The sequence below is a fragment of the Prionailurus bengalensis genome, chromosome B3 (genome assembly GCF_016509475.1).
Source record: "Prionailurus bengalensis isolate Pbe53 chromosome B3, Fcat_Pben_1.1_paternal_pri, whole genome shotgun sequence".
In the NCBI taxonomy this organism is placed as follows: domain Eukaryota; kingdom Metazoa; phylum Chordata; class Mammalia; order Carnivora; family Felidae; genus Prionailurus; species Prionailurus bengalensis.
The window spans coordinates 18453988-19019481 of NC_057355.1; the positions used below are offsets into that span (position 1 = coordinate 18453988).

General features: G+C 44.4%; 2 protein-coding genes across 5 annotated transcripts; both read right to left on the reverse strand.

Annotated features, from left to right (window-relative positions):
- Window positions 1-45916: 45916 nt before the first annotated feature.
- ADAMTS17 (ADAM metallopeptidase with thrombospondin type 1 motif 17) lies at window positions 45917-392597 on the reverse strand. Of its 4 annotated transcripts, none has more exons than XM_043554792.1 (24): window positions 392420-392597; window positions 391561-391931; window positions 379384-379549; window positions 328389-328561; window positions 317818-317901; window positions 316933-317090; window positions 309835-309878; window positions 256541-256646; window positions 217768-217908; window positions 215414-215564; window positions 187793-187894; window positions 186601-186746; window positions 171213-171379; window positions 162994-163121; window positions 150411-150531; window positions 145854-145922; window positions 132827-132907; window positions 122703-122860; window positions 119654-119813; window positions 116942-117077; window positions 68748-68952; window positions 64087-64239; window positions 49960-50137; window positions 45917-48829 (listed from the first exon to the last, which is right to left on the reverse strand). In XM_043554792.1, exons 1-24 carry the CDS (start codon window positions 392496-392498, stop codon window positions 48660-48662), a joined length of 3447 nt encoding a protein of 1148 aa, XP_043410727.1. In that variant the 5' UTR covers window positions 392499-392597; the 3' UTR covers window positions 45917-48659. The 4 variants fall into 4 exon arrangements, with proteins under 4 accessions (XP_043410727.1, XP_043410726.1, XP_043410729.1 ...); XM_043554791.1 differs by having other exon boundaries at window positions 187793-187897; XM_043554794.1 differs by lacking the exon at window positions 145854-145922.
- Window positions 392598-440892: 48295 nt separating this feature from the next.
- CERS3 (ceramide synthase 3) lies at window positions 440893-546915 on the reverse strand. Its single transcript, XM_043554795.1, has 12 exons — window positions 546665-546915; window positions 538967-539081; window positions 521161-521334; window positions 508783-508900; window positions 503353-503471; window positions 496593-496650; window positions 495650-495700; window positions 491379-491471; window positions 488164-488292; window positions 485833-485939; window positions 474344-474497; window positions 440893-443214 (listed from the first exon to the last, which is right to left on the reverse strand). Exons 3-12 carry the CDS (start codon window positions 521331-521333, stop codon window positions 443053-443055), a joined length of 1164 nt encoding a protein of 387 aa, XP_043410730.1. The 5' UTR covers window position 521334; window positions 538967-539081; window positions 546665-546915; the 3' UTR covers window positions 440893-443052.
- Window positions 546916-565494: the final 18579 nt, after the last annotated feature.

Sequence of the window (565494 nt, forward strand, 5' to 3'; positions counted from 1 at the left end):
CTCCCAACCTCCCCCCCCTCCCCCCGCAAATCCAGGTTCAAGAGAGATTTTATTTGAAAAGATTATTGCAAAGGGAGAAGAAGATTGTTGCAGGAGGGAGAACCCTCTGATTATAAGGTCTGTAAGCATCTCAGGAGTTAGGCAGAAAAGGGCTTTTCTTTTATAGAGAGAGATGAACAAGGCTAGAAGGAGCCAGGTGCAAGGAAGTGGAATAAAAGGGTGGCAGAATTGGGTATTAGACATGAAAACATTCTACCCGAGGCCAGCCTATTCTCGAGAGGGATTGTATGCTGGCTCAGGCTGAATGTGAGCTCAAGTCCATTCGGGCACCTGGATGAAGGAGAGAGGCTTAATGGAATTTCAGTTAACAAGCATTTTGTTCTGATTGATCAGAGGGGACAAGGGGCTCAGCTAATCATTTATGAGGCAAAGAAACAGAATTTAGAGGGTCTGTGTCTCACCTTGTCACAGGTAAACAAGGATGGCATCCATGAGTCTTAATTTAAGTCGTATGGGGAAAGAAGGGTTCTTTGCAATAAGCTGTTTTCCAGAACACAATGGATGGGTGGGGATGGGGAGATCTTAACCTTCGCTGTTTTCCAGGAGCACAGGGCGTGGTAAAGTCAAGCTTCTGTCTGTGGATCTATCTCCCCATCTCAAGCCCTGGAGCACAGTGGTGAGTAAGGCTCTGCAGCCTCTCATGGGGCTTACACTTCTAAAGATGAGCCACAACAAAGACATACATAGAAAGAGCATGACAGATTATGCTAGATCCTTGAAAAAAGAAAAACTAGGTCATATGCATTAACGAAAATTACCCAAACTTCATAAAGGCCAAAGGATGGTTGTGTGTTCTTCCAGTATCACGCTGGAGCTTGGGTAGTGAGCCTGCCCAAGAATAATCTGATTCTCTAAAGCAGCAGTTCTCAAAAATGTGGTCCATCTGATCCGGGGGACCCCCGAGACCTTCTCACTGGGTCTATGAGGTCAAAACTGTCTTCATAGCAATGCCAACATTATTTTCCTTTTCTACTTCATTCTCTCTTGATAGACAAGTAATTTAGCTAACATATATTGAGTCCATACTGGATACAAGGCCACACAACACTCCTGCGAGGTAAGTATTATTACAATCCCCAAATTACAGATGGACAAACTGAGTGCAACAGAAATCGCAAGATGCCTAGCCGATACCCATTCTAGCCTTTTGCTTCGGAAAAGAACCCCAATATTATCTGGGGCAGCAATGTGCCACGCTGACAGCTTCTTGCAGTGGGGTGTGACTGTGAAGAAGTTTCAGACAATGGATCGTAAGAGGAAAATGTTGGGTGGGACTTCTGACAAAGCTTTTCAAAGGCAGACATCGGGAAAAGCTCTGTATAGTATGGGTGTTCTTTTTACCCTCTTCCCGCTGCCTGGGATGAAGATGTGATGGCAAGGGCACCTGCACTCATATCGGACATTGAAGCAACTTTGGAGGTGGAACCCATGGGCTCAGGACAGCAAAGCAGAAAAGATGGAAAGTGTGTAGGAAAGAACTAAATGTCCCCATTGTTTAAGAGATGGACCCTATTTGGAAATAGGGTCTTTATAGGGATAACCCAATTAAAATGAGCTCATCAGGGTGGGCCCTAATCCAATATGACTGGTGTCCTTACAAAAAGGAGAAATATGGACACAGAGATAGATGTACACAGAAGGAAGACAATGTGAAGAGACACCAGGAGAAAATGACCATCTACAAGCCAAGGAGAGAGGCCTGGAACAGATCCTTCCCTCAGGGCCCTCAAAAGGAATCAACACTACTGACACCTTGACCTTGGACTTCCAGTCTCCAGAACAGTGAGACAATAAATTTCTTTTGTTTAAGCCCCTCCAGGCTGTGGTGCCCTAGGAAATGAATACATAGTATGAATAAAAATAATCCTCATCTTCTGAACTGGGAAGTTGCTGTAGATTGAATGATTGTGTTGCCCCAAAATTCATATGCTGAAACCTAATCCCCAGCATGATGGTATTTAGAGGTGGAGCATCTGGGAGGTGATTAGGCCATGAGGGGGAAGCCCTCATGAATGGGATTAGTGCTTTTATTAAAAAAAGAGAGAGAGAGAGAGACAGAAATGATCTATCAGGTGAGGACATAGAAGGAAGGTGTCTATCTGCAAATCAAGGATAGGGCTCTCGCCAGGAATTGAATTGGTGAGCACCTTAATCCTGGACATCCTAGCCCCAGAATTGTGAAAAATCAATGTCTGTATTTTTAAGCCTCCTAGTTTATGCTATTTTTGTTAGAGCAGCCTGAGCTGACTAACACCTCACCCTGGTTTCTCACCCATGACGTTGACATAGTACCATGGCAACATGCCAGAGATTATTAGTGCCTCACTTCCCACCAGTGATGAGGTCTTCACTGCTGGTCAACAGGTGATCCAGCTCCAAAATCTCAGGAAAAGAGACCCACCAGAATCTTGAAGCAGCTCGTCCCAGATGAAGTGAATTTATCAAATCAAGTGGACCCAAGTGGCTCAACGGGTGGACAGTGGTGGATGTTGTGGTAAAACACACCCTCCTAGCTGCCAAGATGGTCACTGATGGGTCAGAGCTGAGTCTGCCTGAGGTTAGGTCCCATCCTGGGGGGCATCACAAGACTGATTAATGTTGAAGTACAAAGGCCTGTCCCTTGAGCTCAATTCTGGACAACTCTGAAAAGCCTATCAGGCCCCAGTTCTCCAAGGGTTGGCCGAGGCCTCCTTATGAGATAATTCCCAAGAGCATTTTCCAATAACCCCCCTGTTCACCAATTTCAACCTTAGCGTTTTGTTTCTCAAAAAATCAGACCTGAAACACTGATGTTCAAGGTGTGAATAAAACATAATTCATCTAACCTGTCAATGGCATTCATTTTGTTTCCTAGTTTTCAAATATAAAAACTGCTACAGTTAGCGTCCATGTAAATATAGTCTTCCACAGGTATGGGTTCTTTTATTATAGAGTCCCAGGAATGGGAATGCTAGATTTAAGAGTATGTGTAGGTTTCATTATACAAGGTATTGCCAGGTTGTTTTCCAAAAAGGGGGGAAACAATTCACATTTCAGCAATGATCTTCAGAGAACCCCTTTTCCTGCATCTTTGCCCAAAATACATATTAACACTTACAGTGTTTGTTGTTGTTAGAGAGAGAGAAATGAGTAGGGGAGAGGAGCAGATTGAGAGGGAGAGAGAGAGAATCTTAAGCAGGCTCCATGTTCAGCACAGAGCCCAACTCGGGGCTCAATCATGGAATCATGACCTGAGCTGAAATCAAGAGAGTGACGCTCAACTGACTGAGCCAACCAGGCTCCCCAGCACTAATATTGTTTTTAATGAGTCTTATGGGTATTAAGTGACATGTTGTTCCTTTAATGTAAATTTTTCTAGCAACTCACAAGTTTGAACGCCTTTTTATATTAATCATTTAAATTTATTTTTCTGTGAATTGCTGTGTTAATTGGGTTAGGTTCAGCTACATATAGTAGAAAACCCCGAAATAATAGAGGCTTAAATTGAATAGAAGTTTGTGCATCTCCTGTAAAAGGATTCTGGAGGTAGGAACTGCAAGGTTGATATTGTGGCGTTAAAAACTTGTTCGGTGACTCAGAACTGGAATTTATTTTTGTATATGGTATAAAATAGGGTCCAGCTTGATAATGTTCCAGATGGATGACCAACTGTGCCACAACCATTTGTTAAGTCGCTCGTCCTTTTCCTGCTGAGTTGAAATTCTATCTTTGGTGAGCATTAAAGTAATACACACAATGGGATCTATTTGGGGACATTTTTGGTAAGATGAACTTTTAAACTTCATGACTTAACTTGAAACAAATGAGTTTCACACCCTCTTTCTCTGCCTCTTCAAAGGGTGACTTGTGTACGACTGGTAACAATCTGGAGAAGACCAGATGTGAAGCATGTGGCTGTCTTACTGAGGCATTCATGCTTTGCTTTTTGGATAACCTGATACAAGGCCTTGGCCTGTGTCGCAGATAGTTTTGTAGCCAGCCCAACATCAATTTGGGTGATGAATGGCCCATTGATGAGCAGGCCATTCACATGTTCAAGTGAGTCATGCTCTAGCTTCCTGGCCATATGCCCCAAAGGCCACCTTCAGGCTCCAGTGTTAGAGGGTAGATGCTGGATCCTGCCCACCCCACTCACACCCAGAGTGGTGTTCCCCTGGTAGCAGTGGTAGTGAGCACCAAATTCTTCTACCCTCGTAACTGCCCCCCAAGACTGCTGTTATGAGGTGCTCTTGTTGTCATCTCCACGTTACAAATGAGGAATGTGGAGAGTAGAAAGACAGAGTACCTCACCTGGCACACCCAGTAGCAGAGGTGGACAGCTAACAGCAGAGCCCGCCCCAGTTAACTCCAGGCTGTGTCCGCCCACTCACTTGAGTGTGAAGACAGATGGACAGCATGGGCATTCTTGTCGCATGTGCTCCAAAAAAACTCAGGCCCAATCTGAGCTTGGGTCAGGCTGCCATGTGGCAAAAGAAGGGGCAGAAGGGTTCCAGGGCTCTGAAGGAGCCTCTGTATTGGCTTCCTGTGTCTGCAGTGTGGATGAAAAGTGAGGGGCCAAAATAAAGAGGGTGACCAGCCTGCCCCACGGCCAAGCTCAGCTCAGGCCTGAGCTGCACTATGTGGGGTGGGAGAGAGTGGCCCCAAACATTCTGGTTCTGAAGTGGCCTCTTGCACCTGGAAGTAAATGTAAAATCTTGCTCACTGGTATAGAGCATCTCTCCCTCCATTCCCTCCCCCCCCCACCATCCTCCTGTCCTCTCTGCCCCTTTAAGGAAAAAGGTGAGTGTTCTGGAAAACTTCAGGAATGGGAGGGAGAAATTTTTGTGGCTCTGTTGAATAAAGGTGCCCAATTCACCATCATACCTGGTCCTGTGGGTGAAGGAGGTGCCATATTCAACTAATGGGGTTTGGAATCTTCCTCATTAAGGAAAATGCCCTGCCCTGGTGTGGCTGTCCCAAGTGCCTTAAATTTAACTGATGCTGAGTGTGCCATCCCTTGCCGGACTGCTCTGCCCATGATCTGATCGCTGTTCCTCCTCGCCCTTGTCCACTGTCAACAGCAGATGATCATCCAGCTCCTGCGCTTCTGTGTAGTGAAGGGTTAACTCATCAGGCCTGCCTTGTCCAAACGCCACACCCCCCAAAGGTCTTCAGAACTGGCCCTTGACCAGCTCCTGGGGTGTAACATCTGAGTCTCTGAATACCCTGCCTGAAGAGTGTCTTTGATTACCTGGGGCCTTGGGCCACAGCACATATTTGATGTTAACAATGTGATTTATGGTGGGGTGCTTGAGTCATGCTGTATTAGTTTGACCTTTGAGGCTGAAGACTGAGTAACTAAAGTCAGTCACATGGACATCCCATGCCTACATAACTGGACCCCAGCAAAACCCCTGGACACCATGGTTAAGGTAAGCTTCCCTTTGCACATGTTGTCACATGTCACTGCTAGAAGAATTTAGCACTATCCACATGACTCCACTGGGTGAGGACAACAGGAAGCTTGCACTTGGTTCCTCCTGGACTCTGCCTTATGTGTCTTTTCATTTGTGGATTCTAATTTATATCCTTTTGCTGTAAAAACCTGTCACCATGAGTATAACAGCTTTTCTGAGTTCTGTGGGTCATTCTAGCAAATTATTGCCACTGAGGGTGGTCATGGGGATACCCTGGCATAACCCCCCACACTAACCACCTGTTAATCCCTCTGGATGACTTCCTTACACACTCCATCATTCTGTGGCTTGGACAAATGTCATCTGGCTGGTGGTGTGGACAAACAGGATACATAAGACAGGTGGCCTGAGGCCAGTCATCCCTGCAGAAACAAGGGCTAGACTGAATTATTCAAACTGAACTGAACTGGAGAGCCATGTCCGAAGCTCTGTTAGCCTGTGCCCAGGCTGATGGAGGATTTGGGTTGAACTTTTGATAACAATTGTAAACAGATTTTCTTTTCAGGAACACCCTGCCTTGGAATCCTACTTCTTGGGTGGAGGCCAGGTAGGCATTAACTTCTCCGTCTTCCCCAAACACAGATACTTGGACCCTAGAGGTGTTCATAAGAGACCTCAAATATTTAAGGAAATACCACCAGTAGACCATGTAGCCCTCCAATGACTTCCGAGATCTTTCTAAAATGAGATGACCCTTGGTTACTCAAGGAAGTTTCCTGGAGGGATAACAGACTCATTATTTTAGGTACAGCATGCAGGCAGTTTTCCCTACAAGCGAGGTCATCTAGTAGAAAGGGTGGTACAAAATTTGTCTCTGGCTTCAGCTGAAGTGATCAGTGATATGACTTTTGGTCCTAGAAGTGTTTAGTCTCAACACATATGTGCCTGGCATGGCTCTAAGTGATGGGTAACTTCTCACAGAACTTGCACTAAGGTCCTTGAGAAGGGCCTCCAAGACCACCCCTGAAACCCTTGGGGCCAGATAGAATTTGGAATCCCAAAGTTGTGTTTATTTTAGACACGATTTTAGAAGTTTGTATTATATAAAACCCTGGAAGGATTTGGAAGAGCATCTTGTTATTTTTTTAATGTTTATTTATTTATTTTGAAAGCAAGAGTGAGTGGAGGGGGGGACAGAGAGAGGGAGAGAGAGAATCCCAAGCAGGCTTCTCACTGTCAGCACAGAGCCCAGTGTGGGTCTTGAGCCCACGAGTGGTGAGATCATGATCTGAGCTGAAATCAAGAGCTGCACGCTCAACTGACCAAACCACCCCAGTGCCCTGAGCATCTTGTTATTAAGCACATTTATATTTTTGTAGCAAAACATATGAACCGTCCTACAAGTGAAAGTAAATGAGGGATATGAATGACCTCAGGTCAATATAGAAGGTCTTGCACTCAATTTATTATACTTTTCTCCCTTTCTTTGGATCTTTCCAGATTGTGAGGTTGTGGACCTGTTTTATCACCCCCATTTTACAGATGAGGAAACGAAGACACAGAGAGGTGAAGTAACCTGCCTGAGGTCACAGCTAAGGTCTGAATCAGGATTCAAAGGTAGCAGTCTGGCCCCAAGTCCCAGATCTGTGCTCTTTAGTGACCCACTGTCACAGCAATGGCAAGATCGGTGGCATGCCTGTTCACTGGCTGGAGATGTCCTCTGGGCCCCCTCTGGCCTGGAGTGAGCCCTCTGTCCCATGTTGCACATCCCAGGCTCTGGGCTACAGCCCCCCTTAGCTGACTGGCTCCTGGGGAACCCTGTCCCCCTAGGAAGAACTAGCCAGGCCCAAGGCCTCGGGGCTTCCCAGTGTCTAAGCCAGCGCATTGGCAGCCTCTTCCCAGACTCTATGTTCTGCCGCTGGAGTACAGATCCATGGTGATCCCAGCACCAAGCCTGGGTCATTTGCTTTGAACGAGGCAAATATGATTTACTTAGATCAGGCTGCTTGGGCTTTTTTTTTTTTTTTTAAGTTTATTTATTTTGAGAGAGACAGAGATGGTGTGAGTGGAGTAGGGGTAGAAAGAGTGAGGGAGAGAGAAAACCCCAAGTAGGCTCCATGCTGTCAGCCCAGAGCCTGATGTGGGGCTTGAACTCACCCAGGCGCCCAGGCTGCCTGGGCTTTTAAAACCACTTCAGGGGCTCCTGGGTGGCTCAGTTGGTTAAGTGTCCGACTCTTGGTTTTGGCTCAGGTCATGATCTCATGGGTTTGTGGGTTTGAGCCCCATGTCAGTCTGACATGGAGCCTGCTTGGGATTCTCTGTCTCCCTCTCTATCTGCCTCTCCCCACTCATGCTGTCTCTGTCTCTCTCTCAAAAAAGAAACAAACAAACGAACCCCAAAAAACAAAAAAAAGCTTATAAAACACTTCACATTCCCATGCCCTCTTGGCCTTTTCCTCTGCAGCTTTTAGGCGGACGAAGGCAATGGAAAGGATGAGTAGACATTTGCTCTGTGGAGGTCAGGGCCACCCCTGTGCTCCCCCTCTCCTGTACCAAATGTCATTCCTCTTCTGTCCCCTCCTCACAATGGACACAGGAGTGCCCGGCTTTCCATCCACCCCCAGGGGAACCATGTCGGCTCTCACCTAGGCCATCCTATGAGCTCTCTCCATTTTATTCCCCTGACGCCTAAAATGATTTTTTTTTTCTGGAAATCTGGGTGCCAAAATTGGCCAGGGTGTTGCTAAAGTACAGCATGGCAATGATGGGGGTTGGGAGGAATTTTTTTATGCCTCCCCCCAAACTGTGCCCCAGGCTGGGGTCTACTGTTTTAAGGGTAGCTGTGGAAATCAAGAGAAAAAAAACCCTGGGAATATTGCTTTGGAAACCTAACCTGGTGCTGTCTTGTGGAAACTTAAGGGACAGTCTTTCATGGAGGAGTGCCAGGGGCACTGAGGCAGGCTGTGGCCTCTCTCTCTCTCCTGAGCCTCCTAAGCACCTGCTTGAAGTACCAACCCAGGGTCTCCCCTACTGGACCAGTGTTTTCCAGACTTTTATGACCATGTTTGCCACCTGGGGCTCATGTCCATACCTACAGCTGAGATCCATTTTAATTTTCTTTTTAATGTTTGTATTTATTTATTTATTTATTTATTTATTTATTTATGAGAGAGAGAGAGAGAGAGAGAGAGAGAGAACACAAGCAGGGGAGAAGCAGAGAGAGAGGGAGACCCAGAATCTGAAGCAGGCTCCAGTCTCTGAGCTGTCAGCACAGAGCCCCACGCAGGGCTCAAACTCATGAACCGCAAGATCATGACCTGAGCTGAAATTGGATGCTTCACTGAGCCGAGATCCATTTTAAATGGACGACCCCTGGGGGCGTCTGGGTGGCTCAGTGGGTTAAGTGTCTGACTTGGGCTCAGGTCATGATGTCATGGTTTTGTGGGTTTGAGCCCCGCATCACGCTCTGAGCAGGCAGCTTGGGGCTTGCTTGAGATTCTCTCACTCCGTCCCCTTTTTGCCCTTCCCCCACTCACACTATCTCTGCCTCTCTCAAATTAAAAAAAAAAAACTTAAGAAAAGAAAGAAAAGAAAAGCAAGCTTTAGCACATAATCTTACCCTGGATGCCAGTTACATTTTTTATGTAATCATTTCAGCTGCATTCAGCATATCTCTGCTCCCCAGATGGCTGGGGTCAAGAGGCCAGTGTGATGAGCCCGTACTTACCCCCTGGATCGGGCTCCTTCTCTAGCAAATTCTTCCCTGGCTGTTGGCCTGGCTTCTTCCTTGGGGAGGTCCTATACAGCCTTTCTTCCTTTTTGCCCCCAGGAGAAGTAAATCTTCATTGTTTTCCCCCCAGGGAGATCTGCACTTACTCCCTAATGGAAATTTAAGCATCCTAAAGTTCCTCCTGGCTTCTGCTTTATTACCTTAGGGTAAAATGCTCATCTGTTTTTAAGGAAGACCTTTCAATTTTGTTTAAGGGCTTGAACCCAGTCCCAGCCCAATCCAGAATGATTTGATCACATTAGGATTGCAGCCAGACAAGACATTAGCATCCCCCCTCTGCTTTTTGTTGATAAAGAAAACTCCTTTGTACCCTATGCCTGACATATAGGCTTGGATCTGAGTTTCTGGGACCTGGAACTCATAACTTTGGGGAGAGGGATCCTCCTGATGAAAAATAAATAAAGTGAGAAGGACGGGATTTGATGTGGGGCCTCCGGCAAGTGAGGGTCCCTGAAGCTTCAGTGTCACTGTAGGTCTATCTATGCTGACATGTGTGTTTTATATATTCCTTTGGACCCTTTCTTCACTCTGTATCATCATTTCATGACAAGAAGAGCAGTAAATATTCGCTGAAGGTCTGCCCCCTACAGCCAGCACTTTGCCTATGCTACGCTGTGTGATCTCCCCACCACCAGCCAGAAGGTAGCGATACTTCTGTTTTATAGTATCTGTCCATTAGATAGATCCTTCCCTTCCCTACGGGTTAAAAAAAAAAAAAAAAGGTTATCTTTCCCAGTAATTCCAGAAACAGGTCTGGAAGGGCTCTGAGTGGCTTGAGCTGGGCAATGCTGAGCTGCCTTAACCCCATGGCTTGATGGTGGGGGTGATGGGTGGGTGGTTCCCCCAGGGGACATTAGAATGTTGTCATCAGAAGGGAGTGGCCATAGGGTAGACAGAAACTGTGACTGTGGTCCCCAAGGGTTCCTGGCCATGATGCACTTCATGTGCTCTGGAAGGTAGATCATAAGAGGGTGCAAAAGTGCTCGGCTTGGGGGACCTGGCTCAAATGCAGAAGGGCAGGGTTGGGGTCCAAGACAATAAGTTCCAAATAACTCCACTGTAGGTGGGGTGGAAGGAGCACTGTGTTCACCCCAACCACCTGTGTGAACTTGAACAAAGTTCTTAATCTCTCTGGTCCTCAGTTTGCCCAATAGAGAAAAAGAGCCAATAATATCTGTTGGCCAGCAAGGGGGAGGTGAGGGCCCTCCGTTCCCCAGCTCCCACTGCAGGAAACTCCATTAAAGTCTTCCACCTGGGGGGGCACGGGTGGCTCAGTGGGTTAAGTGTCCGACTCTCTGTTTTGGCTCAGGTCGTGATCTCAAGGTTCATGAGTGCAAGCCCCACACTGGGCTCTGTGCTGACAGTGTGGAGCCTGCTTGAGATTCTCTCTCTCTGCCTCTCCCCTACTCACGCTCTCTCTCTCTCTCTCTCTCTCTCTCTCTCAAAATAAATAAATACACTTTAAAAAAAAAAAGTTAAAGTCTCACCCCTGGCTTCTCTTCACTGTTCCCCCCATCCTTCCCCACCTCGAGCCGGTGGCTCATCTCACTGCCAAGTGTGGGGGAAGAAGTTAGGCATGCTTGTGCTGCCTCTCTCCTCTGTTGGGGGGATGGCCCACTATGCCTCTCTGGCCTCTAAACCAGAAAGGGCTTGGGCCATCTGTCTCAGTCTGGGATGTGGTATTAGGACCACCTGTCTGCAGATGTAAGCCACATTTTACAATTATGGGATATCTTAACTTCCAGTTGGTTGACTCCTGTCTAGCTTCCAGTAGGCTCTAGGAGGAGGGTCTCCCTTCAGCCCCAGCTCCCTGTGGGCTGTGGAAAGGAGCAAGTCCAGCACGTAGTAGCTGCTCAGCAAATATTATCCTGCTGTGTGTGGTTCTCCCCACGCAGGTCCCACTTCTGGTGGAATCAGAAGCTCCCCTTTCTTCTCAAGGGTCCCAGATGACACTCAGGGGTCCCTGTGATTCTGTTGGAATGGCGTCTTCCGGCTGGGAAGAAGGCCAAGGAGAGGCCCCTGGCTGTCCCCTCACATTGGCCCAAGAAAGCACTTACAATGTGAAGGCCCTGGGTGTGGGGTCTAAAGGGTCAGCAGGGCAGGGGTCCTGGAGGGACCATGTGCCCCCCCTCTATAGCCAGGCGGGGTGGGCAGAGGGACCCTGAGTGATGACTGTTAAGGGGAAGGAAAGCAGACCAGGGTAGTTGCCATCACCTGGCCCTGTGTAGAGAGGCCCCATGCAGGCGAGTGCATCATGAGAATCACCCTTGGGGCACCTGTCAAGGCAGCAGAGGGGGGTACCATCCTCCTCAATGACATCACCAAGCACTTACATGTGCCAGGGTGGCGCTGGGGCCACTGTATGAGGTCCTTCATTTTGCATGTGAGGTCAGCATGATTCTCCCCAGTTTACAGATGAAGAAGCTGAGATTCAGTGGCTTGCTCCTGCCCAGCTCCTCCATGACTGTGTCTTTGGCCCACAGCCTAAGGCCTTGGAGAAAGAAATGAGTGTCTGTGGGTCAGGGCACTTGTGTAATACATGCAGACTGTCCCACAAAATGCTTTGTGAACATCCTAATTTGTTCCCATAACTGGGGACTTCCCAGAGAAAAGCCACGTGATGTTGAGGCCCAGGTTTTATAACACCTTCTCTACTTCTGCTCGGGACAAGTGTGGTGGAGCATGTGCCCAAAAAGACCATCTGGCCTGGATCCAAGTTCTCCTGGTAAAATGACTTCCCAGACCCTCCCATCACTGTGATGGGTTGAACTGTGCCCTTCAAGCAGGTATATGTGCTGAAATGCTGACCCCCAGCACCTCAAAATGTGGCCCCAGTTGGAAATAGGGTCATTGAAGATGTAGTCAGTTGAGTGGAGTCATAAGGTGGGCCCCTAATTCAGTATGAACTGGCATCCTTATGAAAAGGGGGGAATTTGGACACAGAGACAGACATACACAGAGGCAGAACAGTGTGAACATAAAAGCAGAGGTTGGGGTGATGTTCCTACAAGCTGAGGAACCCCAAAGTTGCCAGCAAACTACCAGAAGGTAAGCAAGAGGCCTGGGACGGAAGCTCCCTTCCCCAGAAGGGATCGGCACAGCCAGCACCTTGGCCCCAGCCTTCCAGCCTCCAGAGCAGTGAGACGAGACATTTCTCTTGGTTGAAGCCCCCAGTCTGTGGTACCTTGTTACAGCACTGCTCACAAATGGACAGTAATCTCACCACCACTCAGTGGCCTCAGTGGGCCCCCAGGCTCCGTTCAGAGGGGTTCTCTGCTGCGGACAACTAGAAATGCCCTGTTACTGCTCTGAGCAGATGCCGACAAGGCCTCACAGGCTGTCATTAGCCTCCTGTTTGCTCTGGCTGACATTCCCCCTTTCTCTTTTCCCAAAACAAACTTGGCCTCTCTGAGGCTCGTTAATTTCTGTTTACAGAGAAGCTCAGCGTATAAATGCTCTCCTAGCTGTTAAAGGGCTGCTTCTTTTACCTCAGGGTCTTTGTGTCACGTTAATTATCCTGAGGAAATTTCCAGGCCCTCCCTTTCCAAATGACTTTCTGGCAGCATCTGTGAACAGCCAGCCCTCCCTGAGGCCCCGACAAAGAGAGGGGTGGGAGGTGCCCTCCTCCTTGCTAACAAACAGAATCTTGGAGAACGTGGTATGTTTCAGGGGGCTGCTTGAACAAACTATTCAACTGTTGTAAAGAGTCCTGAATTGGCGGAACGGATTCCCCAGCTTTGAGACAGATCTAGGGGATCCTTCCCACAGGCATGGTAAGAAACAATGCACACAGGTCATTATTGATTAGTGTCCTTCCGCGGGGGGCTGGTTTAATGAACTGTACATCCATGTGTCGCAGCTGTATAAACTGTGTAAGTGCTTCAGGAGCAGATAAGGAAAGGTCAGCTGGTGTATTGTGACATGAACAAACAGAGTGAAAAACAGTGGCGAGAGTGTGCTACACTTGTGTGAGAAAGAAAGTTTAGGTATGAATTTGTATTTCCTTCTGTTATGGCCACACCAAAAAGCATAAAAGGGGCTGTGAAGGTTAATTTTACACCATGGTGATACTCATCATTTGTTCAAACGCCAGTCTAGATATCGCTGCGAAGTCATTTTTTTTTTTAGATGAGATTACCATTTATATCCGTAGACTTTGAGAAAACAAGATTACCATCCACAATATGGGTGGGCCTCATCCAATCAGTTGAAGGCACTGAGAACAAAGACTGAGGTTCCCTGGAGAAAAGAGAATTCTGCTTCTGGACTGTCTTTTGAGTCAAGCTGTGACACCACCTCTTTCCTGGGTCTCTACCCTGCTGGTCTACCTTGTACAATTTGGACTTGACAGCCCCCACGAGCACATGAGCCAAGTCCTTACTCTCTCTGTCTCCTCTCCACGTTGGTTCATGTTTCTCTGAAGAAACCAGACTAAGACAACGGTTACCCAGGGTAAACTATTAGGATCAGGACAAAAGTAGGAGTGAGATCAAGGAGGATAGGACTGGAGCAAGATTGTTCGATGTACTCCTTTTTATATCATGATTTAAAAATTTTTTTAAAAGGTTTATTTTTGAGAGAGAGAGAGAGAGCAAGTGAGCACAAGCAGGGGAGGGGCAGAGAGAGAGGGAGGGACAGAATCTGAAGCAGGCTCCAGGCTCTGAGCTGTCAGCCCAGAGCCCGACTCGGGGCTTGAGCTTACGAACCGGGAGATCATGACCTGAGCCAAAGTCCAACGTTCAGCTGACTGAGCCACCCAAGCACCCCTATAGATCATTACTTTTGAAGCATGTAAATGTATTACGTATTAAAAATGTATAAAAGCACTAAATAGATAAATGGATAAATACATACACACAAAGGAATATTATTCACCCATAAAAGGAAGAAAATCCTGCCATTTATGATGATATGGACGACACTTGAGGGCATTGCATTCAGTGAAATGTCAGAGAAAGACAATACTGCGTGATCTCACCAATATGTGGAATCTAAAAAAGCCAGACTCATAAACACAGCAAACAGACATGGTTGTCAGAGGTAGGTGGGATGGGTGAAGGTAGTGAAGGTACAAACTTTCAGTTATAAGATGAATAAGCCATGGGGATGTAATGTACAGCAAGGTGTGTATAGTTAATAATACTGTATTGCAGGGGCACCTGGGTGGCTTAGTCAGTTAAGCATCTGACTTCAGCTCAGGTCATGATCTCATGGCTCTTGGGTTCGAGCCCCGCATCGGGCTCTTGCTGACAGCTCGGAGCCTGGAGCCTGCTTTGGATTCTGTGTCTCCCTCTCTCTCTGCCCCTCCCCCTCTTGTGCTCTGTCTTTCTCTCTCTCAAAAATAAATAAACATTAAAAAAGCAATACTGTATTGCATATTTGAAAGCTGTTAAGATAACAGTTTTCATCACAAAAAATTGTAATTATGTATGGTGATGGATGTTAACTGAATGTATTGTGATCATTTTACAATGTACACACATATAAAATCATTGCATTGTATACCTAAAATGAATACAATATTATATGTCAATTACATCTCACTTAGGGAGCCAAAACATAAGAGACTCTTAAAAACTGAGAACAAACTGAGGGTTGATGGGGGTGGGAGGGAGGGGAGGGTTGGTGATGGGTATTGAGGAGGCACCTGTTGGGATGAGCACTGGGTGTCATATGGAAACCAATTTGACAATACATTTCACATTAAAAAAAATTACATCTTAATTAAAAAAAAAGCAAATAGAAGAACTTGAGGATGGGCACACGGCTGGTGTGGTTCTGGAACATGTCACGATTTTGCTCTAGAGCCAACGGTGACTTGTAGTGGACGACTTGTAATTCTGTTTAGCAACAGAGGCCCCGCCAGGGTGGACTCCGTGGAAGATCAAGAACCCCAGGTGTATAGCCCAGCTCATCTGGGGCATCACATGGGCTCTGTTACCATCCATTTAGAGGAGACAGGACGTACCACCAAACCTGTCTTGAGTGTCTGCAGAGGTGCCAGCCACACTTCAAGTTCAGTTTCCAAACAACGGGGCATGACATTGGCTGGCGGCCATCCAAGGTGTTGTGCTGCCCAGACCCACGAGTGATGGGTCGGACTCTCCTGAGAAACTGCCATGGGCTAAGCCCACAACATACACGCTAAGCCCAGGGACACAGTGGCAATGAGAGAGACCACTTATCCTCACAGAGCTCATGTGGTGAAGGAGACAGGAGGTAATGTAAATACGGTCTGGGAAGACAAAGGGCTGCTGTCTCACTCAGTGTGGAAGATGGAGCTCTTTTATAGAGGGGATGGGGGGTGGCTTACCCGAGTGGGTGGCATGAGAGAATGAGAAGGAGCCGGCTGGGTGAGGAGTCGGTGCAGGAGGGACCCCCTTGCTGGGTGCAGAGGAGATACAGAACAGCTCATCTGTTTTCATTCTGCCTTTCACGTGCCAAGGGTGCTGAGGAGGAAACCAAGTCCAGGAGGGAGAAGTGAGCTGTTCAAGGTTTGCACACCCAGCTGTGCATGCTTCTAATCTCAGTGGGGGAGCGGTTCTCTGATTGCTTCTGGTTGTAGCTTCTGGAAGCTGTCAGAAGCCGCAGCTGTGCACAGTTGAGTGGCGAGGCACGGGCTCTGGGGCCAGAGCTGCCCGGGGTTCAAACCCGGCTCTGCCACTTCCTAGCTGCGTACCCTTGAGTCAGCAAGTGGGACTTCTCTGGGTCTCCTCTCTTGAGGATTAGATATGATACTTTGGTGCTCTCTATGTGAGGGTTACTCTACACTTTGTTTGTGTCATTTACGTAGAAAAGAGAATGAAACAGGGCAGGGAGTACATGTAGCAGGAGGGCACAGGAGAGGTTTCACAGGCAGAATTTTGAAGCGATTTCAACTGGTCCTTTGGAACCTCTGGAATGAGGGTTCTACCCCATGGACAGTCCCTGGGCCGGCATCCTTGGCATCCCCCAGGAAGCTAGAAATGCAGGACCTAAGGCCACACCTGGGAACACTGAACCAGAATTTACATTTTGACACCTGGGTTGGTGTGTACCCCAATTTCAACCAAGAAGCACTGCTCTACTGCTGGGGCCACTACCCATGTCCTTTGGCCTCAGCCAGTCTGGCTCCTGTCCCTCCCTCCACCAAGCTAGCATCCCCAGCTTGCCTCTGGTTCCCTCTAAGGAGTCTTCTTGTGCTTTGCTTTGCTGTCACCTCATGCACGCCCTACTTCATCAGACACCTCCCTCTCTAAGCGATATGAGTTGGAGAACAGGCAAAGAAGGAAGGACTCCAGCCGTAGGAACCATGGTGGGTGCAAGGAGACCCCATTTCTTCCTCTTCTGGTGACAAGAGAGTGGGGGGAGATGTGTCCCCTGAATGGACCTAGAGACAAGGAGACTCAGGCCCTCCTTGGTCCAGAGTTTCCTGTAAGGAGGCCCTTAGGGGGCTCATAGCCTCAGAGCTGAAGAAATGAGGCATGGCATGACTGGGAAGGAAATGGGGGCCCCCCAACCCAGCCCTCTGAAGCCCTCAGAAAGCGCAGAAGAACTCATGGAGGAACTTTGGTGGACAGACAGAAGCCATAGGGCCACTTGAGCAATGGGCATGTGCCTGGAGAGTCACGTTGTGTCCCATACCTTGGCCAGGCTGAGGGGACTTGGGAGAGGTGGTCCTTAGCAAGATAAGGGCTGGAGTAACACTACACTCTGCCTCCAGAGGAGGCATCCCCCAAGGGAGATGTGAGCAGAGGCCACCAAAATTGCTTAGAGGCAGCTCCCTGTGGACCTTCTGTCTCCCCATGTCCTTACCCTGGACTCAGGATAAGCACCCAGGAGAGGGGAAAGAGTAGCTCAGACAAACCTCAGCCCCCTCCCCACCTTCAGGTGGCTGGGTCCTGTCTCTGGCTGGCACTAGGGGTGGGAGAGGAGTTTTTTTGTTTTGTTTTGTTTTGTTTTTAACTTTTTTAACGTTTATCTTTTTTTGAGACAGAGAGAGACAGAGCATGAACGGGGGAGGGTCAGAGAGAGAGGGAGACACAGAATCTGAAACAGGCTCCAGGCTCTGAGCTGTCAGCACAGAGCCCGACGCGGGGCTCGAACTCACGGACCGCGAGATCATGACCTGAGCCGAAGTCGGACGCTCAATCGACTGAGCCACCCAGGCACCCCTAGAGAGGAGTTTTTTATGGAATTTGAGAGTAAAGATTCGACACATGAACAAAACCAAAAGAGAAAAAAAAAACTTTTCTCTAACTGTGACTTCCTGCCAGACACTTTTCCTTTCTTCTTCTGGTCCCTATCAAGCTTCTGGAAAGGTTTTCTGCCCTTGCTCCTTCACTTCTTCATCTCTCACAGTTTCTCAGCCCAAAGAAGATTCAGATTACTTAAATCAGGGATGAAGGAGGTGATATGGTTACCAGCCTTACAAAAATAAAACAGAGCAGAAGGGAAGAGATAAACAATTGTATGCCAACAAATTATATATGTAACTAGAGGAAGTAGACAAATTCCTAGGAAGACACAAACTGTTGAAACTGACTGAAGAAGAAATAGAAAATTGAAAAGACCTATAACAAGTAAAGCAATAGTCAGTAATAAAGAAACTTCCAACAACAACCCAAGGCGAAGTGGCTTCCCTGGTGAATTCTATCAAATGTTTAAAGGATAAACAACACAAATCTTTTACAGATTCTACCTGAAAATAGAGGACAAAACTATTCTTAATTCATTCTGTGAAGTCAGTATTACCCTGATACCAAAACCAAAGCTGTAATAAGAAAACTATAAACCCCACACTATGGAGAGATCCCAAATGTCCATTCACTGATGAATGGATAATGAGGTATACAATGGAATATTATTACTCAGCCTTTAAAAAGAAGGAAATCTTGCCATTTGCAATGGCATGGATAGAGCTAAGATGTATTATGCTAAGCGAAATAAGTCAATCAGAGAAAGACAAATACCATATGATTTCACTTATGTAGATTTAAGAAATAAAACAGATGAGCATACGGGAAGGCAGGGAGAGAAGAGAAAGAAACAAACTGCAAGAGACTCTTAATGATAGAGAATACACTATGGGTTGATGGAGGGAGGTGGGTGAGAGATGGGCTAGATGGATGATGGATACTAAGGGGGGTGCTTGTTGTGATGAGCACCGGGTCGTATGTAAGTGATGGATCACTGAATTCTCCTGACCGATATTGCACTGTATGTTAACTAAAATTTAAATTAAAAAAAGGAAAAAAAGAGAAAACTACAAACCAATGGCACTTAAAAGTATAGATACAAAAATCCTCAACAGAATATTAGCAAACTGAATACAGCAGCTTATAAAAAGGATTAAAGAACATGACACAATGAGATTTGTCCCAGGAATCAACATATAAAAGGTTGGCTCAACACACGAAAATCAATCAACATAACACACCATATTAATTAACACACGATCATTTCAATAGACACAGCAAAAGCATTTAACAAAATCCAACATCCTTTCACAATAAACACATTCAACAAACTAGAAATTCAAGGGAAATTTATCAGCCTTATAAATAGCATCTGTGGAGACTCCATATCTAACATCATACTTAATGATGAAAGACTGACAGCTACCCCTTAAGATAAGAAACAAGACAAGAATATCTGCTCTTGGGGCACCATATTCCTATCTCCGTTACTTCACCTGCATGATTTTTGACAGAGCACTTATCACCATCTAAAATATCATATATTTTGGGGGAGGGGAAGGGGTAAAAAAAGTTACAGAGAGGGAGGGAGGCAAACCATAAGAGACTCTTAAATCCCAAGAACAAAATGAGGGTTGATGGGGGGTGAGGGAGAGGGGAAAGTGGGGGGTGGGCATTGAAGAGGTCACCTGTTGGGATGGGCACTGGGTGTTGTATGGAGACCAATTTGACAATAAATTATATTTAATATTTAAAAAATCATATATTTTACTCAAGTTTGGGGGCACCTGGGTGGCTCAGTTGGTTAAGCAATTGATTTCGGCTCAGGTCATGATCTCACGGTTCGTGGGTGTAAGCCCTGCATTGGGCTCTGTGTTGACAGTGCAGAGCCTTTTTGGGAGTCTCTCTCTCTCTCTCTCTCTCTCTGCTCCACCCTCTCTCTCTCTCTCATTCTCAAAATAAATAAATAAACTTTAAAAAAAAATCTTAAAAAAAGAATATCTTCTCTTGCCACTTCTATTCAACATTGTAGTGGAGGTTCTGGCTAGGGAAACTAGGCAAGAAGATGAAATAAAAGGCATTCAGATTGACAATAACGAAGTAAAACTATCTCTGTTTGCTGATGATAGGATTTTGTACATAGAAAATCTCTTCTCAAGATCCATGAAGAAACTATTAGAGTTTAAGCAATGTTGCATAATACAAGATCCGTATATAAAAATCAGTTGTATTGAAGATACACTAGCAATGAACATTCCAAAAATGAAATTAAGAAACAATCACACAATAGCATCAAAAAGAATAAAGCACTTATGAAGAAAATTAACAAAAGAAGCACAAGACTTATACACCAAAAAATACAGAATTAAAAAGGATCTAAATAAATGAAAAGGTATCTCATGTTCATTGATATGAATATTTAATATTTCTTAAGATAGCAATCTCCCCAAATTGGTCTATGGATTCAATGCAACCCTCTTAAAATTCCAACTCTCTTCTTATTGCAAATATAGACAACCTGATCTTAGAATTCATACAGAAATTCAAGGGACCCAGAAGATCCAAAACAATACTGAAAAATAAGAACAAGATTGGAGGACTCAAGAATTCCTGATTTCAAAACCTTCTACAAAGCTACAATAATCAAAGTTGGCATAAGAATAGACATGCAGATCAACGGAATAGAAGTGACAGTCCAGAAAAGTCCTCACATTAAAAGTCAATTCATTTTTGACAAGGATCTCAAGGCTGTTCAGTGGACAAAAGAACAGTCCTTTCTAAAAATAGTGTTGGGACAACTGCTTATCCACATTTTAAAAATATGAATTTGCATCTGTACTGCACACCATAGACAGAAACATTAACTCAAAATGGATCTGAAATCTAAATCTAAGAGCTAAAGCTATAAAATTCTTAGAAGAAAACATAGTTTTAAAAATTTGTGATCTTGGATTAGGCAAAGTTTTCTTGGATATGACACTAAAAGCATAAGCAATCAAAGAAATCAAAGAAAAAATGTACAAATTGGATTTCATCAAAACTGAAAACATTGTACCTAACCTAGCACCACCAAGAAAGTGAAAAGACAGCTCATACACTAGAAGAAAATATTTGCAATTCATATATCCATATATCCAGATATATATCCATATCCACATATATCCAGAATAATGTATAAGGAATTCATACAATAAAAAGACAAAAAAATCACTAAAAATAGAGAATTTGAATAGACATTTTCCCAAAGAATATAAGGAGCCAATAAGGATGTGGAGCAATTGGACCTCTCATAAATCCCTGATGTGAATATAAAATGGTGTAGCTGTTCTGAAAAAGTTTGGCAGTTCCTAAAAAAGTCAGACATCTAGTGTAATAATATGATCCAGCAATTCCACTTCTAGGTATATGTGCAAGAGAATTTATAACATATGTTTATGTGCATATGTACATATGTACAAAAATGTGTATATAAGTACTCATAGCAGCATTATTCATAATAGCCAAAAACAAAGAAACAATCCAAATGTCCATCAACTGATGAATGTGTAAACATAATGTGGTAAACCCACAGAATAGAATATTATTCAGCCATAAAAAGCATTAACACATGCTACAACCTGGATGAATCTTGGAAACAGTAATGAAATGTTAGTGAAAAAGAAGGGAAAGAAGCCAGACACAAAAAGCCATGCATTGTATGGTTCCATTTACATGAAATGTCAAGAATAGGCAAACCCATAGAGGCATAAAGTAGATTAGTGGTTGTCAGAGGCTCTGACAAGTGTGGAACAGGAATACTTCTAATGGATGCAGGTTTATTTTTGTGAAGGGGTGATAAAAACGTTCTGTGATTAGACAGTGGTGATCGTTGGATAACTTGGCAAATATACTAAAAGAAACATTGGGTTTTATCCTTTAAAATGGTGACTTTTATGCTATCTGGATTATGCATCAAAAAAAAAAAAAGTCTGGAATCCAATCTAGGGTCACACATTGCATTCACTTGTTATGTCTCTTTAATCTTAGTTTAAAACAACTCTCTCCTTACCCTTCTCTCATTTTTCCCTCCATAACATTGACATTTTTGAAGAGTCCAGGCCAGTTACCTTGTAGAACGTCCTACAGTCTAGATTTGGCTTGTTTCCTCATGAGTGGTTTCAGTTTATACTTTTTTGGGGGGGTAAGATTCTTGTCTTAATATTTGTTATTGGTAACACACAAATACAATAGATTTTTATAGTGATCTTGTAGCCAGTGGCCTTGGCAAATTCTTTATTAATTTTAATGTCCTGTCTGTTTTTATTACATTTGTATGCACACAATTATGTTATCTGTGAATAATGACAGTTTTATTTCTTCCTTTTCAGTCCTTATCCTTTAATTATTTTTCTTGCCTTGTTGCAACAGCTATCTCCCCAATCTCCTAACACTAACCACAGACAGTGTTTTCCATCTCTGTAATTTCATTATTTCAAGAATATTATATAAACTGAATCAAACAATATATAATCTTTGATATTTTTTTTCTTACTCAGCATACTTCCCTTGAGGTCCATCCAAGCCCTTGCATGCCAATATCCATATGATTTTTAGAATCATATTGCATAGATCTATTTGAGGAGAACTGACATCTTCCAACATCGAGTATACCAATGAACTTAGCATATCCTTTAACCTATTTATATCTTTAAGTTTTTCTTTCAATATTATCATATGATTTTCTTCTTTTTTTCTCTGCTAATATAGTAAATAACTCTGATTTTAAGTCCCTCTTTTCCTATGCTTTGGAAGAATTTGTTGAAGATTAGTGATATTTCTTTCTTAATTGGGATAATTCACTGGAAAAATTATTTGCATCTGGTTTTTGGGCAGTTTTTAAATTAGAATATAGGTATTTTTAAGTTTCTATTGGTAATGAGTTTCTCAGTGCTGTTTGTCTTTAAACCTCCCTATCTCTCCTTTCACTTTTTGAAGGATACTTCACTGGGTATAGAATTCCAGTTTGCCAGTTATTTTTAATAATGCCATTCCTTGTTTCCTGATTTCCTGGTGTCCATTGTTTCTGTTTCAAAGTCAGTTATCACTTTAATGTTGCTCATTTGAAGGTATTTTTTTTCCTGAATGGTTTTATGGTTTTTTTCTCTTTGTCTGTTTTTATCAGTTCATTTGCTTTTATTCTTCTTGGGAATTACAGTGCTGCCTTAACCTGTGACTTGATATTTTTTTTATCAGTTTTTGCAAATTCTCTGCTTTTATTTTTTTCAAATAGTATTTCTGTCCTACTCTCTCTTCTCCTTTACTTCTGGGGCTCGAAAATACAAATATGCTAGATATTTTCACCATATCCTAGATACCTCTTAAATTCTTTTCTCTATTTTCCAATCTTTTGTCTTCCTGTGCCTTTGTGTGGACATTTTCCTCTGATCCATCTTCCAATTCACTAATTCTTCAGTTAAATTCGAGCTCTTATTAAACCCATCTGTTGAGTTCATATTTTTTATTATTTTTTAATTTTAGAATTTCTATTTTGAATCCTTTTTATACTTTCTCATTTGCTGCTGAAATTGTATTTTAATTAATTGAACCAATTAATTATAGCTATATTGAAGTTTGTTTCTGATAACTTCAAATCCTGGATGTTCCATAAGTCTGTTTCTGCTGTTCATTGATTTTTAAAAAATATTTGTTTATTTATTTAGAGATGGAGAGAGAGTGTACTGGGGGAGAAGCAGAGAGAGAGGGAGAGAGAGAATCCCAAGCAGGCTCTGCACTGTTAGTGCCCAGAGCCCAGCATAGGGCTGGATCTCAGGAACCATGAAATCATGACCTGAGCTGAAATCAGACACTTAACTGACTGAGCCACACAGGCAATCTGTGTTCATTGATTATTTTGAATTTTGCTAATATCCTCAGTTACTCCTGGCTATTTTTGATTGAATGCTGGACATTATAAGTAAAAAAACTTAAGAGATAATTTGAGGCTCTGGATTATTGCATCTACATTTTAAGAGGATTACTTTTCTGCACTCAGTTAGACTACAGTCACTGGAAATTCCAGGGTGTATTAATCTAATCAGGGATTGATATGATTTTGAAGCTGGGCTTCAGTTCCTCTGAAGGGTGGTCTCTTTTTAATATTCTGTGGTCAAGATGGCCTCAAATTATGGGCTAACTTCTCTGGGATTTCCTTCCTACCCCACAATTTCTCACTGGTTTGTTAGCTCTCAATGTCAGGCTTTCCTATTGTTATAGGGAGGTAAGTGGTCTGATCCACAGAGGCATTACTGGGCACAGAACCTACCTCACAGCAGCTTGTTTCTTGGCATGTTCTGTGACTTTTGATTACAAAGTTAGGTCCTTGTAACTATCTTTGAGAATTTTTTAAGGCCTGGGGTTAAGTCTTTCCCAGATAATTTATGTTTGCTTTTGGTAGGTGCCAGAAAGAATTACCAACTTTATTTATTTATTTATTTATTTATTTATTTAAATATGAAATTTATTGTCAAATTGGTTTCCATACAACAGCCAGTGCTCATCCCAACAGGTGCCCTCCTCAATACCCATCACCCACCCATCCCTCCCTCCCACCCTCCATAAACCCTGTTTGTTCTCAGTTTTTAGGAGTCTCTTATGTTTTGGCTCCCTCCCTAACCATTTTTTTTTCCTTCCTGTCCCCCCCATGGTCTTCCGCTAAGTTTCTCAGGATCCACACAGGGGTGAAAACAAATGGAATCTGTCCTTCTCTGCATGACTTATTTCACTTAGTATAACACTCTCCAGTTCCATCCACGTTGCTACAAAAGGCCATATTTCATTCTTTCTCATTGCCATGTAGTAAGAATGACCAACTTTAAATCACTTTAAACTAAAATTTCCATTTGGGATTCCTTTTGATTCATACAGGGAGTATGAATCCTCATTTCCTACCCTATGGACTAGGTAAGTGGTTAACATTTTTTTCAGGGAGAATGCATTACTCCTTTTCTTTTTCTGTGGTCACCAACTGAAAGTGTTGATCTTCAAGAGTCCTTGCTTTATGCAGGAGACTCTGATGGGAACTTTTCCCCCAAACAACCAGCATCTTCTATTTTTGTCTCTTGTGCCCAGGATAGCCCAGTGTAACTGGGGCTCTAGGCTGTGGGGGGCAGTGGGCACTGGATTTAGAGTCAATAGACCTAGGTTTGCCTCTCAGCTCCACCATAAACAAATTGTTCCATGCAGACACTTGCAGTTTTATTTTTTTTAATTTTAATTTATTTTTTTTTAATTTACATGCAAGTTAGTTAGCATATAGTGCGACAATGATTTCAGGAGTAGATTCCTTAATGTCTCTTACCCACGTAGCCCATCCCCCCTCCCACAAGCCCTCCAGCAACCCTCTGTTTGTTCTCCATATTTAAGAGTCTCTTATGTATTTGTCCCCCTCCCTGTTTTTATATTATTTTTGCTTCTCTTCCCTTATGTTCATCTGTTTTGTATCTTAAAGTCTTCATATGCATGAACTCATATGATACTTGTCTTTCTCTGACTAATTTCGCTTAGCATAATACCCTCTGGTTCCTTCCACATAGTTGCAAATGGCAAGATTTCATTCTTTTTGATTACCGAATACTCCATTGTATATATATATATACCACGTTCATCCATCGATGGACATTTGGGCTCCTTCCACACTTTGGCTATTGTCAATAGGGCTGCTATAAACAGTGAGGTGCATGTGCCCCTTTGAAACAGCACACCTGTATCCCTTGGATAAATGCCTAGTAACACTTGCAGTTTTATAAAAAGGGATGTAAAAAGTCCTTGAGTCAATAAATATTAGCTAAGCACCTACTATGTGCAAGAAACTTTTCTAAGTGCTAGGAATACAACAAAAATCTCTACGTGTATATGCATGCCCATATATAGTAACCTAATAAAATAAGAAAAAATTGAGTGAAATACATTTTATTTTATTTTTTAAAGTTTATTTACTTATTTTGAGAGAGATAGAGACAGCATGAGCAAGAGAGGGACAGAGAGAGAGAGGAAGAGAGAGAGAGTCCCAAGCAGACTCTGCATAGTCAGCATGGAGCCCATAGTCAGCATGGGGTCTGAACTCACTAACCATGAGATCATGACCGGAGCTGAAACCAAGAGTTGGATGCTTAACTGACTGAGCCACCCAGGCGCCCCCAAAACTAAGTAAAATATATGATATTTTAGATGGTGATAAGTGCTCTGTCAAAAAATAATGCCGGGGAAGTAAAGGTGATAGGAATATCTCTGTGTGTGTGGTGGGGGAGGGCTCATTGGTTTTTTATCCCAAACACCAGCATATGACCTGGCACAGAGTAGTTCAATAAACTTTTGACATAGGAATTAGCAGCTTAGGGGACATCTATCACCATGTATGGCAAATAATAGTAGCTTTTGATTTTAGAATGGCTGTAGTTGTTACTGGATTCTCCACTTTATGCCCGGTTGATGGCAAGTTCACACAGCTGTGCTTAGGCTCAGGAATTATCCGGATGAAAATTGGGATAGAAGTTCAACTCCCTTCCTCCTTCTGTACACCATATCTGCAAATCTACTGAAAAGTCCACACATCTCTTCTCCCCCAGGGAGTAGCGTCCAGGTCTGTGGGGCTGACACCTTGCTGTCTGGGTTCTCCCTGCTCTCCAAGGAGAGGCAGGGAGCCACAAGTCCAGGGTGACTGCTGCTGAAACCATGCTGGGTACTCAGGTGTGGGCCTAGGTGCCTGCCCAGGTGAGTGCCTCGTGCAGAAGGGGAGTAGCAATTGGCAATACGGCCTGACCATGTGAATAGAGTGAGTGCACCAGGCCGGCAGGGGGCGCTGTGGCGTCACCTTGGGTCCAGTTTGTGAGAGTGCTCCTTCCCGCGGGCTTTTGTCCAAGATCACACAGCTGTTGAGTGGCAGAGCTTGGTTTTAAGTTTGCATCTCTTTGACGCCGATGGTTATGGTTTTCTCACTGTCCCGGGCTCAGTTTCCTTGAATGCAGGCTGCAGCTTCTCAGAGAGCCCAGAAAGCCTGGAGTTCTGGCACAGGTCTGCCTTGTGACAAATGGCATTAAAATTGACAGAAGAAGCTCCACTGGGTTTTCTAGAGCTTCTATGCTCTCCCCCTCCCCTGGGTTTCAGCATTAACCTGGGGACTTTAAAGAGATGTATGGTTGTAAGCAAGCCTCTGATCCAGGGCCTCTGATTTCTAGGATGTCTCCAAGGCCTGTGCTGGTCAGAAGCTCATGGTGCAGCACACAGCCAGGTGGCAGTGCTGGAAGGTTCCAGGAGGGATTTAGGCATTCAGCTCCAAATATCTGGTGCTCAGAGTCTGAAGTCCCCCACTGTGGCCCTCCCTACGCCAAGAGCCTGGACTTAAATACGAAATCTCCATTGTGGATCAGATGAATCAGCCCTGAGCCAGAGAGACTTGTGACACTACGATGCTCCCGTGATGACAAGCAGCGGACTGGGGGGTATAATAGAAGCTCTGCTAAGGGTCTCATCACTCTGCTTGCAGATCCACTTCTAAGTGCCCCGGGGGCAGCCATGGGAATGCCCTTGCTTATCTGCAATTGCTGACCAGGCTCTTTCTCTTTTTTTCTCTTCTCTCTCTTTGTCCCTCTCCCTTTCTGGGGAGCAAGCTGCCTCCTACCACCCTAAGCCACTGGGTTCTGAATGTTGAAGGGGCCAGAGGGGGTTCTGGTCTCTACTTAGCCACTCTCCCCAGGCAAATCACCTCACCTGGAATGGAGGGTCTTCACATCCTGGTTTTACAGGCTGCTGTTAGCACCAGATAAAGGCTTGGGGGAGGGGGAAGGATTTGAAGGTTTCCCTTGATGGTTCATCCAGGGCCAGAGCTTGTCTCTCTTCTGGCCCAAATGGCCTAAGTCACCATCCCTGTCCATCCACCCTCCCCCAGATGCCAAGTCTGTGGCTGGAGGCAGTGTAAGGGGATGGAGAAGTTTGAGGATGAGAATTCTGTCTACCAGAAGGACTCTGGGCTAGAAGAAGATGGGACAGGATGTCCATTTAGAAAGGGAAATGCCACCTTCCAGGAGATGAATGGTGAGAACAGATATCCTTGTTTTGTTCCTGATCTTAAGGAGAAAGCATTCAGTCTTTCACCATTAGTATGATGCTAGTTTTGTGCTTTTCTTAGGTGCCCTTTGTCAGGCTGAAGAAGTTCCCTTCTGTTCCCGGTTTGTTGAGTGTTTTATCACGAGAGGGTGTTGTATTTTGTCACATGCTTATTTTCAATCTATTGAGATGATGGTATTTTTTTCTTTTATTCTATTAATATTTAAATCTATCAAATTGATTAATATCAATAACATCCTATTACTATATCATTAATATGTAGTACGCTAAATAATGACACCTCAAAGATGTCCAAGTCCTAATCGCTAGAACTGATGAATATATTATTTTACATGGTAAAAGGGAATTTATAGATGTGATTAGGTTAAGGATCCTGAGATGGGGAGATTTTCCAGGATTTTCTGGTTGGAACCAATTTAATCTCAAGGGTTCTTATAGAAGGAGGATAAGAGGATTAGAGTCAGACAGGGTGGCATGATGATGGAAGAGAGACAGATATTTGAAGATACTAGCCAATTTGTGTTGCTTTTTAAGCCATTAAGTTTGTGGTGATTTGTAATAGCAGCAATATGAATTAATACAATTACATTGGCTGATTTTTGTCTGTTGAACCAACCTTCCACTCCTGACATAAATCCCACTTGGCTATGGTGTAAAATCATATACTGTATATACTGGTGTAAAATTAATATACTACTGGAATCTGTTTGTTGGTGTTTTGTTGAGGACTATATTCATAAGGGATATTGATCTATAATTTTTGTTTTCATGTCTGGTTTTGGTATCAAGGTTATACTGGCCTCCTGGAATGAGTTAGGAAATGTTTCCATCCTTTTCTGTTTTTTGGAAGACTTTGTGAAGGTTTAATGTTAATTTTTAAACATTGGGTAGAACTAACCAGGGGAGCCATCTGGTCCTGGCCTTTTCTTTGTTGGAAGTTTTTTGGTAGCTAGCTAGCTACCTAAAGGTAAGTCTCTTTACTTGTTGTAGATGTATTCAGATTTTCTACCTCTTCTTGAATTAGTTTTGGTAGTTTGTGTCATTCTCAAAATTTGTCCATTTCATCTAGTTTATCTAATGTTTTATCATTCAATTATTCATAATATTGCTTATAATACTTTTTATTTCTGTAAGATTGGTAATGCTGTCACCTCTTTCATTCCTGGTTTTAAGAATTTGAGTCCTCCGTTTTTCTTCTTGATCATGGGAGCTAAAAATTCCTCAATTTTGTCCATCTTCTCAAATAATTTTCAATTTTGTTCATTTTCTCATTTTTCTATTTTTATTTTTACTCTTGTTTTTATTATTCTCTACCTTATGCTTTCTTTTAAGCTTAGTTTGCTCATCATTTCTAGTTTCTTAAGGTTGAAGATTAGATTATTTGACATTTTTCTTCGTTTTTGATGTAGACACTTAAAGCTTTGAATTTCTCTCTGGGAACTAGCTTAACTGCACCCTGTAAGTTGTGGAATTTTGAGTTATTTTCATTCATTTCAAAGCATGCTCCAATCTCCCTTGTGATTTCTTCTTTAACTCATTGGTTATTTAGGAGTATGTTGTTTAATTTTCACTTATTTGTTGAGTCCCCAAATATCTCTCTGTTATTGATTTCTAACTTCATTTCATTGTGTTAAGAGAACATGCTTTGATTGGAATCCTTTTACATTTATTTAGACTTTTTTAGTGGCCATCCTGGATGATGTTCCATATGTACTTGAGCAGAATGTGTATTCTGTTGTTGGGTAGAAGCTTCTACAGATATTTGTTAGATCTAATTGGTTAATAGTGTTGTTCAACTCTTCTATTTTCTTGCTGATTTCCTGTCTAGTTGGTGTATTCATTCCTGAAAGTGGGATTTTTCAGTCTCCAACTATTAGTGTTAGTTTTTCTAGTTTTCTCTTATATTCTGTTCAGTTTTGCCTCATCTATGTTGAGACTCTGTTAGGTGTGAATATGTGTATAATTGTTAGATATTCTTGATGGATTGAACCTTTTATCATTATACAATTCCTTGTCTCTAGTAACAATTTTTGTTTTAAATGGTGTACAAAACTTTGCTTCTACATAACTCTGGTCCCTCTTACCTTCTGTAAGCTCCTACTTTCACAAATCACAGCTGTATACGTTGTGCACCCATTAACAGACTTATAATTATTGTTTTACACGGTTGCTTTTTAAATCATCTTCCTAAATGTCTCCTTCATCAATCCTCTGGGAGAAGAAAGGAGTTTCACACAAAAAGATAAAATCATACTGTTATCTTACTCAGTTGAGGCTGGTATAACAAAATACCATAAGCTGAATGTCTTACACACCATTTAATTCTCACAGTTCTGCAGGTTGGGAAGAACAAGATCAAGATGTCAAGATGGTTGAGTTTTGGGGGACCCTTTTCTGGTTGCAGACAGCCACCTTCTTGCTCTATCCTTTCATGGTGGGGAAAGAGATCTCATGTCTCTTCCTTTTAAAAGTAAGGGCATTAATACAACATGAGGGCTCCACCCTCAAGACCTAATTTGACCCCAATTACCACCTCCAAATGCCATCACATGGGGGATTAGGGCTTTGATATGTGACTTCTGGAAGGACACAAACACTCATTCCATGGTAACTGTCTTTTTAATTTACCTATGTAGTTACCTTTACCAGTGCTCTTTATTTTTTTTTAAATTTTTTATTCTTTATTTTTGAGAGAGAGACAGTGAAGCAGAGTGCAAGCAGGGGAGGAACAGAGAGAGAGGGAGACACAGAATCCGAAGCAGGATCCAGGCTCTGAGCTGTCAGCGCCGAGCCCGACACAGGGCTAGAACTCACGAACCGCGAGATCATGACCTGAGCTGAAGTCGGACGCCCAACCTACTGAACCACCCAGCCACCCCAGAGCTCTTTATTTCTAATGTGGGTTCACATTTCTTTGCCACCTGCTTCTTCTGCCTTCTTATTTATTCCTTTTTATTGTCTAATTTATCTCCTTTCCCCACAGTTTCAGGCATCCTTTTGTTTCATTCTGTGGGCCTGTAAGAATTTAACTTTCTATCTGCACAACCATTGACTTCTGCCAGTTTTCAAGGTCATGGTTCCCAAGTGTCTCCTCCCCCTGCCCTCATCCCAAGTACAATGTGAGGACACCTATCTTCCAAGCCATAGAAACATAATTTATTTGAGGAAAAACTGGTTGACTTTTAAAAAAATATCATATTTTCGGGGAGCCTGGGTGGCACAGTCGGTTAAGCGTCCGACTTCAGCCAGGTCACGATCTTGCGGTCCGTGAGTTCGAGCCCCGCGTCGGGCTCTGGGCTGATGGCTCAGAGTCTGGAGCCTGTTTCAGATTCTGTGTCTCCCTCTCTCTCTGCCCCTCCCTCGTTCATGCTCTCTCTCTGTCCCAAAAATAAATAAACGTTGAAAAAAAAATTTAAAAAAAAATCATATTTTCTATCTTGTCTCTAGAGGCTACGGTAGTAAGTTCTACATTTTCTATTCTACTCTTACCAATTGCTCATAATTAGCAGCCATTAAATAAAGCAGTTGTCCCCTTGAGTAGATATGGGGCTCCAGTAGGGATGTTGTAAAACGCAGGGTAGACTTAGTAATGGATATCTGGTAGGAGCAGACCACCAGGGTTGGCCATTAACACCACATTATTCAGGGCCATTGTTACAGGACTAATTAATTGTGAATTAGAGTTTGAGCCACGTATAACTTAATTGTGGCATGGTGTCACCATTAATCATGTTCTGGAATGCTGAGAAAAGACTGAAGTGAGCTAAAAGTCGAAGGTTTAAGGTTTCTTGAAACAAAGCTCATTTAATGGTATTCATGAGTGAATGACGTATTGTGGTAACCAGTCCTTGGTATTAGTCCAATTCCATTGGTGATCCCAGGGGCTAGATAGCTGCCCAGATGCTGAGCTTTCTGGAAAACAGCGATTAGTATTCAGCATGTGTCTGGGGAGAAACCATATACAGCACATCTTGTATTTTCAAAGATCCAAATGGAGACCAAATGAGAAGGAGAGGTTTAAGATTTCCACATAAAATTCAAAAGTTGTATTAGGCTGAAGAGAGGGGCCAGATTTTCTTGCAGTTGGGGACTTCCTCAGGGTCCCATAGGCCTGGAAAGTGACCTAAACATGAGAGTCAACTTTAGAGGGGCAGGAAACAAAGCAAGCTTGGGGTTGGGGAAATCGCTAAGGTGCTTTTTCATGCTATTGGTCCAGTTATTACCATGAACAGCAATAACACTGGCTTCCATCTCTTTGGATCTATTATGTATCAGGCTCTGTCCTAGGTGTTTTGTGGACACTAAAGTATATAGTTTCGTTTTCAGGACACTCTTTCATGGTAGGTTGTATTATCTTTATTTTAAGATGAGAAAACCACGTACCACATGTACCTGTGGCACTGAGCACACACAAATTCTGGAGTTAGGGTGGTCATGAATCATCTTACTGCTGCCTCTTCACTGTTCCTGTAAATCCATATTGTGGGACTGGTTCTTTCCCTGGCCCTGGATGAAAACTTTGGCCCATGAATTTTCTGGTCTCTCCTAGGTAATAAAAACAGTTCTCTGGTCACATTCTCAAGTCAAGCAAATCTACAAAATATTCTCTCAATTCAGCAGTAAAAATATCTAGTTTCATTTAATAATCTAAATTCTGAACTTAGTTAAAATTGAGATTACTCCTTCTCTCACTTGGCCTGGAAACCTCCTTGGAAGAGGGGTCCATGATAAGCCTCCTGAGTTGTTCTCACTTGGCATTCTTCTTCCATTTGCTTGGGGAGGGTGGAGAGAAAAGGGGAGTACGAAAATTCCCACTCGTCAGGTACTCATGTGGCTATTGAATATAAGCATTCTTTGGGCCTCGGGGGCACTAAAGGCTGACTTTCCTCCTAGATCACTTTAATAGGTTGCTTGGAGATACACACCCACTGTCCCATTATCTGCTGGGATCTCCCATCTGTAGGGCTATGTGGAAGACATCTTTCCTTCATCTGTGGCTGACTTGTGGCTCTTTCCTTAGCTCCTGGATATGGGCAGGTTAGAGTTGGGCCCTTGTGGTGCCCTCACCACATAATGTTCTTGGACAGGACCTGAACCTCCCCCATGACCACCCTCCCACCCCAAACTGGCTTTCTCTTACATAGAGCCCACACACTCTGCACATTCTGGAAACGTAGGCTGATCCTGGTGCATCAACCTCTCTTTCATTTTGCCGTCAAGGCAGCTAGGCAGCCTGCTATGAACTGAATTGTGTCCCTCTACCCCCATTTATATGTTGAAATCCTAAGCCCCAATGTGACTGTATTTGGAGATGGGGCCTGTAACAAGGTAATTAAGGTTAAATGAGGTCATAAGGGTGGGGCCCTGATCCAGTAGGATTAATATTATAAGACAAGATACCAGAGACTTGTTCTCTCTTCCACTCCCTTTCTCTCTCCTTCCCTCTCTCCCTGTCTCCCTCCCTGCTCAGCATCTAGAGGGAAGACCATGTAGGAACTATGGTGCTGTCTATAAGCCAGGAAGAGGGCTATAGCCAGAAACCAAACCCTGTTGGACCTTGACTTGGGGCTTCCAGCCTCCAGGACTGTGAGAAATACATCTCGATTATTTAAGCCACTTGGTCTGAGAGATTTTGCTATGGCAGCCTGCATGGACTGATACATCTCTCTCTCAAGGTTTTTACTTCTCTGGTGTGAGCTGGGCAGCAGTCTACTGTGCCACTCAAGCTTCTGGGTATGTGTTGAATCCTTGAGAGGTCCCCATTTGGCTTCTTTTCCTAGGCCTAAGGGGAGTAGAAAGTACCGTCTCCCTCTCCCCATTGACAGAGCCAGAGTGAGGCTCACAGCAGTGTTCCCCGAAGAAATCCTTGAATTATTTACTCATTCATTCATTCATTCATTTATATTTGAAAGAGAGAGAAAAAACATGAACAGGGGAGGGGGCAGAGGGAGAGAGAGAGAAAGACAGAGAGAGAAAATCCCAAACAGGCTTCATTCTCAGCATGGAGCTCAATGTGAGGCTCAATCCCATGACCCTGGGATTGTGACCTGAACTGAAATTGAGTCAGGTGCTCAACTGAGCCACCCAGCACCCCAGGCATCATCAGTATTTTTAGATCCATGAAGTAGGTATGTGGTTAAAAGACGTATAACGGGTTTGACAGTTTTGGCCAGGCACTATCTTAGGCATATGGCATCCAGTCTTGATATAAATCCAAACTTCCACATTAATGCCATTTAATACACAGATGGGAAGAAGATCATCTCTGTACTGAATCCAGGTATCTTTAAGATTTGTGGTCTTTCCACAAAAATACTGCACCTGCCTTCTGAAATGGAAGGGTTTCTGACTATAGGCTCATGAGGGCAGGGCTGTGTCTGTCACATTTACCACTGTGTCCCTTGACTTCTGGCATGCTTAGCACAGAGCCTACGCTATCGTGCAGGTGGTAATTGCCACATGGACATCAACCAGTACAGTTCCAGGCACATAACAAGGGTTCAATAAATAATGTTAACATTGTTGAGTGGAACTCTCTAGCACCAGAATGAGGGGTTGGGAATCAGGTAAAAATTCTGGGGTCCTCAGAAGGGTCCAAGGAAGCCTGTTCAGTGAAAGGAGCCTCCATGGGATGCAGCTGTGAAATATTACCGCCTGAACATTTTCCATGGGGCTAGAGCAGACCCATTACCGTTCGGGTCCAGCTTCTCCTTCTCCCCGCTTTCTCTCAGGCATACATGAGCCATCTCTGCTTCCTCAGGGGCTGTAGTTCCACCTGTCCCCCAAAGGAGACAATTGTCAGAGGACAGAACCACAACACTGTGAGCTGGCTGCAGCCGGTCTGAAGGAACTGGTATCTCAGCCACCCTGGAGGAGAAGAGGCCCTGCCTGGGCCCAGACCTCAGATAAGGCCTCAGTCCATGGTTTGGTGGGTCTTTTTGGCCCTTGGTCAAAGCAAGGACTGGGGGGCCCAGTTTATGACAGGGGCCGAGGGTCATTGCTGCTTCCAGTTTCACCGCTACAGTGCTGTGTGACCTTGGCGAACATCATTACTCTCTAAACAACCTGGGGTGGGGTGGGGGAGTCTGCTGGCTAATGCGTTGCATGTGTATGTTGCAAGGTATAATAAAACAGGCTCTACAAACCATATTTTGTCTTGGAGGGACAAACAGTACAAGCTATTTATTTTAGAAGCATGGCTTAACCAGCTCTTCCAGCTCAGCTCAGAAACTGGCAATCCTGGCATAGTCTCTCAGAAGCAGCAAAGTCTAATTAGGTGTCCTTTTCTGCTTGGAGCCCAGACAGTCTGATCCAAGCAGAAGGCAAAAATGCTGTTAGGCATCAAGGTCCTACCTCTTGTCCTCATTCATTCATCCAGAATCTTTATGGAGCCCTTCATCTGCACCAGGGCCAGGGGGCGTGAGACTGGAAACATACTGGTTTTTACCTCCAGCTTCAACTCCTGTCACTTCCACCACACTACATGCACCTGTGTCCCAGCAACTTTTCATCCATCTCTGTTCTATGGCGCACTCTGTCCCTTCTACCAGGAATGCCCTTTTCTCTCTCCTGGCTGCCAAATCCTAACTCTTCCTTCAAGTACCCTCTCTGTGAGGTTTTCCTGGGCTCTGTTAAGCAGAGCAAGTCACTCTGTGTTCTTGTCACTGCGAGAGGCAAAGACAAGAGCACTTCCCTGGCTTCAGCCTTCCTGGTGCTGAACACAGCCGTGCCCAGTCTGTGCTGACGGATGGCCCTGGTTACTCTGAATTACTCAAAGCCAAATAGGACCTCATCTTGAGGTGATTTCACCCATAGATCTGCCTCAGGACCTAGAACCTGTAGCCAGCATTCCTCCAGGCCTCTGTGGGAGCGGTTTTTAGTTCTGGGAAGGTAATGTGCATTGTAGGCTTACCGAAGGCTGGGGTCCAGGGTGGGTAGACCAAAGGTTCGAAAGACCCCAGGAAGCCTGCATGATAGTAAGATAAGAATATATATTTTGGAGTTTGATTTATTAGTGTTTTCTCTTTTCAAAGAGAGTCAGGCTGATTTCCCAACTTAAGAAGGAAGAACAGGCTATGGGTCAGCTGAGAGTGGGTGGGATGAACATGGCAGGGTGGTAAATGGCTGTTGACCATCTGCTTAAACACAACCTATTGACCCATCTGCTCCCCTCCCAGGGAACCCACCCAGCCAGGCAAACTGGCCCTAGAGTATCCACATGTGGGTCCTGCCTGAATCCTCCTGATATAACGTATTAACGGAATATTTAAAGTAGAGCAAGACCAGCAGACCAAGAGACAAAAAGAGAGGTTGTTACTCACAGTTCTCAAAAGGAGGGTTCAGGGCCACATGGGGAAGTGTTAGGGGGTGGATGTAGGCAAAAAGTCTTTACCGTGGTTTCTGCAGGAAGAAATGAGCAAGGCAGGGTAAGCAGAATTAAGATTGCCTAGTTTGAATGATACCAGTGGGCTCTGGAGCATTGGGGCTGTCCCTGGTTGTTCAATACCTGGTCCTTTGGTGATTAGGGCATGGGAGAGTGGCCTGGAGTATGAAAGTGAGAGCCTCACAAAGAAGGTGATTGGGTGTGTGGTGTACTAGTTGGGGATTTGTTGGTTTGCGTGCGGAAAGCACACTCTTGGATAGTCTATCCTGGGATATTCAGATGACCAAGCATCTAGGAATTGGCTAGCCCTGGGAGGAGATCTGTTCAACTACTCAGCTCTATCTTTGTAGTGATCGAGCTGCCATAGACAATACATAAACAGGTGGGTGTGCTTGTTCCAATAAAACTTTAACAATGGGCGGTGGGAAGGAATTGGCTGATGGGCCATAGTTTGCAGATTCCTGGCTTAGAGACTTTGCTGTCCATAGGCAAGCATGGGCAGGAGGAGAATGGAGGGAGATGGAGGGACAGGGCTGGAGGGGCAGCATGTTGCCTTGAGAGTGAGACAGGGATGAGCTTTGAGCAGCGAAGCAGTAAAGAGATTACCAATTAGACCTCAAAGGGTCATTTTGGTATTAGTATGGTGGCCAGAGGTGGCAAAGCTAGTGGGGAGGCAACTGGAATGGGCCTGAACCAGAACAGTGTCCACTGGGGGTGGGGGTGGGGAAGAAGGACAGACTGAAAGGAATTTAAGACAGAAAATGACAGGACTTGGGGATATTCTATGGGCCGGTTCTCAGGTTTCTGGCTTTTTCAAGAAGGGGTGGATGGTGGGGTCACTCATTGTGATGAGTAGGATTGGAGAGGGACCATGAATGTGAGAATTGACTCCTGCCCATTGTAGGAGACTCTGGAGAAGGACAAAGATGAGCTTCCCACTGTATGTTCCATGGGACACTTCTAAGCAGAAGTAGGTATCAGGGCTCTCAGCCCTTGAAGATATTCAATTTCCTTCTCACATCTGCCATCAGTTGGCTGTTATTCCACAGGGGTTACCTGGCTTTTCTCTTTGGCCGCTTCCAAGATTTGCTCTTCATCCATGATTTCTGCAGTTTCACTACTATGTGTGAGGTACAGATCGATTTCTATTTATTTTGTTCACTATTTGCAGTGCCTTTTGATATAAAAACTCATGTCTTTCTTCAATTCTTGGCCATCCTGAGTATCTCTTCAAAGATGGCTCCTCTGCCATTTCTTCCATTCTCATCTTGGGAGGGCCTATCAGACAAAAGTTGATACCTCTCAAACTGTTTTCACTCTTTCTTAATGACATGTTCATTAAAAAAACAAAACAAAACAAAAAACCCAGAAAAACTTCATTTCTCAATATAGTCTTTTATGTGAAATTCTTCAATCCTACCTTCCAACCATGAATATTCTGATTCCTTCTTCTCTAGAGTTTATCCAGTGTTTTTCACTTTTTCATTCTGCTTGTCAATTATGAATTTTCTTGTTGGCTCTTTTTCCTATCCTCTTGATTTTGTTTCATGACTTCCAGTTCCTTTAAAAATGTATGTTATTCCTTGATTTCTCTCTTTCGGCATCCTAAAATAGCCATGTAGGAGTCTAGCTCACATCTGCAACTGGCTGTGTACAGAGAGATATGTCCATCTGCCATGGCCAGGCAGTGTGGTCTAGACAGATAAAACCCCACAGGACTATCCAGTGTGGTTTGACCTGTCAACAGCTTGAAAAGCACAGGTAATATCATTATGAAGTGACATTTGTCATGAGTGCAATATTGGAGGTGCAGAATTTATTTGATGGGGCGTACAAGGGAGGCACTCAAACTTTGAGAACTTGGCTTCACTGAATTACAGCTATCCGAAAGACAGCAATCTGATTTCTTCTTGGGCAGAGGTTTGTTTATCCTAAATGCTGAGCCAACAGCCCTATTAGTTTTGAACTGACTTAAATATTTTTCCACATTTGGGCAGAGCCACTATTTGCCAACAGAAGGGTACAACAACATATTGTTATGATTCTCCAAGGACAGGGGACTGTGTATCCTTTCCTCCACCCTACAGCTATCACACTGCTCCATAAAAGTTTATTGACTTACACTGTAAAATGGTCATTTAGCATAGAAGTCATGATATAAATAAATTTTATATTTCATGATCTGTACATTGAGATGGGTGTTGTTTCTGCCTTGGAAGCCTCTGTCCTGAGTGATGTGGCCCCTGCTCTAGAGGACACAGGGATCCTGCTGAAATTGCTCTAGGGCCATTTCATAAGCCACAACAGATTGTCTCAAGTTAACCAACTGTGTGGTCACACTTCACATGTAAGCATTGTATTTATGCACGTATGTCTACTAGGTGCTTACAGAATACAAATGAAGTATAATATAATATATGTGGATATATCATATAATTATTTTTATAAAAAACAACATTGGAAAAAATCATGAACACATCAAACCAATATTGTTGAACATTTGCAATACTCTCTTCCCTGTACTGTATTCCAATTTAATAAAACAGCATTGGGCTTCCACTGAAGTTTCAAAATTTTTCCATATTTGATAGGTCAACAATTACAATAGTATGTTGACCTTGCAATATACTGTTTTAATAACGTGTTAATACATAGCAATCCTTGGATGGAACTTCCAGAATTGCTATTTTATAGCCATCCACTGGCATATTAAAACTAACCTCAGTGGCCAGAAAGCCAGTTGCTGATGTGTATCATTAGCTGAAGGATTGTTGCACGTGCGATTGGCACACATAGAATTAAGCTTGAAGTGAGCACCCAGAGACCTCTGAAACTTCTAAAGAACAACTAGTTTGCAAGGATCCTGGGTGAGTGGTTTGAGAGTGCATTTGTAAAGGGTACTTGGCAATCTAAAGACTCAGTGGAAACTCAGTCCCTGGAGGAGCTCGCTGTCCCTAGTGGGCCTTCAGTGAACATTTCTACATCAACAATGGGGTCAAAGTCAGAAGTGGACAATCATCTGAAACTTGGGAATGGGAAAAAAGTAGAAAGTGAAAAGGAAAAGAGGAATGATGGGTAGAGGAAGGGAGAGAGGGAATAAATAAATAAAACCGAAGGAGAACATAAGCTAAAGAGGTGGAAAGCATGGAGAAGAGAACATTCTGAATGGAGAGAGAGACTTTGGAAGGAGCAGGGAGGAGCCTGTTGGAGACTGCAGGGATACTCCTTTTTCCTGAGCTTCATTTAGGCCAACCTATGTGTCTGTGCACATAATTTCTATGTGTTGGATTTTATGGAAGTGTTAGTCACTGGGTGGGTACCCGGACAGCCCTGGTAGTGTCCTGATCACATCCTCATCACTCTGATGGAAAGGAGTTTTGTTTCAGCTTGACTAGGGTCTGTCTACCAAGGGACCCTTTGATTTACTGGGCCATTTGCATTTTTCCTACAGAAGGATTGAGTCCCCCAGACCTGAATACATAGTCTTTTCCAAGGGAAACCCTAGCATTCTCCTAAGAAATTCCAGGAGGAGGGCCACGTGGGTGGTTCAGTCGGTTATGTGTCAGACTTTGGCTCAGGTCATGATCTCACAGTTCGTGGGTTCGAGCCCTGCATTGGGCTCTGTGCTGTCAGCATGGAGCCTGCTTTGGATCCCCTGTCCTTCTTTCTCTGCTCTTCCCCTGCTCGTGTTCTCTCTCAAAAATAAATAAACATTAAAAAGAAAAAGAAATTCCAGGAGGAAAACCTAATTTCTTGGTCATTTTTGAGAGTTATCCCCTGGAATGCTGAAGCTGCTCGGGTTCAAAAAGGGGTTGTTTATCTGAGAAGGGCTTCAAAACCAAGGGGATGACAATGTCATAGTGCATGGGGGAGTAACAAGTGTCCCTGGTCAAGGAAACCCCACAGTGAGCACCCACGTTGCACTGGATCCTGCCAGGCATGGGGACCTGTCCTGACAACTCTATGAGCCTGATGGTTAAACTTTTATTCCAGAAACACCAGATGATGGCGCCACGTCAAGCTTTACAAAGATCCTCACCAAACCTCAGACTCTCTGCCTCCTGAATCTGTCACTCTCCTGTTCCAAAGATAAAATGAAAAGGAGAGGAAACAGCTTCGAGATCACCACGGCAACCATCTGGAAACACCTGTCTCTGTTGGCAAAGGGTGGCTGACAAGGGGGAGAATTTGAAAAACTGCAAACATCTTGTTTTCATTGACTTACAGCTAGTTGTCCAAATATTTGTATCATTTGAGGTATATGCAAGAAAAAAAAAAGTCATTGAATTCAGAGTGCACTTCTATTATCCAGTACAAACACCTTGTGGTACAATCTGAACTTTTCTGAAAATAATCTAAACAATATACATTGTGACTAGCAAAGGGGAAACATGTTCGCTTAGTGTCTGCATGTGTTGGGCATTAGGGATCTGATGATACATGAAGGGCATGGGTGTTTTGCCCTCGTGGCACTTACTTTCTAGGTGGGAAGACAGACTATATGGTAGTGCAACAGGTCAAGGGAGTCATGATAGGTTATGGCAAGGAATGAGGAAATATGATGAGGAATATGATGAGGAAATAAAGATGGCTGCCGTGACTAGGAAGTCACTTCAGATGGCATTCAAGGAAAGTCTGAGGAATAAATAACATTTCAGCAGAGGCATGAAGGATGTAGATAATCAGCCACGGGAAGGTCTGGGCTGGTTGGGGCAACACAAGCAATAGGACCTGCAAAGGCCCAAAGCGGGGAAGAGGGTGGGGGATGATAAGACAGAAAGGAGGCTGTGTGGCTGATGTATATGTGAGAATGACCACGTGGGAGGGAGGACAGCAGGGGCAGGATCACACAGGGCTGTGAGATGAGAAAACTCCAGAGGCGAGAAGCTATTGAAGGGTTTTAAGTGGGGAGGATGCCAGGGTTTATGTTTGGGAGATATTGCTCTGACTGGGGTGTGGAGAACATATTGGAAGGTGCTGAAAGGAGGGAGGGAGGTGGTCAGGAGGCAGTGTCCTGGTGGGGGTCTGTGACGTGGTGCACAGTGGTGGCAGAGTCAGAGGGAAAGGCAGACAGATTGGAGACATAATTTGGAGGCAGAACCAATGGTATTTATGGCTGCACTGGACTGGGGATAAAAAGGGAAACTGAGGAAACAAGGATGACTTTGAAGTTTTTTTTTCTTTTTTGCCTTTTCTTTTTCTTATCTATCATCTGTCTATCATCTATCTACCATCTACCTATCAATCTATCATCTATCATCTATGTATTTATGCATGTATGTATGTATGTATCTACTCAACCATCTATATAAATATGAGTTACTTAACATACAGTGTAGTCTGGGTTTTAGGAGTAGAATTTAGTGATTCATCACTTACCTATAACACCCAGTGCTCATCCCAACAAGTGCCCTCCTAATGTTCACTGCCCATTTAGCCCACCCCCAACCACCTCATTAGTGGATAGTGGTGCCATTGAGACGAAGAAACCTCTGGAAGGAGTTTATAAGAGGGAGGAAATTGAGAATTTAATTTCGTAAGATCTAAGCTTGAGGCATGCAGTGGGAGTTGTGCTGTGCTACACAAATCTCCCTCCAGAATCGAGGCCCTCATTCTCCCAGCTCCCTCAGTCTTGGCTGACTCACAGCAGAGTACGTCCCCAGGCCTTGCCCTTGGCAGAAGGGAGATAACTCTTTATGTTTTTTTAAATTTACTTTTTAGAGAGATAGAGCACAAGAGGGGGAGAGAGAGAGAGAGAGAGAGAGAGGATCTTAAGCAGGGTCCACACTCAGCATGAAGCCTGATGCGGAGCTCAATCTCAGGATCCTGAGATCATGACTTGAGCCGAAATCAAGAGTCAGATACTTAACTGATTGAGCAACCCAGGCATCCCAGAAGGGAGCTAACTCTTAAGACTACACCTTCCCCAGGGCAGCTGGCAGCAAAATACACAGGCCCGCCCCCTTGCATTAGTGTGGGACAACTTTGAAGGGCCATTCCAGCTTCAAAACTCCCTATGGCACCAGCTGAGCTCCTGTTGTGACTGTCAGGGTTCCCTATCTCTCTGTGCCCAACCAACCTTGATGCGCTCGCACTTTGTTGTGTTCCCGAGGGCACCTCCCCGTGAACCTCCCTCCACAGATCTCCACCTCAGAGACTGGTTCCCAAACATGCAAACTAAGGCAGTTCGTGCCAGGAGCGATCCTAAGGAAGCAGGCCCTAAAATAGGATTTTGGAGTTGCATCTCCTGCCAGCTAGATCAAGGGACCTCATGCCCCTGACATCAGTACAAGTGGCATAATGTCTCAGTCATTTGAAAGACACAGGGAAACAGAAATGATAAAGTGAAGAAATTGAATGGCTATTGCTGAGTGTCCCTGATGCATTGGCAAAAAGCAGTAAGAGTGCTGAGGATGATTAATTTAATCCTTAGTCAATTACATGCTGCACATGGGATCCAAGTTGACAATGCTGCTGGGGACCCAGAGTGTTATCATGGTCCCATTCTAGAGTGAAGGGGGATGAGGTTCAGATAATGAATGGAGTCCTGGTCCAGGTTTGATTCATAGTGGGCCCAGTGGTTCCTTAAGACCACCCAGTGATCATTTCCCCTGTCCCTGAATGGGCACTTGGGGTAGATGAACTTAGTCCTCGTCCTGTGGAATAAGGCACCATTATAGTGGGGAAGGCCAAGTGGAAGCCTGTGATCCTGCCTCCCTCTCTCCAGGCAAGAAAGTGAGTCAATAGCAATATTGCAAAATAGCAATATTGCAATGGTGTATTTCAGCATCATGCTTAAAGACCGAAAGAATGCAGGGGGAGGTTATTCCACCATGTCCCCATAAAAGTCATCAGTCTGGCCCCTGCGAAATTTAGATTTGGTCCTGTCACACGACAGTCTTAACCAAGAATTAGTCACCAATGAGTATGCTGTGCCAGATGTGGTATCCTTTCCAGAGCAGATTAACAAGCTTCAAGATACAAGGTATACAACTTTTAAGCTAGGAAATGCATCCTTTTCCAGTTCTATCAGAAAGGAAGGCCAGAGTAGGTCATGTTCGTGTGTGACAGACAACAGTAGCCATCATGTACTGTCTTCTCCAGGGCTACCTTAACACTCTGTTATAACATAGCCCCGGAGGGCCTGGACTATACAGGCCCTTCACAGAACCCACAGTGATCCACTGTATCCACGATGTCATGTTAATCAGAGCAGAGACATGTAAATTGGAGGCCTTCATAAAGACACTTGTGCTCTAGCAGGTGGGAGATTAGCACTGTGAATATTCAAGGACACACCGGATCAGTGAAGTTTTTAGGAGTCCAGAGGTCTGGAGCATGTTAGCATGTCCTCAGCAGAGGGAAGGGCCCTTGACTGCATTTGCTTCCCCTACCATTAGGAATGAATCGCAGCAAATGGCAAGCATCTTTGGCTTCTGGAGGCAATTCTGGGAGAATCACTCCCAGGCAGTAGGGCTGGGTCTAATGGAACAGGCCACTTGTGCCATACTGGACTTTAGAACTGCTACGGACAGTAGTTTCTATGGGCCTCTCCTTCCCCTCCTTTTTAAACAGAGAGTATCTACATCGGCTCTCCTGTGCCCATCCCACTCTTTTCTCTTGGGCGTTGGAGGTTGGGAGGAGCTAATGTCCCTTCTGAGTTTCATGGTCTTTACATTGAGAGAAATAGTGCTCAAGAAGCTGCCTACCTGTACCTGCACCTGACTTAGATGGTGAAATCCAGGGCCTTGAGCCTGAACATGACGTTGAAATGGGATGGAACACTGGGGGAAAGGTGAGAATATTCTGCATGTGGGAGTATATGGCTCTTCCCCCAAATGGCTGCACAAATTCTCATCTCAGTTGCTCTTCCAGGGTCTTGCCGTTGCCCCCAGCAAGACATAGAATCTTTGAACTTAGGTGAGCCTTTGTGACTTCCTCAACTATTAGAGGATGGTGGACGTGATGCTGTTAAATTTTGAGTAGTTACATGAGGTCAGGAGAGTCATGGTCTCTCTCAGAGTGTTTGCCACTGAAACCCTGCCATTGTGCCTCAGGGCTGCCAAGCAGCCCCTTGGAGAGGTCACTTGTAGGTGTTCTGGCTAACAGTCCTGGCTGAGGTTCTTAGAACCAGCATTGGTTGTCAGATATGCAAGCATGGGAGCCTTCTGATAACCCCAGCCTCTCCTCCTTTGAACCACCCCAGCTAAAGCCACATGGAGGGAGCCAGAGGTAAGCTATCCCCACCAAGTCTCAGATTTGGCACACCTCTGAAAGGCCATCCCAGTATCAGAGCTTCCTGTGGGCTTGCCTGTGCACATGGAGAGGTTGTGTATATATATATATGGAGGTCAAGGGAGAGGTCAGGGCCAAAGATGTTCATTTGGGAGATACCAGAATGTGCATGGTTGTCAAAGTCTCAGGTCTGGGTGACATAGCCTAGGGATAAAGTATATAGAGAGATGGGGGTTAGGGCTGAGCCCTGGGGCATTCCATCACATAGAGCTGGCAGGAAAGGAGATCTAGGAAGGAGTTGGAGGAGGAGAAAAGTCAGGACACAGTGGGTCCATAGACAGGGAGAAGAGGACGACCCAAAGGAGAGGGCTGCTGAAGACAGGTGCGAAAACGTCTGTGCAATGGGATACCTGAAGGTCAGGTGACCTGAGAATAGTGTTAATGCAGCACAGGGGGCAGTGCCAGTGGTCTGGAGAGTTCATGGAAATTCCAACCCCTAACCCTTCTAGCCCGTGTCCAGAGGTCAATCAACAAACCCACAAAGGAGGTCCTGACCTTTCCCTCCTTGGAGTTCCTGCAGCTCTAGCTCATTCTCTGTTGTTCTGAACTCCAGGCTTGTCGGCTCAATGGGCCTGTGGGCTTCTGAGCTGGTCTTTTGTTCTTTTGTGTTCTCATCAGTTCCAGGGAGTGCTTGGTTCCTACTAGAAACCCACTCAACACTTGCTGATTGAGCGCTTGTCAATTTCACCCAAGAAATTGAAATGGCTGAGGACCACCCCAGAGTCTAAGCGGCTTACGGAGAAATCACAAACCATCAGGGCTGTTAGAAGTTCTAGAGAGATCAGAACTCAGAGAAAGGAGGAGAAGATACTAACAGGTGCCTGAGGTAGATGGCTGATCATTAATGAGAATTAAGACAAGCAACAGCTTTTCTGGCAACTGGGGGGCCGTGGACAGTTTGTCATCTGTTAAACAAACAGTCTTTATTTCACGAGATTTCTGGGGGCTGCTCCAATGTTAAAAGGAAGGGCTGTCTGTCGAATGGAGTTCCAAGTTCTTGGCTGGGGAGCTCTTTCTCCTTGATGCCAGGAGGAGATGAGACCCTGTGTAAATTTTGAGTAGTTACATGAGGTCATGTAACTACTCCCATGAGAAGGAGAGGTGACATCCCTGCTCCCGGTCAGGCCAAGACAGGGTCCCAATAACTGCAGCAATCTCAGTTATGGTGGTGTAGTACCCTTGCTGTGTCCTCAGTCTGGGACGATGGTGGGGCCAGAACCCCTGCTCACACCTGCACGAAGAGGGGAGCTGTATGGACTATCAGCAGGGTTGGGGACGGGGGTGCTAAAGACAGACAAGCAGGGTTGCAGGGAGCAGGTGCCTATTCTGACACGACCAGGGCTGGAGCTCTGAGGGGTCCCCTGCAGCAGGGGTCACTGCACCCCCATGGTGCACGGGCGCCTCCGTGAGCGAGGTGGCTGCTGTTCTGCATCAGACACAGACTGACAGCACAGCTGCCAGACCCTCATGTCCCCACCCGCGGTTTTGCAACCACACAGGGGTGAGGCCTGGGACGGAATGATTTGTTAGTGCTCACGCAGGGAGACACAGCCACCCGCCAGAACTGCATTTACCAGCGACCTCTGACCCTGTCCACAGCTGTGGTTGGGACGCTGTTCCAGGCAAGCTATGTGACCACTCGCAGAAGGACAGGCCTCCCTCTGTCAGCCCCGGAGGACTGGTTTTTGTCTCGTACTCCACAGACAGCTTAAAATTGTTATGGAAAAACATTTTATTAACATGTTCAACTCACTTCCAATGAAATGATTAATTTTTCATTTACAGTGGTGTCCAATGTTTGTCTTCTGTTCTTTTTTTTTCTTTCAAAACCAGCACCAAAAAGTAAAACGAAAATACCATGGGTACAGTACGTAATGTAAGTTAACTAATGGAAAATATATACATTTGACTCTGAAATGGAGAAAAGAGAACAAAGCAATGAGATTATTGCTGCTGAGGATCTTTCCCTGTGTTCTGATAATGTCAAGCCATGGTCAAGTGAGAGGGCTTCATTTGCACCCACAAAAGTAGCACCATAAGGTCGTAAGGCTCTGTCATTAGTAACGCGTTTGTGCAATCAAAAAGGTACAGTACTTGAGTGACAGTACAGGGTATTGTAAATAAAGAAACGTCACTGTTGTGATCACAGGGTTTCAATGTCTTCTGTACAAAGTGGAACAAGAGTGCCATCATGGCTTCGCCGAAATCAATCATTGCTTGTGCCATGAACAGAAGGCGGGCTGGTGAATTTCAGAGCAACAAGTGCCAGCATGAGCTAACGGAGGTCAGAGAGACATGGACTCTGGGGGAACCAGTGGGTGTTCGATAATAACCAAATCAATTATTTGCATTTTGAGAGGGTGGGGCCCTTGCCAGATGCATCCAGTTGATATAGTCAAGGTAGCCAGTCGGGGGGAATATTCAGAGGCATCGGAGAAAGTGCTAGCCTAGGGGCACGTACATGCCCAGCTTGGGCGGTCCCCGTGGGTTCCTTAGCTGGCCACCCTGGCTCAGCTCCTCAGCCCCCGAGGCTGCTATCTTTCTGACACTACATGGTGAAGCACAGCCCATTTTGGAACCCTAGCTCCCCAAGAATTTGAGAGTTTTGCAGAAATGGGGTTTGGGGGAGTCTGTCAGTGGCCAAGCCCGAGCTGGGGAGGACAGCGTTTTGCATAGGCTGTGCTACAACACTGACGGGGTTTACACTGCAGGGTGGATCGCGCTATCCTGGCACTCTCTCAATCAGAGCACCCAAGCAAGCTTCTCAAATACTTCTCGTTGATTCAAGAGGAACCGCACAAATCTCTTGTCATCCCTACCACGTCTCTGTCTCTGGACTATTAGAAATCATAAATTGAAACAGCCTGTAAGATGGGGTTGAGAAGGCAGAAGATTTTCTTTTTGTTTTCTTTCTGATTTAAGCTAATGGACCCTAAAGTTGTGACATCATCAAAAACCAAAGCAGATACATAAACACAGCACCAATAAATCAGGAAGAACTTGGAGATGATCCCTGGGACATTGGCATAAGTGAGATTCCCCCGTCTTCAATAAGGGAGAAGGTGGGTTTGTCATGGTAAAGTCCTTGAACATAAGCACCCATCAAACACCCACCAAGCTGGTGAGCAAAACAGGTCTCCTGGCACCTAGGGTCTTTCTCTCCCAGCTCCCAAAGCGGGCAGGGTCCTACCATCTTCTGTGTTCTTGTCATTTCCTCAGACTTCTAGACAGGGCACAGGTCTGTTTTGATAGGTTGCAGGAGGGAAAGACCTTCTTCGTGCTTTTCTGAGGGTCATCCTTATCTTACTAAGAGGATGGGTCAATACCGACAGCATGACAATAATGGGTCCCCCAAGGTCTGGGCTGTGGGAAGGCTGGTGCTTGTGCAGTGATCCGGGCCCCCCAGGCCAAGGGGCTTCTGGAGGAAACCAGTCCCATGCCAGGGCGAAGGAGGCAGAGCTTCTAAAAAGAATCAACTTCAGATAGATGGCCAAGGTCAATGGGAAGCCACGTCTAAGGTGCAAAGCTTTATGAAGTACTGACAAGAGTGGAGGCCCCCAGAATGTGGAGGGGCCACACACCCCTGACAAAGCTGTCCTGAGCTCACCTTTATGCCAGGGAACAGTCCCATCACCCAAATGAACAGATGTCCCATTTCATAGCACCTCGAAGAAAGACTTTTCTGTTTCCCTATGTGGTAGACAGTAGAGTATACAAATTAGATGCCTGCCCAAACCCAAACACTTCCAGAATATTCTCCCCAACACAGGTTTTTACGCAAAACTATGCGGCCCTGGTGTCTTTGGCTGATACAGATTCAGACTGTCAGGGACAAGACTTCCAAGAGAAGGCCTAGGATCTAGAGAACACGTTTTCAGAGATGAGCTGAGAGGCTAAGTGCTGACCCTGGCCCTCTCGGGGGGAGCCATTGGCAGAGGCTCACTGACATCTGTCCTTCCTTCCGGGGTGTCGCCGGCTTTCAGAATAAAGCCTGTTTGAACGTGGAATGTCTCACTGGGGGGATAGTCCCCCTGCCCCCGGCACATCAAGCACCGGGAATTCAAACGTCAAAAGAAAGCTGGACAGAAGCGCTCAGTGACGTCTCTTTCTTTTGACAATTGTCTGTCAGAGGTGTTCCCTTTGAGGTACACAGAACCTTAGAAATTACAATAATTTTGTGACTCATGCCTATTTTTTTCCTTACCGGAGAAAGCCATCCAGTGGCCATTAACAATATATTAAGTACAAAAGCACTAACAGCAAACGTCAAATCCACGCTCAAGTTCTATGCGATTGGATTCTCGGGACAGCCTGGTGGGGGGAGCGGCGCTGTGGTCTGGGGGAGGGGGGTCCCGGCCGCAGGACTGGTGAGCTCTTGGGTGGGGAGGCTTTCAACTAGCCATGTCATCAGGATTCAGGCCTCGCGCTGGCGCGTCGAGGGACCCTTGGGCCACGTGTCATGAGCTTGGTGGTGGTGGCAGCGGCTGGCGCATCTTGTTCGCATAGAAGTCCCTGCACGTCTGGCAGCAGCGCTGGTACCACCGCATGTCCTGACAGAGGTTCTTTTCTCGGATGACCCGGCAGTACACTGTCCACTGGTCCCGCGTACATTTGTAGGTCAGAGCGGCTACAGGGACAGTGGAAACAGAAAGCCCAGGGGTTACGGATGGCCCAGGGACATCAGGATGCCTGCGCAGGGGCGGCCTGTGGTCTGACACACTTCAGAGCTGTCCTCACCGACAAGCACACTGGAGCCTTGCGCAAACGGAGGAAATACACCCCCTGCCGGGGCCACGGGATGCCGCTGTTTTCGACAGGGGACACGCTCCTGTGTCTAACCCAACCCCTTGGCAGAGCATGGGTCTGCCTGCGGCTTCCTCAGGGCCAGGGCACTGTGCACCCTGCTTCTCACCTAAGTGGCACTTGCTGTTATTTTTTTGGAGAAGGACACCATCGTTGCTGACATTCATAAAACAGAACGGCACGGGGCGGTGGACATCAAAGGGCCACCAAAGCATAAGCTCGTAGCCTAAGCAAGTGGCCCGAATCTCCTTCAGGGTCATCCTGCAGAGAGAATGTCCTGCCTGAGGGAGGTCTCTGGAGCATACCAAGGGGGGTGTGTGCATGCAAAAGCCCGGGGTGCCCCTCTGCAAGTTCAAAGACCCTCCAGTGAAGCAACTTAGAAACCCTCTTCATTCTGGCTGTGTTCCAGCATTAGGGAAAGGGGCTCTGGGTAGGAAAATATTCCTCAGGGATTTCTATTTGCAAAAGCGGACACCATCAAAAGGAATCACCAGATTAGTGTTAAATACTCCTCTTCTCCCTCCTGTGCCACTGAATTAAATACTCCACCCTATCAACACCTCTGTTTTCTTCTCAAGCGTTAGCTTGGGGAGCATCCCATGCGAACGTCACCGAGGCTTCGTGAATGTCGCCCCAGCACCTTCACTTCTGGAAGAACGCACCTCCCTTTGCCCTCCTCGTGCACAGGAGCCCAAAAACATTAACTGAAGACCACCCTCCCGTGTTCCTCATTGTTGGCAGAGGGACTAAGCAGGATGCTTGAGCCGTTGTTGTGTTTGAGGTTGCCGCTAGCAGACGTCTTTTTCATGACAAGGAACGAAATTCCACCTCTGAAACCTCTAACCTTCTACAGAGCTGACAAAAGACCTCTTCAGGGCTCAGCTAGGGCCCAAAGGGGGCTTTCTGGCTTACAGAACTCCCACCTCCCCACCCCAGAAACCGGGGGCCACTCACCGAGGCGAGGGGAGGTGATGGTGTTCACGTTGATCTTGTCATTGCAGACCTCCTGGTGGCACTGTCTGTAGGCTGCTGGCTTCGAGAGGGCGGGGCACTCGTTGCCATGGCGGCCGGTGACCTTGTGCATGCACTGTACTACGCGGGACTGGAGGCCCTTCCCACAGGTTGAGGAGCACTGCCAGACACAGGGACAGCCTGAGCTGGGGGCCTAACCTACGCCCAGGAGTCCTTGACAATGGCTTTGCAATGCAGCTGCCCCTCGGTGTCATTCCCAGGGGCTTGAAATAATGCGGGACAAGGGGCTTCACTGCATCCCAGGTGTCTGACAGAAACCTGCTTCAAGATGTTACGGACTGAATGTCTTTTGTCTCCCCAAATCCCTAACTCTCCCAATGGGATCGTATTTGAAGGTGGGGCTTTTGGGAGGTAGTTAGGTTTAGATGAGGGTATGAGGGCAGAGCCTCCACGATGAGAACTGTGTCTTTATAAAGAGGAAGAGAGACCAGAGTCTGTCTTCCACTGTGTGAGGACACGGCCAGGACATGGGCCCTCACCAAGAAACAAATCTGCTAGCACCTTGACCTTAGACTTCTCAGCCTCCAGAATCATAAGAACTAAATGTCTGTGGTTTAAGACCCCTAGTCTATGGAGTTTCACCCCAGCAGCCCGAGCTAAGATGCGAGACAGTTGCTAAAACATTAATGTATGAGGCCTGCATTTCACTTCCCACCCTCTCTACCCCCATTCCCAGCAGAGAGCTGGGCTTTTGAAATCCTTGAGACAGTGGACAGGGTGGCCTGATGGCACCCAGGAGGCACTGGGCCTGATGGCCAAGTGGGGTCTTCCCCAGTGCTTTGTGCTGTGGGAGGCTCTGGGGTCTTTGCCTGGTCTTGGTTGTGGAGGGGAGCTCAGGCTTGAGCAGGGTCAAATTTCCCGCAAGCCTGGAGGGTCGGGGCTCAGAATCAAGGTGGAGAAAACGAAGTGCAACCTTTTTTTAGCATCACAGAGTCACGGAATCTCATACTGTTTGTGGCTGACAGCTTTAACTCAGACACCAAATCCCGGGCTGCTGGTAGACCTGGGTTTGCTAAAACCCGCCTGGCGTAGCTCAGCAGACATCCCAGGTTCCCAGTGAGCAGACTTGGTAGGACTTTCCCAAGTCCTGTCTCTCTTTGCATCCCTTTAAAGTGCTCCACAGGGAGACTGTCAGCGACTCAGCTCCGCCACCCTGATCCTGCTCTCCGAACTCCTGGGCACTTGCACGCTCTCCCAGGAGCCCTTGGAACTGTCTCTCCAATAAGCTGGTCACTTCCAGCCAGAGAGCCAGGTTCCTATGCACTTTCTCCCCATCTGGTGTCCCCTAGCGCCCACACAACCTGTGATTTATGGGGTTCTGAGAGCACTCTGCAAAACTTTAATAAAGCAAAGGCTTCAGGTGCAATAGCCCAGCTGGAGTTAATACCGGCACCTTGGGGTGGAGAAAGGAGAGCGGGGCCTGCCCTCCAAATGCCACATGCGATGACGCCGCCAGGTGCCGTCCGGAGAGTGTGCCTCCCTGTCTCCTCCCCTTTGGGCCGGACCTTGGCCTGTGCTGGAGGGAGGACCTTCCCTCCAGGGGTCTTAGAGGAGTCACCAGGCACAGGCTTGATGGGAGACTGCTGGTACCACTTGTGACCACGTGGGCACTGTCTGCTCCGCAAAGAGCTTTTGTGTGCCATGTGAATTCCTCTGCAGAATCATGTGGGGTTTTTGTTTTTGTTTTCACTTTAGAAGGATAAAGAGGCTCAGAGGGAATGGTGCTCTGAAGGGGTCTTTGCAAATCACAAAGGAGGTGGGAAAACCACAAGTGACACCCCCTGTGGGCTCTGGCATGTTCAAACCAGAACAGGCACGCTCCCCAACAGGCAAGGCAGGCCCCAGGGCCCCCGCTTTGTGTCTTGCTTCACATCCTATCTTCTGGATACACTAGGCATGGGCTGCTTGCGGGCTTGAGAATTCACTGTGCATTAATGGATGCAGACTTCTGGGCCCCACCCTAGACCTTGGGGGTTGGCACTGGAGCACAAGGGAAGTTTGAGGGCTGCTGAGGTGGAGGAACAAGGTCACATGAGGAGATCCCACCAACAGGAGACCTTGAACTTAGGATGGCTGCCATAGCAACAGGACTTATACCTGGGGGGCCTCTGGGGGGGTCGGGGAGCTGACAGCAGGTTGGGATCTGTTCGTGGGATTACCTGGTGAGCTTCTAAAAACCTCGGTGTCCCAGGACAATCAATCAATATAGGTAGAAGGGGCACCCAGAGCTGAGAACCTCTGATTTATCCTGAACTTCTGCCCAGTGGCCTGTGTAGTGGAATGAGCTCTCTCTTCTTACACTGAAGTAGTTGAATATTCATATACAAATACCGTAAAACCTTAGATTGTAACTTGTTCTTCTAGTGCTCTGCAAGATGAGCAAACATTTCTAATAAGTTAAAAAAAATTTTTTTAATGTTTATTTATTTTTGAGACAGAGAAAGACAGGGTGTGAGCAGCGGAGGGGCAGACAGAGAGGGAGACATAGAATCCGAAGCAGGCTCCAGGCTCTGAGCTGTCAGCACAGAGCCTGATGTGGGGCTTGAACTCACAAACCACGAGATCATGACCTGAGCCGAAGTCAGACGGACACTCAACTGACTGAGCCACCCAGGCGCCCCTATTATATACCTTTAAATATGAATGTGTAACTACCTGAATAAATTATATAGTTTATGGAGACATTTGACTAGCCCACCTATACCATTAAAGATTTTTTATATGTAAGGTGGTTGTAAAATCAAAAAAATAAAATAAAATCTACTTCCTGGGAAAATGGGATTACCATGTACTTGGGACCAGATTCCTGTGACTATTTGGCACTCAACTGCCTTTGTGAGGAAAAGAGGTATCTGCAGGCTGATCTACAAGTGACATCAACATCCTTTTTCTCATCGGATCTTGACCTGCACCATGGGCCCTGGAGCCACCTGCTATAGGAGACACACCCGGAAGGAAGAATTAGGAATTAGGTGTCTTAATATTCCTTGGAGAGGGGGACCACCCAGGGTGGGACTGGTGGTGGTTGGGGCCCCAGGAAACAGCACAGCCTAATGGAGAAGGTGCCTAAAGCTATGCCTATCTTGCTCCTATGGCACCCCCTGACCGCGAGGTACCCAAAGCCCTGCTGGCTAGGCGGTCGGCCAGGGGTGAGTTACTTCCTGGCCAGGAACCTCAGGAAGTGTTTCGACGTCTTTTGCAGGTGTCATTATTATGTACGTAAAAATCAGGGCAAGAACTCAACCCACAGGTGTGGGTGTGCCTTTGTCACACCAAGGGCAAAACTGACAAAGGTCTCTGCCTGAAAATGATCAATGACCATTGTAAAACTCAGGTATTCAGGGTGACCTTGATGGATGATTTCCTCCTCTGAAAGTTCTGAGTCATGTTTCACATGCTCTGGGGCCAGGAGGTTGGGTGGGGGCAGGGAGAGCATTCATGATGTCCCCCTGCATATGCAGATGGTGTGTTTGCTTATCCTGTGGGTTCGCTTGTAAGGTTCCATAATAAGGTGGAACATTCCACAACAATTTAGAGGCTGCTGGCCACTGAGCTCAGTGGGGGTGTCTGGTCCAAGGTCACACAGTGAGTGAGTGGCAGAGGAGGGACAGGACCCCAGCTGCCCCATTCCATGGACCAAATTCCATCTTCCTGTACGAATTACAGCTTGCACTGGTGGGAGCCTCTCTGGGAGCCAGGAAATGAAAAGCTAGGTCACTGCCCAGGTCCACCTCTTATTCATTATCTTTCCTAGTATGGGTCACTGGCCTTTAATTTCCCAGTCTGGATAAAAGAACTGTTCCATGAGATCATGGAATTCTCTCCAAAGATCCCGCATAGAGACTCAAGTGTCTGTTCTCATGGCTCTCCAGCACCTCTGTGAAGCCGGGCAGGGCCAGGTGACAGGCTGGGGGCCGACCCTCCGCTGCTGTGGGGGCATGTAGGGACCCTGCAGGCCCTGCCCCTCATAGGGATTTGCCTCTCAGATTAGGCTTGGCTAAATTTTAGCTGGAGTCCTAGGAACTCTGCTGTTCCCACAGCGGTGGGCTGTGAAAGTCCTGTACTCATTAAAAAGAACTTTTGAGAACCTTAGAGCATTTGCTTATCCACCTGAATTGTGTGTGAGCCAGCCCCACAGAGGCTGCTTCAATGCCTCAGGTGAGAAGACAAGCATGTAACCAAGTGGCAGGTAAAGAAACTTCCATTTCAGTCCAGGTGGTGCTAAGCCTACCCACCCCTGCCGAACACCCATGGGTAACCACACTCTCCCCGACTGGGGTTTTACTGGGGACAGAGCCATAGGGGCAGCACAGGCCTATCGATGAGCACACTCCATCCCTGCTTACTCGCTGTGTGACCTCAGGCAAGTTACTTAACCTATCTGAGCCCCAGTTTCTTCATTTGTGGCTTGAGGATAATAAAACTCTCCTTGCAGAATGATTTCAGTGATTAGAATCACTTGGACGGGTGACCAGCAGGGAGTCTGGGAGAGAGCGAGCCCTCAACAAGTGCTGCTATTATTATTAACAGTTAGCGCTTGGACAAGAACAGAGAGAGCCGACCAGGGAGTCCCTCAAGCCCAGGAAAACACACTGAGTCACTTGGCCAACTAGCTTAGCTCTCCGTGGGGCGGCCATGCCCTGCCTGGCACCAGGCCGCCACAGACAGGTGTTTCGGGGCCACCCTTGCCCGGCTCCTGGCCTTGATCTGGCAGCTCAGCCAGATGACCTCTGAGAGCACAATTAGAAGCTGATTTGACCCTGAAGACAAATGTGATTGCCGACAGGTCTGAAGGGTTGCTCTGAACAGCATCCCCTTGTATGTAACTTGAGCTTGCTGCATTCAGGATAACACAGGCGCAGACAATGGACTCCATCTCTGTCTGCCTCCCCTCGGTCTCAATTTTAATTAAACAGTGAGGAGACCACAGTGTCTCCAGATTGCACCGGATTAGCCCCAAGCATTGCTGTGAAGCCATTTTCAGGCTCTTAAAATCCAAGCAAACAGATCTGTAAAAAAACAGATCTGGTCTTGTTAGAAGCACTCTTTCACTGTTGGGTATTTTTTTTTTTCAGGTCGCTCATTACGTTAACATTTAACGTAGCTCCCTGAGACTCGGGAAACAAAGATAGAAATGGAGCAGGGGTAAATCCAGCAGAAAAGCTCCCTGCCAGATGACCTGAAGCAGGGGCAGCCCCCTCCCCAGCAAGTGGCCGCAGCCGCACATCAGAGACTAGGCCTGGTGACTCGCCACCTATCTCAGGGCCCCCCCCTGGCTAGGATGGGGAGTCAAAGACACTTGCAGCGGGAGTTTCACTGGAAATGCAATAACAAAATCAAAAGTTCTGGTGCACAGAGAGCAAAAGGTTCATGGCAACAAAGAGAAGTCTTCGACTTGAATTTACTCATGGGCTTGTGGTGTTAGTTCTGGTGCAGCTATGAAAAAGAGGATTCCCTAAAAGAGTGGGAAGGCCTGTGGTCCCTCAGACCCAAGGACATGGTGGAAGGCTTCCTGCCTCTGCTTCCTTGATGACAATGATGGTGACAATAGCAGTAATAGCAGCCAGGTCCACCTTCTGCATGCCCACTGAGGGCTGGGCCCTGGACTTAACGTCATTCTCGTTAGTCCTTGTTAATCATTCTACTACCAGCGGCTGTGGCCAGGGCAGTGCTCAGAACATAGTAGGTGCACAATAAACACACACCAAATGCGTGAACAGCACCACAAGGGGCACAGGACTGCCTTTCAGAAAGGCCGAATGTGAGGCTTAGGGCGTCCATGTGACTGTTCCCCAGTGACAGCTCCAGGCCCCCCACCCGGCCTCCTCCAGGACCACACCACTCCCCGGAGGGGAGGATCCAGGTCTCTGTCACCCCACAGAGGCCCGACCCTGATGACATGCTCCACTTCGGTGAGGACTTCCTTCTCTTCACTTCTCGCAGCTATAAAATCACCACTATAAATAACACGGAATCCCAAAGGGGTGTTTTGAGAATTAGCTAAAGGAGGTTGTAAAAACCTCAGGAAGGGGAAAACGCTGCAGGAATGTTTGGTGCTTGCATGAGCCCGGGGTTCCGACAGAGTCGGGGGGCGGGTGGGCTGGCTTCCTCCCCGGGGCTCTGGGGTGAGCAGGAGGCCTGGCAAGGGGGAGCCCTCACCGCGCGGTGTAACCGCCGCCACGTTCTCCCGTTCTCCCGGAGCCTGGTCTCTGAGGGGCCAGCCCGCCCCCGGGGCGGGTGTGGATGGCAGAGAATGAGGCAGGGGGTGGGGGAAGAGAATACCCTCCAGGTAAAACTCCATTTTGTGTCTGAGAGGCACTTGGCTGGTGAAATGTCAAAAGCTCTTCAAAAGCATTTTTGACAGATTTTCCCCCGACTTGGCATTGAGCAATGCAAACATCAGAAGCTGTTGAAACCTGAAATAGCAGGTTTTAAACAGTAATGAAAATCCCCACTGTCTTTGCTCCAGCCTTGAAACTGGAAATGCTTTCTTAGACACACGCACACACACACACCCTTCAACTCATACTCCCTCGCAAACTGTTTTTCCCTTCTAGCCTCAGCCTTAGCTTCGGGTTTCCCCCAAGCCTCTGAATTTGCAACCTGGCGACCTACAGATTCTGGCTGGGCCACGCCAGCCCGGGAGCCAGAAGGCCAAGCTGACTCCCGAGGATCTGCAAGAGCTCTGGACTGTGCTCTGTGAGCCCAGAGCACAGGGGATTCTGCCTGGCCACTCTGTGTGTCCTTGGGCAGAGGCTGTTATCACTCCGGTAGCTTACCTCTCCCAGCCCGTCAGTGACTGTGCACAAGATGCTCCACCCTGCTGGAGGAGGCTGGCCCAGGAGCCCAGCAAATGCCGAAACAACCCCTCTCCTGCCTCCTAGCCACGCTGTTGCCATGCGCATACACCGGGTCAGGGCACACACTGTTTTATGGGACCTGAACCACATTCAAAGAGCTGCTTTAAGAAAACACATATTTGATAGGCCCATGGAAGAAATGGGATTCCATCAGAGATCTGTGGCTGCAGCAGAAGACAATGGCAAAAATAACGAGATGATGATGATAGAAACAAGCACCTCCTGGGTGATCTCCCTGTGCCAGGCCTTGGGCTAAGTGCTTTTACAGATGCCCTATAGGGGGGTACCCCTAGACCCAGCTGACAGAGGGTGATGCTGGCTCAAGTTTAGAGGAGGCCACAGCCCAGTGGGGGGTGTGGACCTGTGTCATCCTGACCGTCTGCCCTGCTTTAGGGTCACTGACGTAGCATGTGTCGAAACAAAAGTGTTCCTTAGGGGCAGCAGCTCCTCTGATTCAATGACTAGGTCCAGGTAGTGGTTAAAGCCCAGGCTGCAATGCAGGGGGAGCCACCCCCTCTCTCGGATCCCTTGCTCCACACCAAGGCAGCTGGTTTGACAAAGGACACCACTAGGTGAATGGAGGGGTCAGAGGCATCAGCTATTATTCAGCTCACTTCATGCGGGCATCTCTCCTGGCAATTTCCAGTGACTGCTGCTCTACAGCAAGCCCATTTCTCTCACATGAGCAGGTATGGGTCCTGGACTTTTCTCTGCAAGTCCACGACCCAGTGGCAGGCTCTGTTCACCCACGCAAAGTGCTCCACACCGAGGGGGTATTCTGCCCTCTCTCCCTTCTGCCCCTGCCTGAAACACGTTGAGATCTGATGACCTTCCTTTCATTGGCTGCTTATGCTCCTCAGAGTAATGTCAAATAGAGAGAGAATTGGCTTATCTCTCTCTTCGCCCACGGTGCTGGCTGCCTGCGTGGTATCGCTTCACACACCCCAGAGAAGGGCCCCGATATCCCCAATGTCTCACATACTTCCTCTTTGATGTGCAAGTTTCTTTTAATAAGGACTCAACTTTTTATTTCACAAATAAGGGTAGACAACATGTAGGACCACAGATAGAGGCAAGGGATGGCCATTATGTCAATGACTGATACAGAGCCCTTGGAGAACAGGTTTAGATGGGGGGTGGTGTGGAGAGAGAGCAGAGAGATACTTGACTTGTTTTTTTTGGGAGGGGGGTGGATCAGTCGGTTGAGTGTCCGACTTCAGCTCAGGTCACGATCTCGCGGTTCATGAGTTTGAGCCCTGCATCGGACTCTGTGCTGTCAGTGCGGAGCCCGCTTCAGATCCTCTGTCCCCCTCTCTCTGGCCCTCCCCCGCTTGCACTCTCTCAAAAATAAATATTAAAAACAAAACAAAACAAGGGCAGGTAGACACTTGACTTTATACCAAGCATATGCCTATGACGATTAGAGCTGCAGGCATAGGTCATCTCCTACCCGTTTCAGGTTAGGAATCTAAGCCTCTGAGGTTATTATGCACCTGGAAGAAAGGTGAATTAAGAGCCAGAAGGCAGGGACCAGACTCTTAGCCCTGCTATTTTCTAGCTGTGTGACTTTGGGGAAAAAAGCCACATCACCACTCTGAGTCAGTTTTCTCATCTGTAAAATGAGGACGGGGTCAAATGAGACAATATGAGTGAACGTGCTTTGTAAATTTTAAAGCACTGGTGTATGTCAGGGGCCACTGTCACCGGTCCCAACAGGAGCAGTGTCACCCCCTGCCAGCATCCCCATCCACAGTTTTCCCAGGGAGAGGCTGCCTGGGTCCCATAGCACTGTGCTCATACTGGCCCAGTGGGACTCAGGGTGGCCTTCTGCAGTTGGCTCCCTGTCGGTCTGTACCTTGGATGGGTCACTATCCACTCTCATACCCCCAGGGCCCAGAGCGGGTTTTCTGGCACAGAACGGGAGCTCAGGAAATGCTGGCTGAATCCCAGAGTCTTGGCTGCCGGCCCCCAGCTTGGCAGGCAGGCCAGCCTTGCAGAGTGGGGAGTGGGGTCAGACCCCACCAAAACAGGTGCAAGCTTTGGAAGGGGGGTGTGGGCTGAAAAACTTCCCGTAACAAGCCCCTCTCGTGATGCAAGGTCTGTTCGTTGCTAAGGCCGTGGAGCTGAAACCCCCATCTCCCTGCCTAAAGCACAGTAATGCCTTCACCACTGAGTGAGAGGCTCTCCCAGACTTCCTGGGGGTCTGCAGCTCACACCCTCTTCATGGTTATTTCTTCCTTTGACCTCCTATGGCCCCTGGGAGGTGCTGTGATTTCCACATCAGTCTGGGGCTCGGGTGTGAGGGGCACACCTGGGGCCTGACTGAGACCTTGGAGTTAGACCAGCCCCCTTCCATGGGACCTTCGCGGGCACCAGGAAGTCAACGGTCACTTTGATCTCTTCACTGAAAGGGAACAGCCATACTCTTAACACAGACAGCCAACGGTTTTCTTTAAAAACACCATCCATTATGATCCCTCCAGAATAATTTGTTTCTAATTAGAAACATCCCGTCATTTCAGCGGTGATTAATGCCTCTGGTCTTGAAACTGAAACATCTCAACTTTTGATCAAAAGTCATGCTATTCTAGAAAGAAATGCGATTTCCTCCTCTCCCATTTTAAGTGACGTCTCCCTCCCCCCGGGTTGAATACCCAGCAGTTAGCGGGTGAAAACAATGATTTGCACAGATCTGGAAATAGCTAATATCCCAGGAGGGTAGCCAGCTGCAGGCCATTTTTCAAACATGGCAGAGCAGTAATAATGCCCTCAGCAGGGATGGGAATGTGAAGCCTGTCCCTCATATGGGACCCCGGTTACGGTTCAGTCATTTGCTGAGGCTGGGGGAAGGGGAGGGGCCCTGCCTCCTCCAGGTTCTGGGTGTTGTTCTCAGGCACCCTTACCCAGCTACAGGAAGGGATGGGTGCCAGCCCCTTCTCAGGGGTGACTGGTCCTTATTTCAGTGAGTGCAGGATGGCACCTGTGGAATGTCCGTGGACTGGCTGGTCCCTCACCTCCCTGGAGACGGCTTATCTTTCTCAACGGCACCCGTGGGGCCAAGTAACAGGAGACTGCTTGGATGCAAAATGTCAAAGCTTCCAGACACACTGATGCCCTGACGGCCCTTGAAATTCTATTGACTTTCCTTTGGGGCAACTTGTGTGAAGCCTTCAGTCTGGAATGTGGGGAGGTTTGGAGGCTGGTTACAACGGAGAGGGTTTAAAAGTGCACTGACCCTTGGGGCAACTGGGTGGCTCAGTCAGTTAAGTGTCCAACTCTTGATTTCTGCTCAAGTCATGATCTTGCGGTTCGTGAGTTCAAGCCCTGCATTGGGCTCTGTGCTCACAATGTGGTGCCTGCTTGGGATTCATTCTCTCTCTCTCTCTCTCTCTCTCTCTCTCTCTCTCTCTCTCTGACCCTTCTGAGCTTGTTTTCTCTCTCTCTCTCTCTCTCTCAAGAAAATAAACTTAAAAAAAATGCACCCACCCCAGGCATGCAACAAGGGGACGGTGCACAAGCCGCAGAGCAGAGACAAGATGTTACTCACAAAGCACATTTAGTCTGAATAAGTGAAAATGTCAGGGTAAGAACCATCCAGTGGAATCCACCAACACTGACCTGATCACCCAGTGAGAGAGGACAAGTATCCCCACGGGATCCTTTCCACTTCTCCAGAGAAGAAATGGGGAAAAACCATGGCAGATTTCTATTAACTGTACAGATTTCTGTAACTGTGCATGCCAGCCCACCCAGGGATGGCGGAGGCAGGAGGGAGTGGTGGTGAGGCAAACAGGGTGGGGGTCCCATGGCTGAGTTCTGTGCAGCTCCTGCCCCACCACACTTGCTCCCAGTATGTTCATGCATGCACAGACTTCCAGTTCAGTGTCTGTGACGAGTTTTCAGCTTGGGAGAATGAGCCTGCGCCTGGGTCCTGGCTCTGGCCAGATGTGCTGGGGAGGGGGCTGGTGGCACCCACAAATGCTGAGTACTCTCCCCAAAGGCTCTGTGCACACCAATCAGATGCCAGCAGATACCAGCCCTGGATGGCAGCCGAGATCATTCTGTTCCATTATTCTTTCTTGTTTTTACTTTCCTTGATCAGGGATAACTGATCAAGCTGGCTGTGGTAAAAAGTGGGCACGGTGGCCTTCTAATGCCTTCCTTTCCAGAAAGCTGGGAGGGGTTATTCGCCATGGTCTGGCTACTAGAGAAGCGGGCCAGCTAAAGGCTCTACCTGGTGGGCTGTGTGTGGGAGTTGGCTGGACCACATACCAGCGTCCTCAGCCAAGGAAGCGCCCCTGAACACCGGAGGAGGGAAAGCCTGAGCTACTAGATCTGGGGCAGTGCCATGCTAAGCTTCTCAGGCACTAGTCACATTCATTTTCTGGTGTTCTGCAGCTCCTAGCGCCAGGAAGCTCATGGTACTTCAGGAAACAAAAGTGTCCCTCTGGTTCTCAAAACCAGATGGCTATAACGGCTGGAGAAAGCCAAGCCCTGGAGAGCCAACGAACATGTGTAGGGCATGCTGTGGCTCACAGGCACTGTCATGGGGACTCTGCAGCCCTTCTCGTTGTGTCCACTGGTTGGATTGAGCTCTGAACTGGGGTTTAGGAGCTTGGACTCTGCCAGAGGGGTGTGGGCATGCCACTCAGTCTTGGAGCATCTATTGCTTCTTCAGTGAACCAGGGCTAATGACCCTGGCTGCAGGGCACAGGTACAGAGGTAAACCTCAAAGGGGAAATGATGCCAGGTGCCCTGAGACCCTGATGGGTGCACACAACCCAGGCCCTAACTGACCACTCCTCCCCTCTGCTTCCTGCGCAGGGATATCTGTGACCATGGAAGCCACCCATCAGTAGCACAGGATGCACTTAGGGTGGTGACCACTAGGACCCTTCCAATTCCCCGAGTATAATGACCGCTTTATTCCAATCCACACCTGGACTTTTGGAGTCCAGATGATGTTATTTTACTATGTTGGGTAGTTGTCCCTCCACATCTTCTGACAGTTCTGACATAGGACACCACAAATGTTTTCTTATTGGTTAGAACCCAAGCTGTTGATAGCCTGTTTACGTCAAGCTGGGTCTGACATGCTTGGCTACGAGACGGTTTTGGGTATGGTTGTATAAAAGGCTGGGTACTCCTACTGATAAGACAAAGTTAGGTGAGATCAGAACGGGTTAGTCCTGGTGCCTGTGCCTCACAATGGTGTGAGCCCTGGGTGATAGGTTTGGGGCAGGAAAACGGGCTGAGATGTCCAAGTGCTGAGTCACATATACTAGCACCTTGAAGGCTCGGAGTGTCTCTGCGAAATGGCCAGGGCCAGTGTTAATGATTCTCCATTTCAGTGATAAAGAGACTGAGAGCCAGACAGATTAAGACACATTAAGTGGTGAGTCAGAGCTGTAACTCAGCCCCTTGACGTCTTTCTCACAGGATTCTAGGTTCTAATGGCACTTTTTTTTTTTTTTTTGCAAGAGCCTTCAAGTGAAGTTCAAGTGAGACTTCTTCCAATAAGACTCAGCCTGGCAACTCCATACTAAGCGCTATTACATTCATGGAGAAACCGGACCTACTGGCCTCGGTTCTATTGCTCTGGTCAGATTTTCTGATCAGGGCGTAAACAAACAGGAGGTGTTTTTGGTCGTCCCCAAATTCGCAGTTATCCAGATGCTGCATTTCAGCACAGACAGCAAACTGGAACCGGAGGAATTTGGCTTTTATGCACTCCAATAGTTTGCAGGAGTTTGTATTCAGACTTGTGGGAAGGTGGCCATTTGGGTACCAGATTTGGGGAAGTTTTGCTTTCCAATGGCCAAAGCATCTCTCCTTCCATAAAGCAGAGGCACAAACCAAAGAAAGGTACTGCCTGGGCCAGGCAGGTAAATCAAAATGCATAGTGGCTGGAGGAGTCTGGGGAGAGGCTGGAGGACCAGGGTCTGGGGGAAGGTACCAGGCCTGCTTGGCCCCAGTTCGTGGTGGCCACGTGAGGACGCAGGCCACATTGCCCTGTTGCCAGATTTCCAGACAGGGGCCCATATCCAGACTTTCAGGTGGAACTGTCCTGTTTTTAAATGTTAGTAACTAATTCTAAAATGTTTAAGACATTGTGCAGGCCATGCAAACACCAGAGGCTCTCGGGCCATCAGTGTGCAACCCAGGAGTGAAGAGGCATCGAGAGAAACAAACAGGGAGTTTTCAGTTGCTAAGACCAAAAAGAAACACAAACACACTCTAGGCTGTCATTAGAAATTTTCTTAGAAAATCCGACATTAGCAAATGTCACTAGAAATTCTATAGCTGTTGGGGCACCTGGGTGGCTCGGTCGGTTGAGCATCCGACTTCTGGTTTCAGCTCAGGTGGTCACCTTGCAGCTTTGTGAGATGGATCCCTGCATCCCATCCCAGCTTTGTGAGAATCCGCTTGGGATTCTCTCTCCCTCTCTCTCCACCCCTCCCCCACTCCCGCTGTCTCTCTCAAAATAAACAAACTTAAAAAAAAAAAAAAGAAATTCTACAGGTGTTGGGAAAATGTTCTCTAGAAGGTGTACTGGCTGGGGCTCACATGTGATGACTTAGCTCAGCCCCTGGTAAACAGGCTTCAGAGGTAACAGGTTGACAGATACCAGGTGAATGAGCAAAAGAAGGGCTAAGCAGGAAAGAAGTTTTTATATCGGATTTACATTCCTGTGCTATTTAAGCCTCTCTGTCCCCCAGGGGTGCAGGCCAGGCTCTGGAAGAAGGCTCTTCCTTTCTGCCACCCCCAAGGCTCATACCTATCCGCCCCTGCATCATCCAGGCCCTCACCCAAGGGTCCTGAAGTGAATGGAAGTGTTGTTTGCCCATGAGCCCCCTCCACATTTGCCTCAGCCAAGGCTCCTGTGTGTTCACAAGGCTTTTGCCATGGCCGGCGGCCAAGTCCCCCGCAGGATGCTGGGGCACAGCCAGCACGCAGCACAGGACAGCCAACTGGCACCCGGAGCACCCTGCTTCGTGCTTCGGGGGGGCGTTCGGTTTCCTTCCGACTGCACGCAGCCTGGGGTCACCGGCAGGTGCACAGCTTGGAGAGAAAGCGCAGTTGCCTGGGTAGACTGGGACCGCCTCGTTGAATCGAGGCGCGTGGTGAGATCTGAGCTCCTGTTTCTAGAGTTTCCTGCAGGGTGGAAACGCAGGCGCGCTGGACTCACCTTGGACCAGTCCCCGGTTTTCCATTCGTAGCAGCCTGAGTAGTCCTCGCACGCCTCCTCTGCTTTCGGCCTCATGGACGCGTCGCATTTTCCTTGTGAGTTGGTGCACGTCACAGTTCGCTTTTGGGTCCCTTTACCACAGGTGGCAGAGCACTGCAAGACACCGGTTGGATGTTTAATCTGGTCTGATTCAGCTCATCAATGCTTGTTAAGTCGCTCCTATGTGCCAGACCCAGTTCTGGGGACGCAGGGGTGAAAAGGATCCTGGTCTTCCGGAGTCTGATGCACCTGGTCCCTTAGGTGACTCCAGCCAAGTGGCTGGTGATGGGGGGAGTAGGGAGAGCTCAGGGGCACCCAGAAGACCAAACTAAGAATTTAGTGGCCTGCTGCCAGGTCCCAAAGACCAGTGCAGTGAGTGAGTTCAAGGGGCAAATGCTGCTGAGGACAGACACCAAAGCAAAGATGTGTGAGGCCCCTGGCTCCTCCCGGCTGGCCTGCAGCTATATGCACTCTGCCTGGACCAGCCTGGGGCAAAGGCACAGGTCCAGGGTGGAGAAGGGGGGAGACGCAAAGCCAGGCCACAGGTGACTTTCACGTCAGGCAGGTGGCAAGCTCTTGCAGAGAGCCACGATGACTGTTTTAAGCATGGATGCCAAGAGTGTGATGGAGCCATGTTCCCTGTGGCATTTTACTTTACTTCTTGGGAGACACTTCGAGAGACAGTGTGGGGACGGGGCCCAAGCAGGGCCTGAGGAATGACAAATCATGGGTGAGTCCTGAGAGAGGTCAAGATTCCCATTCCCCCAGGCAGCAAGATACACTGAGTTAGGGATGAGAGATGGAGTGACAAGATGTAAATAGTGCGGTCCTGCAGGGTGTATCTGGAGCCTTCTCCCCGTGAGCTCAGGGAGGGACCTCGCCCGGGCTCAAAGAGGGCTTACCCGCCTCCACACCAAGCAGAAGGAAGCCCAGGCAGAGCCGATTTGTGACCTTGGGAGGACAGGTCTGACAGCGTGCATGATCTGGCCAGCAAGAGGAGACATGGCCATAGACCCATGGAGCCCTCCCTCGTATCTGCCGGGTGCGGAAGCCCTGTCCCCACCACGCAAACAAACATGGAACTCATGGCGACAGGGAGCTGAAGGCGGTGTTCTGCCAAGATGTACAGACACAAGGAAACCCAGGCTGCCTGGGAAAGTTCCTCCCAACTGCTGGGTCCCAGAGCTATGGTGGGGACAGCTCGTGAGTGTAGTCGCCCCAACATGGAGCCCTAGCAACGTGAATGCCTGTTTTCATATTTGCTTGATTTATCAGAAATACACCACAGTGATATTCTTGAGCTACAATAAACTTGATTTTTAAAAAGTTCTATTGTGTCCCCTGAAAAAATGCACATAGAGATCAAATGTTATTCTTTATATTTCCATTATTAATGTTTATCCCAAAATGTTATTTACCTTTATTTATTTATTTATTTTTAATGAATTCCCTGTCCCATTTAGCTCTCTGACGGGCCCCTTGGGGTTCTTCCCTTCCCTTCCCTTCCCTCCCCTCCCCTCCCCCCTCTCCTCCCCTCCTTTCTTCCCTCTTTTCTTTTTAAAACTCAGATTGGCTTGTTTTAGAAGAAATATATAGGCAGGGTCATGATCCCACAATTCATAAGTTTGAGTCCCAAGTTGGGCTCTGCACTGACAGCAAGGAACCTGCTTGGGATTCTCTCTCCCTCCCTCTCTCTCTGTCCTTCCCCCACTTTCTCTCTCTCTCTCTCTCTCTCTCTCAAGGTAAACAAAGAAACTGTAGATGAAATACACAGGCTTCAGAACTGGTCACCTAGTGGGGAGCTGGACAGCATGAGTATTTGGTCCTGTGCATGGGTGAGGGACAGCTTAACAGGACCTCAGATACAAGGAGTCGGTCTATGGCAGGTGTTACCTTCCTGGGCAGGCTGGGTTGTGGCCAGGAGGGCTGCTGCAGGGAGCCTGGGTTCCTGAGTCAACCTTCAACTTCTGCTTCTCTGTACGGTGATGCTCCATGACCATTTCATCAGCCCCACCCTCACCATTTGACGTGCGGGCTCCTCCCTGGCACCGGCACCCACACCACTGGCTCTTTCTCCAACTAGAAGCCTACTTACCACTTATGCCTGAGTTTCTGCATTGTCTTACTCTATTCTGTGTTCCCTATCCCTTTCCCTTGAAGTTCAAATGCTAATGTCCAGTCTGTTTCTTTACCAAACCCTAGCTCAGCCCTTCTGACCACCAGCATTGGCTGGAAGCCTTAAGCCTTGAGAAAGGGGCAGCATTGCAGGTGGGGTTTCCTCTGGGGGACCTAGGAGGGCCATGTTCAGTTTCTCCCTTGGCCTCTGATCCAGGGATGGGGACCAGAAGCCCAGGACAGGAGAGAGTCACTATCTTTTGCCTCCTTCCTGGTTTCTGCTCCTCATTCTAGCAAAGCTGTGAAGAAGGTGGGGTGTAGACAGTAAGGGTGATCAACACTGCTGGCTGAATAAGGGCAACCTTGTTGATCAAATACATTTCTCTGCCATCAGAAACGTAAACCCATTTGTTTCCAGAAGAAATATTAAAGGGGTTGATTCAGCATGTGGTCAAGTAGTAGAAATACGAGTTTGGTGAGCATCTCATGAGTGGGGGCGAGATTTGATTCCAAGTTCAATGTGCAGAAAGATGCATTTGGCTCAAGGCTGGGCTGAGCCAGAATTAGACTGATTGGTACAGATGCTATTTCAGCATTAGGATCACATATGCGCAAAGATACAGATGTGAAATTAGAGATATTTCTTAAAAAAAATTTTTTTTTGCATTTATTTATCTTTGAGACACAGAGCACAAATGGGAGGCAGAGAGAGAGAGAGAGAGAGAGAGAGAGAGAGAGAGAGAGAGAGACAGAATCCAAAGCAGGCTCCAGGCTCTGAGCTGTCAGCACAGAGCCTGACACAGGACTTGAACTCACAAACCGTGAGTGAGATCACGACCTGAGCCAAAGTTGGACACTTAACCGACTGAGCCACCCAGGTGCCCCTAGAGATATTTCTTTAAATCTTGCTTCAGTTGTCTCACCTTTTTCAATCTGGTATTCTTTAACACTATGGTGATAGTTGATAATGTCAGGTTTGGTTATTTTGGTAAGGACTTTTTTTCTCTTTTTTCTATGAGAAAGAATCCAAATGGAAAATGTATGGCTTTGATCTGATTACAGTGTAAATCTTTTTTTTTTTTTTTAATTTTTTTTTCAACGTTTATTTATTTTTGGGACAGAGAGAGACAGAGCATGAACGGGGGAGGGGCAGAGAGAGAGGGAGACACAGAATCGGAAACAGGCTCCAGGCTCCGAGCCATCAGCCCAGAGCCCGACGCGGGGCTCGAACTCCCGGACCGCGAGATCGTGACCTGGCTGAAGTCGGACGCTTAACCGACTGCGCCACCCAGGCACCCCTGATTACAGTGTAAATCTTGTTTGGATCAGGAGTCTGGTGATCAAGGATCTTAGGCTCAAGGTGGGTTGGGGGAAGACTGCATTCCTGCCTCTACCCCTCCAGCAAGTAGCCCCCCTCCCTAAAAGAGGTCCCTTGAACGTTTAACTTACAAACCTTAGTACATGTAAAAAAAATCAAAATTTTAAACTCTCTCTTTTCTCTAAAATATAATAACGGGCAGGTTAAAGACTCAAGTCTTTAAATGGGTACATGTTAAGATCCGTCTGAAAAGTAATCCCCATTTCAGAGCAGCCAAGGGCAGACTTTTCGTTCATTAAGAATGGGCTGAATACTTTCTTATTCAAAATAATTCCAACTGTTTGGCAATAAAAAGGAACTTTAAAAATATTTTCCACACTGAAGAGTGTCTTGGATTTAGCCTTTCTGACTTTCCTAGAACACATTTGATGGGGGATCTGAGGGAAACTTGCCCTTTGTTCAGCTATTTTTTTGTTTTATGGCCAAACAGTCAAAATCATTAATGCAAAGTCAATGCAAAGACTTGAAAGATGATATTACCAAAGATAAAATATTTCCAGAATCACTCTTCAGCCTAAGTTAAAACTTAAGGCTTAATTGACCTCTTTCCAACATGTTTTATGGCATGAGGTGTGTGATTCCAACTTGCACACTAAAAACTGTCCCTTCCAGCATCTGCTTGTCTCTTACAATCTACAAAGACTGACACAGAGTTCAAAGAAAGCCTATGATACCACCTTACCAATCTGATCACACTAAAGTTCAAACGTGTTGAAAGAAAATTAAAAGATTGGTCAGTTGTTCTGTCTACCTACTTATGTACACACCTACCCATCTATCCATCCATCCATGCACTCATCCGTCCATCCGTCCATCCGTCCATCCATCCATCCAACTTTACATGAGAATTGTCATAGGAAATGGGATCAAACTGTGATATATATTATCAAAAACGTATACATGATCAAAGCCACATTATCCATGCTTTGTTTAGCCATATTGTTATCTCAGATGGAATTTAAGAATATGTGACTAGAATACATCTTTTGGTTATCTGGGGGTTGGCGAGGACTATGATGTGTGGTATTGAGTCACAAATACCATGGAGGGAAAGGCACCAATTGGGTGGTGGACAAGGCACAGAGGCCCTGTTGGTGGGTTCAGCACTGGCGACAGCCCAGGCACCCACCTGTGACCACTCAGACGCCTCCCAGATGGACAGGCAGTCCTGGCCTTCACAGCTCTGCACTGGTGCTGGCCGGGGGCCCGGGCAATAGAGGGGCCGCGTGGTGACATGTGTGCCGTTCTGCAGCTGGTACACGCAGGTCACCTCCCGATGCTGGATGCCCTTCTCACAGGTCGCTGAGCAGGGGCTCCATGGGCCTGCCACCCACCTGTCCAGGAGGAGGAAAGACAGTGAAAACATAACTGGGTGGAAAGGCCAGTTTCCCCGGAGGGCCTTCTGGACAGATCACGGCATCTTGGGTCTGTAGTGTGAGAGAGGGAGATAGACTCAAAGAGCTTTGCAATCAACTTTAGAAATAATTCTGAAGTATTAGGGCAGAGGAAGCCACATGAGTTGAGTAGTTCAATAGCTTATTCAAAACAGAAATCCTTCTGCACACAACACCTCTATGGCTGATTCAATTATTGCTCCCAAGTGGTCACTCTCCTTGTAGCGGGATTCCATATCCCACCCACTGTCTATGACGTGCTTTGTTCAATGGGGTGTGAGTGGACATGAAGCTGGCCATGTCCCAGCAGAAGCTTTGAGTGTGATTATGTGGTTTGGCTCTGGTTCTCCCTGTTTCCTGCCCTCTGCCATGAGAGCAGCAGGTCCCAATACAGGGGATGCTCCAACAGCTGAGCTCTGTAATAACATGACACCATTTGTTGCAAGCCACTGAGATAGATACCAGGCTCGTTTGTCACTGCAACAAAACCAGACTGGTATAGCCTATGACAAGGGACACTCCAGGGCCAGCTTGAACACACCAGGACCAGGTACCCCCTGCTTTTCAAAGAGTGGATAGCCCTTTTGGGTGGGGACTGTCACTCTTGAGGAGGCAACTTGTGGGCTGTGACAGAACTGAGCTGTTGCAAGTGCTTGACTAGAACTTGGCCTACCTGCCTTATCTTTCAATGACCCCAGTTCCACCATGGCTCCTGTTGGCCTTGTGGTGTTGGAAGGAAGCTGAGCAGTTGTAAATCATGATTTCTCAGGACACTGAGTGGGGCTTTGAATGGCCTTTTGGAGACACAAAAGGACTCTCTCCTGTTTGGTCCCTGCATGAGCCTCAAGTCCACCTAGCTCCCAGGAGCTCCCATATTGACAGAATGGCTCGATCTATGGCCATGTCTGATAAACACACTCCTCTTCATCATCATCGAGTCCTAAGTTGCTCAAACCAAATCTGATTATGCTATCCTATTGTTTAGAAATAACAGCAGTGTTGGGCACCTGGGTGGCCGAGTCGGTTAAGCATCCCACTCTTGATTTCAGCTCAGGTCATGATCTCAAGGTTCGTGAGATCGGGCCCCGTGTCGAGCTCTGTGCTGACAGTGCAGAGCCTGCTTGAGATTTTCTCTCTTCCTCTCTCTCTGCCTCTCCCTCATTCATGCTCTCTATCTAAATAAAACACTTAAAAAAAACCCTAAAAAAATATATCAGCAGTGCCTTTCCACAGGCAGGTCCTTGAGGGGACACTGGATGGTGCCACCCCCCCCCCCCAATTCTTCTCCAGTTCTAGCTTACTTGCTCATTCACCCATCCTAGCATGGCACATTCACTGAGGGTTTCCCATATGCTGGGCACTGTCCTAGGTTCTGATGATGAGGCAGTGAACAAGACAAGGCCCTGCCCTACAAATCTTACCATCCTAATGGGGACAGACAGTAAATCAACAAATGTATACAATAGAATATAACACAGTAAACTATATATAACATATATCATATATGAATAGAGGAGATGCCACATGGTAGTAAGTGCTTCAGAGAAAAGTAGGGCAGTGTAGGGAAGGTCAGGGGAGGAGGAAGGGGGTGAGCACACAAGTTGGCGGGGACAGCCTCACTGATAAGCTGACGTGTGAGCAGAGCCTGGAAGGAAGCGAGAGAGTAAGCAGAGAAGACTTCCAGGCGGAGGGCACAGTGGGTGCAAAGGCCCTGGGGAGGAGTGTGCTGGCAGGGTTGAGGAGCAGCAAGGAGCCCAGTGTGGCTGGAGAAGGGGGGAGGAGGGAGGAGCGGAGAAAGGGGCATGAGAAGGCACAGGGGGGAGATTCTACAGGCCCTGGCTGGCCACTGTGGCTCTTGTTTGAATAAGATGCAGTCCTAGGGGGTTCGGAGACAGGAGTGACATGCCCTGCAGGGCAGCAGCAAGGAGACCAGGGAGGAGGCCACTGCACCAGTCCAGGCAGGGGATGAGGGTAACTTGTACCAGCTGGGGTAGTGGTAGTGGTTGGGATAAATGCTGAGAAGAGGGAGCTCCCCGGGCCCCTCCCTCCACTGCTCCTCCTCATCCCTTAGGGCAAGCTCAGGCCACCTCCTCTGACTTTCAGTCCCCTTGGAAGAGCTCATCACTATCCTCTATGCCCCCAGGGAATAAATCCAGGGAAGCTTCTCTTCCCAGACCCCTTGCATAAACTGCAGGATGGAAAGGGATGCAAAGGAGTGTGTGTACCCTGGGGTGTGAGGACAAGTGACATGTTGCCTGCAAGTTGCTTACAGCAGCACCTGGCACACATCAGCCCTTATAACTTGTAGCAATTGTTATTCCTTATCTTCTCGGCAGGAGAAGATGAAGTCTCAGAGGGCAGTGAGCAAATCTTGCCCCCATTTCAGCACCTGACAACTATTTAAATGACACTGTAAGAACTAAACCCAATCCTTCCCATTTCTCCTTGTTCTGGTCTTTGGAGTGACATGATTACCTTCCTAAATATTTGAAGATGGCTCTGTTGTTCCCCTTGTAAGTTTTCTCTTATCCCGATCAAAATAATTTGCATGTGGCAGATCTGAATCCTTTCCCTTCTAATTCTCTAATCAGTCACTACTGTTCTCCAAATGGATTGCTTTGTCATGGACAAAATGGCCCAGATGGGGTCTGAAAGCAGCAGGAGAGAATGTGATGATTTTCTCTCTCTTTAAGTGGAGGCTCCATGTTTATTAATGCAGCTCAGCTCCTTGCCATTTCTATTTTCCAAACAAAATAGAACTTAGAGGACTCTCAGCCAGATCCCCTTTGTCCTGACCTTTTGCAACTGACTTTGTGAATACAGACGTCAGGCTTTAGGCTGATGACACCTGCTGTTGTGCTGACCCCAGCTGTGAACAGAGCTGTGTCCCCCTCCTGTCTTTTGTATTTGCTGTGCTTCCTGGAGGCCACCCCTGGGAACTGGGACCACTGCGTCATACTCAAGAGAATGTCACCTGCAGGCTCTTGGCCAGAGGGTGCCGGTGTCTCCATCCCTGGGCACACAACCAGAGCATGTGCTCTAGGAAATATGCAAATTGACTCTGATCCACACAAAGGTCCATCTGGGCAGCCAAGGCGATGGGGAAGAGCTGGGAGAGGTTCAGCAGTCCCGCCTCAGACGTCTCCTATGCCTCCCGTTCTATCACTAACTGGAAGAGTCAGACCCAAGGGGATCAGATTCTTATAGAGCTGTGAGGGATTGCCAATCTTCCCCGTTCCTCCTTCCTTTGCTTCTGGTGTCTCTTGTGCATTTTGGGTGCTTTGCAGCAGTATGACAGAATGGAAAACAGCCTATGCGTCCCTCCTCCCCTTTCCAGAAGAATCCTTTGACCCCCTGCAATTTCCCCTGTTGCTGTTGCCCAGAGTCTGGCAGAGGAATGGGTGACAGAGCTCCACACATGTAGACATGCATGAAACTGATCTATGGTCAGCCCTGCTCCTTAACTGGAGGGGGGGGGGGGTTTCTCTGTCCCCTGGGGCTGTGTAAAAGCGCTGTCCCTGCTCCTGTCCTTGGGGTGATAGTTACTGTCAGATGTACTGAGGATCTGCTGAGATTCAAAACAAGCTTTGTCTGAGGCCAAGGCACCCTTCCAAACCTCCTGTGGCTCTCACAGATGACCCCACACCTGCAAGTTACACGTGGGGCAGCTCATGGCACATTCCCATCTCCTTGCCCCTCCACCCTTCCTTCTCCCCTCCCACTTCCCAGCTCCACACAGGGATCTGGTTATCCAGACGCAACCATGGCACAACACCTCAGGAGAACGTACAACAAAATATCATTCAGCCTTAAAAAGGAAGGAGATTCGAAAACACACTACAATATGGAGGAGCCATGGGGACATCATGCTGAGTGAAATAAGCCAGTCAGAGAAGGACAAGTCCTGAAGGATTCCACTTACATGAGGTAACTGGAGTAGATTCATAGAGACAGAAAGTAAGATGGTGGCCATGAGGTGGGAAGGAATGGGGAGCTAGTGTTTAAGGGGTGCAGAGCTGTACGTGAGCAGGAGGTGGGGTTCTGGAGACAGACGGTAGTAATAGGCACTCAGTGTGAATGTGCCTAATGCCACTTAAACTGTACACTTAAACAGGGTTGAGGTGGTAAATGTTATGTGTATTTTCATCACAATTGAATTAAAAAATTTTTAATATATTTTATCATCAAGTCAGCTAACATACAGTGTATACAGTGTGCTCCTGGTTTTTGGGGTAGATTCCTGTGATTCATTGCTTACATACAACACCCAGTGTTCATCCCAACAAAGTGCCCAACTAGACAGAGAGTGAGAAGGGAAGGGGCAGAGAGAGAGAGGAAGAGAGAGAATCCCAAGAAGGCTCTGTGCTTGATCTTGCGAACCATGAGATCACGACCTGAGCCAAGAGCCGGGCGCTCCTTCAGAATTTAAGGAAGCGATGGTTAGGAACAGGAAGTAAGTGAGAGAAGGACAAGGAAGTGAAGTGTTCTCAAGTCCCAGGGAGGCCATGATGAGCCGGTGAGAAAGGCTGGTGCTCAGCTCTGTGCAGACATCAGGTAACCGCGGAGCATCCCTGAAGGGCGTCTTCACGGAGCGCCTGTTGCCCCGCCTGAGACTTGTGCCCAACCAGCTCCAGGAGAGCTGTTGCCCCACATAGGCCGCAAGTTGCAGGGGATCGGAGCTATTTTTCAGCTACACTTGGTTTTGCTCATCTTGACAAACAGCCACATTCCCTCCGTGAGGCCGGGGGAGCAAAAGATGACTTTCTGGAAACTTTGTTTCTGGTGGCTGAAAGAAACCATTTTACCAGCAGCCAGGAAGTCTGCAGGAGGGTCCTCTGTGGGAGAGGAACATCATGCAAGTAAACATCAGAGTGAAGTCCCACTAATCCCGAGTCCAGGAATGGGAGAAAGGAACTGTGATTCCGTAAAACAATTCATATTACAAGTGCAGCTCAAGCCTGATTGTTTTTTCACTCATGTCCTCTAAAAACCTTAACAGTGACATTTATTAGCTAAGTTTGAGTTTGTAGATCTTCTTAAAAGCAGTAAAATTCATGCTTCAGGAATCCCCCATTAACACTTCCTTAGTTCGGGCCACCCTTCCTCGGTTGCTCTCGAGTCTGGAAGGACTGAATTCCTTTCCTGTCCAGCAGGAAACAGACTCAGCTCCTCCGCACATACTTCAAGTTTGATGCTTCTCATCAGATCCTCCAGGCAGCTCAGTCACTGCCTGAGACCTTGTATTCTTTTTTTCTCTTTTTTTTTATTGCTGCTGCAGCAAATGACCATAAACTTAATGGCGCAAAACAACACAGATTTATTATTTTATGCTCCTGGAAGTTGGAAATCTGACATGGATCTCACTGGTCTAAAACAAAGGTGCTGCCGGGGCTGGTTCCCTCCAGATGCTCTGGGAAGACTTGCCTCTTCCAGCTTCTAGATGCTGCCCCAGTGCCTTGGCGTATGCTCTTGTCTCCATCTTCAACGACAGCAGCATCTGGCCAAGCCCTTCTCATATGCTATCACTCCAACATTCTCGTCTGCCTTCTTCCTCCACTTTTAAGAACCTTTGTGATTGCACTGGACCCAAGCAGATGATACAGGATAATCTAGTTTAGGGCCAACTGATTAGCAAGCTGTAGTAGTTTGCTTTTTTTTATTGCTGGAAAAAGTACCACAAACTAGGTGGCTTAAAACACCAGAAAGCTATTCTCTCACAGTTCTGCAGGTTCAAAGCCAGAAGGCAAAGTGTCGTAGGGTTGCTTCCTTCTGAGGGCTGTGAGGAAGATGTTCTATGCCTCTCTCCTAGGTTCTAATGACAGCTGGCAATTCTTGGTGTCCCTTTGCTTGTATGTATGTTACTCCATCTCTGCCTCTGTCTTCACATGATGTTCACCCTGTGTCTCCATGTCCTTACATAGCTGTCTTTGGAAGGACACTAATCATATTAGGTTAGGGGCCCACCCTACCTCAGTGTGACCTCACCTTAACTAATTACAGCTGTAATGACCCTATTTCCAAACAAGGTCACATTCTGAAATACTGACGGCTAGGACTTCAATGTCTTTTTTGGTGTATGTGTGGTGGTGGAGATGCAGTTCAACCTATCACACAACTTGATTTCCAATTGCAACCCTCTAATTTCCCTAATTTCCCTTTGACATGTAAAGGGAGTTCCAGGAATTAAGATCGATCGAGATCTCTCTGGTGGGGGGCACTATTCTGTCTACATTCCAGTTCTGAAAATTTCAGTTTCTATTCAAAATTCACTTTCTGTTCAGATCTTGATTTTGCTGAGATTTAAACTAGGTAAAAATCTTGTGAAACCCGCTGCAATGTGACTTAGTTGTTACAAAGAAACAATGACATATTTAGGATCAAGTTCTTTTGACACAGTTATTTTATGTTGACTATCTAGGGAATCTTAAATATAGAGAGCCAGAGAGAGAACACTGGTAGGTCATTCATTTTCAACAACTTCAAACTATAAACAAAACAAAACAAAACAAAACAAAAAACTGTGAGATGTATTTCAACACAAGATGTGTTGAAGCTAACAAGTGTTGTGTCTAAGGGATTCAGTCAACTTTATGCATCTACAAAATGCATCAGTAAGAAGGATCTGATATTGGCTGAGCATCGATCTATGCTTAGCTCCGTGCCAGGAATGTTCCCTACATTAGTTAAATTAACCAACGTAAGGAAAACAAGATGCCAGTATGTGATAATCTGAGCAACTGTTATGGAGACAAATGTCAGGCATAGCATCCTATAGGCCACGTGTAAAACATCACAGCATAAAAAGAATGATGGGAAACATCTCAGCCAAGTGTGTGGTCCTTGGGGGAAAGAGAAACATATAAACAGACAATTTCTTCACTATCTTACAAGTGCTGTGGAGGAAATGGACCTTGAGTTGGGTCCTGATGGTCAATGTGAAGTTGGCCAACCAAAAAAGCAGGACTGGTGCTCTCATAGAGAGAGCCTGCCCATGATCCCATGATATTTAAGCAGCAGGGGGAGGGAGGGAGGAGAGAGAGAGAGAGTTCGAGCAAGCAGCTGCCCAGTTTGGGATGGCTGGTTCTTGAAGAGTACTTAAGGGCGGGTGGAAGAGAGGTTGCCTTGGATGTCTCAGGTAACCATGAATCTTGGGACAAGATGATGACTTTCACTGAGGCAGTAGTGCAGAAAAACAGATATAAGACTATTCAAGAGTGGGGTTGAAAGGGCTTTGGGTATGTGGGGTCAAGGTGATAAAGGGGGCAAGAGTCAAGCTCAGGATGGGCTCAGAGGAGGCCAACAGTACCTCCACTGCAAGGGAGAACATGGGGAGAGGATTTAGCTTGGGGGCAGAAGGGTGGGCACCACTTTGAGAGGGTCAGGTTGAGGCAGCCGCTGGGCAGCTGAGTGGTACTGGGAAGGGTCTGAGGGTGCAGTTCTGGAGTTCAGGGGTGGGATCTGCGGTGGAGACACAGGGTTGGAAGTCATCAGCAACAAGGTCATGGTAGAAAGCAAGATAAGAACAACTCACCCAGGGAGCTTCTACAGGAAGAAAAGAGGATGGGGGACGGATGGCAGGGGTTGGGGATGCAAGCATCTATGATTGGAATAAGGAGCCAGAGAAGGAGCAGCCAGCAAGGCCAGGGAGGGTGGGAGGACTGTTCAAGAGAAGCCAGGACAGGGTTGGGTTGGAGGAGGCCTGAAAAGCATTCTCTGGATTTAGCCACAAGGAGGTGTTGCTGACACAGGAGAGGTCCCAGGGAGAAGAGGGTGCCAGCACTGTGAATGCAAGGTTGAATGAGGGTAGAGAAGACAGACTTCGAGAATGCTCCTTCAATAAATCTGGTTTGATGCCTACACAGTGGGGTCCACAGACTCTCAGTCCTGGAGTAATAATGCCCAGGCTTTGGAAACCAGGCCTGTCCTCACGGCAGAGGTAAGGAAGACGTCTCACTACTCTCACTGAGGCTCTGGGCAGGTGGGCTGCACATGGAGGAAGGCTGAGTTAGAAGGTTAGACCTGAGGACTCAGGGGTGGAAGCAACGGATCCAGAACAGACAGGGAGGTTTCTCTCATGGACACATCTGTCTAGAGGGGCCACCCCTGCCCACTGGCAGTGGCTTTGGGAAAAGTCATCCCAGCACAGATGGCAGAGTGGGAGACCTGTCAGAGACCTGCATAACGTCTAAGACATGGGTCAGGAACTGGGTGAGTAGAGAGAATGTATGACCGGGATCGCCACTGTCTCCCCCTTGGGATTTGGTGGCAGAGTTCAGGCCAACTGGCTCGTGTACCTTGAAAACGGGTCTGGCCTGAAGAACGATCGTGTCCATCTGTAAGCCATGGAGGACCCAGGCAGTCTGATTTGGAAAACCAGACAGATCGAAGCTCTCCCTTCTCACTTACTCTTTGTCAAGAGAAAGTTGGAAAGCACAGGCTCACCTTTGCCCTCTGGTGGGTCAGCACCATACTCTGTGTGGGCATGGTCACCCCTCTGTTTGGCCTGGTCCTTCCCTGCCGCCATCTTGCTTTCACCTCCCAGAGCTCCCAGGGGAAGGACTTTCTGCATTACAGGTGGAGAGACCACTGGGACACGTGACCAGGCTCACCTGAGACCCACCAGTTATTAAGTAGTGGGGGTTTTTGTGTGTGGTGGGAGGTCCTCGGTGTCCCAATCCAGGGGCTTTGTTTTTCACTTATACAATTATGCTTCTGGTTAGGGTATGCCTGACTAACTTCCCCATGATACCTGTAAATCAAAGGTGCCCACGTATTTCAGTCACACATTCTCAAATTCTCAGAAGCCCACATTCAGGACCTGGACTCGAGTCTTCACCAACTCACCAGCCACGTGACCTTGGGCACATCAGTACTCAAGCCTCAGTTTCCTCCTCTGCACAATGTCGGTAGTACTTTCCTCTCACAGGCTTTGGTGGAGGATTGGCCCACGTGATCTCTGTTTACATGGTCCAGGCCCAGATGATAAATGCATGGGAGGTAAGATCCCAGGGAAATGGCTGGCATGGAGGAGGCCCCCAGGGATGTGGGTCTCTTCTCCTCCTCCCCTGTGCAGGGCTGCTGTCCATTGGGCTGTGAGGGTGCAGCCAAGGAAACGCATACACCTTGCTCTGCCTTCCCGTGGATGACAAGGCCTTTCTCAGCACACCTGAAGCTTCGGTCACTGCGTGTGCTGCACGCTTGGGGGTCAGGAGACATGGCAGAGGCCAGCTGGCCAAGTGCCGGACCTCCTGGACTCTCTCCCCAAAACACCACAGAGGACCCTCAGGCAGCAGCAGACTCCCATCTGCCCGAGTCACTCTTGCGTCTCCAGCCAGATTAGAGCCAACAACTCCGTTAAGAAAACAATCAAAACAAGACTTCAACACGTGTCATTTATAGTCTCTGAAGATACGTGGCTGCTTTTATGGAACAGATGTCTGTGAAAGAAGGAGCAGGGTGAGGAGGGACAACAGGGGCTTCACAGGCCCAGCTGTGATGCTCTCCCAAGGGGACCAGGGTGATGCTTTACAGCCGCACGTTCGGCTCCAGCTCAGCATTTCTCCATCTATGTCTTGAGAATTATGAGTTCTCATATACATTCCCCCGAAAAGTAATATTATTCACATATTTGTTTTTTTAAAGGAGGAAATGAAAACCTGAAGGGCATAATGAGGAACGAATATGCTAGTCTGTGAATGTGAGCTTTTGTGGGCTTGAGGGTGTTAGTCCAGCCCTGAGAACCAAGATGAGTGACTGGCCGGAGCCTGAGAACCTTCCCCATTTTCCTGAAAGGGTCTTTGGATCACTGTGGTTGGTTCTCATTTGCTAGGGAAAAGAAGGCAAAGAGAGGGAGGGGGGATGGAAGGAAGGGAAGGAGAGAGGAAGGAAGGAATGATGGACAGAATTCCACACTTAGCTAAAATATAGTTTAAGGGAAAATGTGTTAAAAATAGTTTCTCGGGGAGCCTGGGTGACTCGGTTGGTTGAGGGTCTGACTTTGGCTCAGGTCATGATCACACAGTTCATGAGTTCAAGCCCTGCGTCTGGCTCTCTGCTGTCAGTGCAGAGCCTGCTTCAGATCCTCTGTCCCCCCCTCTCTCTGCCTCTCCTCTGTTTGTGCTCTCTCTCTCAAAAGTAAATAAACTTAAAAAAAAAAAAGGTCTCTCTAGAGGAGGTGGGGGAGATGGGCAAAATAGGTGATGGGGATTAAAGACTACACTTATGATGAGAGCTAAGTAATGTATAGAACTGTTGAATCACTGTATTGTATACCCGAAACTAATATAACACTGTATGCTAACTACATTGGACTTAAAATAAAAAACTTAATGAAAAAATGGTTTTTCTAGATATTATACCAGCTAATCCTTTTTGATGGCTTCCTTTGTACTGGGCAATGTTCTCAGCACCTGACATGATTCAACTTACTTGATCCTTACAATGGTCCTATATAAAGCCATCCTACAGATGGGGAAATTGAAGCACAGAGAGGTTAAGTGTCTTGCCCAAGGTCACACACTAGTAAGTGGAAGAATCATAACAGTTCCACTGAAGTGTAAGTCACATAGCATATAATTCATCCACATATGGAGGACAATTCAATATATTCACAGAGTTGTGAAACCACCACCAAAATCAATTTTAGAACACTTTAGTTACCCCCAAAGAAATCCCTATGCCTTAGCTGCCATCTTACGTACCCCCTATTTCCATCCCTCCCAGCCCTACACAATCACTAATCTACTTTCCATCTTTATAGATTTGCCTCTCCTCGACATTTCATATACATGGAGTCCCATCACATGTGGTTCTTTGTGACTGGTTTCTTTTTTTAGCATAATGTCTCCAAGGGTCATGTATGTTGTAGCATGGAGCAGTATTTAATTCCCTTTTATTGTTGAATAAATAATATTGTTGCATGGATCTACCACGTTTCATTTATCAGCTCATCAGTTCATGGGCATTTGGGCTGTTTCCATGTTTTGGCTATTATGAATCATATTATGATGAACATCTGTGTATAATTTTTGTATGGATGGCTGTTCTCATTTCTCTTGGGTATATTCCAAGGAGTGGAATTGCTGGATGATATGTTAACTCTAAGTTTAACAATTTAAGGAATTTAAGACTTTTCCAAAGCAGCTGCACCATTCTGCATTCCTGCAGTAGTTAATGAAGGTTCTAAGTGCTCTACATCCTTATACATTTTTGCTAGTGTCTGTCTTTCTGATTATAGTCATCCTGGTGGGTGTAACGTGGTATCTCATTATAGTTTGGTTTTATTGTGGCAAAAGACACATAACAAAGTTTAACATTTTAACCACTTTTAAGTGTACAGTTCAGCGGCATTCACTACATTCACACTGCTGTACAGCCATCACCACTATCTTCCAAACTTTTCTTCTTCCCGAACTGAAACTCTGGACTCATTAAACAATAACTACCTATGCCCATTTCCCTCCAGCTCCTGGAAGCCACCATGCTTTCTGTCTCTATGACAACTTATATGATACAACTTATATAAGTGGAATCATACAATATTTGTCCTTCCGTGAGTGGTTTATTTAGCATAATTTTCTTCAAGTCTCATCCCTATGGTAGCAGGTGTCAGAATTTCTTCCCTTCTTAAGGCTCATGGTATGTATGTAATACATTTCATTTATTCATTTGTCCATTGATGGACACTTTGGGTTGCTTCCACTATTTGGCTGTTGTGAGTAATGCTGCTATGAACATGGTTGTATTTTTTTTTTTTTTTGGTCTTTGCTTTCAATTCTTTTGCATATATACCCAGAAGTGGAATTGTTAAGTGATATGGTAATTCCGTATTTAAATTTTTTGAGGAACCATAATGCTGTTTCTCACAATGACCGCACCACTTGACATTCCAATCAACAATGTACAAGGGTTCTAATTTTGCCACATCTTCGCGAACACTTGTTTTTGATAGTAACTATCCTAACGGGTGTGAAGTGATTATCTCGTGATTTGAATGGCATTTCCCTAATGACTAGTGATGTTAAACATCTTTTCATATACTTCGTGACCATTTGTATCTTTTTTTTTTAATGTTTATTTATTTTTGAGAGAGAGAGGGAGACAGAGCATAAGTGGGGAAGGGGAAGAAAGAGGAAGACACAGAATCTGAAGCAGGCTCCAGGCTCTGAGCTGTCAGCACAGAGTTCAAGCAGGGCTTGAATTCATGAACAGTGAGATCATGACCTGAGCTGAAGTTGGATGCTCAACTGACTGAACCACCCAGGCGCCCCCTTTTGTAGAAATACATATTTGGAGAAATACATAACCAAGTCCTTAGCCTATTTTTAAATTGGGTTGTTTTTTGTTGTTGATTTATAGGAGTTTTTAAAAATATATTCTGGAAATTACTCCTTTAACAAATACATGATTTGCAAATATTTTCTCCCATTGTTGGACTGCCTTTCACTCTGTTGATACTGTCTTCGATGCATAAAAGGTTTTCATTTTGATCAAGTCCAGCTTATCTCATTTTACTTTGTTTTCTGTGCTTTTCTAGTTATATGTAAGAAATCATCACCAAATCCAATATCCTGACCCTTTTTTCCTACGTTTTCTTTTAAGAGTCTTACAGTTTTATCTCTTACATTTAGGTCTTTGATCCACTTTGAGTCAATTTTTGCATACGGTATAAAGTAAGGTCCAACTTCATTCTTTTATATGTATTTACCATTTGTTGGATTTCTTTGTGGTTTTGATTTGTATTTCCCTGATGGCTGATGATACTGAGTATCTCTACTCATGTGCTTATTGGCCATTTTGCAGACCTTTGGAGAAATGTCGATTCGGATGGTTTGTCCATTTTTAATTGGATTGTCTTTTTTGTTACTGAGTTGTGTTATTTATATATTCTAGATACGACTACTTTATCAGATATATGATTTCCAGAATTTTCCTTCAATTCTTTTAATTATATTTTCATTTTCTCAATGATTTTGAAGCACAAAAGTTTAAAATTTGGATAATGTCTAGTCATCTATTTTTTTTTCTTTTGTTGTGGTGATTTTGCTCTCATATATAACAAACCATTGCCTAATCTGGAATCAGGAAGATTTATGCCTATGTTTTCTTGTAAGTTTTAAAGCTTTAACTCTTATATTTAGGTCTTTGATTCACTTTGAGTTCACCTTTGTCTATGGTATAAGCTAGGGATCCAACTTCATTCTTTTGCATGTAAACATCCAGTGTCTCAGCACAATTTGCAGAAAAGGTTCTGCTTACCCATTGAATTGTCTTGGAATCCTTGTCAAAAATCAACTAACAGTAAATGTAAGGGTTTATTTCTAGATACTCAATTATATTCTATTGTTCTTTATGGTCTCTCTTTATGCCAGTACCATACTGTCTTGATTACTCTAAATTTGTAGTAGTTTTTGAAATCAAATAATTTTTCAGTCCTCCACCTTTGTTCTTATTTTTTAATGTTTATTTATTTATTTTGAAAGAGAGAGAGAGAGAGAGAGAGGGAGAGAGAGAGAGAGAGAGAGAGAAAGGGAGTGCAAGTGGGGGAAGGGCAGAGAGAGATGGAAAGAGAATATCCCAAGCAGGCTCCATACTCAGCACAGAGCTTGATGTAGGGCTCAATCTCATGACTATGAGATTATGACCTGAGCTGAAATCAAGACTTGGACACTTAATCAACTGAGCCACCCAGGGACCCCTATTCTTAAAGATTGTTTTGACTATTAGGGGTTCTTTGCAATTCCACATAAACTTTAAAATCTGTTTGTGCAATAAAGACAGCTGGAATTTTAATAGGGATTGCGTTATAGCAACCTATACCTATATTTTATAGATATAATAGTGAAATTTTAATAGAGATCATGTTATAGCAGTAGATCAATTTGTAGAGTATTTCCATCTTAACAATATGAAGTCTTCCAGTCCATGAACATGGGATGTATTTAGATATTCAATACTTCTTCAATAACATTTTGTTGGGGCGTGGCTCAGTTGGTTAAGCATCCAGCTCTTGATCCGACATGTAGCTCGGGTCATTATCTCACAATGTGAGTCTCGCACCAGGCTCTGCACTGACAATGCAAAGCCTGCTTGGGATTCTCTCTCTCCCTCTCTCTCTGCCCCTCCCCACTCATGCTCGCTCTCTCGCTCTCTCTCTCTCTAAAAATAAATAAATAAACCTTAAAAAAATGTTTTTTGTTTTCAGTGTAGAAATCTTGTACTTTTTTTGTAAAATTTTTTCTAAGTATTTTATTGATTTTGATGTTACAGTAAACGGAACTGCTTTCTTAATTTCCTTTTCAGATAATTCATTGCAAGGGTATGGCTATGTAATAGATTTTTGAATATTGATTTCATATGTAATAACTTTGCTTGCTCAATGCATATATTAGTTTCAGTAGCTTTTTAGTGGATTCTTTAGAAATTTCCTATATATATAAGACCGTGTCATCTGCAAATAGATACAGTTTCACTACTCCAAACCAGATGCCTTTTCAATGTCACTTCATTTTCTTGCCTAATTTCTCTGTCTAGAACCACTGGTACAAAGTTGAAGATAGGTGGTGAAAACAGACATTCTTGTCTTGTTCCTCTCTTAGGGGGAAAACATTCAGTCTCCCTCAAGTATGATGATAGCTGTGGGTTTTTTTTAGATGTTCTTTATGAGGTTGAGGAAACTCCCTTCTATTCCTAGTTGGTTGAATTCTTTGACTGTGATGAGTATTGCATTTTGTCAGCTGTTTTGTGTTTGTCAATTGCAATGATAATGCGATCTTGTCTTTTATACTGTTGATGTGGTATGCTACCTTAATTGATTTTCAGATGATAAATTGACATTGCATTCCTGGCATGAGTTCCACTTGGTTATGATGTATAATCCCTTTTATATTGCTGGATTCATTTTACCAATATTTTGTTGAGGATTTTTGTGTCTTTATTGATAAGAGACACTGGTCTGTAGTTTCCTTGTAATGTCTTTGTCTAGTTTTGTTATCAGGGTAACACTGGCCTTATAGAATGAGTTGTAAAGTGCTTCCTCCTCTTCTGCTTTTTAGATGAGTTTGTGAAGGACTGATACTAATTCTTTTTTGTATGTTCGGTAAAATTCACCAGTAAAGGCATCTGATCCTGGGCCTTTCTTTGTGGGAACTTTGATTACTAACTCAGTCTCTTGTTATAGGTCTGTTCAGGTTATCTATTTTTTTCTTCAGTCAGTTTCAATAGTTTGTGCATCTGGGAATTTGTCCATTTCATCTAAGTAATCTAACTTTCACATCAGTAGCACTTTTATTTTTTCAAAATAGTAGCACCAAATCTCCACATAATAATGGGGAGAATTGGGGGTACTTAAGGGGTCACATGTGCCAAAGTCACTGTGTTGTTTGAGAACAGGGTAGTGATTCTGAGTAACTCTGGACTTCACTAAAACTCTGACAATTAAGATATATGGGAAACATTTAAGGGTAACCATCAGAAGAACAGAAAAACTAATAGAAGGAAAAGGAAATAAGAAATGCTTGCTAGTTTTAAATGTTTTGTAATTTTCGTTACCATTTCTTCTTTTTCTTTTTTTTTTTTTTAGAGAGAGAGTGCATGCAAGTGGGGGAGAGGGACAGAGGGGGAGAGAAAGCGAATCTTACACAGCCTTCACACTCAGTGTGGAGCCCGATGTGGGGCTCAATCCTACAACCTTGGGATCGTTACCTGAGCCAAAATCAAGAATTGGATGCTCAACTGACTTGGCCACCTGGGAGCCCCAGTACCATTTCCTTTTTAACCCATGAGTTATATATATTTCTAGTTTCTGAAAATATAGGGTAAGATGGATCACTACTTTTTACCGCTTACTTCCAATGTAATTTTCTTGTGCTCAAGAAACACAATGTGTTTTGTTACCTTGGTCACCATAAATGCAGCCTTGTCAATCAATGGAAAAGGAGTAAACTACCCATTATGAAATGCAGAAGCAACAGATTATCATTTGGAAGAAATAAATGCATTGCCTCAACTCATACAGAGAAAGACATTCTGGATAGGTTAAAGCCTTATATATAAGAAAAGCCAAACCTTAAAAGTTCTAGAAGAACATGTAAGGAAATGTATTTATGACTGGCAAGGTAGGGAAGGAATTGTCAAACAAGACAAATGAAGCACAATCCTCAATTAAAAGTTAATCAATGCAACCTACTCAAAGGTAACAGCTTTTACTCAAACACACCATAGATGAAAAGACAGGAAGATATTTATAATCCAGGATGTATAAATCAATTTCTTGTCAATGCTCATAAACCAATTAGGAGCAGATAAATGGCCCAACAAATTAATGGTCAAAGAACAGGAGAATATATCACAGAGGAAGAAATATCAGTATCTTCTTAACATGTGAAAATACTCAATCTCACTACAGAGCAGTGGAGTTAAAAAATCAAATAGTGATGCACCATTTCCTGCCTACCAGACTGGCAACCCTAAAAGGTCTGATGAGACCAAAATTTGGCCACGACTGGAGTGATGACAGCTTCTCCAGTGTTGGTGACATGGTATCTATAAGTAAGCCCTTTGAGAAAGTTCAAGCTGCACACATCTTGTGACTCTAATTCAGTTTCTATGGGTACAGTTTCTTGCACACGTACACAAGAAAACTGGATAAGGATGTTCACTGCATAATTGTTTATATAAACCTCGACTGGCAGACTCTCCGAATGTCCACCAATGGCAGAATGACTAAAATACATAAGATGAAATAATACAAAGTCCAGAAAATAGATGCACCATAGCCACAGTGGCAACATGAACAGATCCCAAAGGCAAAATGAATGGACATATGCTATGACCTTCTTTAAACATGCCAGATTATACTTTTTCTTGTTTGTGGATATATATAAATATAGTAAACGTTTGAAAATTTGGGTGGGAAGCATACACACCAAAGGGAGGGAAGGAGAATAGGACTGGAGGGGTCAGGGAGGATTATAAATATGTCTGTAATATATTATTACTTAAAACATGGGAAGTGACGGGGCGCCTGGGTGACTCAGTCGGTTGGGCGTTCCACTTTGGCTCAGGTCATGATCTTGCGGTTCATGAGTTCGAGCCCCACGTCAGGCTCTGTGCTGACAGCTCAGAGCCTGGAGCCTGCTTTGTATTCTGTGTCTCCCTTTCTCTCTGTCCCTCCCCCTCTGGTGCTCTGTCTCTCTCTCAAAAAAATAAACATTAAAAAATAAATTTAAAAAACCATGGGAAATGAAAATGGCAGTTGTGAAGATGTTAAAATGGGGAGGTGCAGTCATAGGTGTTTATTAGTCTCAGTATTTTTCTGTATATGTGAATATGCATACAAGAAAAATACATATACACACCAGAGCCAGGTCAGTATGTACTAACTGACCTTGACTGCAGACAGTGGCCACAGCTGTGGTCAAACAAGAACATGGTGCCCAGGCCCAGGGGCAGACATCTGTTATCCTGCGGCCACAAAGGTCATGTGCTGCCATATCCTTCCTTTTTAAAAGCAAAGCCGAGGGGCGCCTGGGTGGTGCAGTCGGTTAAGCATCCGACTTCAGCCAGGTCACGATCTCGCGGTCCGGGAGTTCGAGCCCCGCGTCGGGCTCTGGGCTGATGGCTCAGAGCCTGGAGCCTGTTTCCGATTCTGTGTCTCCCTCTCTCTCTGCCCCTCCCCCGTTCATGCTCTGTCTCTCTCTGTCCCAAAAATAAATTAAAACGTTGAAAAAAAAATTAAAAAAAAAAAAAAAAAAAAGCAAAGCCGAAAATCCAGAGTCTTTTTGCAATCTCCTTATGTAAAAATGTTGGAAGTGGATTCTAAAACCTTAAGATGCCCGTGTGGGCCAAGCCATGTCTGCTGTGGAATTTGGCCCTGCAGTCTCCAGTCTAGGACTTCACACTTGAATATTCCGGGGAGGTGGCTGTGGTGGTTCAGACTTTAAACCCAAGTAGCGAGATGTGTATTTTCCTCCACCTCTTACCTGAGGAGACCACTCTGCACCATTTGCCTGCCACAAGGGTCCTCCATCATTGCTTTGGTCCCCACGTTCCTGTTCCACGCACATACTAGTTTATCTTTTGATCGGCTGAATAGGTTAGCCCCAAGAAGTCTGTCCTAAGAAGATTAGGAAAAAAGACTCCCCGGGATTAATGATGTGACATGGTTTTCCCAAGACGACAGTCTGAGTAGTACCAATCAGAAATAACACCAAAGTCCTGCACCAAGCGGGCAGCAGAAAACACCCAGTGGCCTGATTAACACCAGCAGGAGTCCCTGCCTGGCCATCGCAGCTACACAAAATTATTCAACGTGAAAACATGCAAGCAGACCTCCCCAACATTCCTCCGTCGCTGCTGCCCCACTTTGGCTATGAAAATGCTCAGAATTTCACAAGACTCTCTGAAAATGTTCCTAGGGGGAGTTCTCAAGAGCTGCAGTGAGCCAGCTCTGCGTCTTCTGGAAGGGGTACAGAGGGGAAAGGCCGTTGTGTTTGGAGGGACAGAGGCAGGGCTCCAGCACGACCAGCCTGAAGAGCTGGCTGACTCTGGCTCTGAGCTCGCCCTGGGAGGGTTCTGGCACACAGATTTATGAGCAAGAGAATTTATAGCTCTGCCCGCTTCCCCACCCACGACTACCTTTAATTGCAAGCCTCACATTTGCTCCCTGCACCCCTCCCACCAAAAGTGCTCCCTGACTGCCCCAGAGCAGACAGGAGCTAGCCAGACCCTTCAACAACAACCTCCAAGGTGACTCTCTGTTGGTCTATTTCAAATCCCTGGTGCCTCACACCATGCTGCTGTGTTAGAAGTGGTGGCTCTGCTGGTTATGGCTTGTGAAAGATTGTGCCCACCGTGAACCTGAGAAAAAATTCTTCAGGGGTGACAGACATCCAGGCCAGGCCTAGGGGGAGAAGGCTGGGTGATGCGGGACCCAAATACCGTTCAGTGACTGGTGTCCTGCAATGTCTACCCTCCTGCACTAAATGAAATGACTCAGGGTCTTTGGTGAGCATAACTTATCCTAAAAATCCTTAATGCAGCTGATGTCTTTGACACGTTTGACACTGGCCACCACTCTGCCTGATTATTGCTGGCTTTCTCCTTGACTCCTTAGATGCTGACAGCTCTTGCCACCCTGTCTCTGGTCTCTGTGGCCTCCTTCTCCCCAATTCTCTGGATTCTGGCCCTCCCCTTGGTTCAGTCTTTGGCTCTTTTGCTCCCATGGCTCCTTTTTCTTTTTCCAGACCTTACTTATGCCACAGTTTCCATAGGTACTTTGATACAGAGGACCCCTGATTCTCCACCTTGGGAATTCTGTCTCTCATTGACAGCTGAGAGAACAGCAGGGAATCCCACCACACCTCTGGCTCTGGGTGGGTGTGGTCATAAACCATTCCTATTTTCCCCACTGACAAGTCCTGTGGCCCCTTCTTTCCCAGAGAGCAGCCATGCAGGGTGAGGATCCAGTGGGCAGTTCAGAATGCTCCCTCAGCCATGTCCAAGCATTGCCAAGCTAACCTCCACAAGGAATCTCCAATCTGCCTCATTTTCCCATTTCCATGGCCACCCTTGCCTGGAGTATTGTTACACCCTCCTAACTGGTATCCTGTCTTCTTCCCTTCAAGTGATCTGTGCACTTCTTCCATGGCTTCCATCATGTGACTTTCTCACTCTGAAATTTTCAATGGCTCCCTAGGACCTATTGTTTTTTACATCCTGGGCCTGGCAATCAAGGCTCAGTCTGATAATTGAGTCATTCCTTCAGCCCTGCTCCTCCTTCATTCCACCAAAGATTGCAGATGTTTTCAGGAATATATGCAAGCCAACAAAAATAAGACTCTGGGTTAAGGAAAATAAGAATTAGGATAGATCTAAGGTAAGGGGAACCCAGTCTTATCCCCTGGGTTTTGGTTGGCCTCACATACTCCTTCCCTCCCCAGACTGTCTCATATTCCCTGACCCAGAGATGTGGATGGGCACTGTTCCTTCTGCTTGGCACACCCTCCTCCTTTCTCTCAGTTGGCCAATCTCAAGTGTCTACCCTTCACCATGAACTCTCCTATGGGTTCTAGATGTGCCCTCTTCTACTTCTGGCACTTCTATGGTTCCTAAATGGTCTGAATAATATGGTTTCCCCTGAGAATATCTTCACCTTGCCATAGCTGAGAACCTCCTAGGAGGCAGCAGGTTCTGCTGTTCAGGCTTTTTTTTTTAAGTTTATTTATTCATTTTGAGAGAGAGAGAGAGAGAGAGAGAGAGAGAGAGAGAGATAATGAGAATCCCAAGCACGTTTCATGTCATCAGTGCAGAGCCCAACGTGGGGCTTGAACTCATGAACTGTGAGACTGTGACCTGCGCTGAAATCAAGAACCACTTCTTGGCTAAGTCTTTGATGACTCTGGCTAATAAACTTCCTCCAGGTTCAGTTTTCCCTTCTGTGAAATGGGGTGAATAGCTCCTATGCATTAATTGCCAGCAATTAATCATATACGGTCAACCTGTTATTGTCCTACATCCCCTTCCGGGATGACTTAGGTCTTCAGTTGGCACATTAAAGAACAGCCCAGGATCTGTGCTCTCCTTCACCCCACACCAAGTATACTGACTTAGCCACACCACTCACAGACCTGCCCACTTCCTCCTCAGGCATGGATCTCACGAAGGCAGTGTGTTCTGAGTACACCCTAAACTTTGGCTCTAGCACGTTGGAGAGACACTGTGCATTAACGCTGCTGGCTAATAAAACAACCAGCAGTTTCCTATAAAAAGTTACAGTGGGATAAATCCACAATAAAATATTCATGCCCTTTATTTCACTTCACAGAAAGATTCAAACATCCCAACTAAATGGAGTCACAGCAGATGCTGGGCAGATTTTCTTCAGGCAAGCAAATGAGGGACAATAATTAGTCTCAATTAAGTTCTCAATAAATTATGTAACAGAGACCTTGAGCCACTCAGCCCGGAGTGCCTTGCTGGGCCAAAGTCGGTGAACCTGTTCCAAAATGATTTAGAAACTTTGGATTGCTTTGGATAATTCATGTTCTGAGTAAATTGCATAAAGTCTTGGCATGAGAGGACATAATGAATACCATAACCACTTTCAATTGAAAATAATAATTTGTTAATAATTTTAATAGCTAATGAGCTACAGAAAACATGTCCCTGAGACCTCCAAACAGAAAGGAAAGAAATTAATTTTATTCCTGGATTTATTAAGTCCATGGCATTAAATCACCTACATACTTTTGAGGTTTTTATTCAGCAAGTATTTCAGAATGATCTGTTTCACCAGAACACAGCTTCTTCTCCTTGATTTTAAAAAGTTTCCTAAGTATCTGTTCAGTGAAGGTGTCTCTAATTGGGCTTTAAGGATATATCATGAAGAGAGGCACATAGGACTGGCTGTCCCCATTACACCTTCCGGAACCTGAGAGGACAGACTTTTAGATAAGTCTTGTCAAACTGAGTTTTGTGACATCTTCTCCCTTGTGCTGTAAGTGTTGCATGTTGTCAATTTTTAGGTGAACAAGATAAAGTTTTATTTAGAAAGTTGTAGAGAATGTTCCTCCCCCTGGTGAAATACCTGGGGTCACCAGATTCCTCTCCCTTCATGCTCCAAGGCCTTGGTCACATTCTGCTGTGTGGATTATTCTTGTCCACTTTTGATGGGAAGTTTCTAGCATAGAGCTTTGTGCTCACTGAAGACCCAACAAATGTTTTTTGAGTGTAATTGAATTCATGGTTGTCAATGAAGAAAATTGAGAAGTGATCTGGAGTTTCTTGAAAGGATTTTTGTGCTGGTCTCTAGAGGAATCTCTGTCTACACTTTTACTCGTTTTAGGAATCTCTCCTATAGCCATGTTTTTTTGTTTACTTAGTAGAAATTATAAATATAACCCATGCACACTGTAGAAAATCTGGAAGGTACATGGCAATATAAAACAAGACGATCAAAGAACACATATGATCCTAGTCTCTACCTAAACATATTTTCTTCAATGTTGATGTCATACTCTAAACAAGTCATTTTGTATTTTGCTTATTTCACTCTTGAGAGCAGGTGCAATTCCTATATGATCAAAAATCTTTCTCAAGAGTGATTTTTTAATGCTTGCATAACACTCCGTCACACGGATAGAGCCAAATTACTCAACTAGCACATGCTTGTTGGACATTTGGGTAGCTGCCAATTTTGTCCATTTTTTGGATGATTTCCAAAGGGTAGAAATTGAAGTCCTGGATCCAAGGTGATGAGTGATGTATTCAGACAACCAGCAGGAACTGCTAGGATCTGTGTATGATGGCAGCACATTGCACTGTGACTGTTGACATCTGTCCCACTAGGCTGCTGAAGCACCAGCATAGGCATACTTGTTCTCTAGATGATGATGCTTAAAGTATGTGCCCAAGGACACTTGGGCAAGGTCTCTGAAATCCTTCTATATCTGTCTTTAGTGTTTTTTTTTTTAAACCAACATACACAACCCTTCAGTTGTTCTTAATGAGGCAGCAGTATCCAGGACACTTGACTCCCATCTCCTTCTTTGGACCAGCTGGTCAATGTTTCCTTAGCATGTGGCCTTAACAGATACATGCTCCAGTTATAACCTGACCAGCTTCCAGTCAATAACTACACTGATCGAACATTTCTGTATGCCAGATGTCATCATGTGCTGTAGTTCTCACTGGATCCCTAGTCAGATGAGGAAAGAGAGGTTCCTATGAAGTACCCTGCTCAGGGTCATGTAGCCAGTGAGCGAGGTGGGCTCTCCCATCATACTCCACCCAGCTCTGGTGTGATGCAGCCCAATCACTGCTTCCTGGGACCTCGACACACCTCTACACATATCCTGGCAGGGTGTTTGTCCTGTGTCCCCAGTCATGGGCTCTTCCTATAGGGGCTGGAGCTGCCTTGCTTCTCTTAGACTCTTCCACCCAGAGGAAGCTCTGAAGGGCAGAGGGGAGCCTCTTTATCTTAGGTAAGCCTCAAGTGGACACAACATCTGCACATAGAAGGTGCTCAGTTAAGTCTGTCAAATGAGTGAATGAAGGAACAGCTTTAAGCGCTTAGGGTGTTTAATGTCAGTGGACAGCCCCAGTCTTCCCACTTTTGAGTTACTTCCATATGTGGGTGTTGTATCTTGTATATTTTTATTTCTGGGTAGAGGGGGCTTTTGCATTAAAAAACTTTTTTGTTATTAACTTCCAACTTTATTGCTTTGTGATCAGAGGGTCTTAAGAGGGTCTTATTTGTACTAGCTCTAATTCATGGAGCTTTGATGCTTTCTTTGTGATCAAATATATGATCAGATTTCGTGAGTCTTCTCTGTGCCCTTGAGAAAAAGGTCATTTTCTACTATCTTGGTGTAGTGTTTGAGATATATTACTTACCTTATCAATTGTGTTGTTTAGATCTTCTATATCCTTCATTATTTTTTAATATTTCTTTTTTTTTTAGTTTATTTATTTGAGAGAGACAGTGTGAGTTGGGGAGGGGAAGAGAGAGAGGGAGAGAGAGAGACAGAATCCCAAGCAGGCTCTGACCTTCCAGTTTGGCGCCTGACGTGGGGCTCAAACCCATGAAACTGTAAGATCATGACCTGACCTGAAACCAAGAGTTGAATGCTTAACTGACTGAGCCACCCAGGTGCCCCTTTCTTTATTTTATATCTACTTGCCACTTGATCTGTCCCGCATTGCTAATGGTGTGTTAATTTCTCTTAAACCCAATAAATTTCTCTCCTAATCCCTTTGCATATCCCATGGTTTAGGCCTGAAGTTGTTATGTTATTTGGGGCATAACTATTCATAACTGTTGTATCTTCATTGTTAATATTCCTGTATACACATCTGCTTTAGTCTTAGTTTTACAAATATTAAAATGTTCACAGTCAGTCCTTTGACCAAAATGTCTCTAGGCATCTCCTAGTTAGAGGAAGAGCATCCTATCACGCAGGGGCTGGCCAACTATGGCCTGAGGGCCAAATCCCTTTGACTCTTGTTTTTGTAAAGTTTTATTGGAACACAGGCCTACATATTGGTTTATATACTGTCTATGGCTGCTTTTGTGCTACAAAGGTAGAGTGGAATAGTTATGACAGAGATCATATGGCTTGCAGAGCTAAAATATTTAGTATTTTCCCTTTTTAGAAAAAGTTTGCTGAGTTCTGGCCTAGTAGATTCCTCAAGAAGGGCTCATGGATACAGTATCCTAAGCTCTTGCATATTTAAGGCTGTTTTTCTAAAGCTTCATATTTGAAGCACACTTTTGCTGGATATAAAATCTTCAGTTCATGTTCTTCTTCCTGTTCACGTTCTCCTTCCTGGTCTGCTGTCCTGTCCTGACCCCATTCATATTCTTATGATCACTGAGAACTGACACACCTCTACACAAATCCTGGCAAGGTGTGTCAGTCACTGGAGCCACAAGGAGTGGGTGGGGGATGGAAGCAAGGGAGAGCAGAGTGAGTGCCCTGGTTCTGGCAAAAGCCCCACCACTTAACAGCCACAGGTTTCTGTGGTGCATCCTGGTCCTGTGGCAGTCCCCACCATGGACCCTTGCCAGAGCAGTCACATGCTCCCTGGACACAAAGGAGACCTGGATCTAGCTGTAGCTCCATGGCGATGAGCCATCACCTTGCCCCTGTTTTCCTACTTCATCCATAGTGTAACATCATGGAGACTTGCTAAGTGCTCTGCTGACCTGACCCACCACCCCAATAACACTGTCTTACAGGCACTGGTGTTCTCATTAAACCCTCCCTCATCTGGGGCATGCATGCAGCCTTCTGCCTAAAATGCACATAAACCATCTTCCTAAGTCATTAATTTGTCTGCTAGTTGTGCCAGGGGTTGACAGCAGGCTGAGGCTGAATTCCTTGGACCTGCCCATTTATCCATTTGGGAAACTGAAACCCGCCCTCAGAATTTGGCCCCTTTCTCATCAGCCATGACTTCATAGAACCAATCAGCAGAGATTTGGAGGTAACATTTGTAGAGTTCTGTAGCATCTTGGATTGGATTTCCTTCTGGAATGGGGTTTTGGACACTTCTGAAAAATCATGATGATAACAACAGTGATCATAAAAATGACTTATTTAGCACTTACTGTGTGCCAGGAACTGTCCTAAGCAATTTATTTCTACTAACTCATATAATTCTCCTGATAGCCCTATTGCAGTAGGTGCTGTGTCTCCCGTTTTACGGAGGCTAAGTGGTCTGGTCTAGATCCCCCAGTGGCAACTGTGGAGCTGTGATGGGACAGGAACCCAGCAGCTGAGCTCTCATCCTTGAACTTGGACACACTTTGCTTCCTGGGGCTCATGCTCTACGTTCCCCATATCGTCCTTGGCTGTCATGCACACACATGTTGGTGTGCTTTTTATTCTGCCTTGTTCCAGTTTTAACCTCATTCTCCTTGTTAAAAAGCAATATATTGACTTTATCCTTCCCAGTTTTTCTTACTTTGAAGGTTAATTTAACCAACAACAAAAAGCTGCTTTTGTTGAACCCTTCTAAACAGGGCTTAGCTGGCAGGCCTCTGCTTGACCGGCCTGTTTTCTGGCCACATGTCCCTTTCTCCTGGTGTTCTGCTCCTGGGTAGCTCCCTGGGTCTTCCCCTGTCTCCCCTTGTATGTCTTGTTATGTCTGTCCATGATTATGGAGTCAGAATCAAATCCTCCAGAATTCGCCCTACCTTTTAAGGTGTACTGACCTTCTTTAGCTAGCAGCTCAGAACTATCTCTAATTTGACCTTTATTTCTTCTATTTTCCAAAAGCAGAGAGGTCTGTACTTAACCTTGTTGAATTCCCTTTCCCGACTGTGACAAACTGAAAAAATGATATGGTTAGTCATTGCTTCCTAGGTTTCTGTCACTGTCATATAATAATGACTCTTTTCTTGTTTGTAAGGATTAAAATGAGGGTGGTGGACCCTTTCACAGCACCTTCATCTGAGAGAAGAGCAAGTGGGCAATGCTTTGTCTATAAGCTTGGGTGACCAGCTGTCTGCACCCCTTACGGCCATCATGTCACTAAAGCTTCTGCCATGCAAGGCCCAGAGCCTCCTTGATGGTCCTGCTTGCTTTCCTGACTTGGTTAGGGTCTCCAGCCCCAGTTGCTCTTTCCCCTCAATGATCTGGGGTCTGGGCCCCCTCGTCCTCCAGCCCTCAGAAGATGAGCTAACAGACTACCTTTTCTTCCTAGATCGTCCACACCCTCTTTCTAATGGAGGATTTTGGCATCTGCCGTTAAATTCAAGTCACGGGACCTAATCCATCAAACCTGGTTATTCCCACCATACTTCCTGAGTTAAAATTTCAAGTAATCTTTGTTACCATATGTTGGTGGCTTTTGGTGTGGTGCCTGGACCAGCATCATTGGAAAGCATCACTGGGATGCAGATTCTCAGGTCCATCTATAGATCTACTGAATCAGAAACTCTGGGAGTAGGCCTGGTTATCTGTCAGTTAATAAGCCCCCAGGAGATCCTAGTGCACTAGAACCACTACATATGCTATAAAAACAATCACCTGAGGAGCACTTGGGTGGTTTAGTCGGTTAAGCATCTGACTCTTGACTTCAGCTCAGATCATGATCTCACAGTTCATGGGATTGAGCCCCATGTCAGGCTCTGCACTGACAGCAAAGAGCTTGCTTGGGGTTCTTTCTCTCCCTTTCTCTCTGCCTCTCCTCTGCTCTCTTTCTCTCTCTCTAAAAAAAATTATAAATAAACTTAAAAAAATAATCACCTGATTTCTGACTTATTTCTGATTAGCTCTGTGAAAATAGCTGGTCCTCAGGTCACCTTTTGTTCTCCTTGACAACTCACTGGGCAGGTGCAGTTGAAATTTTTTCCCCTCCCTGCTCTCAAGATTTAGTGTAAAGCTCTCTCCAAGTGGCCAGTTTGCATTTGCTTCCCAGGAAGCGGATTAGGAGTTGTGGAAGGGAAAACACTCCTGAGCTGTGTGCTGGGTGTGGGCCAGAGCACATTCATTACCTCCATGGTGCTAATTTCTGCCCTTAATGCCGTCAGGAATTCCTCTTGGAAATTATGTACTTATATTTCACCAGGCTCCTTCCTTCAGTGGTGTGTAATTCCAAATACAGGTTAGCAGGCAGAGGTGCTGGCAGGTTCCAGCATTTTGTATCCATCCATGTCAAGTGTAACCTTATTACTTACTCCCCACAATGTCTCCAGCTTGGTTTGTAACGAGCCACCTGGGCATGAGACACCTGTGAAGCTTCTAGTCACGCACCATGCCAGTAACCCAATCGTGGGGTCTGGATGATGCGGAAACCCTTTCATATAATCCCTTTTCCTCCCCAAGTCCTACCTCCATCCTGCTGATAATATTATCTGGAGTTCACAAACACAGCGCTCAGAAACATTCATGATGTCAGAAATGAACCACTCGAGATTTTTCCGTTATTTCAATTTACCCTGAAATACATATAAATTATATAAACTTGTTCTGACAAGAAGGGGAACATTAGCATATACCAGGACCTTCCCCCAATCTTTTATTACCAGGAAAATACTAGCACGGGTTATTTAAATTTTGTAGTTATACACTATTAAAAACGTGGTGTGTGTCCGTGCATGTGTGTGTGTGTGGGGGGGTGCATGTGTGTCTTATGTCTTAAGAAATGATGGATAATCCATAAAATGCTGGGGTCCAACAGCTGGCTGATGTTTATCATGAATATAGTTTTGTAGCTGAGCAGTGATGATGGTTTTGGCCAGCATTCATCTAGTGCTTACTTGGGATGGAGGAATTTATAGGCATTACTTCATCTAATCTTCTCAAGACTTCTATGAGAGAGGTTCTAACTTCCCAATTTATAGATGGCAAGATCATGTAACTTACCCACGTGTTTGCCTGTAGCTAGTGGTGGGTGCTGGAACCTGACCCATGCTGCAACTGACCAACCAGTCTGTGATCTCAATAACCCCCATGAGAGGCTGCCCCTGGGTAATATGGAGAGAGCAGTTCACTCTTGTCCTCAGTTACCAAGCCTAACAACTTGTGTGTCTTGGTACCTCTACACAATAAGGAAGTAATCATCTTTTCTTCCCAACCTTAAAACTATTCTATTTAAATAAAGGCCAGAGTAAAGCATGCCTGGGAGAAGGACGGATCTAAGGAACTTCTGCAGGAACTGATACTAACAGAATGGATAAGAAGGACTCCTGGGAGGGGTCAAGGTGGGCCTGGATAAAGTCCACCATGGGCTGCACTGAGGATGGGTGAATGATTTAACCAGGGGCTAGTCGAGCACACACCAGCGGTCCAAACCAGCCTCTGACCTCCACCCCCTTGTCAATGGAACACCTATCCAGCTCAGAAATGTGCTCCACAGTGGGTAAATGCATATGGTGCTGAACGAAACCTCATCTTCAACACAGTGCTGCTTTACTAGGAGATGAGGAATCCTGTCTCTCTGCATATTAAATAATCCATTCATCCATTCAAGCAACTTACTAGCCCTCTTAAGCTCTGGGCACTGCTGGGTATTGGACAGAGACCAGCATACCCAAGTGTTCCCTGCCCACATGGCACATTGTAGGTGCTCTACAAATATTTGCTGAATGAATGGCATATTGACAAGGTCCTTGTCCTTGTGGAGAAGAGAATAAGATAAAGAAGGGGAACGATAAACAAAGGAATAAACAGAGCCATGCAGACTACTTGGCAGGAGTGACAGATGTGCCTTGCCCATACCTCGTACTTGGCCATAGGAAAACTCACTGTTTGGCCACAGTGGACATACTGGAGGTGTTAGAGGCTACAAATTTGATCCCTAAATGGGCTGGCTTAGCTTTTAACACAGAAAAATCTTAGACCTGGGCCACAGACCACATCTTACTGGTCTAGTCGCTATAAATTTTGTCTTTGCTCATTCGGGTCTCAGTAGGTGAGTGTGAGGTTCTCCCGCAGCCTCTCCAGGCCCGTGATTGGCTAGCTGGGGGTCAAGAGTGAATTGTCTTGGTTTCACAGGAAAGCACCCCTGCAAGGATATCTTCCTGCCCCCCAAAACTTGGCACATACACAGGCCTCTGGGAAGACACCTTCATATTTGAATCTCCTGTTTTAGCTGCCAAAGTCCTGAATTTTAATTTCATTTCCAGCATGAGTCCAGACAACACAAAGAACAAACCAGAAAACTGAACAACTACAGGTCTTCCTCAATTTATGATGGAGTTATGTCCTGACAGACCATCATTAGTTGAAAATATCCTAAGCTGAAAATGCATTGAATAAACCTAACCTACTGAATATCATGGCCCAGCCCAACTTAAAAGTGCTCAGAACACTTGCACTAGCCCACACTTGGGCAAAATCTAACACAAAGCCTATTTTATAATAAAGTGTTGAACGTCTCATGTGATTTATTGGTTACTGTATTAAAACTGAAGAACAGAATGGTTGTATGGGTGCAGAATGGTCATACATGTGTTGGTCCTTTACCCTCAAGATCGTGTGGCTGATGGAGAGCTGGGGATTGTTGCTGCTGCCCGGCATCATGAGAGAGGATCATATCATGTGTCACTAGCCTAGGAAAAGATCAAAGTCAAAATTTGTGGGGTGCCTGGGTGGCTCAGTTGGTTAAGCATCCTACTCTTGATTTCTGCTCAGGTCACAATCTCATGGTTCAAGGAGTCAAGCCCCATTTTGGGCTCTGTGCTGACAGTGTGGAGCCTGCTTGGGATTCTCTCTCTCTCTCTCTCTCTCTGCTCCCTCCCCTTTTCGCACTCTCTCAAAATAAATAAACATTTTTTTTAAAAGTCAAAATTTTAAGTATGGTTTCTATGGAACGTGTGTTGCTTTCACAGTACTGTAAAGGTAAAAAATCTCATGTCAAACCATGGTAAGTTGGGGACCATCTGTACGGCATTTAGCAAAACTGCTCTAGTGTCTAATTGCAAAACTTCAAACCTCTGGCTGCATGTTTCACGTCCAGAGAAGGGAGCCACCACAGCTTCCTTTTAACCCCCTCACTCTGAGCTGAAGTCTGCTCCAAGGCTATTCACTGCCTTCTCTTGTCCCACTTGTGAATATCTATTTAAAGGTGGCCTGGTCACAAAGGGTTCCTTTTCATGCTATGGTAGAAGCAGGTTGTACTATTTTTAAATAGGAATGTATAGCAGGAGTATGTCAGATTTAAAGTCAGAAAACTTGGTTTGAGTTCTGCTATCTACCTGTATGACCTTGGGTAAGTTTCTTCTCAAAGTCTTCATCTGTAAAGTGAGATGACCAGCCCTTCCCTCCCTTCTCACCTCACCACTGACAGGCAGGAATGGACTGGACCCCTCCTACCCTGCTCTGGATTTCTGCCATCTCCATAATTTACATCATATCAAGAAGAACACGACTTCTCAGGTTTTTTAAAATGTTTATTTATTTATTTTGGGAGAGAGAGAGAGAGAGAGAGATTGGAAGAGAGAGAGAGAGAGAGGCAGAAAGAGGGAGAGAGAGAGAATCCCAAGCAGGCTCCACATGAATAGTACAGAGCCTGATGCGGCGCTTGATCCCACAGACCGTGAGATCATGACCTGAGCCCAAATCAAGAGTCAGATGTTTAACTGACTGAACCACCCAGGCGCCCCACAACTTCTCAGTTTTAAGATTCTCTGCTTTCACGTGTACGACATAGTGATTCAACAATTCTGTATGTTACTCTCAGTGCTCACCACAGTGAGTGTAGTCACCACACATTATTGCAATACTATTAACTATATTTTTATGCCATACTTTTCATCTCCACGACTTGATTTCTTTTAAAACTTGAAGTTTGTACCTCTTAATCTCCTTACCGATTCTACCCATCCCCATCACCCTCCACCTCTCTGGCAAAGACCATTTTGTTCTCTGTATTTATGAGTCTGTTTTTTTTTCCCCATCTGTTTGCTAATGAGTATGGAGTTTCTTTTTTTTTTTTTCTTTGCAGTGATGAAAATGTTCTTCAATTAGAGTGATGGTTGCACAGCTCCGTGAGTTCAAGTACAATTTTAAACAGATGAATTGTAATGGTATGTGAATTATATCTCAATAAAGGTGTTAAGAAAAGATTCTCTGCTTTTACAATAAATTCATTTTCAAACATTCTTTTGGGAAGGAAAGAAGTTTCTCTTAGATTTATAGGAACAGACTGAATTGTCAGTAGGGAAGCAGAAGGACAAGTGAATAGAGTTTAACCAGCAGCTGATGAGATCACTGGACCCAGAGACATTTCTTTTCAGCCGTCACACCTGATCCGGTTACACTCCAGGAACTGGCACTTGTGTTGGTACTTGTTTGGGGGTTAAAATAACCAGGAGAAGCCTGGGTTTGGTAACACATCATACCACACCCATCACTAAAAGTCTGGAAAAAAAACTCTCATGCTTTGAGAATCGTACAATTGCTGATGCTGAAAGTTCACATCCAAGAGTAACATTCTCATCAGGCTGCCTTTCTTACCGGGACACAGGAATTTTCCAGTACAGTAGCCCTCCTGTTAATAGACTTGCCGGCTCTCACACTAGCTGGATAGCGTCTACTGGATGGTTTTCCTTAGTCTCGCTTTGGTCATGACATCAGCATGCCCCTACGTGTTCGGGGTGGAGGACAGTCTGCTGTTTCCGCCTGCTTGCTGCTGTGTTCCTTTTTTGGTTTTCCTTCTGGTGTCTACGCCATGCTTGGGCGGATCATGTGAGCTGAATCAGGCCAATCAGACCTTATCAGGGAACCTGGAGGGGAGGCAGTGAGTTCACAGTGCTGTGTGGAGCCTGTTGCCTGCAGCTGGCTCCGAGATCCCTTCTCCAAGATATGCTGTTCGGCATCTCTTCAATGTGGGGAGCTACTCCACGTCCTTTCTATGTACTCTTATCTTTTTGTTACATTTGTAGATTCAGTTGCCATTGCCTGGGACCAAAGATCCTTGATGCACATGTTTCCTGAGTCCAGCTTCACTAAAGACAGAACCCAGTGTGTTAGAGAAGCTGGTGGTCTGAGGTCACCTCTGTTGCATTTCTATGCTGTTGCCAGGGCTTTGGAGCAGGTGGGAGTCTCGTGGGGTCAGAAGTACCATTTGTAGACATGTCATTAGCTAACTGGGTGGTTTGCTGCCTCTCGCCATACTTGATCATCTCTTCAGTGGAAGAAAGAGGTCTGAGTACTGAGTGTACTTTTCTGGGAGAGGCATAGGGTCACCTTGCAGGGTGGTGGCCCCTTAAACCTTCTGCCAGGAGCACCTGCCTCTAGAAACTCTAGGAAGAGGGACTTCCAAGATCGAAATTCTCCTGGGGAAATAGCCCGGGCACGGAGTTCTCACAGCAATTCACAGGGTGCAGTGGCACATCAAAAGTGTACTAGTTAGGGACGTTGCAATGATGATCCCCATGTGGCTCTGTGTGATATCCCATTTCCCTTTCTGATGTGACCATGAAGTTCTTCCTCCTAAACTTGCCACGGGCCCTGCTTTGGGAAGTGCTGCTGTGACCAGCACCAGTGTGTACACATAGTGGAGGCCTGGCCAGCCAGCTGGTAGGAGGGTCACAGGACTTGCCATCTATAATTCCAAGAAGTAAGGACACTCAGAGGCAAGACACGCACTCTTACCTTAAGAGAATCATGAATCCCTGTGGAAGCGAACACCACAGCTGGTCTTGGAACAAAAGACACTGTCATGTACTGTTGCTAGTAACTGAACTGGCATTTGTAGCAACCTTATATATTTTAAATTGTGAACCCTTTCCTGTGACATTTGAGGCTGTTCTCTACGACTCTCTCAGGAAAGGTTCTAAGCCAAACAGGGGAAAGGGCCAGGGATGGCTTCACCCTGTACTGACTTCCTCCACCCATTCTCCATCCTGCCTCCTTGTGTGCCCAACTCCTACTATTAGCCTTACTCCACCAGGATTAAAACCTCTCTCAGGCAGGTGCCTGTGTGGCTCAGTCAGTTGAGCATCTGACTTTGGCTCAGGTCATGATCTCGCAGTTCTTGAGTTTGAGCCCCACGTCGGTCTCTGTGCTGACAGCTCAGAGCCTGGAGTCTGCTTCATATTCTGTGTCTCCCTCTCTCTACCCCTCCCCCACTCACGCTCTGTCTCTCAAAAATAAAGATATTAAAAAATAAATAAAAATAAAACCTCTTTCGGAAATAGACCCTATAAATTCACTTGGACACAGGAAGAAGGTTAAGAAAAAGGTAAAATTTCTTCCCTCCCAGGGCAATGTCTTTGGCCTACCAAAGAAATCCTTCATTCCATTCCTTCCTTGACACAATGGCTCCTTAGCCTAACTGTGCAGGCACACAGAACTGGAAGGCTAGCTTCCTTGGAGTACGAGAAGCTGGTATATCTTCCAGCTAACCCCCCCTGTTCTCAGAAAGCACAAGAATAATGCTGTGTACCATAGGGAAACCCCAAGCACTTGAGATATTTGTAAAAAAGATCCTCAAGATACTGAGGGAGCTTAGTTTTTATAAGTGTGATAAGGCTGAGCAAAGGCCAGGCACGCAGGTACACAGGTTTGCTTTAGATGCTCAGAAATAACCTAAGTCCCATGATGCCACCTCTCACAGGTACCCCTTGGAAGACTTATGGATCCAGCCTATTTGGGGTCCTTCTAGAAAGGCTCAAGTGGTTTCTTAGGAAGCAATGGATGCATAATGCCACTGTAAGGCATTAGTTATTTAAACAATTTAATACAAATGCTGGGGTATTTCCAGAGCATATGCATTACTCTAATCCAGCAAGAATGATCCTGTCTTTGTATGAAGGAGTCCTGACCAAAGCCTCTGACAAGTTCTTTCTTTTTTTATTTTTACATCTATGTGTACAACGTAATGATTCGAAATTTGCTTATATTGCAAAATGTTCATGGCAGTAAGTCTAGCTAACATCTGTTACCATATGTGACCACAGAATTGTTTTTCTTGTGATGAGAACTTTTAAGATTTACTCTCTTAGCAACTTTCAAACATGTGATACAGTATTTTTAACTATAATAATAGTTATAATAACTATAATAGCTACAATAATGAGCCATGCTGTACATTACATCCCCAGGACTTATTTTATAACTGGAAGTAGGTACCTTTTGACTTCCTTCACCCATTTCACCCACCCCTCCACCCTCTGCCTCTAGCAACCACCAATCTGTTCTCTGTGTTTAAAAATTTTTGTTTTTGTTTTAGGTTCTACATATAAGTGAGGTCATACAGTATTCATCTTTCTCTGACTTATTTCATTTCACATAATGCCCTCAAAGTCCATCCATGTTGTTGCAAATGCCAAGATTTCATTCTTTTTTTATGGTTGAATAATATTCTACTATCTATTAACTTTATTCATCTGTCAATGGAAATTTAGGTTGTTTCCATATCTTAGCTATTGTAAATAATGCTGCAGTGAACAACGAAGTGCATACACCTTTTTGAGTTAGTGTTTTCATTTTCTTTGGAAAAATACCTAGAAGTGAAATTGCTGGATCATATGGGACTTCTATTTTTAATTTCTTAGGAACGTCCATACTATTTTCCATAGCGGCTGCACCAATATTCATTCCCACCAACACAAGGGTCCCCTTTTCTCCACATCCTCATCAACACCTGTTATTTCTTGTCTTTCTGCTAATAGCCATTCTAACAGGTGTGAGGTAATATCTCGTTGTGGTTTTAATTTGCATTTCCCTGATGATTAGTGTCATTGGACATCTTTTAACGTACCTGTTGGTCATCTGTTTGCTTTTGGAAAAATGTCTACTCATATCCTCTGACCAATTTTTTGGTTGGATTTTTTTTCTTGGTATTGAGTTGTAGGAATTCTCTATATATTTTGGATATTAACCCCTTATCAGAGATACGATTTGCAAATATCTTCTCTCATTCAGTAGGTGGTCTTTCCATTTTTTTATGGTTTCCTTGGCAGAGCTTTTTAGTTTGATGTGGTTCCACTTATTAAATTTTCATTTTGTTGTCTTTGCTTTTGGTATCAAATCAAAACAATCACCATCAAGACTGATTGCAAGGAGTTTATTGCCTATGTTTTTTTTCTAGGAGTTTTATGGTTTCAGGTGTTACAGTCAAGTCTTTACACCATTTTGAGTTCTTTTTTGTGTATGGTGTAAGATTGTAGTCCAATTTCATTCTTTTGTGTGTTGCTGTCCAGTTTCCCCATCTATTGAAGAGACTTTCCTTTCCCCATTGTATATTCTTGGATCCTTTGTCGTAAATTAATTGACCATATATGTGTGGGTTTATTTTTGGATTGTCTATTCTGTTCCATTGATCTGTGTGTCTGTTTTTATACCACTACCACACAGTTTTGATTACTATAGCTTTGTAATATAGTTTGAAAACAGGGCGTGTGATGTTTCATTCTTCCTTCGCAAGACTGCTTTGGCTATTTGGGGTCTTTTGTGGTTCCAGACAAATGTTAGGATTGTTTGTTCTAGTTTTGTGGAAAATACCATTGGAATTTTGATAGGGATTGCATTGAAACTGTAGATCTCTTTGGGTAGTATGAACATTTTAACAATATTAATTCTTCCAATCCATTAGCATGGCATATCTTTCCATTTATTTGTTTTTTCTTCCATGTCTTATAATTCTCAATTTATTCCTACGTATTTTATCATTTTGATGCAATTATAAATGGGATTATTTTCTGAATTTCTCTGATAATTATTAGTGTATAGAAATGCAACAGACTTCTGTACATTAATTTTGCAACCTTACTGAATTCATTTGTTCAAACAGGTTTTTTTTTTTTTTTTTTTTTTTTTTTTTTGTGGAATCTTTGGGGTTTTCTATATGTAGTACCAGGTCATCTGCAATGACAGTTTTACTTCTCACTTTATAATTTGGATACCTTTTATTTCTTTTTCTTGACTAATTGCTCTGGCTAGGATTTCTAGAATTATGTTGAATAAAAGTGGTGGGAGTTGACATCATTTTCTTGTTCCTGATCTTAGAGGAAAAGCTCTCAATTTTTCACCACAGAGTATGTCAAGTTCTTATTTTAATTGTCTCAACCATGTACATGGTTTGTTCATTCTTATTGTGATCTTTCTGCTTTGAGGTTTGGAGAAGAGGTGCCATGGGTGAGAAGAAAGGGAGAGACAGGGCTTTCCTCAGGGTGGTATTTGACTGATCTGGGTAGGCTAGGGGCCACCAAGAGAATGGGCAAGTCTGTGTGCTCTAGAAGGACCCTTGAAGTAGGGACTCCTAGTTTCAGAGACTGGCTTCCCTTTTCTGTTTATTGAGTCCTTTCTCACCTTGTCCAGTACTAAACTCTGTGATGAAGGTAGGATAGGGGGTTATTAAGCCAGTATCAAATCATTTGGCTACTTAGACTACTTGGAACATGGTAGTACATTGTATAGATACTAAAAAGAAATGACCAAGTAAATAAAGTGATGGAGTACCAACTGGTAGTTATTCCCTTCATGTTATGGATGCACAAGCCACTGCTCAGAGACACAGGTGGTCACCCCCAAATTCCCCATCCCCCATTGAGAGGAATGCAAAGCACTAGTTTGTGAGTGGGATTCACTGCCTCTGGATTGAAAACGCTGCCTGCTTACTTGTGTGGCTTCACTAATTTGATAATAGGGGGTGGTTTTTTGGTAAGGCCACAAGAATGATGGCTGGCATGGGGAAAAGGACTTTCAGCCTCATTTGCCAGTGTGTTTGGGGAATGGCAGCAAAGTTAGGCACATATCTTACTAGAAAGCTCTCTGGAGAAAAGGCATAGAGGACACAGGGAGGCTTGGGAGATAGCTGAGGGGAAAGGTCAATTCAAACAGGATCAATGGGAGGGCGACTGAATGCACCCATCAAATGATCTGACCCAAGAATCTCCAACCAGAGGCTCAGGGAGAGATCTGGCATTTTGTAGTGGGAGAGAATGGAAGAGATCAGCAGCCCATGCATGATAATGGTGGCCATTAAATTAAGATCTGGTGATGCTTGTTTAAGAGGTGACACCTAAGGTATTTCAGCCAATGCTCCTGTCTTGAGCTCCACATATTCTGAGATACTTGGGTTCTGGTTTGGGGCTGGCCCTTCAGCCTCTGTATTCATGGGAACCAGCTAGAGGCCTCTGCTTAGAGCTGAAAGAGCCTGCACTTTTTAAAATGTGCACTTGTGTGTTTATTTTTTAACAGCCTTACGGAGATATAACTATGCCACAGAATTCAGCAATTCAGTGGCCTTTACCACAATCTAGAATATTCTTAATATGCCAAAAAGAAACTCTATGCCTTTTTGCCACCAACCCCCAATTTCTTCTCTCCCCCCTCTCCTCAGGAGAAATATCTATTCAGATCCTTTATAATTGGGTTATGTGTCATTTTATTATTGAGTTGTAATAGTTCTTTATATATTCTAGATAGAAGGCTCTTATCAGATAGATGATTTGAAAATATATTTTCCCATTTGCGGGTTGTCTTTTCATTTGCTTAATTTTTTTTCATTTTTCTTGATATTTCAGGGTATCTCAGGACACAGTGGGAGCCTATGAGCACATAAGTTTATAATTTTGATTAAACCTAATTTATCTATTTTTCTTTTTTTGCTTGTACTTTTGCTGTCATATCTAATAAATCATACATAATAAAGATTTTTTTCCTGCTTTCTTTCAAGAATTTTATACATTTAGCTCTTTAGGTATTTGATCATTGGGTTAATTTAAATATATGTGTGAGCCAGGTGCCCATCTTTATTCTTCTATGTGTGGACATAAAGTTGTCACAATACCATTTGTTGAAAAGACTGTTCTTTCCTCATTGAATCCTCTTGGCCACCTTGTCAACAGTCAATGGACAGTAAATGTGAGGGTCTATTTCTGGACTTTCAAATATATACCATGTTCTATATGTCTGTATTGTAACACACTATCTTGATTACTGTAGTTTTGTAGTAAGTTTTAAAGTTGGAAGTATGAGTCTTCCAACTTCGTTCCTCTTTTTAAAGATTTTTTTTGACTATTCAGGGCCCTTTACAATTCCATTTGAATTTCAGGATCAGCTTATCCATTTGTGCAATAAAGATAGCTGGGATTTTGATAGAAATGGCATTTAATCTGTAGATCAATTTGTGGAATATTTCCACCTTCACAATATTAGGTTTTCCAAGCCATGAACATGGTACGTCTTTCCTTTATTGAGATATTCTTTAATTTCTTTTAAAAATGTTTTGTAGTTTTCAGAGTATGAGCTTTGCACCTCTTTTGTTAAATTTATTCTCAAATACTTTATTCTTTTTGATGTTATTGTAAATGGCATTTTTTAAACTTCATTTTTGGTTTGTTCATCATTACTGTATAGCAATACAATTGATTTTAGCTTATTGATCTTATATCTTGCAACCTTACTGAATTTATTGGTTCTAATACTTTTTTTAGTGGATTCCTTAGAATATTCTACATTCAAGATCATGACAGCTGTAAAGAGAGGTAGTTTTACTTCCTCACTTCCAATCTGGATGCCTTTTATTTCATTTTCTTGTCTAAATGTCCTGGCTAGAATCTCCAGTAAAATGTAGAACAGAAGTGGCCAGAATATTGTGTCTTATTCTTGTTCCTAGGGGAAAAACATCCAGTCTTTCACCATTAAGTATGATGTTAGTTGTGGATTTCTTATAGATGCCCTTTATCAGGTTGAGGAAATTCTCTTTCAATTCTAGTTTGTTGAGTTTTGTTTTGTTTTGTTTGTTTTTTTAAATCACAAAAAGGTCTTGGGTTTTGTCAACAGCTTTTTCTGCATCTATTGAGATAATCATGTTTAAAAAATTATTTCATTGATATAATGTGTTACATTAATTCATTTTCAAATGATCGATCAACCCTGCATTCTTGGGATAAGACCCACTTGGTCATGGCGTATAATCCTTTTTATGTGTTGCTGGATATGGTTTGCTTGCATTTTGTTGAAGATTTTTCATCAATATTTGTTTAATGTTTAATTATTTATTTTGAAAGAGCATGCATGCAAATGGGGGAGAGGCAGAGAGAGGGAGAGAGAGAATCCCAAGCAGGCTCCATGCTGTCAGCACACAGGTGGATGCGGGGCTTGACCTCACAAAAGATCATGACCTGAGCTGATACTGAGTAAGCCACTGACTTTAACCAACTGAGCCACCCAGGTGCCCCTCATCAATGCTCATAAGAGATACTGGTTTGTAGTATTTTTTTCTAGTGATGTCTTTGTCCGGTTTTATTATCTGGGTAATACTGGCTTCATAGAATAAACTGGGAAGTATTCCCTCCTATTTTTTTGGAAGAGTTTGTGCAGGATTGGTGTTAATTCTGCTTTAAATATTTGGTAGAATTTGCAAGTGAAGGCTACTGGTCTTGGGTTTTTCTTTTTGGGAAGCTTTTTGATTAGTAATTTAATCTACTTACTTGTTATGGGTCTATTCAGATTTTCTATTTCTTCTTTATTCAATTTTGGTAGCTTGTATCTTTCTAGGAATTTGTCCATTTTATGTTAGTTATCAAATTTATTGGCATACAACTGTTTGTAGTATTCCCTTATAACCTCTTTCATTTCTAATTTAATAATTTGAGTCTTCTCTCATTTTTTTTCTTGGTTGATCTAGCTAAATGTCATTGTTTTATTTTTGTTCTCTTCATATAATCAACTTTTGGTCTGACTTTTTATTGTTTTTCTACTCTCTATTTCAAATATCACCACCCACCCACCCCCAGCGATAAAATTTGCCCTAAGGACTACTTTAGCTGCATTGTCTAACTTTGATATGTTGTATCTTCATTTTCATTCATCTGAAAGTATTTTGTAAATTCCCTCATGATTTCTCTTTGATGCAATTGTTATTTAGGAAGTTTTGTGCTTTTTTTTTTAATTTCCATGCATTTGCAAATTTCCAAAAATTCTTTCTGTTGTTGATTTCTAACTTTATCCCATTAAGGTAAGAGAATATACTTTGCATTATTTCAGTCCCTTTACATTTGTTGAGGTTTATTAAATGGCCTAGATGATGGTCTATCCTGCGGAATGTTTCACACGCACATAAGAAGAATGTATATTCTGCTCTCGTTGGGTAGTGCTCTATAGATACCTCTTAGGTCTAGTAGGTTTATAGTGTTGTTCAAGTCTTATACTTCCTTATTGATATTTTCTAGTTTTAAAAATCCATTACTGAAAGTCTGGCATTAAAGTCTCTAATATGGTTGAACTATTTTTCTCTTTATATTGTATATTGTAGGGCTCTGTTATTAGGTACAGACACATTTATAATTGTTATATCTTTGATGGACTGCCCTATACCATTATAAAATACTTTTTATTTCCAGCAATTTGTTTTGTTTTAAAGTCTATTTTGTCTGGTATTTGTATAGGTACTCCTGATTTAAAAAAAATTTTTTTTTAAATGTTTATTTATTTTTGAGACAGAGAGAGACAGAGCATGAACAGGGGAGGGGCAGAGAGAGAGGGAGACACAGAATCTGAAACGGGCTCCAGGCTCTGAGCTGTCAGCACAGAGCCCAACGCGGGGCTCGAACTCACGCACCATGAGATCATGACCTGAGCTGAAGTCAGACGCTTAACTGACTGAGCCACCCAGGCACCCCAAGGTACTCCTGATTTTTTATGGTTTCTTTTTGTGACACATCTTTTTCCATCCTTTTACTTCAAAAAGTCTTTGTATACAAATAAGGAGGAAAGAATAATACTTTTCTAGAAAAAATCAGTTATATCTATGGACTATTTATTCCTGTAAGAGAGCCAGCCAGCACAGAACTGTCATTAGTGGCTTTCATGAGAAGGGGCTAATAATCTGGGAAGCTGCCACCAAGCATACCCCAACCTCAGTTCTGAAATATCTCCAGAGATTCTACAAGTCAGAAATACTTCATTGTCTACTCCCACTGTAGAGCCATTCCTTCTTGGTCTGATGTATTCTTTTTCCCCTAGAACGTGGAGAGTACATATTTCCCTCTCATTTCTTCACTGTGATCTTGGTTGTATTTGTTTTTATTCCTCAGACTGAGTTTCAACTTTGCAATTTACTTGTCCTTTTTTGTAATTGCAGCATAAAAAAAATCAATGCAAACATTGAGTGCTCAGTGCTCTTTATATTTTAATACTCAGAAAGTCAGAAAGAGAGAAGGACTTTTAATGGACCCCAGGGTCTACATGTAAAATATTTCTTGACAGGAGAATTCTGTTACCTGTGGAACTCATATCTCGGAATTCTCTTGTCCTCTGTAATAATCAAAGGACAGGGATGTTCAAATAATCAAATGGTTAAGTATGGTGGAAAAGAAGAAAATTGCATCTTCAAATTCAAAATAGTACTCTGAAATGCTTTCTCTTTCTCCATCTGGAATGTTTCCTAATTTAAACAAATAACTAAAGGCTTCAAAGCTTTACTATTTAATTTAAATATGAGTGAAATTCTGGAATTTGATTAGTGTTGGAAAACAGATCTGGAATCCATCTAAATTTCTCCTCACCATTCCCATACTGATAAGGCATGTAAGAGATCAGTAATGCTATTTGCTATATTTCCTTTTCAGGCACTGTTATTTCATATGGTTTGTGGGGTGCCCCTCATCGTAGACCTGTGGACATATGCTAAGGTGTCTGAAAAGTGGGCCAAGCCTGAAAGAGGGGAGTCCCACTCTGAAGATCCCCAGGCTATCACTGTTGACTTGTAGTAACATACAACCATAGGCCTTGCCCTCCTGCCCATGAGCAGTCCTGCATCATGGGCTCCTGTTCTGCCACAGGGAGTAGTCAGTGCCAAAGGTGGCCTCCTCTGACCTCCCACATCCAGGGCATGGTAGATAGAGATGTGGCAATTAGATTTACCTGTTTTATTTTCCAAGAAAGCAGGAAACTTAAAAGCTTAATGTTTTAGACTGGCTAGAAATGGATTAAACAATGTTTCTGTTCAGATTTTGGCTGTGTCTAAAGATCCACATGTTCTAGGTTTCATTCTTAAATCATGATCTCACACGCACACACACACACACACACACACGAATACGCTTTCATAAAAACAGGAGGGGTTCCATTCCATTTTAACTAAAACAAGGCACACCTGGTTAAGATAATGAGCAAAGAGGACAAATTTAAAATCCAAATACACTTCCTTACAGATGACTATTCAATTCAACTGGCAGTACAATATTAGATATTCTTTTCTGAATCACTGTAATTCAATGTACAGTACAGTATGTACTGTCTGGGATGAAGTTCAAATCATAAATACTATGGGAAACATCTAATAGCTTGGAATGGCCTTTGCAAGTGGCCAATAAGCTCTAAGAGACTGCAAACATATTAAATCTGGTGAAGCATGAGCTATGTGTTCCAGAATGAGCCCATCTCCCTGTCATACCCCACCTCCTTACTCCAGTACTATCTGGGACTGGGTCTTAAGGAGCTGGCACACGGTGTTACTCTTTGGATGCCAAATGATGGTGGGGCCTCTTCCCTGCAGACTGTGGTCAGCAAGGTGAAGGCTGCTGGCCACAGTCATAACAGCTGAGCTGATCTGTGATTTCTGCCTCTCCTGCCAATGTCGGGGCCAGATTTGCCGATGTGTTTGTGTTGGTGTGCAAGATGCTGGAGAGAGGCCATCTGCCCTGCGTGTCAGATTCCAGATTCCGTATGGTTATGGCAGGGTTTGGGAGAAGTATCCACAGAGCTAGGGGCAGGATTAGAATAAAGAGGTGCTAATGGTGTGCAGTTGGGAAGGTAAAGGAAACTGTCGGGAACTTGATGGAAAAAGAGGGTTGAAGAAAATTAAAGAAAGATCAGGGGAAATAAAGAAAAATATAAGGGAGAAGACAAACATTGCTGTTGTTTTAAAGGTCAAGGAGTAACAATAATATAGAAAGGCTCTTTCACCTTGCCAGATTCAACAGTGAGTTGCATTTTGGCTCCTTCAATAAAATTTACACCATTGGGATCTTGGGCTCTCCTTCCAGGTTACAGGCTCTGTCTTCCAGTCATGCCCATCCCACCTGAAACAGTCATTTATTCTCCAGATGCTATACATCTCCACACTCACCCCCTTCACTAAGGTCCAGTTTTTACTTACAGATTAAATCTCTTTCTGATTATTTAGCACTAGTTTTCTGAGGCCAATCTCTTCACTTTTCTTCACCTTCGTCCATATTGCTATATGTTCTGAAGACAGGTCAACTAGATCACGCTATGCAAGAATTCAAGTTTTATTGTTCAAATATATGTGTGTGTACATACATATGTGCATATGTATATATCTCTACATAACATTTGCATATATAGTGTATGTATGTGTGTATATACATACATGTGTGTGCATCTGTGTGCTTAAATATAAATAAATATAACTAAGATTTATAGGAATTTTAAAATCTATCAGATCACATTTCTTCAAACAATATTCTTTGATAAGCCATGACACTTCATTTTCATGAGTCCACACTTTAAGAATCAGTACAAAGTCAGATGGTTTAAAATATAAACAAACAAACAACAAATAAAACCAGACTAAAAGAGGCATCCAGGCTTTCTTTTCTAGGCTCTGAGACAAATTTCAGGTGCTGTCTTCTATCAATTTCATTTTATCCTCTGCTCTTGGAAACTCCACTCATTCTTTAAGTCTGATTCATATGATTTTACAGAGTCAGGAAGGGGGTCAGAGAGGAAAAAAAGATGACCCAGAAAGGTAGGTCAGAGAGGGGGAGGGAGAAACTAAGTCACATGAGAACAAGGAACCTGTGTGTCTTTCTTACTTCTAAATACCTTGGTACTTAGAACAGGGCCTGGTGAATGGGATGGTACTCAACAAATACATGCCAGATGAGGGAAATTACTGATGTTGTACTGTGCACTTAGGGTCAGGTTGGGTGCTTTTACATTTGTTTATTTTTGAGAGACAGAGAGAGAGCACAAGTTGGGGAGGGGCAGAGAGAGAATGAGACACAGCATCTGAAGTAGGCTCCAGGCTCTGAGCTGTCAGTACAGCGCTTGACATGGAACTGGAACTCACAAACTGTGAGACCATGACCTGAGCCGAAAATGGAAGCTTAACTGCTTAGCGATTGAGCCACCCAGGCGCGCCAGGCTGGGTGCTTTTAAAAAGAGTACTGAACAACTGGGCAATAAAAAGTAACTAGGTATAACAACATGTTCTTCTTTGTGTAATAAGAACACGTATTTCCTGAGGCAGTACCTTTAGAACTTGGGCTCATGCTGAGGCTGTGGTCCCAGAGTCCCAGAGGGCAGAGCAAGGGTAAGCAGTAATCTAAGGTGGGGCCAAGTCTGGCCTGCAGACTGTTTTCCTACAACCCAGGAGTTGAAAATAGGTTTTTACATTTCTAAAAGGGTTATAAACAAAACAAAGAAAAACAGACATCAGAAACCTTATGTGGCCTGTAAAACCAAAACTACTTATTATCTAGCCCTTAACAGAAAAAGTTTGCTAACCCTCGTGCTAAGGAGATACTAAAAATGTGCCTCTGAGCTTACTTTTAGTCTAAAGTGTGTTTGGCTTGAACTTGTGTTCAACCACGGTGAGACTGCAGGCCTGTGGTCTGTCAGAATGCTCTGTGAGCGTGCGCACGCGCGCGCGCACACACACACACACACACACACACACACACACACACTCTCGATGTTCTCCATCCAAACTTAGAGCAGCTCCGTAGCACTGAATTATAGAGTTTATACCTTTGTTAATTCATGCTTGGTGATGTGACTTTTGTAGGTGTTTTCCGACATGATTTTCTTGTTAGAGTTTCACAGTGCAACAAAGTTCCTTCCTAGAATATCTGTGTGTGGCAAAATCATAAAGGTGTTGCATGTAATATGGTGTAATGATCACAGAGCTTTGTTATGGAGCTTTGGATTCATCTGTAATCTAGCTGAAATGCTCAAGGCATAACCTAATTACCTCCCTTCTGTCTTTCACTAAAGCTGGGAAATTTTTGGTCATTGTTTATGATTATTTTCTGCCCTAATCTTCCCCTCTTCCTCTTCTCTGACTCTAATTACATTTATGTTAGGATGCCTGATATTATGGCACAGATCACGGAGTCTCTGTCACTGTCAACAATCTTTTATTTCCATTTTCCAGATGGATAATTTCTATTCTTCTATCTTTAAGTTCGTTGATTTTTTTTTTTTTTTCATCATCTGCTGTTAGGCCCATCGAGTGATTTTTTAAAAAAAATTTCAGACACTATATTTCTCAGTGCTAAAATTTTGTTTGCTTTTAGAGTGTCTCTTTTTTGTGCTTAGGTTTCCTATATGTTCATTGATTGTGGCTATATTTTTTCTTATGTCTTTGAGCATAATTATAATAGCTGCTTTGAAATTCTTATCTATTAATCTCAATATATGTGTCCTCTTGGAGTCAGTTTCCTTTAATGTATGGGTCACATGTTTCTGGGGGTTTTTTTTGTATGTCTAGTAATTTTGGACTGTATCTTGAACATTGTGACTGCTATGTTAATCTATAGCAGTGCAGTTCAATAGAATTAACACATGAGCCATATATGTAATTTTAATTTTCTATTATCCATATTAGAAAATTAAAAAGAAATTGGTGAATTTTACTAATATATTGCATTTAACCCAATGTATTCAAAATATAACTATTTCAACATGTAATCAGTATTAAAAATTACTAAGATATTTCACAATCTCTTTCCATACTAAACCTTTGAAAACAGGTGTATACTTTTACAGCACATTTCAAATTGGACAACACTGCTACCAAAGATGGTTATGTGCTCAGCACAGTTAGGAGTATCATTAGTGAAGAATATTGAGAGGTGGTCCAATAAAAGTAACCCCATCATTTAAATTCTATTCGTTGGCATTCTGCAGAGATACTGTGGGCCTACTATGATATGAAGAAGGAAAGAGTACACTGAGCTTCTCTTCCCCATCACATATGTGTCTCAATTCAATCAGAGAAACTCTGATTCCATGTTTTATATTATTTGGCTTATGTGCATAATTTTAGAAATATTTGGACACTAAAATAGTTTGAAAACATAAATGATTTTAAAACAGGATTCTTAGAGCACCTGGGTGGCTCACTCAGTTAAGCATCTGACTTGATATCGGCTCAGGTCATGATCTAATGGTTGTGAGATCAAGTCCTGCATTGGGCTCTGCACTGAGCGTGGAGCCTGCTTGGGATTCTCTCTCTCCCTTTGCCCCTCCCCTGCTTGCACACACACAAAATAAAACAAAATAAAATAAAATAAAGGGTGTCTGGGTAGCTCACTTGGTTAACTGTCTGACTTTGGCTCAGGTCATGATCTCACGGTTTGTGGGTTTGAGCCCCACGTTGGGCTCTGTGCTGACAGCTTGGAGCCTGGAGCCTGCTTCTGATTCTGTGTCTCCCTCTCTTTCTGCCTGTCCCCTGCTCACACTCTGTCTCTCAAAAATAAATAAATGTAAAAAAATAAAATAAAATAAAATAAAATAAAATAAAATAAAATAATTCTTGAATGGATTCCTAAGATCATTCTTGCTCTGTCATGCCCTTGAGCCCATGCTGACCTCTCCTCTTCTAGATTCACTTATCCTACTTTCCAATATGTCACAGAGCTGGGCTGTCTCTGTGACCTGTCTGATCTTTGAGTCTTCACGGTGGCAAGGCCTTCCTTCTTTGGTTCTGGGTGTGTGTGGTTGATTCATTTACCAATTGATGCATTTGTGGGATGGCTGCTCATACCAAAGATGCTCAGGGAGACTTCTGAGAGTGAGCCATTCCTCATGGCCTTCAGTGTTAGGGTGGAATTTTATTCTTTCGTTTAAATTGAAGTATAATTAACATACAGCACTATATTAGTTTCACATGTACAACATAATTCAATAATTCTATATATTGCTCACGACAATAAGTATAGTCACCATCTGTCACCAAACAACACCGCTACCATCTTATTGACTATATTCCCTATGCTGCCACTTTTATCTCCATGTCTTATTTATTTTGTAACTGGAAGTTTGTACCTCTTAATCCCCCTCACCTAGTTCCCCTTGCCACCCACCTTCATCCTTAAGTTGCCATGGACCACACACAACCCACAGAGTAAGTCTCACCTCTTGCTTTCCCTCTTATCTTCCCTCTCTCACTCATACACACTTTACCAGTTTGACAAAGCAAAGGAGGTTGGCACGAAAACCAAAATGCTTTGCGAAACTTTTGTACCAGGTGAGAGGCACAAGTTGGTCTTAAAAAGCTGCCATGTCAAAAGTCCAGCTTCTTTATAAAAGAAAAACATGCAGAGAACCACAAAACAAAAACCATGTACCGCAACCCAGAGCAGAATGGGAGGCCAGGGGTGATATTACACACTCTAACAACCACAGCCCTATGCAAAGTCTCACTGAAATGGCTGGAAATAAGGAGGCTTAACTGACAAACACGTTTCACACATTCATCTCGGTTGACAGCCCAAGAAAATTCACTCCAGAGCACATGAGAAACATGGCCACGAAAGCTGGGGTTGGCAACAGACCCCCTGATGGGTTCTAAACAATGTACAGCAAGATCCACACTCACTGGTGTTAGTTTCAGCCACTGAAACAGATCAACCACAGACACTAACCTGTGTTACTTACTCATGGGTTCTCACACTCTGACTTCGATTTCCTTTTTCTCCAAGACAAAATAACTTGGCAGGAGCTGACATGTATCAGTTGAAAGCATGTGATGATTTTTTCTGCATGAGATGTTCTTAGTGGCCTGCTAAAAAATACCTTCTAGCTAGGATTGTACATTTTTATCAGACCTCTCGCCAGAAAGTCAGTATTTCGAGCAAGCAGAAATCACTTGCCAACAACAAGAGAACGTGGCAGAGAGAGGTACTGTGGTGTTAATTGTATCTCACCCCCCAACTCATAGGTGCTTCTACCCCGACCCTGGAGGGTCCAAGTTTGAGAACACGGTGACTTACCGTGATTGGCACGGGTGTGAGTTGCACCTTCGGACCTGGGGCTCTGGACGGCTTGCTTGAGGACAGTCACTGTCATTCACCAGAGTTGTGGTCTTGTTAACAATCCGTGTGCAGGACACAATGGTTCTGCGTTCCCCTGGAAACCAAACACAGGGAACTGAGAGGCTATGGCTACACACACCTGGAAAGGCCGTTCATTGATGTGGATGGAGGAACATTCAGGTGCATCTTTTGATCAGTTTGCCATTTTAAAGTGGCTGTTGTAATGCTTTATTGGTTGTCAGAGAGAAAGAACCATAAGGTTAGGGATGAGGGTGTGTAAGACATGACAAGGGGCACCATGGGGCAGGAGGAAGATTCTAGAACAGAATCAGAAAGAGGCAACACCTCAGATTAGCTATGTGCTTAGACAGCTTGGGATTCATTGAGGCCAGAGTTCTGATTTGGCTCTTTAATTTCCAACAAAGATTGCCAATCTCTGTATCCGTTCCTTTGATATTTAAAGTCTATGCAGGTCTGGTCTTGATTAATTACCTGTACATCAGCCCTCACCAGAAGATCATGGCTCCCTATTACAGAATTCCTACGTGTTGGAGAGAAGTGAGAAGCAGAGGGGCTGGTCTGAAGGACACGCAGACCTGCATCGTCCAGGCAGGCAATCTCGAGCCAATCTGAGAATCTATTTCGCTAACTACTACTTGTCCAGGGTATCACTTGCATTTGGGAACTTCACTAACTGGTTGTCCCAGATGGATGTAGCCATTCTCTGGGTGTCCCCAAAGCACCCTACACACTGCTTGGTCATGACTTTGCCACGGAGGCAGATGATAGGGAGCAGGGAGGGTAGTTTCTGGAGTCAGGCAGCCTGGCTTCAAACTTCGCTCCATCACTAGCATAATGATCACCGTATCAGCAGCCAGCCACCATGCTTCTGTGCCTCGATCTTCTCAACCAGGCTGGTTTATTTAACCCCCGTGCCTTAGGGTGTTCCAGGGATGGTTAAAATTAAGCGATACATATAAATAATTTAGAACAGAGCCTAGCAAGGGTTAACACTCCATGTTAGCTGTATTTTATTTTCATTGTTATTTGGGAAGTATGGCAATAAAAGATTAAGAGGATGTCAAGGACAACTATTTGGACCCCAGATTTCTCGCTTGGTCTCCTGGAGAATTTGTCCTTTAGGGATGCCTCAAAAGTGTGGAGTCCTGAATTATACCATCAACTGTTACTGCCTGCAACTGCAGCCTTGGGTGAGTGCAGAAAGCATGGGGCCGTCTCAAGCCACATTTTCGTTTTGGCTGCAGGTTTGACAATGGTGAGTCATCGGTTGTCATCTGACAACCTGAGAGTCACTGGTGTCATAAAAGAATGCCACTGGGCCAACAGTGACAGAACAGTACCCCGCCCCCGCCCCCAGCTGAGGGGAGCCTGCTAACTGCTCCATTTGGGCCATGCTTCGTTTGCCCAAGAAAAAAGTCTGGCAATTAGGGATATGGGAGTTGCTGGATTTGGAGGTTGCAGGGACATTGGCACAGGGGGACAGCTGAGGGATGGGGGGCTCCTAGGGAGAAGTGCAAAGTGGGACAACGACAGGGCTGATGAGGGTTCCTGAAGCTATGCCAACTGCCAGGGCTGCCTGAGGAACAGGCTAAGAACAAACAGCAAGGACAGTTAGCCAAGATGTGCAGGGGAAGAAAGGAATTCACAGCTGGCCCTGGCAGTGTCTGATGGCCCAATGATGTTGTGGATAGAATTCCTACCTATTAGAAATGGGACAAGTCACTAAATGGTAAGCAATCCTCTACATATCAGATACCTGACAAACACCATCTTGGCGGTCAATAGCCATGTGGAATTGGGTATTGGTGGGGCCATCCCACTCTCTGGGCTGGCATTCCAGAGTCTAGGTGAACTCTCCATCCTAACTCTGTGCCCATAAAAACCCATACATCCTGTGTCCCACCTCTCATCACCGGGCTGTGTGTCTTATCAGGGTGACAAATTACCCTGTCCCAAGGGGCTGTTGGCTAAGAGTTCAGAATGGCTTCCTACTGCTCCCCCTAAACCTCCCCATAATGAATATGGTGCCTTTTGCCGATACTAATTTTTGCAGTATGGCAGTTCCTTCCCTGCAGTAGGCATAGGGGCCGATCACTCTATTTGAGAGGTGAGAACATTTTAGTATAGATAGGATAAGTCATTTGCTAATATATGGCAGCAAATTGTGACTCAGCCAGGACTCATGCTCGGAATGTTTCATCAGACTCGTGGGGCTTTTTCCTTCTGCTGTATCCTGTAGTGGGACACCTGTGGCAAAAAGGAAAGAGTATTTTGGGGCAACACATCTGGTTCCCTTCCACCAAACAGTAACAAGTGAAGGTCTATCCTGTTCATCCCCAGGGTCACTTACCTGTCATACCTGTGATGTATCTGCATAGCGGCCAAACTTCCACTCAGGTCAGAGTCCAAGGGCCCTGGGCCATAGGCAAAACAGCCTTGGGGGCACAGCTCCAACACGGAGGAGTTTGGAAGGCTACACAAGTGTTTTGCAGAGAGAGTTCAGTGGGGTGTGCTTAAGTTTCCCGGGAAATACAGGTGACGTGGCCAGCCCTTCTCGTGCCCTCTGCACTGGCTGCCGAGTGCCTCGAGTTCACAACCTTCCTTGAGCAAAACCCCATACCCCATGGGCACGTGACCCCGGATGCTCACCTCCTCCGCACTGCACGCTGCACCCTTCCCAGCCGCTGTGGGTCCAGATGAACAAAGAGTCCTGGGGTTTTTCCGGCTCGCTTTGATTTTCGGCAGTGTAGTTTACAGGAACGGTGTACTCGTAATGGATTCCATAATTTTGGTCATGAAATAACAACACCTGGATCAGCAGCAAAATAAAAGGCCATTCTGGAATCAAGCGGAAGCATCCAGGCTTGCTGAATTTGCAAACCAGGCCGCCCTTGGGGCTGTCTCTCTACCAGGGTAACCAGTTCGTTTCTGGGTTTCAAAACACGTTCAGTCTAGGGGCACCCCCTTATTTGGGTCTTGGGTTCCTCAGATACTCAACTCAGGGGCTGGAGTGTATGTGGACCATCAGCAGGGAGCTCTGCCCCTTCCCATTGGAGACAGGACCAGTTTGGACGAGGAATTTGGAGACAGGCAAATTTGCGGGCTCTCACTGAACTCTATGTGGAGAGCCCCTCGGTGCAGAGAAAAGAGCCTGTTTCCGCATACTCACCCACGAAGCTGCCCTTGCAGCAAGAAAGACACAAACATACTGTTTTTCCCTAAAAAGGCATGTGAACAAGTAGGGTTATTCTACTTCTTTGAGAATGAACATCACTCTTCAGTCCCCTAGCGCCGGTCATTGGCACATGGAAGGCAGGCTCAAGGGCAAACACAGCCCACCGCAGAGGAGCCTTGGGGACTTCTGTTTAGGAGTCCAAAGACGCACAAGCCTTCTTGTTGCCACAGGAGCTAGGATGTCGATGCCCACGGGGTGACAGAGGCCTGGCTCGAGGCTGAAAGCTCAAAGTGAGGGGCGGGGAGCCATCCTGCAGCTTGGGGAACCTTGGGTCTGAAATCCTGGTGAGTGAGCAGATGGATGGGCCTGCTGTTCATATGACAAGGCATCACAAGCCCTGTAAAGACAGAAGTGCTCTCTCAGCTTTGTTTCTCGACACACACGCTTTGGTGCAGAACAAGCCTTCTTGCGGGAGCCTGGCTGGAGGTGACGTGTCTTTGGGCTAGACTCAGAACCAGTGGGTACTTCTGGGTCAAGGCAGCTCTCAAGTTCACTTCCAGGCCTGGAGAAGCAGCAGACAGCTACAGGCGGAGTGTGCTCCACCTGCCTGGACCCGGGGAGGGGACCGCACAGCTCCTGAGCATCTCCCACCCCTCCCAGAGCTTGACTGGTGGGGTGGGGGTGAGGTGCTAAGAGCAGCCTGAACCGCACACACATCCACTTCTCCAAGAAACAGACGTGCAGTAATGCATTTGGAAAAATGCCTCCAGTTAAAAAAAAAAAAAAAGATAAAAAAAACCTCTTTAAAAGATCTTTATTATCTCAGTATGGGAATAAGACTGGTGAATCAAGAATCCATATGAAACCAATTTCATGCAATTTTGCAGCCACGTATAATTTGTGTGTGTGAGTGTATAATTGGTTTCAAATGCAGGTCCCCATGCCTCTTATGGACACTCCTGACCCTGCAGGCAATGTATGCACCCCAGTTTGGGGACAGCAGACTTCTATTTAGAGGCAGAGGGGCATGTCTCCTTTCTGGATTTAAAAACTTGAAGTAATCATTTTTCAAGAGAGAAAAGTGATTAATAAATATTAAAAAGGGTTGGAACTTCAGCTGAGTCTTATCAGGCACGGTCTGCATGAGTCCAGGCTGTGCGTTTGCTTTGATGGGCTGATGGTTCACTCACAGTTGATGAAAGCATTGGGCAAAGAAGGAAAATATACCCGTCTTAGGGTCTGATAATAAAGCAGATTCATGTGCTAACAGGTGACAGTGCTGCATGGCTTTTATCTCGTCTTATGCTTCCTCTTACATCAGGACAGGAGGATTTGTTCTAATCCAGTAATCTATTGCAGGGCAGTGGCTTCAGTATAGGTTCTTGGGGCCCAGAAATCAAACTTGCAGGGCTGCGTCTACAGTGGACTTCGTGGGCTGAGTGCTGGTCGCACGGGCAGGCTGCAGGACGGTTGAAGTCATGCATGGAAACCAGTTCACTCTGATCTCGTCAGAAGGTGTAGCAGGGGTAGGGCCATCATGGGTGATGTTGTACTGGGTGCCCGTGCTCGCAGGCAGAGCTGGTCTCCTCAGGGGATTCCCTGAGAAGTGGCCAGGGAATCTTCTGGCTGTCACCTAACCTTGAACGGCTGCAGATTGCCAGAGACCGCAAATTAATGGAGGAAAAAAAAAATTTCCAAGCGGAGACTTTGGCAAGCACAGAGGACAAAATGTGCTTTGATTACAGACGCACAAGCTGCCACAAAATCCGTTCTTTGGAATGAGACATGGAATCAATAATTATGAGCTATCAGAAGTTAGCCATGAGAACTTCTGGACCCTGAGAAAGAAATGGTGGTATCCCCTTCTCTGGAGATCTTTAATGCTTTTACAAGGATGTATGACCGATGATAAAGTGGTTTACACGGGGTCCCCGCCCGAGACAAGAGGTAAGACAAGGTTGCCCCAACCTGGGCTGACTACCCAGGGAGTAAATCTTCCTGTAGAACCTGGTTCTCCTTCCCGATTGCCGAACTCCTGTTGCAAGCCGAGTCTGGAAAATCTGAGCGACGCTGGTTTGGAAAGAGAGTCAACAGTTCATTTCCAAAAGGTAGTTTCCAATGTGGATATACAAACTGTGGGGCGGATCTGTGCCATCTGATATAAAAACACAGACTCCGAGCGAGGCTGTCTGCTCGATGAGGCCAATTCTCCCTGGCTGCCACATGGTGAAGTATTTCCTTCCTGGAGGCGGTTCCTTTTGAAAAAGATGGTAACTCTCTCTGCCAGTGAAGAGCCAGGGCAAAGTTTTGGGAGGGGGAAATTCTCAGGCATGTGGCAAAAGGGATGAGATAAGAGAAGATGGAGAGAGAGGGGGGGCAGGGGAGGCTTGAGCAGCAGGTGGCCAGGTAACCCACCAGGAGCCAGGTCCCCAGGAACCTCTCCCCAGGGCCCAGGGAAAAAGAGAGCCAGCAGACCCCTTGGAGAACCAGGCTCAAGACAAACACAAAAGCACAGCAAGTTACCATCAGATGCAGTGGTATTTTGGTTGGTCCCTTGGCAGAAATTTTCTCCCACAGGCCCCTTCTAACGTAGCGCACAGTGGTGCCGGCGATCTGGTACTCCCCGGGGAGCTCGATCTTCCAGTCGCTGTTGATGGATCTCTTACTGGTGTCTTTCAGGGCTGGGAAGAAAAAGGGGACACCATGGGAACCAGGGGAGTCAGTCTGGGTGTCCTGAGTGGTGGGGCAGAGGTCTCAGCCTCCGCCTCTACAGGGGAAGGGAGGAGGGTGGCGTGCAGTGATCCGGCCTGCACCTCATCCTGCGCGCATCGTAAGGCGGCGGAAGCCTGTCCGGTCCTCCGCTGGTAAGCCCTCCGCTCGTTCCTGGAGGCCCCAGCCCGTTGCTGTCACACACACCAGCTCACCCTGCCGACCTGCCCGCCTCTCTATGGCCTCTGCACTTGTCCGCTCTCCGTGCTGTGAGTGGTTGGTGCCTCGATGCCTCCTCACTCCTTACTCAGCTCCCGGTGCCTCGGTTTTCCCCTGTCCCCCAGCCCCACCGTCCCTGAGTGCCCTTCTTCCCTCTCTGGGTTAGCTCCTCCCCCTTAGAAGGTGAGTTTTCTGTGTACCGGCAACAGAAGCCTGGCTCACAGGGGGCAAACAGCCCAAGGGCCGCAGGACCTGGAGAAACCTGAGAAAGAGCGGTTGCAATAGTGGCAGCTTCAAGTGTGGGCTGCCTCAGAATCCACCCACCCGGTGGGGGTGCGGGGAGGAGCGCCAGAGGGTGGAGACAAACACAGCACAACCACACGTTCCTAAACTCCCAGGGGAGAGGGTCTCCTGCCTGGTGGGTGAATTCTATCTTAACGTGCCCAAGCCTACCAAGAGGGGTTTGCTGCTTTAGCAAAACGCATCAACTCATTTTACTGTTACCTACCTGGGGCTTCTTATAGTCATAGCCCAGGGGCGCCTGGGTGGCTCGGTTGGGTAAGCGTCTAGCATCGGCTCAGATCAAGAACTCACGGCTCATGGGTTTGAGCCCCGTTTGGGGTTCTGTGCTGACAACTGGGAGCTGGGAGCCTGCTTCGGATTCTGTCTCTGTCTCTCTCTCTGCCCCTCCCCTGCTTGTGCACTCTCTCTCTCTCTCTCAAATATAAATTAAGAAAAAAATAAAAGAAGAGTCGTAAAGTTACAGCTTAATCCGGTTTCTCTTAAGGATTTGATAGCCCTGCACTAGTAAAGTGGATGCCTCCTCAAGAAACCACCGTGACTCTTTTAACTCTTTCCCAGTCGAGTCCGGGAACCCGGGCTGCCCACAGACAGGACGGCAGAGCTCCACCAGGGCTGTGAGACTAGGGCTCCGTGGGCTTCGGGTTCACTATGCTGGCTCACACCTCCACCGGGTACAAAATGTGTTGGAAGAGACAAAGCCAACAGTGTGCTGATCGGCCGGAGCAAAACTGTGGTTTTTCCACACAAGCCACAGAGTGATGGTCTGAGGGCTGACGGTGACTCGTTAGTGTCTCCTCGCTTAGGTTTGGAGTCCTGTCCTTCTCATGAGGAGAGCACTCTGTGGTGAAAGCCCGTTTTTGTTTTGTTTTGTTTTGTTTTGTTTTGTTTTGTTTTGTTTTGTTTTGTTGTTTAGGAAAGCAAAGAACTACTCTGGCAGTTAGGAGAAGGTGGTAAATGACAGTAGGTGACACCAAGTCTTATGCCGCCCCAAAAATGAAACTTCAGGGCACCCAGAGTGCAATGCCTCAGTCTCTATAAATACAGCTGGAGCCCCCGATGCCCCCAGTGGCTTGGGGACACTGCTCCGTCCACAATCAGTGAAATCATGTTCTACCCTGCTCCCTCTTCTCTGCTTACCGAGGCCAGAAATAAAACACTTGCATTTAATACCGATTTTGCATAATAAGAGTTGAAGCCAATAAGGGGCTTCCTGTGAACCCGGAATCCGTGAGCTCCGGGCTGGGTTAGGATCTGGTTGGACCCGGTCCTGGCCAGGCCACAGCACCTGGGAGACGCTGGGCCTCTGCTTCCTCATCTCCAAGACATGATGGTCCCAGCCCTCACTCCCGCCCAGCAAGGCTCTCCTGGCACACGCAGAGGACATGCATGCTCAGGACTCCTTGCTTATAGGAACTGCCAAGAGAAACTGAGAAAGAAACAGGGAGGGCCGCTTTCCAGCAGAGCAACTTCCAGTTGGGGTTTCATATCCAGGGTGGTTGTGCAGAGCGAGCGGTTGAGGATTACAGGACTCCAGGGAAGGCTTAGAAGAGAGAAGGCTCTACTTCTTGGAATCAAATGTTTCCCCTCAAGAAATTCTACCTGCTACTGACATTTCCTGGCTCCTAAAAGGAAGTGAGAGTATCAGGATACTCACAATTTCTGCTTCCTCAGCCACCACCTAAAGCCACCATTTAAGGGCCATGTGCTCTGATTTAGCCCCTCATGTACTTTTACCCATGTAACCTTCCCAACAACTCTCCAAGGTAAAGGATCATTTTGCTCTTTCCTCAGATGAGGCAATGGGGGCCCAGAGAGGTTAAGTTACCTGCCTAAAGTCACACAGCTATTACGAGTAGACACCTGAACCTAAACAGACCAAGCTCAGCACCCTTACTATTCTGGCTATATAAATCCCCATATTCCTTAGGTTATAACCTCAGTCTAGAGTTTTAGGAAAAATGCCGAGATGGGCAAATGTCACCCTTGTTTTTAAAAAAAATTTTTTTTTCAACGTTTTTATTTATTTTTTTTTTGGGACAGAGAGAGACAGAGCATGAACGGGGGAGGGGCAGAGAGAGAGGGAGACACAGAATCGGAAACGGGCTCCAGGCTCTGAGCCATCAGCCCAGAGCCTGATGCGGGGCTCGAACTCACGGACCGCGAGATCGTGACCTGGCTGAAGTCAGACGCTCAACCGACTGCGCCACCCAGGCGCCCCTTACCCTTGTTTTTAAAGAGGACAAATTCCAGGCTCGAATGGGTACAGGGTCTCACATTCCATATACCCTCCTAAAAATCACTAACTTTGCAGATTTCCAAAGCTTCCAGTGAACGAACAGCTTCAAATGTGTCCGGTTATGTTAATTATTGGGGAATCTAGGTGGAGCCTGCATGGGTGTTCATTGTTCTAATTTCTCCATAGGTTTGGAAAATTGGTTCTTGCACATGCATATGAAAATTTGGTTTCAGAAATCAGTGCAGGCTGGTGGGATGTGGCAGACAGGCCAAAGGAGGGGCCAGAGTCTCAGAAAGAACTGTCTCCGAAAGAACAAGACTGGGAAGCATAGGGAGTGACCCACACATGCCCCCCCAACCCCCTCCCCCCTGTCAGCCCCTCACGCTTTTCTGAGGGCCTCCTAGCAGGTGCTAAGCACACAGCTCCTGCCCTCAGCCAGCTCCCTGTATGGAAGGTGAGAGAATGGATGAACACAACACAGTTTCATAGACTCTGTGTCAGAGGTGAGTTCGGGGCCCCCCTATGTGTGTGCGGGGGACAGGGACAGGGGCAGATGGGGAAGACTGTCTGAAAGCAATGCAGAGGCAGGGAGAAGAAGTGGCCTGGGAGTGCCTGGTAGGCAAGGACTGGATGGCATGGATCCTGACCTGGGTGGCCATGACTGATGTTCCTGTGGTGGGCTGGTGGAGAGAGGAAGGCTCTGTGTGGAGAAGAGGGAGGCAAAGGAATTTTCTTTTTCCCTAGAAGTTTGGCTGGGCAAAGGAGGTGAGGTAAAGAGTGGCTCTAGAGGGTGGAGAAGGGGAGAGAAGTTTCAGTGTTCCTGTTATTGGGGTGGGGGATTTGAGCATGTCAAGAACCCCCCTCCCTGCCCCCCCCCCCCCCCCGCCCCGTAACTTGGGGTTAGAGGGATGAACAGAAGAGTTTCTTTAGAGCCACATGCTGACCACCAGCATGCTTGGGCCCATCTTAGAGAACCTACTGCCCACACAGACACCAGAGGCACTCTGGGGTGACTGTGCTCCTTGTCGCGGCCTACTCACATGCACCTGCTGACTCCCCCACTCAGTGCCCAGGGTTGGGGCCTTGGGTTTAAGACTTGGGGCCCTGACCTTCTTCTCAGGTTATGGGTGCTATGAATCGTGTGTTGTCTGGCATTTATTTCTTCAAGTAACAACCTGGGGTTGCCTTTGGGGATATGTTCTTCCTCTAGCCATGCTGGGCAGACCCCAAACTCACCCCAGTTCCAGGCATGGACCCATCACCCAACCCCGGACAGTGAGAGTCAGTCCCAAGACTTTGTTCACCTTGGGAAGCAGCAGCCTTCTTACCACAGAATTGCCCAGAGACTTGATGTAAGTCTGGGTTACCAGTACATGGGAAGAGGCCCCCAGAATAAGGTCAACTGAGAGAGGACAGCAGTGCCCAGGGGAGAGAATATTTTCCCATGATATCATTTAAAGCTCCTGGATCCAGCTGTGCCTGAAGCTGATGCTCAGCAACTGAGAACTGTGTTTTGCTTTCACATTTGCTTTTTGGAGGTCAGTTAAAAAAAAAAATACTAACCATGATAGGGGCAGAGCAGTTTGGGAAAGATTACTAGTGTGGACTCCTAGAAACCACACTAGGATCCTTATTAGCGTTAAGCTTAGTAGCCAGAGATTTAGAAGGTCTGACATTATCTATAACTTAAACTGTCTCCCAGGCCTCTGCTCCTTTCTGACACTAATGTTCAGGATGAGGTGACTCTTTCTCACTCAGCCTTGTTTGTGCATTTCCCCACCCTTTGTGGGAAGCACTTTAAAGTGACTTAGTGAATTATAAACTGAAAACTTGAAAGCTACCCGGCCTCCATGCCAAAAGTCAAACATCTGGGGGGTCAGGAGTGGGAAGGACTGGGAAAAGTGAGGGAGGGCACACCTGGAGATGATTATGAAACCATCTACAGAAACAGTGCGCAGAGGTGTGGGGGCCAGCCTGGGGAGCCCTGCTTCTGCTGGCAGAGGCACCCACTGTGGGTGAGATGCAGGGGACAGATGTCCAGCCAGCTGGGGCTTGGGGCTCATCAGCCTCCGATCACCAGAGGTGATCCCCTACCAGAGGAGTAGGTGGAGGAGACCTTGCAGGAGGTCCTCTGCTTTGGAGGAGTGGGTGTGGTCAAAGAATTGGGGGAAAGGAAGTGAGGGGGCAGGCTGTGGCTAGCAGGCTATGCCAGAACAAGGCCAGCAGCCGACTGGGGAAGAACACGTCAGTCAGTGGAACATTGGTAACCAGCCCCCTTAGGAAAGAAGCCTAGATCTAGAGTGCTTGTTGCTCCCATGGGGTCAATGCCCCCACCATGGAGGATTTCAAGTAATCTGTGTGCCCTCAGTGAACGCAGACCTCCTCCAAGCCACATGCCACTGCTAGGGCACCCCCATGAGCTCTGGAAGTGCCTGTCTTTGTTCTGGAGGGCCTGGTGTGGAGCTGCTGACTTGGTGAAGTCTCCCAGTATCACAGCTTTGGGGGTGGGTGGGTGGGGCTCTCACGTCCCCAGAATGAATAAACTTTGCGTGTCCAAGCTCTGCTTGTGGTCACCTCCACGGGCGGCTGCAAGATTCCAGGCACTGCAAACGTGGGTTCGCAACTGCCACTTGGCACCCCCATCCTCAGGACAGTTTGATCGTGATGACCATACTTTGTGAATTTTGCAGTGGGAGGAAAAACACAGAGTTAAAAGTAGGAGCTCAGCAATCCCAAGAAGCATGGAGATCGCCTCAAACCTACTGACTTCGGGTGAGTAATTTAGTCAGCAAGATTCAAAATTTGCAAGGTTTTTGCTGGGGTCCAGCGGTGACCCTGGAACTTCCTGCTGAAATCGGAATTTAGCACCTGAGATTCCTTCAAAAGGGAGGGACAGTGGCCTCAGAGAATCTCCGAACATCAAGATCATTATCAGCAGTGAGTAAATAGGTTCCTTGTGCGTCCAATGAGAAAACCATGTCCTGGGGCCGTGTCAGCTCCAGACAGCGGTAACGCAGACCACCCCTGGCCCATCGCAGCAGCCTCTACCCTGAGCGCGCTCCTTCACTCTGCAGGGTTTGCCAGAGCCCACCAGGAGGAAGCACCACGGCCTCCCACCCCCCAAGTTGCAGGAATACTTTCCAAGGCCTTGTACATAATGTGGCGTTCCTTTTCTTAAAGAAGGCCCCTGAGTTAAACAAGTTTTGGGCCCCACAAGTTCCCGTCCCTCTCAATCCTGAGGCATCGATGGGTATGGGCAAGGACACCCCTTGTCGTAGGCAGTTTGAGATTTTTAGGCCTAGAAACTCAACAGGGGCTACTGAAATGATAAGACAGATGCTTTGATTTGACAGCCAAACGATGGAGTTCAGAACACAGGGAAATCCTGAGCAACCTGATGGGATCTGTGCTGTCTGAAGTTCGGATTCGCTGGGGAGCAAAGTTTCGCTTGCTGGTTCTGCCTGGGTCAGAGGCTGGATGTTTGAAGCCACCGTCTGAGATAGAACCAGCGCCTGCTTTTGTGTATTTGGCTCAGGAGCCATTAGAAGCCTTTTGGCAGCTTTTGGAGAGACTTTTGCAGGGATGAGGATGAGCACGTGCTCTTTCTTGCTACCTGTGAAGAACGAAACCTCCTTAACGGCCTGGAACGTGAGGTCACGTGGCAAATGTCCATTTCCATCCCCGGGCCCTTCTTTTGCCCTGTGAACATCTACACATCGTCCCTGGACTTCACTGGGGAGCAAGTGGTGGTGGTGGGGGGGATGGGGACGTTCCTGATGGAAGGGCACAGCTCCTCCTTATAGCTGGCTGGAGGCAGGCACGAGGGGTCCAACCCCATCCCCATGCCCTCCTCTTGCATGGCGCTGTGCAGAAGCTGCTTCTTTTTTGTACTTCTCCCTCTTGGATTCCACTGGAAGACTTGACCCACAGTCAACCTACTTCTAATCCTGGCATCCAGTCAGTTCCCTTTATTTCCACTCACAGTTCTGCCAGCTCTGTTCTTAGCTGTGGATGCAAACTGCAGAGGCATTTCCTGTTCCAGGTGGTTTTGAGCAGAAAGCCAGGCAGCGTGGGCTGAAGGTAGGTGGGGTGAAATTCTTCAGGAACTGCTCCCAGCAAATGTGAGAGTAATTCAAAGTTACACTGGGTTGACTTCCAAAGCACCCAGCCCCGAGTGGAAACAAGGCTTGTTTGAACTAACTTTAGAAACATAATGAGCATGGACCACCTTCGGATTTGCCCTTGCTCACACACCAGGCCCTGGAATCCTGGGATTAAAATTTATGAATAAGATAAGAAGACAAAAGCTGGCTCCCCCATTTGCAGGAGGCCTGGTGCTTCTGGGGAAGTTGTCCTGAGACACTGAACCAATTTCCTTGGGCTGGAGGTTCGCTTCTTTGAAGTCCACGTAAATAAGTCACAGCAATGGGCAGGTTTAATGCATGTTAGCCAGGGAAAAGTCGTTTCCCTCTATTGATCTCTGGTTGTAATGGAACACATCAGAGCAATTCCAGGAGGCTCTGTGGATTGCCACAGGCCCAGATGAAATGAGGACCTTTGGACAAGCTGCTGAACCCCTGGAGCCTCAGTTTCTTCCTCAGGGAAATAGGAAAAGCAATACTTTGCAGTACTTAATGGGGGGCGGTTGGGGGTCAGGTCTACAGAGCCAAGCGGGGCTCAGTGACTGGGAACCACAAACATCGATGCTCCTGTTACCTGCATGTGTGGCCCACAGGCTCTGGGAGCTGAGAGGAGCCAATAGGAGAGCTCGCCCCCCCACTCCTGCCATGGGCAGCATCACTATTTACTTGGCCCTAAAGTGGGTTCCAGCAAAACATCTGTGTTTACTACAGAAGTTGAACAATCTAAAGGATTCTGACATCCTTCTGTCATTCTTAGGTTGCCACGGAGAAGCACAGATAATGTTCCTATTTTGGACAGAAACCTGGGGCTGGGATGTCTCGGAAGCCAGGACCGGAAGCCAAGGGGCACCTGCAGGGGCACCTGCTGGCCAGCCAATAAGTTGACCTTGGAACTGTGCCAGCTCTGGGGATATTGAGATTATGATTTTTGAATAAGATAAGGGTCAAAGGCAATGTCTGCCTCCCAAAGACACCCGGTGACCCCAGGGGGTAGACATGTCCTTTCCAGGTAGGCAAGGGCTGATGAACCAGTCGGAAAGGGTAACATCTGGGAGTGACCCAAGGTGACAGATGTCAGTGAGGCTGACCCAATTTCCTCATTTGGTAAAAAGGCCATAGCTCCAAGGAAGCTGCCAGAAGCAGCACAAGGCTGTTTTCGAAAGCATGTATAAGCACTGTTCCATCTGCGGCGACAGCTCAGACAGCTGCAATGAGGGGGCCAGGCTAGACAGGGACAGCGTCCACGCCAGGCAGGTGGAAAAACCGCAGGGCTGATGGAGACGGTTTGAGTATGAACCTGTAAGGTTCCACCCCGGCTTAAGGAGCAGCGGTGGCCTCACGGAGGCAGAGTGGATGGCAGAAGAGACATCTGAAGAGGAGGTGGTGACAGGGTTGCCTGGGACACAGTAGGGGCCCCAGGCGGCTGCTTGCTGGTGAGCCCTGGTGTGGGCACTCAGGAATGAGAGCTCCTGCCCCTACTCCCGCCGTTCCCCAAAGCACATGTGTGAGGATTATCTGAGTGCCTGCAAAGTGTTTTCTTAAGTGACAGGACAGTGGTCTTCGTTGGAAACTTGCCTAAGAGAGGTTTGTTTTATGTCTGTCTAACGAGACTTGGAGTTTCTCAAGTAGAGGCCATTTCAAAGAAAGACCTAGATCCTTCTGAAGCTGCAAAGGCAGGAATGTGGATAATTATATAATTAATAAAAAAATTAGTGATAAAAGCTGAACTAAAAGCATTTCACCAGGAGCTTCATTTGAGCCAAAACAACTTAATTCTTAAGTTTGAAGCCAGAGAGAGAGAGATTGTGTCTTATAAATTCTTTTCAATCTCAAACGGCACCTTGCAACACAGACGGAGTTGATTATAATACGAGAAAGCCCAGGAGAAGGACCTGGGTAGGAGATCAGCCACCTCCAGTTTGAAATCCAACCTGAGACAGAACATAGGAAGGAGAAGGGCTGGCGGGAGGGCACGGGTCACAGCATGTCCCATCCCAGGGGACTAGCAGTAGAGGCAGGCTCTGAGCACCCTGCTGGTCCCCACAGCAGCATAAAGAGCACATCACTCTACTCTGGTGCTCAAGTACTGGGCAGACCTTTGAGAGGGCCAATGGAGAGGCTGGCAGCTAAGCTTAGGATACACTCAGAGGGACTTCTGTGCCCAAGGAGGTGTTCAGTTGAACAATTCTTCGTAGGCTTTAAAAAAAAATTTTTTTTTTAAAAACTATTTATTTTTGAGAGAGAGAGAGAGAGAGAGAGAGACAGAGAGAGACAGAGAGAGGGAGGGACGGAGGGAGGAAGGGGCAGAGAGGGAGGGTGACACAGAATCCAGGCTCTGAGCTGTCAGCACAGAGCCCAATTTGGGGCTCGAGCTGTGAGATCATGACCTGAGCCAAAGTCGGTCACCCAAACTGATTGAGCCACCCAGGAGCCCCTCTTCTTAGGCTTTAAGTATGGTTCTGTTGAAGGCAATGAGGAAAAATCTGGAATGGAAGCCAATCCTTCTGCAGACAGATGCAGGCATTTGTGCCTGAAGTCAATAGAGGTGGCTGTTAGGGATTTGGGGTACACAACACTTAGTGAAAACCAGGGTTCTTTTGTGCTTCCATTGGATTTAGGGCTATTACTCTTTTTTCCAGCTAAGAAATCATCCCCAGAGCCATCAACAGCCTCCAGGGGCTCCCTCCAAGCCAGGCAACGGGTCTATGCTGTGTAGGCTAAGGCTGCTCTGAGTTCTCTGGGGGTTACTTTGGGGGGCTTTCGCCACCCCAATTCCATCCTTCCTTCCTCTGTCATCTTCCATGACATATCCAAAGCTGGTGGTTCCTCCTGCTCTCCCCCACCCCATCTACTTTGGGGGTGGCTGCACTTTAGCCAAAGACGACAACATTGTGTGGAGTGCTCTGATTACTTCTGTCTTTATGTCTCAAATACTGGTGTAAAACCCGTGGCCTGGGAGAATGATGCTGGACCAAATAATCAGCCTGATCATTCAAACCTTAGAACATGAACCACGGATCAGATCGTTTTCATTTTACCCAGAAAACTGTGGGCAGGTTTATCCTCCACCACGCGGATCCTCCGAGCTCCAGCTGGAATGACAGCAGCTTCAATATAACCTGTAGTGACAGACAAGATACAGGTAAAGCACACCTCCACCCTCCATCAGAGGTCCACGTAGAACCCCCCAGAAAGATCCACCCCTATGGTAACTTCAGAGCCTGTGGAATGGGATGGTCCAGCTCTGAGAAATCAAGTCAACCAACCAAGAGTTGTTCTTTGATGGCCAGCACCGCCCAGCTGCCCAAATTCCAGACAGCACCATTTGTATGTGTTAAGAGTTGAGCTGTCTCTCCCCCGCTCCCATTCTTATGTTCAAGTCCTAACCCCCACTATCTCAGAATGTGACTTAATTTGGAAATTAGGCCCTTGCAGATGTAATTCGTTAAGATGAGATCGCACTGGAGTAGGGTGGGCACCTAATCTTATAAAAAGGGGAAACCCGGATGCAGACACGCACACAGAACTCCATGTAAACAGAGGTCAGAATGATGCATCTACAAGCCAAGGGACACCACAGATTGCCAGCAAACCACCAGAAGCTAGGAGAGAGGCACGAAGCAGATTCTTCCTTACAGCAATCCAAAGGAAGCAACCCTGCCCACAATTTGATCTTGGACTTCTAGCTTCTAGAGCCATGAGACAGTCAGTGAGGGTCTGTGATTTATGCCACTCAGTTTGTGGTACTTGGTTACAGCAGCCCTAGCAGACTAAGAGAGCCCCTCCTGGGAGCATGGATGCACAGAGCCCCCGGTCACTTCATCTGCTGGAGGTTCCTTTGGTCTTTGCCGGACTTTGAGCTTTTCCTGAATCTGTGGAATGAGAGCGGAAGTGACTCCCTCAGTGACAAAACCACTCCTTACCACACTGTGCCCCCTTTCCTACTTCCATTGACCTTCAGGAATTTCTGCAACTCTCTCAGTGCATGCTTTTGTCTATTTCCTTGAGTATTTCCAGCTATAATGGGAGCCCTTCAGAGGCCAGAGGGCTTCCTCTGCCCATACTCTGACCCGACTTGTACCCAGACAGTGGGTGGATAATAATGAATCAGGGAGGAAATGGCTGAGGCTGCCAGGGAGGAGGTCAGCAACCAGCGGATGCCTGGTTTAACTGTGTCAATAAAGGAACCCAACACTATCGGTGAGATTCTGAAATGCAGGCTGGTAATCATTTTGTTATGATTTTCATTTGGGTTTTGGACAAGGGTTATGCGTGTTTGCTTCAGCAATTTAGGTGATCATTCCAAATTAGATTATGAATCCTTCCACTGTGGTTCCTAAATGTGATCATCAGAATCAGCAAGGGAGCTTTAAAAATGAGAGATTTCTGAGCCCAACTATGTAGAGATTATGGAAATATCTATTTTTGAGGGGTCTATTTACTCCCTCATTTTCTCCCAGCAAAAGTAGCTTCATTTTCGTTATAAAAATAGTACATGATAATTTAAACCACAAAAGGGGGGAAAAACCCAAAATCAACCTGTACCACATTGCACTACAGAAATGACCCCTAAAAAGGTAATATTTTGGTGGCTAGCCTTTTCAGCATCTGTTAATGCACATAAAAATACGTACATCATTTTACACGAATAGGATATTGTACGTAGTTTTAAAAGGTCAAGGACAACTTTAAGATAGAGTTTTGCTAGGCAATATGTGTCCAAGGTGCAAAATTCAAATTACAAAAGGATATGGTAGAAAGTATGTTTCTTTAATAAGATATATCCTGCACTTAGCTACCATTTCATTATTTACATATTATATTTATAATAATTTGTCTATTTTGGCTTGGTTTCCATAAAGCTAATTGAAACATCTGCTCATATGGCAGTTTTATTTCTTCCTTTCTAATCGTTACGGTTTTAATTTCTTCTCCTTTCACCACCGTGACTGGAACTTACAAAATCACGTTGGATGCAACATGGGACTGTGTCATCCTTGCCTTATTCGTGATGTTCACAGGAATGCCTCCAAAGTTGTCCCACTGAAAATGAGGTCTGCGTGATAATGTGATAGGTAACAATTATCAGGTTAAGGAAGTTCCCCTTCATCCTAGTTTGTTAAAAGCTTTTGTCACAAAGAGGTACTGGAGTGAATCAAGTTCTTTTTTGCCTGTACTGAGGTCATCATATTGTTGTTTTCCCCAAACAATCTGAAGACCTCAGGACAGTTGAACTGTAATCACACTGGTCACGGCTCACATGGCATGTGGGTATCTCAGCTTTGTCTTTCCTTCACCAACACATTTTAGTTAATTGTGATTTCTGTTCTGATGTTTTTCTGTAAATCTTTAGTTATAGTTACATTTCTATTATGTGATTTGTCAGCTGTAAGTGAAATATTTTAATCCCTGGATATTAAAAGACGAGGAGGGGCTCCTGGGTGGCTCAGTCAGTTAAGCGTCTGGCTTTGATTTTCTGCCCAGGTCATGATCTCATGGCTGTGAGACTGAGCCTGTGTCGGGCTCTGTGTTGACAGTAGATAGCCTGCTTGAGATTCTCTCTCTCCCCCCCTCACTCTCTGTCTGACTCTCCCCTGCTTGCGTGCATACATGTATTGTCTCTCTCTCTCTCAAAAAAAAGAGGAAGTCAGCATAGCTACACTGTGCTCCACTTTCTTACATCTTTTCAATTTTTACTGTATGAATCCTACACTGTATTAATTTATAACATTTATTTTTTGCTAAGATAATTCCTGCAGTTGTTTTAGTCTTAATCCTAAAAATTAATTTAATGTTCATTATGTGTCCCCTTTGCCACAATTTCTTCAGCAAATTCTTATGTCCCTCATGTTTGCACTCTGTGATGGGCTTGTGAGAATTATATTTTCTGAAATGTAATATAGTTAAAAATTATTGTTTGTTGTTTTTATACATGAATGTCAGTTTCATAGCTATAAAATTATTGGCTCACACTTTAAAAAAATTTTTTTTTAATGTTTATTTATTTTTGAGACAGAGAGAGAACATGAACGGGGAGGGTCAGAGAGAGAGGGAGACACAGAATCCGAAACAGGCTCCAGGCTCTGACCTGTCAGCACACAGCCCGATGCGGGGCTTGAACTCACGGACTGAGAGATCATGACCTGAGCCGAAGTCGGACGCCTAACCAACTAAGCCACCCAGGCGTCCCTCTTGGCTCACACTTTCTCTGAGCTCACTGTAGGCGTTGTTCTATTGAATGTCAATGAGGAGAAGATTGAGGCCACTCTGATATTTTCTTGTCATTAGGTTACCTAAAATTGGGATTGAATGCCCACTAGAGTCTTATATTAAAAATCTGATATCTACTGGACTAGTCACCGTTTAGTATAGTTTTTTCCCAGGACATGAAGGTATACTATTATTATACTTGTTTGGTTTTCTTTTTCAGGGACACCAAATTAGGCTTGATTTTCTTTTTCTTCCATTGTGTTCATTTAATCTCTTACTCTTTTGATGCTTTTTTTTCATTTGCATTTTGCTCGGCTCATTTTTCTCAATCTTGTCCTCCGTGCTTCTTCTTGTGTTCTCAGCAATATCAATTTCCTTGCTTCCACAGGGACTTGGTTTTTGTGATGGATTCATTTTCTTCCTTGACATGTTTCCTCAGCTCTGACAAGTCATGTTTTGTCTCCCTCTGCCACTTCACCATATCTTCATTGGGGTCTTATGTCCTAGTTATCAGTTCTTATTTTATTGAGGCTATTGTTTAATCAGTTTTTGGCATTTATAACAGTAACATTTGGTTGCAATTTTCATTTTCTCCTTGGTAACACTTTGCTGGTGGTTATTTTTTTTTTAACCATTCATTTGTTCTCCTGCCCTTTATTCCTTTCTTATTGCAGTTATGGATACTGCTCTGATTCTCTTTCTAGATTACTAGTTTTTAAGTGACACAAGTTCTAATTGTATAAGCTGCTTGCGGTAGGCTTATACTGTAGGCAAGGATGGGACAGTGTTGTAGGCAACAGCACTTTTTCTTGATTTACAGTAAAAATTACTAGGATGTAAGTTTATGTGTATCAGTGAGTTAATTTTTTAAATATATTTTAAATTTATACAAATACACATGTATATTTTCTCATAAGAATTTTATAATACAAGTAAATCTCAAGGCTTCTTAATCTCACTCCCCTTCCTGTGGGAACTGCCACCATCAGTTTGGTGTATATTCATTCAGATATTTTACTATTTATACATATATTCATGCAAACTAAAAATATACTGTGTGGCATTTTCATATTTATATTTGTCTATATTTTACATAAGTGTTAGGAGTAACATTATAACTAAATATTGTATTATACTTTTTTTAACATGCTATTTCTTGGAGATCCATGTGAGTGTGTATAGTTATACTTCATTTTTCATTTAAATTGCTATGTAGTTATGTGACTACTCCCTTAATGATGGACATTTGTTTCAAATTCGTCATTGTTAGAAACAATGCTATATTATATAAAAATATGCACACAAACCCCTAACAAAACACTAGCAATCTAATCCAGCAACATATAAAAAGGATTGTATACCATGATCAAATAAAATTTGTTCCAGGAATTCAAGGTTAGTTTAATATATGGAAATGAATCAATGAAATCTATATAAAACACAAAAAAACACAAGATCCTTTTAATAGATTCAGAGAAAGCATTTGACAAAATTTAATACCCTTTCATGATAAAAGCACTGAACAAACTAGGAATAAAAGGGAACTTCCTCAACCTGATAAACAGCTCTTAGAAAAACCCACAGCTAACATCAGACTCAATGGTGAAATACTTAAAGCCTTCCCCCTAAAATCAGGAAGGAGACAAGGATGTCCATTCTAGGTACTTCTATGTAGCATTGCATAGGAAGTTCTCTTCATGTCAATTAGGCAAGAAAGCTTTTTAAAAGGCATCCAAATTAGAAAAGAAGTAAAAACATCTCTATTTGCAGATGTCAAGATTTTATATATAAGGAAAATCCTAAAGAATACACTAAAACATATTAAAACAGGTTTAGCAAGGTTATGGGATATGAGATCAGTATTCAAGAATCAACTGGATTGCCAGGCATTAGGGCTGAACAGTTAAAAATTAAATTAACAATCTGAATTAAATAGTGTCAAAAAAAATAAAATACTTAGGAATAAACTTCACAAAAGATGTACAAGATCTCTACACCAAAAACTAGAAAACACTGTTGAAAAGATACTGAAGAAGATCTAAATAAGTGGAAAGACATTCCATGTTCATGGATCAGAAGACTTAATAACGTTAAAATGGAATACTTCACAAATTGATTTACTGATCAACAGTGTGTATAAAAATTCCAGCTCTTTGATTTTGCATTTTTGCCAAGAATGACAAGCTACTCCTAAAATTCATATGGAAATACAAGGGACCTAGAATACAGAAATCAATACCTAAAAAGAGCAAAGTTGGAGAACTGACACTAACTGATTTTAAGGCTTTCTAGCCAGTTACAGTAATGAGGATAATGTGATACTGGCATAAAGACAGACATTTTTATTAATGGGGTATAATTGAGAATCTAGAAATAAATCATTTATTGACTTTTTAAAAGCAAAGGTGCCAAGAATATTAAATGGGGAAATAATAGTCTTTTCAACAGTGTTGGGATAACTGGATATGCACATACAAAGGAATGCAGCTATGTCAGAGGATATGAAAACCCTAACCAAAAAATGGATCAAAGACCAAAATCTAAGAGCTAAGACTATAAAAGTCTTAGAAGGAAACACAGAAGTACAATTTTTTGACCTTGGGTTAGGCAATGGATTCTTAGATATGACTGCAAATGCACAAGCAACTAAAGGAAAAAACCAAAGTAGATTACATCAGAATTTAAAACTTTGTGCTTCCAAAGACACCATCAACAAAGTGAAAAGCAAATTCATACACTGGAAGAAACAATTTGTAAATCATTTTGATAAAGAAACTATACCAAGAATATATAAAGAAAGCTTATAACTCAATAATAAAGGGACAAATAATTCAATTTAAAAATAGGCATAGGATTTTAACAGACGTTTTTCTCCAAAGAAGATATATGGTATGAATGGCCACCAGGCACATGAAAAGATTCTCAAAATCATTAGTCATTAGGGAAATGCAAATCAAAACCACTGTGAGATACTTCTTCATACCCATGAAGATGCCTATAACCAAAACAATAGACAAGAAGAGCTGTAGAGAATGTGGAGCAAATGGAGGCCTCATTCATTACCAGCAGGAATGTAAAATGGTAGACACTTTGAAGAAGAGTTTGGCAGTTTCCAAAACAATTAAACAGAATTACCATATGGCCTACCAATTTTGTTCCTAGGTATATAGCCAAGAAAAATGAAAGCACATGTCCATGCAAATACAGATGTTCACATCAGTATTATTCATAATAGCTAAAAAAAGTAGAAACAACTCAAATACCCATCAACTGATGAATGATTTAAAAAATGTGGTATAACCATACAATGGAATGTTATTCAGCAGTAAAAAGATGGAAGCCACTGATATATGGCTGTGATGGTTCATATGGGCGAACCCTGAAAATCTTATGCTAAGTTAAAGAAGCCAGTCGCAAAGGCCCACATACCGTATGTGCCATTTATATGAAATGTTCAGAAGAGACAAATATACACAGAAAGTAGTTGCTGAGGGCTGGGGTAGGAGGGAGATGGGGAATGAGTGCTAATGAGTGTAGGACTTCTTTTTAGGATGATTGTGGTGATGGCTGTGCAACTTTGTGCATGTATTAAACACCCACTGAATTGCACATGTTAAATGGGTGAATTTTATGGTGTATGGATTATATGTCAACAAAGATGCTTACAAAGAAAACCCAATACTGCAGTGAACAGCTTTGCACATGTCTTATTGTGCATATATATGACATCCTACCAGTCAGCTGTGAGAATTGCTGGGTCAAATAAACATCAATTTATGTGTTTATGTATAGCTAAATTACCCTCCATAACAGCTTAACTAATAGATAAGTCAACCAACACTATATGAAGTTTTCTGTTTATTCATAGACTTCTAAATACTTGAAATTATCAATCTTCTTTTTTTATTATTTATTTTTAAAATTTACATCCAAATTAGCGTATAGTGCAACAATGATTTCAGGAGTAGATTCCTTAAGCCCCTTACCCATTTAGCCCATACCCCCTCCCACAACCCCTCCAGTAACCCTCTGTTTGTTCTCCATATTTAAGAATATCTTATGTTTTGTTCCCCTCCCTGTTTTTATATTATTTTTGCTTCCTTTCCCTTAGGTTCATCTGTTTTATATCTTAAAGTCCTCATATGAGTGAAGTCATATGATATTTGTTTTTCTGTGGCTAATTTTGCTTACCATAATACCCTCTAGTTCCATCCACGTAGTTGCAAATGGCAAGATTTCATTCTCTTTGATTGCCGAGTAATACTCCATTGTATATGTATACACCACATCTTCTTTATCCATTCATCCATCAGTGGACATTTGGGCTCTTTTCATACTTTGGCTGTTGTTGATAGTGCTGCTATAAACATTGAGGTGCATGTGTTCCTTCAAAACAGCATACCTGTATCCCTTCGATAAATACCTAGTATTGCAATTTCTGGGTTGTAAGGTAGTTCTATTTTTAATTTTTTGAGAAACCTCCATACTGTTTTCCAGAATGGCTGCACTAGTTTGCATTCCCACAAGCAGTGCAAAAGAGATCCTCTTTCTCTGCATCCTCGCCAACACCTGTTGTTGCCTGAGTTGTTAGCCATTCTGACAGGTGTGAGGTGGTATCTCATTGTGGTTTTGATTTGTATTTCCCTGATGATGAGTGATGTTGAGCATTTTTTCATGTGTCGGTTGGCCATCTGGATGTCTTCCTTGGAGAAGTGTCTATTCATGTCTTTTGCCCATTTCTTCACTGGGTTATTTGTTTTTTGGGTGTTGAGTTTGATAAGTTCTTTATAGATTTTGGATACTAACCCTTTATCTGATACACCATTTGCAAATATCTTCTCCCATTCTGTTGGTTGCCTTTTAGTTTTGCTGATTGTTTCCTTCACTGTGCAGAAGCTTTTTATCTTGATGAGGTCCCAATAGCTTATTTTTGCTTTTGTTTCCCTTGCCTCCAGAGACATGTCAAGTAAAAAGTTGCTGTGGCCGTCAAAGAGCTTTTTGCCTGCTTTCTCCTCAAGGATTAAAAAAAAATTTTTTTTAATGTCTATTTTTGAGAGAGACAGAGAGACAGAGAGGGAGAGGGAGAGAGAGAGAGAGAGAGAGTGAGCATGAGTGGGGGAGGGGCAGAGAGTGAGGGAGACAGAATCTGAAGCAGGCTCCAGGCTCTGAGCTGTCAGGACAGAGACCAATGTGGAGCTCGAACCCACGAACCAAGAGATCATGACCTGAGCCGAAGTCGTACGCTTAACCGACTGAGCCACCCAGGTGCCCCATCGCCTCAAGGATTTTGATGGCTTCCTGTCTTACATTTAGGTCTTTCATCCATTTTGAGTTTATTTTTTGGGTATGGTGTAAGAAAGTGGTCAAGGTGCATTTTTCTGCAGTCACTGTCCAGTTTTCCCAGCACCACCTTCAGAAGAGTCTTTATTCCACTGGATATTCTTTCCTGCTTTGTCAACAATTGGTTGGCCATATGTTTGTGGGTCCATTTCTGGGTTCTTCATTCTGTTCATTGATCTGAGTGTCTGTTTTTATGCCAGTACCATACTGTCTTGATGATTACAGCTTTGTAATACAGCTTGAAGTCCATAAATCTTAATATTTGCTAATCTAATAGGTGCAAAAAAATTATGCTGGAGATTTCATCTGCATTTCCCTCACTATTGATGTGGCTTGGCATCTTATTATATATTGGTTGGCTATTTGCATATCCTTTTCAGTTAACTGCCTTGTTGATAAGCATCGCCCATGTTTTCTACTGGCTGTTTTTTGTTTTTTGTTTTTTTTTTTTGATGAGCAGGAATTTTATTTTTTTATTTTTATTTTTTTAATTTTTTTTTTAACATTTATTTGTTTTTTTTTTTTTGAGACAGAGACAGAGCATGAATGGGGGGAGGGCCAGAGAGAGAGGGAGACACAGAATCTGAAGCAGGCTCCAGGCTCTGAGCTGTCAGCACAGAGCCTGATGCAGGGCTCGAACTCACGGACCGTGAGATCATGACCTGAGCAAAGTCGGACGCTCAACCGACTGAGCCACCCAGGCGCCCAGATGAGCAGGAATTTTAAAAGTATATCTTAGGGGCACCTGGATGGCTCAGTTGGTTGATGTCCAACTCTTGATTCTAGCTCAGGTCATGATCACAGGGTTGGGGGATTGAGCCCTCCATTGGGAGCCTCACAATGAGCATGGACCCTGCTTAAGATTCTCTCTCTCTCTCTCTCTCTCTCTCTCTCTGTCTCTCCCTCTGCCCCTCTCCCCCACTCGTGGGAGCTCTCTCTCTAAAATTAAAAAAAAATATATATATATATATATACACACCTTAGTACCTATCAATATATATTTAATGTTTTGAACCCAAACTTTTTACTTACTAGACTTATTGTAAACATTTTTTCTGTCATTTGTTGTTTTTTTATGAAGCTCTTTATCACATATTTTTGAGAGTCATGTTTTTGAGATCTTTTTGTTTTCTGATGGTTTCTTCTTAGAACATTCCATACTAGTTTTATGAATACAGTCGCATCTTGGATCTTTTTAAGAACAGTTGGTAGAGATTTTGTATTTCTATTATTTGAGTGATCTTTTCCCATGCTTTCATCTTACCTTGCTCTCCCCTTTGTGTTGAGACTCCTTCAAGAAGGAGGCCAAAGATGGGTTGTCTTTGTATATACAGATGGGGTTTGGTGACCACGAGGGCTGGCTTTCAGCTGAGGGGCAGGGAGCCATTGTTGAGGGCTGACAACCAGAATAGCAGAACGTCAGCTATAGGAGCTGTGTGCCGTGGTGCTGGTCACCAAATATTTCCAGGTCTCTCTCCAGAAATGTTAAGGATGCATCTCCCTACATTCTTAAAATTGTGGGACCATGTGACATACTTTGACCTTAAAAATGTGAGTAAAACTGAGGTGCACATAGGAGCTTTAAGAGCATCAGGACCTGATTTGTTGTGTTCCCTTTTTCCTGCCAAGGTGGCTGTGGTGGCATCTGAACAATAAAATCTGTCAGCCCAGGTCCATGAGTGGCCCAAATACACACACCCTCCTACCTCCCCATGCTGGACATGTAACATGAGCAAGAAATAAACTTTTGTGTTAAGCTACTAAGATGTGGGGGGCTTTCACATTGAGTCTTGTTTATTGTGGCAAATCCAAATCTATTAATTCAGATTCATATGTGTATGATGTCCACCTGAGATGTCCTTGTTCTCCTCAGACCTTTTAATAGGCTCCTTTTCATTCGTTTTAAGTTGAGCTCAGGAAGGCAGGAAGTACTTGTTGTTCAACTAGCCATCTTTGATGGAAAGTTTGGTAGCGTCTGCCACACAGACAGCAAATGTCTGGGCATTGTTACTACAGATCCAGCCCCAGAACTTTCCGAAATACATGTTCTACTTGACTCCCCAGATGTAAACACAGTTCAGCCTGAGGGCAGTGGTTGTCTTACTTCTAGTGCCCTGATCCATCCTGATTCCCAGGCAGGATGACTGGAACCAGCCGGGGTGTGGTCCTCCAATGTGATTCCTTCCAGACACTTCCCCCAGCCACGGGGAAGGGCAGTGCTGGCTCGTCCAAACAGCCTGCTGCACGCGGCCCCTGCACTGTCCAGTCCTCACAGCGTGAGGCAGGGGTTTTTGATTAAAAACAGTTTTTACTCTAGTAATGCTTCTCTACTTGAAAAAGTCTGGCCACCAAAAACACAACAAAACACACAGAACCAAACCAAACAACAACAAAACACATCTTTTAGGATTACAACATTGGCTTTTGTGCCACAGATTTCTCTCAGCGAAATCCATTCCTTCTGGGGGAGTTTGAAGACTTATTGGATTCTAGGGATACAAGACAATAAAACGTCAAAAGCAGAGACAAAAACTGTTTTGGGGTCAATGTGATTCAAACCCTTCTGGAGAGGAATCTCCATTTAAACCACAGAACTGACCCGGGAATAGGGATCTGCTTGGAGAGCTGAAGTATTCTCGGAGAGAAGTTGCTGTTAATGGAATCTTTCTATTTTGTGACTAACAAACCTCAGTGTGAACATTACTAGGCTGCTAGAATCTGAGGCAATGGATACATCCACCAAGATCCAGATTAGTTCATTTTCCACATTCCCTAGCAAGGTAGTATGTTTGCAACCAATGTCTGGTCACCATGCCTGTGTTTAAACTTAACTTTGGCACAAATAATAATACCGAAAAGGCACCCGTTTTCTCTCTTCTGTCAAGAACCCTGGGGGGTAGAGCAGACGAGCAGTGAAAAGCTCAGGGTAGATGAGGCTTATCCTCAGGTGACCCCTGAGTAACACAGCAGAGGAATCATTGCCATTCATGGGTTCTGCTAACCTTTCTTTCTAAGATGAGCTCCTCTGCTCATGGCATGCAGGGAACCAATGAAAGAGACAATCCCTGAAATGGAAGGCAAATGTTTTGTCCACAGACCAAGGAAACCACCTCTACCTCACTGTCCTCTGTCTGATGGCCCCTACTTTGACTCACAGCTCAAAGCCCATGCTGAAGTTGGTGTAAAAAGTGACCAGAAATGGTAAGAGTCCCATCACCAAGTCCCAGAGCACCCTGCTGTCATCCCTCAAACCAGATGTCCCCCTATGCAGAAGCCAGCTACCACATGTTGACTAGGCATGAAATATAATTAAAGGGGGGGGGGTGATTTACTCTAAGAATTCACAAGATAAAGTCACATTTGAGGTAGCATAGCAGGACTTTATCTTTGGAATAATTTTTCATTCTAGTCTCTGCAATCAAGTAGGAGAAATCCAGTTAGAGGGATGTGATTTGGGTTCATGAGGAAGCCGTGGATAAAATTCAATGCCTTTGCCATCCTCCTGGGAGGACAGGTAATTTTTGCTGTAAGAACGAGTAGTTAGAAGGAACATCAGTGTGATGTTGACTTGAAACCGATCTTAAATCTTCTGACGAGTTAATATCACCAGGCTATGAACACGTTCCCCTGCAAAATAATTTTTGTCTGAATTCCCCAAGTAGCCTTGCTTTTAGATGATCACTTTTTGTGTTTTTTAGTAACATTAACTGTCTTTGAAAGAAAACCATTGAACTGGCAAGGTACCATGATGGAATGCAGGTAAAACTCTGGCTATGTGGCCTGGAGCTCTTTCACAAGATTGTATCAAACATGTAAAAGAAACCAAAGTTCAATTTTTTTTTTTGTAGTTTTCTTATAAAATACTTAGGTTTTTGTGTAAGTTTATAGTTTTCCCTTTTTACAAAAGTTGTTTATGAGAATACCTCTATCTTGATGTTTATCCCTAAGGGCTGTTCTGGGTCTAATTGGAAAGACCTCATTGTTTGGGAAGCCGGGGGCCAGACTAATACCCTTGTTCAGTTCCCAGAACGCGAGGTCAGTGTAGGTGGGCCAAAGCAAGGCCATGACCTTATCTCTACTATGAAGATCAGGAGGATGTTATCCCCTGCCCTTTGGGAAACCAACCCTGTGGTATGGAGACTTCGCTATGGAAGAAAGTGCCACCTTTGGCAAATTCTCTGGCACGTCTTCGCATTTTCTGCCGAAGTGTCAGGTGTGGCTGAGAATGAAGACGTATCCATGGCACACTAATGCATGTTTCTGGTCTCCAATCTCATAACCCTTTACCTTTTATAGCTTTAAAATTGGTTTCACTCTACAGTTTTTCTTTTTCGCAATCAGTCCTACACATCGATTATACGTAAGTGATTAATGGCCTTTGTGTTTATCCATGGCTTCATGCATGACTCATTCCCGTCGACTGTGCTCAGAAAATATTCAGGCATGTAAGCGAGGAAAGAATCCCACACCACACGTGTAACCACTGGTACTGCACATAATATATAAACATCTTACATGAGAAACACTTGGGAACAGCCTTTGCCATCACACACGTGGACACCTTCGTACAAGGATTATTCTTGACTGAGGAAAAGAAGTATATTGTACTTGGTTTACATGCGCAGTTCCAGAACTGAGACTGGTGTTCTTAATCACGGTGGAGAGAAGGCTCATTATTTGTTATCATAGAGGGTAAATTTCTCCACAGAACCTGCATACCCCACACGGAGAGACTTGGCACGTGACAGAGATTCTACAGGTAATTACTGAATAAATAAATATGTGACTTGAGGATCCATCCGCACTCAAAAGGGATAGATGACATCACCTTCTCTTTTAAAAATTCATCGTTTAAGGAGGTTCTCTTTGAGAGCAAGTGTAATGCGATTCGGAACCCATAGAGTGGTTCTTGGTGGGGACTTCCGTGGGTACTAGTCATTTTTGTAGCACTGAGGAGGAGCACAGGAGAAAGATACAAATGTCACAATGACAATTTAGTGAAGGAGGTGAAGGCAGCACACCAAGAACTTCCAAATTTCTAAATTAAAAAACTCCACTGTTTGAACTCAACCAAAGTCTTGAGAATGTGCAAGCCCTCCATCCATCCAGGAAGTAATATGACAGCCAATTCGAGCAGATCCCTCCTATAGCCGAGTTGCTGAAGGCCTCGGTGCTTCAAAGTCAGGAGTCAATAGGCCAGGGGGTATACTAAACAGCCAACACTGACCTCTCAAGGACCCAAGAGGGGGATACCCTGGGGGATGTGGACACAGTCCCTGTGTGGGTCTGCTCTGGATTCTCAGCTCAAGCACTTAGGTGAAAAAACCCAGAAGGGTTCAGGCAAGGGTCAGGACTTCAGATAATTGGGCAAAAATCCTGAATTTGATTATTTGTTATCTTTCTGGTATGGTATTTCTTTTTGATATTTACCCTTAAGGGTGATAAGACATTCCTCCTTTTCCCAATCTTTAGGAGCTGGGCTAAGATGAAAGTTACCTTCCTATCTAAACTGACAGGATTACTGAATCCATCCAGCCACACTTGGAGTCACCCAGATGACCTGGGGCTTTATACCAGTCCTAAATTGGGTTTTTCCTTCAGCCTGAAATGCCCTTCCTCCATCCCCCACTGTCAGTTAATTTCTACTGGCCTTTTAGGGCTTGGGGACCACCCTCATCTTTCAGCAGGCCTGGGCCAGGTGGCCCAGGAGAATTTGAGGCCCCGCAGCACCCCCCACTGAGATGCTTTGGCCTCACACTCAAGCTGCTTGCCTGGGGGTTCCCTCCCTCGACTGTGACCGACTTGGGGAACCTCTAGCTTTTATTTCTGTACAACTCATGCTCAAAGTATAGTAGCACTGGGGCACCTGGGTGGCTCAGTCGGCTAAGCATCCAAACTTCGGCTCAGGTCATGATCTCACGGTTCGTGGTTTCAAACCCCGTGTCAGGCTCTATGCGGACAGCTCGGAGCCTGGAGCCTGCTTTGAAATCTGGGTCTCCCATTCTCTCTGCCCCTCCCCTGCTCATGTTCTCTCTCTCTCTCTCTCAAAAATCAACATTAAAAAAATTAAAATGTAGTAGTGTTGAATAAATGTTTGCTGGGTAAATGGACTATTGGTGACCCTTTGTCAGTATCTCTGTATATGTGCATTCCAGAATGTCAGACCACAATTACAGGGTTGATGAAGCTATGTGAAATAGCAATTCATGTATGTGTGAGTGAGCATTTCATGCACATCTTCTGTAAGCAGAATCCACAATGATATAAGCTTCTGCTCACAGACGGTGAACACTTGGGAAAAACAACTTTAGACTTTAAAACAAAGATGTGACATCTGGCAACTGCTCAGGACAGAACTTTTCCAGGTGGGTGAAGCTATGGGTGCTTATCTTTCTCTGAAGGTTTGCTAAGGCTTTTGTGCACCAGAAGCTGGAAGGAAGCACATTAACCACAGGTCTGGGTGGGGGCAGCTACCCCCAGGAGGCTTCCAATGGTTCTCTGTCCCTGCACAGGGGACTGGCTGCCAGAGCCCCACAATCCTGACCTCCCTGGGAGGAAGCCTACACATTCCTGCCCACATTCCTCCTGTGAACAGGTAAGATGAAGAAAGGGGAGGCAAGAAAAAAAAAAAAGTTACTGTGATTGGAAGAATGCATCTACTCATGATGAGATCAAAGGTCAACAAGCAGATTAGACTCAGGAAAAAACAGAGAACATTTTTTATCCCCATTGGGGTTCTCTTGGAAATGAGCTGCGATGTTGCCTCCAGTGGAGATTTTCAAAGGTGTGTGAAAGAACCACCCTTAGTGTTCTACTGAATTGCCCCGGGGGCAGGAGCGGGCACAGATGTGTTCAACTTGCCTTCCACATAAGGGAGCAACTACAGTTAGTTCAGTTTACTGAACAACATTTGATTTAAATAAAAGGTTCTTTTTTTTTTTTTAATGTTTATTTATTTTTGAGAGAGCGAGACAGAGAGACAGAGAGACAGAGTACCCACAGAGGGTGCAGAGAGAGAGGGAGACACAGAATCCGAAGCAGGTTCCAGACTCTGAGCTGTCAGCATAGAGCCCAACATGGGGCTCAAACTCACAAACCATGAGATTATGATCTGAGCCAAAGTAGAACATTTAACCAACTGAGCCACCCAGGTGCCCCAATTTAAATAAAAGGTTCTAATCTCTCCCCCACTTTTTAAAAAATCAGTACTAAAACTTGCAGAGGTTTTGTTGCTAAGTAGGCAAGGTCAGAGTCTCATGGCAGATTGGAGCTGGGGATCCAAACAGAGAAAGTGCCATTAGACATGTCAAAACAAATAGAAATCACCAACATTCCAGAGCAGTGTTGTTCGAGAACTTTCTGCGATGATGGAAATGTTCTCTCTCTGTGCTGTCTGGCACAGGAGCCACTAGCCACGTGTGGCAATGGAACACTTGAAATGTAGCTAGTAGGACCGAGGGCTGAACTTTTAAGTTTGTTTAATTTTAATTATAATTAAAAAAAATTTAAACATTGACTTAAGAGAGAGTGCACACGTGTGTGTGCTCGAGTGGGGCAGGGACAGAGAGGGAGACAGAGAACCCCAAGCAGGCTCCTCACTGTCAGTGCAAAGTCCCATGTGGGGCTCAAACTCATGAACCATGAGATCATGACCTGAGATGAAATCCAGAGTCAGATGCTTAACTGACTAAGCCACCCAGACGTCCCTATAACTAAAATTTGAATACCCTAAAGTGGCCTGTGACTACTGTCCCAGAAGGTGTAGCTTCGGAGGGCACTTTCCCCCCAAACTGACTTGCTCTAGCACTACTTTCCTCAGTTGACCTCAGGAGCCACACAGCAGGCACAGATTCTCACACAAGTGTCCTATTTTGTAGACTGGGCACCTGTCTTTAAAATCCAGAAACCAGGCCTGAAATGCACTTCCTAAGCATAATTTTAAAATTAAATTTTGTGCTTACATTTGCCTCTGGTTTTGCTTTCACCAGATCCTGCAAAATCCTTGTGCAATAGGTTGCCCTTTCTGCAAGGTATCAAGAAGGAATGTTTCCGCTAGACCAGGTCTTCTATCCAGATAGAGGAGAGGGGGAGCATGCACAGACTTCTCCTCTCTGCCTCATTCCCAGAGGCCTGTTCTGTGGGACAGAGAGGATTACCTGTGATTGTGTTCCCCTGTGGGGTAAAATTGAAGGGAAAAGCTTCTATGGAAAGTAATCGTTCAAATTTGAATAGAGACTTTTCAGCTCAGCTCCGCCCACCAAGCTACCTTGGTGATGTCGCACTTGGGGGAGCGGACACTCACTAAGGCTTTGAGAAGAGCTCTCTCCCCAGAGGACTTGCCTGCTTCATGCTCCCCTCGTTATGTGTCAACCCAGACACATCCCTGAACATCATAAGCTAGTGTCCCCCAGGACAGGCGATCAGAAACCATTTCCCACCTCTGGGCTAAGCAGCCCATAGCTGCGAAGATAGTTCTAGCAGAAAGCCTCCAAAGACCCATCAGCTGAACTTGGATGGACCTCTGTAAGCACAGTGTTGGGGGAGGTCTACATCTGGGAAACAGGAGACTCCTCTCTTCTGCATTCACAGTTGCCAGAGAGGCAGCTCAGACTTCCCGGAACATTCGGCTTCATGCGTGTTTTAGGGATATGTGTAAATGCAGTCCTACTTTAGCTGACAGAACACTCAGAGAATCTTCCGTCTATAGGTAAAAACGACCTGGCCAATGTCACATCGGAAGACAGGCTGATGCAAAGCGCAGGGGAGCCCACTGGGTAGGTCAGGGCAGCACCACTGGCCACCATAGGGAAACGGCTCGCTTCTAGGAACCTAAAGATAATCTGGCTAAAATGTTTTCTCTTTGCCTTTCAGAAATCATAAAACTGAAGGGCCAGGTCACCTATTATCAACTAGAAGGTGTGTGATCATTGGCTTTGGGTAAAGGAATTAAAATCTATAAACACTTACAGGCTGTCCTGCAGCGGCAGTAACCCTCGGGGCTCCCCCTCACCCACACCCTCCCCACCCCCCATGCATGGCCAGGGTCCCCTGTCCCTCGGACTTCGCACTCACCTGTGCCCCGAGAGTGGCTGAAGTCGCCCTTCACTACGCGGCAGGTCTTGCCGTCACCACTGCAGACCCCACACCGGTCTTCCTTGGCCGCGGACCCGATGATGCCATCACAGCCGATTTTCTGAACAACCAAAGGGCCGGGTTATTCTGTGTCTAAGACTCAGAGGGATCTTCCAGGAGAATCTCTACAGGGCTGACTTCTCCAACAGGCCTGGCAGGCATGGTGCCTGGGGCCTGCCGGACTCTCAGAGCCCACAAAAATATTTTATTTCAAGATCAGAAGAGAAGGGGCGCCTGGGTGGCTCAGTCGGTTAAGCATCTGACTTCAGCTCAGGTCATGATCTCACAGTTTGTGGGTTCGAGCCCCGCATCGGGCTCTGTGCTGACAGGTTAGAGCCTAGAGCCTGCTCTGGATTCTGTGTCTCCCTCTCTCAAAAATAAATAAATGCAAAACAAAAATCAAAATCAGAAGAGAAAAAAATGAATAGAATCCAGCTTGTATTATATCTGTTTTTATACCCACATAGTTGCCAGACATATTTTTTATTATTTGTTACAGAGGAGGGGACCCAGGAAGGCACATATTTAGGCCTCAGAAGTCAGACTGAGGCCTGAAGCCTGGCCTTTCTAGCACCTCCTGAGGCAGAGGCCATGCCTCTGACTCCCACACATCCACTGGTGTGGCCACAACTTCACAGAATTCATGTTTCCCTGGGGCTGTGTGGGGCACCTGTATCTGGGTTCTAACAGCCAACAGAACAGTATACACAAACGACACCAACTTTTCTGTCGAGGCCAGGAAGCCCAGAGCTCCTTGAGACATGGCTGAAGACATGAGACCCCCCATTTCCCTATAGAGACTGAGCCCAAGAAGACCCATGTCTCCCAAAACTTTAAAAAAGGCATGTATGAGGGCAGAGAAGAGTAACCTGACCCAGAGTGGTTCTGGGTGGCACAGCCCAAGTCAGTGTGGGAAAACTGGGAAAAGATTGTGAACTCTTGTTTTTCCTTAAAAAGAAAAAAAAAATGCGTGAGAATTTTATATTCCGCAAAAAAACACATCTAACTTTATATTCTGGCGAACACGGAGTATGTGTTGGCTAAATTGCTGAAACTCCGCTTTCCCCCCTGAAGTGAGTACTTCCAGAACAAGAACGGAGTTTCTCCACTGCCCCGTGCCCTGCATTAGGGATTGACGGTTCAGGCCATAAGGAAGTCAACAGCCAGATAACTCAGGCCAAGGTGATTTCACTCCTTCCCATGACGCTTGGGTGAGTCTGGCCAGGGGCTTCCCTCCTTGCACCCCACTCCAGCAGGGCGTGGAGTAGAGCTGGCTGAACAGTTCATGACCTCCTGGCTCCCCAACTTAATCAGGACCCCCTGCTTCGTGATAGGAGTGGGTCTTCAACGGGAATGTGCATCCGCCTCTCTAGGAGGGCTGTCAAGGCACAGACTGTGGGATCCTGTGCCCGGCAGGTCTGGGTGGGCCTGGGGATCATGGAGACCCAGACGCCATCTGCAACACCTGGCTGTACCCAAGAACAGCCTGGAGGAAGACGGGCTGCCACAGTGGACCTGGAGCCTGGAGAACATTGCAGGAGCTGCCTAGATTCATGATTGGGACTGCGGGCTGATTATTGTAAAGTTGCTCGATACAAAATTATATGGGCTAAGAATCCAAGGCAGCCACGATCCAAAATTTTGCTCAACCAGCATGGTCAGCGAGGGCCCTGGCTGCACGTGTGCTGTCAATCTGTGCTGCTCCTTTGGGTTCTAAAGCTCCAGCTTGCTTCCGGCCCCCAAACGCTGGCTTCTTTCATGTCATCCTGACCTGTCGCCACACGTGGCTTCCCTCTCTCTCAGGTGCTCTGAGCTCTAGACTCTAACTATGCGGACTTCCTGTTATCTTTTAACCACACTCCTGCTGGCTTGCCATCCCTATCTGGTACCTCTGTTAGGGTTTCCTGATTAAATAGCTTCTAGATGTTCTAAGTTAGCATCCCACTTTGTCCAGACCACCTTTCCCCCAGCCACAATGATGGCACCTGACGAATCGAAGGCCACACAGCAAGTTGTTTGGTGGGGCCAGGAGCAGTACCTCACCTCTTGCCTCCTAGCCCTGGCTGCCTGGGAATCTCCCCTGATTGTCTTCAGTCAAGGACCAGGGTCACTGGGAGGCATTCTGGAGAGGGTAGGGCCCCTTCCCAAAGCCTGCTGGGTTTGCAAGAATGTAGAATAAAGAAGCTAAAAGAACGCGAGAAAAAGGAAAGTGAGGAGAGCATCTGCGCCAGAATTTCAAAAGGCCACGTGCCCTCTGGCTAGGCGATCAGGACAAGGAGGCAAAGTGTGCAGTTTGCAATCTTCCAGAGCAGGAGTTCACTGGGAAGCTGGAAGGACAGGCATGGGAGGTGCTTCAGGGAGGAACAGGGCAAAGACCCCACTGGGAGGAAGGGCGCTTAGGAGAACACATGCCTTCCTAGATGAGCAAACCACTTCTCCCAGAGTCCCCTGAAAGAAGGACCTCGGTGGAAAGAGACAAATGAGAAGGAGAAAAGGCTGTGGATTAAGTGAGCACTTGCAAAGCGCCTGCACAGCCAGACCAGCACTAGGTGCCCTCATGGCCAATCCTGGCAGGAGATGCTGTTGGCCCCAAACAAGCAGAGGCAAGTTAGGGAGCAATTTTCTACTCCTCCTGATATTCTCGCCACGGCTCCCAAAACGTGGCAAAAAGAACATGTATACAATGCAGCAGCAAAGCTCTGACCAGTACTGATTTAGACCTCAGGGGATCCAGAGTTTAAGTAGATACAATGTTTGGCATTGATTTCCCTTTTTTCTGGGAAGAAGTCCAAGTTAGTTGGGAGCCCAGCAAGGCCTGATGTCTGTGGGGCCACTAGGGCATGCTTGGCCTGCACGGAACTAGCACCTGCCTCTTTTCTGAGAGTCTAGGATGTTTCCAGGCAAGCCGGTGCGGCCCATCCTCATCAGTGTCTGTTCCTCTCAGGGGGCCAAATAAAGCATCTAAAGCGCATGGGCTTAGATCTGGATCTGAGACAATGGAGGATCCTTTCTGAAACATGATCACCTGCTTATTTTTTTGATTGGGACAATTGTTCTTGAGAGCTAAAATTAGTCTATGAAGATGGTATGCCCTTTCAGACAAAGTCTTGCTCTGCATGTTCTGGAGAACCTAAAGGAAACAACTCCTCTCAGTCTGACCAGCAGTGGTCAGTTTCTAGGGTGGACCAAAGATCTCCCAGGCCCAGAGCCACAAGATCACGTGGGGTAGCTGTTCTCCAACTCCAGCATGCCAGAATCACCTGGAGGGCTGGGCGGGTCACCCATTGTTAGGGCAGGGCCCATGAATCTGCCATCCCCAGGGTGTTCTCAGGCAATGCTGTGGGCCCAGGTCAGATTGGGAGACCACTGGGCTAGGTTTGGAGCTCAGAGATAGAGCCCCTCATGGAGATGGCCACTGCCACGGATGCTAAGCTTTCTGTGTCCCGAGGAGGCAGTGTCTACTTAACTGATACCCCCTCCCCCCCCGCCCCGTGCCACTGAAAGACCCGAGGCATGAATTCCCACTGGGAAAGTAACTACTGCTGCCTCCATCCTCTGTCACCCCTGAGCTGAAGCAGTTCTGGGCTGAGGTATCCTGGAGGCATGTGGGGGAGGCTAACAGAGCAACAAGGACAACAGAGGCGGGTTCCCCTATACTCTCAGGAAGCAGATCCCCCCCTACAATGGTGCCCAGGGCAGGTAAATGATCCATGGGAGGCTCCACCATGACACACTCTCTAGTTACAAAACCCCAAATGCCCTCAACTGAGGGCCTCACGGATCACCTGGATGCTGTTCGGTCCTTCTGCTCACAGGGCAGTTACACTGCTACCCCTCTCCACCAGGGAAACAGAAACTCAGATCTGGAGCCTTTGATAGCCTTGCTTGTAGGATTCATATCACCTTATGTGTAAAACTGTCAATGGCTGGATACAGGGGGAAAGTGCTCTGCTCTTTTCTCCCCTTTCCCCACCCAACATCTTGTCTCAATTTTAAAAACCAGCCTCCTTTGCTAAAACTTCACCTCTAAGAGCAAACGTAACTCAGACATGACTTCAAATTGTAGGCTAACTGCCTTCTGGATTAGGGCTAAATTACCCAGGCAGGTAGGCCATAAGCTTCTCTTCCACAAATGTCATGCTCAAGACTGTGGTCACTATGCATATCCTGAGGATAATTACAGATTTGGATAGGAGCCTCAGTTTACCCATTCTATAAACTGGAATATTAACCTCAACCTCAACCTCAGAGGTTAAAAAAAATGACCTCTCCTCTGGCTCACTTCTTGGGACCCTCGTGACAGGTGGGTGCTGTCAGGACAGATGGAGACAGCACACAGACCATCCTCCCCCTAAGGGGATGGGGGACAGCTAGTACCTTATCTGAGCACAGTAGGGCTCAAAAGGTAATTGTCCTTCCACAGAACCCCTGCCCTCTCCAAAAAAGGAAGACAGGGAAGGACAAAGTAGGCAGGACCACATCCTTCCCCTGGTCCCTCTTCGTGAAACATGCAGAGAGAGCCAGTGTCCAGAGGGTCATCCACAGGTGGGTTCTCCCATAATATCAAGCAGCGCCCCCACGCAGTGGGTCACTGCCCCAGTGGGCTTCTCAGATCATGTGCAAACAAGGACACATGGTCACCCTTTGTATTAATTCTTCAAGACACCCAAGGGGTCAGGGCAGGTTTGTATGTTCTGCCCACTGTTTGGTATTATTTTAGGCACCTCGTGTGTTTGAAGGCAGGGCACACAAGGGATGTCAATGTCTAAGAAGCAGCAAATCACAGAGGCAAAGAAGAGAAGTCAAACTAACCTGCCAATAGTGGCATTTTCTCCCTTTGCCCCACAGTTAGTGCAAGTGACATAGAATATTTTTGCAAGGGACTGGGATTTTTTTTTTTTTTTTTCAAAATGGAAGTTACCAAAGCATACAACTCATTAATTCTGAATGTTAGAGGAGTTTTAGCAATTGTATTTATGAGGACTGGTGTTCTAAGAGGGCAAGATGACCAAACCAAAGCAAACAATGAATTCTAGGATCTTCCTATGCTTTCCTAGCGATCCCTAGCAGTTACTTTTCCACATACACTAGGCATTCCTGCTACCGATTTCTGAGATTTCAGAGCAGGTCTTAAAGTTCCTGGTCAGCATCTGCAGGTCTGAGCCCTGTTCTGCTAACAAACTGGGGTATGTAGGACACCAGGGGAGGACACTGCCGGGGGCATAATTAATCAAAGGCTCAAGATGGTAGGGAACTGGTGGGGAAAGCACAAGCTCTTTTTTGGTAGAGGCAGTCCCTGTGAAACACACAAAAAGCCTAGAAAGGCTTTAGGGCTCAGCACGCTGTGCTGGAGGAGGGGACAGGATGAGCCATGCACACTGCAGCCATTTCTCCCAGACGTGAGAAATATCCATCTTTGGTGATCTGAAACCTGGATTCTGCCTGCAGAATCCTGCCCCTGCTCGGTAGAAGATCACCAGCAACAGACAACCTCCTGGTCACCACATATAGTGGCCATTTCTCCGTCTTCTTTGACTTGGTGGCTTTGTCCCCTAATAGACTGTAGTGTCTACTTTTTCTCCACGCTCACGGTCATAGCCCAGTTTAGACCCTCACTATTCGGGACATGACCTATTGTACCTGTTTCCTCCCCTCTGTTGCCAGATTGATCTTCACCTAAGAGATGAGAAGACCCATGGTGGAGTACGTCCACACTTAGGGATTCAAGATGCTCCACGATGCCATGACACCTGCTCATCACCTCAGCTTTCCTCCCTTGTCCTCTGAATGCACACTGAACCCAATCTCCTCCCAGTCCCATTGCCTCTCAGCTACATGACTCACCCTAACAACCTCCTACCTGGTTTCCTGGGTTCCATTCAGGCCCCACACAGCTGATTCTCCATAACCAAGGTGGGTTCACACCTCTGCTTCAATCCCTCCACTCCCGACAGAATGAAATCTAGATTCCTGTCATGGCCTGAGGCCCTGTAGGGTGTGGGCCCTGACACCTCTGCCCTCACATCCACTCCTCCAGCACCTGCCACCCAGATCTCCTCTGCTTCTGGAACCTACCAGCCTTGGAGCCACCTTCTGCCTGGATCATTCTGTTCTGTCTTCATGAGGCTGGATCTTCCATAAATGCCATCTCCCTGGAGAGACCCACCATGTCATTCAGTCTTCCTCAGCTCCAATCCCCCTCTCAATCTATGAAACCATTTTCTTCTTCACATGGACCAGTCCTTGGAGAGACCATGTTTGTGAGTTTATGTGTTTCTCATCTGCACATTGCATGGGGACAGGGACCCTCTCAGTCCTGCTCACCGTTGAATGTCTAGCACACATTAGTGCTTAGCACGTGAAATGTGCTCAATAAATATTTGATGAATGAATGAACCCAGTTCTACCCTATATACTTTCTGCTATGTCTAAACCAAATCTCACTGGCTCTCAATTATGACTTCACCTTTGGTTGTTAGGGTTTTGCTTAAGTCTCATCTTCGGGACAGACCGTAAGCACATGGAGGGTGGTGTCTTACAATTCTTTGTGTATGGTGGTCCATTAGGCAAATAGAATTACTTGTGGAATTTAGGAGAGTTCTAAGACTTCTTGTGACTTCTTGTATTCTTGTCCCCCACACCTGATCCCAGCAGCCAGCATGGTGTTAAGCACATCACAGGTGTTCAATAAATGCACAAGAATGATGGCTTCTTACCGAGCTGGGCCCTGGGCAAACTGGGATCAGGAGACTTTGATTTTCAGAATGGGACCTCTGTCTCTCTCTTCTGCACCCTGAACCTGCCAGCAACCCTTCCCCAGTGGTGAAGTTTATTGTCTCTTATTTGAACTGGGACTTTCTCATATAGGTTTGCATGGTCTTTGTTTTTTTGTTTTCTTTTGACCAGGAATAGAAGCACTTGCACTCTTTAACTTCATAGCTATCTTCCAACTATGCTTCATTCAGTCTCTTCTGTTGGAGGGATGCCACTGACTTCTTGTTTTAATTTTAACTGAATGCTTTCAGGCCAGCGGCACAGCCCCCAACCCAGTGTTTCCTGGGCTTCTGTGTTAGTTGCACCAATTCTTACTGTGCTTATCTTTTTTTTTTTTTCACTTTACCTTTGTCTTATTAAGCTACACATAATTTCTTCAGAATGGATGCATGGAAAATAAAATTTCTAAGTTCTTCTGTGTCTCGTAATTATTTTGTCCACATGCTTGATTGATAATTTAGCTGTGGAGAATTCTATGATTATCCCAATTTTCTGCCAGGGTCAGTTTCTCTGTTTGTTTTTCTTGGTCTTTCTTGTTCCTGCTGCTGGTTTTCTTCAAATAGCTGTTGATCTCCAGTTGACCACTCGTATTTGAGAATGAGGTACAGAAAGGTAGACTGAAAGGGCTCTATATTTGGGGGTGGGAGGGGTCATGTGGCAGGCTTCTATTTGGGACTGGTGGGAGGAAAGCTGGAGTTCACCCCTAAACTCAGGAGGGTGAGTGTGTGCTCAAGTGCCGAGGTCGCACATCTGCCTCAGTTGTCCTTATACAGTTTATCACACGACTTTGGAAAGGAGCCCCCTGATACTTTGCATTGAGCTTATCACCTAACAGCCCATCAAGCTCCAAGTGCAGGGCCAGTCATGATCAGCCATGTTGTATGACCCTTTGCCTTCTTACAATTTTCAGCCCACACCTCACTCCCACACTCTGTTCTCAAGTCCTAGACTCCCTTGAGCATTCTGCTTTCTTTTCCATTGCGACTCTCCTCGTTTCATTTCTGTCCTCGGCTGCTTTGTTCCTTCAACGAAACTTCCATTCACTTCCACCCTCCACAAAGAGGTGGTATCTTTCTTTTGTCAAAGGGCCTCTGCTTCTTTTCACCATCATGGTTTGTGCTATTCTGCATTTACCATCGGTTTAGCGGAGTCCCACGTGAGGCTCCATCTGCCAGCTTAATCCAGAAGTTGCAATGGGAAGTTAATTAGACAAAGGGGGGTGCAGGGAATGACTCCAGACTTTTTAGGCACTGCTGTCAGTAAAGGTTCGGCACCAAAAGTCACACACTTCAGAGATGTCAACTGCAGTGTTGTGACATGGGGAGAAGCAGCAACAAGGAAGGTGTTGTTGAAATACAGGCGTAAGCACAAACACCTGTTAGGTTTTCCTATATGTTTGTTACCTCCTTCTTCACACAGGGGGACTCTGAGGCCAGAGTCTTAGAATTCTCCTAAATTCCACAAGTAATTCTATTTGCCTAATGGACCACTATACACAAAATGGGAGGGCAAGAAACACTGGACAGTGAAAATGGTTCATTGAAATGGGCTCCAGATTCCAGAATCACTAGAGTCCTAAGAGCAGGGGAGACATCTACCCATGCATCCACTCACTGCTGTTCTCTTTTCAGTATGTAATCAAAGGCTCTCCTCCAAGCCAGCGGCTGGTGGAGCACAGATAATTGGACACAGTCCCTCCACCGAGGAAGTTTATGGGACCTGAAAGTCTTTTGGGTGTTTATCAAGCCCAGGATATGCATACAAGTAAGGATCTCAAAGAAGTGGGACCCTAATTGGAGGCCTATGAGTGTACGTGAGCTGGTGAAGCCTTAAAGAATAGCCAAGTGTACCTGCTCTCAGGTTATCTTCAGATCTACCCTTCACTTTGACTCATCGACTGAAGGTCAGTAGCTCTGAGGGAAGTTGTACATTTGAAACGTATGAACTTGATTTCTTTGTCTCTGCAGGTCAACAGTAGACACTGCGGATGATGGGAGTCCTGATTTATACAGACTTGCCGAAAAATAGACAATGTTTGTGTTTCTTTCCCCAGCTCGCTCCCACTTTTATGAGTGCTGTTAAGTTTCATTTCAGCATGTGAAATAATTTGTGACTCACTGAAATGAAACTCCACTCAGTCCTCATAAAAGCAGAATAAAATGGTATTTCCATGTTTCGTGTTCTGGTTTGAATCAGCCTGCTCTGTGGAGCTTAGTGGAATCTGCTCAAAATGCCATGTGGGAGCCTCTTGTCCCCTCCATTCCCTACCAGCTCGTCACCATGCTTCTCAAAATTTCCCAGAACTCCTTCTGCCACCCTAAAATAGCAAAATTTATAGCTGAAGGGAACAGAGGAAAAAGCTAGTAAGTGAACCATGGCAGTATTTCTGTAAGTGCTGTCTTACATAAAATGTGGATGATTTCTACCTTTTATCCAATATAATTAGATAATAGTATTGGTGAATAGGTACAGATCCTTTGCTCACTAAACTCAAGATTTTTTTTTATTACTATTCTTCTCTTTAACGGATTTTCTTTGCCTTACTCATTCACAAGTACCACCAGAATCCAAATCATTCTACTTTGGCAATTACTGTAACTAGGTATCGATACTGTACTTGTATTTAATTTCTTATACTCTTATTTAAGTATGCTCAACATTCTTATAAAACTTTATTAACTCTGACTTTACTCATTTGGATTCTTATGAGAACGGACTCCCCAAGGGGCTAAATTTAACCTTTATAGTTTCTCTCAGAGGAATAAGTGCTGTTAGAAAAATCACAGGTGCTATTTTTAACTTCCGTCAAAAAGTGAGTTGTTTTGCAGGGATTTAACTTCATGAGGTCCTTATGGGTGGATGCTCCCACCACCTACCAGGATGGTGGTCTTCCTGCTAGGACTGGTGGGCTGCCTGGAGGCAGCTGGTACTTGGGAACATCCATGCAGAGGAGATGGCAGTTCTGAGAACTGACAGGTGGGGCAAGGCTCCAATGAGCATGAGCCTGCCCACCTGCCACAGAGCATGGCCAGAGGGGCCACTGTCTGTACCTGTGTGCCCTAGTGCTCCTGTGCTGAGCAGTGGTGCTTGGTTAGTGCTAGTCTCACTTCAGCTGTCAGTAAATGCAATGATTGTTTCAGGCATTTGAGAGAGACTGGGGTGGGGGTTAGGGAAGGGGTGGCATCCGGGAATGGTAAGGCAGGTGTACCCATGTTACTGCCATCACGCCCAAGTGTAGGGCAGGTTCTGGCTTGAAGGCTGGCAGAGACCTGGTAGAGACCTTGGGTGGCATCTCACCCATATTGTTCTGACTGAAAAACTGGATATTTTGCTATCATGGCGCAGGGAAGTTCCCTAATTGAAGAGTATGCAGTAAGAACCAAGGTCACATGAGGCACCTGGGTGGCTCAATAGGCTGAATGTCCGACTTTGGCTCAGGTCATGATCTCCCAATTCGGAAGTTTGAGCCGTGCGTGGGGCTCTGTGCTGACAGCTTGGAGCCTGGAGTCTGTTTCAGATTCTGTGTCTCCCTCTCTTTCTGTCCCTCCCCCCTCCCCCCCCCCCACGACTCGTGCTCTGTCTCTCTCTCAAAAATAAATAAACATTAAAAAAAAAAAGAACCAAGGTCACAGAAGGGACCCACTGGCACTGATCACTTAGAGCTGAAATCATGTCTGGCCACTTAACATTGACCCCACTGGCCAGAAAATTTCAGGACTCTTAGAAATGTCTGCACATTGGCAAGAACATTGCAAAAGATGCTGGCAACAGCCCAGAGGTAGCTCAGATGGTGCCTTCTAAAGGGCACAAGTGCTTTTTACTTGGAAAATTGTCCCTAAAGAAATGTTCATCGCCACGCTGTAGGATGGGCCCTGTAAGTGTGTAAGTTACGAAAGAAAAAAATCCTCCACTTGATTTGCTAGCAGATTTATAGAGAAATGCCGGCAATTCCTCATTCTGGTGACAATGATAAGACCTGTGTTCACACCCCCCAAGGCCCTGCACATTCTCCACGACAACGCTGCAGCCCTGAGGGTCCAACTCCACCACCATCACGGCCTCCTTCCCCAGAAGGACACCTTGCCAAGACTCTTGGGCACCTAGTGCCTGTCACCCATGCATATCTGGATTTGATAACAAAGCTAGGCAGGGCCAGAGGGGTCTGGATATTGTCAAGCTTTTTTTCTGGAAAATCCCGTTTGGGGACTAGTTTGGACTTTGCAGGGAAAAAAAATCCACTAGGGTTGAAATGGCCCCAGGAATCACCCTAGAGGTTCCATTTGTGTGTCTTGCTGCCTGCCTCCCCTTTTACTCTGTCTCCAAAACGCTGCCCTCAGCCATGCTTGGGAAGCAGAGAGAACAAACAAGACACACTACCTTATGGGGTCAGTCGGTCCCAGGCCTGGAGGCAGGTTTCTGGTGTAAATATAGTTAGGGGGAATAATAGTTTCTCTCTCCTGTGACCCCTAGACTTTAAAATTTTTCACATGCTTTTAATAGTTCCATGAATCTGGACATCAGAGATGGGTGTTGACTTTGGGAGGTGTGGGCACCCCGAAGCATCAGTAGCCACATGGCTCCTGGGATGCAGTTTCTCTTTTCCAAGCAAAGTGAGAAGACCCCTCAGAAGCCCTTGGTCAGTGGACTCCTTGCTTATTAGTCTCATGCTGCAGCTGCTGGTCAATGAAGGCCAAACAAGGAAGAGTGAAAATCAGGGGCAAGCCCTGGTTTTCCTTTCTGTGCCAAATTCACAGCAACCCTGCTATCCATCTGCCTGCTGAGGGCTCTGGGAGCCACCGCCTCCTCCGGCTCTCAGTGGGCTCACCTGCTGAGGACACAGCTGAGGCAGCCTGGCCTCAACCATGAGGAGGGCACATGTCTGTGGCTGAAGGCAAGGACTCTCTCATGACAGGTGCAGACCCAACTGAGTCAGCAGGAAATATGGCACATACAGCACAATGGAGGGTGGCATCATCTGAGTCATGGCCCTCTGGGCACACACCCTCTTGACTCCTACCCCAATTCCAGCTGCTGTACACATCAGGAGGATGGCCATTCTGATGGACAAATAGGACCGTTACGCTGGGCCAGGGAGCCTTGCGTCAGGAGGGCCCAGCTTCAGGTGAGCCCCCAGCTCAGGCAGATTTAACGCAGGTGGAAGGTGCACTTCTACCCATCCCCTCTCCCTCCCTCTCTTTTTCCTTTTGTCTTCTTGAATGTTACTTATCATCATTCTAATGAGTTGCAGACATCCAACACCAGGATGGCTTTGGGGACTAAATTGCAGCTGTCCCCAAAGCCAGCATATTGAATTGAATTCCCAGCACATTCAATTCAGCATACTGAACCACCTGTGAAGGAATCTGCTTAGCTCGATGAGATCTTTTATAGCTGAACAGAACATAGCTTGTCCAAAAGCACATGCACATACATCTTCCAGTCTTACCTTAGCATTCTACCTGTTCTTCCCTTCGTCGGAATGGCTAAAGTTATTTTAAGATTTTTGAGATTATGATGTCGCCACTACTCTTCCAGCCACCTCAACTCCCAGCTGGCCTATAGATAAGCTTCATGCTCAGTCACTGCTGAGGGAGGGAGGGGTGCCAAGCTGCCGGAGACAGCACCATGGGTGCCTTATGGAGAAAATCCGTTCCCTCCCCAGGGCTCTGCCCCTCCCTGAAACCTTCTGGGGTGAGGGAGGCTCCCCTCCAAAGAAAGCCCCACCAAAGATACAAGGAAAACACGTCACCTGGCACTTGCCGTGCACACAGAGGTCGGTCTCATAGGGCCCGCAAGGTGTGCCATCCAGGACTCTGTCGGCCACCAGCAGCGGGGACTCCTTCCCAAGGGGTGAGCAGTAGAGTTCACATGGTTTATCTGAGGAGGGAAAGGGGAAGGTGGACATTGATGTGGGAAGTGGTTTGTGGGCCATGCAAGGTGCAGGTGCATATGGATGGTGGCCCAAATGATGAGAGGTCAGCATGGAATAAAGGTCACAGGAACCTGGCACATGCTCAGAGACATGGACCTGCCCCTTGGGACACTCAACACAACAAATGGAGAAAGACCCTCAGGCACAGGTGAACAACACGTGGGTGAGGGCTCTGTGGGCTTTTATTCATCTTATTCTTCCTTTTCTTTAAGACATTAAAAATACCAGGTTGAAAAAGCATTTTGTTGTGTGCTAACATCTAAGTGAGTTGAATATATATGAAGGGTGAGACTAGGAGCGTCTCTTGTTGTGGGGGCTGGAAAGGGGGAGAAGGTGAATCAGAATGCCTTTGGGTAGGAGGGGGTGTGAGCCCCATGGATGTCTCTACAGCAGTGGCTTTTACTAAAAGCTTTAGTGCTCCACTGGCTGTTGGATAAAAACTGCAGGGCTGAGATATGTAGCAAGAAGGTCCTGGAAGAAACTGAGCAGGAGTAAAATACAGGAACATAGCAGCCTCTAGGACAACTTGGAAGGGTCATGTCAGAACCAAGAGAGCTCCTAGAACATGACAAGCTCTCATGCCTTTGCCAAAACTCTTCTTTCTGCTTGGAAACCTCTGTCTGCACATAGCTTTCTGGGAGATTCCTATCACCCTAGAAGCTTCTACTCCAGAGCTCTCTCCTCTCATGCCATCTCTGACATGGAATCTCCCTCTGCACTTTGCTTATGCCTCCATTAAAGCCCTTAACTATTATCCTATTGTTTTATAATTGTTTGAGTAACTTACATATACAAGAGGGTTTCTTATAAGGTGAGTTCCATTGCTAAAAGAGTTTGAAAGGGATGGATTTTAATTATTATCTTTGGATTTGAAGAATTGAGAGTACTTGGAGCCCCTGGAGGACAAGGGACTGAGATTTTCTCTCTTGTCCTCAGGCCAGGTCCAGGACCTGGATTGCAGAAGGACTTGGTAAATATTTTAATCTTTCCATATAAACTTTAGAATTAGTTTTTCAATATCTACAAAATAACTTCCTGGGATTTTGATCGGGATTGCACTGAATCTATAGGTCAAGTTGACAAGATCAACTGACATGACAATATTGATTCTTGTCATGAATCATTGAAACATGGAATTTCTCCCCATTTAATTTTTTAAATTCATTCCTTAGAGTTTTTCTCATATAGATCTTATACATATTTTGTTAGATTTATACCTAAATATTTCATTTCTTGGGTGCTCGTGTAAATGGTATCGTGCTTTTAATTTCAAACTCCATTTGCTCATTGCTGGTATACACAAAAGTGATTTTTGTACATTTACTTTATATCTTGTAACCTTGCTATAATCATTTACTAATTCCAGGAGTTTTTTTCTTTTCTTCTATTTTTTTTGTTTTTTTTTGTTGCTGATTCTTTTGGATTTTCTACATAAATCATCATGTCATCTGCAAACAAAGGTAGTTTTATTTTTCCTTTCCCAATTTGTGTATTTTTCATTTCCTTTTCTTGTCTTATTGCATTAGCTAGGACTACCACTATGATGTTGAAAAGGAGTGGTGAAAAAAAAAAATCCTTGCCTCGTTCTTGATCTTAACAGAAAAATCAAGATTCTTTTTTTAATAAATGAATGGATTTTGTTCTTCCGTATGTAACTGAGAAAGAGGAATGCACCCTTCTCTCTCTGTCACCTAATTCCAATGATGTTTATGTGATTATTTTGCAAGGAAACCTCCAGAGAGAGAAACAGCAGCACGTCTGTGCTGCCTCTGTCAGGCCCTTTGTTTCCATCATGATCTTTCTCCACTGGGTCCTTCGACTGGTTTCAGGTGAGGAAGAGCAGGGATATAAAAAGGCTTCTGGAGTTGACTTGGCCTCAGAAGACCTTGACATTCCAGCTGGATAGTTCTTGTCAGAGCAGATGGGCTGTCTCACCCAGGCTCTGCAGCTTTCATGACTGAATGACATTCACTAAACCACCAACATTTTCAGCAAAGCTCCTCTCTCATGTCTCACCTCCATTTTCCAAAACTCCTCTCTCATGGAGCTCTGCTGACCAACATGCCCAGTGGGATGTCTTGTCTTATAATACTAGAGAGAAGCTACAGAGGTTCAGTAGAAATGTTCAGCTTGTTTGTTCCAGTTAGTTGTGGGCGGAAATTGCTGTGAAGAGTAGTTTCCCAGGTAAGTAAAGTAATGATGTTTCAATGTTTATTCATTCGAAAAACAGGAATTGAGCCCCTCCACCACACAAGGCACTCTTGTGGCACTGTGGGGAAAGAAAGATGAGTAGTATATGCTTTTCAAGGCCCTGGTGGTCTAAGGGACAAGTACACAGCAAATCCCAGAAGAGGCAGACTGTGAAAAGCCACGTGAAATAGACCTGAGCTGTCAGAGGACAGGGCATTAAGTGGAAAGAATGACCCATTTCCCAGCTAGCAGGCTAGAGGCAGTTGTCCCTCCATTTAAGTGGAATGACCCAGGAAGGCAGCCAGTGGAAGAGGTATGGGAAACTAAAATGTAAACTGAGATCAGGTTCTGGGAGGCTCATCTGACAAAAATTTTGAGGTGCTCTTTGGGACCTTGAGGTTTCCTGTGAGCACCTTGGGGAATGACTGGGAGAATGCAGCACCACAGCCCCCAGTCTGAGTTAACGGGTATATCTTCTTCACATCCTAGGTAGGCTTCCTCTAATGTTACATTGTAAGGAAGGAAGGGTCCCCTGGGTCCAAGAAATCTTAAAACTACGTATTTTACCTTTAAACTGCCTCAATACTTGGCATAACTGAGCTTTGAAGTGATTTGTACAATAGCAGTAATAATGGTGATGATTTTGATAAAATCATAAATAACATTAATTATATTCAGTGTACAAGGCAGCATGCTAAGTGGTACCTGTGCACTTCAGGTGGGTGCTGTCATTGCTCCATCTTATAGACGAGCATGTGAAGCTCAGGAAAGGTACGGCTACCCAGAGTCCCTTGATTGGCAGGGCCAGACCCTAGCCTCTTTGTGCCAGCCTAGTTTTCTTTCGGACACTGGGGGCCAAAAAAACCAAGAGACAAAATGGTGTTACTGAAAACAAACCACTAGTTTCATGAATGTTTCTGGCTTCTGAATATACTCTTACTTGAGCAGAAATGGAAATGGGATTTGGGTGAAAAAGTAGAGGGTCTTTTGAGACAAGTTAGAAAGACCAGACTTCGAGGGGTGAAGATTTTTGGGGGCCCTTTGGTGTAAACAGGAAAGTAGAGATTCTCCAAAGCAGGGGGGTTGACCTCAAATGGAGGATTTTCAGCAATGACCCCAGGCAAGAAAGTATACTCAACTCCATCCACACTGGACTCTTGCACCTGCAGACACTGTCCTCCTTGGCTTGGGAAGTCTGGGGGCACTCAGACTCCAGAACAGCGTTCAGACATAACACTTCCTTCCTTTGCTCAGACTGAAACTCCATTTGTCCATCTCCTTTTCTGAGATCTGTGCTCAGAATTTAGGGTAACCCACACCTCTAGGAAGGTGTAGTACTCTCTCCCAAAGGGACTCTGGACAACCTTTATAAAACTTGAGGAGAAGCCCCTCAAAATTCCCTGAATATTCCCATTGGATGGGCAATTAACCTCCAGATAAATAAGGTGCTCTGATTTTCTCTGAGCACAGTATCTTACATTCTTGTAGTACAGAAGGAGGTCAAATCTTAAAAGCTATACAACCACACACTCCAAAGAAAGAAGCTTAGAGTGTCCCTCTTGGCTGATATGTGCCAAGATGAAATTCTGATTGAGGCTGGACTGTCTGCTGTAAATCCTGGTCTCTCGCTGGCTCACTTGTCTCCAGGACTCATATTTTGATGAAGAAACCACACAGGGCAGGGGAGATGAGCTCAGGGGCTTGAGGGCCACCTGATCATATCTGCTCATTGGATGCCTGGAGGACTCCTCCTGGTGCTTCATGATGAAAAGGACACTTGTGGCTACTGGCACTCTTGCTGTTCTCTCTGCCAAGTGGTTACAAGGTCTTACTAAGGTGGAGACACCACTGAATTTTGAGGCCATCATAAGTGCTCACTCTAGCTCTGGCTGGCTATCTTGTGTGTGGGGGGGGGTACATGCTGAGGAGGCTGCTTTGTCCCCTATCCCCAAAGCTGCCCACCATGACTCCAAAGCCAAGCCTTAGTTGATTGGACCAGAAGCAGCCACTTGACTGTAGTTGTGCCACTCAGTTCTTTTTCTCCACCACAACCTCATAGCCACGCCTCAATTGATTAGACGAAGTGTAGCCACAGGTAGACCAATCAGAGTCTCCCTTTTGAAAAAATCATCACTAAATTCTGATATGGAACAGCTGTGTCTGTTCATGATTGATGGATCTGAAATAAGTCTATACCCCCTTATCCATAATCCAGAATTCCAAAAAGCTCTGGAAACTGCAAGCATGTTCTTATATTTGTGGCAAACACATTTGGCAGCCAAACCGGGCTTGACTGACATGAGGCTGTTGGTAGTGTGCAGTATCCTCATTAGAGATTGTTCATGGATTACTTGGTAGAGACATCACATGCGTCCCTGGACTGTGGGGTGCTTTCCAGGGCTCCACTGGGAGTATTAAGTAATATACGGTCGATATACTGTTGTTACCTAACACCAAAAATGTTTGGCCATATCTGGCCCCAAAGCGCTCAGATAAAGGATAAAGGTCCTTTATCAGGAAAGGTGCTATGGGTGACCCATCAGCCTGCATGTGGACAAATCATGAGAAAGCCAATCTGAAGGTGGGGGGCAGGAAGATACAACTCACAAACACATTAGTTGTGGTGGGCATGGAGAGGGGGTTCAGATATTTTCAGAGGCCCTGGCCTCAGACCCTCATCCGGGCCCTCGGGATCTGAGACACCCTTCATCTTTGCAACAACTTTCTCTGTTTCATTAAGCAAGTGGAGTCAGCTTGGCCGGACTGCAGTCAGAGAGTCCTTAACCATCATACCCTCCAGCCCCTGGAAGGCTAAGACCCAGAGTGGCTTCTGCCATGCCGGGGAGGCGCTGGGAATGCACCTCCACGTCCAGACATGGCCTTCGCCAAGCTCTCCGACACTTCAGTGGGCATGTGGCCTGCTGGCTTGGGCGGGAAGGACTGAACTCCTGAAGGTTTCTACTTAAATGAGATTCCATGGGGAAAGCAGAAATGGGGTGGGTCTGGCAACAGGGCATCTCAATGGGTTTCTGTCTAAAGGCTTTCCCACCCAGAACTATTTTCTAAGGAGAGCCTTTGTCTTCTTTTGGAGATGGTATGGATTTGTGGTCCTGAACCCTCTCTTGGAAAATCTACCTCTGCAAGAATTCTTTTTTTTTTTCAGCAGGAGAAAAAAGAAAAAATATAGCTTCCCCTTTCTTGAACTGTGCGTCACTCGCCAAAGAATTCCGCAGTGATAGCAATGCTATGAATAGGGCAGTCATAATGGGCTTCGAGAGAGCCCAGAGCCCGACCACAGGAATCGTTCCCATCACGGCTGAGCTAGAATTGGGCCTTTTATAAGCCGATTTTTGAGAAGAACGCACTTATAATCTGTATTCTCCCCCTTGCCCTCTGAATTGGCCATTTATTATTTTGTTTTCATCCTTGTTAAATGCTCCTTTCACAAATACTGGCTTCTGTTTATATTTGACAGGGAAATGAAACCAAATATGCAAGAAGTCATGACAATTCCACCCCGGAGGAGGAGGTGTCAAGCTACCCTTGCAAAGCCCTGAACTTGGGGTCCCTCCTTCAAAGACAAAATGCATACTGCCTGCTAGCTGTCCTTATCAAATAGGGTAGCACTTTCCAGATCAAAGGCAGTAGCACTCTGGCTATAATTATTGATGGTTTTGGTAGAGAGACATGAAAAGTGAGTGGGCAAGAACATATTCTGAATCCGGCAAGCTTCCCCAAATCGCTGCCCTGAGAAGCTTCTTTGGAGGGGGTTCCAGGGCAGACATCAGTTTCAGCCACTGTGATGATAAGAGAACTAGAGCTCAGTGATCCAAAAGTGGTTACAAGTAAAATAGAAGCTTAATCTGGACTTGGAGAAATCTGTGGAAAACCAGCCATTTAAGTGGGATTTCTGCATCGAATAAAAGAGAACTGAAAGCTGAAGCAGACCAAGGAAAGAATAACAACTCTGTGTGCATAGCTGGGTGGAAATGGGTGAGTATTTCTTAGATCTGACCTCTTTTTGCTCCTGACAAGCAGCAGAGGACACGACAGAGGGCCTAAGGAGTCTTTACCCAGCAGGCTGGGATGGCTGATGGTTTGGAAACAAGTCGGCTCCGCAGTGACTGACTGCGCAGTGACTGCAGTGCTGGAAACAGCTTCTGCTTGGGGTTTGCTCCCTCCAGATTAGGGGCTTGAATGTGCTCGTGACATGTGGAAGCCTCCTGTGTCTTCCTGCATCTGAGGAATGGCCGGGCAGAGAGAAGTGAGGATCCTGGGCAAGCCCCTGCGTCCAGCTGCATGTGTTCCTTTGGGGAGGGGGAGTCTGCTCAGCCTCCTCTCTCCTTGGTCTGCAGAAACAGCTGAGGGTACGGAGGCCACTCTTCTCTTGAAGTCTTGGTTAGGTGATGGTATACCTACAATCACACAGCTCCAAACGGTGGTGTTCTTTTTTAAAAAGGAAAAGGTCTGGGGAGCTCCCAGATGCTTTTAAATGAGCCCATAGCTGAGCGGGTCAGTATTATCTGCGATGATTTAGAGCATCTCATGTTATTTTACAACTCAGTTCAAAGCACGTGGGTCAGGTTGCTGGGTTAAAAGCGACAGGTCTGAGGCCATTACTCCCTGTGATGCCTGGGTCTACCCCTACAGCTAGGTACACTTGACCCTGTAAGAACAGACTGCAGCATGTAGATTTTAGAAGTTCTTTAAACCACAAAGAAGAAACCTAAGACCTGGCACAGGAACTTCATTCTCCTATAGAAGCCTTAGAGACTCTGTTACTGCAGTTCTTATTAAAGCCTCTTCACTTGACACTTCTGAAGTCATGCTCTCTTACTCGAGTATGGGAAGCCAGATGATAGCTGGTTATTTTCTGAGTCACCTCCTCCAGAACTGGGGTCCCTCCCTGCTTCTTATCAGCTGCAGGGACTCAGATAGGTCCCATGACCCGTAACCTCTCCTCTCTGCATGGCTCATTATGCATATTAATTGAGATGATGTATGCAGAGCTAACCTGTGCCTGGCATATGATGTGCACAACAAATAGGACCATATTGTCATCATTACAATACAGTCTTATCTCCAGGAGACAAAAGTCTAAAAAACCCTGAACTAGGCCATGGCCACAGGAGGCTGTGTGGGTGGGTGGGTGGGTGGGGGGGGGGGAGTTTGGGGGGGAAGGCAGTCTTTATCAATGATAAATAGACATCACAAATCCTACAGACAAGATATACCACCTAGAAGTTTATCAGCCACTGGAAATGCCTGCAGCGGCCCATGGGGAAGCCTCCCTTGAGTTGGGAGAAATCTCTTGGAAGGAAAATGTGACCTGTGCCTATCATCGTCTTCAGCGAGTTGTGAACTGGTCTCCAAACTTTTTTTTTTTTTCAAACACTCTAGGCAAAGAGTAAAAGCCAACCCCAAAACGAACCGAGAAAGAAATGCAAGAAAGCATCAACCTTGGAAATAGAGACAGCAGACACAGAGACCCACCATCCTGTCCCTGCAGAGCCTTGCTCTCCTCAAAGCTGGCCCTGGGCCCCTCAGCACATGGCACTGTGCGGCAGGCCGCCAGCACACCTGCCTCGCTGCAAATGGGGGTGCAGGACAATTCTGGTCTGCTGCCCGCCTCACAGCTGCTTTTAAGAAATCTCCCAGGGCTGGGTCATCCAAGTTCAACCCCACTGCTCGAGAAGCGGGCCCACTGCTGCCTGGGGTAGCAGGACTGGAGCGTCCTGTTGGATGGATTGCTGGGAAGGGGGGGCCCTGTGGGTTTTCCCAGGAGGTGTTTACATTCTTGGAGAAGGGGGGGGGGCACTGTGAAAGGACGTGCCATATGCCTTTACCATCAACCACTACTGCTGTCAGCAGGCCCTTCTTCTTGCTGCTGAGCCGGTCATGCGTCTGGCACTGCTGGTCCCGGAAGCTGGGCAGGCCCTTGGGGCAGGGAAGGTTCTCGCAGACGGCGTGCTCCACACTGGCGCCCAGGCAGTGCGTGCCTCCAGGCCCAGGGCTAGAAGGAAGAGAAAGGTCCGTGTTAACCAGACAGTGCTGTGGAAACAGCAGGGGCGTTTGGATTTTGCCTCTCTTGCCAAAAGGGGGAGGGGCCAGGCAAAGTTTCCAAAGCACCCTCCCTCTGCTCTTACACACCATATCTCGGCAATCCCAGCCCCGTGCTGACGGCATGTTTAAGTGAGCCATCAGAAAAATGCATCCAAGAACTGTAAATCAGGGTCATCTGGAAATAGAATACAGTGAGTATAAGTTCGGCAAGATCCACAAATTGTGTCTTTCATCTGAACCTAAAACTTGGCCATCTGTAACACTGAAAACCCAAAGGGGAATTTTTAGTGTGTGGGGTTTTTTTGTTTGTCTGTTTGTTTGTTTTATTTTTCTATAAAACAAAGGCCTTTAAATGGCTCCTGCATACATTCTGGAGGTCGCTAAGTATGAGTAAATAGCTCGTTTACTTTATAATAAAAAGAATCAGAATGATTAATTAACTTGTTCATGGGCTTTGGGTGGAGACTGGTCAGATCCGGGCTCTGCAACCTTTGCTGGGGCAAGCGTGAGACCAAATGTGATCAATGACACGGCATGGGTCCCAGCTCTGTGCTTAGACTGGGGTTCTAAGCAGTTCCGGAGACTCAGCTGTGTTCTCTGGCCTAGCCCGTGTGTGTGAGGGGCACTGAGGAGGAACAACAGGACGCTGGTCCAGCTGTGGCTGAAACGTGGCTCTGCCCACCGCTTCCATGAGGCCCTGGGGTGTCCCCATCAGGCTCTGAACCGAGCAACCTCAGTGGCTCCTTTCATTTCCACGAGACCCAAATCACCATGATGGAGTACCGCTATTTTCTCCCTGTACTTTTTACTGAAATTGAGCATTCAAGAGAAAAGAACGCAAATCACAATTGTTTTGCTCAATGGATTCTCACAAATTGCATTTACCTGTTGGCAAGATATTTTTGACACATTAACCATTTCATACTAAGTATTTCTTTTCCTCCCTTTGCCATTCCTTGTGTTTAGACAACTGGAGGCCACCCTCTGATCACATGAGGGGAGATATATCACAGCAGAAGTCCTCAGGCTTTTGTGTCACAAAAGTCTACACCAGGGGCTCTACAAACATTTTTGGCAAAGGGCCAGATGGTGAATATTTCTGTAGGAACTACTCAACTCTGCCACTGTAGCAAAAAAGGAGCCAGAGATGATGCATAAACAAAAGGGCATAACTGTGCGCCAATAACACCTTATTTAGAAAACCAGGTGATGAACCAGATTTGGTCCATGGGCCATTGTTTTCCAGCTCTTTGTCTGCATAAATGTGTTGGAGAAAACGTCTGGAATGGGAAGAAAGGCTTCTTTCATATCCCTATTACCATTTCATATACACCAGACAACATCTCTCTCACCTGGGCATGGTGACAGCCTTGTGAGAGGGTACATACTGGTGGATCTAGAGAGGGACCCTGAGTTCTGATCTCCAAGTTAGGAAATAGCAGAACCTCTCTGAGGTGTACAGGATCTGAGAACAGAGGGACCTTTTGTTCTTTTTCCTTCCCAGAGCACAAGGCAGGCAGCTGGATCTCAGAGAAATGATTGCATGGCATAGAGAGAGTCTCAGACAGCCTCCCCAAGAACCTAGGGCCTGCATACCAAGTGTGAACAGATGAATGGGTTCCTGTGCCACAAAGCACACTGTGGAAGAAACAGAGAGGGGAAAAGCCATGCGGACCAGCAGGAGGACATCTTCTTTGTAATAGACAAGTTCCCATGGCTGGGATCAGAGAAGGGATGGGTAAGGCTACAGATGCTGTATGGTGAGAAGTTCTGGGTTGAATTGTGTCCATCCTAAAATCATATGAAGTCCTAACCCCAATGCCTCAGAATGTGGCCTTATTTAAAAATAGGACCACTGCAGATGTAGTTAATTAAGATGAGATCATACCAGAGCAGGGTGAGTTCCTAATCCAATATGACTAGTCTTGTTATAAAAAGGGGAAATACAGAGATGGAAACACAGAGGGAGAGCACCATGCAGAGATGAAGACAGAAATCAGGGTGATGTTTCTATACTCTAAGGAACGACAAAGATCACCAGCAAGCCACTAAGCAGTTAGGAGAGGTGCAAGGAACAGATTCTCCTTCACAGCCTTCTGAAGGAACCAATCCTTCCAAGACCTTGATCTGGCAATTCTGGCCTCCAGAACTAGAAGTGAAAAAACTTGTGTTGTTTATGCCACCCAGTTAGTAGCAGTTGGTCATGGCAGCCCTAGAGGACAAACACCAGACGACACAAGGATCACTGAACTTAGCTGCAGACTCAGGGAAAATGGGGCAAAAACTCCAGAAGTGATTAAGAATCCAACATGGACTAGAATGGAGTTCAAAAACACAAATTAAAAAAAATCAAAAACAAATGCAAATGAAAAATTGGTTTCTAGAAAAATAAAGAAAGCTATGTTTTCCTACACACTTCAGGGTGTGAACTGAGATCTGTGCACATCATGTAATTACACTCCTGAGATGTCACTGAGCTTTTTTTTTTTATTTAAAAAAAATTTTTTTTTCAACGTTTATTTATTTTTTTTGGGACAGAGAGAGACAGAGCATGAACAGGGCAGGGGCAGAGAGAGAGGGAGACACAGAATCAGAAACAGGCTCCAGGCTCTGAGCCATCAGCCCAGAGCCTGACGCGAGGCTCGAACTCATGGACCGCGAGATTGTGACCTGGCTGAAGTCGGACGCTCAACCGACTGTGCCACCCAGGCGCCCCGTCACTGAGCTTTATTTTAGCTTCCATTGTACCCACCTGTGTCAATTGTTTTTTCCAGGTTTGCATCTGACTGACCCTCATAAACCAACTAACTTTATGGTTAATAGCAGGTTGGTGGAGAGATTAGACAGGATGAGAAAACTCCTGGATCCAGGAGAAAGTGGGTCTGGAAGGATTCCTCATGTGCCTCAGGGTGCTTTCTTCCTAAACTCTGTTTATCTTGTTTCTTCTCCCTGTCCCTTCTCCCACGGGCAAGTCCCCTTTCAGCCACCCATCTAGCTCACTGTCCCATCTTCTCCACCCCCCACCCCGATTCTCTGTCCATCCTTGAGGCCACCTCCACCATGCAGCCTCTTTTTATTTTCTACCTGGAGCCTGCCTGTCCTGACCCGGCTTGGTTCTCTGCTATACTGCTTATCATCAACCTTGTGAAATGGTGAGCTAGATTACTGTCTTCCTCCTACTTTTCTGTAGCTTTTAGCAGAGGAACTTGCACAGGCAAGTTAACAAACCGTTAACAAACCATTAACAAACGGTAGTTAGACTGAGTTGAACTATATTATCAAAATTTATCTTAAAATGACCAAAAGATAGGGGCGCCTGGGTGGCTCAGTTGGTTGAGCATCCAACTTGGGCCCAGGTCATGATCTTGTGGTTAGTGAGTTTGAGCCCCATGTCGGGCTCTGTGCTGACAGCTCAGAGCCTGGAGCCTGCTTCTGATTCTGTGTCTCCCTCTCTCTGCCCCTGTCCTGCTCATGCTTTGTCTCTCTCTCTCTCTCTTAAACATTAAAGAAAAGAAAATTTTTAAAAAATGACCAAAAGACAGAGCAAGGTCAGGAAGATAGTGGAGGAGGAAGCACCAGGGATCCATTTCTCCACTTAGATGATAATTGTATTGGCAAAAACTGTTTGAAGTGACCATTTTGAAATTCTGGAGTCTGTTTGAAAGCGTGCAACCTACTGGAAAAAGTTTGGCTGGTAAGCTGTGGTGAATTTAGATAAATGTCAGCCTTTATTGTGGTAGTGGCTATCTGTCCTCCACACTCCAGCCCCACAGCAGGCAGCTGTGCCTGTATTCCTGATGTGGCTGGCTGGAGCCAGGGTGGACAATGAGAACCTTATTCTCCAAATACTGGGGTTCTGTTCTGATTATTCAGTGCTACTTTTGATTTCTGAGATGTGGGGACAGAGGGTGGCCACCATTGTTGCAACTCCTCTGAGCTGAAGTGACTTCCAGGGAATTTCAATGAGCAATACATTTTTCCCTTCTTTTCTCCCTTTTGGGAATCAGATATTTAAGGATTAAGTCATTAAGAAGCAACTGCACATATGGGAAAATTTAGAAAGCCACCAAGTATGCTCAGGGAAAGATGAAGTCTCATTAAAGGCTTGAGAAGACCTTATACTTTCACTTAAGGTTGATCCCCAGCATAGAGAAACTTTTTAACAACAAAGAAACAGCAAATCATGGGACGGCGGAAGCTGATTATCAAGGCTACATTATAAGATTCGAATGTCCAGTTTTCAACAACAACAACAACAAAATCACAAGGGATACAAAGGGAAAGGAAAGTATGGTCCAATCAAAGGAACAAAATACATAAGCAGAAACTGGGTCTGGGGAAACTCAGTTGTTGGGCTTATTAGACAAAGACTTAAGACAACTGTCTTAAAAATGCTCAAAATACTGAAGGAAGATATAAATAAAAATGATGTATGAGAAAATGAGAGTATCAGTAGAGATAGAAATGATACAAAATTAAATTCCAGAGTTGAAAAATATAATAACAGAAATGAAAAATTCACCAGGTGGTTCAAAAGCAGATTTAAGCAGGCAAAAGACAGAATCATCAAATTTAAATGTAGGGCAACTGAATTATTGTGTCTTGGGAGTGAAAAGAAAAAGAATGAAGAAAAATAAGCAGAGGGGATCTGTGGTAAATGACTAAGAGAGCCAATATACTCATTATGGGAGTCTCAGAAGGCGAAGAGAGAGGAACAGAGATTATTTGAAGAAATAATGGCTGAAAGCCTCCCATATTTGAAGAAAGGCATGAATCTACAAATCCAAGAAGCTCAACAAAATCCCAGTAGGATAAATTCACTAATACATTTTTCAATCAAACTGTCAAAAAAAAAAAAAAAAGAGAAAGAGAGAGAGAGAATCTTGAAAGTAGCAAGAGAGAGTCAGCAAACACCACATACAAGACAATCTCAATAAATTATGAGCCTATTTCTCATTAGAAACTTTGGAGACGAGAAGGCAGTGGCTTTATACATTCAAAGTTCTCAAAGAAAAAAAATCTATCAACTAAGAATTCTATATTCAGCAAAACTGTCATTCAAAAAAATGATGGAGAAATTCAGACATTTCCAGATAAGTAAAAATTGAGGACGTTTTCATTTGTTTTTATTTTTTTAATGTTTATCTTATTTTTGACAGAGAGAGACAGAGCATGAGCAGGGGAGGAGCAGAGAGAGAGGGAGACACAGAATCCTAAGCAGGCTCCAGGCTCCAAGCTGTCAGCACAGAGCCCGACCTGGGGCTCGAACTCACAGACCGCGAGATCATGACCTGAGCCAAAGTCGGACGCTCAACCAACTGAGCCACCCAGGTGCCCCCGTTTGTTTGTTTTTACTACCAGACCTGCTCTACAGAAAATACTAGAGAGTCCTTCACAGTTCAAATGAGAAAATGCTAGATGGTGACTTAAGGCCATATAAGGAATTAAAGATCTCCAGTCAAGCAGGCATGATGCAAGCTTTGTAAGCACTAGAGTGATGCTAGAGAAAGAACAGACTTTTCTCTCTGGTTATGTAATTAATTCCTTTCAGCAGACTCCTGCAGTGGCCTGTGATGCAGGCTACTTCCCTAGGGCAGCATTCATCCCATAGGGCACCTTCCAAGAACACCAATGCTTTGGGGAAATTCCCAGCCTGGTTTCAGGTGTAGTTTCTCCCCTTGGATAGCTTTCCCTAACACCCCTTAGTGTGACTTTCCAGAGGGTTCCACCAGTGCACCATCTCTGCAAACTTCTCCCTCATCCAATAAGCCTTAGTTTCATCCACTCCAACAAAGTCCAAGGAATCTCACCCGTGTGTGTGTGTGTGTATGAGAGAGACAGAGACAGAGACAGAGACAGAGAGAGAGAGAGAAAGAAAGAGAGAGAGGGAGGGAGGGAGGGAGAAGGAAAGGGAGAGGCAGAGGGGAGAGAGGGAGGGAGAGGGAGGGAGAGGGAGAGGGAGGGAGAGGGAGGGAGAGAGAGATGGGCACCTTCATCTGTATTTGTTCCTTCTTTGGGTACTTTGCCTCAGATCCAATGACAGTGGCCACTTTTATATTTGCTCTTTCAGTACTCTTCCGGTGTTCTCTTTATCTCTTAGCAGTTAATTCCCATTTGTCCAATCACCTGTTATAGCTAATTTTTTTTTTTACATTAAAATTTCCTGCTCAAAAAGAAAATGACTCAAAGCATTGATTTTTCTTGTTTTCCTTTGGGTCATTATTTGAACAACATAGGAAAAAGAGAGAAGCAATCCATGAGTAGCATGATTTCTTACCCAAATCATCCCAGTATGTCAATCCATGGCCAGCCCCTTCCTTCTTCATGACTGTGTCTATAATCTGGGTTATCTGAGAGCTACCATGACACCAGTGATGGCTTCCTAGGTAAACACTGGTGTGAGACAACAGAAAGACACCCTCCATATAGGAAGAGAGAGGAGAATCAATGTGTGGGAAGGGTGTGTGTGACAGGGTGGTCCACAAACTGAAGTTCTGTGGTGGAAGGACTTGGAAGGAGGGGGCCAACTTCACCAAGGAACCCACGTCATGTGAGTGTGCCAGGCTTCACTTGTATGGACACAAGGGCTTTAGGGCATGCTGTATTGGGGTTGGCAGACACAGGCAGGAGAGATCACCCTCCCCGTGTCTGAGGAGCAGAGGGCTGAGGTTCTCATTCACTCTGGTAAGATTCTCTTGGCTACACAGCATGGATAAAATAAAAAGACACCTAGGAAAACCAAAACAACAGAAACCAAGCTTGACATGGCTAAAATGAGGGACAGGTGAAATAACAGAATTCTGGTAGAAAAGAACTGTTCCTTTTTGAGGGCTAAAAGTAGGCCTATGTCCTTCCCTCAGCCTTTCCTAAGAGGGCTGCAAGGCACAGACAAGCCTGCCAGGCTCCATAGCCCCACAAGGACTCACGGAAATAGATGGGGATATGACACAGTAATTTGAAATCTCATCTTGAGGTGAGGTGTGGTCAGCTGAGGACACAGGTGAAGAGCTTATATATAAAGAGGCACTTTCACATACACTGCAATTATAGACTAATATGACCAGAGGGCTTACCTGTTACCTGTTCTTTAGAACCATTACCTTGATAAATCTATGCAAGACATCTGAAGGGGTTTCTGCCTGCATCCTTCAGATGAGGAAATCAAAGATCTAATATGTTAGAACAAAGCTCAGTGGGTAAGAGGTGGAGATAAGAGGTGTGATTCCCAAGAGGTTCTGGATGCAGCCGGAGCAGGCTGGCAAGGGGGCTGCCCATCAGCTGTTGTGAGGCTGAAGCCAGCCTGACATACGAGTATAGTTAGCTGGGATATGATGGACTTTTCAAGAGGCTTCTCCCACATCAATCCTCAATTTCTACTTGTACTCTGTTGGTTTAAGTTTATTTGTTTATTTTGGGAGAGACAGAGATGGTGTGAGTGGGGGGAGGGGCAGAGAGAGAGAGAGAGAGAGAGAGAGAGAGAGAGAGAGAGAATCCCAACTAAGCTCCACCCTGTCAGTGCAGGGCACGATGCGGGGATCAAACTCATGAAACTGTGAGATTGTGACCTGAGCTGAAACCAAGAGTTGGACATTTAACCAACTGAGCCACCCAGGCGCCCCTCTGTTGGGACTTTATAAACATGAATAAAGTAGAAGATCAGATATAAAATGAAATGACTTGAATGGGCACATCATAAGAAAAGATATCCAAATGGCAAACACAGACACAAACAATGCTCAGCCTCATTACTTGGAAAGGAAATGCCAACGAAAACCTCAGGGAGATACCACTCTACACCTACCAGAAAGGCTAACGTGGAAAAGACTGACAATATGGGGCACTGGCAACGCTGAGAGCAAGTGGAGGCCCACTGTGGCTCACGGCAGTGGATATGGTAGGGTTGCTCTGCAAAACCACACCCTCCTTCGGTCACATACACGCACATTAGGAGGCAATGACTCCTACCTGCTGTGAACATACACCTGCCCAACACACACACTTGACTAGATGGGCAGTACTGCAGCAGGAAGCATGCTCTAGAACAGGTGCCCATTTCTCTATGTTATACCTTGATAAAGATTTTTTTTTTTAATGTTTATTTACTTTTGAGAGAAAGAGAGAGAGAGACAGAGGCATGAGCAGGGGAGGGGCAGAGATGGAGACACAGAATCTGAAGCAGGCTCTAGGCTCTGAGCTGTCAGCACAGAGCCTGACGTGGGGCTCGAACACACAACTGTGAGATCACGACCTGAGCCGAAGTCAGACGCTCAACCGACTGAGCCACCCAGGTGCCCCCTTGATAAGGATGTTTAAAAATAAGGACAGGGGCGCCTGGGTGGCGCAGTCGGTTAAGCGTCCGACTTCAGCCAGGTCACGATCTCGCGGTCGGTGAGTTCGAGCCCCGCGTCGGGCTCTGGGCTGATGGCTCAGAGCCTGGAGCCTGTTTCCGATTCTGTGTGTCTCTCTCTCTCTGCCCCTCCCCCGTTCATGCTCTGTCTCTCTCTGTCCCAAAAATAAATAAACGTTGAAAAAAAAATAAAAAAAAAAATAAAAATAAGGACAAACAATAAGGTAGAGAGGCTTTGGTGAGAGACTGAAAGTGTGGAGAGACAGGTGAGCTCCTGCAGGGCAGGACTGTGGCTTGTTAGGACAGGCTCTGAAGTGCCTTGGGCAGACCCCAGGGCAGAGCAGGGATAAGACAAGGGGTCACTGAGATGAACAGGAACCCAAGGCACTTTCCCTCATGGGTGGATAAACACGTAGAATCAGGATAAGAGGAAGAGAGACACTCCAACTGAGTGACACATGTTTTTTGCTCTGTTCTACTCAATGAAGATAGATTATAAGATAAAGTCACAAAAGTGGTTCAGACCTGCTCACCATCTGGAGGCACAGACTGCTTAACGGACAGCAGCTCCAGGTGCCAGGGGTAGGGTGGGGCTGCTAACGCCCTTTCAGGGCAGCAGACATCCCAGGTTTAAGGCCTCCCCTTCGAGGTATCCAAGTAACACATGTTAACTTAGGTTCAAGCGTAGAAGACTGAGATTTTAAAAAATCCATCCGTGGGAACACCAGGTCACTGGCATTTTGAAAGTAGACACATGGGGGCTTTGCTTTGGAAGCAAAAAGCAAGTATAGGCATATAGCTTCACATCCCACCCCAAGGCTTCCTGCTTGGTCTTAGGAGGCTGACTGCTCTCCTTCTGGATGCTCATGGGGTGATGCTGTGTGCTAACCCCAGCGCATTCCATATCTATGCTCCACTCACCTTCTGGTCCTTCTCTGACAGAGCGGGCTTCTCACACAAGACCATCTGAACCCTTTCTCCTGACCCTACTTCTCCAGCCCTCTCCCTGAAACACAAGCCTCCTGATGGGGTACCAGAATTCAAATTGGAGATGAACTTTCTGCCTTGCAGTCTTTTGGCAGAAACTACCACCCACAGTGACACAAAATTATGGCAGGAAGGGGCGAGCCCAGGAAGCTGGATTAAAAACACGGATGGTCCCCAAGGCCTTGATGTCAGCTGGCAAGAAATATGAATTCCAAGAGCTGTAAAGACCAAGGCTAGAGAGAGAAAAAGGTGGGGTGGGGGAGCGGACTCTCTTGCCAGTATTTTTGGACAGTGAATAAACCAGCTGCAGAAGACGGGGAAGGAGCCAGGAATACAAAGTGAGGTGGGGGGGGGAGGAGTTGGGTAGGGAGAGGTTGGTGGGAGCGTTCCAAGTCCGAGATGTTCATAGCAGTGTGATTCGGACATCCTTGGGAAATCTCAAGGCAGCGAGCCTGGTGATTTAAGGAGTGAGTCAGGCAGAGGACATTGTTTTGGTCAGAGATTGGCTCCAGGTCCTCGATCAGCTGTGCTTTGTAACAATCACCACGTCAGGCTTCTCTGCCAAAGCAGGTTAACAACTGTTGCCTGGACTTCGTAAAACGCTGTCTGCATCTCCCCCGGAAACACCTGGGGCTGCCGCTAAACCACCCACCCAAGGACTGGGCCCTTCTCTTCCCATTCACCTGGGGTGGTTCCCTGAAAGGGAAGGAACCTTATAGAAACTACCTGGGGGAAAGAGCCTGTTGTTGCTTTCCAGAACGGAAAACAGATCTATGCTGTTATTATGAAAGGTTGGACAGGCTACCGAGGCATAAATATTACAAATGCAAAGACATAGTGTTTCTGTCACATGGAGTAAACAAGGCTGGGCTACATTTTGGACTTTGTTCTTGAGAGGGCCCTGAGCCTCCCTAGTTGTGGCCTACAACTTCGCCAGGGTTGGGCAGGTGTGTGAGAAGGTGACCCTCATGTGTAGGGGAACCTGAACCCCACTCATGGCTGTTCACGGCATCTAGGCCTCAGTGAGGTGAGACAGTACAAGAAAGGGGGGGCTAGCTGGTGATCTACCTTCTTGGCATAATAATTTACAATAACCTTTGTGTTTGGGGGGGGGGAGAACAGTATGAAGTATGTCTTCTGGGGCAGTAGAAAAGCAGAGACTGCTTTTTCTCAGCCAGCATGCATCCAAGTGATGAGGTAGGAAGCACATATCATTGAGGACCATTCTGCTATAAGCACAGAAAGGAGAATGGTGCCCAGACAGGTGTGGCCTTCATGGAGCCCAGAGGCCAGCAGGGGGAGGACAGAGTGAAAACAAGCGAGCAAGTACAAAAGAGTAATTACAAATTGTTATCATACCTGTAAAGTAGAAAGAGGGTGCTGAGAGAGAGGGTAAAGCAGGCACCCAGTCTGGTGCAAGGTGCTCAGGAAGGAGGCCTGAGAGGACATTTAGTTAGAGACCCAAGGAGAGACACAGGCAAGCTGGGGAGAGGGAAAGGAATACTGACAAGTGTTTGGAGCCTGAAGTGCTGTATCTTAGGACAGAAAGGAAGCTGCAGTGAGTTGAATGGTGGCCCCTTCCCCTCCAAGATAATCCTACTCAGAACCTTCGAATGTGACCTTAATTGGAAAAAGGGTCTTGGTTGATGTAATTAAGGATCTCTTGGGGTGCCTGCGTGGCTCAGTCAGTTGGGCATCCGACTTTGGCTCAGGTCATGATCTGGTTCATGAGTTCAAGCCCCACATCGGGCTCTGTGCTGACAGCTTGGAGCCTGGAGCCTGCTTAGGATTCTGTGTCTCCCTCTCAAAATAAATAAACATTAAAAACAAAACAAAACAAAAGGATCTCTTAATCATGAGATGAGGTCATCCTGAATTAGGGTAGGCCCTAAATCCAACTACAGGGGTCCTTAGGCGAGGAGAAGACACACCAAGAAGACCATGTGAAGACAGAGGCAGAGACCAGAGGCAAGTCTACAGGGGCAAAGAATGCCAAAGGGCACCGGAAGCCACCAGAAGGTCAGGGAGAGGCATGGGTGGGATGAATTCTTCAATTTCAAGAAGGAATCAATCCTACCAATACCTTGATTTCAGACTTCTGGTTTCTAGAATGGGGAGAGGAGGATAAATTTCTGTTTAAGACACCAAGTTGTGGTCAGTTATTACCTCAGCCCCAGGAAATGAATACAGAGGCCATGGTCAAGAGTATGGATTTTATTCTAAGTGCAGAGGGAAATGATTGACAGGGCTGAAGCAGGAAGAAATATAACTGGATTTATGCTTAAGTAGATCTCTCTGGCTCTGTGTGGGAAATGAATCTGGGGGACAAGGAGCATGTGGGAAGCAGGGAGGCCAGTGCAAAAGGTCTGAAAGAACAATGGAGCCTCGTTGCTAGGTTCTAAACCAGCTGTGTGACCACGGGCAAGTTACCTAACCTCTCTACCACTCAATTTCTAATCAGTGGGGCCAAAAAGAATACCTATCTTCATAGGGCAGCATTTTTACATGATTCACTTTCTGTAAATGCACAGGCGGGAACGTGGCACACGGTGTGGGCTCACTGTATTTGCCATTCTTCCCGAGAGGACACGGAGGAGGAAGAGAGGGGACAAGAGGACCACTCACAGACTCAGGGGCTTTGGACTGTGGCAATGTCACAGAGGGTGGTGCTATGAACTGAGTGGGGAAGTGGGCTGGGAGGACAGATCAGTTTGGGAAGGGTCAGGTCCAGGAGAAGACCAAGGGAAGTCGGCGAGGACTTTTTAATCTGTTTTTGCTTGTCACTATAAGCCTATAACTAGCTGAGTCCTTAGTCCAGAGTCAGAGCCTTGTCAAGGTGTGTGAAGGCACCATGTTGGAAAGGTGTCATTGCGAAGGGGCACAGGAGCCAGGAGACCTGAGAACACCAATATTCTCTTTCTGGTCCTTCTACCATTGCGTGCCCCACAGGATGTTGTTGGATGACAGAGATCAGACATAAAGACTTCCCTCTCAGGGATGTGTCAGTGCCCATAGCCATCTGATGTGCTAAGACCTGCATACCCCTCAGTGGCCTGTTTGTGGTAGCCTGACAAATCCCCCCCATTCCTCAATGATAAAACACAGGAAGAGGGGAGGAGAGATAAAGTCCATGACCACCACTGGGTGGGGAGGAAGGGCACCTGATAAAGAAGAGGAATGGAAGATTTTTACAACTTTGGGATTTCTGGAACAGCCTCTCTCTTGAGGCCACTGGGTGTGGAGGGATAGCGTGAGGACCCAGCCCATGAAATCCCACAGCAGGCCAGGCCAGGGAAGCACGTTAACTTGGCTTTCTGAACTAGGGGTTCTTTAGGAGTGGGTGGGCAGAAAGCAGCTGGGATGAGAACAGTGGGTAGAGCCAAGGCATGAGGGATGCCTTAGCCAACATCATGCCAAGAAAACAAAGTCAGGGCCCTTAAAAGTTGTGCCCAATGCATCTGCTCAGCATCGATGACATCTTATTCTTGTAAGGGTTGTCCTTACCTGAATACAATCCAATTGTCAACCGTCTCTGGGCACAGGGTCCTTCTGGGCATTTAAAGGTTCTGATAGGCCCCTACTGTGACATTTCCTGGGTGACATCTGGTGTGGAATGCTGTGCCAAAGGAGACCAATCCTCGGCTAGAGTACAGGAGCTCCAGATGCAAACATGAAGCATCCATGGCAGCTATAAGTCTTACAACAAAGCCTTTCCGTGCAAATCACCCTCCTCTGAGCCTCAAACAGTGCTGTGAGTTAGGGGGCAGGGCACACAGTCTCATCCCATCCCCAATCTTCCATTAGTGCTAATATAGAGAAGGACCATATACTAAAGACAGACCATGTATGTTATATGTATGCCCATGAATTATTCCAACTTCAGACAGAGACACAGGTAATAGCCATCACCTGCTATAGGGAGTGGCCCTGGGACTTGAAGCCTTCTCTGTTTCACTTTGAAGTCCAGCTCTTCCCACCATACCGTGCCAGCTCCCTCTAATGGCAAAACTGATATCCAGAGGGAAGAAGGGGCTTCCTTGAGGACACACGACCAACAATTAAGCCAGGCCTAAATCTCCGCATCCTGATTCCAAATCCAGAGCTCTCTTCTCAGGGCCAGAGATGGAACTATTTTAACTTCCTTACAGAGCCATGAATAAATGGAAACCTCTATTAACTTCTCACCATTTAGCAAAACAGGTTTTCTAACCTTCTACACATCTGTGATGGTTACTTTTATGTGTTGATGTGACTGGCCACAGGGTGTGCAGATGAAAGGTTATTTCTGGGTGTGTCTGTGAGGGTTTCTGGATGAGGCTGGCATGCGGGCCTGTGGACGAAGTAACGTAGATGGCCCTCCCTAATGGGCATCGTCCAATCCCTAAAGGTCTGAATAGAACAAAAGGCAGAAGAAGAAGGAATTCACACACGCACCCTGCGCCCCCTACCCCCACTAGGACCTCTCTTCTCATCTTCTCTTGCCCTCCCCTGGGATTTCACCATCAGCTCCTTTGGGTCTCAGGCCTTCAGACCTGACTGGATGACATCACCAGCTTTCCTGGGTCTCCAGCTTGCAGATGGCAGATCGTGGGACCCCCTCAGCCTCCATAATTATATGAGCCAAGTTCTCATCGAGATTCATACATATATTCGTTGATTCTGTTTCTCTGGAGGATCCCAGTATAGCCTCTATGCTTTTAATTAAGAAGTCATTCCTAAAAGATTAAAGACACACCTATTATTTTTCAGCCACTCTGCTAAATACTGGAAGGAAAAGTTTTAACAAGACACAGTATGTGATGCCAATTCTTATAGCACTACTGGGGGAAAAACAGTATTCTTGACGTTGACTAAACTGTGTGCATGTTTTCCTTTAATCGGGAAATTCTTGACCTTGGCTGGCCATTGGGTTCACCTGGAGAGATTTAAAACATCCAGTTCCTGGGTCCCATCTCCAGAATTTGTGAATTAATTGGTCTGGGATACAGCCTGGGCTTCATGATTTTTAAACACAGGAGGGATTTGCTAATTATTCATCACCATGACTTAATTATGGATATAAAGCATTTCTTTTTCACTGATAATTTATAACTTGCTCTTTTTGAAGTGAATGTGATGAAGCTGATGGCACACAGGACATGAAACAGACTCTTTTAAGAAATACTAAAAATGGGAAATTTCAGAGGAGACGAGAAACACCTGTGGGCAAGGAATTTTTATAATTAAGCACAACATCTACCCCTGAGCTTTCTGGAGCAAATGTGCCAAGAACAAGAGGGGTCATGGTGTCTTCTAGGTCAATAAAAGGAAGCTTATAAGATAAAAAACAAGAACAAAACAAAACAACCCAAAAAACAATTTTCTCTCAAATCGTTCTAAAAGGACCCATGAAAAGTATCTGCATGTACAGGACAGCTGAACCCCCAGGTGCTTTGTGACTCATCAACAGCCAGGCAGCTCCCAGATCAGCTAAGAGCCAATCGAAAGGTGAGCCTCTCTTTCGAAGATCCACAGGCCTCCCCGGAAGGTCCCCTAAGGAAGCTGCAGGCCAGGGGAGTGTGTCACGCAGCTGTCTCAGGAAAGCTTTCTAGCAAGGCGCACGTGAGGAGTAAGGAGCCATGGGACTCAGGGTATCTGTGCTCACAGAAAGAGCTCTGTCGAAGTTGAGGTGGCCTATGACACACTCAACACCCTGCGTCCGTGGCCCTTGGAGGGACTTGGTCTTCCGCTCAAATTCTCGCAGGAGACAGATCCTCCTTTGCCTAAGGCAGGAAGAGCTGCTGCTGGGAAACCCCGATCAAGGCACCCTGGAGAATGCCTGCTCAAGGGGAACTTACGGGGGGTTGTCACATTTCCTCTGCCGGAAGCGGGCTCCCGTCCCACACGTCCGGCTGCACATGCTCCACGCTCCCCAGGGGCTCCAGTCTCCGTCCACGTGCTCCGGGATGGGTGTCTTGCTCACGCACTCCCCTGCGCGGCACCACTGAAACACAGCAGGGGGGCCCCAGGGGCCCTCAGTGCCCAAGGATCAAATCTGCTCACTCACCCGGTAACTTGCGATTCCCACCACGTGAAAAAGCACCTTGCCGTCCCAAATTGCCTTCTGTAATTCACGTACGAGCAGACCGTTTTGGGGCATGCATGCTTCTTAGCTCTAGCGACCTTCCTTGCTCACTCAACCTGACACCTGTACACCTGTGGCATTTGCAGCGTGCCCTAAAATCCCGCGTGACGTGTGCTCCGTTGGAGTTTTCTAAGTTCTCAGAAAAAGGATTAGTTCACATGGCTTACAGAGAGACCTGAGTTTCTGCCAACTTTCCTGACTGGGAGTGCATTTCTCTGGAAGGCTGAGTCTCCTGGCTTTGTGGTTTTGAACTTCAAAGTTGGGTTTGGTGCTTCGGAGATGACACCGTAAGTTCCACACGGGTGAACCTTGGCTCCGAGGATAAGGGAAAGCCAATCCTCTAAAATGGAAATTTCCCAATGTGTGTGGCACATCCAGGGCAGGACAGGTGATTTAGTGGTTCCCAACCATGGCATCTCATTCATTCCTTGCAGGAAGACTAAGAGAACTCTGCGGCTGCTGGCCCTGAACACCTCTCCTCTCCAACACCAATCTCTCCGGTTAATGAAGATCAGGCCTACAGGCTTGCTCTCTTAAACTTGAGCTAGAAGTGAGCAACACAGTTCTCATAGAATTTATTTTATGATAGCCCTTTGTGTATGGCAAGTGATCCTGTTTTTCTACGTATGGTTTATTGACGTGCAAGTTTTAAGTAAATTCACTTGTATGACAAAAAGAGTCGATTGAACAAAAATAGCAAGTGGTTCTTGTATCTTATCAGCAGAAAAAGGAGAGGTGATGTGGGTGCCCCTCTTTTCCCAGAGTGGGCTCCATGGGCATTTCTGGGGCAGCCCAGAGGGTGCTTCAGGTACTCCTGAGTAAAGCACAGACCACTGCCCTTCAGGAGAGACGCCCAATGCTCAGGAGACGGGGGCTGGGGGAGGGCAGTGGGAGGCGGGGGTTACCTTGTCTGCCCCACACTCAGTGCCGTCCAGGGGAGGGTCCAGCTTGGTCTTGCAGGACGTATCTCCTTCCACCAGGCACCACAGTCCAGCGCACATCAGATGCTGCTGACAAGGGAAGGAAGGTAACTGCCTAGAGCACCACACACAGGTCACTACTGGGGGCGGAAGGTGGGGCTTGATGACTGGTTTGGATTGAGAATTTGAAACATGAAGGGAAGGAGGGTCATGAGTCTGGATGTGAAGAAAAAAAAATATGTGCATCATTCAACTGGTTCATTTTAACTCAACAAAATTCTGTGCCTTTATTTCCCATGCTTGTCTCATGGGGATTCAGTTCGGCAATTCCTGCATTAGCTATTGAGGGCCTAGGAGTTGTCCCATGCAGGGCGCAGGCTGGGAGCCAGTAACAAACACATACTTTCCATTTAATGTAGGAAGGTATGAGGCAGACACCCATGGGTCAGACCGAGTGCATAGGAAAGGAATCTCTCCATCCTAACCTCACCAAGGAGGGCTTGCCGGAAAAGGCAGCTTCAGAGCTGAGGCTGGAGGGGCCACTGTGCAGGCCCAGAATTGAGACCCCAAGGGGTTAAAGAAGGCTTTCCATTCTCCCTGTGGTCACCTGCTTTCTAGCTCAGCTGCATCATGCCTAATTTCTTATAGCGTTTCACCTAAAGAATTTCTTAACTGCACAAATAACTGAAATAATTCTACTTAAGAATAGGCATTTAAAAACAGACTCCCATTTGTATTAATAGGAAACCTGCATGTAGACAGAGTGCTCAAGATGGGACTATTTATGAAAATAGCTGGATACATGGCCAGTGTCCTCCCTGGCTGCTTCAGTCTCCCTTGCAGGACTCGGAGAAGACAGCACATTCACCGGCTGCTGCTTCCCCAGTCTCTCCGCTGGAGGCCATCCCCTGACCACGGAGCAACCCTCGGTCATGGGGATGGGAGCTGGACACCCCATCTCCTTGGGTGCGATGGCTCTGAGGCCAGCGCCACACTTCTCTCTGAGGGTCCCGGTGGGATGGTCCCATTGTCCATGCAGTCGCCTGCCCATCAGTGTACTTTGGACTTGCCACCCCCCTCTCCCTTCCCTGCCCCCTCACGGTGCTTCCTGGGATCACTTCCCAGATAAACTACTTGCACCCAAATCCTCGCCTCGTGGTCTGAAAATTGAGAACAGATGTACAGAAGGCTCTTTTAAAGACACAGCACTTCTGGGATGCCAAGCCCAAGCACACGGGGAAAAGGCCTGAGCCGCAGTAGGGAGATATCACCCTCCCGGGCGTGGCCGGGGCACCTGCGGGTACATTTTGGGCAGGGTGAGGGTCAAGGGTCCTTGCTCAGGATAGTCACAGTGGGGCTCACAAAGGGTGTGCTGTGCTTCGTGTAGAGTTCTGCTGTTCCAAGTAATCTCAAACATCTGCATAGAATAGTGTGCACTGTGCTGTCTCAAGTCAAAAAATATTTAGAAGCTGAAGAGACAAAAGGAGAAACAGGGAAGGAAAACAGGGCTGGAGGGGCTTTGACAAAGAGCTCACAGAGCACAAGCTCTTGCTCATTTTTTCAAGTGTGTCAAAGCCACTCCGTACCCTTAAAGAAATTGATGATTCAAGGGGAATAGTGTGCCTGTGGGTTCAGGAAAACCCCTGTGTTCCCATTATTGTTCAATTCTCAGCAGAACGGTAAAAAGATGAGAACTCTGAGCACAACCCCAGCTGGTCCCATAAAGACAGACTACACCTCATTAAATGTTTGATTCCATGCACCTTGACCTCGGAGCTCTTCGAGAGTGTGGTGTCAGCGCGTGGACATGTGTTCATGAGAACAAGGCTGACCCGGCAGGTAATTTATGGGTAGGAGTGCTTGGGATTAGGAGACACACCTGTCCCATCAAGAGGGAGAGGAGGAAGGCGATGTGAATGGTTTGTTATGCGCTTTATAGACCATGCATTCCCATAAAACTTTTCTAGCCATCAAAGAAAAGGAGATGAGTCTGGCAAAGACTTTCAAGAACACAAAAAGTAGTAACCATAAAGGCCAAAAGAAATGAATTATATTATGTTAAAATGAAGAACTTCTGTGTATCAAGAGACAACCATAAGAAAGAGAGGATATTTGCAATAAAAGGGAGATACTTATAATGCATGGAGCCAACAAAGGATTTGTATCAAGAATATCTGTAAAAACATGAAAGCTCCCACAGACAATTAAGAAAATAGCCCAGTAGAAAAATGGGCAAAAAACTTGAACAGACACTTTACAAACAAGGGCATTTAAACTTAAGGATGGGGTGACTAGCTGGCTCAATTGGTGGAGCGTGTGACTCTTGATGTTGGGGTTGTGAATCTGAGCCCTACGTTGGGTGTAGAGATCACTTAAAAAACAAAACAAAACATAAGGATGGCCAATAAACATATGAGCAGGTGCTTAATTTCATCAGCCACTACCACTTGGTACCTCTACACATGTACCAGAATGGCTAGAATGACAGAGACAGAGGATACAAAGTGTTGGCAAGGATGTGGTATGATATGAATGCTCTAAAACTGATGCTGAGCTTCTAACTTGGTTCAACAACTCTGGAAAACTCTTTGGCAGTACTTACTAACACTGAAGACATGCACATTCTAACACTCAACAATTCCACTCTGATGTATGCATCGGACAGAAATGTGTGTATCCCATTTTTATGAGGTTTAAAAACAAATAAGATAAAATTATCGTTTTCTGTGAGTCAGGATAGTGGATACCTTTCTGTGTTTAGTTTAAAAACAAAGACAAGGGAGTTGAGCGGAAAAGGCAACTTTAGAGCTGCAGCCTCTGATCCCAGCTCAGCCACCAGCACTGCCGTGTGTGCCCAAGCTAAGCAATCACCCTTCTGTGATTCCTTGTGAGTACAGGACAAATGGTATCGACTTCATTAATGCTTGTCACTGTGGTGCCTGTGAGATAGCTGGCATGCATGTCATGCTTTCCAAATGACCTAGTGCTCTGCCATCTGTAGGACAAAGTCCTCTAACATCTGTCATCCTGAGGACACCTGTGGAAGGCAGGTAGGGCAGGGCTTTCTCTACTTTTTTCCTTCTTCCCAAAGAACAGGCACATGTTTGTGGAGGTCAAGGGCCTGAGTTGGTCAGAAGCACCAGACTGGGGAGTTCATTTATCAAGGTTCGTATCCTGGTTCTTGACCTATGTAGTGGATCCACACGTGTGTTCACTTTCTAAAAAAGAATCAAGCTCTAAATGTATGACCTGTGCATTTTTTATGCATGCTTAGTATACTATTTATGGTAAAACCACTTACTGAAAGAGAGAAGACAAGAGAGAAATGCATGCTCTGATAACGGAAGATTCTCTGGACCAACCTATCACAAGGTAGAAGCGGGAAAATCAGGGCTTCACAAGGAAAGTACAAGGATAGACCACGTGTGGGGGGAGCCATTCCTCAGAGCAGGAGAAAGACTGCATGGTGGATAGTCTTGCAACTGCTGGTCTCTTTAGGTCAGGACACACACACTGGTCTCATGAGGAGAATGCCTGCTAGCCTGGAAATAGCCCTGACACTCTCCAAAATGAACATCCTATCTATAGCTGGTCCAGGAATAACTCAGAGGTGAACAATACATAGAAAGAATCGGGGCACCTGGGTGGCGCAGTCGGTTAAGCGTCCGACTTCAGCCAGGTCACGATCTCGCGGTCGGTGAGTTCGAGCCCCGCGTCGGGCTCTGGGCTGATGGCTCAGAGCCTGGAGCCTGTTTCCGATTCTGTGTCTCCCTCTCTCTCTGCCCCTCCCCCGTTCATGCTCTGTCTCTCTCTGTCCCAAAAATAAATAAACGTTGAAAAAAAAAATTAAAAAAAATGAAAAAAAAAGAAAGAATCATCACAGGATCTGTACTAATTAGTACAAAAAGGGAGAAGTTATGGGAAGGAGAAAGCATGTGAAGAATATTCACTCACTGGATAAAATGATCATAAAATGGCTAACAATGTGCAAGCACATGTGCATTATTATTTTTTAAGAACAAAGTAATTGCATTTTTTTTGGTTTTGTTTCTTGTTTTTTATTTATTTATTTTGAAAGAGAGAGAGCAAGTAGGGGAGGGGCAGAGGGAGAGGGAGAGAGAATTCCAAGTAGGCTCCACACTGTCAGCACAGAGCCTGACACAGGGTTCAAACCCATGAACTGTGAAATCATGACCTGAGCTGAAATCCAGAGTTTGACGCTCAACTGACCGAGCCATGCAGGCACCCCTGGTTTTTCACTTTTTGCACTTGCAAAAGGAAAATACATAAGAACTCAGGGAAATGATGGTCAGGTCAAATAAGATAAAATATTAACCATCACAGCTGGCTGGTCTCTCCTAAAGGAGAGAACCAAAGTAATGTAACAGAAAAGGTATTTGAATATAAATTCAAGGGGTGCCTGGGTGGCTCAGTTGGTTAAGAATCTGACTTCGGCTTAGGTCATGATCTCACGGTTTGTGAGTTCAAGCCCCGTGTAGGGCTCTGTGCTAACAGGGTGGAGCCTGCTTGGGCTTCTTTGTCTCCATCTCTCTCTGCCCCTCCCTTGCTCATGCTGTCTCTCTCTCTCTCAAAAAATAAATAAACATTAAAAAAATGTATATAAATTCAAGACCCTATCCTGAAATGAAAGAATACCTCAGTCTCAGATTGAAAAGCAAAGCCTTGTTCCAGGGAAAATGGCGAAGAATCATGAACACGGAGGCATGTCCTGATGAAAGTTACTGGATTTCAGAGATAAAGCAAAAAATATTTTAGGCAGCCAGGCAAAAAGACCAAGTCACTGATAATGGGAAAAGGTATCAGGCTACATGCAGATTTCTCCACGGCAGCCCTCAATGCTGGAAGGCAATGGAACAATGCTCAGAAAGACACAAGAAAAGAAAATGTAACCCAAGCAACTTCTAGCAACTGAAGTGTTGCCCAAATATTTAGGTAACGGAAAATTATTTTCAAACCTATAAAGAGCTGGATCTTTTTTGGGAGACAATACTAGAGGATGAAATTCAGTGAGCAGAGAAATGAGGGGAAAACCCAAGGATTAGAAGTGAACATGGATCAAAGACATTGACTGAAACGTGGGGACTGAAGTTAGACAACAGAACACAGAGGCTATAAGCTAAGATGAGGCTTATAAGATCAGGCTAGAAAAGAAGGTTTTATGAGATTGTCCATATACATCAATTTCTTTATCGTTTTTGGCTGGGGGAGTAACAAAACATAACAGATAAATATAGTAACTGAGATATAAGGGCTTTTAAAGGTAAAATGTTAACCACTAAGAAAATAATTAAATTGGGGGGTAGAGGGAATGGAAAGAAGGGGTTTGAAGGTAGAAATTCATCTATTTTATCATGCTCAAGGAATTAGGATACAGTAAAATAGATAGAAGTTGGCCTAAGGCACCTTTTGCTTCCAGCAAATGTCAGACCAAATAGTCTGTGGGAGGCAGGGCTGCTCATCCATTACAAAAGCAGTGAGGTATTGTAATAAAATATCATCCTTATTGCTGCGCTCACCAGAAGTAAAGGAACTATTCAAGAAAGCAAACACAAAATACACACATAGCTATATCTGTACATACATACAACATAGTCCAATCTGGGGGTAAGCACATAGAAGAGGTGCATTCCCTTGAGGGCCAGCAATGATCTTGATACTACAGCTGGGAGAGTAAGTCTGGAATCTGGAAGGATTGGTGACATCCCCGGCTTTGGTTGAGACAAATATAAATTCTCTCTGAAGGAAAGCAAATCACCATTCAGCCTCTCACAATTCCACGGTGGTAGTCAATAAAAGTAAACTTACAATGAAACATGGAAACATGAATGACAGCTGGTGGAAGACACAAACACAAGACTTAAACTTTCAAAGTGTTTAGATAACAGAATTATCAGATACAGAATATAGAATATCTATAAAATGTTTAAAGAACCAGAAGATGAGATCACATACAGGAAGATACTATTGAGTATGACCAGGCTAATCTGAAAAAGAAACTAGAAAGAACCTTTTAAAAACTGAATGTATAATTGTTGAAGAAAAGCAGCAGCTTCTGACATCATTGAAAGACAGAATGAGTGACTAGAAAATAGATGTGAATAAATTATACACAGTACAGTATGGAGAGAAAAGGAATTGGGAAATACTAAAAAAAAAAATGGGTTAAGAGATAAGAAAGAAAAATACTGATGTATGTATCTAATCATAGTCCCAGAAGGAGAGAATAGAAAGAATGGGAGAGAGGAAGTATTTGAGAAGAAAATAGCTGACATAGAACATGTATCATATAGAATAATGAGTTCCCATACTTAGTGGGGGGCAGTCTTCTATTACAGCCCAACAACCCTTCCTCCTGCTACTCATACTGTAAGTGTAACGCCCTCCTCTTGTACATTTGATGAAACTACCAGCTTGCTTTGCATCCATATAATGCAGCAAAAATCACAGGATGTCATTTGAAACAATTCTTGGGCTAATGGGAAAGTCATAATGAAAGTTGCAAATGATAAAGAAAATAATGAAGGTGAAGTGCTAGATATCATGACAAATGAAGGAAGAGTCTCAAATACTCATAGACAAGAAGGAAAATAAATTAAGTATCCATTTGAAAAAGTTTGAAAGGGGAAAAATATAAATCTATAAGAAAGCAGAATAAATTAATGATGAGGAAAGGAGAAATTTATTATTTAGGAAGAAGAAAAACAATAGGCAAATAGGAGTTGGCTCTTTGGAGGAAAAATAAATGGGATAAACCGCTAGTTAATCTATTTAAGAAAAAGGGGAGAAAGCAGGAATAACAGAAAAAGAAAGAAAGAAAGAAAGAAAGAAAGAAAGAAAGAAAGAAAGAAAAGAAAGAGAGAGAAAAGAAAGGAAAGGAGGAAAGAAAGAAGGAAAGAAAATAATCAAAATGTAAAGGAAATTAAAAAAATAATCAGTGATCACTGAGCTCAATTCTATTACATAAGCTTAAGATGAGATGATTTCCTAACAGCATATAAATTAATAGATCTATTGTTGAGAATAGACTAAAAATGTATACAGTCTAGTTAATACAGAAGACCTAGGGAAGCTTGCCAATGAGCTACCCTTTCTGAAAACCTCTGGCCCAGATGGTTTCTTAGCAGTATTTTCCATAGGGGGATTCTATTTAATCTTTAAGAAACAGATAATACCAATGCATTCAAACTGTTTAATGGCATACAAAAGGAGGGAAAGCTTTCCTTATTCTTTGTATTAATCAATATGACTTTGAAACCAAACTGAACAGGGCAGGAAAGGAGAAAAGCTTCATACCAAACTCATTTATGAACGCTACTGTAAAAACCCTAAATAAAAGTGAAGCATGCACCATGACCAAGAAAGCTTTACTCTGAGAACCTGAAGATGGTTTAATATTAGAAAATCTGCTAATATAATTTGCCACATTAATAATTCAAAGACAGAACTCATCCATTCCTCATTATGGATGCAGAGAAGACATTTACTAAAATTTAATCATAACCTCTTATTAAAGTTCTTAACAATATAAATAAATGGATACTTTCTTCACTTGATAAATACCTATCTCATGGAGAAACATCAGAAGAATTTCTCATTAATGCTTCTGATGTATAGAATGTATATTATTACACTGTTTTTATTTTAGATGAGAAAAGAATGGATATTATCACACTTTTTATTTTAGATGAGAGAGAGAATTAGGGGCTAATATAGAATTATATAACTAAAAACCCAAATGACTCAATTAAAGAACTATTATAATCTCTAGAAGAATTCAGTCAGATGGCTGGACATAAAATGAAAATACAGTAATCAAAGTTATAAATATCAAATACAACCAGTTTTAAAGATATAATGGAATATGGGATTGCAAGCTGGTGCAGCCACTCTGGAAAACAGTATGGAGGTTCCTCAAAAAACTAAAAATAGAACTACCCTACAACCCAGCAATTGCACTACTAGGTATTTATCCACAGGATACAGGTGTGCTGTTTCGAAGGGACACATGCACCTCCGTGTTTATAGCAGCACTATCGACAATAGCCAAAGTATAGAAAGATCCCAAATGTCCATCAGTGGATGAATGGATAAAGAAGATGTGGTGTGTGTGTGTGTGTGTGTGTGTGTGTGTGTGTGTGTGTATATACACACACACAACAGAGTATTACTCAGCAATCAAAAAGAATGAAATCTTGCCATTTGCAACTACATGGATGGAACTGGAGGGTATTATGCTAAGTGAAATTAGTCAGAGGAAGACAAAAATCATATGACTTCACTCATATGAGGACTTTAAGAGACAAAACAGATGAACCTAAGGGAAGGGAAACAAAAATAATATAAAAACAGGGAAGGGGACAAAACAGAAGAGGCTCATAAATATGGAGAACAAACTGAGGGTTATGGGAGGGGTTGTGGGAGGGGGGATGGGCTAAATGGGTAAGGGGCACTAAGGAATCTACTCCTGAAATCATTGTTGCGCTATATGATAACTAATTTGGATGTAAATTTTAAAAAATAAAAAATAAAATAAAAGATATAATGGAATAAAAGACGCCATTAAAATAGAAAAATATACTATAGAAATAAATATATTAAGAAACTTATAAAATATACATAAAGAAAAATTTTAAATTTCCTTGAGGGACGGAGGATGTCTTGAATGGATGTAAAGAAATACTACGTAGGAAAACTCAACAGTATAAAGGTATTATTTTTCCCTGAGTTAGTCTCTAAAGTAATATAACTGAATTTAAAATACCAACATAATTTGGAACTAAACAAGCAGATTCTAAAGATCATATGAAGAAACAAACAAATAATAGCCTGGAAAACTGTGAAAAAGCATATGGTTAGTGCATTAAAATATAAAATAATGGCCATGTAAATATTAAGAGGTACATGATTATATCAGTGGAACAGGCTGGGAAATCCAGAAATATATTTTTTAAATGAGAAATAAAGAAGTATAATGTATTATAAAGATGGCATTTAGAATTTATGGGGAGATATGAATTAATCAGTAAACGGTATGGAGCCACCTGAGGGGCCATCTGGAAACCAACTGAGGTTGCATCCCTACCTCACACCTTACACTAAAATAAATGATTGCTGTATTAAGGATTTAAACATAAAAATGAAATCATAAAAGTACTAGAAGATACGATACAAATTAAGTTTATTTACAATTTAGGAATGGGAAAGACCTTTCAAACCATGACATAAAAGCCAGAAGACTAAAGATATTGATATATTTGACTTTACATACACACACACACACACACAGACACACACACACACACACACACAGCACACACACACACATATACTTCTGCTTGACATAAAATGATTTTAAAAAAGTAAAAAACAAACATCAAAAAAATCTGTAACTCATATTTCATCTAAAGGGCCAATTTCCTTAATTGATAAAATTTCCAACAAATCACTAAAAAAAGTCAATAATCCAAAAGATTTAAAAAGACAGTCCACAGAAAAGACAACCCAACTGGTTTTTTAATATATGAAAAAAATGCTCAAATGCATCAATAAAGAAAGTGTCATTTAACCTGCAAGACTCATTTCCTAAATGCTCAGATTGGCAAAGACCTGAGAGGCTAAGCAGATATGGGAAAACAGGCACTTCCATAAGTTGTTTATGAGAGTGTAAATAGAGAAGCCTCTTTGGAGAGCAATCTGACAATATTTATCAAGGACTGGGCATGTACATAATTTCATCTAGAGTTCAAAGACAGGCAAAATTAATCTGTGGGGTCACAAAGAAAAACAGTGAGGGTACCTGGGTGGCTCAGTCAGTTAAGTGTCTGATTTCAGCCCAAGTCATGATCTCACAGTGTGTGGGTTTGAGCCCCGCATCCGGCTCTGTGTTGACAGCTCAGAGCCTGAAGTCTCCTTCAGATTCTGTGTCTCCCTCTCTCTCTGCCCCTCCCCCGCTAGCACTCTCTCTGTCTCTCACAAATGAATAAAAACATTAAAAAATTAAAAAAAAAAAAAGGAAAGAGTGATTATTGCTGAGGGTTACAGAGTAGAAGGGAACTTTAGGGAAGCTTCTGGAATTGAAGAAATGCTGTATTTATTTTTTTAATGTTTATTTCTTTTGAGAGAGAGAGAGCATATATGTGAGCATGAGTTAGGGAGGCGCAGAGAGAGAGGCAAAGAGAGAATCCCAAGCAGGCTCCGCAACATCAGCGCAGAGCCCAATGGGGGCTCAATCCCACAAACTATGAGATCATGACCTGAGCCAAAATCAACAGATGCTTAACCAACTGAGTCACCCAGGTGCCCCAGAAATGCTGTATTTCTTGATGTGTAGGTTATACTGGTGCGTTCAGTTTATAAACACACACACACACACACACACACACACACACACACACACACAAGAATGTAACTGTACACTTAGGATTTGAACTTTTCTGTGTTTCATGTTATGTTATACATAGGTGAATAAAACTCCAAAAATTACATACATGCAAAAATAGCCTTTTATCCACTTGTAGGCATTTATATTGTAGATTAATGGTTCTCAATTAGGGGTGATTTTGCCCCCCTGCAAGATATTTGACAATGTGTGAAGACATTTTTTGGTTGTCACAACTAGGGGAGGCCCCTGACTTATAGTGGAAGAGGCTAATGACGTTGCTAAATATCCTATAGTGCATAAGCCCCACCGCAAAGAATGGTCTGGCCCAGATGTCAAGAGTGCTGAGGTCAGGAAACTACAGATAAACTCACTGGTAATGACAAAAAAAAAAAAAAAAAGTAAGTTACAGTGGAGAATCCTCCAAAACACCTTAGCCAGGTCACCAAGGTTAACATCACCAGTATGGCAGTCCCCCTTTATCCATAGGGGATGTGTTCCATGACCCCCAGTGGATGCCTGAAACTATGGACAATACTAACCCTATGGACCCTTATACATACTGTTATTTCCCATATGTACATCCCTATGACAAAGCTTAATTTATAAATTAGGCACAGTAAGAGAGAGAGAACATTAGCAAAACAGAACAATTATAAAAATATACTGTAATAAAAGTTATGTGAATGTAGCCTCTCTCTCTCAAAATATCTTATTGTACTCACCCTTCTTCTTCATGTGATGGATGTGAGATGATAAAATGCCCACGTGATGAGATAAAGGAACATCATCACTTCATGATGTGGGCATTGTGACATAATGAGAGGCTACGGGTGCCCTTCTGACCACATGTCAGAAGGGTCATCCGCTTCAGACCGCGGTTGACTGTGGGTAACTGAAACCATGGAAAGCAAAACTGCAGATAAGGGGGCACCACTGACATAAGATGTATGGTGGGCCCCTTCCCAATAATGCATCGCCTCAATATCATCATGAGGAAACATCAGATAAACCCAAATTGCAAACGTAATTGACTAGTACTGTTCAAGTGATGAGGTCATGAGAGACAGAGACCAAGGAACTACCACAGACCGGAGGAGACCGAGAGACAGGACAACTAAATGCAAAACAGGATGCCGGTACAGAAAGAAGGACATTGGTGGGAAAAGCAGTGAAATCTGCGTGCACTTTAGTGAATAACATTGTACTGGGATTAACAACCTGGTTTTGATAATGATTCTATGATTCTGTAAGATACTGACACAGAAGGAAGCTGGGGGAAAGGCATATGCTTTCTGGACTAGTTTTGTAACTCTTCTTAAGTCTAAAGCTACCTCCCAACAAAAAGTTAAAAAAATAACACAATCTGTAGTAAAGGTGGGGGGGGGGAAGGATGAGGCAACTCTATTTACACTGGTACTGAACAACTCTAAAGCGTAGTTAAGAGGAAAAAAAGATACGCAACAGTACGGTAGGATGCTAATATTTGTAGGAAAAAGGGGAAAGCAAATATGCAAACATACAAATTTTGAATTTCACACCTTGTGCATAGATTTCTTATTCAGAAAACAAATTCATTCCCAAGTCACACTGATAACCAAGCATCTGTGGTAGAGATGGTCTTTGCTATAATTATCTAGTACCCACATGCCTATTTACAAAGCACTGATGAGACAAATTCAAAGATTGGCAATGTGGCTTTTCCAGAGTGAATTCTTTCTTTTCATCTTCAATGCCACTGCCTCATTCAAGTCCTCGTCCTCTCTCATCTGGACAAATGCAGTCATTTCCTGCAGGTCTTGTGAATGCAGTCTTCCTCGGGCTCAATATGGCTGCAAAATCTTTTTGAAGACACAGATCTCAACTGAACCCATCCTGCCACTCCCTTTGGGACTCACTGAAAACCCGTACGACATAGCCCCACTCTTCACTTCGTTCCTGCCCCTCTCCTCTGCCTGCTGCCTCCGCGCACCCCTGCGCTAACTGCACCTGACTACCCACATCCCACAGCTCCTCTGTGCCCCTGCCCAGGCTGCTGCTTCTGCTGGGAGAGCCCTCCCGGCCCCTCGTCCAGGCCCACCTCCCTGCAGACTGCACCATGCCACACTGGAGAAGTGAACAGTAAGCATCACCTGCTGCCTGCCCTCACACAGCTCAGTCCGGGGAAGGAACCATAAGTGAAGTAAATAAGAGAGAGCCATGAAATCATCCTTTGTATTCTTCAAGGCCAAATCCAGGAGCCCCATCTTTGTGAAGTTTTCCCTCCTCTCCTCTATTCCAACCAGCAAGCACCCATCTGGGTTCAATACGCATTCCACACTCAACTGCTGAGTGACCACCCTACGTGTCTCACCTCCTACCCACTTGGTTCCCCTCCATCACGATCTCCCGGGGGGCACCAGCGTTTTAGTGCCTCCTCATTGCATTAGCTGGCGCATGTCTGGAAGCACATTGAACATACCCCAAAAAAGCTTTGCTGAATGAGCAAATGAACGCATGAATGAATGAACGAACAAATACATTCACTAGTGAGGGAATGCACAGCTTTGATAGTGTGAGGGAAGAGCTGTCGTATTCTAAGCACTTACGGAGATCAGGCATTAAGCTCAGTACTTCATTACTACTCACACCAACCTTGACAGACAGAAACTGTCATAAGTCACACTTTGCAGACTGGGACTGCAGAGCTGGGACATCTCCTGGCCCTACAACACATACTCGTTATGCACTGGTTATGATACTGTCTCTTGATGGCTCCCAATTTCCTCTTCTGCTTCCTCCCCCTGCAACCTCGCATCCTCTGCACCAACCAGGCAGGAATGCCCATCATCGTCTTGTGTTTGCAGGAGAATGGAATGCTCTGGGACCTCCGCCCACAATGTTGCATTTGCAAGCATTGCCAGGCAACATAGTCTTGGTTCAAAGGAAACGTACAGCCACTGAAGCCACATCAGGGGCGGGGGCACACGGTTTTCCCTGCTCCTGCACCCGAAAGCAGGACACTCTGCTCAAGACCAACTCTTTGATAAGAGGGATAAGGGAGAATTGTGTTTGTAATACACAGGATTTTATCCTGTCCTGGATTTTAAACTTTTTGGTAAATTGGGAAAGAATAAATTTTTATAGGGGAAAAAAAAAAAGAGGGAAATAAAGTCAGATGGGAAAGCAAAACAGAATGAACAAAAAAACCCTCAAAACCAAACCAAAGCAGATCAAACAGCAGTGGAAAGCCACTGTCCGGGGCAAAGAACAAGGAAAATGAAACAGCTGTCTGGTTCTAGCATCTGTTACCTCCCTGGCTACACTTAAGCATCAACTACATTTTGCAGCAGAATTACTCAAGCGTCTGCAGGACAAACGAGCCAATGCCCAGCTTCCTTCCCCTGGAAGGAAAACACAGGCAAGGTCTGAGTCCCTCGGAAGACAGCACTGCTCCTGCACTCAAGGCTTTGCCATTTTTCTTCAACTGGCGGTGGTCCGTATTAAGTGCTGGGAAGGCTGTTTTGATCCTCTCCCTCCACTGGGCACCCACTGAGTGTTTGGAGACCAGCTCTGTCTCAAAGCAATACTGAAGGCAATGGTTATGTAAAAAGCCTCAGAAATGTGTTGCTGATAACACAAGCCAAAAGGGAGATACAATAAGAGCTGGACGAAAAAAAGTTACTAAATCCAAATTTTCCACAAGTACTACTGCAGTTTGAAGTCCTCCCTCAGGCTGGCATGCCAGCCCCACTTCTGGAAGGCTCCCTGAGTCCTGAGGTTGGTCACTCCTTCCATGTCCTGTGGGCTGCAGAGATGGTCACCTGGCTGGGGTCACTTTGTGTGTAGGGCGGGTGGGGAGGGGGGACGCTGCCGGGCGAAGGCAGGGTCAGGGCACCCGGTCACGCTCCTGGCAAGGGGTGTAGATGGGGGGGGTGGGCAAGAAATGGCAGATAACACACAACTTGCAAAGTCTGGAGAGCTCTCTGAGGAGGCAGTCTACTGTAAACTTCCAAACACTTCTGGAAAATTGGGGCCATCTGCTGCCAAAGCCCAACAGTTTTGAGAGAGGCTGCAGATGCTGGGCAGTAGGCTGAGACTGAGGCAGGCAGGACAGCTTTCAACCTGGCACCCAACCCAACGTCCTACCGCGCGGCTCTGTCTGTCTGAGAGCAGCAGGGCGAGGCTCTAGTTCCGGCCAGCTGCCCACTCCGGCCAGGTATGCAGCATTAAAGGGGCAGGTTTCATTTAAATCAGCAGTTCCCAAGTCCAGCTGAGTGTGAGATCCACCGGGGAAGTAGTCTTCCAGAGATTCAAAGGCCCAAGATCTGGAGTCGGACGTTACAACTTCTGACATTCTTGGGAGGAGCTTCTAATGACCCACCAGGATTAGAAGTGACCAACATCAGAGAAAAGAGCACTGTAGTTCCAGATGGAATGTGACACCCTGAGCTTCCTGGACCCCACAGGGGTCTCTAGCCATCAAGATGCCTGTGAGAATCTCTATGGGATCTGGGAAAGTCTGCAAAGAGCTCTTCCGTCCTGGGGCCTGGAGGTGTGCCAAGAGAGAAATACTGATGCTGGAGAGCAGTTCCTGGGGCTTCCAGGGTAGCAGGAGGAACGGAAAGGACAACACAAGGAAAGATGCAGAAAAGAAAAGCCGGCCAAGAAGACTGCCAGCTACATAATCTGCTCCACTACCACTGGCTCCAGGATGGAAAAAATGGTACTAGCTAACCTTTCCTGAGTGTATACTACGTCCTAAGCACTCTAACTCATTTGTTACTTAGCCCTCGTAATAACCCTATGATGTTTAAGCAGAGCTATTTTCCCCATTTTGCAGACTAGAAAACTGAGGCAGAAGAGACCGTGTAACTTGCTGAAGAGGCAGAGGCTAGACATGACCCTGGGTGCCTGACTTGGGAGGCTCCCTTCTGAACCATTGTGCGTTATGAACAGAACCTCCACCCTGTACTTACAGGCCAAGAGAACTAAATGGGAAGAACGAAGGAGCAAACAATAGGTAGAAAAGAACACATAATACCCTCGAATATCTATCACCATTCTAGACACTCTCGCCTTCCTGAAACAATTGGCCTATGGCTTCTGTGCTCAGTACTTAAAAAAATAGCATGACATGCACATCTTAGGCCAGTGCAAATGCCATGACATGTAGGCACACCTTTGCTCAAGTCAGTTATAAGGCTGGTGTTCATCATTTCCCAGAACTACCTTCCTTTCCAGGTAGGGCAGTCAGGCATGGGCTTCAATGATGGCAGAACGTGCTGCCGAGAAGCTTGTCCGGTAAAGGGATGAGTGGTCATTACATAGCATCTTTCAACTCTGAATCTCCAGGAACCGGGGCGATGAGGGGGCATAGACAAATATCTTTCATGCTGGAAAGAAGTGAGGGCTTTATGAGGCTGTGATCATTGTCGGAACGTTGCCCGAGCTCCCTATTTCTTGCTCTGTCTCCGGGAGCAATGTCATAGTCTTTCTTTCAGTTGGTGATGCCTACGTTTGCCTTTCCTATCCTCTGCTGCACCTTCCAGGATATCTGAGACTCAACAGCTTTAAAGGCTTGTTACATAGTGACTTTGATTTCCAGTGACTTTCCTGACCAAGACAGGAGGAACTTGTAATCATAAAAAAGATGGATTGGGCTAATTGCATAAAGTTCATTTCCCCTTTGTCATAAATATTTACCATCCAATGTTTATAACTTTTGTGTTTGGACTTTCTTGAAATGCTTTATTGAATTAAAAACATCACATTACCATTGGCTAAAAGAGGAGACAGCTATATTTGCCAATAATTACTGCAACAAATGCCAGCTATTGATGCCAATTTTTTTTTTTTGGTAGTTCATATTTCCATAGACAGCTTTGAGGCTTACAATACCAGCATTTTGCAGATGTAATGGTGATGGTGTGGGGATCTCCAGGGCCCTAGACATGCAAATGGACTATATTTTAATTTTTCTTGGTTCTCTGGTATGCAAATATTTAAGAAGGCAAGAAACCTGGTTAATATTTGAAGCGAGGCTGTTCCCAAAGCAATCATTTTTATGAAGTTATTTACCCTATGCCCTTGAGAGAGGAAATGGCTTTTAAGTTTGACCTTAAAATGGCCATGAATTGTGTTGAAGAACATATACAAAGACCCAGTCAGGAGGTTGTGTATTTGAAATTCCAGCTAAAGAGTAAAATAGCTCAGGGCAAGCTAGCATTTCCTGTTGGGGAGAGACGGGGGCCTGACATGCCTAGTGCTGGGCACCTGGCCTTGTGCTACGAGGCACCTGGGGAGCCTATAAACACCTTTTCAGAACAATATTTGTCAGTGCATTATTATAAAATTCACAAGATTGCCAAGGAAACAAATTTAACTATAATTCGAAATACAAGAATAAATACCAGTTCGTAATATTGTAACATGTATGTATTTCTTTGTCAGCATGTTACCTAAGAAGATCTAGCCGTGGGTCTAATAACCACCATAATTTCAAATATTTTTCTTCCTTTTTTTTTCATTTGAGAGGGAGTAGGGAGAGGGGAGAGAAAGCACACAAGCGAGCAGGGGAGAGGGGCAGAGGGAGGGGGAGGGGAGAGGGAGGGAGGGAGAGAGAGAGAGAGAGAATTTTATTTTATTTATTTATTTATTTTTAATTTTTTTTTTTCAACGTTTATTTATTTTTCGGACAGAGAGAGACAGCATGAACGGGGGAGGGGCAGAGAGAGAGGGAGACACAGAATCGGAAACAGGCTCCAGGCTCTGAGCCATCAGCCCAGAGCCTGATGCGGGGCTTGAACTCCCGGACCGCGAGATCGTGACCTGGCTGAAGTCGGACGCTTAACCGACTGCGCCACCCAGGCGCCCCATGAGAGAGAGAGAATTTTAAACAGGCTCCATGCTCAGCGTATAGCACAACATGGGGCTCTATCTCACGACCCTGGGATCAAGACCTGAGCCAAAATCAAAATCAAGAATTGGACACTCAACCGACTGAGCCACCTAGTGCCCCTGTAATTTTAATTTTTTTAGTATTTACTTTTGAGAGAGAGAGAGAGAGAGAGAGAGAGAGAGAGAGGACAGAGTGTGAGTGGGGGAGTGGCAGAGAGAGAGGGAGACACAGAATCCGAAGCAGGCTCCAGGATCTGAGCTGGCAGCACAGAGCCTGACATGGGGCTCGAACCCATGAACTGTGGATTCATGACCTGAGCCGAACTTGGATGCTTACCCGAGTGAGCCACCCAGGCGTCCCTGTAATTTTAAAGTAGAGGTGACAAAACCACAATGAGATACCACCTCACACCTGTCAGAATGGCTAACATTGACAACTCAGGAAACAACAGATGTTGGCAAGGATGTGGAGAAAGGGGAACGCTTTTGCACTTCTGGTGGGAACGCAAACTAGTGCAGCTGCTCCGGAAAACAGTATGGAGGTTCCTCAGGAAGTTAAAAATAGAACTACCCTATGACCCAGCAATTGCACTAGTAGGTCAAGGATACAAAAATGCTGATTCAGAGAGGCACATGCACCCCAATGTTTATAGCCGCACAATCAACAATAGCCAAAGTATGGAAAGAGCCCAATGTCCATCGACTAATGAATGGATAAAGAAGATGTGGTGTATATATACAATGGAATATTACTTCCATGGAATGGAATGAAATCTTACCATTTGCAACAACATGGATGGAACTAGAGGGTATTATGCTAAGCGAATTAAATCCATCAGAGAAAGACAAATACATGATTTCACTCATATGTAGAATTTAAGAAACAAAACTGATGAACATAGGGGAAGGGAAGTGACAATAAGATAAAAACAGACAGGGAGACAAACCACGAGAGACTCTTAAATAACAGAGAACAAACTGAGGGTTGCTGGTGGGGTGTTTGGGGTGGGATGGGCTAAACGGCTGACTGGCATTAAGGAGGGCACTTGTTGGGATGAGCACTGGGTATTATGTGTAACTGATGAATCACTGAATCCTATTCCCGAAATCATTATTACACAGTATGTTAATAACTTGGATTTAAATTTAAAAAATAAATTAATAAAGAAATAAATTGGTGTAATAAAAAATAAAGTAGTGGTGAGTGTAAATGATAATTTGAGATAGCAGCTACAACTGTCACACAATATGAAAAGATCTGTGAGTCCTAATCACGAGACAGTCACGGGTACTGCTAACCCTGCTGTGGCTTCCTGCCAACATCTACGGTTGAAGGAAATACAGCCGATCACTGAACAGCACAGGCATAAGGATGCCAATCTCAACACCAACAAAAATCCACATATAACTTTCGAACTACTAACAGCTAACTGTTGGAGTCCTTACCAATCACACAAATAGTTGATTACCACCTATTTTATATGTTACATGTATTACATACTGTAGTCTTACAGGAAATTTACTGGAAGTAAAAGAACACGTTAAGAAAATCGTAGGAGAAAGTACATTCGTAGTGCTGTACTGGATTTATAAAAAAAAAAATCCATACATAAGTGGATTCACAGAGTTCACATCTGTGTTGTTCATGGTTTAACCGTAGTCGTTTCAGTTACAGATTGAAGATAACAAAATATGTAAAGTTTCATGATCCTTGTTCACAAACCCTCTGAAATCTATCCGCAGACCCTGGTTCAGAACCCCTGCTTCCACACGATAATAAAGATGTGTTCATGAGAAACACAGTCCTCTTGGGACGACAGGCCTCTACCTTCTGCCAGGGATAAGCTTTTGTTCCTCATAAAAGGCAGAAGCAAAATGAAAACTCTTCCCACCAGGAGTCATGGGTTAGTATTTTCCTCAAAATATAATCTCTCCAGTTCCTTCTCTTCTTATTTTTATGGGTCCATATTCCAGGAAGCAAAAAAGAAAATGTTCAACTCCTCAGCACTGATGTGTTTCATGGTTTCATTCCCTTGGCAGTTTCCAACCTCTGTTACACTTCATTATTATTTTCTTTTGTGTGATAGGCTTAAAGTTCTAGGAATTTCTAAGATAAAAGATACACACACCCTATTTGTCTCATTGATGTGTAGGTCCTTTTCCAACCTAACTCCCTACTGCTCTGCACAGGAATGCCAGCTGAGGGGCTTGCCAATGAACTTCTTGCCATCTAAAGTCTTTGAGGGAGCCAGGACCTGAGAACATGGACAACGTTCCCACTGCCATGCATGAATGCAGTTTGTAAAGGGAGAGATTCCTTTAGATTTCTGGAGGGTTTTTTGTTTTTTTGAATGTTTATTTATTTTTGAGAGACAGAGTATGAGCAGGGGAGCAGCAGAGAGAGGGAGACACAGAATCCGAAGCAGGTTCCAGGCTCTAGCTATCAGCACAGAGCCCGACGTGTGGCTTCTACTCACAAACCGTGAGATCATGACCTAAGCTAAAGTCAGATGCTTAACCGACTGAGCCAGTCAGGCACCCCCAGAGTTCTGGAGTTTTAATGGCTTTATGATATTCATTCTTCTAAACTTCCTGGCTTGGAGTGTTTTTCTTTCTTTTTCATGGTATCTAGTAAGTAGTAATTTTTTTTCCTATTAAAGGGGGCCTTGTAATATACAGAATTTTGTTGAGAATTGCCTCTGAAATAACCAGAGATACCTTGACGTGTCATGACGTCATGGGTGTGATTATTGTGAAGAAGTCGACAGCTGGAGACATGGGATGAGCACGGGGCTACGAGGAGACCCACATCTAAATAGAACAGGTCATGGGCCCTAATGTAAATTGCAACAGCTTCTTAGCATAATGGAATATAAATGTCTATGGACTTATAATTCACCTTTACATAATCAGTTCTAATATACTTAAGGGGTCACAGGGATAAGTGATATATGCTCACATTTTGGTTTTTTTTCTTGGCTTATTAGCTATACTTTTGCTGTGTTATTTATTGGTTGATTTACAGTTGGTATTATATATCTTTAACTTATCACAGTCTGTCTTTATGTGCAATTATTCCACCTCCTACATAGCATAAAGACCTTACAATAGTATATGACCATTTTCTCCCATTCTGGTCTTTTGTGTGTATATCACACATTTTACATTTACATATGTTATAAACTCTGCATTACTGTATTGGTTTCCTATGGCAAAGCTATTAGTGTTTCCAACTTCTTCTCTAAAAAACATTGCCATAAACACAGTGGCTTAAAATAACACCAATGTCTCATTGTACGGTTCTAGAGGTTGGAAGTCCAAAATCAGTCTCACTGGGCTTAAGTAAAGGTTTTAACAGGGCTGGTTCCGTCTGGAGGCTCCAAGGGGAGAATTTGTTTCTCTGAACTTCCAGCTTCTAGAGACTCCCTTGCTCTCCTTAGTTTATGGCCTCTCCTTGCATGACCCCCACCTCTCATTTTGGCTATCATGTCTCCTCCTACCTATTCTGATTCCTGCTTCCCCCTTAGTAAGGACCCTTCTCATTACATCAGGCCACCCAGATAATCCAGGAAATGTCCCCATCTCAAGATCTTTAACCTTTTTGTCATATACGATAAAGCTCACAGGTTCTGGGGATTAGGACGCTGGATATGTACCATGACTATATTCTTATTTTTTTTTTTTGTAAGACAGTTGTTTAAATGATCAGTGATCCTTTTTAAAGACATTTGAACATATTTAAATATATCATATATTCACCCATACAGTCACTACTTCCAGGGTTCTTCATTCCTTTGTTCTGCCTGAAAGACTTCCTTTATTTTTTTTTTTAATTTCTTTCTTTACATTTATTTTTGAGAGAGACAGACACAGAGCACAAGCAGGGGAGGGGCAGAGAGAGAGGGAGGGAGACACAGAATCTGAAGCAGGCTCCAGGCTCTGAGCTGTCAGCACAGAGCCCGATGCAGGGTTCAAACCCACAAACTGGGAGGTCATGACCTGAGCCAAAGTTGGATGCTTAACTGACTAAGCCACTCAGCTGTCTGTCCCTCCTTTAACATTTCTTCTAACATGGGTTGGCCAGCGACATTTCAGCTTTTCCACTTTTGCATCATAAAAAGACTCCATTTCACCTTAATTTCTGAAAGAGATTTTTGTTGGGTGTAAACTTCTAATGTGACAGGTTTTTCTTTCCCCTCAGTACTTTATTTATTATTTTATTTTTTTAAGTTTATTTATTTTGAGACAGAGAGAGCGTGAGTGGGGGAGGGGCAGAGAGGGAGAGGGAGAGAATCCCAAGCAGTCTCCACACTGCCAGCACAGAGCCCGATATGAGGCTTGAACCCACGAAACAGTGAGATCACGACCTGGGCCAAAACCAAGAGTTGGTTGCTTAACCGACAGAGCCACCAAGGTGTCCCTTCTCTCAGCACTTTAAAGATGCGGCTCCGCGTCTTTTCTGCTTACATTGTTTTGAATGAGAAATACACTCTCTTCTTTACCTCTGTTTATGTGTTCATAACGTTTTTTCCTCTGGCACTTTTAAGACGTTCTCTTTATCATTACTTTCAAGCAGTTGGATTATGATAAGTGCTGGTCTGGATTTCTTTGTGTTTCTTGTGCTTGGGGTTCACTGAGCTTCTTGGATATGTGGGATTATCATTTTCATCAAGTTTGGAATTTTTTTTAGCCATTGTTTCTTCAAACATTATTTTTGTCCTTATTCTCTCTCATCTCCTTTTGGGGTGTCAACTGCATATGTATTAGGCCACTTAAAGACCCACAGATCACGGATGCCATCTCCTTTTTCTTGTCCATATTTTTTTCTCCTTGTGTTTCATTTTGGATAGTTTCAATCACTTTGTCCTCAAGTTCACCAATCATTTCTTCTACAATCTCTCATTTCCCAGCAACCTCATGCAGAATCTCTTTCATCTCCAACAGTGTAGTTTTCATTTCTAGAAGTTTCCTTGGGATCTGTTTTATATCTTCCATATCTCTACTTAATGTGTTAAATCTTTCTGCTACCTTCTTGAACCTGGGACCTGATGATAATTACTATTTTAATGCCCTGTGGTCTATTAATGCTATCATCTGTGTCTTTCTTGGTCAGTTCTGATTTATTTTTCTCCTCATTATGGATATATTTTTTTGCTCCTTTGAAGGCCTAATTTTTTATTTGATGCTAGACATTGTGAATTTTATTTTATTGAGTGCTGGATGGTTTTGTATTTCCACAAATATTTTTGAGCTTTGTTCTAGGACTTGGTTACGTCACCTGGAAACCATTTAATTTTTTCAGATTTTGCTTATAAACTTACGTAGGTGGCACTGATCAGCATTCAGTATAGAGCTAATTTTGCCATGCTACTGATGCAACACCCTTATGCACATTTAAGTGAGCTCCAGAGGCTGTACCTCTAACATTTTCAGATGGTTATTTTCCTGGCCTTGGGTAGTTTTCTCACACATACATTGCTGAGTACTAAGCTGAAAGTTGATAGAGGTCTTGTGCAGATTTCTGAGGTTCTCTTTTTATAAAACTCTCTCTTCTACGGTACTCTGCTCTGTGAACAACTTGTACCCCCAGCTCTGTTTCTTCAACTCAAGAAGACTTGCTTCTTCTCAGTTCTCCCTCCCTGTGTCACAGCCTGGAGACCATCCAGGCAGTAAGCCAGGACAACTAGGGGGCTCAGCCTATGTGCTTCACATCTCTCAAGGATCATAATTCTTCCTTGCTTGATGTGCAATGTCATGAAAAATCACTGTTACATACAGTTCATTGGATTTCTCAGTTGCTTCAGGTGGGAGGGTAAATCTGGCCCCTTTTACTTTGTCTTGGCCAAAGGCAGAAGTCAAGATAAGAAATTTAAAGGCAACATTGCAACCATGATCATTTTATAATGTGAGATCCACTTTAATCCTCAAGGGCATTAAAGAATAATAATGGTTATAAAGACCTGTGTGGCACTGGATTAAAAGACCTTTCTGATTGGTTCTGGATGTCTCTGGCTACCGAAGGAGTACAGTTTTTACATAATGCTTAATTTTCCATGGCCCTCAGAAGTTCAATACAGAGAAATGCTGATCTCAGAGATGTACACAGACAGATTAGTTCTGTGCTCCAACGAATGGGAATCAGTGTTATCCAGAAAGGTAATAATAACGTACATATCAGCTCAAAACTTTGGGTGCTGGCATTGTGACAGACCCAGTTCTCAGCGCCTTATGTGTATTAATTAACTCACCAGGAGCCTTGGATTTTTACCAAAGAGGGCACTAGTACACAAAGAAAGAGACACACAGAGGTGGTCACTAGGAACCAGCCTGTAGTCAGTCACTATCAGATCTGCCGTGCTGCTTTGGACAGTTTCTTGCCCTGGGAGGAAGCCACAGGACAGATCTGTATTGACCCCTGCAAGATATTTGACAGAGTCTTCCATGTACGCTGGTGAACCAGGTGGTGAACTGAGGCTTAGAGAATCGATATATTATAATTATACAGGGAGGTCTCTAACAGCTTTTCCTCAACTCAGCTTGCCCACAGGGTCATCAGTGGTTGGATAAAGTCACATAAGAACTTAAATTTTCTGTTTAGGGTTATGGATGGATCCCAGATCAAAACATAGTTACTGAGCACCTACTATGTGCCAGGCACTGACCAAGGTAGGTGGAAAACACTGGGGAGCAAAAGTAAAATTCCTGCCCTTGAAAGGTTTATAATCCAGAAGAGGGAGATTATCAGTAGTCATGACGAATGAATTATACAGCATATTGAAAAATGCTATGTTTACGGGGGTGCCTGGGTGGTTCAGTAAGTTAAGTGCCCGACTTCGGCTCAGGTCATGATCTTGCAGTTTGTGAGCTCAAGCCTCATATGGGACTCTCTGCTGTCAGCACAGAGCCTGCTTCTGTTCCTCTGTCCACCCCCCACCCCCACCCCGCTCTCTGCATGTCCCCTGATCTTTCTCTCTCTCTCAAAAATAAATAAACCTAAAAAGGGTTAAGTTTATGAATACAGGGCTTTCCCTTAGGGAATCAGGAGTCCAGGGTGCTCTAAGAGTGGATGGGGGAGGGTTACCCAGTTGAAATTTTAAATAGCAGGTCAGGGCAGGCCTCCTTGAGAAGGTTACCTTGGAAAAAAACAAAATCAAAAAAAAAAAAAAAAGAAAGAAAGAAAGAAAAAAGATGAGGGACTTAGTCACGGGGACAAGTGGGAGAAGAGCGTCCAGGCAGAGGAAACAGCCGGTATGAAGCAAAGTGGCCTTGCTAGGAGCATGCCTTCCAGGTTCAAGAAAGAGTGGAAAGGCAGTTCAACTGGAACGGAGTAGGGGAAGGGGAGTGCAGAAGGAAATGAGGACCAGGAAGAAGAAGGACTCATACCAGCATCAAAGAGTCAGTGTTACACAGGAACAAGAAAGGAATAATACGACGTATATACACTCTCCTGTTAGACTGAACACCGACTGAAACATGGACCCGTAAAGGTACAACACGAGGAAATTGATGATAAGACAAGCCTTAGAATCCCACAGTGGGGTGCTGCCTTGGTTTGGCTTTGGGTCATATGGTGTGTCCCAGGCCTAGGGCCAGCACTTCCAAAGTTCTTGGTTCCCAGCTGGCCTTCTGTCTCTCTGTTCTCCGACACTGCCTCCTGTGCATTTGTATGAAGTTACCGCCATCTGTGAGATTCACAATGAAGGCAGCACCCTAGCCTCGCAAGCAGGACAATTTCTGCCAGCTTCCCTGAGGCTACTGGCCATCTAAGTCAGCCGTGCTAACAGGTGCTCTTTCACTCCCCTAAAGAATTGCTCCTGCTAGGTACCAGGGGGAGGAAAATGCCCATTTTATTTTTAGTACTGGTGAAACTCTCAGGAAAAGGCAAGGACGAGAACATATTTTGTGGTTCCTGGTGAGGTGTAGGAATAAAATGTTCAGCTTCCCTGTAACTTACAAAATAAGAAGATTTCACTTTATGTAATTGTATCTTGAGCTTCTAGGGAGAATAAAAAGTGACACAGCTGAGCTGATCATTACTTGTTGACATTTTCACTGTCTTCTAGCAAAATGATGCTAGCAGAGGAAAATAAAATACCAGGTCACCTTCCTCCCTTTCGGGGTCTGTGTTTGAATGACTATATGTAGCTTTCCTTTTCTCCTTCAGTAATAGACACACCTGGGCTCACTCTGCAGCCCATTCCTTCCTGGCTGGGTGATCTCAGCCCACTGCCTAACCTCTCCTAGCCTCTGTCTTCTCATCTGTTAAATGGGGTTCAAAGCCTCTGCCTCAAGGGTTGCAGTCAGGGTTTCATGTGACAGTGCATGGGAAGCTGACCCTTCCTATTCACTCTCCATGTACTCTCTCTGCCTGGGAAATCATGAGCCCCTAGCATAGGCACCTCCCCCCTCCTGTCCCTCCTGGCTCAACTGGTGTGCAATTGGCTCCTAAAAGGCAAACGTGGCTGCAGCTCTCAGGGAGGAGGCAGTCTCTGCCCCACTCTCCGTAACTCCCCATCCATCCTGCCCCTGGTAGGGCCAGTACAGCCTGGCCCGCAACAACCCACCAGCCCCGAGAAGACTCCATGGTGGGCAGAGTGGCTGCTCTGTGTCCCATGACTCAGCTGGGCACTTCCCTCTTCTCCACCCCAGGAGCCCAGGACGTTTCTACTCTTCCTGAATGCTCAGGGTCCTCCCCTGGGGTTTTAATCACATGGATTTCGTGCTGTCACCACACCATCCGAGGACCCTTTGAAACCGCCCTTTCTGATGGTTCTGCATCAGCAGGTACTTTAAAGGACCGAAGGCTGGGAAGGGTAAACAGGGTGCCTCCTGGCTGGCATATGTGAAGGAGAATCTTAATGGCCGAGGCTGATGGTGAGCACATCAGGCACCAGGGGCAGACAGCCGGGGATGATCGAGTCCTGGGGCCCACTGCATCTCCTCAGAGAGGCGTCCTTCAACCCTGCTGCTGCTGGGCAGAAGATACAAGGCACAGGGGTGTAAAGTGGGACTCAGCTCTCCATTACTCAGCCTGGACGGGACCCTTGCTGGCACCTCCGCAGGGCAATGGGGGAGGACAACGCTGGGCACAAATGCCCTTTGGGGAAACAGCTAGCAGGAGGTGCTAGCCTGGTTTGGGGGTTTCTGCACCCCAAACGATGGACTGGGGACTCCACCCTGATTTCCCAGACCAACTCCCACATAGCCAGGAAGCTCTCAAGAGGCCGCCTCCTGCCTCCCCGCGGTCCAGGCTGACTCGTTCTGCTGGCTGCGACCCCAGGGTCACATTCTAGAGGCACAGTCCCTGGTGTGTCTATCTTGGAGATGGTCTTGCCCTGGGCTGGGGTCTCGCTCGGGGAACGTGGCCAGCCCTCCAGCCTCCCTCCCTGGGACCAGTTGCCATCTTGAGCTCCAGCACTTGGAGAGCCCTCCCTCAGGCCAACTGCCACTGGGTGGCTCCTGAGTCCCACATATCCCCAGCTAGTTCTGCTTCTGTCCTTCTGCTCCAGAATGGCACAGGCTCTGCTCCTCGACCTGAGCCAACTGCCAACTGCCAACGCAGGTTGCTGTGGCCTCCACCTGGTCCACGGCATGGAGACTGTGCTGCCCCAGGTCCTGGCGCCTCTACCCCAGCACCCGCACCCACAAAAGTGGCCAAGCCACGGCCTGCTGTCAACAGCATGGTGGGGAAAGTGTGTGCTCTGGGGGTGAACAGACCCGAGTCAAATCCCTGCTCTACTACCTGCTAACCAAGCCATTTCGAATGACCGCTGAATCTCTGAGGCTTCGCGTTACCATCTGTACACTGCGGACAGCAACCCAGGGAACCTGTGGTGACGGCTCATCGGGCTCACACATGTTTAGAAGCCTTAGGACAGGGGTGCCTGGGTGGCTGCGTCGGTCAAGCTTCCGACTTTGGCCTAGGTCATGATCTCACGGTTTGTGAGTTCGAGCCCTGTGTGAGCTCTGCACTGATAATGCGGAGCCCGCTTGGGATTCTCTCTCTCCCTCTCTCTTTGCCACTCCCCTGCTCGCTCTTTCCCTCTCTCAGAATCAATCAACTTTAAAAAAATTAAAAAAAAAAAGCTTCCTGTGTGTGGAAGTGTGTCTATGCACGCATGTAACTGCATGTGTGCATGTGCGCACGTGTGGCTCTCTACAGGTGCACGTATGCAAATGCCCGCGAGGGCGTACGTAAACGCACGTCAGGGTAAGCGAACGGGTGCATGCATATACGTGTGCACGTGTGTGTGTGGAGTATGGATACCTGTGTCCTCCAACAGAAGCCAGACGCTCCATCCCGAGCCGGTCCTCCCGCGGCTGCTTACCTCCATGTTTCTGCAGAAGGTGGCATTGGTGCCAAACAGGATCTGGCATTGCTCGTTGGCACTGTAGTGCATGCCTGGCAGCTTGTGAGGGAGACGCACCACATGCTGGCTCCTGGGGTCTGTGACCAGCAAACAGGTGCTGACTTTCGACCTGAAAGAGCCAAGGGGCAAGTTGACTTATAAGGCTACTTCCCAGGTTTTTGTTTTGATTTGTCACTCAAGAGAAGGGGAGAAGGACGCATCTCCGAATTATGTATGGGAAGATGACCCAGGCACTGGACTCTTTTTCTACCTGGCCAAATGCAGATCTTTACTACGAAGACAATGAGGGCTTAGCAACTAGGAAAGGGCCTGGGAATAACACCCCGTGAGGCTAACGTACTTTTCTCAAGTTTGAGCTTTCTTGGGTGAAAATCTATTTCTGAAATCGATTCCCACAGTATTTTCTTCGAATACATCTTTAAGGGGTGCCTGGGTGGCTCAGTTGGTTAAGTTATCCGACTCATGGTTTTGGCCTCTTGGTTTTGGCTCAGGTCATGATCTCACAGTTCGTGGGTTTGAGCTCCGCGTACGGCTCTGTGATGACAGCTGTGGTGTCTGCTTGGGATTCTCTCTCTCCCCCCCTCTCTCTACCCCTCTCCTGCTTCCTATCTTTCCATTAAATAAATAAACATTAAAACAAAAGAATACATTTTTGAGCAAAATTATCATGAATAAAGAAAAAATAGAAGCTAGGGTCATTTTTCCTTTATTTTGAATAAAAAACAAAGTGCTTATTTCCAACTCTGCGGACTCTCTCGGAGAGCCTGTGTCAGGCCATGGCAGCTGACTGGTCTAGGTGTCCTACCTGAGCACACATTCTGCCCTCAGTAAAAACTGGCTGGAGGCACGATCTGCAAAGGAGGTCAGGATTTCCACCACGATGGAAACATTCACAGATGTTGAGAACAACTCTGAAAAACTGAATTGGGGGCTAAGAGCCTGTGGCTCCCTTAGGAGGTTAAATATTTGAATGTTTTTCAATTCCCAAAAGCAAGGCAGATGGTAGTAGAAAGGAAACCCAGCCTCACCCCAAGATTCTTGAAGAAGAGAGTTGCACGCAAGTATACACAGGCCGACGCTGGCCACCTCCCCCGGGCTCAGACACACACGACATTTTAAGAAAGGCGGTGGGACCAGCAATGTGTATATGAGCAAACGAAAATATCCTGCCTTGTTTCACTGACCCTTCTGGGGAAAATGAAACAATGTCAAGAGGCTTACAACAACATTTCATGGAGATTCTGTGATAACAAGTACTCAGGAAGAAATAGACGCTATTAAAACTAATGAATCCGTTTTTAAGCCTTGTGTAGCACATAATTTTTCCACCCACAGGAAATATCATGAAAGAAGACCCAGGATAGGGACAGAAGGCAGAGTGATGCCCGGCTTCTGCATCCCAAATTCACGGGGGTACTTTAATGTGTTACTGAACCGCAAAGCTCCATATGCAGGTAAGACTCAGTTCCTTCCATCTCCATGTGGTGGACGGATGAATACAACTAAGTACGGAAGTGATCGGGGTCTACCCGTCAATCTGTAAGTTTATCCCTGAGGTCTTGACACTAAAGGATCCTTATGGTACCTGAGCAAAGACTTTGTTTGACGAAGGTCTGAAATCAGACGGCCAGCTCTTCTGTAGCAATCTGCAAGTGGAATGATGCAGATATATTCTGGAAAGAAGGTGGCGGCGAGATAAACACAGCCCATCCTTACATGTGAGGGGGGAGGTGAGCAAGCCCCGCTCCCCAGCAATTGTGCCCCCTATCAAGGGAAGCAGGCTGAGCATTAAGGAAGTGACTTTTTCTGTAGCAGCCAAGGACACTGCTCTGGTGGTGTCCACTCAGAGTCAAAGTACTGCAGAGAAACGAAATGGGGTTCTTTTCAAGTCCTGGTCACTGTGCTGATATTCTGTCAATCAATAATGCATTTACGAGTAGCAGCTGGGTGCCCAGCATCCTAGCAGATGCACACGTGGGAGGAAGTTTTGGCCAGATATAGGAGACTCACACTGACCACCTCTTTAGGCCAGATCAGAGTTCTAAGTGATTCGTTTCTCTTTCCCACACTTGCTAAGACCTCAATTATTATTATGTCTTCTGGAAGCACTTGTTTAGAAACATTTTTTTATATTTTTTATTACTTTTTTTTTTTTTTGAGAGTGGGGGCGGAGCCTGATGCGGGGCTCTCAACCGTGAGACCATTTTCACAACCGTGAAATCAAGAGTCGGACGCTTAACCGACTGAGCCACCCACGCGTCCCAGAAATATTTTCTATTATAGTGCTTGTACGGAATGATTCAAGGACTTACTTGAGGAAGTTTTCCAGGTCATCTCGGCTGCAGGATGACCAAGAGAGGTCACTGGGGTTCCGGCCTTTTACCCACTCTCCTGACATGATGTGGGATCTGCCAGCGCAGGATGAGTGGTCATCATCATGGTTCATTCCCAAGCTGCCCGAGGGAAAGGAAAAGGAGAGACGGACGCTTATGCTATAGGCTTTCATCTGCAGTTCCAGGTTCCAGCATACTATGCTAACTTAAATCAGGTCTGAAACACAAAGAGTGACACAGGCTGATACCCAGTACGCTATTCTCAACAAAGCAGACCAGCAACCACGAGCTTATAGAGACATTGAGCGATGACTTCTTTACTTAATGAATGAAGACAGAGCAGACACAAGGAGCATTTGCTAAGTAAATGAATAAATGAAAAATTACATTAATGCTGTGATATTATCGTTCTTACACTGTAAACTTCTGATGGTTACACTTATTTGTGACACTAAAATAGACCAATGTTAATGATCTAAGTGTATTGTTGCCCTATGGAGAAGTCATTATGGGAAGGTCTAATGGGAACCACCCATGACTTTGACTTATATAATAATATCATAGGTATAAACCTTCAAATCAGTGGAAAATGTGGCTTTTCTGTCTTTCACATCATTAAACCTGGGTCCACCAACATCATACCTGTGGCCTCCATGCCCAGTTGTACCTAATAGACACCAGGATGCCTGTCTAGATGTATGTGGCTGACCGCACACTAGAAGCTGAACAAGGATCTTAGTTTGCTCACATGCTGTCACTGGGGTAACCTGAGGCACAGAACATACAAGGTCAGATGGCCCAGACTTTGCTGACCTGTGATATCCAGGGCAGAGATTCACTGTGCAGAAGGACGCCCATCCTTTGCCAACAAGCCCAATGGAGAAAACATGTACTTCCTTTCATTCAAAAATATTTATCAGAGGTTTCCCAAGTGCCAGCTAATGGACTACAAAGACACAACGGTGCACAAAATGCCATCCCTGACTCCAGATCACTGCCTGCCTGGGCAAGGAGACAACACAAACAGAGATAATTATAAAAAGAGGTTCTAAACGCTTCTCTGGAGCCTCATTTTCCAGTTTCCATCATACATCTCTGACCATCTTCCACCAATGCCCCCTGCTTGCTGCTTAATCCTGGGGTCTGTCGACAGAGGCCTGCCTGTATTCTTACTCTGCACACCCTCCAAGCCACTCTCATACTCTTGCCAATGGAGACACTCCCTTCACCAATACCATGGGGAGCTGGATTAGCCAAAGCTATCCTAGTCCTTGGAAAACACACCACCTGGCACTCGTGCTCCTGAATCTTCAGACTGGCAGGGGAGTCTCTGATCACCCACATATCTGCTCCTGTGAATTAAGGGAACGCTTATCAAGACTTAACTGAATTTATTCTTAAGCCTATTTATGTCAGTAATACTTGCTATTTCAATTAATACATGAAACACAAGAACAAGAGTAGTTGTTTTCATGAAAACTAACTTAGCTCGCTAAAAATAGCCCACTGCCAAATTGGATGTGGGCAAGACAAGTGTAAGAGATGAGAGGAAAAAATATCATAAAAATCTGGTCCAGACTGCTTCACAAGGATCTTTTGTGTTCTACCCAATCTAAAAAAGAAAAAGAAACTGGAATTTTAACTCATTTCATTATAACTCGTGGTTTGTGTGAAGAAGGTGACGTGCGAGGGCAATCAGCAGACACATACCCTCTAAGAAAAAGCGTTCACCACCACTGCAATATTGGTGAAAAAATTAACATTTTCATGGCTTAAGCTTAAACCAAATGTTTAAGGCACCTAAGTACAATTTCTTTACGTTTCTCCACTTGAACCTTTTTTTTTGGTGGGGGGGTGTCAATTGGTCAATTGACCAACTACTACCCTGTCAGAAGAAAGCTTATCTGTGGTGCCATGGACCCATGTGTTGGTGGCCATGTTTTCCCGTGGTCCAGACCACTCTCCTAGACATCACCCTCTCCCTCTGCATTTCCCAAAAGGCACTTCCAACTCCCCAGGGCAGTTTTCTATCCCTGGTGGAGTCTCTACCAGTGACTGGCACAGAGTGGGCACTCTGTGAATATTTATTGAATAAACTAGCTATTTAATAATGGAGAAAGCACCACAAAAATCAGAGAATCCATGCCCATTACGAGGGCACTAAGTCTAGTACCATGGCGTCTTGCTCAACAGAATGATGAAAGCCTTCTCTGGCTAGATTCAGTCTTGCCCTCTTGCCAAGAAACCAGGTATCCGTCCAATTCAAGTTAAATGAAGAGCCAAGAAATTGTCAGATAAATCTGACCAATAGGAGTAATTTAGATACATTTCTATTGGTTACTTCACTGAATAAAATGAGTCCTATTTTTTAGCACCATTGTTCAGCTTTTTAGTTTTTTCCCCTGCTTGTTATCTATCTACGCCAATAGGTATCTACAGCTATCCATCTGTCTATCTGCCTATCATCTCTTTGTTTTGTGTTAACTTTTTTTCTTAACGTTTATTTATTTTTGAGACAGAGAGAGACAGAGCATGAACAGGGGAGGAGCAGAGAGAGAGGGAGACACAGAATCTGAAACAGGCTCCAAGCTCTGAGCGGTCAGCACAGAGCCTGATGCAGGGCTTGAACTCATGGACCGTGAGATCATGACCTGAGCCGAAGTCGGACGCTTAACCGACCAAGCCACCCAGGCGTCCCTGTTTTGTGTTAACTTTTGAAGGAAGTGGCTGGTTTTTCAAGTGCCTTTAGCAAAGGATGCTAAAAGGCATCTTAAATATGTCTTAGGGTTTTATCTGATATCTTTAAATGAAACTAGAGATAGGGTTTTCGAAATAAACAGATCTTCTGAAAATTTTGATGGATTTCGGTGAACTCTGCTAAATGTGTACAGGTTCCAGAAAGAAAATGTCTCAGGAAAACAGTGGCTCTGTTCTATCTTCAATGACAAGGTGTAAGCACGGCGCACAGACCAGGTGCAACTGGTCTGCTGTCACCCTTGGGGAATATAGTCCTACAGAGAACCAACCTGTGAGTCAGTTTTTCTTTTAGCTTTGCACTTTTATAAGCCGGTTCCCTTCATCCTGGGCTGGGATCCCCTGAGTGGCCACCAGATGGGTTTTTTCAAACAACAAGGATGTTGTTTGGGAAACCACAACGGGAGGAGATCCAAGTCCTGGCAGAATGGCCTCACCACCTATGGAGGAATGTTTCATCTGTGACCACTTCTAAGTTTTCTCTCGTGGTCAAGTTGGTCGTAAAATGAAAGAGGTTCCTTTGCTCACACTGCCAGACTCTGCTGGCCAGAGGGCCTCGTCTCTCAGGAGACAAAACTATGTTTAAAACAGTGCTCAGAAAAGCTGACTATGCCGTCGATAACCATATGCCTACACAGTGTGCTATGTTGGTGTTTCACTACGCCGGTCCCAGAGAAGGACTTCCCCAAGGAATGTTCCAGTCAGCAAGATCAGCCAAGAGTGGGATTCTCGGATTTCTGGAGCCTGTTTCTAACACAGATCATGCTTGATCTAGTTTAAAATGTTCAAATGCTAACTAAGTGCCTCATAAATTTACAGTTTGATGAACTAGCATTGGGCTGGGAGTCCTGATATTTGAGGTTTACATAAACTACTGTTTAGGCTATTTTTAGATTAAATTCAGGATTACTTGCCTGAGAAATGTATGCTATTTTAGGTTTATGTCCCAGGGCATCTATTACTTCTGGCAACATTATATTTAACAAGAAGGAGTAGCATTAAGCGAACACAGTAATTCTGACTCTAAGTAACAGTGGGGTTAAGGACACGGACATGCCTCATGTCACATGTGACTGAGATTTATCAGACACAATCACAACTTAATGGCCTTGAGTTGATTTTATCTTAAAACAAGTAACACATTGCTTCTGTATTAGCTTTAGGAAATCCAATATGTACCATGCAGGGAGTTCTAAGAGAATCCCTACAATGTTTCACCCCTCCTAGCTTCACCCCAAATCCTGAAAACCATGGAGATGGCTATGTGTTTTAGGTTTGGTATATCTGCCATCTTGAAAGTGTTGGTTTTACCTGGCTCTGAGTCTGTTTCTCAGAAGCTTTGGGATTTTGACAACAGGTATACAATGAGGTCCCACCTCCCCTCCAAACAGGGAACCTGGGGAAATGGCTCCTGTGACGTAGCCTCCACACTGAAGGGGCTGCTGGCCAACCCAGGCCAACCCTATTAGCCCTGTGGGCATACTGACAGTTCATTTTCAGTAAGTGCTCACGGATGCTGCAGTAATAGGGATGGCTCATGGCAGTTTCTAGGAAATAGTAGTTAGATTTGTATTAATTCATATTACTTAACAGTAACAACTAACACATCAGCTTTATACTGGAAGGAAAATTCTCGACTGTCAATACTTCTTTGACAAGAACCACACTGTGCCCTCAATCTTCAGCTACTCAGAAACGTCACTTGCAAGTATTAAAAGTCACTAGGGGTAACAGGTCGCACTCATTTATGCAGCTTAAATTGTCATGATCATCAATAACCCGATTCAGAGGGAACAAAACAAGTAGGCAACAATAACATCAAAATCCTCTCCCTGTCGGAGGAGTTTTTGTTTGTTTCTGTTTTTGTCCAAGGAAATGAGCCTATCAGCCTTCAGGGATTCAGTAGCAATGCAACCAGCAGAGTAGATCTGGGGTCCCTACAGACTCAGCTTTGCCTCCTACACATACAGGATCATCACAGTAAGAATGATCCTAAGTCACCATGAAGTTTGGATCACCAGTGGGTAAATAATGATCAGCACAGCGTTGGTGTTAAGTGTGCTTTGCTGTAGTGGATTATATCGCAGCAGCTGACAATGGTTAAGACACATGCAGTATACACCGTCTCTTTTCACTCGCCAGAGCACAAAAGTAATGAAAACACTCAAGTTCCTGAATTTACATATAAGGGATTTTGATGTCAGGTATATGAGTCAGGTCTGTCTCCTCCTTCTGCCTGGGCTTGTGTATTGTGTGTTTATCCGTACAGAAGATTCCCATCAAATGGGCTCTAACTTTTCATTGAACAAAAATGCAATTGACTGTGTTGAGAGAGAGGTCAAGAGAGAAAAAGAAAAGAGAGAAGGCGTGCATAACCTGAGTGATTCTGGCCCTCACTCTGTCCCTGAGCGTGTACATGTGCGTGTGCAAGAGTGTGCATCCCCTAACACAGTGGCACAGCTCTGTGTATCTGCCCTCCTCTCAGGAGGTCTCTGGGCCGCTCTCTGTGAGTGCAGCACGACGCTGAGGGTGATTCTGGTGTTTCACAACACACATTTGCATGCAACACGGGCACAAGGTATGAAGGCTTGACAGGTGAAGTTTAAATTTTATCTGATGCTTGAAGAAATGGCTGCTGGTTCCAACAGGGTCAGGAAGATCAGGTGTGACGGCCTTGGTGTCGGGTGCCTGAGGCACACCTCCGAAAAGCAATTTTTAAAGGTAATGTTGATAACTATTTTCACCTTTTATTCCTGTTTAAGAATCCACTCTGCACAAACAGTTGCAGTATCACTGGGCCATCATTTGGCCTGAGTATCTTCACTTCTATTTCCATTTGTATCTTTATACCCTCCAGATGAAGCAAACACTTCTTTCATTCTTTTTTGTTTGTTTATTATTTTGTTTTAATGTTTATTTATTTCTGAGACAGAGACAGAGCATGAGTGGGGGAGGGGCAGAGAGAGAGGGGGACACAGAATCTGAATCAGGCTCCAGGCTCTGAGCTATCAGCACAGAGCCTGACGCGGGGCTCGAACTCACAGACTGCTAGATCATGACCTGAGCTAAAGCCGGACGCTCAACCAACTGAGCCACCCAGGCGCCCCACTTCCTTCATTCTTGATGAGCCCCTTTGGGGCTGTAAAACTAGGGTGATGTGCTTCAGGTCACACACCAGGCCAGACTCTTTTTTTCTGAGACTATCTTTCCAGGCCAGGTAGACCACAGCAGGCACGGTGGCTCTCGATGATGAGGCTTCTCCCCTTCTGGCACCTTCCCCCATAGACTCCCTTCTGCTTGGACACATTGCACACAGAGCAGCTGGCTTCCAATTTTCTGATAGTTTAATGAACATATGCAAAGAGATGATACTAATTCAAAGGGATACATGCACTTCTATGTTCATAGCAGCATTATTGACAATAATCAAATTACGGAAGCAGTACGAGTGCCCATCAACAGATGAATGGATAAAGAAGATGTGGTGTGTATATATAGAATAGAATATTACTCAGCCATAAAAAGAATGAGAACTTGCCATTTGCGGCAACATGGATGGAGCTAGGGAGTATAATGTTACATGAAATTAGTCAGAGAAAGACAAATACCAAATGATTTCACTCATATGTGGAATTTAAGAAAGAAAACAAATGAACAAAGGGAAAGAGAGAGAGAATGAGAGAGAGAGAGAAACTAAGAAACAGACTCAACCCTAGAGGACAAACGGTTACTAGAGAGGTGGGGTGGGGGGAAATGTGTGAAACAGGTGAAGGGGATTAAGAGCACATTGATCATGATGAATGCTGAGTAACGGACAGTATTGCTGAATCACTACATTGTACACCTGAGTCTAACATAACAGTGTATGTTAACTAATTTAAAGTAATTAAACTAATTTAATTAAAATTTAAAACTTAATAAAAAAAAGAGCTATGCAGAAAAAAATTTCTCTTGCAAGTACATAGTTTATGAGTAGACTTCAGTTCAACCCTAGTAGATGATGTAAGCGTAGACACGCCAAAAAACATACACATCCAGTAAAGGGTATCAAGATTTGGATTTCTCTCGATAACTGTCAAAATGAAAGTCTGATTGTGAGCGTGTGTGTTTCAGGATAGTGGTCATCTCATAATTCCTGTTAAAGGCTTTTGAAATAAAATGAATTCTGAAAGAATCTGCTAACAAAGTGAAGTTTTCAATGATAACATACCTTAAAGAAAAAAGAAAAAGGAAAAAAGAAAGAGATGATATGAAACCCCATTCTCATCATGCAGAAGCAAGTGCTATATTTGAGGGTCCTGGCTTTGGAGTCGCACAGACCTGGATGAGGATTCCAGCAACTGTGCACCTCCAATTCCTCATCTATGACTAAACAGGGACAAAATCTTAATGCCACTCATTTATTTGTTCCTTCATTCAACAAATATTTGTCAGGTATCTTCTACAAATAGAAGTCTGGCAGAGGCTAGACCCCTGCCTTCGTGGAGTCTGTATTCTAAAGGACTGGAAGTGAGGCATACGTGGGAACACACACACACACACACACACACACACACACACACACACACACACACGCTTGAGGGAAGAAGGCTACAGTCCCCAAACTGCAAACCCGGTGCCCTTAGAGAGCCACAGAGTTAACGAGGAAGGTGGGGAGATGCCACACCAAAGGGAAGGTGGGCTCATGGTGAATGGAAAAGGTGCTACTCTGTCAAATGCCTTTAAATTCCATTTTTTGTGGCGCCTGGATGGTTCAGTTGGTTGAGCGTCTGACTCCTGGTTTCCACTCAGGTCATGATCTCACAGCTTCGTGGGTTCGAGCTCCGCATCGAGATCTGCGCTGGCAGTGTGGAGTCTGCTTGGGATTCTCTCTCTGCCTCCCCCTCTCTCTGCCCCTACCCTACTTGTGCTGTCTCCGTCTCTTTCAAAATAAAATAAATAAACTTAAAAAAAATTCCATTTTTCTTTTGCAGTGAGCTAACTGAATAGAACAGGTCTGTCCTGGCAGATGTAGTGCAGGGACTGGAGTAAGGCCCCTGAAGAGCAGCTTTGTGGGAGCCCCAGAAGCCCAACTGCTCTTGGGAGGAAGTCATCCCATCCAAGACTGCAGACACCCCCCAGGACACCTGTGAAGGATAATCACTGATGACCACTGGTCTATACCACTCATTGCCCTTTGTAGGAAGAGCACGAAGATGGGGGCCCATGGCACAGTCTCCTGTTTCTTTACATCTCCCAGAGGCAGATCTAGGTTTGAAAGCACACACCAGTCACACTCTTGCTTGTTTCTCTGTGCATCCAGCAGCCTGGGGCTGGTGAAGCCTTGAGGCACACAGGCCTGGAGGGCTGAAGGTATTGCCGTCTTAGTGAAAACCGTTTCCTGGCTCTGATAACTCCTACTGGCTCTCCAGCCCCCATGCTTCTGGTCCTGCCCTCACCTCCCCAACCCATGACAAAGATAGTCCTTGAACTGTGACATGGGCCACCCTTCCCTGCTCCACCAGGTCTCAGGGCAGGGCTGGGCACATGGCAGGGCTCGATAAATGGCTATAGAACAAAAGCAGCACGTGAACATCTAGGTCCATATGACAGCTCACCAAGCACCCAGAATACAGGCTACCTGTGGTGTCCTTCCTCTGCCTCATAAACACAAGGATGACTCCAGGATGGGATGGTCCCCAACATGAACACATGAACAAATGAGAGGCACCTTCTTGGGACGCCCATAGCCTTCTGTGCATAGGGCCCTTACTGCTTAAAGCATTCTGTGAGTGCGTCCAGAGCGAATGTTTCCATATGCTTCAATCAAATGATGTTCAAAAATTTTACAAAAAAATATCTACAAAGGTATGTTGGGTTTCTGACCCGGGAAGATATTCTATAAAAGGGGAGAAGGGCCTTTGAAGCGGATTCCTGGTAGACATTCCAAAGATGCTACGAAAGGTAGCTACATTGATAGAATAAGGATGTACCCTCCCAAGGTGACTACTTAGAAGTGACAGCACTGATTCGGATGGAAAGGCCGTAAGTGTTAAGAAAAACTTCCATCTGTGTGGCGCCTGGGTGGCTCAGCCAGTTAAGCCCCTGACTCTTGATTTTGGCTCAGGTCATGATCTCGAGGTTGGTGAGATGAAACCCCACATTGGGCTCTGCATTGACAGTGTAGAGCCTGCTCAGGATTCTCTCTCTCCCTCTCTCTCTTTCTGCCCCTACGCTGCTTGAGCTCTCTCTTTCCCAAAATAAATAAATAAACATTTAGAAGAAAAGAGAAACTCTACCTATGACAAGGTAAACAGACTAATAAGCCAATTCTCCTTCTTTCCTCTTTGTGTGTGTGTGTTTCCAGAATTATCTCAGATATTTTAAGAACTTTACTCCTATTATGCGTTTGGCTTGTTAAGTTCCACAAAAAGGCCTTTCAGTTCGGGACTGCACTCAATGAACTAATTAATTTGGGGAGAACTAGAATCACTAAAGTTTCGAGTCTTGCCATCCTGGGACACAGGCACCTCTTTATCTTTTCAGGCTTTCTTAAGTGACCTCTGGCAAAGTTTTATTTTGTAAAGAAAGGTATTACATTTCTTATTAGCATCATTCCTGGGTATTCCATATCTCTGGCAGATGTGTGGAATGAGGTTTGCTTATCATTCTTCTGTAACTGATCTGCCTATGTATAGGAAAGCCATAGATTATTCTATATTGGTCTTGTGATTTGCACCATGATGAACACTTATTGTTTGCAATAGTCTGTCAGATGATTCTTTAAAAAAATTTTTTTTTTTAATGCTTTTTATTTTTGAGAGAGAGACAGAGACAGAGTGCAAGTGGGGTAGGGACAGAGAGAGAGGGAGACACAGAATCTGAAGCAGGCTCCAGGCTCCGAGCTGTTAGCACCGAGCCTGATGCGGGGCTTGAACCCACGCACTGTGAGATCATGACCTGAGCTGAAGTCGAACATTCAACCGACTGAGCCACCCAGGTGCTCCTGTCAGATGAGTCTTTTATAACATGCAGATAACAACCACTCTGACTCTTCCATTTCAATGTGTATACCTCATTTCTTGCCTTATGAAATTTGGTAGACTTCCAAAACAATGTAAAATATTGTTAGTTACCACATGGGCACCTTTACACTGGTCCCAAGTCAAATGGAAATGCTATTAATACATGTACACTGAATACACCTGCTCTAGAGGGCTTCTAGGTAAACTGGCTCAACTTAAGGACATTTTCTTCTAAATGATCATTTGAGGACTTCTTCACTGCCATTTCAAAGTAAACACTAAGAGAGTTTAACATGGTGGACAGAGTGATGGTCCAAGGAGAAAGAGGTCATTGCTAGTGTTAAAGATTTGCCCTAATTAGTTTGGGGACCTAAGACAAGGTTCCAATCATATCAGGACTGTCTTCCCAGCTGGGAAGTGAGGGGCTTGAACCAGATGACTATTAAAAGGTTTTCCAGTTCAATTGGAACGTATTATGTATGCCAAGTGAAATAAGTCAGTCAGAGAAGGACAGATATCATATGTTTTCACTCATATGTGGATCTTGAGAATCTTAACAGAAGACCATGGGGGAAGGGATGGAGGAAAAATAGTTACAAACAGAGAGGGAGGGAGGCAAACCATAAGAGACCCTTGAATACAGAGAACAAACTGAGGGTGGATGGGGAGGTGGGGGAGAGGGGAAAGTGGGTGATAGGCATTGAGGAGGGCGCTTGTTGGGAAGAGCACTGGGTGTTACATGTAAGCCAATTTGACAATAAATTATATTATAAATAAATAAGTAAACATTTAAAATGATAATTTTTTTAAAAAAACAAGGTTTTCTAGTTCAAGATGTAATCATTTCATGATTCTTAATCTGTAGAACTGAATACAATTTAAGGTAGAGTTGCTATTCAGTCTTTTAATAAGAGCTGACTGAACATAATCTTGCACCAGGCATTTTCGGGGCACCAGTTTCACAGCAAGGAGTGGCACACACAGGCCTGCCCGCAGAAATCCCACAGTCTGGCAGGGATCACAGATAAATCAATACGTTCTGACCCATGCTGTCCAGTGAAACTTTCTGTAATGGAGGAAAAATCTCCCTGTGTGCTGTCCAACATGGCCATAGACCACAGGTGGCTACTGTTTAAAATGTGCTATGTGACCAAAGAATGGAAGTTCTGATGATACGAAATTTTATTTAAGATAAATTTCAAGATCCACCTGTGGCTAAGTGCCACCTCGTTGGACCATATAGCTGTAGCCAATAATGCCATTGAACTAATTTGAATACCACCATTGTGCTAGGAGCTGTGGATATCATACACTGGTGTAAGAGTATATCCATTTCCACAAATTACTTACAGACTTACAGATTCTGGGAGAAAGAAGACAAGCTGATGACACACCTGGAGAAGAACTAGTGGCCAGGCGTAGCTATCAGGAGCTAAGAGCCATCTTAGAGAAGGGAAACTTCCACACATCGTCTCATAGTGACTTCTTGTACGACCTAACTTACGCCTACTTTTTCTGCCTGCTGATGGTTATGCTGCTGGTACCACCTGTGAAAAGTCCTCCAAATCCCTGGGCTGGAGGGTGAGGTATTGGAAGAGCCTGAATATCCTCTGAGAGCTTTTCACAGCATCCAAGAAAATGAAAGAACATCAGCCTAAGTCGATTTTGACAAGAAGGTGCCTGGAGAGCAAATAAAATCTCCAACAGAAAGAGGGATGCCTCTTCTGTGCAACTAAGCCTGGGACATTCTCAGTATCAAATCCATTTAGTCAAGGAGTGACATAAAAGAATGTGCCTTTGCAGATTGAAAAAGTGAATGGTAAGATGTTAAGTTCTGTGAGGTTCTCCTTAGCTTTTTAAAAGGAGAACATTTACTGGGAAAAAAAAACCCCATTATTTTTATTTCAAAGGAAGACTACAAAAGCACTGAGCTCTTCCAAAAATAATCATAGACACAATGAATGCCATCCTGGCCTCAGAGCTGTTGTCCCTTCTGTGGCCTGCTCTGGGCCTACAATGCAGAGATGCTCCCAGCCAAGGGTTGGTGTGACCTGTTGAAGTCCAGAATGCTGTGAAGCCCATGTAGACACCATCAGCTCCAGAGGCCAGCAGCATCAATAAGGCTGACATCCCTGTGATGTGCTCCCCCCATCCTCCCAAATTGCATGATGGTTCACTGGGCCTCCTGTTCTCCATCAAGTCTATGGTGGGTCCTCCTTTGGCTTAGCTGTATTTGATGGAGGCATGCATGGGGCATGGGAATGAGGTAGGGAAACTGAAAGACTCCCTAAAAAATCTGCCTGTTGCCCCTTTTCCTGCTTCTACTCTTGCTAGGACCTGAACCCTCACTCCACTTTACCCATGCCTCATAGTACAGATAGTGTATGTCCTCCTTATTGGGGACAGGGAGTTAATGATTTCTCTAGAACAGGCAACATCTAAGGAGGAACCAGTGAGAATGACCAAAGCTACCATGTGTGTATTCCAGACCACTGGTGCTAAACAGCTGGAGGACACCAAGAGCCCTGGGTCCAAGGAATAACACCTAGACCCTTGTCTTTGTTCTAACTGGTTCCTTGATGCCTGAGGGACTTTATACCAGACTATTACCCTCAGTAAAAAAAAAAAAAACCCAGGCCCCAAAGAAAAGACTTGTGCTCCATTCCTTTCTGAGTCTCCCAGATGCTCTGTATCTCCTCTCTCTAAATCTTCAACAAACTCTGTGCTGACTCCTATTTGATTTCCATCCTGCATAAAACCAAGGACCCTCTTGGCTGGTCCTGCGGGATCCCCTCTGCGTCCGAGGACCTGGCCTGCCAGCATTAGGAAGCGTTCTGAGAACCCAGGCTAATTCAGCGTAAGTGGGTCTCAGCTCCACTCACTTTTCCTGGTCTGCCAAAGGTGCATTGCAATGATGGGGGAACCAACCCCAAACTTTCGTTCCCGGGTGGATCTACAAGGAGACCATGTGCCCAGCTTGGCGAGCAAGACCATAACAGAGAAGTTGAACAGCACAAAGTGTTTCTCTTTCGATAAACGTGCTCCCAAGGTCCTGCCAAGGAAAGACTGCGCTGTCCCTATCACGGCACTTACTTTGTGAAAGGAAACTGGGAGGTTGGGTGAGAATGACAAACACATGCTTTCTGCTTCTTGGTCTAAAGAGTAATTAGCATAAGGGGGCTGCAGACACCGGACTGGAATAGGGCAGGAAATGGAAGGACAGCTAAAACCTTCCAAAGACGTAAATTCGGGCTAATCCATCCTACCCTCCAGACGTCAAGAAGGAACTTGCAGTTAACAATGGATGGCACAACTGATGTGCAAATGGAGAGCACTATCCCAGTTTTAGGGAAATATATGGCCACTTCCAATCCTACAGAGCTGGGCTCTGCACAATTCCACAGAGGCAAGCACTTCAGGGAGCCAAGGTCAAATCTCCTGGTCCCTCTGCAGTGGGTCAAATCTCCATTGCCCAGCTCCACAGTGAGGTAGAGAAGGGAGAAGAATGTGGTTCCTTCTCTTCCCACTTCCAGTATCCAACACCCAGGGTTACCTGTCTGCTCCTGTCCTCCTTGAGTCCCTGATTCAGAGGAACCTTCCCTTTCCTTCCCTGCTCCCCAAAGCAGTTTGCATTTTAACACAGTCAGCCTCAGCACATCCATCCAGAGGAGCGACTGTAATGGCAGGTGTGTTGGGCACTGTGGTAGTGGATGAGGCAAAGAGGGTAAAAAATGGTGGAATCCAAGGGCAGGCTTTGCTCACCACACTCACCAGAGGTGGAGATTCATACCCTCCTGTGTCAGCTGAAGGCTGCCGTTCACTACGGTCTGAGCCAGGCAAGCCCAGAGGATATGGAGGCCCTAAGCTGACACTCTAATCGTGTGCTCATTCATCTACCAACACCAACTCCATGCCTGTCACATACCAGGCACGGCTCAAAGCACCCATGTGCCCATGGGACATGCATCAAAGGTGCAGACAAAGGTGGCTCTCTCCCTGAACATGGATGCTCAATGGGACGCTAACAGTGGGAACTGGGAAAGGAGATGCGATACAATGGTGGCCTCCTGCCTAAGAAGGAGAGAGCACCCAGAAAAGCAGAGAAACAGTGTTTTCATTGTTCCAGTACCCGTTATATATATTGCCTCACTCACAGGATACCTTACTGTCCCCACTTCACAGAGGAGGGAAATGAGGCCAAAGGAGAGGGAACTAAGAAGATGAGAAGCTTGCCCAGGGTCAAATAGCTGATAAATGGTCAAGCACAATTTGAGCCTGTGCAATCTATACTCTGAACTTGCATGCATGGCCCAGCCCTTTGAGGATGAAATTTGCCTCCACACCCAAAGGAGAGCAAACGATGGGACCTGCTAACCCATGCAGGAGTGGCTTGTCTTGAAGGTCGAGGGGCTGGCAGGGAGCCCTCAGAATACTATGGACTGGATATGAAAACCCCTTTTAGGATTAGCAGTGGAAAGCCAAGAGGCACTGGAGGGCTCAAGGTCTACTGTCAGGGCAATGCCAGTAAGACAGTATGGAGAGGAGGGGCCTACAGAGTGTGGACATGGCCTTGCGGAGAACAGGTGCTGGGCAGCAGCCAAGAGCCTTCCTGGGCCCAGCTTGGAGGAATCACACCTCTGGTTCTCTGGGGACTGAGACACTCAGGAGGGGCTTCAGACTTGGTCTCCCTCTAGACACCTCCTAGTTCTCTTACATGAAGCATGCATCTGAGACATTGCTAGCACCCGCCCTACCCTCCAGCCTTCCCATAAATACCTGAGGCTCAGAGGACATGGGCAGGAGAGGGACACAGACATATCCAGGGTTATGAAAAGCTGGGGGGGGCACGTTAAGGTTGGAGAATGACTCAAGGAGCGTGAGATCAGGGTGGGGAACCTTGAAGTTTTTGTGATCTCTACCCATCCTCTCCTTTTTGATATTTGAAAATTTTGCACATTAAAAAGATATTACTTAGAGACTGCCACTCAGGATACTGACTCCTTTTCTGGTTGAGACCTAGGCTCTAAAGAGCCACAAGATTTTTTTTTTTTTAATTTTTTTTTCAACTTTTTTTTTTTTTTTTTTTTTTTTTGGGACAGAGAGAGACAGAGCATGAACAGGGGAGGGGCAGAGAGAGAGGGAGACACAGAATCAGAAACAGGCTCCAGGCTCTGAACCATCAGCCCAGAGCCCGACGTGGGGCTCGAACTCACGGGCCGCGAGATCGTGACCTGGCTGAAGCCAGACGCTTAACCGACTGTGCCACCCAGGCGCCCCGAAAGAGCCACAAGATTTGAGGCATTAAGGCTTCCTGAAGCTCCTCTGTCTGAGCCAGGGTGGAAACCAAAGCCCAAAGAGAGATGCCCACCCAGTACCTTTCTGCCAGCAGCAGCAAACACTTCCAGGAACCAAGGGTTTCCTGCCAGCTGGTCTGAAATCAGATTTCTGGTCTACCTCCCAGGTTCTGCCTTAATCCAACCCAGCCACCTTGTGAACAGCGATGGGAAACAGTGTCTAAAGTTTGAGAGGACATCACATTAGAAACCCTTCAAAGGTCCTCTATGGACTTGAAGATGAAATTTGGTGTAGTGTTGGAAAACCTCATAATCAGGCCTCAAATGACCATCTTTTAGATTTACCTAGAAGAAATGGCGTACGTTCATTGGTTTTGTATTGGCCTCCCCCACCCCCACCAAGGAACAGAAGGACGGTATTTTTCTCCTTTTTAACCACTGGCATCCCTTACCTAAACAAGAGTATTTTCAAGTCCACCTAGACTTAGCAACTTTGATTTGCTTGGAAGCTTGGATTTAATAAGCTTTCCATTAGCAAACGGTGGCAACTGCCTGACTTCTCAAGGGAGGGTTTTCCTCAGCCGATAGGAGAAGGCCTGGCTTGGATAAGTGTATGGTAGAAATTGAAAAGAGACAAGGGGGTAGGAGATGAAAATGGAGTCTCCCCACCCACCCCCCCACCCCAGTGGCAATCTCAGTCACTAATTCTTCTAGGGGCTGCTGTGTTAATGGGTACTGGAAACCAGCCACCAGCACTTCCTAACCCCTTCAAAGGCAGTGCAGAGGAGGGGATTAGCTGACCTGCAGGAGGGACCTGCTGCCCAGAGAAAACCTGCAGCTTCTCCAAGTTCAAAGACCCCTGAGGGACATCAAAGGGCACAGGATGCTCCAGGCAGCAGAAACCCTAAGGATAGGCTGCTTCCTGCTCCTAATGACCATCAACCCCTTCCTTTCCTTAAAAACCACACATCAGGAGGGGCTTTATGGCCTAATTATTTGGACTCTGCCTTTTCCACCTTTCCTGGGGGGGGGGGGCGGTTGGATTGAAAATGTGGGGGAGGCATGTGTATCCCCCTCCCTTCCTCACAGAACTGTGAAATGTATGCTGTGGGTCAGCAGGCCTGAGAGGGGTGCAGCCCCAAACAACTGCAGCCCCACAGCAAACACTGTATGACTCCCATAAGACCCCAGGGGCAACTCCCACAAAGACCCCAGGGCCTTTGCACAAGCCCTTCACCTCTCTGTGGATGCCCCTTCCCACACTTCCTACCAGCTGAAGTCCTCTTCTTTCTGTAAGGCCCAGAGGGCAGATAACTGCCTCTCTGTAGCTGCCCTTGACCCTGCCCAAGGATCCCTCTAGCCTGAACTGCCAAGGACCATGGTCCTTCTCTCAAGACTTCCCTAAAGGCAAAACATGTCATTCTTCTTTACTCCTCAAAAACAGCCCAGAGCCTCCCCACAGTCTGGCCTGGTGCTCACCACACAGAAGGTGCGGACAAGTGTTAGTTAAGTGATAGAATAATAAATAAGTGATAGAATAAAATAAGTGATAGAATAAATTGAACAAAACCAAGTTGAGTGTATCTAAGAGTTTCCCCTAAAAGCTTTCACCCTCGTGGGTCTAGGGTCTCTTTGCTATATTTAGGTGGCAGGGTCAGTCTGAAAACATCACAGAATTCTTGTGGGTCCTTCCTCCTGCAAGTGTAATAAATCAGAAGCAAGCCGCCACACCTTCCATCTGCAACAACGGGTTCCCTGTCCTTCTTCTCCAGCTGTAAAGCAGGTTATGTCCCACCTAATGAAATTGAGCACTAGAGACAGAGAATTTCAGAGACCAATTCTATAGTCTTGCGACCAAGAGGGACCTGGCTCAATTTCTGCAGAGCACTGGCTCTCAAACACAGTCATGCAGTGGAATCTCCAGGCGATCCCTAGAAAACACTACCCCACCAGCAGAGGTTCTGATTTCACTGGTATGAGGCATGACCTGAGCGTCAGATTTTTAAATGCTCCCCAGTGATGGTCAAGTCCATTAGGACCGCTGCCGCAGTGTTGACCAAGTGGCTCTTGATGAAGGAGCATAAGGCAAGCTGACAGGCTGCAACCTGCCCCCCCCCCACCAGGTGCAATATGTGTGATATTCCTTCTCAGGCACTCCAGGCTGCCCAAGAACAAAGGAAAGGGGGAAAACAAAGGGCTAGCTAATAGAGATCATAGTCCTGCAGGACCTATGTCTCCATCACCCCTCCATAGTAATGTGGGAAACAAAGGAGAAGAAAATGGCAGATAGAACTAAACTTCCTTATAACCCACTAACAAATACTTGAGGCTGGCAGAGTAAAACATTTCCCCAGGAACTCCCTCCTGTCTTAATGCTTTGCTAGAGGGAAAAACAACCTTAGGCCTCCAGTATCCTCTGAGTCTTCTTCAGCATATGGAAATCTCACTGGAAACTTCCCCTGGACTTCCCCTAAGAACCCCACAGTATATAACCAGTCTCTCCTCATGTCCCAGGGCAGCTCTTCCTGCCCATGGGTCCTGTCCCCGTGCTTCAATAAATCACCTTTCTGTAGCAAAGACGTCTTGAAGAATTCTTTCTTGGTCGTCGGCTCCGGACCCCATGAACCCACTATCACCCCAAAAACCTCATCAACTCTCAGACTTCAGTGCACACTAGAATCCCCTATCAGGGCCTGTAAAAACTCAGAGGGCTGGGCCCCACCCCAGAGTTTCTGATTCAATAGGTCTAAGGGGACTGGGGATGGGGTGACAGGGAGGGGGATAATGATTTGTATTTCTATTAAATTCCCCAGGGATGCACAGCTGAGAGCCACTATTGATGGTTTTACCAAGTGTCCCACATTGGCCTTGGGTGACAATCACCTGAGAAACTTTGAACACACCAATACCTGGGGCCCACCTCAGACCAAGTGAATCAGGATTCCTGAGCCTGTGGCCAGCACCTGTATTTTTGAGAGGCTCCCAAGTGAGACCGGTGTACCTCCAGAACTAAGAACGTTGCCTCCAGAAACAGGCTGTCCATTAAGATGGTGGCAGGGGACCACACAACAGCTTCTTCCTATGCTGAGCGGAGATGGGCCTCCACGCAGCTTCCATGCACAGACCCCACGCCTGCCTTCTTAGTGAGCACGGACCGGAACCCTCACTCTTCATGCTGTGACGGAGTGCAAATATTTGAGATCACACTCTTGCCCTCCTTTGCTCTTCCCTCCTCTTGCCCACACATTCCAGGGAGAAGCCCACATTGGTAACAAAGAGCAGGACTTCTCATCAAACTTTTGGCCAAGCAACAAAAGGTTTAGGGACAAACACTTCTTGGTTAGTCAAAGTCAAAATCCTAACTGTACTTTATTTCTGCCTGGATTCCCAGATTGGAGGCAAGACCGAGGGAGCACATTACTGTTGATAGATTCTGGACACACACACACTACAAGGCCCAAACGTATCATCTGTAAATTCGACCCTGATGGTGAAGATTCTAAGGAACAGACCAATTTCGGGAATGGGACTCCCCCAATTGCTAAATTATTAAATGCTAGTCTGTGTGACTTTCCGTGAAGTATTCTGGGTCCTGTATATCTAGACTCATTGTTTCTCTAACACCAAGGGTTTGTCTGAGAAATTTCAACACAATTGAGACCTTGGGGGCTTTGTTACTGCCATTTCTTTTTCCCTTTCTTTCTTTCTTTCTTTTTTTTTTTTTTGAGGCTCTTAAGCAATACTTTTTATCTTAAAAGAGAAATCTTCTCTTCTCCTAGTATAAATTATAGCTTCTTACAGTAATCACTACTGCTTAACTGGCATTCAATTTACAGGATAAAAATATATTCTTTTGGCCGCCTTAACGACTGTGTACACAGCTTGTCCTCAAACCCTCTCTGAGTTTTGGCTCAGAGCAGCTATCATGTTAAGAGGATGGAATGCGGTTTCAAGCAATGCCAGGAGTATTGCATAAGCGATAATTGATATTTTTACTAGCGGCAACTTTGTAGTTGATAATGGGTTATTAAAACAGGAAAAGAGGCCCTCCCCACAGAATCCCATCTGAGATGTAAAAGGAAAGGTGTTCCAGACAAAAAGCCCCTAGGTGTCAATAAAGGGTGGTTCTGGCAGGTCCCATATCTTCCAGAATGTGCAGCCCCAGGCAGAAAGCAGCAGAGAAGAGTAACCTCCTTGTTGCAGGGTCTCCATGGCTGAAGCCAGGGCAGAGGCTGCCTGTTCACCCAGCCACATGCGACCCGGCTCTAGCTGGGACTCTGTCACGCTTTTGGAGTGAGGCAGGGACACAGAAAGAGCAAGGGTACCAAGTGTCCTGCCATCCCTGCTCCTTTTCAAAAAACGATTTTGATACTGGCTTTTATTGAAATGTCTGCTTTCAACCCTTCTGTAAACCTAACAGATCAGCATCAAATCTGGCAACCCCGATGGGGCGGAGGTTGACTGGTCTGAAATAGGAGCTGTCAAGGGCCAGCCATCCGTCCTCATCTTTGGCCACTTCCACCGCCCAAGCCGTATCCTCCAGGTAGGATGTCAGGGAGGCTTCACCTACTTGAAGGCATCAGAGGGCTCATCCACTGCAAATACCATAGGTTCCCCTGCCCCGCCCCCTGCATTTTGAGGTTTTCACGAGAATCCCAATTCTTTAGGCAAAGGAACCAATGCACTGATCCTTCGTGCAGCAAAGGAGGCTGAGGCAGAGCAGCAGCTGATGTGCAGGGGGTGGTGAGAGAAGGTGTGCCAGGGCAGGATGGAAACACCAGACCTTAGGGGTCACCTCTCCTCGCGGGTCACCTTTTGTCACTTCATTCTCACTCTCATGAAGTCACCAGCTCATGCTCAGTCTTCCTCATATCGCATCAGCACCGAGTCCAGCTGCAGGGGCCACACCGCTGCTGATGTGAGTGGCCCCCCAGGAGTCAATGCGGTGGCCCTGCTTTCTGCTTTGCAAGATTTCATATGCTTTCTGTCCCTTCACCCTCCAGCTTCAACACAGACTCAGGCTTGTCAGTGTCACAGGCACAGAAATACTTTTTTAAGTTTCTTTATTTATTTTGAGAGAGAGAGAGGATGAACATGAGCAGGGGAGGGGCAGAAAGAGAAGGAGAGCGAAGATTTCAAGCAGCCTCTGCACCATCAGTGCAGAGCCCGACATGGGGCTCAAACCTACAAACTGAGAGATTATGACCTAAAAGCTGAAATTGAGAGTCAGATGCTTAACCAACTGAGCCACCCAGGTGCCCCTGCAAATACTTTTTTGTGGCTACGGCTTTTCTTTTTGGGGCACTGGAAGGAAGACAGCTGGAGGTGCAGGGCAGAGACGGAGAGAGAAACAGAGACAGAGAGTGCCCAAAGTGGTGGAAACAGTGATAGACTGACCTGCTGTTTGTTGTAAGAATTCCCTGGAACAAGGCTGTAATATCTTCCAAAAACAAGGTAAAGGCCCTGTGCCTGGGCCATGAGGCCAAAGTCAGAATGACCCACACGGGTATGGATTTCCTCTGCCTCCACATCTTTCTTTCTGAGTCACCCTAAGTGTCCAGAAGAACTGTCTACAAGCTGTATCTGCAGCTGGTCAAGTCCTGGGGGCCTAGGGCCTACCTTCTTGCTCCCCACCTTCCCTGCTCCATTATGGTTCCAGAAGGCACCACAACAGCAACACAGATGTGTCTAAACCATAAAGGACCATCTCTGGGTAGAAGGAAGAGATGTGAGAAACCCCAAAGACCATAATGAGTGAAGTCTTTCCAAAGCCAACTCCTCCCGACCTTCTCTGGAAACAGGGAGAGCTCTTCAGAAGCAGGGAACACACTCAGCAACAATGTCCAAGTGCCTTTTCTCCGTCATCACAAGGAAAAGTCAAAGGGACAGCACCACACCAGAACCCGTGACAGCAGAGGCTCTTTTTCAAAAGCAACGTCACTGTGTAAGAATGAGGGAGCTCCACATCTTCTATGCTTCCGAGCTCATGAGACAGTCACCTGTCCACATGGGGAAGGCCATAGAATGATGGCAGGGAATGCATTCGGGACCCAAGGTATTTTACAAAAATCCCCTACCCCTGGACAAGCAGAGCAAGACTAATGCCATTTTGTGCTACACCCACCATCTCATGTATAACCCCCACATGACCTACTTATTGCTTAAGACACTCCCCCACCCTAGTCAAGCTGCTGAGCACACCCTTACTGGAAACCGGCTCATATAGGAATGTGGAACCCCTAACCGCCAAAGAATGTAAACCCCGCCTTTTGCCCGCCAAACTTGCGCGCCAATTCCGACCAGAGTGATAGGCTAGTTCAAACAGTTACTATAGGGTAAATTGTAATTCAGTTGGCCACCTGCGTGTGGACTGACATGAATGTGCAACTTTCTGTGTGTGTTACAATCTCATTGGCCACTGGCCCCCATAAAACTGCTACACCTTTTAACCTAGGGGTACAAGTCCCTGCTCCGCCGTGTCGGGTATACTTGGGCCCAAGCTCGAGCTTGTAAATAAACCCTTGTGTGTTTGCTTCGGTATCGGCTCCTTGGTGGTCTCTCAGATTCGAAATCGGGGGCATTACATGCAGAAGAGTGGTTATTACCGACAGCGAACCGATGTGACCAATGGATGCGGGGAGCTTCGAACAGTGTGCGGCGCAGCACAAGTGCTCTATTCCTGCAGCCACCACGATGACTGAGAGGAAGAAGACAATAATGGCAAGTGCTCAACATTAATGAGAACAGCCCTCAAACTTGGCTGTTTGTTGGAACCACCTAAGGAAGTTCAGAAAAATCCTCCCTGTGGGAATCCTGATTTAATTGGCATGAGGTGTGGCCTGGATACCTGCGTTTTAAAAATATCTTTAAGACATTCTCTCTCATTCTGAAATTTAAAATTCGGAATTAAAGGTGCACAGACAGCAAAAAGTGAAATATAGGGAGGTTCTGCGCCTCCCACTATGGCAACATCTTGTGTAATAACTGCAGTGCAACGTCAAAACCATGAAGTTGACGTTGGGACAATCCATAGTGCTTCTCCAGATCTCACCAGTTATATACACACTTTCTGTGCATGGGGGTGGTTCTGTGTAATTCTGTCACACAGCTTCCTGTAACTACCGCCTCAACCGAGAAATCAGAGCACTACCACAAGACTACCCTTTTTCAGCCATACTCACCCTTTCCCCCATCCCTTTAAACCCAAACAACCACCTGTCTGTTCCCCATGTCTGTAATTATGTTATTTCACAAATGTTATGTAAATAGGATCATGTAGTATTCATCCCTTCAAGACTGGATTTTCTTTACTCGGTATAATTTCTTAGCTGTTCATCCAAATGGTTGTGTGTATCCATAATCCATTCATTTTTTACTGCCGAGTAGTATTCTGCAACACGGAGGCTCTACCAGTCGTGTCGTCATGCACCCATGGAAAGACATCTGGGTAGTTTCAAATTTGGGGCTACTACGATGAAAAGCTAATATAGACATTCATGTGTAAGTTTCTAGGTAAAAGTAAGTTTTTTATTTTTATTTATTGATTTATTTTATTTTAGAAAGAGAGCATGAGTGGGGGAGAGGGGCAGATGGGAAGAGAAGGAGAGAATCTCAAGCAGGCTTCACACTCAGCACGGAGCTTGATGCAGGGGGCTTGATCCCACAACCCTGGGATCATGATGTGACCCGAAATCAAGAGTCAGACCCTCAACCGACTGAACCACACAGGTGCCCCAAAGATAAGTTTTTATTTCTCTGGGATAGATGCCCCAGAGTGCAATCACCGGGTTGTATAGTAAATTCTAGGGTTTTTAATGTTTATTCATCTATTTTTGACAGAGAGAGAGAGAGAGAGAGAGCGAGAGAGAGCGCGCGCAAGCAGGGCAGAGGCAAAAAGAGAGGGAGACAGGTAATCCCAAGCAGTCTCCGTGCTGACAGTGCAGAGCCTGATATGGGGCTCAAACCCATGAACCACGAGAACATGATCCAAGGCAAAATCAAGAGTCAGACACTCAACCACCTGAGCCACCCAGGTGCCCCAGTAAATTTTAGTTTTAAAAAGAACTGCCAAACTCTGTTCCAGAGTGGCCCTAGCATTTTACATCCCACCTGGTTTCTCCATCCTGGCCAGTATTTGGTGCTGTTGCCATCTATCTTGGTGGATGTTCCATGGGCATCCATGGAAAAGGATGTGTATTTGGCTGTTGTTGGATAGATGTTCTATAAGCATCAGATCCTATTGCTTGATGGTGTGTTCAGTCCTTTTATTTTAACTTATAATTAATTGTTGGAACATTTTTATTCTTTAAAATTGTTCTGAGAGGGCCACCTGGGTGGCTCAGTCAGTTAAGCATCCTACTTCAGCTCAGGTCATGATCTCACGGTTCGTGAGTTTGAGCCCCACGTCGGGCTCTGTGCTGTTAGTGTGGAGCTTCAGATCCCGTCCCCCTTTCTCTCTGCCCCTCCCTCTCTCTCTCTCAAAATAAACAAACATTAAACAAAATAAAATTGTTGTCAGATAATTCCAACATGTATCACTGGTGTCTGCTGATGGACCTCTCGTTCAAGTTGTGGACTTCCCGGTCCTGGTAGGATGGCTGATTTTCATCAACTGGGTCCTGGATATTTTGGCTCTGATGTTAGGTAAGTCTTATCCTATTTAAGTCTTCTATTTTAGCAGGCAGTCACCCTGGCCTCCTTTTGTGAGCTTCGGTTCCAAAGACACTACAGTGTTCAGGACCCTTCTTCTGGTCTGCCCTGATTTCCTGGTGCTGCTGGGGCTCCCGTTCAGTCCCTGGTGGTGATAACCACAGAGGCGGAGGGAACTTGTCAAATGTCGCCTGGGGTCACCAGGCACCTTCTGGGGGCGAGGGGTGTGGGAAGGAGGAGCTGATGGGCCTGGGTCTCCCTATGCCACTGGTGGGGGCGGGGGGCAGGGTGACAAAGGCCTTCGCTGTTGCTGCAGCCGCCGGCAGATCCGGCTGCCCACCCATGTCCTGGCTGGGAGGCAGGAGCTGGGGTGATGTTAGAGGTTGTTGCTGCAGCTACAAGTAGAGTGGGCACACTGCAGTCTGTTTATGGAGCGTGTGTGAGGGCTCCCCATGAGCTCTCTCTTGGGCTTTGCCTTTCCCAGACCGCTGGCTAGAGAGAGCAGGCTATCCTTGGGTTTTGTGTGGCTCTAGGTATTCAGTCCAGGGTTTGTGTGTGGGAAGCAAAAAGAAAACCCCAGAACTCACTCTGTGCACATTCCTCAAGCGCTAAGATTCGGCTTTCATAGCCTTTTAAGTGCTTGTCCAAGGACTCATTTCCAAGGTATTTGGTTGTATTTAAAGGACAGGAGTATCGGGGCGCCTGGGTGGCTCAGCTGGTTGAGCATCCAACTTCGGCTCAGGTCATGATCTCATGGTTCTTGAGTTCGGGCCACGCATGGGGCTCTATGCTGACAGCTCAGAGCCTGGAGCCTGCTTCAGATTCTGTCTCCCTCTCTCTCTGCCCCTCCCCTGCTCATGCTCTGTCTTTCTCTCTCTCAAAAAATAATAAATAAACTTTAAAAAATAATAAATAAAGGACAGGAGTATGGAAAAGTGACTCTGGACCATCTCATTCCAGTATCAGAAGTCCCTACTGTCTCTTTTAATCCTCCTGACCATGCTGTGAGGAAGGAAAAAAAAAATCAGTATGCCCATTATACAGATGGGAGACTGGGTGGGGAGGGTGCACACGGAGGTTGGTAACTTGCTTCACGTGGGACAAAGCTGCCTCCAGGATTTACGCCCTGAAAGCCTAAATTAAAGCTGCAGGCTTGGATTGCACATCTGGGCAGAAGCTCTGAGGAGACTTTTATCATCACCTGCTGACCTCTCTGCACTTGATATTTTGCACTTCACAAAAAATTGCCTATTACCAACTATCTTACTTCCAAAAGCACCCTAATATTATGAAAATGTTCTCACGTGAAACCAGTGCCTGTGATAGTGCTGAGGGTGCGAAGGCCCCATGACAGAGGCCGGGTACCCAGGGCTAGCAGCGTGGGCTCCAAGTTCTGGCCTCCCTGTTCAAATTTGGATTCCACCACCTAGAAGCTGGACCACAGAGCTGTGGTGAGTTGCTTAACCTCTCTGTGCTTCAGTTTCCTTACCTATAAAATGGGGAGAATGACAGTACTGAACCCGTGGGATGATAGGGAGGATCCGACTAATGAACAGATGTAAAAACAATGAAAACAAGCTTGTTTACTAAACCCATGAGATTTGCTCCTATTTCACAGAGGTGTATATGTGCTATAAGCTTGGCCCTGGGGTCCGTGCACCACCCCGATCCTGGTTCCTTTCGTCTCCTATGCCGTCCGAGGGTCACAGAATCAACCATGAGAGAGTCTGATGTGAGATCAGAGATCAGTTCAGCCATCCTCATATTCCAAGAACCGCTCCTTCAACCCTCAGGCTGGAGGGCCAGCTCTGCAAATACCAGCAGGAGGAAACCAGCACTGCCTCACGAGTTTCTAGACAGCTCGAATTTTAAGAACTTTCTTCCTTCCACTGTGCTGAAACCGCTTTCCCTGTGTTTTGAGCACACTGGCTGGGCTCTGCCCCGGAGGCCATGCAGAGCTCTCTTGTGTCCTGGCAGCCTCTCATGTGGCCCCCTCAGTGCTTCTGTCCCTCTGCATACCTCTTGTTCACATATATGCTCCTTTCTTCCAGCTGTTTCCTTCATCATCCCCCTCCCTTGCATATGGGCATGGTCCTGGCTCCTGATGTCCTTCTTAAAACAGATCCCCTAATACTGAATGCAAGTCTCCTACTTAACTTCTGAAGGGTGGAGCGGAGTTCCAACTGCTTCCTTCATTCCTGGAGATGAGGTTCATGTTAATACGGTCTAAGAATACCCTGGTTTTGTAAGCATGTAGCTAACCATGCCCCCTTACATACAGGAGATCTGCTTCATCTCTTGTGTCAAGCTTAATCTATGGGCAGTGGCTGCCTACAGAATTAGGAAGTATTATGAGCTGGGACTCAGTGGAAAAGGGTCCTGGGATCAATTAGTAATGTCTGTCAGTGGAAGCAAAGACAGACGTGTTTGTTGGCAGTGACTAGAAGCTTTTCAAACATGCTGCCATTAGGCCATGTTTCTACCATCCTGTGCATTATGTCTGGTTCATCTGGGGCTTAAATAAAATTAAATACCATCTGGAAAGCTGTAAGGCATATGGTTAGTGCGCAGACTTGAACACCGACAAAGGGCTTGAAGCTGGATTCTGCCACTTACCATTGGAAGGTCCCTAGGCCTCATTTTCCTCTCTATAAAATATAAATAACCACAGTAGTAGAGAAATGGGTGCAAATGAAACACCATCATGCATTGCTGCATTGGCCACTTTTCCAAGGTGGTCATGGACTTTGTGTACTCTGAATTTTTATACACTGTTCTCCCTCCCATCTTTGTGCCATCTCAATGACTGATGAGCATGCTATCCCTCTCTCCAAGCAGGTCATGACCGAAATGTTAAATCAGGGAGCGCCACGGCAGAAGGAAGCTTCTCTCCAGACACACACCTCTCAACAACCATGCCTTGAGTAAGGCTGTCCGGCAGTTACAAGTTCATTTGTAGGAGTATCCAACCTACAGTTCCCCCTACTTCTCATTTGGAATGTTAAGAGTTTTGCAGAAACCTTGGTGAAATTTACATTCCCTGCCTCTGCAGAATCTGTTTTGGGTGTGGCTGGTTATCCACAGATTCTTGCCTGACTTCTAGGATTGCCTCTTCTAATTCTGAATGCTCACAAATTATGTCTGACGAGCCATTTGGGAATCTTTCCTACAAATTACCTAAGTCTAAAATGTATACCACTTGTCTCATTTCCCTCTTACAAGATGCGATTTGCCTATTTAAGTCTTTGGCACACCTTGCTTCTCCTTCATTGCTTTTGCACAATTATCAAAGTGGGCTGGCACTCTCATCTGCAAACAAGTTCTATCGGTCTGGGCCAAGAGAGCCCAAATCATGTGAAGCAGCTGGTTGATCTCTTATCACCTCCTCCATCATCTGGGTCTTTAGCTCCTCACAGAACAAGGTGTATGTACAATCTCAGGATGTATGAAAACCAGGTGGGAGGCACTAGGCAGTCAGGTCTTGAGTATGTCCAGCAATAGAGGCAATTAAGTTACAAAAGGCAGTATCCTGCAGGGTGTGGCTCTTCAAAACACAAAGTGCCCCTGGTTTTCAAAAGGGGGGGGGGGCTTTATAACCCACTGCAAATTCACAAGTTTGAAATTAGGATTGCTTTTGTGTGTGTCAGGGATATGAGGGGGGGCTCTTTAATTTGCTTTCCACTTGGGTAACCAACCATCATAATGAGCCATCTTTCATGAAGAAGTGAATTTTGTGATCACTTTGTAGGAGTTACTGTATGCACAAGGACCAGAGAACAGTAAGTACTGAAGACTGATGCCAGGTGATCTCCAGACTCAAGCCCCAGGGGCAGACCAGCTTCTCATGACTCAACACATGTTGCAGCAAGAAGAGACCTGGGCTTTAGGGCTCACTCTAAACCTTTGGATTGCAGCATTCCACATAGTACTGGTCTTCTAGAGGTCTTCTAGGACTGAGTAGTCAATGGAAAACGTGAAGAGAGACAATGATGTCTTTAATACCTGCCACCTGTATAATTCCACAAACAGGGCAGCTGGAGGGATGGAGTCTTCACACATGTGTCACTGGTGGCAAGGATGGGAAGAAGCCGTCCTTAGGACAAGCAGTCACTCAGGCATCTGCTTCTGCCACCAAAACCCAAAGAAAATCTGACTGGGAGGGGGCAAGACAGGAATGCCAGCATTTCCAAGTCTAGGACCCTCGTCTGCCCTTTGAGCATGTCAAAGACCACTCCCTGCTTTGGGGCTTTTAGGGATAATTTGACATTCCTGTTCAGTGTTTCAGCCCTGCCTCTTCCTTCCATCTTCACATGGCACAACCTCCATTTTGTGGGCAGACCAAACTCTGGTTGACCAGCACATTCCCCAAGACGTCTGTCGCTACCCAAGAGTTGGACATTCTGGAGGATAGCCAAAAATGTACCAGATTTTATGATGCACCAAGTTAAATATTTAGACTGGAGTGGGGTCTCTTTCAACACATAGGATGGGTATTGGCCATTCCAACCATGTCTTCAAAGTAAGCTGGTGTCCAAGCTCCAGAGCAAGTTGCGTGGGAACCTGGAACCTAGCTCTGGACGCCGGCGGGAGAGCCCTCGGCGCCTGCTGGCATGGCACGGGTGTTAAACAAAGCATGGGTGGAAAGGAAGGGTCATAGAAGAAATTCCAAAACCAGGGCAAGAAGGCTATTCAAAAAACTGCCCCATGGGAAAAACTTACAAATGAAACAAACATCCATGTTCCCTTCACGGCCAGCTGGCAGGTACAGCATCCAGCCAGAAGCAGCATCCGCTGAGATGGGGTCGGCAGACAGGGCTACCACTCGGATGTGCTGGAACTGCCCTGCTCAGCTGTCTTGCATCAAGAATACCGGGTGCGCCCGATCCCCACATTTCTAGCCAGCTCCCAGGTGGTGTGATGCTGCTGGTGCTCAGACCACACTCTGAAGAGCAAGGCACTGGCTAGCTGCAGTTGCACGTGTTTCTCCAGTCCATTCCTGGTGCACTGTCATCACAGTGGGGCTGCCTCATGCTTCTCTGCCAGATTCTGGACTGGGCATGGGATAGGGGGGTTTTAGGCGACAACTGTCAAGTCAGGAAGGACAATTCGGTTTGGGGTTGGGTGGGGGAAGAAAGGAGTAGGGTTTCTGGGAGCTTGCTCTGCTGACAAAACCAAGCTCTGCATGGATCAGACAGCCAACAGCAAGCTGGCCTTTTTTTTCCGTCCTGCTGATGGGGCAGTTCCTGCCTCCCCTTGGCTGTCATAGAACATGTGCAACAAAGATGAATAAGTAGTGCATGTGCTCTCCTCACCGCAGAGCTGCTCACACAGTCAACCGTCGGTTCATTAGGTGTCACTTACCCAATGAGCCCATGTGCTCCTGTCAGGAAGGCTCCTCTAACCAGAAACCACCCTGCACGTGCCTCTCAGAAATGCACAGGGTGCCAGTTGTCTAGTCCTCAGTGTGTTTAAAGCTGCCTCATGGTGGGTGTCCTACTGGACCTGCTATGTCCTCATTGTGGGGACACTGTTATCAAGTTTGACTTGCAAAGACCATGACTGTTTCTTACCCTCCCTCCTTCTCTTTAACAGTCTACCCAGTTGGAAGCTGGGTGGGAATTGGGGGAGGGGGGAGTCGTGGCCATGGTGCAGGCTTGCCCCCCAAGTGACACATCCCAGGGTCCCAGGGTCCAGCATCTCCCAGTGGCTATGCGCCCACCCCACCCTGCAGCATCAGCAGCTCAGGGGCCCTGCCAGCCCCAAGACTGTTCCTGGTTCGGGTCAAAACTGACCAAGCCACCTCCTTTCTATTCTCTCTCCGGATGATAATCATAAGTGAGCGTCAGGTAATCACCGGGCTTACTTCACACCTGCCCCCTCTCAACACCACAGAAGTGTGGCTATGATTAACAAGACAATGTCTTTGTAATGCTTCCAGTGACTTGCTAAGAAAATTATAACCACCCTCCTTCTAGATCCATCTATTTATGGTTTTTTTTTCCAAGACAGGCCATTCCCAGATCCTCACATGGGCCCTTGGCAACTTCTGTGCTCTGCTCTGACGTCAGGAACAAGATGTGTGATCTCATGGCTCCCCTTGACCCTTTCTGCTGGTCCTTTCTGACACCACCATCTGGCAAAACCACTACTTCCACACCCTGTGTGCCTGCAAATGGACAAGAATGAGAAGGGCTCTTTCCTAGAACATGCTGTTGGCAATGCTGGTGGCAAAGTTCCCAAGGTCTTAGAGAATGTGCAGCTGCCCTCAGGTCTTTAGTCTGGAATTTTCCATCAGCAGTGGGCAGTAGATAAACAAGGATTTCAGGCATGAAGCCAAACACCTTGGGAGAATGGAGGGCATCTCTTAGCTAGCTTGGGCTGCTATAACAAAATACCATAAGCTGGGCAGCTTATCAATAATGGATATTTCTCACAGTTGTAGAGGCTGGAAGTCCGAGATTAGTGAGGGCCCTTTTTTAGGCTGCAAACAGCCATGTTCTCTTTGCATCCTCACATGGCAGAAAAAGAAGTAGCTAGCTCTCGGGTCCTTTTTTATAAGGACACTTATCTCATTTATGGGGGCTCCACCCTCATGACCTAAGCACCTGCTAATACCATCAGAATGGAGGTTAGATGTCATCCTATGAATTCTGGGGGGTCACAAATAATCAGCCCCTAACAGAAAACTCCACCTGTAGAGAAATTTCCATCATATACCCCTGCCACCTCCCATGGTCCTTACAAAACCCTAGCCATGTGAGCAGAGGGCATCTTTCCAGGTAAAGGTGGGTAAATCCAGTCACCAGGGGACCCATGTGGGAAGGGCTAGGCCTCAGCACACATTTATTCGCTTGTGCAAAGGGCTTTGCTCGATGTCTCTGGCCACTTAGAGCCATGGGAAGCAAGGTAACTCTCCACTGGCGAAATGAGGCTAAGAGGACTGTGGACGTCCCTTGCTCTGAGAACCGGGAGAAAAGCCACTTTGGTGAAGCTGCCAGAAGCTCTGGCGATCTAACGAGAAAACTGGATCTCATCTAATTCCTGGAATAGTCTGTAACGTAAGGAAGTTCTGAGGGGATTTCGGAATTTGGTTCTTCAGCCAAAGTCAGACTTCCTCCCATTCTCCTCCAACACCATCCCGGACCACAGCCTTTTAGGTAAGGAAATCTACCTACAATTAAATGCAAAGAATTCCTGGGGCAGAGACAGACACTCGCAACAGCTTCTGTAGCCTTCCCTGTTACAGTAATGGTTCTCTGGGGGCAGCAGGCGCCCCACATCCAGCTGGATTTTCCATCAGAGCGATAACGTCCGGCCAATAGCTGCACGGACTGGCTGCTCTGGATGCAGGTGGGACCACATCTGTCTGCTTGCAGAAGAGCTTTTAATGCTTTTCCCTTTGTTTGTGTTCCCCTCCCAGGCCTGGCCTGGGCAGATCTGGGAAGGCTGTGGTCAAGGTCCTCTTAAGGACAGCAGCTCGGGGCTCGCCAAGTAACTGGAATAAATGTTCTGTCCCCACATTCGACTCAGCGTGAAGGGTAAGACTGCAGAGGACATCCTAGTAAGTTCTGTGCAATTCCTGTTAAGACTGTGCAGTGAGAAATCCTAGCTCAGGGCAGAAAAGCCACATAAATACAGCCATCGGTTACAACATGCCTTTGCTACTCTGGACACTGCACCTCCCATTCAAAATCACACGTCTGGAAGGGGCCAGAAGGAAACTGCTTTTATGAAAGAGATGCTCAGGGCCACACTGAGTGGGCTCATAGAAGCTGTGCAGGGCACAGGCCTGCCTTGCAAATCCTCCGGCACTGTATCCTCTGAAGTCAGAGGTCACTAGCTCAGTGAAGACATGAGGAGGAAGGTAGCTTGTAAATTAACGTCAAAGACCCTGCAGCTTCAGGCGGCAAATTTAAGAAATAATGATAAAATGAAAGGCAATGAGGCCTGAACGCTTTGTACAACTCTGGAATTTGGATAAGACTGGCGCGCCCTGCGGATGCTCACACACTGACTTTGATCCAGGGGCCAAATGCCGAGGAAATCGTACTCAGGAATCCCTCTAAGCTCCTCTGCGTGAAACCTGAGAGCCCTGAACACTGCTAGCACCACGGATTACCCTTCAGCCTGGAGGGGGATGCCGCGGGAGGCTGTGGGAGCTGAGTGGGAACGGAGGGTAAGACCCAGAGAACCTGGGAGGAACCCTTCTGAAAACCCAGGGTCTGCTCTAGAACCTGTGCCTGTTCTAGAACCAGAACCACCCAGCAGACCTCCTGGGGGTACATACTGCCCCCCCCCTTTCTGTTCTGTGAGAAAGACTGATCCTCTATGTGAATACGACCACCCTAACTCTAACTAGAACAAAAGCACACTCCCCCTCCTCCCGGGGTTTCTAAGCAGTTATGACATTTCCAGAAATCCTCTTTCAGCTGTGCCTTCTTTATAAGGCTGGCCCATCTGATGTCTATGCTGCACCTACCAGACTGAGACCCCCAGCAAAGGGTTCGGGCAATAGCAGTGGGTGCCGGTGCCATCGCGGGCAGGTGACCTGCCTGATCACATCTGGCCTCCATTCACTCTGCGTCTCCCCCACGCTGCGCTGGGCAGCTCATTGCTAATACAGATCACAGACAAACATTTCCCCTCTTCACACATCTGGATAATGGCTTTCCTTACTTCCTGTTCTGGACTCGAGACCACTCTTTTCAGATTGAACTGCGTCGGCTCCAGTTAGAAGAACATTCCTCCCCCAGAACAGCTGTCTCCTCCCCTTTCCCTCTGCTCCCCAGCCCTCCCTGGACACTCACCCACTCTCTGCCCATAAGCCACGATTCTCAGGGATGGGATTCAGTTGACATTCTGTGCTGCACACCAGGCGAGCACGTCCCCAGGCATGTGTAAATGAGACATCCTTCCAACATCCACTGCCCTGAGCTCATTTGCACACTGTCAACATTCTGGCTGGAAACATCCAGAGTGCCTGGATCTAGCTTTTTAGGGAATGTCTTTATTGGAGGATACCAAGCTTCACATGGGACCTGCCTGGGGCTGAAGATCCCACTTGTTACTTCAGGACATGTGGTGGCATCCCACCTGCCCTGTCCTCATAGGACTGAGCTGGGGAACAAAGTCCCTGCTCTGTTCACGTTTCAATACTCCTTCCAAGGTCGGCCAGTCAGGCCGTGTTTCCAAAACAGGGGATGGGCATGGTTCTAAGGGCCATGGGCATATGAGCAAGTCTGAGAACCCAGCCGTGCCCCACACATTGCTGCAACCGAGCCCATTTATAACTGTTCACATGCCTACAGGTGCACACATGGCTGCTAGATCACCAAACATCGCTCCTTATCAGGACACTTGTATCTCTACGTCTCAGTCCTGCGTTTCTCTCCATTTCTGAGTACTCATGTACTCAGCACCTCAGTCCTCGATGGGGCACAAGCCTCCTGTGGGCCTCCTTCTACCTCTGCTCCTCCATTTCCAGGCTTCTGCCCATCACATTCACATTTTTCCCATCACCAAGTTCTTGACGCTTTGTTCCGGGCCCTCAGTGAGGTCTCCCAGCAGGTGTCGGACGACAGGTAACAGAACTAACCCTGCCTACATACTGCCACTGTCAGGATGGCTGGGCTTTTCTTCACCTGCCTCGCCAACTGTGAGTGCATGTGGTTGGTTTGGTGTTAGGGAAGCAGCGGAGGGCGTGGGCTTCAGGGTGACCGAGAGGCCAGCCAGGACCGGGACAGCAGGACCATATCTAACACTATGTGGCTCACCTGAGGATGGCCCAGAGGGACTGGAGAAAGGGGTTGAGACAGAAGCAAGAAGGTAGAGGAGGCCAAAAAGCAACAATGAAGCCTGAGTACTATTATGAGCCATGAATGTCCCGGGAATCTCCTGGAGGGCCTTCCTGAGCTGCTTCTCCCCCAGAGGGTGTGTTCTAATTGATGTCAGGTGAAACTCAGGCTCCTGCCACTTACAAATGCTTCAGGAGCCCCCCTTGGGCAGCAACGCCCAGCTGTCACCTGTACCAGGGCCCCAAGCTTTCCTGAAGAGAACATTTTGCAGAGGCCACAACCCAAGCCGACCAACCGGAGACAAGATAAATTCCAGAATGGGAAGAGCTGAGAAAGGGCATATGGAAGTCAGAAAAAAATCCCTGGAAGAGCAGGTGGGGAGAGTGCCCACCTGGAGAACAGGCAGCAAGAGCCCAAACATGGGGCGTGGCTTGTGGGTCTGTCAGGAAGTCTTTCTGTAGATGTACTTGGGTTAGAGAGGTCACATAGTTTGACTCAAGGCAAGAACTGATCTGGCTCAGGCTTATCTAACAGAGCCTCCTAAATCCAACAGAAGCTGAGATTTATTTTCTCCAAGAGAAAGCTCTTTGTTTCTACACATAAAGATATGTCCTGTCTTTTTTTTCCCCCTGTGTGTGGGTGGCCAAGTGTGCACTATGTGGTTCCCCTTCCCCCTCTCAACTCCCCACCCAGAAGGGCCTGTGTTTAGACATTTCCCGAGAACTCTCAGTCTTACCTGATTGAGAAGCTGCATGCATGGCATTCTGGGTCTCCCCAGGCCCCAAATGTTCAGTTGAGACTCAGCTCTGTGCCCTCTTGCCCTCCAACAGTGCTAGGGAGGGCTCTTGCCGTCAAGTACCTCCCCTGGGCCTAATCATGCCATTTTCCCCCAAACAAAAGGCATTCTAACCAGCTGTCTTAGAACCACTTACTTTCTCCCTTCTACACTAAAACTTCCAAATCACAACAAACAATATATTCTAAAATTCCGGTAGATATATATTATATATTATATGTTATATGTTATATGTTATATGTTATGTTATATAATATGTTATATGTTATATATTATATAATATGTTATATGTTATACGTTATATATTATATATACTATACCCAGGTGTTTACCACCCTGAGTGTGCCCAATATCATCTGATGTATTATACCCAATTATCTTAATATTATACTAAAGCCACTAGCAACTTCCTCCTTGATCTGTGAGGGTGTCCCTTGATTTTGTTTTTGCTTTTCTCGTGGGCCATCAGCATGGACCTGAGCTTCTAATCCTCGGCAGGGGAGAGTCCTTCCCATGGCCGATCAGGGTTGAGCCTCAAAAGCATGAGTTTGCCCAAGAGAAACAAATGCTTGCTTCTAGCTGTCCTTCTTTAACTTGAAAGCCAAATACTGATAAACATCTTGGACACCGAGGTCTACCATAACGTACCCTGTTCTGGTTTCTCATGGGAAAACACCTGGGCAGTGCTGGCCCAGCTGGGTTGTGTCTCTCAAGGCACACCCTGGCCCCCACTTCATCAATTTCAGTTGTAACCAATACCAGGTGTCAGCTATAGCTCTCTGGAGTAAGAGAGGTCCATCATGGCCATCTTCTAGCATTCAGGAGCTACTCCCCTCTCCTGGCCACTGCAGGATGAAGTAGTCCCTCATTTTCAGCTGGGTTCTCAAGCAATCATGGCAAGACAGAGAGACAGATGCCTTCCCAAATGCACGCTACCACATTTCTGTTCACTAGGTAAACATACAGCTGCCTACCAGGCAGTCTTTCATGAGCAAGAAGGCAACTAAGGTCATGAAGGCTAGAAAATCTCAAAGTCAAAGTCACGGTCCATCACAGCTTCTGTGTGGCACCAACTCGTCCTCCTAGCGGAAGTGCAGAACAGCCCCTCCCAGGTTCTCATCCTCCAACCCCCACCAGGAATTGCAAATCCTTCAGTCCTCATCTAAACCCAGGCCTGGAGTCTTTCCACCCCACTTCTTTACCAGGTAATCACCAGAAAGCTGTCGATTGCAGCTACAGTACTTGAGTTTCGTAGGGAAGCCCCTCTTGCTGACACATTGGCTTTCTTCTGCCACTGACTGTCCCTTCTGCCTTGGTTGGTAGCAATCTGAAGGTGCCTTGGTTTTGTGGAGATGTAAAAGTTGTCTTCTTATTACCCTTCTCTTACAACGTGGATCTTTACTTTAATAGCCCTAACATATGGGTATATTATCATAAAGGGGATCCCAAATCATATCAAGTAGAGACTAGAAATTTTTAAAAAGTAATACTAGTTCCCTAATCTATAAAAGTTAAATAATACCTACCCCACAGAACTGATCAATAGCATAATGAATGCACAGTATCTAACACAGTAGATGTTCAATAAATGAGATTGGATTTGACATAACCATCACTAGTACATTATTAATTCCTGTCCTAAGCAGAATTATTGATATTATCATGGTAAGAATTTTTCATTTAATTCATAATTTAGAACCTATCTGATTGCAGATTGGATCAGAGCCAGTTTACAGTACCAAAAAATTATTTTTGAACTGTAATATGTAAAATACAACCATTCATACAAAGAGACCCAGAAAAGGGGAGAAAACCACAATTTTGGGACTTACGAAAATGAGTCTGAAAACGAGCCTGACATTTGCTTTGCGTTTTCTGACAGCCAAAGCAGAAAGAAAATCAGGTTCACTTATGCGACCCTCATTGTCTGATAAATGCAATGAGTAGCTCATGTGGAAAGTACACCTTTCTCCTAACATTCAGAGCTGGGGTAACTGCTCTCACAGATCCTCATATGAGGTATCTGGGGTAAACAACAGAAGGGCCATGCTTATGTGTGCCCACATGCAAGGGCACACACCCCTCCTTCAGAAGACAAGTTTCACTTTATCAGTATTAAAAGGTTAGGGACACCAGTTGGTGAGTCCCCTGGGGACTTTCTAGGGGTATGCAGAAGAGTACTCTCATTTTCTAAAGCTTTCACTGAGAAATCTTCCTGAAGAACATGGACCAGTTGGCTTAGGTCCAGTGAGAATACCATCCTATCCTTAGTTCACCTGTACTTAAGGAACACAGAGTTAAATTACTCGGAAAACACGGAAATTTAAGTTGCTATATTTCAAAATATACAACAGCTTCCAGGTTTCATATCTGTGAAGCAGTCTGGCCAGTGGTTTCACGAAGAGTGCAGGCTGAGCCTTCTTGTTAGGCCTCCACACAGTCTGCTCTGCAGCTCGGAGCCCGGCTGACCAGAAGGGTCTGCAGATGGAGAGAATGTGGCTTCATTCCCGGGGGGACCCGCTTCCCAGTGCTCATGAATAATCAGAGACAACAGACTTTCTCTGAGAAAACCATAATCACCAGACTAGGGACAGGGCCAAATGCTAACAGAATTTATTGGCTTTGATTAACAATAAGGTGTTTGTTTTTGTAGGTAATTAGAGTTCAATAGCAAGCTATAAAGAGCCCTCCAAGAAATTTAAGTAGACTGTACCTAAAGGCTACTGGAATATGACTAAATCTAACCATTCATTTCTGCAGACCTGTGCTGAGGTGCCAGTGACCCAGCATGATCGCACAGGTCATCAGGGAGAAAATGGCCCTCTGTGTTCTTACTGTCCAAGGAGAAAGGCCTCTGTGCAGCACGTGTGTGTTCACACGTGGGTGCAAAAAGCACTCTGGCATGTGCCCTGGCTCCAAATGCTGCAGGGAATATTGCAGTTCATAGAAATCTATTCAAAAGTCCATGACAACCCACATGCTGGGAAACATTTTGACAACTGCATTCTCAAAACCATTAGGTAGTTGGTTCCGAGGAACTGTGACAGGCTGGGTGGGTCACTGAATAGCAGGAAGGTGTTTGCAAAAGTCATACTGATTTACACTTTTCTCTCAGCAACCACTCTTGTTTTTTTTTTCCATAAACCAGAAATATGAAAATATATTTGATTACCATTAGTTTTAAAAATTATTTCCCGGTAGGTAAAAAGCTATAGGCAATGTGCTGTCACCAGTGTTTTATCACTCATTGTGCTCACATCATGATACTCAATAGATATAGAAAAGTCAACTACCAAACCCATCTACAGGAGTGAAAAACAGGAGAATGAGGCCAGATAAAACGAAGGAGAAGGAGAAGGAGAAGGAGAAGGAGAAGGAGAAGGAGAAGGAGAAGGAGAAGGAGAAGGAGAAGGAGAAGGAGAAGGAGAAGGAGAAGGAGAAGGAGAAGGAGAAGGAGAAGGAGGAGGAGAAGGAGGAGGAGGAGGAGGAGGAGGAGAAGAAATATACATCTATATCTAGCCATAGATAGGGCTAATCCTAGAGGAAATTGCTTTTGTCCTCCTCCTTATAGATGGGCTTTACTCAAGAAGCAGCTTGAGTTCACATTTAGGGTCCCAGGCATCTAGTAGTCCATAGATCACTAGGAAACATTTACAGTACATTTATTCCCCCAAGAACTAGATTTCCATTTAACTTTGTTCGAGTCAACCCAATATAAATGTTCCTATTGTTCTTCATGCCCTGACCTCCTCAATTTGCTTATTTATTTTTTAAGTTCTCATGCAGTCATACCACAATTTTTCCTTCAGAGAAAAACAAAACAGACACCTATTGCAGGAGAAACAGTCAACACTCAGGCCACAGTTTTAGAGTTGGCTGGCTGGCTGCCACCTGAGACTTCCTGCAGGTGATCTTACTCATAGACCAGCCACTCAACCCTTCTGACCTTCTGTTTCCTCCTCTGAAAAGACCCTTTCTAGAACATCTTTGGGCTCTGGGGTCCAATGGCGATCCCATCCTCAAGGGAAGAATTTCCGTGTCCAAAGGCAGTAGCTGATAATTCTTTAAACCTAAGACACTGACATTCTACCTTCAGACAGCTGGACTTTATCTATGAAGACAAATCCCATTATTTGAACGATATACTTAGAGTGAATCAAAGATCGTGCTGGTCCAGGAAAGGAAATGCAACCAAAGAGGACACTCTGGGAAAAACTTCTTCCCTCTACAAAATAGACATGAACACGGAATTAACATTTCAACTCTCAGAGACCATCTGTTCAGTAATCTCTGGGGCTCCCTGAAGGGCTGGGACCCAGGCTTGCTGACCTAGGTCTGTGTTACGAAAGAAGCAAAGGTTTAGAGCAGAACTGTTTTAGAACTTACAGAATTCAAGTGAAAAAATATATATATTCAGAAAGGAATCGGAAGAGGCAGAACAACACAGAGTCTGATACTTACTTGTGGCCCAGCTCATGAGCGATGGTAAAGGCCAAATTGAGACCATTGTCTTCGGCAAGGACACATTTCCTCTTAGCACTGCACACACCTCCTAAGTAAGCAATTCCTGCAGCAGAGACACAAAACACATCCTCTTCAGAACGTGGGAGGCCCTGACCTTGCGGGGCAAGTCCATACAGTCAATATCACACATGATTGAGAGAGGAGGGGCAAACTGGGAGGATGATGTGGCCACGGGGCTAGAGCTGTCATTCCAGAGCTCACGTGGGGGATGGGCTTGAGCATACCGCTTTTGGATTCACCTAAAAATAATGAACAATGATAGCCACCATGCAGCTCTCCTAAGCATCTAAGCGGTGTCAGGCAATGTGCTGAGTGTATACACATTATCTAATTTAATCCTAATTACCCACGATGGCAGTAACAGAAGGAAACCAAGGCTCAGAGGTGAAAGGTAAGGTGGATTGGCACCTGGCCCAGAGAGGGAGGGAGGGAGCATCTCCCTAAGTCCTGCACTCTGGGCACCTTCTTCCCCTCATCCCAGCCCTAGCCCTTTGAGGGCCAATGCTCTCAGGTGTGAGCAGGAAGCAGAGGAGCAGCGGGGCTCCCAGAAAGCAGGCCAGGGAGAGCTGGGCAGAATATTCAGAAAGATGTTTCAGGAATCCTTGGGAGAAAATGAAACAGGGAGCCCAAGGGAGGGAGAGGACCGTGGAAGAGTGAGGGCCTGGAAATCATCACTGAGGATGCGCCCTGTGGACCAACTCCTCTGCACACATACCTGACTGGGGTCCTTAGGCCCCTCCCTGAGACAAGAACCCAACCCAGCCAACTGGGAGCAAGACTGATGTGGGGGACTGGGGTGAATGAGGGACAGGAGGCTGCCACAGCCTCTGGTGGGCAGATGGGAGTCTTCTAGGGAAGAAAGGTTATTCTGGCAGAAAGGTGTGTATACAACAGGAGGGCCCTGGCCAGGCTGGGCACATCTGAGGCACGTACTGGCCACCTGTCTGCAGGCTGCCCCTGCCCCACGGCAGCTCTCTGCACTTCCTGTTAGCTTCTGCTATCTCTGCGCCCAGGACAGGCATCTCTTACAGATCCAGGTGGCCCTAGGGCTTATCTCAACAAAAGAGTCCGTGGACCCCACCCCCTCCCAGGGCTTGGGACAGAACTCGAGTGAGGGCTGGAAGCATTGCGGCATCTGCCTCCTCCATACACCATGAAATGGATGAGTGGGTGGTGGCACAGAGTGGCTGGCCGGTCACACGCCCAAGAAGATTCAGTGTTGCTCCTGCTGTGAGTTCACAAAGGATGTGGGGGGTGGGGGCAGGCATCTGCCCAACAGCCCTGTGCCCTGGGAGGGACTGCGGCCACCAGAGCAAGAGGCACCTCTTTTCCACCCACAACGCCATCAACCGCCAAGCTACACGCTGCCCCATTCAGAGGGCCCCTTTCACAACGTGCACAGGGTATCCCTGGAGCTGACACCTGCCTTGCGGGCACAAGAGTTGGGGAGGGAACGAGTTGGCAGAAGGTGAAAGAGAATGGATGGGGCGGTTGGGGGCGGGGGGGAATTAATTAAAAATGAGCCTCTTTCTCTGCTCCCCCAAAGCTAATCCAATCCTCTTTGTTGACATCAAGTTCTAACTGAGGTAGACCTCAGCCACACACCGGACACCCCCTCCTTCCTCCTGACTGTCCCCCATGAACCCCTTAGAAGTATGGTGCCCACATCCCTGCTCTGCAGGGAGATGCTTCTCCCAGACTCCACTCACATTCGGCACACCAAGCCGGCACCACGGGGCATGTCTATTTTTATTTGGAAACATGCAATGTGCTTGGCCAAGTTTGCAGAATTAAAAAAAAAAAAAAGAAATGTTATTTGGCTTCAAGATGCTTTTTTTGCACGTGGACATCATAATCCAGCAATGCAGACTATTGGAAGGAGAAAAATGACAAGCAGAGAAAGGACATGCTCTGGCTTCTCGGTGCCTTCAAGGTCATTATTCTGGTTTTGTTTAAAAATGCTTTGTGGGTTGCTACACCAAGTCCAGCAGTGAGTAGGTGGAACGCTTCTACATAGTGCTGATGGTATGTGCGTGCAACAACACACGCACACACTCTGATGCACACCCAGAAGTGCTCTCCCAGCCCGGACTGTGGCCTCCTGGGTCAATGAATCAATTGGAACAATCAGATGGGGTCGTCCCCGGGAGAAGTCATCTGGTGAATGGGGGAAGGAGGCATCTAAAGCCAGCTGTGCTGAGCTTGCTGTCCCACGAGCGTGTGCTGAACCAGCAGCTTCAATGCCACAGAAACACGTCCCCTGGCCTCTGCCGCACTCAGCACCCAGAGCTGGAAGTCCTGAGTTTCCACTGGGATTAGGTAACACGCGACATGAGGGAAACGGCTAAGCAAGGAGCCTTCCAATAATTGCATTTTAATTTTTCCAAGGCCCAGATGATTTTTTTTAAACTAGAAAACAAAGGGTCGGTTTATTTACAAGAAATGTTCTCACACAAAGGTGGATTAAGGTCTAGTGCTTTCAGTGACATAGTCCAATCGTGAACAGCCTGGTCATAAGAGAGAGCAAGGCAAAGCGTGTAAAAGAGGACGGCCCCTGATCCGGAGTACAGGGGACTTGAGCATTTATGTGCCACAGTGCGGAAATGCATAGAAGTCACAAAACAAGGTCTGGAGAAAATCCCAAGTTGTTGTCAAAGTAAGAGCTTCGGGGAATAAATGGTCATTAAGCCATGAGCTCCCACAGGAAACAAAGCCACTGCTATTCCATGCTCCCTGGAAAGAACAGCAGTGTGGGGCAGAGGGTGTGCAGAAGCCCTGGAGAGAGACCTGTCACCTCAGGACGCAAAGGCACCAACCTGGAAAACCTGCCCCAATCCCACACTGGCACTTGTCAAGAAATGAGGAAATACCACTTTTCTCTACGTTGATTTCCTGTTAAAAAAATGAGGTCTGTAAGCCCAAGTTCTGGTAACATGGATGCTGAAGGTGTGGGACCAGGGGCCTTCCCTGGTCACTGGAATTCCCTACGCAGACAGCAAGACCCTAGAGTGGTGCTTTTCCATGACTTAAAATTCTCCACACACATAAAAAAATCACAGAACTTACTTTTGAAATTTTAAAAACATCAAACAACACACGTTTACAGAGCTCCCTGGAATAAAAGGGAAACAGACAACGGGGTCTTAGGGTCCTCTCTGTGGACAAGCACTGCTCTGCACGCGGGACCCTCCCTTATTTGGCGGGTATGGTTACTGGCCCAATTTACAGACAGGGAAATGGAGGCCCAGTCACTGGTTATAGGGCTGACCAAGCCCAGGCCCGGATCCAAGGGCAGGACTCTCGTTTCTCCAACACCAGGGCTTCTCCAGGCAAACCCTCGGCCTCCCTCACCAAAGCTTTGGTGACCAACAACAATGAATAATCTTTGGGGGTTTTGACAATTTTCATAAATCTTAATGTGTGTTTCTGCAGAGATGGGGGCATAAAATAAAGGTTTCAGGTGTTCAAGTCCAAACGTTTTTAAAACGAAAGATAAAGACTCACGGCATATATGCAACAATAATAACAGTTACCTCTAGGACATGGTGAAGTCATTATAAATCTTAAATTTTCTTCCTTTTTCTCGTTTTTTAAAAATTTTTTTAGCGTTTATTCATTTTTGAGAGACAGAGAGAGACAGAGCATGAGTGGGGAAGAGACAGAGGGAGGGAGACACAGAATCTGAAGCAGGCTCCAGGCTCTGAGCTGTCAGCACAGAGCCCGACGCGAGGCTCAAACTCAAGAACTGTGAAATCATGACCTGAGCTGGAGTCAGACGCTCAACCGCCTGAGCCACCCAGGTGCCCCTCTTTTTCTCTTGGTTTAAACCTAATATAATGAGTATGTGCTTGCCATGAAAATCAAAGTTCTTGCTTATATTCCATTTATCCAAGGTGACTTATAGCAGAGGCAGAGGTGGGAGCGACCTCCCTGACCACTCCCTGCCTCAAAAAAATACCCTCCAAATTTTGATCCTGAGTATGTGGCCCTTCAGACAGCAGAGATGAAGGGAGGTCACAGTCAAGGCATCACTGAGTGTATGATTGTATCCAAATAGCGGCTCACCCCATCTTTGCTACACTTCTGGCAGATTAGGGAAGCAAAACACGCTTTTATTTTTTTAAAATTTTTTTTTCAACGTTTATTTATTTTTGGGACAGAGAGAGACAGAGCATGAACGGAAGAGGGGCAGAGAGAGTGGGAGACACAGAATCGGAAACAGGCTCCAGGCTCTGAGCCATCAGCCCAGAGCCTGACGCGGGGCTTGAACTCACGGACCACGAGATCATGACCTGGCTGAAGTCGGCCGCTCAACCGACTGCGCCACCCAGGCGCCCCAAAACACGCTTTTAAAAATCTGAAATGCTGGGGCCCCCGGGGTGGCTCAGTCAGTTAAGCATCTGACTCTTGATCTCAGTTCAGGTCATGATCTCACAGTTCATGGGATTGAGCCCCACGTCGGGCTCTGTGCTGACAGCACAGAGCCTGCTTGGGATTCTCTCCCTCTCTTCCACCCTCCTGCTCATGCTCTCTCTCTCAAAATAAACAAATAAACTCAAAAAAATAAATAAAAATCTGAAATGTTGATGGGCTGTAAAGAGTTTTTCTGATGCCTGGAGAAGTCTACCTGACTCATTCAGAAAAGCCTGTCTCCTAACCTACCCTCCCAGCCATGCCAACACATTGTGGACATTCTCCCTTCTCCTCCTTTCCTTGATAGGATTGCAATTTTGGAGAGGAAATTGGCTGAGGAGATTTAATTATTTTCTTTCTCAGTAGAAAACTGCACGGTGTAAGCACAGAATTCTTAAACTCTGGGTTGACCATATTCTTTCTAGGTTTAAGAAGTAAACAACACATAGCTGTATAAACTCTGATTTATCCAGCAAATTGTCACGTGTAAACAGTTTACAGCTGTTGGCCTTGTTGCCCATTACTCAGACCTTCTTGGACTCTGCCTCTGAAAGAAACGGTTGAATTTCTTCTACCAACTGCTCCAAGTACTAACACCACTATGGTTATCACTGGGACGCAATGCTGACAATTGTGAGAAAGCAACTTATATTTACTCACTTAGCAATCACAGTGGTTGGGACAGAGTTGCACATTCAGGCTCGTGGACATGTCCTCGTGCTCTTGTAAATATTGCTAAGTGGTTGGAAGTATGAGCTAAATGTGTAAACAGCATTTAAGAGCAAAGTCTTGGGGCACCGGTTAAGCATTTGACTCTTGGGGTTTCAGCACAGGTCATGAACTCATGGTTCGTGAGTTCAAGCCCCATGTCGGGCTCCATGCTGACAGTGCAGAGCCTGCTTGGGATTCTCTCTCCCTCTCTCCCGTCCCTTCCCCACTCACTCAGTCTCTCTCAAAATAAACAAACTTAAAAAAATTTTAAAAGAGCTAAAGTCTTACAGTCTAGTATGTGACAAAAGAAAAGGAATTATAGTTGATTCTTATTATCAGTGGTAGGTAAATTCTAAAAAGTCAGTGTAAACACCGGATTCTCAAATACACAGTCATTGCTCCCAGAGGACATTATAGGGTTAGGCTCCTATGAGCTTCTAGTCACAACATCTTTGTCAACTGATTAATACATAACCTTGTGTTATGTGTTTGTGTTCAAAGACACCTCATTTAATATATGGTTGATTCCTTCACATTGAATTCATGGCCAACGGTCCTATAACTCCTGCCCGAATGAAGTTTATGTATTTTCTCTATTAAGCACATGACAGCCTTTCTCTGCTTTAGACCACTAGACAGCACTTAAGCACTATTCTTGGAAGCCATTGTAAACAGGAAAATCACCAAAAAAAAAAAAAAAAAAAAAAAGCACAAAAATGTAACAAAAAAAAAAAAAAAAAAAAAAGTGGCACCAGACAGGCCACGAGAAAGGCATTTGTGTACAGTATGACAGCTGGAATGAGAAGGCAAAAGGTCACCCTGTTCATCTGGGAACGTGCCTCTTTGGTGTCTCAAATTTTTGCTTCTCTGCACACGTCTGCAAAATGACCACATAAGCACTACAAAGACTGATTTTGGAGTCACAAATAAATTTTAGCAAGTAGGCAATTCACCAATGCAGAATCCTCGAGTGATGACAATGAACTGTATTCTAAAAAATCATGTCCTATTATCAGACACAGTGGAGTCCTCATCAGCTGCAATCAGGAAATTCAGCCTACATTTAACTGTCACGTTCATTTCCGAACTCTGTACTATCCAAATCGTTTGGTTAACTCAGGTCTGTCCTCCTCCGCACTTTTGCTTCTGCTTCCTCTCCAAGGTGAGTGACCCGCAGGGCCATTGCCTCCACTGTAAGTCACTGACCTCCTAAATGGTTCTGCACAGAGTGGACAAAGCCTCAGATGTGCTGAAAGACAGGCACAGCTTCAAAAAATTGGGACAGAACATTAACGGGAAGGCTCTGGAGGGCTGGTAGAAGTGGCCTGAGCGGCACAGCCCCGCTTCTTGGGACTGAAGAGCACCGCCTTCCAGAGCTGGCCCTGTCGATGGCTCTCTGCCCCAGCTCAGTGCCCCTATCTCCCAGGAGCACAGCTGGATAAGCTTTCCCAGACCTAGCCTTGTCTTAGCAATTCCACTACCAGTATGTATACCAGTTTCCCTGTTTCTTGTTTTCTGGGTCCCTTGGGGTCAGCTACTACAAAAGGAAGATGAGTTAGCCAAGGTCTTTATTCCTACACCATGAACAGAGGGTGAGGGCCATGGCTCACAGAGGGGCATTAGTTCCTTCCTTAAACGTGAGCATTGCAGAGGCTGCCACTGTAATTCAAAAGTGCCGATACCTACACACCTATTTACCAAGCAGGATGTCAATAAGCCGAAAAATTCAGCAACTTACTCAAGGCTAAAGGAAGCAGTAAATGCACAAAGTAAAGGGAATAGCTTGCGAGCCTGATCACTGAAGGGTTCAACATTCCCAATTTTGAAACTAGTACAAAATTAGAGTAACCAAAACAATGTAGTAGTTGAATAAACAGACATTTAGGTCAATGGACCATAACTGGGAGTCCAGAATTAAACGTTCACATTTCTAGTCAATCATTTTCAACAAGGGTGCCAAGACCATCCAGCGCAGAGAAAAAAGAGCCTTTTCAACAAATGGTGCTGGGATACCTGGACAGCCACATGCCAAAGATTGACATCACACCTCCTTCTTCATGTGGTACACAGAAACTAACTCCAAGTGGACCGCAGAGCTAGATGTAAGATCTGAAACTATAAAACTCTTAGAAGAAAACATAGAAGTTAAGTCTTTCTGACCTTGGGGTAGGCAAAGCCTTCTTAAGTAGAACATTAAAGGTGCAATGGAGGAAAAGAAAAACTCATGCCAGAGTGTTCATCGAGTCAGACACCTTCCCTGGAACAAGAGAATAGCTGTGTGGGGCTGGGAGTGAGGTGGGGAGAAGAGTCACCAAGACAGGCAATGGACATACAGACGCATCCCAAGGAAGCTTCCCAGTCTTCCCTGTGCAATACGGCTTTCTGCTAATTGGGAGCCATGGCCCAGCAGCCTTTGGGTCACAGGCTAACTTGCTTAGCCAGTCCAAATGTCACACGAACTGCAGTTTTGGGAAAGGGGGGTTCTTGATGATGGTCAGAGTCAAGGAGAACTATACACTCTTACTCAAGGTTTCCCAAGTGCCTCCAGGATCCAGGACTTTGGGAAAAGATGCCACCCTGGTGAGGCAATCACAGAGCCAAGTCCCCAGAGTGGACTGGAGGGTCCCAGGGCTGGAGCCATGGCTCCAACAACATTTTGATGAGTTAAGTAAGTGTAGGGGTCAACTCTCCCTGGGGATTTACAAGTTCGAAGCAAAAAAGTTTATCCTAACTCTTTACTGCTTTCTTAGAAAACCCAACCGTGCTGGGACAAGGGAGGGAAGAGAAGTAACCGATGATATTCAACAGACCATGACCAACATGAGCCAAGTGCATGGAGACATCCTGCAGATTTCCCACCCTCCAGGGAAGATGGCACTTGTATCCTGGGGGGGGGGGGGGAGGTGGCATCACGTGGGAGGGGATCTCTAGAGTGCAGACTTAACATTCCTCAAATAAGCAAGGTGCCTCTCCTCAGAGGACTCCACAGAGGCTCAGGGGCTTCTGGAAGAGGCCTGGACACCCACTAGAAAGGGCCCCCAGCAGGCCCACCTCAGGACATTGGAGGTGGGGGGTCTGTCCAGACATCCCTGAAGATCTCTTATTTTAACAAATACTTCATCAAGTGTTTCCTGGGCTACCTATACATGACAGTATCATGCCAGGTGTCATGCACGCTTGCATGTACTCCCTGAGCATGACAGGGACGCCGACCCATCTTCTGGCATTTGCCATTCCGGAAGCACGACCACCTAATACTGAGCCTGCTCAAGGTCTGCACCTCTGTAGCACAGCAACCGTGCCTGTGTGTGTGCATGCACGTGTGTGGGTTTGTGTGTGTGCACACGTGAGTGTGCATGTGTGGACATGGTCGCAGGCAGATGACACAGAACACTCTTCCTGTAAGCTGATACCACGAGGTTGATGCCTACACTCCCATAGCAACAGATGCAAACGAATTTTGGATGCTTTCATGCGTTATCAACTGGATTGCTTGGCATTTATTTTTGCCAATAATGTAAGAAGGAACTTTGACGGTCCTGCTTCAACAGCTTTAAGACTCCTCTGTCTTCTTCTCTCCCCGTTAATGTTTTCTCTTTACCGGTAGGTTAAAATGCTCTCCCTCTCCCTCTGGAAAGGTGGGGTTTAGGTGTGGATGAGGCTGAAGGGACATGTGAGGGGTTTTGTCTAAAAATATCTCTTCCATGAGGGGAAAGAGACAGCTAAGGCTTCCACAGGGCCAGATGTCTCCAAAGGAGGGTCTGTGAGTAAATTGAAGTGCTCCCTGTGGGAACCAAGTGCTCCCTGGAAAGAGAACATATTCCCAACTCAGCCTTCTCATGGCCAAAGGATGTGCCCTGAGTCATAGTCCCTTCTCCACCATTCTGTTTGAGCTTGTTAGAGGGCCCAAAGACAGTGCCACATGGGAAGACGGCTAAATCGTGGTGGCAGCCAGAGCCAGAGCCATGAAGAAGGCAAAATGACTGGTGGCTGATAAGAGGGATCTCATGTACGTTCATCATGCCCAGCATGGAGGACTGCACTGTGTCCCCCCAAATTCACATGCTGAAGCCCTAACCCCCACTGTGACTGTACCCAGAGATAGGCCCCTTAAAGATGTAATTAAGTTTGGGTCGCCTGGGTGGCTCAGTGGACTGGGCACCCAACACTTGATTTCGGCTCAGGTCATGATCCCAGGGTTGTGAGATAAAGCCTGCTCTTTCTCTCCCTCTGCCACTCTCTCCCACTCACAGGCTCTTTCTCTCAGAGTGTGTCTCTAAAATTGAAAAAAAAAAGATGTAATTAAGTTTAAGTGAGGTCATAAGGATGGGATGGAATCCAATATGACTGGTGTCCTCATACGAAGAGGAAAAGACACCAGAGACGTCTCTCCCCATGCACGCACAGAGAGCACATGTGAGGACACAGTGAGAAGATGGCCGTGTACAAGTCAGGAAGAGTGGCTTTACCAGAAATCGACCCTGATAGCACCTGGATCTTGGACTTCCAGCCTGAAAACCTGAGAAAATAAATCTGCTATTTAAGCTATCCAGGATGGGATATTTCGTTACGGCAGCCTGAGCAGACGAATACACCCAGCATGTGACCTGGGTACAGATGCAAGTGCCCCGTGTCTCCCTTATTCACGTGAGTAACTGACACAGGAACTCGCCATCCTCATGTGCCAGATGACACCAGAGCCGCCCAACATGCTGGGGGACCGGGCTCCCTGTTTAGGACACAGTTTGGTAATAGGAAACCGATCTGGAATGTTGTACGGGCCATCAGTCAAAACAGCAAAAACGCGTGGTAGTCCCAGAGTGGCATTCTGGGAGTCAAGGATGTATCTATGGCTCTCTGTGTTTAAGGTCATAAAACCCCTCAACCAGTGGCACTTGGAGGCACAGAGCTGACATCTCAGTCATGTGGCAGTGGGGTTGGGGCTGGGGTCCCCCTGCCTGGGGAGAAGGGAGAAGATGAGGTTTTGCCAAAGGCACACCCCCGCCATCCACAGCATCGGCATCTTGAGATTGCCCGTCCCTCTGAAATGCTCTCAAAAAGTTCACCAGCACAGCCTCTGAGGGAAGAGCCAGTTTCCAATGATGCTTGTAAAAGTGACACGGTGTGCCAGGTCTGAAGGGCGGGAGGCTCAAAGCTTCTCTTCAAATCCCCAGGGAACTGCAAAGAACGCCAGGGAGAGGGGACAGGGAGAGGACTCAGGGGGCAGGGAGCTAGGGAACCGACCTTCTGGGTCTGCGTGGGAACCTGGGAGCCGCACCAGGCACATAGCAGGCCCCCAAATTTCTGCCAAGCAAGGGAAAGGGAGCCTTGCTGCTGTTTCTGCTCAGTGACTCTCAATGAAAGCGGAACCGGCAGCAGCGGGGGCACTCCATGTGCACAGGGCCAAGCTCAGCAAGCCGGGAAACACAAACGCGGTTGTTCTTTTCACCTTGACTCATTCAAAAACGACGAGCGCACGAGCCAGGAGACACACGGGAGCTTTCGGTGCAGACGGCCAGACAGTGGTTACGTGTGGGAGGAGAGGAGCCATGACTGAGATGGGGCCCGGGGAGGGGCGTCTGCCTGGCGGACGAACTCCAGTGGCTGACCGGGCGGGGGTGGGGGTGGGGGGGACTGTCACACAGACGCTCCCATTATCATAATTCACCGAAGCAATTTAAAAAGTCAGGTCTGGTTACCCCGGAGGGAACAGACACGGAAGGGGCCTGAGCGAGTCTTCCCAGGGCCTGGTAGTGTCAGGTTTCCTAGTCTGTGGTCTGGTGATACAGGGTGCTCAGTTTGCAAATATTTGCTGAGCAGTACACTTAGATGGACCTGTCTCTATGTAAATTAGACTCCAATTGAATTTTAAAAACTATAAAGAGGGGCGCCTGGGTGGCTCAGTCGGTTAAGTGTCCGACTTCGGCTCAGGTCATGATCTCGCGGTTCGTGAGTTCAAGCCCCGCGTCAGGCTCTGTGCTGATGGCTCAGAGCCTGGAGCCTGTTTCAGATTCTGTGTCTCCCTCTCTCTGACCCTCCCCCGTTCATGCTCTGTCTCTCTCTGTCTCAAAAATAAATAAACGTTAAAAATAATTAAAAAAAAATAAAAACTATAAAGAGATGCACATACAAGTGAAATAGGAAAGTACGGACCTGATTTAACAGTGTGGGAATGACCACGATTATTGGCCAATTTAGATGATGGAAACTGGTCTTCTCTCAGGAGCTAATGTATGACATGGCAACTACCATTGATGCTACCGTATTGTTTAATTGAAATTTGCTAATGAGAGCGGCACTTAAGTGTTCTCACTACCCTCCCCCACCCCCCCCCAAAAAAAACGAAAGTAAATATGTGAGGTGATGGATATGTTAATTAACTTGAGGGGAATTCCTTTACAATGTATACATATATCAAACATCACATGGTACACTTTAAAAAGTGTATCTTACAATTTTGTTTGTCAATGATACCTTAATAAAGCTGGGCGGGGGTGGGAAACAGAGTTTGTATTGAGAGCATTCAAGGGTCATAGGTTGATGAAGTCACAGTGCTAATAATTAGTTAATTAATTAATCACAGAGGTATTAACTAGTCAAGGTCGGGTTTATCAGTATCACCAGACCTCACCTGTATTACCTGTATTTCTCAGACCATATGTGCTGCTTCTAGAATTCACCTTTATCGTCTTGCAAGGACTCTAGCAACGGTATGTTCTCGAAACTTGCCTGAGACAGCCCTGATAAACAGCTTCACTCCCTCTCATACTAATAGCTGTATTTCCACAGTTAGAATAAAATACGAGGTCACACATAGAAATATTTGCCAAGTTAGCAAAAAAAAAAAAAAAAAAAAAAAACCACAAGAAAAAAAGAAAAGCTTTCTCAGAATAATTAAGAAACCACATTTCCTGCTAAATGCTTAGCCCAGCAAAGTCACCCTCTTGGGGATACACTGTGAAATCTAAGTGAGACCCCAGGACAAGGGTCAACAGCAGCACCAAAGGCGCTTCCATACTGTGCTTTGTTCTACGCCCCTGTAGGGTGGGCCTGGCTCACTGGCTGTGCATGGGGCTGGGCGGGGGGAGGGAACAGGGAAAAGTCAGGCCAAGCCCCAGGGCATCTCTGTGCACCAGCTCCTGAGCCCAAATCCGTAAATCCCCCAATGGCAGGACACTACAGCTCCCTCAACTGAGAAAGTAACCCAAAGTGGAAGTTGGCTGTCATTTTTGACTCAACATTCATGAGCTAGTCCACCGACCATGACAAGCCCTCCCTTCTGATGGCCTAGGGAGGTTTGGGTGGGGCTCTGCATCTGCTGACGTCATTCCATTTGACGTAAAAACAAAATAAAATCTAGCCTCTCAAAAAGCAATGTTGACAAAGAGTAATGCCATGAAGTCAGGAGAGTGCCAAGCACGTGGAGAGGAAACAAGCGGATCTGTGGTGGACGTGGCAGATGAGGAAGATGCCCAGCCTCTGGCGTGGCTGAAAGTGGATGGTATAAATTCCCAGGCCCTGCCTTTGGGCTGAAGTCACTTTGCTGCTCTGAGCTTGTGGACACAACTCATAACCACCCGGCTACTGTCTTGGTCCGTTCAGGATGCTACAACAAAATACCACAGACTGGGTGCTCATACACAACAGAAATTTATTTTTCACAGTTCCGGATCCTGGAAGTGTGTCACTGTGGTCAGGTGAGGGCCCTCTTCCAGGTCACAGACCACAGTCTTCCTGTTTTATCCTCATATGGCAGAAGGGGTGAGGGAGCTCTGTGGGGCTTGTTCTAAGGCACTAATCTCAAACATGAGGGCTCCACCCTTGTGACCTCATCACCTCCTGACACCATCACCTTGAGGATGAGGATTTCAACATATGGATTTGGGAGGCATGGGGAGGGACACAAATATTCAGACCACAGCAGGTACATTGAGTTTCAGGATTATCTCGGACTGCAAAAATAGCATGAATGTCGGTGTCTCTACCTAAAATGTCAAAGGCAGAGAATAGGTAAGTGTTCTTCATCTTTTAAGCAATTCCACGTATTTCCATCTCATTTTTGTGCTGACAGTCCCTATGCTCTATCTCCAGGACGAGACTTGGGGATTCAAGCCTTGCTGTGGCATTCTACCGAGCCTGGCCAGCCTGGCCATCCCACACTTTACCCCAGATGCAGCCCATACCAAACAGGACTTGCTACTCCAAACTAAGCATTCTCGAGCTCCCCCATCCCCCACTTCCAAGTTCAAAAGCTCACAGACCCAGGGAACCTCTCTTTCTCTCCTCCTCCACCCCATCTAAGTAATCATCAAGTGCTGTCATTTCCTGCTGCTCACAGACTTGGAGACTTACTCCTTTATCTCTGGGTCCAAGCCCAGACCTTTGCCATCACTTTAAGCGTGGACTTAAGTCATATCTCCTCAGGGGTCACCTCCCTGTGTCTCCCCACTCTAGTCCTTAAAACACCAGACTGGAGTGTGCCCTCCTCCATTGATTCTTCTCCAATCCTGCCAGGGCATGCTTCTCTCCTCCTCTAGATGCCCAGAGCCCATCATGGTACCTTTACTACAGCAGAAGCCCTGTGTTCATGGCAGCCCAGGCATCTGAACAAACCTTACGTCTGTAAAGACACTAAGCAGCTTCTCTGGCCAATTTGACCTGCATGCCACAGTGTAGGTTAACACATCCTCAAAAAGTTCACAAGTTGGGGAGCCTGGGTGGCTTGGTCGGCTAAGCATCTGACTCTTGGTTTTAGCTCAGATCATGATCTCACAATTTTGAGGGTTCGAGCCCCACATCGGGCTCTGTGCTGATGGTGCAGAGCCTTCTTGGAATTCTCTCCCTCCCCGCCTCTCTGCCCCTCCCCTGCTCACGCTGTTTCTGTCTCTCCCAAAATAAATAAATAAACTTAAAAAAAATTTTTTTTAAAGTTCACAAATGAATGAACACATGCCAGCCCTGCCAGCTTACTCTTCATATAACACCAGCCTCTGCTGCTTCAGAGAGGTCAACTGGAACAGGGAGGAATAAATAAGGAGGAGGAAGATGTTGGTGAATGCTAACATTTCTTAAACACTTACCATGTGTGCACCAGGCCCTGTGCTGATGATTTCCATACATTATCTCACTGTATGCTTATAATCACCTGATGAGCTACATACTATTATAATCCCCATGGTACTGATGAAGAAACCAAGACCCTAAGAAGTCGATAGTTTGCCCAAGTTCAAGCATCGAGTAAAGGTGCTGAGACTCAATCTCAGGGCTTTTGTACCACAGGCCTTGTCTGAAACTTGCACCAGAGGCTGGCAAACGGTGCCCACAAGCAGGATCTGGACCACAGAAATGACGGACCATTTAATAAACCGCTATGGCAACAGGTGATCTGCAGGGCAACAAATGAATTAAGTTCTCCGCCTTGCCATACCATACACAAAAACCAACTCTAAGCAGATTAAATACACAAATGTGGAAACCAAACTTGTGCATTCTATCAGAAGGAAGTGCAGGGCAATGCCATTATGATCTTAGATAGTAAAAAAAATAAAATAAAAATAAAATTAAAGCAATACCTAAAGAGCAGCAATCATAAGGGAAAAGACTGAGAAGCCTAGTTAAATCCACACGGGACATGTCTATGTGACAAAAGGCATCACAAAGTTCAAGACAGAGGGCAGCCAGGATGAAGTGACTTGCGGCTCGCATGGCCAAGCAAAAATGTAAAAGATGTTCCTTCCACCTCACTAGCAGTCAGAAGTGCAAAATAGCCACTTGCACCCAGCATGTTGATAAAACCTAGCAAGGTCATCAGGATTAAAGACTCTCAGGTGCTGGGGGTGCCTGGGTGGCTCAGTTTGTTAACAGCCTGACTCTTGATTTTGTCTGAGGTCATGATCTCATGGTCTGTGAGATTGAGCCCGTGTGTCTGTCATCAAGGAGCCTGCTTAGGATTCTCTCTCCTCTCTCTCTCTCTCTCTCTCTCTGCCCCTCTCCCTGCTTGTTTGTTCTCGTTCTCTCTCTCTCTCTCTCTCTCTCAAAATAAATCAATAAAAATTTTTAAAAAGACTCTTGGATGCTGTTAATGAGAGTAAAAACCGGTAGAAAGGCCATTTCCAAGAGCGATCTGGCCCGTCCATAAAAGCTGAAAGATGTGCAGGCATTGAAAAGTGGCTATACCCCAGGAAGTACCAGAATGCATTTCTGCACTGGCATGACCTACCCACTGGCCCTGGTGACAGCAATCTCTGCAATCCTCCCCCCTCCGAACACCTGGGCACGTCCACACATGTCCACATGCATGCACAAATATGCACACATGCACGTGTGCACACATACAACCACAACTCTACAAAAAGATGCTATTACCATCCTCACTGGCCTGTGAGAAAACTAAGGCACCCACAGGATGAGCCACTGTCCCAGGCTCATGCTACAAGAAGAAGAACCCACTGAACCAGGTAGGCTGGCTATAGGTCCCCCTGTCAGTCCCCAGAGGACACCTCTCCTTCAGGGAGCTGGAGGCAGGCAGGGGAGACAGACACACAGCCAGGTCTGCGCAGAACGCATTCCAGGGGCTACAGGAGAAGCCTGCCAACTACTGGCAAAGCCCAGGGAGTTTTCTATTAAAACATAAACTCAAAAGACTCTAATACAGATGTCTTTAACCCTTAAAACTGTGCAAAATTTGGTACATGTGTGTATTTCTTGCAGGCAGGTTTATAGCGTTCCTCAAATTTCCAAAGGGGTCCATAACCTCAAAAAAGTTAAAAACACTAAACACAGGAATCCCAGAATATAATCAAGGACATTCCCTAGGAAAAAATCCTCTCTGGACAGCCAAGTCAGACCAAAAGATCCTGAGAAAATTACCCTTCAGCCCTCAGGGACTACCCAAGCATTCCTCAGAAGGTGATAACCACCAACGTTTTGCAGAATGTGCTTTTCTTTGCCAGATCTTAACTGACTGACTCATGGAGTAGACTAAGGGTCGAACTCCCATTATTCACCAACAATGTTACTTTTAAAAGAGCAGCCAAAGCAGTACAAACATTGGAAGGTGGATTTTGTCAATTAGGTGCATGCACTTTATTGAGAAAACACTTTAAATTAAGTATTCAAGTTATAACGGACACTGTGGTTGTAAAGAATTTAACAATGAAAGAAAAAAAAAAACAGCTGGGGGATATGCATGCACATGTGTATGATTTACAAATACATAACCCAGAGTGTTGAAATATATATATGAACTTTTCAAAGAAACCACTGTTCTGTTTTGACAAGGCCCCTATCTGTTCCCTGGGGCTGCATTTAACTATAGGACTTTTACTGTATCTTAGAGTGTTTTATTGGATCAGGGAATTGCACGTATGTGGAAGTGGACCTCATACAACAGAGTACAAGTGACATTTGTTACAAATTGTCTTTGTTTTCTGCAAATAACTATTTCTTAAAAATGAATTTGTTTTGGGTTAATAAGAGTAGAAACACAACATAAAAGCCATTTGTTGATTTCGCTCTCCACTTGAAGGATACTGACAAATTAGCATTCTCATTCATAAAACTTATGTCAGCATCTGCTGTATCAGCTTCAAGGTTAAGGTCAAAGGAGAATTTATCCTGCTTCATCCTGTCCACAGCACACCTGACATCCTGACAACACCAGCACATGAATAGAACAGAGCTTTGGTTTTCTTTAAGTCCTCCTCAAAATTGGTCTAATATAAACAACCAACCAAAACTTGGAGACAAGGCAGGGAGAATCCCTCTTATAAAAGGATATGTCCTTCAAGACCATCTTCTGAGAAAGTATGAAATTGCACACAAATTTTTAAGGCATTTCTTAACCACACTGTTGGCCTGGCCACCATCCACTCCTCCTGGTACTGGAAACCACAGAATGTTCTGGGTTCATCTGCCCGGCCCGCCACCCACATAGGATGCTGAAACCATTTCTTAATGCCTCTTATATTACCTCCCTTAACTGGTCACTCCAATTCCAAATATGCTACAGACTTCTTCTGAGATGGGCTTAGGTTATCACTATGGGAACAACGACTCCATGGAAACGTGGAGGTTTGCTGTGAAACTGTCCCATCAACAATTTATCACACACCTGCAACGGTGTCTTAGTGGGATAGAACTGCCCCATTCCATTCTATTGTCCCACTGATCTTTTGAACCTCAGTCTGGTATCATGAAATAAATATTAATCCCAACCCTCTTGGTTTAGAAGATCTTCCATTCAAAAACATAAGAACCCAAGAATGCAAACTGAAAATTCCTGACGCTGTACCGTGCAGGGCAGGCTCTGGCTACAGGCAAAGCCAGCCCCGATGACTGGTTTGAAATGCAGAGGCAATAATAAATCAGACGGACTGGTGGACGCAGGAATCAAACCAGAAGGTGGCAGAGCAAATTTCCCAAAACAAAACAAGAGGTTGACAGAGGATCAGCTGTTCATGAGATTAAGTGACAATCTTCCTGAACTCCTTTTTAGAGTTTGTGTCTGGATTTTGTCTGGAACGTCTACCAAACTGATCGAGACCCCAAACATCTGGCATTCCTTTTATAACTCCAGCCCTGTGACTGTCCCTTGGCCACGGTAGTGGGACATTTCTAGCCTTGATTTCAGGTTATGACGGACTCTCCTCTTTTATCACCTGAGCTTTTCTAGCACAGATAATGCCACGTGGAGTCTTTATACAACCATCAGAGACTTGGAAGACCTCTGGGACACCCACACTGGTCATCACTGCCCTTGGTGGGCCATTTGTCCCTCCAGCTGATAGTCAGCAAAGTCTCTGACTGTCCTGGTGTGAGTGACCAAGGCAGCAGAGGTCCCTCTCTGGGTATAAGTGATGGTCCACAAGGCCCCTGGGCTTCTCTCTAGGTAAGGGCAAATGGACCTCCCTGAAAAAAGCTTCTAGTGCATTTCCATTCTCCTGCTCAAAGACATGGCAGAATGGCCAATGAACCCCACAAGAGACCCAATTCTTCCAAAGACGGTTCTCAAACTCAGAGTTATGAATTTATGATTAAGGATACTGACTCTCCATAAGAGAATTGGGATTGTGCTTATTCAAGCAGGGCTGACTTGGAAGCCACTGTATCCAACATAGCCTTGGCCATTCTTGGGGATATAAACCATGGGTAGACTTCTCTCTAGGCCAGCTGACTCTGAGGGGCTGGGGAAGACAGTTCTGGACTCAGGTCTGTGTCTGAATCCCACTCTGCCATTTACCACCTGGGTGATTATGGCAATTACTTAATCTCTCCAAGCATTTTTCCCCATTCGTAAGATGAGTCTAATACCTAACTAATGGTTTGAGGATTAAATGAATAATGCAAGTAAAGCATTTTTCACATAGTAAACACAGAACAAGTATTATCTATTACTGCAATTATTTTTTACCAAATCCAAATTTAAAAAAAGAAGTTTTAACAAAAAGTATTTATCAAGCTAAAATTCTGTGCCAAATAGCATACAACAATTTCTCAATTATAAGCTTTAGTTGCCAGTGTAAAGATGTGCTAAGCCTCTAAATGCTTTTATCAACATGACAGGGGGTTTGGAAAGCACCATCCTCAGTGGTCTTCGGGGCCACTCCTCTACATGCTCTGGGGGCAAGGATGCAGCCTGGTGGCAAGAGCTATCAATGTGCCCTTCCATTGTTTGGAACCATGCTGTATTTCCTCACTCTTGATCTGGGCTTCCTCAGCTGACCCAATTTCAACTTGGATTTTGTACTGATTCCTTCTGTTTTTGTTTTTCTTTTTTTAAAGTTTATTTTTGAGAGAGAGGGTGAGAGAGATAGAGCACAAGTGAGGTGTCATAGACTCTGGGTCTGATGTTCTCTCTTGTCCAGCAAGACAGCAAGATGCAGGATTGAAAATGCAAGAGAGGTTAATGTCTGGGAGGAGACAAGAGCCCCGAATAAGGGTCCTTGCTCCATTTTTATTAAGACCAGAAGACTTACAAGTGTGATGGATGTGATGGACATGTACAAAGAGACAAGGAAATTGTGAACATTAACTCATGGGTGTGGGAGAAAGGGGGTTTTAAAGATATGCGGTGTTAGGGGTTTCGGTCAATACAAAACAAGATTCTGGTGCTGGGTGGAAGGTTGCTTACAGCAAACATGAGGCACCACCTCTGTTTACTTGAACTGATCTAGGGGACAAGAAAGAGCATGCTACCTCAGGGTCAAGAAGGCACCTTTCTTTTGCTAATTATCTCTGCTCTGGGCAACTTTGCCTGCGGTCTAGAGTCCTGTCTACCTGTTTACCTATTTTGGTCCTTCCTTCCTGTGAAAGCAGCTTTCTGCTATTATACTAAGTTGGGGGGCATTTCCACCCTGAATGCCTAATCTTGTTTACCTCATCTTGGATGTTTTCATCCTGAGATTTCCCATTCCTATACCTTTGTCCTATACTGCGGGCCTTTGCTCCATTTACCTAAGCTTATTTACCTAATCTTGTTTACCCAAACTTGGGTGTATGCATCCTATGGCTTTCTAATTCTTTATGCCTTGTTAACAAGCTCAGGGAATTCCTAAGCCTATTCCCCGCAGTGAGGGAGAAGCAGAGAGGGAGGAGACAGAAAATCCCAAGCAAGCTCCATGCTGTCAGTGCAGAGCCCGATGTGGGGCTTGAACTCATGAACCATGAGATCATGACCTGAGCCAAAGTCAAGAGTAGGATGCTTAACCAACTGAGCCACCCAAGCACCCCTGGGTTGAGTCCTTTCAAGCACAGGGCTCAAAGAACTCCCTTTGGGGATACTTCTACCTGCCCGGACCCTGCCTGTGTCCACTAAGCTACCAGGATGCTTAATCCAGATGTTTCTACAAGCCAGTTATCTACATCCTGGTGCACCAGGCATGCCTGATAACGTCCCTGGGCTCCAAAGGGAAAGAAAACCCTTTAAAAACCTTCTCAGGTTTGGAAATAGGAGGATTTCTAAAACTTGAATAAAGATATTTACTAAGATTAAATCTATAATGCATACTGAATGCACTCCTTGCAAACATCATGTTCTGTTGTCTCCCTGAAGTCACCTTACCTCCTTGCTATAAGCCTCCTATGTATCTGATCAAACACAATTCTAAAAATTGATAAAATTAGTTTTCTGAGTCAGAAAATGCTACTTTCAAGAGGAAGAGTTGACATTAAACTTATAACTAGACAATAGTGACTTATCCTGGGAGTGTGTATTATAGCTCAGAAGTATGTTTCTGAAAGGAAAAAAGAAGTAGGATATCTCATATTCCACTGGAGAAAATATCTGTCTGGGTTTCCCCACCAACTTATCATCCAGGCCAAGACAATTCAGTGGAGGAAAGAATAGTCTTTTCAATAAATGGTCGTGTACCAACTGGAGATGCAAGAAAATGGATGTAGACCTGCTCCTTGTATCACATACAAGTATTAACTCCAAATGGATTGTAGACCTAAACATAAGAGACAAAATGATAAAACTCTCAGAAGAAAACTTAGAAGTAAATCTGGGTGACGTGTGATTAGGCAAGGACTTCTTAAGTTTGACACCAGAAAGTACAAGTGTTAAGAGAAGACTCAAGCTGACTTTCATCTAAGTTGAAAAGCTTCCATGTAATACTCTTACTAAGTGAAAAGGGCAGTGCCTGCCTTGGGAGAAGATATTTGCAAATTACCCACCTGATAAGGGAGCTGTACCTAGAATATATAAAGAGTTCTTACAACTCAATAACGGAGAAGAAAAAACAATTTAAAAATGGCAAAGATGCAGAACAGACACTTTTCTCAAAGAAGATCTGCAAATGGACAATGAGCATGTGAAGCGTTGCTCATCATTAGCTGTCAGGGAATTGCAACTGAAAACCACAAGGAGATGCTACCTCACCTTCACCGGAAGGACGGTAATTCAAAAGACAGGTGTTGGCAAGGAGGCAGAGATTAGAACCCTCACACATTGCTGGTAGGAATGTAAAATGGGCAGACACCTGGGAAAACAGTTTGACATACAGTTAGCTCACCACTTAGCAATGCTGCTTCTAATTATATGCCCAGGAGACCTAAAAAGCCATCTGCATAAAAACTCTTACATAAATGTTCACAGAAGTATTATTCATAACAGCCAAAAAGGAGAAATAACCCAAATACCCATCTCCTGAGGGTGGATAAGCAAAATGTAGTATAGCCAAGCGATGGAATATTATTTGGCAATAAAAAGAATGAAGAAGTGATACATGCTAAAACATGAATAGACCCTGAAAACATTATGCTATGTGAAAGAAGCCAGAAACAAAAGGCCACAAAGTGTATGATTCCATTTAGATGAAACATCCAGAATAGGTAAATCCATAGAGACAGAAGGTAAATTCGTGGTTGGCTAGGGCTTTGTGGGGGTGGGGGGTAAGGAGGGAGTATGGCCTTCGTCCAATGGGTCCAGAGTTTTTGTCTAGGGTGATGGAAACATTCTAAAATTAAGTTATGGTCATGGTTGCACAACGCTATAAATACACTAAGAAACACTGAAGTCTAAACATTGTAAACAGGTGAACTTTATAGTATGCAAATCATATTTTAATGAATAAAAATAATTTACTCTATTAATAATAAAATAAAATCATATTTTAATAAAGCTGTTTCTAAAATGTTATCCTGCAAAGGTTTTTTGCCCTTTTTCCTAATTAAAAAAAGTTTATCAGAGCAGACATTCTCGAAAACACTGAAGAACTTGGAACAGGAAAATAAAAACTACTCACAACCTTGCCCCTACATAAGGAGGTAATATTACTCTCCTTAGGGCTTTTCTCATTTCAAACCCAGGATCATGATGGCAGACAAAAGTAAACTGGCACCCAGCATCCCCAGAAGTCCTGCGACTATGTCTTTTAGGTGGTCTCAGTCATCGTCCTAATGTGGGTTGGGGGAGGCAGGTAAGGAGAGAAGCCAGGGAGAAGTCAAGGTAGCTTTATGCTCAGGAGATGGCCAAGGGAAGAATAATTCTGACTTCCCTTGGAAGTCACCCTTCCAGGTGGAACTGAATCCATCACCTGATCTTGGGGTGCTAGAGATCCAGAAGTATTCTGAAGCAAGATGGAAATCATTCAGCTAATTCCCCTAGCTCTCCATCTCCCTCCAACTCTTTTTACCTTCCACTGAACTCGATACATAACAACTTCTTAAATAATGTGTGCCAGGAATTGTGATAAGCACTTTCTACATGCTACCTCACAATTTTATGTAGCAGGTGCAATTATTATTTCCATTTTGCAGAGGAGGAAACCGAGACCTACACGCATGTCCTTATGTCCTAGGTGCATAACCTATTCCTGACGCACTTGCCATGATCATTTCTGATGTGTACAGTTTTACCCCCAATACACTCATTCATGTATTTAACCAGGGGTGCTAACCCGATGAAGTGAAAGTATGGCCTTGAACACTCTTCAAGTGTTCATAAATTGAACACTTTGGCTCAATTTGGCTGGACAACAGATGTGTGTCAAGTCAGGCCTCTCTACCAGGAGACTCCTCAACCAGGGTCAGACTAACCCCAAAATAGCATTCAGTAGCTTGAGGGTCGAATAGTTTCTTCTGTGTCTTTTTTTTTTCAACTCAAATCCATCTCAAATGTGGGTACCTCAGTAGCCTAGAGCAGAAACATATAGTTTTCTTGTCTTTGCTTTTTCCCCCCCATGAACCGTTCATTGTGAAAATCTTCACACCGAAAAGTTGAAAGAAAAGTAATATGATCAGCCTTGTTCCTTCCACTAGAATCAATAACGGGTGACATTTTCTTCTATTTGCTTTATCTACCCTTTTGAGATACAATTCACATACCATAAAATTCGACTTTTAAAATGTGTAATTCTGTGGGTGTTGGTATATTCAGAAAGTTGTACAACCATCGCCAGGATCTAATTTTAGAATATTTTCATCACCCCAAAAAGAAACTGTACTCATTAGAAGTCACTCCCTTCTCCCCGTTCCCCCAGTCTGAGGAAACCACTAATCCACTTATGGTCTCTGATTTCCCTATTCTAGACATTTCCTCTAAATGGAATCATACAGCATGTGACCTTTTATGCCCGGCTTCTTTCACTCTGCTTGACATTTTCAAGATTCATCTCTGATGTGGCCTGAATTCATAATCCTTCTCACTGAATAATATGATCCATTGTGTGGGTATACCTCAACTCATGTAATATTTGGGTAGTGTCCACTCTTGGGAATTTATGAATTTATGAATTCATGCCATACTTCCATATTTAATTCTTTGAAGAATGGAGGATACTTTTTTTAAAAAAAAATTATTTAATGTTTATTCAGTTTTGAGAGACAGAGAGCAAGCAGGGGTGGGGCAGAGAGAGGGAGACACAGAATCCAAAGCAGGCTCCAGGCTCCGAGCTGTCAGCACAGAGCCCAACGCGGGGCTCGAACTCACGAGCTGTGGGATCATGACCTGAACCGAAGTCGGACGCCCAACCAACTGAGCCACCAGGCGCCCCAGGATATGCTTCTTGATTTCCAATTTAATACTGCCAAGTGAATGGGCAAATGCTTGTGCTGTTCTTCAAACAGTAGCCTACGAGACGTATACAAATATTCTCAATTAAAATAATACAAATAACACACTGCAAAAATTTTATTCTGCTTTTGTTGTCCTTTTGAGGAAACAGAAGCATTTCCCTGGGGTAACAGATATCCCAAGGTATCCTTATAGGTTTCCCTTTAAATATATTCTCGCTTGTTCTAAAACCTGTCAGGTACTGGGTCAATCACGACTATTTGCCGAAGACCCCATATATGTTCCAACTTCCACATCGTTCTCAGGAGATCACAAATCTTTCCAGAATGTTGTTTCTCAAAGAGGTAGGGAAAGGGTGTCACGGTATAGGGGTTTGTGGGTGGTCTGAGGGCTGGTGTACAACTTTCCGGAATCGTATCTACTTCTAAGGACTCTAGGTTCTATTAGCAGGGCCTGAAATAAGGCCCCACTGTTTGTGCTCAGGGTTGGCAGGACCTAGAGACTTGTTCCGCCTCTGCCGACAGTGGCTTGGGGTCTCCAAGAGGCACCATGCAGGCACCATCTGAGGGCCTTGGAAATGCTCTCAGCTCCACCACACGGGGCCCAGATGACACCCATATAGTCTGGGACCTGGTCGGCCATGTGGGCTAGCACATGCCCCAAACTGTTCTAGTAAACCAAACAGCACCTTAGCCTTAAGACTGCTTTGGTGGTAGTCTGACCTACCACTGCAATCAACCCATCAACTTCCACTGCGACCATTTCCTTATAGCCCCTAGAGACGAATCCACACAGAACAACGTACTGTGGCCGGGGTGTACACACTAACATAGATCCCGGGAAGAAGCAAAGAGTCAGGTAACCACAGAGGAGGTGCTATTTTGTGCAGACGGTTCTCTGCCTTAAGTCTGGGCATCCGTCCGTCTTTGGATCGCTCTTAATACCACACTGGCAGACAAGCCGGACGCTCCTGCCAGCGCACTTGGATCAAAGGGATCATGGCACGTTTGAACAGAAAGGTGTGATAAGAACAATGTGGCTTTGTTCTGCTGGATGGCCCTGCTGCAGGAGGAGGCAGCTCAGATGGGCCTCGGCACTGAGCCGGGGGAGCACAGCGCTGGGGTGACTCACGCACCTGCGCCGCCTGCGAGCACTCCCCACACCAGACTCATGGGCTTGGGTCCCTCCACTCTTGTCGACAGCTATCCCAGGGCACAACCTGCCGTGTTTGGCCCCTTCCAGGGGGCAAGCCCTGGAGGTCAGTGCTCCTCCACCTGGGGAATATTTAGAAATACTGCGTTATGATGACTGTGGGGTCACTCGTGGGCAGAGGCCAGGGATGGCAAATGCTCTTGAGCAAAGCAGACAGACCTGCACACTGAGCATACTACTCCGCTCATGATGTCAATGTGGCTACAGTTGAGAGGTGACCCTTTTAAGGGCAAGAGTCCTAAACCCAGGGGGCACCTGGGTGGCTCAGTCAGGGAAGCGTCCAACTCTTGATTTTGGCTCAGGTCATGATCTGGTGGTTGAGGGGACTGAGCCCTGCATTGGGCTCTGTGATGACAGTGCAGAGCCTGCTTGGGATTCTCTCTCTCCCTCTCACACACATGTGTGTACTCTCTCTCTCACTCGCTCTCTCTCAAAATAAATAAATAAACTTTAAAAAACAGTCACAACTCAAATGCCAGTGAAGACCAGCTGAGTATCCCATGGGTGACACAGGTTCCCTTATAATGTCTTGTGAATTGTGTTCTTTTGACACAAACACACTGTGCTGGCCTTTTCACTACAAACGGGTATTTTCTGTGATTTAACTCTACCAAAAAATACAACCTTTCACATTTTTTTCCTTGAAACGCTCAGCCTTACTGACCCTTCTCTTCATTTTCCCACCTTTTATAAAGATGTAGGTAAAGCAACATTTTAGTTTCCTCTTAACTGTACCACAAGGAAAGCAACTGCACAAATTTGCAAATGAATGGCATTTGCCCTTCACCAATTAGCGCCAGAGAGACAAGAGGTCAAGGCAGACACTGTGGCAAACTGGAAACTGTCTAAAGGGGCAGCCACTGCTCAACTCGAACAGATTGCTGTCATCCAGGATGTGGACCAGGAGTTGCCAAACCTATCCAGGAAAGCCGGAGAGTCAGGGACGAGAAAAGCACAGTGTGGTTTTCTTTTTTGGTAAATACTGGAAAACTAATAAGAAAAGCTAAACCAGAAAGAAAGGAAGGAAGGAAGGAAGGAAGGAAGGAAGGAAGGAAGGAAGGGAGGGAGGGAGGGAGGGAGGGAGAAAGAAAAGGTAAACAAAACACATTTGAGGCCAGAGGCAGCCTCTCGGTACCTAGTTTGCGATTTCTGCAGGGTGTGTGAAAGCATTTCACATGCTATCCACCTGCGCTGGTCCCGAGCTGCTCTCACGAGGCCAACAGCTGGACCCTGCCTTCCTGGGACGTTAGGAGCAGGGCAGAGCACCCAGCTCCCAAACAAGGAGACTCACAAGAATCACAATGACTTCTGTTCCAGGGACCTACATGTGCAAGGGTGTCTACACTGGCTGCAGCCCTCTGGTCTTGCTCAGCAATTACACAGCAGAGACATGTCCAGTGCAAGTGTCCGAGTGTGGGGAGTGCAGTGGGGGAAGCATATGCACCTGAGGGGGGCTTCCACGGACGAAGAAGTTTTCGTGAGTAGCGATTTCTTCCTCTGCAGCCAGATGTCGACACCCCAGGGTGGAAGAACTGGCTGAGATTCAGACACGGTTACGCTGTCGTAACGTTACTCAGTCCCCACAAATTCCAAGGAGGGAACTCAAAAGGATTTGACTGGAGACAGAAAAATCCTTGTGATTGTAAAGAGGCAAAAAGTTATCCTTTCTTAGATGTCCCAGTTCTTTACCCCAAGTGCAAAGGTCAGGAAAGGCCATTGTTTTCCCAGCATCCCCTCCGATCTGCCTTGACGTTCCCCAAGGCTTACGTTTAGGAAGCAGCCACAGAGGGACACAGAAAGCTCTTTGTCCCGCAATGGCTGCCTCAGGCACTGAGTGACATTCCAGGGAGGGGACCTCCCTTCAGTTCCAGAGAAAGCCCCACGGGCGTAACCCCAGGCTCTGGATAGTTCTACTCTTTGTCTCTTATGGGGCCACCCACAGGTTTTGGGGGGAAGGAACAGCAAAGGAAGCTACAGAATTGGGCAGGCAACTCAAGAATCCCACAGATGTCACCACCAAAGTTCTGCTTGGACCCAGGAGCACCCAGAATTACCCGGTCCCCAGGTGCAGTGCGGGTCTAAGTGGTGGCCCTGCTGGAACCCTGTCATCCCTCTTATGTCCCTGCAGGGAAAATCCACCACCAACTTCACAGCCTTGGGGAATGCGTCCTTTGCGGCCTGAGTTCCACAACCAATTTTCTTCCATTTGCAGCAAAGCACACAGCCACTAATTGCTCCATTGTTGAAAAGTGTCCAACCATCTTGGCAAAAGTCTTCAAGGGACAAAAATTTCACACAGGGATCTAAAAAAATAATCTTTTTTTTTTTTTTTTAAGGTTGGGGAGGCATATAAAGAATTATTTCTCTCTCGTGGCAGAAAGTGCATGTGATTTCCTTAAAACAATCAAGTGCCAGGGCACGGACCAAACTAGGACCTAAGAGGGTACAAAGGGGACCCAGAAGAGTTCCCCCAACCTGATGGCTGCTGCACCTGAGGGGCCGAGAGTGGAGCTGTGTCAGCCCATGGGGGATGATCAAAGACAGAGGAAGACGGGTGTCCTATGTCTCCAAAGACAAGCAGGGAATCAGCCAAGGGTGGAAGGGTGCAGGGCCTTTCTGGTCTGAACCCCAGAATCATGAAACATGGAAACAGGCGGAGTCTGAGGGACCATGTCACCACCGGAAGCAAAAACTGGTATCGTCCACAGCTAGACCGTCAAGTGAAGAGAAGACTTCCGGTGCAGCTGAATCTGCGGTATGAAGAAATGCACAAGAAAGACAAGATACTCAAAGGAAATATGACCCTGAAGAAATCCTATAATCCCATCACCACGTTTGAAAATCTGGGGCATGATCTGGAGAGCGAAGTGCAGGGGGTTTCTATCAAAAGAGGAGTCTCTGGAGAGGCAGGTGAGGGGTGAACAATAAAAGGCCTTGGAAGATTCATCTCAGTTGGGATTTCACCCTGTGGGCGTGGAGGAAACCAGGGGCTAGTTTTATGCAGGAGAATGACAGGAATGCATTTAAATAGAAAGTAAGGAGGAAACCAGGGGCTAGTTTTATGCAGGAGAATGACAGGAATACATTTAAATAGAAAGTAAGCCATGGTAAACTGGTCGGTTTGACCTAGAAGACAGTATCTGGTACAGACTTGGTACCAAAGAAACATTAGGCTGAACCATCTGAAATTGCGGATAGTCAATGGCGTCAACATATAAAAATGACAATGTCACTTGATTCAACCTAATATATGTGATTTGATGCAATTAAGTGACAGGCAACATTTATCATTTAATGACTAAAGATATAGGGAGGGCTGATCAGCACTATCAACAATAGCCAAATTATGGAAAGAGGCCAAATGTCCATCAACTGGTGAACAAAGAGGATGTTGTGTGTGTGTGTGTGTGTGTGTGTGTGTGTGTGTGTATATATATATATATACACAATTGAATACTAGGTGATGAAAAAGAATGAAATCTTGCCATTTGCAACAACGTAGATGGAACTAGAGGGTATTCACTTAGGTGAAATAAGTCAGAGAAAGATATCACATGATTTTACGCATATGTGGAATATGAGAAACACAACAGATGAACATAGGGGAAGGGAAGGAAAAATAAGAAAACTAAGAGGGAAACAAACCATAAATAAGAGACTCTTAAATACAGAGAACTGAAGGTTGCTGGAGGGGAGGTTAAATGGGTGATGGGCATTAAGGAGGGTACTTTTTGAGATAAGCACTAGGTGTCATAAGTAAGAGATGAATCACTGGGTTCTACTCCTAAAATCAAGACTACACTACATGTTAACTAACTTGAATTTAAATTAAAAAAAAAATGGAGGGCTGATCAGAAGAAGGGGAGAGGTGTCTGCATCTGGCCATTTCCTTACTACCCCCCCCCCCCCGGCTCCTCCAGGTGACCTCACCCCTTTCCATGGCTCCAGTCCTGTCTGAGTGCTAATAAAGCCCCAACCGCCATCTCAGGCAGGTCCATGTAGCATGCCTCTTGGACACTTCCACCTGGATTTCTCCTGGCCTAAAGCCAAACCCCAGCCTCAGGTCCAGCTCCAAATCAAAAGTGTTTCAACTTGACCCAAGTAACAACTGTCTACCATACTGGATGCTGAGCCAGGTGCTGGTTGGTGAACAAGACCGACATCCTTCATCCTTCATCTCCCACCTGCCATCTACCTTCTGTCATGACAGAAATCCTCACTAGCCCCTCTCCCTCCCTCCCCATTCACCTCCAATTCATTATGAAATCATTTCTATTTGGCTATTTCGGATACCCCCTTTCCTTCATCTCCTCTGACATATAAGTTAGGATGCATTTGGTTGTGAGTGACAAACAAGCTAGCTGACTGTGTCTCGTTCATAGAGACAACATCGCTGCACAAAACAGGGGTCTGGAGGTGGGTAGTTCCGGGTTGATTAGATAGTGGGTGGTGGCATAGCTCTGGGTGGGCAAGTCTGTGACTGCTGGCCTTTCCCTCATGGCCCCAAGATGGCTGCTGTAGTTCCAGGCACGATTCCTGCACAGCAGCTTCCCAGGGAAGAAAATCTTCCTCTAAAGCTCCCAGCAGGCTCTCCTGTAGGTTTCCCTAAATGTGGTCACAGGACCACTGCTGCAAGGGAGGCTGTACAAGGGATTATCTGGCCAAAGGGAATCACCTGCGATGACTGGATCAGCCCCTGAGGGTGGGCACTCGGGCAGGTGAGGTATGAGGGCGTGGCTGTTAGGCATGGAGCTAGCAGCTAGCAGTGTCTTCACAGGGCCATCGTCTTACAATAACTGCTTCCTCCTGATCACCACTCCACCTCCAACCCCTTAAAAGTAAATCAGGTCACAGCATTCTGCCTGAGGCTGTTTAACAATAAATCACTGCAGGGGATACAATCTATGGCCTCCAACAGCACCTACAAGGCCTCATTTGGTATGGCCTCTCACCTCCCTCCTAGCTTATCTGTCACCATTTGGCTCCTTTTTGTCCCTCAAATGCAACAAGTATTTTCTTGCCTCAGAGCCTTCAGAAGGGGCTGTCTCCATATCTAGAATATTCTTCCCCCAACTCTTTACATGGTGGACTCCTCACTTTTCAGGTCTCGACCCTCATGCGACTCTCTCAGACAGTTTCTGTAAGTACACTCTCTTAACACCATGAACTTTGCCTGCATAAACCCTAGCACGGTTTATAGTGTATACCTGCCTGTATGACCATTTCTTTTATGTCGGCCTCCTCAACTAGAATGTAAATGTTCTGACATCAGGAATTTCCCCTGGTCTACACACCACCGTAACCACAGGAGGGCACTCAGAGCCTGACAGGTAGCACATGCAAATGAACACTATCGAATTCACAGTTGGTTAATTAGAGAATGAACAAAACAGCCCTTGAAAGTCAGACTGGCCCAAGGGGAAGAGGAAGGCTCAAGGGTGATGGTGCATATGATACTTTGTGCAGGAAGGCAAGGTCCAGGACCCTGGGTCGGCCGAAGTGGAGGTCTTGGTGTGAGATACAAAAAAACCACTGAACACATAAGGTGGGCAGAGGCTTGGACTTTTGACTGTCATGCTCAGTGTGTTCTTTTTTTAGGGCTCCATCTTTTAGGGTTCTTTTAGGATGCTCCATCCGCCATGTTTCCATGTGGACAGACCTCAGCTGTGGTGAGGTTCTACCCAGTAAAAGTGGGTGGCTTGCCTGCCTGAGGGTCTGGGGGAAGGAGTTCACATGCTCACTAGCCTTGCTGGCTCACCTTTCTACCTAAGGAAAATGAGGCCCTGGGGTGGGCTCATCATTTACAGCATGGCCTCTCCTCTGCCACGATGGCTGCAGGGGATGAAGCTTGGCCATTCTTGGGTGAAACACTCAGTGACATTCAGGGCTTTTTCCTCAGTCACCTTCTTCAGTAGGAGCTGTGGCTGCCACTGGCTCCAAACTTGGGAGGGGAAGATGGCTACTGTGTGTTAGCCCTAAAGACCCCAACTCAGCAGTTCACCATTTTTTTTTTTTTTAACTTTTTGAGAGAATGAGGGAACGTGAGTGTGCATGCATGAAGGAGGGGCAGAGAGAGAGAATCCCAAGCAAGGTCCACGCCCAGCACAGAGCCCGACATGGGGCTCAAGCTCACAACCGTGAGATCATGACCTGAGCCAAAATCCAGAGCTGGACACTTAAGTGACTGAGCCACCCAGGCGGCCCAGCAGTTCACCATTTATTCCACAGACAATGGCTATCAAAACACCTTCCTTCCTCCTAAGTGCCTATCCCCATCCATTCCCAGGGCTGAGTGACCTGGTGAGTGTGGCCCAGGTTCCCAGTCCCATGGTCTCATATTCTGCCCTACTCCTCTGACCTGGACCGTGAGTCCTGACTAATCTTTGCTCATGTCCTGGTCTGTAGCACAGTTCACTCTCAGCTTGGTGGCTTTTGCTCTCTGAAGCACACAGTCCCACCTGTTCGCCAGGGCACTGACTTCACGTGTGCAAGGACACTCCATGGATTGAGAGCCACAACAAGGCTGGCCCCACTAAATTGAAGAGGCCCCACTGTCCCGGACTACAGTCCAGAGTCCACTCCACGCTGACTGCACAGAACCACACGATGTCCCAGAAGCAGCCACTCAAAGGCCACGCATGCGGTTGAAGCTGCTAACCCCCAACCACACCCACAGAGTCTGGAGAACTCGGCACAAAGCTCCGGCCACCTGAGCAAAGGCAAAGGCTTTCTGCTGAATGTGAGGAAAATTGTCCCAAGGTGGTGGTGTGCTGAGATGCAGAGGGCAGGTGCACACAGGGCGAAGACAGAAGGCTCACATGGGCTGCCCAGCCAGCACGAGACTGCTGCACAGAGTCATGGAAAGCAACCGCCACAAGGAAACCATGACTGCATCAGCCTCCCTCACTGAAGGAAGGCAGACAGGCTGGCAGACCATCAGCCGACTTCAAGGGTTTCAAATCACTCTGCTCTGACCTCTAACCACCCAGCCCATAATGAAGTTTTAGAAGCTTCCTGGTCAAGCCTGCACGGGCATAACGAAAATGAGGCATGTAAGGAGAACCATCGAATTTTCACAGCAAAACCCCTCAGAAACATTAGCAAGGGCACTCATGGTGGGCCGAGGCTGCCTGGCCTTGCTGGCCACTGCCTTCTGACATTCTCAGGGTGACTGCCACATTCTACAGAGCCCATTGAATGAGTAAGTACCCGGGGCTAATGGTAGACGAAATGGTAGCAGATCCTGGTGTGTAAGATAACACTTTCCAGATATGGACAGAGTTGGAGGAGAAGCAGTCTATGCCAGGGATGCATGTGAGTGATTCCCAAACCCATGGGTGGTTGGGTGTGAGGTGTGGGGGAGGGGTGCTTATTCCTGAGGCCAGCACTGGCTCAAGAGCAGACAGAGGTATAGAGGAAACTGGTTTGGATTAGAATGGTCTGAAGATAGTGACAGTATGCTCAATAAAAAGCTCCTGAAAGACACAGGGTCTGAGGGTCCAGAGTCATCTTCATAACGTCCATCTCAGTCCTGGCCACGGGTTAGCCCAGGAGAGACTGATACTGAACACTTCCACCAGATGTAGCAATCCAACAAAAGGTTAGGAAATACTGGCTTTACTGTTTACATGAAAAGTACCTTGGGGGGCGCCTGGGTGGCTCAGTCAGTTGAGCCTCTGACTTCGCCTCAGGTCATGATCTCACAGCTCGTGAGTTCGAGCCCCACGTCGGGCTCTGTGCTTCTGCTTCTGTGTCTCCCTCTCTCTCTGCCCCTAATCCACTCTCATTCTGTCTCTGTCTCTCTCAAAAATAAACATTAAAAAAAAAATTTGAAAAGTACCTTGTGGATAACAGTTACACTAGGAAAAAGATAATTAGAAGAGTAGATTTAAAAATATACACACACACGGAAACATATCTTAGCGGGAGAGTCGAAGCCCATTGTTTACACTGAACACCACCGCACAGGTGTTTTGACTCTGTCTGATGACCCAATTAGGAGGCCATCACTCTGTCTCCCAGCAGCTAGGGGACAAGAACCATCTGCAGGGAGGAGGAAGGAGTTGGGATGGGGGGCGGGGAATTATCTCAGCAAGGTAAGTCCTGGAAGGCAGCCACTCTTCCCCCCACTCCCAGCACCGGGAACTCTGTTGGCACCAAAAGGAATTTTGAAGTTGTAAACCCTTCCCCATCAGAGTGCAGATGGAGAGCCCGCACATCCTAGTGGGGGAAATAATCCAAAGCAGTCTTTAAGATAAATACTTCCATGAGGGTAATTTAAGTGCTTTGTATCTAGCGATGGCGTGCCTCATTATTTCCAGCGCTGTGTTATGTTATGGCTCGTGTCGCGTTCAATTCTGAACTCATGCCATTTATCAAAGACAAGAAAATCCCAAAGGCACAACTACTTATCATCAGATAATCCAATGGAAAGTTTAATTGAGGCTTCAGTGCAATGCCTCTTGGCCATGACCCCTACACATCTAACTCTCCAGCTAATTCTCGTTTCATTAAAGTACATTTCCCAGTGTGCCAAAGTTTCTTACTTCCTAAACTGGCCATTGGAACTGCACAGATGATGATCGCCTTCTTAGAGGAATGAGTGGCACCTCTCCACTGCTGGCCTGGCCGGGATGGGAGGCGATCAGATCAGGGGTCCAGTTACTGACAGGAGACCTTGCTCCCTTCTCGAAGGACTACGTGTGATCAAACCATATTTTTCTAAGTATTTCACCACCTGGTCTCTTAGTTGGGATTAGAAGGCCTTCTCCAGAGCTGACGTCACAGGATGAGTAATTTCCCAGCATGCCCCGAGGCTTTCTCAGGGCAGGAAGTATTTGGAATCACTTGCTTGGCCGGTCAGGTGCAGGCTTCCCCTGAACTCACTAAATCTTGTCCAAAAGGGTTGACTCTCTGCTGCTTTCTTGTGAGCTTTGAGTATACATTTTTTGGCCTTTGATTCAGCTAACGATTATATTATGTAATCTTGTGGTAATCCCCCAGAGACTTCAGTGATGTATAGGAATTCCTTGTCAGTTTTCTTCTTTTGAGCCCAAATTTGGACTGAGCACAGAGACAAAATCCTTGGCACCAATCTTCTTCATTAGTCTCCGCGTCTAATTCCTGAACCTTCATTCTACTTATAAATTACAGTTACTCTAGAACTCAGCAAGTCAGCAAAAGTGAATCAAGGAGACCTTAGCCTCACTTGAATTGCTTTCAGGGTCAAGACTTGTTTTCCCTCTGCTGAAGTAATGAAGGGATTTATGCTCAGAATAAAATAAGCAGAAAAGCTGGGTTGGGCTGGGGATACCTGGCCAGAAGGCAGTTCCAGATTTCACTGCAAATTTCAGAAGGCAAAACATTCTCCAATAGGGCCAAAATAGCCCCAAAGTAGCACAGAAAGCCAATCCCTCCAGGTGGGACCCCTCCTGCCTGTGGTGTGGAGTCAGCATGGGGGGGCCTCAGCTTCTCCCCTACAGCCACCTCCCCACCCCAATCTGCATCATCTCCCCAAAGGCAGAGGTGACATTCAAGTCCTGGGTGTGGATGCATCCCTGGGCTTTGGAAGCCTGAGGGAGAGGAAAACAGTGCCAGATACAGAATGAACTCTCTGGTATTCCTAGACTAACTTCAAGTCACACGGAGAGGTTATATGCACTCCCGGTAAGCCTATTCTCTTCTTGATCAAAAACATGCTGGTGGGACATAGATGCTACTTTGGCTGTGCCCCTCCCTGCTTGTGCTGGGAAAGCTTGTCTGGCCATGGAAGGCTATGTGGGCAAGTGTCAGGCCCAGAGTTACCAGAACTGCATCCTTCCTCTTGCCGCATGCTCTCCCAGCCCACTTCCTGACCACCTGCTGCCATGGAGTGGTAAGGGTGATGTGGGCTACCGCAGATTGAGCGGGCCTTACCCGCAGACCACACAGCCCAGCTTCATCTCATTTCATGCTCACAACACGTCTGTGCACAGACACCATTTCCCTTGCACTTAAGATCTGAGGCAGCACATGTTCAGTCAACTGCCCACAGTTTCACAGGTAGAAGGGCCACCTCAGGGGCGCCTGGGTGGCGCAGTCGGTTAAGCGTCCGACTTCAGCCAGGTCACGATCTCGCGGTCCGTGAGTTCGAGCCCCGCATCGGGCTCTGGGCTGATGGCTCGGAGCCTGGAGCCTGTTTCCGATTCTGTGTCTCCTTCTCTCTCTGCCCCTCCCCCGTTCATTTTCTGTCTCTCTCTGTCCCAAAAATAAATAAACGTTGAAGAAGGGCCACCTCAGGTACACCCCACTGGAGGTACACCCTGCTTAACCTCCAAGGCCCACTGCATAGTTTTAGTCCTCAAATGTGGAAGCTACCTAGATATTTAACAAATAGCAGTTGCATCTGAAGCTCCTTTATGGAAGATTAACGCACTGGAAGGTTGCATTGGGTATCCTTTTTTAAGATGGTAAGTTGGAGTCATAAATGGGGCTGAAAACTCCCTCGTGGTGGGTCATGAACCTCTAATCTCTCTGAACACCACTACCAATTTATCTGGTCAACAAATTCACTTTAATTCATCTATTCGGTTATGTAATACACATTCATGGGGCCATCACAAGCTGGGGCTGGGAATACAATGGGGACACGAAGACAAAGAAGGGTCTTCTTGGGGTTTGCGCTCCTGCTGCAGAGGCTGACAGCACACAGATACCCATGCAACCTGGGGTACTGATTAAGCAGGAAATGGAGAGGCTGTTTCTGCTTCTCTTAGATGCTAAGAGGATCTGAGGGATCTGAAGAAAGGGACAGAGTGAACCATCAAGACGTAAGGGGGAGAGAATGTGGGGCCCAGTGACACAAGCGAGAAGCTCTGAGACAGTGGAAAGCTTAGCAAAGGAGGAACGAATGGAAGGCACAGGTGAGCAAGGCCATGAGCACTGGGAGGTGAGGTCAGTAAGGGAGCCAAGGGCTATGTGTTCTGGGGCCTTTGGATTTTATCCAAAGCCATTGGAGGAGTTTAAGCAAGGAATGTCCATGATCTATGTTTTAAAAGGAACCCTCTGGTTACCCCATAAGAATGAGCTGTCCAGGAGGTCACCACAGAGGCCTGGAGACCCGGCAGGTGGGGGTAAGAAGCCTGGACCACAAGGAGGAACAGCAGATATGGTTAAAGGAGGTCTGATTCAGAATGTATTTTGAAGGCACAGCAGGTGGGAATTGCTGGTGGTTTAGAAGTATCAGGCACCTCCTGAAACAGACCATCGGACGGCCAGCTGACTTCCAGAAAAGGCTAAGAAAGGTCACAGCCACCATTTTCCACGAGGCAGGCAGGCCTAACGCCAAATGCTTCACATTTGTTCGCATCCTCCGCCCTGACAACACCGCCAGGCCGGCAGGCACCCCGCCACGATTCCACTGCTGTGGAGGGTGAAGGGAATAGCCCGAGGTCGCACTGGTGAGGAGCTGAGCCGGCGGGCCGCACTAGAGCCCCTTCTTCTTCTGCTCTGCGACCTGCCTCCTTGGCCTTACACATAATCCCAAATTCACAGCTCTCTCTTTTACACGCAGGCTGTGCAAATCTGGGCGTGGAGGGAAAAGGCTGCTTGGCTCAACACCGAGACTGTCTTATTGATTTCCTTTTCCAAGATAAAAACCTCTTGGGGTTTCCACTTTATCTCAAAACTTATGTTTACCTTGGCAACCGGAGCTCTGTGGCAAAGGAAATGCTGTAAGCAGCCGGTAGAGGCCAGCCCCTGGGGCTCCCGCTGCTCCCCTTGCCCTGCCTCTCTGGGAACCCCTCCATTTAATCAGCAGCCCAGCCAAGGTGGAGAGCAGCGGGCTCCTGAGGCAGCCCCTCCACGACCAGGCACAGCTATTTGGTCCTGTTTGATTCTGTAACCATGGGGTACAGGGGACAGTAAGAAATATCTGGAATAATAGACCAACCAAGAGGAAAGCAGTGAGAACCCAACAGAGGAAGTGTGAAGTTGAATTGGCTTTTCCAAAAAAACAAAAGCAAAAACCACTAATCATTTTCATAGAATTGAAGAAAAAAAAAAAAACAAAACAACGACCCTGGAATGCCGTGGGAAAACGAAACAAGGAGCTGCATGCTATATAAGCAGCACCTTTTGGCAATTTGAGAAGCAGGCCCAAATGGCCCCACAGTGAGGCAGGGAGCCAGAAGATTCTCAGTGGGGGGCAGGAGGAAGCGGGGGTGGAGAAGGAAAAATGGTATAATCATGTTTAGGGAAAGTGTCTTCTTCAGCAGTGATAGGAAGAGAATTCTATTTGCCAGAATACTTGGAGCGTGCTCCGGGAAGGAAGCCAGCGGTGCTGACGTTGGGGAGGGGGTCCACAGTGCTGCTTCCCTGGTAACTTAATGCAGCTGCATTAAGGGTATCTATCTAGCTTCCCTGAGCTCAGATCTCCTTGTTCCTTCCATCCAACACACACACACACACACACACACACACACACACACACAGCCAACAGAATTAAGTCCTCCTGTTTCTCTAGTACTGCCAAGGCTTAATCAGTGGTTCTCAAACTTGAGTGCACATCAGAATCCCCTGAGAGCTGGTGAAAACACAGACTGCACAGAAATTCTAATGCAGGAGAGCGTGGATAGGGCCAAGACTGCATTTCTACCACCTTCCTGCTTCCCAGGTGTTCCGAATGCTGGGATCACCCTTTAAGAACCATTAACTCTGAGCATCTCTTTTCCTGAACGGCAGCACCAAGGACTTCCAGTTCCTCTTCTGACACTTGTTGGGCAGGGGGCACTGAAACAAGACCCACAGAGTTAGTGCAGACGGCACATTTATTATGAGTGCTGGGCCTTTTATCTACGCTGACTCATCCACGATCACCACGTGAGGAGGAATTACGATTATGCCCATTTTACAGACTAGGAAAGTGAAACGTGAGGACAAGAGACATGCCCAGGTCTCTACTGTTAGCAGAGTTGGGATTTGAAATAGGTATGGGGAAACCAGAGGCTGTGCTGGAAACTTCCACTCCCTCCTGCCCTGGACTCAAATCCAAACTTGCACGTCGGGGTCCCTGGGTCCCCGAGGTCCTGCCCCAGAGTCAGCTACCCACTTTGGCAGAAGCACAAGTTGGGTGTCAGGCTGGCCTACATTCTCCCGCTGTGCAACTTAGAGTAACTCAGCCTTGGTTTCTCCATCTGTCTGTTGGAACGTTAGCTTGGACACAAGCACCTGGCAGGTGGGAGAACCTCAATAAACATCAGCCCTTGCTCCCCTCTGTCTCCACAGTCCTTGCTCACATGGTGACTCGTGCCTGAGGAGCCGTCACCCTGACCTGCTCTGAAACCCTGACCCAGCACCCTTCCCGGAAGACCCACACAGCAGGAAGAGGAAGGCCTATAGCCAATGGCAGGGAAGCAGGCATTCAGAGCAGCACCATTATTAGGGTTCCCCGCAGGCACTTTCTCATGTGATGCTTAGAGCAGGCCTGCAGGAGGATGTTGAGGTCTCCTACAAACAGGGAAACTGAGGAATCCTGACTTCATTAAGTGACATGCCCAATGTCAAGTAAACACCAGCATGAGGATCCACACTCAGGTCTGACTGTGGCCAAGAAGCAGAGCCAGGAGTCCTACATAAGGAAAGCAAAGGTGGAATGGGCCAGCAGACACCCTGCTTGTCCTCACTGGGGGATGGCTGGTCACCCTGGGGACCCTTCCTTTGCTCTTAGGGATTAATACTGGTGGCATAATTAACATCAACACCTCTAGAAGCCCTGGCCTGCCAAACAGATTTCAGGTGATGAGTCTGATTTCTGAATGTCACCCTCTCTCCAAAGTCTTCATCCACTCACTCCTGCTGAAATCTGAAGGCCCTCTTCCTCAAAGCTCCATTTTCCTTCTCTATTTTTCCTCTTTGTTGATTACCTCTACTCCTGCTAAGATGACTTCTAGATCACACATATCCATCTCCTCTACTAAAATGTTCACACCACAAAGACAGGGACCTTTGTTTTGCACATCCAGGATCCCCAGAGCTGGAGCAGAGCCAGGCACACAACAGGTACTCAATGAATATATACAAATGCAAAGCCTGCAGAAGCCAAGTGTCTGCGAGGACACAGGTCTATTCCGAAAACAGTGCATGATAAAGACAGGGGGCAAAAAGGCCATACTGGGTAAAAATAATGATGGACAATCGATAATTGCAGAAAAAGAAAACAAATGGGCACAGATCTGGCAAGAGAGATAGGAGTTAAACCCTCAGGGTTTCCAGTGAGTTCCTTCAATGCCAGCTGTCACTCATTAATGGTATAATTTCAGACAAGAAATGTATCTTTTTGGGGGCTCAGTGTCCCCATCTGCTCACAGGAATAATGATACTTCACTTCAAAGGTTATTGAAAGGCAAAATATAGTTAAAAGACTGGAGCTGAACTGTCTGGGGTCAAGGGTTGGCTCCACCCCTTACACGCAGTATGTGGCTCTGGGCAAGTTAGTTACCTTCTTGTACCTCAGTTTCCCCATATGTAAATTTAGCAGCACTTCCTCAGAGAATCAGGAGGACTAAATGAATTAAAAGCATGAAGGATCTGGGAGCTCCTGGGTGGCTCAGTTGGTTAAACGTCTGACTTTGTCTCAAGTCATGATCTCAGTTTGTGGGTTCGAGCCCCATGTCAGGCTCTGAGCTGATAGCCCAGAGCCTGGAGACTCCTTCCGATTCTGTGTCTCCCTCTCTCTCTCTCTCTCTGCCTCTCCCCTGCTTGTGTACATGCTCTTTCTCTGTCAAAAGTAAATAAATAAACATCTTAAGAAAATAAAAAATAAAAGCATGAAGTCTCTGATGTCCAAGTTCCCAACAAACGGTAGCTGCTCCTAGTTGCAGCTCTGTCACCACCAGACGACAGGATGAGCAGCAGCATGGACGCCATCTGGCCACGCGGGTCCGGTGTGAGGATACAGCAGAAGGCTCTGTTGAAAGCAAAGCTCCTCCACATTCCAAGGGAAGTTCAAAGAAGGCTTGGATCTTGGCACCACTCCCAGGCTCGTGAGGTGCTAAACTGTTGCCTGCTGCTGCCTGCTATGCACTGCGTGCTTGCAGCACCCCCCTTCCCATTTACTGAAGCCCTAACTCCCAGTGAGATGGCTTTAGGAGGTGGGGGCCTTTGGGAGGTGATCAGATTTAGATGAGTCACGGGGGTGGAGCCCGCATGAGGGGATGAGTGTCTTTGTAAGAAGAGGAAGAGAGACCAGGCTCACTGGCTCACTCTCCACTAGTGAGGACACAGAGGTCATCTGCAAGCTGGGAAGCTGGACCTCACCAGACACAGAATTGGCCAACACCTTGATCTGGGACTTTCCAGCCTCCAGAACTGTGAAAAACAAAGGTCTGTATTTAAGCCTCCCAGTCTATGGTATTTTGCTACAGCAGCCCAAGCTGGTGAAGACAATGCCCTTGACCAACAGGAGATGGAAGAGGGCATAAAGAGCTAGAAGAGGCTACCATTTGTGGACATGAGCAAAGAAGAGGGACCCTCTCCAGCGCTGGAGAAGGGAGCCCCAAAGAAGTGCTCTAGGACCACAGAGGCTGCCATCTTGTCCACATGTGGATGTCTACTGAGATGCTAGATTCCTTGACCTGCCTGGTGCTACTGGACTGAGAACCAGGGCACTGCAGAGAGAACGCCAATGTGGCCAGGAAAAGGATGGACAAGGACACAACACCACTATTTACTCAACTTGACAGAGAAATCTAATGTGAATCTCATCCATCAGGGCCTTACTACCTTCAGGGCAGGAGACTGTACACCCTCTGGGGAAATATGCCCTATCCTCAGGATTGGCTCCCAGGCCCCTGGCTAGTGAAGGAGGAGATGGTCTCCAGGTTAAAACCATCACTGGACATCTCTCTTCACCCTCAGTCACAGCATGCCCTAACCCTAAAGCCCTAGGTCATGCTGGTTCATCAGTGAATCTGCTCCCCTCACACGGGGTGGTCCAGTTGTTACAGGACTCCTCTCAATGCCCACCTGCTGCCTTCCAGACACATGAGGGACTCTGGGCTCCACTTCCAGCCCAAGACTGGTTCTGGACTCTTGATCAAAGCTGGGAAACTGCTGATCCACACTTAGACCACCTCAAGAGATAGGAGTTGTTCAGCACCGATGGGCTCCCTGGCCCTCAGTACTGATCTCAAGGAACAGCAATCTTTGCACTTCTCTTCCCTTCTCTGCCCTCAATACCTTCTACAAGGGAAGGAATTTCCCCAAAGATCATGGTGAAGTCTGAGGAGTCGTAGAATACACCACCCCAAAATGTGCCATTTGGGCATAAGGATTATTTTGAATGAAGGCAATTATGAAGCAGTTACAAGAAAATCTCTGTCCTTCCCCCATTTGCCTAAAAGCAGAACATGCATTTGTAAAGGTGCCTCCTTCTCCTTTCCATAGAAGTTAATCACCAGAGATAACCCTAGAACTTTATCAGCCCAGAGATGGCACCAGAGGAATCTATATATCAACACAGGCTTAAACCAGCCCTTATCGACCATAGGTCTTCCTAAGACTTGTCACTACAGAAACCCAAAGTCCTTTGCCTCTGTCTGGTCACTTCTCTAAAACTGTATTTGTTTTTTTGTTTTTTTTTTTTTGTTTTTTTTAAAGATGCTAGATAAGCCTGAGTTCTAACTACCCTTGGAGTTACCCATTACTGCACAATGCTCCCATGTGCATTGCATGTGTTAATAAACTTGTCTGCTCTTCTTAGTTTATCCTCTGTCAGTCAAATTGACAGGCACCCAGCCAAGACACCTAAGACTGGTAGAAGAAAAATAGGTTTTCCTCCCCTCCAACTCCAAGACTGCTTTTTAATTCTTCGTGGGAAGAATGCTCAAGGTTCTGGGCTCTGTCTTTTGTTCTCCCCACACCCCATGGGACACCTGCCAGATTTGTTCCTTCCAGCCTGAACGTGGAGACGGTGCTGCTGTCCTGTCAGTGCCCCAGAGCAGAAGTCCTCACTGTATCGGGACTGCCAAGTACCTCAAGGACAGAGTCTTATATGTACTCAGACTCTGGCATTTTTGGTCATTAGAGGTAAGCGCAGTAGCAGACAAGATGTCAAATTTCAGAGTCTACACACATTTTACTTCTCACTCACATAGAATCCAATGTGTTAGGGTCCATGGCTGCAGCTCCCTGGGGAACCTTTGCCAGTCATCCAATGGAGAAAGAACCTCCAATACTATTCAGAGAGATTTGTAAGGGCCATGCCTAGAAATCATTTCTACTCTCCTTCCCACTGGACAAGGCAGTCATTTAGCCACACCTATTGTTAGGAAGGCAGGGAAATTTAATCACTCAGAGAGAAAAAATATGTGTGGATATCAGCTAGCAGTCTTTCCATAACACCCTGGACTGTGTCAGCAACATGTCTTAACCAAAATTCAGCGGCTTCCTAACCAAGACTTAGCTCTCCCTAACCATGATTCAGCTCTTCCTAACCAGGACTCAAGTCCCCTCCTAACCAGGATTCAGTCCCTCCTAACCAGGACTCAGTCCCTTCCTAACCATGTTTCAGTCCCTCCTAACTAGGACTCAGCCCCTTCCTAACCAGGACTCAGCTCCTTCCTAACGATGACTCAGCCCTTCCTAATAAGGACTCAGTCCCTTCCCAACCAGGACTCAACCCCTTCCCAACTAGGACTCAGCCCCTTCCTAACCATGACTCAGTCCCTCCTGACTGGGACTCAGCCCTTCCTAATAAGGACTCAGCCCTCCCTAACCATGGCTCAGCCCCTTCCCAACCATGGCTCAGTCCCTTCCTAATCAAGACTTAGCCCCTTCCTAGCCAGGACCTAGCCTTTCCAATGTATCAGTGGAAACCCCCCCCTCCCCCATACAACAGCGCTCGTCAGGAATTTCTGATCCAAGTTGTCCATGCCAGTAATTACAAAGGTTGTTTGAATCCAAACCCTAGATAACATCCAGGCCCAGATCTGGTATCTGTGCAACAGAACAGACCAACAGGCTGGCCTGACATAATCTCTTCTTCCTGTTCTGAAGCACTCCTAAGTGTTAAGCTTCATATTTATAGAAAGTGAGCTAGAAACCTCAGAGCCAACTTTCAACTTCATACAGGAGAATTGGGGGTCCTTCCATTTAAGAGCCCAAAGGCCACAGGATTCTGGTAAACTACCTGAAATATACAAGCAACACACAAACATTCTTCCCCAAATTGTAGTTCTGCCTCTGGAAGGTCACACACATCCTACCTTGTGGTTAATTCTGAGCACTGACCACATGGCTTGAATGTGACCAACCCCAGCTCTGTATACCATGAGTCCAACAGTTGAGCAGTCACTGAAAAGTGAATTCTTGACTCAACTGTAAAGTGAGGACTTTAATGCCAGATACAGACAATGATGGCCCCATGGGCCAAAAATATCAGCAGTAACTTCACAAAGTCTCAGAGCCTGCATGGTCCAATCTGACCCTAGAATCTAAGCCAAAGAAGCATACCTAGCAACCAAGAAACTTGCAAAAGGCCTCCTAACCCCTACTTGCATCTAAGAATATTAATGAAGGCACTACAATTCAACCCCCTAGCAATGCTGCTCAGAATTCTCTCTCGTCTCTTCACTCTTCCCCCCACCTAGAGTCTCATCCTCTTCTATCTCATCACCTCCCACTCGGCCTCCCAGGGAGGAAAGCACAAGAACCTCCTTCTCTGGGAATTGTACTTCTCTCATCCTGATTAATTTTTCTCAGAAGAAATCTTTGAGAAGAAGGGGGAGTGAATAAAATTCATAACTTAGCTCTTTTGGCCATCTCACTTAAAAAAATTGTGATAAAGTATATATAACACGAAATTTACCATTTTAACCATTTTTAAGTGTACAGTTCAATAGCTTTAAAGACACTCACATTGCTGTGTAACAAACACTGTCTTGCAACTGTCACTACCATCCATCTTCAGAGCTTTTCCATCTTCCCAAACTGAAACTCTACACTCATCAAACACTAACTCTTCACCCTTCCTCCTCTTGAATGTCTGGCAACTACCATCCTACATGGTCTCTGGGATTTTGATGACTCTAGGAACCTCACATAAGTGGAACATACATTATTTGTCTTTTTGTGACAGGCTTATTTCATTTAGCCTAATGTCTTCAAGTTTTATCCACATTATAGCATATTTCAGAAAACCCTTTGCTTTTAAGGCTGAGTAATTCCCGTGTGTGTGTGTGTGTGTGTGTGTGTGTGTGTATTTGTTCATTATTTATCTGTTTATCTGTTCATTGTTCAAAGGATACCCTGAATTGCTTCTTTGTGAATAATGCTGCTATGAATATGGACATACAAATAACTATTCAAGTCCCATTTCTTTTGGGTATATACCTAGAAAAGGAATTCCTAGATGATATTTTTATTTTTTGAGGAACTGCCATACTGTTTTCCATAGCAGATAAACCATACGTTCCCTCTAGGACTATACAAGGGCTCCTGTTCCTCCACATCTTCACCATAACTTGCTATTTTCTGGGTTCTTTTGGGCAACAGCCATCCTAATGAGTGGGATCAATCATCTTGTTTAACCTTGAGAATAACCCTGGGCATTATTATTCCCATTTTACAGATGAGAAAACAGAGCTGGAGATTTTAGATGACTCATGCAAGGATACTGGTGGAGGCAGGACTCGAACCCAGGTCTAGCTACAGGGCCAATGCTTAGACCACCACACTAAGCCAACCATGGTCCCTAAGGATGGTTCAGTGCTCACTGTGAAGATGGTGGGACTTTTTGGGTGATATAAGAGACCACCACAAGGGTCACACTGTAAAGAAAGCAGCAGTGGGAGCACTTCTCCCATTCTTTGTTCTCACTGGACCTACTGCAGATGTAAAGCTGATCTCCTCACCTCCTGCTCACTCCTGAGGCTTTCAACGAGCAGGAGGCATGCAGGCTCCAAGAATGTTCAAGGATTCACAATCACACAAAAGGCATCTCACAAAGACCTCATTTCCTGTTTATGATTCTACTCCCTGTCCTTCTTCCCTGCCCCAGGCCCCATTCAGAGAGGGTTTTTGTTGTTATTGTTTCTCACAAAGTTAATAAAGGGTTGGGACTGAGAATTGCATGACTGGAGGAAGAGCAGTACCATAATGAGATGAAGCATCCCACTTCATGCCAAGCTAATCATAAAGCACTCCTCTGGCCATGAGAAATGGAGACGTAGAGGGAGCAATGGAGACAGCCAGCCTCTGCCCATATCATGCCAAGGCCCGTGATAAATAGGGTGGCAGACTGTGGCCTGACACCAATGTTACCGACATTATGTGCAGGTGAAAGGTCACTGGAAGGGCATCTGTTTCAGAATCCCCTTCAAGCCACCTGAGCACAGAAGCTGGGAAGGGGCTAATCAGCAGTCTTGGGGAAGGACACAAGGTACACACTTTCTGAGCTGAACATAGAAGAGGATTCCAAAGCCTACATTTGAAGGGCCACAGCTGGAAACCCTGCAGGGGCCAGGTTTTTTTCCTGTTCAGCCCTATTGATTTCCAGCCCCAAAGGCAATCAACCATGGCTACGTGTTTTGTTGGTCTCTGTGTAGTTCCAAAATAAATAGAGTTGCGATCTCCAAAGGGCTGGCAGAAGCCTACCCCATGCAAAACAGACCCATGTATTTTCACCATTTTAAAATTTCAGCCATTATGTAACCTTGAACATGACCCTGGCACAAGGAAGAAGAAAAGTTGAATTCAGTCCCCTGGGGCAACTGGTTTCCGTGTGGACTTCCCGCCAAGTCCCAAACAGAAAGCTCCCGCCCTGGGTTCTTGTGTTATCGCCAGGGCAGGCAGGCCTTCTTGGGGCGACTCCCTTCTAGGGAACTCACAGAATTTTGTGGGCACAAAGGAAGCCCCTCCAGACTTCAATATACAGGAAGTATGCACACACACTATGCACTTCTGCCATACATGTGTGTAGTTAGGCATGTGTTTCAAGGCATGTATGTGCACACGTGTGTGTGTGCGCGCACACACACACACACACACACACACACACACATTCATTCACCTTTTTATTCTCCCAGATACCATTTTCAAGTCACACCACAGGATAGCTGTGCAGAGGTAAACAGGCAGGAAACTCCCCAGAGCCACCCCGTTCTTGTCCACTTCTGTTCTCTTTAGGCATGGTGGCTCTTAGGAAAGTCTTTTAGAAGACCCTCTCCAACATCCAGACACAACTTAGTTGTCATTTTTGAGAAAACAATCTATGCCTACATTTAAAGCTGAATGAGTGAGAGAAGAAGCCAGCTTACTGAAGTATATACTAGCTTTCCCAGAAACTCTATTAGCTGAGAAATCCAAGCTGAATTTGTGGGGAGCAAAGCTCTAACATTAACAAAATGCAACTTTCCTAACCCTCTTACAGGGATGGACTATTTTTTTTTTTTATTGTATGATGAGGAAGGCAGCACTTGTCCAAACAGTCTGAATCCTTGATTGCTAGATGCATGCATATTTGATTTCCAAAATTGAAACCTTTCCTAAAACCTCTAAAAAATCACATATCATGGTCAAGAGCCTGACTATAAATACCAATATAACTTCTAAAAAACAGATGAATTTGCCGAAGACCTAAGGTCATCTGATTTGGGACAACTAACATGTCATTGAATGGTATGCCTTCTCCTCTGTAAGCCTCTCAGAGTAGACACAAAGGACACAGTGTGGGTAAGCCTGACACTGAAGCAACATGTGCCCAGCATGGGGTGGGGTTATAAGGAAAACACATAAGAACTTATTCATTCAACGGGGTAATCAGAGGCAATCATCTGAGACTACTTCTGACAAACAATTTTGTGGCAAAATGGAACCCTAACTTCTGTAAGGTCATAAGGAATAACAAAATAAAGCAAACAAACCCGTAGGAAAGCTCTCAGAAACAAAGAAACCCAAAGCTCAAGTCTAATGAGTAAAACTTTTGTATTTTTATCCCAAACAAATTTTCCAGCCTCATTCAGCAAACAGAACCTTGACATCTCTACAATTCAAATACACCCTCACAGAATGAAGACTTAACACTACCATGAAAACACATAAAAATGAATGTGCACTCTGAAGGAAATTCCACAAAAGAGGGCAGGGGGGATCTACATACTTTTTTCAGCCACAGCACCAGTTGCCTAAGCCCTACTTAGACATGACATAGTTCAGAGCTTGATGAACTCCTTGATGCACTTAATAAAAACCCAACAGGTGCAGTGTTAGGACACTAGCCCCACCCTCCCTCGTCTCTCACTGGTTCCCCAGCACATCTTCCTTCCGTGGCCCTGTGTAGGTTGGATTGAAACAGACCTCCAAAGCAGAAATATCAGTCCCCCAAACCTTCATCCTGGTGGGTGATGCTCCTTTCTGCCTTTCCTCCCTCATTGACAGACCTGTTATGTGGAGGTCAGTGGCCATATCCATGAAGTCCCCACTAGGTTGCCCACACCTATCAGGGAGTTCAGCACCAGTGCTGTGGGCCACATAGGGAAGGGCTCCTTCCTCCCAAATTCAGGGATAGCCATGGGACCCTCAGTGCAGAGCAGCAGGGCCCCAGAGCATGGACCCATCTTGGAGCCCCTCAGCAGCATCTCCCTGGCCTTGTGTGTGAAACACTTCACGAGGCCACCGAACATTTATTTCCATTGTCCTTTGTGCAGGATTATCACATCCCTTGACTTGGCAGTGGCACGGGTAAAGGAGGCTTTTCCATTAATTAAAAAAATGAAGGCAAACAAGGAAAAATATAAATCCCAGTAATTAAATTAGTGAAGCTTGAATAAGGTGGCTATCAAAAAAAAAAAAAAATTCACCACAGCTCAGTTTACAGCTAAATGTGGGAGCAGGACAAATGCCATGGAACCGAAATCTGTCTGGTCATCCAGGCTGCAGAGATGTGTGTTGGGAAGAGGAATGTGGGAATGTGAACGGCCAACAAAGGCTTCCAGAGGTCTTGCCTTTTCACACTCCTGAGCACTCCTCACCCCTTCTCACCTAGGGCAGCATTTTCCTCAGGATGCTGGCAGCAAAGCCAATGGCTCAGGGTGAACCAATTCAACAAAGGAAAAGCCCACCCCCAACCCCCACAAAGGCAAGGTCTGTAATGTGCAAAGTAAGCACCCCCCCCCCCCCCAGTGAGGGGGACAGTTACTTCTCTTAGGGATGAAGCTGTTTTTCCAGATCCTCCTGCCTTGAGTTGTCTCTTCTTGTGTGTGTCCTCCTCCAAGGTAGAGATCAGCAGAACCTCTATGGTGCCATCCCTTTTCCTTCCAGAGCTGGGAGGGAGGGTCCATAAGGTATGATGGTTTTAAAATCATGTTCACTCAGGCTGTGTAGGCAAATCCCTATCCAGTGTGGTAGATCTTGGCGAGCCCCCTCAGGGGTCGGGACCACCTTGGTTAGGGCCAGGGAAGCTCCCCTTGCCTCTGTTAGTAGGACCCTTGTGATGTGCACAGACAGTAAGCTGCAGATATGCTGGTCTCTCATATTTCAATCTTTACTGAAAGGAGTAGTGAACATTGGTGGTTCTGGAATGTCCAGCATCCATCCCTCCTCCTGGCTAAAGCATGCAGACCACCCCCCCTCCCCATGGAGAACTCCTTCCCATGCATTGTTGTGGGAAGCAGTATAGCCCCCCCTGCACAAGCCCAAAGAGCCAGAGCCCCCCTCACATCCTGCGCAGGTGACCTAGGGCAGGACTGGGAGCTGGTGAAAAACAGCTGGCTGTGCAGAGAGATGGAGGCCATTCCCTACAGGCCCCAACACTGACCTCTGCATGGTGTCTATGGCCTCACCTGCCAGGGCTGCCTAGGGTGCTGTGTTCCCACCAGATTTGCCACCGTCATGGCAGCCCCTTTCTGATAAACGCCCTTTTTGCTTGCTCCTTGCAATCAGGGTCCTGGTCTGCTGAAATGGGCTAATGCAGATGGAACAATGTAGAGGGGAAGTATTTTTAAATTTTCTTTTTATGTTTATTTTTGAAGAGAGAGAGACAGAGTGTGAGCAGGGGAGGGGCAAAGAGAGGGGGAAACAGAATCCGAAGCAGGCTCCAGGCTCTGAGCTGTCAGCACAGAGCCTGACACGGGGCTCGAACCCATGAGCTGTGAGATCATGACCTGAGCTGAAGTCAGATGCTTAACCAATTGAGCCACACAGGCGCCCCCCCCCTTTTTTTTTTGAGGGGAAGTATTTTTAACAGAACCCCAAATTCTACTAACTACCTCAGAGATTCTCCAAATGGATCGTTCAAATTTACTTTTAAATCTATTTTAAGCTACTTTACAGGACAGTAATAAAACATTTACAACGGTAAGTTACTTTCGGAGGGATAGTGGCTGGGAGGGGATAGGAGGGAACCTTTGAAGGGGTCAGATGACATTCCATACCTTAATCTGAGTAGTGGTTTTGAGACTACATACATATGATCACATAACAGTGTAGACGTACTTAATGTCACTGAAACACACACTTAAAAATGGTTAAGATTTTATGTATAAGTTTTATGTTATATACATTTTACCACCATTTAAAAATAGGTTAAAATAGAATTCAAAATGCAGCTTTAAAACTATTTCAATAAATACCAAAAAAGCGCATAGGCATAACTTAAAATTTCACCAAGATTTGCACCCTTTCCCATATGTAAGTTATACCCTAATCAAAACAAGAAAGCACACACACAAAAAAACACTGTAATATGCCAAGTTATAAAACACTGGCGATTCCCAAGCTTTCCTAAGTTTCTCAAGGTACCATATTATCTCATTTTCTGCAGAACCCAGGGCACAGCCCTCCTGGTAGAGCTGGATCCTGAGATTTGAGGGCAGCTGTTCAAAATCTCTTAGCACTGGCAACCACATATCTATGTGATTCAGATTATTTTTTCCATTCCGTGGAATCAAAACAAAATACAAAAATAAATTGGATGCTGGAATGACAAAACTACAGAGATGGAATACAGATACATGGTAGCCAGGGGTTAGAGAAAGGGAGGGAGGCAGGGAGGGAGGAAGGGAGATTCTACAGGAGCAGCCCAAGGGAGTTGCTTGGAGGTGATGGACTGGTTCTGCTCCTGACTCTCCCGGGGGTTGGATGAATATCTACATATGGGATAAAATGTCACAGAACCATATGTAAAAACATACCCCAAAATGGGTTCATGCAAAAACCCTGTGAAATCTGAGTAGAATTTGTAGTCTAGCTCATTGCATTGTGCCAATCAATTTCCTGGTTTTGGAAATAACACTACGGTTACATAAGATGTAACCATGGGAGGAAGTGGGGTGATAGGTACAAGAGACTTCTCTGAATTACTCTGGCAACCTTCCGCTATTCTATAATTATTTCAAAATAAAAAGTTAAAAAAGCACAGAAACAGATCAAATGAGACTGCTAGAAGCCTGTCATAACCCCAGCTTTCAAATTTTTCTCTTCCTGGACTCACCATTGTCCTTACGAACTGACTTAATAGTACAAATAAATTATGACACATTAAAACAAAAGCACCATGTAACTATTTTTTGTTTTCAAGGAAGGGATTCATTTCCTTTGTAAAAGCTGAAAATCACTGAGGTATTGGAAAGAGCATGCAATAAGGAAGTAAGAGACGGGGCTAGTTCAGCCCTGAGCTAACCGGCTGTCACATAAAGAATTATTACAGCTGGTCCATGCAATTAAAAGACTTTGGGGAGGAAATGAGACACACACATCTGGGAGGTCACATAAGGACGTAAGATTTCCCCAGCAGTATGCAAAGTGTCAAATGAATAGTTCTATGGATTGTATTGTGCCCCCCTCCCCCAAATTCCTATGTTGGAGTGCTAACTCCCAATGTAAATGTATTGGGAGACAGGGCTTTTAAAAGGTAACAAAGGTTAAATGAGGTCATAAGAGTGGGGCACTAATGGAATATGACTGGTATCCGTGAAAGAAGAGGTGATCAGGGGACGCCTGGGTGGCTCAGTTGGTTAAGTGTCCGACTCTTGGTTTCAGCTCAGGTCATGGTCTCATGGTTCATGAGTTAGAGCCCCATACTGGGCTCTGTGCTAACAGGGCGGAGCCTGCTTGAGATTCTCTCTTTCTCTCTCTCAAAATAAATAATTAAATTAAAAAAAAAAAAAAAAAAGAGGCAGACCGGACACAGACACACATAAGAAAGACCAGCTAAGGACATGGGGGAGAAGGCAGCCATCTGCACACCAAGGGGAGAGGCTTCAAGGAGAAACCAACAGGGCCGACATGTTGATTTTGGACTTCCAGCCTCTAAAAGCATGAGACAACAAATTTCCGTTGTTTAAGCATCCCAATCTATGGTACTTCAATAGAATAGCCTTAGCAGATGGGACTTAAGTAGCAAGGTGAACTAGTTCAGAAGAAAGAAGGAAGACAGAACTAGCTGTTCACTCTTTAACAGGGGGTCTGAAATAGAGTACATAATCACAATTGATGGTTGATGTGAAAATTATAGACTCAAAAGAAAGCCAGCTATAAATCATATGAAAGAAAACCTGCAATTCCTTCATCTGCGTGTATGCATGCATTCAATCAATCAATCAATCAATCAATCAATTAACAGTGGTGACCAAGACTTGAAAGCCCTGTACCAGGTCACACAGGTGAAGGGCAGAGCTTGGCTCTGCCTGGTACAGAGTCTTCTGGGAAAGACATTCAGGCAAGGGCAATGCAACGGGTATCTCCTCAGAGGCTAGCACAGGGAGTGGGAGGGGTCTGGAGCAGCCTCAACCCCCACCCCCTGCTGGGCAGAAGTGCAGAAGCTGATTTGTGAACAAAAGCTGGGAAGGAACAGCCACTCCTTGAGATAGTACATGCTTTTTTGGCTCTGCCAAGAGATACTGGTCTTCCTCAAGCCCCAACTGGACTGCGACGGGTGTCAGCTATCCCTCTGTTGGAGCCGATTTTATGATGCACTTGCATAGCGATTCCTTTATGGAGACAGCCCCTGACAATGAAGCATGGATTGGTGGGGCAGTTTTTGACACTTGTCTCCCAGATTTGTTTAGGGGACTGGTGGAATAGAAGATAAAAAAAATCATTTCAAAAACTCTAAAATGTGACATGAATGCTAGCTATCATCATACTAGATTTTTTGGTAACATTTATTTATTTATTTTTGAGTGATAGAGAAATAGTACATGCACACAAGTGGGGGAGGGGCAGAGAGTGAAGGAGACCCAGAATCTGAAGCAGGCTCCAGGTTCTGAGCTGTCAGGGAGAGCCCGATGAGGGGCCTGAACTCACAAACAGTGAGATCATGACCTGAGCTGAAGTCAGACACTTAACAGACTGAACCACCCAGGCACCCCCCATCATACTAGATTTTGTAGGGCCTTTTAAGCCACCTACTTTAAAATGATCAAGGTCACCCAGCTCATATGTGGCCCAAAGGCTCAGGATTACCCACTGCCAGGACTCCCTAGGAAACACAGGTTTTTAAACATTTGAATTCCACAATAATATATATTTTTCAATCCCATACCATTTTACTACAATTCAAAGCACATCACGTTCAGAATCTTGCTCTTGGCAGTACAATATTTCAACCTCCTGGTGGATAAAGGTTAGTGCTACAGCAGTCAAAATTGGAAACCGTCTTGGGGTTTCCTCTGTTAACCAAGGGCCCTATTCCTATGCTCAAAGATTGGTTCCAGTTTGAAACCTACAACATGTCAACAACAAGCCAGATACAACTGAGGATAGAAGAGAAAAAAAAATGGCAAATGAAGAAAAAGCTGAGTGAGGAAGCAAAAGTAGAAGGAGGGAGGAAGGGAGGGAAGGGGAAGAAGAAAAATGTGCCTTGTCAGCGCCACATGTTGGTCTCAGTACCATTTGACCAGAAGGAAACGAGCCTGGTGCCCAGACTGGCAGAGGAGACGTGTCTCACCCCCATACAGTCACCTGTAGGACACTTGGTAAAGATCACCCACATGCACGAGAGTAAACGGTAAGCTTTTGTCTCATGACAACTGTGTTAACTTGGTGGGGGGGGGGGGGGGGGTTCCCCTCCTGCATGAGTGACCAAGAGGCTCAGTGCCAACTGTGTCCCCAGCCACAGTCACCTTTAGGCAGCCCCTGGAGACACCTTCTATGGTTTAACTTTTCATACCTTCCTTATTAAGCATCTGTTTGGACACCTTCTGCCATGAGCAACCTCAACATTTATCAGGAAAAAAAAATGAAGTAAAATAAAGTCAAAGAACCAATTTATAAGAAAAGAGGCAACAGAAAAGGCAGAGTGTGTCTGAGGACAGTTCCTCCAAACTAGAAGTCTTACCAAGTCTCCAGATTATCACAGGGGGGGCGGCAGCCCCTTAAATTATTATTATTCTGCCTCTAGACTTACCAACGGTGTCACACGGTTCATCTTTGTGTACGCAGAAATCTGTCCTGAGAAAAAACAAAGACAGACCTGGTCAGGTGTATGCAGTGGCCCCCAAGAATGGGAGAAGAAAACACTGTCAATGAAGCCCGATTGGTTATCCTACTCTGTTACTGGTTCGGGTGGCCCAGCTTATAGTGAAGAACACCAATTAGCCACTTGTCAAGAGTAACCCATCCACAGTGCCCACCTCGTAGGCCCAGTTACCCCACATAAAGCCCCCTTTTATAGCTTAACGACTCCACCTAACACTCAGTTGCTGGGAGGACTCCCTCCCAACAGCTGAGAAAGTTCTTGAAACAGACATTTGCAAATCATGCATCAGAGACGATTAATATTCACTATCGTCAAACTGTAGTGACCTCCACAAGCTCCTCGACGTGGGTAGCAACTGGCCTTAGATGCTGAAGTGACCAAATGGCACTTACAGGAGAAGACAACAAAAGTATTGTCTGAAAGTTATGCCCTTTAAAGCTTCCCAGGATCCCCCAGGTGTGTGGCTGTGTGGGAAGAGCACTGGTCCAGCCCCAGTTCCACAGGTACAAGGAGTTCGCTGTGGCCTCTAGCCACTCATGTGTGAAACAACAGGTCTGGGCCCTTCTTTTCCCAAACCAGAGAGTTCCCATGATACTTTCCCAAAGTTCCCACAGTTAGGGGCTGACCAGACCAGCGGTTGGGGCAATGTCCTGCCTGGGACCGGCCATGAAGAGCAGTGGCCTGGTCCTCCAGGGCCCCATGCTCATCTTCTCATGGAGGCCCATGGAGGGCTGAGAGAAAGCACCCACTCCCTTAAATTCCTTCAGGTTTACAAGGTGTGTTCTGAAGCCACGTCTCATTTCACTTTCCAAGTTCTTCCAGACAAGCCAGCCGGATAAGGTTGACACTAAACCAAGTTATGGAAGAACACGGCAGGTCTGGGTTGGGCCATCTTTCCCCTTTCTGACACTCTGTCCCCTGGCATCAGTGTCCTCAATTCTTCTCCTACCCTCTGTCACAACCTATTCTCAGGGAAGGATCTGACCCATTTGTTCACAAAAGGCACAATGACAGAGAAGGCCATGTGGTACTCTCCCAACCTAACTTTGTATGGTCATCTCTCCTTCTCCCTCCATGTCAAGCCCAATCCAATGTGCAGTGTGTTCTGTTGCATCTGTCTCCAAAGTGTAACCCGTGCCTGATGCCTCTCAGTGCTGTGTGGGATCCCCTGGAAACAGAGAAAAGTCTGTGCGTTCCTGACTCTGGCTTTGCTTCAGGCTCACCTGAAGCTTGTCAAAGACTCCACTTGCCTACTTAGACCCACAGATTCCACTTGGAGTCCTGATGTACAAAACCAGATGTGCCAGACAGCCAGCAAGCCTGGGGGAGAGGCTGGGGCAGCTTGGAAGGTGTGGCCACGAAACTGGCCAGGGAGACATCAAGGAGGAGCGGGGACCAATCCTGTCAGCAGCGCCCTTGGGTTCTGCTTACTACAAGTTTCTAATTTTTTCCTAGCAAGCCCTTCTACTTTTATCATCAATTTTAAAACAATCTTAATAAAGGGAAAAAGGAAATTTTCAAAAACCCCACATTTTTCATAACCTTACCCCAAAACCAAGGGAACTTTCATGGAAATGGAGAGAGGATAACCACAAGAGCCATAAAAGGAAGCCTTGAGGTTTCTTGTTTGTCTGTTTTTGTTTGTTTTTGTCAAAGATGACCTTTGAGTGTTTTTGTATTCTTTGGGTAAATGCCCAGTAGTGAGAATACAAAAACACTAATTCAAAGAGATACATGCACCCCTATGTTTACAGCAGCATTATGTACAATAACCAAGCTATGGAAGCAGCCCAAGTGTCCATCTGTTGATGAATAGATACAGAAGATGTGGTATATACATAAAATGGATTATTATTTGGCCACAAAAAGAATGAAATCTTGCCATTTGCAATGACATGGATGGAGCTAGACAGTATAATGCTAAGTGAAACAAGCCAGTCAGAGAAAGACACATTCCATATATTCCACTCACATGTGGATTTTAAGAAACAAAACAAACAAGCATAGGAAAAAAGAGAGAGACAAACCAAGAAACAAACTCTCAGCTATAGAGAACAAACTGATGGTTACCAGAGTTGGGGGGTGGGGGGAAATAGATGATGGGGATTGAAGAGTACACTTGCTGTGATGAGCACAGGGTGATGCATGGAAGTGTTGAATCACTATACTGTGCATCTAAAACTAATATAACAATGCATATTAACTAACTGGAATTAAAATAAAAACTTTTAAAAAAAGATGACCTTTTAAAAGACTAAGTAATAGGCAGTAGAAGGTGCAAGAAGTAGCAGCAGAGAGAAAAACAAACAAGTAAAATTAGGGACATATAGATGCTCGCCGCTCTGGTATGGATCTGACCCCAACTCAACATTCTTGATCTGACACCCCTTCCATTTAAATAACCAAGCTGGCCCAATGCCTTGTTCCAGGGTTTCCCAGAGTGAGCAACTGAAGCCTGGGCAAAAGGAGAAATCACACATGACCACAAGTCTCACAGTCAAGAACTAAACAGAACCAAGAAGATGGTGCCCACTTCACGGGCGCCATCTTGGGGATAGCCAGCCCTGTTGGCTGACAGGAGCATTGTGTATTCTCTCATCCCATGACTTCCCTGAAGGGAAACAGGTGATCTCAAATGATGGACCCTGCAACATCATCCATTGCATCACCTGAGGAAGTGGGAGGAAATGCAGTCGCTCACAGAGGACAGAGGCAAGCTCAATTAGAACCCTGGCTTAAAAGGGGCACGGGGGTGGCTCAGTCGGTTAAGTGTCTGACTTCGGCTCAGCTCAGGTCATGATCTCACAGTGTGTGAGTTTGAGCCCCACGTCGGGCTCTGTGCTGACAGCTCGGAGCCTGGAGCCTGCTTCCAATTCTCTGTCTCCCTCTCTGCCCCTCACCTGCTCACACACACACACACACACACACACACACACACACACACTCTCTCTCTCTCTCTCTCTCTCTCTCTCTCTCTCTCATCCTCAAAGTAATAACAACAAAAAAAAAAATTCTGGCTTAAAAGAGTCAGCCAAAATTTGACTCTTCTTTCTCCTTCCTGCCAAGGTTGTTTCTCAGAAGAGAAAACACAAGCCATGTTGCTGCAGGGGCAGCTTCATATTCAGGTGCTCCCACCGCAAATTCATGCCAAACCCACTTTCAGGGGCTGTAGGATTCAAGTGAGGTCTCAATGCAACTCTATAGTCTCTAGTCCATTCCCTTTCCGCCGCTTGTTCCTCAAGAGAAGGAAGGCTGTGTGGACCTCTGTGACCTGGTGTGCTTCGTGCCTGTGTGCTCACAAGCTTCCCGTCCTGCAACATGGTTTTTACTGTTCTGCTATCACCATCTTGAAAGTCTTTGTCATGTGGGGTCCCGCATTTTCCTTCTGCACTGGGCCCCACAATTTATGTAGCTAATCCTGTGCATAACCGATTGCCTTGGCATACAGTTGGGGCTTAATAAATAGTGGCTCCTTTATTATTGGCAGACATACATTTCCAGACCACTTTCAACGTGCCCAGCAAGCTTCCTGGTTTGGAAACCCCAGGAAAATGTAACGTGATGCTCCACAGATACTCACTGAGCCCTCACCATGAGCAAAGCCAGCCAGAGACCCTCTTGGTCAAAGTCTGAAGAGAAGACGATTCCCGGGGAGTGGGATGGAGTTACAGGGAGGGGAAGGTTCAGGGATGGCAGGAGGTGTACCTGTGGTTGAGCTCCAAGCTGGCCCTGCATGTTTGCTCCAGGTGCTTCCCAGGAGCACAGAGCTGGGTTTGGGGGGAAATCCTATTTTCATGGCTTCCTGAGGAAGATGCATGGCCAAAGGTAAAGCTGTGCCAGGTGCTGAAGCCTCCTGGACCCCAGTCCTCTGTGTGGGTCCCACATGGTCCCAGACTCAGTTCACTCAGAGGTGTTTTCTAGCCCCAGACATGACCACAGCTGCCAGAAAGCCAGCTTCTGTGGCTTCTGGCTCAGCAGCTTTTGCTGGACATGATGTCATGCTCACATCTCTGCGGCTGGCCATCTGTAGGGCTGGTGGATGTCCAGGAGAATGCACTCTAGGGCTCAGCCACAGCGCATAAGGGGGGGGGGGTGCAGAGAAGAAACCCTTGCATTAGCCAGTCTCAGTCCCAGGACTGGGGGACACTGGCCCCCAAACACCTCCTGGCCTGTGCAAGCTGTGATTAGACCCTCAGCTCAGATTACTCCAGGAGGAAGGGGCTGTTTCTCAAGAGCAGCTGCTGTCTCGCACCCAATTTCCACGTGAAAACATCAGCCCGTTATTATCCCAACCTAGGAACTGCAGCTCTCGGCCTCTAATTATTAAACAATGCCTCGCAGCCAACTCGGCTCCCAGCCCCGACTCTGGCTCTGCCTCCCCTGTCCTTCTGGGAGGCCTTGCATTTAACAGCTGCAAGGACCCAGAGAGCGGGTTGGGCACTGGCCGATTCGGTCCAGCAGCTCCACAGAAGCAGGTGAGAGGAACACCTCGACTGCTCAGGTAGTTCATCAGATGTCAGCATGAAACCGGGAAAGAGAATCCCAGCCCCAAGCTGGCCTCAGGGAACCGAGACGTAGGATGCCTTTGCATTGGTGCTGCCTGCAGCGGAAGGAACCTTGCTTTTCGGGGCCACCAGACATCCCCCCCTCCCCAGCACCCATACTCAGAACCACCCCATGCATTCAGGACCACCACCCCCGCCCCCCCCCCAGGTGCTTAACCAGAAAAAAAAATTGTAAACTGTTTTATTGTGATTACACAGAACATAAAATTTACTCTCTTAAAACGTTTTTCAAGTGTACAGTTCAGTGATGTTGAATGCATTTATAATGCTGTGCAACTAATCTCCAGAACTCTTTTCGTCTTGCAAAACTGAAACTATATCCATTAAACACTAGCTTCCTATTCCTTCTTCTCTCCAGCTCTACACTCTGTGTCTAGGAATTTAACTGTTCTAGGTGTCTCATGTAAATAGAATCATACGACATTGGTCTTTTTATGACTGGTGTATTTCACTTAGCCTAATGTCCTCCAGGTTCATCCATGCTGTCGCATGTGACAAGACATACTTCCTTCATAAGGCTGAACAATGTTCCGTTGCATGGATGGACCACATTTTGTTTACTCATCCATCAAAAGAAACCTGGGCAGCTTCCACTTTTTAGCTATTATGAGTCATGCTGCTAGGAACATAGGTACACAAATAGCTCTTTGAAACCCTCCTTTCAATGCTTTTGGGTATATACTCAGAAGCAGGATTGCTGGATCATACGGTAATTCTGTATTTAGTATTTTGAGGAGCCTCCATACTGTTTTCCACAGCAGCCACACCATTTTACAGCCCCACCAGGAGTGCTCAAGGAAGGGTTCCCATGTCTCCACATCCTTGTCAACACTTGTTATTCTGTTTGTTTTTGGTAGCAGCCATCCTGATGGGTGTGAGATGTAGAAAACCAACATGTTTATACCAAATATTTCCAATATAGTAAATAGGCTTGTTGGAAGCAGGAAAAAGAAAAGAAAGCCAGAAAGCCTAACTGGCAGCCTTCTCAGGCTGAGGGTGCATTCACGTCTGCAGATGGCATTTTGTGCAAGAGCTCATCCAGAAGCTTTGTCAACACCGATTTCAGTGACATTTATTATTGCCTCTAGACAAAAAAGGGGAGGGGAGCAGTGGCTACTCTTCCCAAACCAAGACCACTTGCCTGTGCTTTCTTGACCCAGCCAAGCAACGAAACTTCAGGGAAGACACTACATGGGGAAAGTTCTCATGAACATCAGAACCTGTACATTTTATATAGTTTTGATACAAACCACTTTCAAAGTAGTGACCTTGGAAGTTTAGCATTCCAAGGGTGGGGTTTGGAATGATGCATCTACAAGGCAAAAATGCCAGACTGCAGGCAACCATTGGAAGTTAGGAAGAAGGAAAGATCCTTGCCTAGAGCTTCCGAGAGAGCACAGCCCTGCCCACACCTTGATCCTGGACTTCTGGCCCCCAAAACGGTGAAAGACTAAATTTCTGTTGTTTTGACACACCCAGTTGGTGGTAATTTGTTACTGCAGCCCTGGCAGACTAAGATAACATTGCCGCCGCCTATGTGGAAACAAGGCTGTCCCTGGTTTCTGTTGTCCACTGCTGGCCCCTGGTTCCCCTCTCAGTCTGGAAAAGTCCACCTCTGTAGTCTGGAAAGAAGCTCAGCTCCCTACTTCAAGCAGAACCGCCATGTGAATTCCCCAGGCATCTCTGCCCACTGCTGTTGTCCTGAGAGGGTCCCGTGGATGGGGTTGAGCACAGCACATGTGTGCCGACGTGGACCTCCTCCTACAGGAACTCGGGGTATCCGCGGCCCCCATAATAGTGTGTTTAAGCCAGTTTGGAGGCAGCCTCAAACACGAGTTAGCTTTTTCCCAGTGAACATTATATTTGGTGCAGGGGAGAGGTAATAGATGAATTGCTTGGGACTCCTGGGTAATCAGGATTTCAGTACTTTTATACTAATAATAGCAATAGCAGAAATTATGGCTAACATTTATCATGCCCTTACTCTGGGCCAGGCACTGTGAAAAACCCTTCCCAGGGATGCCTGGGTGGCTCAGTTGGTTCAGTGTCCAACTTCAGCTGAGGTCATGATCTTGTGGTTCGTGAATTCAAGCCCCACATCAGGCTTTGCACTGATATTGCAGAGTCTGCTTTGAATTTTCTGTCTCCCTCCCTCTCTCTCTCTCTCTCTCTCTGCTCTCCCCCACTAGCGTTTTCTCTCTTTCTCTTTCTGTCTCAATTAAATAAACATTAAAAAAAAGAAAAGAAAAGCATTTTCCCACATTCACTGAATCCTCATAACTCAGAGGTAGGTACTATCATTTATCCCCATTTTACTGATGAGGAAACTGAGGCTCAGAGAGGTGGTCCCAGGTCTGATTTCCAAGCCTGAATTCCTAGCAAATAGCCCTCTATTCCCCTCCAAAGAGGGAAATGTCTTTTCCCCATCACATTTCCAGCTACAGACCAAATCCAGCTGTACCTGGTCACAAACACAGCAGCATCCACAGGGGGCGTATCGTCCTTCCCTCCTGGAACCTGATTGTTGCCGAGGTATCGGGCTCCTCCATATTCCTCATTCTGCCAGTGACAGAAGCTCTCCAGGGACCGCTCACCATGGTGCCCGATGGACAATTTGGCCTAAAGTAAATCAGGGGTGGGGGAGGGCAGTTAAAGAAGCAAACACCCAGGGAAGCCTGAGTTCATGTTCAGAATATAGTGTGGAGACAGCTGCTTGTTGGGATGTCATTCGATGATGTGCTTCCCCCAGATACAAACCTATTGCCGGTAGGAAGATGGAAGATGCAGAGACCCAGAGAGAGGCCACCAGGGCCTTATTTGTAAGTTCAAATGAAGACCATGTTATTATTCTCTCTCTTTTTTTTTTTTTTTTTTTTTTTGGCAAACTGAACAGTGTACCCAACCAAGCATTAGTCTCCCATTATCAAATTCATTGCCTGCCTCTGCAAGGTGACGTTATCACGTGGGAATGCACTCAACTGAAAGACCAGAAAACAACTCTACAGTGAATCCAAATTTGGAAGCTCCAGAGGGCTTCCAAAGACTTCCCCATCCAGATTGCACACGTGAGATGTGCTAGGGGTGGAGGGAGGATGTGCACAGGTCCACTGCTCAGGGCTCCCTCGAGATTCCAAGCAGATTATGTGCACACCAAGCTTCGAGTCACAGTGCCTGCCCTCCCTGCTCTGGACATCCCCAGGCCCTGGCCCAGGGCATGCTGTTGCCATCTGCAAAGCCAGGGACCACAGAGGAGACTGAAAACCTCCTGAGCTCTCAACAGCAAGCAGGAAACTTCAAGACCAGTTGCACCATCTGCACACTCTAAAGGGCACCCCTGGGGACTTACAGGCCGTTGCCGTAGCAGGACAAGCTTGGTAACTTGGATGTTCACTTTACTTCCAAGGCTCTGGTGCTGAAACATATTGTACACCTGTCAAGAGAGAAAAAAGAAATGTGGTGTAAATATAAAAATTAACAAAAATACAGCAGTATCCTGGATGGGATCCTGGGACAGAGAAAAGATGTTAGATAAAAACTAATGACGTCTGAATAAACTATGGACTTCAGTTAATCATAATCAGTCAGAATGCCAAAAAAACACAAATAATCCAAGGGGCACATGATGTGAACAGACATTTTTTCAAAGAAGACATATGGATGGCCAACAGACACACGAAAAGATGCTCAATCAGGGGAAATCAAAACCACAATGACATATGACTTTACACCTGTCAGAATGATGAGTATCAAAAAGACAAGAAATAACAAGTGTTGATGAGGATGTGGAGGGAAAGGCACACTGTTGATTGGAAATCAGTTGTTAAAAAGATATAGGACAGCAGATTCTGAAAGGAGGAATGGATATTAGACGATTCTGATAGAAAACTCAAAACTCCCATTCTTGGCTTTTATGCAGGAGGTTGAAAGGGACCTTCATGTAGGGGAGGGGGGAGGTCAATGCCTGTAGCCATCTGCCATGTGCCAGCCTGTGTCATCTCTAACCCTCATCACAACCCATCAAGTTTTTTCTCTTTGACATTATCTCCACCACCCTCAGCTCACCAAGATAACACCACCTGCTCAATACCCCCAGTCAGTTAACAATGACCCCAATTCATATCCAGGCTTGTCCGGCCAATAAGACCATATTCCTTCTTTATTCCCTAAAGTCCTCATTCCAACCATGGCACGTCATGGAGATAGAGGCACAGCAATAAAAGAGGATTTGTCCCTCAGTTTTGCACCTCTTGTTGGTAGAACCTAATTATAAAGACCTCAATATCAAAAAAAATCAAAGGAAAGCGTTTCAAGGGGAAGAGAGATAAGAAATCTCAAACAAGGCAGAGGAATCAAAGTTGACCTGGATGGGAAAAACCCACTGAATGTGAGGATCCATGGGTCCCTTTCCTGTAACATGGACAAAGCAGGAGGTAGGGGGTGCCCCAGGGGTAGATCATGTAGGTGTTTAAGATATAGAGAGAACAGGGAGGAGAGCCTTTTGAAAAAGTGCACTTTGCCCACTGCCCACCCCCTTCTCTGGCAACCAGCCATCACTTCCTCTGTATCTAGGAGTTCAGTCTTCTTAGATCCCACATATAAGTGAGATCATACAGTTTTTCTTTTTCTCTTATTTCACATGGTTTTGAATATTCTACTTTGTTTTCTTTCTGACAGACACAATCTAGGAGGCAGAATTTTGCAGCAGGGACATTAGAACTTTCTCCAGCTGGTACTGTGTTCCTTGGTACATTGGTGGCAACATAAAGCAAGCACCAGAGCAGACAGGGCAGTCACCGTTAATTCAGGCCACATGAAGCTGGACACAGCGTCTGGCATACAAACGTCAGAAGCCAGGCACGCATGATGTTTGAGCATCTGTGTGACAAAGGAGTTAGCTGTCTCATTGCTTAGATCTTACTCTTTGAAAACTATTATTAAAGCAAAATAAAATCTTTGTGTAATTTAATATTCTTTCCCACAAGGAAAAACAGAACACGTTTAGTTGTTCTGTTCTTAATCCCCACCCCCCATTTTTTCTCCTCAAGAACAAAATAGCAGTTTTGTTTTTTTTTCTTTTTCTTTTTTTTTCACACTGGACCATCTGTAGGCCAATTCTGAAGTCATGTCTTAATTACCTATCCCCAAACCTGGGTGAAGAAGGGGAAAACACATAACTTTTTCCTTGTTTTGATATTTTGAGAACCACCCAATGGCTGCAATTCAAATTTTTCCAGAAATATTCAGCAGTAGGATTGGGCCCAAACTGGAAAACCTCAATTCAAAACATGAAAAAAAAAAAAGTAAGAATGAAACCCTGAAGTTCTGAGGGAGAAAATGCAAGTTACACAGGGGTTCAAGGTGCAATCTACTCATCACCTAAAATGTCAACCCCAGCCAAAGATGTTAAAAGATATTGTTTAAAGAAGGTTTAAAGGAATGACACAGTAAAGCACTTCTCAACAGTACTGAGACACAGCACATAAAGGAGGCATAAAGAATCTGCATGAAATAGTGCAAATTTCAGGACAGCAAAACTATAGGAACAATCTGCCTCTCCAGAACGTTCCATCTCCTCCTTGCTGGGCTGATGACAGTTCTGTGCATCCTGTACAACCATGAGCCCCAAAGTCTCAGTCGCTTCCCATGGGGTAAAAAGGATGTGAGACAGAGGGGAAGAAAAACCTTCATATTTCAGGGTCTGGGAGGAAGGGGTGAGAGATGGGAACTGCTTCATGTACAGAGTTTCAATTTTGCAAGATGACAAAGTTCTAGAGATTTGGTTGCACAGTGTGAATACACTTAACAACACTGAACTGTATACTTAAAAATGGCTAAGATGGGGGGCACCTGGGTGGCTCAGTCAGCTGAGCATCCCATTTCAGGCTCAGGTCATGGTCTCCTGGTTCATGGGCTGGAGCCTCACATCCCGCTCTGTGCTGACAGCTCAGAGCCTGAAGCCTGCTTCCGATTCTGTGTCTCCCGCTCTCTGTACCTCCCCCAGTCTCTCTCTCTCTCTCTTTCAACTAAACTTAAAAACAATTTTTTTTAAGTGGCTAAGATGGTAAATTTAGTATGTATTTTACCACAATTGGAATTTAATTAATTTTTTTGGAAGAAGCTTCATGCCCTAGCAACATTCTCTAGCAACACCGAAGGCAGGCATTTCCCCTTGATGTGTGCCTAGGGTACTCACATCCAGGAAAGCAGATCTGGGAGCCTGACCACAGCTAGAGCACCTCGTCACCTGGTGGGCACCGTACCATGTTCCCACAGAGCTCAGCGGAGCACAGGATCTCCGTGGAGACCCAGAGGCAAGCCAGGAGAGCCAGACGAAAATCTGATGGCAGCCACAAACACAAAGCAGCAGGCCCCAAAGACATGTAACGAAGTCTCCTCATCTTTTTTTCCCCATGGAAATTCAAGCTCAGGAGAAGTCCTGGAGGCGGCAGCCATACGATGTTTAGGGAGACACCTGGTTGGGCAAAGGAACAGCACCGCCAATCGTCTGGAAATTCTGTCTCCGGCGTCCAGCTCTGGCTGCGTCCTGGCAAGTGTTCAGAGCGAGCCCTGACTGCATTTGTCACATTTCCTTGGCAGCCTGGGGGCCAAGCCGGGTAGACCCACTGCCAGCACCACGATGCAGCTCTCCTGCCTGGGCGACTTGGGGACACAGGCAGGGAGGGACAGACAGGGCCAGAGAAGAAGCAGGTGATGGGGACACACGGAGAGGAGCTGTTCAAGGGCCAGTGCAGGGGTTTCATAAGAGCACCACCTACCTGTGCTACCTGGAGCCTCCCCAAGGACAGAGAGGGACCGCGGATGACACCCTCCAATCACATTGGGTGCCCATTCAGACCCCCATGTAGTAAAGAACTCTTTCTCTAGCACAGTGCCTCTGAGTGGGGTCCCTGAAGCAGTAGCACCTGGGCATTTGTTGGAAATGCATTCTGAAGCCCACCCCAGAGCCACTGAGCCAGAGACCCTGGGGTGGGCCCGGCCACCTGCAGTTTACAATCCCCCCAGTGGCTTCCCAGGGATGACTGCTGGCGTGTGAGGACCGGGGAGTGCTCTAACACTGTGACAGTTTCTCTGGGCACCAGAGAGAGGCTTCCTGTCTGTTTCACATGGTAATGGGGTGAAATTGATGTCATTTTTCCTCCAAACAGAGCTTGCCTGGAACACCACAGGTTTTCATCTCACTCCATGGTTGTTAAGGAAGCTAAAAACAACCAAAGCTCCGTCGAGGGGCCCCATTTTCCAATCTGGCTGCCCAAACCCAGGGTTTCTGCTGTCAGCGCCACCTGCTTCCGCCGGCAATTTGTTCTTGAAAATATTCCTGCTCCTGTGTCGTTACCACCCCCAACCGCGGGAAACCCGAGATACATACATAAGAAGGCACTTCAGCACATTTGAAAAACTGACAAAAGCCAGGTCCAGAGGACCACTCTGCAGCCTGCTGCTGGCGGAAAGACCCAGCCTGGCAGAGGTCTCTCCCTCCGTGTGCACCCGTGCACATGAGCAGTTTGCTGGGGACACAGAGCCTGGGGCAGGACTCCAGTTCCTGGGATAAGAGTCAGGCTGAGGTTTTTTGTTTTTTTTGTTTTTTTTTTTTTAATGTTTATTTATTTTGAGAGAGCAGGAATGAGCTGGGGGGGGGGGTGGGTAGAGAGAGGGTGAGAGAGAATCCCAGGCAGGCTCTGCACTGTCAGCACACAGAGCCCAATGCAGGGCTCGATCTCACAAACCACGAGACCATGACCTGAGCAGAAATCAAGAGTCAGAGCGACTCTCAGTCTTAAGCGACTGAGCCACCCAGGCGCCCCCAGAGGGGTTTTTAAAAAACACAAATCAGCACATGCCACTCTTCTGCTTAAACCCCTACAAGTAGCTTCCGGTCGTGCCTGCAGCGAAGTCCACTCTCCATGCCCTGGTGTACCAGACTGTGAGGTCGGCCAGCTGCCACGGTCTCTCACTGTGTCCCCTCCCCCATCACCCACCAGAAACCTCCTCTTTCTGTGCCTCCCAAATGCCAGACTGACTTCCACTGGCTGGCTCCTCAGTGCCTCTTCCCTTCTAGGGGGAACATCACTCATTTCTCACAGAGATGTCCTGACCGCCTCACTCGCTTGCTATCGCCTGGATCTTCATATCGCAGTTTATAAAATTCACACACAAATATTACCGATTGTCATGTTGAGCGCTGTCTGTTGGTCCCAGTGCATGAGCTCCATAGGAGTGGGACCTGTCATGTCCCTATTCTAGCCCAGACCCTAGAAGAGTGACTAGCACACATGAAGTACACAGTAAAAAGAGCTGAATTAGTGAGTGAACTTTCTAAATTGCAGTCAATACATATGACATAAAAGTTACCATCTTAACCACTATTGAATAGTGTTCAGTAGTGTTAAATGCATTCACTTTATTGTGCTATGATCACCACCATGCATCCAAGAACTCATTCATCTTGCAAAACTAAACCCTTGTCCCCATTAAACACGAACTCTCCATGCCCCCTCCCCCAGCCCCTGGCAGCCCCCAGCAGCCCCCATTCGACTTTCTATCTCTATGAATTTGACCTACTCTGAGGACCTCATATAAGTGGAAGCATATAGTATTTGGGTATTTGTGACTGGCTTATTTCACTTAATAGAATATCTTCAAGATTCATCCACGTCATAGCCTGTGTCTGAGTTTCTTTCCTTTTTAAGGCTAATATTCCATAGCACATATAAACCACACTTTATCCATTTATCCATCCATGGACACTTGGGCTACTTCCTCCTTTTGGCTGCTCTGAACAATTCTGCTGTGAACATGGACATACAAATATCTGCCTATGGCCCTAATTTCCCTTCTTTTGGGTATATACTCAGAAGCAGAACTGCTAGATGACATGATAATTCTATTTTTACCTTTTATTTTTCTGGAAGAACCACTGGTCTTTTTCCCATAAGCACTGCCTCAATCTACCGTGACACCAACACACACGAAGGTTCTATTTCTCCACATCCACTCGGCTTGCTATTACGTAGATTTTGAACGTAATCTCGATCAAAACGATAGAAAGGCAGAGATACAGGCTTCCAGTTATGGGAATGAACAAGTCAAGGGAATGAAAGGTACACCATAGGGAATATAGCCATTGGTATTGCAATAGTGTTGCGTGGTCACAGATGGTAGCTATACCAGTGGTGAGCACAGCATAACTCACCCAGTTGTCAAATCACCATGTTGTACACCTGGAACTAATGTCACATTGTGTGTCGACTCTACTCGAAATAAACAGATAAATAAATAAAAATATCCTAAAGGTAATGAAGTGGTATCTCATTGTGGTTTTGATGTGCATTTCCCTAATGATCAGCGACACTGAACATCTTTTCTGGCTCTTATCGGCCACTTCCAGATCTTCTGTGGAGAGATGTCCATTCAAGTCCTTTGGCTGATCTTTCAATCAGGTTGTTTATTTTGTTGTTGACTTTTAGAAGTTCTCTATATTCTGGATATTGTCAAATATGTATTTGCAAGTATTTTCTCTCATTCTAGGAGTTGCCTTTTTACTCTGTGGATAGTGTCCTTTGATGCACAAAAGTTTTTAAATTTGGTGAAGTCGGCTCTACCTATTTCTTCGTTTGTTGCCTGTGTTTTTGGTGTCATGGCCAAGAAGTCATTGCCAAATCCAAGGTCATGATGTTTTTCCCTATGCTTTCTTCTAAGGGTTTTATAGTTTAGTTCTTATATGTTCAAGTCTTTAATCCATTGCAAGTTAATTTTTTGTATATTATATTAGGTAAAGATCCACACGTGCCTGTCACCTTGAACAGGTGCCCCTATACTTGATAGCCTTTTTTGTCCCTCATCTCCTGCATTATTGACTTTTTTGTGTTTAGTTGATTTTTTTAACAGTGAAATTGTTTTAATTCCTGTCTCATTTTCTCTTCTTATATTCTGTAGCTATTTTCTTTGTGTTTACTGTAGGGATTATACTTAACATCCTAAAGTTATAATACTCTAAATTGATTTTATACCAGCTTAAATTCAGTAGCATAACAAATCTCCACAGCAAAATGGTTTTTAAAAAGCAAATAAATATGAAATTATAACTCAAGATAAGGACCAAGTACAAAAGCAGCCTGCTATGATAAAGAAAGCAAGTTGGCCTTGGACACTTAAACTGTCCAACCAACTCTTGATTTTAGCTCAAGTCATGATCTTGAGGTTCGTGGGATCGAGCCCTGCATCAGGCTCTGCCCTGAGAGCATGGAGCCTGCCTGGATTCTCTCTCTCTCCCTGTCTCTGACCCACTCACACACTCTGTCAAAGAAAAGAGAAGAGAAGAGAAGAGAAGAGAAGAGAAGAGAAGAGAAGAGAAGAGAAGAGAAGAGAAGAGAAGAGAAGACAAAGAAAAGGAAAGGAAAGGAAAGAAAAGAAAAGAAAAGAAAAGAAAAAGAAAAGAGAAGAGAAAAGAAAAGAAAAGAAAAGAAAAGAAGAAAAAAAAAGAAAAGAAAAAAGAAAAGGAAGGAAGGGAAAGGAAGGAAGGAAGAAAGAAAAGGAAAGAAATAAATAAAGCTTAAAAAAAAAAAGAAAGAAAACAGGTTGGCCTTTTCAGAGGGGTCTATAAGGAGAGCCCCTCTGAGGGGATATTTACCCAGAGGCTTTAAAGGTAGAGAAGCTAGCTTGATAAGGAGTGGGGAGAAGAGCATTCCTGACAAAGAGAGGCCAAGGAGAGTGAGGGAAGAGCCTGGGGCAGCTGAGAAACAGTGGCCCATATGACAGTTTGGTGTTGAGGTGGAGAAGTGAATAAAGTCCAGGAGAATCAGGCAGGTCTCCACTGCACAGCCTGGGAGGGCCATGCAAAACAGGGACATTCTGCATCAACTGCACAGGAAGCCACAGAAGGGCTTAGGGCTGCTTAGTGACAAAGTCCTAACTCTGTTGGATGAACCTCTTGCTGGCCATTCTGGGACAAGGATTCAAGAGGGAAGAAAATGAAAGTGAGGAGCCCAGCAAGGCGGCTCCTGCAGTCGTCAAGGCTAAAGGTAACGATGGGCAGACCAGGGTGGAAAGGGAGAGAAACAACAGGTCCCAGACACGCTTGTCACCTTGAACAGGTGAGACAGGGGTCCCTCCACCCTGGTGTTGCATGCTTGCCCCGCTATGTACTCACTCACTTGCCATGCACCCTGACTGTGTCACTCCCCCCGCAAGGCTCCACTTCCTTCTCTGTAAGATGGGCAAACAATGAAATCCACCAGGTCAGATGATGAGGAGAAAAAACCCAGCCACTCATCATGGACATCCACTCCTTTCCCTCCTCTCAAACACATGCCATCAGGCCACTGACGGACACCGATCTAATTCACACGTCACAACCATGAGACACTATGAAAACTGGGAGTCGACACGTGACACCAAATTCCCCCAGCTTTGAACGTGTTTTCATATACCAAGTCCCCACAAGTGCCCAGAAGCCTGCCTAGATTTAGCCTCAAGGGTCAGAGTGGCAAGCGTGGACTGGCAGGTCTCTACCCAGAGACCCAAGTGAGACCCAATGATGCTACTTCCCTCAGCCTGGAGAGAAACGTGTTGCAAGGAAGGTGGCAGCCACTCCAGCAGACTCTCCCAAATCCACGGAAGCTAGACACACAGAGCCATTTCCATCCTGCAGCCCCACAGTAAACACTCTGGCGGGAGAGAGATGGGCTGGTTGGCCTCACCTTCCCGCTCACGGCACCTGAAGGCTTGGCTAATGACAGGGTTCGTCATCCCGACCACAATCCTTTCCCATCCTCCTGGCTTAAAGATCATCTTACTTCCTAACAGAAATCCCTTGGCTATAACAGCCACAGGAAGAACAGAATTCTTTGGAATTCTTTCAAAACTAGGGTTTTGAGGGACTGAAGGGTGGTAGTGGTGGAGGGGGGTCTTGTTCCGAACAAGGGGCAGCGTCTAAATGCAACCCGTCGTTAAACTTGCTGAAGAGCTAACCACCACTAGAGCGACGGAAACCAGTGTTCGGTGCTGAGAGTCTGTGTGACTGGGTCAGGAGACTCCGTCTTCATTTGCTCTCTGGTCTCGCCACCCCAGCCAAGAGCCCGCACGGGAGGTGACTGGAGGGCTCAGTATCAGCATACACATGCCATATGCCTCTCACCACAGCGGCACTGCTCTTATTAGGCAGGCCTCATCAGAAAACATCTAAATCCCAATTTAATGTGGCTGGCCCCAGATTTGCCCTCAGCGATGGGATCTGGAGCCTCCAACGTCTTAGTACAAGCAGTGGAAGAGAAGCCAAGGCCGTGGAATTAAAGCCAAGCAAGAGGACCACTCAGTCTCTGTCCTTCAGCCTTACAGCTTTGGGGGGCGGTGGGGGGGGGGGGTAACACTGCCACGTAGCTCCCCCTCCCTGCCTGTGATAAAAAAAGAGCTGCCGCTGTGCTGACGATAAAATTATGAAAGCAAATATCAAAGTAGAAGCTTTGCCTCATTACTACTTTAGTTGCCATAATGAGTGTTTACTCTTGGCACTCGTACTCTGGACAATTAAAAACAATAAACGAGATGAAATTAACTACAGATGAAAGGGTCTGGTGTGGAGCCAGCCCCACCAGCCGTCCTCCCGGGTTTCCTCGGGGCAGGACAAAGCACAGCAGCCCATCATTAAGCAGCCACCAGGAGGACTTGGGTTTGTGCAAATGAAGAACTCAGGCATATTTCTCAGAAACCCAGGCCAGCACCTCCCTCCTCCCTGCCTGACCCCTGCCTCCACCCTCACTCCTGCCCCCTAGCTCCCTCTCCCCAACACGTTCTCCAACTCCAATGCCCCCCTCCCCCAGGCGGGGCACAGCTGCTGGGGCCGTTCCTCCCTTCCCCCTTCAGCGGCCCCACTGCTCAGGATGTCTACCAACATCCTCTCCCCAACTCCCCTAAGTTGCTCTCCCCAACTGTTCCCCTAAGGCTTCCCTATTCCCTGTTGCAGCCACATCATACCACACACCACCACCACCACCCCCCCCGCCCACAAATGCAGCCCCTGTCGCACCTGCTGCGAGACCTGTCACCCCTACCCTGATCTTGCAAACCCTTACTCTCGCTCAGCTCAAAGGTCAGCTCTTTCCCAAAGTACACATCATGCAGGATGATCGCTCAGCAGCCCTCCACCTGGGCCCCAGTGGCCCCTTGCAGATAAATCTACTGTAAGATGGTGTTTTATCTGTCTGCCGATACCACCACCTCCCAAGGGAAGGACCAGGTCTGTTGTGCACCTGTATCTCCAACACCTAACGTAGTGCCAGTGGTCTTCAGAGATGCTTGTTAGGAGAGCGGATGGATAGGTAGAATTGGGATGCATGCAAAAGTCTTTCTGTGTCTCCACTGTGAGGAGTGCAGCCCCTTCCCTGCCCAGCCATCATGTGAAGATTTCCCTCTATCCTCATTCATTGAGTCAGATGTAGACACAGGCTTCCGAGCTCCTTCCCTGGTACACTCAAACAGATAACCTCCCCTGGCGCCTTCCCCCAGCCCTCACGGCACACAGCAAGAACCGATTCACATTAAAATTTGATCCTGATTCTTTCTACTAGACCACTGACTCCTTAAAACGGGCGCTGACTCACTCAACTTCAAATCCAGGGGGTCTAGCACTCAACAAAGGTTTTGGCAAACCTCTGATAAGAGTGGCAGGCAGGGTACAACCACGGGGCAGACCCAGGCGCCAAAACAACGCATGAGGGCAGGGGCGATGGGTGGGCCCTCTCCCTTGGGAAGCCCTTCAGCTCCCTGCTCAGGGGTCACAGGGCTGTGTGTGTCTCCAGCCCTCAGCCCAGCTTCTTCCTTAGCTGGGGAAAAGATAATGACAGAGCATTCATCCAGGAGGAAACAGAGCCCCCCGGGTCAGAACACCGACTGGAGACTCACCATGTTCATGACCGTGAGGATGAACCTCTGGGCGGCCTCTGCCCCGTGGTACTGCACCATGTCGGCATCGGCCACCACCAGGGTCTCCACCGTGTGCTCGCTGGTGAGCTGGATGGCGTTCCTCCGCTCCCTCCAGTCCTGGGACGGCCTGCCCCTCCTTGGCTTCTTCTTTTCTAGAAGACAACGGAGACATTCATGCAGTCCTTGGCACTTTGATTTCCAAAGCCATAAGGTAAGCCGGACTTCTGTTGAGCCTCCCACAGAGAAGGGTCAGTCTCCAGTGGCCAGGAGATGGAACTCCACCATCATGGGGTGGGGGGTGGGGGACCTGAGCTCACTTGCTACAGGTGGAGCCAATGGGCAGAAGACGGCTCACACCTGTCCACATCACAGCTGAGGAGGCAAAAGGGACTGAATATCAGGGAAGAGAAAATCTGTCCCATCAGAGGAAGGTAGACAGCAGGACGCAGTTGGCGGAGGAAAAGGAAGCCTAGGCCCAGTGGGGAGAGATCAGAAAGCACCTCAGGTTAACGGCATAGAAAGGGTTCTACCCGCTGCTGACGGCTGGGACCCAGGGAGGTGGCATTCTGGCCGCCGTTCTGAGAGTCATGAGTAAAGAGCCATAAACATTAGCAATCACAAAGCATTATTTCAAAGGAAAACAAAATATAATCAGAAAAAAATATTGCATGCCACACACATCCCGGCCAAAATGCAAGTAAGTGTGTCCTTTCCTCAACACAGGGAAAGGTTATTAATCCTCTGTTGACTCTTGGATTTTTTTTTTAGATTATTTATTTTTGAGAGAGAGAGAGAGAGAGAGAGAGAGAGAGAATGTGTGTGTGTGTGTGTGTGTGTGTGTGTGTGTGTGTGTGTGTCTATGTGTGCACAGAAGAGGGCAGAGAGAGAGGGAGAGAGAATCCCCAGCAGGCTCTGTGCTGTCTTGACACGGGGCTAGATCTCATGAACCGTGAGATCATGACCTGAGATGAAATCAAGAGTTGGACGCTTCACTGACTGAGCCACCCAGGCGACCCCTCTTCTGACTCTTTAGATAAACTGATGCCCTGTAAGATCTCACTTTGATAAGCAGGTGTTGTTATTAATTAGAGCCCATATCACAGTGTCTAGGCATTCAAGCTGCCATGCGAGGGCAACCTAGACTTTGTTGGTGAAAACCCCTCTGACCGACACCAAAGTGTGATATGAATAGTGTGTACTTTCAGGATCCAAATGTAAACAGAAAGGCAGTGCTTAAATTTGTTAGCTATCATTCCCATTTTTAGCACTAAACCATACAGAAGTCAGCCCTGCTACAACTTTCATGCAGCAAACCCAGCCCCATATGCACAAACTGGCTTCATAAAGTGACCTAATCATTCCAGGGCCCCAAATGCACACTACGAAATAGCCCAAGATATGGGTCATAATGAACAAACAAGAATACTCTGTATGATATAATTTACAATCGTGAAAACTGGAAAGCAATCTAAACATCCAACCACAGAGAGAGCCAGCAATGGGAACATAATATGTAGCTGTGAAAGGCATGTTTGTGAAGGTGATTTAGTGATGTAGAGAAAAGCAGGAATAAATCTGCATATACAGTTCGGTCCCAATTCTGCAAAGATTCAGCATACAAGTATCTTCAGGTGAAGGAGGAGGAGGAAATAAATTTAAAAATAAAAAATAGACAGATAAACAGATGGACAGATAGACAACCAACCAACCTGGGTAGAACATAACTAAAACATGAATGATAGGGAACATATGATCTTCGTTTTTCTTTTCCATTTGTAGTTTTCAAATGTATATAATAAACTAGAATTACTCTATTCACTTAAAATAATAATGTTGAGTTTGAGAAAAATACAGAGGTCACTTTTAAACTCTCAACAATACAGAAGGCATGGGGGAACAAAGTTAGCCACAGAAATACAAGATGAAAAACATGAATGCCTTGGCCCCACAGGATGGGTCTCTCCTCGCCCAGAGCCAGGCGCACCTCCACCGAGACTTCTGGGCCTCAGCAGTGGAACGAGGGAAAGAAGAGTCCATTTCAAGTCAACAGGCAAGGTCCCAGATGGCACTGCCTTGCATGCAGTCAGAATGAAAGAGGCCGCTTGTTAAAAATCTCTTTGTAAAATCTATACCCACATATCTATAAAATCAATACCCATATACCTATCTTCACCAACCAGATCATCTCTGAACGCAAGGAAGACGGACCACACATGATCTCCAAATTCTGGGCTCAGGGTGCTTGCTTGCTGGGTGCTCACGGCCTGGATCAGACCGATCTGTCCAACTTATAAATTTGCAACAAACCCCCTTGCTCCCATTTCAACACCGTGGAAGTGATGGGCTACCAAGCAAGAGCTCTGCTGTCACAAGCACACCCACGTGCTCCCAGGCAACCGGCCAGGAGCCACATGGTGCTCTGTCTCATGGTGCTAACTCCCCTCTTGGTAACTCCCCTCTTGGAGTCACCAACTCCTGTTCTCACCTGCAGATTCCTCCCAGAGTGGGCTGCTCAGTACTTCTCTTTGCAAAGTGTCCTATATTTTCAGGTTCTCACATGAGAAGAGCTACAGTTTCAGCGTGGCCCTGAGGACACATTGGCAATATCTCTCTGGAAGATGGCGAGCTCAAACACGTAAGAGCTGAACAGTCTCGAAGAAGAGTAGCCCATCACTCCCAGACCAGAACGGCAGGGTTGTTCCCAAACATTCAACAGATCAAAATGCTGCACTGGAGCATCAGTCTTTCAAGCACAAAGTAGGACTCCTAAGACCTGCCCCTCCCTCCCTGATGGGCCACAGAGAGCTAATAAATAGGCTGTCACAATGGGCACGATGCTGGGGGTTGGCATATGCCCAGAATACTAAGTAACAGGTACAACACAATGGTCAGGTGCTCTGTGGTTGTTAAAGGATTTTCACTAAGACGGTCTCATTTCTTCCATTCATTGCCCACCCCACCCCCCAGCCCCTGGCATAGGACTTGGTGTGAAATAAATATTCATTGAATGAATGCACACGTGAGTAAATGAATGAATGAATGTATGGATGAATGAATGAGTGAGTGGAATCCCTGTTTCCCACATAACAAAGCTGAAGCCAAGTACTGGGCAGTGGTGAATTCGGCCCTAGAACCCAAAGCTTCCCCCCTCGGCTCTGACTCTCTCCAGCTGCCCTGCCTATGTGTGCCAACATGGTCCTCATTGCCATCTGAATTTAAAACATAACAGTAGGAGGGTTGAAGAAAGCTTAGCGGGAAAGGATTCTGTGTTGAGCATGATGAAACTGACTTTGCTGCTGCATGCTGCACACACAGCGTGCACAGCGACTCTGAGCAGCCTTCAGTGATAGTGCTCCTTCCCCTTGGATGGTCTCTAGCTTGTTCCAGGCCCTGCAGCAGCTATAGCATAATTATCCCTCCGGGCTGCCTGCACTCCCCTCACTGAGCGTTGCTAATTTGGTCTGTCAGGCCAGAACCATGCCAGGCTGGCTGGGGACTCAGAGACACACCCCAGTGCTCTGTCCTGTCCCCGCATTCAAGGGCAGAGGCCTGACGCCTTGATCCAAACCCCTGCAGCTAGATATGTTGCAGGAATTCAGAATTTTTCAGATTTTGCAAGGCCATGCGGTGCGTGTGCCACATACTGAATAGTTTCCCTGAGGTCTAGGGCAGCGAGCGGTCATCAAAGGCACTATTAATTCTGCAGAGAAACGAGAAAAAGGGGGTCAGGAGAGATGCTCCATAGCCTCCTATCAGGGCAGGGCAGGTCTTCCACAAAATGAGTGTCGAAAATCCTGGATTTGGGAGTTGCAGATAAGAGACCAAGGACCTGTATTCCCTCTCCATGCCCGTGTCCTTCCTGGGGGGTAGTGGCGGAGGGGAACAGCAGGGTGAACGGAAGCTTGCCTCCTCCCTTCTCCTCCGCCACTCTACCAGTAGCTCCACGATGGTTATTCCTTCCCTACAGCGAGAACAGAACCGTAATACATTTTTACCTTTAATGCCACGAACTGCATACATATACCCTAACAGACACGCTTCATCAACACCAATATTCACGAGTTGTAAGTATCATGAAAAGGAAGAAGAACAATACCAATTTCAGAATAACAAGGGTGCTGGATCCAGATCTCATGGGAGAGGTCAAAGTTCAAGCTGGGCAGGTGTGCAGCCATCTGCGGGGCCTTCCATGCTGGGCTCAGTAATACGCCATCTCCAGCCACTGTGGGAACGGCCCTCACCCCTCTGATGAGGACAGACCACAGCCTGTGGGGCCCCCGGCCCTCTCGGGCTGCTACAGATACCAGCGATCATTCTAAGTTCACCCTGTGGTCTTGTTTGCCAGCACACTGCTGGAGCTGGTGCTGACTGGGTAGATTTTCAATCTCTGGCTTCATATTATTTTTCTTACATTTATTTTCCCTTTGCCCCAATTATCCATTAAAAAAGAAAATTCTATGTGCTTATGGAAGATACTCCAAGTCTTTTTTGTTTTAATTTTTTTAATGTTTATTTATTTTTGAGAGAGAGAGAGAGAGCCTGAGTCGGGGAGGGGCAGAGAGAGAGAGGGAGACAGAATCCGAAGGAGGCTCCAGGCTCTGAGCTGTCAGCACAGAGTCCGGATGTGGGGCTTGAACCCACAAACCATGAGCCGAAGTCAGATGCTTAACCGACTGAGCCACCCAGGCACCACCCTCACCCCCAGACCAAGTCTTTTCCAGAACAAGAGGAGGAAGAGAAAAAGACAAAACAAAGGGCATTCTATGCGTGGGACTTTTAGAATATTCACATCACTATTTATCATAAGAATTTGGGGTTACTGAAAATGTTGAGCAAATACATAAATTGTCATTTTAGTTATGAGTTTTCCTCTTGGCAAGCTAAAAAAAAATCTTAGTTGTAAATTAGCAAACTCCGCATGAATTAAATATTTCTTTAGTTTAAAAATAGAGTATTTAGGTATTTCCCAAGGAAAAACAACACACGGATCACAAAATATTCTGTGTGAGAGTTTAACAGCCAGAAGCCATCCCTGAATTGCTCCGTGATTCTACCAATTTCATTTCCAGGGAAGACCTCAGGTCACCTTTGTGCCAAGGGAGAGGCAAACCAGCTTGTGCCAGCAGGAGAAGTTAGAGAGAAAACAGACATGGCAGAGGAAATGGGGGCAGCTGCCCAAGGCCACTGGGCCCTTCGAGACCAAGGACAGACAGCGCTTCAGGCCGAGAAGTCCGAGACTGGTGTCAGTGCTAGGAATTGGTCCAACATGCTTACAGAGTTACAGGAAAGATTCAGACTTAACCTTGTTGTCATGCAAGCCAGAAACGTCAACTTTTCCCACACATAGCACTCAATGTCCAGATACAAGAATGTCTGCACCTGGGCACACGGGCACAGCGGAAGACTCCAGAACCAGACATTCACCTAGCCGCGCTGACCACGGGTTTTCTCCAGCTCTCTTGAGCACAGGGTAAAGGCAATCCCATCAGAAGCCCTGGGTGCCATTGTGACATGTTGCAAAGTATTTACCCGTGGTCAGAGGAAGGCTACCCACCCCTCATTCTCATCTTGAGATACAGATGATGGGTGATTTGCACCCAAACCGCTGAGACCTTTCTAAGCCCTGGGGCAAGGAATCCCTTCCAGTGCTGGCAGGGGGATCCACACTGGCAGGACGGGGGCGGTGTAGGCCCCACTGTCCAGAGTGAGCACAGAGGGCAGGGAGGTCTGCTCCCTGAGGGCCAGAGTTGATGATAAGAATTCAAAGGAGGACTGTGGTCTGGAGCAGACCAGAGGGCATGCTCAGCTTAACCAGGAGCCAGTGGGTGGGATGCTGGGCAAGTTGCAGACTCTCTCCAAGCCTGATGTGACCATCTTTCCAATCAGAATAACCACACCCACAGCCCCGGTGTGCAGTGATTAAGTGAAATGTGTATCAAACACTTACTACATTCCCTGGAATTTTATGAGTCCTCAATAAATGGCACCTGTATTATGATGAAGTGCATGTTGACGGTGGCAGTGGGCAGTTGCCTTGTGGTTAAAGATGTGGTTTTAAAGACAAAACACATGAATTCCAATCCTGGCTCCCCGATTGTTTTGTCTGACCTAGGATAAATCTCTCACCCTCTTTTAGTCTCCGATGACTCATCAATGAAGCAGGGAGAATCATAGCTCCTTACCCAAGGGGCTGCTGTGGGGCTGAAAGGAGATCCCAGATGTAAGCCCTTAGCAGAGCGCCTGGCTCATAGTAAGTGCTCAGTAAAGCTTAGCTTGACTGCTGTTGTTCAAGGAGACAGAGGAGCCTGCGGAGGCTGCAGCTAGGGTATCCCCCCAGGCGGGTCGCCTGAGTCTTCCTCTCAAAGCTGGTGAGGAGGAAATGAGGGAGCCACGGGAAGTTCAACAGAGGGAGCACACAGTCCATGCTGCAGTTAGGAGGAGGAGGAGGGGGCAGGCCCGGGCTCACCATCACAGGAACACAACTGTCCACAGAGAAACCTTCTGAGACAGTAAGACAGTCCTCCCAAGCCACAATTTGGGTGTGAGGATTTTGATTTTTAAGATAAGGTTCCCCCCAGGGAATCACTTTGGTGAGAACCTTCTTGTTTTCACACCTGGTTCCTATGCGAACAAACAGCCCTAGGCTATTCGAGGGCACCCTTCAGAGAATCGCTCCTAGAGAGCAATTATTCCATCTGAAGGTTTTCTGGAGGAAACGCACCAGCCAAGTGTGAGCACTGGGGACAGATAAGATCACACCTGCCTTGCCAGCACGTAAGGAACACAGTCTCTGTGTTGGGTCTCAGTGTGCTCCCCTAGCCTGCAGATAAGGTCCTGACCACAGCCTCCAGGAGCCAGGCTATCACTCCCCATGAGGAACTGATATGTGTGGGACGGTGGGATGGTGCATCCACTGCAAGTGGCATTTGGGGTCTTCTGGCGGAGCCAGCACCCCATGAGGTGACATCCCCTGGAGCGGGACAGTGACAGACCTGGATATCCCAGCTCGGTGCAAAACACAACCTTGCACAGTCTTTGAGGGCTGACAGGTGAGTTTCCTCCCTCTGAGTGGCATGAAAAATAGGCCAAGGGTGGAATTTATAAAAACGGCCACTCCCTCAACTTCCACTGAAATAGGATCCAGCTCTGGCTGATGGAACACCGTGTGGGAGAAATGAGGACAGAGAGCGAGAGAGAGACTATGCACCCTCACGATTTACCGCTGAGCATAAAAGATTTAAGGTGACGTACCCCTATAATAGATTGAAATTAAATTAGAGACATTAATAACCAAAAAAAAATCCAAATATGCTAACAAGGTCACTATGGCAGCTCTGGTGATAAAAATCACTGTGGCGGAGGTGGGGGTGGGGGCGCCTGGGTGGCTCAGTGGGTTGAGCGGCCAACTCCTGGTTTTGGCTCAGGTCACAATCTCAGTTTGTGAGTTCGAGCCCCACATCAGGCTCTGAGCTGACAGCACGGAGCCTGCTTGGGATTCTCTCTCTTTCTCTCTCTCTCTCTGCCCTCCTGCAAACTTGCTCTAAACTACCAACAAAACAAAACAAAGCAAAACAAAAAAACCATCACTGTGGGATGTTAGCCCAAGGCACACAGAGCACCAGGCACTGCTACCCACACTGCTGGTTTCCTCTCCTCACAGCCAGAGTCACAGATGAACAAGCCCAGGCACAAAGACGTTTGTTAAATACCTAGCTCTGGGCCTCGAACCCACTTCATGGGGATTCTAGGGTCAATGGTCCAGCCCGTCCATTCTGCCTCAGAATTTGGTTCTGAGTGTTCTGAAATGAGGGAAAACTTTTTTTTTTTTTGTAAAGGTAAACATGCGTGCTTGTGAGTTTTCTCGCTCTCCTCTGACAGGTGGAAAAATACCATTCCTCAGGGAAAAGCAGTATTGACCTAACACCAACCTCTAAAATAATGATAAAGATACCAATAAGACTTCACATGGGGTCCTCTTGGTGATGTACAAGGCAGTGTTGTTGTTGCTGTTTTTTAACATTCATTTTTGAGAGAAAGAGCCCAAGCAGGGGTGGGGCAGAGAGAGAGGGAGACACAGAATCTAAAGCAGGCTCCAGGCTCTGAGCTGTCAGCACAGAGCCCACGACCTGAGTCGCAGTCAGACGCTGAACCGACTGAGTCACCCAGGCACCCCACAAGGCAGTGTTTCCAGTAATGTCTTATGGCAAATGTGATCATGAATTCTGTTCACTTCTATTGGCTAGGAACCTTCTGCAACACCAAAGAGCCTAAAATTAAACACGCATCAAAAAGAATTCCAGAAAAATCCTACCCTGTGTCCCAAGGCAGCAGCCTTAGATGGTCTTTCTGTCCAAGGAGGGCCAGGGAGCCAGCATAACATGGGGAGGGCAAGAGTGGGGCAGAATCAGAAAAGGAGGACAGCAAGTGGCCTGGGTTAGAAAGGATGTGTGAGGTCAAAGATGGTGACAGTAGCTTCTGGAATAAGAGAGGTGCTGTTTGGTAGGTAAGACCCGCTCATTCGCCTGATGGCACAAGCCCCAAGAGAGGTCTCCCTGGCAACCCATCCAAGGCACCAAAGGTGTGTGGCTCCCCGCCGTGTAGGCTGCCTGGGCTACCATGCAGGACATGTGAACAGGTTGTTTTTAATTTTTTATTTTCTGGACTGCCATATCAAAAGCTCATTCAAATCTATAGAACACACCTAACTGTGGGAATAACAGAGCCTCCCAGACCAGATCAAGCAGGAGAGTGAGGCTCTGGGGTCCACGAAGAGTGCCTGAGAGCACCCCACCCCACCGTGGCCTGTTGCTGGTGGGAGATCCGGTCAGCCAATCTCAAGGGTCGATGCTTGCCTATTGGGGTCGACTGTGAATTCACGAGCCCAAGCTTCACCCTCTGGACCCGCCACAGTGCCTACGTGGCCCTGTCTGGTGCACAGTAGGAATTCCAGAATTATACTTAGCTGAATGAATTTCGTTAAACTCTTTGAACTTCCTAATTAATATCAAGATTAATTTTTAGGGAACTTAACATAAATGTTCCGGAATTATATTCTCAAAAGTGGCTTCCTCCACCTAAGAAGGAGGTGGCCAACCTGTTCCTGAGAGGCCCACAGCTCTGACATCTGATAGAGCTGGTTGGAATCTGCCCATGGACTTGCAGGGTGACCATGGGCAAGTTCCCTCATCAATAAACCAAGGTGATAATTACTCCTCTCTCTTAGGGTGGATGTGGGTAGTAACTAAGATGTGTGCTCAGCCTCCAACATGGGATCAGATATAGAATACCACATCCAAGTCATGCCGCTAGTCTTATTTCTGTCTTTAGCATTGCATTACTATTATTGTGGTAGTTAACCGCATATTAGGGTCTAAACACTAATTTCTAAGCTTTGCCTGATCCTGGAAACAAACAGGAAACTTGGATGCTCATATGTGCTCTATGGGCTCTAGCTGCTCATATTCTCCATCTACCAGCACCTCTAGTCTAGACACTCATCAATCAGCTTGTTGCCTTTGATATTTCTTCCTGGGTGCAGGGGGCATGAACAAATTTCTTCAAGGCTATCCTCAACCATGCAACAATACATTAAAATAATACAGAAACAACAGCTTCAAGAAGAGTGAGGGAGTGGCCTGTAACTCCTGCTCAACATCCCAATGTAACCTTCCAACATTCCAGAGGGGGGAATATTTTAATCATCCCAAACGTTATAGAACATAAAACATGACTCTACGTGAAGTTGTCTACTTAAACCATGAAACATTCATAACATTTCACATTGGATAGAAGAATGAAAACCAAATGCTTTTCATTAGAGCTTGGAAAACAGTACAAATCCGTCTCCTTGCGGGGAGACACCTAGTGCTGCCGCGAGCGGGCTTTCTGCACACAGACCCTCACCAATTCCACCACTGCTACAGCATGAGAAACAGTAAGATGTGTTGTTTCAACTGTATATCCAATAGCCCCACTTTCCAAAAATGAGCAACCATGAGGTGTAATGAAAAGAGTTTCAAACAGAGAGGGAGGCAAACCATAAGAGACTCTTAAATACAGAGAACAAACTGAGTGTTGATGGGGGGCAGACAGGGGAGAGGGGAAAATGGGTGACGGGCATTTGTTAGGATGAGCACTGGGTGTTGTATGTAAGCAATGAATCACGGGAATCTACCCCCAAAACCAAGAGCACACTGTATACACTGTATGTTAGCTAACCTGACAATAAATTATATTTAAAAAAAGGAAAGAAAAGACAAGAAAACACCCTCAGGTTGGGAATTGAGAGCTCCATATATTCACCTGGGCCTGACCCTGATGCCCTCAAAGGTGCCACTTAATAGAAAGGTCTCTGTTTTCCATGCATGCGTAATTTGCCTTTTGTCTCTCAGCTCCCCTTCTGCACTGTGCTCTGGGGCTGAAAGCCTGCAAACTACATTTCCCAGACCCCTTTGCCAGTTGACTTTCTGTTCGGCTCACCAACAGGGGGCACTAGAAGGAGACCAGAGGGGGACCAGATGGAGAGAAGAGGCTCCTTGTGTTCTCAGCTCAGGGTGGCACTGTTCAAGCAGTACTACTGGACCATATGGATCCAGCCTCCAGCTCCTGGGACACTCCCAGCCCAGCTCCCCTACCCCCTCAGAGGTACATCCGTAGTGACACCAGCTTGGCTACACCCCTTGGTGGTCTGATACCCCTTCAGACACTTACCCCAAGCTCTTTGGTCCTAGAAAAGCACCTCTTCCTTTTCTTACCCCAGCCCTCGGGCAACAGCTGTTTCCTGGGTACCCCAGCTCCCCCTTCTGCTCATTCCGACTTGGGCACGGCTATAACCAATTCCATGTGAAATCCCTCTAGTTAGGAACACCTAGCATTGTCTCCATTTTCTTGACTAGACACAAATGCATAGAGCCTACAATGAGAGGGTCAGTCCTTAAACTACCTACTAGATTTCATTCGCACTTCCCCGTTTTGGAACTAAGGATTCATTTTTTCACCATTGGAGTATGAAGGGATTGGATGTGTACTTCCACACCATAGAACACTGCCATGAACAGGAATGCTACCCTACATTCTGAGTCACCATTTCATAAAAACCAATCACTAGGGGGCTCCAGGAAGGGAATACAAACATGGATGCATGGCACAGATTTGTCAACCTGTCACTGTCACAACCAAGGACCTGGGGACAGTGCCGCACAGACTCAGAGTCAACGTGGGGAAAAGCAATGGAGGAGGAAATATGAACAACCAGTGAGCCAGCAGTGGGTTTTAAGGCGTAGCTTCAGAAGTCTGCACACACAGACTTACACACACTATGCTCTGCAATAAAATCAACAGGTTCCCATCACTTTTTTTTTTTTTCAAGCAAAGCAAAGGGTCTGTTTGTAGAAAAGCCATCTTTTCCAACTGGAAACGATGGTTCCACGTGTGCAGAAGAGCTCTCAGCCAGGTGAACTTTTCGGCAGCTGCAGAAATCCAACATCCTTGAAAAATAATGACCTTCTCTCTCTTGCTCTTTTTTTTCAAATAGGGGGAAAAAAAAAAAAAACTTTTTCTCTCCAAGTATGAATTCTTTAAATAACTTACCCCAAGGCCAAGTCATTTTCATAAAAGGCTTTTTTTTCACGTAAATTCCTTACAAAGAAAGGTGGAAAATAAGAGTTGTGTTTGTGTGTGTGTGTGTGTGTGTGTGTGTGTGTGTGTCAAAGATCTCAAATGAAGAACTGATCAATCTTGGAATCCAAAATCAGTCCCTATATTACTCAGGAAGTATGAGCTATACTTGTGCTCTGAGACACAGGAGGGCCAAGGGCAAGAAATGTGTGTTGGCCCCAACTGGACCTTTGACCCATGGTCAGAGTCCTATACCAAGTAGCCAAACACCACTGCCTACGGGTGAGGTTGAAAGGTATTCAGCCAATAAGTGTTGATTGGGAATCTACTGTGTGCCAGGTACTGCCACCATGTAGGTGACCATCCAGAAGGAACAGATGTTAACCAAATGTACAAATGTATGAAAGTTTATAAATGCAACACATGCTTGCAAGAAAGAATAGATAACGCCATGAGAGAATATAAAGGAGGGTGTTCCAATTTAGCCTCAGCTCCATGGGGAAGTGCCACATGAGCCAAGATCAGAAGGGCCAGAGTTAACATGGGGGTGGAGAGAGAGAAGTTGGGAGCAGTCCTGGCAGTGGGCACAGCATGTGCATAGGCCCTCGGGTCAGAACATGGCATGTTCTAGAACCTGCAGAGGGCCAAGTGAAAGAGAAAGTGTGGCTGGCAAAGAGGCTCGAGCCACAGGCAGGGGCAAGTGTGGCATGTGTTCAGGGTTTTCTTCACCCCAGGAGCAGTGGGAAGCCCTTGAATGTGTTATCCTGGCTGCTGTGGGTAGGACAGATTCTAGGGGCCACCATGGAAAGCAGGGACACTGGCTGAATGACTACTTCAGGAGCTCAGGGAGATGGGCCCCACACTTAGACAAGGGGGGCAACTGAAGGTGAAAACTTAGAAGGTGACCCCAACAGTACTGGGAATATTTGCATGAGTAAGGAAGGAGGGCCAGTAAGGAAGGAAGGAGAATGCACCATTTGTGCGTTTGGTTAACATCTGTTCCTTCTAGATGGTCACCTACATGGTGGCAGTGCCTGGCACACAGTAGATTCCCAATCAGCAAGGATGATTCCCAACCAAGGATTATTCCCACTTTGAATGTTGTGTTAATCACAGAATCAGGAACCACTGGTTCAGGGTCAGGTGGTTAAAAATCAAAAACAAAAACAAAGACAGTGTGGTTTTAGGCTAGATACATTTCAGATGTTCTTGAAGTACCCAAGTGGAGAGGCTGCTGGATGTGCAGACTTGGAGCTTAACAGCAAGGTGAGATCAGAGACCAACTGGCACTTAGGAACCAGTGGTCCTAGAACAATCTCTTAGGGACTTCAAAACTACATGGCTGGGGGCGCCTGGGTGGCGCAGTCGGTTGAGCGTCCGACTTCAGCCAGGTCATGATCTCGCAGTCTGTGAGTTCGAGCCCTGCGTCGGGCTCTGGGCTGATGGCTCGGAGCCTGGAGCCTGTTTCCGATTCTGTGTCTCCCTCTCTCTGACCCTCCCTCGTTCATGCTCTGTCTCTCTATGTCTCAAAAATAAATAAACGTTAAAAAAAAAAAAACTACATGGCTGGATGGAAGAGCTTGAACCAACACGCAGGGGGCAAAGGCTGGGGTGGGGGGAACACATGAGGTGCAAGGGGTACAGAGCATGGAGTCACAGGAGCCAAGAAAATAAAGTCTCAGGAGGGAGGGTTGCTCAGCATCCTCAACACAGGACACAGCCAGGTCAAGAGAGATTGGATGGAACAAAAGGGGCTCATGAAGGTCTCAGTGAGCAATCTACCTACCAGAGGAAGATAGGAGAAGAGTTAAGATACCCTGAAACCAGACCAGGGAGGGGATGAAGGCAAGGTGAGGAAATGGTGCAGACTTTGGTGAGGTCGGGGAGCAGAGAAACAGGGATGCACTTGAAATATACTAGAATAGAGGGGCCGTTTCCCTGAGATGGCAAGAACTTGCACATCCAATGGGGAAACCCAGGCCCATGGAGGGCTGCCATCTTCACTCAATTTCTACTAGTCTTTCCCTCTCATCATGTTCACAAATGGAAATCCACAGACTCCCAACCAGGAAGAATAAGGCTTCTAATATGCCCACCTTACACCAACTGAGAAAACACGACCTCCCATTCAGCAGGCATTAGCCAAGCCCCAGATCTGTAGCTGGCCCAGGGTTGTCATTACAGAGTGACACACACTTGGGTGGCTCAAACAACAGACATATTTCTTCACAGTTCCAGAGGCTGGGGGTTTAAGACAGAGGTGTCGACAGGGCGGGTTTCTCTTGACATCTCCCTCCTTAGCTTGCAGATGGCCATCCTGTCCCTGTCATTTCACAGGTCTTTCCCCTGTAAGCATCTATGGCCAACGTCCTGTTGGGGTTTTTTTGTTTTTGTTTTTGTTTTGACGTTTATTCATTTTTTGAGAAAGAGAGAGAGAGAGAAAGAGAACATAAGTGGAGGAGGGGCAGAGAGAGGGGGACAAAGAATCCAAAGCAGGCTCCAGGCTCTGAGCTGTCAGCACAGAGCCCAACATGGGACTCAAACCTGCGAACCATGAGATCAAGACCTGAGCCGAAGTCAGACACTTAACTGACTGAGCCACCCAGGCACCCCAAATGTCCTCTTGTTATAAGGACACCAGTCATACTGGATTAGGACACACACTAATGACCTCATTATAACTTAATCATTTCTTTAAAGACCCTCCTTCCAAATACAGTCCTATTCTGAGGTACCGGAGATGAGGACTTCACCACATGCATGGCAGTGAGAGAATTCAGCCCGTAACAGATATTCATTGTCTTTCCCGCCTTAAGAAGTGTGGACTGGGAAGGTCACCTTTGCAGGAGTTGGTGCATGTATAACCGTATGGTCAGGACAGTGTGGCAATTCCTAGCAAGGACAATCCTTGCGGGGGTCCGTGGAGATTCATTTGGCAAATCTGAAACAAACAATGACAAGTTCTCGGAATGCTCACGTGCTTTAAGTCTTGCTGAAAGTGTATACACAAGCCTACTGGCGTTTGACAGTTTTATCTTCTAAAGTGATGGAAAAGAAAAAAAAAAAAAAAGAAGATGATGATGAAGAAGAACATTCCCCAAACGCACAGCTTGGGGGAAGAAATTCATGAACATGCTCATGTTTCAACCAGAGCAAGACAGGGCAAACAAAAGCCTGAAAAGAAATCACTTGTCTTCTGCACCTGGACTCCCCCATCGGAATCCTGGGCATTGTTCCTTTAGACAGATGGTCTTTCATCTTTGACAAGGAAACACAAGAAACTTTAGATCGCTCAGAAATTCCTCCACCTCTGCAAGAAGCGCAGGCCACACTATGGATTAGGAACTCAAATATAAAACTAAAATAAAGCAAAAGGCTCTTCTACCCCTCCCCCCGACACCCCTGTGGCATTCAGCACACCCTAGCATGGTAGGTAGGACATCTCCCCCAAGCTTCAGGGCTCTGAGGGTGGAGACTGCCCCTTTCATTTCTGTGTCTCCACCCTGAGGAGGGCACCTGATACACCGTCAGGCTTCAGTCGCCGTTCTGGAATATATACGCGAATGAGAGAATGAAGTGAATGAATGATGAACAAAGGATCAAAGGATCCTTTTGCCCTCTTTTTTAGAGCCTTAGACAGAAAAAAACAATCTCCTTGGCCTTTGTAGAGCTTTTGGGTGTCAGGGGTTCTTCCAAATGTATTAAATTCCCACATATTTCCAGAGCAGTCTGCAGTGAGACAGCATTCACTCCTCTAAAGGCCTCTTGGGTTTCACAGAAGCTCCAGATGTCCCCTAACACATGGAAAAAGAGCTCAAAATACCTGATGTACAGGTGGGAAAACAAGTCCAAGTGCTCCTCTTCTGGCCCAGAACCAGTCACCAGACTACGTTTGTTTCCCAAGTAAAGAGCCTCCTTTCCAAATGCCCGGGATGCTCCAGGGCAAACCCGAACATGGGCGCAGTTCTCCTGGCACCAGGGTGACTCTTACTAGTTGGACTCCTGCTCCCACCCTTCCAATGCCCCTACCACGTCACCCAGAGGGGACTTGTTCTCTTATGGCCAGCTCAACCATTTCTTGGATGTCCACATGCAAAGCAGCCTTGGGCTCCACCAGGGTGAGCCAACCAGCGAAGCCATGGAGGCGATGGAAGCCTCTGTCGGGCCAACTCAAAAATTCACTACTACAGCCCCCCTCTGTTGTCCTGTGGCTTCCTCTAAAATCCAAGGAGGCCTCCGCATTATTGCCTTCATGAATTCAAGCACCTCATCTCTTTCCCACATCCTGGCCTCTGAACAAGTCATAACTCCGGCTAACCAACAGTCACATGACTAACCGGTACTTACAACTCGAACGCCACTTCCTCAAAGAAACTTTCCTTGGCTTCCTTCATCTCAGTCACATAGCACATTTTCCTTTTTCCTGGGACCACTTCTCAAAGCCGGTAATCATTTAATTGTTCTACGTATAGTATTAGTCTCTTCCCCTGGACAGGAAGCTCAATGAGAACAGCACCTAGGTCAGTTTATTCATCATGGATACCTAGAGCTTAGCATGTAACAGCTGTTCAACAAATAGCTTTTTCTTATATATGAAATTTATTGTCAAATTGGTTTCCATACAACACCCAGTGCTCATCCCAACAGGTGCCCTCCTCAATGCCCATCACCCACTTCCCCTTCCCCCAACCCCCCCATCAACCCTCAGTTTATTCTGTTTTTAAGTCTTTTCTGGTTTGGCTCCCTCCCTAACTTTTTTTTACAAATAGCTTTAAAATAAGCAAATGAAAGAGCAAATGAAAGAATTTTCCACATGTGTACCATGACAAGTGAATATATTCTCAATGTTATCACCTTTTAATTGTGTTTGATATTTAAATCTTTACCCATGCACTTAAAGTGATTTCTTGGGTATCATTTCTGAGTCTTTGTCATTGAAAAGAGGATTTTAATGCCATTATATTTATTATTAAAATTAGTAATGTTTTCTTTTTAGCTCCTTTCTCCCAGTGTTTTCCTACGTGAACTGTATTTCATAAAGTTTTCATCTCTAGTACTGAGGAGGCAATTCTATTAGTGAGTTATCTTTTATAATCTTGAGAAACATTCTTTATACAGCTTTCTCATTATTGATATCAGCATAGAATTTTGGCTTTCCCCTTTGTACAGAAAAGAATTTAGCTTCTCTTTTTTTCTCCCATATTCCTTCTACTTCTCAGATTTATGAATATTTCTTAAACTTGAGGTACAGACTATTATGAAACTATTATTGTACTTCATATTTTATATTGTTTCTTAATTTTCACAACAGCTTTGTTGAGATATAATCCACATACCATAAAATTCACCCATCTTAAGTATACAGTTCAATGGTTTCTTAGTATATTCAGAGTTATACGATCCTCACCACAATAGAACATTTTCATCACCCAAAATGAAACTGCATATTCTTTAGCAATCTCTCCCTATTTCTGTCTTCCCTAATTGCAGCCCTAGGAAATTACTGATATATTTTCTTTCCTCCTAGATTTGTCTATTCTAAACATTCCATATAGACAGAATCATATGCTACCTGGTCCTTTGTCTGATTTCTTTCACTTATGGTAAAGTTTACAAGGCTCATCCGTATTGTAGCATGTATCGGTACTTCATTCCTTTTTATTGCCAAATAAGTTTCCACTGTATGAATGTACCACATTTTATTCATCCATTCACTAGTTGACTGACATTTGGGTTGTTTTCCACTTTTTGGCTGTTGTGAATAAGGCTGCTATGAACATTCATGCACAGGTTTTTATGTGGACAAATGTTTTCGTTTCCTTTCGGTCTATACCTGAGAGTGGAATTGCTAGACCATATGGTAACTGCATGCTTACACTTTTGAGGAACTGCCAGGCTGTTTTCCAATGTGGCTGCACCACTGTACATCCCCAGCAGTAGTGTATGAAGGTTCCAATTTCTCTATGTTCCCACCAACGCTCACTATTATCCATCTCTTTAATTATAGCTATCCACATGAGTGTGAAATAGTATCTCACTGTGGCTTTAATTTCCATTCCCCTGATGTCCAACGATGCTGAGCATCTTTTCATGTGCTTATTGAACATTTGTATAGCTTCTTTGGAGAGCTGTATATTCTAGTCCTTTGCCCATTTTTAAACGCAGGTTTCTTTTTTCATAATTGAGCTACAGAATATATTCCAAATACAAGTCCCTTATCAGATCTATGATTTGGAGAAATCTTCTTCTATCATGTGAGCTGTCTTTGCACTTTCTTGATGATGTCCTTTGAAGCACAAAAATTTTTAGTTGTGAAGAAGTCCAATTTATCCATATTGTCTTTGGTTACTTGTGGGTTTTTTTGGTGCTGTATCTCAGAAATCACTGCCTGATCCAAGGTCGCAAAAATTTATACCTATATTTTACTCCAAGAGTTTGATAGTTTTAGCTCTCACATTTAGGTCTTCGATCTTCCCTTGATTTTTCAATTATTGCATTTCATGTGCAACTATATTTGCATCCATTAGTTAGGCTTAACTCTAGCCAGTTTCAATCATGAACACCAACTCTTTACATCATGACTTCCCGATTTCCAGTCTCTCGATTTTGCTTCAGTTCAGAATCACCTGCAATTACATCTCAAGGAAATTCTTCCTAGAAGAAAGACATGTGGGGTGTAGAGTTTCGAAACTCTTACCATCGGTTGCCCTCACACCTGATCAACAACTTGGCTGAGCAACATAACCATCTATCACCCCAGCACTGCCACCTTGGTTCCATTGTCTTCTAGGACTTAGTATCTTGGACAGCTCTGAGGCCTGCCAGATTTTCGTCTCTTTTGAATCACCCATTTTGTCTGCTTGAGGATGGCATAACTTTTATTGAGACTCTTGTAATTCACAAATTTTGCCAGGAGAAATAACTGTGGGCCTATGTATATTAATTTTGACCAGAACACAGAAAGTCTTTTATCCTGTAAACTAAGTTGGTTTTTTTTTTTTTTTTACTTTTTTAATTTTTTTTTAATGTTTATTTATTTTTGAGAGAGACAGAGACAGAATGCAAGTGGGTTGGGGCAGAGGCAGAGGGAGGCACAGAATCTGAAGCAGGCTCCAGGGCTCCGAGCTGTTAGCACAGAGCCTGACGCGGGGCTCGAATTCACGAGCTGTGAGATCATGACCTGAGCCGAAGTCGGACGCTCAACCAACTGAGCCACCCAGGCGCCCTGTTTTTTGTTTTTTTTTTTTTAAACATTCCAAAAGTCTTCATTCATTACAAATCTTTTTTAACTGCTCCTAATCTAACCTGGGGGGATTATCTGGACTCCTTCTCCAGATATACTTAAATTGGGTTTCCATTTTCTATAATGCATTTTTTTTTCTCTACAGTGTATTTTTTTTCTTACTGCTTTCTTTGCTTTGTGTCCCAAGGAAGCATCTCACATTTTTTCTCTGCATCACTATTTCAAAGGGCAGTGTCATTCCTGTCCACTACTGCCTTCTCCTTGGGGTTTTAATTTTGTTATAGCAAACTTGAGCTTTATAAGCTTTCATTACCTCACCAAGCCCCTTTTATTCTAAGGCTATTGTTTTTACATCTCATTCTATAGTCCTTAGGACCTTTGCTTCTTAAAAGCCCTTTTTGCTTCCCATTTGGCATACTACTTTTCTAAGATTTACTCTGGTCCCTGAAATAAATTCTTTCTGCACAGTCGGCTCTGCCAGGCTGGGATAGTAACTTAATCTCCCCAAACACTGGTACTATATATTCTGAACTGATAGGGCACTTAAATATGGATCTACAGGCCTCCTTCTGTCCACAGGGCAACTCTAGATGCGAAGTACCAGCGTCACACCTCCTGCTACAGGGCTGTCCTGGAATTGGCTACAGAATGGCTACAAAACAACGGCTAACGCCAAACCAAGAAGGACAGCTGACCAGTTTCCTAAGTATCCCAAATCCCCTGAATGTCAAAGCCAAGGAAAAATGAGTGGAGGTGGAAAAATATTTTCTCTTGCCCTCGTTTGGACAGGCAAGGTTTGGCCACTCTGAAAAGGCCACTGACTGTCCTTGGCGATCTGGGCCCACCATCCTTTATAGTCAATGGAAGGTCCTCACTGATTTTAACAGTGAAATTTAACAATTTCTTAAAGAATTAAGAAAAATCCCTTCATTTTTCTAAATATGCTTTTGTTCTTTTCGATCTTCATATGGGTTTTAGTGGGAAGGACTGCTTGCTAGATCCGGTATTAAACTCAAGGTCATGCTGCAAGCATGCTTTGTAATACCCTAGTCATCCAGAGATTAATAAGAGAGCATTTCTATGGCTTCCTAATCTGAATGTGTCATCATATCCAGGGGGATTTATTTCAATCTGCTGCCACTGCAGATTATAACAAGCGCCAGTGGACTGTCCTAAGCAATGTGGCACAGCCTTTATAAGAGGCTCAGTAAGTCCTAAGCCCAATAGCCTTAGCATTCAATTCCTGAGAGATAATACTGCATAACACTGTTGTATGACAATTCCAAATGCTGGCAATGTGTTGGACGCTGAGATGTCCCAGTACCTCCTCAGGACATGCCCTATGCTCCCCCCTTTTTTTTAATGGTACTGTCCTGCCCTATCTCTCAGAGGCAGGGTAGCCCATTCATGGCCTCCCTTCCTTGCCTCCATGTCCTTTCACCCATATTTACTGCACATCCCTTTTGAGTCAGGCTTTTATCACTTCTGCTCTGATCCTGGCACACCTGAGCCAATCATTCACTGCACAAGCCTGGCTTGTACCAAGTGGCCCCAGGACTGTTCTGTTGCAGGAGGATGCCTCCCTCTATGAATTACATGGTGAGTTTCTGTTTAATGTGACTCCAGCTACTTGCATCCCTGGAAACCACACTGATTTCCTGATCTAGAAGCCTATAGGAGCAGACCAACATAAAGTCACCAGTCCAGTGAGCAATCTTCCAGGATGAAATTCTGCCACCATGTAACCTGACCACTTCCAGCAGGATTCTCACCTGTAGTGAACACCCTGTGTCACCAATTAGCACAGCGGTCTGGGATTAGCTCTGGATATGCCTCAATCTGCAATCATGCCTGCCTACATGTCTCCAGCAGGAGCCTCGGATGGGGCACAGAAGCCACATGAGCTCACCACTTGTGGCCCTAGTCCCACTGCAGATCAACCCACTCCCTGCCTGGACACTGCCCGAGAGAAGATGAAAGTCCAGCCAGGGAAATCCACAGGTCACCTGCTATTGCCATGACCAACCTGCTTCCCAGCTCTGGGAATGGCATCAATGAGTTTTTTTCTAGAATGCCCTCTTCTCAGGGCCAGCTGTCCTGGTCAACAGGAGAAAAAGCCCACACTCCCTGTCACATCCAACAGGGGGCCTCTCTTGCTCTGAGAAATCTTTAAGGAATATTAGATCACAGACTGTACTTCAGAAGATCCACTTCAATGCTGTCTAAATTAAGTCATCACCTTCACTAGCACACTGCCACGGGCAACCTAACCTCAAATTTATGACACTTAGACTTCCTGCCTAGAAGAGCCAATTTTATGACAACATTGGTTCCCAACCTGGCCATTTTTCTCTTTCAGTCCATGAGCTGCTAGAAATAGTTACTTGTGTCCCACTTCTGGGAATAAAGTATGAGGAGCTCACTGGGGAAAACTATTAAAAAGGTTCGAAGATCTCTGGAAGTTTTCCTAAGGATATTCAGGAAATGAAGGAAATTTATTCAAGAGCATCTACTCCACCACAGTAGGAACAAAAGTCCGTGACATTTGAGCCACCACTCACTCCCTCCCATCTTAGTTCTGCTTAATGGAAGCTTCATTCCAGATGAGTGAGTCCAAGAAGACTGGCTCTTCTTCCCCTCAGTTGCCAATCAAGGGGCATGGTACTTTTCCAGGAGTGGCAGGCCACCAGCATTTCTCATCCCCTCCAAGTCCAAACTGAAGAGTCTAATTCTTAATGAGTACGTCCAAAAGGTCAAGGCTTCCTTCCTTCACCAAGCCCCCACCACTCAGAAGAATGTGGCTCTATCCCCAGAAAATACTAGAGGCACCAATCACCCTCACATCAGCTCTCTCATAAGGCATATATTCCATGCTAGAAGAGATAAGCTGAGAAGATCACAGATTACCAACCTGCCTACTGCCTAGAGTAATGGCTCTGAGATTTTCCCCAGGGATAAAGGCAGCATGCTTTCCCCAGAAGAACTGGTGTTATTTAAAACACAGTGTGGAAACATTCAAATCTAAGGGCACTCTCCAGAAACAACGCAGATTTTAGTAGCAAGCAAATATGAGGCTGGAAGCTCCTTTTATCTAACAGAAGCTAAATGATACACCACCTAGTTCATCAGAGAGAATCAAGGGCGGGGGCAGGGGAGGGAGACAGGTAAGGACAGCCCTCCTGGAGTTAGAACAAATCTTAAAGGGTTGTCACAAAAATGACCCCTACCTGCACTCAGTTGGATCAAACTTGAAGCCAGTATGTCCCAGGGCACTGTTGAAAATAATAGAGTGATAAGCCAGCAATCAGTGAAACCTACATGCTGGGTGTGATATCAAATGGGGGAGACAGCTTAACAGAAAGATCATGGAAAGAGAAAGTCAAAGACGGCCCTGATTAAACCACTGTCATCTCAGAGAGACTGTACACATGCCAAAGCCTGCTCCTTCTGAGGAGCAAAACAACAGGATTCACTCTGTACAGGGAAAAAAAAACAATCACCAAAATAGTCTGAGTCATCAACAAATAAATAAGCAAGCAACATCAAAAGCAAGACCTAAAAAAAGAATAGGAGAATCAGTATCCAGGTTCCTATATTACCTAATATGTACAGTTTTCAACAAAAACATATGAGACATACGAAGAAAAGGAAAGTGTCACCGATACATAAAAAAAAAGGCAAGTAACAGAAACTGTCTGGGAGAGAGCCCAGATGAGAGAAATAAAAGAAAAAGACTTCAAAGCAGACACAATAAAAATGTACAAAAAACTAAAAGAAACCATGCTTAAAGAAGTAAAGAAAACTATGATGACAATGTTTCATCAAATGGAGAATATCAAGAAAGAGATACAAATTACCTCTGTTAAACAGAACCAAACTGAAATTCTGGATTTGAAAAGTACCATAACAAAGATGAAAATTTCATGATAGGGGCTAAAAAACAGATTTAAACTGGAAGAATAAAAAGTGAATTTAAGGACCTATTGATAGAGATCGTATAATCTAAAGACTAGGGGAAAAGTGAACAGAGCCTTCAGAGAACATAGGACAACAGTAAGCATACCAATATAAATGTAATGGGAATACCAGAAGGAAAGGAGAGAGTAGAAGGACTAGAAAAACATCTTTGAAGATTTAATGACGGAAAAATTCCCAAGTATGATGAAAACCATGAATCTACATACGCTAAGCCCAACAAACTCCAAATAGAATAAAAACAGAAATCCACACCCAGACATACAGTGAAAATGATGAAAGCCGAAAAAAAAAATTAATAAATAGAGATAAAATAGAGAAAGCAGCAACAGAAAAAGGACTGGTCATGTGTAAGAGAATCTCAATAAAATTAACACCCGACTTCTCATCAGAATCAATAAAGGCCAGAGGCAGTGGGATGACACATTCAAAACTATCCTTCATAAATAAAGTCAAAATAAAGACATTCTCTAATAAAAAACAGAGAGGTTGTTCCTACAAGACTCGCCTACAACATATAGTAAAGAAAGTTCTTCAGACTGAAAACAAGTGACACCAGATGCTAATTCAAATCGAGACACTCAAAAAAGAGGAAAGGTGAATATGTAATTATAAGAGACATATAACTACATATTTCTTCCCCTTCTTCTCATATCCAATTTAAAAATAAACTGTATAAAACATTATGTATACAGTTTGCACTGCCAGAAATGTAACATGTTTGACAATCAGCACAAAAGAGTTGAGTGAGAGGAAAGTTGTCTTGGGGACCAGATGGTAACTCAAACCCACAAAAACAAATGAAGAGAATCAGGAATGGTGAATAAGGTTGATATAATAAACTGTCTCATATCTATATATACATATATATACATTATATATATAATAGCACAAAACAGGTAACATGGTGATATATGTAATACACACACACACACACACACACACACACACACGTATATATCAGCACAAAAAAGGTAGAAGAGAATAGAGCTATATAGGAGCAACATTTCTATATCTCACTAGAATTAAGTTAGTAAATGTGAAGTCGATTCTGGTAAAATGTATGATATTTCTATGGTGACCATTAGGAAAATAACTTAAAAATGCATAGTGAAATAATTAATAGAATTAAAATGCTGGGCTAAAAAATATTCGCTTAATAAAAAAATAAAGCAAAAAAGAGAAACAGAGGAACAAAAAGACAACATGTAGAAATCAAAAATTTCAATGGCAGACATAAATCCAACCATATCAACAACATTAGATGTGAGTGGATTAATCCGATTAAAAGGCAGAGACTGGCAGAACAGATTTCAAAAATCCAACTAAGTGCAGTTATTGAAAGACATACTTTACATTAAATGATACAAATAGTTAATGGTAAAAGAATAGAAAAATATAACATGCAAACAGCAACCATAAGAAAGCGGAAATGGCTTATAGCACTATCAGGCAAATTGAAACAAACTGTTACTAGAGATAAATAAGGACATGTTATAATGATAAACCATCAAATTATCCGGAAGACAAAATAATTATAAACATATGTGTACCTAATAGAGCTGCTTAATATACAAAGCAAAAACAAAAAGAATTAAAGGGAGAAATAGACAATTCAACAATAATAACCAAGAGACTTCAACTCAATAACTTAACCTTTACCTTAAGACACTAGAAGAACAAACAAAATCCAAAGGAAACAGGAGGAAAAAATAATAACAAAAATTAGAGAAAAAAACTAATGAAATAAAGAATAGAAAAACAATAGAGAAACATCAACTAAACCAAAAGTTGGCTCCTTGAAAAGCTCAACAAAATTGTCAGACTTTAACTACATTGGTTGGGGTGGGGGTAGGGGTGGGGGGAGGAATGGAGACCCAAATCATTACATCAGTTATAAAAGAGGGAACATTACTACTTATCTTACAAAAACACAGCAGATTATAAAGGAACACTATGAACTACTTTATGCCAACAAATATAACATAGAGGAAATGGACAAATTCCTAGAAAGACAAAAACTGCAAAAACTGACTCATGAAGAAATAAACAATCTGAACAGACCTATTATAAGAGAGTGAATTTGTAATTTAAAAACTACCCACAAAGAAAAGACAGGCAAAGATGGATTACTGGTGAATTCTGCCAAACACTGACACAGAAATTGATACTAATTCTTTACAAACTCTACCAAAAAATAGAAAAGAAGGGAACACTTCCTTACTTATTATACGAGGCACTTATTGTACTTAATTATTACCCTGATTACCCAGACCAGATAAAGACATGACAAGAAAAAGACCAATACTATAGACCAATGCCTCTTATGAAAAGTAAATATTCTCAACAAGGTATTAGTAAACTGAGTCCAGAAATAAGAAAAAAAAAAAAAAAAGGAATATACGCCCTGACAAATTGGAATTTTCTCCAAAGAATGCAAAATCTATTTAACATCCAAAAATAAAAAGTAACACAATGTCATACCTATAAAACAGAGGGTAAAAACCACAAAGTCACTTCAATAGAAGCAGGAAAAAAACATTTGACAAAATCGAGCACTTCTAAACAACAATATCAACCACAATAAAATATCAACCACAATATCAGCCACAATAAAAACACTCAACAAACTAGGGATAAAGGAAACGTCCTCAACCCGAAAGATTACCTACAAAAATCACACAATTGACATCATCCTTAATGGTGAAAGACTGAATGCTTTCCCCCTAAGATCAGGATCAAGAAAAGGATGTCATTTCTTGCCATTTCTATTCAGGATTGTGTTGAAGGGTCTAGCCAGGGCAATGAGACAAGAAAAAGAAATAAAAGACATCCAAATTGAAAAGGAGGAAGTAAAACTATCTCTATTCACAGACAGCATGACCTAATACATAGAAACCTCTAAGGAACCCACTACAAACTCTCTGAACTAATAAATGAGTGGAATTGATATTGAATTAATAAAAGATTAAAGGACGCAAGATTAATAAAGAAAATTTTTTTCTATAAAGTAGCAATTAAGAAACTAGAAATGAAATGAATAAACAATTCCATTTACAACATCAAAATGACTAAAATGTTGGGGCGCCTGGGTGGTGCAGTCGGTTAAGCGTCCGACTTCAGCCAGGTCACGATCTTGCAGTCCGTGAGTTCGAGCCCCGCGTCAGGCTCTGGGCTGATGGCTCAGAGCCTGGAGCCTACTTCTGATTCTGTGTCTCCCTCTCTCTCTGCCCCTCCCCCGTTCATGCTCTGTCTCTCTCTGTCCCAAAAATAAATAAACGTTGAAAAAAAAAATTTAAAAAAAAATGACTAAAATGTTTAAGGACAGAAGTGAAAATCTTACACTCTGAAAACTATAAAACATTGCTGAAAGAAATTAAATTAAATTAAATTAAATTAAATTAAATTAAATTAAATGGAAAGGTATCCTATGTTCATGGACCAGAAGACTTCATATTCTTAAAATGGCAATATTCCCCAAACTGATCTATAGATTCAAAACAATCCCTATCAAAATGCCACCTGGCTTCTTTACAGAAATTGAAGAAACTGATCCTGAAATTCATATGGAAATTCAAGGAACTCAGAATAATAATTTTTTTAAAAATGAAGAAAAAAAAGAAAGAAAGAGGAAAGGAGAGGAGAGGAGAGGAGAGGAGAGGAGAGGAGAGGAGAGGAAAACACCCTTTGTAATACAGTCTGGTACTTTGTTAAAAAGGTACTTTCTAAAAAGGGGCACCTAGGTGGCTCAGTCAGTTGAATGTCCAACTCTTGACTTCAGCTCAGTTCATGATCACAGGATTATGGGATCAAGCCCTGCATTGGGCTCTACGCTGAGCATGGAGCCTGCTCTCTCTCTCTCTCTCTCTCTCTCTCTCTGCCCCTCTCCCTTGTGCTCTATCTATATATAAAATAAATTAAAATTAAAAAAAATTTAATGTTTATTTATCTTTAAGAGACAGAGAGAGACAGAGCATGAGCAGGGGAGGGGCAGAGTAAGAGGGAGACACAGAATCTGAAGCAGGCTCCGGGCTCCAAGCTGTCAGCACAGAGCCCGACGCGGGGCTGAAACTCACAAACTGTGAAATCATGACCTCAGCCGAAACCATACGTTTAACCAACTGAGCCACCCAGGCACCCCTAATTTTTTTTAATGTAAATACATACTTACTTTATGATCCAGCCACTCCACAGCTATATGCTTATCCAAGAATTAAAAGAAAATGGTCCATAAAAACACTTGTAAACAAATATTCAAAGTGGCTTGATAGTATAGCTCAAAACTGGAAATCCAAATGTCAATCCATAGGGGAACAGATAAACTGGATTGTCCACGCAATGGTATACTACTCAGCAATAAGAAGGAATAACCTAAAAATACACACAAGAACATGGATGTGTATCTCAAAATAACTATAAGTGAAAGACAAATGAGAATATACACTGTACATGGGATGCTTCCATATACACAAGACTCTACACAATGGACACCAACCGAGTAGCAGAAAGCATATCAGTGGTCCCTGAGGAGGGGAAATTCTGGGAGGGACAGGGGAAAGGCTACAGGGTCCACAAGGACAGTTGGCAGGGGGTAATGGACATGTTCATTATCTTGATTGTGGTGGTGGCTTCATTGGTGTGTTCACGCATCAAAACTTCTCAGATTGTATATTTCACACACGTCCAGTTTAGCATACGTTAATCTGATTTCCTTGAAGCTATAATCAGTTGACTGATTAAGCATACTCAGTGGGGCAGTACCACACTTCTGATACAAAGCCCTGCTTCAGCTCTGCCACCCACTGGTGATGGCCCAACAGTTTCTAAAGAAGTCAGGGCTGAAGAGAGAAGCACCCAACATGTTCTCTCCTCCCTTTGGAAGAAGGAAGGCGGTACACCTCTCCTCATGTTGTCTGTGACCCCCGCACAATGGAACAGGTCCCTCATCATTAGCAGCGTCACAAACCTCAGGTGCGTCGTGGTGGCTTTGAGTAAGGCTTCTAAATTCTTCGACATTGATAGGTGCGGTCTGTCCCCACCCCCCTTAAATCTGGTTGCACTGCGTGACTGCTTCAACCAACACGGCACAGTGGAATCAATGCTCTGTGTTTTCACAGGTGGAGACAAAAAGGCTGGGCAGCACCAGGCGGGTTTGCTGGAACTCATGCACTTGCAGCCCCGACTGGCCACGGAACAAGCAGAATACCACCATAATGTGAGGTGGCCAAGTCACAGGCAGAGGCCACGTGTAGATGCTCTGGTTGATCCTCCTTGAAGTGATTCACTCTCAGTGCCAGATGTGAGTGAAGGGGCTTCCTGATCACTCCAGCCCGCCCCTGACCCCGTCTCCCCCCTTCAAATCTTCCCCAGGCTGGAGGCTCAGACACCGTGGAGCAGATAACAAGCTATCTTCTCCATGTCCTGTCTGAACTCCTGACCCAAGGAATCTGTAAGTGTATTAAAAAGGCAGGTTCAAGCCACCAAGCTTCAGGGTAACTTGTTACACAGCAATAGTGACTGATGCAGAGGTAAATGGAGTAATTTCTTGGGTTTCTCCCGTGCCAACCTAGGTATGGTGCCAACTCCTATACCCTGCTATGCTTCCAAAGCCCAAAGTGCCTACCTATATTACTTGTGGCAACCTGGACTTAGGGGCCTGGGTACTCTACAAGAACACCGTTCCAAAGCACTGCTCTTAGAATAGTGTTTCACACAGGCATGGCCCCCCAGCATGAACAGAACTTCTTTTCTCTACTACCCTTGGAGAATGGAGAGGAAAGCTAAAAAGGGCATTGCACTTTACAGACCCCTTGGCAAAGGCCACCCCTGGAGTCTGACCCAGGAGAAAAAGGCAGAGATTGGCAAAATGATCTGTGCCACCTAAGGGGCCATCTGAGACTGTGCCCTGTTCTGACAACAGAATGTCTCTTTGCCTTTGGGGACCATACGACATGTGGGGTGCTTCTATCACAAGCCTCCCACTGCTTCTGCATGCTGACCATGTTATGTGGGCAAAATGAAGGACTCAACTCTTCAGAGTGATTGGTCCAGGGCGGGGCATGTGACCCAAGCAGGATCGTGTGAGTCCCTTTATGAAATCTGAGGTGACTCAGTTCCTGGGCAGGAAGAGCTACATGCGATGAGGCTGCCGGGGTTTCCTTTGCTACTGTCAGGGAAGACCTGCTGAGATTGGAGCCCCATGGAAGGAAACAGAGGCAAGAGACAGCAGGAGAAAGCAGCAAAGTCCCGCCACACCTATCACTGAAAACCCAGGTTCCATTCATGAGTGACGCCTGAAAGACTTCCCACATGAGCTAATAAATTCCTTTTTCTTTTTTGCTTAGTTTGAGATAGAAAGAGACCCGATCAATGCTGCGCTCCTCCTGCCTCTAATTCCTAAAGGCTCCATGTTTATTGGGCTGTAATGGGAACCATGTAGTTTGGCAGTGATGGAAGGAACGGAGCACTTAAAGAAGGGTAAAATGCCTCCAGAGACATGTCGAGTAAGAAGTTGCTATGGCTTAGGTCAAAAAGGTTGCTGCCCACACCCCAATGTTTATAGCAGTTCTATCAACAACAGACAAATTATGGAAAGGGCCCAAACGTCCACTGACTGATGAATGGATTAAGAAGATGTGGTATATATATATATATATATATATATATATATATATATAATGGAATACTACTCGGCCATAAAAAAGAACGAAATCTCGCCATTTGCAACACCATGGATGGAACCACAGAGTACTGTGCAGAGTGAAATTTCAGTCAGAAAAAAGACAGATATCATACAATTTTACTCATATGTGGAATTTGAGAAGTACAACATAGGGGAAGGGAAGGAAAAAGAAGATAAAAACAGAGAGGGAGGCAAACCAGAGAAAAAATACAGAGTTCAAGCTTAAATACAAAGAGCAAACTGATTGCTGGAGGAGAGGTGAGTGGGGGATGGGCTAAATGGACGATGGGCATTGAGGGGGGCACCTGTTGGGATGAGCCCTGGGTGTCATATGTAAGAGATGAATCACTGGGTTCTACTCCTAAAGCCAAGACTACATAGTATGTTAACCAACGGGTATTTAAATTAAATTAAAATAATAATAATAATAATAAAATATCTTGGTTATATTTAGAAAAAAAAAAAAGGAAGATAAGAGGAGATAACGGATGTAATGTGACTGACATGATGCCAGGTGTGTGGCTGATGTCCTCCGTGTCCCCAAGGACCAGAACAGAGTGTGAGCTCCCACAGACCCTCCTGCACGTGAGGCTGCCTTCTGGGCCAGGAGTTAAACCTGGCGCCCAGCCACACACACCTGACGAGGCCACACCCGGGAAACCGTCTTGCCCACACATAAGAGCATCCACTAAGGCAGCCCCATTATCACAGATCTGATCTAGACAATTACGCCGTTTTATGAAAAATACAGAAGCAACCACCAAGTACATTCTGAGAAGCTAGTACATCTCCCGCCAAAAACTTCCCTCTACAGAAGGATTCGCTCCAGATTTCCTTTAAATGGTAAGCTCGTGTACTTAATTTAAAATTTGCTTCACTTTGCCAAAATCTCACTTTTTAAACAACTTTTCAGTGACACCCATTACCGAGAACATCACACTCCCGGAGGAGAACAACCTCTACTTTTTTTCCCCCCACAGGCACAGACAAGTCACACCCACACACATACCCACCACAAAATGTTTTATAGTAGAGCCTTGTCAAAAAGTTATTATAAAACATTTTATTTTATCTGGCAGCCAGAAATGATGTTCAGCTGTCTGGAACACAGGCTGCTAGAGGCTGCTTGTCACAGACGACTGGAAGGGCAGGGAGGGACGGAGAAGACAGGACAGAATCTCCAAAGAGAAAGCAAGTGGCCAAATGCCATTGTTCACACTGTCAGAGTCTCAGGCCTCCTCAAGAGAGCACCATGTCTCTCACGCGGCCTGTAATTAAATCAGAATTACATTCTTCCTGCAATTTGCAAGTTTCCTTCTTTTTTTGCTATTGCTAATTGCTTTCCCTTTTTGGGTAGTTACTGGTACATCAGAACTCCAAGTAACTATTCTTTAATACAGTTAAAACTGGAGTTTCTTCAAGAAGTCTGTATTGTCAGCATCAGAATCGTGAAAAAAAAAAAAGTCATGGGAAATAAAAACAGAATCCTGGCTTAGCTATCCAACTTTGTTCTGGCTTCCCCTCCCAGTCTGCTCTCTCCACTGGATGATCTGGTGTGAGATCCCTGTGGGAGCCTGACTGGGCAGCAGGAAAAATCCACCCCCAGGGACCCAGGGGCAAGTCTCATTTACCTGGATACACATCTTGGGTGCTGGTCAGAAGAGGTGAGGAAACCACACTGGGTTTAGGGCCACCAGTCCCTGCTTTTGTTTCCTCCCAAGTCATCGTGTCCCCAAATCTAGCAATTATTTGGTCTCTACCGCCAACAGGGCATTTTGTGGAAGAACACTGATTTTTTTTTTTTTTTACAACACAGGCGTCCCAAAGGAAAGTAAATTTTTAATCACATGATGCCCATTTTCTACCATGGCTAAAAGCCGCATGCCAACAGAACTTCCCCCCTGATGCTGCTGTCCCACAGCCCAGGGGATCACACCGGCAGTCTGCCAGGGACAGTACCTTGGCGACAATCACATGGGGAGACAAGCCTGCTCAAGGTCACGCAGTACATATGTATTTTGAGCCAGGCCTCAAGTTCAGGGCTGCCTGACCCCAGGCTCTGCACTTACTCTCCTGGCTGCCATGAGCCCCTCTCCATATTTCCAGACCAATTCCTACCGGCCGAATGAGATTTCCAGGCCCTATGGGCTCCCGGGCACTCTGGCAGTGTACAAAGAGACATGTGATGGGAATGGTTCCCCTTCTCTGGAATCATCTCTTCAGCACACCCACTCAAGTCCTGTCATGTTCAAGGCCCAGCTCAAGCCTCACACCCCCCCACCCCACGCTCCTGTGAGCATTCCCAAATCCCATCCCATCCATGCCCACCTTGGGTCGGGTAACCGAATTCCGTGCAGCTTAGCCGGCTTCTTTAAGCTCTTTCTCCATGTTCCCCGCCATCCACCACGGCATCCCGCGAGGGCCTGGTACTCATGGGATGACGTGAACACAGAGGAAGAGGAAATGTGTTCGGGGCGTCCCCAGAGGGGCTCTCAAATGGAATTCCTAAACACTTCACGAGGTATGGGTCATATGACACTGGAGAAAAGAGTAACTGTACTATTCCTCAGCCTTGAGACAATCAAGTGAAATATCTCCGCCTTCGTACGGGATGGACAGAGGCCCAAAAACCCTACCAGAGCCAGGTCTGAAAGGTGACAGGGTGGGGAAACAGTGGCATCTGGGACAGACAACCTGCTGGCAAGGGACACCACTTCCCCTAAGGGCCTGAAACGCAGATGCTCACATCCCTAGAACAGCCAAGATATCACTCGTCGCTGGAAAATGTGTATTTATACTGAAAGAGACAGTTTTTCAAACTCAGAGACAAGCCAACAAGGCCCCTGACAGAAATTAATTGAGGGCCTCAGCCTCAATGCTGCTCTGAACACTCCACACCAACAAAATGATTAACTGCTTCACAGAAAGGGGACCATCAGTCCAAATATGACTCAGACAAGACCCTCTGGGACAGAGAAGGCATGAAATACAAATGCTCAGCTATCCCCGCTGTTGACTGTCAGCTCCACACAAGGAAAAGGCACTGTGTCAAGGTCAGGAGGTTGGAGACAGTCGAGGGAAATCAAAACTCACCCAAAAGCAGAATCAGAAAAGTAGCAGCCGGCCTTGGCGGTGATGGGTAACAGTTTATTTTCTGGGAGAAAATTGTAGTTCATTAAATGCTGACATAAAGAAGGCTCACTCCCTTTGTGAGAGCCCAGAAGGCCAAGTATGGACTCCCTAAGGGGTCCGTGGGGACATGGCCTAGAAGCTCCATCTCTAAATAATGGCTGTCTCCTTGCAGAGAAGAAAAGCCCCTTTCCCCCTGACCCAGGCCCTGAGCATCCCTGGGCCTGGGGAAATGGCATCAACACCCCAGCAGACGTGGGCAAGGTCTCTCTGTGTCGCCTGCTGGGGGCTCTGGCCCTTCAGAGCTGGTCCCAGGTCCCATCCACACCACCATCACAGCTGCCCACCAGTGATGCCCGTTATTTTCTGCTCAACTGGGTAGGAACACTATCAGCTTTATTGGGCTTTTCCCCTATGGCCCACTGTCCAGCTCTGTCCAAACACAGTGACAGGGAATTTGATCTACGACTTGCTAATGGATTGAGAAAGGTACGAGAGCTCCTTCGGCCTGAAGGCATTTTGTGCAACCCCATACCCGTTCCAGCAAGCAAATTCCCTGTCTGTTCGTGCACAAGAAATTGCCCGTTGCTTTGAAAGAAGGCTGTGCGAAATGAACCCACTGCATTCGTGGCTGGAAAGCACCCAAGAAAACTGGGCAGCAGATGTCCTGATGAGACACTTTTTTTTCTTTCTTTCTTTTTTTTTTTTTTTGCTGGGCTTTTCCGTGAGAAATTAGTGTACTGAAAAGGCTAGACCTTTCTGCAGGGTGGGGAATGCAACCCTAAAGTCATTTCTGAAAAAGACCAAACAGTTGCTCCAAACACATCGTCTGTTCCCCCTTCCCTTTCCCTGTGTCGGACTTCCTGGCCCAAGAGTCTGCCTGCTGGGAGGGAAGCCCGGGCGTGCTCCTTCACTCAGTCACACATTCTCTCCCACTCTCTCCCTTGGAGGGAACATGAACCATGAACACTGCTGATTCAAAAATCAGACACTTCTGCGGGAGTTGGCAGGACCTGGATCTCCACCCCCACCGCCCCGGGAACATCAAGTCAGCGCCTCCTCGGGGCCATGCGCTCACTCTGCCGCCTGGGCCACGCCTTCTGGGGGCCACGGTCCCTCCTCCAGCCTCAGGGCTGGACCGGCTGCCAGGAGCTTCCTTGAGCCACCTGGACAGCCCCAGCCAGCGTGCACTTTAAATAATAAACTATGCATTCTTGATCCGTCTGCAGCTCGAAGCAGATTTTCCTATTTAAGCTGGAGGCCTTCTCTGCTTTGAGTTACCCAGGAGGGGCGGGTGTGTGTTGCATAAGAGCCCAGGAGACAACTGGGGAAAGACAACACTTCTCTTCCGATCCCTCTGCTTGGTGGAGCCGCATGTGGGAAAAAGGATTCAGACACACACGCACAAAAAAATACCCTGGTATCTTTTTTTTTTTTTTTTTCTTGGCGCTGGAATTTCAGATTTTCTTTCTCAGTCAAGTACTGGGAATATTCAAGAAGAGGACTGATGTGCGTGTCCCATACTAGTTTTCCTGTGTTCTCTCAGAGAATATGTTCAAAAGACAACTGACAGAGGAAAACAAAGAATTACTAAATAGAGGCTGCAATGCTCAGCCTTACGGGAGAAACACATTTGTGAAATGTTTCATAGAGACACTGGAAATATATTTATGATTGTGGTAGGGTGGAGAATGCACCCCCGCAAAGATGTCCACAGCCTGATCCCTGGAACATGTGAATGTTAACTTACATGGTAAAAGGGGCTTTGCAGATGGGATTAAGTTAAGGACCTTGAGACGGGGAGATTATCTGGCATTACCCATGTGGGCCTGATGTAATGACACATGTTATTATATAAGGGAAACAGACAGAGGTTTGACAAAGAAGAGAACCATCAGAGGGATGCTGCATGAGAAAAACTCCACTGCCCATTGCTGGCTTTGAAGATGAAGGAAGGGGCTGGGAGCCAAGGAATACAGGCGGCCTCTAGAAGCTGGAAGAGGCAGGGAAATGGATTCTCCCCTAGAGCCTCCAGAAAGAATGAAGGTCTGCTAACATCTTGACATTAGCCCAGTGAAACAGATTTTAGGCTTCTGACTTCCATAACTGTAAGAGAATATATTTGTGTTGTTTTAAGCCACTAAGTTTGTGGTAATTTGTTACAGCGGCAATGGGAAAGTAATACATGAGTCTTCTAGCCAGAGGGCCTTGGACGCAACTAAGACAAACAGTGGACAGAGATGAGGGTGATATTCAGAACACAGACAAAGCACCTCAGGATTCCAGAAAACTAAGTGAGGCAATTAGGATAGATTTCCTGGAATAGGTACCCTCTAAGGTGGGCCTTCAAAAATATGATGGGTGTTCAAGAGCAGTACAAAGACGGACACAAAGGGGTCATTCCATACAGTTCCATAAGCCAAAGTAGACCTTTTGGTCACAGTAGGCCCTGTGACCAAACAATTCATAATCTAGTTTGAACCACAAGAAATAATAACTATTTTATACATTAAGTAAGGGGGGAACCTTGATGCACTGAAATTTGGAAACCGAGACGAAATTTGCTAGGAAAACAAAATTCACCAACATTGATCCCATTAGCAATACAAAATGTACATCAACTTTTTTATAGAAGAAACAGGGAAAGTTATAAAGGAATTACAGTCCCAGGAAAGCACCGGACTGAGATGGTTCCAAAGATGATTCTACCAAGCCTTCCCAGACCAGACGGCCTCAACGATGCATAAATCATTCCAGAGTACTGAAAACAAAGGAAAGCTTCTACACTAGCACCCATACACATGTGCACACACACAAGCGCACACACGTGCATGCACACACACACACACACACACACACACACATGAATGACAGAGCAACATCACATACAAATATGGATGCAAAAAGCCTAAACAAAGCATTAGCAAATAACAATAACACTTTAAGGAAATAATACACTACAACCAAGTGAGACTTATACCAGGAAGTCAAGGTTGGTATAATTTACATAATACACCATATTAGTACATCTAAGAATAGTCACATGTATCCCTGTCTCCCCAGTGCTGTAAAAGCCTTTAGAAAATCAAACATCCATGTCTGATTTTAAAAAGCACACTCACAGGGGCACCTGGGTGGCTCAGTTAAGCATCCAACTTTGGCTCAGGTCATGATCTCATGGTTCATGAGTTCGTGCCCCGCATCAGGCTCTGTGCTGACAGCTCAGAGCCTGGAGCCTGCTTCAGACTCTGTGTCTTCCTCTCCCTCTGTCCCTCCCCTGCTTGCACTCTGTCTCTCTCTCTCTCTCTCTCTCTCTCTCTCTCTCTCAAGAATAAACATTAAAAAAAATTTAAAAAGTATACTCACAGGACAAATCTGAGACCATCTGTGCATTAAAAAAAATATAAGTAATAAATGAGTATCCATAGACTAAAATAAGAATTTACAAGCCCACACAATATAAATAAATGGGGAAGAAGAGGATTAAAAATGTGGAGGAAATAACGGACTCAGAAAAGCACCATTTTGAAGCCCCACAATAATAACTGAGTCTGTGGAGAATCAAGAGATGCTAAAACTAGTGAGCGAAAGTCTGATGAAGGACAGGATATTCACAGGGCACCTGCGTGGCTCAGTCGGTTAAGCATCTGACTTCGGCTCAGGTCATGATCTTGTGGTTTGTGGGTTCAAGCCCCACAGCAGGCTCTGTGCTGACAGCTCGGAGCCTGGAGCCTGCTTCGGATTTTGTGTCTCCCTCTCTCTGTGCCCCTCCCCTACTCATTCTCAGTCTCTCTCTCTCTCAAAAATAAACATTAAAAAAAAATTTTTTTAAAGAACAGAATATTCACATAGTCTCATAAATATCCCACAAAATTTTGCTAATTGTATATGTAAAGATCAAAACCTTACATCAGATTCACCTAGAAACACAACCTGAACCAAATAGTAAAAGCTGACATCCCAATGACGGGATAAACTGCCAGCACAAGCCTCCTGATAAGATGCGCTGAGAAGAACACAATATCACGTTGGTGGTATTCCTGCCAAAAATGCATAACCTGTGCCCAATCATGAAGAAACAACAGACAAAACCAAATTTAGAGACCTCTGACCAAAAAAAACAAAAAACAAAAAAACCTAGGCAATACTTGTGTTTTTTAAAGAAGCATGAAGATTAGGAGAGACAAATACTAAGTAACTGACCCTGACTGGAGGAGACTAAGACGCAACAACTAAACACAACACGTGTGACTCTAGATTGGATTCTGGAGCAAGCAAAGAACACCAAACACCATGGCTTAAAGACCTCACTGGGACTACCAACAAAAGTTAAATATAAATTGTACTTTAGATAATGGCATTGTGTCAATGGTTCATATCCCAAGTCTGCTAGCTATACGATGGTTAGTAAGAGTTGTTTGAAGATACAAATGGAAGTATTTATAGGTAAAAGGATACGATGTCTGCAAATTACCCTCAGGTGGTTCAGGGGGGAAAAGTGTGTGTAGGGGCGAGAGCGCTGAGGAGGGTGGCAGGAAGGAAGAGGGGGAGGGATCAAGGGAGGACAAGAGGAAGGGGGGTGAGAGAGAGAAAGAGAGAAAGCAAGCTACAGAGCGAGTAGACAAAGTGTTAATGATCAGTGACTGTGAGTAATGGGTACACCAACGCTCTTTGCAACTATATCAAAAGAAGCAGCTAACAAAAATATGGAGGAATACAAGAGGGCAGGGATAGCAGAGCAAACAATTTTGAGTCTGGATGGCTGGAGACAGGGAGTCAGAACACTGGGAATTAGGCCGGTGCAAGTGGGCATTGTCAGACAGGGACTTGGCTGGGAAACACCAACTTCCAGAGAGCAGGTGGTGACAGCAGCCGGCCAGCAGAGATGTGTAGATGGATCAAAGGAAAGACGAAGGGCTCAAGACACAGTCTGGGAAGAGAGTAGTGGAGCAGGGTGGAGCAGATAAGGACCCCAAGGCAGTGAGAAAAAGGAAGGGTGGCAGTGAGCACAGGTGCACCCTGGCAAGTGCTGGCATGTGGAGGCCAGGAGAGCGGACGAGGGGGCGAGCATTCCTTGCCAGCAATGTGTCCATGATGCTGGGAAAATACAACTGAGAAAATGAACTAGGCTTGGGTTCTGAGGGGGACACTTTAGTTCCACTGACCGCATCTGATCCCAGAGGTAAAAGGAAACCGGAGAACAGTAAAAGAAGGCTGGGAAGGCCATACCCGAGGTCAGCAGGTGGGCAGGTAGTGCAGGAGGCATGACTCCCCCCACTCCCCCCATGTATCAGATTCCAATCTCAGGAGCAATGTGCCACTCAACGAACCCCCAGCCCTGGTTTGGACACCCCTCACTTGATGTTGGTGAAGTCACAACATCAGTCTGGTGGCTTGGTTCTCACTCCCTTCTTTTCTCCCTCTACCCCGCCTAGCAAGCACCACTGGGAATAAGAACATCCTTCCAGTCTGAAGCCCCTAGGTTAGCACAGGAGGAAGGGGTGAAGTGAGGACAGAGGGCCCACTTCCCTAGAGCACATCCAGAATGAGACCGGTCATCAGTCTGCCATTCGAGTGTCCGCAATCATCTCCTGGAATGTTGGCTCCATGAGGGCAGGGACCAGATAAGGTCTCTTGTTTACTACAGGATGCCCAGCGCCCACAACTGGGCCAGACACACAGTCTCAAATAAACATCGGTCAAGCGATTAAATTCCCGCCTTGGATAACAGGGCCTGTTACAAGTTTTAAGGCAGAGACCCAAGAATAAAATATGTTTAAGCCAATTTGTAGGAAATATCCACACAGTCACTGAAAGCTTAAAAGCAAAAGAATATTTACACGGAGACTCATTCAGACACTGCCTCCAGGCCTGGCTTGCCCATTTTCCCCGAGTCTCCATTGGTCAGCCCAGAATCAGAGCCTCCAGACGGGACCGCAAGAGCATGGGTGAGTCCCCCAGGCAAGACGGCCTTCCCTCCCAGTTGGCCTTCACCAAGTCTCCAGGAGGCCCTTGTGTGCAATGATCTGTCCACTCCTTTGGAGATCTCGGGGCTTCTTTTGCTGAATGACCAGAATTTTTTAAAGAAGGAAGGATGGAGGAGGGAAGGGAAGAATATACCACAGGTCAGCTGATTATTCCGGTGGGAAGAATTTTTTTAACTGAATATATAGGAATTTTTAGAAGGTAACAAGGTTTCTTTAACTGTTAACATTTTTAAATGCTTAGGGGTCCCTCCCACTACATTCTGCCTCCCAGCCAGGACACCTGCAGGGTCTCTTCTGGTATCCTCCCTGCAGCACCCCATGTCACCCCAATTTCTGCTACCACTGTGATGGTCAGCTTGTGCCAACAGCGCCCCTCCTCAAGCATATGGCCCTGGCCTCTCCTTTTTTGCAGGCTCTTATACCTAAGAAGCCTGCCTGGCCTACACAAGAGCAGTTGGAAATCTGGGAGACAAGAAGTGCTGGGTAACATCCAAGCTTTGCCCCATCTGCATCCTTGAGATCACTCTGGATGCTTCCATGCACTTTTCCGAGTTGCTGCTGTAGGAACCACACCCCGCTGCCTGCAGCAGTCCCCTTGGCACACTCACCTTCCACTGGATTTTCCATTGGATTCCAATGGAAGTTTTGCTCCTCCCGGTCTCTCTCTCCTGCTTCCTGGGACTCCTCCCTCTCTCAATCTAACCACCTGTACTCAAGCCCTCATCTGAGGCCTGGATTTTAGAGAACCCACTCTATGGACCTTTTCCATAAAGAGAAGACACCTTATGTTTTAAGAATACTGTCTACTCAATGAAAGTCCATCGGCATTAGTTCATTTAACTCCTAGCACCCGGGTGAAATGAAGATACTGAGAAAAATATTACCTCTATTTTACAGATGAGGAAGCATACGAGTAAGAGCAATTAACAGGGAAGCAGTATCAGATGCTGCCCAAAGCTGCCGGGCCCCATGCCCCTGGCTGCTTTCACTCCCAGGCCACATGGACGGGCAGTGTCCATTTTACAGCATCTTACAGGCTCCAAATCCACAGAGTTATACAGCCTCAGGGAATAATAATGGCAATAATTATAATAATAGTATAATGATGATGATGATTTTATAGAGCAATATTACTGGGTTTTAATTTTATTCTTTCCAAAGTGATTACCAAGCATCCTCCTGCTACCCAAACAGCCCCGACAAAAACCCAAAAGACTTCTTCAGTCATTTGTCTTAAAAAGAAATAAAAATGAGATCAAAGGCATTTGGATGAACACATGGTTCACATAAAGCAAATGGCAGGATTGGAGATTGCCCCTCGAGCTTGTGAGAACTCAGTCAGAACACAAGAGCAAATGCAAAACCAATTATTACTAAACACTCAAGATGCCAAAGGGGCCCCATGGGCTTTTCTAAGAAGGCTCTGAAGTACAAGAAACACTTATCTGGTGATCTCCAAAGTGCCCCCTAGGCGCATCAGGCAGCCAGGAGATGTGGATGTGGGTCCCCAGACTCAACAGAGGCAGAGGGTCTGTCTGACCCCCTGGCCTTCCAGGGCGGATCCTTGCCCAGCCTAACACGGGTGCCAGATCCCTCCAGAGCAGGTGGTGGGCACACATCAGAAATGCCACAGGTGGCCCAGGAAACACTCTGCCAGGTCATTACAGGAGCTCCTTTTGGCCCAAGGGAATAAACTCAAGTTCCACAGAATATGAAAATCATAGAGGATCTTCTTCAAACAACACTGACCAAGGAGATAGCGCTTCTATTCGGTCCATGAAAAGCAGTGAGTGACTCCAGTGTGCTGATTTACTAGGTATTAATGCAGTTTTTTTCTAAAGCTACTGTCATAAGGCAGCCTTTGTGTTCCTTTGCCACGGGCATTCTGTTGGGCCCGAAGCAGAAGCCGCCTGGGCATAGCTGCCATTCCAGGCTGTAGTTTCAGAAAACTAAGCTCCCTAAATGAATAACAGTAGGGGAAGGAGTGTCCTGGAGACCAGGGGCAGGGGCCGAAGCAGCAAGAGCAAAAGGGGAGGCTTCTCTGAGCAGCAGGGAGGCACCTCACACTTGTGGCCCCCAGGGGGTGGGTCCCAGCCACCCCACGGCCCCTCTGAAGGGTCCCTGTCATCAAGGATGGCACAGAGATGCTGGGAAATTTCATACCTGGGACGGTTAATGAGAACCTAGCAGACATCAGGCCCAAATATTGGCCTAAGGGTGAAAGGCCAGTGTTATACTTGCTACCGTGAGATAAGAGATGTGGCTGGGGCCCCAGAGTGGCAGGACACCTGCACCCACAGGCACAGGGAAATTGGGAGAAATTTGTCTCCGTACACAGCCCTGAATTCCAGTGGAATGTCGGGCAGAGTCTCGGATACAAACTGCCCCTGCCTGTGCTACACACAAATACACGTCACTCTCAAGGTTTTCCTAAGGAAAAACGTGAAAGTAGAAATCACATTGGGACTGGTGAAAATGTCCTGGGGCATCTGACAGAAGCGCATGTGAAATTACTCAGTAGAGATTTTTCCGTAACCCAACATATAGAGCACCTCTGCAGAGGATGGGGCAGTGGGGTATATAGATGTCTACACTGAGCACAGTATAAAATTATAATCCACATAGAAAATGGTCCAGCGTAAGTGTGAGTGGGCCAATATGACAAACAGCAAGATCAACATCCCAAGAAATTCAGAAGGTGGAATAATTCAAAAGAGACTTCAAATACTTATGGTAAGGGATGCCTGGGTGGCTTAGTCAGTTAAGCATCTGACTTCAGTTCAGGTCATGACCTTACAGTTCGTGGGTTCCAGCTCCACATCAGGCTCTGTGCTGACAGCTCAGAGCCTGGAGCCTGCTTTGGATTCTGTGTCTCCCTCTCTCTGCCCCTCCCCTGCTCACACTTTCTCTCTCTCTCTCAAAAATAAACATTAAAAAATAATAGTAATTAGGACAAAATTACCAATCTGATAAAGGGAAGGGTAAAATCATAATGAAAGAACAGGGCACTATGACAAATACAAGGCAGAACTGGAAAAGAGTCAAAATGTAACTTCCAGAAGTCTAGATTCTAAACACTAAAACTGAAAACTCAGTGGTTCGATTAAATGGAGATTAGACCCTATTTAACAGAAATCTGGTGAACTGGAAGACCAATGAGAAGAAATAATCCAGAATACAGAAGAGACCTAATAGGTTAAAAAAAAAATGGGGCTCCTGGGTGGCTCAGTTAGTTAGGTGTCCAACTTCAGCTCAGGTCATGATCTCACAGCTCATGAGTTTAAGCCCCATGTTGGTCTCTGTGCTGACAGCTCAGAGCCTGGACCCTGCTTCAGGTTCTGTGTCTCCCTCTCTCTCTGCCCCTCCCCTGCTCGTGCTGTCTCTCAAAAATAAACAAACATTTTTTTAAAATTAAAAAAACAAAACCAGAGGAAAGAACAGGAAGGTGCACATCTACTGAGTAGGAGTTCCAGGAGGGGAATGAGCTGATCACAGAGAAGAGGCCCCTAAGACAGAGGCTGGGCCTCTCTCAGAACTGACAGAAGCTATGATTTCTCACATCCAACAATCACAGTGGGTCCCAAATGGGATAAATATGGAAAAAATCTGCCATAGATATACTATAAACACAAAGATAACATGATTTAACCTGCAGAGAGAAAAGACAGGTTACTTGCACAGAATCTAAATTTGAATGGACAGAAGACCTGTAGCAAACACAGAAGTCAGAAGACAGTGGAATAATATCTTCAACGTGTTGATGAGAGTTAAGGCTAAACCTAGAGTTCTATATTCAGCTAAATCATCACCAAGAGTGTAGGTGAAATCAGGGCAGTTTGGGAAAAACAAAGATAATAATTTAACCCTCGCCAAGATTAAAAAACAATAAACAAACAAAAAAGCAGAAAAAGACCCATAAATACAGAGAACAAACTGATGGTTGCCAGAGGGGAGGGAGTGGAAAGTGAGGCAAAGTGGGCAAAGGGGAGAGGGAGACACAGGCCTCCAGTTCTGGAACAAGTAAGTCACAGGAATCAAGGGCACAGCATAAGGAATGTGGTCAATGATGCTGTAATAGCAACATTAACAGAACATGGCATAACATATTAACTTGTCAAATCAGTAAGTTGTATACCTGAAACTAATGTAACATTGCGTGTCAACTATACCCCAAAAAACTAAAAGTAAAAAACAATTTTTTTAAAAAGGAGTTATTTCCAGAAGGATCTTAGACACAGAAAAGTAGGTTGCAAGAAAGAATACTGATTAAATTGGCAAATATATAAATAAGTCTAAGTAACCCTAACTGTAAAAATATATAATGTGAAAGTTTATAATCTACTCCACATCCATGGAAGAAAGAAGGGGGAATTGAGAATATCTGGTGAAATCAAAAGAAAGAAAAACAACAAAAAGATACAGAAGCAAAGAAAAAGCATAGTATTGTCAATCGAAAACAAAATATAAGGTGGTGGAAATAACCTAATTATAAATCAGTAACACCACAAATGTAAAAACACTAATGTTGCCAATGAAAAGACAGATATTCCCAAACTGGACATTTTTTTAAAAAATTAGGACACATAATACTTTTAAGAAACACATATAAGCCACCGTTATGGAGAAAGCCTGAAAATAAAAGGAAAAGGAAACATTAGGCAAACATTGACCAAAATAGAAACTCTGACAGTATTAATATTATGTAAAAATAGCTAGGACGCCAAAAGCTTTACTAGGGATAAAAAAACCCAAAAAGTCCCATTACATGATAGTAAAAGGAATAACTCACTAGGAATACGGCTCCTACACCTGAATACGTCAAACACTATCACCTCATAACATAAAGTGAAAAATTGATAGATTTGAAAGGTGAAATTGGCCAAACCGCAAAAGTTATGAGACTTTTTAACATACCTCTTGGTAAAACGAATACTTCAAGCCAGCCAAAAATAATGAGGACAGGATGATTTGACATCACAACAGTTAGAGCTAATGAACACATATACAGAACACTGTTCACAGCAATTAAAGAATACACTTTTTTTTTAATTTACACATAAAACATTTATTAAAACAAAAAAATGCCTATACTCTAAACCACAATGCAAATCTCAACCACTGCTAAAGAATCAGTATCATATGGAACATAATATTGCCAACAAGCTTCTACTAGACCTAACCCTCCTGTAGACAGCAATTATAAATTTGAACAAAATATAAAAACCCAATGACCTGAGGGCTGGAAAGTGAGCCAATGCAGGAAGACTCTGGGGTAGGGGGTGGGCAAGGCTAGGAAGAAAAGAATAGCACAGGGGTCTGAAGAATACCACAAAGTCATGCCTTAAAGCGTGGCTTATAAGGGCGCCCGGGTGGCTCAGTCAGTTAAGTGTCTGACTTTGGCTCAGGTCAGGATCTCGCAGCTTGTGAGTTCGAGCCCGCGTCAGGCTCTGTGCTGAAGCCTGCATCAGATCTGTGTCTCCCTCTCTCTCTGCCCCTCCCCTGCTTGTACTCTGTCTTTCTCTCTCTCAAAAATAAATAAACGTTTAAAAAAATTTTTTTAATAAATAAATAAAGGGTGGCTTATAATCAATCCAGTAGGAGCTCTGTGGTCCTCAGGCCTGAAGACACAAAGGCAACAAGTGACGGGAACCTAACTGGGGACATGCTAGAAAGGCATTCCCATAACTTAATTACAGTATGTTGTTATCAGGTTTTTTTTAATGTTTCATTTATTCATTCATTTATTTATTTATTTTTGAGAGAGAAAGAGAGACACAGCACAAGCAGGGAAGGGGCAGAGAGAAAGGGGGAGACACAGAATCTGAAGCAGGCTCCAGGCTCCAAGCTGTCAGCACAGCACAGCGCCTGAACTCACAAACCATGAGATCATGACCTGAGCCAAAGTCTGAAGCTTAACCAACTGAGCCACTCAGGTGTCCCATATTACAGTTTTTTGGTTTTATTTTAATGTTTATTTATTTATTTTTGAGAGAGAGAGAGAGCATGAGCAGGAGTGGGGCAGAAAGAGCAGGAGACAGAGAATCCCAAGCAGGCTCCACACTGTCAGCACAGAGTCTGATATGGGGGTTCGAACTCACAAACCCATGAGATCATGACTGGGTCAAAATCATGAGTTGGGCACTTAACTGACTGAGCCACCCAGGCACCCCTGTTGTCATAATCATTCTATTTTATTACGGTTGCTGTTAGTCCCTTTCTATGCCTAATTTATAAATTAAACTTTATCATAGGTGCATACATATAGGAAAAAAAACATAGTAGGTACAGGGTTTGGTACAATCTGCGGTTTTAGGCATCCACTGGGGGTCTTGAATGTATCCCTCGGGATGGTGGTTTCTTCTGAGGGGTAAGCTAGAGGGACGATATGGGATGGGGCCGGGGAGATACTCAGTCATATCCATAAATGTTAATTTCTCTCAAAAAAGAAAAAAGTTCTGAAGCAGATAGGGCAGATCTTAACATTGGTTAAGTCTGAATACTGGGTTCATGGACTTCTGGTTTTGTGTGTGTGTGTGTTTTGCCTGTCATAAGTACTTCAGACCTAAAAATAATTTAAAGCCACTACATTTGTTTCCTTCTGCCCTATCTCCTCCACCAAAACATAAGCTCCCCGGAGGCAGGGACCATGCTGTGTCAGGCTTACCACAATGTACCCAGTGTCTAGAGGGTCAACAAATACCTAATGGCTAAATAAATGAAAAACAAGAGGAAAAATGTAAGCAGATGACCTCAAAGAGTCACTTCTGGTCTAGACACACTGAGATTCTTTGATTTCATTGTGGATTTGTTCAAGGGGCAAGAATGACAGATTCAAGAAGAACAAGGGAAGCTTTTGGCTCTTAGCTTAGTGCCCTATAGGGTTTCTCTTTCTCTCCCACTTTATACAGAACCAAGGGCATTAAGTGGTCCCCTGACAACAAAGACTGGGGGTACAAGTAATAATAATTATAAGCACGGTGGCTGCAACAGTAGTGGAAATTTGTTAGTGGCTAAGTGACAAGTGCATTATCTCCTGTAACACTCACAAAACCACTAAGAGGTGGATGGTATCACTTAGCTGATGGGACTGAAGGTCAGAGTGGCTCAATCCTTTCTACCTTGTCTGAGGCTCTGCAGCTCCTTCAGTATTGTTTATCAAGAAAAATACGTGAACAGATGACCAGCCAACTATGACATCTATTCTTATAGAAAAGGTCTCTTCACACAGCCTGTTTCTAATTTCTTCTAAATTTGTTTTCTACCCTCTAGGCATTTGTGAGTGTTCTCAAGAATATGCCCCCCACCAGCACAGCTGGAAGTCTAACATCACTCCTCATCTGCGTGTTCCCCTTCAGCAATAACCCTGAGAAGCAGACAACACTGGTATCATCATGTCAATGTTACAGAGGACAACACAGAGGTGGTTATGGACTGAATTGTGTACTAGAACCCTCAGCAACTTAGAGTACAGTGTTTGAAGAGAAGGTCTTAAAAAGGTAATTAAGTGCAGATGATGTCATCAATAGGCTCTAATCCAATATAATCAGTGCCCTTATAAGAACAGAAGATTAGGACACAGACACACACAGAGGGAAAACCATGTCAGAACACAGGAAGAAGGTGGCCATCTACAAGCCAAGGAAAGAGGCCTCTGAAGAAACCAACTCTATGAACACCTTGACCTTGGACTTCTAGCCTCCAGAATTGTAAGGAAATAAATGCCTATTGTATAAGTAACCCAGGCTGTGGTACTTTGTTCTGGCAGCCCTAACAAATTACAACAGAGGCACAGAGTTATTAAGGGACTCTCCTGGGGTCACATCCAAGAAAGACAGAGTCAGGCTTCTAGCATGTTCTCCTTTCTTTCCTTTGGAATCATAATTCTTAAACGATCAGTGTCTGCTTTTGGAGTTAATGTTTTTATATGTAAATAAACACTTAAAATATTAAGATGGAGAAACTCTAAGTAGTAGCATTTTAATTCCATTTATGTTGGGTTCTTCTTCCAGTTAAGACGTAGAAGAACATGAAACAACAAAATACTGTATAAACTATGAAGTCATTTTTTTAAGTTTATTTATTTGTTTTGAGAAGGAGCATGAGTGGGAAGGGGCAAAGTGAGAGTGAGAGAGGGGTGGGGGTGGAATCCCAAGCCGTCTCTGCACTATCGGCACAGACACCAACGCAGGACTCGATCTCACAGTTTGCGAGATCTCACTAACCATGAGATCATGACCTGAGCTGATATCAAGAGTCAGATGCTTAATGGACTGAGCCACCCAGGTGCCCCTCATTTTTATCCACTTGGGCAGCTGAGGTCTTGATGACATTTAGAGTAGAACCAAATTTCAGAGGGATGGAACTCTTCCTAAGTAAGTAAAGACCATTAGCCACATTTATCCCTGGACCACAGATGAGATAAGGAGCTAAGAAGCATCAGACAGAGGATCTTGCGGAAGTGTGGGGGGAAAAAAACAGCCAAATTCTGACCAACCATGTGAGCTGAAATGACGGGTCAGACCTGGAGTAGAGGTGCCCCTAATCTACTCCACCAGATTTTTACCGATATGGTGGCCCATGAGAAGCCGGGATGAGGACAGAAAGCAGAATGATACCTCCGTGGTGATGTGGGGGCTGGGACTGAAGCTCTTTTGGTCCTGCCTCCAGACATGTGAACCAGTGACAAGCTGGAAGTAGTCCAAGTTGCAATCCGAATCAACCCACTTCATCTCCAGACTCAACAGTAGAGTTTACCTCCTGAGCCCTGCTGCCTCTCTGTCACTACAAGAGAAGCTGGCTGAGGACAGGCTGTCAGAGAGAGAAGCAACTTCTGAGGAGCCCCACCTGCGTAGCCTACCTGAGGTCCAACCTCCTGCTCTGCTCCTTAGTTCCAAGAGCCCAGGGCAGTGGTGGTGTTGGTGTTTAAGCCAGTTTGGTTTCTGTCATTTCCAACCAAATGAATCTTAATGGATGCAAAGCACAAGCCCCAACCAATTATTTATTGCAGATTATAAACACAGTTGTTATGCAAATTATGGCACAAATTAGCAATACACAATTTCTAAAGACTTGTGCCATCCTCTAAATACTCACTAAAGTTAACTTTATAATGCTATATAAATGAACCAAACAATACTACAAAATAACTGTAATGATCTTTTAAAACAGTCATAACAACTTGAACTATAAAGCAGACATCTAGAGCGCCTGGGTGGCTCAGTCGGTTAAGCATCTGACTCTTGATTTCAGATCAGGTCATGATCTCACAGTTCTAGCCCCACATCAGGCTCTGTGCTGACAGCACGGAGTCTGCTTGAAATTCTCTCTCTCTTTCTCTCTCTCTCTCTCCCCCTCCTTCCCTCCCCTGTTCTCTCTTTCTCTCTCCTCAAAATAAATAAACATTAAAAAAAAAGAGAGATATCAATGTCTTTGCAGGTACCATTGTCAGATGGCATATCTGGGTTATAAAGAGCCCACCTGAAACACTGTAGGATTCCTATTCTGACAGTGCCTTGCGGCAAAGGAGTTTTAACATTCTGCCATCTACCTCAACCATCGACATGTTACATCTACCGTGATGGAGGAGAAGACAGAGATTGAAACTGTTACTAAAGTCCATGAAAATGCTAAGTGGGGAGATTCTAAACAGAATCCAATGGAGAAATTAAAATAAGCATAGAAGACAAAAAGTTTTGAAGTTGAAATTGAGACATATTTAAAAATATCCAAACTGCCAATTTAGTTGTTGGGAATAGCCCCCAAAACCTTCAAAAACTCATGCTGTGACAAAAAAGAAAAATATGAAAAAAAAGAAAAGAAAAGAAAAGCCCACAGACTCCATATTTTTCATGCCAAGTTCCAACCTGGAGTGATGCTTTATGGATCAGTTTATAAGGTCCTAAAAATAAGGAGCAATAAAGGTGATAGGATAAGACTGTCCTCTCCCTGGGAGCCCCAAAGACTGCCAGAAAGAAATGCAACCTCAGTAGTACCTACAAGAAGGCAGTGGGTCCTCCCAGGAGCCTCCATTGTGCTAGTCCATCTGTCCCTGAAGAGAACAGGGTGGCTTACCACAGTTCAAATCTCAGGTAAATTGAGTGCTTCACGGAGGAGGAAAAATTACCACACTCCTCACCTGCAAGAGCCAGCTGGTTACTCCCAGTCTGGGTCCAAAGTTGGGGCAACACAAGATCCAAGACAAGGCACAATGCCACATCTGACAGCCATGTTCATCCCTAGAGAATATGTTCCCGTCGGAAATCTTGGATGATTAATCTGATTCATACGTCCAGGAAAACAAAAATGTTATCTTGCTGGTTTCCCAGTAAATTGATTTTCTCAATTTCTAAATTAAATTTCTGAACTCCCAGAAAGTTAATTCACACTAGATAGGGCCTAATTGACTGTTAATTAGCTAAACTTATTAGAAGGCCCACTGTCTGTCTCAATACAGCAACAAAATTTACAGCGTATTTCACACAAAGCAAGAAGGACCGGGAGGGAAATATACACCTTTCTCCCATGTCCGTGTACCTACCCAGGCCAGAGCCTGGCACGGCATGGCACACTGATGGGAGATGTGGGGGCAGGGAAGGGGAGAGGATTTTTTTAAGCAAATTCAGAAATTTCTCACAAGGCTGCTCTTAGTTTAACTTCATCTATATCACATCCTCCCCACCCTGTTTTTGTTTCTTTCCTTCATTACAGGCTAAACACTCTATCAAAAGGGCGCCTTGTAGCCAGCCTCAGAGACAAAAATGCAAACCTGAGCACAATGTTTCATTTGGTCAGCAATCCTTGGTATCACGCATGCCCCTAAAGAGGATGTCAACGGGGGGAATGAGACAAATATTCCATGAGATCAGCCACTTGAATAGAGGCAAAAGTGAGAATAAAACGTATTTGCCCTTGGACTTCACTGTGGGGCCCTGCCTGGTGGTTCTCACCTGCAAAAACCCACTTCCGATGGCCCACTGGTGCTATTACTCACGTCTAATACTCCTTAGCACAGTGATTCTCAGCACCAGCTGAACATTAGAACTGCCTGGGGAGGTTTTAAATCACCAGATGCCCAGGCTGTGCCCGAGACCAATTAAAGCAGCTCTCCGGGGGGGCAGGACCCAGGCTTGAGTGACTGTTAAAGCTCCCCAGGTGATGCCCATGGACAGCCAGTGCTGAGTCCTACTGCCTTTGCTATTCCCCCTGCCTCTAAAACAATATATTCACATTAGCAGCAGAAAGCGCACTTAGATGTGGAATGACCAACATTTACTTTGAAAGCAGATTTTTTAAAAAATGCTCCACCGAGACTGTCAAGTGGCTTAAAATAACACACCAACATCAAGCCGAAACATACAACCAACCAACTTACCCAAACCCCTGCTTCCTATTAAACAGTATTTTTTAGGGGCGCCTGGGTGGCTCAGTCAGTTAAGCATCCAACTTCAGCTGAGGTCATGATCTCACATTTGTGAGTTCGAGTCCCACATCGGGCTCTGTGCTGACAGCTCAGAGCCTGGAGCCTGCTTCGGATTCTGTGTCTCCCTCTCCCTCTGCCCCTCCCCTGCTCACACTCTGTCTCTCTCAAAAATAAATAAATATTTCCAAGGTCATTGGAATACCAAACCAATGGGGCGCCTGGGTGGCGCAGTCGGTTAAGCGTCCGACTTCAGCCAGGTCACGATCTCGCGGTCCGGGAGTTTGAGCCCCGCGTCAGGCTCTGGGCTGATGGCTCAGAGCCTGGAGCCTGTTTCCGATTCTGTGTCTCCCTCTCTCTCTGCCCCTCCCCTGTTCATGCTCTGTCTCTCTCTGTCCCAAAAATAAATAAACGTTAAAAAAAAAAATTTAAAAAAAAAAAGGAATACCAAACCAAGACACTATATTTCTTTATCCAGGCAAGTATTTAAATGCCAAAAGCACAACTCCCAAACGTCAGCCACGGGGTCCCATGCCCTCCAAGGAGGAAATGCCACCTGTGACAAGCAGTTTATCCGTCTTCATCAGGGGACAGTCACAGGAAGACGGCCAGTGACACAGCAGGGTCAATTTCACAGTGACTGTGACATATTCTTAAACACCTGATAAGCCACAGGTGGCTCAAACAGAAGCACAGAAAGCAAGAACCCTGGGTTCTCATCCCCAAGCTACTTATTAGAATCATGCACGAAATGTTAACACCAATCCACATAAAGAGGAAAAGGAAGTGGCCTTAGGGGCAATAAACAAAACAGCTTCAAAGTACCGGGAAAGGTGAGTTCTTGCTCACATGACTTCAGTGCATTTGGGGACATGCAACGGTGCCGAATGGTGTGTGCTGTCAGTCGTGAGGTTTCCCAGACTCACCTGTTAGAACCTTGCAGAGCTGCCCAGGTATCGGGGCCTCGGTGGAGGGGCTGGGTGTCAAGGACCATTTGCGCCTGACCAGGTGCTCTCGTCCGCTGAGTGGGCCCCGAGAGCTGTTGAGTGGCTGGATTAGCACCTGCTCCTGCCCAAGCTGGATGAGGCCAACCTGCCCAGAAAGAGGGAAACGGGACATGAGTCAGCCTCGTTCACACACACCCACGACGCCAACAACCCGAGGGCAGCAAAGCCACCTGGCTATGGCCTGGTCCCCACGTCTGGGCTTTGGCTCTGCAGGTTGCTCCGATTTGCCGAGCCCAAGAACGAGCTTTTGTGTGACTTGAAACATCCCACCCAGTGGCTGTGTTTGGGGAGGGGCGGTGCAGGGGTGCAGAGATATATACCACAGCACCCACTTTCCAGGTTCACTTTCAAAAGAAATGTATTACTTTATTATTAATAAAAAGAAACTTCCTTTTAAAAATTATTCCTTAAATCATCCTCCAAAAGCCCACTTGAGGAAGCAATACCAAAACTGTTGGGAATGAATGACAGTTACATCCTTAATGGGAAAAACTGCAGCTTATTCCCGGGGATATTTAGAATTAAAGAGGATGGCTGGGGTGCCTGGGTGGCTCAGTTGGTGAAGCATCCGACTCTTGATTTCGGCTCAAGGCATGATCTCCCGGTTCGTGAGTTCGAGCCCCACATCGGGCTCTGCACTGACAGTGCTGAGTCTGCCTGGGATTCTCTCCGTCTCTCTCTCTGCCCCTTACTCCACTTGCGTGCTCTCTCAAATAAACAAACATGAAAGAGAAGAAAAGAAAAGAAAAGAAAAGAAAAGAAAAGAAAAAAGGGAGTCAGTCCTGTGGTAGGAATAGCTTTGTGATAGGGGTTTCGTACATTTTGTTCACAACTTGCAGTGTTTGGGACGCCTGGGTGGCTCAGCTGGTTAAGCATCTGACTTTGGCTCAGGTCATGATCTTGAGGTTTGTGACTTTGAGCCCTGCATCAGGCTCTGTGCTGACAGCTCAGAGCCTGGAGCCTGCTTCAAATTCTGTGTCTCCTTCTCTCTTTGCCCCTTCCCTGCTTGGGCTCTGACTCTCTCACTCTCAAAACTAACTAACTAACTAACTAACTAACTAACTAACTAACTAAATAAATAAATAAATAAATGAACTTGCAGTGCTTAAGAGAACTTGACAGTGTCCAATGAATTAGATTTGTGATTCTAGTTTAAAGTCGAGTTAGATTTGATTTTAAAGTCTTATTAGGTTTATAAGCAATACTAGAATGTGTAAGACAATTTGAGACTTCCCATGTTTATAGAACTAGCTTATTAGGTTTGGATACTTGAGTATTTACAAAGGGCTCCTCAGCCAACGAAAAAACTTGACAAGGAAACTGAATATGTTAAATTTCTCAATGCAGGTTTAAAGGTTTAAAAGTTGTTAATTGCCAAATTTACAAGGGGGGGCCAAATCTTATCTAAAGCTTCCTTGAAAAGGATTGCAAAAACCTTCCTAGATAAAAGGGGTTAAGAGTACACTTATGTAGATGAGCACAGAGAAATGTACATAATTATTGAATCATATTGTACACCTGAAACTAATAACTGTATCTTAATTATACTTCAACAAAAATCGTTGGAAAGCTTGCTAGATTATAAATAGGATGTGATTTGTTTTTGTTTTTTTAATGTTTATTTTGAGAGAGAGAGGGAGAGGGAGAGGGAGGGAGAGAGAGAGAGAGAGAGAGAGAGAACATGGGCTCCAGGGGAGGGGCGGGGGAGAGAAAGAAAGATGGGGGAATAGGGGGGGAGAGGGGGGGAGAGGGGGGGAGAGAGGGAGAGGGAGAGGGAGAGGGAGAGGGAGAGGGAGAGGGAGAGGGGGAGAGGGAGAGGGAGAGGGAGAGGGAGAGGGAGAGGGAGAGGGAGAGGGAGAGGGAGAGAGGGAGGGAGAGAGGGAGAGAGGGAGAGAGGGGGAGAGGGAGAGGGAGAGGGAAAGGGAGAGGGAGAGGGAGAGGGAGAGGGAGAGGGAGAGGGAGAGGGAGAGAAGGAGAGGGAGAGAGGGAGAGAAGGAGAGGGAGAGAGGGAGAGGGAGAGGGAGAGGGAGAGGGAGAGAGGGAGAGGGAGAGGGAGAGGGAGAGGGAGAGGGAGAGGGAGAGGGAGAGAGGGAGAGGGAGAGGGAGAGGGAGAGAGGGAGAGGGAGAGGGAGAGGGAGAATCCCTAGCAGGCTCCACGCTGTCAGTGCAGAGCCGAACGCTGGGCTCAATCTCCCCAACCATGAGATCACAATCTGACCCGAAATCAGGAGTTGGACATTTAACCAACTGAGCCACCTAGGCGCCCCTATATAGGGCGTGATTTGTAAACTGAAAGGAAAATTTAAGACCTAGGATTTTTAGTTTGCTGCTTTAACAGAGTGAATACTAATTCTAAAATAAATATATATAGTACAGAGAACTTTCCTATCCCTTGCAACCAACGCTGATGGCACGAAACCAGTTTGTGCTGCTTCCCTGGGATACTAGCTGCTATCTTCCCTTCTGAGGTGTCAATAAAGCAAGGTAAACCCCCCACAAGGAACCCGACTGGGTCAGGGCTGGAGAAGGACCCATGTTTGCACACTGGTCTGTACAGTGCCCGGTGCCTCCTCTGAGTGGATGCCCAAGACCATCTTGGCTAACCAGATTCAGTAGATCAAGCAGATCAGTCTTAGGCTGAAATGAGCATCATCTCTTCTCTCTCTTCTACACTATTCTCCAAAGGCCAAGTCATACTGAACCAGGGGCTCTCAAACTCCAGTTGCACATGAAAATCACCTGGACGTCTTGGTAGACCCTGAGAATGTGCATTTCTAAGTAGTCCCCACGTGATACTCACCCCACCAGGCCAGGGACCAGGCTTTGAGAAGCATTGCTCTCCCTCCCAGCCAGTCCTCTGGTCTCAAGGACAGAGCTCCCTCAAGCCAAATGGTAGAACTCCTTTACGTTCTGAAAGGATGCCTGGATACCAAGCCTCTCTGCAAGTACATCAGATCAGCGAGTAAGATCGCCTACAACTTTGAGCCCCCAAAACACAGGGGGAGACCATACTTACAGCTCTACACAGATCTCAAGGTTTCCATTTCATTAGAACTTCTGCCAAGAACAACTCCGAGATTTTACTGCCCAAATAAAACTGTCTTAAAGTGGCACTGTGTGACCTGCAGGGAAGCACGGCCTTCTTCCCTCTCCTTTGAAGTTAAAACTTGAATTTGTTCACGAAGATACTTCGGGGAGACTGAAGCGGATGCAGAAGGTGGCTGTGGGGGTATCCAGGGCTCCACTGCAGCTACAACTAAAGAAAGCCTCAACGCAGAACACACACCTCCGTGACCGTGGCAAACACTTCCACGTGTCGAAATAAAGTTGGCAGGGATGGCCCAGCACGTGGGATGAGCCCCACATGGAAGGAACCCTGTGCTCTCTGGAGGATGTGCTCAACCTGGACTCTTCCTGAAATGCTCTGGCTTTGGGAGGCCACAGGCCCCCTTGAGACTAGCACTTTCAGGGCCAGTTTCCAGACCAGTCTAGTGTTTGCATTCACAAGCTAGTGTAAAAGGCCAGTTAGCAAGGGTGTCCGGGTGGTTCAGTCAGTTAAGCGTCGGACTCTTGATTTCAGCTCAGGTCATGATCTCACAGTCCGTGAGTTTGAGGCCTACAGTGGGCTCTGCACTGACAGCACGGAGCCTGCTTAGGATTCTCTTTCTTTCTCTCTCTCTCTCTCTCTCTCTCTCTCTCTCTCTCTCTCTCTCAAAATAAATTAAAAAAAAAAAGGCAGCTAGCAGGTAGTTCTAATGCAATACAAGAATACAGCATGGCCCATTGGTGAGGAAGCCTGCAGGTACGTACACACAAGCATAATCTAGCCCCTTGCAGCTCTGCCTCAGCAGGTCTTGTTTGGAGGGGCCCACATGCTGGTTCCTACCCCTTCAAGGGAGGAAATGGGAACACTGGTAAGATGATTATGTGGCCTGATGGACTGCATCCTCTCTGGCGGCTACTTACCCGCCTGGGACCTGACTTGCAAGCAGAGATGTGGCCTGGACCAGCACCCAGGAGGGAAGGAGCCGGGCACAAGGAAGGACATTGCCCTGCCCCTCCCCCAGTCTCACAGTCTGTCACTAGGCTCCCTGAAATGTCTCTTAATGCTCATCCTGCCATCACATTACCAATGATAAAACGTTGTGCTGAAAAGTGCCGCTTATGCCCCTACTCACACGCAATCTAGGCCCAGAGCAAATACTGGTCAGCCCTCTTTATCTTCTCCTGACCTTCCCACTTCCTCCTTTCTTCCTCCCAAAGCCCTCCCTCCTCCCTGGCACTCTGTGTTGCAGCCCACTGCCCACTGTGTTATGGGGCATTTGTCACAACGTAATCGTTTGTTCCTCTGAGACAGGATCACAGTTATTCCTCCTTTATTTTTCCAGTGTCTGCCACCTAACAGTTCCTCAAGAAAATGTGAGTGGAGTGGAACAGAATCAAATGGGCTGGACCGGCATGAACTTTCTGTAGTCTCCTTAACTCAGTGATTCTCATCCCCGGCTACACACTGGAGTTGTTTGGCAAACTTTGGAAACTCCTGATGCCCAGCACCCACTCCAGACCAACTGAATCCGAATCCCCGGGGGGGTGGAGTTCCACCACTGGTATTCAGAGCTCGCCAGGAGATTTCAAAGTATAGCCAGGGCTGAAAACCATTGGGCTAGCTTTTTTTTGTTGTTTTTATTTTATTTTTGAGAGAGAGACAGAATGTGAGCAGGGGGAGGGGCAGAGAGAGGGAGACCCAGAATCTGAGCTGTCAGCACAGAGCCCAACACAGGGCTCGAACCCACAAACCGTGAGATCATAACCTGAGTTGAAGTCAGATGCCTAACCTACTGAGCCACCCAGGTGCCCCTCCCCCACCCCACATTGTGCTAGCTTTTAAATGGGTGCCGGCGATGCACTTGATTTAGTTGTCTGGAGGCAGCCCGGATTTAAACTGCCTGCATGAACTTGGACCTTCCTCTGACCACGGGGCTCTGCCCCCTGGCTTCTAGCCCACTCCTGCCCTGTGGCCCCAGAAACAGGGCAGAGCTGCTTAGATTTGCATTAACCCTCTGGTCGCCAGCTGTGCTGAGAGGTGAGACACAGGGATATTCCTCCAAGGCCAAGGAAACAGCAGTTGAGCTTGATGAAAGAGGCCTGCGGACTTCATCTGAAGAGGCAACACAGTAAAGGAATGCCTGTAGCAGATAGGACTGGAAGCCCTGAGGCTGCCTGGTTTTAAAGGACACAATGACCCTCCATGAAACGGTGTTCTTAAAAGAGAAATCTAAAGTTTTCTAAGATGTGGTATCCCACCAAAGAAATGTGTGTCAAATAAAATGCCATCAGGTATAACCTGATATTATAACAGTTCAGAGTGGCTCCTTCTGAATTCTCTTTGTTCTGGTGCTTTCTTTGAAGGGTTTCTGCACTGTGTTAGGAAAACGTTATAAATCAGGTGTCATGAACTCCACCCCACCCTCTGAAGCAGAACTGCCTCTCCTTACAGCGTGGAAAATGCACGAAGGACACACAAGTTTTCATCATCTGCTAACATCAGCACAACTTCTCAGCATCACGTAGAAAATTAAGATCATGCAAAAACAAAACAAAACAAAACAAAGTGTCCTATGGATGCTCTAGACCCAAAGCACACACCTATCTGAGGGGAGGACACCCCGTGACTGCAGACCTTGCTGTCCCATAAAGACCCCACTGTAACTTTGGTACCTGGGGAGCCCTCTCAGCTCTTTCGTCAGGAGGCTGTGGCTCCTTGGTTAGCTGGTGTGGGTCTTAGGTCGCCGCCTCCCCATCCATGGGCTAGCGTGGGTGGTTTGAGAGTATGAAGCAAATGGGGTTGTTAGTTTGCCTCTTGCGTGAGCAAGTCTGCTTCCAAGAAGGAAAAAGAATCCTGTGACCTCAGGGCTGCCTGTACCTGCCTCCAACTTTCTGGGGGGCGGGGCTCAGAGGAGCTCCTGTGGAAGAGGGGCTCCCCAACCGCCCCCCATCGAGTCCCACTGCCTCTCTCCTGGAGTGCCAACCAGAGCCCCCTTTCAAAGTCCAGCCGCTGCCTCTGCAAACGCCAGGTGCCTAAACTGATTCTTGGTCTTCCTTCTGAAGCCAGCTTCCCCCGCCTTAACATGGGCCAGTCACTGCCAGGCTCTCCCTCTTTCTGATCCCTAGAGTCGGTCACAAAGACTCAGCTCTTCTTCAGAATCTCTCCTGCATAATCTTCCTTCCCATCTCCACCACTCAAGGCTTAAGCTTGTCTCCTCGGGCCTCTGAATGCTCTCCAACTCCAGTGCCCCCTCCACGCTATCACCAGGGACCCCAGTCAATAGCCAGAAATGCTCCTCATTGCTTCTAGGCCAGTGATCCTCAAAATGTGGTCCCAAACCAACAACGGCACTTGGGAATATGTTAGAAATTCAAGCTCTTGGGCCCACCCAGACAGGCTGGATCAGGAGTGCTGGCGGTGGGGCCCAGCCACCAGGGTAACAAATCCTCCAGGGAAGGTGGATTCCAGCTCAAAGCTGAGAACCACTGCTCTAGGATAAATTCCAAATGCCTTAGGTTGGTACCCAGGGCCCCCGCCTGGTCTAAGCCACACACCTGTCTGTTCAGCTCATCTCTTACCATCGCCTTAAATTACCACTCCCACCCCCATTCCGCAGCTGCCTCATGGGCCCCTGATCTGGCAAAGAACCTGGCTTTGGAGGCTTTAGGGTCTCTCCACCCTCTTAGAACCTGAGCCCACCCCCTTTGCTCCAATCCCGCTTCTCCCTGAAGACCCCACCCCACCCTTCTGCCACCATGCAGGCTCCAGTACACCTTCCTTCCTGGGTGTACCTGGACTGCCTTCTGAGACACGGCCACCTTGTATTCCTCTCTGAGCCCCCACAAAGTGTCCTACACAGGGCAGGTGTGTGATAATGATCTGTTCATTTAGGCAACAGTGTTGACTGACTGGTTGATTTATAACTGGAAAAGTCTGGGCCCCGTAGGGCAACAGAAGAAACCTGTTTTTAATGCCTTAATGTGCCAGGCCCTCTCCCTAAATGATTTCACAGACTCGATCTTACTTCATTCTATCAACAGCCACACAAGGCTGATGTTATTTACCCATCATCTTGGCTGCAGACGGGAACGTTCAGAGGAGGTGGCTCACTTAGGATCACAGCCCCAAACGGCTGTGCAGCCTCATTTCCTAAAGAACAAGAACGTGACCGTGCATCTGTGTGCAGAGGCGTGCCGGGGGAAAGTATAGCCAGTGACTCTGCATGGTTCCCTCCGACGTACTGACTGCAAAAACATCCCCCGCTGCACATGTCCCAAACCAGGCAGCTGTAGCATTTCAAAGCTCAGGAAATAAGCCCCAAGAATGCAATCAGTCTAGGACCTCTTTGGTTTATCATCTCATCTTGCACTTCTTTCTCTTAAGATGTTGCCAACTAAACAAAAGTTCAGATGGGAAAATCTAGTTACGTGCCGTCAGTAGGACACTGGGGAGGGTTACGCGGCCTAGGTGATCCCCGTGAGCAGTGGGCGTAGAAAGTCACCATGAGGTCACATGACCATTCTTCAGAGGAAGAGGTGGAATGCCCCAGTATCCTCCGATTCAACGTCTTCCCTTCAAATCCTTCATGCCTCCCAAATTTTGCATGATCTTTTCCCTTATTTTCCTTACCTTCCCTAACAGCCACTCAACTGTTGTCTTTTTACAACACTTTAAAAATGTGTATGCATTTTCCAGATACATTTATGCTGTATGTGATAAGTTGTTCAGCAATCTTAGCTGATGAATCACTTAGGACACTGTGCTCTCCCCACACCTGTATCAATAGGATGATGTCGGACACTGTATTCTGTGCTATTTGCTCCCTTCCGAATGGTCTCCATACAACTTTTGCCACGGCGGATTCCTATTCGGCTGTATGCAATCAAGTGGTGCTGTATCAAAAAGCTGGGCAATTTTATAATCAATAAAAATAGAGTCTGAGAACTCTAAAGGGAGAGGCAGCCACCTCCCACACCTGCCCCTTCATCAGAGGAGTCACGCGAACGCAGGTTGCTTTCTTGAGAATGGAGTCCCCAACTCTTCCGAGCCACCTGCTCACTGACTAGCTGCCCACAGCTCCACTCTGTTCTTATCTGTCTAGCTCATGGAACAGAGAAGAACATTCTTGCAACACTCTCACAGAGATCATAAATGATGTGCTACCAAAACAGCCCCCTGTGCTGCGATCAAGCGGACCACCCAGAGCCAGGTTGAGCTGGGCCATCAGGTCAACCCCAGTGACCAACCAGGATGAAAGAGACTCCAAGCAAGGGTTCTGTGGAGTATGGCTGTGACTCCAGAGAAAGCAGGAACATCCCTGACCTCTCTGTCCCTCTGGGGTGGCCTGGAAAACGGGCATGGCTTCTTAAAGTCCCACAGCCCAGAGCTCCTGGATGTCCTGTCTGATCTCAATATTTCTCTCACAGCACGCCGCAGGCAGGTCACGGCCTCAGCCCAGAAGTGATGGACAGATTCAGGTGGCTGGACTCCCCTGAGCTTACATCCATTAAGGAAGAAAGGCCACCACTCAGCAGCCCAAACCCGCTGGCAGGCGCCTCCCCTGCTCTCTGTCCTCATGTGTCCTCCCCTTCATTCACTCATTTCAGACAAGGAACACAGCCTTTCCAAAGACTGACACTCATTCTATCCCTTAAAGTTCCATCTCGGCGGTCTGCTCGGGTGAAGTTTAACCTGATTCCAATTCTGCTGGCCTTCTATGAGCTGGTCTGATTCCCAGGAGGCAGCTGATCCAAACTTACATAAACTCTCTGGGGGTGGAAATACCTTCCTCACATGCCCAAAGTTCACTGCTTTGAAATCATACGGTTATAGAAACCCTTCCAAAAACTTACGTGATGTCTAAGGACTCCCTGAAATGTAAATAAATGAAGAAGCATAAACAAAAAACAATTAATACTTGTACCTATGGTCTTTGAAGAGCCAAGAAGCACAGCCTACATGGCTTCTCAAGATAAGACAGAGACAGGGAGAACATCACAGGGCCCACGCCTCTGCCCACAGTCCAAAGAAGGAGGGGCAAAATGGAGCACGAGCTTTGCGCTTCATGCCCCATAAACAAGCAATTATCTATTCTAATCATGCATCTCCTTCCCTTAAACCGATAACAAACATCTCGGAAGACAGCACAGATGCCACGCAGAGGGGAACAGAACATTCCCCCGCCTGTGCACCAAACACTCCACACTAAGCCATTTGGGAGATGTTTAATGCGTCAGGACTTAATTACTACTCAACGTCGGAATAAAGTTTTATTGAATACAGCCACGTCCATCTGTTTATTTACCGTCTATGGCTGCGTTTGCGCTAAAAGGACACTGTGGACTTAACCGTGACAGAGACCATATGGCCCACAAGGCCTAAAGTATTGACGATTTGGTCTGTTACAGAAAACGTTTGCCAGCCCTGGGGCTCTACATGATCTTTAGATACAAAGAAGCTATGGAATGCTCCCATCTTTGGACATTAAAAATCTCCTACTTGAGGGGTGCCTGGGTGGCTGAGTTGGTTATCTCGTGGTTTGTGAGTTCGAGCCCCGTGTGAGTCTCTGTGCTGACAGCTCAGAGCCTGGAGCCTGCTTCGGATTCTCTGTCCCCGTCTCTCTCTGCTCCTCCCTTGCTTGAGCTCTCTCTCTCAAAATAATAAACATTAAAAAAAAATTTTTTTTAAATCTCCTACTTGCAATAGCTCCTCTCCCACACCTTGTTGCATCCTGTCCTGACGAGCACACCACACACACCACAATCCCCACTTCTCAGTGCTTCCACCAGGGTCGACAGCGACTAACACAACATTGCCACCCACCTGAACTGCCTCAAGTGCACGTGAGCACCAAAATCAAAGCAAGCTAGAGTGCGATCCAAACGTGGTTAGCCTGAGATCCTGCTGCTCTCTTTTCCCAACATGTCTCCAGGGCTACCCCACAACCAAGGGGCCCGCTCCAAGTCACCACGCTGCCGTCTCTCCCTTTCTGCCTCCAGCCTTCCTCCGTAGAGTGTACTTGGGAAGAAGTGTCCGACATCCAGCTCATACGAACAGGATGAACACAGCAGACTAAACAACAGAGGCGTCTGCTCACGCAGGAATTTTAGAATCTCAAGTCTTAGAGGTGCACCGGCGGCTGGCATATGCTGAGCTGAGCCTCTTGGCGGGGTTCCTTTATCTAAAGCACAGCGCCCTCACATGGTGCTGGAGGGAAGGACAGCCTTCCCGAACAACGGAGGACTGAAGTGAACCCTCTCTGGCAGCTCAGATGCCACCTGTGAGAGGGCCCAGCTTTCAACTCTGTGAGGATTTGGAATCCACGGTATCCAGATTTCCACCCTCAGCCCCTTCACAGATAGCTCCTCGCTGGAAACTTTACACCAAGAAGTATAAACTCTGACCTCTAGAGAAACTCACTAAACCACAGCAAATGGGATTCAGATGTTTCCATGTACAGTACAGTGATGTGACCTAGACTTTAAACACTTTGGCAAAAACAGGAAAAATGATGTGGGCCTTCCAGTCCCTCCCAGAACATGATACAGCCTTGACCCGAGTCCTACGGTGATCTGAGACTTTCTCACTCCTACTTAAGACTCCTCACCCACAGCCCACATTCTCTGCCCCCTGTTCCACATTAGCTCCTAACAGGCTCCCTCCACGGTCAGTTTTCCTTGTTTAACCAAAGACGCCAATTTCTCCCAGGCCAGCAAAAAGCAGATCATGCTGATCAGGACTCAGAAAAGTCTTTCAAGGAGAATCAGTGAAAGCCAATCCTAGGAAATTACCCCCAGAGTTCCTCTACAGGGCTGGGAAGAAAGCAGAAGTCTTACATAAAGACTTGGACCCCCAGGCTCTCTGGCTCTGCTGCAGATTCTGGAGGACTTGTTGCATACTGTGTGGGGGAAGGGCTAGAGAATTCTAGACGGTGGAGCAAGATAAGGCAAAGGTGGGGGAAGCCGTCTCTTCTGCCAAGGAAGAACAGACGCAAAAGAATAGCAGGCGCTGCATCCCCAGAGGCTGATCATGACAGGAGATAGAGAAACAACTTGTGCATTTCATGCTCTGAGCCGATACCAAGCTTTGTGGTGGGGCAGCCCATCTGCCAGCCATGTGCACTCCTAGGGGGCACAATGGAGGAGCTGAGAAGCATTTGGCTGGGCACCAGCATGCAGTGAGCAAGCGGGAGCACAAACAGGGCAGAGGTGCACAAGAACGTCCCCGGCCCGTCCGAGCACTGTCACAGTGCCTCAAATGTAGCAAAGCAGGGTCCCTAGGATGGGGTAGCTACTACCACAGCAAGGGCGCTTCTGGGGACTGGAAGGGGGTCTTCTCACCAATGGTAAGCACCCCTCAGGCCTGGCTGAGGGTGGCTGCTTGTGGTATAAGGGAACAAGGGTATGAACACTCCCTCTCTTGGTTCTCACGTTTCAGCTAAGAAGAGAAGTGTAGTGACCTGGCAGGGGACCCCTCCAAACTTTCCTTCTCTGGGTAAACACTCAAAAGGACAGAAGGAAGGTGAATGAGTGCTCACTACCCTACCCCTACATCCAAGAATAGATGCGATATACACCTAAAGTGTTCCCCAGGAGGCGCACACATACACACCTGTGCAGATGGACACCAATAGTGTTCTCTCTACACCTGGGTGAAGTGCGCCCCTCAGTCCAGAGGCCTGACAGGTTTCTTCTCCACCACACCGGTGCTCCCCTGGGCGGACTGCTGCATACCCTCTTATGCAACCCCCGAACAGCGCAATCCCTGTGCACTTCAGAGGCTCACTACCTGGCTACTGGATCAATACTGGATCTAATTATCCAGAAGACGGCACTGGATAATTAGACGCTTCCCTTCTCAACCCCTTTGCTCAGACACCCTCCGAAAGGTCAGGGCGGGAAGAGGCGAGGTTCCCTTCGGACGGCAGGAGAGCACCCGTGGAGGCTGAACTTCCCACCGAGGCACCCCCACCTCATCCCAACCTCCCCCAGGGACCACCCCTGGCTCCATGACAGAAAGACGCGCAGACCCGCAGGGGGCGCGGTCAGTACCAGGCCGCCGCCGGCGCCGCAGGCGCTGAGCGAGACGAGGGAACCGGGGTGGCCGAGCACGCGGCCCGAGTAGAAGCACAGCTCGGCGGGGCGTCCGCGGCGCCCCGCCGCGCCGGCCTCCTCCACCTCGAAGCCCCGGGACAGGAAACGCAGGTCGTGGCGAAGCTGCAGGTACAGGTCGCGCCCGAAGGCCGGCAGGTGCAGCAGCAGGGCGCGCTCGCCGGGCGGGACTCGCAGGGCGGCTGGGGGCGCGCGGGGGCGCCGGCGCTTTCGAGGCCCGGGGGCCCCGGTCAGCGGCGGCAGGTGCACGTCGTCGGGGCGCACCCGCCGCGGCAGTACCACCTCCACGTCGGCCGCCGCGTCGCCGACAGCTGCGGGGAGAGAGGAGACGCGTCAGCGCGGCGGGGCCCGCCCGCCCGGCCGCCCGCCCTCCCTCCGGCCGCCCGCCGCGCACGGGGTCCAGCGCTGGGCACTTGAGCCAGCGCGGGGACAACGCGGCCCCGGACGGGCACTCCCCTCCCTTCCCTCACCCCGGCACCTCCGTGCCGGCCGGCGCCTCCGCCCGGGCCCCGCGCCACCCGGGGAAGGTCTCCAGCCCGGCCGCCCGGAGCACCTCCGGGGCCAGCGGCGCGGCACAGGCATCCGGAGACCCGGCGGCTGCGGTGCCGCCCGGGAGCCGCCTGGAGCCCGGTCCTCCGCCGCGGCCCGCACCCCCTCGGCCCCGAGCGCTGTCAGCGGTCCACCGCCGGACCCCGGCCGCGCAGGCAGGCGGGGGCCGCCAGGATGCCTCGGGAGGGTAGATGGAAGGTGGCCGCAAGAGGCACGAGCAAGGAAGGGGCGGTGGGCGAGGGAGCGCTACCTGTGCCCGGGTCCAGTCCCCAAAAAAGCAGCAGCAGCAAGGGCAGGACGAGAGGAGGCAGCAGGGCACCGTCACACATGGTATTCGGGAGGAGCAGCCCCCCAGAAGGTCGCGGCGGAGCAGGAGCTCGCGAGGCGGCGGCGCCAGCCGGAGTGAAGCCCTCCAGCCTTTGGAAAAAGTAATTAGCGCTGCGGACAAACCCAACGTGGTAAATCCCAAGCCCCGCCTTCTCCTCGGAAGACAGGGGGCGATTGGACTCTCGCTTTCCCCTGCCCCGCCTCCCGCTTCCCCATTGGCTAGGACAAGTCTAAACCAGGGTGCGTAGTTAGGTTGTAAGCACTTTCTTACACGTGGTTTCTGGGCAGTGGCGGGGACGGGACACCAGGTGGCGCGAGGGAGCCTCCTGGAGCTGCGCTAGCCCGGAGGACTTGGGAGGACACCTGACTGGGTCTTCAGAGTTTGTTCTCCTTATCAAAATGCTCTCTGACCCTGCTGCCCCGCGTGCCAAGAAGACAGGCCGGTTTCAACCATAAAACCATATTCTCTCCGCACCTAGAGTAAAACTAGTTTGGGTTGTCTGCCGCTGTATACTTCTTGCACACCTGATGGTTACATACAACACGGCGGTGTTTATCCAAACCCCTCACACCTCCTGTCCTCTTTATCCTCACAGAAGCCAGTAGTCCAGGCATGATCACACCCTCTTACAGACTGAGAAACTGAGGGAGAGAGACCTTAAGGAGCTTGCTAAGTTACCCGGTGAGTTTCTGTCAGAACAGGAGCTAGAGCTTAGTCCTGACTTCCAGCCCGGTGCTGCTTACAATGAACAGCAAGGGGCTTCAAAGGCAGGCAGGAGGCCATATTAGCCCGATTTTATGGGTTAGGAAACTCACACAAAGTGGCAAAGCCTGGACTTGAATCTTCCGGCAACAAAATGAGTTCATTCTGTTCCCACCAGAGTATAACTGCGGTTTGCAAGAAAGATGATTCCTTTAGCTTCCCAAGGAGCATCTTGTAGAAAACAAAGCAAAATAGAATTAACTGAAACACTCCCCGTTCCCGGGTCTCCCCCCTCCACTCCGTGTCCTGCCTGTTACTGTTTTCTCAAAGCAGAGAGATTACAGCACTCTTAGTGGATTCTGCTTGGGGCCTTTCAAAATCTAAAATTTATCCGAAGGAATCCAGAGGTGGGGCGCCTGGGTGGCTCAGTCTGTCAAGCGTCTGATTGGTGATTTTGGCTCAGGTCATGATCTCATGGTTTGTGAGTTTGAGCCCCATATCAGGCTCTGTGCACTGATGGTGGAGCCTGCTTGGGATTCTGTCTCCCTCTCTCTCTGCCCCTTCCCTGCTCTCTCTCCCTCTCTCAAAAAATAAACTAATAAAAAAATTTTTTTTTAGAAAGAAGGAATCCAGTGATGAAAACTGTCCAGCTTCCATGACATTTAATTAACTCCAGGAGTCAACTGTGTTCCTGGTTCTCAATAAAGCCCACTGCTTTTACTGTAGCAAACTCGCTACTCTGCGCATCCTCCAAGGTATGGCTGATGGAATCCTTTCCTGCTTTGTCTACCCCTGCCCTCCACAGGGGCTGACCGCTGCTAGCCACTTAGCTCCACAGGCTGCCACTCACTGCTAGGTACCACACGTCCACACTTGTCCAAAAAAGGCTTGGAGCTTTTTCCCTCCCCCTTGACAGCAGCCTCAGCCCCTCACTGATGGCACAAGAAATCGTGGTGAGCTTTTTGATGCAGCTTTGTTAGCAAAAGAGCCTCCTGGGGCAGACCTGCCCCTGAAAGCCAGGGAACAGCAGCCACTGTGCTTCATAAGAACAATTACTTCTGCCATTTGAGGTAGTCATCATCAACCTACGACATGATGCTCAATGCATCAGTCCTTAGGAGCATGCAAACTAAAACACCAGCAAGATACTGTTCCATCCCCCAGACTGTCCAAGACCAAAGAGCTTGGAAATATCAAGCCTTGGAGACGTTCTCCTGCCCGTGGGTGGGAGTGTAAATTGGCACAGCCACTTTTGACGAATAACTGGGCAAACGGTAGTAAAGTCTGAATGCTACACACCCTACAACTTTGCAATTCCTCTTCTGGTTCACTACCACAGAGAAACACTGGCATCCATGTAAGAATGTTCACCACAGTGCATTATGAAAGGGCAAAAATATTGAAAACCTGAATATCCATCATTACGTAAATGGCTAATAAAACACAAGGCATCAATTGCATGCAATAATCTCATATTTATAACAACACGGAGAGAACTCTAAGACTGGTTGTCAAATTTAAAAAAAAATCAAGTTGCAGCATAATGCACATGAAAATGTCAAGACTTCCATAAATACACACAGTATTAAATCGTTTGTATGGTAAGATCATAGGAAAAGTCTGGAAGGATACACACCAAACTTTTTTTTTAAGGTTTGGTGTTCTTTTTATTTTAAATTGCATGAAAGGATATATGTCAGGGTCCAGGTGGGATAACTGCTACCATTGTAGGTATTTCAAGCAGGGGAGTTTAACATGGAGAATTGATTACAAAAGTTAGGAAGAGCTGAAATCATAAGTTCAGTGATTAAATGCTGCCCCTGTCCCTGTGGTGCATTCCAGCCCCAGGGGCCTCTGCCTCTGCTGCACTATTGAAGACACAGTCACAGTTGGTTCTGGATCTATCAGACGTGTGAAGTAGACTGCCCCCGTGACCATTGCTACACCAGCAACTTCAAACACCAGACCCTTATCTCTGTTTCTTGCCATCTGATCTCCTGCTAGAGCCTCTTTTCGGCAGAATCTAACAGGAAACCTAAAAAAAATATAAGGGAGCCACGGCACGTAGGTTGAAGACTTTCAGCCTCAACAATGAAAAGCAGAACTTAGAAGCAAGGACGTGGAGCTGACAGACAGACCTTCTAATGGTCTTAATCTGGCCTCAATGAGTCCGAATCCCCTTTGCCTCTCACCATTGTGTTCATCAGTCACCATTGGAAGTTTAAGCCTCTCTTCCAAAATGATCTATTGGTCCAATGCAATCCCTATCTAAATTCCACTGGCATTTTTTCACAGAAATAGTGAAAATCCAAAATTCGTATGGAAACACAAAAGACCCCAAATAGAAAAAGCAACCTTGAGAAAGAACAAAGATGGAGAGGTATCCCACTTCCTGGTTTCAAACTATATTATAAAGCTGTAGTAATATAGCTATATTATATATTATATTTTATATTATATATTATATTATAATATATAATATATATTATATATATAGCTAGAACAGTCCCAATATAGCTAGAACAGTAGGGTTCTAGCATACAAACAGACACACAGACCAATGGAATAGATTCAAGAGCCCAGAAATAAACCCAGGTATTTCCAGTCAACTAATATTTGACAAGGCAGCCAAGAATACTCGAGGGGAAAGGACAGTCTCTTCAATAAGTGGTGATAGGAAACCTGGATATTCACATGCAAATGAATGAAATTAGACCCCTATCTCATACCGCTCACCAAAATCTACTTGAATTGGATTAAAGACATAATGTAAAACTTGAAATGATAAAACTCACAGAACAAGGGAACATAGCACAGGGAGCAAGCTCCTTGGCATTGTTCTTGGCAATGATGTTTCTGGATGACACCAAAAGCACAAGCAACAAAGCAAAACTCAACAAGTAGATTTTACATCAAATCTAAAAGCTTCTGCACAGCAAACGAAACCACCAACAAAATGAAATGGGAGAAAATGTCTGCAAACCATTTATGGGGTAAGGAGTTGATATCCAAAATATATAGGGAAATCACACAACTTAAAAAAAAAGTAATAATCCGATTTGCAAATGGGCAAAGGACCCAAATCAACATTCTTCCAAAGAAGACCTACAAATGGCCAACAGGTACATGAAGAGATGCTCAGCATCACTCACTATCAGGGAAAAGCAAATCAGAACCATTATGAGATATCACCTCACACCTGTTTGGATAGCTGTCACCACAAAGGCAAGAGATTAAAAAGTGTTGATGAGGATGTGGAGGAAAAGGAACCCTCATGCACTGTTGGAGGGAATGTAAACTGGATCAGCCATTAAGGAAAACAGTATGGAAGCTCCTCAAAAAAATTTTAAACAGAACTACCCTGTGATCCAGCAATTCCATTTTTGCACATATATCTGAAGGAGGACATTATATTAGGTGAAATAAGTCAGTCACTAAAACACAAATACAATTCCATGTATACAAGGTACCTAGAATGGTCAAATTCATAGAGATGCAAGGTAGGAAGGTGATTACCACCTGCAGGGGGAATAATGGGTTATTTAATGGGTACAAAGTGTCCATTTGGAAGGATGAAAAAGTTCTGGAGGAGGGTTGTGATGGCTGCACAGCAGTGTGAATGTACTTAATGAACTGCATACTTAAAATGGCTAAAATGGTAAATTTTGTGTTATGTATATTTCCCCACAATAAAAGAATGCTTTAAAAAAGAAACCATTACCATTGGCTGGTAATTGCCATTACCATTTCATCTTAACATACCTTGTCTTGCCTTGTCTTAATTTTGTGTAAGGGCAGAGCTTAATCCCATTTTGGATGGAGCAGAGGACTCAGGGTGAGATTAAAATGAGCCGAATAAGCAAACAAAACGCCTACAGGTGGCAGTGGTGATCTGACTCTGGTGTAAGGAAAGCCATCTTCCTGGTCTGGTGTTCAGAACAATTCGTTGTGCCCATAGTTGACAAAATTCAACTTTTCAGCATGAGCACAAGTTTTTTTGTGAATGGCTCTATTCTGGTGGACAGTGGTCTTTTCCAATCATGTTGCCCAGCAACGGACCCCCAGAAGGTCGGGTATATTGCGTCTCTTGGCCTCTCTCCGGATGCTTCACAGTGGACACTCGGGTTTGGATGCTGGTAGGCATCAGAGACCATCACTGTTGTTGTTAGTGAAAGCAAGGCTCTGCCAAGACCCACCCATTTCAAAGCCCATACTTAGAAATAGAGGGCCTGAGCCACAGCCCGGGCAGAGCATAAACAGAACTGTAGGCATTCGGGCCAAATAAGATCCTCTTGAATCCCTCACTCAGGGGTTTCTTGAGCTGCTCGTTGGTGAGTCCAGGGGACAAGACTCATGTGTTGACTCGATCTGTGTGTAGGTGGAAGAAGGGTCCTGAGGCCTAAAGATCCGTAGGCAGTGCCAGGGTTGAGGAGAGAGGGTAAGTGAGGTGATTCCACACTACAACCTCCTCTTTGAGACTCAATTCACTTGATTTTTGAGACAAGAAGCCCTCCTTTGGCAACCAACGAGATGGCCCATCCTCTCCAGCAGGGGGCATCCAGCATCAGTCTTGTCTTCCTAAACCAGAATTGGTTTGAAATGCTGCCGTTCCTGCTTCCAAGGCAAAGGTTTTCTGATTTATATTTCACCCTTTCCCTATTGAGCCTGGATCCTGTCCTGAAATGCAGCTACTCAGCCAGCATCCTAATCCCCTGAGTGAATCTTGCTACCCTCTCCCTGTGGGGTCTGCATGCTCCTCCCTGGTACCAGGGTGCTGGGCCACATCTGCTTCACCAGGAATGAGTGCCCTTCCCACATGGGACCATTCCTGCCTGACTCCAGGAATGGCCCCATCTGGAAATTCCTGCTGTGCTCCATTCCTCCTCACTCAAACAGGCCTGCAGGGCGATACTGCAGAACAGATGCAAGTTACTACTCCTTTGAGAAGTGTTTTTTTTGAGGGGGTAGTGCCCGGGTGGTTCAGTGGGTTAGGCGTCCCACTCTTGATTTCTGCTCAGGTCATGATCTCGCAGTTCGTGGGATCGAGCCCGGCGCAGGGCTCTGCACTGACAATGTGAAGTCTGCTTGGGATCCTCTCTCTCCCTCTCTCTCTCTCTGCCCCTCCCCCCGCTCACATTTTTCCTCTCTCACTCTCTCTCTCTCAAAATAAATAAACATCTTTTTAAAAATACAAGTGATTTTTTTTTTTAGTCTAGCTATTATTTGTTCAGTGAGGGTCTGCTACTCGCCCTACACATTCCCAATATCTTGGCCCTACCCACCCCCGGGCTGTGCCCCAGATCTCAGCCTGCCTTTTGGAGCAGAGTGTGCATCAAAGCCTTTCGGTGTCCTCATTGTTGAAAAGACAACTCTATCTCCAGCTCCTTCTGAGCATCACCAGAGGCACCGCCTGACTAGAAGGCAGCACTTTGCAGCCCCCATGTGTCTGAATTAGCACAATGAGGGCCTTTAGTGTCAGACGTGAGGACACCGATTCCTCTCCCCAGGGAACAACCGAGAGAAGCAGCATATTTTCCATTGTTCCACAACACACCGTTCTCCTCTCTCATGTCTTTCTCCTCTTTCAGCGTTGCCCGTCAAGGTCCCAGAGATCTCTTTCTGTCCCAGTTCTCCGTTTGCTCAAGAAAGCGGCTTGTCTGATATGCTAGGCTAAAGTGTGATGCAACACAGGCTGAAAAACAGAATTGACCCAAATTTATGTTTGATTTCAGTATAAATGCAAATGATGACGGCTCAAATTGTGTGGTGATGATACAGTATACAATATATGGCATTGGACAGCTGTCTAGAAACTCAGACAAAACCCAAGTTAGATTGTGTGATGGCTGTAAAATACACTTGACCTTGAATAACATAGTTTTGAACTAGGCGGATCCACTAACATGCCGATTTTTTAAATATAAATACAGCACAGTACTATATAGGTATTTTTTCTTCCTTATGACTTTCTTAATAACGTTCTCCTTTCTCTAGCTTACTTTATTGTAAGAATACAGTGTATACTACATATCACATGCAAACTATGTGTTAATTGACAGTTTATGCTATCAGTAAGGCTTCTGGTCAACAGGAGGCTATTAGTAGTTAAGTTCTGGGGGAGTCAAAAGTTCATGTGGATTTTCAACTGCACAGGAGTCAGCACTTCTAACCCTCCCGTTGCTCAGGGGTCAACTGCATATTGGCTAATTATGACCCCCTTCCCTTCAACAGACAGAACCTAATTCCCCCACTTGGAAAGTATGCTACATTCGCTGACTTATTTCTAACAGAATGTATTGGGAGTGACAGAGTGAGGCTTTGTGATTTCTGGGACTCTGTCATAAAAAGAATACACCCTCTGCCTGTTGTTCTCCCTCTCTCTTATTCTTTCTGTTTCTCTCTTTCATCACTTACTTTGGTGGAAATAAGTGGCTATATTATGAGGATACTCAGGCAGCCCTGTGAAAAAGCCCAACAAAAAGGAAACCAACTTGCCAGAACCAACTAACTAACCATGTGAGTGAGTGACTTTGAAAGCAGATTCTCCATCCTCAGTCAAGCCTTCAGATGATTTCAGGCCCCAGCCTTAGAGTCAACCCCAAACATTGTGAGCAGAGACAAACTATCCCAACTGTGCCCTGGCTGAATCCGTGACACACAATAAAACAAGAGAAAAAAAACTATAATTAGTTTTTTAAGCCACTAAGTTTTGGGGGGCAGAGTGGATAATTTGTTACACAGCAATAGCTAACTAATACAGATTCATAACACATACTAAAATTGACTCCAAGATAGATTAAAGTTTTGTAAGCAAATGTTCATTCAATGGTGGCATGAGGGAGGTGGCCATTAGGAGTTCAGTCTACCCAGAAGCAACCTGCAGGGTAAGCAGGGTAACCACATTCACAAGAGCCTCCAGACAGCTGGTTGGTCACCCTCCATGGCTCCTTCACTAAGCCTTGGCCCAGGTCCAAGGACGAGACTGACTGGCTTGCCTGGAAAGTAATCAGTGTGGGTGCTTGAACCCATGCCTACATGTGTTTGGCACCATCAAAGAGAAACTGGGAGTCTCAGCACCCAGAACATAAGCAGAAACTCTGAAAACAAAAAGAGAGAGAGAAAGAGAGAGAGAGTCATACACAAAGGAAATATAACCATAATGCATGCATAGTCATCATAATGTAAACACTGTGAGATGATTTTTCAACTGTTCAAGTCAACCAGAAAGAAATTCCAGAATAAGTCATTCTGGCTATAGAACCAACTGTAAAAGTTATCACCCTGGAAAATGTACAAATAATAAACAAAGAAGGAAGGGAGGTAGGAGGTTAAAAGGGGAAAAAAAAATGAAGAAAAGCATGGAGGGCAAGTACCCTCTCCTTCCAAAGTGGAGAATCCAAAGATACTACCTGTGGTTGATAAAATAAGAAGTGAAGGTATACATATATATGATTTTTATTTACCAAGGCAACCAATAAAAGAAGTAAAAATCTTTTATACTGGGACAGGAATGTGATAAAAGTGAGGTAAATCCTTATCCATTGTAGCAGTAAATCAACTGCTATGTCTAATCTTGGTATCTAAAAAACACTGATATAATAATAGTGTTTTAGGGGTACCTGGGTGGCTCAGCTAAGCGTCCAACTCTTGGTTTCGGCTCAGGTCATGATCTCATGGTTCGTGGGTTCAAGCCCCACATGGGGCTCGGTGCTGACAGTGCAGAGCCTGCTTGGGATTCTCATTCTCTCCCTCTCTCTTGGCCCTTCCCCCACTCACGTTGTCTCTGTCTCTCTCAAAATAAATAAATAAATTTAAAAAAAAAAGAATAGCTTTTTTCTTTTAATTTTTTAACGTTTATTCATTTTTGAGAGACAGAGAAAGACAGACTGTGAGTAGGGGAGGGGCAGAGAGACAAGGAGACACAGAATTCAAAGCAGGCTCCAGGCTCTAAGCTGTCAGCACAGAGCCCAACGCGGGGTTCGAACTCACGAATCGTGAGATCATGACCTGAGCCAAAGTTGGATGCTCAACCAACTAAGCCACCCAGGGGCCCCAAGAATAGTTTTTTAATGACATGAAGGAAGCCATCAGAAAAACTAACAGAAATAGTTAAAAGGGAGTGAGTATGGAGATATAATTGGAGGAGGTGTCATTGTTTCAGACTTCAAGAACTTTCCTGAACTATCATTTGCTTTCTTTGTTGACTATAGTATTTTGAAAAAAGTAAATCTTTAAAAATTCCAATGTATTCCCACCTTTAATATACTTAGCATATTGCCTTGTGTTTTCAAGTAGGGTACATTTGTATCACATAATATCCACAAACTACTTAATCTTACAGTAATTCTGTCAGAAAAACACACGATCTTTCATCATTATCAGATAGGGAAAGTGAACTGAGAAACGCTAATGACTTGCCCAAGAGGACTTAGTAAAATATTTCCTTAAGAGTTATAACTTCTGGGGCGCCTGAGTGGCTCAGTCAGCTGAGCAACTGACTCTCAATTTTGGCTCACGTTCATGATCCCAGGGTCGTGGGATCAAGCCCCATGTCAGGCTCCATGCTGAATGTAGAGCCTGCTTAGGATTCTCTCTCTCTCTCTCTCTCTCTCTCTCTCTCTCTCTCTCTCTCTCTCTCTCTCTCTGTCTCCCACACACACACTTTGTCCCTCTCCCCAGCTTGCACTCTTTCTCTCTAAAATAAAAACATATATAAAATTTAAAAATTAAAAAAAGTTATAACTTCCTAAAACATTGACCATTTCTTACAAGCATCCCATGAGGTGTAAAGAGTCCCACTTCATGGATGAAAATATAATGGCAACAAAGATATGTAATCTCCCCCCTGGATCCCAAGGAGACGGTAGATGAATATGGTTCCTACTTCCGTCCTGCTTTGTTGCTTCCTCTGTGGGAAGTGGTGACCATCAACACAGCATCTAACAGCTGAAAGCAAGAAGCAAGTGAGGTGCAAAGGCCTCATCATAACCCTTTCTGTGGGTGTTATTAACCACACTACAGGTGGGGCCATAGCACTAGGATAAAAATAAGCATTGTGCTCATTGAGGCCACACAGCAGGTCAGTAGTAACACTGGGATTTGAATCCATGTTGGGGCACCAGAGTCATGCCTGTCATTAAGGGGCGGGGGGGGGGGTTGGACTGGAAATAAAAAAAAAGGAAGTTCACTTGCCTATGAATGGATCGTATGACTGGGTAGTAAATCTGTCTCTCACTGTCTGTATAGTTCAAGGCAACATTTTTCTCTCCTCAGATCCTCTACTTTCTCATCTGTAAAAGGAGAAGGTGAGCTACGTTATCTCCCTTTTGAGCTGGAACTTGATTGTAGCCTAGCTGATGAAATCAGGTAAGAAAAATAAATAAAAATTCTATTGGGAAGGAAGAAATAAAATTGCCTTTATTCACAGAGAATATGATCATACTTGTAGCTATAAGATTTTTTGAAGTTATAAGGACTAATAAGTATGTTCAGCAAGGATCCAAAATACAAGATCAATATAAAAATTTCTTGTAGGAGTGTCTGGATGGCTCTGTCAGTTAAGCAACTGACTTTGGCTCAGGTCATTATCTCACAGTCCATGAGTTCAAGTCCTGTGTCAGGCTCTGTGCTGACAGCTCAGACCCTGGAGCCTGCTTTGGCTTCTGGGTCTCCCTCTCTCTTTGCCCCTCTCCAACTCTCTCTCTCTCTCTTTCTCAAAAATAAATAAAACATTAAAACATTTTTAAATTAAATTTCAATTTTATTTCTATACATTAGCAATGAACAATCAGAAATTAAAATCTATAAATATCACAATAGCACAAAAAAAATGAAATACTTAGGGATATGTCTGAAAAAAGATGCCAAAGACCTGTATACTAAAACTATAGAACATCACAGAGCAAAATTAAAGAAGGCCTAAATGCCTGGGGAGATGTACAATATTCATAAGACTTGGTATTGCTAAAATGTCAAATCTCTCCAAATTGATATACATATCTGATACATCCTTAAACAAATTCCCAGCAGACTTTTGGAGAAACTGATAGCCTGAGTCTAAAACTCATATGGAAATGCAAAAGTCCTAGAAAACAACTCTGAAAAAGAACAATTTGGTAGGCTATGTGATTTCAAGATTTATTGTAAATCTACACTAATCAGGACAGCATCGTATTTGCATCAAGTTAGACAAAAGAGATCAATAGGACAGAAAATAGAATCCAGATATAGACCCACACATATGCAGACAACTGACTTTTGGAAAAGGTGCAAAGGTGGAGAAAGCATAGTCTTTTCAAAAATGTAGCTAGAAAATTCAGAAATCTATAGGAAAAAAAATTAACAGGCATACCTTGCATCATGTATAAAATTAATTCAAAATGGAATATAAATCTAAATGTAAAATTTAAAACTTTCAGGAGAAAATCTTTATGACTTTGGTATAGGCAAAGACTTCTTAAGATAGGTCACCAAAAGAATCATCCATTCCAGTGTATCAATATCCAAGGGCATATTGATAGACTGGACTTCACCAAAATTAAAAACATTCGCTCTACATAAAACACTATTAAGGAATGAAAAGATAAGGCACAGGCCAGGAGAACATATTTTCAGAGCATATATCTGATAGGATACTTCTATCCCAAATATATACAGAACTCTCAAAACTCAATAATAACCTTATTCAAAAATAGTAAATATTTGAACTTTTACATTCTCCAAATGTTTCACAAATTTCTCCAAAGAAGTTTCACAAATGGCCAGTAAGTAGAAAGAAAGATACTCAACATCATTAATCATTAGGGAAATGCAAATCAAAACCATGATGAAATACTCATACCCATTAGAATAACTACTCTCAAAACAATGAAAAATATGAAGTATTGATGAGGATATGGAGAAATTGAAACCCTCATATGTTGCTGGTGGGAAAATAAAATGTTGCAGCCTTTGTATAAAAATATGGCAGTTCTCAAAATGCCAAACAGGGGCGCTTGGGTGGCTCAGTTGGTTAAGTGTCCGACTTCAGCTCAGGTCACGATCTCACAGTTTGTGAGTTCAAGCCCCGCATCAGGTTCTATGTTGAAAGCTCAGAGCCTGGAGCCTGCTTCAGATTCTGTGTCTCCTTCTCTCTGGCCCTCCCCCACTCGCTCTCTCTCTCACTCTCTCAAAAATAATAAAAAATGATAAACATTAAAAAAAATTGTAAATGTCAAACATGGAATTACCATATAGCTCAGCATATAGAATAAAGGCTGTGGGGTCAGAGAGTTGTACGATGGGTATAGATGGATGGATGATAAAAAAAAGTTTTGGGACTAGATAGTGGTAATGGTAATTGTGAATGTACTTAAGGCTACTGAATTGTACACTTAAAAATGACTAAAGAACTTTGGCAAGATGGCGGCGTAGAAGGACGCTGGGCTCACCGGGCGTCCTGCTGATCACTTAGATTCCACCTACACCTGCCTAAATAACCCAGAAAAACGCCAGAGGATTAGCAGAACGGAGTCGCGGGAGCCAAGCGCAGACGAGAGGCCCACGGAAGAGGGTAGGAAGGGCGGCGAGGCGGTGCGCACTCCACGGACTGGCAGGAGGGAGCTGGGGCGGAGGGGCGGCTCGCCGGCCAAGCAGAGCCCCCGAGTCTGGCTTGCAAAAGCGGAGGGGCCGGGCGGACTGTGTTCCCACAACAAGCGCGACTTAGCGTCTGGGAGGACATAAGTTAGCAGCTCTGCTCGGAAAGCGGGAAGGCTGGAGGACAAAGGGAGGGAGAGCTGCTGAGCCCCCGGACGACAGAGCTCAATTTGGCGGGGAACAAAGGCCCTCGCCAGCGCCATCTCCCCCGCCCACCCCCCAGCCAAAATCCCAAAGGGAACCAGTTCCTGCCAGGGAACTTGCTCACTCTGCACAAACACCCAACTCTGTGCTTCTGCGGAGCCAAACCTCCGGCAGCAGATCTGACTCCCTCCCGCTGCCACAGGGCCCCTCCTGATGTGGATCACCTAAGGAGAAGCGAGCTAAGCCTGCCCCTCCTGCCCCCGTGCACCTTGCCTACCCACCCCAGCTAATACGCCAGATCCCCAGCATCACAAGCCTGGCAGTGTGCAAGTAGCCCAGACGAGCCACACCACCCCACAGTGAATCCCGCCCCTAGGAGAGGGGAAGAGAAGGCACACACCAGTCTGACTGTGGCCCCAGCGGTGGGCTGGGGGCAGACATCAGGTCTGACTGCGGCCCCGCCCACCAACTCCAGTTATACACCACAGCACAGGGGAAGTGCCCTGCAGGTCCTCACCACGCCAGGGACTATCCAAAATGACCAAGCGGAAGAATTCCCCTCAGAAGAATCTCCAGGAAATAACAACAGCTAATGAGGTGATCAAAAAGGATTTAAATAATATAACAGAAAGTGAATTTAGAATAATAGTCATAAAATTAATCGCTGGGCTTGAAAACAGTATAGAGGACAGCAGAGAATCTCTTGCTACAGAGATCAAGGGCCTAAGGAACAGTCATGAGGAGCTGAAAAACGCTTTAAACGAAATGCAAAACAAAATGGAAACCACCACGCCTCGGATTGAAGAGGCAGAGGAGAGAATAGGTGAACTAGAAGATAAAGTTATGGAAAAAGAGGAAGCTGAGAAAAAGAGAGATAAAAAAATCCAGGAGTATGAGGGGAAAATTAGAGAACTAAGTGATACACTAAAAAGAAATAATATACGCATAATTGGTATCCCAGAGGAGGAAGAGAGAGGGAAAGGTGCTGAAGGGGTACTTGAAGAAATAATAGCTGAGAACTTCCCTGAACTGGGGAAGGAAAAAAGCATTGAAATCCAAGAGGCACAGAGAACTCCCTTCAGACGTAACTTGAATCGATCTTCTGCACGACATATCATAGTGAAACTGGCAAAATACAAGGATAAAGAGAAAATTCTGAAAGCAGCAAGGGGTAAACGTGCCCTCACATATAAAGGGAGACCTATAAGACTCGTGACTGATCTCTCTTTTGAAACTTGGCAGGCCAGAAAGAATTGGCACGAGATTTTCAGGGTGCTAGACAGAAAAAATATGCAGCCGAGAATCCTTTATCCAGCAAGTCTGTCATTTAGAATAGAAGGAGAGATAAAGGTCTTCCCAAACAAACAAAAACTGAAGGAATTTGTCACCACTAAACCAGCCCTACAAGAGATCCTAAGGGGGACCCTGTGAGACAAAGTACCAGAGGCATCACTACAAGCATAAAACATACAGACATCACAATGACTCTAAACCCGTATCTTTCTATAATAACACTGAATGTAAATGGATTAAATGCGCCAACCAAAAGACATAGGGTATCAGAATGGATAAAAAAACAAGACCCATCTATTTGCTGTCTACAAGAGACTCATTTTAGACCTGAGGACACCTTTAGATTGAGAGTGAGGGGATGGAGAACTATTTATCATGCGACTGGAAGCCAAAAGAAAGCTGGAGTAGCCATACTTATATCAGACAAACTAGACTTTAAATTAAAGGCTGTAACAAGAGATGAAGAAGGAAATTATATAATAGTTACAGGGTCTATCCATCAGGAAGAGCTAACAATTATAAATGTCTATGCGCCGAATACCGGAGCCCCCAAATATATAAAACAATTACTCATAAACATAAGCAACCTTATTGATAGGAATGTGGTAATTGCAGGGGACTTTAACACCCCACTTACAGAAATGGATAGATCATCTAGACACACGGTCAATAAAGAAACAAGGGCCCTGAATGAGACATTGGATCAGATGGACTTGGCAGATAATATTTAGAACTCTGCATCCCAAAGCAACAGAATATACTTTCTTCTCGAGTGCACATGGAACATTCTCCAAGATAGATCATATACTGGGTCACAAAACAGCCCTTCATAAGTTTACAAGAATTGAAATTATACCATGCATACTTTCAGACCACAATGCTATGAAGCTTGAAATCAACCACAGAAAAAAGTCTGGAAAACCTCCAAAAGTATGGAGGTTAAAGAACACCCTACTAACGAATGAGTGGGTCAACCAGGCAATTAGAGAAGAAATTAAAAAATATATGGAAACAAACAAAAATGAAAATACAACAATCCAAACGCTTTGGGACGCAGCAAAGGCAGTCCTGAGAGGAAAATACATTGCAATCCAGGCCTATCTCAAGAAACAAGAAAAATCCCAAATACAAAATCTAACAGCACACCTAAAGGCAATAGAAGCAGAACAGCAAAGGCAGCCTAAACCCAGCAGAAGAAGAGAAATAATAAAGATCAGAGCAGAAATAAACAATATAGAATCTAAAAAAACTGTAGAGCAGATCAACGAAACCAAAAGTTGGTTTTTTGAAAAAATAAACAAAATTGACAAACCTCTAGCCAGGCTTCTCAAAAAGAAAAGGGAGATGACCCAAATAGATAAAATCATGAATGAAAATGGAATTATTACAACCAATCCCTCAGAAATACAAGCCATTATCAGGGAATACTATGAAAAATTATATGCCAACAAATTGGACAACCTGGAAGAAATGGACAAATTCCTGAACACCCACACACTTCCAAAACTCAATCAGGAGGAAATAGAAAGCTTGAACAGACCCATAACCAGCGAAGAAATTGAATCGGTTATCAAAAATCTCCCAACAAATAAGAGTCCAGGACCAGATGGCTTCCCAGGGGAGTTCTACCAGACGTTTAAAGCAGAGATAATACCTATCCTTCTCAAGCTATTCCAAGAAATAGAAAGGGAAGGAAAACTTCCAGACTCATTCTATGAAGCCAGTATTACTTTGATTCCTAAACCAGACAGAGACCCAGTAAAAAAAGAGAACTACAGGCCAATATCCCTGATGAATATGGATGCAAAAATTCTCAATAAGATACTAGCAAATCGAATTCAACGGCATATAAAAAGAATTATTCACCATGATCAAGTGGGATTCATTCCCGGGATGCAGGGCTGGTTCAACATTCGCAAATCAATCAACGTGATACATCACATTAACAAAAAAAGAGAGAAGAACCATATGATCCTGTCAATCGATGCAGAAAAGGCCTTTGACAAAATCCAGCACCCTTTCTTAATAAAAACCCTTGAGAAAGTCAGGATAGAAGGAACATACTTAAAGATCATAAAAGCCATTTATGAAAAGCCCACAGCTAACATCATCCTCAACGGGGAAAAACTGAGAGCTTTTTCCCTGAGATCAGGAACACGACAGGGATGCCCACTCTCACCGCTGTTGTTTAACATAGTGCTGGAAGTTCTAGCATCAGCAATCAGACAACAAAAGGAAATCAAAGGCATCAAAATTGGCAAAGATGAAGTCAAGCTTTCGCTTTTTGCAGATGACATGATATTATACATGGAAAATCCGATAGACTCCACCAAAAGTCTGCTAGAACTGATACAGGAATTCAGCAAAGTTGCAGGATACAAAATCAATGTACAGAAATCAGTTGCATTCTTATACACTAACAATGAAGCAACAGAAAGACAAATAAAGAAACTGATCCCATTCACAATTGCACCAAGAAGCATAAAATACCTAGGAATAAACCTAACCAAAGATGTAAAGGATCTGTATGCTGAAAACTATAGAAAGCTTATGAAGGAAATTGAAGAAGATTTAAAGAAATGGAAAGACATTCCCTGCTCATGGATTGGAAAAATAAATATTGTCAAAATGTCAATACTACCCAAAGCTATCTACACATTCAATGCAATCCCAATCAAAATTGCACCATCATTCTTCTCAAAACTAGAACAAGCAATCCTAAAATTCATATGGAACCACAAAAGGCCCCGAATAGCCAAAGGAATTTTGAAGAAGAAGACCAAAGCAGGAGGCATCACAATCCCAGACTTTAGCCTCTACTACAAAGCTGTCATCATCAAGACAGCATGGTATTGGCACAAAAACAGACACATAGACCAATGGAATAGAATAGAAACTCCAGAACTAGACCCACAAACATATGGCCAACTCATCTTTGACAAAGCAGGAAAGAACATCCAATGGAAAAAAAAAAAGCCTCTTTAACAAATGGTGCTGGGAGAACTGGACAGCAACATGCAGAAGGTTGAAACTAGACCACTTTCTCACACCATTCACAAAAATAAACTCAAAATGGATAAAGGACCTAAATGTGAGACAGGAAACCATCAAAACCTTAGAGGAGAAAGCAGGAAAAGACCTCTCTGACCTCAGCCGTAGCAATCTCTTACTCGACACATCCCCAAAGGCAAGGGAATTAAAGGCAAAAGTGAATTACTGGGACCTTATGAAGATAAAAAGCTTCTGCACAGCAAAGGAAACAACCAACAAAACTAAAAGGCAACCAACGGAATGGGAAAAGATATTCGCAAATGACATATCGGACAAAGGGCTAGTATCCAAAATCTATAAAGAGCTCACCAAACTCCACACCCGAAAAACAAATAACCCAGTGAAGAAATGAGCAGAAAACATGAATAGACACTTCTCTAAAGAAGACATCCGGATGGCCAACAGGCACATGAAAAGATGTTCAGCGTCGCTCCTTATCAGGGAAATACAAATCAAAACCACACTCAGGTATCACCTCACACCAGTCAGAGTGGCCAAAATGAACAAATCAGGAGACTATAGATGCTGGAGAGGATGTGGAGAAACAGGAACCCTCTTGCACTGTTGGTGGGAATGCAAACTGGTGCAGCCGCTCTGGAAAGCAGTGTGGAGGTTCCTCAGAAAATTAAAAACAGACCTACCCTATGACCCAGCAATAGCACTGCTAGGAATTTATCCAAGGGATACAGGAGTACTGACGCATATGGGCACTTGTACCCCAATGTTCATAGCAGCACTCTCAACAATAGCCAAATTATGGAAAGAGCCTAAATGTCCATCAACTGATGAATGGATAAAGAAATTGTGGTTTATATACACAATGGAGTACTACGTGGCAATGAGAAAAAATGAAATATGGCCTTTTGTAGCAACGTGGATGGAACTGGAGAGTGTGATGCTAAGTGAAATAAGCCATACAGAGAAAGACAGATACCATATGGTTTCACTCTTATGTGCATCCTGAGAAACTCAACAGAAACCCATGGAGGAGGGGAAGGAAAAAAAAAAAAAAAGAGGTTAGAGTGGGAGAGAGCCAAAGCATAAGAGACTGTTAAAAACTGAGAACAAACTGAGGGTTGATGGGGGTGGGAGGGAGGGGAGGGTGGGTGATGGGTAGTGAGGAGGGCACCTTTTGGGATGAGCACTGGGTGTTGTATGGAAACCAATTTGTCAATAAATTTCATATAAAAAAAATAAACTTGAAACTGATGTGAAAAAAAATAAATAAATAAAATTAAAAAAAAATAAAAATGACTAAAATGATAAGCTTTATGTTACATATATTTTAAAATAATAAAAAACTCAATAATAAGACAACACACATCCAATTTTTCAAACAATGGCCAACATTTTCTTCAACATAGTATTGGAAGTCCTAGCCTCAGCAATCAGACAAGAAAAAAAAAGAGGTATCCAAATTAGTAAAGAAGTTAAACTGTCACTATTTACAGATGACATGATACTATACTTAGAAAATCCAGAAGACTCCACCAAAAAACTACTAGAAGTAATAAATGAATTCAGTAAAGTTGCAGGTTACAATACAGATACCCAGAAACTGGTAGCATTTCTATACACAAATAATGAAGTAGCTGAAAGAGAAATTAAAAAAACAATTCCATTCACAATTGAATCAAAAAGAATAAACTATCTAGAATCAAACTTAACCAAGGAGTAAAAGACATGTACTCTGAAAACTATAACACATTGATGAAAGAAACTAAAAATGACACAAACAAATGGAAAAATATTCCATGCTCATGGATTGGAAGAATTAATATTGTTAAAATGTCCATACTGCCCGAAGCAATCTATAGATTCAATGCAACCTCTATCAAAATACCAACAGCCTTTTGCACAGAACTAGACAAATAATACTAAAATCTGTAAGGAACTACAAAAGACTTTGAATAGCCAAAGCAATCCTGAGAAAGAAGAACAAAGCTGCAGGTATCACTATTGTAGACTCTGAGTCTGGAGTTCTCTCTTGTCCAGCAAGAGAGCGGAGGCAGGATTAAAATGCAAAAGAGGTTAATGTCCAGGAGGAGACAAGAGCCCTGAGTAAGGGTCCTTGCTCCATTTTTATTAGGATAAGAAGGCTTACAAGCATGATGATACAGCCACTATGGAAAACAGGATAGAGTTTCCTGTGAAAATTAAAAATAAAAATACCGTATGATCCAATAATTCCAACACTGGGTAATTATCCCTTATAAATGAAAACACTAATTTGAAAATATACACACATCCCTATGTTTATTGCAGCATTATTAACAATAACCAAGATATGGAAACAACCGAAGTGTCCATTGATTGGTGAATGGATAAAGAACAATGGAATAGTACACAGCCATAAAAAGGATGAGACTGTGCTACATGCAATGACATGTATGGACCTAAAAAGTATTATGCTAAGTGAAGTAAGTCAGACTGAGAAAGATAAATACCATATTAATTCACTTATATTGGAATCTAAAAAAACGAATGAATAAATGAACAAAAAGCAGAATCAGACCTACACATACAGAGAACAAACTGATGGTTTCCATAAGGTTAAGAAGGTGATGGTGTAGACAAAATGAGTGAAGGAGAGAGGGAAATACAGACTTCCAGTTATGGAATGATTAAATCACAGGACTAAAAGGCACAGTATAGGAAATATAGTCAGTGATATTGTGATAGCACTGTAGGGTGACAGATAATGGCTACACTAATAAGCAGAGTATAACTTGAAGAGAAATTAAATCACTGTGTTGTATACCTGAACTAATACACTCAAATTTTTTTTTAAATGAGCAAAAGATTTGAGTAGAGATATTGCCAAAGAAGAAACACAGATGAATAGTACCTGAAATATGTCCAATTTCATTAGTCTTAGGGAAATGCAAATTAAAAACCACAATGAAATAACAACTCTGTATCTGTCTAATGACTTAAAACAAAAAAAAGAAAAAATGATACCAAGCATAGTGGGGATGTGGAGGAACAGGAATTTTCATGCGCTACCAGGAGAATGTAAAATGGTACAACCACTTTGGAAAACATTTTGGCAATTCTTTTAAAAGTTAAACATATGCCTACCTAGTCATTCCACTCTTAGGTATGAAAGTATATCTCCACACAAAGACTTGTAAATGAATGATCATGGCAGTTTTATTCGTAACAATCAAAAACTAGAAATAACCTAAATGCCCATCAACAGGTAAATGGATAAATTGTAGAATACACAGTATACAGTGACGTGTACACACAATACACAATGAAATACTACTTGGCAATAAAGAAGAATGAACTATTCATACTTGTGACGATAGGAAGGAATCTCAAAATAATTGAGTGGAGGAAGCCACATATAGAAAACCAATACATAGCGTAAGCATCCAGGATCCCATTTACATAAAATTCTAGAAAATGCAAACTCGTCTGTGGTTGACAGATCAATTGCTGTCTGGGGAAGGGGTCCGCACAGGGAGGTACATGGAAGAAAATACAAAGGGATAGGAGGGAACTGTAGGGAGTGCTAACTATACTCATCATGTTGATTGAAGCAGTGGTCCCATGGATGCATACCTATGTCAAAGCTTATCAAAGGACACGCCTGAAATATGTGCAGTCTGTTGTATGTCAACTATAGCTCACTAAAGTCGTTTCAAAAGCAATGTTGAATTTAAAATACAAATGGGATGAAATGTTGACGATACTTTTATGTAGTTAAAGCTCAAATCACCACTGTATTGAATTCAGACAGAGAGTGGGCTGGAAAGACATACATTAAATATGCAGATTGAATTCCTCTATCAGGGAGTGGGAAGTAAAGGATTAAAAAGAAAATAATAAAGAGGGGCGTTGGGGGGCCCAATGATGATACCGTGCAGAGAGTATGATTAAGTCCAATCTGTCCACTATTGTCCTGGGAGAGGGGAGGGGTGGTGCAAGGGAAAACTGGAGGGAGGAAGGAGAGAAAGAGAATTGAAGGCAGGGAGGAAGAAAAATAAAGGAGGACGAGGTGGGGAGGGGCAGCCAGACACACAGATCTGAAAGATACATGGAGTCTGCAGAAAGGCCTCTCGCAAGCTGGGCTTGGCAAACACGCCCCTGGCGAAGGGCCAGACAAGGCCTGGGCTACATCTAAGGGTGAACTTACATGGGTTATCAAATTCCCCTTTCCTGGAGCCTCTGGAAGTTGTTGCCAAAAACAGAAGGGGGGGAAATCCGTCCCTTTGTCTTTTTTTCCCCTTGGACCTGATTTCGTGTTTTCCTCAGTCTTACTTCTCCCCGGGGACCATCCGGCCCCAGCTGCGGAGGGGGTAAGACGTGGGAGTTGGGCAAAGGGTGGGACCAAGTCAGGCGCGCTGCACCGGGTCCCCCAAAGCCGCAGAAGGGCAGCGAAGGCGGGGATGCAACCCCAGCCTCTGCCCAAAACCGCTTCCTTAGAGGCGGGAGGCCAGGTGCGCCGCCGCCGCTCCCGGGCGCCGGTAGGAGAGGCCGCGGCGCTGGTCCGGGGCTCTCCAGGAGCCGCCCCTCTGCGTTCCCCCGCGTGGCGGCGGCGTCTCCACCCGCGCGCGCTCCCGCCCGCCCGCTCCGCCTTCTTAGCCTGGCCCGGGCGCAGAGCAGGAAGTTCACACACGCGAGGAGAAGCCTCTCCAGAAGCATTTGCACAGCTCTCTACCGTCCGGCCAAGAGCCGGGCCGCTGGGGTAGCCTGGCAGGGGTGCGTGTGTGTGTGTGTGTGCGCGCGCGGGCTGGGAGTGGGGGGAGCCCTTGAACTTGGCGGGCGCTGCGACTTGCTCTCGAGCAGGCTTGCTCCCATTCTTTTCCGTCCGAAAATATTTGTATTGTGATAGTACACAGTCCCCGAAGCGAAAGTCAAACGGGCACTCAAAGATACCTTGGGGATCTTCCAAGAGGACAGATGGACAGAGCCACCCGTGCACCGAGATGCGGACAGAATGCAGCGGTGCAGAGAAGGGATGGTGGGGGGCGGGACGGGGGTTGGAAGGTAGGAGTGGAGAGGGAAGCCGGGAGGGAGGTTGGGAAAGAGTGCGGGACGTCGGGAGGTGGGGCAGAGGGGGCGGTGAAGGCAAGGCTGAATTGGGAGGAGCCAGGAGAGAGGGGAGGAGGAAGGGGACCTCTCGAACACTCTGTCCGAGATCTGCTCCACCTCCCGGGATCTGCCCTTGTCCCCGCTTTCTCTCCCCACTACCCCAGCCCACCTCTTTCTCTTTCTGGCCCTCTGGCTTTTTGTCCTTTGCTCTCTCTTCACCCGCCGTCCCCAGCCCCCATCTCCCACCCCATCCCTCTCTTGTTCACCCTTTCTCCCTCTCTCTCATTTACTCTTTTTAAAAATAATTTTTAAATGTTCGTTTATTTTTGAGACAGAGACAGAGCACGAGTGGGGGAGGAGCAGAGAGGGAGACACAGAACTCCAAGCAGGCTCCAGACTCCGAGCTTTCAGCACAGAGCCTGATGCAGGGCTTGAACTCACGCACTGCGTGATCATGACCTGAGCAGAAGTCAGGCACTTAACCCACTGAGCCACCCAGGTGTCCCTCTCATTTACTCTTTTTGGTTTGCTCTGTTCTCTCTCCCTCTAGGTTGCCTGTGCTTGCACACCCCCCCCCCCCCCAGGCCCTCTATGACTCCAGTGAGAGCAGTGCGCTTGAGCTGCCAGTTATGGAGGCTTGAGGAGGCTGAGCTGGCCTCTGCAGGAGACCACAGACTCTTCCCAAGGTGGACCCCAGCCAGACATTTTCTCTAAGACTTCTAATCAGAGTGACCACATTGACCACTGTGTTCTTGGATGTCCATCCTGCGCCAGAAGCCCATAATATATCGCTTTATAATTGCTCCAGATTTTTGGTTTTTTTTTTTGCCTTTTAGGGATAGGTGTAATGAATTCATTGTCATGGCCTATTTAATATAATGGGGGGGGGGAGAGTAAAAAACACCCATCATTCACCCCCCTATTTTGTCACCCTAAGCTAAGCTCCATTACTGGGAAGGGGAAGGAGCCAGCCTTCCCTGTCATTTACCCTGACCAAATCCCAACCTCTGTTCAAAGTCCACACCTCTGCTGCATTTGCAATTATTCCCAATTAATTACAAAAAAGCTGAGCTCCCAAAGATTAAGAGGAGTTCACCAAAGCCCAAGATAGTGGGGAGCAGAGTTGGAGTTTCTGACTCCAAAGCTCTACTCACTCGTGCCTACTCGTGCCTACTACTCGTGCCTTATTTGTATTTAAAAAACAAAACAAAACAAAACAAAACAAAACATTTTTTAAATGTTTATTTATTTTTAAGTGAGAAAGAACACGAGCAGGGAAGGGACAGAGAGAGGGAGACACAGAATCCAAAGCAGCCTCCAGGCTCTTGAGCTGTCAGCACAGAGCCTGACCCCGGGGCTTGAACCCACAAATGGCGAGATTGTGACCTGAGCCGAAGTCCGACGCTTAACCCACTGAGCCACCCAGGTGCCCTGTTGTGTTTACATTATTTTTAAACTGTAGAATGCATCCCATATACAGAAGTGTACATAAAACCCACATACAGAAGTGTACATAAAAGGTATGCGTACCTTTAACAAATAGTGAAATGAGTACCCATGAACCTATCACTAAGCCCCTGCCCCCCATGCTCCCTAGATTCATGCACCTCCTCCTCTCCCAATAGACAACTGCTCTCTGGACTTTTACATTCAATTCATACCTAAGTATGTATCCCCACATAATATGTTGTTGAAGTTTAGAAAACTAAATAGCAGAATAGCCCCTGTTAGGGAGAGGCTCTCTGGAGAAAAGTTGCTAAACAGAATCCCCAGGTCATAGTTTGGTTTTGGGTCCCCTGATAGCTTCCCAAGAGGCCATTCTCAGAAAGTATCATGGCAGGGTGCCTGGGTGGCTCAATTGGTTAAGCGTCCAACTTCAGCTCGGGTCACGATCTCACAGTTCATAAGTTTGAGCCCCACATCGGGCTCTGTGCTGACAGCTCAGGGCCTGGAGCCTGCTTCAGATTCTGTGTCTCCCTCTCTCTTTGCCCCTCCCCCACTCACGCTCTGTCTCTCTCTCTCTCTCTCTCTCTCTCAAAAATAAATATACATTAAGAAAAAAAAAATTTTTTTAAGTATCGTGGCAAGATCACAAGCAAGCCCTGGAAACACAAGTCTTACCTCACTAAGCTTACAGAGAATGACTAGATGTTGGTCTTTCCTCAGTAGTATGTAGGGTAAGGAATGAGATGCTTAATAAGTTCGGCTTGTAGGCTAGCCGTTGCTGCTGGAAGACAATTCTCACAGGCCTTTTGCATTTCTGTGAATTTTAAAACATTGATCACTTCTGTTCCAGACTATCTTTTTAAGGGTATTTGTACAAACAAAGAAACAAAGACACAATGTCTTGGAAGTGGAGATAGTATCTCTGTATCAAAAAGATCTGTTGGCTGTCCTGTGTAATACAAATAATATCTTCCTCTGGGGCCAAGATCAAACAGGTTTGCTAGCAGACCCTTTGCAATGGTTAATCTTACATGTCAACTTGACTGGCCATGGGTCACTGGATTAAACATCGTTTCTGGGTGTGTCTGTGAGGATGTTTCTGGATGGATTCGCATTTAAATTGGCAGTCTCGGTAGGGTGCCCTCCTTGCTGTGGATGGGCATCATGCAATCCACTGAAAGGCTGAATAGAACATCCTGAGAATAAATACATTTGAAGTTAATTTTCAAATTAAAATGTATAGTGATACGGTTATCTTGACACTACAAGCTTTACAAGATAAAACAAGAACATCCTGCTTGTTTTTCAAGCCCACTCTGCCGTACTCAACTGGGTTACTTTTTGACCAATGACTCTTATCTCCAGGTTTTGGCTGCTTCTTCTTAAAAACAAGAGAGTTATGCAGTCAAGGTAATGGCAGCCATTTAAATACAAATCTCCAAACACATCCTTGGAAAAGTAATACAGAACAACATGAAGAACAACCATAACTTCAGAAAACCCACATCCTCTAAAAACCTAGAAGACAAAAAATGTCCACGTTCAAGTATCATGTTGTTAGAAAAATTAACACTAAATCCCACTGAACAATCAGGCTCTCACCAGATGCCTCCAAGGAGAGCAAGTATAGTACATTAAAAAGGGGTGGGGGGCTCCTGGGTAACTTATGGCTCAGGTCATGAGCTCATGGTTTGTGAGTGCGAGCTCCCCGTCAGGCTCTATGATGACAGCTCGGAGCCTACAGCCCGCTTCAGATTCTGTGTCTCCCTCTCTCTCTGCCCCTCCCCACTCACGTTCTGTCTATCTCTCTAAAATAAATAAACATAAAAAAATTTTTAAAAAACAGTAGAAAAGAAGGGAGCTGTCAACAGGTCCAAGATTGATAAAATTATTTCCAGAAAGAGAATGTCCACAAAGTGTGAAAATCCTGAAACAAGGCTGGCAGACCAGAGCACGTACTACAGTGTGACTGTCTTGGAAGGACATCACTTCTAGAGACGCTTTGCACACATTTTTTTATGTTTATTTAGTTTTGAAAGAAAGAGAGCATGAGCGAGCAGGGGAGGGGCAGAGAAGTGGGGACAGGATCTGAAGCGGGCTCTGTGCTCACAGCAGCGAGCCTGATGTGGGGCTCGAACCCATGGACCACAAGATCATGACCTGAGCCCAAGTCAGATGCTCAACCAACTGAGCCACCCAGGTGCCCCTTTGAGAACTTCCTAGGTGCCGGGCCCCTGGTGTTGTTCCTCACAGTGGGCTCGAGGTGTTCCTGGTTTCTGACTGTGCCATATCCCTGGGAGCAAAATGGAAGAAGTAACACTCCTGGGAAGAAGCTGACCTTGGGATCCACAATATCTCAAGTTTCTCAATGAAATTTCTCAAGTTAAAATAAGAGGGGGTTTTGGCAAAACGGAAGTGGAACCTAGCCAAGTTCCTTTGGTCAAAGATAGAATCCAGGGTGTTTGCCAACTCGAAAGCATCTGGGCTTATCACAGCCTTTTCTTTCTCAAAAAGCCCTCAAGGCCACCTATAGGTGAGAACTTACATTGTCCAGCTAAGCTTGGTGGAAAATCCAGGGCCTCAGTAGCAGAGAGAACTTTCAGTTGTGGCCCATCCCAGGACAAGCAGGCAGGCTGGAGTCTTTCACCAGGGTGACCAATTAGTTGTGTCCTACAGACAGGTGTCGAGTGAAGGGCTGCCCGTTCCAAAGAGAGGATGGCTGCTTGGAAGATAATGACTCTGGAATAAGGACACGTTGATTTTTCTCAAGAACGCTTCCTTATCAGGTACTTTTAAAAATATTTACTAAAGTAGAGGCACCTGGGAGGCTCAGTCAATTAAGCATCTGACTCTTGGTTTCAGCTCAGGTCATGATATCGGGGTTCATGAGTTCGAGCCCTGAGTTGGGTTCTGCACTCATAGTATAGTGCAGAGCCTGCTTGGGATTCTCTCTCTCTCCCTCTCTCTCTGTCCTTCCCTGCTCGCATACTCTCTCTCTCTCTCAAAATAAATAAATAAATAAACTTAAAAAAAATAAGAATACAAAAATCTTTACTAAGGTATAACCCACATATGAAAAATGGGCAAAATGTAAATGGAAGGCTCAGTGAACCACTACAAAGTGAAGACCCATATAATCAACCTATAGAATAACAAGATCATGGCCATCAGATCAGGAGCCCCATTGGCACCTGCCATCACTGCTGTCTTAACTTTAATGCTATAGCTTAATTTTGTGATTCTTGGATTTTACATGGATGGAATCACACACTATTTGTATGTAGCTACTTTGACATAAGTCACATGTTTGTTAAATTGGTCCATGCACACATCATACTACGTACAACGGCAGTTCATTTTCATTGCTATTTATTCTTTCACTGTCTAAAATTACCACAATTTGTTTTTAACAGCTTTATTCAGATATAATTCACATATTACAAAACTGACCTTTTTAAGGCATACTGTTCAGTTTTTTTTAGTACATTCACAGGGCTGCGTACTCATCACCACAATCTAATGTTAGAATAATTAATCTTTGGGGTGCCTCGGTGGCTCAGTTGGTTGAGCATCTAACTCTTGATTTCGGCTCAGGTCATGATCCCAAAATCATGGGATTGAGCCCCTCGTTGGGCTCTGTGCCAATTGTGGAGCCTGCTTAAGATTTTCTCTCTCTCCCTCTGCCTCTCTCCTCCACTTGCTCACTGTGTCTCTCTAAAATAAATAAAAAAAGAATAATTAATCTTGATCCAGTTATCATTAGCCATCACTTCCTATTCTCTCCATGACACCCCTACCCTGAGGATATACTTTTTGTCACCATGGATTCACCTATCCTGGACATTTTGTGTATATGGGATGAGTCTCTTGTGACAAGTTTCTTTAACATAGCATAATGTTTTCAAAGTTCATCCATGTTGTAGAATGTATCAATACTTTTATTTCTTTTCTTTTTTTTCTTTTTCTTTTTTGTCAAATAACTCTAATGTGTGGCTGTACACATTTTGTTTTACTTTTTGGCTATCATGAATAATGCTGCTTTGAACATTTGTATACAAATTTTTGTGTGCCCCTGGACTGGAAGACAATATTTATAACATGTCAATTGTATGAAGGAGCTGATCTACAGATTCAGCATAATATCTATCAGAAAGCTAGTTGACTTTTTACAGAAATCAGCAAGGTGACCCTAAAAGTAATGTGGAGATACAAGGGATCCAAATAGCAGAACAATTTTGAAAAGGAACAAGTTTGGAAGGATAGACATATAAAGGGAGTAGACTTGAGAGCCCAGAAATAAATTTAAAAATAACTCTAATTTTAGCCAGTATCGTGCATCTATAATTGTACATCAGTAGTGGTTTTAATGTCCACGTCCCTAATGACTAAATGTGGGGGATAAACTTAGGAATCCCCCGGGCCTACACCAATGGGTTAACAAGGCATAAAGAAACACAAAGTCATAAAATGCTCACACCTGAGTTTGGGTAACCAGATTGGCACTCCAAGAATAGGGAGGCACAAAGGTGCCAAGAATAGGGAGGTGCAAAGGCACCCCAAAATAGGGAGGGGGTGCTGAACTCCCCAAAATAGAGGCAAAGGCCTGAAATAGAATCGGCACAAAGGGGCCCAATACATAGGAATAACAAGATTAGATATTCAGGGTGAAAGCACCCCAAGTTTAGTACTATAGCAGAAACCTGCTTTCATAGGAGAATAGGGCCAGATTAGGTAAATTGGTGAATTGGGCTTTGGACCACTGGGCTTGTAGGCAAGGCAGCCTGGAGTGGAGATGGTAACCAAAGAAAAGGTGTCTTGTTAACTCTGAGGTTATTTCCCCTATCTGTCTCATCCCCTAGGCTAGCAAAGATCAACAGGCACGGCGCCTCCTGTCTGCTGTTAACAACCATCTACCCATCTGCCCGGCGCCTGGATTTTTTTTATATTGACCCAAACCCCAAACAGTGTATATCTTCAAAATCCCCTTTCCCCCCTCACATCCACAAGTTAATGTTCCTAGTTTCTTTGTCTCTTTGTACATGCCCGTCACGTTTGCAAGCCTTCTGATCTGAATAAATACGGGGCAAGGCTCTTGTCTTTTTCCTCCAGACATTAGCCATCTCTCTTTTTTTAATCCTGCGTCCGCTCTCTTGCTAGGCAAAAGAGAACTTTAGACTTAGAGTCTACGACAACTAAAAAATTTACGTTTTCGATTTTCTTGGCCATTAAGCTATTTTCTTTGTAAGGTGCTAATTCAAGTCTGTTGCCCATTTTCTATTCTTTCTCTGGTTGAGTTTTAAACTTTCCTCACATATTCCGGATATGAATTTTTGGCCAGATATATTGCAAATATGTTTTCCCACTTTGTTGGTTTTATTTTCACTTGATTGATGGTGGTTTTTGAAACACAGCTGATTCAAATCTTAGTAACGTCCAATTTACCAATTTTTGCCTTTATTGTTAGTGCTTTTGTGTCCTACTTAAGAAACATTTGCCTATTGCCAAATATTGAAGATTTTCACCTATGTTTCCTTCCAAAAACCTATAATACATTTTTAAAAGCTAGAAACCATTCTAAAATCTAGAAATGTTCCCCAAATCTGTTTTCTTCTGGAGTTATTTTATCTTTGACATTTAGATTAATTATCTGTAGAATTAATTTTGCAGAAATGGGGAAAAGATATTTTTCTATTTATGTTTCCAATTGAACCAGTATTATTTATTGAAAATAATTGTGCCAGTGATCAACTTACTGCCTCTCAGCTCCAAATTACACATTTCAATGCCTTCTCTGCAGTAGAGCACAGAGCTTCTTAAGCACTTCTCCGTTATGTGAGCTCCATGCTACCCTTTTTCAGTAGAAAGAACTGGAGGGACACTGAAAGGGGAGGGGCCTCTCCTGCTGCTTTCAGTGGCTGCAGTGTGAGTTTGAGGACATCCAGTGGTGTTTGCCTAAGCCATAAGCCCACTTTCTCGGCAACTTGGCAATACCAGCCCAGCCTGGTGCTCACATTTCCATGGCTCCCTTGGACACAGGCACTGCACATTCCGACCTCTCACTTCCACCAGTGCCCCCTTCTGTACATTTATATGCTTGGCCTTCAGCTGTGGCTCACTTGCAGTCTAGAGGTTGCGTCTTGCTTGCCCAGCAACTGTCGTCCAGCTCTGGTTGGGGAAAACCAGAGAATTCTGACATCCAGGGGCTCCAACCATGCCTTATCTGAAGAAATATGAGCCTCAGTCTGAGAATGGAACCCTTCTCCCAAGTTTGTTCCTCCCTGAGTACTCTTGCTCACCCCAGCACCCTCTTATATCTTATGTTATCTGATGTATCATAGCTTAATCAGTTATAAAGAACTAAACTTCCCTTCTTTAAGTCACTGGGTTTCCGTGTCCTGATTGGACACAAACTGATACAATAACCATCATTTCCCCATTGTGCTTTGGGGCAGCTTCCTAGGCATGTGTGGGTCTGGGGCCAGACTCTATTCTGTTTCATGTATCTTCGTCTAACCTTGAGCCAATAACCACAATAATGTCATAACGGTTTCAATACTGAAGTCCCGGAATTTTTTGTTATATTTTTATTCTCATATATTTGCATTGTTATGTCATAGTAAATGGTTTAAATCTTTAAATTTTGATTTTCTATCTTTTGTTACTGGTATGTAAAATACAGTCTTCGACTAACAGTGGTTCAACTTAACATTTTTTTACATGTTCAGTAGAAACAGTAACTCAAATTTTGAATATTGATCTCCTCCTGAGCCAGTGATAATGTGGTACAATACTCTCCTTTGATGCTGAGCAGTGGCGGTGAGCCCCAGCTCCCAGCCAGCCATGCTGTCACGAGGGTAAACAATCCATATACTTACCAACATTCTGTCCCCATACAGCCATTGTATTTTCCACTTTCAGGGTGGTGTTCAATAAATTCCATGAGCTATTCAACACGTTATTATAAAATAGGCTTGTGTTAGGTGATTTTGCACAACTGTAGGCTACTGTAAGTGTTCTGAGCACATTCAAGATGAGCCAGGCTAACCTATAATGTTCAGTAGGTTATGTGTATTAAGTACAGTTTCAACTTAATGATGCGTTTATTGGGATGTAGCCCCAACGCAATTTGAGGCAGGTCTGTACAATTGACTTCTGTAGGTTGACTTTACATTTAGAAAGCTTAGTAGATTCACTGACTGACTAATTCTAATAGTTTGTAAGTAGACCCTTTGAACGTTCTATGTATATAATAATGTCATTTGAGAATAATGATTATTTTATTTCTTCCCATTTCTTCTGCCTTTTCATTTTTCATTATAACTTATTCATTAGCTAGGACCTCCAGGACAATGCTGAATAGGAATAATGATAGAGGGCATTTTTTTTTTTCACCCTGGATCTCAGAGAGAACATCTTCAACACTTCACCAATACATACTACAGATATAGTGTGTATCTGTTGGTGCACAAACCAATTTTCATCCCTTTTAGAGTAATACCATCTCTACTGAGAATGCATATAGTAACATCATCATATTATTTGTTTCTCACTTTTTCCTGTTAATGTGATAAGTTGCATTAATTCAATTTTGGGTGTCAAACCATGATTGCATTTCTGGAATAAGACCCAGTTAGTCAGGATGTATTGTCTTCTTTATATATCATTGGATTCAATTTGCTACTATTTTAGTAAGGATTTTTCATCTATGTTCATCAAAGAGATGGGCTATAATTCTTTGTCAGAACACCCATGTCAGGGTTTGAGATCAAGATCATGCTGGTCTCATGAAAGTGCTACAATGTTTCCTCTTTTTCTGTTATCTGGAAGCATTTAGGTGCAATTGGTGTTATTTTTTAAATATTTAGGAAATGTCATCAAGAAAGCCATCTGGGCCTGGGATTTTCTTTGTAGGAAAGTTTACAATAACAAATTAGTTTGTGAGGAGGATTTTAATTTTATTATTCTTTTCAAAGGACCCATTTGTGGCTTTGTTGATTTTTCTAATACCCATCCATTTGCTGCTTCATTAATACTTGGCCTGTCTTTTTTGTTTCTTTCCTTTCTCTCACTTAAGTTTGATTTCTTTGCTTACAGCTCTTTTGATGGCATCTAATAACACTGGGTTTATGTTTTTGTTTTTGCTCTTTTTTTTTTTTTGCCTTTTGGCCTTTCATGTATATATATACATGTGAAGTCAAAATTCCTCCTGGCACTGTTAACAGCTACTGCCCATATGTTTTGATCTCTTCTTTACCATTCATGCTAAAATATTTTCAAATTTTTGTTTGGAACTTTGGACACATGGACTATTTATAAGCAGAGTCTTTAATTTCCAGGCAGTTGAGAATTTTCTGACTCTCCCATGGCTCTGTTTTCTGGCTTACTACCCTGTGGACAAGAACATACTCTGTCCTGTTGAAAAGAAGTGTATTGAGGCTTTCTTTCTGGCCCACATATAGTCCATTTTAATATGTGCTCTATCGGCATTTGACAAACATGCGAATTCTGTCATGGTTTGGTAAAGAGTTCTTTGTGTATTAACTAGGTCAGGTTTGTGGATTGTCTTATTCAGATCTTTTATATCTCTATTAGTTTTTTTCTCTTTTTTAATGTTTTGCTTCTGTTATTTAGAGAGGTAGGTTAGAGTCTTCCACTTGAGTGAATTTGTCCATTGTCGTTTTAGTTCTGTAAGTACCTGTTTTTTATTGCTTTTAGAGAGCTGTTTTCTTTCTCTTTTTTTTTTTTTACAGTCCAGTTGACCTTTAAACAACATGGGTTTGAATGGCACCAGTCCACTTATATGTGGATTTTTTTTATGACTACAGTACAGTATTGCAAATGTATTTCTTTTCCTTGTGATTTTCTTAATAACATTTTCCTTTCTCTAGCTTACTTTATTGTAAGAATACAGGATGTAGTACAGACGATGTGCAAAATAATGATAATCAGCTGTTTATGTTACCTGTAAGGTCTCTGGTCAACAGCAGGCTAATAGTAGCTAAGTTTTGGGGGAGTCAAAATTATATGTGGGCTTCTAGCTAACGAGGGATCAGGGCTCCTAACCCCTGCATTGTTCAAGGGTCAAGTATAAATGATTTCCCTTGCTTTTAGTACAACTTTCTACATTTTTGTATTTAAAGTGTATCCCTGTAGGCGCACTTGGGCGACTTCGTTGGTTTAGGCATCTGACTCTTGATTTCAACTCAGGTCATGATCTCACATGTTCATGAGCTCACAGTTCATGAGCTCAAGCCCCACATTGGGCTCTGCCCTGACAGTGCAGAACCTGCTTGGGATTCTCTCTCTCCCTCTCTCTCTGCCCCTCCCCCCACTCATGCGTGGGCACGTGCGTGTGCACACACACGCACACACACACACACACTCTCTCTCTCTCTCAAAATAAATGAATAAACTTAAAAAAATAAAGTGAATCGCTGTAAATAACTTATAGCTGGTAAGAAATAGTCTGCATTTGTGTCCCCCCGTCTAGGCTCTCCTTTGAGATTTGGAGGATGATTTTCTCCACGACACTTGGCACTACAGGAATGTCCTTGCATTTTGTCCTGCTGTGTGGTTTCAGAAGTTGACACACATCTCAAGGGTCCATCTGGGCATCTGTCTGCAACTTGCAAGTCCAGCCCCAACTAAACAAAAAGTTGTTTGTTCTGAGTTCTTTGTCCCACAGAAACAGCCCTCTTCTGGCATCTCCCCATGGATTCTGGGACCCTCACTCACCCCAAATTGAGAAGTGTCCCCAGGGAAAGACTAATCTCAGCAAGCCAGTATCAACTCACTCTTCCCTTGAGGACATTCGGTTCTTACTTACTGTCCCCCAGGGCCTCTCTCCCTCCTGAGTCTTTTCTCGCCCAAGCACTGGTCCATTTCTCTGCTTTTCTAAAGTTTTTCCTTCACTCATTAGCTTCTTGCCTGCGTGCCTTCAGAATTCAGCATATGTCTCCAGGAAACACCAGCCAGGGGCTTGAGGCCCTCAGCTTTATATTTCATCACTCCAGGGTGCTGCCCAAAGCCAGGTTGGCTTCTCTGGCCCCGGCAGCAGCCCGGGCAGCAGAGGAGCAAATGCAACCAAATTCCCTGCAGGGAGAGGCAGGGGAGTATCCTAGCTGAGGTTCTGTCTTCCCCCCAACTTCCACTCTCTTCAGCCCTCATTGTTTTCCTAGCTTCCCAGTGCTTTTGCACACAGGATTTAAAAATGCGTTCACCCAGAGGATCCTAGGTGGCTTAGTCAGTTAAGCAACCACCTCTTGATTTCGGCTCAGGTTATGATCTCATGGTTCGTGGGTTCGAGCCCCACACTAGGCTCTTCATTGACAGTGTGGAGCCTGCTTGAGATTTTTTCTCCCTCTTTCTCTGCCCCTCCCCTGCTCATGTTCTGTCTCTCTCTCTCAAAATAAATGAACTTTAAAACATGTTTTAAAAATGTGTTCACCTTTTCTAGTTGGTTGTCAGCAGGAACATTAGCCGGCTGAGGCCTACTCCATCCTACCTAGAGGTGGAGGGAGAACTATATTGACTTTTTTTTTTTTTTTACATGCAACGTTCATAAAATTTTAAAAACTTTATTCAGGTAACATTGACAATAATAAACTTCACATATTAAGTTGTGTACAATTTTATAAATAAATACATATATGTACATGTATGTATATATCTCTGTACATATATAAATGTATGTATCTGTGTTGTGTGTGTATATCTAATATATATATATATATATATATATATATATATATATATGTTATAAAAATGAAATATCAGAGTTTGTGCTCTTTCTTGTCTGGCTTTTTTTGCTCCAGATTCATTCTTCCATGTTGTTATGTGTATCAACAGTTTATTCTTTTCTGTTGCTGAGTAGTATTTCATCAGTTATGGATAATCCAAGTTTACTGAACCATTCATTTGCTCGTTGACATTGGGTTTTGTCTAGTTTTTTTCTGTTACAAATAATGCCTCTATGAACATTCCTATAAAAATATTTATATAGACATATGCTTTTATTTCTTTGAGGTAAGGACCTAGGAGTAGAATTACTGGCCCATATGGTAGATGAGTCTTTAACTTTTTAGGAAATGCCAAATGACTCCTGAGTGACTCAGTCGGTTAAGCATCCGACTTTGGCTCAGGTCATGATCTCACTGTCGTGAGTTTGAGCCCCGCGTCGGGCTCTGTGCTGACAGCTCAGAGCCTGGAGCCTGCTTCGGATTCTGTGTCTCCCTCTCTCTCTGCCTTTCCCCCACTCACACTCTGTCTCTCTCTCCTTCAAAAATAAATAAACATTAAAAAAAAGAAGAAATGCCAAATGATTTCCCAAAGCAACTGTACCATTTTACAATCCTATCAGCAGATGAGATTTCCACTTGCTTCAAATCCTTGCCAACACTTACAATGGTCAGTCTTTTCATTTTGAGAAATTCTAACATGTGTGGTCTTAGTTTGCTGACTGATAATGTTGGGTATTTTTTAATGTGTTTATTTGCCATTCATCTGTCTTATTTGGTTGAGGATTTGCTCAAATCTTTTGCCCATTTAGAAATCTAGTTGTTTGTTTTCTGAATATTTAGGCTTGAGAGTTCTTTATGTATTCTGGATACAAGCCCTTTATTAAATATGTGATCTGAAATTATTTTTTCTCCCTCTCTGTCGCTTGTCTTTTTGTTGTCTTAGCTATGTCTTTTGAAAAGTAAACATTCTTAATTGTAATGAAACCCAGCTGATCATTTCTTTTCTTTTATGGATCCAGCTTTTGGGGTTGTACTGAAAAAATATTTGTCTCTTCCAAGGTCACAAAGATATTCTTCTATGAGTTCTTCTAGAAATTTGTGTTTTAGATTTTACGTTTAGATTTATGATCATTTTGAGTTAATGATCATTTTGAGTTAATAAAGAGATGTGGATCCAAGTTCTTGTTGTGTTTGTTTTTTGCATGTGCCTCACCAATTATCTCATCACCCTTTGTTGGACAGTAATTTTTTAAAGTTAAACCACTCCTGCTTTTCTAGAATAAACTTAACTTCGTATGGTGTATTTTAAAATAAGTCCTTAAATTTTTAAATTCTGTTTGTTTGTAATTTGTTTTGGATTTTTTAATTCATGTTCATGAGTGAGCTCGGCCTGCAATTTTCCTTTCTCACAATGTTTTTGTTAGATAATCAAGATTATTATAGTCTCATAAAGGAAACTGGAAGTGATTCTTCTTTTCCTATTCTCTGTAAAAGTATATATATTGACTGGCATTATTATTATTTAAATATTTGGTAGAATTCACCAATGAAGCCATTGGAACTGCAGTGTTCTTTATGGGATGGTTGAATTTAATGTTTACGCAGTTGTAGGATTATTTCACGAAGGCCCCAATCCCGACCCTAATAGAGTATAATCCCTGATCGGTGCAATTCAGCTAGAAAATGACAATAAAAATATCACTAGGAAATGTATATGTGTTTAGAAATTAAGAGATATACTTCTGAGTAACCTATGGGCCAAAATGGAGTCATAATGGAAATTTTAATATATTTTCAATTAAATGACAATGAAATAACTATGTATTAAAATTTCTGATTTGACTAAAGCCATCTGTAAAAGGATAATTTATAGCCTTTATAGTAAAACAGAAGAAAGGCTGAAAAACCTATAAATACTCATATCAAAAAGGTAGAAAATTTCAGGTGTGTGGATGGCTCAGTTGGTTAAGCGTCCGACTCTTGATTTTGGCTCAGGTCATGATCTCACCATGGTGAGAGGAAGCCCCACATCAGGCTCTGTTCTGGGTGTGGCATCTGCTTAAGATTCTCTTTCTCCCTCTCCCTCTGCCCCTTCCCTGGGCTTGTTCTGTCTCTGTCTCTGTCTCTCTCTCTCTGTCTCTCACTCTCAAAAAAAAAAAAAAAAGGTCGAATGCCAATCTTCCACACATTCTTCTGGAATAGAAAGAGTGATAATGTCCTAACTTGCTAAGGAAATTTATAAATTACGAATACTGGTCCTTTGACTGTAACGAGGATTATAGCACTGTGTAAATAAATGTCTTTGTTGCTTGCTCTTTGTGTGTGTGTGTGTGTGTGTGTGTGTGTGTGTATTTGTACTAATTTTTATCTCTTCTTTTTCAGTTGCATCTTGTTAGGCAGAAGCACGACATTATCATTGTTGTATGTAATTCTAAATATGTGTAGAAGGTCCTGTGTGGGTGCTGAGTTGTCAGATGGAGAAGCTGTGTTAATGATTTACCTATTACCGCTCAGCTCTAAATGCCCCCTTTTAAACTCTGCACCGTCTTGCTGAGTCCGGTTCTCTCCTAACTACACATCCCAGACCCTTGCCAGTTGGCTTCTTGTTAGGTTTGCTTATAGGAATACTTAGGAAGGCACTAACTGGAACTAGTTAACTAATTAGTTAACTGGAATGTAGGAGGAAGTGAGAAGGATGCTCCTTCCTAATTTTAAGCTTCTTTCTTTTAATGTTTGTTTATTTGAGAGAGTGAGAGAGAGAAAGAGAATGTGAACAGAAGAAAGTTAGAGATAGAAAGGGAAACAAGAATCCCAAGTAAGGATATCCCAAGTAGGGCTAGAAAGGGAGACAGAGAAAGCCCCCCATGGGGGGCTCCAACCCACGAACCAAGAGATAATTATCTGAGCTAAAATCAAGAGTCAGATGACTAAGCCACCAAGGTGCCCCCCTATTTTCCAGCTTCTGTTGGCAGCAGCTGACAGCCTGGCCCTAGTGCTCAGAACCAGCTTCAACTGAGCCCCTCAGAAATGCCAGCAAGAGTCAAGTGCTGCCCCTTTGAGAAACAGAGTGCCAGCCCTCTGCCTCTTTCTTTCTTTTTAAAAAAATTTTTTTTCAACGTTTATTTATTTTTGGGACAGAGAGAGATAGAGCATGAACGGGGGAGGGGCAGAGAGAGAGGGAGACACAGAATCAGAAACAGGCTCCAGGCTCTGAGCCATCAGCCCAGAGCCCGACGCGGGGCTCGAACTCACGGACCGCGAGATCATGACCTGGCTGAAGTCGGACGCTTAACCGACTGCGCCACCCAGGCGCCCCTCTTTCTTTTTTTAAAGTATTTATTTATTTATTTATTTAGAGAGAGGGAGTGGGGGAGGGGCAGAGAGACAGGGAGAGAAAACCCCAAGCAGGCTCTATAATGCCAGCACAGAGCCCAGTGTGGGGCTTGAACTCATGAACTGTAAGGTCATGACCTGAGCTGAGATCAAGAGTCAGATGCTCAACCAAATGAACCACCCAGGTGCCGCAGCCCTCTGCCTCTTTCACCTGCCAGCCTGGGCTTCCTCTATGGAGGTCCCAGCACTGTGTCCCCTTCTCAGAGGTTCAAGAACCAGCCACAGGGCCTCCTCTCCTCAGTGGTACAAGCAGCAGCTGCCTGGACTTATCACCTACCCAGAGTATGGGGGCCAGCAGTGCAAAGTCAATTCTCTGGGAATTTATGCATTAATCCCAGGGGGGACCTCTCCTCCAGGCACTTACATTCTGGAAAAGCCTTTGTATCCACTTACTGCATTTACTATCTCTGGGTAACTTGGTGTCCCTTTGGCCTTTCTCAGTCTTCAGCCCCTTTAGAGCCAATTCCCTGCATTAAATCTCTTCTGTTTGAAATACCTTGAGTGATTTCAGTGCTTCTCTGACTGATACACCTGTTTTCTGTGTCCCTTGCCCACTAGATTTAGCATGAGCAAGGTTGGGGTGTGTTTTGTGATAATATGTGTCTTGGAATGACACATAGTAGGCCTCGATAAATATGTTTTAATCACATCAATGCAAAGAGTATCATTCTTAGAGATCAGTCAAAAGTGCAGAGTTAAATCTAAGCTCTGCCATTTACAAGATGGGTGACTTCTGCCTGTATTTCAGAAACAAAGCTAGTACTATTTTTGTGTCATTTCAAAAGAGATCTCATTTAATCCTTACAACATACCTTAGGGGAAAGCATTATTCTTAGAACCAAGAAAATAGTGGTTCACACAGATGAAGAAGCTTCCCCAGGCTGCATATTTCATAAGCGGTGTGCTGTGACTCCAAAGTGGGGACACCAGACTCCAGAAACCATCCTCTGTTGTATGGAGTTCAGCTTTACCTAGCTCCCCACGAACCCTTGTCTCTTCATCTGCACACTGATGATCTATAATTCATCATTTGGGTGAAATTATATGAAATATCACAGATGAAATTATGTAAATAAAAAAGTGAATCCGCTTTTTAAAAAAAATTTTTAATGTTTATTTTTTAGAGACAGAGCACAAGCAGGGTAGGGGCACAGAAAGAGAGAGACACAGAATCAGAAGCAGGCTCCAGGCTCTGAGCTGTCAGCAGAGACCCTGATGTGGGGATTGCACTCACAAGCCACGAGATCATGACCTGGGCTGAAGTTGGATGCTTAACTAACTGAGCCACCCAGGTGCCCCGTTTTTTTTTTCTTTTTAAAATAAATAATCTGTGGCTTCATAGCTTAACCTTAATAGTAAATCCCAAGCAAGCCCTACCCATGGGCCTGGCCTTCTCATACCTTTCCTTGGTGGCCACCATGCATATTCTGTTGAGTTATCCTAATGTACCATCTGACTTGTTGCCCTCTTATCTCTAACCTGACCCCAGTAGGGCTGTCTTTGGATGCCTAAGGGGACAGATTCTTCTGCCTCTGCAGACAATGACTCGGTTGGGTCCAGGTTAAGGGCTCCTACTCTAGAGTGTGTTGGATACAAAGCCCCAACAGCATCCAGACCCTTCAGTGGTATTTACAGCCTGCAGTGAGAAGCACTGAGTTCTGTCTTCTAAGATCAAATTCATATCCTAGGATCTCAATGTAAATGTTACAAAGCCCTTCCCTTACCCCTTCGCCTTCCTCCGAACAGCAGCATCCGAAAGCCTGGGGCAAAGAGCATCCGAAAGCTGGGGCAAACAGCAGCCTCTGTTGGGGGCAAGGCGTGCATGCAGTCCGTTCCATGTCTGTTCTGAGAGGTCTCTACCACGTCTGCTTCAACCCATGGGGCTGGTGCAGAAGCCCAAGGATGTGGCCCAGGGGCTCCTGTCTATCAATGGGTTTGTTCACTGATGTCATTGTTATAAAAAGGAAGGGTGCCCATGGAAGACCAGTTCTTTCATGTGGTAAGGCAGTGAGTTCCAGGGGATGTTTCCACCACTTACAGAGACCAATGGGAATAGCACGTGTGAGGTGATGCCCAGTGTGGAAGAATGGCTGGCCAAGGATCTCAAGCACTATTGTCCCAAATCCCAAACTGCTTGGGCACCCACAGCACCAGCCCAGGGATAAATGTCTTCCCAGAGCAGCCCTGGTCGAGGCTTCCTGATTTATTCCTTTCTCTTTGTGACCTACCCTCTCTCTTGAAAAGCCTGTGGATTTTGTCTCTACCCACTTTCACCCTTCTCCTTAACAGGAGCTTGAGGGCCACCTGGTGGAAGGTTTTATTTGCCCTAAGGACAAAGGACAGTGACAACAGGTTGTGAGGAGCCTGGGTGGCTCAGTCAGTTAAATGTCTGTCTCTTGATCTGGGCTCAGGTCATGATCTCATGATTTGTGAGATAGAGCCCCATGTTGGGCTCTGTGCTGACAGTGCCAAGCCTGCTTGGGATTTTCTCTCTCTCTTTCTCTGCCCCTCTCCAGGCTGGCACACACTCTTGCTCTCTCTCTCAAAATAAATGAATAAACATTAAAAAAAAAATCAACAGGTTGTGTGTGGGGAAGCAGCCAGATGGCAACTCAGAGGTCTAGGCAGGTCTAGGCTTCACTGGGACATAGGACAGATTTACTTACCAATGACTTAACATTCTCTGCACCAGCCTGTGTGAGACAGGCTGAGTTACTTACTTGCTCACAGGTACTGGGGCTGAATGGTGGCTGTTCTCAGGGACCCAGGGACATTAGCTGGTAAGCCTCTGGAGATATATGGCTATCACTGGTGGGAAGGTGGGGGTAAAGAGCCAAGAAAACTGCCAGAGTAAGAAAGCTGCTTATAGTGTGGGGGTTTAGAGCCAAGTCTTGAGGGGAAGGTGTGGGGTTTCCTGTTCAGATTTCAAGTGGGGAAGTTTCAGCCCCTTTGTATGGATTCTGTGTTCTGCTAGGCCTCTGTCACTATCACAAAGGACCTGAGTCCTTTACCAAAAGGTGCCCAGATGGGATCTAGTATGACTTAGTCACAATGGGCAAGTCCCTTCTCCTAGGTGGACTTAGGTTTCTTCATTTAAAAACTGACCCATCCATGCGGTGCCTGGGTGGCTCAGTTGGTTGATTGGCTGACTTCAGCTCAGGTCATGATCTCACAGTTCTTGAGTTCAAGCCCCCCATTGGGTTTGCTGCTGTCAGCTTAGAGCCTGCTTTGGATCCTCTGTCCCCCTTTCTCTCTGTACCTCCCCTGCTTGTGCTCTCTCACTCAAAAATAAACATTTAAAAAATAAATAAAAATAAACATTGGCCCATCCAGGGATCCTCAGTAATGGCCTGTTTTGTTTTTAACACCTGGGACAGAAAAGAAAGTTCAATAAAATCATCTTACTGATGGGACTAGTGGAAGATGGAAGACAAAGTGTTGCCTTCCCCAAGGTCAGCAGGCAGTGGGTGGAACCAGCTCCCCATAGACTCGGAATCCCCAGACCTCCTCAGGGATTTGGTTTCCCCCTTCTGCAATTCCAGAATGTATGCCGGTTTCCAATAGAAAATGAAACCTTGTTACACAAAATATTCCTAAGTGGTTGCAGGGTGAGTAAAATGTAAGAAAAATACCCAAGTTGTACTATTTAAAATATATATTGGTTGACCCCAATTATCTCTTCATTTTCCAAAGGAGCACATCCACAATTAGGTAGACACCAAGGTTTCCATGTTAGAAATTTGAACCAGATTTCACTTCCCTTTCAAGACATTTAACATGGAAAAAGGAGGAACTAACCTTCTTCAGGGCCCTGACAGAGCCAAATGTTATCTATAGCTCTTGGTCTGGGTCACCCTGAGCAGGAAGGCTCTCCCCAGTTTCCTGGTGTGAGTTTCCTCTCCCCAGTTTCCTTCCTAAGACTGGAAGCTAGGAAACTCTAGTTAATATCTGAAATTATAACCTCACACATAATATGCATAAAGTTAACCATTCAGAAGTCTAACATGACTGTAAAGCTTCCAGATTCACAGAAGGGAAACACATACCTACATGCACTGCAAAATAATCCCCACAGAAAGGATAAAAAGGAGGAGAAATTTAAAATCTGAAAATAAGAGAGAACTTAGACCAAATATAAGTGTTATACCAATAAATATGAATGGAATAAACTTAATTATTACAAGAGAAGACTTCTAGACAAGATGGAGTAAATGCACTTCTTCCTATTCTGCCCACTAAGTACAGTTACAAACCCTGGATACAAAACATCAAGCAAGCATGAGAAGACACTAAAAGGTGGAGAAAATAAAGCAGACTGGCTAGGGACCTCAGGATCCAAGGAACAACAGTAGTGACTTCCTTGGGTTTTCCTTCTACCTCATAAATCCAGGACTGAGTGCTGGAGAAGCTAGCAAATCACAGGCACAGACAGCCCTCCAAAAGCCCCATTCTCTCTAGCCAAGAGACTAGAAAAGAGAGCTTAGCAAGACATTGAACAATGACAATAACTTCTCTACCCTAACACTATGGGAAAAACTATGCTTTCCCCCTACTTCTATCAGCAAAGATCAGTGGAGAAGTCTAGATTTTCAGCAGCTGTAACAAGGCATACTGCCTCCCTCCCTACACTGGGCTGGTGTCAGAGAAGGCAGAGTGAACTAGGACTTTCACTACACTCTATCAATAATGAGAACTCACCCTGCTCTGCAGTGTCAGTGGAAGCCACATGGGGAAGCAATGAGGTGTTCCTACCAGCCAGGGTGGCATCAGTTTATCAGCCTAAGTCTGGTGGGGAGCCTGAGAAAATAGAGTGAACCAACAAACAAAAACATGCAGTGCCTGGGCGTCTCAGTTGGTTGAGCAGCTGACTTTGGCTCAAGTCATGATCTCATGGTTCGTGAGTTTGAGCCCCATGTCAGGCTCATTGCTTGTTGGCACAGAGCCCTCTTCAGAGTCTCTCTGCCCCTCCCCTGCTCACATGCTCTCTCAAAAATAATATAAACATTAAAAGCAAACAAAATAACCCCAAATAAAACCATGAAAGTAGCCTCATGGACCTGTGTAAGTGTAACTGAAGAGCTAATATGTGTGTCATTGGACTCCCAGATGGGAAAGGAAAAAAAAGAGAGGGGCTGGAAAAGTCTTCAAATAAATAATGACTGAAAATTTTCTTCATTCAGTTAGACATAAGCCTATAGATTTAAGAAGCTGAGGAAACACAATATAGGATAAATGCAAAGAAATTAATATCAACATGTGTCATAATCAAACTTCTAAAAACTGAAGACAAAACTTACAGTGTCAAGAGACACATGACATCTATCAATAGGGGACAGACAATTCAAATAAGGACAGATTTCTCATCAGGACCATAAAAACTGGAAGGAAACAACATTTTTCAAATGCTGAAAGAAACTAACTATAATTATGTAGTTATTTATTCTATAATTCTATACCCAGCAAAAATATCCTTTAGGAATGAAGGGAAAATCAGAACCTCCTTAGCTAAAGGAAGCAAGAAATTATCAGCACCTACCCCAAAAGAGTGTCTAAAGAGAATATTCAAGACAGAAAGGCATGATAAAAGAAGGAAACTTAGAATACCAGGAAGGAAGAGAACACAACAGAATGAGTAACAATATGGGTGAATATAACAGATCCCTTCAACTTTTATTTTTTTTAACCAATTTTTTAAAAGTTTATTTATTTTGAGAAAGAGAGAGAAAGCGTGAGCAGGGGAGGGACAGAGGGAGAGGGAGGGAGAGAGACCTAAGGCATGTACATGAACATTATGTGCATCATGTGCATTTATTATTTTACCTTATTGTTTAATTTATTTGATAGAGACAGAGACAGCATGAGTGGAGAAGGGGAAGAGAGAGAGGGAGAGAGAATCCCAAGCAGGTTCTGCACTGCCAGCCCAGAGCCCTATGCAGGGTTGGAAGTCAGGAAACTGTGAGATCATGACCTGAGCTGAAACCAAGAGTTAGATGCTTAATCGACTGAGCCACCCAGGCACACCTATATCACGTTATTATTATCCCAAACTGCCAGTGCAGAGCCCAACGCAGGGCTTGATCTCATGAACCAAACCGTGAGATGATCATGACCTAAGCCAAAACCAAGAGTCAGATGCTTAATCGACTGAGCCACCTGAGCCCCTCATTTTCACAACTTTTTAAGAAACTTATACCTACATAAAAGCATAAAAACCATAAGTGTACAGTTTGATGATCTATCACAAACTCAACACACTCATGTAAGCCCTATCCAAGTCAAGATGCAGAAAGTCACTGGTACCTTAAAGCCCACTCTGACCCAATCCGGGCACAGGATCTCTCTTCTCCCCAAAGGTAACGAGCATCCTTTTTCTTTTTTTAAGTTTATTTATTTATTTTGAGAGAGACAGAGAGAGCATGAATGAGGGAGGAGCAGAGAGAGAGGGAAAGAGAGAATCCCAAGCAGGATCTGCATTGCCAGCACAGAACCCAATGCAGGGCTTGAACTCACAAAACCGCAATATCATCATCTGAGCTGAAACCAAGAGTTGGATGCTTAACCAACAGAGCCACCCAGGCACCCTCTGACTTTTTCCATCATAAATTAGTTTTTTCTATTTTTGAACTTTATGAAAAGATGTAAATGTAAATTATATATTCATTTTCCATTAACTTCTTTTGAAAAACAGATAGGAAGATGAAGCTACATTGTTGTAAATACCAGTTCACTTCCATTGCTATATTGTATCCCATAATATAAATACAATAAAACCTTGGATTGCCAGTAACTTGTTCTGCAAGTGTTCCACAAGACTACCAAACACATTTAATAAATTTTAACTTGATAAAACGAGCAATGTCTTGCAATATGAATAGTATGGATGCTGAATATCACTTGATCACGGTTGTGCCAATGGTTCTTCTCTCTCTCTTTCTCTTGGTCTCTCTCTGCGAGAATGTGGGTGATGGTCTCCTATGCTCAGATGCTTGGTCTCAGGCCAAGGTGTTTGGCAGAAATCAGTGATTTTTTTCAGAACATTGGAAGGTGCCCACAATGTTTTTTGTCACTGTGAAGCATATTTTTTGTCACTGCGAAGCACCTATAGACAGTCCTTTGCTTTTCCATCCAAAAGTGAGCTTAAGAATGCTTTGCTTCATTATAGGTCAGGCTGCCTACAGATATAGACCCTTTCCTCTACCACCTTATTACCAGTTATGTTAAATACAGTATATGATAAGAGTTTATTGATACTGTACTGTAGTCAACATCCGTGCAAGCATATACAATGGCCCCCAGGCAGAACAAGGTTGAGGGGCATCTGGGTGGCTCAGTCAGTTAAGTGTCCAACTTTGGCTTGTGTCATGGTCTCATGGTTCGTGGGTTTGAGCCCTGCGTTGGGCTCTGTGCTGACAGCTCAGAGCCTGGAGCCTGCCTCTGATTCTGTGTCTCCCTCTCTCTCCAACCTTCCCTTGCTCACACTCTGTCTCTCAAAAATAAATAAGCACTGAAAAAAATTTTTTTAAAAAGAAAAAGGTTGAAAAGAAAGGCAGTGAGAATAAGGAGATGATTACAGTGAAAGTTAAGAAGTCATCAAGAAGTACGAATGAGGTATGCGACTGGCCAAAATTGCAAGATTTTATAAGAAGTCTACATCTGCATCTTGTTTGCAGAGGAGGAGGAGAAAAGGGGGGAGGAATCCCTCACTTCAAATGAGATTAGGGAGATGTGTAAAATGTGGGAGACAGTGCAAAGTTTTGTAGAAAAGCACCACCGAATAAGGCTGTAGCAGTGCGAGGGATGAATCTGTTTAGCGACAATGCAAAGTCACATTTCTGCGAAATCCTCAAAAGGCTGCAAAAGCAACGGTCATTGGATAGATTCCTTGTTAAAGTTGCACGTAAAGAAAAGATTCCACTGAGCCAATAGCAGTGATTCCATTAGTGACAGTGAAAGTCATAATAACCCTCCTCTCTCTTGTCTCCCTCACACCAGCTGTGAAGGTCTTCAAAAGTAAGTGCAGGTTAATTTGTTTTTCTTTATATTTTCTATTTTCTTTAATATTTTCTATTATATTACTGTATTGTAATGATTTGTATATGAATATTTTTGGGTTGTAGAATGAAACATCTGAGTTTCCATTATTTTTTATGAGGAAATTCGCTTTGATATACAAGTGCTTTGGATTACAAGCATGTTTACAGAACAAATTATGCTCGTAAACCAAGGTTTTACTGTCTACCACAATTTACTTACCCATTCTACTCTTAATGGGTATTTGGAAATGACTTGTTTAGGCTATCACGAACACTGCTAAGAACATGCATATGCATTCTTTTGAGGTTCATGTATGTGCTTTTTAGATATGCACCTAGTAGTAAAGCTGCTGGATTGTAATATGCACATACATCCAATTTTAGGAAATGACAAACATTTTCAAAGTGGCTGTAATGATACTCCTGCGGCAGTGTGTAAGTTCTTGTTCCACGTGATCGCTGCTTGGTACTAGCAGCCTTCCTAATGATTAATGAAATTGAGCGCCTTTTCATATATTTACTTGATCTGTTGATTTACACATCTGGTTAAGTGCCTTGTTGATTTTTTTTTTTAATTGGGTTGTCAGATTTTATTTGTAGGAGTTCTTTATATGTGTTGGATATGAGTCTTGTCAGTTTTAAGTATTGCAGATATTTTCTCCTGCTCTATGGCTTTCCCTTTCACTCTCTTCATGGTGTCGATTGAGAAATAGAATTTCTTTATTATTTACTCTGATTTGTTAATGTTTTCCTTTATGTGTAATGCTTTATTTTTTTAAGTTTTATTTCTATTGAGACAGAAAGAGAGAAAGAGAGTGTGTAAGCAGGGGATGTGTGGAGAGAGGGAGAAAGATCCCAAGCAGGCTCCACAGTGTCAGCAGAGAGGCCGACTAGGGGCTTGAACTCATGAACCGTGAGATCATGACCTGAGCCAAAGTCAGATGCTTAACTGACTGAGCCACCCAGGTGCACCCCATATTGCTTTTTAAGAATCCTTTGCTTATCTTAAGGTCATGAAGATGAATGTCCTCTTATGTTTTCCTCTGGAAGCTTTTTCACATTTAGATCTACAAAAACACCTGGAATTTATTTTGTATATGGTGTTGGGTAAGGATCAAGTTTAATTTTTATCCTTGATAGCCAACTGTGCATATATGCATGAGTTTGTTCCTGGTCTTTATACAATTTTATTGTTCTGTCTATCCTCATACCAATCTCACACTGCTTTACTATCTTTTTTGGTAGTATGTCCTGGTACTTAGTAAAATGAGTTCTCTTGCTTGGTTATTTTAAAGATTGTCTTAGCCACTCTTGTTTCTTGATATTTCTGTATAAATTTAAACACACACACACACACACACACGGTGTGGGATTTTTTGCATTTCATTTGTTATATGAGTTTTTATTTACTTTTTTCAAGCCTCACAATTTTTATTTCTTGAAATATTACATTAGGCAGGATGAAAAATACAATGTTGAATATATTCAGCATGATGGGCATCATTAATGGACATCCCTGTCTCAGTGCTCATCCCTTTGGGGAAAGCTTTCAGTATTTGGCCGTTATAGCATCATATGATGCTGGCTTGATGCTTTTTGAAGGTGCTATTAAATCAGGTTAAGGAAGTTCCTTCTTACTTTTCTGTGAAGTTTTTTTTTCAAATAAATAGTTGCTGAATTTTATCTAAAGCTTTTGAAGATATGGCTTTTTCCTTTACTCTTTTAAAATGGTAACATTGATTTTCAAATAATAAATCAACCACAACTTCCTGAAATAAACCCAACTTGTCTGTCATGCATTCTCTTCTTTACATATTGTTGAATTCAGTTTGTGTTGAGGAATTTTGTACTTATGTTCACAAATGATTTAGCTAATAGTTGTTGGGATTTTGCCTCCTAATATTCTTTTCAGATTTTAGTATTGAGATTATGCAGGCCTTATGAGACAAGTGTGGATGTGTTCCTTTGGTCTCTACAGAAGTTTGTATAATACATGTGTTAATTACTCCTTAAATATTGGAAGAATCCGCTGGATGAACCATCTGGGCCTAAAGATTTTGTGTGTGTAGGGGGTAGAGGAGTGGATTTCAAAATTTTGGATTGAATTTTGTTTCATTTAGATGGCTATTTAAATATCTACTTCTTTTTGTGCCCATGTTAACAAGTTGCATTTTTCTAGGAACTTACACATTTTGTTCATGCCTTCAAATTTACTGACATAAAGTTGCTCGTAACATTCTCTTATCTGTTGAATGTCTACTTGCTCTACAGTCACAGTGAAAGTGTGGTCAAGAAAGTTCCTTTCAGATCAGTCCCCTTTCTTAGCACTTCAACATTGCCTTGCACCACAGGCCCCAGATGCCATGACCCAGGTTAGACCCCAGCCCACACTGGTCTGTCTGCACTGTCTACAGCCAAGTGGGTCACCCCCGTCAGGCCTATTTCCTCTTGTCTGGAATCTGATACGCCAAAGGCAGCAGCCTTAATGTCCTAACTTGGTTCTACCCTTCTGCCTGTTCCCCCTGATTTCCAGCAGGGCATTTCTAGAGGCAAATCTTTTTTTTTCCACTTGGTGAGAGCAATAATGATGTCTCAGAAGCCAAGCAATGTGTGTGCTGAATCTACTCCTCCGGATTCTGTCTTTGCTTTATTGTAAGTCTTCACCATTATGATAACATTGGTGGCACAGTGGACTGTGTTTTTATAAAGTCATCTGGCATAGTGTGAACCCTTGGTTCTGGTAGGAAGAGAGGTGACCTTTAAAATGACCACAAAAGCCATAGAGGATGTTACAACAATGCATATCTACCTTTCCAGAGGTAGTTCAGTGCTTCCGGTTGTATCAGAGAGAGCTGAAGTTGGCCTATCAAGTTTACCTTTCACATTTAAATAAGAAAAAAAAAAAAGAACTGGAGGCTAGAGCAGCCAATAAACATGTTTTTACCTTAAGTGAGAAGATAATTTGGTACAGAGACAAGACCAAAATAAATCAAGGAAAAAAACAGTCTGTTAACTGGAAACATAAAACATAGTGTCTCAATGGGATTTTTCTTCCACCAATAATAATAATATAATATAATATTAATAATAATTTAACACCTATGTCCTAAAGGGAGTGGAGGCATTCTAGATTTATAATAAAACATTGTACATATGATGCCTATGTCGTACTCATAAAAGCAAATAACAGGCAGAGAAAACTTGACATAGGTTTTTCTGTTGTTCTAATGACTCTTCAGGAAGAGATCTTGATGGGGAAAGAATTAGCAATGGTTTTGAGTTTTGTCTTTGTTTATCCTGAAGATTTTAAAAACATCTTTTTATTAAAGAATAAAAACCGGGGACCCCTTGCTGGGCCGTGCCTTTCCACTCAGCAGCAGCCCGCATCAGGGGGGCCTGTGTGGATGTCTTGCCAGCCCTCACAGCCCTAACTCCCGCTTGGTTTTATAATAGGGGCCCCAAGCAAATGGGACAAAAGTGCAAAATGTGGCCCCCAAAGTATGAGAGATTGGTGTGTGTGTGTGTGTGTGTGTGGAGGGGTATTTGTGTGTTCTGTTCAAGCTCTTCCTCTGCAAGGCTCAGCCTCTCCTCAGCCAGCTGAACCCTAAGTCTCAGGTCTGCCCTGCACTCTGGGCTCAGATGTGCCCCCTGAGGGGGCCGCCAGCAGGCTACTGACCCACCAGCCTGTATTGGTATCTGTATCTGTATTGGTATTTGTATCTGTATTCCCTGAGTGGTCTGCAGCCCCAAGAGCTGCCATTGACTCTAACACTTGTCCTTGGACATTTCTCAGGGGGTATTTTGCAGCCTTTTGTTTTGTTCTGTCTTACTGTTGAGCAGTCTGATTGGGTTGCATAGCAGAGATGAAAGAGTGTGGCATCCTCTTTCTGTTTCTAAGATTTCACTTGGGTCAACAGCTCGCACGCATGTCATGCCCCAAAGGCTCAGGTTTTCCGGGAAATAATGGCTAGGTGAGCAGCCTGCCCTGGGTCTGACTCTCCGGGACAGGCCCCCAGAGGGATCCTACTGCTGTCTGGGCAGCTCTGCCAGCCTGAAGGAGGGGCTCAGGGCAGGGGGAGGGGCAGGAAAGCTTTCTTCTCAGGAAGCGAGTGAGAGGCCAGCAAAAGACAATAAGGAATTGGGGCCCAGGCTGCCTCCACTGGCCAGGGGACCTGGGGGTAGAGAATTTGGGGGAATTTGAGAATCATCCCTGGGTAGCTGTTACCAAATATAATGGAAACAACCTTCTGGATATTTGCACTTCTGGGTATCTCCAGACGCATTTAAAATAAATTTTTTAAGATTGTGCCTTTTGTTCAGGCCCATTCAGTGCCAAGTGTAGTCAGGTTTCTGTCTCCCAGAGTTGGCATCATAGTGAAAACAGGGTCAGGTAACAGTCACATTGCAGTTGGCAGTTATACGCTTTCCTTCTGTTGTTATCTCATTTGATCCTTACTCCAACTCCATGAGGTAGGCCAGGCAACTATTACTATTCCCACTGGACACCAAGGCTTGGAACGTTTAAAAAAACCACCCACATCAGAAAGTGGCCAGTGAGCCCTGGAAGCCTGGTCACCTCCTTTGGTCCTTCTGCCACTGTTGCATTGCGTCCTCTACATCACTTTGGGAGGCAATGAGCTGTTCTCTGTGGCTGAACACACCTGAAAAAGTGGGTTCCCCTAGAACCTCTCAAGTAATCCTGAGAGTGAGCAAGGTGGCAAGATGCAAAGTCCTACTGGCATGACGTGAGCGCATGGAAAACCACCAGTCTCACATATATGAATGAACACAACTGAACTGAAATGGGCCTCTGGAGAAATCCTTGAAATCTTTGACCAGTCTGAGTCCTAACTGCAGTAAAATCCATAGGGATGCTATATTTAACATTTTAACACAAATTAACAACATTTTGTTAAATACATCTCAGGGGGAGAGGAAGGTAGTGGTTGAAAAGAGGAAAGGGCAGAATCTGGGGTCCCTGTGGCTCCTGTAGGCCACAGCTGTGGAGGGGGAAGCAACTCTGGCTTCCAGCAGCCCTTAGAGGACACTGTGACCCGGTAGCTGCATGGACTTCAACCTAACGGCCATGTTGACCGTTGAGAATGAGATGCCTGTTGGCCCCGAGGCCATTCTTCAAACAGTCTCTCTCTTTGCCTTTGGTGGCTTCTTCCTCCTCCTCCTCCTCTTCCTCGTCTTCTTCATACCCATCCTCATCATCACTCCGCACATCGTGGGTGTCCTAGAGAAAGAAAGGAATGGGATGTGAGTGACAACCTTCCAGAAAGAGCTTGAGTGATGAAGAAAACCCAAATCCCAAACCCAGAAAGAAAATGCAAATTTCAAAAACCAAACATTCACCAAGGTAGAACATATCATGGGTCACACAATAAATCTCAACAAACTTAAAGAATTGAAATTATGCAAAGTATACTTCAGGTTATAATGGAATTAATTTAGAAATCAATACAAAAAATAGGAAAATCTCAAACCAGTTGGAAATTAAACAACACACACTTGACAATGGATCAACACACACTTACAAAGAGTAAGTCACAATGGATATTAGAAAATATTTTTATTAAAATGAAACTACAGCATATCAAAATTTGTCAAAGGTAGCTAAATAGTGCTTATAAGGAAATTTATAGCATTAAATGTTATATTAAAAAGAAGACAAGTCTCAAATAATTTGAGCTTCCACCTTAAGAAATTAGAAAAAAGAAGTGCAAAATAAGCCCAAAGCAAGCAAAAGGGAGGAAATAATAAAGAAATCAATGAAACCGAAAACAGAAAAAAGCAGTAAACCAAAAGCTGGTTCTTTGAAAAGATCCATAAAATTGATAAATCACTAGCAAAGGAAAAGAGAGAGAAGGCACAACTTGTCAGAAAATAAAAAGAGGATTCAACTATGGATACTACAAATATTATAAAAATAACAGAATACAATGAGCAATATTATGCATATATATTTGACAACTTGGATGAAATGGACTAATTTCTCAAAAACTACAAACTACCAAAATTCACCCAATATGGCATAGGTAACCTAAAAAAGTCATATAACTATAGAATAAATTAAATTAGTTATAGATCTGGAAACGAATATCATCAGGCCCAGAAGTTTTCACTGGCAAATTCTATGAAACATATAAAGAAGAAATAACACCAAAGTTCCACAATATCTTCCATTAAAAAGAAGAAGGAATACTTCCCAATTTATTTTGAGGCTAGAACTACCCACATACCAAGGCCAGAAAAAAGACAGCATAAGAAAAAACAACTACAGACCAATATCTGTAATGAATATATACATAAAAAATCTCAACACAATAGTCCAAATCAAAACCAGCAATGTATAAAAATAATAATACATCACAATGAAGTGGGGTTAGTCCCAGTAATGCAAGGCTGTTTCAATATTTAGAAATCAATGAATGTAATTCAACCTATTAATAATCCAAAGAAGGAAAAAATATATAATTATATCAGTTGATGAAGAAAAATCATATGACAAAATTCTACATCCACTCATGATCAAAAAAAAATTCAGCAAAGAAGAAATAGAAGCTAACATCATACTTAATGATGAATGACCGAACGCTTTCCTCCTAAGATTAGGAACAAAGCAAGAATGTCTACTTTCACCACTCCTATACAACATTGTATTGGCAGTCCTAGTCAATGTAATAAGGTAAGAAAAAGAAACAGAAGTCAAACAGATTGGAAAGAAAGAAGTAAAAGCGTCACTATTTGAAGATGACATGATTATCTATGTAGAAAATCCCAGAGAATCTACCGAAAGCTCCTAAAATTCATAAGTGAGTTTAGCACAAAGTTGCAGGACACAAGGTTAACACACAAAATCACACACACACACAAACACACACACAATCTTGATTTCTATATGTTTTTTAATGTTTATTTTATTGCTTGAGAGAGAGAGAGAGAGCATGAGCAGGGGAGAGGCAGAGAGAGAGGGAGACCCAGAATCCGAAGCAGGCTCCAGGCTCTATGCTGTCAGTACAGAGCCTGACATGGGGCTCAAACTCACAACTGCGAGATCATGACCTGAGCCGAAGTCGGAAGCTTAACTGACTGAGCCACCAAGGTGCCCTGCATTTCTAAACAATAATGTAGTAGCCTGAAAAATGTCCTCAAAGATATTAAGTACTAATCCCTAAAAACCTGTGACTGTTACCCGATATGGTAAAGTTTTTGCAGATATGATTAAGTTAAGAATCTTGAGAAGACTGTCCTGGATAATCTAGGAATGCCCTAAGGCCATCCGAAGTGTATAAGAGAGGCAAAGGGAGATTCAACACAGAGAATAGGCAATGTTAAGATGGAGTTAGAGACTGGAGTAATGTGGTTGCAAGAAAGGAATACTGGCAGCCACCAGAAGTTGGAAAAGACAAAGAACAGATTCTCCTACAGCCTCTGGAGGGAACACAGCCCTTGCCACACCTTGATTTCAGCTCAAAACTGATTATAGACTTCTGGCCTCCAGAACTGTGAAAGAATAAATTTGCTGTTTTAAGCCATCAAGTTTTGTTACAGCAGCCACAGGAAACTAACATGACTAGCAATGTCTGACTAAAAACTGAAATTTAAATATCTGTAACATTACAAAAGTTTCCAAAAAATAAAATGCTTAGGTATAAATCTAACAAAACACATATAGGATCTGTATGTAAAATCTATAAAACTCTGATGAAAGAAATCAAAGATCTAAATAATTGGAGAGATATACTATGTTCATGGATTGGAAGATTAAACATAGTAAAAATGTTAATTACCCCCAAGTTGATCTACAGATTCCACACAATACCAATTAAAATCTCAGCAAGATTTTTTGTACATACAGACAAGCCAACTCTAAAATTTGTATGGAAAAGCAAAGAAACTAGAAGAGCTAAAGCAATTCTGATAAAATTGGAGGACTCAAACTACCCAAATTTGAAACTTACTATAAAGTTATAGTAATCAAAGCTGGGTGGTATTAGCAAAGGGATAAGCACATAGATCAGTGGAACAGAATAGAGAATCTAAAAATAGGCACACATAAATATGGCCAATTGAGTTTTGACAAAGGTGCAAAAGGAATTCAATGGAGAAAGAATAGTGTTTCCAACAGTGTTGGAACAATTAGAAATCCATAGGCAAAAAACTAAACTTTAACCTAAGTGTCATATCTTACACAAAAGCCAACCCAAAATGGATCATAGATCTAAATGTAGAATATAAGACTATAAAACTTTTAGAAGAAACCCGTGACCTTAGGTTGGGTGAGGGGTTCCAAGATGTGGAACAACAACAACAACAACAAACTCCATTGGAAAAAAACAATAATCTGGACTTCATCAAAATGAAGTCCACTATAAAAAACACTATTTAGAGAATAAAAAGACAAGGTGCAAACTAGGAAATAATATTTGCCAACCTCATAGCTGACTTGTATGCATAATAAAGAACTCTCAAAACTCAACAATAAGAAAAAAGCAAACCAACTGAAAAGTGGGCAAAATATGCAAAGAGAAGCATTTCCTTAAAGAGGATACAGGATGTCAAAAAGCATTTGAAAGGATGTTCAACATCATTAACTGTTAGCCAAATGCAAATTAAAACCAGGATGAGATACAACTATAAACCCATTAGAATACCTAAAATTAAAATTACTGACAATACCAAGTGCTGACAAGGACGTAGAGTGACTGGAAGGAACTCTTACACATTGCTGATGGAAATACAAAATGGTACAGGCACTTTGGAAAATAGTTTGACAGTTACTTATAAAGCTAAGCATACATTTACTATATATGGCAGCAATCCTATTTCCGAATATCCACCCTGGAGAAATGAACATTATGTTCACATAAAAACAAATGTTTATAACATCTCTATTCATAACTGCGAAAATTGGAAGCAACTCAAATGTTCTTCAATCAGTAAATGGATAAATAGTGGTGCATCTGTACAATGCAATACTACTTACCAATGAAAAAGAAACAAGTGTTGACATTTACAAGAAATTGGGGGAATCTCAGCGGCATTATGCTAAGTGAAAATAAATTAGTTTTAAAAGGATACCTACCATATGATATACTAATGTTATTAACATTCTCTTCTTTTTAAAAAATGATACATTTTTCTTAAAGTTTATTTTGAGAGAGAGAGAGCAAGGGAAGGGGGGGGGGAGAGAGAGAGAGAGAGAGAGAGAGAGAGAGAGAGAGAAAATCCTAAGCAGGCTCCTCACTGACAGTGCGAGTGCACACTGACACTGACACCGGGCTTGAACTCACTAACAGTGAGATCACATTTACATGCTCTTCTTGAAAAGACCACCTATCTGGATGGAGAAGGGATGCCAGGGGCACCATTACGGTGATGGCTACACAAATCTATACCTGTGTATAGATTCATCAAACTTTATACAGATGGGAAAAAGTCAATTTTCCCAATGGTGTTTAAAAATTAATCGTATTTCTTTTCAGATAGCAAATACTATGGTTTTCCCAATATGCATTTGCTAAGTAAAGTATTACTCATGTAGGCCTTTTGGTTGTCAAGATGCTCTTATTGTCGGGAATTAGGATGGGTTCTATTTTCTTTATGCAGGGACTCTTTCAAGGGCAGTTCTTAATGAAGGGGTATAGGCTCCCCCACCTCTCTCAGGTATTCTCAGAGAAATTCTGGGAGGAAGACTCTTAGAAGAATGACATTCCTACAGATCAGGCTTCATTCCAAAACAGAAAAGATGGTATGGATTATTAGAACAATACTGAGAACTCAGGCTCTGGGCAAGGCCAGTGTTGGCCATGACCCCGCACCCCTCTAAACCAGTTCACAAACATCTCTATTAAACTTAGACTAGAAAAGAAAACAAACAAACAAACAAACAAACAAACAAACATGGGAGCATCTGGGTGGCTCGGTCTGAGCATCTGACTTCAGCTCAGGTCGTGATCTCCTGGCTCATGAGTTCGAACCCTTCATCAGGCTCTCTGCTGTCAGCACAGAGCCTACTTCAGATCCTCTATCCCCCTATTTCTCTGCCTCTTCCATGCCCCCCCCCGCCAAAGCAAATAGAAATTAAAAAAAAAGAAAAAAACATGGAAGATGAAGGCTGGTTCCTGACACCCCATTTTTTGAGATGCCATCTATAGCCATATGAGTCACTTTCTCCTTTTGTGACCTCCAGACTAAACCTGACCACCTCTGGGTATATGTAACCGAATACCTCCTCTGTGTACAATCTTCCTGCAAACACGGCTTTTGAAAAAACCCAACGTACCCATATTCTGCTGCCTTAATCACAGAAATGTCACGTCATGGGCTCTTCTCAGTACGATCGGTTCTTTTCCGCAACAACACAGAAAGGGTCTTAAAGTAAAAAGGCTCACTGTAAACATGGAGGCATAAACTTGGTGTCTCATCTGTTATGCAATGGAGAAAGGCAACCTTTTTATGATATGCTGTCAGCAGGGATCAGAAGTGCTGTTCCCCTCTGCAGATGGGTCCTTCAGGGAAGGATCATGCGTGGCTGATGATTGCTTTCATGGACCACGCCCCTTGAGTCTCCTTCTTCAAAAGATTTTTGTAGGGAGCAAGGGGAAATCTGAGTCAGAATAAAGAAATAAATTTCTCTCCAGAAAAGCAGACTAGCATCTACTGTCCCATTTCTCCAGGACTTAAGGAGCTGCTTCAGCTGAGATATGAACTCGTCCTAGAAGATGCTTCCCATTGCCCCAAGCCACATCTCCAGCCCTCTTACCTCTAGGAAGGGGTCCTGGACCAGTGGAGCCTTCTGGAAATTAATGGCGTCTAATGGTCACAAAGGTTGGGGAGCATCACTGATTTTCAGTAAGCAGTGGCTAGAGATACCATATATCCTACAATGTGTCTGACATCCTAGCATCCTGCCAGACATCTGTGTAAGTGAAACTGTGTTTCTGTGTTTAATCATCCAAGCCTAGAACCTAATTCCATTTTACATTCAAGCATGGTAATTCTTGTGTGGTTTTAATATACTCTCAATTCTCCAGGAACATAACTATGTACACAATTCAAAGGAAGGCTATACTTTGTTTTGTTCAGGGCTTCATAATTTCAGAAAACCATGTCACAGATGACACAACACTACCGGGGGGAAGTTGAGTCCCAGCACAACATGCCTGCATCAGTCTGTGTTTACAGCTGCCCCATTCATGGTGAGTCTCCACATGAGCAAGCACGGCATCTGTTGACTCCAGGATCCTCTTGAGTGTAGTTTTGCACGTAGGTTACACATGAAATGAATGTTTTATCAGAAATGCCTCTTATTATATCTTTTTCTATTACAGTTGTGGCATTATATTAATTTTGAAATTATGATTATAGGTGAGTTATATTACCTGGGATTTTTTTTTTAATTTTGAGAGAGAGAGAGAGAGAGAGAGAGAGAAAGAGAGAGAGAGAGAGAGATTGAGAATCTTAACCAGGCTCCACGCTCAGCATGGGGCCCAACGCGGACTCAATCCTATGACACTGGGACCATGACCTGAGCTGAAATCAAGAGTTGGACGCTCAACCAACTCAGCCACCCAGGTGCCCCCTTAACCTGGGAATTTAATTTCAGGCTAGCGAATGGGATACGGGTCCAGTAGGATTGAGAACCATGGCCCTAGATGATGCATCAAGCTTAGAAAGGATTTTTGGATAGTGAGAGTTTGTTGGATGGATGTACAAGTGGTTGCATGTTATGCAAGCTTACATAATATAAATCGGAAATGATGGGTATTAAAGTATTGCTAAAAGCTCATGTTATATTCAATTTTATCTTGTATATGCCGTCTATAATAAAACCATAACAGCAGTGGAAACCTCAAAGGGATTTTTTTCCTCTGCTCTAAAAGTCCGCTGTGCTCCACCTATTCATCCCTCCCTCTTCCCCAACCCCTCATGACCACTGACCTGTCTACTGCCTCACAGATTTGTCTTTTCCAGAATGTCATATAGTTGGAATCATAGAGTATGTAGTCTTTTAAGATTGGCCTCTTTCACTTAGTTATGTGCATTAAGGTTCCTCCATGTCTTTTCATGGCTCAATTGCTCATTTCTTTTTATTGCTAAGGAATATTCCACTGTTGGAGGTACCACAGTTTATGTACACATCCACCTACTGGAGGACATCTTGGTTGCTTCCGAGTTTTGTCAATTGTGGATAAGGCTGCTATAGACACTCGTGCTCTAAATGTCTATGTGCTGAGCACTGGACCAAGCAGCTAGTGTGAACAATAACATTCCCTCCTCACAGTAACCCTAGGACATAGGAGCCAGTCTCTTTACTTTACAAGAGAGGAAACTGAGGCTCAGAGGGATTAAGTAACTTAGAAGGCCACACAGCTAAGAAAGGCAGATCGGATGAAAACCCTACTCTAAGCTTAGAAACTGTGAACCGCAGTGCTCTACAGACCCCTGCTGGAGTCTTCTGCACACACACTTGAGACAGGGCACCCAGGAGGCAGACACTCAGTTCTGTTTGAGGTCAGTTCTCTGCATAAGAAAGCTCCCTCTCCTTTCCTACTGAACAGAGCACCAGCGGTCTCCTTATACCTCCTCACCCTGTTCTGACTCTGCCCTTGGTACCAGCAGGACTGACTTCGAAGCATAAAATTGGAAATAATGAAAATCACCCCTAATTAATTATTTTTACTCTGTGAGACAAACACTGACATGTTTTATTCTGTTCTGTTTCATTGTAAAAACGGTGGTTGAGACCTAGGAAACTGGATTACTGATCTGCCACCCACAGTTTGAAAAAAGCTGACTTCGGGTATGCCAGAAAAAAGAGGTTTTTCTAAATAGCCCAAATCAGAGAATATTAAAATACAAACCATAATGCATGTTCTGCAAAGCACTTTTTCACAACTACAAATCTTTCCCAGCAATTACAACACTTAACAGAAATCAAAAACAAATCAAGCTTGCTCTAGTGGAACAAGGAATTAAATACTTGCTAAAGGTCAAGCCACAGTGTTTTCTGGAACACTACCTGTCTGCTTTGACAGAGTGCCAAGACTGCTTACACAGCAGCATTGAGTCTGTCTCTTGGAATCAGCCCATTTCTTTTCCTGCATTGCCTTTCCCTACACTGTTCTCTGCACACTTTTAGTTGTCACTGGGCTAGTAGAACTTGTCTCATGCAAATGTTGGCCTGAAACCCTCCCACAAATTATTAAAGGCCCAAGAAAATGCATGCATAAAGAGGACCCAGAACCTTTTGAAGAGTGAACTGGACCTTGGATCAGCAGCCAAAGGGTCACAGCTACTTGGTTCAGTTCTCCCACTTGCCCAAGCGTATGGGCTCACATGCTCACCGTGATCTGCCCACCTGAGCTGCCTCTCAGTGAAGGTCTCAGCAGCTGCCATTACAGAGAGCACATCACTATCTGATCACTTTAGATAGCATTCTTTTGAATTAGCAAAGATATCTATATGCAACTGAACTTTTTCCAGAAATGACCTGGGCCCTCTAGAACACGTTATTAACAATATTATTCATTCCACGATTGAAGTGGATGAGTATAATTTTTGCAAAGTCTTTTAAGAATCCCCTTCTCACCTGGCAACAACCTTTGGTTGCACAAAACGGTGGTGGAAAGAATGAGGGACAAGTTACGTATGTAGCGGAGACCGTGTTACTAGCTCTAACGGGGCTTTGGAGCCCCCACATCACCAAAAGGCATCAATATTGGCAAATGTCATCTGCCTGGCACTCCAAGAGGGCAGAGAAGATGTGTGTTCAGAGGATGGGCTGAAATCACAGCCACTGTGAAGGGAGACTGGCAGTCAGTTTGGAAGCATCCCATACACTAGAAGAAATAGAAACCTCTGAAATTGGGGGACGCCTGGGTGGCTCAGTCAGTTAAGCGTCCAACTTCAGCTCAGGTCATGATATCATGGTTTGTGGGTTTGAGCCCTGTGTCGGGCTCTGTGCTAGCAGCTCAGAGCTTGGAGCCTGCTTTGGATTCTGTGTCTCCCTCTCTCTCTGTTCCTCCCTCCACCCCCAAAGATGAATAAACATTAAAAAGAAAGAAAGAAAGAAAGAAAGAAAGAAAGAAAGAAAGAAAGAAAGAAAGCTGTGAAATTGGGATAAAAATGGCCTTCTTCAATTAAAGTCATGAAGTCAAAATACCCCTTTGAAGAGTGGGTGCCAGGAATGGGGGCACAGAGCTGAACTGACTTATGTCCAAAAACTCAAGCATCTGATCCCTAAAGTAATGAACACACTTCCAGCTTCTGCTAGTCTCCTTTTCTTTTGGGGAGCTCACAAAAAAACTGGCTGACTTTGTAACAGTACATGGTAATTACCTTCGGTTGGTGTCAAATCTCTTGGACACAGAATGCCAGGATCAAGATCACAGCCCCAGCTGCCTATAATTCTGAGGGCGAGTCAACGTAGTACCTAGCCCTTTATGTCCTGTGGAGTTTGGATCCACATCCCTGAAAACATACCCTGAGATTGGCTTGTCTGTGTACACAGAATGTTTCCTCTTGAATTTCAGAGCCAGACACAAAAGTTGCTTCTTAAACTGCCCCAACTCACCAGTGTAAGCTAGAATATAACCCTTGAACAACATGGGGTTTAGGGGCATTGACCCCTGCACAGTTGAAAATCCACGTATAACTTTTGACTCACCAAAAATTTAACTGCTAGTAGTCTACTGTTAACTGGAAGTGTTATCAATAGCATGAATAGTTGACTAACACATATTTTGTGTGTTACATGTACTATATACTATATATTTAAAATGAGCTAGAGAAAAGAAAATATTATTAAGACAATCATAAGGAAGAGAACATACATTCACAGTACAGCACAGTTCAAACCCGTGTCGTACAAAGGTCAAGTGTGCATTCTATTTTCCACTGATGGCTTTTTTCATTTCACTTGGTGCTATCAATGTCTCTAATTTCCTTAAGAAATGAATTCATTTTGCTAAGGCTTATGGGGGCTTTGAAAAATGAGCTTCTAAGAGAAGAAGTCAGTTTTAGGGCTAGATGGATTCTAGAGAGTGTCTTGTCAAACATGTTCATTTTCCAGGTTAAATAAGAGCTTCAAGACTCCATCGCACCCAGCTGAGTGACACAGCCCCACAGCAGCCACATGGTTCTTGATAACAACCATAGATGTCTTTCATATTCTCTGTATTACCTAAAAATTAATTAACAGTGTACCAGACTCTGTCATAATCATCCAATTGCGATGGATGTGGAAAATGATTTGGTTTCGTAAATGTAATTTGCTTTGGGGATTAGAACCATTAAAATTAGCACATTCTCTAAACTGCCATACTTTATGGCCTTTAGAAACAGCTTTAGATTCTATGGCCTGGAAATTCGACAACCCTAACAAGGCAAAGATACAAAGCGATTTTGGAAAACAAAAATCACTAGGATTTAGGTAAGCATCGTTTAAGAAATAATCATATAAAGGTGGAGGATTAAGTATATAGTCATAGAAAATGTGTATTAAAATTGAAACGTTCAAATTTGTTTTAAATATTAGCATCCAACAAAGAATTTCTACACTCCATCAAGAAGGGGGGAAAAACACAATGTGACAGAAAAGTAGACAAAGGATCTGAGCAGGCAATTCACGGAAGAGGCAACATTTGTGACAAATAAACTATACAAAATGCTCAATATTAGTAATCAGGAAGATGAGAATTAAAGTGAGATTAAAAAAAAACTCACATTCATCAAACTGGTAAATATTGAAAAGTCCGATAAAAGCGAGTGTTGGTGAGGATGTGGGGTTTGAAAGATAGTTTGACAGCATCCAGTAAAGGTGACATGGGAATCCTCCCTACAGAGAAACTCTCATTATACATTCTCAAGGAGACAGATATAAGGATGTTTATGGTAGAATTGACTATAAACAGGAGGCTAAACAGAGTGTGGAGTATCTGATTGGTGGAAAACTGTACAGGAGTTAAATGAATTGATCCACAGAGTAACATGTGTCAATGTGAATGTCATGGATGAAGAAAACAAGATGCACAATTATATATACTAGATGTAAAGTTTAAAAATAAGAAAGCAATACTCCATATTTTTGACTGTATTCAAGTCTAACAAGCATATGAAAGCATGGGTGGAAGGACACAGCCTCAGTGGTTTTCTTTGCAGGGGGAGAGAGGGGAATACAATCTTTCTTTCTAGTTTCTCTTAGGTGATTCCATCTAGCGTGCAGTAGGCCCTCAGTATCTGTTTGATGAGTGAGTGAATGAACGAATCTAACACCACAGCAGAAACCCCCACCTTGACCCCCAAATTTATACCCCAGTGTGGACCTCTCTCCCTGGCTTCAAACTCAAATGCTCACAGCTAGACAATCTCCTCTCAGCTGCCTAATGGGCTTATCAAATGCTGGTCAACTCATACACCACCTTTTCTCCGGTCTTCCCTATTTCAGCAAATGGCACTTCCATTCATTCAGTTGTTCCAGACAAAAACCTCCAGATTATCTTCAGTCCTGCCCTGTATGGGAGACCTTGTTTCCCAGACCATCACACTCAGTGGGGCTCTTTGGTACAGACCTCTTCCCTTGTCTTCAGCAATTTCCAAACTGCATCAAATCCCTGTGACCAGGATCTAGATTCTGCGTTGGCTTGGCCCATGGGCTCAGCAAACTGTAGCACAGCAGTCAGCAGAGCTGTGCCACACAGGTTTGGATCCCCAGAGCCCCCTCCTGACCTAGAGCACTTTGCAGCAGACTCATGACAACCACTTCAGAGAGTTCTTGCGGGACAGGGCCGTTGCCTTGGCTCAGAGGAGCCATGCTGCCATTGTTGCTGAGATTTCTGAATAAGGAAAATTCACAAAGTATCTCACCACTGTCCTTCTCCAGTGGTAGACAAAATACAACATGTTCTTAGGCAACCCCAATCCACCAGCTCACATTCAAAATGGAATACATAACATTATTATGGCCCATAGCAACTAGAGTATCGTGGGGCTATTCTACACCAGAGTTTCCCAACTGGTGTGCCAGGAAAAGGTTAAAATATGCTGAGACATTGATTCCTTTAGATCTTGGAGCAGCTACCAGAGCCCCAGTCTCCTCATTCTTTGGACGGTAGCGTTGGTTTTCCCTAGCATGCTGTGCAAGTATCAGTCTCTCAGTGCCCTGAGGGAAGGAAGATTGGGAAGTGCTGTATGGGGCTGAAAGAAATGTTTCAATAAGTAGCAACCTTGGAAGACTTCCTCCTAAGTACAGTTGCTTGAACTAGAGATGGGAAACTGTGTAGCTCAAACTTGGATGCTGTGATTCCAGGGGAGGGAAAGGTATGTGCGAAGGGCAGGAGGGGAGAATTAGCTGCTTCCAGGACATGAACGGTTCTGCTGCTTAGACCCAACATTCGACAAGGTTAAGAAGAGAAGAAATGACAAGACAGAAATGGTCACTAAGTGAATGAAAAGGAACCAAGAATGACTGCTTGGCATGGTCAACTCTACCACTATTCCCTTCCCAACCCAAACTGTACATGACCATGAAGGAATGGAAAGTTGGTAGTGTTATAAATGTATTCATTTTCACCCAGTTCCAACTGAAAAATAAGCTACAATCTTATTCTCTCCATTCATCAGAACTTTCCCAATGCAGTTGCCTGATTTCAAAAGGAAATGGCTGGCAACCATTTGGAATTATCATTTGAATAATTTTAAACCACCAATATTTACATCTGAAGAAATGCTACCCAGCTAATTACACGGAGCTTGGCTTCTCAAGAACTAGCGAGTTTGGCTGTTCTGGCATAACCTACCTTCCCTCTGTATAGAATGACAATGGTAGGTGGGAAAGCAAGGAATACTTTGGGAACACCACCAACCACAAAGTGGAATCAGCCAAAAGAGAAAGAAGTTCATCCATCCATTCCAGGAACCTCAGCCTAGGCACTCTTGACATTGTGAGCCTGGCAATTCATGGTGTGGGGACTGTTCTACTCATTTAGGATGGTTAGCAGTAAGTTTCTTTAGTTTCTTTCCACTAGATACAGCTGTGACAATCAGAAATGTCTCCAGAGATTGTCAAATGTCTCTGGAGGGCAAAATCCCCACTGAGAACAACTGGCTCAAAAACTATTTCTTGAGCCCCAGTGCATTGTGCAAGGCATCAAGGACATAATAGTCTTTGTTTGCAGATAACTTATAGTCTACTAGAAGAGCCAAATGCTAAGAGCTCAAACAAATAACAATAAATATAGAACTACACATTTATAAGTGTTACTATGAAGTAGAGAAAATCACCATGTGTAAATTAGGGATCTCACTTAGATGGGGTGATGTCAGGTAGCTGTGCCAGGGAAATGGAACTCGGAGATTGTAACCTGAAGGGTAAGTAGGAGTGGTCAGGAAAGAGTGGGGTGAAGAACGTTTCAAGAAGAAATAGTATGTGCAAAGGGCCTGAGGTGGGGTAAAATCTTGTCACGTTTGAGGGATCAGAAAGGCCAATGCAGCTGAAGCATAGTGAGAAACATGGAGCATGTCCTAAGATGAAGTCAGGGAGTGAGCATGGACCGGATTATCAATTTCAAAGATCATGGTCAGGAGGTATATTTTACTTCTAAGTCCAACCAGAAGCCATTGTGCAGCACCGTCTGAGATAGCAACGACCAAAACAGACAAGGCATCTATACTCAGAAAACTCCTGCTCTAATGGGGGGAGCTGGTTGCTATATAACAGCATTCCTGATTGCTGTGTGGAAGGGGCTGGAAGGACTTCGGAGACGCCAGAGGTAGAGGCTGTGCAGGCTGTGACTGTAGTCCAGAGGAGCAGTGGCATGGATTGGAGGGTTAGCACTGGAGATGCAGAAGGGGTGTTACTTAAGAAAGATCAGTGCCCAACAGCCCCCTGGTTTGGAAGGGACATTTAGGCCCATCTAATCTAGTTTCTGTTGACACATACACACTCCTGCTCATACATCTCCAATAACTACAGTAATTGTCCAAAAGGAGTCTGTGTACTTCCTTCAAACATCGGTCAGTTTTTCAAACATTTAAAGACAGTTAAATCCTCTTCAAGCTAAATATTCCAATTTCCTCCCACAGCTCCTCATATGACACAACATCAGAACCCCTCCCCGTGCTGTGTTATCTGAGAGAATATACTCCCATCTGTAGCCATCAATCTGAGTTGTATTAATGTGTGTAACACAACCAGCACCACCCAAGTCATACACGACTTATCACTTTCATATCCGCCAAAAAAAAAAAAAGTGGGAGAGGGGGCGTACAATAAATGTAAATCAAACCCTGATATCTATACTTCTGGCTTTACTGTTTCGTGTAACTTTTTCTTATATTTTAAGATACTGGAATATAAGATCTTTATCAATTAATCATGATTTGCCTGTTAATGAAGGTAACATCTGGCCCTGGCCTGTCTTCCTAAAAACTGATTGCAAGGATTACCAAGCAAAATAAACATTGACAATGAGGAAAAAATATACTAATGCTAATGAGATAAAATGCTCATTTCAAGTAAATGAATGATCTCTGCCATAGCATTTCCGTATACCTCTGGGAAAGACATCTGCAGCTATGGTTTCAATAAAATTGTAGAGCTGTGTTTTTGAAATGCCTTAAGGAAACTCTGGGCTTGGGAATCTGTGGTTCTACATTAATGTCAAAAGCCCAGGAGGTCATGAATGACTCATAATGTCCCACTGCTTTTTGAATGGCTCCACATCTAAATCCACAGTTGGCAATGAAACAAAGGACAATATAATAAGCATTTTATGCTGTTTTGAAAGCAAACTTTTCACTTCAACTGTATGAAAAGAAAAAGAGGTGCATTCAGTCAAAGAGTTCAATTTTCTGAACTACTACCCAAATACATTCCTTTTTGTTATATTAGTTCTTATGATCCAAAATGACAAGGTCACAGAAAAAAACAATTGGGTTTTTCTTTCTTTTTTTTTTTTTCCTCAAAGAGGCTGCATTAAATTTAAATTGGATTCTATCAAACCTAGCTACACAGGGACAGTTACTGTTAGTTACCTGGATCTGAATTTTCTAGACCAGGGCTTCTCAAACTTTAATAGGCATATAATCACCCAGAGTTCTTGATGAAGTACATGCTCTCATTCAGAAGTGGGACCTGAGATACTGCATTTCTGAGGGTTTTTTTTTTTTGTAAGTTTTCACTTATTTATTTTGAGGAAGGAGGAGCAGAGGAGAGAGGGAGAGAGAGAATCCCAAGCAGGCTCCATGATGCCGGCACAGAGCCTGATGCAGGGCTCGATCCCATGAACTGTGAAATGATGACCTGAGCCAAAATCCAGAGTCAGACGCTTAACCGAATGAGCCAGCCAGGTTCCCCTGGTGAAGCTGCATTTCTAACCAGCTCTAGGTGATGCCCAGGCAGAGTCACCACTGTGGTTAGCAGGCTGTTTCTGAGGCCACAGACTCTTCCTAGATTGCTGCCCTCTGTGAAAAGAGGTGCAGCGAGTCACCTAAGGATCTTTCCAGTTTGAAAATTCCATGATTTCAAATAAGTTTTATTTCTTTAGTATCTATATATCATGAGTCTTTAAAAAAATTTTTTAAGTGTATTTGTTTACTTTGAGAGAGACAGAAACAGCGTGAGCAGAGGAGGGGCAGAGATAGAGGGAGGGAGAGAGAATCCCAAGCAGGCTCTGCACCGTTAGCTCAGAGCCTGACATGGGACTTGAACTCACAAAACCATGAGGTCATGACCTGAACCAAAACTGAGGGTTGGACTTAACTGACTGAGCTACCCAGGCACCCCCTAAGATGAGTCTTTTTAATCCAGAAAGGCAATAAAAAATTACCAATATGTCTCACTTCCTATAATGGATGGCTGTTTACAAGTAATTAGTCAATCATCTTATAAAATGAGTCAGGCCTTTAATTCTCCAGAGAAATGTACTACTTAAAGAATTCTGGGTTTCCACAAAGGAAATAATCTCCAAGTGTTCCAATAGTCTGAGTTTTCTTTTGTAAGAATGTTTTAGCATTGAACACCTATGTGACATGAAAGTCTGCTGCTCTTGTTAAAATTTGCAAGATGGGAGTATTTGTTGAGGTCATGTCCACAAACTCCACACATGTGGGGGAGAAATGCAGCTATCTTTGGTTTTTAGAAAGTAGACAATAAATGGAGAGTCGTCCATGGACATCTGTCCATCAGTGGAGAAGACACACAGATACACACATACATGGACTTCTCGACTTTCTAGTGGCTCTCAACCTGAGAGACAGATCAGAATCACTTATATCAGGGGAAGAAGTCAGTCAAAAATTCCAATGTCCAGGGCCCCCTGGGTGGCTTAGTTGGTTAAGCGTCTGACTCTTGGTTTCAGCTCAGGTCATGATATCACAGTTTGTGAGTTCAAGCCCTGCTTCGGGCTCTGTGCCAACAGCATGGAGCCTGCTTGGTTCTCTGTCTCCCTCTCTCTCTCTGCCCTTCCCCACTTGCTCTTTATCTCTCTCAAAAAAATAAGTAAATAAACATTTAAAAACTTCCAATGTCTGGGCCTTGTCTCATAAATCCTGATTTAAATGGTCTGAGTTAGGACCTGGCCATGAGTGTCCTTCTTTAAAGGCTCCACAGGTCATTCTGGTCAGGTGTAGTCAACATAGCTAATGTGTAAAAAGTTCATCTGAAATAAAAAGTGGAAATCCTAGGAGATCTTCTTGTCAGTGTGAGCAGTATACCTCACTCTGTATTTTCCCTAAATATAATCACAATCCTCACCTGATGAAAATATATATCAGGAAAAATAATAAAGACTTTCTTCATGAGATGGCTTATGTAGAATACTCCTGAATTCTTGTAACAGATGTCCTAGACAAAAGGTCCTCAGGAACATTTAAGCATCCATCACCAAATGTCCTCTTTTCCATTCTGTTTTTTTTTTTTTAATTTTTTTACATTTATTTATTTTTGATAGACAGAGAGCATAAGTGGGGGAGGGGCAGAGGGAGAAGGAGACACAGAATCCGAAGCAAGCTCCAGGCTCTGAGCTATCAGCACAGAGCCCGATACGGGGCTCGAACTCACAAACTGCAAGATCATGACCTGAGCCAAAATCGAATATTTAACCGACTGAGCCACCTAGGGGCCCCTACTACTTTTCCATTCTTAAGCAAAACATTCAAATGATAAGCTTATTAAGCAAAGTGATGTTTAATAAGAAGGAATATAACTTCCATCACAAATCACCACCATCACCAGACAATCCCCAAATGGAGGAAATGTGACTTGGCCCATATGAAAAAGACTTAGAGGTTTTAATCAATTTCAAGCTCACTATAAATTAACAATGTAATGTGATTATCAGCAACTTGAAGCAAAACTAGGCTGCATCGATGGAAGTAGAGTTTTCACAAAATGAGACATCAAACCTGCTTTTGTATTAGTCAGACCATGTGTAGAAACTGATGCTCATTTAAAGGAGAATCTGGATAAAATGAAATGAGAGAGGTAGGTGAAAAAGCTCAATAGCATACCTTGGGATGAGGTACAGTTTAAAGAATTGGAGATGTTTAAACATTTTTTTAAGTTTATTTATTTACTTAGAGGGAGAGAAAGAGAGAGAGTGGAGGAGATGCAGAGAGACAAGAGAGAGAGAGAATCCCAAGCAGGCTCCACACTGTCAGCACAGAGCCTGATGTAGGGCTTGATCTCAGGAACCATGAGATCATGACCTGAACCAAAACTGAGAGTCGGACACTTAACTGACTGAGCCACCCAGTGCCCTAAAAGAATTGGAGATGTTCAATCCACAGAAGCAGAGCCACGCAGGTGATAGTAGGGCATATGGTTGATATCTAATGGCTACCATGCAGTTCTGTGCTGCTAAATGCAGCTTCCATACTGAAACATCATCAAGATTACATGTGAGAATGGAGGAAGAAGTCTATTATTAAAAACGTTTTAAGCACCTGTGTGCAAATGATTTACTTGAGGACTTCTGGGCTTGGAGAACAATCGTAGACTGATTCCACATTTCTCCCTCACTTTCCAAAAACAAATACAGCATCAAATGCCTTCAATTATCCTGGGGAAGAGAGAACACTGTTTGGGTATCTATAAGAAGAAAAATATATATATACAAATTCGAATGAGCTCCCTCAGCCCTCTAACTTGTGCTGGGAACATGGAGAGGGGAAGGTTGGAAGGAATGAGCAGAATGGGTGTATTGACCTAGAAGAAGTGCAGACAAAATCACCTCCAGAAAGAGAAAGGGAAAGTATAAATGCACAGGCTGGGACCTGGTAGTTCATAGCCCTTATTAAAGAGAAGGAGCCCCAAAGTGTACCAGACAGGAAGTGTCACTCAGAGAAGCAGAGTTTGTTGGGGAGAATCAGGTATATAAAGAAGATGTGGTACTTGGAGATAAGCAATGAAGGGAAAAAACAAAAAATAAGGATGTCACAGAAGATAAAGAGAAATAAGACAATAGGTTGGGGGGCACCCAGGTGGCTCAGTCAGTTAAGTGTCACACTTTGGCCCAGGTCATGATCTCATGGTTTGTGAGTTTGAGCCTTGCATCACTTCAGATCCCCAGTTCCCCGCTCTCTATACCCCTCCCCAGCTTGTTCTCTCTCTCTCTCTCTCTCTCTCTCTCTCTCTCTCTCTCAAAAATAAATAAGTACTAAATAATTAAAAAAAAATTTTTTTAAAGACAATAGGTTGGCTTTTATCCTCTATTGCTCACAAACTGAAAACTTCTTGAGTGGAAAAGGAAAGGTAGTGGGTACAGCCAGCATAGTATAATCAAGCATAACAGTATAATCGAGCATAACACCAGGGGCCCCATGAGAACAGATCACACATGAGAACATATCCCACCATCTGTCTCAGATGCAGGAGGAGAGAAGTACAACGGCTATCCTAGAGCTGGGAGCTACAACATCCAATGTGGTAGCCATTTGCCACATGTGTCTTTTGAGCAATTGAGTTGTGGTCAGTCCAAATTGAGATGTGCTGTAAGTGTAAAATCCACACTGGATTTCAAAGACTTAACATGAAAAAAAAAGAATGAAAAAGGTCTCATTACTAGTTTTTTGTATTGACTGCTGAATCACTGTATTAGCTGTAAATATGATTATAATCCTTCCCCGATTAAGATACACACCAGGCAAAATATACTACAGGCAAAATTGAAATGATAATATTTTGCTTATGTTGTGTTAAATATATTGCTAAAATTAATTTCACCTGTTTCTTATGGTTTTAAATGACACTACTAGAGAACTTAAAATTATATATGTGGCTCACATTATATTTTTATTGGACAGCATTGGCCTAGAGGGAAAGATCAGGAATAAAGAGGAGCTACCTAACAGTTATGCTCATTTGAAAATGAAACAGGCTATCTCAGGAAGTGTATAAACTATTGTTATTTAGAAAATAAAATACTGTGACAACTGCTTCTGGCCAGGATGGAAAAACAGGGAATAGATTATCCTAGCATGTTAAACAACTAGAAAGCTGGATAAAATATTAAAATAGTTTTTAGACACTGTTCAAGAAGTATCTCTGGACTGTGATTCCTGAGAAAAGGAAAATGGAGGAGGGGAGCCGTTCGCCTGTCCCAGCATACCATCTTACCATTTCTAAGCTGAAGCACAGTGAAGAAACCAAACAGAGCCCCATGGTGCCACTGAGTTGAGGAAATAGAAATTGGAGTTCACCACCAGGCAGGTATTTGTGGGACAGAATGCTGGAGAGAAGGAAGATATGCAGAGAGAGAGCTCCAGAGATCTTTAGTGGAATTCCCTTCAGTCTTTGACTCAGCACTGACCAATGTGTGTGTGTCAGGAAACTACCAAAGGCCAGGCAAAGAATCACCAGAAAAAAAGTTGAAAAACAACCCCTGGAGCTCATACTGGGGTGGCAGTTTGTTGTCTGCTCAGCAGCCAGAGTGAAAAGAACTCTTTTTAAATTTTTTTTAAAAAATTCTTCTTTCTTTTAATGTTTATTTACTTTTGCGAGAGAGACAGAGACAGAGACAGAGACAGAGTGCAAGTGGGAGAGGGGCAGAGAGAGGAAGACACACACACAGAATTGTAGACTCCAGGCTCTAAGCTGTCAGCACAGAGCCTGATGCAAGGCTTGAACCCATGAACCTCGAGCTCATGACCTGAACCTAAGCCAGATGCCTAACTGACTGAGCCACCCACTTGCTCCTTAATGCTTTTTTTATTTTAAAATTTTATTATTATTTTTTTTTTATATAGAGAGAGGGAGTGTGAATGGAGAAAAGTGTTAGAAACAATTCCAAGCTGGATCCACATTCAATGTAGAGCATGATGAGGGGATTGATCCCATGACTCTGGGATCATGACCTGAGCCGAAATCAAGAGTCAGATGCTTAACTGACTGAGCCACCCAGGTGCCCCAAAAAGAACTCTTAGTATATGGACATCAAGGAGAACACTAAGAAGGACTTCACTGTTAATTAATAGCCATCGACCAATGGTTATTCTGGTTGCACACTAACAAAACTTAAAAACAAGCCTTGAAAGCATCAAACTTATGACAACACCTTGACTGCATACAAAAACAAAATACACTAGTTGTACTACATACAAAAACACTATTTAAAGGCATACAACAAAATCCATCATCCAACAATGTAAAATTCAAAATGTCTCACATCTATATTAGTATATGTGCTGCTGAAGTGAGCACTGCCTGGCATCTAATGAAAAATTACCAGGCTTGCAAAGAATTTGGAAAATATGGCACATAACCAAGACAAAATTCTATGAATAGAAACAGAACCAAGAATATCAGAGATGATGGAATTATCAAACAAAGATGCTAAAATGGCTTTTGTAAATATGCTCCATATATTCAAGAAAGTAGAGAAAAACACAAACATAGTAAGAAAAAGGGAGGATGCAAAAAAGACCAAAATATAATTTATAGAGATGAAAAATATGATATATGAAATTAAAAAACACACTAGATGGGAATAACTGTTGATCAGACACTACAAAAGAAAAACTGAAAGATTGTGAAGACATAGCAATAGTAATTAGTCAAAATGAAGCATAGAAGGGAAATAAAAAGACTGAAAATGAACAAAATATCATTGATTTCTGGGCCAATGAAATGGTCATGCAAGTGCCACAAGAACAGGACAACAGAAGGGATAACAGAAGAAATTCTGAAACATTTCTTAGGTTTGATGAGATCTGGAAACCCACAGGTTCAAAGAAGCTCGACAAACTCCAAGCAGAATAAACATTAAAAAAAAAAAATCTTGGGGCGCCTGGGTGGCGCAGTCGGTTAAGTGTCCGACTTCAGCCAGGTCACGATCTCGCGGTCCGGGAGTTCGAGCCCCGCGTCAGGCTCTGGGCTGATGGCTCAGAGCCTGGAGCCTGTTTCCGATTCTGTGTCTCCCTCTCTCTCTGCCCCTCCCCCATTCATGCTCTGTCTCTCTCTGTCCCAAAAATAAATAAACGTTGAAAAAAAATTAAAAAAAAAATCTTATCAAGATACATCATGATCAAATTGCTGCAAACCAGTGCTAATGAGAACAATTTTAAAGCAGCCCTCCCCCCCCCCCCCGCAACAAAGAGCATATTTGTTTAGAGGAACAAAGATAAAACAGACATCTCATCAGAAAGCATGTGAGGCAGAAGATAATAAAGCAGCTTCTTTAAAGTAGTAAAAAGAAAAAGAAGAAGAAGATAAAAAAACCCTGGTATCTTAAATTCAGTAAAAATATGAAGAGAGCCAAAAATGGTAAGAATAAAGGGAAATATTAAAAAAGTTAACATTTTATCATTTTAGAAAATAATTAAATGTTCAAAACAAAAAAATAGCAACATAATATGGCATTTTTAGTAATGTGTAATTAATATTTATATGTAGATGTATATTTTCATATATAAACATATGACATTTATTATATATTATTAAAATGCATGATGACAACAGCACAAAGCACAGGAGTAAATAAATAATGCAATAAAATGAAGCCTTTGAAACTTCTATAAAAAATACCGTGTGCTGGGGGAAGAAAACATGATGCACCTCTACAGAAAGGGAAATGGACATAAGTACCAATAGGTGGTGGTTCTCAAACAGGATGAGAACATCTGGCAACATCTGGAGACATTTCAAGTTGCCACAACTAGGGATGGGATTGCTACCAGCATCTGGCAGGGAGAGGCCAGGGGTGCTGCTAACCACCGTACAGTCCCCAGGATGGCCCCCATGACAAAGAATCATCTGGTTCCAGGGGTCACCAGTGCTACTGTAGAGAAACCCTGAGACAGATGCAGACCTGCCAATTGCAGAGATGCTTCCAGAACACATATCACTCCTGGGGAGGAACGCAAGTGTGAGTGCCAGGACTGCCTTTAGAAAGTGGGAGCTGGGAGGGCCACCTTCTCCAGGGGTGACGGGGCACAAGTGGAGGAGACACGCAGAGCCACCACACCTGCCACCTCCAGTGCCTGGCACCCGACACATTTCTAAAGGCTCTCAGAAAGGCCCGGCCTGACTCCAAGCCCCACAGGGCAGTGTCCAGGGGCTCAGCCTCCTGCAGCCTCCCCACCTTCCCTCTCCAGAAACCTGTGAGTGCCCCTTTCTCACCAGACACTTCAGCAAACTGTTTCAGTGCCTCCTGGATGGCCTCCTTGGTGACTGATCTTCCACAGCTCAGAAAGGACTTTTGCATGAGAGAAACAAGTGTCTTGCAAGTGGGGGGTGGGGGACAGGAAGTAACTGGAAATGACTGACTAGGAAACCATGGAATGTTTACTGCAATGGTTATAATCAAAGATTTCTCTGCCCCTTGAAGTTTAGAGAGCCATCTCACTCACGTTGGCATTTTATCCTGTAAAGTAGGTTGGGCAGTTATCACCCGCAATGAGAAAACAGAAGGTAAAATAATAAATAAATGACTTTTCCAAGGCCTCACTTCTACGTGTTTGGAGCCCATGCTCTCAGATGCCTAGTCTGCCTATAGAGGTACACGCAGTCCTCTTCGTGGGGACTCCTGTTAGGTTCAGGATGGGGCAGGAAGAGGTGGGAGGCCCTCAGAACCATGGTTCTAAACCCCCAGCCCTGGGGGCTCCAGGAATGTCCTTCTCTGATATTATCCTTGGTTGAAGAGAGTTGCCTTGTCCGGAGTTAAGCTCCCTCCCCACAGGGCAGCACACATTTAGCAATAGGTTAATGTCAGGGGACAGAGGTCCAGCCTCTTTGCCACAACTGGACATCTCTGGAGGGCCACCCAGCTCTAGGGTTTTCTCTAGGGTTGGCTGAGGCCTTTGCTGTAACAGCACCACCTCTGCTTAGTTCAGCTCCCTTCATCCCCTCACGGGTATGGAGTCCCACAGCACCCCTGAAATCCCCCTCTATGTGCACATGTGTGCATGGTCTCACACACACACACACACACACACACACACACACACACACATGCAACTGAGTCGGGGAAGCAAGAATGGTACAGAATGTAGGCAGTTTTTTTCCATCTCCTCTACACCTTCGCTGACCTTTGCCCTTACCTGTTACTCTCTTCTGGACAGCCAGGAGCCCAGGGTCATCCCAGAGCCTGGACTTTCCACACATTCTTCATATCATCTTGCGCCCAGAGAAGTGGGTAAAGGAGATTTCTGAGGGGATGTGCATGTAGATTTAGAGGCTCCTACCAAATCATGACATAAATAGTCACCCATTATAGCTCCTATAGGATCAGCTCTGACTTTAGCCTGTGACCCCACCACGGCTGGGCCTTGGTGGAATATTCTAGAGATTTGATTGGTGGTCCCAAATCCAACCATGTGAGTGAGAACAACCAACCCCATTCCCTTGAAAGACACGACCATCATCTCCGGAAATTCTAAAAATGTTACAGAAGTGTACATACAACCCAAGTCTCTTGGAACAACACTGAGGCTGAGGTCTGACTGAAATGAAAGTCTCAGAGCTGGCATGCAAAATGGGCTGTGGGACCACAGGAAGAGTGTGTGTGTCCAGTGATGCTCTCTTTAGGATTTCCAGAGTCCACTGTATGTGGCAAGCAGACACAATTTGCAGAAAATAGCCCCCACTGAGAGTCCAGGGTCCCATGGATGGCACACCTGTTATGCCCCAAACAGAACATAGATAAAGGCATCATGATGCTAAGGCCCATGTGATACATCAAAATGAAAATGTTGTACAAATTAATTTATTTTACCCATTATCTATAAACTGAATGAATCTTCGGGAGTAAGGTTTCTTTTGTGTTACATAAAGCTCTCTTCTGAGACTTATGTGGTGGGGGAGGGATGTGACCGCAGGGAGGGTGTGACCACAGAGATTTGTGGGATATTAACAAAAACAGTGCACCTCTCCCCCTACCCCTGTTTTTACCAGGCTCTCTGGCCCAAGAGCCCATTAATAGCACTTTCACATCCTGGTGTGAATGTGTAGATTTATTAACAAGCCATAAATTGTTCCTGTCTCCTTGTCTAGGCTGATGGAAACAGAAACTCAAGTTCCAGGGGTGCCTGGTGGTGCAGTCAGTTAAGCATCTGACTCTTGATCTCGGCTCAGGTCATGATCTCGGGGTTTATGAGTTTGAGCCCTGCGTTGGGCTCTGCGCTGACAGCATGGAGCCTGCTTGGGATTCTCTCTCCCCTTCTCTCTTCCCCTCCCCCACTTGTGCTTTCTCTCTCTCTCTCAAAATAAACACATAAACTAAAAATAAAAAAGGAGAAACTCAAGTCCCATATAAGATATCTCTGTATGTACATGTGTTAGTGGGCATGTGCATGTGGCTACTTCTCTACTAATTAAATGGAGTATCTGTTCTTCTCAGGAATATATAAAATTCAATTCCATTTTCATGAAATGGTTTTTAAAATCAGGTATGAAAGCTGTCAGAGCATCTTTTATCTCTTCTTATTTAGATCTTCCCCCATCCCTCACCTCCTTTTCAACTTCAGCAAGATATGATCAGTGGTTCAAGGAAACATCAGGGGCCATATTTGGGACAGGGAAAGAAAGGCAGGATTTGAGTGCCTACTGCCATCCTAGGTGCTCTGGCTATGCCCTGGCATCTGTTCCGAGGCCTCCTAGTCCAGGGTGAAGCAACAGGAATCCTGCTGGAGGCAGGGAGCTGGCAAGAGGCGGGTTTGCTCACAGGCCTCTCAGGATACATTTCCCTTCTGTGATTATCTTAGAGCCATGATGGTTGCCTGTTCTACTCTGATTTCTTTAAACAATTCCACACTTTCAAGTTTCTAAAAACTCAAATTTATGATTGTTTCAAGCCACAGAATCCCCTAATGGGGATAGCCCTAGAGAGATTTTCTAAAGAGCATTCTCTATGAAGAGTAGGAATTCATGGATTACTGGCAAGGAGACAATGACAAGTGAGCAAAGTCATGGTAAGACTATGAAGTTTGTAGTAAAAGAATGTAGAGAAGAGCATGCTGTGTAACTTCAATTATATAAGGTTTAAGAAAGTTAAAAATAGTCTATGGGGACAGAAATAAGAACAGTGGTTTCTGGGGAGCCTGGGTGGCTCAGTCAGTTGAGTGTCCGACTCTTGATTTCAGCTCAGGTCATGATCCCAGAGTCCTGGGATTGAACTCTGTGTCAGGCTCCGAGCTGAGCACAGAGTCTGCTTGGGATTCTCTCTCTCTCTTTCTCTCTCTCTCTCTCTCTCTCTCTCTCTCTCTCTCTCTCAAAGTAAACAGTGTCTGCCAATGTGGGAATTGGTGATGACCAGAAGTAGGCGCTAAGAACATTATAGGGTCAAGGAAATGTTCTAAATCTTTCTTTTTTATTATTTTTTTTGATGTTTATTTATTTTTGAAGGAGAGAAAGACAGAGCATGAGTGGGGGAGGAGCAGAGAGAGAGGGAGACACAGAATTCAAGGAGGCTCCAGGCTCTGAGCTGTCAGCCCAGAGCCTCAAACCAGGAGATCATGATCTGAACCAAACTTGGACGCTCAACCGAGTCACCCAGGCGCCCCAAATGTTCTACATCTTAATAGAGTATTGGCCGCTTGGTCTATACGTTTACTAAAACTCACCAAACAATAAACAAAAAGATAATGAAATTTGTGAGGACTGAGTGTACATCCACTGAATGCACATGCAGGGAAATACGTATAAACACACACATATTAAATACATATCACTCATGTTAGGAGGACGTACGTTCACAAACACAGAGCTGCTGCAGAGGCAGGAGAGCACAGCACATGAGCAACATGGGCTGTGAAGTCTCAAGCTTTGCAGGCATGAACCCCACTCCCGTGTGACCTTGGGTAAGTCATGTAACTTCGTCACTCACCCCCCTCTCTTCCTCTAGGAAACACAGAGCACAGTTTGATGTGCAAGGGAGTGGTACACTGCAGTACAGTGGGAAGGACTTGAGGAGGGGGTCATGGTGTCCTGGTGGATGCGTAGCGGTCTCTCCCAGTTCTGCAAGTCTATTTCACAGCTCGGCTGAATGGAGTGTGTGGAAGAAGATTCAAGTTTGAAATTCCTTAAGCCAAGCAACTTTGCATGGTTACTTTTTACAAGTTTATAAACTCTACTGTTGCCTCTTCAATAGATTGTTGTGGGGTTTTTAAAATGTTTTTTAGTGTTTATTTATTTTTGAGAGAGAGAGAGAAAGAGAGGGAGCATGTGTGCGCGTGTGCATGAGAGCAGGGGAGGAGAAGATAGAGAAGGAGAGAGAGAGAATCCCGAGCAGGCTTCATGCTGCCAGTACAGAACCTGATGCAGGGCTTGAACTCGAGAACCATGAGATCATGGCCTGAGCCAAAGTTGGACACTTAACCAACGGAGCCACCCAGGTGCCCCCAATAGATTGGTAAAGTAGTTAATCTATATAAATACTTGGAACTATGGAAATGTAAACTGATACCATTTTTATAATACGCTATTTTAACCGCCAGCCTTTGTGATATTTTACCTCTTGTCCAGCAAAGGGCAGGTTTTACATCCACTGCTAACTACCACGAAAAGAGACCTAGAGGTTTCCTAGATGTTACAAATTTTGTATTTCTTCCCCAACATGCTGATATCGGAGTGTGTCAAAAAGGATCATCAGAATGTGAGTCCCGAAAGTCGTCTGGCAGAAGATGGCTTAGCAAGGGCTCATGGGAGCCCTTGGACTGATGCCTGACTCAGCTGTGGCATTATCTAAGTGGAAGGGAGGGAAGGCTTGACTGACAGCCAAGTGCCAGGCTACCTGGAAGTCACAGGCTCTCCATGACTTGGCACAAAGAACCTGAGTTAATAGTAATAATGGTAATGACAATGGTAGCTGACATTATCATGTGCTTGCCATGTGCCAGATGCTGTTCTAAGGGCTTTATACTACAAGGCAGGTGTTAATATCACCACCTCCATTTTATAGGTGGAGAAACTCAGGCAATCGATGGAAGTAATATCCCTAAGATCACACAGCCAGCAAATGAGAAAGCAGAGATTTGAATCTACACAGAGCCTGCTTCACAAGGAAGTGATTTGAAACTAAAAAAGTAAATACAAAACATGTTCTTACGTTTTCGGAACGTTCAAGCACAAGTTAAAGGATTCGTGCTGGGTTTTATTCTATTATCTTGATGACTCAAGTTGTTTTATGGACTATTTTTTTACCCCCTACAAGTATTTTAAATTAATTTTCTGGTTATTTCAAAGCAACAATAATTAGAAAAGGCAGAGTATTACACGTTAAGAGACCCACGTTCTAGTCTCAGCTTTGCCATAAACTTACTGTGTGACTTTGGTCGAGGCCTCAGTTTCCCCTATTTCTGAGAGGGTTCCTTTCTTTAACTAAAAGAGTTCACCGCGCATAAAGTGTCATCTCTGAACTGAAGAGACGCTGCCTGTCTGGAGCAGATGGCTGGGGCAGGTTGCCAGGGGCCAGTTGCCCTGTCCTGGCTGTGACGGCTGCGTGCAATGCTCCTCCCTCTGCATTTTGGCTGTGCACCAGCCTAAGATGTCAGAGAGACATGCTTGAGTTGGCCAGCACCCAGTGTGATATTTAGAAAGAAGAAAATAAAACCAGAAGGATGATCAAATTCTCTGAAGTAATATTAAACGAAAGCATGCCACCCTCCTTCCAATTTCCTCTGAAAGCACTTCTCGTGTTTGCAAAGAGAATGACAAGACGGATGTATCAGCCCGTCATACTTCCCAATGTGATGTGTGGGCTGGTAGTTCCTCACACCTCCCCCCCCCCCCCCCCGCCCAGTTTAGAGGAACCACTTCGGTTCCTCTGTTATTTTAAGGTCTTCAACAACAGGAGCAAACAGTAGAAGGTTTTCATTCGTCATACACGTGCAGTGACCCTACTATTTAGGAAAAATAAGGTATGGGTATTTCCAAAATTGCTATTTTTAGGATGTGTACTCACTTTTGTCTTGCCAGCCTACCAGGCAAATCCGTGGAGGCCATAAAAAAGTTAATAAACAATTTTGTGACTTTCCACGCCCGTGTGGTTTGTTCCCTTGAATGACGTATTTGTTTGCATATTCAAAACTACTCATTAAGGGCCTAGAAGCTTAAAAAGACAAATTCCCAACCTCTGTTATAAGATTTGAAAGACGTTTTAAGAGGCCTGAGAACTTCTGCAATTCCCTTTTTTAAATATCCAAGAATTAGTCACCTTAGTAACAACTGAGGTGTACATTAAATGCTAACTACGTATTAAATAGAGTTGAAAACTGGCTTGTTAGTTGTTCCTCTAAGAATGTCAACTCCCACCTTTATCTGTCTCCTCCCCCTTTGCAATGCAACTGTGCCTTCAAATGGCATTCTTTAAAAGGCACTTTACGGCTTTGGAGGAATAAGCTGATTTCACAGCCAGTTTTGCCACCGCTATGGAAAACAGAGTGTGCATGCAAGCCAGCTGAAGTCATAAGAACTTCAGGGATTAGGGCTGCGGGGGCCTCCACTACTGCTGTCAAAATGCAATTGGAAACAGCTTTTCCAAAGTACAGCATGAGAAATCGGGAATTCCTGTCCACGGCTCCCCAACGCACTGGGTTTTTAATCAGGCCTGGTACAACACATTAGAGGTCAGAAATATGAAAAATTATGCTGAAACCAAACAAGAGTACCTTCTGGTCTCCAAGTTTTGTTCTGCTTGGATCCCTTCCAGGCCTGTAATTATTGTCACTCACCAGCCATTAAGGGAACCGTTTCTGCCTAGGGACCGGCGCTCCAGGAAGGCTTCATTCAGTGGTGGGACAGGCTCAGTTCAGTGGCCTGCCTTCCTTCCAGCCCCTGGATGTGCAAATTGTCTAAATACTCAACTTCTTAACCTTATCTCAGTCCCTTTAACTTTATCAGTCGCTCAGAGGTAAAATAACTTTTGCAGAGGTCAGGAGAAAACTATTTAGAATATTAATAAACTAGAATCTTTGGATGAAAGTTGTTTGTTTGTTTGTTTGTTTTTTCCTGGGCATTCCTACTTAAGGGAAAGAGTCCACTCTCAAGAAAACAAGTTCAAGTCAGTAATTTATTTAAACAAACAAACACTACTTTCAGAATCTGGTTTGAGATTAATCCAGATGCAATTTCCTATACCTCTGTCTAGATCTAGAAGTTAAGAGATGGTAGAAAACCCAGAGGTCGATTATCGCAATGTCCATTTCATTTGTCAACTCTTCAATAATCTTTGAGGCACATTTACTAAAATAGGAAAACAAATGAATTGAACGGTTGATCAAAATGTGAGCTTATCAGATAAATTGACAGGATACCAGTTACATTACAAGCCACTCCCTCTGATGATACAGTGTCATACTACACATGAATGGTGACACCAAAAATGGGCCCACTGTAACTTCCACCTTGAAAGATTCTTAATTAAAACTCCCTTAAAAGTATGATTTCCAGGGGCACTTGGGTGGCTGAATCTTAAGTGTCTGACTCTTGATTTTGGTTCAGGTCATGATCTCACGGTTTGTGAGATCAAGCCCCACATCTGGCTCTGCATAGACAGCACAGAGCCTGCTTGAGATTTTCTCTCTGCCCCTCTCCTGCTCTCTCTCCCTCAAAATAAATAAATAAATAAACATTTTTTTAAAAAAGTATGATTTCCAGACAAAGAAGGAACTATGATTTTATTTTATTTATTTATTCTTTTACTTGCCTTAAAGGCTCAAGTCAAATTCTGTCTATTCGATAAAACTTTCCCTGGTTCCCCCCCTGGAGTCAACTAGTTTCTGTCTTCCACAATATAGGTGGTCACTAGTAGGTAAATATTCCCCCCCCCCAGATGCTGGGTTGTTTCTCCAAAGGCAGTAATCATATCTTACTCATTTTTGAAGCCTTCCCCACCCCTGTTCTAGGATTAAATCCCAGAACTGAATTCAAAACAAACAAACAAAAACTTCTATTGTCTAAAATGTATTATTAATTTGTTATTACTTAGAGAAGAAGCTGCTTTCAGATAAAAAGCATAGCCAAATGAGAGACAATATTTCAGATGTAGGAGAAAGCTCAGAGGGAGAGCATTATGTGCAAATTGAGTGTTCAGTGAAGGTAACCATAAGGCTCTGAAATACTACTCAACTTTCACAATAAAGCTTACCCCAAACCAGACCAAATTTAGACTTATTAGGACATTCTTTAATGGGGCGCCTGGGTGGCGCAGTCGGTTAAGCGTCCGACTTCAGCCAGGTCACGATCTCGCAGTCCGGGAGTTCGAGCCCCGTGTCAGGCTCTGGGCTGATGGCTCAGAGCCTGGAGCCTGTTTCCGATTCTGTGTCTCCCTCTCTCTCTGCCCCTCCCCCGTTCATGCTCTGTCTCTCTCTGTCCCAAAAATAAATAAACGTTGAAAAAAAAATTAAAAAAAAAAAATAAATAAATAAAAAAAAATAAAATGCAACAACCAAGGGGCACTTGGGTGGCTCAGTTGGTTGAGGGTTTGACTCTTGATTTCTGCTCGGGTCATAGTCCCAATGCCGTGGGATTGAGCCCCGCATCGGGCTCTGCACTGATTGTGGAGCCTGCTTGGGATTCTTTCTCCCTCTCTCTCCCTCTGCCCCTCTCCCCTGTTCATGCTTGTGCTCTCTCAAATAAATAAAAATAAAAATAAATTAAGAAGCAGCAATCAATATTTGGATAAAAGTTTTATAAAAATTACTTGTCTTCTAATAAAAGCAATTTTTTAAAAGCACCTTAGAGACCTACTTAATGGAAAAGATAGTTACCTTTTAGATACATTTTAATCAATAATGATCAAATCGAGAAAATATAAAGAATTCTGGTTAACTATTAATTAACTAGAAAGTTCCACCACCTGGGCCTCACCTTCAATCTAGCAATGAAATCCACTCGTTAAGAACAGTAAGACTCAGACAGCCCTTACCTTCATGAATATACATCTTTTGAGCATCTTCAGGATGAAGTAACACCAGTAGAGGTGAAGGGCTTGCAGGACCATGAGCTGGAGGTTGAGGAAGATGTATGAAAAGAAAGGCTCAAGGTAGTGCAGAGGAAGGATCAGCGTGCAATATAAAATCCTAAAAAAAAAAAACAAACAGAGAAGAGTATTTCATTAAAAAGCACTTGTGAATTTTCAGTGAGAAAACAAATACTTTTTCTCCCAAGGCATACAACATTTAATTCGTTTCTAACCACGTCCAGGAAATCCTCAAGGGAAAACAGTATACTAACATTACCTTTTATATCACTGGCGAGCCACACACACACAAATACAGTCTGCCTCTTGGGAGAAAAGTTAAAGCAAATGGAATTTTTATTGTCACACTGCCTCCACTCCAAAGTTTCTGTACCTGGGTTTCCTCTTTGCAAACAGAAGAGCATACAGAACGCTACTAGGCTTCCCGGGATTTGTAGAACAAATAGGATAATGCATGTTGACATGGAGTTATAATTGCCTTATAACACAATCTCATTTATTTGACAGCAAAGGTGAATGGGGGATTTTATGAAAGTAAATTTTCCAATAAGAGAGGCTTTTAAAGAAGCAATGATTCTATTACTTCCACTTTCTGAAGTGAACTGCATACTTTATTGATTTCATGAACAGACTCCCGGACATCATTGGAACTGCCCTTGATGACCCAGAATGCACAGTGCCTTCAGATACAACTACAGTGTGAAGGGCTACCTGTTTCCTTCCCAAACTTCATACACTACCATGATCTTAGAGTTTCTGGATAGGTTGACTTGTAAGTATATTATTCTAATTATAAAAATAATCTAAGGGCATCTGGGTGGTTCAGTTAGTTAAACATCTGACTTCGGCTCAGATCATGATCTCATGGTTCGTGAGTTCAAGCCCTGCATCAGGCTCTCTGCTTTCAGCACAGACCCAGCTTCAGATCCTCTGCTCCCCCCCTCTCGGCCCCTCCCCCACTTGTTCTCTCTCTCCCTCTCTCTTGCTCTCTTTCTCTCTCTCTCTCAAAACAAATAAATTTTAAAAAATCTTTTCATGAGGCATCTAGTTGGCTCAGCCAGTTAGGTATCCAACTCCTGATTTTGGCTCAGGTCATGAACTTGCAGTTCATGAGTTCAAGACCCAGGTCAGGCTCTGAACTGACAGCTCAGAGCCTGGAGCCTGCTTTGGATTCTGTGTCTCCCTCTCTCTCTGTCCCTCCTCCTGATTTTCCTCTGTCTCTCTCAAAAACAAACAAACAAACAAAAAAACAAATTAAAAAAAAAGTAATTAAATGAACTCTAAACTCTGTATAACAAAGATAATAGCCATTTATCCATTTTATGTATGCCAATCATTTTTAAACACTTAGGAATTATAGAAAAATATAAAGAGGTTAAGTAAAAGTCACCTAAAATCTCACAACTCACAGGTAACCCAGTACATTTTGGTAAACGTAACTGAAGTCATTGCTCCTAAAAATACATTCTTTAAGTCTTTAAGTCTTTTTTCCCCTTCCTCATCATCACATAATTTTATATAACAGAAACACACTTTGCATGTGATTTAAAAAAATTTTTTTTAATGTTTATTTATTTTTGAGACAGAGACAAAGCGTGAACGGGGGAGGGTCAGAGAGAGAGGGAGACACAGAAGCAGAAGCAGGCTCCAGGCTCTGAGCTGTCAGCACAGAGCCCGATGCAGGGCTCAAACCCACAAACCGCAAGATCATGACCTGAGCCAAAGTAGGACGCATAACCGACTGAGTCACCCAGGCGCCCCTGCGTGTGATTTTGTATCCTGCTTTTATGACTAAATAATATGATACAGGGAGATTTCCGTGTCAATGACTCTATCTATATATGAGGGATCAGCAAACATTTTTGTAAAAGGACGGATAATAAATAATTTAGGCCTCTGGGCCATTTGGTTACGGTTACAACTACACAACTCTGCCACTGTAGTGTGAAAGCAGCCGTAGAGATACATCAACTAGTGGGTGTGGCTGTGGGCCAATAAAACTTTATTAACAAAAATAGTCAGTGGGCTGGATTTGGCCTGTGAGCCAGAGTTTCCCAACCCCTACTATATGCCATCCTCTAAACAGCTGCACAGAAATCTATTTACAGATATCATAATTTATCTAGTCCCTTATTGATAGCTATTTGTTTCCAAAGTTTCATTACATTATAGAGAATACTGTAAGAATTACTTGTAAAGATATTTTGATAGAACCGTTTGATTGTTAGAATGGCTAAAATCCTTAATCAGAAAGTATACGCATTTTACATTTTAGAATATGTTACAGGACTGCTTTCAGCAAGACCATACCAGTTTATAGTCTTGCATTCAATGTATGAGGGCACCTGCTTCCTTGGATCTTGAGCAACATTGTACTCTGTCAGCCTCTACCTAAAAGAACATCACATTGTTGATAGTTACATTTGTATTTCTTGTGAAATGAATATACGTGTGTGTATATATATTTATATTTTATTTGGTTACTTTGATTTATACATTGGTGAACTGCTTCTTCATGGTATCTGTCCATTTTTCTATTGGGGTGTTTACTTTTTCTGTTGACTCATAAATGTTCTTTACATATCAAGCACAACATTATTTTTAAAATCATATTAGATATCATCACATAGTCTCATTCTTTCAACCTTGTTTATTTTTTTTTTTTTGGGCGGGGGGGCAAATCAGCTTCTAAAATATTTTTGTAACCAAATTTATCAATTTTTGCCTTTATAGGTAGCCTCCGTGTTACACTTTAAAAGGCCTTTCTCACCTCCATCATTATAAACTATATTTTCCTGTATGTTCTTTTTTTTTTTTTTTTAATTTTTAATGTTTATTTTTGAGACAGAGACAGAGCATGAGTGGGGGAGGGACAGAGAGAGAGGGAGACACAGAATCCGAAGCAGGCTCCAGGCTCTAAGCTGTTAGCACAGAGCCCAACGTGGGGCTTGAACTCACAGACTGGGAGCTCATGACCTGAGCTGAAGTTGGACACTTAACTGACTGAGCCACCCAGGCACCCCTCCTATATGTTCTTAACATAACCAGCTCTACCACTTAAAATCCTGGTTCTATGTAACCTTGATCCACTTCTCTGTGCATTTTCTCAATTGTAAAATGGAGCAATGATTATCTACTTTATTCATTCAATAAATATTTATTGAGCACCTACCAAAGTGCTACTTGGCACTTCATAGGAGCCAGGAATGTAGCAATGAATAAAACAGACCCAAATCCCTGAAGTGCTAAGGCTCACATTCTGGGGCCTGCATTCACAGGGATTTCAGGAAAGAATGTACAGAAAGCCTCTTTGTCATTCTGATTTGCTGGATCTTTGGGGAATTGTGTGCCTTTTTCTGTACTCTCTCAGCCTAGAATGTCCTCACCTGTTCCCTTTTATTTTTTTAATTTTTTTAAAATGTTTTATTTATTTTTGAGACAGAGAGAGAGAGAGAGAGAGAGAGAGAGAGAGAGAGAGAGAAAGCAGGGGAGGAGCAGAGAGAGAGGGAGACACAGAATCTGAAACAGGCTCCAGGCTCCAAGCTGTCAGCACAGAGCTTGAAGCGGGGTTCGAATGGTGACCTGAGCCGAATCATGACCTGAGCTGAAGTCAGATTCTTAACTGACTGAACCACCCAGTCACCCCGCCCTTCCCATCTTCAGCTAAAACTCTTTTCACCCATCAAAGCAAGCACGGGAGCCTCTGTAACAAGTCTCGGTGCTGTTCTGATCACCTCTGAATGTATAGTATTTCTCTAGGCTCCCCCACTACCTCCTCCTTTAGAGCATTTGGCCCGATTCATTCAACCTGCCTTGTACTAATAGATGCTTGTACGTCTTCATCTCTGTGCCCTCCCTTCACCTGTTCCAGGGGCTTGCTCCTTACTAGGTCCCTGATAGGGATTTGTCAGTATCAAAAACAGTAAAGGAAACTACTCAAAAGCATCCACTTTACAGATTCTACCAGGGAATGTGAATAATGCAGTTACTCATTGTGATCCATGCAAAGGAAAGAAAAGGGGTTCTGACTGACCTGCGATTTCCCTATTTCTCTATTCTTAAAGGGAAGACACAGAAAAGAGGGTTCTGGTTGGAAGGAACCACATGTACAGGGCCCTTGGGTGGGAGGCATCATGGAAAAGTCAAGGGCTAAAACAAGACCGGTGCAGCTTAAGGGAGAGGACCGTTAGAGGGGGGCGGTGTGAGACGCCAGTGGAGAGGTGAATGGAGCCACCTCATGTTGGCCTTGCATGTCATGGCATCAGGAAGCTTTGCTGGATGTAGAAAGGGGAGTGATACGCTAGGACTAAACTCAGCAGAGCAGGATTCCCAGGCTGAGGCCATTCCGGGGCTGTTTTCTTGCCTCATAACCTGAGCACATGTCACTGAGCTTCCTGGTCCTGGGACAGGGTGGAAGTCACCCCCTACCCCTGTGACAGGGAGGCTCCAGGGGGACACACGGCCAGCTTTGCAAACTGTGGAGTCCTAGAAATGGAGGAGACTACCATTAAAATGCAAATGCCTTCTGAGAGAGCTGCAGAGAGGAGAGAGACAAGGCGTGGGCTCTGGAGCCTGGTAGATTAGGATCATGTCTCTCCTGCTGTCTTCAGCGAGTTACAGAACTGCTCTGGGCATGGTTTCTTCTGTCAGATCAAAACAACACCACTCCCCTCGTCAGACTGTCAGACTGTCGTGAGGGTTAGAGGAGTTGACAAATGGGAAGAGCTCAGCATACAGGAAGCACTCGAAAATGGTAGCTGGGACTATTACTGTCACTACTGTTGTGAGGATGACTGCTTTTCCACCCACCTGTTCCCACTACAGGTGGCTTATGGGGTGGGAGGGGAGTGCAGCTCCCTGGGCTGGAGTTTCTGCTTAGGGAGAGGAGGGGGGAGCCACTCAGGAGAGGGAGAGGAGCTCCAGAGGAGTGGGAACCCTGTGCTGCCAGAACATTGTCTTCGGGAGGACAGAGGGGACAGAAGTGGACAGGAGCTCCAAAGGGGGTGGCCACTGTGGCCCCAGGGACAGCAGGTTTGGGGGCTGTGTTTACATTTTCAGGACCTCCTTCTGTTGGTCTCAGTGTGCTCACTAAGGATGGTCCAGTCTCTCAATCCCAATTTCTTCTCCTCCTTTGCTAAAAGAAGAATGGGAGGAAGGGAAAAATAAACACTTTGTCCTCCTCAGTTTTGTCCCAAACGCATGTGTGTCATGTGTGCTGGCACATGAATGAGCACGCCAACACTTGTTTACCTTCCGGGCTACATGGAATTTCTCACTTCACAGGGGATGCCCGGAGACCGCTGCGCTCCTGGATTCCTGGAGCCACTTTGTTCCGTCCACCGCCTTTAATTTGTCCAAACGGTGGCAGGAGTACCACGCCCCGGGATTGCGAACCTTGGCTTTTCCCCGCTTTGGTTCTGTTTCCCATCTTCACTCTACGGTAATCAGTGCAGCTTTGGTGGCTTGAAAAGATCACATTGCTGGCATAAATAGTAGCTGGTTTTGCTGGGCTAGATAAGGCAGCCACCACAAGTTGTATTTTCCTAATGCACAGAAAGGTCTTCTGCTAATCACGGGGGTGAGCCCTAAGCCTTTTCAGGATAACAAATACTGGTTCTACTGGTGAGTAATTGCCTACCTTATATTTCAGGGATGTCTTGTATTTCAAAGTGACTGCGTAGTTGAAGAAAACTTAATAAATACTTAGGGAAGGCAAATTATGCCTGCTTTTAGCTGTCCAGTTTAGTCATTTAATTTGAAACATATCTGTTCTCAGTTTCAACTGTCCTGTTTCTTGTCTTGGTTCTTTCATAACTAGCTGTGTGAGCCCAGAAATATCTTAACCCCTCACCTGGAAAATAAATCGGGGGTCTAAATGCTTCAATGATGTTGATGACACGAGACACGGGAAGGGTGAGGAACTGTCCCTGGGGGAATGACAACTGAAGACAAAATGTGATCCTGGGCCAGATCCAGGAGGAGGGAACAAAGCAATAAAGGCATTATTGGATCAATGGACAAAACTGAAACACCGATGGTAGATTGCTACATTTCCTGAAATCGACAACTATTCCTGTGACTCTGTAAAAGGATCTCCCTGTTCTTAGGAAATCCGCACTGAAGAACGAAAGAATAAAGGGACATGATGCTTGCAACTTTCAAATGATTTAGAAAAAATATATATGTACACACGTGCTTGTGTGTGTGTGTGTGTGTGTGTGTGTGTGCTGAGAATGATGGGGCAGTGGGGAGAGAGAAGGGAGGAGAAAGCAAACAGGACACAATACTAACTAGTAAATCTGGGTGAATACAGTGAAGCTCTTTGTAACATACTTGAAATTATCCTGTAAGCCTGGAATTATTTCCAAATATATAAATGACCAAATTCTGTAAAAGGTCCCTTTTCTAAAATACCATGATTTGAAGAAGGGTGAGTGCTGTAGTTGTCCTTTATGAACTTACGAACAGCAGAAGTGCCAAGCATGTGGGGTGCGAGGGAAGGAGCTCCAGTGAGGGCACCCTGTCGAACGAGACACTGAACAAACACAGGCGGTGAAATTCACAGTCTCCCTCATAAAGTATGTAACTGGAAAGTCTAGTTCCGAGATACTCATCTGCAGCGAAGGCTCAAGGGAGTGGTCCCAGCTTCAGCAGAGCCACTCTTGCGTTGCACACATCCCTCCTTTCCTCTGGTGGCTATGCGAAGGGCACTGTACCATCCCATGAGGGCATGGCGCCACGGCACAATTGGACCCATGCTCTGCCCTTATCATTCAGAACAGAGGCTCCAGAGGTACCCAGGGGCACATGGGTAGCTTAAACGGTTAAGTGCCAGACTTTGGGCTCAGGTCATGATCTCACAGTCAGTGAGTTTGAGCCCCGCGTGGGGCTCTGTGCTGACAGCTCAGAGCCTGGAGCCTGCTTGGGATTCTGTGTCTCCCTCTCTCTCTGCCCCTCTCCTGCTGGCGCTCTGTCTCTCTCTCTCAAAAATAAATTAACATTAAAAAAAAAAAAAGAACAGAGGCTCCAGGCCTTATGACAATGGGAAAGGTCCACTGTGTCCTTCTTGTTTCCCTCCGATGAGTGTCTGCTAAATGCACTGCTCTAAGCTTTCAGCTTTGTCTTGTCTTTTTTAAAACTGTCCTCTTTCTGATAGCCATTCCGGGTATTTATATCGTCACATCATTCACAGAATTCCCTTTCACATGAGGCTTCCCAGAGTACCATTTTTCTATGCCAGTGCGAGCCAGATCACCAAAAGCTGCAGGCTGAAGCCCAGTGAGCCAGTGATGGGGAATATAAAGTTACCACAGCATGTGGACCCTTGGAGGTCAGGAAGTTACTTATTTGAATATTACTCACTGTTGGAAATTTTTTTTTTGAACATCCAGTAGACAGATCACATAATATAATGGTCTTCACATATATAGATGAGGTAGTTGATACAAAGATCTCTTCTACCACCGTCGTGACCTCCTGCACAGTAGGAACTGTGTCTTGTTCGTCCATGTATTCCTCACAACATCTAGCTGTGATGAGTTCCAGAAATGGAGAAGTGCAGTGAGCCAGCACCACCACCTGTAAACTTCAGCTGAGACAGAGAGCTCCTTTCCTTCAGCTGGAACAGCCTGGACTAAATTGTTATCTGTTCTTGTTGTTTATGGAGGAAATTTTCGAGAGTCAGGGGAGTTGTTTACCTGAACTTAGGAAGGGCTTTCTAGCCTAATGATTCCCTGGAAGTGTTCGGATACTGTTCCAATACATAGGTACATCCAATAATTCAACAGTTTAGAAGTCATTATTTTAAAACAACAGTTGGTAATAAAGTGTAAAAAACATAAGCCTGAGATTTAAACGGCTTTGAATAAAAATGCAAACAAATGAGGTAAGTAGGCAGTTAGATTAAAGTAATTTGACCAAGGCCAGTTGGAATTCCTGCCTAATGTTGAGAGGAACAGTATTTTAAAAAAGAATGTAATTACTTCTTGCTGACACTGATTGAGTGAGAACTGGCTAAGTAAGATTCCGGAAAAAAGGAGGAGAGAAGAGAAGGCACAGTTGTACTAATACAAAGAGAAAGCGATCAGACAACAGCAAATATGCTTGAGGCTGGGGAAAATGTAGGGAAAGTGAAAGAAAGGGAAAGACATGTGTAATGGACAAGCTCTAGTTCTTTCTCTCAAAGTTTCTGGATACATTTCAGAGGGGTCAGCTTTCTCCCCACTCAGCCCTTTATCTTACCACAAAAGGTGCAACAAAAACAGTTGGGAGGAACAGAGCAACTGATGGCCAGCTGCCTCCCACGGCACCTCAAAAATGTCTGAATCTGGAAATAGGTCGATCATCTGCACATTGTTTGGTCCGTAGTAAATTCCACCCCCCCCAAAACTGAACTAATAAAATATCCTTGAAAAATGAATCTACAGTTACACATTTTAGACAGATGCTTGGAGTCAGGCTAACAACAAGGAACTGACTTTTCCTCTTTGGCACCGCAAGATGATTGTGTAACACGTTCAAGCTGATGGGAACACTATTTAAGCTAGAGTAACACACTGCAACTGATTCTTTCAAAAACCATCAAGAACCAATCACCCAAACTTCCAATAGCTTGGTGAAGTTTTCCTTAACCTTCCAATGAGGACCAGTCAACGTCAGCGCAGAAAAATTTTTACCAGCAAAACGATTTTTACAGTCAAGTCTGTTAATACTGGTTTATTTGCAATCCAACTCCCTGAAGACAGCAAACCGTGGTATTGGCTGCCCTCTGCAGTGGGCTGGTGAAGTCAGCGAAGTATCAAGATCAAGAAAATGCCAAATACATGCAACTAATTCTCCTTGAAATGCAGAAATGCTGGCAAGGGAATGACTTAAATCTAGGATTTTTAAAGACAAGGGTATGTGGGAAAGTTAACACACCACGTCCACAATCCCTCAACCCCAGCATGATGTTTGGTTGTTTTCTGGGCAAGAGTAAGCTTGCTTGTTGATTTAAGACATCATGGGAATGTCTGAGGTTAATGTCCTTCATTGCTAAATCAAAAGCCAACCACAGCAGCAACACTTAGAAGCTTCTCAGAGAGTTCCCTGCACCGAGAGTTTCCACGGTGTATGCTTTTTAAAATATGCCCGCAAATTCTTTGAAACTACTCCTGTGGATAAATGGAGTCTAATTTTCCTTCCCTCAAATATGAGCTGGGCTTAGTCACCTGGATCCAATGAAGAACAAGAGGTTGGACGTGGCATGATGGTACTTCTGCAGGTGGGTTATAAAAGGAGACACAGCATCTGCCTAGCTCTCTTATGAGCTGCTCACCATTGAAATCCGGCTGCCATGCTATGGGGAGGTCAGGACAATGGAGGGTACGCCAGCTGACAGGCCTACCCGAGGTCCCAACTAGCCATCAGCATCAACCAATTGATCCTATGCATGTTATCTCAACCATATGGAGTGTGGAAGTCTTTAAGAAGAGTCCAATTCTGGCCACATCTGACTGTAACCACATGAAGAGACTCTAAATGAAAACTACCTAGCTGAGGTTGGTCAACTCCCAAACCCGTAAGTCATAATAATAATAATAATCAATAAGTGTTGTTTTTTTTAAAAGAGAGGTCTGCAAACTGAGGCCTGGTGGTAAAATCTGGCCTGCAACCTGTTTTTCTACAGCCTGTGAGATCATGTGGGTTTGGTACATTTTTAAAGGGGTGTAAAAGAAACAAAACAAAGCAAAGAATAATATGTGACAGAGACCATATGTAGCCCTTAAATCCTAAAATAGTTATTCTACGGCCCTTTACAAAAAAAGCTCCTTAAACACTGTCTTAAGCCACTAAGTGTACAGATGGCTTATTATGTAGCAACAGATAACTGGAACGCATGGTGTCTTTGGAACATAATAAGAGGAATCGATGGACAAATGCTGGATTTATAGCATCATAAAATTCACACTGAAAAGCCGTAAGTCAACAGTTACCTGAAAGTCAATACTTATCCTATCAATAATTGCTATCATACAATATTATAATTTCATAAACACACTTACTCAACCAAAGCAAAAGTGAGGATAATGTGATTCTTCAACCAAGGAGAGTATTTCAAAGATGGATCTCACATTTGATTCTAGGTGAAACTTCTAGACAAATCATCTAGATGATTCTAGATGAAACTTCAAATTCTTGGAGAATTATTAATAACTTCAGCAAACATAGCTGGCATTTGCTGAGTCCTTACTATGTTTAAGATGTCATTCTGAACTATTTTATATGTATTATTTTATTTAAGCCTTGTGACAACACTTACATTTTACATATGAGAAAACTGAGGCACAAGGAAATATCTAATATGTCCAAGATTACACAGGTAGTAAGTGTGGGGTCAGAATTTGAATCCACGCCCAACTTGCATCTATGAACTTAACTACCACACTCTGCTGCTCCTCTCCAGAAAATGTCTAAGTGAGATACTGGTCTATGTTTAAAGCTGTAGCTGGCTTCCATAGGGAGGGCAGCATCCCTTGACCTTTCTGACCAGACTTCCCTGGGGTGTAGTCAAGGATGCTGTCCACCCACTAGGAACCAGGCCTGGAAGTGGGTCTCCATCCCCTTCCCCTGCAACCCAGGATCTTCAATGACACTAACTTTTCTGCTGAGAGGATCTGAAACTCCTAGTCCAGCCCAAACTATGGCTGGTTGTAAGTTCTTTCTTCCAAACCATCAAAGACTTCCTCACATTTGTCCTCTGGTTCCTGTCAATCAACACGTGGAAAATTATGCTTGTCAAAGGGATGACTGTCAGGGAAGACACTATATAAGTTCTTCAATCCTTGCCCTTGACTAAATAAAATCAACAGACTGATCGAGAGCTGATCAATATTGAAAAGATATCCAGAACTTTGTTAGGGCCAGTGATCATGGAGAATGAAATCAGTATCACTTTCTTCATCCGTGAAGTAGGACTGGTAATACCTATCTTTATGATTTGTTGTATAGACTAGAGCCAAATTATACAAAGGGCCTACCTAATCCAGTGTCTGGCATTCAATTAATGGTGACCACAATTACTGTTATTTTTAACATAGAACATGCCTCTCTTTCAAAGAGCTGCTGATTGGCCAATGATATTTCACTGAATAACTGGAAAAGCTGTTAATCACAAAGATCCACATTCACAAAACAAGACATAGGGTCAGAGCTGCTGCTTACCCATTGGGTTACACATTTCCCACCTCCCTTTGTAATAAGCCTTTTCCACGCTGGAAGGTGTTGTTTTAATTATTTATAAAAATGGCCCCTTCACATTAGTGTTTCCAACTGAACTTGGCACAAAAACTGGACATCAGTGTAAGGAGGAGAGGGCAACACTCTGACTTCGACAACATGCCAAGGCCACCTCAGCACAGTGACCAAAGTCATGGTACAGCACCTTGTCTACTCACCAGAAGGGAAAGACAACGAGGCGGCTGATGAAAAATATGGCAGAGAAGATGAAAAACAGCGCGTTACAAGTTTGCTTCCATCCAGCATAAGAAAACATCTTCGCAGACTGAAAACAAAAGAAAGCAATTGTGTTCAGATAAAGTGATTTCGTATAAAATTCTTCAATTAAATATTCATAAACGAAATGATACGATGATACCATTAAAGGGTTGGGTCCTGGATCCAAACTTGAACATGTGGAAAACTAGAGGGTCAGGAAGATGCTGGAAGAAGGCAAAGGCACCTTCTGAGTAAGAGTGATCATAGATATTGGGGCTATTTTTCCTTGCAAAGAAAGAGCTAAGAAAATAACCTACCAGCTCTCTTGAGGAATCTGAAAGATCAATAGGCACCATCTTTAGGAGGGTCTAAACAGGGGCAAAAGTTGTACCACGTCTGGGTTCAGATAGAACTTGCCCAAGAAGACAAACACTAAAAGCAACTACTCAAGGAAGCTGTGGACTAGGCACCCTCTGGAAAATATAAAAAATGAGCCCCATTCCACTACTTCATGCTGCCTCTTCCCAGCTGGTGGAAGGTACTGGCCTTGCTCGTTGAACCTCAAGTTAGATCATGGCTTGTGAATCAGAAATGATTCATGATCACTAACAACATGAAGCTGTTCTCATAGTTTATTCACGAAGGGACCTCTGAGTTTGACATTTCATTTTTCTTCTGTTCTTTTTTTTTTTTTTCACCTAAGAACCCCAGAACATTTTCAAACAGTAATGAGCTAAATTTCACAATATACCCTAAGGGGTAGATATGACTTCTCATGTTACAGCTGAGGACAGAAAACAAAGCATTAAGTGATTTGCCCAAATCACCCAGGGAGTTCTGTCGTTGTCAGTGATAAGGTGGGGGAGGGTGGACAGGGACAGCCCAGTGCTTATTCCCAGTCCCAACAGCTAACTCCCTTTTAACAACACAGTGAAGCTGTTTTACAGTGGACGTACACCAAAGGCTAGAGGGCTTAGAAGCAACAGAGTAGCATAAAATTCTTAAGTCATGGCCAATATGGTTTTAATTTACAGGCAGGGTTACCGAGATATGATCAGGGAAGGAGGTAATTATAACAGAGATGGCTACATTCAGACAGCGATACATGGGAAAACTGGCATAATCCTTCTTTTGCTAAGCCATTTGCTGCCCTGAATAATCTAGACCTTTAGAATGGGATTTACATGTCTAACTGCAATTGCATAGAAGAAACAAAATTCTGTGCACATCTGATATTTTAACAGTAGCCAGTTGCTTCAAAATAGCTTCAAATGACTTCTGGTTACATCTAGAAAAGGGTTTAGCAAACTACAGTCCAGCCTATGGGCTAAAGCTTGTCACTCCTTAAAGATGGGTTTCACTTTTTAAAGGGGTATGAGAAAATAAAAAACAAAAAGAATATATAGCAAGAGATCCTATGTTGCCCACAAAGCGAGATTTACTATCTGGCTCTTCACCAAAAAGTTTGGTGAACGCTGCTCTAGATAAACAAGATCCTATCAAATTTAATTTCTTCCATACCAACCTATATTCAGGCAATCCTGAACATGAAACGGGTTGGCATCATTTTCCTCAGCTGTATTATAAGCGAAGGCATTTAAAGGACACAGTAAGTGGCTCTGGGAAATGTGACCCTAAGTACAGCAGGAGAGCTGGCCGGGAAGAGGACCCTCGGATCACTGCCTCAGGGCAAACGGGAACCAATACATAACAGAAACATGTAGAGAAAGCAATCCTAATTTTGTTTTGTTTCTCATATTTTGTGTTGTTTGGGATTAAGAAGACTCTTGCTTTAATGTCCCCTGCTCCAAAACATTCCTTCCTTAGAAAAGAAATGTCATTTAAATAAACATCAGCTCTCATTCCTTAAAGCTGGAGGATCATCCGTGTGGGGGAGTGCAAGCATCCAATGGGTGTTCAGCTTTGGCTTAAGGAAATATATGGTATCATCCAATATTAAGAATCCATAATGCCACAAATCCAAGGTTTTCTTTTCAAAGATTAGAGTTCATTCCTTCCTCAGAGACATCAGTGTACTTTCTGAGCTAGTATCTGCGTGCGACTTTCGCAAGTGGGATTCCATGAGTTAACCTCTCTCAAGTACCCTGGAGAAGGATGGAAACTAAAAACTAAAAGATTTCCTTTCTTGAAGCCCGGAGACATCCTCAGACTTCGGGTGTTTTCACGACAGAGAGCCCTGCTAAATCACTCACAGACAATTCTTCCTGGGACGAGACACAAAAACCCGGGACGTGGTATTGTTATTACTTTTTTTAATGGCAAAAGTTTACCTCCAGCCAAATGTCAGCCACGTCATGCACGATCATCACGAGGGTCCCGCTGCGGATATAATTAGCACACCAAGAGAAGCTCATCAAACTAACAGCAGCCAGGTGGTGGATGACATGAGCTAGAAAATCCTATATAATGAGAGGAAAATAGCGGCTATTAAGCAAATGCAGTTATTTCCTAATCACTGGAAGAGCTAACAACAACAACAACAACAATAATATTTAAAAAAAAAAACCAACCCAGTAACTTACATCTGAATGTTTTGAAATTTGTAAAATGCTTTCACTTTAATTCTTAAACACAATCCTTGCAAGGGAACTAGCACATATTATCTGCATCACTGAAGTCACTGAACTCTGAGACAGCATTAAATAGTTGTCATCTAAATCCTAAACATCTCCTAACATCTTTCCACTGCCTCACACTGGATATACATACACATCCCATCCCATATACATACACACATGAGTATATTCCTGTGTATATTTACATCTATCACTTATTCCCTGTCTAATTCCAACAAGGGAAAAAGACAGATGCACAATATAGTGAAACTGTACAACCATTAAAATAAGAGTTGCTGCATATGAAACAAGTAACAAATGAAAGTGTAACAAATATATTAGCAAATCTAGGCTAAAGAAAGCTATTACAATTGAACATAAAACCTTAAAATGTTTTCTGCAAACAAAATATACAAATGGCCAACAAGTACACAAAAAAGAAAATGTAAATCAAAACCACTTCATCCCCACTAGGATGGCTATAATAAAAATGATGAAGAAAAATAACAAGTGTTGGCAAGGAGGTAGAAAAACTGGCATGCTTATATATTGCTGGTAGGATGTAAAATGCTACGGCTACCTTGCAGTTGCTCAAAAGGTTAAATATAAAATTATCATATAGCCCAGCAATTCCACTCTTAGGTGTATACCCAAGAGAAATAAAAATATCTCCATGCAAAAACTGGCCTATGAATGTTCACAGCAGCATTATTTCTGGCAGCCAAAAAAAGAAAACATCCCGAATAGCCATCAAGTGATAAATAGATGAATAAAATGTAGTATATCCATACAGTGGACAATTATTTAGCAATTAAAAGGAATGAAGTATGGATACATGCTTCAACATGAATGAACCTTGAAAACATTATGTTAAGTGAAAAGCAGACACAAAAAACGACTTGTTATATGATTCAATTTATACGAAATATACAGAAGAGGAAAATCCACAAAGACAGAAAGTAGATTAGTGGTTGCCTAGGGCTGAGGAAGTTAGGAGGAATGCAGAGTGACTGCAAAAAGGTACAGGATTTCTTGTTGGGGGTGACAAAAATGTTCTAGTACTGACTATGGTGATGATTGCACATCTGTGGATATATTCAAAACCACTGAACTATGTACTTTAGATGAATGGATTGTAGTATGCAGACACCTCAATAAAGATGTTTTAAAAAAACTTAAAGATTGGGGCGCCTGGGTGGCGCAGTCGGTTAAGCGTCCGACTTCAGCCAGGTCATGATCTCGCGGTCCGTGAGTTCGAGCCCCGCGTCAGGCTCTGGGCTGATGGCTCAGAGCCTGGAGCCTGTTTCCGATTCTGTGTCTCCCTCTCTTTCTGCCCCTCCCCCATTCATGCTCTGTCTCTCTCTGTCCCAAAAATAAAATAAACGTTGAAAAAAAAATTAAAAAAAAAAAAAACTTAAAGATTTCAGTTTCCTTGTAGCCAAAGTAAAAGAGTAAATATGATACTACTAATAACAGCCTAACTTATTGAGCACTTACTGTATACCAAGAAGTGTTTTGTATGGGTGAATCTGCTTAATTCTCATAATAACCAGAGACAGGAACTATTTTTAGCTCTATTTTACAGATGAGGAATGAAGATCGGGGGGTTTAGCCAGTTAGCTTGAGATGTTAGTGAGTGGTGAAGTCACGGATTCAAACCCAGGTGTTCCAATTCCAGAGCCTGTGTTTACCCCCCTCCCAATAGTTGTATGTCTCGTATGTCTCTGAAGACATGTATTTACAAATATATGACATATATTTACATTTAATTTTTGAAAAGCTACCCAATGCACTTGTATGTAACAAAGAGAAACCAACTACTGAAAAATCAAAGGTGGGAGAAAGACAGGATCGTTATAGGATCAATCCACCTTAGTATATCTATGAAGACCGTCTAAAAAGTGATTATTTTCAATTCTCTCCCTTGAGAAAATGGCTCAAACAATTTCATTTTGATGTATTCTTAGCCCAAACTAAAGTTAATGACAGTTAATCCACAGCTATTATTAAGTGTGTGGGAAGGAGATTGTTTCTATCAGATTTTTTCATAATATGTTCTTATACTTACATTCCAGAAGTTTTCTGTTAGATCTCCAGTTAACTGCAGTTGATTGAACCCCTTAATGTGGACAGTGGACACCATCACACCCCCAAACATCATTTATTCAAGCCAATTGGTCTTATCTCCTTAAAACTGAGTTCAACTTAACTTTATTTATCACACAAATTTTGTTACAAACTGACTTTTAAATAGAGTATACCATATGAAGTATATGCCAAGAGTATCATTTGATATGTGTTGCTAACATAGATGATGAAATCTTGTGATTGCATTGAGATTCTAATATGGTTTTCTTTTCCAGCAAATGGTTCCTAAACAGTTCCTAAAACGCCTCACTTTGTTATGTGGGAGGATACATTTAGCATGCCTGTAACTCAATTTTCCTGCATATAAAGCAAAACTAATCATGCCTGAAGCAAAATTTCCTTGTAAAGATCTTGGATGAATTAAGGACAGCATGTTTTTAAAACCTTTTGAGTACATCAAAGAATTACATAAGGTGGGTTGTAATCAACTAAAGGATGTGGCCGCAGAATTAAAACTACTAGGACCTAAAGAACATCAAATTCCCAAACCAAAAGAAAAAAACAGATCACATAACGGAGAGTTCTCTTCTCACTGAACAAAAGGCGGGGGTGGGGGCGGGGGGTTTCCACATTAAAGTTTCTCTAATGTTTCACTACAAAAATCCACCAAGGCACCAAAGTATGAGCAAGATTTGCATTAATCTATGTGCTATATAAAATGCAAAAAGGCTATGAACTGAAACTACACACATGGAAGAATACAATTTAAAGACTAAGATTTGGGGGGGAGGGTAAAAATTTTTGAAGAAGTACAATAAGTAGTTTGTAAATAAGATACTTACCTTCCTCTTGACATCAGAGCCAAAGCTAAATATCAGAGACCAATAAAAACTCATCTCCAAAATGTAGTACCAGTACTGAGAAGGCAGCAAGGGCTGAGGAAAATGAGAAATGAGAAAAATTCACTGCTTTAGCATCATCAATAACTCATTATAAGGCATTAAACTATTGTTTATACCTATTTAATTCCACAAAATTACAATGCTTTAAGATTTCAATTTCTGAAAAGGAATCAAAGATAATATTTCAAGGCATTTTATTTCCAAAAGGGTAGATAAAAATTCCAAAATCAAGTTAAATGTTTTATTTAAAAGTTTATAAAACTATGGAGTGCCTGGGTGGCTCGGTCGGTTAAGCACTCGGCTCTTGACTTTGGCTTAGGTCATCATCTCACGAACCATGAGATCAAGCCCTCTGTGCTGACAGCTCAGAGCCTCCTTGGGATTCTCTCTCTCCCTCTCTCTCTGCCCCTCCCCCACTGACATGTGCACATGCATGCTCTCTCTCTCACTCTCTCAAAATAAATAAACACTTAAAAAAAAAGTTAATAAAACTACCACAGGTTTGATTGCATTATTTTAGTTGATTAAAAGTTAAATTAGGAAAAAAATTCAAAAATCTTTACTTAAGAATATTGGCCAGTCTGTTCTGCTATTCCCATAATTTACCTTGTTTTATGTTTCTTGAATACTATTCAAAATTTGATGTCCTAACCTCTTTACTGGTGACAGTTAAGTAATCAGAATTGGCCTATTCTAAAAAAGGGCAGTAATAAAATATACACAATTATTTAAATACTCCAAAAATGTCTTCTGAAAAAAAATTTCTACATCTAGAATTTTACTTAATAATGTTATAGTGTGTGTATGTGTGTGGGGTGCCTATTTTAGGTAAGTTGATATATTACTTGGTGTAATGGATTGTTACATTAATGCCTCCAGTGAATTCACCTTCTGATATCCATGCACTGGTATAGTCTATGTGACCATGAACTTGATCTTGGGCTTTGGTCAAGGGATCATAAGCAAATATGATGCAAGCAGAGAGTCTATAAGCACCAGGTAAGAAACCTGAGCTATCCTGCTGATAAGAACAAAGTAGAGGATCAAGGTGCCCACCGCCAAAAATATGAATGAGGACACCAGGGACATGAACCATCCCCTAATCAACCCACCAACCAGTTGAAAAATGCATGCACGAATTCATTTAACACAACATGGAACAGAAAGAACTGCTCAGTTGAGCCCAGCTCAAATTGTTAACCCAAATCACGAGCAAATAAATGGTTATTGTTTTAAGACACTGTATTGAGAATGGTTTGTTAGGTACCAATAGATAACTAACATACCTAAGAAGTTCAGAGTAAGTTGGAAGCAGAAGAATAAGACTGGAGTTTGGCCTACATAATGCTTGAGTATCTTATGGTCTAACCTTTGATTCTTTAATACTGAAGCTAACATATTAAAAGGAATAATTTTCTGGTCAACTAATCATCCTCAGTAAGGCCATAAAAGAATGAGACAGCTGCTGCTTTCTTCTATGTCAGACAAGCACCTATGAGACTAATTCTCCTAGTGAGAATAACTAAAAAAAAATCCGGGTAAAATGCATAAAAATATCTGTGAGAAGGCATCAAAGAGCAACCAAGGCATCCAGAACCTGTGAAGCTAAGAGTTCAAAGAGAAAAATGCATTAAAAGTGAATCCTTTATTTCAAATGCATCCTTAATTCAAGAAGTACTACAGACCCTAAAGAGGATAAATTCAAAGAAAACTGCACCTGTGTATAGCATTAGTGAGTATTTGTCAATTTATATGCAGTATGGACCCAGAGACTAAGAAGTAGAAGAAGTTAAATGGACTTTTGGCAATCTCATACTGCTAGGATGCAAATTGGTACTCAGGGCCAGCCAAGCAAGAAGAGTCCTGGCAAACGCTGTAGTCTTTTATTAAAACCACTAGGAAAATATCCTAGGAATATGGGTAAGTTGTAAATACATCTGCCCTCAAAAAGACTGGAATCAACCTTGAATCAACTCAATCACATATAAGATGAAGGTGATCTGTCTCTATTCTAACTAATTGAAGTGAAAGTAAATCTTCTCAAGAGGAAGATAATATTATCCTGAGCATCTATACTTTTTCATATACAATATCTATCATTCAATAGAAAGTTATCAAGCACAAGGAGATAAGAATAAGAAAATAGAACAGACCCATAGGTGATGAAGACATTGGATTCATCAGACCAGGACTTTAAAATAACTTTGAAAACTTGGTTAATAGGTGGAAAATTTCAGTAAAGAACTGGAATCCATTTTAAAAAAGAATTAAATGAAAATTTGAGAACTGGAAAACAGAGTAACTATAATTTATAAGATATATTTAACAGCAGTTTAGACACTGCTAGAAAAGACACTAGCAAACTAGAGGACACGAAATACAATATATCCAGATCTGTGAAGGATCTGAGATTTTACCCTACTTGCAGGATAGCTTGCCACAGTTTCATGGATAATGATTGAAGATATGAAACTCCTGGGTCAGAGATAAAGAATAGTTTATTATTCACAGTAATAGTAGTTGCCAGAGTATCAATATTTGGGCCAGTTCTCCCATCTTAATTCATGTAGGGCTAAAAAAAAAAGGGTCAGATGACACCTGCACATGTAATGGGTTGTATTACAAGAGAGGAACACTGAGCTAGGAAACCTGAATCTTTCATAATAGATGGTAACATGCATACCCTTTGCTCCAGAAGGAGACATTTCTATTTTCCCAGGTTGTGTGTTATATAAACATCCTTGAGAAGATAGTACAGAACAAAAGGCAGGCAGTGCTTCATTTCATTTGACATGAAAAAATGCAAGAAATCTGTGGTGGATTAACTCCCAACAGACTAAAGCTCAGAGAAGCAAGAGGATGGAAAGCACTGGAAAAAGCAAAAGAGACATATGGGACTTAGTGTAAAGGTCTAGCATGTTAGTACACCTGTAACTGGAATTCCAGAAAGAGAAAAGAAAGAGAAAGGAACTAAAGTAATGGCCAAGAATTTTCCTTTCTTTTTAAAAAATGTTTTGTTTATTTTTGAGAGAGAGAGAGAGAGCAAGCAGGGGAGGGGCAAAAAGAGGGAAACAAAGGATCTGAAACAGGCTCCATGCTGATAGCAGAGGGCCCAATATGGGGCTCGAACTCACGAACTGTGAGATCATGAACTGAGCTGCAGTCAGATGCTTAACTGACGGAGCCACCCAGGTGCCCCAATGGCTGAGAATTTTCTAAAACTGACTGAAGATATCACACCACAGATTCAAGAAGTACTATGGACATTAAAGAGGATACATTCAAAGAAAACCACATTTATGCGTATCATAATAAAATGTGAAAGACAAAGACAAGATATAGAACTCAGAGAAAAAAGACATTTTGTTCAAAGAGCCAAAAATAAAAATTGACAGCTGAATTCTTAAAGAAAACTATGGGATCCAGAAGGCAATGGAATGCCATTTTCAAAGTGCTAAAGGAAAATCACTGCTAACCTACAATTCTATACCCAGGAAAAATATCCTCTAAAAAATGAAGACCGAGTGATAACATCTCAGAAAAGCAAACCAGAGGGACTTCTTCAGCCAGAAGGATAATCATCCCAGATGGAAGCATGGAAAAGCAAGATACAAGGCATAGCATTGGGAGGGAGATTTAACTGATTTACAAAACAATAACAGCAATGATTTGTCAGGTTTTAAATATTTGAAGGAGGAAATAGGAGGGGGATATATACAAAGTATTCTAATGACTGTTCAGTGGCTGGAAAGAGGTAAGAGCACTAAGTTTTATTAGACTCCATCCAATAATTTAAAAATGCACATGGTGATCTCTAGGATAAATACTAAAAGAATAAAAGCTAACTGAAAAGCTAATATAAAGAAAAAAGTGGAATAATAATTTTTTTTTCAAAAACTTGACTGGCCCATAAAAAAGTAAGAAGAGAGTACAATAAAAGGAAATGCACTAGGTGGTACAAATAGAAAGTAAATATTAAGATACTAGATTTAAACTCAAACATGTAATTGCATTAACCATACACAGACTAAAGGAAAAACACATGTGATGGGTAAATAAGGAATAAGGAGGAGTAAGCTTCAGTAGAGAAAAAGCCAAATAATTTCACAGACATGGACAGAGAGTAGGAAGGGGGCTCGGACCTAACTCATGGGACAATTTAAGGGGCCCAAAGCTGACATAAGGGAGGGACTGTATCACAGGGGACTTACCTGCCTGGGATAGCCATTCCACACTTCCCACAGGTCATAAACCCAAGGTTTCTGAAAAAGAAGAAAAAAAGGAACCAAGGAAGAGAAAGTAAGTCTTTTGGAGTCAAAGGCAGATTTCAGCAGAAAACATAAGCTCTTCCTGATGTCACTGATGGGGGCACACATGCACAGTAAACTGTTGCTCCTGCTGAAACTCTCTCTCTTTGTACATCTTCCCATACAACATATCTGTGATGCTCATGACTTCCAGTGAATCTGGGACCACACACCTTGCTGTCTCATGCAGGGAATTATTCAAACAAGCGAAACCTCTAACAATATTACTTCCGAACCAGACTGCTGTTTCTGCAGCAATAAAAATATCTTGAAAGAAATCTCTAAAAGCTGGTTATCTTTTTTTTTTCTGTGAACTATCTATCACTTAATGAGGTAATCATTTAATAACTATTTAAGCAGACAATGCAAAGGTAATATGGGAAGGGAAGATTTCTGATGAGTGAGTACCGAGTCTTGGTAGAACAAGTGGGATTCGATATGGCAGGGATGGGATTTGGCAGGTAGATAGGGGTGGGAAGGGCAAGAAGTTTCTGGAAAAGGGGATGAAATGTGCTAAAATCCAAAAATGAGGATATACCAGTGTGTTCAGTGGATTGTTAGTAGTTCAGGGGTAGCTGGCACATGGGTTGTGCAAGTGGAAATAGAGAGAGATTAGGTTTAAAACTTATGTTTGCAAAAAAAAAAAATAGTATTTGCAAATTCAAAGCTTAACAAAGGCTCTGAAAGACAGCCTGAGGGTTTCTGACTTCTCTAGACATTAGGATGAGTTTAAAGGCATAAAAGCTGGTTATTTTACTGAGAATATTATTTCCCAAGGAATTCACAGGCAAGAATTTTTAAAATTAAAGACAAATTCCAGTCAAAGAATATCAAAGAGACAACTTACATCATAAAGAAATACAATTCCAGCAACAGTCATTATTAAGTAAAATGTAAATCGCCAGCTGCCAAAAGAAAGAAAAATCTTGTGAAGGTGATTGACATCTGAGGAGAAACGCACTTTGTATGACAGTTTGGAAAGAATGCACGGACAAATCTAATGTGACATCCTGACTCTGCCACTTGTTAAATGGCTGAAACTGTAGGTTAGCCTTAATTTCTTCACCTATAAAATGGGAATGACAAAAATTACCTCAAACTGCAGAAAGAATTGAAGCTAATTTGTGAAAAGTAAGCATCTGGTATGAAGTAAGCAACAACAGGTGACTACTATTATTACCGTTAGTATCATACCTGACATACAATAGACCCAGTTCCTGACACACAATAGACAATGGGTTGACATTAGTATTAATCTAATCGTTTATTTGCACCCCCATGTAATCCCCAGTGAAAAGGTTTCCATGTGGCCAGATTTTCGTCTTGTCTCTGAAAAGCAGATTTTGAAAGAAAATCTTTTCCTCATGTATGAACAGAGACTTAAAAAGACATATCAATCAACTGTACTGTGTGGGTTTTATTAAGATCCCAATTCAAACAAACAGACTGTAAAGAAAATTATGAGTCAATCAAGGGAATCTGAACACTGATTAAATATTTACTGTTATTACAGTTTTTCTGAGGTATGATACTGGTGTTGCAATTTTGTTTAAAAAAACAGAGTATCTCTTAGAGATACATACTGAAATATTTATAGTGAAGTCATATAATGTCTGATATTTGTGTCAAAAGTAATCCTCAAGGGGCACCTGGGTGGCTTAGTTGGTTAGGCATCTGAAGTTCGGCTCAGGTCATGATCTCAAGGTCCATGAGTTGGAGCCCCACATCAGGCTCTGTGCTGACAGCTCAGATCCTGGAGCTGTTTCAGATTCTGTGTCTCCCTCTTTCTGCCCCTACCCCGCTCACACTCTCTCTCTCTCTCTCTCTCTCTCTCTCTCTCTCTCTCTCTCAAAAATAAATAAACATTAAAAAAAAATTTTTAAAGTAATCTTCAGTCATAATTGGTTGAAGGTGGTCAAAAGGAACAAACTTTCAGTATGGGATAAACAAATACTGGGGATGTGATGTACAACATGATGATGATAGTTGATGCTGCTGTCTGGTGTACTGACAAGATGCTAAGACAGTAGTCATGTGACCTCATCACAAGGAAAAAAACTTTTTTTTTCTTTTTTGTACCTGGATGAGATGACAGACATTAACTAAACTTACTGTGGTAATCATCTCATAATATACGAAAGTCAAACCATCATACTGTGTGCTTTAAACTTACACAGTGATGTATGTCAACTATATCTCAGTAAAACTGAAAGAAAAAAAATTTATCCACAAAAAACAATCTGTGCCAGGAGAGAAAAGTAGGTCAGGGACACAGATGACACAGGATTGCCTTCAGTTGGTAATAATTAAAGTTCGTGATGGGTACATAGCACATATATTTCATTATATACCAACATCTACTGACCTCTTGACTCTGTGCCAAGCGCTGTGCTAAGCACATGTGTGTTATCACATTTCTATCTTCACATTTGTGGACTAGGAACTGTAATTAGCTCCTCATTATGGATAAAGGGCAGATAAGGTGGCTACCACTAAAGGACAAAAGAGGTTGGGAGAGATCAGATAACTCTCCGAGGCTGTGCAGTGACCATCAGAGGCAAGCACAAAACCCAAGTGTCAACATTTTCCTGGACTGGTCTTGTCAGGTTGCATTACACCATCCCAGGGGTTTCAAGGTGTATGCGAGGGATTCCTGGCATCAAAATACTTTCATAACACCACCACCGTGTTATTGCCATTTTCACTCATCCCCTCACAAGCATACAGTGATTTCCAGAGGCTACCTGACGTGGGGCACCATCTTTGCTCTAAGAGCTGATACACTGTGTGCTTGTGTACTCTCATATTTTATAAATGTCTCAGCTTTCATTTCCAATATCGGTAGGCATAACACACACAAGCTAATGCTCTTTGTGGTCTTTGACACTTTCAAACCAAGAAGTTTGAGAGCGGCTGCCCTTCACTAATTATAAGACAAATGACAAGGCCAATGTTGTTTCACTGGCTTCAGATGAAATCGTTGGTAAAACTTCCCTTTCTCCCAGGAAAGACACAGACAAATATAATTGCAAGGAAAAACGATCTCTTGGTGGTGGTGGGAGGGGGGAGGAAATCCAGAAACTGATTGGTCAGGCTCAGACAGTAAGTACAGCCAGGGGGACTGGACAGAATAAATTCGGGCAATGGCAACAGAAGCTGACAAGGGCAGTGACAGGGCTCAGGAATGGGCAAGGCCCAGTGGAGCAGGCAGGGACCAGCCCCAGGGTCAGCTAAGGCAAGATGGCAGCCCACCCAGCCAGAGGAATGCTCCAGATATTGAGTACTGGGAATTACCTGCTATTTTCATAATAAACTTCCCACCGCTAGATGGAAATGCTTATTTTAAAAAGTGGTCAGATAATATGGAATTTGCTTTAAAAATAAAGGATTCAGTGTGGATTAAAATCCTGAATTCTGAGGAACAGGACTTAGGGGTCATTATTTTAAAAAGTAACCAAGTACAATAGCCAAGATATGGAAGGAACCTAGTGCCCATCAACAGATGACTGGACAAAGAAGATGTGATATATATGGACACAATGGAATGTGTCCATGGGCACATGGAATATATATATATATATATATATACACACACACACACACACACACACACACACACACACATACACAGCGGAACATGTATGAAAATGAAATCTTGTCATTTGTGACAATGTGGATGGACCTAGAAGGTATTATACTAAGTGAAATAAGTCATACAGAGAAAGACAAATACCATATGATTTCACTTAGATGTAGGATCAAAAAAAAAAAAAAACCACAGCAAATAAACAAATAAAACAAAACAGAAACAGACTCACAGATACAGACAACAATCTGGTGTCTGCCAGAGGGGAGGGTATAGGGGAATGGGTGAAATAAAGGAAGGAGATTAAAAGGTACAAACTACCAGTTATTAAGTGTGTAAAACTCGGGGATGCAATGTGCAGCATAGGGAATGTAGTTAATAATACTGTAACAACTTTATATGGTGGCAGATGGTTGCTAGATTTATTGTTGTGATCACTTTGGAATGTATATAAATGTCAAATCGCCATGTTGTACAGCTGAAACTAATCTAATATTATATGTCAACTATACCTCAATAAAAAAAAAAAAGAAAGTAACCAAGGAAACAATACAGTAAACTTAAGGTGTTCATCCTGATATTATAGAGGAATTTCTGCCTGTTGGAGAATAATTTGTAAAAGCTTGGTGTTGGGAAATAAATTTCCTGAGATTTCCAAAATGCCTGGGGCTAAGTATCTCTTCCTATGATTCCCATAGCACATCCCATAGCTGGTGCAATAAAGTGTAATTAAATAGCTTGGCATTTTGCTTTCGTCTATTTATTTAGTCTATAATGGCAGTGTTCTGACTTAGAGGAAATTTGTGACATTTCTAAAGAAGAAGGTAAAGCTCAAATTTTATTTGTTGGCCCTCTCCTACTTCCTGAACACATTGTAGAATTTCCTGCTTTGTGTCTTTGCCTTACTTGAAACATGCTACTCTCCAATCCTGATTTCTTTTCTCATGGAAATCCCAACTCATTCCTCTTGGTCTGACCTCCCTTTCTCTAACGTATCCAGGCTTACTGACACCATCTCCTCTGAATGCCCACAATGCATCTAAACATGACCGTGAACTACAGGTATACAGGCTCATGCACCATCGGGGTGGAATCACTGGAGGGATGTTGTGGTTTCCTAAGCGATAGTCTTGTCTCCCTGATTAGCTGTGTAAGGCGAGTGACCAGGCCTTCTACTTTTATTTCCCTCCTAAAATCTAGAACTCCACCCAATGTGGGAGAATGCCGCATACAGAGAAGACAGTCAACATAACCCTCTCCTTTGCCTGACTGATGAATAGTTGACAATTTGAAATTCCCTTCCATGGCCTGAATTATTAGGCTGACTTTCAGCAGGCTAATTGACAGCCAGATTCCCAAGTGTTAGGCCTTGTTGACCCAACCAGTTAGCTGATATGGTGGGTTTCTCCTTGCTAAGAGGTGAGCATTAGGTGTCAAGGGGCAGTACCATGGAGCAGAAAGAGTACCACAAAAGGAGTCAGAAGATATGAGTGCAGTAGCCCGGCCAACAGTTAGGTTATCTCAAGCAAGTTCCTTTAAGAATATGGACCTGTAGTTTCTCATTTCTTTTTTTTTTCCTCTCCATTTTTATTGAGATTTCATTGACATAAGGCGCTGTGTAAGTTGAAAAAATTTTCATTTCTTACACAGAGCTAGCTCCACCTTTCCTGATTGTTTCACACCATTGGTGGGAGGCTGAAACATTATTTATAAACTGTAAGTCAGCACTGTTGGGGAGCTGGGTGGCTCAGTCAGTTAAGCCTCCAACTTCGACTCTGGTCATGATCTCACAGTTCATGAGTTCAAGCCCCGCGTAGGGCTCTGTCCTGGAAGCTCAGAGCCTGGAGACTGCTTCGAATTCTGTGTTTCCCTCTCTCTCTCCCCATCCCCTGCTCACATTCTCTGTCTCTCTGTCTCAAAAATAAATAAACATTAAAAAAAAATTTAAGTTGTAAGGCACTGTAATGTATAAGAAATTACCACAGACTTTCAGGGGCGCATGATCCAGCTCAGGAGTAGACAATTAATTCCTGCCTGGGGACTTTATTTAAGATAAGAATCATTTGCTAGAAAAAAATTAATGAATGACAGTAGGCAAACAGGAAGATGTAATATGTAATATGAGACTTTTTAGTGTTTTGCACTAATGGTTTAAAGAGATTCTGTCATGCCAAGCTGACATCAGTGGCAACAATATTAATCTCTCAAGAGCTAAAAATCAAAGAGCTAGTTAGAAGACAAACCAGGAGGGGTGCCTGGGTGGCTCAGTCGGTTAAGTGTCTGACTTCAGCTTAGATCATGATCTCACGGTTTGTGAGTCCAAGCCCTGCATTGGGCTCTATGCTGACAGCTCAGAGCCTGGAACCTGCTTTGGATTCTGTGTCTCCCCCTCTTTCTGCCCCTCCCCCGTTCATTCTCTCTCTCTCTCTCTCTCTCTCTCTCAATCTCTCTCTCAAAAATAAATAAACACTTAAGAAAAAAGAAAAGAAAACAAACCAGGACATTCACATTGAACTTCCATTGGAAGCCAGTGATGAGAAATTACTGTTTTGAGACACCCTGAAGACGTGGGCTGTACTCCTACACACGATCAGCATCACAGCCGGATCACATCAGTCAGGAATATCCAGGTAAACTGAAGGAAGCCATTAAAGCTTAGCCTCACACTATTTATTTGACACTCTTACATCAGCTCGCTATTCACCTCACCACTAAAATAAAAAAATATATCTGGTGAAAATCACTGGCAATGAGAGAACTGTAAGAAAGAGGGAGAAGGAAGGGATGCTATTAGTTATACAATGTGGAATCAAACACAACCCAATAAATGAGCATTTGTCTGGATGCAAAGCAGAGGAAAAGGGGGTGCCTAGGTGGCTCAGTCAGTTGAGCATCTCTCTCTCTTTTTTTTAAAGTTTATTTATTTATTTTGAGAGAGACAGAGACAGAGTGAGTGGGGGAGGAAGAGAGAATCCGAAGCAGGCTCTGCACCACCAGACCAGAGCCTGATGTGGGACTCGAGCTCATGAGCCATGAGATCATGACCTGAGCTGAAACCAAGAGTTGGATGCTTAACCGACTGAACCACCCAGGTGCCCAAGCATCTGACTCTTGATATCGGCTCAGGTTATGATCCCAGGGTCGTGGGATCAGGCCCCTACATCGGGCTTTGCACTGGTCATGGGGCCTGCTTGAAACTCTCTCTCTCTCTCTCTCTCTCTCTCTCTTCCCTGCCCCTCTCCCCCACTCATGCACTCTCTCTCTCTCAAGAAAAAGAAAAAAGGAAAACAAAAGAGGAGGAAAAGAGTAAGAGTGATGACCTAGTCTTCCTTTTGCACACAGGTATCAATTTCTGCCACCAAGGGAGTAACCCAAAGTACAACAAAATTTTACAGGAGGGGGAAAAAAAAACCACAGAGCCCAAATTAAACCAAAAATAAGTGCAATGCAGCCTCACTGCCTGCAGAGCATATTCAAAGTAGCCAGCTCTGAAAAATCTTACTTGGTACCCTAGCCTACCCTGACTCCCCTGCTAAAACCAACTGGGAAACCCAGAGGAATTGGCCATCCAGTCCACAGGCAAGGGGTGGAGGGGCTGGGGGGGGGGGGAGGAGCCAAGCGAGACAGAGGAATAGACACTGTCTCATTTTCTGCTCTTATAATGTGATATAATAATTGGAATGTGCTTGGAAACAGGTGATAAAGTCTTGTGAAGCAGGGCCAACCTCTACCCTAGAAAAAATAAACACCAGTTAAGACATTTGTATTATTTTTCTGGACTTCAAGGTGAATACATAATATGTCCTATTCATTTCAGAGAGCTCATAGCATGCCCCATTTCATGGAGAAGGAAACTGAAGCAGATAAGGTCAATGGGTGACTAGCCTAAAACACCCAACTGGTCAGTGACAGAGCTGGGTTCGAACCCTTCTTCTGCTCCAACTTCAATGTTCTTTCTGAAATGACCATCCTGCTCCATGTAAAATTATGACATTTCAAAAGCTTGAACTGTCCTACTTACCAAGCTTCTTGGAATCTTTTCATCCTGCAAGGCCTCTCTTGATTCCGCCGACTCCTAAACCATCTTTCCACCTGGCGCTCTGTCAAGTTACACTTCTTTGCCAGTCCATAAATATCAGCCTGAAAGGCGATAAAATGAATGAACAAGTGATAAAGAGCAGTCATATTGGCCAGCAGTCAAGAGACAGTGCAACTGGGTTACAAGAGCTTGTGCACTGGAGAGGAGAGAGACCGTGTGTTAGATCTTGGGCCAGTGAATTTGCCTCTTTTGCTTATGGAATCATGCACACACATACACAGCAAAAAAAAAAAAAAAAAAAAAAAAAAAAAAAAAAAGGCTGTTAGTGTCCCAGCACTCTGAATTACCAAAAACGATCAATTCTCTGTAAGTTGGCAGCAACCCATACATTCAAGCTGCAGATGTGAGCTCACTCAATCAGCTAAGTTTTATCGAGGGCTTCCCAGGTACCAGGTAGAGAAGCATAGCTTAGATGTTGATCAGATCCAACTGCCTCATCTTTCCTATGAGAAGCTGGAACACCAAGGGTGTTAGTAAGTTTTCCAAGACCTAAAGTTAATAGGAAAGCAAGGACAAGAACTTAGGCTAATGCACTTTCTGTTCTTTCACACGATCTTTCTGATGGCTCCAAAAGATAATACAGGAAAGACACAAACAGGTGTTGGCCATCACTTTCACATTTAATCAGATGTAGAGCCTATTTCAAATGAATCCAAAATAATACCAATCATAAAAAAAAGTAAAGATTGCAGAATATAATAGTGATGATGGCTTCTCTTCTGGGAGGCAGAAATTATTATTTAAATCTGGAAATAATATGGATGATCGATTAGCCCAAAGGTCATAAACTTGAAGTTCTCCTTGGGCCAGACAAGAAACAAACATGATTGAGTGGACCAGGTCTGTTTCGTGGTGGGATTGGAAGTTGTATTCTTTTCACACAGGCAGGTTTTATACATTAAACCCACAGTTCTTTCAGCCAGCATGGAGAAATTAGCTCTGTAATTTTCTGGAACACCTGCTCTCTTGATCTTTCATTTTCCAACACCAGTACAAGAAATATTTCCATTTTCTCGTCACTAGAAAAAAATAAAATTTCATACTGGCCCTCAGCTTCAGTGTGGAGGAAACAAGCAGGAGCTACAGATGCGGTGGACAGAAAAGCACGTGCCCTCCCCCAAGAGTGCGGCCATGAACAAGCTCTGGCTGATGGTTCCCAGAGTCCAAGTGTACACACAGAGCTTTTATGTGAAATCACCAGGGATTTTAATGTTGATGACTAATACCTCAAAGTAAATTTCTTTTTTATTTTTATTTATTTATTTATTTTGAGAGAGAGAGAGAGAGAGAGAGAGCGCGGGTGTGCAAGCAGGGAAGGGCCACAACAAGAGGGAGAGAGAGAGAATCCCAAGCAGACTGCACTGTCAGTGCAGAGTCTGACGCAGGGCTTGAATTCACGAACCGTGAGATCATGACCTGAGCCCAAACCAAGAGTCAGATGCTTAACTGACTGAGCCACCAGGTGCCTATCAAAATAAATTTAAAACCAATTTTGGGGGTGTCTGGGTGGCTCAATTGGTTAAGCATCTGACTTCAGCTCAGGTCATGATCTCGCAGTTCATGGGTTTGAGCCCCACATCTGTGCTGACAGCTCAGAGCCTGGAGCCTGCTTCGGATTCTGTGTCTCCCCCTCTCTCTGTTCCTCCCCCACTTGGTTTGGGCTCTCTGTCTCTCAAAAAATGAATAAACATTAAAAAAAAAACAAAAACCAAAAAACAAACAAAAAAACCCAACAAAAAAACCAATTGTGGATCAACATTGCAAGGGCCGAACAAAGCCTCCCCAGTGGCAGGACACCCAATAGTCTGTGTTCAGTCATACAGTTTCTGCTATGTTGTTGTGCATAATTCACATAATTGTTCAGTCGCACAAGGTAACAGTAGATAAAATTCAAAACGAAGCTCTCACGCTAAAGACTGGCAAAAGACTAATTGCAGCTTCTATGTCCCTACTAAATTGCTACCTGTGATTTAATCTGCAAGAAGGAAAACAAGACAAAACAAAAACAGGATATAGCCCATATTATACTCTGGTAAACTGCCCTATCTAATACCTATTCTTTTTATAGGCCAAGGGTTCACCTGCTGTTGTTTTTGTTGTTGTTTTGCTTTTGTGCTCTTGGGGAGACTGAGTTGGCAAAACCATTGATTGGTGTCTACTTCTTGCAGGCCTTGTGCCAGTCATTGGAGGTCCAAATGAGCAACCCTGATGTGGGCCTCCCTTTCACAGGGTACAGTCTGTCTGGTGAGGAAGTAAGAAAATAAAACAAAAGAATTCCAATCAAATACCAAGAGTGCTAAGACAGGGGAAGATTAGGATACCATGGGACCTAACTCTGTGTAAGCAGTTCCTGGAAGTCACACATACGCTGGACCCTGAAAAATGCCCTGAGAAGGAGAGGATAAAGAAGGGAAGTGTCCTGGCAGAGGGTCCAGCACGTGAGGTCGTCTGCAGATGAGAGTGTGGATGCACAGGGAATGCCTGAGGAACAGAAAGAAGTCTGGCTGGGTAGAAACATAGGAAGAGGAAAGGAGGGAAAATGTGGCTAGGCTCACATCAAGGGGGGCTTTGTTGGGGATCTATCTTGGGGGTGACCGGACATTTGCACTGTTAAGTCACCCTCTTGTGGTGCGAACTGAATGGAGGCGCAGGAACACATCTGGAGATGGACATCTTTGGCCTTTTTGTCCAATCCCTCTGCTCTCACAGCGAGGACCTCGTGCTGGACAACTCTGGAAGTCTAGATTCCCTAACCCACGAGCCCCATGTGCATCAAACTCCCTCACAGGAAGCAAGAACACAGTATTTCCATAACAAAATATGACAGGGAACTGAAAGCAGAGGACCCAGTTCTGCTACTTCATCGCTGGGTAGCCCGGAGCACTTCTTCTGAGCCCCTGTGGAAATGGGGTGCTAACAGCCTAAGTGCTTGCTTCCTGTATCACCTCACGGGGATGGTTACAGGATCTGGGGGCTCCTGAGGGAAAACGTGCTGTGCAAACTACCCTGTGCTACATCAGTGCCAGAGATTATGGCTGAACCCAGAAAGGACACCATGGGCTGAAAATCATTTAAGAAAAAGCATTCCTTTACTTCTGAAATACTTTGCGAGCAAGAATTGATTTCTCGAAACAGAGGACATGCTTCAAATGCTGTTGGTTGGTCCACAGTAGGACATATACTGCTATGCTGCAGCACTATATCCTATTTGCTTGTAGACTGAAAGAGTTCTGGGTCTAGTTTGACTGTTATAAAAGTTTTATATATTCAGTCATTCGAAAATATTTAGTGGGCCTCTATTCACAAGTGCCAGGCACCATTCTAGATGTTGGAGATTCGGCAGTGAGCAAAAGAAAGTCCCTGCTATCATACTAGAATCTTCTCAAATCTTGGAACAACTCAATTTTATTATCCCATCATTTCTACAGATATCTACTTAATAAATTGCATCTAGAAATAGCACTCGAGCATGATTTGAAGCAATTTATTTTCTGTTTTAGAATACAGATGAATCTGGTTGAACGTCAGTCTTGACAATACTGGCTTCATACACTCTAATATTATTGGGATAGAATCCTCTTGCAAACAAAAGTCTCTAGAAGTATTTTCTTATTGATATACAAAACAATACCTCCAATGCACAGAAAATTATGCAAGATGTTATGTTAGTACTTCTTCAACTGTCACATGGCTCTTTTCTCTCCACAGCAGGGAGACTTGATAAAGATAAAATTTTCTACATAATTTTAAATTTCCTAAAAGCTGACCTGAAGGTTTTGCTATAACAAATATAGCAAGTGATGGGTAGCATAGCACAGTTCCTTATGTGTTATATAAGGTATTACCCAAGTTCGTTGTCCTCAGAAAGAGAGAAAAATAATAGGGACCCTCTGAAAGAGTCCCAATTTCTCATAAACACATTTCAAGAAATGTGAAATGATGTGTGGGCACTATCATCACCAGTAGTAACAACAGTACTGAATTAAACAACAGCAGTCATTTACAGCAGGTGGAAATAAAGAACACGTGGAAATGGCTTGTCAGACTGTCCTCATTTTAGAAAAAACAAAGAATTCCAGGACAGAAGCTGAGGGCAGAATAAGTTACAGACAGTGCTGGCTAGCTGTGAACTATTCTGGACATGATGCCTCATGCTATGTGCTCAGACTTCCATATGCCTTCTTTGGGCAGGGAGCCCACCAGACCAACAATAGAAACAGTTATCATGAAACAACTGAATTCAGCAAATAAAGTTCAGCACCCTTAAAAATCGACCTATCCTAGGGGCGCCTGGGTGGCTCACTTGGTTAATTGACCGACTCTTGACTTCAGCTCAGGTCATGATCTCACGGTCCGTGGGTTCGAGCCCTGCATCAGGCTCCGTACTGCAGAACTGGCTTGGGATTCTCTCTCTGCCCCTCACCTGTTCTCTCTCTCTCTCTCTCTCTCTCTCTCTCTCTCAAAATAAATAAACTGTAAAAAAATCTATCTATCTTAAACTGTGTTAGCATACACTCTCGACTTCCAAAATTACCGGTGATTGCTGTCTGTAGTCATCATAGAGGGTGTGCCACTTTTGAAACAGTTTGTATTCCATCTCTCATTTTAACTATGGTGGGAAAATGAAACTAGACTTGCCTAGACACTATCTTTTTTACAGCCATTACATCAAAACCTTTTTTTTTTTAATGTTATGCACACAAGCAGTGCACTACAACATTTCACTTAAGTGCATCTTGTATTGTGAATAGAATTCTGACTTTCCTAAAAATTCTATCTCTGGGGCATCGTAGGAGCACAGCACATTTCTGAATGTGTTGAGGCCTTGGATAAAATAAAGTGCCCCTTCTCACAAAAGCCATCCCAGTGAAGACTTTAAAAATGTGTGCAATGTATATCAATGGTGCCACAATCATCAGAAGTCTCAGATAGGAGCTACTCTGCCTTAACAATGGTCTTTTGTGATTAGTATAGTTTTGTATAAGTATATTTTGTACTTTGTGTATATATTAGTATACTTGGCATATCTACCCTCCAAAATTTAATTTTGATCTTTATACCTAAATTATGGCATTGATTGTTAAACACTGTAGTTGAACACAATAGTTCAGCTACGAACATTGGTTATTTTATATTATAATATTTACTTGTCATTTTATATTATGTTTGGAATGCATTCCAAACATATAACATATGCCCTCAATAGAGGGAAAAAAATCCAAATGAATCAAATCATTTAATGGTTAACTGGAACAGATATCTTGCACAGATGAGGTAAACCACTGGTGACTGAAACATTAAGAAATGAGTTTTTTTTTTTTTTTAATCCCAAAACAAAGACTTTGTACTTACTTGAGATGGTTGCCTTGTGGAACATTTGAAAAAATTCTCTAAGATGGTATTTGGTATAATCTTCTTTCTAACTTCCTCTTTAATGCCAAATGCTTTTGCTAGAGGCATGGCGATAAACCTACAAAATATGAAAGAAAGTAAGTCCAAAATCTGAGAATGAACCCACAATGACACCAGAAAACTCAAGCTGTAACTTTAGGTTCCAAATGAAGGATCAGTTATTGGGTCATGTTGTTCTTGGGCTATCTACAACCAACCTCTGGCTGACAAAGAAGTTCAAGGAGAGCAAATTTTGAGACCCTCTTATACAAGCAATAACTTAAAAAAATAAGTTGCATGCTGTTCTCAAATCTACTTTATGTAAACCCAAATATATTTATATATAAGATCCAGGAATTAGGATAAGCCATTTCACTTAGAGTTTCATTTTAAGACTCCTAGGGATTAAAATGAATAATTTTATTATATTTTTAAGTTTATTTATTTTGAGAGACAGAGAGAGCATGAGCAGGGGAAGGGCAGAGAAAGAGGGAGAGGGAGATTCCCAAGCAGTCTCTGCGCCATCAGCTCTGAGTCCCATGTGGGGCTTGAACTCATGAACCATGAGATCATGGTCCGAGCTGAAACCAAGAGTCGAATGCTTAACCAACTGAGCCACCCAGGTGCAGTTCTGAAAAGTTTTATTTGGTGATATTCTCTTAAAGAGTTACTGTGTTCTAGGGGCGCCTGGGTGGCTCAGTCGGTTAAGCGGCCGACTTCGGCTCAGGTCATGATCTCGCGGTCCATGAGTTCGAGCCCTGCGTCAGGCTCTGGGCTGACAGCTCAGAGCCTGGAGCCTGTTTCAGATTCTGTGTCTCCCTCTCTCTGACCCTCCCCCATTCATGCTCTGTCTCTCTTTGTCTCAAAAATAAATAAACGTTAAAAAAAATTAAAAAAAAAAGAATTACTGTGTTCTTATCTGAAGTTCCAACTTATGAGAAAAATAGCCTGATTCTTGGGTAAATATCTCAGAGTGGAATTGATAGGACAAGTATACACTTAACTTTATAAGAAACTGGCAAACTGTTTTCCAAGATGGCTGTACCACACTGCATTCCTGCCAGTAAAGTGCCAGAGTTCCAGTTACTCCATATCCCTGCCAACACTTGGTATTGCCAGTCTTTTCAATCTCAACAATTCTACTGGGTGTGTACTGGTTTTCACTGACTTTCCAATCTAATCCTTATTATTTCCTAACTTCTGCTTGCTATAAGTTTAGTTTGCTCTTTTTTTTCTAGCATCTTCTTTTTTTTTAATGTTTATTTTATTTATTTTGAGAGAGAGAGAGAGAGAGAGAGAGAGCGAGAGCATGAGTGTGAGCAGGGGAGGGGCAAAGACAGAGGGAGAGGAAGAATCCCCAAAACAGCAAGGACACTGATGTGAGGCTCAATCTCATGATCTTTGAGGCCATGACTGGAGTCACCCAGGGGTCCCTTTTCTAGTTTATTAAGGTAGAAGGTCAGATTACTGATTTGAGATCTTCCTTCTTTTTTAATATAGGTGTTCACAGCTATAAATTTCCTTCTGCTCACTGTTTTTTGCTGCATCTCATAAGTTTTGATATTATGTTCTCTTTGTCATTCATCTCAAAGTATTTTCTAATTTACCATGATTCCTCCTTTAACTCATTGGTTATTTAGAAGTATGCTGTTCAATTGCCACATATTTGCTCATTTCCCAATTTCTTTCTGCTACTGACTTCTAATTTCATTTCATTGTGATTGGAAAACATACTTGGTATGATTTCCATTTTTTTACATTATTGAGACTTGTTTTATGGCCTAACATATGGTTTATCCTAGAGAATGCTCCTTGTGCACATGAGAAGAATGTGTCTTCCATTGTTATTGGGTGCTATGTTCTACAGATGTCTGTAGTGTTGATCAAGTTGGTTTATAGTGCTGATCAAGTCTTCTATTTCCTTTTTAATATCTCCCCTAATTCTATGCATTATTAAAAGTGAGATATAGGAGCACCTGAGTGGCTGGCTTAGCCGGTTAAGGGTTGGACTTCCAGTCAGGTCATAATCTCACGGTTTGTGGGTTCAAGTCCCATACCGGGCTCTCTGCTGTCAGCATAGAACCTGCTTTAGATCCTCTGTCCCCCTCTCTTTTTGCCCCTCCCCCACTTTGCGCTGTCTCTAAATAAAGAAATAAATAAATACTTTAAAAAGTGAGATATAGACATTCACAGCTATTTGTTGTCTATTCCTCCCTTCAATTCTGTCAGTTTTTGCTTCATGTATTTCACAACTTTGTTGTTAGGTGCATATATGTTTATAATTATTATATCATCTTGATATATTTACCCTTTTACATTATAAAATGTCCTTGTCTCCAGTAACAATTTAAAAATCTATGAAAGTCTAAACTGTCTGATATTAGTACAGCCACTCCAGGTCTGTTTTGGTTACTGTTTGCTTACTTTTTCCATACTTTTACTTTCAACCTATTTATGTCCTTGAACCTCAAGTGTGTTTCTTCTAGAAAGCATATAGTTGGATCATATATTTCTATCCATCTCTCCTATCTATGCCTTTTAGTTGGAGTATTTAATTACATTAAATACTTAAGTATTTACATTAATGCAAATTATATTTAATTACTGATAAAACAGGATTTAGGTCTGTTATTTTGTTCTTTGTTTCCTATATATCTTATGTCTGTTATTTCTCTATTCTTCCATAAGCTATCTCCTTTTGTGTTAGATATTTAAGTGTATCTTTTTAATTCTCTCTTCCTTAAAATACTCTTCTTTTAAAATATTTTTCCTAGTGGTTAACCTAGGGATTACAATTGGCATTTTCATTTATAACATCATAGTTCAGATTAATACCAAAATAATTTCAGCAATATACAAAAGCTTCATTACCTCCCCTCTCTGTGCTGTTATTATCATATAAATCATACATTTATAAATTATATACTAATCAACACAGATTCATGATTTCAGTTTTATGCAGTTGTCTTTTAAATCAGATAGGAGGAAAATGTGTTATAAATTAAAACTGTGTGTATACTTTCTTTTTATTTCTTTTTTTTTTAAAGTTTATTTATTTATTTTGAGGGCAGGGAAGGGCAGAGGGACAGGAGAGAGAGAATCCCAAGCAGGCTCCACACTGTCAGCGCAGAGCCCAATGAGGAGTTCAAACTCATGGAACAATGAGATCATGACCTAAAATGAAATCAAGAGTTGCACACTTAACCAACTAGGCCACTAAGGCGCCCCCTTTTTATTTCTTATGTAGGTGACTTTACTGGAAGTGCTTTTTATTTCTTCCTGTGGATTCAAGTTACTGTCTTCTGTCCTCTAATTTCAGTTTGAAGGATTTCCTTTAATATATCTTGTAGGATGGCTCTGGAAGCAACAAATTCTTCCAGTTTTTGTTTATCGGAGAATGTCTTAATTTTTCTTCCATCTTGAAAGATAGCTTGTTCAGTTGACAGTATCTTTTTTTTCCATTTCAGCACTTTTTATATATCTTCCAACTGCCTTTGGTTTCTATGGTTGCTGATAAGACATCGACTCTTAATCTTATTGAAGATCTCTTGTATGTGATAGATGCTCCTCTCGAGCTTTCAAGATTCATTGTCTTTGTCTTTTGACTGTGATGTATCCAGCTGCTGATCTCTTTAAATTTACCCTACCTGGAATTTGTTTAGCCTCTTGGATGTGTATATTAATGTTTGTCATCAAATTTGGGAAATTTTGGGCCATGTATTTCCTCAAATATTTTCTATCCTATTCATTTTCTCCCCTTCTTCTGGAACTTCCATTATGCATATGTTGTTATGCTTCCTGGTATCCCACATCTCTCCAAGGTTCTTCATTTTCTTTCATCCTTTTATTTCCTTTCTCTTCCTCAGACTGATGACTCTTCTACCTGCTCAAATACGCAGTTGGACTCCTCTAGTGAGTTTTTCATGAGTTATTGTACTTTTCAACTCCAAAATTTCTTATTTCTTTTATAATTTCTAACTATAATCTTTTTATTGATATTCTTGATTTGGTGGGACATTGTTCTCACTCCTTCCTTTAGTTCTCAAGCATGGTTTTCTCTAGTTCTTTGAACATATTTAAAATAGCTGATTTAGAGTTTTTGTCTAGTAAGTCCAACATCTAGGCTTTGTAGGGGACACTTTCTACTGATTACTATTTTTTTCCTGTGCATGAACCATTCTTCCTTGTTTCTTTACATGCCTTTTAAGTTTTGTTGACAATCAGACATGTTAAATAATATGATGTGTCAATTCTAGAAACGAAATTGTCCCTCTCCTCAGAGTTTGTTTGTTTTGCTGTTTGTTATCATTGTCCATTTGTTTACTTAGTTCCTCTTTTGAACTGATCTGTGAAGTCTGTATTATTCGTCATGTTTGGGCAGTGGAGTTTCTATTGGATTAGCTTAGGTATCATTTCCTGATTGGACATAGATTTCCTTAAATGCCTGGAACCAATAATTCTCTCAGTCTTTGCCAAGGAGCTCTGCATACATTTTGGGACACACCTTCAGCACTCAGCTAGGCAGTTGCCAACTTTGCCTTAGCCTTCACTTTCTCTTTGCACAGAGCCTCATGATCATCCAGAGGTGAGAGCTAAGGGCTTTCTCAGATCTTTCCTGGGCACGTGGATAGCCCTGGGCATACTCAAAGCTCTACAACTTCAAGTGGCCTTCTGATTTCCAAGAATATGTCCGATCTTTTCAAAGCCCTCTATGGACATCTCATTTTCTATTTTATTTTATTTTATTTTATTTTATTTTATTTTATTTTATTTTTATTTTATTTCATTTCATTTCATTTCATTTTTTATTTTATTTTTGACAGAGAGAGAGAGAGAGAGAGAGAGAAGGGGATGGGAGAGGCAGAGGGAGAGGGAGAGGGAGAGGGAGAGGGAGAGGGAGAGGGAAAGAGACAGAATCTTAAGTACCTCCACACTCAGTGGCAACCCCAATGTGGGGTTCAGTCTCACAACTGGGATGTCCTGACCTGAGCTGAAATCAAAAGTTGGATGCTTAACCAACTGAGCCACCCAGGAACCTTTCCAGTTTTCTTTTTTAAGTATTTTGCTTAATCTATTGTTTGTCCTAATTGTTATCTACTACCTCAGGCAGTTTCAAAGTTAAACTATTGCCTCTACTTGTTTTAGACAAGCACCCTCAAGGAAAGACTTTTCTGAGTCAGATCCAGTACAACAGCCTTATAAGTACTGTATTCTAGGCAACCACAAGACAGGTCAGGTAAGGATAATTCTCTGGTAATGATGCTTTGAAGGAACTCTAACTCTCTTCTGCTCCCTTCAATGGCCGCCAGGGTGATGGTTTCCACTGAAATTACAGGTTGTTGGTTTTTCAAGGCTATCACAGAGGTGGAAAGGAAGGATAGGAATAGGGAAGTCAATATGCCACAAAGCTTGCTATTCCTTCCAAGAGTCAGTTGTTTTTCTTAAATAACAATCCCTGGATTGTTAATTACGAATTCTGAAAAGTTTATTTTGACAATTTTTGCTAGTTTTCTGATTGCCTTTAGGGAAGACAGAATTTTTAGAGGAACTTACTTTGACATTTTTGTTAATTTCCAGGGTGTAGTGGTTTTAATTTGCATTTACTAATGACTAAGGATATTGGACACATTTTCATGTGTTTACTTGCCATTTGTATACCCTTGGTGAATTATCTATTCAAGGTTTCTGCCATTTTAAAAATCAAGTAATTTTTTTTGTTTATTATTTAATTATAAGAGTTCTTTATATATTCTGAATTTTAGTCCCTCATTAGATACATGTTTTGCATATATTTTCTCCCAGGCTGTGGCTTGTCTTTTCATTCTATTTACATTTTTAAAAATAACCACAAAGGCGGGGTCCTTGTGTGGCTCAGTCGGTTGAGCATCCAACTTCGGCTCAGGGTTCATGAGTTTGAGCCCCACTTTGGGCTCTGTGCTGACAGCTCAGAGCCTGGAGCCTGCTTCAGATTCTGTCTGTCTGTCTGTCTGTCTGTCTCTCTCTCTGCCCCTCCCCCACTCACACTCTGGCTCTCAAAAATAAATAAACATTAAAAAATAATAACCATTAAGGCATTTTTGCATATCATATAATTCACCTTTTCCAAATATACTATTCAGTGTTTTTTTTAAGTAAATTTACCAAGTTTAGAATCATCACCACAAATCAGCTTTAGAAGATTTTCATTGGGGGCGCCTGGGTGGCGCAGTCGGTTGAGCGTCCGACTTCAGCCAGGTCACAATCTCGTGGTCCGTGAGTTCGAGCCCCGCGTCAGGCTCTGGGCTGATGGCTCAGAGCCTGGAGCCTGTTTCCGATTCTGTGTCTCCCTCTCTCTCTGCCCCTCCCCCGTTCATGCTCTGTCTCTCTCTGTCCCCCCCAAAAAATAAATAAACGTTGAAAAAAAAATTAAAAAAAAAAAAAAAGAAGATTTTCATTGTCCCGATCTAATCCCTTATGCATATTTACTGTTAATCTTGTTCCCTCTCACCCCTGCCCCAGGAAATCACTAACCTATTTTCTGCCTTTACAACTTTGTCTTTTCTGGATATTTAATGTAATGGAATCATAAAATAATATGTGATTGCTTATATCTGGCTCCTTTCACTGAACTTAATGTTTTTGAGGCCCATTTGTATTTGGGGATATATTTGGAGTTTATTCCTTTTTATTAATGAATAAAAATCCATTGTATGTATGTACAGACATACATTAACAATGTCTTTTGAAGAGCAAATACTTCAGCAGTTTACCAAGGGAAACAAGAACATGTGTCCTTATAAATTCTTGTATTCAAATATTCATAGCACCTTTATTTGTAATAGCTAAGAACTATAAACAATCCAAATTTCCAACAATTAGTTGAAGGATAAATGAATTGTGGTGTATCAGTGTTGAAAGACTACCCAGCAATGACAAGGAATCACTGATACATACAACAACATGAAAACAATCTCCAGTGCATTATGTTCAATGAAAGAAGCCAGACACAAAAGACTATGATCTACACGATTACATTTCTAGTAATAGAAAAGGCAAATTATGCTGATAGAAAGCATATCAGTGATTGCCAGGGGCTAGTAGGAAGGGAGAAGATAAACCAGACAGGGTACAGGGAAGTCTCTAAGCTGATGGAAATCTTCCATGTCATAATTGTGGTGATGGTTACACGACTGTATAGTGGTTAAAAGGCATCAAGTTTTGGATGAACTCTATTATATGTAAATCATACCCCAATAAAGCTGATCTTAAAAAATAACGATATGTCCCTATTCTTTCTTCAGTTCTAACAAAGGCTCTATCTTCTGCCAGGTCAGTCTATTTTAGTACTTACTTAGAGGTTTCTGTGTTTAATTAAACGCCAGAAATTTTTGGTTATGAATGATCATTTAGCTCTTCAATTCACTTTTTTATGACCGTGGGAGTTGAATAAAATTTTTTCTAAAACAATTTGATAAAATATATAAGCCAATCCAACTTTCAAATGGACTGAATTCTCCTGGAAATGGCCCATACATTTCAGAGACATAGAAAAACAAACTAAGTATGCGCCACATGTACATAGAGCAATGTGGATAGATCATAAAACACGAGGCTGCATTTTTACAAAGAAGAAAGAAAATGAGGTCTCATCACAATACCGTTTATGTCAACCAACGATAACATGCACTTTATGTTTGTGCACATGTTTTGCTGGGTCATACAAACAAAAAGCCATCAAATCCATTAGAACCCAGAGGGCAGGAATGGGACTAGGAAACAAGGATGAAAGGTAATTAATTAAAAGAGTTAATTCAAATCAATCAGTCAAGAGGTCTTACACAGACCAAAGAGAGAATGCTATGATTTGAGAAGTATGATTAATTAATTTTCCCTTCACATAAAATGTCCAAATCAAACAAAAACTAAGATGTCCTTGAAACTAACAAAGTCTCCAAATACATATTTGACAAGGTTTTGCATAAATAATGGAATTTGTTCATTTGTCCAACCTACGAGTTGAAACATTTTATTGGGAGGGAAACATTCATTGTTTTTACTAATAGAATAACACAAATATACAATGTTTTAATATGGTAATGTTCTCAGTCAGAGTCACTCAATGCTCTTTCAAATGTTAGAAATGAAGAAATTAGGAACAATTTTAAAAGCAAAGCAGAATTGAGCCAAAAAAAGCTTTATGCAGTAAAGGAATACAACCAACCTCAAAGCCGAGTAAAGTGTAACATTCCACTCTAGAGGGTCATGTGGGAGATTAGTATATGGATAAATATATACAATGGGTGAATATACATATCCATAGCATACTTGCTGATCTGAGGAACCCACCTGTATTAAAATGATTACTTTAACCAAAAAAGAGAAATATGGTCTCTTTTTTTTTTTAAGATGCCCAGGTTTCAAGGACAGAAATAACATTTTTGATGAAACACAGGAAGTATATAGTTTTCTATTTTAGCATTATCTTTCCTTTTCAAATAAATCTGGAAAATCAATCACTTCATCTGATGTAAGTATAAATAATTATGAAGAGGTACTTAATTTAAAACTCTGCTTTGAAAAAGGAGAAAAGAATGGAGTATAAAAATATTTGATAAACTGAAAAGAGAAGGGAGACAGGTCTTAACTGTAGAAATACCTTAGAGATTAACTTGCCTGAACTTTCATTTTATGGATATGGAATATAAAAAAAAATGTCCAAGAGGAAGAAAAAAGAATGCGAACTTCTGCTCCCATGTAAACGGTTCAATGTTAGGTTAATTGCCAAGGAATGAGTCTCTCAGGTTTGCTACTATTGCAGAACTGAGCCTTCAGATGGCCCCATGCAGACACCCAGACAGCCCCCTCTTCATCTGGCACTTCATCAGTTGCCTGGGAGCCAAAAGCCTAGCAATTTGAGATCCCCCTCCCCTTTTTTCAATATTCTTTTATAGAATAAAAGGAAGGCAGCCCTAGGCAGATATTAAGCATGTGAAGTCTAAATACTGTTCCTTAACAACAGGGCACCCGGGTGACTCAGTAAGCGTCCAACTTCGGCTCAGGTCATGATCTCGCAGTTTGTGAGTTGGAGCCCCATGTAGGGCTCTGTGCTGCCAGCTCAGAGCCTGGAGCCTGCTTTGGATTCTGTGTCTCCCTCTCTCTCTGCCCCTCCCCTGCTTTCTCTCCCTCTCTCAAAAATAAATAAACATAAAAAAAATTAAATACTTCTCCTAAACAGAAACAATAACCCACTGGCATAATTATGGTCGATTCCCAGTTGCTAACGAAGGATTCAAAGACTCTTTGAACAGAGTTTAAGCCGGGGTTTATTTTATTTATTAAAAAAAATTTTTTTTAATGTTTATTTATTTTTGAGAGAGAGAGAGAGAGACAGGGTACGAGTGGAGGAGGTGCAGAGAGAGACAGGGAGACACAGAACTCAAGTCAGGCTCCAGGCTCTGAGCTGTCAGCACAGAGCCTGAGGCGGGGCTCGAACTCACAGACTAACGGACTGTAAGCTCATGACCTGAGCCAGAGTTGGCCGCTCAACCGACCGAGCCACCCAGGCGCCCCAAGCCGGGGTTTATATGAGAGAACAAAATATCTGGAGCAATATAAGTCTCAGATAACATTTGAGTCTAATGTACATATTTTGAGACTATTTCAGTTTAGGACAGTTAATAACAATCCTTCTTCAACTCTTGGAAATTGCTACAGATGGGTCATTCCACCTTTCCTTCTTTGAAGAATGAGGACATATTAGCCCATCATGAGCTTATGTTGCTCAGTAGAAATGGTAGAAATGCGGAATGTATTCAAGGCACAATTAAATGAAAGAAAAAAGATTACCTTTTGACTTTACCACCTCCGTCCTTGCCTTAACCCTTCTGGGACCACAATTTACTTTGAGACAATGTGTTTATTCCACAAGTATTTAAATTTGAGTGGCTCAGATCCCCTTTAAATCACATTTCAGACACATAAAGGAAAGCATAGAAGAGTCTGGAAAAACTGGTTAGAAAGTGCTGTGCTGGACTCCCCACTACCAACCTCAGTCAGCAACAACAACATGCACATACATATGCTACAAGCTAAAACTTAGAAGGAAAAGGAGTCCAAAATACAAAGCAAATGTCAGTCCCTTTCAAATGATCTACTTCTTTGTTCTTTATCAATTCTCTCTCTCCGTTCTTGCTATTCTAGGAAGGGACATCACTTTTTGATCTTAAATGGCTCCTGGCTAGCACTAAGGGATAAAAATGAACCGGCCAAATCACAGCTACTGGTCACTTCATGGGATGAGTACGTGTAATATAAACACAGTCTAGGACCAAAGAAGGAAGGTTTCGTGTGATAAATATATCGTGGGAGATGCTGAAACAGTATCAAATTTACATGAGTTTTTAAGATAGTTCAGAAAATTTCACATTTGCTAGCTTATGTTTTCTGTATTTTCAAGAGATACTAAGTAACTCTTGTCTGCCATCAGGAGTATTGTACTGTGAAAGTCCAAGAAGTACTGGTATAATGGGAAAAGAAAAACCCAACAGCCCTGAACTTGGTGTCATAACATGTCAGTTCATGTCCCAAATCTACCCCTTGAATACTAACTATGCGATCTTGGCCAGGTTACTCACTTCTTATTTTCTTGACTGAGATCACATCAGTTGTGATTTTATGTACTTGTTAAACTGTAAGTTTCTATTCAAATGCAAGGTGTAAGCAATATTTTATTTATGACATATGTGGTTTAATCTAATGCAAATGATATGGTAAACTTTGAAAAAGATATAAATGCATGCTTCAAAAGACATAATCTCACTTCCAAGTTAGATTTTCCTTACTTCTACTGCATTCAAACAGAGATGTGAGGCTAGTGGACCAACACATCATTTTCTGTAGTGAATGGAAAAAGCTAAGGGTGAATTATTGGGAGTTAAAGCTACATGAGGAGATTGGAAAAATGACATAGACTATACTTAATCCCTTGAGAAGAAGCAAGAATGGTCCTAGGAATTACAAGAGGATTGGATTCCTTCCTGATTATTGTTGGAGCAGCCTAGACTAAGACAGAGCAAGTTGGTCCTCCACAGCTGTGCTGCTTTGGCAACCAAAAGAGTTTTCTAGTTCTAGTCCTGATCAAAATGTAAAAAATGGAGCTGTCCACCGAGAAGTGGGAAATCAGCAGTGCAAATCAGGAGAAGACCTGGATGCCAAATTCAAAGATCACCACATGCTATGTAAGACAAGCAAGGAGTTCAGGGTAGTAGAAAGTAATTTGCTAAATCGGACGTGCAGCGGCAAATCCTACTTTATTTATGCATTCTTTGACAAATCCAAACATGTGAGTAAAAAGTGGAATTAATGGTCAAAAAGGAAGAACATTTGCAAATGTTTCCAGCTAAAGTTTAAGTGGTATCCAGGGGCTTCCTCTTCCTCTCGATAGCAATAGCACATTGTTGGCCCAAGTAAAGTTGTTATTTGCACAAAAACCTTTTGGAGAATCTATGAAGCAGAGTTGGTCAAACTAACTCTTGAGATAAGGACCCTGCAAATGGTTATAAACATATGATCTGAATTACAGTTAGTCTTGGACTAAATGATCTTTATCAAGTTTTGTCTTAAGTTTTTCCAACTTTGACATTCAAATATTCTTTTTGCTCCAAAAAAGTTAATGTGCTAATAACAGTTTTTGAAATAGAGACAGCCATGGAGATTATAGATGAACATTTATCTCCTGTTATCATAACACAAGCACAGTTTTAATAAAAAGGTTGGAAGCAGTATCTATTTAAATTAAATTAAAGAAAAAGAAAAGTTTGCTTTTTCTGAGAAAGCAAATTGATATTTTTTCTTTGATTTCCTTATACTTTGGAATGAAGGACTGCTATTAAAACTTTCAGTAAACCTTTAAAATTATGCTATAAAGCAAATATTAAGTTTGGTCTTTAATGAGCCATTTTTGCTATTTTATAGGCATTCTAAAATGACATAGACTCTTCTAGCACTGACTTTCTGGGAACGTTTATCCTTTGTCAGACAGCATGCGACATGGAAGATGAAGTGGGTCCCCACGTTGTCACTGGCACTAATAAATCCTATGATCCTTAACATCTCTTGACCTCAATTTTCTTCACTGTGAAACTAACACACTTGAGGAGATTGTGCTCCTAATTTTCATTTGTTCGGCTTCTAGATAATGTTTGGTGTATATACTATTTGATGAACTCCCCCAGAAATCTGTAGCCCATTAATGGCCACCTCTGAACAACAGATTATTTAATGTTCTTACAAAGATTCCAGTATTCCAGAGTTGGGGCAAAGAAGAGGAATGGGAAGGAAAGACACACAAATACTACTTACTTTTCAAAGAAATGTCTGATAACCAGCAAGACGAAAGCATACGGAATTGTCATGTACAAATGAGAGGGTTTTACAAAGACAAGTCCATCATGATCTTCAAGATCTGACCACTTTATTGTTGGAGGAAGCCAGAACCGTTCCAACCAAAACCATTCTTTAAACGTCTGAAACATTCTAGAGAGATGGAAAAAGAATATGTTAGGCTTATAAAGCAAATACTTAAAATTAAAATAACATCGAACACCATTACTCAAAATACCTATGCCAGAGAGTTTTGAAGACAAGGCAAAATGGAATCCTATTATTCAATGGGTTTCATGATTGTTCATTGCATTAAACAAGAATTACTCTGCCGATACTCTCAGAACAATTTTGGCTGTGGCATGGCAAACTGAAGTTTAACATACCACTGTTCATACTTTTGGCACAACATACATTGATATCATGGGTATGTTTCTTCCTCTTCTATGACTCTATGGTATGAAAAATTATTTAACAGTAATCTATCTCTACAACTTCAACACGCCCAAGGTCAACCTCATGAAAGCTCCAAGTATGTATAAATCTACATTAGTACCCTGAGAACTTCTTTGGGAAATAAAGAACAAGTATATTTAATTTCATAGTACAATAAGGAGCTCAAATCTGCTCATGCCAACAAATATTTATTGAGATTCTATTATTTGTCAACCACTATGCTAGGCACTGAAAATATAAAGATTGAAAAGATAGCATTCTTGTCTTGAGGACCTTACAGTCTTGTGGGCAAGGCAGGCCTGAATATCTAGATGACTTTGACATATCTTTTTTAGGTACAATAAAAAAGGCACAGGGTATTGTTGGAACGAGATGATGGGCACTGAGCCCAGCCAGGAAGTGTCAGAGAAAGATCCCTGGAACAGATGATCCTTGAGATGTCCTGAACAATAATGGAGATAAACCAGGGAAAGGCAGGAAATGGGAGTGGGAAATAGAAGTTTTAAGGAGGGAAAAATGCTATGATCAAATAACCAGAAACAAAGAAGAAAACAGAATTAGATGTCCTAATCTCATTGTTTAAGTTATAAACAATTTTTAGTCTTGACATATTGACCTTGAGGATGTTTTGATTTCATCTTTTAATAGTTATACAGAGCAAGGAATCAAAATGTCCTCAGATTGATCACAAGGTGGTCAAAGTAACTCTATCGAAACATCTTGATTTGTAAATATTGCAGTTCCTGTTGAACACGACCAGCAGTTTGGTACTACTACAGTGTAAGAATCCAAGGTGTGGGATGGTTACACACAGGTGCCCCCACAGTCTAAGTTCATTGCCTTGGCACGCTTCTTAATAGTGCCCCCTTACTTTCAGAAGTGCTCTAGTTTGGCCAATAAATCATATCGTCACTCTCATCAAAAGGCTGGTGAGTCAAGTAGGACTTTGTCATGGAGGGTGTGAGACCCATGCTAAGTAGCTTGGACTTTAGCTAATGACACCCACTGAACAGTATTATGCAAAGGAGTAAAATGGTCAGATATTTTTCAAAGGCCACTTGGCAGCCAGGTCCTCTGTGAGCCCAAATGGTGTCTTTCTGCAGATAGGAGGATGGTGTCGCCTCTGGGCAGACACAGCCCTTCTACCCAGTGGGCTGAGGGCTGGATGTTAAGGGCCCGTGAGCCCCCTGGCCAAGCACATATGTGGCTACTTGGTTGGCAGTGGTATGGAGTCCATTTCAGGAGACAGGAAGACTGGAGAGCAATTAGGAGTTTCAAGTGCTGGATACAGTCAGAAATGGGAAGGCTTGCACTGCAGTGCTGGAATCAGGCACTGAGTATGCTGATAGTAACATCCTACATGAAACTACGCATGAGATCCCGACGAGGTAGAGAACAAAGAATTAAGAGAGAAGTGAGGTTGAAGGGGGAAATAGACAACGCCAAGAAGCAGAGGTCAAAGAACAAGTATGATGGGAGGGACTAAGGACCCCAGAGGGCAGGAAGTCTCAATCAGAGGTGAGGATCAGAGGGTGGAGTCCTGACGTTACAGATTTCCAACTTCAGGCGAGGAAGAATTCCGGAGTGTGGACCCCGATATCCTTCTGAAAAATCCACACCCCAAGCAACAGCTGAAGCCTGCTGAGATAATTCCGTGCTTCATTTCGTCTCTCATCCAATGTTAAGAGATGTGCTTATCCGAAGTAGCACTAACTCAGTCACACCCACAGCTGCAAGGCTTGTGTGCAGAAAGAGAAGCGCTGCCTTCTTTCTCATGTGTTAATCATTTCACTCTGATTTCTACTCTGGGGGAGGATGAGTCCTATGAATATAGCTGCAGTTGTGTAAATATGGAATGAAGATAATCAAGAAAGACTAGTTGATATTTCCTCCCTATCAGGCTGTGGGGCTACAGAAAAGAAAGGGGTGATCCTGGACTCAGGGAGCTTATGACTGAGTCAGGACTCGTGTGGCTCTGGACTCAGAGGGAGGCAGTGAGAACAGGGGAGAGGGTAGTCAGGAAGGGGAAGTCACACACTTTGGGAAGGGAACTGGCGATTCAAGCTCGGTTGCCTGGGACATCTGACATAACTGGCCAAAAGAAGGCATGAAGAGAGGTAATCTGTTTTGAATGCATGGCCAGATACAGCTCAGTAAAAGAACAGGCCTAAGCCTTGAGTCCAACTCCAGCTGAAATTCAAACTTCCTACAGATCTCAGAAACCAACTCTGGCCATGGGAGGCTCTGTGTAATGGGCAAATCTTGGGCCAGGCCTTAACCTTCACCACATCAGAATGAGCTACACCTGCAAGAGCAGAGAGATTTTTTTTTTTCCCCTAAAACTTTGCCTCAGTATGTTCATAACTTTGTTGGCTGTAAATTTAATAGTCTAAGGGTGCCTGGGTGGCTCAGTCGGTTAAGCTTCCAACTTTGGCGCAGGTCATGATCTCACAGTTTGTGGGTTTGAGCCTCGGGTGGGGTTCTGTGCTGATAGCTCGGAGCCTGGAGCCTGCTTCGGATTCTGTGTCTCCCTGGGAGACCACTTGCACTCTGTCTCTGTCTCTCAAAAAAATAAATCAATGTTAAAAAAATTTTTTTTAATTTAATAATCTAGGGTTCAGGGAACAAACAGCAATGGTGATTGAGTTACTTTTTCTTTTGCTATTGTTATAGTAATTGTTATACAAAATAGTTCGCTCACTCCTAGAATGCAACTCCAGGCAGCACAGATTATTTTGTCCAGAGTGAAACACAATTAAATAAATAGTTTACAACAGCTATTTAGGAGTTGCCACTCTAAATTATGCCCTTGTGCCTCATATGCAAGCAATGAACCAAGATGTTGAAAGCCATAGTAATGCTAATATCCCACAGCTTAAAACATTTAAAGGGAAATAGAAACAATACAAAAGTTGAGGGTGGCCCCCTGGAAAATGTGGCTCAGACTGCGAAAAAAATAAATCTAATTATTTATTCATTCTTTTTTATGTGCTGCCACCAAACATCAATTATTGCTGCTTCAAACAGTCAAGGATCCCTTCTTCACACCATTCACAAAGTTTTACTCAACATGAAGCACACACCTTATAGGCCTTTATGGACCCTTATAGGGCTAAAATTAAAACACTCTTAGAAGACTAGATAGGTCTACGCAGTCCTGTGGGTTAGGCAAAGCCTCCTTACATATCACACCAAAAGCACAAATGCCAAAATTTTTATAATTGATAAATTGGACTTCATCAAAATGAAAACCTTTTGAGCGCCAAGGAACACCATCAGGAAGTGAAGAAGACAACCCACAGGATAGGAGAAAATACCTGAAAATCATATGTCTGATCAGGGATTTGTATTTAGACTATATAAAGAACTCTTGCAACTCAATAATAAAAGGACACATAATCCAACTTAAAAATGGGCAAAGAATCTGAACCTGAATATCTCACCAAAGAAGATACACAAATGGCCACTAAGCTCATGAAAAAAACTCTCAACTTCATTAGCCATGAAGGAAATGCAAATCAAAACCACCTCAGAGGTACTGTTCACACCCAGTAGGATGGTTATCATCATAAAGATAACAGGTGTTGGCAAGGATGTGGAGGACATGGCTGGTGGGAAGTAAAATGGTACAGATGCTGTGGAAGACAGTCTGGCAGATCCTTGAAACGTTCACCGTGGAGTTACCATATGACCCAGCAATTCCACATGTAGGCATTCAAGAGGGTATGTAGGAGAATCGGAAGGATTCATGCTACAACATGGATGGCTCTTGAAAGTGTGCTAAGGAGCCAGACACAAAAGGCCACATATTGTATGAGTCCATTTATGTGAAATGTCCGGAAAAGGTAAATCCATAGGGACAGAAGGTAGGTTACTAGTTCCTTAGGGTGTATGAAGGGAGTGTGGGGCGAAATGGGGAGTGATTGATAATGGGTACAGGGTTTCTTTTTGGGCTGATGAAAATGTTCAAAGATTGAATGTGGTGTTGGCTGCACAATCGTGAAGATACTAAAAATGTTGAATTGCACACTTTAGATGGGTGAATTGTGTGGTATATGAATTATATCACAAAAAAAGAAAAAAGAAACAGGAAAGAAGCTTCCTCCACAGGGTGCCTGGATGGCTCAGTCAGTTAAACGTCCGACTCTTCATTTAGGCTCAGGTCATGATCTTGTGGTTCATGAGTTCAGGCTCTGCATCAGGCTCCTTACTGACAGTGTGGAGCCTGCTTGGGATTCTCTCTCTCTCCCTCTCTCTCTGCCCCTCCCCTGCTCTCTAAATAAATAAATAAATAAATAAATAAACAAACTTTTAAAAAATTAAAAAAAGAAGCCTCCTCCGCTTCAACCCTTTTAACCCAGAGCTCATCCTGCTAAAGCTTCCCATTATTTCATTTATGGGGTTTATGTTTTACCTCCCAAATTCACCTGTGTCAAGCTTGTGTCCACGAACCAAGAAAAGTAATTAAATGAAGGAAAGACTATATCCAGATTCAGATTTCAGCATGACTTAAAGCTCATGACTTTCTGGGGGAAAGAAATAGCATGCTTTAAAAGCAAAAACAGACTAACCGCCCTGAAGGAGAAGCGGCTGTCCTAGATGATTGCCCCCCTGGGTTAAGGGTGTTCGGTAGACATCCACAACCCCACATTTCAGCTCTAGCAGTGGGCTTTAAAAATTCAGGCGATGCCTCCAGCCAGCCTCTCTACCATCCTGTTACTTCTCTCAGGATTAGATCAGAGGCTAAACACAGAGAAATGAGCTGAAGAAAACCGGGGCCAGCAGTCTCCAATCCTCTGGGCCACTTGGGTCGACTAGCAAGAAACAGGTCACAGTCCCTCAGCCTCCTGCTAGCTGTTCCTAAGGCCACAAGCCTGTGCCAGTACCTCTGGCCTCCTTTATAGCCACCTCTCCCTGACCCTAGTGTATCGGACATGCCATTTTGGAGGTAGCCCAGCATCTGGCTCTCAGAGCAGCAGGGGAAATCACCACCAATGGGGGGGGGGGGGGGGCGGAGCACTGCCTTTCCCACCGAGAGAGCCAACATGGACCGTTCTCCATCTGCTGACAGTTGGCTGGGATGGCCTAGGCTTGGCCAGTTGGATGCTTTTCTCAGGGCTTTGAGTCTGGAGCAGACAGCGATATCCAGCGGCAGCCGATGGCATCCTGCCTAGGCCGCTGCTGTTGAAAAGATCGTTGTCATCTCTTAGCTTTTTGGCCTTCCTGATCCCATCCCCCCACCCCACCCCCCCACCCCCGGTTTCTTGGTTTCCACTGTCATCCAAGTCTGGTCCACTGGCCTTCCTTCAGGGCTGTGGGCTGCTTCCAATGAAGCCCTGTGTTTAAGATGGTTAAGAGAGAGGTGGATTTTGTTGCCTCTAACCAAGAGGGCTTACATGGAGAAGCAGGAATCTAGGGGCAGGCAGCCTGTAGCATTTGTCAGTTCCTCCCTCTGATCTCATCTTGCAGACAATGAGCACTTATTTATCCCCTTTCTTCTCTCCCTCTTCCATTTTGGCTCCTGCACTGCCTAAGTTTCAAATCACAGTGGCATTATTAATAGTCACTGTGTAAGGTATTTTTTGGTTCAGTGTAAAAGAGACTGCTGGCCTCCCTGTCACAGCCTTAAAAAGATGTGTGGTAGATGACAAGATATATTACCTGTGCAGCCAGTGAAGCGATATCTTTATGCTGTGTTAATGAAGTATAGCAATATTTCAATAATAGCCAGGTGGAAAGAGAATTAGAAAATACTGACATGGGGGAATACTTGCATTTTTTTATTTTAGAGAGAGAGAGAGCTCACATTCGAGGAGGGGAGAGGGGCAGAGCGGGAGAGAGAGAGAGAGAGAGAGAGAGAGAGAGAGAGAGAGAGAGAGAGGATCTTAAGCAGGCTCCATGCTCAGCAGGGAGCCTGATGTGGCACGACATTGGGATCATAACCTGGGATCATGACCTGAGCTGAAATCAAGAGTCCAGATGCTCAACCGGCTGAATCACCTAGGCATCCCAGGAAAAGCCTGCATTTTTAAAAGCCTACACAGGTTACTGCTGTAAGCACAATCCTGAGCATTGGCAACAATGAATCTGTCATTCAAGGCCTCTATGCTGGTGGCGTCTGGGACAGTCTGGGAAGCCCACTGACTCCCATGGCAAATTCGCAGCCCACCTCTCCATTCCTTTAGCTCAGCTCTAGGCCTTTCTGGCAACTGAAATATTGTCAGCTCTGTTGACAACTCTTCTGTCTCTGCTTGGTATGCTCTTTAAGCAAATGTATTATATTTGTTGGCCACTCCCAGTGCCTTTCTTTTTTTTTCTCATCTGCTACTCAAAAGTCCCCCTTTCCCATCCCTCGTCCATTCTCTGAGTACTGCAACTCCTATTTATATAAAAATATCTGAAGGAACCATAGTATTTACATTAAAAATATCTGAAGCTCTTTTTTAAAGTAAGAAATATTTGCAAGAAAAATACCTGCATTTATTTCCTTTTACTTTGAGGAAGTATCAGTATTGGAGGAAGCATCACAGTCCAGCTGTGTTTTCCCACCTGCCAATACTGTGGAAGTTTCAAACCCTATTTGCGGCTGCAGCTGCCAGTAGTTTGCAGGAAGACAATCTAACTAATGTGGGTTTTTATGACTCATGATTTTCTGACCTCATGGATACAGAACCCCAACAGGGTGAAAGAAGCCTGCTGAGCCACTTTCTCAAATGAACACCATTAAATTTGACCTTAGGACTGAAGAAATAAAACCATCTGGACCACAAGTTCATCACTATTTGAAGCAACATTTTTGCAAAGTACTAAAAAAAATGTGGCACTTGAACCCTTGCTGAGGTGAGAACTCCAAGTTAGGCTGAAGTTTTGGGCAAATTATCAAATTCTGGTAATTATCCATGCAATCCCTACTGCTAATTATCCATGCAGTACCGACTGTAAGTAACCCCATCACCTTAGGAGATAACGCTACAGAACATATCTCTTGGAGAGAGGAGAGTGACGAGAGAGGGAGTCTACAGAACAGAACACAGCTCTCAGAGGCCAGTGACAAGAAATGGGAAACTAGGCAGACAACTCTAATTGAAGTTACGGTGTATTTCTGAGCAATAAAGTGATGGAAAGACCCATTTGAATCGATGTTCACTAGCGCAGAGTATTATTAGTGTTGGAGGATGTGAGAGTTGGTGAGAGCTTTGGAGACTGGGTGACCGGCCAGATTACAGTGGGACCAGGGTCCTCTGCTAACAAGAAAGGTAACTCCAGAGGAGCAAAGAGTGTGCCTGGATTGTTCACTATTGTACACCCGAGGCTTGCCACACAGTACACACTAAGTAAGGACTTGTTGAATGGATGGACAGAAGGTTTGCCGAGGCTGGCATAGACTTTTGAACAATCAAGGAGTGACGCTAGAGCCAAAAGTGATATGTAATTTAATTATCTAAAAACCATCTCATTTTTATTAGTTGCAAAACAATTTTTAAAATTTGGTGCAAGGGATCAGGTAAATATGTTTATCTACATTTCATCTGTTTGTGTTTTCTTTGGAATGAATTCTACTAACTCAGCCAAAAAACTGGTTAAGCCTTCAAGATAAACACATAGGAAAACATTAGCAGCTACTTGCTTCCTGTCAATGGCGTAAGGACTGAGCCAACTGTAAATTCCAGCTCTAAAAGCATTTTAAGGGGCACCTGGGTGGCTCAGTTATAAGCCTCTGACACTTGATTTCAGCTCAGGGCATGATCTCAAAGTTTGTGAGATCAAGTCCCGTGTCAGGCTCTGCACTGACAGCACTGAACCTGCTTGGGAGTCTCTCCCTGCCCCTCCCCTCTCGTGCGTGCTCTGGTGCGCTTTCTCTCAAAATAAATACAAACTTAAAAATAAATAAATTGTGCCATTTCAAATGGATAAGACAATGCAAGTGATAGACTAACTTACCTCTGAGGAATATTTATTGTGATTAAATTAGTGCACTAAAAGCCTATAAATGTTTGGGCTTACAGTGAGAAAACTGAAGAGAAAAATGAATGAATGAATGAATGAATGAATGAATGAATGAATAAATCAATAAATAAACAAAACCTATACTCTGTGTAGAGAAGTAACTGACTTACAATAAGATAAGTAACTCTCTCATGTTAAATTTTACCATTATATCAATTTAAAGCCTTGAAGAAATTCAAGACAGACCTATAGCTTAAAAAAAAGGAAAATACAGAGCATTTGCAAACACAACCAGGATATCACCTCAAAGATGTCATTGAGGGGTATCAGGATGTCCTGAGTATTCAAGTATTCTTCCTTTTGGTTACAGTCCCCATATACCCCTGGCCCCAGGTTTTCCCTGGGCATGTGGCTGTCCTGCCATGTGAGACACTGCCCAACCTCCCCTGTGGCTAGATTTGGCCATGCGTGACTGTGTCCATGTCAATGACACAGCAGTGGAATTCACTTGAGTAATCTCCCTAAATTCCAAGCTGTGTGTCTCTGTTTCTCTCTTTCTTCCATCCTAATAACTAGAAATAGGGATGACAGGATAGAAGCAATCTTTGAGGCCAATTAGCCCATTATCCTGGCCTACCACATATCTGGACAGTTACATACAAGAGAAAGAAACTCTTGTTGTCAAGAAGCCATTGAATTTTGGGTCCTTTTTGTTTTAACGGCTCAGACCGTAACTCTCATATATATAGAAAAATATGAAGGAGAAGGAAATAAGAACTACATTGCCATATTTTGTTATATTTTTTCCAGGTAGATTATAAGATCTGGAGACATCTGTTCAACAACAACAAAAATATCACGTAGAGAACAAAAAGGAAACCTATGTAGACTGGGAGAAAATATTTGCAATATTTGCAATAGGAAAACATTATATCTAGAATATATAAAGAGCTCAGTAATTTAAATTCAACAAGTTAAAAACTCTGGGGGACTTTTTAAAATAATAAGTCAATTGGGGACCTGTATTTCCATTAGTATTTTGCCTACTGGGGAGCATGCTCGGGATTTGCTCTGCCTACAGGGCTTCTTGTATGGAGCCTGTGCCAATTATCAATTCATTGCCTCTCAACTGCAAATCCACCGTTTTTTTTGCCTGTTCTGTGAACGGGTCTGCTTCCTTTCCTATTTTCCCTTTGCTAGCTGGCCCTGGAGCTCTATCAATAGAGGATGGTGGAGGGATGTTGCAGGATGAAAGGGTTTTGCTTCCTGACTCTGGTGAAAGTCAGTGAAAAGGCTCCAGTGAAAGGCTCCAGGAGCCCTGAGCAGCCAGCAGATTCTCCCTGGGGAGTTTTGTACTTGGGGAGTGCTGCCAGTGAGACACTTTCCAGTGACTAGGTCTCCCTCGCATTCTGGAGGGCAGATTCCTGGCAAGTTCTAGGGGGCTGCTTTCCAGCCTATTCTGCTGGTAATTCCTCTGTGTCCTCCCCAACAGGTGTGCCTCTGGCGGAGGGGGAGGGGGTGGTGCAGATAGGGTGGCATTTCCTTGCATGCTCTAGCTCAGCCCCAGGGGTCATGAGGGTTTCCTACAGCAGTGATCCCTGCATTCTATACAGTTCTTCCTACTGGCCAATCCTTTATTTTCTCCAATCTTGATTGGGCCCAGACTGCCTTGGTGGAAAAGTCCAATTTTTAATCTAATATGCTTAATCTAATATGAATTAACAGAAGCTAAAGTTATTCTGAACAAAAAAAATCAAAAAATGAAAAAAGCCTCTGAAGTTCCAAAGCAGAAGGGAGAACCTTCTCATTTTTCCCTTCTAATACTGTGTGTAGAGTTTGGTTACAGATTAAATGATGCCTGGAGATTTCAGAAAGATGTGCTTCTCCTCCTCTGCTCCTTTCTCCATTCCAAGGCTTAGGTTAATGTCCCCATGAGCAGCCATCACTTTCCACTAGGGCAATAAGTTCTCCCTGTTTAGTAAACATAATTGGGATATTTTCCCAGCAAAACTAATAAACTCCTAAAATGCCAACTAGGCACTTGGCATCTGTATGGGGTCAAGCTCTCTTTGAAGCCAGGGCTATCCCCTAGTGCCATTCTCTTCAGGCCATGTTTCTCTTGGCTCTGTAATAAAATTTCACAATACGCCTTGATCTGGGTTCCTAGCTTAAATAGCCCGCTTCCTAACTTAAATATTGAGCCAATGAAGTTTAATTCCTAGAAAATCACAAGTTACTGTTTGCTGTTGTGTGCAGAAAAACCCAACGTGGGGATGGCTCTGCCAGAGGCTTAGGGTCCCAGCAGCACCCCCCTTTGTTTGGAGGCAGCTCCTCATGGCCCGCCCTCACCTCTGCATGGTCTCCTGGGAATGACCCTGGGCCACTAGATCCCTGTCTGCTTTTCCAGGCTGACTTGTGCCTCCCATATTCCTCACTTTGTGATCCCGCAAGTCAGGTCTGCTTTCAGACTCTTGAGAACAAAACACAAAGTTCTTACCTGCCTCCGAGTATGTGCATTGACTATTCCTTCTGCCAGGACTCCTTTTCCCCATCTTCGCCCAACTCTCTCCTCCTAATCCTTCAAGCCCCAACTTAAGCCTCCCTAAGAGTTCCAGCAAGGATTTCCATGACCCCTGCCCCCCACCACACATTGCTCCAAATCTAAACCAAATATTGCCATTGCCCCCTGTTCTTTTCCTTCACAACCTGTATTAAATTTGTAATTACATGTTTGTATGTTGATTGGATTCTGGCTCCCACCTTAGACTTCAAGATGCACAAGAATAGGCGGGACACCTGTTTTGCTCACAACAGCATCCCTAACTTGGCATACAGTAAGTGTACAAACAGTAAGTGCTCAATAGATATTAAGGGAGTCAGTATACAGCACAGCAGTCAAGCACATGGATTTTGGAGCCAGACTGCCTGGATTTAAGACCTGGTTCTGACAGTTGACTAACTATGTGCCCCCAGACAGCTAACTTAATGTCAATGTCAATCTCTCCATCTACAAAACAGTGGTGGTAATGTACTCTGTGAGTGAGTAAATGTTTGTAAATCACTTTATTACATGCCTGTTAATAAATAATAAATAATAAATAAATAATAATAAATTGGAGTCAAGCTGTTCAATATCATTTGCCCTTCTGAAGAGGAGGAGCTAAAATGAACTTTCTTCTTTAACTTTAAATTCTTTAAATGACACCTCTTAAATTAAGTTATTTAAAAATAATATACAGTGCTGTGATATAGTTAAAACTACTACATTTAAAAAAAAAACATAAGTGATACCACCCTTTAGAGTAACAAGTTTAGAAGTCACCAAAATGTTCAAGCCTACCTAGGAATATATGTGAAACCGGACAAAAAATATGTTTAGGCTATAGTTAATAAATACTACTTCAGTCTCAGTGTTCATAATAATGATTTTTAAAAATCTGAAAGGTTTAAGTATATTTTGAAATGTTAACTCTATGCAATAACATTCAGCTAAGACTAACAATTATGATGTTTACCAACATGAGAAGTGTTTAGACTTGTAAAAAAACCCCAAAATTCAAAATTATATCTATACTATAATGATATGATGGTATATCATCTCATTTTTATACTACTTTATACATATACATCTCAGTGTGTGTGTGTGTGTGTGTGTGTGTGTGTGTGTAAAGGCAAACTAGAAGGAATGAAAAAATGGTAAAATTCTTGGTGTTGAAAATTTTAAATTATTGTTACTGTTGACAATTTGTTACTGTTGATCCAATATTAGGAAAATTTATAACCAATTTCTGCTTAATGACTCAAATCAAAAAAGGTAAATTTTGTTCTAAAAACCATACAATCATCCAGTCCAGCCCTGTACATATGAAGAAATGGAGTCCCAGGGAAATACAGGTGCACTGTCCAAGCAAACCCAGGAAAGCCAGCTTTTTCCCAATACACACACAGTTTCCCATTACTAAAAGGTGTTATTAAGGTGATTTGTTTCACATTAACATTTTAAGACAATCATTTTTTCATGTAAATGTTTCACTTACAAAAGCTACTGGCTGATTTGAAGTAAGGCAAGTTTGTTACCTACTAAAACTTCTCATAGCCTTCTTAAAGATGCAAAAGCTAACTATGAGAATATCTTTTGTACTCTAACAACACAGAGAAAATAGAGTGTGCTTCCATAGCCAGTAGAAAGATCTATCTATATAAGCTGACTTGAGATGCCAAAGGTAATGAAGATAAGAGAGAAAATGCAGTTTACGGAGACAGGATTCACCAAAATGTAATTCTTCCAGATGCCTCTTCAACTTTATCACATTTCTGCTTTATCTCTGTTCCAGTCATTAATTGACAGACATTGCCAAAGTCCAGCTCAGGGCCAAAAACGAGGCCCTGATCAAGGATGTTTACTGAGACCAGTCACATGGCTAGGAACTTGCAGAAAAGCAGGTATGACTGAAATCAGAAGGATGTGAAGCAAAGTTACAGAATAGATAAGTCTTAGAAGCATGTAAATCCTAGGGTTCAAAGAAAATGGGCCGAGAGATGATTGGGAGGAAATCTACGAGAAAGTTACATAGGATGGATTTTTCATAATTCTGCCTTCAAAGGTAGAATTCCTCCCCACCCCCACCCCCCATTCTTTTAAAGTTAACTTTCGAAGTCTAAAAGGTAAATGAATAGCTGGGTAACTAGGCAATGCTGTTGCAATGTAAAGAAATTTTAACCCAGTTAGCATCACATCACCATTTCCTTTCCAACTGCTATTAAATATTTTGCCCCTCTCCACCGAGTCCTTTCTTGCAAGCTCTCTTCCCTGGCCTGGTCAGTTACCCATCTTGCTCCACAAATTACCCTGTTATTAGTCACAGGCACAAGTGAGTGATGTAGGCAAGAAGGGGGCTGGGAAGCTCGCTGACGGTGACTCACAGAAGAGCCTGAGAAGACGCCCTGGTCCTGTTTCAGTTCTCCCATTTGAGAGACCAGAGGATTGGCCTCATGTCTGCAGAGCCCTCCTGGGTGGCACGGAAGGGTGCTGTTGCAGGAGCCTCCCCGCCATGTAGTCGGAAGAGTCAGCAAGACCGTCCCACAAACTGCAGGCCCATAACTGATGAATATAATCAAAAATTAAAAAAGAAGAAAAAAAAAAGAATGTAGTGCTTCACACACCAGCTCAAGTAGCTCGTTATCTTTCAACCAGTCGCAAAACTTGAGAAAGAACTATGGCTTTAGTGTCAGAAAGCCCAAGGTTCGAGCGCCAGCCCTGCCTCCTAAAACTAAGTGAACTTGGGCAACTCAGTCCCTCTGAATCTTTGTTTGCTCCATGTGCTCCATGGTGCCAGTCCTGCCTTCCACAGAGATCTATTGCAGATTAAGAGTGATTTGGTATGTAGAAATACCTGAACACAGCAGAATGCTGGACCCATGTTCCAGAGTCATGGTATCTTATGATCTTAACCCTTACCGGGTCTGGCCAAGAATCCGACGTCAGGCTGGTTTAGACAGTAGGATTAAATGCTAAGTTTAAAAAGATTCCCCAAGGGAGAGTAAGGAGACACCCCTGCCCCTTCACAACTACGTTCTCCCCATAACCTGCACATTGCTCACTGCTGGGAAACGATAACCAGTTCCATTTCTTTCTTTCAGTAAGGGAAGCCTACATGATGGACACAAACTTTGCCAAACAGAAAACTTGGAGACAGTCCTGCAGAGGCAATACTACACAGTGTCATCTAGTTCAGACCTTCCCGATCATCAGACTCCCCTAGGGTGATACCCAGACCCCAGCCCCCCCAACCACGACACACCGTGGTAGAATTTCTGGGACAGGACATGGGGCCACCCTAGGCCTATTGGCTTACCAAGGAATAGGGGTTTGGGACTCTGAATGCTCATCGTCACCCTTTCCCGATACCTGAGCTAGGAGAGTACATGACTTCCTCTAAGCCTTGAATCCCTCATCTGCAAAATAGGCACAATATTTTTTACTTCTCTACAGTCTAAGTCGGCATTAAATAAGGTCATGTGTCTAAATCACTTTGTGTAACTTGGGGTGTCCAGGAAGTGCTCAATAAGCTGTAGGTGTTAGTACTGTCACTATTTACATTTCCTCATCAATGGCACCATGGTCTTCCAGGTGGCCCAATAGTCAGCCATCATTCACTGGTTTCCTGCAATACCCTCATCAGTGTTAAGGCTGCCTAGACTAAGTGTTGGCAACGCGACAGCTTTTCTGAGGGATGAGTGTCACTTGACGCGGTAACTCAGTTCCTCAGTGACAGAGGGATTTCTTACCTCACTAGAACCTGTCTTGGGCAGTGTCACCAAAGAGGTCATTTTATGAAAGAGAGTAAAACCTAAAGGAGGGTGTGGGGCCCCATCTTGATCAAGAAAGAATCTGGAACATTCCTCTCACAGATGAGGAGGATGCCAAATTACTTTCAGGGAAGGACATGGGGTTACTAAGGCACACTGATGAAGCAAGCCCAGATTTTAATGGTTTTAAAACATATGCTTACGTAATACTTAAAGGCAGGGTTTCCTGTCACACAGCCTGCTGCCCCCGCAGAATGAAGCAGTCTTTGGAAAAGAACAAGATGACAAAGATTCTCGAAATCTTCAGAGGAGGGTGAGGTGTGGTGGGTGTGGAAGCTTACAGTATAGGGCCCAGAGGTAGTGAAGGAGTGCAGGAAAAAAATCCCAACTGCAGGTTCGCAACGGCCTTTTTCTTTGAGTCCGAAATCACAACAAATTTAGGACAATAAGGGGCACGTGGCTGGCTCAGTCAAACGTTCAGCTCCTGATTTTGGCTCAGGACACGATCTCAGGGTTTGTGAGTTCGAGCCCGCAGTCGGACTCTGCACTGTATCAGCACAGCGCAATTTAAGTACAGAGCGGGAGAGACAGAGACAGAGAGACAATAGAGATCAAGAGAGACAGAGACAGAGACTTAGGGAGGGCATGTGCAAAGTCTAGAACATAGGGAAAATATTTCACTTATTCATTTTACAGCTTTTGATTAATGATTAAATCCATGGCTTCAAATTTAGAGCAATTTTGCCTGCAAAAGTGGCTGGAGGGAAAAACATCCTGCATATATTGTATGAAAATGTAACATTATTTAAAAATAAAAATTTCCCTAGGTTTCCAGACTTTTTTTTGAACTTTTTAAAATTTATTTTTATTTTTTAGAGAGAGACTGAGAGTGTGAGTGGGGGAGAGGGGCAGAGGGAAAGAGAGACAGAATCCCAAGCAGGTTCCATGTCCAGCTCAAAGCCCAACACGGGGCTCGATCCCATGACCCAGGGGGTAATGACGAGCCAAAATCAAGAGCCGAAATCAAGACCTCGGGTAATGACCCGAGCCTACTGAGCCACCAGACTTTTCAAACATACATTCTTTCCAAAAGGGTATCCTTAACTTTCTCCCCAAAACATAATTTTCATTTCAGTCTCTGATTTCTGTCTATTAATGCAAATCTATGCTACAAACAAGAGAAAACACTGTGCTAACATATACAGAGTTCCCTATGTCAAGGCCACATCTTGCACCCAGTCAATTCCCTTTTCCCTGGGGGACATACGTCGGTCATGTGCCAATTTGATTTTCCAGCTACTCCTCTATTGATCCTAATTTGAGGTCTACGGCTTCCTAAGCCTTCCTTTTTAAAGACCTTTTTCTTTAAGCTAAGACTTTTTTCTCCAAGAAATATAGTTGGCTGAAGTGCTACTGGGGATGATTAATCCGAATTTTGTGAAGCAGGGCAACGTGTGAACCTAGGGGAAGAGACGGTGGTGGAACTGGAGTAGAGAGGACCCACAGAGCAGGCGGCTAGCTTCACGTGCTGGACGGGGGGATTCAGAGTTCCTCTGTTTCACTCATGTTAGTGAAGTTTAAATATGGATGTCTTAAGGCCGATGTGAAAGACAGCAATGTTCTGAAAGATGGTGAATGAAAGGATTGCATGATATTCAACAGCAAAGATCCCAAGTGCAAGAAGTGGATGAAATATAAGTGAAAGAGACACCACTCTAGGGGCATCTGGGCGGCTCAGTCAGTTAAGAGTCTGACTTTGGCTCAGGTCATGATCTCATGGTTCACAAGTTCCAGCCCCGAATTGGGCTCTCTGCTGTCAGCACAGAACTTGCTTCAGATCCTCTGTGCCCCCACCCCCACTCTGCCCCTCCCCTGCTTGTCCTGTCTCTCAAAAATATGTGAATATTAAAAAGAGAGAGAGAGAGAGAGACAATAAACTTGTGTGGAGTCTCTTAAAATATATCTCTTAAGAGATCCCTATTGGAGCCTCAGTGAAGTCCTTTCGTTCAAGGGTGGGGAGAACACTAGATGCTTCTCTTCCCTGCCAAGTGAAGCTGTTTCTCAGTAAATTTTTCTTCCTGCTAGTTTATGAGGTTGGGAATGTTACTCAGCTGTCAGTCATCTTATGAAATCTAAGCAATTTCAACCTTTGCCATGCTGTCAGGTGGATGTTTACAGGGTGTGATGGTAGAGAGGAGTCACATTTACATAGTCCATGGCAATTCTGAAATCGCTCAGCCTTTGTCACTCTGTCATGCATCAATTAGTGATATCATTAAGCACAACTGTGTACAAAGGGCCCTAAGCTTCATGCCCAGGAGCAGTCCCACCCTTACACCCTGGCCTTATTTTAAAAGATGCCACTCTGGCATTCCTCTGGCCACACTTGTCTCCCACTGGGCGAAGAGTCCATAGGCCCAAGGCTACATGCCCCCACATACACCATAGCCCCTTTCTAGACTCGCTAGGGCTGCCTAGGACCCTAGAATTCCATGCCTAAACAACCTCTAAGTCCACTTCCAAGGCCTCCATGGACACTTCTCCAGGTATATCCTTCAAAAAAGTGACAGCACAACATACCCTTAGGCCTAGGGATGGCCAAAAGGAGACTGTTGGGGAGGAGACGAGGAACTCACACTTGGGTGCCTACACTGGGGCATCTGCACACATATGCCCTGGGCTTCTAGCCCAGCAGGACAATTTTGGGGCTGGGAAGGGGGATAGGGCCAGGCTGAGGGCCACCTAATTCCAAGCGCACTCCTGCCCTGGGCCCTTCCTGGGCCCTTGTTTTTTTCCAAACAAAACAAAACAAAACAAAACAAACAAACAAACAAACAAACAAAAAAACCAGAATATGGACCTACAGTATTTCATAGAGAAGAACACGGCACTTGCCTTGCCCAGACACCTCTCCTCCCCAGAACACATAAAACAATATCACATAATAATAAAGCTTTGGGTCACAGCTGTAGTTTTCCAAGATCACCGCTAAGAAAACACAGTAGAGATAAAATAAAACAAAATGTAAAATAAATTAAACAGTAAATGTACCAATAAAATGAACAGTAATTACCTTGAGTATAAATGAGAGATTTCTGCGGAGGAATTCACGTACTATATATGTATGTACGTGTGTATATATATACGTATATATATATAAAAGTTTCGCCTTCACTTTCACAGCATCCCTGCAGAAGCAGAAAAGGGAAACATAATTAACAGTCTACACAATTATACCCATAAGTTTCCTTCTAACTCCAAAACTTTAAGTCAGGGTTACAAACCAGTGGCAGATCTTGATATAGGCTGAATTGGACCTCCCAATCAGTTTGGGACCTACATAGCGCTTTAAAACAATTTGAGCCAACATTTCAAATTTAGGAATTTTCACATAAAAATCCAAATCTATAGTTTCATTTGAAAAGACCAGAAGATCTGGAAATAATCATAGGACCTGCAGGCCTTAAGGGAGGCACAAGATTAATCACCAGGCCCTGCTAATCACTGCTAATTTGTTACCTGCTTTGCTTTCTAAGCCACTTAACTTTGTGATTCCTTATGTCTCTAAGATTTATCAATGTGAACTATGTCTTCAAAGTCAGTGCAAGTTAAGTAAAGATAATATGAGCCTAGCACAGCCTCATTTAATGATTATAGTTTGTATCAGCTCATGGTGTTTGAAGGAGCCAGTTGTGACCCATTAACACACTGGCTCTCAACTCTGGCTCTCTATGGGAATTACCTGGAAAATATTTTTAAGCCAAGCTCTCCCCTTAGACCACATAAATCAGGATCTCTGAAGGTGCCATCCTGTCATCAGTATTGTTGTTATTGTTGCTTAACAAACATATGTATTAAAGCACAGTGTAGGATAGTAAAGTTACAAATCACTAAAGTAAACACACCTGTGTTAGAACCAACAGCCAGACCAAGAAACAGGGTATTACCAGCATCCTAGCCCCTGCATTTGTGTCCCTTCCCAGTCACTACCCACTTTCTCCAACTATCCTAGACTAACTTCTAACAGTAAGGATTAATGTTGCCTAGTGGAACTTATATGAACAGAATCCCACTGAATGCATTCGTTTGCATGTAGAGTCTTTCCCTCAACATGTATGACTAAGATACATCCAGGTCAATGCAGGTAACAGTGGTTGACTCATTTTCACTGGTGTTTAGTATTCCATGGTATAACTATATCGCAATCTATTTTTTTATTCTCCTGTTGAAGGAAATGTGGGTTGTTTTGAATTGGGGGCTGTAACAAATAATGCTACTATTTGTTAACATTCTCCAACATACCTTTGGTAAACATACATATGCATTTCTGTAGGGCATATAGTTACATAGTTTTCTAAAGCTGTTGTGCCAATATATACTCCCACATGTGTGTATGAGAGTTCTAGCTGCTTCACATTCTCACCAACACCTCTGCGGTCTTTCAAATTTTAGCCTCTCTGGTGGGTGTGTAGTGGTACGTCCCTGTGGTTTTAATTTGCATCCCCCTAATGGTTAATTAGGGGAAGTACCTTGTTTCATATTTTTGAGCATGTTTCATGTTTCTTGGCCATCTTGATATGCTCTTTTGTGAAGTACCTGTTCAAATCTCTTGCCCAGGGGTGCCTGGGTGATTCAGTTAGTTAAACATCTGACTCTTGATTTTGGCTCAGGTCATAATCTCACGATTCGTGAGTTTGAACCCCGTGTTGGGCTCTGTGCTGATGGCATGGAGCCTGTTTGGGATTCTCTCTCTCTTTCTCTCTCTCTCAAAAATAGACATTAGGGGCGCCTGGGTGGCTCAGTCGGTTAAGCGGCCAACTTCAGCTCAGGTCATGATCTCGCGGTCTGTGAGTTCGAGCCCTGTGTCGGGCTCTGTGCTGACAGCTCAGAGCCTGGAGCCTGCTTCAGATTCTGTGTCTCCCTCTCTCTGACCCTCCCCCGTTCATGCTCTGTCTCTGTCTCAAAAATAAATAAACGTTAAAAAAAAAATTTTTAAAAATAAATAAACATTAAAAAAAATCTCTTGCCCTATTTTCTATTGTGTTGGTCTACCTTTTTTAATGGACCTGTTTACTGATTCTGGACATGACTCTTCATTGTTTATATGTATGGCAAATGTCTCCTTCCCCTCTGCAGCTTGTCTCTTACTCTTTTAATAGTAAGCTTTGATGGAAAGAAGCTATTCGCCTTAGGATAGTCCAATATATAGATCTTTTTCATTATGCTAGTACTTTTTTTGTCTTGTTTTTTAAAAAAAATCACTGCCTGCCCCCAGGTCATGAATATATTCTATTTCGTCATCAAGAATGATGTTGTCCAGTGGAAAAATAGTTGGAGCCAAATATGTAACTGAAAGTTTTCTCCTAGTCACATTTAAGGAAGTAAGAAAAAAAGTGAAACTAATTGTAATAATGTATATTATTTAACAAGATATATCTCAAATACTATCATCTCAACATATAACCAGTATAAAAATTATTAATGAGACATTATGAATTTTTTCTCTCTGGTAAGTTTTTGAAATCTGGTGTGCGTTTTGCACTTATAACCTGTCTCTACTGGACCAGCCATATTTCAGGGACACAATTGCAACAAGTTGCTAGTGGCTATCATATCAGAACAATGCAGATTTAGAAATTATAGTTTTACCTGCCACACCTAAATTAACATTCAGATGTGCATAAATTTCGAGGTTAGAATCAGGATTCTAGGTTTTTCCCCCCATCTGTATATTCAAATGCCTATCCCTTCTGTATAGTATCAACATGATCATAAATCAAGAGTCCAAATAGATGGAGGCTTATGTCTAGAATCTCTAGTTCATTTCATTGGTCTACTGTGCCTTTGGCTTTAGTTTCTTTTCTTTTTTTTTTTTTAAGTTCCCTAGTTGATTCTTATATTCAGCCAGTATTGAGAACCACTACTAGTAGGTCACAAAATTTATTAGTAGCTATGACCAGAAATTTTATGGAGTGGAATGGGATGGAATAGAAGAGAAAACATCAATACATACCCAGTATTGTTCTGTGAAACTTTCATTTCGGTCAGTGTGTGTGTGTGTGTGTGTGTGTGTGTGTGTGTATTTAAATTGAGATCTAAAAAGTATTTCTTACCATCAGTGATGTCCCCCCCCCCCAACCAAAAAGGTCTGAAATCTACTACAATAGTGCAATCTGTGAACCAATTACTTGGGAAAATTCAGCTTGCATGTTATCTTATAGTTGTCATCTAGAAATGCTCTGAAGCTTTATTCTTATACCATTGGTTATAGACCAAAGCAGATCTCCATTTGAAACAAGTCAGGGAAAGCCACTTACAGCTAATAGGACAGGAGGAGCTCATTATAAAACCCTGCAACTTTGACCCAAAGCGGAATATGATAATGAATTCATGATGTGAACATTACAAATGAAAATTGCTAATCTGCATAATTTGAGATTTGTTCAGCATCAGCAGATTTTATGGTTTTCAAGTTTTAATGGGATGTCAAACAAGAAAACAAAATTTGAGGGGAAGAAATTGAAGCCAATTTAGCTATTAAATGATGTTAAATAACCTTCGTTATTGAAGAAAATGCTCGCAGAATTTTTGCTTGAATTTTGAAAGGATTATTTTAATGTTCGGCTTATGTCAAGATCAATCTAATCAACAACTATTTATTGACTATCCACTAAAATATGTCTGGCAAAGGAATCAAAATAAGAGGAAAAGACTTTGTTCTTGCATACAAGTACTCTGTAGAGAACAAATGGATTGTGGCATACGATTTTCCCTAAGTACTTCATTTTAGAACATGGATATAGTAAATAAAAATGATTTCAATCAAGCCCCTTAATGTAACATTTTGTCTCTCCAAATGTAATATTTTGTCTCTTCAAATGCATGCCTTATCTCTGAATTTCACAGTTTTCCCATTAAAAGATAAAGGAGGGATATACTTGGTGGTTATTTCATAAGAGATACAAATGTTGAATTATTATGTCATATACCTGAAACTCACACCATGTTCTATATCAGTTATACCTCAAAAAAAATTAAAAAGCTGGAGACCTGTTTTCATTTTTCCCTTCTCCAGTCCTAGTGACCACATGTCACATGTTTCAGAAGGCCCAGCTACAAAGATGGAAGAAGAACCATCTATGACAGAAAGAGAAATAAACCTTGGTTACACACACACACAATATATGTATCCTTTGGTTTTATTTTTATATATTATGCACCTGCACGTAAATGTATGTGTGCAAGAGAGAGACTGTGGTGTGTGTGTGTGCCAATCTCTAAAAAAAATTTTTTTTGTAATGTTTATTTATTTTTGACAGAGAGAGGCAGAGCATGAGCAGGGGAGGGGCAGAGAGAGAGGGAGACACAGAATCTGGAGCAGGCTCCAGGCCCCGAGCTGTCAACACAGAGCCCAATGTGGGGCTCGAACTCACAGACCGCGAGATCATGACCTGAGCCAAAGTCGGACGCTTAACCAACTGAGCCACCCAGGTACCCCATGTGTGCCAGTCTTAAAGAGATTTGGAGATTTTCATTAAATATCTCCATTTTTTTGCTATTTCCTGAAGATAGAATTTGGAGATCAATAAAAAGGAAGATTTCCATTGAACTGAAACCTCTATAAACCAAATACCAGCTATGTGATAGGCCTTGGGTCTGTTGAGTTTAGTCTCCTTAAGAATGCAGCATGAACTGTCTCCACAGACTTTCCAATGACCAGATGGGGGGAAAAAACAAAAACAAACAAACAAACAAACAAAACAAAAAGAAGAAAAGAAGAAGAAGAAGAAGAAGAAGAAGAAGAAGAAGAAGAAGAAGAAATGGTTATTAAAATGAACCAAATCCCTTTGACTTTACATTTCTTTATATTTTCGAGGAATGTAGACACTCACAGCTTGAGAAATTTTAAATTCTCATAATTAGGAAAGGTGAAGTTTGTGTCAAGGTCACCCAAGTTAAATCCCCTTCTCACTAGAGCCACCATCTATTTGTTAGTGGGCTTTCTCAGACTTTAAGGTATGATAATAATGAAATTTGAAAATAACTGTCTTTAAAAGACAGTGATTGCTAACGTCTATTTATAACCAAACATCTGTCTTCCATCAACAGAAAGCCCTGTGAAGAATTTTGGCTGTTACAGTGTTGTACAAGGTCGAAGATTCTTAATATCTCCACTCACTTGCCATTTTAGGGTTTTATGCCTAAGCCCTAATTTAGGTTTTTAGCGTGATTTCTGTTTTCATCTAAAAAATCCCACTGCAAGATGCAATCTTAAGGGCTGTCACAAAGATTTCTTCAATAATTCTGAGTCCACCAAATAAACAAAACAACAAACTTGGGCTGTGTAGGACCAATAAAGTTGGTGTATTGGGTGTGCAGGTGTTTCTAAGAGAAGGGAGACCTGCATTTGATTCCAAAGGGAGCCCCCCTGTTCCTCTCTTCTATCTCTCTGTAGGGAGAGATTGTCAAAGCACCATTCTTGATGCCAACTAGCCCATTTGGTGAACGTGACTATAGGCTTTTAGCCAGTAAATAAATCAAATACTCTTCTTCAAATCCACTTTTTTGAAGGTATATTATCTCCAGTTCATTCTTTGGACTCCATCCCTAAATTCATATTGGGGATGCCTCAGAAAGCCCAAGGCTATTGTACAGATGGCCTAGAGCCCAAGGTAAATGAATGGTTGCCATGCTACACTCTGTGTTTTATGAGACCTTGGACCCTCCTCCCATGCACAGCCTGTGGGCAATGTCTTGGGGGCCTAAGAAAACTCAAACGAACTCTGTGTGTGTGTGTGCGTGTGAGTGAAGGAGTGTGTAAAAACATATCTTTCCTGTAACTCTGCAAAGATTAGCACAACAAATTGATACTTGCAAAAGAGTTATCTGATGCTCTTGCTTTTTGCCTGATTTTACTACGCTTTGGGGGGCTCTTTGCATAGGATGTTTACCACTCTGCCTCATAGGCTGTGTCAAAGCCAGATCAGCTCCACCACAGAAGATCTCAACAATCACCACCTGGTTTTCAAGGAAAGTCAGTGACACTATGATAGAATAAACAACACTGGTCAGTTCCATGAGGGCACAGTCTTGTCTGCTCACTGCTGATACCCCTGAGCCCAGAACAGGATCCAGCACACTGAAAACATTAGCAAATAACTGGAGAAATGAATACTATTTATCAAAAGCCTATCATTTGTCAGTCATGCAGAAGGCACTTTGCATACCGTGTCTTTCTATCCTTTATAACAAATAACCCTGCAGGATGGATATTATAATAATTAGCTTATAAATAAAGAAACTGAGGTTTGAAGAATTTCACTGGCTTGCCTAGGTCACATAAATAGTAAGCAGAAAGCAGGGATTCAAATCTAGATCTGTCTGCCTTTCTAGCCCATGTTCTGTTCACCACACCATGCCTTCACCCCAACAGACTGACTTTTGGTCTTTTGCTATCAGATACCAGGTTGGCATATTTACATATTATCATGGCTTCAGAAACCCCTCTATAGGACAAGGTTTCTGAAGGGCTGACAGAACAGGATAGGAACAGAGAAGGCTCCAATCATGTATTTCTGTGTGCAACAGACTTTGGGCTTTCTCACTTCTCTGCTATGCTACTATACCTCTCACTAAGCTGAAATGTCCTCATTGGAAAACTTCAGAACATGAGTTCTGTCTCGCTGAATTAAATGGGCAATGCATTTATGCACAGCAAGGACTCAATAAATGTAGATTATTACTAACCCAGAATTATGTAGGTTATTACTAACCCAGAATTGTCTCCAAACTATGTCAATTAATTTGATTGCTTTTCAAAAAGGCAGAAGTATTTTTAAAGGGAAGATTATGCAATTATTATCTATTTTCCCCCTTTAAAAAATTTGCCCCTTTGTTCAGCAAATTCTACTGATGAAATTTTTAAGTGGCAACCCCTTTTTTAAAAGCTTATAGGGGAAAAGACAGGAAAAGGTGCTGTTTAAAGTCAGAAACCTCACTCGTGACTGAGAAAGTACTTGGATATTGAGGATTAACACATAAATGAATATTCATCATCTGGTGAGTCCCATAGGTTTCTTTCCCTTGCTCTGCATAAGGCTTTTCAGGAAACAACATTGTTTCAAAGAATATCCTCACTAAACGTGTACATGAGTTAGAAAAAAGGAAAATTTTATTATGTTCCTCTAGCCAAGGCTGACAGTTTTATAACTAATCGGCTAATGCCCTCTGGACACACACAGCATGGAGAGGGTCTCATCCAAGATAGAGCGGGTTTAGAGAAGTTGGCCGCTGTGAGGTGAGCAAGTCCTGCCTTGTTCCAAACTTAAGGCATGCCAAAATGGTCTGAGATGGCCTTGGCCATGCCATCTGGAGATCTGTGGTCACCCTTTCCATTTCTCCTTCCGAATACACCAAGCTGTACTGACTGAGGGCTCAGCCTCATGTGAGTCCACTCCCTGATTCCACTCCACTTCCTACCCCTACAATGAATCCATTTACACTTGCCAGAGAGCAAGTGATACAGGTCACGAGGAGAAGTCTGGACTCAACATTTGCTCTCCACTACTGAATATTTTTGAAGTAAAAGTCATCAAGCAATGGGATTCAAATGATCAGGCCAAAAATGAGCATTTTGATCATCTCTCTCTCTCTCTCTCTCTCTTACACACACACACACACACACACACACACACATACACACACACACAGTCAAGGCCAACGTGGTTTGAAAGCTCTCAAACGGCCACAACAACAGCAAAATGGTGCCTACCTTTTCTGAAATCTCAGCCCACAAAAGATGCCCCTTGCCTGTGAGGAGCAGTCAGAGGCAGATTTCCAGCGTTCCAGTCGGCTTCGTTCTCATCAGAGAGCAACACACCTCATCTCTGTGTAAGCTCTGAAATTCTTTCAGAGACCCACCCTCTAAAGTTGCAAGTCAAGATTTCCGACTGAGGGCGATCAGTGACGTGAGGCAAAGCTACTGGATGGCACCTTGAATTTCTTCCTGACGGGAGGATGCTTCCTGTTTCACCACTTGGGAGAGGAGAGGACTGGAACTCAGTCAGACACGGGATGACAAATGCACGATTGCCTCATCGTTGTTGGTTTTGGTGCTCACCGTCATTGGCCAACTACTAAACGAGGTGGTCTTACTGTTTGCATTAAAAGGAAGGGGTTTATATGGCGGAGAGAAACCTGAAACACTGTTGACAACCCTACTCTACTCGCCGAGCGCATCTGACAGCAGCTATAGCACTTTCTAGAAGCCTGGGAATATTGGCGGAGCTTTGGACTAACTAAATCCCTACCACAACCACCAACAGCATGCCACCCATCCGCAGAAAGGCAACTACTTCTCTGCCTGTTTCCTAGCAAGGGGCGGGGGGGTGGCGGCGAGGAATATCACTTTTTTGAACCACGTCACAAAAAATAAAAGTCTGACCGCCCTTTCCTTTCAGAATAGTCAGAGGTAATGCACTTTGTTTATATTCGTGTCAGCCTCAGAGAACAGCCGTCATAGACAACGAAAGACGAACCTGTTAGTAGCAGGACACAAACGTTGTCTGTCTGCTTGAGGCGCTCCAATTTCAAAGGCAAGTATGCCTACGTTTACAGTGTTTATTTGAGATATTAGACCTTTTGGGGCCGTTTTCACTTTCTCTTGCCTGAAGATGAAACAACTCTGGGCGTGGATTATTTAAAGGTGCTTTGACGAGCAAGGAAGCTTCACAAGTTGGTACTTGCAACCCCCTCGTAGCCAAACCTCACCTCCCGGGCGGTTCCGGCCGGGCCGCCTACTCTGAGCGCCTGGTTCAAGGCCCTTCCCATCGGCTGACTTCAGCTGCTGAGAGACACCTTTCTTCTCCTGTCAGCTAATCAATGACAGCAAATTAAAAATTAACTAGAGGCAGAGAAGAGGGGAGGCCAGTTTCAGACTCCACAGTTTCTCAAGTTTCACTAATGAAATTCCATTCACAGATGGAGGATTGGTGAAAGCCCTTTCACGGGACCCTCGTTCACTGAATTCTTCCTACCCTGTTTTTCTCTCCAGACTTTCATTTTTTAAATTGTTTTTAAGTTTATTTATTTTTGAGAGAGAGAAAGAGATAGTGCATACACACAATGGGGAAGGGACAGAGAGAGAGGGAGACACAGATTCCAAAGCAGGTTCCACGCTCCGAGATGTCAGCACAGAGCCCGACATGGGGCTCAAACTCACGAACTGAGAGATCACGACCTGGGCCAAAGTCTGATGCTCAACTGACTGAGCTACCCAGGTGCCCCTCTTGCCAGATTTTCTTTGGGCTATGACAGGGTTCGGAAATCTTAAAGCTCATCTGGCAGGAGGGCTGAGCTCCCAGCAGAGTGGTCACTAAGTGAGGCAGGTTGTGTGGTTCAGATTCTGGTCATGTCTTACCAGGCAACTCCGTAGAATTGCTTGGTCTTCCTGACCCCAGGCTACTATCCCTTTCTAGTCCATCATTCTCCAACTGCCACCCAGCTTACCTTCCTAATTGTTTTTTTTTTATCGTGTCTCTCTTCCCCACTGATAAAGCTCTACCAGCTACCTTTTCCCTGTAAGCTTTCTTAGCATGGATGACGGCTTGGTTCCTGGTTGCAAGCGGCAGAGCTCAGTACCTCCTCAATAACCAGAAGAATCCCATCATCATATGCTGTACTGAGTCACTGTCAGGGTGTAGTCCCTTCTTCCTTCAGGGACAAAGGTAAAACTTAACCTGTTGCACAATCTATGCGACGGGGTACCTCCAGAGGGATAGAAGTGGGGCATTCTGATGGTTTGTGGGTTGTGACATGGGGGGAGCTGTGTGCGTGCACATCAGCCCAGTGTGTCTTTGCACAACTCCTCTGAGGAAGACAAATAAATACAAATATGGTTCTTTCAAAGACTCCGAAGGTGATGCCTTTCCTTTTCCCTTTCCCCCTCGTGCCTCATGATGAATGTATCAGTTCACTGCTAACAGAAGAGAGAGAACCCCAGGAAGCATGTAACCCCAGGAAGCAGGTAACATGCGTGTGTGGGTGTCTCTTCCCTGGGTAACACTTAACTGTCTCGTTTTATGAGAAAAGTTTAGAAGCCAGTTAAGACATTAAATCTGTTGTACATTTTAAGTCCTCATAAATAGATGCTGTTTATTAAATCTTAATGATTTGCTTTTTGAAAGTCAACATCACACCTCTGCCAATTAAACGTGGGCAGTTAAGCCTGATATTAGTGGACAAAGTTTCACGGGGAGCCGCCAGGGGCTGCATTGCAAAATGGATGGGTTTTAACACGCAGAGCAAACTTGTTACTAACTGTTACTGAAGTGAGTGAGTGTGTAAAACACCTACTGGGAATATTTCAAAGACTAAAACAGGAGAGGGGGATAAGGTAAGAGCAGTGAGGACCCTAGGCAAACCTAGTCAGGAGTCCGGAGGGCCACTTAGGAACTCACAAGAGAAACACAGCATAAGCAGGACGCTGGAAAATGGACTCTGGGACACAGCAGGAAAGCACAGAACTAGAAATTGTGTCCAAAGTTCTGCTAGCCAGGAGCAGAGGGTACCCAGGGTATAGACACAGAGGAAAGGGACGGGGAGCAATTTCTGATATTTAAATTGCATGTTACATTGCAAACCAATTCTGAGCCTAATTTTCTAGAGAAGGAAATGTAAGTTTGATAGAAGTGACCTGCTTTTACCTCAAAGGAGAGAAACTCTTCCAAGAAACTTAATGAGTTTGGGCTACATTGATCTTAACCTAACCAGTCCAATTTTCTGGGCTTTTAGGTACAAAAACACTGTTTCCTTATAATGTTTCATCTTATCATTTTCACAGACTTTCCAAATGCAAAGGTTTTTCTGATAGACAGATATGTTAAGTCAAAATGCTACCAAACTGCGTATTCTTTAAATAGGTACATGGAAAACCTCCTATGGGACAAGGTGATGTCTTCACAAATGCCTAGAACAATACGTACACCGACTCAATTTGAACACTACATCTTCTTGGTGTAAAAAGCTCCCTGGATGATTTGCCTAAATCCCCACAATGGACGATAGATTACAGACCCACCTCAGAAACATTATAGGTTTGGTTTCCAGACCACTGCAATAAAGTGAACATCTCAATAAAGCTGGTCGAGGAATTTTTTTTGCCTTCCCAGTGCATGTAAAAGTTATCTTTATACTCTACTGTAGTATATTAAATGTACAATAGCATTATATCTAAAGAATGTATATATCTTAATTCAAAAATACTTTCTTGCTAAAAATACAGTATCATCTGAGCTTTCAACCAGTCCTAATCTTTTTGCTGGTGGAGGGTCTCGCCTCGATGTTGATGGCTGCTGGCTGATCAGGGTGGTGGCTGCTAAAGGGCGGGGCAGCATGGGCAATTTCTTAAAATGAGATGACAGTGAAGTTTGTTGCATCGATAGACTCTCCCTTTCATGAACATTTCTCTGTGGCTTGCAATGCTGTTTGATAGCATTTTACTCACAGTAGAACTTCTTTCAAAATTGGAGTCAATCCTGCCATTGTTTGACCAACTAAGTTTTGTAATATTCTAAATCCTTTGTTGTCATTTCAAAAATCTTCACAACATCTTCACCAGGAGTAGATTCCATCTCAAGAAACCACTTTCTTTGCTTATCCTTAAGAGGCAGCTTTTCATCCAGTTACGTTTGATCATGAGATGGCAGGGGCACCTGGGTGGCTCAGTCAGTGAAGTATCCGTTACCCCCACTCACCAGGTTCCACAATCCCCCTGGCCCAGTGTTAAAGAGCATCATTTGTGTGTTCACTGAGTTTCGGCTCAGGGTATGATTTCACAGTTCATGGGTTCAAGCCCTGTGTCGAGCTCTGTGGTGACAGTGCAGAGGCTGCTTGGGATTCTTGCTCTTCCTCCCTTCCTTCTCTGAGGTCTTGAACCCTTGAAGTCAGTCATGAGGTTTGGAGTCAACTTGTTCCAAACTCTTGTTCATGTTGATATGTTGACCTCTTCCCATGAATCACAATGTTCTTGAGGGCATGTGTAATGATGAATCCTTTCTGGAAGGTTTGCAGTTGACTTTGCCCAGGTCCAGCAGAGGAAGCACTATCTTTGGCAGCTGTAGCCTTATGAAATGTATTTCTTAAACAATAAGATTTGCAACTTGAAATGACTCCTTGATCCATTGATTGCAGAATGGATATTGGGTTAGCAGGCATGAAAACAACATTAATCCTTCTGTACATCTCCATCAGAGCTCTTGGGTAGCCAGGTGCATTGTCAATAAGCAGTCATATTTTGAAAAGAATCTTCTTACTAAGCCATAAGTGTCAACAGTAGGCTTAAAAATAGTCAGTAAATCATGTTGTAAAAAGATGTGCTGTCACCCAGGCTTTGTCGTTCCCTTTACTGAGGGCAGGACGAGTAGATTTAGCTTAATTCTTAAGTGTCCTAGGATTTTCAAAATGGAAGTGGGCACTGACTTCAAGTTAAAGTCACTAGCTGCATTAGCCCCTAACAAGAGTTGGACTGTTTTTTGAAGCTTTGATGCCAGGCACTGACTTCTCTCTAGCTGTGAAAATCTTGGATGGCATCTTCTTCCAAGAGCAGGCTGGTTCATCTACACTGCAAATCTATTGTTTAGTGTACTCACCTTCACTGTCTCAACTAGATCTTCTAGAGAACTTGATGCAGCTTCTACATCAGCACTTGACTTGATGCTCACTTTGTACTTTGATGTTATGGAGATGGGTTCCTTCCTTAAACATCATGAACCAACTTCTTCCAGCATCAAACGTTCTGTCTGTAGCTTCCTCCTCTCTGTGAGCCTTCACAGAATTGAAGAGAGTGAGGGCCTGGCTCTGGATTAGGCTTTGGCTTCGGGGAATGTATGGCTGGTTTGATCTTCTATCCAGACAAAGTTTTACTTTCTCTGTATCAGCAATAAGGCTGTTTCACTTTCTTATCATTCATATGTTCACTGGAGTAGCACTTTTCATTTCTTTCAAGAACTTTCCCTTTGCGTTCACAGCTTGGCTAGCTGGCTCCAGAGGCCTAGCTTTCAGCCCATGTTGGCTTTTGACACACCTTCCTCATTAAGCTTAATCATTTCTAGGTTTTGATTTAAAGTGAGAGACCCATGGCTCTTCCTGGTACTTGAGCAGTTAGAAGGCATTGTTGGGTTATTAATTGGCCTAGTTTCAATATTGTTATATTTTAGGGAACAGGAAGCCCTGAGGAGAGGGAGAGAAATGGGGGAACATCTGGTTGGGGGAGCAGTCAGAACACACATATTTATTGGCCAAGTTCGCTGTCTTATGATTACAAGAGTAATATCAAAGATCACAGATTACTATGACAAATATAATTACAATGAAAAAGTTTGAACTGTTGCGAGAATTACCAAAATGTGACAGAGACACCAAGTGAGCAAATGCTGTTGGGAAATGGTGCCTGCCGATAGACTTGTTACACGCAAGGTTGCCACAAAGTTCCAGTTTGTAAAAAATGCATGATCTGTGAACCACAACAAAGTAAAGCACAATAATACAGGTATGTCTGCATAGAATCTGAACTGAGTCTCTATTACCCCCACTCACCAGGTTCCACACTCCCCCTGGCCCAGTGTTAAAAGATTTCCTGGCAGATAATTTGAGAGAAAGTGAGAAAACGAAAGAGAGATCATAACTGATGGTTCTCATATATTCATACTTGAGTGCCACCCCCTAAGCTCCTTCCCCTCTCCTGCTTTAGGTCTCTTCATATCACACTCATCATCATATAACACATGTGACCTCTTATTGACTTGTTTGTGACCCATCTCCCCCATCAGAACATTAGCTCCATGAGTGCTGGGATTCTTGTCTAACTTGCTCATGGCTGAGTCCTCTGGGGACAGAACAGTTCTTGGCACTCAATGCTGAGTGGGTACACTTAATTTGGTTATTTATGGTTGAGTCTCTTCCTATCTACCACAATAGACAGTTGCTTTTTTCAAAGGTAGTTCATTGGGCTTTCTCAAAACTTACAGGTGGGTACTGGGTGTCACGAAGATGGCCAGTTCTAGTCTGAGTTTGTTGGGAGAGAGGGAGATTTTTCCCTCAAAGACTTAGGTCTGTTACACTCTGAGTACTTAAAGCAAAGGGTTTTTAGAATCCATCTGGCTCATACTCTGGGAAGGCCATGGAGCTGTCTGCCAGCCAGATCATACATTGTCGTGTGAGCTGCCTGCCTCTCAGTCCACAGCCCTCACTGAGAGATGGCCAGAAGGTCTTTGCATATGGCCCTGGCCACAAGTGTGGCTGTGGGTGACCAGGCAGCCCTCATCTCAACTTGCCTCTTCCAGAAAGTTCTTGTTACTACACCCGTTTCCACTTTGTGTTAACTATGTGATCTTATGCTTATTAGCTGTGTGACTCCAGGCAAATCACCTAACCTCTCAGTCCATTGGATTTCTCACATGAAAAATGAGGAAAATAACAGCAACGCCTCAGAGTTGTAAAAACAGTAAATGAGGTAATGTCCATAGAAGAGCACCTGGCATATAGTAAGACCTCTGTTGACGTTAGCTATGATGATAATTATAATTGCTGTTACTAATTTATTTCATCTATAAGCTTTATTCCTATGTTACTTTATAATAGACTTTATTTCATGCACATAGACATAGATTCTCCAATTAAATCTTGAGTAAGACTCCAAGTAGCACCCATTACCATTCTCTGAACACACACATTTATTCATTAACTCATTGATCAAGTATTTCATTGGGTTCATACCATGTGCCAGGCACATCATATCTTTTGTGGGAGCTAAGGATCTCAAGAATAAAAATATAGCATGATTGCCCAAACTGATACAGACACACACTCATATGGATGAGCATAAGTGTTCACAAACCTATTGTACAGAGTACAATAGGCTCTGCATCGGACAAATTGGGACCACAGAGGAGATGAACTCTCAAACATTTACTATTTCATATCCTACATGCATGCAAGCATAAGCTGCAGATTTTAGATGAGGAGCTAAGACTGTATAATATGGCATCAGGAAGCAGAAGGGTAAGTAAAATTTTTATCCCCCAAACAACCAATCCCCTGACTGCCTAGGTCTGTGAAGGTACAGCTCGGTAGCTTCAACAGCTGTGCTCCTTTATCCAGCACCGTGTTGGGCATCAAAGTAAATAGTCCATGTGCTTTGAATAGACTTATATGAGTTGTGTCAACAAGAGGTAGGAAGCAACAGGAGATAAGAGGGAGATGAGTGTCTCAATAAACACATGGGCTGTCCATACCATGTTATGTGTGATAATGGGAAACAAAATGCCCCTGATCCATCCAGCCATCACTTATTCAACACATATACTATACGAGGTGCTTGACATACAAAGATGGAGACAATGTCCCTGACCTCAAGGAGACTACCATCTATCTTTGCCCCCTTACTCTATTCTCCCTCCTACCCCATACCCTACATGCTACCTGCCAACAAGGAACCAAGAGAAGATCTGCTTGGTTAGCCTGAGACACCCCAAAATGGGCACATTTCTTCAGCTTGTGAATTCTTGGGTATGATTTTTTTTTCAAGCCAGACTAAGTTTCATGAAGTCAGCCAACTAAGACTTATTCACATGAACAAGACACTCACACATCTGCCTGCTTGTGAACAAGAGACTGATTATTCCATGGGGCACCGGAAATGCAGCCCAGGCTTGAGATTAAGAGTGCTGACCACTTGTGGGATAGTGGCTATCCGACCACCTCAGTCACTCTCTGGTCATTTCCAGATTCCCTATGATGGAGTTCTAAACCAAGTACATTTCCCTTCATCAGCTGCTTTTTTGCCACCAAAGCACCCACAGTGACCAGAACATCCCAGTACAACCAAGAATGGTACTGAGATCCCAATCCTTGGGGGCTGTTTCCCTTTTCCTTTCTGGTTCCTGAGGTAGAGCCATCCTCCTGCATGTTGCTACCAAGTAATCTCAAAACACAGCCCTTATCAACTTACTTCTTTCCTCCAGAATCTAGGGCATCTTTATGCTGGTTACATTCGATCTAAATTTCTATGACAGCTGATTTCCTAAACTCCCCTCAAAAATGGGATCCCCACCTAGGCTATCCCCTTGTCATCCCCACTGTACTCCAGTACCTTGAGTCCCTGGGCTGAGCCCGTAGCTATGATCACTCTGACCTTCACTTGCATCCCACCTGTGATCAATCCCTCCTCATCCAAGACCTCCATTTCCATTTCCTCTGGGAAATTCTGCCTCTCTAATCAACCTGAATCACCCTTTCTCTTACTTGAGCCTTTACACTAATCTGAATCACACCATGAGCCCCATTTTATATGAAGCCCCACTCTTACCAGTATAGAACAAAATCCTTCCATCATACAACTGGATGAGTGTGTGTGTATGTATGCACGCATACACATGCAGGTATGTGCCTTGTCTCCACTAGGCTGTAAACACCCTGTGAGCCCAGATAGCCTGGAAACACTACCAGGTTCATAGGAGACCCTCAATAAATATTAGTCCAGGATCTGATAACACGCCTTCCCCCTATGTTATAAGCTATAGGTACCTTCTGCTGCCGCTCTTCCTCCTTCCACAGTATTTTCATTCCTTCAACAATTATTTATTGAGCCTGGAAACAGGAAAATCACAATGAACAAGGCAGCTATGGCCCCTGCTCTCTAGCTACTCAGTCTCAAGTTCTGCCTAAGGTTGGAAAGGCAACCACATTCCCTGAATGTCAGCACCCATTTCTTCTCCCTCTTTGGGAGACTATCCACAGGTCAGCGGTGCTACCCAGCCAATGCTGGGGTCTAACAGTTTGGAAGACACTAAAAGGATATGAGCACAATACTATATACACCAAGTTGATTACAAAGCGTCCTTCACTGCCTTCTACTGAGACCTCACATCAGGAAAAAGAACCCCTTTTGACCTCTTTTACATTAGACTGGTTTTGAATTAGAAATTCAGATGTCACATAACTTGTTTCACTACTGGGTGCTGCCACAAAGTGTTCAATGAGATAGGATGATTTCTATTCACTTACACAGCAGATGTTTCGTATCTTTCCTGAAAAAAAAAAACACCAAATGTTGGTTCTTCTTTCTTTCTTTATTTTAAATGTTTATTTACTTATTTTGAAAGAGAGAGAGGGGGGCAGAGAGAGAGAGAGAGAGAGAGAGAGAGAGAATCCCGAGCAGGCTCCATGCTATCAGCACAGAGTCCAATGCAGAGCTCGATCTCACGAACTGTGGGATCATGACCTGAGCCAAAATCAAGAGTAAGATGTTTAACTGACTGAGTCACCCAGGTGCCCCTAGTTCCTCTTTAAAAAAACCAGGTATAAAAATTAAGTTTCACTAAAAACTAATAATATGCATCACCGAATGTTTCCATGAATAATTTATAATGTTCATTCATTCATACATCTATGGAGTTGTACATACTACATCATACTATATATTATATATACTACATCATAGCAGTTATGACAACTATAAGTGTGGTTATAATAACAATAGTTTGCTTGATCATATTAAACTGTCTGCAAGGCGCATTTGCAAAAGAGAATACTAGCCATTTATAAGTAAATATCTAGGGGCACTTGGGTGGCTCAGTCAGTTAACTGTTTGACTTCAGCTCAGGTCATAATCTTTTTTTTTTTTTTTTTTTTTTTTTTTTTTTAAATTTTTTTTTTTTTTTTCAACGTTTATTTATTTTTGGGACAGAGAGAGACAGAGCATGAACGGGGGAGGGGCAGAGAGAGAGGGAGACACAGAATCGGAAACAGGCTCCAGGCTCTGAGCCATCAGCCCAGAGCCTGATGCGGGGCTCGAACTCACGGACCGCGAGATCGTGACCTGGCTGAAGTCGGACGCTTAACCGACTGCGCCACCCAGGCACCCCATAATCTTGTGGTTTGTGGGTTCAAGCTCCGCGTCAGGCTCTGTGCTGACAGCTTGGAGCCTGGAGCCTGCTTCGGATTCTTGGTCTCCCTATCTCTCTGCTCCTCCCCTGTTCATGCTCTGTCTCTCTCTCTCTCTCAAAAATAAATAAACATTAAAAAAATTAAAAGTAAATGTCTGGCCTAACCTTTTTTAAAAGCCGGACTAAGTTTCATGAAGTCAGGCAACTAAGACTTATTTCCATGAACAAGACTGTCACCCATCTGCCTGCTTATGAACAAAAGACTGGTTATTCCACGAGGCACTAGAAACAAAGCCCAGACTTGAGGTTAAGAATGTTGACCACTTGTGGGATAGTGGCTATTGGACCACCTTGGTCACTCTTTGGTCATTTCCAGACTCCCTGTGGTGGAGTTCTAAAGCAAATACATTTCCCCCCATCAGTTGCTTTTGTGGATAAATTGTATACAGGGAAATTATCCCCAACAACTCTGGTTCAAACTTTTCATTATTTAAATCCTTAAAATCAAAATCAACCGACCAATCATTCAACAGATAAATGTAAATACAAAATATGAAAATAATTATTATAATGAGCACCAAGGGCTTCAGATTTTAGTTAAAAATTTTTTAACATCTATATATTTATTTTTGAGAGACAGAGAGGGAGTGGGAGAGGAGCAGAGAAAGAGGGAGACAAAGAATCTGAAGCAGGTTCCAGGCTCTGAGCTGTCAGCACAGAGCCTGACACGGGGCTCAAACTCATGAACCGTGAGATCATGGCCTGAGCTGAAATCGGACGCTCAACCAACTGAGCCACCCAGGTGCCCCAGATTTTAGTTAAATTTTTAAGAAATCTTTTTTCAAAGCTGAGAAGAAGACCACCTGACTGTCAACAGCAAAACTTTGGCCTCAGATATGCTCTGCATCAAGGTCCTGTTTTCTAAGACAGTAACATAATAACCAGAACAGATGAGAAAACTCTTGGACTGTTAATACAGGTCATCACTGAGTTTCAGCAGGGACAATGTAAAGCAAAGATCCTCCCATAGTCACACAATAGGAACAGAGGTATGTGTAAATCATACATAATTTCACAGTAACAATGATGGCTTGTGGCTCCCATAATTGCTAACCACCAGTGACTGATCTCATATAGTGAAGCAATTCTCCCATTTCATTCCTTACATATCAGGAATGATCTATACTGAATGTGATGGACCGGATACCCAGATACATGCCATGCTAATACATGTAAAGTAAATGTAAAACACACAGAGCTAATGAGGACAGAAATACCATTTGATTCTTCCAGAGTTCCAAGCATGTAAATAATTGTAATTAAGATAGGTTATTACTACTCTAAGCATACTTTCTGTATAGGTAACATATTTATCCTGGTCTAAACCAGTAACTTAATTTTTAAATGTAACCCACAATACCTTTGTACATACCTTTTACATCATGACCTAACACAAATATACCTACAAATATACATAACTGAAACCAAAGTTTCACAAAACAATACTTATCCATACTATCTATTATCTATTCTAGTCTAATATTGACTCTTTAAAAAATGCTGGTCTGGACCTACTATACTGGTTTACTGACCCATTATGGGGTGATAGAGCACAATTTATAGGGTCCAAAACTACCTAATTGGATTGCTTTACCCTTTCTATAATTCTACATACTACTTAGATTTTTTTCTCCACTTCATTTCAGTTAATTTAAAGACATTTTCTGATGAGATAAAAGACAAATTTGGATAAGCTTCAAGTTTCATAATTTTGGTCTCCAAGCTATGACTACTAGGAAGAGAAACCTACAACTGAGTCTAAGCACATGCTGAACACTTGATAAATTGTCCTGAATTTTAGAGTAAATAAACGTGTATTTTCAGTATTTTTTGAAAGTAGGGATAATAACTTTTACCTGACAAAAACCAAGCCCACTCAAAGAGGCTTCCCGGCCAGAGGCACAAAGGCCATAGGCTTGTGGGATCAAGTCTAGGCTCTCAAGTCCATTTCTGGACAGTGTCCGCAGCTCCCTGCCGAGCTCCCTACCACAGAAAAGAGCAGTAACCTGGGCCAGATCTCTATTCACCTGGGTGGGGTTAATATCCAGAAAATATGGAGCCAACCCAGCGATTCACAAAAACCCACGAAGGCAAAGGCACTCCAGCCTGGGATGGGCCTAACTGACTTTGCAAGGCCCAGTACCAGTGGGCTGCAGCAAGATGGGGAGGCGACTCGGCCCAGGACACAGCCTGGGCCTGCGCGGGGACAAGGCCAGGGCCTGCGTGGGGATATGGACCGGGAACAAAGCCTGGGCGGAGACAGGGACCAAGGGAACGACCTCAGACCTGAGAGGGGACAGGGACAGGGCCCCGGCCTGCGTGGGGACAGGGACCCAGGGCATGTCCTCGGCCTGCGTGGGGACAGGGGCCTGGCTCAGCCAGCGCAGCATCGGCTCCGGCAGGGAGATCAGCCTGCCCCGCGTACACCCCCACCCCCAGAGCCCCCGGAACCACATCCTTCCCCAGCACCTTTCTCCTCTGCTGAGAGCCGGGACTCCAGTGCGCAGAGCCAGGGCCAGGGGTCAGCACAGCGGTGCATCCTGGGACGAGGGCCCCTCGAGGCTGGAGGGGGCGCCGTGGAGGGGTGGGGGGTGGCGCGCGGGAGGCGGGGTGGGGGTGGGGAGGCCCAACAGGCCATCAGAATACTGCAAAGGGAATGACAACAGCTTCCTGTGTGGGCGCCAGGTTCACGGCAGGTACTGTACCTGGGCTGCACTTCTGTTAATGGGCACACTGACCTGGTAACACAGACTTGTACCACAGGCCGAGTGACTTGCCCGAGCTGTCCTGCTGGTACATAGCTCAGCTGGGGTTCTAATCTGGGTTTCTAATAATTCCAAACCCGGCGCCCTTGTTACTCCATTACACAACCTCTCCAGAGGTTAAGTAGCAACTGGTCTACAAACTATCCACAACTTCCGGGTGCAGGGCGAGGAAGCTCGAAACAGTTCTGGAATAATTCTGTAAGCCCAGGTAGGTGGTGATCTCTCATTACAAGGTTGAATTAACAGAGATAGATCAATACATAGCATAGAGATAAAATGAAGCAATGAAAAATCTCCAGCAAAAGAGAGGGAACATTATTTCTTTGAATATTTGACTAAAATATGAACCTGTGAAAATCATTTATACAGGAGACAGTATTGTGTAGTGGTTAGGAAAAAAGGCTTTGGAGCCAGGCAGCCCTGGGTTCAAATTCTGACTCTAAAATTTACTAACTTTGGGATATGTGACCTTGGGCTTTTAAATGCTTTTTCGTAGCCTTTTAAAATGCTACTTTCCTCATGAGTAAAATGAGGGTAATAATTCCTCCTTGCAGGGGGTCCTAAAGGTCATATGAAAGAAAGTCTATGAAGTATTTAGTATGATACCTGGTAAAAATTAAGTGCTCAGAAAATGATAGCTGTTTTGCTATTTAAGTACACAAAAACGTTTAGGAAATGTATGTTCTTAATAATAAGTAACTCAATTATTACTTTTTTTTGTTTTGTTTTGTTAGGTCTTACTACATTTTCCATGAGATAAAAATAAAAAGGCATCAAGGAGAGCTCGGGATGAGATAAAATGGCAAGCAAGGAGTTGGGATACAGGCACCATATGAATAGAGATGGAGGAAAGATTTCAAGGAAGTGGAAAAGTAATCACAGATTTAAACCTGCTTTGGAAGTGATAATGAGTTGAACTGACATTTGAGAAAATCAGATCAGGTACAAAGATGTAAAAAGTTCAGACGTTCTCTCAGAATGCACTGGAGAACAAAGACCAAGGTGATAAGGGAGGAAGATAAGCATGGAGGTAAGAAAGCAGAAACTCAATCTACAAATGACAACATAAAGAATATCTAGGATGTTATATAAGACATGTTCTAGACAAGAGTACTCAAAAGAGAACCAGATCTAGACAGAGTTTCAGGAAATTTTTACCTTTTGAGGACAAGAAATTATCTGGGATGCACCTACTGGAGAAATCACAGTTAACCCTAAAAATAATCAGTGAGGATGGTCTTGCCTTTCTCCTCCAGAACAACTAAGGATAGAAAACAATGAGGCAAAATGGCAACAGTTGAAGAAAAGTTGGCAACACAAAAAACTATTCCCAGATAAGTCATTTAGGTCAACAAAAGGAATGGCAACCAAAAGACACGGTCTGATATGCAAGGTCTCAGAAAATATACCCATCTTCAGTTGCTGAGAGCCATACACCAGTCATCCTTCCTGGAAACTTTACCTGGAGAGGAATCAAAATTAAGATGAGCTCATTGGACACACTTGTGATAGAAGAGGAAAGGAGAATGAAGACTAAGTGATAAAATATAATAATAGTAATAAGTATAGTAATGATAATAAAATGGAATGTATAAAGCAAAAGTAAAATTTGTAGAAGATACGTAGGGTAAAAGTTTATTGGGAATAGCCATGTGGTTTATGAGTTCAGATGACATTAGCAATGGCCAGAGAGCTGGAGGAGCAAGGAAGTGAAAGTGAGCAAAATGTTACACAGAATGGAGTCTATGCTTATGGCTTTGGTCTTGGTTTTGATGACTAGAAAAAGGAATTTTCGAACATGGTTTTAAAAAATTTTTTTTTTCAACGTTTATTTATTTTTGGGACAGAGAGAGACAGAGCATGAACAGGGGAGGGGCAGAGAGAGAGGGAGACACAGAATTGGAAACAGGCTCCAGGCTCCGAGCCATCAGCCCAGAGCCCGACGCGGGGCTCGAACTCACGGACCGCGAGATCGTGACCTGGCTGAAGTCGGATGCTTAACCGACTGCGCCACCCAGGCGCCCCTAGAACATGGTTTTTGAAAGCATAAAAAGATGATGATTTGTATGTTAAAAAAAAGTAGGTATGTTTCTAATTAACTACAAGACATAAATCCAAATTATTTGTACAAATAAATATAAATTACTAACAACCCATATGCAACCCAAGAAAAAACAAAGGAAACATCGAGGAAGAATAAACTGAAATAGCAAAGATGTAATTTATGACAAGAAAAATCATCTGTAAGGTTAAAACTATGTATACTTTGAATAAAAAGGAATAACTTTTGGATTATTAAAAACTTTTTGATTGTGTTTATATTATAAAATTGATTTATCTGCTGTTTATATGGTTGACTCTTGAAAAATGTGGTGTTGCAGCACACCTTGAGGTGCTGACTCTTGTGCAGTAGAAAAATCCATGTATAACTTTGACTCCCCAAAAACTTTATAGTAGCCTACTCTTGACTTGAAGCCTTACTGATACCATAAGAGGCCAATTAACACATATTTTGTATGTCCTATGTATTATATACTGTATTCTTATAATAAAGTGGGCTAGAGAAAGTAAAATGTTATTAAGAAAATGTATTGAGAAAATACATTCACAGTACTGTACTGTATTTATTTTTTTAAAAAATTCCAGATAGAAGTGGAACTGTGCAGTTCAAACCTGTATCGTTCGAGGGTCAACTGTACGTGGTCAGACCAAAGAAATCATTCCAAAAGGTTTAGTTGTCAAGGTCACATAATAGATCATCCCAAACCCCTGGTCTTGGATGATCCCCATGCACTTTTCTTTAGATACTACAGTGGTTTTTCTCACCGGCTGGTTCCCAGCTCAATTTGCAGGGTCAAGGTAGACAATGTACACTGCACAAGGGTTCCAGCATCATATGTTCTACGTATCACTATTCCAAATGCCATGTCCCCATGTTTGTGAGTCCAGTCTCCCACAGTGGATATGTTGTCACTGACCTATAACCACTGTAATGACACATCTTCACTGGAGATGGGCCTTTTCCATCCCCCACAACAGACCACTAAAGAACAAAATACATAGTCTTGTTAATGTACTTTTTGCGATGTTGTTAAAAGAAATGCTTCTGATGGAATCCCAGTGGCTTCTTCTTTCTCCATGCCAATCTAGGATGTGCAGAGTACTGTTCAAGATCCATTTCCAAATCTCCATCTGAAGGTGTGCTGACGTTCTTTTTTTTGCCCATGCGGATGTTGGAGAGAATTGGGCTATTTGTGATTACTCTCAAATGTTACTTTTATTCTCCTATTAGTTTGCAATGAGACTCACCCATATGGTAGAAAAGCTGTTGCCAACTAATATTATTTTCCACTTACCACTTATCTTCCCTTCCATGTAATCATCAAATCATTCCTTATACATATCAAAAGTGACACACAATTAAGAGGGCATATGCCATATTCAAGCAAAAGATGCCACATGACATCAAAAATGATCTACTTGTCAACAATCTAGAGAGTAAGGGAAATATCTTTATTGTAGAAATTAAGCAAACTCAGAAAGAATTTTGTCATTTACAAGAGATTTGACAGTCAAAATTCCAATTCTATTTTATACAAGAAAGCTATAATACTCTTTTGTTTTGTTTTCAGAAATGAACAACAACAAAAAAAACACCTAGCAACTTAGAGATAGAAAATATACTTTTCTCTTCTTAGCAAATAAAAATAGTTTAGCTTCTGGGAAAGCCACCAGTCCTTATTACAACGTATTGAATACCTTAAAAAAACAAAGTCATAAGCAATCATAAATGTGCTGTTGGTGTGTTCGTCTCATGAGACTCAAGGGAGAAATATGCCGATGGGAGACATAGAGCCTTTAAAAAAACAAGTGCTGCCATGAAGCCACAGACAATCTCAAGCACATTAGAAGATATCTTTAATATAGATGCAGGTTTTAAACTCTGTGGCTTTCAATGACTAGGTGGACTCTTGTCTGAAGCCAGACTAAAAATACCTGAACTTTTCTCACCAGGAAGGAAATCATACCCTGATCACCTCCCATTTCTCAGTTCTTCTAAGTATAAAAAAAACAAAAAAACAAAAAACCAACAACTGTATTTTCCTTGCAAATAAAGCTAAAGTTCCAAGCGGAAAAGTACAAGCAATACTAGCTCTCTACAAACATGTATTTTACCCAGTGTGGGAAGTAACTGTATTAGTTTGCATCAAACTACTTGGTATAGCTCAATGTCAATGGGAAATTTAGAGAGGGATCACTGTTTTTCCCAGATCGTAAAAAAAAGCATCCTAGTGGGTTTTGTAATTAGGACGGGATATATGGCGTTAACTGTAAGGGTTTTTTGATCTGCGTTGTTCAGCTCCATAATCAAGAAAAACTTAGACTTGGTTTGTTAGTTTGGGCTATGATAATATAGTCAGAAAAAAGCATTTTATCAACCCCAGTTTTAAAATAGACATTTTAATAGAGCAAGACAACTTTATACACTGTCGTAAATGACAAGACCCATTAAAGTTCAGTATTTAGGTCAAGTTTCCCAACACCTGGGCAGTAGGAGTAGGCTGAATGCAGCCAAGAAGAGGTGGGAGGAGCAGCAGCAGGTCAGACCAGAGCCTGAGGAGATGCTTGGTGGCAAGAACATTGCCCCTGGGGATAGTGTTCAAATTGTTGTTAACTCGGATAGTTTGCTTTTCAGCGTTTCTACCACTTCAAAGATGCCACCAAAAATTCCAACTACTGAGATGGTACAAATGTGCTGAAAACTACTGTCCCTGAGGTTTCTCCATCTTCTCCTGTGCATACTTGGTCCAACCAAATCCCTCTTTCCTACTTCACCAACAGCCTCCTAATGATTAAAGCGCCCATTAGGCTTCTTCTCAGAGATACTCAGAGCCATATGCATTTTCTTTCTCAAAGCCTTGCCTAACACCTCAGAGTTTCCTCAGGGTATTTCTTGCTCTCCTGTCCTTGACCTGTCACTTTTCTTCTTCCACCAGGCCTTTTCTCCAGCCTCACTTGAGTCTCAGGGCAATCACACTTTGTCCCATGATTTTCATCAGACCTGTGTGCAACTGCCCTCCATGTTTGCCGAGCACCATTCTAACTTTCAACATGGGACTTCTGTCTGTCTGCTGGACATCAACATGTGTGGGGGACAGTGTCTGAAGTCACTCAGGGGAAACTGAATCTGTCTCCCTCCTCACAAGACTTTCTACTTCCTTATTTCCATGAACAGCAGCATCTTCAGCCACACAAGTGAAAAATGGCACTTGTCTCTATGGGGCACTTGTCTCTCTGGTTGGTCCTGTCTCCCCTTTTAAAAATTTAATTTTTTTTTCTTTTCAGTTATATATGCAAATATTGTTTCATGATGCAAGTCTTTTAGTTCTGGAAAATTTTCTTGAATTTTAGTACTGTCTCCCTTTTTTCCTTCTCTTTCTGGAACTTCCATTATCCTGTTGTTGAAACTTGTGGACTGGTCCTCAAGTTTTCTTATAGTTTCTCTCTCCTGTTTTCTATTTTCTTTGTCATGTTGCTATACTTTCTTGATTTCCTCAAATTAATTTGACTACATTTTTGTTGTTTTTTATTTCTGCTATCATATTAAAAAAAATTTTTTTTAATTTTATTTATTCTGAGAGAGAGAGAGAGAGCACAAATGGGGAGTGGCAGAGAGAGGGAGAGAATCCCAAGCAGGCCCATGTTATCAGCAGAGCCTGATGCAGGGCTTGAACCCATGAACTGTGCTATGACCTGGGCTGAAATCAAGAGTCGGATGCTTAACCAACTGGGCCACTCAGGCACCCCTTATTTCTATCATATTATTCATTTAT

What these genes read in the sequence shown, in the direction of transcription:
- CERS3 (XM_043554795.1), bottom strand. Translation starts at nt 521,333, where the DNA reads ATGTTTCAGACGTTTAAAGAATGGTTTTGGTTGGAACGGTTCTGGCTT. An exon ending in GGAATGGCTATCCCAGGCAG is followed by an intron (nt 491,472 to 495,649) that starts GTAAGTCCCCTG and finishes CATTTTCCTCAG; the next exon opens with CCCTTGCTGCCTTCTCAGTA. An exon ending in AAAGATGTATATTCATGAAG is followed by an intron (nt 443,215 to 474,343) that starts GTAAGGGCTGTC and finishes TTCTTTCTCTAG; the next exon opens with GACACCCACGATGTGCGGAG.
- ADAMTS17 (XM_043554791.1), bottom strand. Translation starts at nt 392,498, where the DNA reads ATGTGTGACGGTGCCCTGCTGCCTCCTCTCGTCCTGCCCTTGCTGCTG. An exon ending in GCTCTGCAAGGTTCTAACAG is followed by an intron (nt 328,562 to 379,383) that starts GTGAGTCTGGGA and finishes GTTGTCTTCTAG; the next exon opens with AAAAGAAGAAGCCAAGGAGG. An exon ending in CAGCCACTCTCGGGGCACAG is followed by an intron (nt 145,923 to 150,410) that starts GTGAGTGCGAAG and finishes TCTTTTCCTCAG; the next exon opens with TCAAGAATAATCCTTGTACG.